Source organism: Falco cherrug, chromosome 8 (genome assembly GCF_023634085.1).
Source record: "Falco cherrug isolate bFalChe1 chromosome 8, bFalChe1.pri, whole genome shotgun sequence".
In the NCBI taxonomy this organism is placed as follows: Eukaryota; Metazoa; Chordata; class Aves; order Falconiformes; family Falconidae; genus Falco; species Falco cherrug.
The window spans coordinates 53,809,063-54,225,436 of record NC_073704.1 but is presented as its reverse complement, the minus strand read 5'-3'; the positions used below and the strand labels follow the sequence as shown (position 1 = coordinate 54,225,436).

Sequence of the window (416,374 nt, the reverse complement as noted above, 5' to 3'; positions counted from 1 at the left end):
CACAGAAAAGCAATGCAAGGGGGGTACAGACACCCCAAGCCATACACCAAGGGGAGCTGGCTCCGCCGGAGGGGAGCTGCCCCGCAGCGCACCCGCAGGAGGTTTCCGCGGCTCCTCCGCACCCCATCCCCATGGGGGAGAAGGGCCAAGGACCCCCGCCTGCCCCCCAGACTGCTCCGGGGCTGCGAGCAGGGCTCCCCACCGCCCGGCTCCCCACCTCTGCATCAGCCCCAGCCTCCCGGCCGCTTTTACAGTAGTCGCTATCAAATGTCAATTATTGAGAGTGAGAAACAACAAACATTGTAATTCAGCGCAGTCAAAACATCCTCTGAGCGTCTGGGATCGTCCGGCCCGGTGACAAGGCGATTAGGGGAACCTGCAACCTCTCCTGCCTCGGCCATATCGGCCCCATCAGTAAACAGGGATGGAGACAGGGTGGCTGTGGCCCTGGGACACGGGATGAAAGGCTGTCGGTGAATGGAAGCTGCCTGCAGCCTCTCTCTCTCTCCTTGCCATGGGGACCAACCTCACACACACCCCCACCTCCCCGAGGCAGGATTGCACAGATAAGGAGCTCCGACCTCCTTCCTATCCTTGCAAATGGAAGAGGAGCCCTAGGTGCTGCTCACCAAGCCCCTAAGGCAGCCTGGAGCATAGGCACCTGTCTGAAGCTCAGGGCTGTGCCCACCCCCCCACCCCACCCCACCCCACCCCACCCCACCCCACCCCCCGGCACAGGCTGCCTCAGGGACACCTACCCCAAAGAGGCAGAGGGACACTGGGTCTGTTCCAGCCTGAAGCAGGGACACAGGGCTGCCTGCCCCTAAGCACGAAGGAGCTGGGGCCGGCCCCAGAGCTGTGCAGCCCAGGAGCAGCAAAGGCTACCTCCCCGCCTCATTCGGAACATCTCCGGTCCTGGTACCACTGGCTGCACGGGGAGTTTTGCCTTGTTCCTACACAGGCTTTGCACTGGAAGGACACACAGCAGATGGTAAAGGCTGCAGGTTAGCCAGAAAATACTCTGCTCTTAGAGGGCCAAGGGTGTCCACCTTCCTGAGAGCCCCAGGCAAAGAGCATGGGAGGGGGCAGGGGAAAGCTGGGTTTAAACCCTGCCGCTGTTGGATGCTGGGGGGGAGTTGCTGGTTTGTGCCTCAGTTTGCCTGATCTGTAAAATGGGCACAATGTAGCCATCCCACTCTCTGATGCTGGTGCCTGGCAGCCAGAAGCTGCCACTGCAGGGCTTGGCCAGGCTCAGAGCTCACAGGGAGCCCTCAGGAGACAGGACAAATCCTGCACTAATGTGAGGGAAAGCACTAAGATGAGCTAAAACTTGAACCACTTCTTTCAGAAGCTGGCTCTGAGTTGGGCCTTTTACGAAGAGGTCTACCAAGATGGACTGCACTGAGACTCCAGGAAAAGCCACAGGGAAAAGCAACTCCACAAACCACCACAGCACCCCTCTCCACGTTCTCCAAACATCCTTTCCCTTTCTCAGATCCCTTTATTTCTTCAGATGCATTTATTTTCCTTTTGTAGTATCTCAGAGCTACAGCTATCCGGCTGTCCAGTGGGATTTAGCCTGCTGCTGCTCTGCAGAGGCTGTTCTGGGCACCAGCCTCGGGTCTGATTTCTAGGACTGCCCCGTGCTTGCTCTCAGCAGGGATGGATGGATGGATGTACTGCAGCCCCTGCCCACACCGCTGCTCACATGCTTGCCTCCTCCTCACGCTTCCCCATTCCTGCGGGAATTGCATCACGAGCAGATGCATGGCAGGATAAAACAGAGGCTTGGAACAGCAGCCGGAGCCTTGGAGCCGGTTCAGAAAGTAATTTAGGCCGAGGACACAACCACAGCTGGCTGAGGCACAGCAGCCGCAGAGCTCGGCATGGTTGAAGACCTTTCATTAGCTGGATTAAGGGGAAGTGCAAGAGAGATGCACAGCAGGAATGAACCCCCAGCACACTGACTTTGGCCGAGGGGGGCTCACTGTCACATGCAGAGGCACCCCAGTGCTGCTAGCCCAGGTCTGCCTCCTCTCTGGCTGCAGCCCCCCAGCAAGAGCAGCGTCCGCAGCAGCAGGGTCAGGCGGTGGTAAAAGGTCTCCCTGGGACTTGTGAGGGCACAGGGCTTGTCGGCACACAGCACCACAGCGGGATGTGCTCTCCTAAGTCCAGTCCTCTCACAGGTTGAGAAAAACTGAATGCATCAAACCTGACACATTCCTCCACCTGAGCCTAAAGTGTTTCACACTGATAGAGCCAAATGAAAAGCCTGTGCTTGGAAAACATTATTCCAGAGGGAAGCACAGGATCCTGGTGTTTCCCCAGGGAACCTGAAATCAGAGATCCTGTCAGGGTTTGGGGACATGCTAAGGGGTGTAGGAAAGAGGCTTTAAGAAGTTTTGTACTTGGGTTTGATCTCCCTGTCCTTTCCTCAGTTCGTTTTGGATTACACAGCCTGGCACTGGCACTCATTTCCCTGTTTTAGACCAGCTTTTCAAGAAGAATTTAGTGCCCCAGCTCCACCTGAAGGTAACAGGGCAAGTGCAGCTCAGTACCACTTGTCTTCTTGAGACAAACTACATATGGTAGGTGTATACAAACTATTTGGAATTCACACAGTTCGTACAGGAACAAGTTGTCAGCTGTGAGGGACTGATACCAAATCCCTTAGCCTTTAGCAGCTTTGTAGGAACTGAAGTAATTGTTTTTCCCAAATAACACCCCTGCAGTTCCTAAAGTGCATCTGGCCAGAATTTTATTCTTTAAGTTCAAGGAGTTTTCACAAAGGAAGTTATTCTCTAGAAACAAGGAGATATGGTCCTGGCAGGATAATTCCTAATGGGCAATGTTTCCACGTTCCTGAGAAGCCTAGCAGGAAAACAACAGATCAACAACCCCCCCTCCCCAGCCCCCTGCACCTAATTCATCTCACTGACAACAGTTTAGATCAATATCAGCAGTAAGTGATTTCTTGTTAATGGGGATTATTAAGAAGAATCAACACCTTTAAAATGCTGCTCCACGTCGTCTCCAAAAGGGATAAGCTTTCAGGCTGGAGCCTGTTTTCATTCCTGAGTGGTCCACGACTGAGCACAACAGGAACTTAATGCTACATTTTGATGCAGAAAGAGAGGGAAGTGGAGATTTCTCCTATCCCAAGATCAAGCACTGGCAATATGTTTGTGAAAGGTCATCCCTAAATGTTTAGCAAAACAACGTGGAATAAGTCACTTGAAAATAACTGTCTCTTGCACTCGTTTTAAACCCTGCCACTCCAGAGCATCATTCAGTAAGAAAGTCCCATTTAGCCCAAGATCATCCTCAGAGTAGTCCATCAGCCACAGGCCTTCTCTAACCTCTCCTTAGTTCACTTCCACACCAAAGGGAATTCCAGTGGTTTTTTTCCACTGGCTTTTCCTCTCTCAAAACAGCTTGCTTTATTATTTCAGTACAAACTCCAATCCAGCCTCAACAGAGGTCTCATCCTTACTGCTTCCTCCACTTCACAGGTAGTGCACTGATCCACAGGTATTTCCTTCTAGGTACCAACAAGGGATCTTTAAGGACCTCAAACTCCCCTCTTCCCACTTCAGCCCTCAGACAACACAGAGCAAAAGCACCAACTGAACTAGATTGCTGCTGCTGCTTCTAGCTACAGTGAACGTTACACTGCTGTGCCATAGGCAATAGACCAGTTTTAAAGCATCTCTACCATTTCTGTCGTATTGGACAGACTGCTGCTTGAAATGGCTACTGGAACCACTGGGCTGGCTGAGATGCATAAAAATAGGCAAGTTTCTCTGTCTTTGTGTAAAGGAGTTACTGGAACTGCAAATCACATAGGAGCCGTTTCAATGGAGTCTGGATGAATACACCAAAAGGCAGGATAAGACAGAAAACAAACTGTTTCCCAGAAACTGAGCAAGAAGAAAAGCTGACAGAAGTCCAGGAAGAGAGATGGAAATTTAGAAAAGCAAAGCAGGGCATTTTTAAACCAGCTCTGTGTTCTGAGCAATTGATGAAATGACTCTATTGAGACTGTAACACATTTCTTAAGCCATCCCTGCTTAAAGTAACATTTTTCTAGCGTCAACAAAGACGCATGGGTGAACGGCTAAACCACAGGTCTGCAAGTCAGGAGATCTGGGCACTTTCCCCATTAGAGAGGGGCGTCATGTCTGCAGTGGGGTCGGCAGAGGCAGACCCTCACTCCTGCTCAGCTGTAAGCAGGGGCCATGCAAGTGCAGGGGTTCACCAACATGACTTGTGGAGATCACTCAATACTTGCTTTGTTTGATGTGCTGGAAAAAGAAGTTGTCCAAAAGAAAAAATAATTTGCAAAGGGGCAGAATCTTTTAGTGGCCAAAATAATTTTATTTCTTAGGGTTGGGTGAAATTAATTGGTCTCGGGGAGACATTCTGGAATTAAGTTACTGTTCATGGAGATGGGTAAGCTGAAGGAGAAACAAGCACGAATGACAGTACTGTACAGTGGGCAAGGTCAGGAGTTAACAGGCTCAAGCAGGAAAAGAAAAGCAAATTTGTCAAGTATTTCAAATTCTGTGAACTGCTCTAACTACTACTTAGTAAGAAACATAACAAATATAATTTAGAAAGGCATTTTAGTCCTAGAACAAACCTATCTGTTTATTGAACAAATCATTAACCTTCACTGTTAAAAACATCTACTCTCAGAAACGTTTTCTAGGTGTTGTGAATATTGGGAACAGGATTTGGTGCACTCTGCTGCTGCAAGAATATACTATAGTTTATTTAGGAAATGTCTGCTGTGCTAAAATAGATTGCATTGTCCTCCAGCATAAGCTTTGAATAAGTCACAGTCCTGGCTCCTAGAAATTGCCCCCACATCCCATCTTCCTCACCAGGATTTTTTTGTACTCCTTACTATCTGTGAAAAATGAAAGCTGCTTTCAGAGCAGTCGCTGCAGTCAGTGGAGGCACAGCGTAGACATGTGCACAGTGCTGGCTGGCTGTCATCAAGAGAAGCCGTTAAAAAACAGGTCACAAAAAAAAACCCCCAAAAAATCCAAATCCATTTCAGTCAAGTAAGTAAGTTTCTTATATTTTTAAGTACCAAGACATTAGAATGAAGTCCTGCTTCCTGGCTTCAGCAAGCCAGTTCTAATGATATCAGGGAGATGATTTGTGCTATTTCAGGGAAGGAAAATATAAATCTTGGTTGACTTGAGGTTTCATGTACTGCTTTATGCATTGTGCAGTGTCAGCTGCTGCTTCCCTCTCCGCCGCATACCCACAGAGACAGGTCCAGATCCACCCCACAATTACACACACTTCACTTTACGGACATGGTTAATCCCACTGAAGATTCTCATACCGACACGGGCAGCGTATGAGGGCTCAGAGTGGAAGTAGACAGACATGCTGACACCCAGCTACATTGCTGGCATCCTCTCATGCTGAGGCTCTAGTATGCTTCTGCTATTTATTGCTGGTTATGAGGGCTAGAGAAGTTTTTAATACTTGTTCTGGGTTACAACATACACCTGAGTTTTTCTTTCCAATTAAATGCCCAGAAAGTAATTCATACCCTGTGCATCAGCGGGGATTGCAAGAGTCCCCATCCTATAGCTACTAAACATAGAGATGCCATGTGTGCAGCCATGCTCAGATGCAGATTCCTCACTGGCATCTTTCTAGATAGCCCTTTTCAAGCAATGCCAAAAAAATTGTTTTACTTAACCCTACTTCTGAAGACATGAAAGTGAAATTGCTACTATAAAAAGAGATGTTCTGCCATATCTCTCATCCAACACTCACAGGCATCCAGCGTGCCCGTCTGGGACCTCAGGCTAATTTCTCCTTCCAGATGCACCAAAAAAAGAAAAAATAATTAGTGAGAGCTGCTGGCCATCAGCACCTCCAAAAGCCAGGCCTGAGGTGACCACATTTGTCTGGTTAGACACCAATTTAGAGCCCACCAGTATTCCACCCCGAGAACTTAAGCCTAAATGCTTTATTATACAATGAAGCATTAGAACTAGAAAACAGGTTTCTCTATTTAGTCTACATTTAGTAACATTATCTATAGCATTTCATTTTTATACACACAAAGATTATTTCCCATGTAACAAGATGAAAGTAATCACTTCATCACTTGATATTTCCCCAACAGCACCAAAAAAAACCCCCCAAAACCCCCCCCTAAGAGCACACAAGAGAATCGCCCCTGGTGCAGCACACTGAACGACAGGGACAGTTGCAGGTTAATTTCCCAATACCCTCTTCACTTTTCTCTCTTTCCTAACCACGATTCCAGTCCTATTGGTCTCGATATTCTGGTTGTGAAAACACCGTGCTCTGCCCCTTTGATCAGCTAGTGAAAAGCCCTTTCATGTCTTGCTGTCTTCATTACCTTACATTTTAATTGCTGGCCTTGCATGGGACAGACAGGTGGTGCAAGGTCACAACGGGAGATGACGGATGGCTTTTGGCAGTCTGTGTCCAGATTACACATGCTGAAATCAACCTGTGCGGCAGTAACCCATCCCGCACTGGGGGATCAGCGGGGCATGCCCAGCATCCGATGGCCACAGCCACCAAATACCTATTTTAGGTCCTACTAGACAATAATAATGAACCACACTTCTTCGGTTCTTGCAGATTAGCATTTCAAAGCACCACGCACACAACTGTTACTTGTCTGAGCACTGCCATCCCTACGAGCTACTGGGATCACCATTTCACATGTTGATGAAACGGTACATCCAGAAACAGGGATTTAACTCAAGTTACTCGGAAGATCTGGCAATGTTAGAAGTGAAACCCCGAAGTTTCACATCAAAGCTTCTGCACCGATGGCTGAGCCCTGATGGAGTGAAGATTTCTGAATACAGAAATACATTTCAGATGCCAATCTTATTTTAAATCCCATAAAAAAAATCACTGAGGAAATGGTTTTCCTTTTACACACCCAAAGCTTCCCATATTTTTCCCTAGAAGATGAAAACTCAGCGCTTTGGAGCCCTGGTGTACAGGAACTTCAGTTTTATCCTGACTCCATCTACTTACACTTTGCAAACGCATACACCCATTGCTACCATGGTAGAGAAGGTCTTTTTTCCAATGCATTTAATTTGCTAACTTCTTGGTTATGGCAAGAGTTACACGAAGTTCATTGCAAGGATAGCTGCGTTGGATCGCAGGTACCATATTGCTATTTTATCTGTTCAAACAGAGAAGGGGTAAGAAATCATAAGGAGGGAGACACTGGACTGTATCATAGAAGGTATCAGGCTAGACCATCCTGCTTGTCCTTTTTGGCCTTAAAAAACTTTAGATGGAGCAAGTGGGCTCCCAAAGCGAAGGGTGGATACACATATGCTGCTAAATGCCATGTAATTTAGACCCAAACTTGACTGTAGGCCCTTTATAGCACAGAGAAGCCATGATCTCAGTTCTGGTGACATAGGATGCTCTTCTGGTGAAAGTTAATACTGCTGCGCTCAACTTGTCTTGTGTAGAAAGGTATTTTGGGGGTAGATCCACTCCAACTTGAGTGTATAACCTAAAGAGACTAGAGAGGGTATTTTGCCAAAGTCAGACACTACCCTTACTAGAAGTGCAAAATTAATTGGTTTGAAGATTCTGCTCCAGGAAAGCCAAGCTGGCCCTGCAATATTTGGAAAGACAGAGCCCCTGATTAACTGTAGAGAAGAAGGAAATACGTCCTCGCTAGTTTCTCCTCCTCCTCCTGCCTCCCAGATGGCCATTCCTTTCATTTTCCAGGCAGGCTGCTTCCCTTCATGCAGCTGAAATCAACATTGTGACTCATTAGCTCTACTTGGTCTTTTCATCCAGAACTCAACATGATATGCCCAGGGAACTAAATGACAGAAGTCACATTTAGACTGAGGTACAGGTGTCTGGGACCGGCGAGGCCACTCCAGCAACTAGTTCCCGCTTACACCATCTTGGTGTATTTTTTTTTTGTAGTTGTTGTTTTTGGTTTGTGGGGTTTTGTTTGTTTTTTTTTTTTTTTTCAAAATAACATCACACAAAGTTTGCAGATTTTGGAGTGTGCCAAAAGAGCATCATCCTCTTCAAAATACATTAGCCAGATTAGCTTTCAAATCAAAAGTCTTCTTTGAGACCACTCTTGTTTTATCAGCCAAGAAAACAGCATCACAGCCACCTTCTGAGGGAAAATGAAAATATTTAGAGGAGGTTCAAAATCAGTTGAGAAAAAATCATGTGGGCCACAGGACTGTATTTTTATTTTTTCTTAAAAACAGAACTGATAACTTTGGAATTTTTGAGTCACTGACATTTTGTGGAAAACTTTTGGGGAAAAAAAATAATAAATCACACTGTAATTACTATTCTGCACAGTGCCCTTTACCTATGCTTGTTATTGCTGCAGCATGCACCGCTTGTTGTTTTGCTTTTTTTCAGTAAAGTCAGAGCTGGTGAGATCTTGAAATTGGGAAGACCCTATTTTAATTTTAACTCTGACATTAATTTTATGCAGAATCTTGAGATGGTCATTTAAACTCACATGTTGCATTACAGAGAGAGTTCAAGTGAGGAACAAGGCTCCTCCATCGCCCACTGAACACAGGCAAGCTGCAAAGACACGGGCAGAAATCCCTGCTTCCGAGTGCTTGGATGGGAAAATGCATGTGTGGGGGGGGTGAGCGCAGGAAAGCCTGTGCACAGAGAGGAACTGACTTTTCAAAAGAGAAAATGCTTTCTGCTGACCTGAGCTAAAGATAGGATGAGCGCAACCGGCAGCTTTTTAAAGCAGCGGATCCCATCTTACCAGAACTCCCCAAGGAGGGGGACCGCACTTGCACCGCGTACAGCATTTAACAGAGCTTTTCCCCCGCACGCTGGGATGGCCCACGGGGCCAGCATCTCGGTGAGTTGCTGGTCCTCCTGGGGACCTGGCTGTACCCCAAAATCCTGGAGGGACCTTTCCCTGAGCTGCTCCCCCATTATCCCAGCGCTCCGCCCGGGTACCACAGGCGGGCCCTTCCTTTATCACTTTGACTTTTGACCTTGGAACGGATGGGGCTGTGCCCTGCCACCACCACTGCTGCCATCCGGCACAAACCCCCTCCGCTCCCCGCCATGGGGGTGCTTTAAGTAAAAAAAAAGGGCATCGTGGTGATAGATTTGTCAAGACCAAGGGTCAAGTTTATGTTGATCTACAGGTGTCAGAAGCAATCCAATGATTAAGGTCCCTGAGAGGTCACCATAAATTCTCAGGGGGATGAAAATACCACGTAACTTGCTTGCAGATGTTGCAGAAGTAACCAGATAAGGTAAAGCAACCGCCCAGCGAGTGTTAGCAGACACCATTAGAGCAACAGGTGATGCCACAATGTTATTTTGCTGTAAGCCAAGGTGGCCAAACCTATAAAAAGGTGGAAGCATCAAGCAATCCAGGCCACTGTCAGGGCAAAATAAGGACATTTGTTTCAGCTTAAATTGGGGTGTCTTGGTTTGCACGAGACAAGAGGCAGCCTTTAATGCAAATGGTTTGCCCTTTTTGGTCAGCACTTTCCATGTATTTCGCTGACAGTTGTGAATTATACCCAACTCAAAAAATGTTTTTGTGAACATAATTATTTTAGAGTCGAATAGTTCAGTTGGAAGGGACCTACAGTGATCATCTATCCAATTGCCTGGTTTTGCAGACAGAAAAAACATTACATTAGGTACAGCTACAGCAGATACATAAAAAGAATCTCCTTGTCCTAGTTTCCAGCTCCTCAGCTAATGCCAACAGAATCGCAGAATCATTGAGGTTGGCAGAGACCTTTGAAATCATCGAGTCCAACCGTTAACCCAGCACTGCCAAACCCACCACTATAATGTCTCTAAGCACCACATCTACATGTCTTTTAAATACCTCCAGGGATGGTGACTCCACCATGTCCCTGGGCAGCCTGTTCCAACGCTTGACCACCCTTGCAGTTCTCCAAAGTGTTTGACAGTGGCCCGCCTGCACACCGCGATGCCCGAAGCCAGGGACCACACGGACCTTTCCGGCAACCGTGGCAGCTCAGGGTTGCTGTAACCGGAGCGTTTAAGCCCAGCAGTTATTGCAGAGCAGGATGCTCAATCCCTTTATCACGTCTCCTTTCCCTGCGGCAGCCAGAGCGAAGTCTAATTTTAAAAAGCAGTGATATGGTGCTGTTGCAGTCACACACGTTACAGCTAGTTGCTGGGTACTTAAATATAAATGTGCATAAGCCGTTCTATAGTTAGGCTATTATACAGTTGAATATATGGAGTTGAGTTAAGCAAAATGCAGAAAGCTAACTTACTAACTTGTTCAAGCTCAAAAGTTAAAATAGATGACTTGCCTATTTTATTTTTAGAGTAATTTTGGGATTAATAATCCAAAGTGTTTCTCTGATCTAACAAATAATTTTAATGAAACCAAGTTAATAATTTTAATGAAACCAAGTTAATAATCAAACTCCAATTTTTATCTGACTGCATTCCTTTGGAAGGATAACCTTTAACTTAGTAAATCAAGGCAATGCATTTTCCTTCACGGTATATTCCAATGAAAGTTAGAAATATAATGGATCTCATTGGAATTAATAAATCCTATTGAGATAGGAGAAACTCAGAGTTTAACTGAAAATAATTTTGAGTATCAAACCAAAAATTAGTATTAGACTGTTTATAATTTTTCTACAAAACTTAGAAAATTATATTCCAGTAAAGAGACTGTTAATGACAGCAAAACACTTATTACAGGAATAATATGCAATAAATCTGAGTACAGCACATCTTGGCTACCGTATGCAGCTGTTGCCATCAAGGCATAAAGATTAATTTTAGAAATATTTGTAGCATCTGCCTTGCAGAGTTTCAGCACTAGTGGTCACTTAGAAGCAGTGTAACACGTTGCACGTATTTGTGCTTCTGCTTTCACCTGTGCGAGCCTCTGCCCTGCGCGGCGGGGCTGGGCACACGCTGCAGCGTTCTGCTGAGCAGTGCCCACAACAGCCAAGAGCACAGACAGTGATGCTTGCATCACGGCTGGTTTCTCCCATGTGTGACTGTGGGCCCAATCCTGGAGAAAGTTTTAAAACCACCTTTGCTACCTTTACCCATACGGAGCCCAAACATGCTGGAATTTGCGCCGTCTTTGCTCTGTTGAGGCTAGCTGGGTGAAATCGGTGTGGGGCTCGGCCAAACATTATTTCACAGTGCTACCTAGTGGCTTCTGGAATAAACGATCAGCTTGTCAAAATGCATTCTCCATATAGAACCTCAATGTGAAGTAAATATAAGCATATATAAAATCTAAACCTCCACAACTGCCTGAGATGGGTACGAGCTATATTTTTACCCTGTGGGGGGAAGGGAAGGAAAAAAAAAAAAAAAAAAAGAAAAAAATGCATAAGGACACTTGCACACTAATCCTAAGCATTTCTGACTGAATATTGATACACACGTGCACATCAACAACCTTATCCCAACCTCCTGCAGTGGTACTGGATGCCAGGGCAGGTGGCACCTTTATGTGAGAACCAGGATTTTTCCTCCCTCGGCACTGCTGGGGATTAGCACAGGGACACGGAGCTAGTGGCATTCACGGCCCTTCAGCCACCGTCCCTCCCCTTCACATCCCCTCTTACAGCATCAAGATGTTAATGCCAGACTCTGTGATCCGATTTTCCCAGATTTCCTGCCAGCATGAGGACACTCAGCAGAAGGAGCGTCAAAGCCTCCTCCCCTCCAAAACCCTTCCAGGCTCCTCTCAAACTTCCCTTTGCTCCATAACACCGACAGTGGTGCTGAACCGCCTTACACGCTGCTCAGTATCACCTCCTCCCTGCCACGCATCTGTCAGTCCATATTGATCTATATATATTGATCTATACATTTCCCAGCAGCGCAGGTGCCTCGGTGAAGGAGCTGTGCCATTGCCCCGCGTTCGTCCACGCAGCAGCCGGCACTGCCTGGGTGCCAGGTTTTAGGTGCTACGGCAGCACAAATAAATGAAGTCCTGCTGAAAACCGAGACGGCAGCCTGAGAGCCAAGCCTGGCAGGGTTCAGTGGAAGATGTTAAACCCAAGTATGAGACACGGCTGCTGTACGTGACAGTTCTCCCATATTTAGAAAGGGGACAACGGTACTTATTTCCCTGGGCGATGCCTTACGATCACCAGATGAAAGGAGTCGTGTAAGTACTAAGTAGTATTAATAGCCACAGGCATAATATATATATATGAGAATAATATAGTCAAACAATACTTAACAGTTATTTCCAATAGCAACATTTGTATAATGCCATTGACACTCAACTGCTGATAAGTCAGACACACTTAAGGAATTTTAATAAGCCTTTGAAAAGGTTTAACTGATGTGAATTAAGCCCTGAGATAATTTAGACACAGGGCTATCATTCTTCAGTTAAAAATAATTGATCTTGAACGCAAACGTCACATCTTACGCCCTAGTGTACAAAGGCAAAGAAGATGTCATGTGTCACCAGCAGCGTCTGGGGCTGATGGACACGTTCCTAGAGAAGCTGCAGGTCCCCCTGTGCCTGGACCACAGGAGGGACCTCGCGGCCCCCGTCACCCGGGGGAACTTTTTCTCCCATGGGGTCACGGATAAGGTACCTCACAGGAATAAGGTTCAGATATGTTAATTAACAATACATGTGTGGTTATTACTACAGCAATGCTAAATCCAGTGGCCTACGTCACAGTGGGTGAGCGCAGAAAAGGCTGCTACTATCTTTTGGCTTTAATCCACAAAAATAGCTCTGCTGCCACTCCTCTCTAGCAGAGGCAGAAGCAAAGTCTTCATCTAGAGTTTAGTACTGAACATAAAAGTTTTTTTCTTTTGGAGAGGAGTATTCTATATTTGCTCTTTGTTGTGCCAGGCGTTATGCTTTAGTAACTGGCCATTTCTCTCCCAAACTTGCTATCTTTTCTGGAGTCCTCTAACAGACACACAACGTAACGTCTTTTTGACAAGGTGATAAGACGAGAAGCTCTTTCTGAAATCTGCAAAACTAAACATCCACCCACATCTTTATAGAAATTAATTAACTTGCAGTAATGAGAATGTAAAATCCCACTTGCGGTCTTTCTTTCAGCATGAATATTGCCTTATTGTCTACAAAGTTATTTACCTTTAAGTTTGTGAAAGATCAGAAACTAAGTTTGGGTTAAAGTTTGCAATTACCAAAGATATTGGTGCAAAGACAAAACTATTTTAAACAAAGCTGAAGATAAAGAGAATTGTGGTTTTTTTGGTTGTGGGGTTTCTTTTTCCCTCTCTCTCCTTTTTGTGGCCAGTTGGTTTTGAATAAGCAAATTACTGGCACAAACCAGTCAGTGAAAGCTGGAGTCTGTGGCATGATGCTACTTACATTTTTGCTTCAGCTATATTCAAATATAATCTCTGACGTTTAAACAAATGGTAATAACATTATGATCCTTAGCAGCATTTGCAACTTTATATGCAAATGAAAAGAAGCAAAAGCAGCATGCTTTGAAAGAACCTGGCCTAAAAAGGAATTCTTCATTGTTTGACCCAAAATGTACAGCACTAACATACACATCACAGATTTTTTCTTTTTTTGAGAGATATATATACACACAGTATATATAACAATATACAGAACAGGGGAAGGCTCGCTTCTCTTGGAAACATCAACTATTTATCAGACACAGGACAGGAGTCTAACTGGATCAATAGACTTAATATAGAAAAATCTTATCTTTGTTTCAGACCAGCTAGCCACAATGTCAGCACCTAGATGCCACTGACAGAGTTATCTCCCATCAGCAATAACTGTTTGCTAGTTGGGTGACACCTAGGAAAAGCCAATAACCCAAACAGAAAAAATTTGTCTTGCTGTCCATTTTGAAGATAAACTGACCCACCCCTCCCCGGTCTTCATGCATTTATCAGGACCACAAAATAACACCTTGCCACCCGTGTGGGTTTCAGTTCCAAATCTCCAATCCCGTTGGGACGATGCAAACTGAAGAACTTGTGTGTACAATGAGACCAGACCCCCGGAGGGGTCAGGTCCGAAAGCGTCCTTGGATGTGATACTTAGCCATCATGCTGTTGAAAAGAAGAAAGCAAAAAGCTTTCATGTTGTTCTATATATATGTGGTTCTATCTATAGGGCCTGGTGTGCGCTGATCCCTGAGGAGACGTTCTCCCTGCCTGCCCTTTGGGCGCTTATCGCAGGACCAGAGGGACGCACGCAGCTTTATCACCCGGCCAGGCTCAGAGCAGCCGAGTGGCATTTTCCTTTCATGCAGCCACCAACACCAAGCGCAGGGCAAAGCGCTCCGCAGCACCGCGGCACAGCCCGCGACCCCGCCTGGCAGCCTCTACAAGCCGGAGATAAGTGGGATACGCAAGTCAGCTCTGATGTTGCAGCAGGAGACAAAGGTCAGGGGCGATAGCATCTGATCAGTCTCATGGTGCCAGGTTAAAAATAAAAGGAAGCCCAACTGGAAGTAAGAGCCTGACGGTGGTCTAAGGTATGGCGCGATGTCACAGCACCCCGGGGCGAGACCTTCACCAGGTTTGCACCTCACAGCTCCTACCAAATTATGATTTGCATGAGCTTTATCATTCATCCAGCGTTTTAGCACCCAAGCCATCGCCTGGAGGTGGGTGCAGGGCCATGATTACCGCAGCTCTGGCCTTAGAGGAGCACCCAGGGTCCATGCTGGCCCCGTGCCACTCACTGCAGCACCACACAGACCCAGCTGGGCCCTTCCCGCTCGCATGGAGAAAGGGGGAACAGCTACTGCCTGAGGATGTGGCTGAGCAAAGAGAAACTGGCAAGTGCAAACGCTCCGAGATTATGATTTAGACACACGACACGTACATGATAGGCTTAAAATCATGACATTAAAAGCAATCCCCAAGCCAGAGGCAAATACAAATAAAAGCTGCTTCTTTATGAAGCATTGCACAGGGTTCACGTTTAAGGCGTGTGTTTGCTACTGTGAAGACCATGTACCTGCTCATGTAGAATGTGACACTTTTCACAATTCCATGGCGCCTGGAGCTGGGGGTTTGTTCCACATACGGCTCATGCCAGTGGGACCAGCAGCCCCAGTCCACAGTGGAGGGACTAACCTGGGAAATCAGTGCTGGCTTTACTGCCCTTAACCAGCTGCGTTTACAGGGGGACACAGACACAACCAGGTAACGTTTTCCAGTGACCTTGCAGAAGCGTGAATAATTATAGACAGTAAATGACTTTAACATTAAACCACACATGCTGTGTATCTGCTAATTTGAGTGCAGATCTCAGTGTACATCACACAAAGGGCCAGGCCCTAAACCCAATTCAGTCAATAAAGATTCCCAGCTCCTTCCTCGGGCTGTAGCTCTCCATGTGGAAGAGGATCAAACCCTCAAGGCACAGTTACTGTGCACCAGTACACCCAGAGCATCTCTCTTGAAGCATCACCCAAAGACATTGGCACAAACTCTTCCATTGCACGTTCCTGTGAGAAAACCAAAACCTCAGCCGAGCGGGACTGTCATTTGCCTTGTTGCAAGGAGCAGCCCATTTGGTACCATTTCCTATAAGCGGGCAGATTCAGTGTAACAGTCTCAGCTTGAACAAGTCCACCACCAGCTGCAGGGACAGGCACCCGCATTGAGCCGGTCCACACCCAGCTTTAGAGAGTGGCAGGATGATGCCAGAGCCCTCAGGTGCATTTTATACGGCTGAAAGCCTGGTGGCACGATGGGACAGATGCAGAGGTAGCAGGTTGTGTGACTCCCAGGTGCAATTAGACCATCGGTCAAAGATTCCAGCAGAGCCTGCAACCAGGAGGACATCAGTTTTCAGGAATGGGTTATCCCTGTTTGACTGGCAGCTTGGAAAGTGTTTATTCAGTGAGTATTTGATGTGACCACAGACGTTCACAGTACACTGGGCAACTAGAAAGATATGATACTGTTCCAGATACCACAGTAGTTAGCTACATGCTTAACACAACATGAATTTAAATGATGTGATTTGAGATTTGTTCTCAGGAAGCACTGGCATGTTAATTTTTTTTTCCCTACCAAGCTTTGAGCAATGCAGTACAAATCAGAAAAAGATGAGAAGTCTGACTTCTCTACCTGTGAACATTTTAGATTCAGTTAACTTTTTTATTTATTTGTAGATAAATGACAAACCCTGTAGCCATCAAATCTTGAAAAGATTACATCGACATCAATTGATCCCTTTATTCCCTAGCAAGCAAACTTTTAAGATGCACATGACTGAGAAACAGTCAGTGGTATCGTCAACTGCTGCATTAGAAGAGAGAACAAAACGTTGTACTAAAATTTCAAGTATGAATACAAGGTCTTTCCACCTCTTTTAAGTGGAAATTATTTCTCAGCTAATGTAAAGTGTACCACACTTAAAAGTACAAATAAGGACCGAACAGGGGCAGAGAGATGTGACTGCTCAGCCCAGAGAAGAGGCGGCTTCTTATCAAGGGGAAAGGGATCTTATCCACCTGTAGAAACACCTGAAGGGAGGGTGCATCTCCAGTGGTGCCCAGTGACAGGATCAGAGGCAATGGACACAAACTGAAACAGAGGAAGTTCCTTCTGAACATCAGGAAACATGGGTTTTTGCTGTGTGGGTGACCAAGCAATGGAGCAGGCTGCCCAGGGAGGTTGTGGGGTCTCCATCCCTGGAGATATTAAAAAGACACCTGGCCACAGTGCTGGGCAACAGCTCTAAGTGGCCTGCTTGAGCAGGGGCTTGGACCAGGTGACCTCCAGAGGTCCCTGCCAACCTCAGCTGGTTCTGCGGCGCTGAGAAACGTGGATAAACAGAGCAACAGCAAAGAAAACTTCCAGCCCTATCAAAAGGGCTAAGTTCCGAAGCAAGGTTCCAGTTCTCACCAACTACTCTCAGAGAAAGGGTAGCAATCAGAAAAAAATTCATTTCAGCTATTGGAAAAAAATTAATTGGGAGATACTTGGCATTTATACCACAGAGCATCGGGACTGGCCCACAGCGCTGCTGGAGTTCTGCTCGGGCAGCACCGAGTGCATTTGGCTGTGGCACAGAGCACCTGCTGCCTGGTTGGAGAGCACTCACCTCACCTGCACCGGGCAGAGCCACAGCAAGCGCTCAGGCACCAGCCACGCGAAGGGCTTGGTGGTCTCTGCAGCAATAAACAATCACAAAGACTCCACACCTTACTAAAATATTTGCTTAAGACTCATCTTCTGACGGCATCACACCTTTACAAACGGGGAGGCGAAGCAACAGTGAGCAGATTTTCCCCACTCCCAAAGAAGAGCCACACGTATTTGCAGACAAGTATGCACATGCCCCCTGGATATTCTCAGCCCCCAAAGATTCCAGCCTGACTTGCTCTGGACCACTTGGCATGCGATAGCAGCCACGCACATTTGGCAGAGACATTTTTAGAAACTTCCAAGCTATGAATTCACCCTTCCATTTTGGTAAAGCTAGTTATGTGGAAAGCATTTCAAAAGCAGAACTTCAAATACAAACTTAATTTTCCCCTTAATTCTTAGCGGGGTGGAAAAGGATATTACACTCTTCATTTATTTTCCCACAGAGGGTTATCCTGTAATATTTTTGTATTAGCTGACACTATAATCAACAACAAAATAATTATTAAGGCAAATCAATTCAGCACAGTTATGCTGTACGTTAAAACTATTTCCAGTTCTTTCCCTCGGGTGCGTGTTTTATTGCAATCACTAAAAAGTGACCTTCCTTGAAAACATACATCTGACTAAATGCTACGGAAGTGACCTTCACGCTGGACACTTCAGGGGTGTAGTGGGGAGGTGTGTGTGACCCCAGCTACAGCGACACAGACACCCAGCAGGCATCGGCTCCTGCCCACAGGCTTTCCATCACGGCCATGTAGGGCCACCAGGAGCACATCTACAAGCACATCTGCATCCACAGCCTGCTGACCACGTGCTGGTAACACAGCTAAGTATCTGACAGCACTGTCTGGCTCCTGACACACCGAGGGTCGACTTCCAGGTGTCCTCCCCTTTTCCACAGGTGTTCAGAAAAAGCAAACTGGTCTCGGTAGGCCAGACTCCATGGGCAGAACCTGGCACCAACCCTCACAAACCAGCAAGCTCTAAACCTCCAAATCCACTGAGGCATCAGAACTGCCCCATCCTCATCCTTAAGTAGCTCCAGCTGCACAGCAAAACACCCACAGCCCTTCACATGGCTCCAGCCCCCTTTGCCAGGAGGACACAGTTAATTAAGAACCACTCAGCTGATGAGCAGGAGTTCATTAACCCATAACCACTTGACTGCTACCAGCTGTCTGTCTCAGCCCCCAAACCCCACGGCAAGATTTCAGGCCCTTTTTAACTCATAGTAGTTCCTTACTCCTTGTTTTAAAAGAGCATTATTCTTTAAAGGATGATTTTCACTGCAACCGTTTTGTGATGGTGAATCCCACTTTCCGGTGCCCGCAGAGCACGTACCTGCCCCGGTGGGTGGGAGAACGCTCCAGGCAGCAGCAGGAGGACTCCCATGTGCTCTCACTTGTGCATGAACCTTCCAGCACACCCTGAACGCCTCTCCAGAGCCCTCTCTCTTTCTTCCTCTAAAGCTCCTCAAACACCTTCTGCTTCCAAAGTCCTGGAGCTCCTGGCCTCAGGAGGGCTCCAACCCTTCGCTCCCGAGTCACCCCCAAGCCCGAAAGCACAGAGGGAGCAGAGGCCATCCTCTTCCCACCATCCCCGATACACGTGCTGCGCTTGTCAGGGCAAAACTGAAGGGTTTTGCCACTCTCTTTCAAAGAAAACGGCGTGATGCTCATTTTTGGCTTTCACAACACAACCCTAGGGCATGCAGCAAAAGCAAGACCCTGAGACACACCATCCTGGATGATTAAAACCCCATCTCCATATTCTAAGTAGCCACGGAGACCAGCGGGCTGCCCAAAAGGCAGAAGATGCAAATATAAATCCCCCTGTAGACACAGGAGAACCGCACAAGCCCAACTTTCCGCGCACCGTGGATAAACATTGCGAGCATCAGACAGCAAAGAGCCAGGCACAGCCACCTCCTCTTCCCACTGCACTGCTCCTGCTCACTTATTCAAAAAATTAGAAAAGGGGACCTACCTTCAAGCCAGGAGGGAGGTCTGCAGGTAAGGAGCAAGCCAGATGCCATGCCGTAGCCTGGAGGGCCGGTGTTTGAGCATGCCCACCGAGCCACCCCCAGCTGAGGGTCGTACGGGCTGATGGAGGCACCCGTGCCACCCCTAGCCGCCAGTACCCAGCCACCAAGCCAGGGCGTCTGCCCAGGCACCACCGGGGGTGGCTGGCCCTCAGGTTAGAGATGGTGCTTCACTAAATCACCCTTCTTACTCCAAAGAGGAAATAACATTTATCTCGCTGGCTCCACTGATTATTTCTTTCCAGGTCTGCAGCCCACCAGGAGTCTGGGTGTCTTCTGGCTGCCTATGGAAGGGAACGGCTCAAGCACCGAGTGCTGCTGTGTCCCAGGGAGGATTTCTACTCTTCCCCTCTCCCAAAAGGATCAGCTGTCCTTGATTTTTTTCCCCTTGTTTCCTTTCTCTCTAAGGTCTGTAAATGGACAGTGTCCACAGAGCAAGTAGGTATGTTTACAAAAGGACTAGATTTTTTTAATGCAATCTGGATGCAGCAGAAAACAAATATCATAAGGAAGGTCCTCAAGTTATTTTTTCCCCTCAGGGTCTTCCAGCAGGTCAGGGTCTGAAACCTAAGATTTCAGTAACAACCTCAGGACAGAACAAAAGCCTAAGACATTCAGCAACAGACCTTTTATTTTCCTCCAAACTGCTACGTTACTATCTCCATGCAAAAAGATCACCCCTTAAAACAAACTTTACTGAAATTCTCAGCAGTGTGAGAAAGCTGCTGCTTTTTTTAAAGGCTGATCTACGTTCAGATGGGAGCATGTCACAAAGATAAACGCTGTGAAACTTCCTGCAGTCGCGCTGCACCACTGCTTACAGCAGAGCTCTCTCCTCTGCTTAGCCTCCCGGTATCTCAGGGAGCAGCAACATCCTATTTTTATATTGCATCCACATGAGGGAGGAAATACTGAAATAACTAGTGTTTGACCACCTGCAGGTACCGTGTTTCAGAAAGACGAGACTGTTTTCGGCTGAAAGAAATAAAGCCACACTGCTACATCTGGCCTAGGAGCAGGAAGCAGTGCATAAAAAGAGAATTTTATTGACTGCTCTGAAGTTGCATCTGATAGCACTGCGCTGCTCACCTGGGGAATAGGAACTGCTGCACAGCAATTCATTTGAAACATAATTACAGTTTAAATAATCTTCACGTCTTAAATATTATTTGTATTTACAGCCACATTTTCCAAGACAGGGGGACAGGCGAACACACTTTTATTACCCTTTCGATGCTTGTACATTCTGAGCAGAGGGGCACAAGGACTGGGTTCCAGAGGGGGCAGGAGCCCAGTGCTAGAGACACAACTGCCAGCATCACTGAGCAGGATGAAACCTGCTTCACTGTGGCCCCAACTCGCAGACTACAAAACACTTGTAGTATACAAACCTGACCTTGGTTAGCAGCGTGCTTATCAGAAGACTTCTTACCAAAGCAACGCTTTTATTATTACCAAAAAGCACACATTCATCAGCTTTGTGCGTTTCCCTTTTTTAAGCTGAGTAATTTCTCTGTTATTCAAAACTAGAACACGCACATTGTCAGTTTATTTCAATCTTTGTGTAATTCTGTATCTCAGGAAAGGCTATTACGAAGGCTGCACTAAAAATCGATGAATAAAACGGTACAGACAAAGCCACATCCATGCTGTCTAGCCTGCATATTACAGTACTTCCAGTGCGAGGAAACGCTCCAGACTCCCAGGCAGTAGTGCCCTCTGTGGGATACACCACTCCCAGCGCCGAGGTTACCAAACGCCTCGCTACTATGTGAGTAAGAAAGGCTCAGGAACCGACTCTGCAGGCAGAGCCCTTGATTCTGAACTCCATTACACTTTCCAGCTTTTCTTATTTATGCATAGACACACCATCGTCACTTCCACTGTCCTGTACTCCAGCTTGGATTACTACAACCTACTTCCTCTTCTGTATTTAGCCAGGCTTGTAGCAGCTGCCAGCAAAAGGGTAAATTGTGACCGCTGATAAGATCTAGTAAATTAATATTAGAATGACAAAGTAATAGTCTGGTCATCTCTCCTCCCTAAATGTACGATGGAGAACTACCTACAAAGGTAACCTAGCCTCAAATTTCACATAAATTTATACACCGTAATTTGCTTGACATCATGTTTCCTAACATATATATTTTTTAAAAAAAGTTTACTTCTGACTACTAAATTAAGGCAGTATTTAACCATTCTGTGAGAATTTCCTAAACCATATGTCAACATTACCAGTCAGCTCTGAAGAAGCAATAAAACCATTTCCAGAGGCAACATCAGTTTTAAGAACGCTGCAGTGCAGTTTGTGCTACTTCCAGGTACTACGTGGAGTGTGGCAGGCTGGCATTTATGCTATTAAAGCAAATCAACTCCCACTACTGAAGAACAGAACCTCTTGCAATGATTACCTGAGAAAAGATTAACCCTACGAGCAAGAAAACCTTACAAACATACAACATGGCAGTGGAATTTTATAAAGAAAAGGAGCAAAAAGGTTTTTGATTTCAACAGATTCGCAATGCAATTCTCAAATATATCGTGTGAATGAACAGTAACAAATGGGGCCCCATGTTTGCTTTGGACGGAGCCCTCCTAAGGAACACAGCCAGACTGCACGTGTGCTATGCTCCCAGAAAAAAAACAACCTGTAAGCAACTGCTGCTGTTAAGTATTAAGCAGAATTTTCACATGGGAAGTTGTTCAGGCTCTTTCAATCCATTAGACTTTGTTTTTAAACAAAACTCAGTTTACATAGATACAATAAATATTTATTAACGGAATGTATGTGAGTTTCTTTCATCCTTCCTCTTACTTTCGGCACCTTACACACAGGTATCAAAGCAGCTTCCAGTCCATGCCAAGGACAAAAGTGAATTTCAAGGCAAAATGAAGGGAGGTTGAAAGTTAAGACTGGCACCTTTCAGCGCCTCCTTCCTCACGTGTTTGGCTCCCCAAACCTACAGGCAAAGTGGTGTTTCTTCTTTCCATACCTTCCTCTACCTGCTTCTTCCCACCTCATGCTCATTTAAGCTCTTCTTAGGCAGGTCACATGCTCTGCGGGAACAGTATAAAGTCATGCCTGCTCTAATGCTCTTTCAGCTATTGCAATATCCCTTTATGATTTTATTTAAAAGCCCTACCATTATTACGCCATCTCTTTCTGATCTTTTGTAATAGTTCAGTTTAGCTTTGGAATTTTACAAAAATGGAAAGAGTCTTTTTTTCAAAATATAGAGCACCGTGGCTAGGAATAAGGCAAGGGCGAGAAAGATGAGCAGCTTGTCCGTCAGTTCCCTGCGATTGTACTTTGTTATGAGCTTTCGCCCCAACTGAATTGTCCCAGACATGGACTTAAATTCTTCATTTGCTTCCAGGATGGTTCGTGAAGAATTGGCTGAAATTAAGGGGAAGAAAAAATAGAAATCAGCTAGTTGTGCTTCAAAAATACATGACAAAGGCTACAAGCATGCAATATTTGGCAATACAGACAGTGCCCGGGAGATCCTTCTAGGTCAGACTGACTTATGGGTAAGACAAATGCAGACTGTTCTTGCAGAGGCTTTCACAACTCATTAGTCTTGACGTGCTAAAGAAAAATGCAAAGCAAAGCAAGAGTACTGAATGGCTTAAAGGCCCTACGTCCTGTTGCTGAATTTTTGATTTTCAGGTTACCAGATAAAAACCTAGTTCAGATTTTTTATGAACACAGTGCTACCTGAGAGCTCGCTAGAAGCAGAGTGAAATAAGAATGGTGCTTGAACCACCGATTTAAGGGGGAGAGATCACCATCACTGTCAGCAGCACCTCTAAGCAGCAGTAGGACAGGTCAGTATTTGAATATATTAAATGCACAACTGAAACTGTTCCCCCAAGCTAGAACCTGAATCAGTGTGATTCAGATGAGATTGCAGAAAGTGAAAAAGCAGCATGCAGCAGCAAGAGATCCTTAATTACTCAGCTCTAACAATTTAAACAGTTTTTAACAGTTATTTTTGGCAATCATAATTCTTTGGGGCTTTTTTCCTAATAAAAAACCCCAGAAAATCAACTAGGGAAAAAGTGCGTTGATTGGTCTCAACTAAAGACAGAATTTGAAGATATTCCAAAACAGTAAGATGGTACATCGGTTCCTTTCAACTTCTCTTTCCCTGTGAGACAATAAACAAGCAAACAAACAAATGCCCCAAGCTCCTCAGCCTTCCTCCTTTCAAATTACTGTACGAAAGCAAAAGCCCAGGAGTTCCCTTTTTCTTATATTACAGAACGCACACCCTGTACAGCAGTGAATGCGGGTAACACACTCTCTACTGAACTGACTGATTAAAGACAGGCCAAGCTCCAAGTGTGTTACAGAAACAAGCATAGTAGAAACACATCCGTAATATTTTTCAAACCATTACATACCATCTTAAAGAAGCATTTTGATCCAAATGAAAATAGAAAACTTGTTTCACATTGTTAATGACGAAGTAGAGCTTCCCTGCTTCGTGGCTGCATTTATTCACTGCCTACTGGGAAAGGACTTGCTCAGAAAAAAGGAAACTCTAACTACTGATTCAGAATTTGCAGCTGGGTTTTGTAAATGACCTTTGATGGTTTTTCCCTTGATGAACTCCAAGCGCTGTTCAGTCAGAAACAGGGTGAAAAAGTGTCTGTCAAACTGTCTTTTTAATGGGAGAAGAAACATGCTACTTTTACATGAACAAACCGTGCCCAGCTGCCATCCTCAGATAGGGGCAGAAAACAAGGAAGGCAAAAGCTGTGTTATTTATCCTCATCTTTAAACTGTTCTCTCTTCTGCCCAAAAGCACAGCTAGTAAGAGGCCCAGGCAACATAGATCCAACTTCTGAACGCTTCATGAATCAGCAGTTGTGACAGGTCACTTGATTTATTGTCTTAGGAGTCTAAGCCAAAGAACTGGGTGAAATCTTGGTTTCACAGTCCCTGATGCACTGCTGACAGAGCAAGTGACCTCGGGTTCAAGTCACTTGATCTCCCTCTCTCTTAGTCATCCCAGCTGGATGGAGACTGGGTGAAAACAGTCCTCCACACACACTGTTCCCTCTGCGTATGGACCTGTACCCACGCTTTTATTTTCCCTACCGATACCAAATGCATGGCAGGACAGCAGCACAGAGTAACACCAAACACACCCTTAGCACGATGTGAACTCACATGGCTTTTACAATTGCTTTTATGTGAAACTAAAACAAAAGCTCCTCACCCTGCCCCCTTCTTCCTGCCTTCTTTTACTTTTCATTATCGTGAAACAGAAACTCCAACAAACAGGTCCATGCAATGTATATTATTATTTTCTATTTATGTCAAACTGTAAGAGGAGTTCTGCTGGATGGCCCTTCAATTATCATTGTAGTACGTTCTCCTACAGCAAAGCACATTTCCACTATGCTCCATGCCACGTCCGTTTGTGTCTCCCTACTCTAACAGAACTGGCAAAAGGTGCTTCAATCATCCAATCCATACCCAAAACCCAAACATCTGTACCTAGGGTTTGCACAGTCTCCTCACTCTGCTGGACTTGTTGTGACATCATCCTGCTAATGCCCATCAGACTCTCTGTGATGTTACTTGCACTCTCTGCCAGACTTTCCTTTGTAGTCTTCCTGGAAAAGAAAGGGAAAAAGTAAAGCAGGAAGGGATAAAATTATGTCTGCAGGTACTGTGGGGGAAATGCTGCCGCCAGAGAGCTTAGAACAGAGCTTGGCACCAAACACTTCCGCCACTGTACAAAAGACTCAACTATTTTTTACAGCATGAGAAATTCAGATTATCTTCACTAAACATTAAAAAAAAAAACCAAACCCCACGGAACATTAAAGTAATGAACCAAAACAACTGCTAGTGGCTCAGAATCTCACAGGGGCCCGTATTTCACAACTTACTCATCCATGACTGTACAACTTCAGTATGAGCTGGTATGGAAGCACTGATACCACTTTATTATCCTGGGTATCCCATTTGTTGCTTTCAATACAGGAACCGTGTACACTTACATCCAGATTTGCATGTGAGAACAGCTTCCATAGTGATCCACTACTTATAATATACTTATAACCCTGACTGGAATCAATGTAAAAGGTGGTCAGAAAAACTATGAAGGCTCACTTTTCTACTTAGACAAGCCAACACCAAGAAAACATGAAATGACCACAATCCTTAACAGTTTAAATCTTCACAAAAGGTAAATGCACTCATTAGAAACCATGTAGCCCAAGGTTCATTGCAGCTGTTACAAGGCTGCAAAGGGACGGTGAGGGCCAGCAACAGATTTCCTTCCTGGCACCTTAGAAAAGCTACGTTCCAGATAAAAGTAAATAACTTAAAACCATCATGTCGCTTCCATTCAAAACTAGTGAATATAGCATACGCTGCTTAAAGCTCAGATCACAGCGCAATGGTCTAATACCTGTGTCTTAAGGAGTCTCTTCCCTGCAGCAGTTGATCTTTCTCAGAGTTGTCGATAGCAATTTTGCAAGCTAGATTCGCCTTTCTCCAAGCTGCCTGATTGCTGAAATCACAAGAGGACAACGTTGTAACACGATGGGAACAGCTTGCAAGCAAAAACTATTTTCACAGAGCAACCACCACTGAAACTGAGAACCCCAGTGATGCGTGGACTTTGTATCACACCACAGAACAACAAAACACTTGCTATCATTTCTTCTCCGAAGTGTATAGCTTATGAGGCGAGGGAAGAAAACTGTGCCAGCTGTGAAATGACAGACTCTCAAGCCACCTGCTTACAGGGTCAGCTCCTCAAAGGGTTGGACCATGGTGACGGTGTCAGGACAGGAGAGAGGAAAGCAGAAGGCGGCAGTCCTGTCCTTTCTACCCCTCATCTGCTCTTGGTCTTGGGCAACACAGCACCGTGTCAGTGCCAGCACAGGCGCTGCTCGCGCTGGGGGAGGCTGGATCACCTCAGGGTGCAGGGGGCCTGCAGGGAGCAGGGGCTGCCCGACCCACCTCAGCATTTGCTTCTTGTGGTTTTCCACCTCCCGCAGCAAGGCCTGCTTCTCCGACTCCTTATCCTGCTCCTTGGCCATCTGCTCCAGCTCCTGTGGTGCAAAGCCGCAACACGAAAATCCCATCAGGGCCTGGGGCCCAGCGGCGAGCCAGAAGCGGGCTGACGCCACAGCCCCCCCCGCCGGGCCGGCCCCCCGCCCCCCGCCCCCGGCCCTCGGCCTCACCTGGATGCGGCCGCGGAGGTGGCGGAACTTCTCCTTCACGACGGCGTTGAGCTCCGTGAGGGCGCCGAGCGGCCCCGGGCAGTCCCGGATGTCCTGCAAGGCAGCGGCCCGGTCAGCGCGGCCCGCGCCGGGCACCCCCCCCGGGCACCGCACACACACCCCCGGGCACCCCCCGCAAAGCAGCGGCCGCCCCGCAGCCCCGGCAGGGGGAACCCGCCGCGGGGGCGGGCGGCGGTACCTGCACGGCCGCCTTGATCTCCAGGTCGAACTTGACGATCTCCTGGTGGCAGACCCGCACCGGCACGCCGCCGGCCGCCGCCATCTTGCGCGGGAAGGGAGAGGCCGCGGCTCCGCCGCCGGCCCGCGGGCGCCGCCTGTGGGCACCGAGGGGCGGGCGCCTCCCCGGGCCTTGTGCCGCCGCCGCGGGGCTGCGCTGAGGGGCCGGCGGCGGCCCGGTGCTGAGTACCGCGCGGCGCGTCCCTCCGCGCTGCCAGCCCCGTAGCCCTGCGGGTGGCGGGCGGCCCGTCAAGCACAAGGCGGCTGAGGGCCGGGGAGGGGCCCTGTGCCCTCCCGAGATAAAAACGGGCCCGAGGGAACAGCTGCGGGGCAGCCGGGAGAAGCAGGGGTGGCAGGGGGCCGCGCCAGCCCCCCCGGGACGCAGGGAACAGGCCGAGGCCCGTAGTAGGGCTGGCCAGGGGCGCAGGGGTCCCCCGCAGCCGGGGGAGAGGCACGGGGCGAGCCGCGCAGCAGCTCCCCGGGTGCCTCTCCCGGGAGCCTGGATCCCGGATCCCAGCGCATCCTCCCGGCCGTGCCGGCAAGCCCGGGGGCGGCGGGCTGCAGCCCAGCGCTGCCGGTGGCCCCGCAGCGGTCAGCAGGAGCCGCGCGGAAAACCGAGTTGCTGCCGCACCCAGCCCCCATCCCTGCCGAAGGGGAGCTGGTGCCGGTGCCAGGAGGGCGCTGACTGCAAGAGACGCTGCACCATCCACCGTCACCCCCCCAATGACTGGAGACGGTATTTCCTCCACAATTTTTATTTTAAATTACAAAGGATGTTGCATACATTGATGAATTTGTATCTGGATAGAAGTGCTAGGGACCGAGGGTGACAGAGTAAACAAAGTCAATAGTTTAATTGTGCCTCTCTTCAAAAAAATAAAAACTGCACAACTATTAACCAACATTAAACATTGCAATTCTTAACAGATCATGCTTTTAACAAGGTAAATTTATTTTCTAACAGAGACAAGACTTTCAGTAAGTTTTGCTGAGCTCCAGTTGGAAGTTGATTATAGAATAATATCAAGGACAGCATTACAATCATGACCCCAAGCGTAGGCAGAACAGGATGCCATGTTTTGTTTAAAATGCCTTTTTTTTCTTTCTTTTTTTTTTTTTTTTCCATCAATCACCTACATCCGCATGTGCCATCAGCCTCAAGAGTTTACCCGGCAACAAATACTGAGCAGTAAGTTTTCCTTGGGTGTAATATTCTGCAAGGATAGATGATTCAAACCAGAATGTATAAATATCCACCATAATAAAAAACCTCAAGAAAATTAAAGTGCTGCTACTAGGTTCTGTTCCTTAATCAGAAGATTTTGATAGGGTGGGATGGATGTGCTTTTGCCAATACCAAATCCAGTCCGAAGTTTTCCTTACAGTAGCTAGTGAACTCGGCCAAATTTGATATACACAGATATCAGACTGCAAAATATTCTTCACCCAAGAAAATCTCAGAACACTGATGTTATCTCAAAAGTTTTGAGTTGGTTTTTTTTTTTTATGGAGAAAAAAAAAGCAGCGTGGCTTGAGATAGCTCTGGCTCCACCTTTAGCTCCACAGCTCATTAGAAAGACAATAAATGCATAGTCAGTATTTGCTCCTGTGGAAGTTCATGAGTGTGTAAGAGGCTGAGGATTACAATTCAGTGCACACATACACCTTCTTATCATGTTAGAAGCACTGGGGGAGAAAACATGGCATATTGTGAAATGTAAATTGTAGAAAGATAGAGACATTTTTGTATGCTGCAAGGAAGATATAACCTAAAAGTGCCATCTTTCACTAATGACATTTAAGAATCCCAATTTATTATATTGGGAGATAGTCAAGAGTGGTGTTTTCTCAACATACTAATGCCCTTAATACAGTTACAAGAAGAATCAGTCACTGAAGCAGTAACTGTTTGAAATGTACTTCACACGATCCCTGGGGTAAACAAAATAAACCTCAGCTGTGTGCAAGGCTGTGTCAATAAGCCAAGACCACACCTAGCAGCACACTTAACTAGATGATTTCAACCGAAGCCTCCAACTGAAAATAAAATCATGATTAGACGCATTCTTGAAATTCAGGTCTCAAGGCCAAAGACAGATCCTAACATTCACGGTTCATAACTGGGTTATGCCTCAACAGAATTTCAGGAAGACTAGCAAGCACGTTTGAGGAACAGAATTGCATTTGCTGTTTCTGCTGAAGACAACTTGTATACAACCCTTTGAAATTTTCCTGATAAAGCCTTTACAGCTTTAAAAAAATAGCTATGTTTAAATGATTTATGGAAAAGAAAAGCACATCCAGTCTTTACATTTTGTAAATAAGCTAACCATTTTATTAACAAAGGCAAATGTCAGATAAATATTAGTGGGGCATCTTTTAAAAATAAAATCAAAACTGACACCACTACTTCAGAAGCATCTGGTTGCTTTTAGGTTAGTTAAAGACCCTTCATCCATGTTAGGGTTTTCTTGTTTGCTCTTTTTTAAAAAACAAAACAAAAACAAACAAAAACCCAACAAAACCCAAACCTTTTTCCTGGCCCTCTCCATATGGAAAAAAAAAGTCTGTCTATAAAGAATTAGGAACTGAATGCAGCTGAGCCTGACTCTCACATCAGCTTTACAGCAATGCAACTTCATTAAATCACAATGACTTCAACTGGTATGATAAGAAAATCCAGCCCACCCACACGTAAACATAGCTTTAGTAGTAAGTCTCTCTCATCCAAAAAAAGTACTCACCAAGTATCTGAAAATGTGTTCAATAAACCATGAAAGGAAGCGTTAGCAAAAGGGGTTTAGGGCTAAAAAACACCCTTCATGAGCACCCCCACGTTTTACAAGGCCATTCAAAAACTAGTCTTCCATATAAATACAAAAGGACTACTACCGAGAGAAACTGAAATCAGATCTATCCAGACTTTCTTCAGGATACTTTTTATCAGCTCTGATTCCATTTCAGAAGGGTTAGGTTTGAAGAGTTCAGAGGGAATGAAAAACATTTAGTTCTAGATGTACAAGTAAGGCACAATATAAAGCCACATCATCATCTGTCATGAAGGAAGTAGGAAAGGACGAGAATCATACATGGTACAGCAGAACAAGCGGTCCATCGATTCAGACTGTGGCACCTAAGTTCAGACTGACGAGATCTCAACAAGAGCAGTTATGACAGCATGCTTTTAATATGGAAACAAATTCTAGAGAATCCAGTGTATCAGAAAAAGGAAGAGCTTTTGTTTGTATTAAATCAAAAATATATAATTGTTTTTGGATATAGGATTAAAAGTGAATATTCACAATGCCTACACTCAAAAACAAACAAAAAAATCCAGGACTTCATTAAGATCCACATACCATGTATGAACACTGAAAATCTTTAGAAAATGGTATTCTCTAAAGATCATCCAAAAATGCATGCCACAATTGCCAAAAAACAGAACATGTACATTTGTTGGTTTTTATACCCTTATAAGATTTTTGTTTGTGATAAGTATACACTAAATGTATATATTTTAATGACACTAGAGGAAGCAGATTGTTACTGGCATTAAAGTACAACCATTTCTAGACGGTTTAAATGCCACAGAGTCCCCTGGTTAAAATGTAAAGCTGCACAGCTTGCCTATGTCACCTTTATGATAAAGTTAAACCAGCAAAAGGTCTTATCTTTACTCTACATTTTACTGCCAGGTTTTATTTGTATCAAGTATCGCTGCAGCATTCTGACCAGCCCAGAGTTAGCAGCAAGTGGCAGGAATCATATAAAACGCAGTTTCTTTTTTTTTTTTTTTTTTTTTTTTAAACAAAGTGCTTGTCTAAGATATACATACATATAAATAGTTACAAAATAAAGTGTCGACATTAAAAAGCTCAACTATTTAAAAGCTTTAACTTAAAATAATACACAGAAAACACTGAAATGCAAGGGTATGGAATTCACTAAAGATTCAAAGTCTACTTTGAAATGCTAGACCAAAATCATATTCTGGTTTTCAGACAAAAATAAAAAGCTATAAAGTTATATTTGCCCAGTATTTCTGAGCAGTACAAAGGGGGCTTTTTAATACCTTGTCAGTTTAATTTGTCACAGCTTTTACCCGATTGCAAAACTGCTCTCTTAATGTTTAGAAGTGCTGCCTTGTCTACAGAGTTTGGATATAGCATAAGGACCGCCTGTATCTGAGCAGCACGGTAACACCATTCATCCGAAAGGAACAGTATTCAAATCTTGGTACAGACATGGCCTTAACTTCACAAGAGACATTCTTTGTCGGGTTTTACGGGCCGTATGCATCTCCAGAATAACTGCAACACCGGCAATAATTACAACAGGAATACATCTGACCCACTGTGTAAAGCAGCAGCCAACTCTCGCCTCACCCTAACAACAAAACCACCTGAAACAAGAACACCCACATTCCACTCAGATTTTGCAAGTCTTAAGTGGATTTACAAAGTTTTGCCTAAATTGCCCTGGGTATTTGTTCAGTCTCTTGTAGGAAAGACTTTCCGTACAGCTCAGTAGTGGTATTTTGGCCTCCTCCTCCCTTTTGAGTCTTCCAAAATATTTAGATACAAAGTAAGCTGTGTGCACACTCACAAGTATGTGGCAGGACTGCCACCTCCATCAGCCACTCTTACTGCACTATTACCGCTTCAGCCTTTTTTTTTTTTTTTATAGTACAAGCTTGGATATAAAAATAATCTACTTACAAACAAAAAGGAATCACAGTACAAACAAACTTAGACAAACTAGAAATGGAGAAGTTCCCCAAAGGGAGCGGGGAGAAAGCCTTCATGGACTTTTGCATTTTTTTTTCAGCAGCTACATTTGAAAATATTTGGTATTCCTATTTTCAGTAAACAGTGTTTTGTCATCTTTAAATAGGGAGAGAAAGAACAGGGAGGAAAAGGGGGTGGGGGTCCATGAAACCAGAGAATGATCTTGCCTTGAGATAAAAGACTTTCTCATCAAAGGCTAAAGCTTTTAATCTGTACGTTAACACTGACTACAAAGCCAACTCTTATTAGCAGAAGAGCAAATAAGAACTGTGGGTTAATATTCCTCAATCATAGAAACTACTGAATTAACAAGAATAAGTCACATATAAGTTTGAAGAAGCTAGTTTCGAAATACCTGTACAAAAATATAAAAGTCTATAAATTTTTTTTTTGTTTGTTTGAAGCCTGTGTTGATCCTTGGAAACATCACATGCATAATAATACATCAACTGGAAAAGTGGCAACTAAGGAATTAGATATTTGTAGCTCTTTTTTCTCTTTACATATATACACATTACAATAAAAATAATTTTATTTTGGTTGTTTGGTGGAAGTATACTACAACAAGCTAAATATTTTTTTAAATTCTCAAAGTTGAAAACTATTTTACCAATAGCTTACTAAAATCCAAATATATTAAAATCTCCTACAGTAAGTGCAGAGAAAAAAGATTTAAAGACTCCGAGACGGCCACCAACTTATCTACCATGGAAGCGAACTACAAGAACAGCAAAATAATATTGTTACGTATGAATGCTCCTTCTGTAGATAATTGGACCCAAACAAAAAAATTCACAGTTCAGTAAGATCCCTAACCCTGACCTTTAATTTTTTTTCTTTTTTTCGTTTGTTTTTACATTCAGTACAGTATCATATAAGCTGTGCAAAACTTTACTTAGACTGGCAGTTCGCCATATCAGTTGCATTTGTCTTTGGTACAAAAATAAACAATCGCATTAATGTGCAAGTATTTGTTTTCTTCCGGCCAAAGTACCGAAATTTAGTTTTCTAGAGCCATCTTTTATACAATACATAGACTCTGTGGCATATATCTACATTTTCAACATATTCCTATATACATTCAAAAAATTTAAGAGCTGGAACAAATACATTAAAACCTATAATCATACCATCTATACATCTTGGTTTTTCCCCTCAGGGTTTTTTCTTCATACAAAACTTTACCAGCTTATACTGATAGCTCTCCCCCCAAAATACAAGGCACAAAGAATATACTTTTTTTTCTCTTGCTTGCACAGACATTTAAATACTATATTAAGCTCAGAAAATTAAAAGTTTTATATGGCACACTAGCTCTAATGCCACGTGTGCTATGTACAAGTTAATGGTTGCAAAGAAAGCTTACTGTTTTTTAAGAACCAAAGAAAATCCAAATACTAAAAAACCCCAAAACAAAACAACAAAAAACTCCCTAAACTGACAGCTTCCTCTTATTTTACTTGGAGCATAAACCTGTCACAATGTCTGGCATATGCTACAAATTTTTACTAGCAAAACCATGTTTTTGCTTCTAAAACAAAAGTAATATATTCTGGTCCTACATAACTTAATTTTAAAATAATTCTCATCTCTGTTTTAAGCTTAAAGCAGCTTTGAAACTATCTGGTTTATGGTCCAAAAATGCTATTAAGCATTTTATATCACACTTTGAATTATTACATTGTTATTTAAAAACAATGGAACCTAACTGTAAGTGTTTAGGTAATGCTAAACTGACATGCAGACCAGAATGCAATTTACAATGAAGTACTTGACAACACAGGTAGAATCTGAATGATGAGAATAGCTGAACTCATATCTTAAACTTTTGACATTGGTATTCGTAGCCCTACAAGGCCACCGGTGGGGTCTCCTTCTGCAGTCCTCTCTAAAACTTGATTCACAAATTCTGATGTCTGTCCAGCTACAGGTAGCCCTAAAAAGGAGGGTAAGAAAACATCCTGTAAGGTTACTATTCACTGCACGTATTTGTATGTTCCTGTAAGTAATACAAAGCCAATGAACACTAGTTAGTAGCCAACAAAAAGGCACAGGTAACTGAAATCAGGAAGTGCTTCTTTCTTTTCTCTATTCCAGACATTATTTGCAATCTAACATAGATTGTATGTCTCTTCACATGCATGCAAGTATGTTAAGTTTACTGCTTACCAAGAGTGTCTTTAATAAGTATGTTCAACTTTTGTTCCATGTTGATTCCTCTATCATCTTTAGGTACCTGTACCCGATTAACTATTTCTTGTTTAATGGAGTTGATCACAAAGAGTAAATTATCTGCAAAGAGAAAAAGCTGGTTTAGATCTACAGCACATTCCCTCTGGAGCAAGAGATCCACAGTTGTCCACACACTGTAATCTGTTAAGTGTCAAAGGTGTCACATCACACTTACTGTAAAATTAAGAAGTACTACTTTACATCTGTAAACATATTTTCACAACTATTTACATTACTTGGATACATTTGCATAATTTACATCTGTAAAGTAGCTCAACACACTAGGTAACCCAATCTACATACACTTTATGGAGTGCACTGATTTTGTATTAACAAAACCGTTAGGTTTGTACCAACCCTGTTTTCTGTATAAACTGTCAGGTATGACCCAGGTTACACAACGGTGCAAAACACAGACGTGTCTGAACAAAAAGAAAAATTAAGATGTGAAGAGTTGTATTTACCATATTCCGTGTTGAGACCCCAGAGTTTTACTTTATTGGCTTCATACTGGGCTTTCTTTTTTAGTCTACAAGCCCTATAGTAAGAAGAGGGGAAGAATTAGAACACTAACAAAAATTCCAGAATCCTAAGACCATCTGTCTGTTTGCCACACAAACTTACCAACCAATACTCCCAGAGCTGTGATGTACAAAATCATTTCTTTACTGACTCACCTCCACTGAAAGCACTCTGCTACCTGTATTTGCTTACCATTTCACACTTGTGGATTTTATCACTGTATCAATCATTTGCCCTGCAGCTAAGTAAACCAGCCTCCAGTGGAAATACATCGTTATCTAGGGAACGGGCAAACTACATCTCCGAACTGCCAGTTGCCCTGCTTTTTGATAAAACTGGTAATTGGCCCGCTGCAGGAACTGCCACGATGAAGCAGGAACTCTTGAGGCAAAGATTAGTTAGATCTTAATTGTACAGTTGTAGTAATAAAAGTTTATTAATCCTTGTAGCGTTATCTAATATTTACCTGGAAGCCAGCTTGTTCTTTTCTTTTCTTGACCTCGGTCTGGCAGTTAAGGGAAGTTCACTGACTGGTGTCAGGTCACTGATCACCTTATTCAGCTTCCTCAATTCATTACCAATCTGTAGCAATTTTCTGGGGTTGGGAGTCAGGTCTTCTACATCAGTCCTCCGTGACTTCTTTGCTGCATATTTTCCTGTTTGAAATATGCAGGAAATTGGGTTGGGAAGTGACACAATATGTACATAAAGCTGTGAAAAAAAATTCCTAAATATGTATTTTTTTGGGTGCAGTTTAAGTTCCTCTGTTCATTACAAGAGAATGGACTGGAATCATGTGATCCCTACGGCCTTTCACAATAGCAAGAGAGTTTCCAGACAAACTGCTTTGTACAATTCATATGATATCCAGATCAGATAAGAGCAAATACTGCTGGCCAGGCTACTGGATGTGAAAGACAGTACACACACAACTGTGCTAAAAAACGTATGTCACAAGTTCAAACCCTGTTGTTTTGCCCCAGCTGTAACTTGCTAACTCATGGGTTCAACCAATAGATGCTCATGCACACACAGGTTGATTGAATTCCTAATTAATATTATTGCTAAAGTTCCGTATTAATAGGAAGAGTGTTGAGGCCTCATACTGAAACAATCTTCAGTGACACTGAGCTTAAATGATCCACATAAAGGCCAGTTAACCCCTTTTATATGTATTTGAAGCTATTTAGGGCCAGATTTTCCTGAAGAGATATACATATTCCAAGACAAAATCTATGCTCCTGAAGATTCTCTGCCCCTTGCCATGTGTCTTTTTCTAGATTTCTGTTAAAAATTCCAGTTGTTACAGACACTTGCATGAAAATGTTAGTAAAACTAACAAAACCAGCTACAGAAATATTTATTAGAGAGCTGATAATTTAGCATGATTTATCTGAGGTAGTAGATGGCCTTGGTAACGTGTATGTATATGAAAATAAAAAAAATCCTGCATGTGTTATATACTGTAGCTTCTGGATATTAAGTAGTGTTTGATCCTTCAAATCCCTTGCATACACACCTGACTTAAAGGTCACTTGCTCCTCCAAGTGTCTGGTGGGACTGAGTCCTCAAGGCATGTTTGGTTGTTGTTCAACAACAAGTATAGATATAAGCCTTCATAAGAAGGAGCAGTGATAGGGACTTTAGATAGGGACAAGATAAACCTGCATAGAAAACCTAAGCAGATTAAAATAATATTTTCTTCCCTGAATAAACCTACAAGCAACAACAACAAAAATATATTTTGGTTTAACAGAAGGTAAACTGCCATGTTAAGAACAGTAATTTTCAACTGTGAGGGAACATTAACATTACAACCAGGGAAGCTGGTTTCCATTTTCTCCTTCAAAGCCTAAATCAAATGGAGCAGCCTACCAAAAGAGGTCCTGCGACAAGAAAACAAACATTACTCCTAAGGGTGGTTTGTTCTGGGTGATGTTAGTCATGTCTGCGGTACAGCAAATTCCTAATCAAAAAATTACGGGAATAAAACACAGTTGTTAGACCAATTGGTTTATGTTTCCAAGAAGGTATTTTAAAGAAATGGTCTATTCACAGAAGAGTAACTGCTTCACTGTGCTGCATTCACACAGGTGGGAGAAACAAGTAGGGAGGAGCAGAAAGAGACAGTTACGCCTTATTGCTTGTCCTCTAGTTCATACTGCAGTTAACATGAACTTTGCATCTCAGATCACTTCCAGCTTGCTTCTGACACAAGCAAGACTGAAACCCAACAGCTAGCAGGACCAACACCAGCCAAGCGACCCATCCAATGTGTTTACAGTATCACACTGAGAAAATTTCAAACTCTTGGGGTTTCCACTGAAAGCCCTTGGAAGTTACAATTCTCAATTCATCCACCTTCCTCTGGAAGAAACCACACTGAAAGTTACTACTGTATATTCACTGTGCCTTCCTTGGACACTGTGCAGAAGTCTGCTAATTGAGCAACAGACTTACAGTGTTTTAATGATTTATTTTCATGGCCAAAACACAACTTCTCAGCACTTGCAAGTATGGGAGTTTGGCTACTGAAGGTGTCAGAATGAAAGACGTTCACTTGTAATTAGGACTCCCTTCTTACCATGATGGAGACCATTCTTCTGATACATGTTACTTGGTAACGTATCCCGATTCCACTCAGATGGCCTCAGCATTCTTTCTTGTTGTGATGGTGTTAATTGCTCGCTGTACTCCCAGAAGTATCTTCGCTTGCCTCTTTTCCGAGAGGATATTGCAGTCATTTCTTTTAAATCCTCCACAGAATCATTTTCATACCCTAAAAGGATGCATTGCATTGTTTATATAATATTGACAAAACTGTTTCTAGCCCTTTAACAGTGGACTGAGTAGTCAAGTTATAAGCAAAACCACAGTCAAGGCCTGTTTTACATTATCTAATAGACTTGGTTTTCAGTGTCAACTACTACTGGCTACTTGCCTTAAATCCAGGGATGGACATTAAGCCAGTGATGGTGCTTCGTTAGTTGAAAAGAGACAAATGATTTATGCACTGAAAGCCCATTTATGTTCTCTGGCCCCCTAAGCTCTGTTGCTTTTCTCCCCCCACAATCACACCACTGCAGGGTACAGACAACAGCTGCTGAAGCATGTTCTTCCACCCTTACAATTTTCTCCATGACTGTGCAGGAACATAATCCTAACTCGCCTCCACATTTTCATTAATCTCTAATCAAAAAGCATGGAAAGAGGAGCATATAATGAAGATGGATTAGCGAAAGACTAACAAAGAAAGCAAAATTATTCCGTCATGGAATATTCCGAGTTGGAGAGGACCCATTAGGATCACTGAGTCCAACTCCTGCTCCTTTTTGAGTTTGAATGCCTTTGGGAAATAAATCAAACCACCCCTCTCTATTAGATTCAAGGAAAGGGGCTCTGTTATCAGGACAATGACCTAAAGCCCATAAGAAAAGACCATCTAAATTGAAGGGATATGGACACAAGCTGTTCAATCTCTTCCTCACCTCTTTTGTGGGATGAAGAAAAATGATCCACAGTAAAACTATACAGTATTTTACAGGTATATTATGACGCACTTGATAAGATGAACTGTTCATGAAGTACAAGGAAACTGTAATGCCATTACCTACATAGCATAAATATTTATAGAGTAATTATGTAAACACAAACCACAGTTTTTAAAATCTTATGTATGCTTCAGAAAGTAAGACAAACTATACTAAGGTTAAAAAACCCCAGACAACTGCATTGCCTTTCGTAGTAAAATGCCATGTAATAATTTACACTTACTTATAAAAAGAATGTATTTCAAAACACCACATACACTGATGAAGCTAAAAGAAAAGCCAACCACCAAAAGGACCATATACTTAAGAAGCCTTGACCCCACATGCCTGAGCTCTGCTTCATCTTTTAACAGTAGCACAAAAACACTTCCTTCTTTTTAAAACAGTCCAGTAAGTCAGTCTGTTTGCACTTGAAAAACCAGTTGAAAGAGGAAAATCAAACTTTCTTGCTTTGGTCTGACTCTCACCTCATCACCCAAAGTATGAATAAGTTAGGTGTGCAGAAGGATGAAATCAGTTTTAAAGTTCTGTTTCTAGTAATCTTGTCAACTCATTTACTTTGATTCTCTAGTGCATTAAAAAGACAGCATTTTAAAGGCAAATCAAACAATGAAGCATGTTTTATAAAACATTTTCTCTTATACAGCCAAAATTATTATGACAATTTACATTTCAAATACCATAAATATTTTTAACTGTACTTCCATTTTACACAAATGCTGTTTGACATAAGTATCAAATACTATATGTTAAAAACCTCACTTACTTTCCACTTGAGAAAACATGTCAAGCTATGCAACTCATTATATAGATATGTATAAATTTAGCCCATCTCCATGATAACACAGAATTAAGCCAACCAATGAAAACAAATCTCTTTAAGAGCTGACGTGTACAAATGTACAAGGTTAAAATCAAGACTTCCTGTTTGCTTATTTAAACTATAATTAAGTTAGCAACTTAAATTATGTTGACTTAATGCATCCTGCCTTGCAACACTAACACTGACCTGCTATCATTTTAAAGTTACATAGAATAATCTAGCGCACAATGTCTTAACCTAGTCCATAACATCTAGGAGCCCAACGTGGCTGTTTAGCTTTTCTGCGCTGTATTCATCCTCCTTGAACTCTCCTCTTAGCAAAGATCATATCGCAGTCTCACTTTCTTTGGCAGGCTTCTAAAAAGTCTGAAAGGGTTCTTATATTCACCTGTCAAGCCGTGCACAAGTCCCTCCTGAAAAAATCTTTGTTCACATCTCTTACTATGGTTTTAGGTTTAAATTCACCGTGGTTAAATTCAGTAAAAGAGAACAGGAACAGGACAGACATGACTTTTGCATCCTACCAGATTAAAAGCAAAAAAACCTCCACCAAAACAAAACCAGAAAAAACCCTTTCCCTACCATTAAGTCATACTGACTTCTGTCAAATATAAAGAGTCTTCTTCCCCCATCTGATGGTCCAGGTGCTCAGAGGATGCAACACGAATTTGTTAAACAATCTCCATGTCTCTACAAGCACTTTTCCCTTTCAGCTATTTCTTCTCAAGCTGCTACTGGAAACTGAATCAGTTGTTGCATCTCCCATTTCTGGAATCTCTAGTAGTCACTACTCGATGGGAGAAATAGTAATTTCCAAATATTTCTATTAAATGAGATAGATAAAATACACCAGTAATGGCAAAAAAAGTTTAAGTGCTAGAAAGGTCTGGGCTGATAATTCCCATAATAAATTACCTTTGCAATTGGTATTTGACCAAGTAACTATTTGACTAAAACTGCTAAACCTGTACCATGGTGACAGTAAAAACATTGTTGATAGCCAGTCACATTTTTAGATATTTCTGCAAGTTCCTGAAGTTCACTATATCTAATTATTTCCTCAGACAACACTACGGCTTCAAGGAAGTATTTCATGCACTCCAAAACCCATACATGAAGAACAAACAAAAGCAAACTGTATAAAATACATCAGAGGGCCAGCAATAACTGATAATTTTTTGTCCTTTCAGTAAATTACATCTTCACTCTAAATTTATCAACCGATTTTGCTTTTAGTACTATGGAAAGTTAAATCTTCCCATGCCATGCCTGTTTTTAGAAACTTTATGCCTAGTATTTACCTTTATTCTAAAGGCAAAAAAGCAACACAAAGTACAAGACGGACATAATTAAAATACCTGGAGACATCACCTTCTAATATAATCAAAACATATCATGAAACATAGTATCGCCATACTTGAGGTGAATGGCTTCATTCACTTCAAGTTGTAGAAAGGTACAAGTGCTTCAGTTACTGTACCGCACAATGTAGTTGTATTTAGAAGGCGAGAGCAATTGCTCTCAGTACAATTCGAACAAATGGCAAACAGTTAATGTAATTCCACCAACGGAAATCCCAGAATTTTAATACGACACCCCTTTTTCAAGGGTACCAGGCTTTTTCTGTGCAACAAGCCTCCGTGGGCTGCAAGGCACTGTGCAGTACAGCAATCATTGCAGAGCTGTAATAGCTACTCAAAGCCCCCAAAAGTAGAGGGAGCTCAATTCAGAAGAAGGGAGGAAGAGAATTTTAAAATGCTAATAAAAATGTGTTATGTACATGGAAGAGAATTTTAAAATGCTAATAAAAATGTGTTATGTACATGTAAAAGTAACATAAAGGGCATAATGCTTGACAAGTTTAATGCCAACTCAGGAAATCCACTTAAAAAAATAATCTAATCTGAGAGTTCATTATGACAAACACTGACAAGCTTTAGGGAAGCTGCTGTTTTTAAAAAGGCAAAATTTCAGCTGCTTTCCCCTTGAAGTTACATTACTGCCAAATGTCTGAATACCTTAATTCTTATACTCTATTACAAAGCATTTATAAAATGTGAATATTTTAATACTTTCTACAATGAGACTAATAGTTGGTTACAGTCCTGTCCCTTTCACTTCAGATTTTAGTTTTACACAATGTTACCGCTTCGTTACCTTCTAGGTGAAGGTTAGTTCTTATTTCTGTTGTTAGGGCTCCATTTCTACATGCAGAAGAGAGGAATTCAGTATCCTTTGAAGACCCACTAAGTGTTACTGCTGAAAACCACCAAGAAACGGTTTGATTAGTTTCAGTGGTAGGTATTCTTCGGATTCTGTGGAAAACTATACCTACAGTAGGACTTGAGTAGCTTCACTCAGGCTATGATTTCATACCAGCTGTCAAGAGCTACAGCCCTGATAAATCCAAAGCAGCAACCTACTGAAACACTAGAAAGCTCTGCACATCCTATCATCAAGCCACAAAAAAAAAAAAAGACAACAACTGCAGGTAGTTGCTCTACAACCTTAGGCTACAAGCTAGGTTTCCTGTATTCTCTCATTATTTTTGTTGCATGACCACAGTTTATGCAGTTTTGCTTGAAACAGGGCAATAAAGACCTTGTATAGTTTTCATTAATTATATTTTGCAAAGCACTTAGAAAATCTGGGATGAAAGTTTGTAAGTTAAGATCAGTGTTGCTCATCTGTAACTATAAAGCATTCAAAAGCATTCTTTCCCACTTGGCAGACAAATCCATTAACCTCTGTTAATAAAGCCCAACGTTGCTGGTACCTGGTTCTGAGAAAGTATCACTGATGTCGTCATCTTTATCATCCTCATAATCTTCCTCCTCATCATCATTTTCAGACAGCTCATGCTCACTACCAAATCCTTCATCATGGTCCTCATCTTCAATATCGTCTTCATCATCCTCATCTTCCTCAGGGTCTCCTTTGGCTGACTGCTCACCCAAACTGTCTGTTACGAAAAGAGAATAGTTGTGCTCTTCTTTCTTCTGTGAAGAATCTGACACTGATGTGCTGGCAGAAAGACTGCTCTCCCCCACAATAAGCCCTGGGGTTTCCTGGGGTGGACTGAGGAGCAGTTCTTGAGTCTCTTTAAAAGGCAAAATAGGAGGTGTACTGTGACTATGCGGAGACTCTATTCCTCTTCTTTCTTGTCTCTTTGCTACAGCACCACAATAACAGGTGTTCTCCTTTGCTGCATCAGCATGCGTCTGGCTCAGCACTGGTCTGCTCTGTGGTAAAGGATTGATCTTTACTTTTGCCTTTTTAACATAGTCTTTACATTCAACATGAATGTTCACCTTTTCATTATTGTACACATTAGTCTTCACCATGATTTGCGTACTGGAAGCAGGCTGAGTTGCAGGTTTGCTTGCCTTCTGAACACAGTCCGACAAAGGTGCCTCAGCCTGAATGTTCTTGGAAGAACAGACTGGGGCTGCTGCTCTGGTTGCAATCTTTTTGCCAGGTAACAAAGAATTTAAAGGATTTTGTTTTACACTAAAGAGCAAATCAGGGTAGTAGAGTGAATCAGAAACAGGTTGGGAGTCCTCACTGTTAAGCTGAGCCAGTGTTGGTGTTTTGCTTATCACCTCTTCATCTTGGTATGGGCTTGAAAAGTCATCAAGGCCCAAGTAATCCACCTCTTTTGTTCCCCAGATGTCACAGCTGGTTAATTTAGTGTACTTAGTTAAGTCTTCACAGTAGGTGTCCCACTGCTCCCACTTTGAGGTGAGAGCAGCTTCTTTGTCCAGGATGTCTGTAAAAGACTCCAAGTTCTCAAGGTCTTTGCAGTCCTCCATTGAAAGTAAGTTGTCTCTGGAGCTTTGCTGATAGTCCATTTCTCTGTCCTATGCATAAGAAAAGTTAAAAATTAATACAAAAAAAGTATCAATCATCTCTGCCTCTCTTTAGTATGGTGAACTTAATTCCAGTGAAGTGTAATAGAGTAACAATGTACAAAGACACCTCAAGTTTCAACTAAAAGCTTCTTTTGAGGGTCAGAATGATGTTCAGCTTCTGCGCTTCACCAGCAGATCATAGACTGGTTGGGGTTGGAAGGGACCTCTGGAGATCATCCAGTCCAACCCCCTGCTCAAGCAGGGTCACCTAGGGCAGGCTGCACAGGGTCACGTCCAGGTGGGTTTTGAATGTCTCTGGAGAAGGAGACCCCACAGCCTCCCTGGGCAGCCTGTTCCTTTTCAGATGGAACTTCTTGTGTTGCACTGTGTGCCCATTGCCCCTGGTCCTGTCACTGGGCACCACTGAAAAGAGCCTGGCCTGTCCTCTTAACACTTGCCCTGAAGATATTTGTAGCCCTTGGTAAGATCCCCTCTCAGTCTGCTCTTCTCCAGGCTACACAGGCCCAGCTCTCCCAGCCCTTCCCCACAAGGGAGATGCTCCAGTCCCCTGATCATCCTTGTAGCCTCCGCTGGCCCCTCTCCAGCAGTTCCCTGTCTCTGGAACTGGGGAGCCCAGCACTGGACACAGCACTCCAGACGTGGCCTCGCCAGGGCAGAGCAGAGGGGGAGGATCACCTCCCTGCCCCTGCTGGCCTCGCTGCTCCTAATGACCCCGGGACACCACTGGCCTTGGCCACCCGGGCACATGGCTGGCTCACGGGCAACTGGCTGCCCACCAGACCTCCCAGGTCCTTCTCCGCAGAGCTGCCTCCACAGGGCTGTTCCTCCCCAGGTGCAGGACCTTTGACTTGCCTTTGCTGAACTTCATTGGGTTCCTCTCTGCCCAACTCTCCAGCCTGTCCAGGTCTCGCTGAATGGCAGTGCAGCCTCCTGGGGTATCAGCCACTCCTCCCGGTTCTGTATCATCAGGAAGCTTGCTGAGGGGACACTGTCCCTTCATCATGTATTGGGTTTGCATGGCAAGGCTTTGGTAGTGGGGGGGCTACAGGGGTGGGTTCTGCGAGAAGCTGCCAGAAGCTTCCCTCATGCCCAATGGAGCCAGTCCCAGCCAGCTCCAAGACAGACCCGCTACTGCCCAAGGCCGAGCCCATCAGTGAGCGCGGCAGCACCTCTGGGATAATATATTTAAGAAGGTGGGGGAAAAACCTGCACAACAAAATTGCAGTTGGAGAGAGGAGTGAGAATACATGAGAGCAGTAACTCTGCAGACACCCAGGTCAGTGAAGAAGGAGAGGGAGGAGGTGCTCCAGGTGCTGGAGCAGAGTCTCCTTGGCTGCCTGTGGTGAAGACTATGGTGAGGCAAGCTGTGCCCCTCAGCCCATGGAGACCCAGATGTCCACCTGCAGCCCATGGAGGACCCCACTCTGGAGCAGGCAGATGCATCCAAAGGAGGCTGTGACCCTGTGGGAAGCCCGTGCTAGAGCAGGCTCCTGGCAGGACTTGTGACCCTGTGGGGGACCCAGGCTGGAACAATCTGTTTCTGAAGGACTGCAACTCGTGGAAGGGACCCATGCTGGAGCAGAATGCAAAGAACTGTAGCCCGTGGGAAAGACTCACATTGGAGAAGTTTGTGGAAAACCGTCTCCCATGGGAGGGACCCCATGCTGGAACAGGGAAAGTGTGTGAGGAGTCCACCCCCAGAGGAGGAAGGAGTGACAGAGACAATGTGTAATGAAATGACCACAACCCCCATTTTCCATCCCCCTGCACTGCTGGCAGGGAGGAGGTAGAGAAAACTGGGAGTGAAGTTGAGCCTGGGAAGAAGGGAGGGGTGGGTGGTAGGTGTTTTTAAGTTTTGGGTTTATTTCTCATTATCCTACTCTGATTAGAATGGTAATAAATTAAACTAATTTCCCCAAATCAAGTCTGTTTTGCCCGTGAGAGTCATTGCTCAGTGATGTCCCTGTCCTTATCTTGACCCACAAGCTTTTTGTTGTATTTTTTCTCTCCCCTGTTCAGTTGAGGGTTCAGAGTGATAGAGTGACTTTGGTGGGCACCTGGTGTCCATCCAAGGTCAAACCATAACAGTCATTCATGAATAAGTTGAACAGGACTGGACCCCACACTGATCCCTGGGGAACACCACAAGCTACAGGCCTCTAACCAGACTCTGCACCACTGATCACAACCCTTTGAGCTCTGCCATTCAGCCAGGTCTCAATCCACCTCACCGTCCACTTGTCTAACTCACACTTCCTGAGCTTACCTATGAGGATGTCGCAGGACAGTGTCAGAAGACTTGCTGAATGAAGTCAAGGTCGACTATATCCACTGCTCTCCCCTCATCTACCCAGCTAGGCATTCCATCACAGAAGGCTATCAGGTTCTAAAGAAATTGCTAAAGGTAGAAGTCAAATGCTGCTCAATTCTTTTTCTGCTTTTGCAATTCACCTGGTCATCAGAACTTGACTGGTACCCATATCCATGTATTTAAAACATGGAAGACATCACAGGCAAGCTGTTCTAGTCCCTATTAAGCTACGTTATCTTTGCTGTGTACCTAACACAATATGCTCAAGGTTACCAGCCCCTGGAAAACCTCATTCTAACATGATCAATTAACAGCTATGAGCTACCTTTCTCCCTTGATGTGGTGGCAGGGGGAAAAGAACATCGTATAAGTAGAGTCAATTTTTATTTTGCTTACCCTGCCTCCACAGCTTGGGTGAAGTAGCATATAGTTACTCTTGCAGAAAAGATTGTAAAGCAGAGTCTCATGCAACTTGTCTATCAAGCCTCTCCTGATGACCAGCTTTAACAAGTGCCTACTGAGGAAGCATTACATTTGCTGGACAAGCGGTTATGTTCTTCCCTCATCAGCAGCTAGCTACTGAGGAAGCATTACATTTGCTGGACAAGCGGTTATGTTCTTCCCTCATCAGCAGCTAGCAGTAATGAATAATCTTGTAATAAATAACCCTTTAACTACTACATGAACTAGGGTATTAGTCAAGGAGAGGAAATTAATAGACTCACAGAAAGATGACCTACCAGTTCATACATGAAGTCTGGATCTGAACTGCTTGCCAAGAGATCTGTGCTCATCAGAGTCTGCTCTGAAAACACATGGCTCCGAAAGGCATCCCCAAAAGGAGGGTCCATTCCACTCACACTGGGCTACAACAAAATTGACACTGACATTTGAAGCATGCTAGAAAAAGGCGTATTCTTTTCTTCAACAAAGCATAAAGAGTATTGCCATTTCATCCAAGTCCCCGAAATTGTGCTATGCTTGCATCTGGAATGTTTTTACCTACACAAGTAAAGGTGTTTTTTGGAGATGGAGAAACCCCATTTCTCAGAGTGAGAGAATGCTTTAAGAGCAGCTAACAACATGCAGCTCTTTGATTAAAGGTCACATTTCTATTCATCATGCAGCTGCAAGAGCATTGCTCATTCACTCTTTTCTGTTGGTTTGAAATTCTCATGCATTTGCCAAGCTTAGGAATATGTTAGCACTTGTAGAAGAGGAGTGAGTCCTGGCAAGATCTGCGATTATCAATAGGCACTAACACACTCAGAAGGCCTTCACCCCAATACAAACCATTCTGTACTAAAGCAGTGTTGACTGCTTTTAGAACCATTAGGATTCATGAAACTTCCACCTGAGATCATACAAAAGCAAAATTTATTACAACTAAATCAAGAGTGTCATAGCCCTTGAGAATGAAGTGGAACTTTGCAAGAAAACATTACGCAGGATGACTGGGCACATAGGGAATGGGCAGCAAGGCTTTCTGCTAGATTTAATTCCAGACCTCTATTTCTCTTCTAGACACACTTGCCCTGAGGGCTGGGAAGGGAGAAACACTGTACTGCTGAAAGTCATTCAGTGTGCTGATGTGTGAATCACTGCAGTAATAAAAGGCTGCTCTCCAGGCATCCACCCTAATCAAGACAACTTTGCTGAATCTTGCTGTGTGAACAAATACAGTACCAAGAGCAGCAACATAGCTTCCACCATAGACACTACTGAGACACTAAAAAATATAAACCATTTAATATCTTATACATTCTCCCCGGTAACACCAATCAAATTTACTCTTAATCTTTTTTTTTTTTTTTTTTTTTTAATAATGAAGCAAAAATTATTTACAGAAGCCAACAAAACCGTAACAGACTTACCTGAGGCATTTCCAAGCCCAGATTCCCCAAATCCAATTCCAAACTTCTTGTTTTATGCACTAGTAGCTTCCTTTCCAGCTTTACTTCGGTCTCAGTAAGTTTACACAATCTGTGCAATGAATTTTTTCCTTAGGATAACTGCAGTTCACCCTGATGGAGCTCTTCTATTTGTAGACTTCTGTGTAGAATAAACACAGCAAAGCCCCAAGGAGGGTAAGTAATCCTTCACCAAAGAGGTAGTGCTTAAAAAACAGCCAAAGTGAAGTAAAGACAAAAATTTCCCCTGAAAAGTGATTATTCTTCATGCTGGAATATATAGCAATTTTATTCCCCTGCCATCTTTCATCAAATGAAAAGCCACAGATGCTACAGAGCAGAGTTCCTGCAAAAACCTTTTTGGCTGAGTTACATTTTGTTGCCTTTTTTCCTCACTACCAAGGCCACGAGCTCTACAGACATATGAAAAGAAAAGTCTGCCTAATTGGAAATGACGCCTAGCGTACTGCTGGGTATACAAGAGAGAAACAATCTTTATGACTAATATAAAAGAGCCAATAAAATCTAAAAATGTCTCAGGCAAACGTCTCAAAATACTTATTTTGGAATAGGCAGTAATACTGTTTCAGCTGGATCTCTTCCTTTGCTTAAAATATTATTAATCCATCCAGCATCAGATAAGATTGTATCAATCACTCATACAGCAACATCTAGTGGCAGAGGGATTACAGCAAGCACGCTCACCGCCCAGCAGCAGAGGAAGGGAAGACATAGACTTCCCTAATAGAACAAACTAAAAATTGTGCCAAATTCAGAGCTGCTTAATAAAATATTTTCTCTATTAATTTCAAGGCACATGTTCAAATTGGTCCAATTTATCTATTAGTAATTTTAACAGTTTAGTAGTTTCTATAGACCCGCTGCTACTTCAGTTTATATCTATTTTTCTGAGCCTCATACCCTGCTTAATCCTGCATTCTTACACAATGTAAGGAAAAAATGAACTATAGAAAAGCAAGCACCTTAGCACAAACATCAGGAACTATACCTACACTAAAAGTATGACAAAAGACTTACAAAAAGTAACAGGAAGTAAAAAAAGAACAATGTTATATGAAAACCAATTAAAAAAAATCATTAATGGTATGAAACCTTAGTATGTAATGTAACTACACTGTCTTCAGGGATGCTGCTTTCTGTCTTGCTTGCCTGCAGGATCCCTACCCTTATATAAAAAGCCTCTTTAACAAAATAGCAGCATTAGAGGGGCATAATCAAAAACCTGAATCATCATACGTGTACAGTTTTTCAGCATTACCAGTTGTGCTGGTTTTGGTTGGAAGAGAGTTAGTTTTCTTCACAGTAGCTGGTATGGGGCTATGTTTTGGATTTGTGCAGAAACCAGTGCTGGTAACACAGGGATGTTTTAGTTGCCACTGAGCAGCGCTTACCCGGAGCCAAGGGCTTTGCTGCCTCCCGCCCCCCGAGGAGGACGGGGGGGGCACAAGGAGTTGCGAGGGGACACAGCTGGCACAGCTGACCCCAACTGACCAAAGGGCTATTCCACACCACATGGCTCGGCAATAAAGAGCTGGGGAAGAAGAAGGGCGGGGGGGGGGACATTCGGAGTGATGCCATTTGCCTTCCCAAGCAACTGTGTGGTGAATCCCTGCTTTCCTGGGGATGGCTGAACACTTGCCTGCCCATGGCAAGCGATAAATGCATTCCTTGCTTTCCTTTGCTTGTGCATATGACTTTTGTTTTACCTGTTAAACTGTCTTTATCTCAACCCACAAGTTTTATCACTTTTACCCTTCCAATTCTCTCCCCCATCCCAGCAGGAGGGAGTGGGCGAGTGGCTGCGTGGGGCTTAGTTGCTGGCTGGGTTTAAACCACAACATCAGTTAAAAACTATTTGTTTCTTTGAGCAAAATTCTTCACTCAGCATTGCTCCTAAGTCGGACTTTGGTGCAATTTGTTCAGGCTGTGTTTATTTGCTTGTTTTGAAAAACAAATAGCCAAGTAGAAGTGTTCTTCTACAGCAGAGCTACGCTCAGAACCCTGCTCTCACCAGCACATGACACCATCCCTGCACTTATTCCTCCTTTAAGATACAACTATTTTGTTAAATTCAGCATATACACCATCAGATTGTGGTAAAAAGAGAAACTATACAAAAAAGTCTTTACTTATCAAAACATACTGATTTTCAAATAATAGCTAAAATATGAAGAACAATTACAACCCCAGTTACACACATGTTCTCAGTAAAACCATGCTACCACTGCCAAAGCAAGACATTTCTTGTAAGGCCCTGTGTCAATTCAGGGCCAGCCCCTTCTGAGAAAATTTTCTTTCTGCTCTAAAATTTCCAGGGAACTCTTTTTCCTTATCCTAAAGTTTTAGGATAAATACATTTAAACTTAAGTTTGTGCCCCAGGGCAACGTGTCTCAACAACCTCCATCTCCCTTCACCCCACAAAGGCCACACTGCAGCAGAACTAGTCCTTCCTGTGTTGTTACATGTGGCATGAATGACTAATTCACTTTTCAGGCTCATCTGATCTAGGAGAAAGGGCTTGTTCTTAAATAAACTATGTTCTCCTATGCTAAGGAAGAGGCAAGAAGGATATAGTCTTTAACACCTTAGTACCTTACTCTCCATATGAGAACAGCAGAGATCGATGCCTTTTTCAACAGAACATCAGATTAATACTTTTGACATCAACACCAAGAACACCACCACCGTCTGCATTCACACGGGAGACTGTCAAAGTCCTGCTACTGCATGACGTTAAGAGAACAGAAAGGAGATGTTTGCTGCTTCCTGGCCAGCTATTCTTTGTTAGGGTTTTGTTAGAACACTTACTTCGTAGAACCACAGAATGGGTTGGGTTGGAAGGGACCTGAAAGACCATCTAGTTCCCACCCCACCCCCCGCCACGGGCAGGGACACCTTCCACCAGGGCAGGGTGCTCAGAGCCCCATCCAGCCTGGCCCCACGCACTGCCAGGGAGGGGGAATTCCTCAAGCCATTCCACTGTGTTTCATACACAGCAAGGAAAGAGGGGAGAAACTTAACCTGTACTGACACTGATTTCAACCAACCAATGCTTCCAAGTGTCATGACCAGGGGGCTTTTGAATTATTTATTTAAAACCCCTCAAAACAGACAATAAATGTTAAAAATATTTTCAACATCTCAAAGACTGGAGTGATCTTTTAGCTATAAAGTTATAGCACCATTTAAGAATGACAGTGCACGTCCTCTGGGGTCAAAGCAGTGTATCAGCTAATCTGATTGTTCCTGTAATTATATTTCATTCTTGACATTTTATAATATTATTATTTAAATGTGATTTGAATCCCATTAGGATCTATTCAAGTATTCTACAACATAAGATTCTTCTTGATAGCTCTGTGGAGAGGGGAAACATGGTGAAGCCATAAAAAGAAAGACACTGCCTCAGGGAGCTGCCCAATCTAGGCATGCTTCATGCTCCCAACAAAGCAGACCCACTTCCCACTGGTTTCTAAATTTTTCAGAATCATCAAGAATCTTCATTAAAAGACTGGTGTTCACATTTAACTACCAGTATTTTTTCATGAACTGGTAAATAAAGATGTAAAGCAGAAGTCAATGACACACACGGAAGCACAGATGTAAAATCTGAACTCACTGTGAAGGAAATTAACTCTGTAGACTGCAGCTGAAGTCCCGTTTTTACAGAATTTATTATTGGCAGTCTCAGCCCAAGACTGAGTTAGAACAGATTAGTACAGTTGTTACGTTATCTATAATGAATACAGATTTGAATGAACTGAAAGATCTGTGGCACAGCTCAAGAATAGCGGTATAAGAATTACTGAAGATAAATATAGCAGGAATTTCTACTTCATGACAATTTTCATTAATGCCTTACATCAGCCCTTCCCAAATGCAGAGATAAGAGGTTAAGAAATCCTGCATTTGCTTCACAACTGAATCGCAGGTGGAATATACAGCCCGAGGCACCGGGCAGGGTGCCGCCACTCCTTTTGGCAGCAGCCTGCAGTTAAATCAGATTAAGGTGATTAAGGAGCCAGTCCCTGAGCTGGTTCCGTGTCTGCAGATTCTTGAGTCACATCAGTACAGAGCTGCGCCCTGCTCCTGGGAGGCTTGCTTGTTCACTTGGTGAGAAAGGCAAGACATCTCAGGAACTGCTATGTTCATCTAACATTTAAGAATTTGGGGTACTGATGGAGGCATGTATATATGCATTGGTTAAAATCCCCATCAGTCATCAATAAGCAACCAAAACCTGCTTTACAGAGACAAATCCTAATGAAAAAATCCTCTGCATTTACATTTACTTTTTGGAAATGTGCATTTAGAGTAGTTTAACAGTGGTCCCAAGACACCTGGGAAGGCCAAACTTCAAACAATCCAGTAGCAAGCTTATTACATGACATCACTGACGCAGCAGTACATTTAAATTGGCAGGCAGCAGGACCTAAACTCAAACTGTGCAGCATTAAAGGGACGCACGGCAGTTACCATGCACGTGCCGCTTCCCTAGACTAGTAAACCACCCTTCTGTGACAATACATTATCTCCAAAGAAGCCCCTATAAGAGAAAAAACTAAACTGCCAGCTTTCAGCTTGACAACTCTGAAATCTCCCTCAGTCACCTGTATGAATCATTTGTACTGTAGCTGTAACTAAAGCTGCTATTTCTGTCTCAATTCAGATGTGTATTTTGTACCATTTGAAAAGCACACAGAGCATCGCTATACCATTCTGCTGATTGTACAGTGCTTATTATCACAGCAGCTAAATGCCTGTTATAAATACATTACACGAACAATTACACTTTTCATGATGGTGCCTGCATCGTACAGTTTGTCGAAGTTACATTTTTGATGCAGAGAAAAAAATAGCATGTCACAAGAGCTTGCCAATGATAAACCTAGAAACTCAGGCTAAAACATTCAAAATGCCAAATTCAGAATTTCAGAGAATGTACAAAACCTATACCACATATTTTAAAAGAACCATTATGTATTATGTAGCGTTTGCTGTATCTGGACATTTTATGAAGTACTACAGTTAGAGATGCAAGAAGTTCTACACTTCTCTTAAACCTTTTTTTCCTTCCAGTTTGTGACTGTTTTGTATTACAGAACAAACTTTGCTCAATGCAGTCTTCAAGTGCAGAACTTACTATCAAGGTTTTTTTCTTCCTTCTACATGAATCTTCAGTTATCAGCCAGCCTTTGAAAAATTACTGTACTTTTCTCCTCACCACAAAGACAGTAAGTTTTATTTTCTGGGGTTTCCCCCCCCCCCCCTTTTTTTCCCCCTTTCTTTTTTGTTCGTTTTGTTTGTTGTTGGGTTTTGCGTTTGGTGTTTTTTTTTTTTTTTGTAGCAGGTCAGCTCTTGTAGGAGGTCTTCCCTGCTTCCACCAACAGTAGCCTCATTCACCTGCTCATCCAAAGAAGCCAACTCCCTCTACCTTCTCAGTGATGTATTTGTACTAAAATGCCAGCATAAGCATCTAAGACACTATGCCTTTTGCTCTCTTTACCCTGAAGAGCAAACAACACCTGCTTAAGACACCCAGACCCTAAGTCTGATGGAGCATTGCCATGTAAAAGAACTAAGGATATGAAGACTGTTTCACTTCTTTCAATCCTCTTCCCTTCAGGAGAAGGAACTGCTACTTCCCTGTCTTTGTTCCTTTTTCTCTGCTGGCCTCCCCCACCAATTATTCTTCTGATCCTACTTGCTCACAGCAGATGAACTTCAATATCCGGAAGTGATACCACTAAACAGAAGCTCTGGTCTCCAATCACACATGCTTTCACCTGAGGTGAAAGAGCTGATGAATTACCAAAAAGAATACAGCACTACATTCTTTGTCTGAACGAATACCCCTACACCTCAATGCCTTCTACCCAGCTTTGGGGGGTATTCTACTTCAGTGCAACTGCATACGCAAACAGGCAGATGCCAATAACTGATCATCATGCAAGAGGCAGAAAAAAAAAAAGTTTAGGTTTTTTTTTATCCAACAAACAACGTATTGCATCTACATATTTTATAACGACTATGCACAGAATAACATATTTCTACTAGAAGTGCTACCTTTTCTGTACATTGTGGAGCAAAGACTGAGATTTTATTATTATTTTAGTGCCAAGAGTGGGACATGCAGTGTGTTAAACTTATTAGAACTATATTAACACACTAAATTTAAACAGTTTTTATTGTTAAAATATGAATTGCATAAATCTTTATTAAAATGCCATCGTAGAGTTAGGGGAGTTGATCTTTTTCTGAGCCAGAGACTTCCCCTGAGGCAGAATGTGGCCAAAGCAAAGACAGAAAACAAAAGCAAAACTAGACAACAATTTAGCTTACAGTCTCCAGCAATATTCTGCATTCCTACATGACACGCGCTTCTGTATTTTTTTCTAACAGTGCAAAGTCTTTCAAGGTAAGAAAAAAAAATAATTCTAAAGTTCTCAGAAAAAACCCTCTTATGATGAAGAGAATGGTACGATCTAGTCTACTCTTCATACTGTAAGATTATGCTTTGTTATACTTTGGTTAGAAATTGGTTACCAGTACACCATACTTCAAAGTCAGCAACAAATCAGAAAAACGCATCAGTCAAAACAGTCCAAAAAGTAAAAAACTGCAACGTAAGAGTTCAGAACAGGAGTATTTTTTAATATATATATATGTAATAATATATTCAGGCAATTTATTATAGCAAGGTCTACACCTTAAAATGTATGATTTTCAGAAAACTTTTGGTTTGACTTTCAAGCCAATACCAACTTTCAAGCACTTCTTATGAGGCACCAAATGCTTCACGAAGCACACAGTATGGACATGCAAGTCATACGAATCTAAACCACTGTGTTCCCTCACTTGCGCCACACATTATGTACCAGTCCATTAGCTGGACAGAAGCTTCTATTTATACCCAATTAATTCCTGCTAACACTGAAGGGACTTCAAACCTTTGTCCTTCAAGAAGCTCTTTGCCACTCTCATTATTTAAAAAAACACGGCGAGGATGTTCAACAGCTTGATACCTTTGCTGCAGATTTATCTCCCATCAAAACCAGAACAATTCTTTCTTTGCTCAGGTAAACTACTGGCTACAAAGCACTGTATGAGGTCTCTGCCTTATTATTCACGCCTCTAGAAAGTATTATCACTGAACATTGGTATTTCTACAAGAAACCTTTCCTGCTAAAACTATGACCCAATGTATTACCCATAGAATTTCTGACTTCTCATTTAAGTTGCCAACAATAAAAATCGGCCAAGTTTCTAAAGCACCTGTGCCTGCCTCTCTGTAATTCTTACTATGAGAACACAGGCATAATAATAACAATTAACTCTCCCCACAAGGCCATGCAGAAGCACTTGGTTAAGCGACCTTAGGCCAAAGGCCTTTTTGTCATCAACTCCAAAACATTTTAAGTGTTTGAAAGACAGTATCAGAACCCGATTTCAAGAAGTTACCCTCAAGTGGCAACAACAAAGATTTTGCTTACTCTAAACAAGAAGTTAACATTTCAGCTGGTTTGGCTGAACGACTGAAACTTCAGCCTGTCACGTAGAGAAACCTGAAAAAGAGCCCATGTTTCATACCGGAGCGTGTGTGACACAGTGAATGCTGGTCGCGAAGTTATCTTTGATATCTGATCGGTTACATCAGACAATTCCCTGAGGAATCCCGTGGGCTGGCCTGGCCACGCTGCACCTCAGCGACCGAACCGCGGGCTCCTACACTCACCCTCGGGGCGGGGGGGAAATAAAAGTCCAGGCTTCGGCCCTTGGTGACACGAGGGTGTTTGGCGAGCAGCCCCCCCACTCAGAAGCCTGTGTGAGCTTAATCCAGGCGTGGAGAAGTGCCCAGCGCCCGTGTGGGGAGACACCGAACGCCGGAGGCGCACCCGAGGCGGCTCCTGAGCGGCCCGGGGGAGTTACCGGTGTCTTTTAAGCACAGTCTGTGGGAACTGGCGCACAGCAGGCGGCAGGAACGTGGCCCGTCTCCTCTCAGAGGTGGGGAACGGGACCACCTGTGTTCGGGAGCCGCCCGACCCCACCCCCGGCTGTCACCGGCTGCCGGCCGGTTTCGGCCGCGCCTGCGGACCCCGGCGGCCCGACCCCCAGCAGTGACAGGCTCCGGAGGCAAAGCGCTCCGGAGAGACGGGGCCGCAGGTACCAGCAGCCAGCGGCACTGCTGCAGCCCCCCGTCCCTCCCGCGGGCAGCGGCATGGCAGCTCTCGGAGGGAGCAGCTCTCGGAGGGGCAGCTCTCGGAGGGGCAGCTCGGCCCCAGCCCACACCGCGCCCCCGCCCCTGACCCACTAACACACCTCCCAACCAACATGGCCGCCCCGCCAGCCAGCGCGGAGCGCAGCCTAGCCCGGCCACCACCGCCCCGCCCCGCCCTCCCCGCCCGCTCAATGGCTCGCTCCTCAGCCACGCGCGCTCCCATTCGCCGCCGCCCACGCCGCTCACCCGCCCAGCGGCCCTTTCAAGCTAGGGTGAGGCGACATGTAAACAAACCCCCTTCCGCCGCTCCGGAGGGGACCGGCCGCAGCCCCGGGCCCCCCCGAGCGCAGCCGAGCCGCGTCCGCCCGCCTGTGGGGCGCTGCGAGCCCGCGCCGGCCTGCCCCCGGCCCCGGCGTGGCGGAGAGGGCGCGGAGGGCTTCCCTGCCCCGCGGGAGGCAGCCCCCGCCCTGCGGCCCACGCGAGGGCCGGGGGCGGTCGGCGCGGCCTCCCCCGGAGCGCAGCCCCCGCTGCCCGCGGGGAGCCCCTTCCCGAGCGGCCGGGGCTGCGGTTCGCCAGTGAGCCTTCGTACCCCCCCTCCCGCTCCGGTCCGTTACATAAAAAGCCGTGTCGGAGCGGAGTCCCTCCCGCCGCCCTGCCCCGCCACTCGCGGAGCCCCCTCCGCCGGGCCGGGACCCCTCTCCACCTCCTCGGGCCCCGCAGCTATCCCTACGGACCGCAGCTGCCCCGCCGAGCAACCAGCACGCCCCAGCCAGAGAAACCCCACGGTCACCCCCCGGCCGTCCCAAGCATTCAAACAGGTCGAAAGCGGAGGAGGCGACTCCGAGCCTGAAAAGCACCAGAGCGCAGGGACCGCCGAGCCCTCCCCACCCCCGGCGCGGCAGCTCCTCCGCCCCGCACAGCCGGCACGGCCCCTCTCCCCGGCAGGACGGCGCCTCCGCTTCCCCGCCGCTCGCTGCCAGCTCCGCTTCCCCGTAAAGGCGCGGGCCGCCCCTGACGGACGGCGGCTGGAGGGGACACCGACAACTCGCTGCGAAACCCGCGCTCCGTCCCCTGCACGTCCCTCCGCAGCCCCTCTCACCGCGCCCTCAAGCCACATCGGCGCTGCCCACCCCCTCCGGCCACCGGGCCCGAAACCTCAGCTCCGGGAGCTGGACACCCCCCGCGCACAGCTGCTCTCCGCAGCACCGGCGGCCACACCCCCCCCGCGCAGCGAGGGGAGCCGAGGGGGCGGTGGGCTCCCGCCGCTCCGCTCCGCTCCCGTCCGCTGTGCACCATCCCCGTCCCCTTCTCGGCGCCCGGCAGCCGGGCAGACACACCCCTTCCCGCGCCCCGCAGCCCCCTGCCCGGCGCGCACACCCCAACGCCGCCTCCTCCCCGCCGGGACGCCCGCCGCTCGCCACCGCCCCTCCAGCGGGGGTAGCGGGCCGGCAGCCCCGTCCCCCGGGGCCCCCCGCAGCACCCCCCCACGCCCCGTCCCCCGGGGCGCCCCGCAGCACCCCGCGCCGCCCTCCCGCCTCTCCAGGGCGCAGCCGCTGGCCAAGGCCGCCCCTCGCGGGCCGCACTCACCGGGCGGCCGGGGCTCAGCAGGGGGCGCCGCCCCGCGCGCTCCGGCCCGGACCCTCCATGCGGCTTCGGGGTTTGTTTTGTTTATGTCCCTTCCTGACGGGTTCCCGGAAATCGCGTGACTCGCCCCCCTCACGTGGGGAGGGAGGGCGGGCGGGGGCGGGGGGGGAAGGCCGCGCCAGCCAATCGGCGGCCGCCGCCCTGCCGGGGCCTCCCTCATCACGTGACGGCGGCGAGGCGCGCGGGGGGTATTTAAGGCAGGGTGGCGAGTGCCCGTGGACAGTGCGTGCTGGGGGCCGCACCCAGCTGGTTGGCGCTGCTGTGGGGGGGGGTGCCGCTCCTGACACTGTGCCCGGCCCTGCTCCTCCGTTCGTCTGCTACCGCCAGCCTCGTGGTTTTCGTGCTTTCCCCAGCCATGCACAGAGCCACCTCTCACAAGGACGGGTGTTAGGCCTCCATCACTTAAGAACAGCTGGGTCTTCCTAGTAGTAATTTCCCTAGTTGTATTATCTTACTATTTGTAAAGAATATTTCTTCTATTGTTCAGATGACTTAACTGCATTTCACCCCTCTGTGGTGAAAGAACAAAAGTTCTTTCCCCTGTACCTAAAATGCATAGTCCCTTACAATACAAAGAAAAAAAACCATTTTTCCCGCTAGAAGCTTTGTAACATGTGATTCTCGAAAGGAGGGACCAGCCACCCACCTCTGACAACTAAATTAAAGCCCTTTGCGTGAGTAAAATGCTTCTGTGATTTCCAGTAGAGGAAAAGCAAACTTCCATAAACTTCAGAACAATTTCCTGTGAGGGGCACAGATGCAGATACTTGAATTTCCTAAACAATATGAACAAAAGAAGTTAAAAGCATTGGAAATGACCCTGACCTAAACACTTGCTGTACCTGCCACCAGTGTTTATAACTCCCAGTCTTCAAGACCTGACTATGAAGTCCGTTTCCTTAATCTTCCTCATTTTTTTACCTTCCCCCAATAATACCAATGCACACAAGGAGATCAGAGAGTTTCTCTGCAGTCAGGCTTTCTATCTATTTCAGGCACCAGCCAGCTTCCTTCATGTATACTTTAACATTTAGCATTCTCTTCTGTTGTCAAAAAAACCCAAGAGGAAACTGTTGACGGCTTTGATACCTGCATTGTTTGTTAAACACCAGTGGCTGAATCTGTCTGCTCCAATTTCCTGTAGTCATGCAAAAAAAAAAAAAAAAAAGAAATTATCTGAAGCAGTGTTAATCCCTGGCACACATGGAGCAGACCATTCCATAATCACGATGTAGACAGTAGGTCACACAACATTCAGCAGAACAGAAACAAAACATTTTCAACTTCTTCAATCATGCTACCACCTGGTCTCAGTTTCAGAGAAAATATTAACCACTCAGATAAAGGGAAGTTTCTTTATCTGAAAAGCACCTAAATAAAAATTGAACCGGGGCTCGTTTGTCCAAGCTTTGAATAGCTCTTTATATTAAATTCACCAACAGTGAAACACACTGTGTAAACTGTTCTAGTTCTCCTTTGAAGTGATAGCTTAGAACCTAAAATAGAAAGCTTGTTAAAGAAAATGATAATACCAATATACTAATACCACTCTTTGTCATTGGATATTTTCTTTTTTGATTTCTCACTTCAGGGTAAGTATGACAGGCAGATCAATGTATTTTTAAAACTGTTACATATTCAAAATTGTCAACAATGTCTTGAAGCATTTCACATCCCCTCCTCATATGATGTTAACATGTATTATCCTCCACACACTTCAGAAAAAGACAACCAAACAACTGCCTAAGCTTTTGCAAGATCACTTGGTTTCAAATTTTCTTCAGAATTTTGTGACACACTATACAGTGTCATGGCGTACAACTTCTTGCACGTTAAAAGTACAGCTTTCCGTAGTAGGTAACTTGAAAAAAATTTCCACTATCCCAGTCCCAGCAGTCACTATGCTTATCTGTAATCATGGACGCATTCTTACTTCTTTTGCAGTTCATGCTGTCTCCAGTTTTCGATCATTGCAAGTTACAGCATTTTGTCAGGATCTTGACATTTCCTGTACAGTAAAGGGTACGATCCCATTGAACAAGTTAATCATGCTACCCAAAAAGGAAAAAAACAACCCAAACTACGCTGTTATGTGCCTGTGCATAACAAAACACAGCAAGTAATAATTGCAATTCATCTGGACATGATGTAAGGAGATCAGAAAGCATACATGAAGACGTCTGTGCATGCAGCAGTATTTATGTCCTTTGAAGCTAGTCCTTAGCAAATGACTTACTAGATTAATTTCCAACTCCACGGACTCAGTTGACATCAAGGAGCCTCAGCAATCTTTCACCTCTGGCCTATATTGCCACGCGCTTTATCAGGTCTGCAAGTCCACGTGCAAGCGTCAAGTCAGCATGAAACAACTGTTATGTTTTTGTTTGATTCAAATGCTTGCTACTATACGTATCCTCCAAAGAGGCCAGGGAGTAAGTCAATCTCCTATCAAAATTACTATTTATGCTTCATTCAAACTAGTCATGTTATCTCTGCTACTGAATCCCCCTAATATCAGATGACGGGAAGTTTATGGAGAAGAGGCTCTCAAGCTAAGCATTCACTTCTTCCTGCAGACCTTTCAGCAATTTTAGACTGCAAACTCAGCCCTTTTTTAGAACTACTCAAGAAGTCTTGATACAGGCAGCGAGCGTGCTCATCTCGCCATGCTATACAACTTTATTACAGTTTATCTACATCATCTAAGTTTCCTCAGCTTAACTGTGGCTTACTATTGTCTGATTAAAACAACAGAAAAGCACACCGTAACAGTTAAACATGGCACAAGAATATTTGGTATAAAGCAGAGGATTAGTTTTATTTCCACATATGAGAAATTTTATGACCAAATTTCCCAAGAATACAACTAATTTTAAAAAATAAATGCCATCAACATGTGGCACCATTGTTTCTCCTCTTCTCATACAGTTTCATTGCACACATTTTTTTCAAGTGTAGTCAACCAACAGGGGTACACAGCAACAGACAACCTAAGACCTGTAAGACATATACAGTGTTTCTACAGGGTGAGTAAAATGATCAGGAAAGCAGACTCTGTGACCCATAAAAACTTTAGAAATTTTCATCACTTCTGAAGTTAACTAAGATTTACAGTACCAAAAAGGAGTATAAATTGCATTAGGCACACTGTTAAAGGTATAGTAGGAAAAAATATAGGGCTTTGGACAAGCCATTTGAAGCACAATAGAAAGGTTAAGGCATTAATGCAGGCTTGGTATCCAACCAACTATGTTAAGGGCATCTTTGGGTCAGTGGAGTTTTTCATCTGGAGGAAATCTCTTCTTTACCTGTAAAGCAAAAGGCAACTTAATTATTCCTTTCCATGGATACAATTCACTCTTGAAGACCTGGTTGTTAACCGCAACTATTTCCATTCCACAAATGCACCGAGAAATGGGCAAGAACTGTAGAGAATTCATCTATATGGAGCTTCAAAGGAGTTCTCTCTACTTCCTTCTTTCTTAGCAGTTTCATTTCTGAAGTTACTGCAAGTAGCTTTAGTTACATCATAAGCTGGTAGAACAGTTATTTTACTAGAAAGTTTTCAATGCTGTGACAGCATCCAGTCATCTGGATGATAGCCCTTCTTGCACTTGCATGAAGAAAGTTTCTGGTCTGAGAACACCGACTGCAAATTGACAAAGTCAAGGATAAAAGATGGCGTTAGAACACATTACTTAGAAAAGGCTACAGCCCATATTCACCACAGCTACAGAAGTCTGCATTTTCTTACATACTGCCATACAAGCCATTAACTTGATTATCTGGACAAGTCATCTGATACGTCATGATCACCTGAATTGGAGGGATGCTGACCGAAAAGACTGAACCTCCATAATTTGGCATAGATCAACCAAGCCGGCATCTGTAGAAGCTCCTCACTAGAATGCAGTAGCCTTCTGTGTTCCACTTTTAGCCTGCTCTGTTGGTCAAATAAAATGGGTTTGCTTTGCTTAGACTATCCTCATTTTTAAATAAGATCTCTCCACTCTGGGAGTTAGTATTTCATTCTCTTTAACTCTGCATCGTCTTTAGTAATCTATCCAAACCTCAAATGAAAGAGAAATGGGATGCAGAAAGGAGTATAGTACGTGCACCCCGAGTGCTGGAAAAGCACATCTTAAAACCCAAAAACAATTGGTCAAACAAGAAATGGTAGCTATCTTCACGGGAAACTGTGCAGTGTCAGAGAGATAGATCCCAACTCTTTCAGATGGAATCTAAGCCACAGCTCCTGTCTAATGAGAAACTCAACAAGAGGCTCCAAGTGCAGAGGCACACAACAGCAAGAGACAGGACGCTGTAACAACCGGATCATGGTAGCCACCTCCTTGCCACTCCACTCACTCAACACTTCAAGAGTAATTCAAACAAGATCATGGAGAATAGTATGCCCTGTGATAGCCCATTTCTAGCAGGAAATAACATCATATTTAACTATGATATTTGAGGATTATTATATGCTTTTACTTTCTTGAACCATTCTTTTTCACAAAGAGAAGAACCTTAATTTCATTCCAGAATTAAGCCAATGAAATCAGACATATCAAAGGTTAAAATAAACTGCTTCATATAACGCAACAGCATGCACTATATAGGCCTCAAAATCTCCCATTAATAACTTTTAAAATGACAGTTCCTCACATAAACTTTCTGGCCAGCCCAGAATGCATTAGAGTTCTCCCTCTTCCTTGGTGGAAATTTACTTCTACTTCTCCGGGAAATCCTATATTGGAAGGGAGGGGGAAAAGCCCTGACTCTTCTAGCAGGCACCTAGGTTCCAGGAGTTGTATCTCTGGTTACAACACACAGACCATTCATCAGCCAGAAGGAAGCCCAATTTTTATATCCAAGGCATCCACTTGTCCAGATAAATACATCTCTGTTTCAGATCTCAGGCAACTGAATTATCCTATGGGATTCAGGGATCTGTACGCCCATTACCAGAATACACTGGTCTCTGTTTTAGCTAACTAATTATGTGTTAACACATGAGCAGTAAAAACGCTCTTAGGAAATTCAGCTTGACTGACTTGGCTAATCACAGGCCTCTACTTGAAGCAGGGCCAACTCTACCTTTAGCTTCTGCTTGCTGCTTAAAAAAGAAGATACAGACACACACACATGCCACAGTCTGACAATAGCACAGTTCAGAGAAGCCTACTTTGAAGCAGTGGAGCTTTGCTTTAGGGTAAATGTTCAGGATGCTTTACAGACAGCGTTTAACTGAGCTGTAACATCAACTGTCATCTGTCCGCTGCTATTGGACTTCTGTAAACAGAAGTTAAAGTAATAACAGCAAGGGGGTAGGCAGTTAAAGCTAAAAGGACAAAAAAACCCCACAACCAAAAAAGTAAAAAACTTCTGTCTCTAATATTATTCAGTTACCAGCATAACAACTAAAACCATGGGTACTTCTTTCCACAGCTATCCTTCATTTGAACCTTCGACTCCAAATGCTGCCATTCTAGAGAAACCCGAAGTCATCCTGGTAACTTTCAGTACAAGACTTTGTATTTTTGCTGGTCACATCAGAAAGTATGCCCAAGAACTGCAACAACAGCATTCCAATAGCACTGCCCAGATAGCAACCACCAGCTCTATGATTATAGCCGCACACAGGCTATCATTAAAAAAAAACCCAAACGCTCATCTAAGCTCAGTGTTAGTGCTATACGTTGACAGGAGATAAGGGATCATTCTCATTGCAGTTCTCACTGACTTCCCAGATGAATAAGGGCAACTGTACATTGCTTTGGAAATCAGGACAGGTCTTGGATGAAGTGGTAGTAGGCTTGAAGAGAGGTCTAACAGTTGTTAAAGATTAAGAAATCCACTTATGCTAGCTATTAAGAGACACCCCAGCCTGACTATTTTTTTTTTCTGTAGGAAGAAGAAATGTACTGTCCTTCTTACAAGCCCCTGCTTACTGAACACAGCACCACATGACATGATAGCAGAGAAAAATAACTGTACAAGAATTCCATCCAAGCTTGTCACAGTATCCAGTCAAGATTAACATCCAAACTACGCTTTGTTACAGCCTATAGAAAAATAGACTTCTCCTGCAAAACAGCTAGCAATTCTGAACACAATGCTTACACTACTGTTCAATTTCTCCTGATGCTTTAACATACCAAATATATTAATAAATTTGATCATACTCACCTAGTCGATAAATTGCAGCAGAGGACATACATCCTTAAGGCCAGTGAGATTTAAGGTACCAGATTGTTTCATTGCTTAACTGCGGCCCAAAGAGGGGGTTGAGTTGAGCCAGAATTGCAATCAGCCAACTGCAAGACAACCCCCCAACCCAAAAGAGAGAACATCAGCCAAATTACAAAGCTTACGATAATGGCAAGGCTTGTCCAAAGCACAAGTACTATCAGAGAAGACGACTATTTTCAGGAAGATCTACTACCAAACCAAAATTCTACTCAAGCTCGTACACAAAGACCAGATGGCAGCAATGAAGATCTGGTACCAAATCAATTCTGCAACTGAAACAATAAATTGTCCTGTTCAATTTGAAGCAACACAAACCCACCAGACAGCATTTCTCTCATACTCTTCCTTTGACAGGAAGGTGTTTAGAGATGTATGAAACTTGGGTATTTGTGGGCTCAGAAGAGAGAAACGTAAGAGGGAGAGACCTGCCTCTGAAGCATCCTTTAAGCAAAACCCTCTGAGATACATGCTCTCTCATTTTGCTCTTATTTTCAGTGTATGACAACCTACCCTTGCAGAGATGGTATATTTTTCATCAGAGATTGAACAAAAGCAAATTTAAACCCGGCACAGAGGTCAAAAAACAGGAATCTGAAACAAAAGGGTACAATGCTACAGGAACACACACACAGAGAAAAATTTTAAAACCCCACAACAAAACCAATATAACAACAAGCCCCAGATTATCAGCAGCAGCAGCCTTGACAGGAGAGCACTTGACAAACTTAACACTGCAAAAGCCATAGCCAGAACTGAGAACAAGAGGAATGTAGTTTGTGGAAAATACCCAGGAAAACTAAACAGAAATAAATATTCCACTGTTAAATGATACATTTGCTTTGACAATATTACAAGATTCAGAAGAAGCAATGGATGCTTCCATGGATTTAAATCTATGTTAAATACTAACTATATAAACACATTTAGTGAACACACTGGCTCATCTGTCTGCTATTTCTAGAATGCTTTGTAAGGAGGAGAAAAAGCAGAGCAGCTTTGTAATGGGAGCTGCCACAAATGTATCAGAGTGCTTAGGCAGTCATGGAAAATTCCACACAAACCTTGATGCTTTGACCAGCAAACCATGTGCAGGTCGGCTGTAAAATGGTAGAACAGCCAGGGGCAAAAGATGTGGACCAGACTTCAAGAAAACACATCAATCCTCTTAAAATTTACACGTATTTATTTTCAGTGCTGCTTTCAGTTTTGCACAAAGTAGGACTTTAAATGATGTGCTGAGCCTGCAGCAGTGTATCCATCATGTAAGCCTTGAAATATGTAGCAGGCTCTACAAAAGCAATTAAAACATCAGCAAGACACCACCAAGAAGAGCCAATAACCTTTAGGTTGAGGTGTTTCTACTTTGCTGTCCAAAGCAATGACAAGATATTTTGAAACCACATTAATCACTATGTCAAATTTACTTAAGGGAAAAGCAAATTAGCTCTTTAAAAGTATCTTGGAATTTATTTTGCAAGGGTTAATTTTCAGATACAAAAGACAGATAGAAGGGGTGCCAGAGCACTGTACCATCTGCCTTTAGCATCCTGAACTAACAGAAGTGGGAGGAGGGTAGGAACACTAAAAGCCTGTTAAAGCACATTATTCTTTTTCTCACTGTACAGAAGGAAGGAACTGTATGCACAAATATCTCACCTCTCTATGCTTCCTAAGTTCAGACCCAGCATGGCTGTGAATTAAATGAGCTGGAAGCACATTCAAAATATTGATGTGTCCCAGCTGCACAACCATGCTTTAGGCAAGCACTGTGCAGTTTTCAAAAGCTATTTGTTGGGACCATGCTGGATACCCAAGCTCTGAGCCACAGTGGCATTACAGGTCAATAGTATATTCCTCCTCCCTGCCCTGCTAGGGCCGAATAATTTAAAGCAGTAGTTAGGCACTGAACTCTACGACTCCCTTGCATTCAAGGTAAGTCATGAAAAAGCTTTTCCCACATTTTGCTTAAGCAATGCTGCTTTATACAATAATCTATCATGACAACGCAAAACAAAACGCAGCATTCGAAATAAAACAAAGCAAGCCTCTGTATCCAACATGTAATGTTTCAGAGTTGCTAAAATCAGGTATGGCATTCGAGCCACCCACAGGTCCTTAAATTCTACCAGATACCATTTACAACAGTTAGTGTTAATTACCCAGCTCAGACAAGGAAATTAAAGTCCCTTATGTTCTACCAGAAAGATTTTTTTAAAAGGTCTTCCTGCCATAACTGCCATCTGTCTATGCTGCATATTACAAATTAAGGTCCTGCTATCTCTGTTTAAATGTCAATTTGGGCAACCATATTTTAATCCTTTTAGAATCAGTAGCAAATAAATCTCTTTTTCAAGCACCCCATCCTCTGTTAGTGGAATACTGTTTCAGGAACTGCTTTCTAAACAGCACAATAGGTTTAGACTTTGACAGTACCTTACAAACATAGTGTAACCTATAATTTCTGCAGCAGTAACTCCTTATACTTTGCCTTGTATTTTATCAGGTTCCTAAGGCTCGTGCATTCTCCTTCAAAAGACTGCTGGGTACAATACCTACACACAAATTATGCACTTACCAATGCAAAACTTTTCCACAGAACAACCAAATCAACACCACGTGATCAATATGGTTATTCAAAATTATCACTGTTACATCTAAACACAGAAACAGCTTTAAGTTGAAATGTATTTGACTTCAAATTTAGTTAGCACAAATTCAGTTTGATGCAAATCAATTTGTCGATCAAGTGGTGTTCAATGAAGGCAGAAAATTGTTTTTTCCCCTGATTTTCAACTGCAAAGGTAACTCAAAAGTGTAGGGAAGTAGGTCTAGCAGAGTTCTAAACAGCTCTAAAATAAGTAGGTAACAGCACCAGCCCCCTACTAAGTACTGTACGGTAGAAGACCATACCTGGGGCAACACAAGTTATTTTAACCCTAACATATCCAACAAAGAATCCTCAGAAACCATTCTTCTGGGTTTCCTTCAAGACTGGCATGAAAAATTAAGTCTCTGGTCACTAAAATTAAGGTTCAAAATTTTTTCAACGCCTCCCCCAAAAGAGGAAGAGGATATGCAAAGAACAGATTTACATACATTTGAATAAAAAAAGAGGAAAGAAAGGTTGAACCAGATGATCTTTTCCAACCAGGGCTGTACTATGACCTCATACAGAATTCATGAAGGGGGTTGGGGGGGTGTGGGCAGTGGGAAGAGCGTGTGATGAGACAAGTTCTGTCTTGGAACACGAGAAGAAAAATCTGGTTTCTGTTGTACTCTGGAAAGCACACGCTATGTACGTAATTTGTGTGGCTGGGTTTAAGTACTAATGGTTTAAAATATAGCAAGGTTTTGCTGCTTCTCTTTTTTCAAGGGGTAATTGGAGAAAGCCAAATGGAATACAGAAAACAAGTTAGAGCCCACAAGATTACAAAAGAATCTCCTCACTGGACATGCAAGAACAGATTATAAGTCATGTTAATGATACTAGATTTATAATAGGTGTGTTTTGGTACCAAAAAAAAAAAAAAATCACTAAGCTTACAAGTCAAATACTACTGCACATTCGAAGATTCCACAGCATTCAGTCAAAGTTAAGAAATTCTATAACAAATACATTCCGCATCCTAATCTAGAGGTGTCTGAAGATGCCACATGGCCTTGACTTTAAGGAAACTGCACTTCTTCAAACAATAAAGAAAACAAACCCTAAGCTTCAAGGATTTTAGAAGAGTAGGACATCATTTCTATTAAAATACAGAGTAGAAAGAACTTAAGTGAAAACTTTAAACAAAACTCAAACCATCCCAACTTATTGTAACCTAAATGCAGTAACCTAATAAAAATGAGCACAGAGTTGCCTTTTCTTAGCGAAGCATTTGGGACCTACCACAAGATTGGGCTGCTACGTACTTTACGTGCAGGCGAGGGGACCTTCATAGCACTGAGATTCCAAAATTTCAATCCCAAATTCAAGTCGCTGGCACTACAAAGCTTTTCAAGTCTCTACATCTGCTCAGCAAAACGTGAATTTTAAAAAAACTATCACAGATACAAAACACAGAACCATGTGCTGTTCTTTTACAATTATCCAGCAGAATGATTACTTAAGACTTCACATGTCAAATACTCTGAATAAAAAAACCCACGACCAACCAAACCAAAAAACCCCAAGGCCTCACCTGTATAAAACCTGAATATCACATTAAACTAAATCAAACCTGCACAAGTCTGTGCCAGAGGCCAACGCAACGTGGAACTAAATAGGCCTCTCCTGGAACATGCTGATACTGATAACATGTTTTTTGGCTGCCAGTTCTTTTTGGGGTTTGAGATTAGAAATGCATTTCTCTAAATATTCATGTTAAACTCCTCAGAGTAGCATAAATAATGCCTAAATACTTCAGGAAAGTACAAATACTACTCAGCTTCAAATGGAACCCTGAATAATGATTTTATTACAAGTTAAAACTAAAGATCTAACCAGACTTTTACCAATTTACTCTCCATAACTTTGAAAGAATGTGTTATTTCTGCATTGACAAGATCAGTCCCTACAGCTGAGGGAACAATACGCACACTTTCCATTACCAGACTCCAGCTACAGCTGGCTTACCTCTTGCCAACAAGCAAGCATGATATGAAGAGTTCCTCAACAAGTAATTTTGTTATTTCTACTAATTCTCTTACAGAAAAAGAGGCAGCCTCAAAATATACATTTAAACAGAAACAGTCTTAATATATCAAAGCATAAGTCTGTCACAAAAATTGTCGTATATAGGAAAACCCGCACGTATAGGTTTTTTCACCCACTGCTCTACCAGATTTCGACAATACATTCAACCAAACTAAGTAAAGCAAATTCATCAGTAAGTTTAAATTACTATCACCTTAGAAATAAATGTAAAGCATAAAGAATGAAAAAGGCAAAAAGTCATTGCTCTACTGTAATCAGGAAAATTCTAGAATTGACAAACTGCCATTACACTTGTGAGTGAATAAACCAGTGAACTGGAAAGGAGTAATGTCAAGTCAATGCAGAGCACAATTCAACTGTTACGTGTCAGAGGACAAAAGGAATTCAGGTTTGCTTTAATTCAGTAACTTGCAATAGCAAAATGTTTTCTTCTGCACGTTAAAGGTCTTTAGAACTAAGAATTCTAAGAGCTGTCAGAGAATGCCATCTGCCTAAATCTGTGACACATTTGAAAAGCTTCTTCCTGAGTATTTTGAGGATATAAAAAAGGAACTTTTGATTGTGTCAGAACTGTATCTTAAGAGGCAAGACATTATTTATACTTACAACAGGTAGCAGCAAACAGCACAGGTCACCAGCATTGTGTTGATAACACTGCAAAAAGAAAGGAGAGAAAGAGCTGATTAGTTGTCATGTTATGACTGACCACAAGATAGGTCGGAAAAAAACCCCAGCAAACAAGTACGAGTTCAACTTTGATCATATGGAAGGTGACTCAACATGAGTGTTCTAACTTACTCCAGCTGAGTAAGTTGCAGAGGCACAGCTAAGACTCTGCAGAGGACTGACACAGCTCTGGCAAGCAGAAGCATACAGCTGTATTTAACAAAAATCTGTCCAAAGAGGAGCACACTTATGGAATGTCCTTGCTCCATTTCAGTCTCTTCTACCAGCAATTTACTGAATTACTGAAGCTGGATGTTTTAATACTAACGGTAAACAAAAAACATTTTTTCCATTTGCAAAATTCTGCTTACAGAAAATTTCACTATAAAAATAACTCTTTAATTTTATATCGTGAAGGTTTTGCAAAACAAACACAAAATAAAATCCTGAAGCCACATGAAATTATCTGTAGTATAAGATTTTCCTTTCTTGCTGAAAGAAAATTGTCAGAAACTGTAGTTACACTGAAAAGAAGCAAGAACCAAGCAGCTTTTGAAATTGAAAATGGTAAAACTGCAGCTATACACACACACGATTTTGAAATGAGATTTTCTAACAGCAAATGATATGCAGCTCATGGAACTCAGGAGCAGAGCAGAGAGGTTTTTTTATTTTTAAATTATAAAAAGGGATTTCCCTCCATGTATTCCCTCCCCATCCAAGTAACAGAACTCACGCTAGGTCAGTAACTTCCAACCTTTTTGTGACATGGGTAACATTCAATATTTTTCATCTATCAATACACACCCACCTTCTGTCTACTTTCAAACTAATGCTACAAAGCTAACACAGCCTGGATTAAGCTTCAGGAACCCTTCCTTTCCAGGGAGCCCCAGAGTCATTGTTTAGGAGTTTTAACCTATGCAAAGTGAATTCTTAGATCAGTTAAAGTTTGCATTGACTTATTTTGTTGGAAAAAGAACAATGCTATTCAGAAACAGGCTTTGGGTGGAGTTTTTTTTTTTTATTTTTTTAATAAGATAAATTAACAGACTATACAGTGTTACTACAGTCATGCTATAGAATCAGAACACAGCAGTGTGCTCTCTATTTATAGTCATTAAACAATCACATTTTGGAATAACGACAAAACATCTGTGCGTGACCCACATACTTTAAGGACATGCCTGGAAGACATATTTCCAAGGTGTTTCTGAGGGCAGGCACATTTTCAGACACAAAACACAATTCAGGTATGAAACTAAGGCAGCAAATATCAGAGCTAAAGAGAACTTGAGGAAAATTCCTCCGCGTTCAGGTAAACAACTAAGAGAAAAGACAGTTGGTACCTGTGGAGCAGAGGGGATGTCAGAGAGATTAAGAAGTCATTATCTCCTAGGGAAAAGAGAAAGACAAAAACTTGTCTAGTTTTTAATCTCAGCAGCTACAATCACTACCACTGCAGTAATTACGCTTCTGCCTAGGTGCGCCGCTTTTGTCCTCAGGCCACCGCAGCCAACAAGGCCACTAGCACACATTTAAGCAGGGAACCGAGATCTACTACAGCAGCTTTTTCAGCCTCATCCAGTGCGAAACTCGAGGATGGTGGAATGAGGTAGGAGAGATGGAGTGAGAAAAGGAGGAAGTTATTGCTCAAACAGCACCTAACCGAACAACTGACGCCCTTGCCACAGGGCGCCGTGTATGCGGGCGCGCACAGGCCCGAGGGGCACGCTCCGAACGGTTGCGGGTCACTGAGGCGCGGGGACCCGCTCCGGGCCCCGGCCCCACGCTCAGGGAGCCCCGCAGCCGCTGGCTCCGGCCCCCCGCCGCTGGCTGGGTCCCGGCTGGCACCGGCGCCTGGGCCCCGGGCCCACCCGCCCTCCACGCTGCGCCAGCACGGCAGCTCCGAGCCCGCAGGCCGACTGCGGCAAGGCGGCGGCTCCGGGCCCGGCGGGGCGGCGAGCGCGGGGCACACACGGCGCTGCAGGGCCTCGGCGGTGGGGGGAAAGGGAACTCGAGGGAGCCGGCGTCGCCAGGCCGCAGCTGCCCGGCAGGCCCGCAAGGGCACTGCGCGCCTCCGCCGGGCCGGGCCGCGGGGTACCGGGCCCGCCTCCGCGGGAGGCCGCCTCACACGCTCCCCCCCCACCGCCCCGCGCCTGAGGGGGAAGGGAAGGGGCCTCCCGCCGCCCCCCCGGTCACTCACCCGCGGTTAGGCCCCTTGGGCACGAGCCACGGCAGGACGCCGCCGACCACCCCCCAGAAAACGCTCATGACGATGATGGGCACCGTCAGGCCACCGTACGCCATGGCCGGGCTGGCGGGGCCGGCGGCGGAGGGAAGCTGCTCGGTCAGACCCGGCGCGGCGCCTCCCCTCCCTTCCCTCACGGCCGGCCGCAGCGCCCCGCCCCGCCCCGCCCGCCAATCAGCGCCCGACACGTCGCCGGAGCCCGGCGGGCGCGAGCGCCGCTTGGCCCCGCCCCCGCGCTGCCGCCTGAGGAGCGGGAGGAGGGTCGCGGCAGCGAACCCCGAGGGCCTTCGCAGTGCCGGGCCTCCCGGTGAGGGACGAAGCCTCTGCGCCGACACCGGCGCGCAGAGCCGCCTCCTGAGGCAGACCGGCGCCCACGGACGGCTCTGGGGGCGGGAACGTGGCGTGCCTCGGTTCCCCCATGCCAGGGCTCAGCTCCCAGCGCGGTGCGGCGGGAGCCGGGTGTGGGCCCTTCCCTCTCGATCGGCGATGAGGGCCGGCCGCCGAGCCAGCGAACTCACCTCGCTGTAGGGCTCGCCACACGCCGCAGGCGCTCGCGATCCGCTCTCCGTCACGGGGGTGTGAAGCACCAACCCCCCCCAGTTGACCCAAAACCAGCGTCAGCAACAGCACGGAGGCGGCCTTGGCTCTGCCCCGGGAGCACCGCAGAGGTAACGCCCGTCCTCAAGGTGCAGCGCTCGTGTAAGACCCCGAGACATCACAGCTGTGTGTGGCCACAATGCGTCTGATGCTCTAAAATATCCTTTCCCCTCCAATTCATAAGGCAGTTGAGGAAGTGTAATTTCAGAGAATGACAGAAAGAGATTCATGGCCAGAAATAACTTATTTCAAATGTTGGATAGAAAATACACACACAGTGCACACAACTAACATGTTCATTTAAAACCATGAACACATCCAAGTTAAGGACCAGTGGAAGAGACAGAAGTATAATGGTCATTAGACACACGTTTTCAGGACTGCACTATTCTAACACTAGTTGAAATATTCCTTTATGGGGAAAAAGCCTTCCATTTTCTTAAAAGTAAAAATAAGTATAAAAACCTTTCTAATTTACAGGAAGTATTTTTTACACAGCCAACATCAAAACATGAGGAGTATTTAAATGCTACAGACACAACGTATAAAGACCTTCTAAATGAGTAGACACAATAGGTTTAATTTTAGCAGTTCTTTAATGGTGTCAAATAGGAACCCATCTATTCTTGCATCTTTTCGATTGTTTCTTCCTTGTATTTGCCCTTCTCCTTGCCAACCTGGCGAGATTTTGCTTTACGCTCCAAGATCTTTTTGCGGTCTTTGTCCAGTTTTAGCCTAGTGATCACCACCTAGAGAAAGGACAACAAATTTAGTCTCTCTTCAGTGTTGGAAGTACAGCAGCCTGACAGAACTGTGGTAACATAGCACAGCCCAAGAAGACCAGCTGTGGCACACAAGTATTATTTCCACACACTATCTCATTTGGTTTGAGTAGAACCAAGGTACTGAATTCCCTCTCTATTTCACAATTTTCCCAGGTGCACTTAGGGATCATAGTATATGGACAGTTGCTTTTATGCACAGCCAAGAACACCTGCACAAACTGAAAAGCAACCAAATTTCTATTTACTGCATAACAATTACTTCAAAGTAAATCCTATTTCCACTATGCTACTCAAACATAATGGACACTACATCCATCTGATGTATATGTATAGCAAACAGCTGATCCCACCACCACAAAGGCATGTAACGGATCACTATTTTAATTTCTCCATGTTTGAAACAATATTACCTACATTTTGCAACACCAGAAAACTGTGCTGCTGCCATTATTGTGTCATTGCTGTACCTCTGGCTGAACTACAGGCAACAGCAGAAGTTTACACACCATAGTGACTCACAGGAAGACATTTTAAAGAACACATCTGCTGTTGAACAGCTGCAAAGAGGCCAGGCAATTATCAAGTATTACCAACAGGGACACATAAAAGGTAGATTGCTCAGGCCATCAGCCACCCTAGCCTTAATGATACTTCTAACAAAGCAGCAGCAAACTAAAGCTCTAATTTTCAGCTCCTCGCAGCCTTCAGTGCTGTTTGTGCCCCCTAAAACTGGCAAAGTTATACATGTGTTGGTATTACCGAAAGGAGTACTTTAAAAATACAACTGACAATCAAATCCCAGAAAAACCACATAGGCTGCACCAGGGCTGCACACTCTTCAGTTCCATTGCGCATTTAGGTCTCTAACTGTAATTAATTCCTACCTCTTTACCTCTGCCTCCACCCCACTGCAAGTTTGCAACTAACAAAACATTCCTCTGTTCCTTTCCCACTAATAGCCAGAATCTTTATGCAAGGCTTTATCAAGTTCCGTTTCCCAATTAGAGAAAACTGTCACAGAAATAAAGGACCAGCACAAAATTCAGCTTCTTTCACTGCAATTCACCACACAAGCAGTACATACACTGCCTCCATCACAATGTCACCTTGTCCATCAAATGTTATTACTGCACACAAGCCATTATGTTGTTTTGGAGTAATTCTGCTCTCCCTCTGCTGAACATGCCAACCATTTAGAGCAGAAAACCTGCTACAACTGGATTTCTTCCACAAACACTTCAGTATGTGTGCCCACATGGCAAGGCTGAAGCAGACTAATTTTATCTGCTGCGAACCAGGTTTTGGCTAGTTGTTCTGTTTAGTTTGAAATGTTTCCCTATTATGATCTAAACAGGCTTTGCCTGGTTTTCATGAACTCTAAACACTGTAAAACTGCAGGCTAAAGCCAGATTTAGAAGAACTTGTAGCCCACAAGAACAAATCGTGATTCTGAGCATCTCCCTCAACATTTCTAAGATCTCCTTCACCAGTGCAAATGCCACCATAGCAAAGGTGAAGGGCTGTTTTAAATGATCTGGTTTGTGCTTTACGAACGTCAGGCTCTTAAAAGAAGTATTTAAGCAAGACTCTAATATCTCTAGCAGCTTCTCCACCAAATCAGACCTAGAAACATCAAGGAGTTCTTGGTTTCAATTCACTTCTCTACCATCAGTACACTAACATTTCCTTGTTTATTACCCCACCAATACCATAGTATCTCAATCTATTATTCCATGTGCCATAACGAGGTTCTACTCATGCCAGCAGCAGTGTCTTCGTCTGCCAACAAGGTCTGCTCGTGCATTTCAGACCTCACTTCTCGCACTGTACCTTGCTGGGATGGATCCCCACGTGGACAGTTGTGCCATTAGCCTTCTCACGCTGAACACGTTCAATGTAGATGACATATTTTTTTCTGTACACCTGGACCACCTTGCCAATCTGCTGTCCTTTGTAGTGTCCCCGGACAACCTAAACACAAACATAAGCAGCATGTTGTCTCATACTTCAAAACCACCCCTTAAACAATTACCTGACCTTAAGAAACACTATCTAATTATCGCAACAGAAACCCAGAACTGCACAGGTTGAACTCCCAATTCTGCTTTTGTATAAAGGTGCCACAAAGACATCAATTACTGGACAAGTTCAGCAATCACTAAACCAGAAAATACAATGGGTCAGAACCATAGCTCTCCCTCATTTTCCCTGTGGTAAACTCTAATAAAGGAACTTTATCTTTTCAACCAGAGGGCTAACAGTCAAATTCAACAGGTTTTCATCTTAGCTGTTCACCTATCACTGCGTTTTTATAAAAAAGCCACTTAAATTGGATTAATTTCTAAACTGATCTTTCAAATATCACAGGCAGCAAATAGTCTATAAAAAAAACAATTCTCATTTGTATTTTACTTCTGAAAGCCTTTAAGCCAGCATGATAACGCATGTAACCAAAGCGCAGTAAAGCTGCCAGCACACTTGTGTTCCTTGTCACTGATGTGATCTCAAGAAACACTCCACAATAGGCCAAGTCTATGACTACCTTAACCTGTATTATTTCTGCAAGACTCACGGCAAAGCTCCAGCATCAATCTGAGTTTGTCTAGCCTTTCCCTTTTGCACAGGCTATACGTGAAAACTAAAACACAGACAGAAGTTCACGTGTGACAGTACCACTTAAGAGACAGACAGCGCAGCTACCTGGACTTCATCATCCTTTCGAATGGGCATAGAGCGGACATTGTATTTCTGCCGCAACTCCTTGGAAAGTGGGGAGGACATTATTTTTCTTCGAATGTGAGAAGGTGCATTGAAGTGTCGTTTGCGGTTTTTGCTGCGGTCTGAGGTCACAAATGGATTGAACTTCATTTTGGCTGCATAAAGAAAAACAAAAGTTTGAGACACTTTTAACTTATACATGCTATTCTTTATAATCTACCCACATGAAGTACGCTAAGACATAAAACAGCTATTGCAACTACTTTTAATCCTACCCCCAGTTAATATATCCTTGCAAACTGTACTTTTAAATAAGATTTAAGCCTCCTCCCTGATTGACAATGACCCTGTGATTGACAGATGTGCTACACACATGCACATCAGACCTTTCTAATACAAAGCTTGCTGTTCCCAGGACACCTGGCTGGCTAGTCTTAATTTTGCACTGTAGTATGCACCACCTTCATTTATAAATGTATATTCTGGACACACAGAGAGAGGGAACTCATCCTGATCAGGTATCTCCAATAAAGCACACCACCAGACTGGTGCATATAACAGACCTGTAAATCTAAGATATTTTTGGCCTTCCCTAAATCGTAACAACTGCACTACAGGATTGTGTGTTATGACACAACTCATCCTGACAAAGGCACGTCCATTAAAGGCTGCTTTTGCTCAACTCCGCAACTTTAAAGCGCTCTGCACCTGTCCCTCCTGCGCAGGCCGTGCTGTGCATGGCAGCCCGCCCGCTGCCCGAGCCGCAGGAACCCAGTAACCCAGTGTCAAAGAACAAACCGAGGAGCATGAGGTGTGCCTGGGGCTCAAGCTCCCGCGGCGCACCCGCAGGCCTGCCCCGCCGGACATCCCCGCAGCCACGCTGCAATGCCGGGCTCCTGTACAGCCGCTGCCCGGGACGCGAACGCAGTGCCGCGGCCGCAGCGCCCGGGCCAGGGCCGCTCACCTCCCCGGGCACCGAGCAGGGCCCAGGCCGCGCCGCCCCCCAGCCCCGAGCGGCGGCCGGGCCCCTCCCCGCCGCACTCCCGCCCCCCCGCAGGCCCCGCCGGGTACGCCGCGGGAGCTCCGCGGCCAGTAGGGAGCCGCACCGCGCAGGATGGCGGCGGATGCGACGGGCCGGACCGCGCCGCCCTTACCCCGCTGCTGCCGCCGCCACGCTCGCCCGGAAAGAGAAACACCACCCGCTTCCGCTTCCGCGAGCGGCCGCCGGGAACTCGCGAGACCCTGCGCGCGGCGCTGGGGCCACCCGCGCCCCCTGGCGGGCGGCGGGCACAGGTGCAGGGGGGTGGGCGCTGTGCCGCCCTGCCCGGGGCCGTGCGCCCAGCCCGGGGCCGTGCCCAGCAGCCCCGTCCCCGCTCGGCGCCGAGCCAGGGGCGGCAGCTCCGGCCCGGCCCCGCGCCCGCGGCCCGGCGCCTCCCCCCGCAACCCAGCGCACCCGCGGCAGCTGCTCGCGCTTCAGGCAGCGCTGGTGCCGTTACGCTTTTCCAAGACACACAGGAATTTATTCCCAAGGAAAATTCCCGGCGGCAGAACGCGTTATTGGTAGAAACCAACCCGTCCGTCGGGTGAGCAGCAGTACAGACACCTGATGGCACTGTGGTTTATACAGAGGCGGGAGAAGTTTCCAGACTGCGGGAGCTGTGGCAGGCTGAGGGTGACCTACCGCCCTACCAGGAGATGACCCGCTGCCCTACCTGGTGCCGCTGCTCCCCATTACGCACCACGAGGGCCCTTCGGCTCCATCCCACCGGGCAGCCCAAGCACCAGCCTGCACCGAGGGTGCTGGAAGCAGGCGGCATCTCTCCCTGCACGCAGATGCTGTGCAGCAGACACCAACGCTAGCAAGCGATAGCGGAACTTAAAAGGAATTGGTTTCTTAATAAATTGCAGATGCACACAGTGCCCACGTTCACTGTGTTGTAACCCTTTACTATTAATCTTTTCTAATTGCCTCAGACACTTATTTCTAAATCATCAGTGAAACAAGGCCACCAGGAAATTAAAGGGGTGGGGGGCAGGGAACAAAACCCAGGTTATTTTCTATACCAAGCAGCACAGTGACTAAAGCTGGACCCAGCAAGTTCTAGGCACGGTCCACTCACCTCTCATTAAAAAAAGGGAGGTTGGGACACTTGGTGCTGTTGAAAACCCAGCACTGAATGTCCAGACATGACTCAGTGCCGATTACAAAAGAGCCTCGTGTTAACTTTCTACACAGTGACCTGGCTTACAGTGATTTCATTGTGTGATAACGCTTAGTTCACTGAAATAATAATTAAAACCAAAAGAAAAAAGCCCTTTTAGATTGATTTTGCAATAGTAGTAGTGCAACAAGAAGCCAATCAAAACACATGAGAATTTTATTTTTAATTATAGAACTAAAAAGGCTAATATTTTATTAACATAAGGTTGCAAATTAAAAGAGAAATGCCAGAACTCTTTCATAATCTCCACGGTAAAAATGCTAAAGACTTGTGCTTTAAACATCGCCGTAACATACTACAGGACTGCGTTCTCCCTCCCCTGGTCCTCTCTCCCTTCTTCCAAGGACTATTGTGAAATACCTCATTGACATACCTCAAACGGCTATTCTAAAGCAGATACTCATCACAATCATTTTCAGCCCAAACAGTTTGTCTATCACACGTAAAAAACAACTTTAAATGAGAAATATTCAGAAATTAACTACAGACATTACCATCTACACTGCAGATTTCACTTTTTACAGAGCAGTAGTTGAATGCAAGTATTTGATAAATCCGATAAAAACATTCACAAATGCCTACCTTCCGATTTTTTCTTACCCCATTTCCATTTTTTTTCCTTAAAAAAATAATCTTCAGCAGTCCACATACTGCTCAGAATACACCTAAGCACAGCTTTCTCTAGAGCTAAAAATGTTAACTCCACCATTGCAAAGCAGACTATGCCACAAATTCTCACTGTATGATGGCGTGTAGCTTTAGAGGGACTTACTTAAACTGGAATATATACAAGTTCTAAATTTTTTACTTCCTACAGGGATGTCTTTCTTGGAAAACCACAAATACTTCTGTCAAACTGCTGACTTGAAAGAGCAAAGTCAGGAATGTGGATGAACACCTACAATCAATAGCTTTCCTTCTGCTACGGCTTGAAATTATTTTTGTTTGCAATGACGTTTAAAAGCATAACTAAGCTCATTTTGTCTCTAGACAAAATGTTGGAAAATAAAAGTGAAATCTAATGAGACACATATGCATGGGGCAGGACTGCTATCACAGTAACTACCTCACTTTCACATTTGGAGAGATGAAGAGCAGATTCTTCTGTAAACACATGATGCAGCATCATTACACGACCCAAGCCACCATGTCTGAAGGACAAGCTCACCACAGCTCACGGCAGACCCAGAAGGTAGCCTTGGCTTGGCAGTACTCAAAGGCTTAGGCTTGGTTTAGAGAGATAAGGTGCGGACTGTTTCCTCAGCAGAGTTTTGCCAGAACTTGAGTACAATTTGGTTTCCACATCTAGCAAAAAAAATGTGATTTATTAGGTTACTGCAGTCGGCATTTTGGCAGAGAGAGCAGGCACACTGAAGTATGCATCTGTTATTTCCAAAAAAAGCCAAACAATTTCACTGGTCTGGTTTAGAGAACTGGCCTGGACTGCCCTGAAGGCAGTGTTTCATTCAGACAGAGGATAGGGAGAAGGGCAGAAATAACACGTCAGGGGACACAAGGAATCTGCAGCCAGCTTTGCTTGTTTATGTTGAAGAAACTGTACCAGGGAAGAAATTTAGGAAAACTAACAGTACAGTCCACTGCACTACAAAGATCTTCTCTTGCACAGCTCAGGAGAGGGATGCACTGCTAAGATACTAAAAATTACATCCCTGTAATCCACTGGGTTTCACAAGCTGTGAGCAAAGACTCAACAAACTCAAGAGGAAAAACTAGGACATGTTTGCTGTAAGCTTCAGCTGGTCATAGTGGATTAGATTAGAGGAAATCCTCCAGCCAGCAAGAGAAGCAACTGCAATGGAAAATCCTGGCTCCTACCGGGCAGCCGCTGCTGCCATCCAGTGGGTACCGCTTGTGGGGACACACGGACGCACACACCGAAATGAAGACAAGCATCTCATTTTTCAAGTTGATTTTTGTAAATGGAAAAAAAAATATGTATAAAATCTATCCATACATTAACAGATACAGGAAGTTACACAATCCAGTTTACACCTAAAGTAATAGCAATCAGTCCATAATATGAAGAGGGAAAAATTCCAATGCTGTACTTTGTCCGAAGTCACTACAGGGCAGAGGATGGCAGGGGAAGGGTGGCTGGCTGCTTCTTTTTGGTGTGCGGATAAAACTGGCTACCTTCCCTACTTCCAAAGTAAAGAGACAATTTCAACAGACATGTATTAGGAATACTTACTTTTGAAATGCATCTGACTCTAGAATTAACACTGAATATTCAAAGATTCGTATTATTACAGTATTAACGTTTGGATACTTTTGCCTCCAGGAAAGGGCAGTGGGCAGTAGATATTATCCAAGAGAAATCCTGCACCTGTCAGAATTTACAGCATTGATTGAGTTAAAGATTTTTATTTTAGGACTTTCATCCATCCTGGAACGCTTAAAATCTGTGTATCCTCAGCTCAGACATTTACAAAGCATGCAGAGACTGTTACTACTCAAGGAACATTTAGGAGGCTACGGAAAATGTGCTGGTGGGTATTGGTCTAATTTTAGTGAACTCATGTCTACCATTACATGCAAGCCACCTGGCAGTAGTTTTCCCCTCATGCCTCCGTTTATTGGAGGCCCCAGAAGACAAGGCTTGAATGAATGGGCATGGAAGCTCAGGTACCATTTTAAGGAATAAAACAAAACAACTACTAGCAGGGGCCAGCTTGTGGGAATGTCTGGCCTGCTACTGGTGTACCTGTGGGTGAACGTGTCAGTCTGGGGCTCAGAAAAGATGCCTGACAATTTTAAAGGAAAAGGGAGGCACCTTAAACCCTGAAAAGACAGACATCCCGTGTTTGACAGGTGTATTCAATATACACACACAAAGCAAGACAGTAAGCTGTGCTCATCCACCCAGAAGACTGCACCATTTTCCTGAACACATAGAATATACAACCCCTTTTCAAAATAACAATAATAATAATAAAGCAGAAGTGCAGAATCCAGACTGTTGGGTGGTCTTTGTGTTTAAAAAACATAAGAAAGAATAAAAGCTAATGCTGTAAAGACAACTATTCCCTTTCAAAGCAAAGGCCACATAAAACTGTGTTGCTCAGTTTGGTTTTTACTTCATGCCACCTGTAAACACAAGACTGGATATTCAGTTTCTGGGAAGAAATGAAACCACTTTTACATCCAAAGTAAAAAAAAGGCCCTCCACTGCCTGGATCACAGATTACCCAGGAAAAGGTAGCTGGGGGAAGGCTTCCTCTTCTCATTTGCTCATTTCATTAGGAAGGTCATACCTGAACAAAAGAGCTTTCAATAAAAGCACAAAACATTTCTTGATGTTATTTCTGCCCTCTGTCTCTAAAGTTTGCTACGGGGACTAACACTTCCCATTCCTCACCAACAGATACATCTCTTTTTGGCACCACAGGTGGAATTTCTTCCTAATGTATAGTTTTACCTTATACAAAAGTCGATTGTCTAACCATGCAAATCCAACAGAATTCCAAAAAGTGCCACAAGACAGCTCAGCTCTTTGCAATCTACTACCTAGCTCGTACACTGCCACAGGAACCTCCCAGAGAACACTCTCATCCTTACTTTGATCTGGCAGTATACTTCATATATGGCATTTCAACCTCTCTGTCTGGGGGGAGAGAATCGAAATCCACACCCTGATTCCATTGATTTTTCACTCTCAGAGCTCTGAGATGCATGGAGATTTCCTTGATTTGTTGAAGACTTCTTCACTGAACAGCCTGATTAGAGAAAAACTTACTGATTCAATCAAATAGAAAATAAAGACAAAAACAGGTAGTGGTAGATTTCTCAATCTTTGCTCCTGTCCTTGGAGACTAGGGTAGAGTTTCACCCCTACTGCATTTTCCCCAGCTGGATCTTCTTCCAGGCCTCTGATGCTGTGAAAATGCAGGAGTCGAGGATCCCAGCTACAGTAAATGTTCCTCCAATGATGGCACATATCTGAAACGTACAGAGAGAGGAAACAGTGTCAGTGATGAGGGAAAACTTTACACAGCTTGAAACCGAGAGGAAAGATGTTATTGCCTACTGCTAGGGTATTTTTTGGAAGCATTGTAAGAACTGGGTAACAGTACTGGGGACGTAATTACATGACAGTAATTCAGGAAAACCATTCCTTACAGTGGAATAACTTAGTGCTATCCTGAACTCATCATAGCCTGAGCTAATCATAAATCCCAGCTCTACGAGCCTACAGCATGAATGCCGTTCCTTTCTGGGGTAAACTCCACGTAACAAAGTTTTCTAGAAGTTCTGTGTTGCTCATATCTTCCTGCTACTGTCTTCTACTCTAAATACCACGGCCTTGTAGTCTTTTCCCTGTTTCACAAGACACAGCATTTGCAAGCAGGCAAAAGACACTTACATAGCATGTGAAGGACAGTGACTAACAGAAACCTAGCTACCAGTGACACCTACAGCTAAGTCTGTCTAACACTTTCCATTACAAGGGCTGCTTACAAAAGCACTGCCAACTTAACTCTTTGTGGGCCCGAGTTTTCCATGCAAGATGTCTCGGGCTGAATTATTTAAACACCAGTAAAAACACGTAATCATTTTCAAGAACAGAATTAGGGAAAAAATTAATCTCCTGATTAGCATAACAGCCTACTTCAGTTCTCAAGTGCTAGAAAAACACACCAGTATTCTGACATGTCAAACCGAAGGCACTTGGGCTTGGAGCACCCACAATCAGAGGGCACCGGTTATGGACTTGCAACACAGTGGTTCAGTTCCCTTATCTATGAAATGGGGACAACGCCAAACTTTCCTTCCAGGGAAATTGCAAAGGAAAATGCATTTGAAGGGCTCAATGCCATGACAATAGCCATCTCAGAGTCCTTGTGGAAACATATGGCTTATACTCAGGACTGAGTTAATACAAACCACCTACTAGTAACAAGGCATCAGTCAAACACCATCGGGTGGGAAGAAACACTGCTCACAGGGTGCCACCCCAGCCCTCACACTGCACAAGGCAGGGTTCACATGGAAAGTATGATACACAATATTGTAATGTAGTAACATTTAACAGCCAAGTTATAATTACACAGGACCTGGCGTTTCCTAACTCCCACATTTTTTACTTCATAACTGTGATGCTCTTTTAATTTGGTCTTTTACATTGCATAGGATTAGGTGGCTGTGAGAATAAGAGACACCAGGTCAGTGCGAAGGGGACAAGATACAGAGCTTATCTCCTAACAAGGGCCTGCCTAGGACAAGGGGAATTTTGCTGCGAGCTACAAGCCAAGAGAGAGGAACCCCAAAATCAGTAAGCCAATGTAGCAGGGCATCAGGGAAATACAATACAACTGACACAGAAGGCAACCAGTGCCACACTAGACCTACCATGCCACGTCTCTTCTCCCACACAGCTTTATGCCCCATGGGCAAAGTTACAGACAAAACAGTAACATAACAGCAGCAGCAGCAGCATTCAGCTCGGCAGGGAGTTAGCAGCAGCAATGGAACAAACAGTTCGTAAATGGCAGCAAGAAATAAGGCACTCATTTACATACATATTTATAACTGGGATATAGGATTTAGCGAGCTTGGTGAAAAGAGGAGCTGCAGTCAACATGGATTTTGCAGGACAGTTGACATTCCAGCAGATAAAGGCTTCAAAAACCAGAGCGCCAGCCCGAGGCAGTTAGTATTTCTAGGGGACAAGTCCAGCTCCTGCCCCTTGTGCCCCCCTCCTTGCTATCCCTCGGGGCATGACGCAGGATGACTTTTCAGGGAAAATGACCGCAATGGGGTTGGGTTATTTCAGTCCACAGAAGCTCAGCTGACAGGAGATGTTCACCACAAACAACAGAAAAACCATCCAACACTAAGATTCTGCATCATATGGTAGGAAAATCTGATTTCAGTGCAGCAGCGCAAGGTGGTGGGGAATAGAAAAAAATATATATTCATCCGCACAGCTCTGTACTGCTGAGTGTTTATGAGTCACACACACCTGGCATTCGCTTGCAGCCTGCCTCCCAGCACGCACACAGCCCTTTTGTTTCCTTGTGACAAAAAAAAAAAGAGCAGCACCGGGGTTGGTCTCTAGGTCAGCACAGAAGCTGCACCACCGTGTTTCTTTATCATCGAGTTCCAATATGTACGGAGTGTTGCTCCTTAGCAGCACTGAAGGAAGTCAGGCATCATGTGCTTCGTTACATTTAATGGAGTTTTATACTGGGAACAATCTGTGTTTGGCTCCGTGAGGTTACAGTTCGACTCAGGCCCAGCCATTAGAGAAGGAAGGGAAAGAAATACAGAAGTGTAATAACTACAGCAGTGACGGACCGTGCAACGTGGGGTACGCACAAGGGTTCTGAACAGAAAGAGTTATAAGGCAGTGGCTGGGATGCAGGCTGAAGTTTAAGGGGAAACATGAGCGGATATGGAGGAGGCAAGGCTGCAAGCAAAATGACAGAAGGGCAAGTGTCAGATATGTGACTGTGGACCTCTGGGATGTCTTTAAAATCTGAAAATTGCTTTTAACGACAGAGGGAACCAGTAGGACCCCTAGGTAATTCCTAGTAAGATAAGTTGCAGAATCCCACCCCCAGAGATTTCTGGCTGACCTGCAGCACGTCTCATAGAACAACACTGTCTTGGTTTTAAAAACACCATGGGTTTTTCATACCTGTGTATCACAAACATTGATTTTATGATTCCTGTCGGTAACAGGACCCATGGCCAAAATAATTCTCCCTGCAACCATTCCTCCTGCCTCAATTATTTCCAGTTTAATTTTTTTCACACTTACAGGGCAGATGAGTCCTCCCATTATCGGGGGGGGGGGGGGGGCGCGGAAATTAGAGAAGTCTATTCTTTTCTTTGCATTTTGAATGCTTCAGCAGAAATTTTGCTTGTTTTCTGCCTGCTCTCCCCTCACAGCCCCTAGCTGACCTCACAATAAAACCTTCTTTCAACTTGGCCACTTACAGGAACTTGTAAATTTTAAGCAGCAAAACTTTCCCCCTTCCACCATACATCCTCAAACACAAGGCCATGAATGGCTTCTGTCTATGGGGAGATGCCTTGATTTTACGCAGTACAGTTTAACGGGCAAAACCTACTGTGTTTACCACTATATGCCAGGTGTCTGTGGTTAACCCCAGGATCCACAGAAAATTCACAGTATGGTGGCAGTGGCAGCGTGGACGCACAAGCAATACAAAATCTTATTTGGTACTGAAGTTATTGAAGCACGATAAAGTAAAATCGATGCTAAACCAATGCCTTTTGTCCTGCACAGGAAGCATCTCTCACATGGTACAGAAAATTAGGTTAATTCTTCATACCACAAAACCCCCAGGAGCAGACACGGGTTAGAGTTGGTCTGCTGGGAAGACAGAAGACCTGGGAACACCGCTATGGTGCTACAATGCTGCTCTTAGCAGTGCTGAAGTTTTTTTGGGACAAACTCATTATGAACAAAGGGCATCAGATAGCCTTCCCAGCAGCATGTTCTCTGCTCAACAGCCAAGACCCCTCTCTCATCTCATCTCTCCACATGGGATTATCCCTCCACCGTGTATCCTTCCCTCCAATGTTGACACTGTTTCCCTCTTAAAGTCTCTTTCAAGCCCACAGGATCCTCTGTCATCCCTGTGAGATATTTAAATTTACTGAAAGCCACGCTGGTGCCCCAGTAAACAATCTGCTCACTAAAAGAAGTTGCAGGTGATCCTCTCTACCCCAGAGCCCCTCTTGTGGTTTTTAAATAAAGCAGCTGCTGCTCAGAAAAAGCTGATGCTTTCCATGGCCAGCCCCGTTCAGCAATGACTCGAGATGGCCCAGTACAATCTCCACTTGGACCTCAGCCCAGTGCTGATCATCACTAACTGGTCTCCAGAGCAACCGTGATGCAAAAGGCCGCGCTAGAGATACAGGAAGGGACTAAAGCAGTGGAAAGGACAATGGAACAGATCATGTCATCAAAATGGGGCAAGGAAACCTAGGACAAAAGGTGCTTTGATCCTCTGCAGCGCTGCTCCCTCCCAGAACCTTTTCAATGTCACCCTGAACGCTGTAAAGCTTTACGTGTAGCCATACACATACACAGCCAAGGCTGCCCTGCTGTGCAACATTCCCAGCCTAACAGAGCAGGAGCAGGACATCTCTATCAGGGCCAGATGGTCCAGACTGACAGCCACAATACAGCACCTGCAACGAGGATCTGCCTCTAAGTCAGCCAGGTCTGACAAGGGTCTGGCACACCAGTCTGACATACTGACTAACAGCTACTGCAGGCAGCCGTGTCATCCACGTGTCTCCATAGGAAGGATGTTCAATTGGAATGGCCCCAGGTGAGCTGCTTGAGACTACAGCCATGTGTAAGAGCAAACAAAAGAGACAAAAATCAATTGTAAGACTCTTCTAAAGCAGTCTAGCAGCCAGCATGTGCCTGTCTACCTTTACAGACAGGATGGGACAAAACTCTGGCTGGTGCCATCTCAAATTCAAAAGGTCATTGTGACAACCAGTGAGGAAAGCCTCTCCTGTGGACTCCTCCTGTGAACTCTGAAGCACAGTATCAAATTCAACAAAGATGCTATTTATATGCATACAATAGCGTATCAGCAGTAAATCAATGCTAGCAACGGACATGACAAAAAATTAACGCCAGCTATCAATCATTTCCAAACACAGTTTCCTGTTAAAAACACCTCCACACCCTCACCCCCAACAGGATGCATACAACACCTATGATAGCATATTGATAGGGTAAGAAGTAGAGGCAGTATGAGATGCCAAGTCATAAAATGCTGATATGTTTGACCTTTTTTAGGACTATGTTTTGAAACCAAACAGACATGCTAAGAAGAAAAGGTCTTAAACCAAACCACAGCATTTCGATTTTGCTTCAAGTCCCTTGCTCTCAGTATTTGTGTATCCTAGTGATCACATGCATTACTAAAGTTAAGGGAACTTGATGTTTATCAGAAACTGCAAAATCAAAATCTTTTAAGTGCAGCACAGGCACACTGTTTATGTTACTTCCAATGAAAAACATTCAAGCAGTTTAAAAATCAAAATCTGAGGTCTTCATACCAGCCAATTTATCAACGGCTTCACATTCCACCATGCCTTACTGGCACAGCAGATTGCAGCTTAAATTTTAAGCCAGCTCCCTGAGGACACGTTTTTTAAAGTTCTGGAAGATCTTTAAATAGCTCTTTGCCTAACGAGCAGTTTGGACAGTACAACTTTGTTATAGATGGTAAGATCAGTACTGCAGGATCTTACCTGGGTAGATCAAAACATAACTCTTCAGGAAAACACCTCTGGAATTTGATAATGCAGCTCTTCTCCACTTCTACCCAAGAGTAAATGTCTGGAAGTGGTATACCCATATTAAGCCAAGCAGCAGCACTGAGTAAAACAACTGCCTTGTATTCTCTGCAAGTTAGATCTCATCATTAGAGAGATGGTTTACTGCAGCACGCTTTACTGCATACCACATTTGCTTCACTTCCAAGTTTCTGACACGCTGCAATACTGCCCATCCTGCCTACACAGAGTTCAGCACTTCTAGAATAGGATCATTTTCTTTCTTCGTGTGCCTAGCTATTAAATCAAGTTGTCAGCGCACAGGGCTCACCAGTTACCTCACTCACACTTCAGTACAACCGTGGTGATGTACTGCTTTATTTCATTCATGTCACAATGCTCTGAAGCCGAAACTCAATTCTTCTGGAGAAGAAAGGCTCAGAAGAGAAATGAAAGGCAGGCATGAGAAAGGAGAATTAGAGGTTTAGAGTAACTCACCGATGTGATAAACCTGTACAAAGGCTGTCGTCTCTCTGTGTATTTGACTGTGATGGGGCTCAAATCGTAACGAAACCAGATAGCTGGGATAATGCGGCCAGTGTGACTGTAGGCTACGTACTCCTAGAAAAAAAAGTGGGGGAAAAATGGCAGAAAACGTGAGCAATCTCATTCCAGATAGAGTGTCTGGAGTAAAACTCCATCTGTGGATCTGACCCTTATTCCACTGTTCTGTACTAATGACTGGACTGAAAGAAGCAAGCAATTCCTGTATGACTGCCCACCCTCATCCTTATCAAGTAGGAAAATAAGTTCTTTACGGTCTGATGATGATATAGCTGGGAACAGAGCGTGATGGTGCTTATTCTCATCTTCATTCAAAGTTACAGAAGTAAACAGAAAGGCTGTCATTGATTTCTCTAGCTTAGATCTGTTCTATTTAAATACAAGCAGTGTCTTAAGTGGTTGCAGGTAAAGTTTTTTGTACTGTCAGTATGTAAATCAGATACTAGGATATTCATCAAACAGAATTTAGTTTGCAAGAACCTGAAAATCCCTTCTCACCCCTGCACTCAGAATAGCAAGCAGCAGCTCCTGTCTGTAAGGCCCCCTTCGTATTGGGGCCAATAGTGTGAGCGCTTTGCCCACGCAGTATGAATTGAGCCACGTTTAAAAATCATGCTGAAAGTCAAAATGAAACTGTATACAGACAAACATTGGCAAAGGTTCAAAAAATATTCCAAGCTGGCTTGGGAGAGACAGCTTCACAGACTGCCAGTGATAATCTCCTTTAATCCATTTCTTTAATAACAGGTTACAGTGCAATCAACCAGCCACAGGACAACACCCCGACAAGACATACCGCAGTGTCAGTGTAGAACAGATACTAACCTCAACTTCGTATCAAAAGTCACATCTTTTTGAGCTAATATTTTGCCTGTACTCTCAGTGGAAATAGGTATCCATTTTCAAGGTTCAGGACATTTATCTTGGCAGACTGAAGAAAAATCAAAGAATAGCAAGCTGGGGACTCAGCAATCCCATGTGAGCCATCAGCACCGGCATGGCACACACTGCCTCTTTACCCAGCTGCTCTTCCCTTCCTTACCCCTGTGACATGCCTACCAACTCAGATGACCTCTTCTGTTTCAATTCTCCTTCACGCAGAGGCAAAGACAACCTCCAACATTTCAGAAAGATGAAGGAAGGACAAGCAATAGGTGACCCACGAGCATGATACAAAAAAAGATAATTTTACCCTTTGTGAGCTCACAGGGAGCAAGTGATACAGCATCTATCTCCTTCATTAATGTCATATAAATCCCAAATTTCCCTGTATTTAGATTTTTCCCCATGGATGACAAGAGAAGCAGAATGCAGCTGAAGTCTCTAGTCATAGTATTTTCAGGGCTCTTACTGCAGAAGTTCTGCAGCACATCTTGGGACAGTGGTATCTGGGGAAGAGTGGAAACAGAGGGCCTAGGAGGTCAAAGGGGAGAGCAGACAGGCAGTCTGTACTTAAGACACTATTCGTCTTTCCATACTAGTCAATCTACGTCAGACTATTCCAATGGCTTCTGCTTTCTGTTTCCCACCAATGAGTATAGGAGTCAAGGACTAAAGCACAGATAAAGAGATTATTTTTTTTAAAGAGAAGAAATTGCAGAGGCAGCACTGTTTCTCTGCACTTCAGTTTTGATAGAACTGACCTCATTTTTTCCTTTTTCTCCCCTTTTCCCCACCAGCGATCCTGCCCTGATGAGTCAGTCTTGGCTGAACGCCCCAATTTACAACCATGCTCACAGAAGTGTCAAAAGCTCCTGCTGTCTGTTTTCCAAATTACTTTCAGAACTTGCGTCGCAAAGGTCTTATCAGAACAACAGTTGTGACATTAAGCAGAACAAATACATTGTAATCTGAACAGAGGGAGACATCCAAATCACTGGGACGCACTGTACAAGCAAGCCCAAAAGTCACTAGACAGGAATGTTAATCTGAGAACTAGGCCATGACAGTGCATGCCTGATTCTCAGTTATGGCAAACTAGCAGTAATTAGATATTATAAACAGATTCTGGACTTTCGTTTAGCACCTGAATGGCAAATCAGTTTAAATTGAAAGAGACTTTTTACCTTAAAAAGTAAATAGGGTCTGGGTTTTTTGTTTGTTTGGTTTCTTTTTGGTTTTTTTTTTTTTTTTAAAGTTCAATACATTATATTATTAACATACAAGTATCTTCACAGTTATTATAACTTTATAATTCTTAAATTAATTTACAATAACTATCATAATCCACTACAAAGTAGGCACTTTGAAACGGTCAGCCAGTACATATTTGCTGCTGCAGGTTCAGTGGCTTAATATCCAAAAATCAACATTTGTAAAAAGCTAAAAACTCTGCTAACTTATTTTTCTGATACATCCATCATAATTGAGACTGTTTTATTAGTAAAACCACGCGTAAGTGCAGTTTTGTATGTTCAGCTGGACTGCAGTTTCCATGCAGACGGAGCCTGACACAAATCACAAAGAGTCCCCGCAGCATGTAAAATCCTTCCATACGACTTAGAGAAATGCAGATCAGTTAAACTGACGTATGAGAAAGTCAGGAGTAAGAATACCTTTCTCCAGAGTTAAAGCAGTACAACCACCTGCTCTGACAAACCCTCACAATCCCAACCCTGGTAAACACCAGCACCTGGAGCACCAGGAGCCCCACTCTGAAGAGCTTCAGTTCCTCCTTCTCCCAGCAGAGGCTACTGCTCACCTACAAACAAACGGACGTGGCTGCAGAGCAGAGGAGCAAGGAGGAGGAGGAACGATGAAGATCCTCCATGCATCCACTGGGCTGCAATGAGGAGCTTCTCTGAAACTACTCGCTGCTTTACCTTATTTGCTACAGTGTATTGGTACGAGTATCGCTGCTTGCCGCTCATGTCTTCATACACCGTCGGGACTATCTTCAATATGTAATCGTGAGATGCGAGAGCTGTGGTCAGGCAAGGAAAGTATATGTTAGCATTCAGAGAAAGGAATCACAGCCTACGCAACATTTCAAAGTAAATGCGCAAAATCAACTAAAATAAGTCAGCCACAGAAAAGGTATCTCCTTCCTCCTTATCTCAGGTTTGGTGACAAAGTGACAACCCTACATTTACGTCCTTTGTACAAAACTTTGTAAGGCAGCTGGATGACACCAGAACCTGCCCACCATTCTAAGACTTTTATAGTGCCACAGCCCACAGAGAAGTCTGGGTCACTTGAACCTTCCTAACTGCTTGCAAGTGTAAATGATTCAGTCTTATCAGCACCACAAAAAGCTGTCCTGGTTTAATCAAGAACTAGCTCAAGTCAGAGCTGCAGCTCACTGAGCTTCTTTTGACAGAAAAAGCTGAGGCATCACAACCTGTGTACTCCTATTTCTTGTGCATCCATCTTTTTTTCTCTTCTTCCTTCTCCTACAACTGCTTAACAAATTCTTTTTTTCATTATTTAAATGGCTTGTACCATTTTTTGTGTCTGCTGAAACAGTTCTAAAACAGAATTCTAAACTCTTTCTCTGCAGGATCCTTTAGCCAAGTGTAACACAATAACATTTGGCTCCTGGGAAAAAAACAAAAAAACCAAACCAAACCCCAATTGTCTAGCTTCAGGAACAGCTGTAGAAATTCTGTTCCAAGAAGCAGACAAGACTGATATCCTGCAGGACCCAAACACCTGATGGAGAAAAACTATGCTGAATTGTAGCACGCACTGGAAATTTCTTTTTACGTTGCTGGTCATAAAGGAGGGCAATGAAAACGTCTATCCTTCCAGCCACAGGGTAGAACTTAAGGTAAGAACTAAACTGCAGCACAACAAGAAGGAAAAGTTCTGGTGGTAGTGACAGCAGCAAAGGGAAGCTATAGGAATAGGGTGGGGATAAAAAGCTCAGTATTCTGAGGAGGTCATAATAGACCTGGAGACAATGTCCAGGCTGCAGAAGGGCTGCAAAGGACCTTCTCTATGGTACTGAGGAAAATGGGAATGTCAGTCAGCAGTGTTTGGATCATTTTGGGTAAAGAGACAAATTAAAGACCTCTGGATACTCTGGTGTTGCATGAATGGCCCTGTTTTCCCTCCTACAAAGAGTGGCTAAGACCTGTAATCACAAGAATACATACGATTCGAGCTGAGTTTGTCTGCTCCCTCCAAGGCATTGAATGCTCCATGAACGTTATGGACCTGGAAAGCAAAAAGGCATATGAAGAAACAATGCTCTGACTCTGCATTCTTGACCTTTGCTTCCCTAGCCTATCCTCCAACAAGGAGATCAGCCTGATTCAACCCTTCCAAAAACAAAGCCTCAACCCAGTAAAAAGATGACTTGAAATATCTTTCAGTGACCATCACTGTAGAGGTTGGTTCCAAGTAAAAAAAGTTGATTTCACAATGTCTTACAAGATGAAACTCCAAAACCACTCCAAAGCTAAAGGAATTGCAGCTGGAAGAGGCCAGTTGTGAAATTTCATTGTGAGATATTTCCTAAGAGCTTTACATAGTTAACTGTGAAATTAATTTATCAGGCTGAAAGGGAAATAAATAGGAGTCATATTCAGGTTACAACTCAAGAGTTCCCCTGTAAAGCTCATGCCGTAGCAGTTTGGCTTGTACAGCCTTAACTCATTAGCCCAGCTCGCACACCATGCACACTATGCCCTTGGAGATGGGAAGGACACATGCCAACACTGCCATCCATTCAGCTTTTCCTGCAGCTGGTCCCAGGCATGCAAGTATCCATAACAGGATTTCCATCCCATGCCTTCCACATACTATGATCTGGAGCCTGATGTCCACCAATAGAATAATCAATCTGTGAACTCTTCAGACAGGGAAAACCCCACAGCAACAGCTGTAGGTTAGAGGTTGCATCATCCACATCATGTACAGCAAGCTATACAGAAAGGAAAAATAACTCCACAACCCAGAAATTCCTGGTCTTAAGCCAGACAACAGGGAAGAAGAGTTCGGAAGAACTATTGGGTCATGGGTGTGACAGAGTTTCACCTCACCAACAGAGCAATGCAACCTCCTTCCCAGACCCTCGCAACAACCGGTACCACGCGGATGTATTTGTCTCATCCTAATGGCTGTTTCCCTATTCCCAATGCTATGGAGTGGATGATGGTTTGGAGGAAGCAGCAACTGAGCCCATTTATCTCCTGAGAAAAAAAATTATAGAGAGACAAAATCATCAGCAAGTTCAACTGGCAAGATGCTGGTAACAAGCACAGAGCAAAAGCAACAGCTGGACTTTCCACAGCACCTTTCAGTCGGCTAGCATTTGAAATGTTTTAAACAACAGCAACCATTTCTGAACTGCACGTGCAGACTGTACGCATTCTTTACTCACTGCAAAAAGCGCACAATGAAAGAGATGCCCCTGGACTGGGCTACGTTATTATGTTCCATTCTTGATACAGCTGAGAAGTAAATCTCTTACAGAATATCTGGGCTAGAGACTTTAAGGTCCACTTTGAACACTCCAGCAGTAAATATTCAGAGGTTACTCAGCAAACAACTGTATCTGTCCTGCAAGGTACCGATATATTTGGACTTAAATTCCTGTCCTTGGCTCCCCAGCATCCACACATCTGTTCATACGTAAAAGTTGTCTGCTCTGCATCCCTCTTCATGATGAGTTTGCAAAGCTGTGAGTTACAGAGCTTCCACACAAAGCCACCAGACATCTCCACAACTGCCTGTTTCTGTGCCATCAGGTCCTTTAGTACACCTGCCTCTCTTGTCTTACAACGTGGATGGCATTTGTAACTCCCAGTCTGATGTTTTACCATGATTTTCCTTGTGGAACGTTCTGGACTCCCATTACAATACTCGCTGTCTGTAGATTGCTAATTAATCTCTGCCATACAAAGTGCACAGGTATGTTCCTTGGGGGAACGTACTTGTTCGTACCTTATTAAGTACCTGGAGAGACTTCAACAAGGAGTAAGCTTTTGGCTGCAGTACCAAAATTGTTTTGCAACAGAGAACTTCAACAAGCCTGTTTAGCCAGAGAGCAGGACCGTCCTGCACTACCAAGGCCAAATCCAGTACTTGCAGTAAGGGCACAGGACGCTAGCCAGCGGTTTAACCGTGCCAACACTTTATTCTTTCTGGAGAACACAGCATGTACCTTAGTGGATCATTCCGGCAGAGCTGGTAACAACCTACAAAGAACTAACTCCCAGCACATGACACAAGCGAATGAGAAGCTCCTCAGCCTCTTCAAGAAATATCAGCATATATTACATCAAAGCAGGTGGAGACAACCCAAAATATTCAAAGGTGTACCTACATAGATTTAAAGCTCTCCATACTCGCTGGCTCTCTGCACTGCTTGCTGAGTCTCGGTAGCACATGTTTAGCGAACATATCCTTCTTTAATTTGTGCTGTTGAACTCATGTTTGCCTACAGGATCAGCAGCACCTACATGCTCCGTTCTTGTGTATGGAAGATGATGATGAGTTATTTTGAACTTTGAAAATACTAATCATAACTTGTCCAAATCGGGAGCCAACTACATGTTTACTAGACAGGTTTCTCACCACCAGAACTGAAGATACTTGCTTCTTTGCCCCCAACAGTCCAGGCTTCTCATCTCATTCATGCTGATTTGCACTTCAGCTCCATTACTCAAAGACTCCACGATAAAACAATGGGAACGCTACCTTAGAGCGCTGATTTCCCACGCAAACTGCAGAACTCCCTATTAGCACTTACCTAATATTTTTCATAATCTCTGTGTGCTTTACAGACATTAAGCCAAGCTTATTTATATGCTAATACTCCAGCGTTCCCACACAAGATATTTCCTAAAAGAAGCCGGGAGCAGAATCAGAAGACTACAAAGCAACGCTTAGACTTGTTAGCATGAAAAAGGGTTTTGGAAGTGGGTGTACAAGAAGCAGACTAATGAGACGTCTGTGCTGAGGAAAGAAGATTACAGAGAGACTACGGGTAAGCAATGTTTAGGGTGAGACGCAAACTGGGTGTGCACATATATAACTCCCACCTATGATGCTAGCTCCTTGGAAGTAGGCTAGAGAAGTGCTGTAATCTGTCCTTATTGAGAAATCATGAATTATTACATAACTTGCAACACCTGGTGAAACTCTAACCACTGGGCAAGTGCACACACTCAGCTTCTTCCCAGCAGGGAACTGCCAGTTCTAAGTCTAACTTGTGTTTCATAGAACAAATTTGACTAATAGGTGTTTGCTATACAAGTACAGTGAAGTGAATTAAAAATAACTTGACTGGTGCCACGGTGAACACAGTAGTGAGCACACATCTTCCCTTAGCATACTCAGTGCTCCTCTGCAAAGGCAGTAAAAATTTGTTTCCTGCATTGATACTGAAAACAGTACTGCATAGGATTTTGCAAAGCCATGAATCTGTATTTCTACTCCCTGCAGGAAGATAGCCACAATCTTCCAAAAGCACTTTCAGATAAAAACTAAAATGACCGAATGCTGCTCCTTCCTGAAGTGGTGACATGTAAACAGTTTGCAAACTCTTCAGGACTGAGTGCACACTGCATGAACGCAAGGGATGGACTTGCTTACCCAGGCAGTTGTTTCTTATGCCCTCCCCGCACCATACGTGGTCCTTCCGTAAAACCGAAGTGTCTAGTATTAAAGTCACTCTCATTGCATTCATTCCCCTAAAGCCAGGGAATTTTCAGGGAAGAGAACTCACCTGTAACTTGTCCCCAAATGAAAGCTTGTGGATGACGTGAGTCATGTCGGGATTCTGAGGCTGCGCAGTGGCACTGTGTGTTGACACGTGAAAGTTACCAGGGACCTAAAATTAGTCAAGACAAGGAAGACAGGATTTCACATTTTATCCCTCAAGGCATTGCTCAGCTCTGTGATACGAAGTGGAAATACCAGGATCCATGCAGCCTGGCAGGCTGTATCCACTTAGCAGTGGACAACCTCTGGCACATCGGAGAAAGGCTCTGAAATACTTTCCTGCACTTGACCAACAGCCTTATACTGCACACAGAGGATCGCTTACATCCCGCAGCCCAAGAGTCTGGCACCCTCACATTGCCGCTGCTGCTGACTAGGAGGCGATGAGTGGATCACTCCCAACTTTAGGGATTCCTAACACTTAAGGCTATGTCTTTCATCCCTATTACCATAAGATTCGTGTCTCTGACAGGCAACAAACAGTTGCTTAATGTTTTACTCCCACATCTCACATTTGTAAATGGGCCCACTGCTGCAGAACAACCCAAGAAAGCTGTGGATACATTCTTGTTGTAGTACTGCTCACGAGTAAGCTTACATTTGAGAAGATTGTGTGTAAGTATGAGTTTTATATAAAAAAAGAAAAAACCCACTGAAAACAGTGAAGCTTCCCATACAAACTAAGCTAGGTCTTCAGCTGCTAGCCCTGGCAACAACCCTTCCACGTACAGCATTTTTCCATTCTTTATTTTTTAAATGTAGGGTAATACAAAGTTCTGAAAAATACAGATTTCACCTAAGGACTCAGTTCCAAGACAGAAAATAAGCACTGTTGTCATTCTGGTGGGATCACTCTGGCACGCATACACTTCTCAGGTCACTAGCTTTACTCCATGAAGTCTTTCCGCAGATTCAGCTCAATCACTCTTATGGAGGATGCAAGAATTTTCTCGTATTGAGAAAAGGTTGGAAAATTAAACAACACTGAGAAGCAATCTGACATGGCCTAAGACAAGAGTGGGAGGACAGTTATACAACTGGTGCCTGTTGTGCTCTCTGCAGAGACACCTCACCAGCAGGGCCACGGGAGGCCACATGCCGGTTCCATGTGCTTTCAGGAAAGCTAATTTAAATGACTTGAGGAACAGCAGTGCACCCCTGGGAACACTTTCAGGTGTGGACACAAGCTGTGTCATACACAAGCTCGGTAAACAGGGTGGCAGCGTCTGCAGTAAGTAGTACACACAATCATCTCACTGATATCTCGTCCTCCCTCGTCAGGTTTGAGAACAACACCCAAGTGTAACCCTTGGTCAAGTTTCAAAGCCTGGCTACGTCCCACTCCAAGCACTGGCTCATACAGAAGCCTGTACAATTCCTGCCAAGGGACTGCAGATGTCCATCATCCGTGAGAGGTTCAGGTTTTCAGAGCCAGAAGCCCTGGACCAGGTCCCCTTCTTCTGACAGCAATCCCAACCATATGAGGCAACGCAATTAGTGGCCCTTCACAGATTAAGCAGTGAGGGGAGCTCCTCGCTGCCACCTGCAGCAGCCCCCTTTTGAGTTGTTTTGGGGAGCAGAACACACCACATCTGGCAGAGAAACCCCCCAAGTATTTCAGCCCTGCGCTTTGGGAACTAACAGAACAAGAACTGCCTTTCAGGAAGCCCTTTCCCAGTTTTGTGGGCTATCAGCTGCCAGTAATCTTGGTGGCTTAGAGGCAAGGGAAGAAATGTCCTCTCTGTAAGTCCCTAATCCTCTCCACGCCACAGAATCAGTAAGAGGTTCTGCCTGTTATTTTTAGATGCGATTTAACATGACCTGGGAGGAAAAGAAGGAAGTAGGATTTTGTAGCCTGTGGTACATGAGGAGGCATGAATAAAGGGTGTGCCCTTCTGAGGACATCAGTGGGCCCCACCACTGCCTCCCCCACCCCAGCTAGTCATCTCCAGCATTACATAGCAAGATTATTCAATTCTGAACACACCCATCCCAGAGAGGAGCCTCCTCCAGGCCTGGATTTTCATTCTTTGAGACAGAAGCAGAGCATCCCGACAAAGCATGCGCAGAGGCCGCACGCATGGATTCCAAACATCTCAGCATGGAACCGCTTCTGTTATGCTGGCACCCTCTAGTTGGGAACATTCCTGTCATTCTGCAGCTCTCGAAACAAAAGAGCACTTGGAAAGAGACATTGCCAAAGACCTCTACACAGTGAGTCACGTTTTGGAGGTGCAAAAGTCATGACGAGTAAACATAGAAGGCATTCGGCATTTGTAGGTAATTCATACATCCCCCTAAACATTAGACTGCTGCACCGAGAGAGACAGCAGTGGCCGCAACGCAGAGCTGCTCTCTGCTGTTAAGCAATGCTGCCTCAATTACCTGTTTCGGAGGACGAAGAGAAAGCCTGATCTAACACATTCTGTGCGGGCCTAACTACGCCGCCTCCTCTCTCTGCACTGTTCTGCAGCACTGAAGGACTGAACTTACCACTGATGAGGGACACAAACATACACTCTACAGGAGAGAGACTGACACACAGATTTTCATAAGCGTTTTACAAATGGGTCTTGCTAGCATTTCCTCACCCACTGTCATTCCTACTCACCTTGTTGATGCTGAAATGGCCCTCAAACCTGCAGCCATCCCCATTATTGAGAGGTATCTTCATCGAGTTGTCAATATGACCCACTTCATGCCTTCCCATTTCATCTTGGATGTCTAGTCCAACTACTGCATGGGTGGGAGGGGAGGAGACAAAAAAAAATCCAATCAAAAGAAATAACAGGAAGGCTGCATAGGAAAAGCATGCACTGCTTTTACTGGGAAAAAAATCCACATCTTTTTTCCTGACATTTGACTGAACTGTGCTAGTAACATCATTTGTCAAATATTGTTATACCATCTCTCGTAGCCAAACTTCTCAGACTGTATATTTGACACAAATATACCTCCCTTATTTTTCCAGCTGACTGCAATCTCAACTATATAAATAGAAAAAGTTCAGGCAGATAAAGCAGGTGATTTGCAAAAAGCCAACAAATTGCTGATGCATTCAGAGTCACAAATGAAACTTGGAAGGTTTCTTGCTCCCAGACACAGAAAGGTTGCTATGAAAAAAGGAAATAAGATTTAGAAAGAAGCCAGTGACAAAGTTAGTCAGCCACTAAGAAGAGCTGCAGAGCGAGCACAGCGTCCAAGAAAACAGGTGTCCTGGCCTGAAAAAGAAAGCAATGTGGCATTGGCAAAGGCCGCAGCTACTTTGTCTCCATCAACCTTGTTACAGAAGAAGGGCCACTGTACCAGTTTGGGACTGTTTCAAGTATTACTTAAAATACAAATAAAAACCATTAAGTGAAAAGGGGTACTCACATTCACAATGCAGGTTTGGCAAACTGATGTTCAGATTCACTTCTATTTTACCTCCACTGTCTTTGTCTGGGTCATCCACGTAGAGCTCATTAACTCTGGAGGAGAGAAAACACAGGTGGGTTCAGGCACCTAGCTACCTTCCACAGGGGAAAAAACCAAATAGCATGGGAAGGGAAAAAAAGGAGACTTTGAAGCAGGGGGTTTGACTGTGTGACAGCTGCAACAGAGAGAGACAGAGAGTGAGAGCAGAAAAAGCTCTCCACAACTGCACAGGGGCAAATCACAATTTAATTTTACTTCTTGCATGGCAAGTGCTGGAGGCTTTAAACATGTCCCTTGCAGCAGCAGCAAACAAAACTTCTGGTCCGATTTATGCTTCTTGCCCTCTCCCCTAACCTGAGTTTCCAGAGCTGATACAAAACAAGAACCTGATGTTGATGAGGCAGCAGGCTAGTGTGCTAGCCCTCTGCATACCTAGTCTGCTACTCCTTTTAGGAAAGAGGGAAGCATGGGCTTTTCTATTTGTTTCACAAATAATTTTAGAGAAAGCCCGCTCTCAACTATCCCACAGGAAAGGTTATTTGTGTACCTAACTGCCTTTTGTTATTGCCACCCAGCGGACAGAGCAGCAGCAAAAGAAGGCAGCATGGCATAGTTGTATCTCTCTTCTTATTATCTCATTTCAATCTATGAACGGTAACTGAAAGCAATGACTAAAATTGAGGAGAAGAGGATTTGAGCCAGGAACAGATGGGAAGAAACATCCTGGACAGCAGGACCCAACACACTATGCAACAGTCTCCCAGAGAGTAATGTTGTTTCATAGCACCCACAGTGCTGGCACATATTTCACAGAAGACAAAATACACATATAGAGCGAAAGAAATACAAGAGTATAAATATTTATTGTCAGCACATACAATCCATCTGACATGTAAAAAATAAACCAAAAAAATCCAACACAAGCACAGCTGAATGAGCTGAATGGTCCTAGAGAATCCACTCCAGGGAAAGTCACCATGCCGAACTGAGAAGACTGTGAGATTCCCTGACAGCTCTTTCTCCCTCAAAGCCCAACACTGTTTTCGGCCTCATAAAATACGAAGAATTGACAATTTATCTTCCAGTCAGACAGATTATAAAGCTATGGGAACTTATGTTCAGGCAAGCTACATAAAGTAAACTACCTTTGCTACTAGAGTGCTATGTATTATTTTTATTTAATGCTCAAAGTGCATGAAACCCTTTGACAAGCCCTTGCAGAAGAGTCTATATGCTAATAGACAAACCAGACTAAGGGCAGCTACAAGACAGATTCAAAGTGATTTTGCTCTGGTGATACATCTCTGCACCATAATGAACTGTTTGCCCCGTGGATCGAGAAGAAACAAGCCTTCACACTGAGAAACACACAGCTGCCAATTTTTTTAGAGGTAATTACTCACAGGTCAGTGGGGTTTACAGACACTCATTTAAAACCAGCACAGCATTTGTTTTCAGCTTCACAGCCCTACCTTTCTCTGTTTTTAATTGGCTTGACAAGTTGCTTGCAATCATTACTCAACGTATTTTTCAAGTGATTAATAAAAATGACACAGAGGGAGGGGAAAGATTGCTCATCAGTGACCTAGTTAGAAGCTTCTTGGCTGAGCCCTCTTCTCCCTGGTGGAATGTATTAAATCTTCTATGTGTTTATTACTGGCAGATTGGGTAGCAATTGGGATTAAGTCATATGGCCAAGTATGGTTGTGAGGAGCAGCTCCAGCCAGGACAGGCATTAATCCCCCAAAGCCATGCGCCTTTCTGTGCTCCCCAAATCCTCCCATCAAGATCCCAGTTGGCAGCAGACCTGTTTCGTAACAGCACCTGGCTTCTTCCCAGCTCTCTGCCGTCTGAGATGTGGGCCATGCCCAGCCAGTGCCGCCAGCAACTTGGCGTTACTGGCAAAAAGGAGCATTCATGCCAGGGCTGACAGAGAAGCGGGTCAGGTTCAGCAGCTCAGCTGAACATCCCAGCTCCTTGGAGGAAAGCTCTAGGAACGTCAATATTTGTATTTGCTGATTTCCAGTTCCAAACCTGTCAGAAAACACGCGGTCAGGTGCAGTCTGTCAGCAAAGGCACACAAGTGAGCGAGCAGTGGGTGCCGGCAGGAGTTACGGGATGAACCACGCAGAGGGAGCCTACGGAAGCTCTTATGTAGGAAGGCAAGCAGTGAGGTCACCCGGCTGCAGACTGGATCACTGAGGCAAAGAGAAGTAGGCCAGTTTGTCACGTCACACAGCCCATTAGCTGCAGATAAAGGAAACTGGTTTCCTGTCCTGCACTCCAGTCACTGGACCAACGGTTCCCAACTTGTCCCTTGGGCAAGGCTCACAGCCATTTCCTCCTCCTCCTCTTTACCTACTAGCCCCCTGGCCCTCTCCCACCCACGTTCCTGATTTCATAACCCCATCTATCACTCCTTAGACATCTGACAGCTTGTGATAGTTCGTCTTCCCTTCCCCTCCCTCGGCCCTGCAGCGCTGCCGTTCATGGAGCATGCTGCCTGCTGAACCCACTGCTCCCATCTGGCTCCGGCCGCACCAGCTCTTGCGGGGGGCCCAAGCCCACAAACCCAGCAAGGTTTCTCACCAGCGGCTCCAAAGAGCACCCTTCACGCTGACCTGCTCTGTTATTGAGGTTCCCTCTCACTATGGGGAACCAAGGACACAATGACAGCACACCACAGGCTACACTCGCTGGGGCAAACCGCAGGAGATACATCATCGTTTTCAACAAACTGGGAATATCACTCCCAAAATACGTTCTGGAAACCTCACAGGTAAAGCAAACGGCCGGGGTCAAGGCTAGTCCCTGTGAAGCAGAGCCACCTAAGTCTGGACGGGGCTGGCAGGGAACCGGCACTTACACCTCCCTTGCTGTCCTTCTCCCCAGGGCCAAGCAGCTAAATTCCACACAGCCTTCCTATTATTGAATTGGACAATTCTGGGATGTTGGGAAAAGCACTAGTTACCACCTCTAGTAACTCTCCCTGAAGGGATAATGTCTCCAGTGGAAGAATGAAGTTGGTTCTAATTTATAGCTGTCCCTCCTGGAACATAAAGTGTCCCAGGAGTAACAGAGCTTAACAATGAATCCAGGACGGCCACAAGGCAAATAAAACCCGAGGTCAGACAGAAGGACACTGTAAACACAGCTGCTGCTTTGGCTGTTTAGAGGCAGCGTACAGCGTCGTATCGCAGCTCCAAAGATGACGCATACCTTCTCCGAAGACCCTAACCACACAGGAGCTGGTATTTCACCGGTTGTCGTTAAGGACTATGTGAGTAAAAGCAGCACAATAAAGCAGGGGTGAGGTGCAGAGCTAGGAAAGTACAATGAGGGCAACAGGACGGGGGGAGGTGGCCCTCTCCCCCCCCCAGGGCCTCCCACCACTGATTCAAGGAAAGGGAGGAAAGCTGCTCCACGCAGCAGGAGCCATGATCCACACAGAAAGAATCTGCTTCACTTCTAGAAAGAACCATTTCTAAATACCTCACATTCCTGAGTGGTGCTGCTGGGCTTCTCGATTGCTTATCCCCTTTGCTGACAAACTTGCAGCATTACACAGAAAATGTTGGAAGCACTCTAGCTAAGATCGCAGATCATGCAAATGGCACGCCGAGACAGAATGAAAAGGAGAAACACCAGCAAGAGATCTCAGCATTTCTTTAAGATTTTATCCAAAGAAAGCCAGACCCATCCCTCATGCTTTAGCACTAGATTTACGACACAGCAGCTTTGTTTCCCCAGAAACAAAACTTCCTCAGTAACTTACTTCCTGGTCACTACTAACCAGCAGCCCTGGCCACTAACATTAGACACTTCAGCACTTCAACAGCTGAAGAGCTTGCGGCCCTTGGAATACAAGAGGAGACACACTGCATCGACCTTTCAGAGCTCCACATGCTTCCTGGGTGCTCTCTAAACACATCTTCCTTGTCCTTTATCATCTTCATCCTAGCCTCTGTTTCAAGTTTTAGCCTTTTTTCCCCTCCTCTTTCACAGCAAACAACAAGGCACCCTCCCTCCCCAGCCATCAGCCATATAGAAAATACAGCCATTTACTCCAGGAAGCTGCATTTTACCTTGTCCTCCAACTCTCAGAAATCCTCCCTGGTCCCCAGGACCCTAAGCCTAAGAGAGAAAATAATTATTCTTTCTTGAGGGAGCTCAAAGCTTCTCAAAAGACTTTCTCAGGCAAACTCTCTTGGCTTCACTTGCCATTTCAGCTCTAATCAACCACCTTCCAGAAACAACCATCCAAAGCTAAGATTCCTGTACTACCATCTTTTCAGTTGTGCCAGACCGGAGAAGATCCAACATAAGATAAACAACCCATCTTCTTCTCAATCTGTGCAAGGAAACAACAACCTGCTGGTCAGCAAATTCGCTACTGTGTAATAAATTGTGCACATGTCTATTGCTCTGCCATTTGTAATCTTACTTCTACGCCCTGATCTCAACCAGTTCTTCACTGAGAAGGTCTTTGTCCCAGATTAGGTCTTAGCTCAGCTGTGAAGCACAGAAAATGCACTGTCCTACACAGGAAGGAATTACAGTTCTCCAGGAGGTAGGAAGGAGAAGGGTTCGAAAGACGTCAATGTAGATTTGAGTCAGAAATTGCAAATGACATCACAACACGACCTTCCACTTCCTGCTAACCCACACATGTGCATTAGGACAAACGGCATAACAGCACTTCACAAATATATAACACCTTTTATTAAGTAATCTCCAAGTTACTACGCAAACACTAATTAAGCTTCTTAGCACCCCTGAGAGGTAGGCAGCTACGTATTACATCCTTCTACAGAAAGGTCTCAAGGTTAGTCCATGGCAAGAAGAGGATTACAACTCCGCACCACTCTGACTGCTAGGCTGTATCCCCTGTGCTGGTCTAGTTTGCTCCAGCATTTCATCTGCCTCAACGGGATCAGTTGCTGGAGTTGGAGTTTTATCTCCAGTTTAGCATCAGAAGGTATCAGTGGTAGCACTGTGCTCCGGGTGCAGACGGCTTATGCTCCGAGCTTACAGTTTCCAGCAGAAACTCTTGCTGCACCAGGATCACGCTCTGCTGCTTAGAGCAGGTGCAGCTTGACCCAGCAGGTTGTTAGCAGAGATTTTCATGGGCCAAGAGCCACAAGACACATTCCACATACCTTGGAGAAGAGCTAAGGGACGAAAACCCTCTGAAGGCAGGTAACAATTCTGCTTCACTGCAGGATCAGGCTTGGGCATACAAATGAATCCAGTGTGAACAAGCAACGCTGGTCTCCGAAGCTCCTAGTGTTTTGCTTCCTTCCACATTGGGGGTACCTGGCAGCCTGCACGAACAGTCAAATTGTGCTGCACATGATGTGGCCCCGGCAGAGGAGCTGCGCTGTGTGATATTCATAGACTGGGCAAGGTATTTTTCAAAATGACTAAAGCTAGCAGGTGTCTCCAGTGAATGATCCGGTCACCTTAAATGAACATTTATTTGGACATTGCTCATGATTTACAATTTAATACAAAGACAGTGTGTTTATTACTGCTTCAGTAATTAATTGCCTTGCAGGGGGGCACAGCCTTCCAAGTGGCAAAGTTGTAACTTCAGACTGCTCTTTCTTTGCCTGTTACTATATTTAAAAAAAACCCAAACAACAAACCAAAAAACCCACTGCCAGAAGCTGTGTGCTGCTTTCTGCCGCATGCTTTGGCAGAGGAGTTATTGTTGAGCAGCTACACTCATACCACAAGTACCCCATTCACACCCTTCTGCCCCTTCCCCTGGCTGCCAAAGTGAGGCAGACTAGATCAGTTAATTACATCTTTCCTCCTTAATGATGGAATACTTGGAAAACTCTTATTGATTCTACAGAATATAATTCATGACCTAATTATAGTGATAAACCTGCAAGATTATCATCTTGCCAGCTATTAACTTCTAGCACTGATCTGAGTTAATTAGAAAAGATAGGTGATTTCTACACTCTTGACTTGCAACATAACAGCACGATGAATGAGGAAGGCTGCTAAAAGTATGCCAGGCAATTTCTAGCCCTGAATCTACTCTCAACTCTCAACCTACTACTGATCCTGCCCAGGAAATACCAAACAGATTTAGCACTTCAGCTTAACTTCTTCAGCTATCTGAGTCGTTTGCTCAGTGGGACAACCGTGCTTGATACTGACAAATTTTGCAGAGGTTCAAATGTGTAGCATGAACCTCCTTTTTTTAATCCATCTTTTACAGAATTAAGGAGGCCAATCTAGGTTCTTGTTTTGGACTAAGTCTTCAGTCAGTCTCAGTTTGGACAGAACATAAAACCAAATGAACAAAAACTAATCAAGAAGCTCCTTGATTTCGAGTCAAAGTCATCCTCCCTTCAACTGCAATGACTGGTTGTGGCTGAGCAAAGAAGGAAAAACCTCTTCCCCCACCAGCCCTTCATTCTGCTTTTCCTGGAAAGAATGCAGCCCCACCTAAGAACCAGGCTTTGATTTCCTTCATGGCTGCTCAGCAGACAGCCTGTTAGGGTCACACAATAAATCAAGATGAGAAACTAGGAGTTTTCTACCCTACTCAGGCTCTACGCAGGAAGCCAGTCAGCAGCAAAATAGGAGATGCATTTGCAGCGCGTTACCTATGGCACATGAACTTCCTGCATGTCTGCTGTAATGTGCGCACGTCTTAGTTTGGCTTCCTAAACTGAAGTAAGATCCCCTGCACAGACGCAATCTTCACGCTCATTAGAAATGCCCACACGAGTTATGACATACCTACTGTGATGCACGCTGCCTTCCCCACATAGGTAATCTCTTTGGTTTTAGTGTTATGACTGTTATCCTCAAGATGAGGGCGTAATTTCTTGGCTTTCTGCCACCCAGACAAGTCTTTAGCAGTTGAGATTATAAACGCTAAAACAATGGGCTGGTCAAGGAAAAACTGCCTTGAAGTTGGGCAACACTGACCGTACTGAGATTTCTAGTAATACCAGGAATTTCAGTTGCTACAGCCATACGAACGTAGAAGAAAGTCCAACAGTGGGTAGAAGCGAACAAGTATTCGGGGTTAGCGTGGTGCGCAGCAGACCTTATTTTCTCACATTGCAACATGAGTTCCACAAACCACACCAACCTCTAACTTTAGAGACAGATACCAAAGAACCCTCCTGCTGGTGAGCCAGACAGTTAATCCTGTGGGTACCACTGCTGTTGAGGTTGCTGCTGACTTGCCCTGCAGCAGGCTGTCAGTGCACACACACCATGCACAATTACTTGGCTTAATGGGGCTATGAGGTAAGTATGAGTCCACATCAGCAAACCTGGTACGTCTCTGATGTGAGGCACCAGGCCAAGTGCTCTCGATTTCACCTTGCCATCAAAAATGTGCAGCTATCCCCACGCAATCCAGCTCTGTCAAGCGCATGACTGCTTTAAAGGAAACCTGACGCAAGAGGAGAAAGACTGATGCAGTCTCATAGTACAGCCGGCACTGGCAAAGCAGGAAAGCTCACCCCATGTAAGTGCATGCTAATTAATCATTCAGATCCTGGCTGACACTAGGAAACTTCAAGCTGGGAGAGATACCTGTTGTAGGAGACTTAATACAAAAGAAACTCTAAGCTTGCAATAAAAGTTGATAGGAATTGAACAGTTTGCACATAAGGAATCTTCCGTATCTTCAAAAGTATTTGATTCATGGGCAAACAAGGCTCAAAGTATCTCTGTAAGGTACTGTCTCCCCTGTTATTTGCTACCACCCAGTGAACCGGTGGCACAGAGTTCTCACACTGTTTGTTCCAGACCACGCAGAGCTCCACACTTCTGCACCCTTATCCCAAATGATGAGGCTATATACTGCCTTGCAACACATCGCTACTAACACACAACTGAAAAGGAAGCACAAGAGGTTCACAACATCTTTAAACACCTTTAAGGTGTTCCCAGAAGAGAAAACAATGAGTAAGAAATGGAAAAAAGAAAAGTTTACTTCCACTTTAAAAGTTGCTGAACTGGGAAGCACTTTGTTATGTGACTTTCTAAAATATTTCCACTATTACAGGGGAGCCTGTTCACCAAAGCTGTGGGTGACCTGTTCCCAGCCACAGAGGTTTTGATGACCTATAACTCATCAGAAGGAGGTTTTCGTATTCTGCAAGCTATTGTGTTGGATGGTCCATGACAAATCAGTTTCCTGCATTCGTCTCAGTCTCTTCCACGACATCCTCTCTAAAATTTTACGGCTTTACCGCTTACAAACCCAGTTCCTGCTAGGAGAAGGCAGTTTACCATCTCTCTGACGTTTTAATGAGAAACTTGTCAGCTGAGCATGCAGGAGCTTATAGCACTTCTAATATCTTTGCGGAAAATGCATCATCCTGTTAAGAAAAAAGCATGAAGAGGCCTCAGAGGATCATACAATTTTGCTATTCAAAAAGAAATCTCTAGTCGGGAAACTACCACTACATAAAGGCATGTGCACTCAAATAACTGGATCAAAATCAGGTAACTATTACTAATTCTTCTGGTAGAGCATTAACTAAACAAAAAAGAAAACCAGATGAGAGAATGAGATCTAAGAGGACAGCAAAAAAAAGTACTATTTTACCTGAAGCAATTTATCTAGCTTTTCTCTGTTTTTTAAAACAAGAAAACCCAAGAAAACTCAGCTCCTGAGAGAAGTGGGTTGATAAGGCGGCCCTAGTATTTTACAAATAAATGCATGGAACTGAATTCAAAGAGACGGCAAAGATAACATCTCTGAAGTAAATGTGCAATGGGCATAAAAAAAAATCAGCTAGAGCTAGATTACACTACTGGCTTAAGGTTAAACATTACCCAAGGTTAAAATTATTATTGAAATCATATTGCTGACCCAAGTCAGAGCTGCTCAAAAACAATGAAAAAGCGACATGGTTATCAGAAGCCACGTAAAGCATGGTCAATCTAAATACAGCACAATAAGCCCAATGTATTTCAAAGCCCAACTTCTTCGCTCAGCAGTGACATCTGTTACTATCTAGACCGTCATGTAAGTCTGACAGAAGTTCCACCCTTCCTAACTATCCAGGAACTGTGCATCACAGTCTAGTGAGCTCATGGACACATCAGTAGGATGATGGAGGATATTTCCTAGAACCTAAACCAAAGGTACCCATGTTAATGGTTACTAAGAAAAGTTTCTTTCAAGGGAGGAGCAGCATGAGAACAGGGAGAAAAAGTAGTGTGATTAACTAAAATACTTGTTCCATGAACAATTTTTAAAAGCAGAAATTATTTCCATTTTGCTCAAAGCAAGGTCTCACAGAGGCTACCTGGGACAATTTGTCTTCAGGCACAAAACCCGTCAACTAAGTTTCCAAGTAAGGCTCATCAGGTGAAAAGAAAGAAGATAAATCTCATACATGAGCAAAGCTATCTGCATGTATCAGAGATACAGCTCTGACATTAAAAAAAAAAAAGATATTATTAGCATTAAACTAATAACCATTCATATTTTATGCAATTCATTTTTCCAAAAAGCATCTCCAAAAACATCCAACAAAGACTGGCAGAACGTGATACCCATTTTATCCACAGGGAAGCAAGGGGAAAAGAGAACGTCTTCTCAGAGATCCCACCATGTCTGCGATGGGACCGCACAGTCTCAAGAGCACAGACCATGTGGATTCATCCAGTAGGCACCACACATTTAAACATATGGTGTCACTGATGAAAAACATGCTACTTTTTGAGAATCACTTTGAATCAAACAGAGGAAAGTGCCTATTCAGGAGGAGAGGGGAAGCAAATCTCAGATGAGGGCAAGAAAACAACAGCCTAAGGAGGAAGAAGGAAACTGCAACTGACTGGAATTCATCATCTTAGCATTCACACTGCCTTACACCTGATCACCAGAGAACTGAAAAGGGTCAGAAGCTTTTGATCCGCAGTCACATGAAAAATATCCACTCTGCTCAACATGTATGCAGCTAATAAAGGATCAAGCAGGTCTGCAACAGTTTTCTCCATCAGAATTATTTTATAACCAAGGTGTTCCCCAGCATACTCTAGTAAATTAAAAAGCTGAATGAATGACTGAGAATTCAGACTCAAGCAAAAGGAATACAAAAACCATTAGACAACTAACGGACCTAGTGATATTACAGGCATATTTTTCCAAGATAACAGAGTGAAGCTGTAAAGAATCATATATGCACATACATTCAAACAAAGGAAAACATGATTTTTACTTACATTTCAGTGGCTATGAATCCGGTGAGCTCAGACAGGAAGAGAAACAGTATGAAGAGACAGCAGCAGACAGAGACTGGCAAAGAGGCAAGAAGAGGAAAAGGTTAGTTTCATATCTCTAACAAAGGCAAAAACCGTTTTCACCCAGGCATATTGTTCCCCCCCATGGATACACCACCCAGACACACTTAAGAACTAATTTAGAGACGCAAATGAGGCCATCAGAGCCGTAACCTTCAATGGCATGCTAATACCCAACATCCTGCTGGGTATCTTAATTCTTGGTCCACCTCTTCCACACTGATTTCTAGCTCGCTATGGTTCTACCAGCACACAGCCTTGGTCTGCCAGCTCTCCCAGCTTCTTCACAAAGCTGCTTGACGATATATTACATCTTTGGAGCCCTTGCTCCAAATAGAGTTTTATTACTAGTAAAACCTCGAGAAAAGAAAAAGATCAGCACTTCCTTGCTTCAAAAGCATACGGTCAGCTACAGTGGTTTGTGGATTAGGAGACACTTTGGTTCTTTATCAAATTGTAAGGCTACATCTAAGTCATCCCACAGCCTGTACTACCCACTAGATAGAGCTGGTACAGCAGAGACATGGCAATAATGGACTAGTCTAGCCAATGCCTGATACTTCTCTAATTTCTCCATTTGGCCATACATTGATTCTTCAGAGAGGGAAAATTCCCAGCGAAGGAATTGCAAAGTATCTGGACAAATCCCATATCTTTTCTAAGAATGCCAACCTAGAGTTAAAAGAAGGGAACCCAAAGTAACTGGCACATTACTGGTTATTCTTCATCAGGAAACTATTCAAAACATCATACAGTGACATTCAGACAGCAGTGACAGAGTCATTGACCCACAAAGGAGGGGCTGGAAGGACACCTGTAAATCCTATTGAACAGGGATGACTGGAGGAGACAAGGATGTGCCAACTCAAGGAGACAGGGCTGCAATGTGTATCTGTATGAAATAAAATACCCAAGTTCACCATGAATCACTATACATAAGAGTAAACCAGGAAATGGCATGCTACTCCAGGGCTGTGACAACAGTACCATCTGGCTCACCCCTCAAGCCCAGCAGAGCTGCAATGACCAAGCACTCTTTGGAAATGACCACTTTACCATAGCCACTAATTAGGATTGAGAAATAACACAAGAAAAACTCTGTTCCTCAGCTTTGTTCCACATGACCTATACAGTCTGAATGCCCGTTCCTTTGGGAAGCTCAAGCAATAACGGGCTGGGAAGCAATTTTATCATACAATTGCGTCTGTCCCAACTCCCTTGGTAGAGAATGTGAGAGGCAAGGGAAGGAAAGAGGAGGTACTTAAGGCAAATACCGAGACAGACCCTTATGCGACCTAAAGCCTTGTGCCCCATTCTTCAGATTAGTCAGTTTATAGTTCTGAGGAAAGAGAAATGCGTTGCTTCCCCTTCCTCATCAGAGTAATTTCAAGGGTGGATTAATGTACTGACCCTCTGAAAAGTGCAAGGGTTTAAAAGAGATGCCAAAAAAATCCATTAGCTAGGATGAAGAAAGAGAGAAATGGAAAAACAAAGTCAAAGACCAGCAGGAAAATGAGGGGATATTAATTTCTAAAGAGAAAACTCCGTCGGTTACACAGTTGCTTCCAAGTCTTAACTGTCAAGACAGAGAAGAGCAATACTGCTGTAACCCAGCTAAACCATCGGCATGGTGCACCATGCAGCGTGGGGGAGGAGAAAGGGCTACTTAAAGCACAGCAGCAAATCCTTATGAGAACATACACACCTACGTAAGAGCACAAAAAAAGTAACCTAAGCACAAGACTAGTTCATCCAGTGTTTCTTACTGTTAATCACCAAACAGCACAGACGCAAGATCTCTGATCTTTGGCAGTATGCAGGGGAGAGCATCTGACATACAGACAACCCTTTCTTCTTTAATTGCTTCCCATATTCCTCTTTGCTTGTTATCCTGTAAAGGCTTTCCACAGCATCAGCCAGACCTCTCTACTCTCCAGGACTTCTATGCAAGCCTGGTACTACTAACTGTAAACTCTCTCCCAGAGTCTTCTTTCTCTTCCAACTTTTTAATATTCTTCTCTGCCATTTATATCATCAAATTACCTTCTCCTTTTCCAGTATACAAAGCATCTGCTCCCTCAAGTCCATCTTCCAATCCAGCTCTTGCAGGGAAGGCTTGTGACAACACTTACCAAGCACAGTACAGTAAAATTCCACTAACCTATAACTAAAAAATCCTGCAAGAATGCCCTGAAACACCTAGCAGGGACTGACCTTCAAAGCTTCTCAATGTCTTCAAACTGCATTGTCAGTTTTCAACCTTAGAAGAGATTACTGAGAGTGGACATGAGAGGGGGACATAAAATCACAAGCAGCCTGAAGGAGATGAATGGGCAACAACTACCCCACTGTCTCTTCCAGCATGGGAATGGGAGGGAAGGGGGAGGTTTTCCTTTACAGAACACCTAATTAAATTCTGAAAATTCATGACTATGGACGTTGAGAATGCTTAAAGAAAAATCTGTAAGATTTCAAAAAGGAATCATACGTGTCCTGAAAGAGAAATCCATTGAGGGCTACTAAGCGCAAAGGTACCACCTCCAGCTCAGGCAGTTCCGAACTGCCAGCGGACGGGGGCCTGGTGAGGTGTTCAGCCTGTCCTCGTGCTCTTTCTCAGGCATCTGCTGCTGACCACTCCTGGCCAGAGGACACCAGGCTGCACAGACATTTGCACTGACCTAGCTAGCATGGCCGCTCTTGTGTTAAAACTCTTCTTGTACACACGCACATTTTCAGGGTGGGGGGGTGTCTCTAGCTTGAGAAGCGTGAAAGACTTACGCGTTAAACCATCTCTAGAGCCAATGGTTTTTCAGATGCAGAACGTGAGCTCCTCTCCTTAGCATGGAGCTGCAGGCATATAAGATGTTCCCAGCATAAGAATTTACACACACGGTGCTTCGGCTACTTATTTCATAGCGAAGGTCTTTACTTGCTTCCATGCAAATGTGCAGTTCCCGCCACCCACATTTGACAACTGTATTATATTTGGAAAAGTAGATTAAAGGCTAGGATCAGACAGAATAAACCAATTCATGCATAAAGCTTAGTTTAACTGCAAGAGCACTGTGATGTTCCCACAGAGCTCAAAGGACCACCTAAGACAGGTTTCTTAAAACTCTAATATGATAACACAACCAATATATCAAAGGTTGCTGGTGTTGGATGCACTGAAACACACTGCTGTTGGCTAATCAGTAATCCCAGAAGGCTGGGAAATTCCGCCAAATTAATTTTCCTGCACTAGCTTCAACAACCTAACCTTTTTGTACACACCCTATCTATGTACATTCCTGACTCTTCCTCCCCACCCCACAAGAAATGAAAGAAACGCAGTGTTTAACACATCATACAGACTGCAAACGTGGATCCATGGCTATATTAAGGCATAAAATTATTAGTATTTATTATTCAACGGAGCAAACTGCTATGAAGTGCAAGGAACGGGTCTTGTTACAGATGCCATGTGAATCATAACTTCGATATTTCCTGATGTGTATTTAAAACTCCAGCCGCCAAACAGCACAGAGTATTTCTGGATAACATTACCATGTGTGCATACAACATGTGCATGCAAACTATGCATCCACACTGACTGATAAATAGCAGGATTGCTACAGCAGCTGTCCAAGTTGCAAGCCCCTCTCTCAAGAAATCAGACTGCTCCTGTCCAGCCAGATGCCAACTGCCAGCCAGCCAGGGCACGTGCTGCTGCTGCTGCCTACATCCCCAAACATGGCCAAGTTATCACCATGTTAGTCAGGTCTGTCGGAGCGGCAGTGCGCTGCCATCACAAACACGCTACGCAGGGGTGGGAAGACCTGCGACTGGCACAAGCATCTGGTGGGAGAGGGACAACAATGGCATGACTGGCTGAGTGGCACAGGGATCACGGTGCTGCCTGAAAGAAGAGATTTTTTATTGGGAAAAAGGAACGAGTAACTTCTGCATGCTTTTCAGAGAAGTCCACAGCAGCGGGTTTGTTGTTCTGCACAAACTTTACTCCAGTAAAATGCAACGGACTGGTCTTGGTTTCTTCATTCCTACTGATTTTCACTAGTCAGAAGGGTTGCTACACAGACCTGCAGTATCTTGCCACGTTCACTGCAACTTCTGAAACTACATAGCCATACATAATAGAAAGCCTCAATAACCCTCCAGCTGGCTTCTGAACTTGCTTGCAATTGAAGATTGCCTTCCTCTTCTCCACCAAAATACCCTAACACTTACTCTCCCCTCCCTGAGCTGCTTCCCTCCTGGAAGACTTGAACTCTTTAGCCTTGGAGGTCAGAAGCAGAGCTGCTATTTTTCCATCTCTTCTGTAACGTGATCTGCACCTTCTTCCCTAATAAACCTCAAATGTATCAAAAAAAGGCCTTTTTACAATCCAAAAGTAACTGCAGGAATCCGGCAGTAAATCCATTCCTATTCCTGAAAGCTTCCAGCACCATAAGTGACATTGATCTAAAGTTTCAGCAGAAATCACGTGGAACTGGCCTAAATTAAGTCAGCTACTAAGGGCTATTTTACATCTGCTCTTTAAAACTTGGAGGACTTAAGGAAAGCCAAAATACAGCTGCAGCCATAGTAATATCGTGTGTTTACTAGATCCCAAAATATTTTTTCAGAGGCAGAATGTTTCCCCCTCAAGCCCTCAATGTTATTACAACCTGACTTCCCTAAAGCAGTTCTCACAAACCATGCCACCTTTCCAAATTTCAAACTGGCATGGCAATGGGCTGGTCTCATCCACGGCCTCCTAAAACACGCAAGATTTCTGGCTTTCAAATTACAAGACACAGGCTTGGTCAGACAGAGAGCCCATTAGGAAAGCTGCACACAAGATCCTCACATGCAAAGCCACCAGAGTTTGTTGGCTGCCTGTGTGGTTCAAAAGCTTGTATCAGGCTGTCTCCAAACACTCTGACAAAAAGAAGGAGAACCAGTTAGAGAAGAAAAATCAAAGCCTGAGAAGCTGCAAGTAACAATAGAGAGAAATAAGTCAGCTAATAATTTTAAGTAAGAGTCACAGCCTTCAAGCCTTCCCACAACAGACTTATCACTTGAGCTGTTTACTGCAGATCAGAAAGCCTAACACTGAATGGCCTTTGATGGTTTTTTTGTTTCTAAAACACACTCTTCAGCAGGTGATTCATAACAAGACCAATTCTCAAAGGCAGCCCAGTTACAGTGTGGGAACACTTAGTTTCCAAAACAGAAGGTAGGATCACTAACAAGTTCAAAGTGTTCTTTCAGAACACTAAATCTCATACACCTCTAAATTAGCAAACAGCTTTATTCAAGCCCTTTGTTCACAGTCTCAGCAAACCTAAAAGGGAGTCAACGTACAAGTAATTCAGCGGTCAGGAGAACATGGAAGACAAGGACTCTCTGAAAGTAAATATCTGAGTAACGTGCTATCTTCACAGAAGCAAAGAATAGTTGAGGCTGGCAGGGACCTCTCTAAAGATCAGCCCGTGCAACTCCCTGGCTCAAAGCGGGGTCAGCTGAAGCAGGTTGCTCAGGGCTGGGTCTAGCTGATTTGAGTACCTCCAAGGACAGAGGCTCCACACCACCCTGGGCAACCTGTTCCAGTCTTTGACCATCCTCACAGTAAGGAGCGAGGAGTTTCATTAGCTCACAAAGGGCTTTCCTTTTGTGTCCACTGATTCACTGGCACTGACTCAGTTCTATTTGATGCCTGCTGTCACCAAGGGATATGACGTCACTCACGTCAGCAATGACATACAAGGCTACTGACCCATCTACAAGAATGGATGAATGGAGCACAGCTACATGATCAAAGGAAGCCACTGTTCAATGGAACAGGAAAGCTGCATTAGGCATCTAATTACAGGCCTGGCAGGATCAACCTGATCAATGTTTACCACTCTGCACAGAGCCCTCGCTGCATGTAATTGTGTGAAATTGCATTACTCAGCCTACAGCCTCCCTCAGGAGGAGGAAGGAAGGAAAAGGGGCCCAAGGCAAGAGATTGGTATCAGCTGAAGCCTATGCATTGATACACAGGAGTGAGAGTGGATCACTATCAGTGGTTCCTGACCAAGCAATTTTTCTTCTTTAAAAGCACAATAAATAACAACGAAATAAAATCTCTGCTCATTAGTCCCACCTACAACATCAGATGAATCCCCTGAGTATGCGATGAGAGAAATATGCGTTTCCCAAATCATCTTCACCGCTGGCCACCACATATTTGCCACCCACACTGCTCCTTACTGCTCCAGAACCCAGATTCCCTGTTGCAACAGTTTGGCTCCTCAAGTCTCTTCCACAAGCAAAGGCCTGGGCACACCAACTGAACACAACTATTACGGGTTGTTTTTCACACCGAATGAGGGGATGCCCACCAGGCAGAGGTACAAAATCTGCAGTCACCCGCCTCCACCAGTGTCTGGAACAGACTCACAGCTAGTGTTCATGGAAAGACCCTAGCAAAAAGCTCTCTAGCTACTTCAGTAGCCAGCAGCCTGGGCATTTCAGCACTAGCTTTTAGGAGCTCCCTTTCGTGACAACGTATCTTTACTACTTTCTGTTGCCGAGGTCCTGAATCCATGCAAACTACTTTGCTGTTTAGTACAACCTGACAGATTGGGCAAAATGAGCTGTCTCAGCAACAAAGGATACCCTTTCCAGTGTTTAATATCCCTTTACAAAAATTCCCTGGAGACAGAGAAGCCAAGCAATCTTTAATTTTAGATCAGAGCTATGCAAGGACATAAAAAAGAAGGATTACTTACTAATAGCCCCTGTGTAGGTTGGCTGTGTAAGGTCTTTTGGCACCTTCCTGTAGATGTCAAACCTGAAAGAGGAAAAGTAACAGCCATAAAACAGGTGGAACATTTCAATACATTTTATGTCCCCACAGGGATGAATGATGCCGAAGTTTTTCCATCCAGCCTTCCAACAACATTTTTCAGTTCACAGAAGGATATGAGGAGGAAAAACAAAGTAAAACAAAAAACCCTTTTTCTTTTGTACAATTATGTAACTGTGCTCCTTCTTGGCTCCAGTTTCCAAAGCACTTCACTCCGCCTGTCCCTGCCTTGCTGTCATGGATCTGTGCAATCTGAACCGTGAGAGATGCCAGGGAAGAAGTCATGCTGGACAAGTTTATAGACCACCGTAAAAGGAAAAGGATACTCTACAGACTCCTGAATAAAGAGTCCTGGCAACATGCTGAGACACAACCTATATTGCCCCTTGCAGTTCGCATCCTGCCACAGTCAGGAACTGACAATTCCAAAGTCAGAAATCAAGGTGTTGAGACAAGAAACCTTACCCATGGACACTGGATACACAAGAGATTAACCCAGAAGTTTGCTGCTCCCCCAGCAAAATCCAGTTTAATATTAGACTGTTGTTTTGATTCAGTCATATCTTTTAATATCCATATGGCTCAGCTTTGCTATTTTAAACTCTCCATGGTTAAACTTTCACTGCCCCTATGATGTTAGCTGTATTATTTCCTACAGCCTTGTGTTCCTGCACATCCAGCCGCAATGCAGCTCTGACATCAGTTTTTCCACCACTCAATAAAAATTAATTAATGCATTAAAAACACACACACACACCCCCTAAAGAAGGAAGTGACTTGTTCTCCCCCAAAACAGACTTTTTTTGGATATACCACAAGTGGGTGAGATCTGATGCTTTTTCCAGCCCTGGAGAGGCATGAGAGACACTGGCTTCCAAACTCCCGTTCTATACAGCATCAAGGCGAAACACCTCCATGTTTATTCAGTAGTTCCTACTACACCAAATATTATACTGGGAGTTTAAAAACTACATCTTCTTTCTTTTCTTCACTCTTCATCTGTTGAGATCACTTACAACTTGGAGGCACTCTGGATGAATAAAACAGGACTTGCTTTGCATGAGATTAGGACACCGTTGCTATGTTTCATTCAGGAGTTGAAGCTGGGGGAAGGAAGGGTAGGAGAGGGAAAGAGAGCAGGTATAAAGACAGTTCACTTGCCCAGCTCAAGTTCTGAACAAGCTATGGCATCTCTTAACCGTTCCAACAACCCACTACGATACACTTGACAGTGTGCTGCACAGGATATGCATGGAGCTGTATGTTTTTATGACTCTCTTCACTGTCATCTCCTAAATACATTAGTAATATTCCTGAACCAAACAGTCCATTTATGGCTTTCCAGCTGCCCTGAGAACAGCTGGAAAGTGCTGTTTACATTCTTTCCACATAAACCAAAGCAACAGCAGCAGCGGATGGTAAAGCAACCCAAAGCAGTTGGTGACATCACGGTCTCACAGGCAGAGGAAGTAGCTGAGCGTTCCTGCTCACAGCCCATTAAACACTGAAAGCTGGTGTCGTCTCGCCAAAGTCACAATAATAGATCAACAAGGCTAAAAAAGCTGAGAGAAAAAGAGAGAGAGAAAGCACATGAACACACAAGAGCTGCTGAGTGTGAGTGAACAATTAGAAATAGGAAATAGCTCTCTGCTGGACTGAGTAAAAACAGCAGCATGTGGATACTATAAAAGGAAGTTTTTTCTTACAATGAGAAATATTTACTAGCATTAAAATGATGACCCATCACAGGATTAAAAAAAAATATAAAATTAGCTTTTTAAATAACTCAGTGGAAAGCTGGTGTCATGGCAGGGTTCTCTCCTCTCAGACTGCCATTTTAATCATCTAAGTAACACCCAAACCCTACAAATTAAGTTTTACATGGCATAAGTAAACTAGAATTGGGCAAAGACACTACAGAGAGTGATCAATGGCTCCTGGCCACATTTCTCACCTGGCCTGAAGTGTTTCAAAGACAGTCCACCTTCTCTGTGCTATTCTTCTTCCCACCTCTTTGACCACAGGGTTACACTCCCTCCCTCTTCTACCTCCATGACACATGTTCGAAAATGGCTTTAAGCAAGTCTCTGGATCTGATCTGCCTGGAGTTTTGAGAACTCTTGGGTCTATACTTACAGCCTCAAGCCTCCCTGCAAGCACAGTACAGCACATTCACAACAGCTGTCCTTACACAGGACCTTAACACACTTTAAGAATCACTTAGCGTATGAGCACGGTGAGGGTACACAGCTCGCTAGGCAGACATCAGGCAAACAGAATTCTAGCCTTGAACTTACAGTCTAGAGGCACATACAAGAAGAAAACAGAACAACCCAGGAGAATTTCATAACGCTTTAATACTTTGTTTTGTAGAATTAACACATTTTCAGATTAGGACAGCCACTATGGAACAACACAGAATCAAGAGTGGACAACATACACGCAACAGGCGATGAGAGCAGGCTGGATGGTAGGGAGGGAGGAAGAAAGCTCAGCTGAGATCTTATAGATGAACACTTATAGAACACAAGCTTATAGAAGCTTGAAGAATGACATCCAGAATCTGATTCAAGCAGCAGAAGGGAAGGCAAGCAGGGAACGTGTATTCAAGCCTGCAGAAGGATGCTGAAATTATCACAATTAACAATAACAGCAAGGGAATGCAAAAAGACAAGTTTGGAATAAGAGACAAACACTGCTGGCTAGATTTTGCTCACTGCCACGTGATAGCAGTAAGGCCAAGAGACTACCAGTCCAGAAGGAAAAGGACTGGCTCTGTGCAAGTATCCTGGCAGAACATTCATTTGCTTGGAAAAGACATGCTTTGGATTAGAAGGGTTTATACTCTGGCAAAGGAACAATACTCTTCAAGGTACCAGGCACCTTCCCATAAAGCATCTGACACTGGCTACAGCTTGAGAAAGTACAATTTATTTAGTCTGATCCAGGATGGTGAAAACAGCAGTTGGGTTTATGCCTTCAAAGAAGGGCAAGTTGGGAGCTCAAAAGGACAGCAAGACATCGAACTTCGAAGAGCATGGCAGATGTGCTGGCACTGCTAGGAAACAGAGCTATCTTGTTAATTCTGATTTAAACTCCTAGTCAGAAGAAGATACAAATGCATAGGATTCAATGACAGCTTGAAAATTCTGTTTGTGAGACACCAGAGAAATGAAAACCCATGAATGTATGAAATGAAAAGTAGAGAATGGAACCCAAAGAAGGCCTCATTAATTACATGCAATTATAATAAACAAATCAAGCAAACTTCTCAAATAAATGTGCGAAATGGACATGAGTTATTGTAACAGGAGACCCTAAGTCCCAATAAATCAGGGATTTGTGAAACCCTTAGCTCCTATCAGACCTAAGAGTTAAAAACTTGATTAACTTCTAGACTCTACTAGACAAACCCTTCACCTGAAGGGTTCTTCAAGAAGCTGCTGGCTTCTTGCCTTGGTCACAGAGCTCCAAGCAATTTCAGGGGATCACTTACACTGTCCTGGGAAGGGAAAAGAATGAGGATTAGACACCAGAGGCGATGGTAATGTATGAGGGAGGAGGCCATGGAGCTGTATGCATGGTAAAGGGGAACAGGTTTTACTTGCCCTCAGGTCCGATGTTCCTGCAAGCACCTGCAGTAAAAATTCCAATAAGCCTCCAGGTTCCTAGAGGCACTGGTCACTTGGGAAAGTATTTGTACCCTGGGAACAGAGAGGAACCTCATGCTCTGTATATTGCAAAAGCTGCTTTACAGATTTCTGATACTGGCACATTCAAAGCAGTGGAAGATACTGCTAACGCTGGAGGAAGACTGGCTGTTCAGAACTGTTCTACCAGCCAGCTCATAATGCAGCAAGACACACTGTACTACTCTGTGAACATCCACTTTGACAGTCTTGCAGTCATATCCTAAATGACCGTGAGAAGGCAGGGTTAGGTTTACGGCATGTACCACCTGGTAGTAACTGCTAAGTGAACTCTCTTAACCCGTAGTACTGTGCAGCAGCAGCAGCGTACCCCACCTTCGGTTAGGGATACATTACTTTACACTTACAAAGCATGCACACATACAGTTTCCACAGGACAGCCAGCACATTATTTATATATAGCTTTTGGCAACTTTCTTCCTTTGCTCAGAAAGGCAAGGCTTGTAAGGCGAAGTAATATCTTTGAGTTGATCAACTGACATAGTTGCAAAGTGGAAACAACAAACTGTCTGCTCGGAAAGTTCTTCCTCCAGGTCATATGTATCCTCATAAAGGGAAGGCTGGACCTTGCAATACCACAATACAAGGCTAAAGATAGAACTAGGCTGTCATCAGTGTAACAAAGGAAGTTCCTGACACATCTAGTGTATCTATTGTCTTTTCTTTCAATTGAGAGCATGGTTGCAAACAAAGAAATAAAAAAAGGCTGTTTGGCAATGTCAGAGTTTTGCAGGAACCAACATTCATAACTAACATGAGACAATGCTACAATACTTTTTTTCCCAATCCAATGCTGGAAGGACATAGCAAAAAATGTTCTCACCTTCCTGACAGGAATGTCAACAAACTGGTAAAACAGCATTGTAAAGAAGAGCAGCACAAGGATCATTCCTAACAGGTTGGAACAGAGCATTCACAAACCTTAGCAGGATTAAGCCAGGTCTGAGGCAGAACTCCGGCTGCCTGATGGACAGGTGTGCAACAGTCCTCTCAGAGACAGAAATTACATGCTCGGTCTTGTCTTACTGGAGTTGCACAAATGGATGATGAGGTAAAATTGTAGATGGGTGCACCTCAATAGAGCCAAACAAAAGGATGGCAGATTTCAAGTGCCAGTGAACAGCAGAAGGACTTCAAAAGCTCTATTGAGACCAATATGGGCTGTTGCTATTCAAATATTTTTTCTTCAGACATAAGTATAAGCTCTTCACATTCACTTTTCAGGATCTCCTAGAGCCACAGAAAGCATCAGTGTTTAACAAGTCCGAGCTGGACGCAGTAGTGTCATCTGAGGGGGACAGCCACAACCAACCATGTCCGAGGCTGGCAATCCAGAGGCAAAGATAGGTCAAACCCAACAGAATTAAGCAAACTGACATCATCAGCCCTGGGGTAAATTCCTGATTTCCCTTTCAAATCTATCTGATTGACAGCCCAAGATGGGTGACAAGGAGGGCAGAAGATGTCTACCCAAACACTGTGGTTTTTTCTAGAGTAGATACTTCAAATGCCTGCCCTGAGAATGGGGATGAGCTCAATCCCTCAGCAGGAGCTGCTAACAGGGCCTCCTGCCAGGGCATGCTTTATATACACCTGAACAGTTTCAAGTCTGGATCTGAAATATTTCAGGAAATGAAGTAATAAATACGTAATTTCACTGAAGATTACCACACCTCCAAACAGAAAAATCCTCTCTGACATCTTTGGAGTCTGAGAAGAGCTTCAATAAAATACTACAGTAACATCTCTGTAAGATGCTGTTAACTTTTTCATGAGGAAGAAGCAAAGAACTTAAGGCAATAATTAGAAAAAAATACTTACAGGTAGAACTAACTAGTTGTTGGTTAAATTTGCATGTCTTGTAGCAAAGGGAAATGCTGATACCTAAAGGAGTTCGCATTAGAGAAGGAAGAACACTAATTCCTCCTTCAGTTTACAGCATTTAATGCAACCCTCAAGCATGCCCACCCCTCCCTGGCACAAACAAAGGAGCAATGCACTGGCCGTGTCACCTGGGGCAGACATTTAGAGCACAGCTTATAAATCTCCCTTTACTACTGACTCACTGTGCGGAGTCACTGCAAAGAGACAGGAGATGCTTTAGCTCTGTCTGTGGAACTCAAACACAATTCTGGAGCACGCAGCAGTGGGATGTTTTCATGTGCTCTTCTGTAAAGTCCGGTTTTACTGATTTAACGAAGGGGCAAGGGAAAGATTATTTTGCAGCTCTTGGACTGTATTTTGGATTCCAGTTAACCAAGCAGCCAGGCAAAAGTGCAACACATTCACATGTGGCACATGGTCACAGCACAGAATTTAGGCACTATAAATCAGCAGCAAACAGATTAATTTTCATCCCTTTCCACTCCTCAGATGAGTCAGAAATGTAGCTTTAATACAGACAGGGGAAAAATATTTTTGTTCTTCAGGCAGACAATGTTTTTCCCCAGAATAACTGAATATTTAAACATTAGTCTTCTTTTTGAAGCATACTGACTCTATCATAGGTACTTCTGCAGCATGTATTGAAAAGGGTTAGTGTTTAGCGGACACAATCATTCATTACAGAAATCACACTTGTGATGTCAAAGATGATTTAAAAATTCTATCATGGCTGAAACGCCATTTTTAGCAGGTCAGTGATGGCGTAAATACATCAGGTCATCTCGTCTTAGCAGCAAGGGTCCATGGTTGTGATTCACACAGAAGAATGTGGGTGTTGAAACAACACTTGATTCCCTACCTCCCATGTTAACTAGCTTTTAGAAGTGGCATTTATTTTTCAGCAGATACCACATCTGAAGTTGAGGCCACTAATTCCTGGTGACATTACTCACTCTCAATAATGAGCCCAGTGCACAGTGCACAATTACCTTAATTTTATTACACATCGGCAGCTTTGAGATCTCTTTGAAAAAAGAGACAGCCTGGTGCTGCTGAACCTCTTTGCTTCGTTAACAAGCACCTCTACTTGAAGTGACTTGCAAGAACAACACATTTAACAGCAGAAACGTAACTTCAGTGCAAGTTATCCATACAACTAACAATTCTACAGCAAATTTGACTAAACTAGACAAAGAGGGGATTACCGAGTACACATACAAAAAGTTAACTTTGAAAATACTATGAAGATTATGTTGTTATTGCAATAAGAAATCTGAAGAACTGTGGAGCCAGTGTTTGTATTCCAACATGCTGGATGCTGGAGACTCAGTGCTGGACAAGTGCTCGTTCATTATGAGTGGGGAGCTACATCTCCACCATAATCCCTCAGATACCATAATGCCTTTCAAAGAAAAGAAAAAGGGGGGGGGGGGGGGGTAGAGGGGTGGTGTGGGGGTGTAGGAAGATGTCCCTAGGGTTTCCAAGATACAGGGGAAAACCCAGATAAGAAAAAGCCAACTGGTGAAGCCTCACGCCTGAATTGTCACAAAGGGCTTTCATAGTATCAGAAAAAAAGTCCATCTCTGATTGCTTCCTTCTTGGGAAGAACCACAACTGCTTTGAGAAAGGGACAGGCTGCAGATCGAAAAACAGAAAGGCAAGGCACCTATGACACACACACAGAGGGACAGACTGGTTGTCTGAAGAAATGACGAATAATACACCTTCCCAAGTTGAGATGGCTTCCTCGATCAACAAAAGCCCTTGGTCAAGGGCTCAAGTTTAAATCACAGCACAAAGGAACAAAGAAATAATAAACCCTGCCTTCAGTGGCAGCTGGCACTCCAGTGGGAGGCTGTGGGGCAACGATACGGGCTGTATCACTCAAGATTTCCGTTGAGATTCTCTCTTCTCACACAATATTTACGTATTTGCCATACAGGTCAATTCACTCAAGACAGCTGTGCAAGTCAGAAAGCAGGAATAAGACTGTCTTTTCAGAACCTTTTCAAAAAAAACATGACTGTGACACACTAAAGCCACTGACCCTTTCGTGTACCAAGAAAGCAAGCTCTAAAACCTGGCACGCCAGCTAACACCGAATTTGTAGGACAAGCTCGCTGCTCTACAAAGTGAAATAAGATCAGGCTGGCCTTTTAAGAACTATTTCATGCAAGAAATGTTTCCTTGCCCCCTGTACGGCAGAATGCAAGCCAATTAAAGCACTTTTCAAAACTTCTTTCCCCTTCTGCTCATGTGCTGGTAATGTCCATCCACTAACAGCAAGTAGCGCAGCTCCTGTGAACTGGAGATACATTCAAGTGCAGCAGTGCTGCTATTTTTTTCCCATTTGTCAAGTCCTTCTTACAAACCAAAGAAAAGTGGATCAGAATACGTGGCTACAGGCCTCAAATATCAAGAATCTGAGAAGGCATGTCGTCAGTATTTCTACACCCCCCCCCCAATTCGTGACTAACATAACAAAGAGCTTGCCTGTTCCTCACAAAGTCCATTTATTGCGTACTCACCAGTAAATGGAGTTACAACACAGAAGGGAGAATTTCTGCCATTACACACCGTACTTGCCATGTTCAAGAAATACAGCGACACAGAGGTATCCATGCACAGCAGACACATTAAGTTTTAAGAAACTTATTTTTCAAAAAGGAACTTTTTGTCAAAAAAGACAAAGCACTCTGCTTGTTAATTATACTGGGTTTCTTTTTCAGGTAGACAGAAAAACTGCCGTACAGTGCCTTTCTAGGAACATACATTTATTCAAAACGACAGACTGCTTTCAATGAAAACTACATGCACTGGGGAAGGTACACAAAGAGCAAGGCAGCTGCCAAACATAACCTTGGACAGTCAAGGCTATACCAGCATCCATTTCATCTTTGGTAAGAGTCATCTTGAGGCAGCTCTGCCTGATAACAGGTTAGAAACCATCTAGTGTCTTCTCTTCTTTGAGAGCATCTACCATCCAGACAGTCTAAATAAATTCATTTTTAGGCCACATCCCTCTGAATTACACCAGGCTCTCTACTGCATGTAGACACCAATGAATCCAGCCAACTAACAATTTCTACTCAGCTGCCACTGAAGAGAAGAATCATCCTTAACTCTGAGAAGGATTAATTTTCCCTGGAGACAAGGCCATAACCTTGGGATTTGTCACTACACACTTCTGTTCTTCCTCTTACCATTTCTTATCTGTCTCCTCCAACATTTCTGTTATATTGCTGCGTTACAGACATATGATTCAGAGAGCAGAGATGGTTGGTTCAGTCACCTTTATTTGGTTCCCCACAGAAGCTACAGATCTGATGCAGAGACAGACAATCAGCTCATCCCACAGGATTTGTATAACTCTATCTATTTTTAAGTTTGTCATTTCACGACAGAAGAGGTGCATTAGCAGTTCAGGAAACCAAGGCGGGTGTGAAGTGGGGAGTGGAGAATGAGCAACCTCAACCCCACTTCAGGAAACATGTTTAAGTGCACATGAAATGAGCTGGAACAACAGCTCTTAAGAGTTTTCAATCCGTTTGCAGTACGGGCTACCACACAACTTACCTTCTGCGTAGTAATGCTGCTACCACCTCTGAAAGAAGCATCCCTAGAGACAGCAGAAGTTTATAGACTATGATTCATTCAGTATCTGCTGCTATTAAGGCTCCTAGCACAGGTAACACTTAACAGTTGAAAATGCAGCAATTCACTTTGCATAAAACGCTTTATAAGGAGAACACAGGAAATGGGAAAAAACTCAGTCACGATAAATATAAACTGGATTAAGTCTATCAGGCATTCAAAGACAACTGTGCCCAAATGGACTCCATTTTCTCTCTCCAGGAAAACTTTAGTGGAGGTTGGTGTTACAAAGGGGAGATCAGAACTTAATCACAGCATCTGTCTCAGAAGCTTCCTTCTGCCCCTCAAAACCACTGTACCCGGGAAGCAGAAGAGGGGGTGGGGTGGGGAGGGAAGAGCCCTCGTTGGGATTGGGTATCTTCTGTGCGAATTTGGTGGACTCAAAAGGAAGCTATGGAGAGACTGTTGCCACAGCAAGATGATTCCAAGGCTGGAGACTAAAGGCAAGAGGAAACGCCCTTCCTTTAGTACCCATGGAATTTCTAGAGAAACCTTCCCACCAAAGGCATGCTGTTTTGTGTCAAGGCGAATTTATATCTTTGTGATCTGCTGACTGCTCAGGCAAGATGATGTCCATCATCTAACTAAAGCTTAAGAATCAGAAGTACAAGTGCATAAGAGAAAACCTCTTCAGAGGACGTTAAACTAAATAAAAACAAGCAGGCTTATACATATGCCTTCACTCCACCAAACGCAGACAGGTACCTCCAACAGAGAACGTACCTTCCTGGCTTTGTTCCCTCCTATGAAGCACATCAGACACTCGCAGTAAGATCTTTAAAAGCAAATCTGTTACTTTTGTATAATGGGTAAATCTAAAACCACCAATTTCATTTTCAATGTGACTGGTCAAGCTGAGGGAAATGTAAAAGCAGAACAAACAGCACAGCTGAGTCTGGTTTGCACACACAGCGCTCTTTTGATTAACAAAACACTATCTATTTAAAAAATAAAAATAAAATCCCAGGCACCTATTTGTTGTTGTTGCTGGGGGGGGGGGGGGCCGGGAGGCGGCTTTTATTGTTAACAGTTGTTAAAACCCTACCTAGAACTACTGTGACCAGGATTAGAGAGAAAAAGATTAACCTCTTTACTTGTTAAATTGATTTTATTCAAGACTGTAGAGTGTAGCAGCAGGCTGACTTTTAGGGTATGGAGAGATGGCTTGAAAGACCAGATATGCCATTCCATGCACCTAACAACAGAATATTTGAAATAATCTAAAAAGTAAAAATTGCCCTGGAGAACAGCTAGTATGTAGGACAATGATGATAAAGGAACAAGTGGGGCAAGACTTCCCTCTGCTTAGGACTTGGAGAGGGGTTGGACGTCACCAGACTCCCCTGGGAGAGAGGAGATGAATGAGCAGATGGCTGGGCAGGTGACAGAGAAGACTACTCCGCAATTTTGTGGGCTGGATTATGTACCCTAGGTGCTTGAAAACAGCTACGAAAAAGAATGTCATACCAGTCTGACCAGCAGTTTGGAGCAAGTCCCTATACTAGGGAAGCATGGACTTGAGAGAAGATGCAACCCCCAAGTAAGAGGGCTGGAGACCTCTAAAGAACAGAGAGAGGGAACTGCCATGTTCCCTCCAAAGTAATGTCAGGATGGAAGAGGGTGGTCTCTGTCTCAGGGACACTGGAAAGAGCATTAAAATCTAATTACGAGATTTACAGAGTAGAAGTTCCATCAGAACCAATGCTCTTGGGTTATTTTGTTTTTAACTAGGGAAACATCAAGGACGGCGTGTCTTTTTAAAGTAAAATCTCTCCTACTTTACTCAAAAAAACCCCAGTGGCTTCAACTCCCTATGTATTTTCAACTTCTTGTGGTCCTTGCAGAACCTGTGCTAGACAAAAATCCAGAATTTTGTTCCATGGGTCTATTGAAGAATGAATAATTTCTACACATCAGTAAATTCACTCTAAAGCAGTCCACAGGCAGTAGAGGTGCCTTATTCTAACACCTTCCTCTATATATGTATGGAAAGCACTAATTTTTCTATTTTTATGGAGAAATACTAGTCCAAGATTTCATTCTGAAATCCTTTCTTTAGATCATGTTGCTTTTCCGCACATTCAGAGGCAAGCGCCTGCTCAAACAACTCTGCAAGAACACTTAGCTCCTACACAATCCAGCACAGATAAGAAAGAACTCTTCTTCCAACAAAGTAGGTGAAATCTATCCCCCTGTTTTACAGAGTGAGAAAACAATGGCAGGAATTCAGCAGCAGGGAAGAAAATAGGAACTACTGACTCCAAGCACTTCATTTTGTGATTGTTAATTCTTTGTTTAAATGAAATTTCTGTTTCCTGTCTGCCGGTAGATGAGAACATAATGTGCAGAGAGCAGTTCAGGACAGCTTCTGGGACAGCCACGCTGCGATCTCACAGATGGGATGCAGCAGTGGCAGCCAACAGACCTGAATTCTGTTCCGCTCCCAGCACTGACTCACTGTGCAATTTCTGTTCCAGTCAATTAAATCTTTCTTCTTCAGCTTCTTCATTTTGCAGAGTGGCACCTGGTAACATTTGCCCACCTTTCATCAAGCACATTGAAATCTGCAGATGAAAAACTCTGGAAATACATGAAGTATTACTGATCAAAGTTCCAATTCTTTGAAGGTCTGTACAAGGAAAGCCGCAGGAAGACGGGCTTACGAAAACAAACTGGATGTGCACTGCAAGAGCTAAGTCTCAGTTCAGTAACAAGGACATGCCTGGAGCGCATGTTTACGAACAATCTTGATCAGGAAGAGTTTCATGAATTGGGACACAAACTTCGAAGCATGTGGAAAGTAAAATAAGTCATCTCGTTAATCTCAGTTGCACACAAAAAGTAAAGACTGAATATAAAAATACCAAAGCTTGGCCCTAAATGTGAGTTGAAATGCAAATACAGATTCAAAGGAGCACTAATAAGCCGATACTTGTAAATACCAAGCAGTTATTAACACATTTTATAAGATTAACACCTGCGTAACAGCAGATAATATACAAACATCATTAAGTAATCAAGCTAGTCCTCATTTACACACAATAGGATATTAACATACATACTGCAGAAGTGGAGCGTTAATGGGCAAACTCTCAAGGCTTTAAAATGACATTGGAAACTGCTTATCCTGAACTACTTTGAGCAAGCTCTGATATGTGAAGGACTGGACAAGGGGGTGCAGGGGCTAAAGCAATTTTAAACTGGTTTAAACTGTGCTGAAAGCAGGAGAAGACTGCAATTTTCAGACTCTGTACGACTGACTTTTCACTCCCAACATCACGTCAGTTTTTGAAGCATTATCCTCCAAATATTTTTTTTTTTAACCTGCTGACTCTCCACACTTCTAAGCCCAGGAGTGAAATGTAGGAATAGGTTTCCTTGCCAGCTAGCTCCTCCCTCTTAATTCTAGTTCCAAGAACATAATGAAACTAACAGAGGAAGTTTCTGAAACAAGGAGGAGTACTGAGAACAAGAAAACAAGGTTAGCCAGGAGGATTGTCATTAATTATATAATCCAGCCTTTGGGTAACTGGACATTTAGGGAAAGGGGCTGACAGAACAGAGGCATCAGCCTCTGCAGCATTATGTCATCTGGTCTGCTAGTTACTTAGCAGGTGCAGGATTTGTATAGGAAAAAACCCAACAAACCCATTTATTTCTAGGACAAAAGAACTATGAATCCACACACACTTGCAGAAAGAGGGCACAAAAAATGAATACATTCTGCTCCTGTTTATATTGATTTCTTTCCAGGGAGCTAGTTCTCCTGTTTTCCCCCTTCTGCCAGCCTTCCCAACTCCATTGTGCTGTCCTGCCTAACACCTTTTTGTCAACCACGTACTAAATTTTGTGCTCTTACTCCTTCAGTGCATAAGAAGCTGTTCCCTATCACCCAGGAATACAGAACAATTGCTATTGCTGAAATATGCCAAAAGTGCAAACTATTTCAGGTGGCACTCAAGAATGCAAGAGAGGAAGTGGTACATCACTTTATTTTTTTTATATGTTAGGCTCAAACATAATTCAAAGGTAATTAGGAGGAAGAAAGTATTTATAATCTCAAATACTCAATGGCACTGTCTTGCCAGCAAGCATTTTATTTCCTTTTAAGCAGTGAAGCAGGCGTCAAAATGAAGGATGGAAGAGAAACGTATTTTTAATAAAGTGAGCAAACTATACTCTGCTTCATCAAAACAGGAGAAAAGTATCATAAGGAAAAAATGTTCAAGTAAGGGGACTGGTATTTGAAGGGATCAAGCCCTTCACTGGACTGTAAGCAAGAGCAATCGTACTTCTGAGTGGTAGTACTGTACTCTGGAGATCAGAAAGAATGGAGGCAAAGAATGGGGGACAGGATTAAAGTTCTATGGCTGCTCCCCAAGCTAAATAAATTGTTCAGATACTTGAGTGTCATAAGCAGACTGTAACCCTTCCTGTCCTGGAGCCTTCATCCCCCTTAAGCTCAGAGATTCTTGCTCTTAGAGAACCCCAGCACATCCCAGCGCCTCCCACCATCACATCGCCCAGACACTTCCTCCAGTGCTGTCCCTCACCCACTCCTTCCACTGCGAGCCCTGCAGTCCCAAACATTTCTCCTTTATCCCAATTTGAGACCTGCCAGTTCAGGGTTCCTCTACCTCCTGCCACGTTCCTCTGGCTCCATCTCACTGTCCATAGCTGCTGGTTCCCAGTGTTGCCCCAGTAGCCAGCTCCTCAGCCCTCCCCACAGACACAACGTTCTAATCTCTAGCGGATACCGAAGAAAATTAAAAGTTGGACTATGATTTCCAAGAAATTACCTACACACAACTCAGAGCATAACCAGGATACATCTTTGGGGGGGGGGGGGGGTGGGGGGGGGTGGGGGTGGGGAAAGTTGTACTATAGTCTTTCCCATAGCTTCCTGGAATGACAAAATGTGAAGACTCTGTTGCTGCCTTTACTGCTGAACACCTTGAAACAAGATCTGTTAAGATTAATTTAGCATCAGAATCATGCCAATTTTATTTGTGGAAGCTGCTTTCTTAAAGGTTTAAGTCCCAGCTGCACTAGGAGAGCACACAGAGATTTGTACAAAACAGCACGAACAAATATAACATCTGGTGAACTAAAAAAAACGGGGGGGAATCTGTGAAGAAAATAGCTCTGTCTTCACAAGGGTTCCCTCAAAAGCACAGAAGCCAATCCATGCTGTACTGCAGGACATAGAGATTTCTCCGTATCAAGAAGGGAAACTCCTAGAGGTCTGCTAAGCCCACCATCTCATGCTGGACCAGGCCAAGAACACCACTCAAAGGGAAAACTGTTCAGTCACTGCTCCGCAGAGTGAGCGAGCAAAGGAAGGTCCCCTCAAAACAAACCAGTCACTGGCGCTCAGAAAGGGACTGTTACTTGCCTGAAGCTGCGCAGAGTTAAGAACAGCAGAACCCTGACTTGAGAGAGCCCACAACGGCACTCACTGCTTTACACACACACCACCAAGTCTTCCCTGTCCTCCAAAGCAATTCCTATAGGACAAAAGGCATTCTTAATACACAAGATTTAGGGTCAAAAAACCCACACCCTTTCCCAAAGCATGCAGCAGGAATTCAAATATATTGTACTTTTTCAGTACCTAACCAAAGAACATCAATAAACCAGCAGTGACCAGCTTGGGTTCTCCTATTTAAATTCCAGTCTAAGGAGATAAGAATTTCTGTACGTGCTTCTACAACTCAGTCCTATTTTTCAGTTGCATATAACTGTATTACCTAAAAGCAAGTACAATTCATGCATCATCCGGCTTCCAAGTGACATTCCTGGTTTTGACTCAGTTTCCAAGAAACATCTGTATTGACGCTACCACACTAGAAAAACGTGACTAATACAGACCCAAGACGGAGCTTCAACTTGTAGTTGGGCATCAGGTTTACCAGTGTTTGTTAGTCCAGATACAACTTGTTACAATGCAGCAGCCAGATTCAGATTTCAATTCAGTAAGGTCATATTTGATCTAGAGTGACATGGAATCCGAGTGAGGCTCCGAGACCTCACCTTTATCAGAAAACACAAAGCCGTACTTACATCACTAGCTCCACTTGTGTTTTGGCAGGCTCTCCAACCCTGCTTTATTCACAGCATACAGTGGTCTACAGAGATGGACAGCAATTAGGAAGCCAAGTGATCTGCCCTAGGATATGACTGTTAAATAAATATTAAGCAACCATGACTGCCTGAAATCCTGTTAGCAGTAATACATGCCTGTCCATATTAACATAGCATTTTGAAGGCTCTTTTGTTAAATGCCAATCTTTCTGGCTTCTCTGGATTAAACTAGATACATCTCATTTGGAAACATCCTTAAAACCCAAACAAACAAAAATCCAAACACACACAGCTGAAATGCAGCAAATCGCACTAACTGCAGTCTTTACTTATGTGTCTGCTATGATCACTTCCAAAATACTCAAATATTTCAGTATAAGGAAGATTTTGTAGATCATGGCAAGATTGTGGTTACTTTTTTTGGCAGAACAAGCTTTCCATTTTGGGGGCAACTGGCTCCATACAGGAATACCTAGACACCTGAGTGCTTGTGCTTGGGTAGAAGACAAAAAACCCCAAATGATCCCACTGTTTCTTCTTTCATTGCAAGACTATTCTTTTCTTACTACCTCCGCCATTTGAATTACATGCCTAAAAAATACACAGGCACACTTCAAAACACAAGCTGAACAACATCCACAGCTTCTCAGTCCATGCTGGTGGTATTGCTTCAACTTTGTTTACAGTGTGATTCAGCTATTTTCACAGTAATGAACTATGATGGCATGAAGAAAGCATCTGTGTCATCAACAAGTGAACAAAGGAGGACAGTTAAAGTTTAGAAAGAACAACACAAAACTTTCCTACAAAGCCAGACCTTAATAGTTCTGTACTTACTTGGGAAAAAAAATCTACTCCAACTACATTTTAAGAGAAATAATGCATTAGGGAGGGAGACTTAGCAATATTTATACACGTGCATGCTATGTATAATCAGCTATTTGTGGCATAAACATCAGCAGACTGTCTGTACAACCCTGCTTGCCCATCTGACTGCAAAATAATTTCTCAGGTGTCCTCAAAGGCCTATTGTTGAAACAAAGTTAGTCATGGCACTGCCTGGCACCAAAATCAACTTTGGTAATTACGTAAGGTGGCAGCAATACCACTTGGAAGGCTTGTTTACCAGTGACATTGCACAATGTGAAGTGGAACATGCTTGCCAGACATGGCTGCAGTTCACCATGAAAATACACTTGCTCAGTTACCAGGCGCTATGAAGTGGTCAGCTATCACTTCAGGAATTGGAGAGAAAAAGCGCAGGTCCCTGTGAACTGTAGAGAGGCAACTACCTAACCAACACAGAATAATGTTACTGCCACTAGTTTAAACGTAGACATTAACTTTGGAAGTGACAGCTACCAGCTCAGTCACATAGAGGACTGAAGATTTTGAAGGTGGCAATGTCTGTGGCTGTGGAAGTGACAGTGACCATGCACAGCTTACTACAGGGCACATGCAAACCTTTTTGCTATGCCATTGCTACCCACAAACCAGAAGGTACAACTCATCTAAGAAGCCATATCAGCTGGCCTTCGCTGTTCTTTCTTCTCTGTCTTCCCCACACTGTTTCAGCCAAGAAGACACCTACCTGCTGCTATCACCACCATATACCTTCTATAGGAGAGGCACCATGAGCTCATTTGTTAAAGTCAGTTCAGCAAGTAATTTTGGCAAATGAACTTGTGCTAATGCAACCAGTTAAACAAGGTGCTGGGAGAGAGGTAGCAGGTGGATGGAGTACAGAGCACCATGATCTGATGAGAAATGCAGAGCTGGTTGAGACTCCAAACTAAAACTTCTGAGCAAACACGCGTTTCCACTAACCTTTGGTATTTATTAGGCAGTGCCAAAACATCACGTAGTCTCCATTTCTGCTTAACAACTGGCAAATGTTCAAACAGGCCAAACAAATCCCATACAAGTTTAAGTGAGATTTGAGGGGTTACAGAAAGATTTTAAGTCATGACCCTCACAAACCTGTTGAAAGAAAAATGGTAGGATTACGAAAGATAGCTTTCTTCCTTCTTTTCTTAAGCCTGTAAGAAAGCTATTTTCCTTAGGCTTGTAAGTGAATGAAAAATTGTTGTCCAAGGGGTTGCTTAGTTCAGAAAAAGATTTTTCTCCTTAACCTTCAAATCACCTACAATTTACTGGTTTGCCCTCACTAATCTGGTTGGGAATGGAAGGCAGACAAACAGACCTCCCCGATGTTGCTGAAACAGTCTGTATCACTGGTTTCACAACTGTGCCAGGTCAGATGTCTTAAGCATCAGTTTGGCTATTAGCCATCACAACTCTGGTCTAAATGAAAACCAAATACACTGCCCCTTCTAAAAGCAATAAGGTTGGAAGCGTGTCAGCTCGTTAAGACTGGACAATTTGATTTGAAAAAAGCACAGAGGAACCAAAGCAGAGACGTGCCTGTGACCCAAAACAACAAAAATGTCATTTATATCTGAATCAGAATACCCACATAAGAAGTATAATTTATCAGAGATGCGCCAAAGAACAGCTGACTGTGGGGGACCACTGTACTGTGCAGACGGAATAAGAGCCTTTGCCGCAAAGGCCTTCCATCCTAAATCAGCATTTAAATCTAAATCCTTTCTAAAGCTGGCTCCTTTCCCATAACCTCCAAAATCCAGGTGTAACATACTGTTACTCCATCCACAGATGTTTGTCACTCTATGCCAAAAACGTGGCCAGGGCACAACTGAGAACTGCCCACAATTAGAACAAAACCTTGATTTCAGAGAGGTCTATTTTAGTTTTTCTCAGTCTAACCAGTTAAAGCTGCCAAAATAGTTCAGAAGTTTCAGTATTTGCCACAAACCCAACCGATCAGTAACTCTTTCATGCAAACAGGCAAACACCAAGAAAAGCCAACAGATTCAAAATAACTTGCAGCAACGTTTCTCTCCAACACATCCACATTCAGTGCAGTCAAGTCACTTCATTTTTACCTCTGTAACTCTCAACACCAGAGCAGTGTAAGGTCCAGCACTGGCATTAGCTGCTGAAGCTAACCCTCCCTGCTACATGGATCACACGTGGGAGAAATGTTCCGACCCACAATCACTATTCCAGATGACCCTGGCTTAAAGTTCAACCTAATTATGATTTTAACCAACCACAGATGCTGCAGCTATGCAGGTGACACTGGGTCTCCTAAATGCTTGAGGGGGAAATACCCTTTCAGCTCCAGCGACCTAACTCAAAATCCCCAATTAAATAGGTATGAAGCTGCTTTGCTAACGAAAGTTCTAACAAACAGGGAGAGAGGCCACAAGGAAAAAAATCTGGTTTTCTCTTACAGTCAAATAGGTCTTAAAAAATAAGAAAGAACCAGGCCTTCCAGTGATACAAACTAATTTAGCAGTTCTGTAGGAGGGCCGGTGTCTTGTGACATGCATTGAACAAACCTGTACTGAAGGCTCTAATCTGGAAGCAGAAAACTTGGTTCCTTACCAACATCACAGCAGGACTATAGAGATTAGTGTGAATGAAATGCTTTGAAAAATTAAAAACCCTAGGTGAGTACTAAGTATTATTAAAACCCTAAAGATGCTTGGGACAGAATAATTATTATTCACTTGAAATTACTGTGAAAAGTATTATTTTATTTATAAATTAAATGCATTTTATATTAGCAAAAGTAACAACAAGACAAGAAAACAGAAGTCCTACAGAAAAAAAAGTACAAGTAACAAAACAAGCTACTTCCATATCTGACACCAACAAATATGCCTCAGACCAACCCATGGAGACAACTACCAAGAAACACGTTCAAGCACTTTGGGCTCTTCAGTCTGGCCAAATATGAACCCATAAGTCTAGGAGACAGGAAGGAGATTTAGTTGTGTGGACGGAAATTATTTCTTTGACTTTTAGTTGGTGAGGAATAGGGACTTCTTTGGTCATGGGCTGTTTTCATTACTTGCCATTTGTGTCTCTCTTCTCCAGATGAGACTGTGGCAATCCATTCCTCCTAGAGCTATTTTGTGTGGAAACAGAGCTTGAGTCCCAAACTTTTACCTGGTCTGCTATGCCCCTTTCTACAGCTGATGTTACCTATCAATGTCCTGTCATTCTACAATACCAAAAATAAAAGCTCTAATTGAGGGAAAGATCCAACAAAAAAAGAACTGGCCTTCCCAAATGCCCTAGCAAAGCAGTTAGGGTCAGTGATTTCTTCAGATGCATTAGCAACATAGACCTGTGAAAACTGTGGTCTCTAGAAGAACAAACACAATGCCTTTCCACTTGGGACCTCTGCATTTTGGACTCCAGGAGATACTTAGGGACAATTTTAAAAGTTTCTTAAGAATCCAACCCTCTAATCATACATAGGCATAACACCCATTTTACAGTGTGTGCTAAAGACAGGGTGCCAAACTATACCTGCCAAAGAGAACATCCAGTTGAAATCTCTGAAAGAAAAACCTTGCATTTCACAAGATGAAAAACATCTCTTCATTCAGAAACTTACTAGAGTTTTAACCTTATTTCTCTAAGAGCACTGTATTGTATGTTCTATAGTTGTCAGGAAGTAACTGTACACTTCTTTTAACGTACGTATCATACTTCACCTATGACAGTAAAATTTTCCAGCCTCAGCAGATTTTGTTCCATTGACTGCACAATGAACAAAAACCGCAACAGCTTAAAGATAGACTCCAACTTTCGCAAAAATTTTGGTCCTGAACTTCTGTTCAGGCTTCTAAAACAGGGAAGTGGTTAATTGCTCATAACAATAGTTTCTCTGCATCTTTAAATAGAAAGTTCTTGTTATCAACAGTGGTCTTCTAAAAAATTCATCTTTGCAGGAAAGCTGAACTTCAGCTTCAGTAAGCTTACTATTTGAGAAGGTGCTTTGAAGTGTCTGTTTCTAATCCTAATCCTCCAATGTGAATGACAAAGAAGTTATTTGCAACTGTGAGTCTTTAAAATGCAGATCTGAACTGATGCCTCTATGTTTTTGTAACTCATTAACACAAACTCTGCAACTCTGCCTTTCCTTAATGCCTTTTTTCCATTCCAAAGTGAAGCACTAGTGCTGTCTCTTAAGATGATTATTCTTGGTGAGCCAGTGTTTCCACATGCACATTCTGAGACCCAACAAAAATTACATTTTCAAAGATATCCAAGATAACATTTTCTTTATCTGCTATTACAAAGTGACAGCCACAACCCATGATCTCTTATTGTTCATGTATTGTACAAGTCTGAAAATAGACGGCAAATGGGATTTGCAGCTGGCAGAATGTCTCCAAAGCTGAGAAGATATTTTCTATCAAATTTTATAAAAGCAGAAATGAGGCTCTGGGCCCCGGATCCCAAATGATCCAGCAGATGCTGTTTCCAGCTTCAGCAAGTTTTCATTCAGAAGCAACTGCCTCCATGTTCAATAGTGCCCCATGGATCACATACAAGATCCTGTCAGCCTGTATAAATGAGAGGCCTGATTTAGAATTACAGCAAAAATACAATACACAACTTTTGTTCGGGTGAACTAAAAAAACCTGCAATATCACCGTTTCCCCCCGTCATCTCAAAGGGGTGCAAATGTAGGGTTTACGATGGTCCTACATGAGAAGCACCAAGCAACAACTGTATCTGTCAATTCAAAAAAACGTGTGTTTTTTAATTGTAATGTTAACGTTCTAGTAAAACCGACAGGAGAAGACTGTGTGTCTTCCCCATGGCACCTATGAATTTGGTGAAGTTATGTACAGTTTCCAAAGGTTACAACTTGTACCAAAGGCACAAATCTTTAGTTCAGGAACGGCTTGAAGAGAAAATGAATCCACAGTTGCTATTTCTGCACCATGTGAGTCAAAAGGGCCCTTTTCACTTCTGCTTTGGTGCGTGGCACCGCGCACCTGGCACCTCACACCCACTCCCAAGGCCCAGACCGAGGTGGGGGCGCCGACGGTGCCCCCCAGCCTCCCTCGCACACAGCCCCACCGTGGCCAGCGCCCCCTCCCCGAGCCCTCGGGGACCCGAGGGAGACGAAGGGGCCCAGTGCCCTGACCCCGGCCCCGCGACCCGGGCCCACCCGCCCCGCCCGCGGCAGCTCGAAACTCCACACGCCGCCTCTGCGCTTTGCACAACCGCGTTATACAATAACCGCCGCTCGCCGGGCTGAGCCTCCCGCGTTCCCACGTCCCTTCCCTGCCCAGACCTACTTCTTTCTTCCCTCCCTCCATCCCTCCCTCCATCCCTCCTCCCTCACAGCAGGTCACGGGCCCGGCCCTCGCCTTGCTGCTGAGCCGCGGCCTCACGTCAGCCAGTACCGCCGGGCGTGGGGCGCCCACCGCAGCCCGCCCCGGCCGGGGGCGGCGGGGCCAGGGCAGGTCGCCTGGGGAGCGGCGGCCCCCCGAGGGGGCGAGCGAGGCCGGGGCCCGGCGGGGAGGGCGGGCGGCGCGCCCGGCCGCACTCACCTCCTGAAGTCAAAGGGCATGTTGGTGGCGGGCGCCGGGCAGGCTGCGGGCCCCGCCGCCCCCGGCCCCGGCTCTCGCCTCGCTGCCGCCGGCTGCAGGGCCAGGAAGTGACGGGCCGCGCCGCCGCGCAGCACCAGCCCATTGGGCGGCTGGAGCCGGCGGCCGCTTCCGCCGCCGGGTTACGGGCAGCGGCGGCTGCGGGGCAGCGGGGCTGCGGCCGGGCCTCGCCCTCCCCGCCGCTCCCCCGCCCCGCCTGCGCTGCCCACGCCGCCCCGCGGGCCCAGGGCTCCCCCGGACGCCCCACGGCTGTGAGCCCCCGCCCCCGGCGCTGAGGGGCCCCCTGGATGCCCGCAGTGCCCCGCAGCTCCAGGGCCCTGCCCGCGCTCCATTGCCCCCCGGGCCCCTGCGCGCCCCCAGCCCCGCAAGGGCCCAGTCGGTGCCTCACGGGCCTGGCCACCTCTCTGGGCCCTGGCAGCACCTGCTGCCCGATAGCCACCGTGCTCCTGGCCTCGGGGGTGACCCTGCCAGGCGGGGCAGGCCCAGCCCGGTGCAGCCGCCCGCCCGCAGCCGCTGCCCACGTTAGCGGGGCACGTTGGGGTTGCAGCCCCCCCCACCGGCTGTGCCAGCCTGCCCAGCGGGACTGCCCGGGCCTGCAGGCCGCAGCATGGCAGCTGTGCAGGGCGTGCTCAGCATCGCAGGCGTAAGGGCCGGTGTTTGTGACGGCGGTATCTTTTCTCTGGCTGGAGACAGAGTCAAGCCTCAGTGGCAGACTGGGGAAAGCCTCACGCTTCAAAGTGCCTGTAAAGGAAGGAGGAGCCCTCCTGCACCGCTGCGACACGCACCCTCATGTACACCTCCTGGTGAGGATGGACTCCTCTGGTACCAGTGTGGCTCCTTCTCTCGCTCTTCAAAATCTTTCATTGGAAGCCAAGGAATTAAAATAAGAAAAAGCTGCCAATTCTTTTGGCGAGGCATTTCCTCAGTCTTGCCATTTTGCCCAAATGCTTTTGTCTGACTGCATCCCTGCCAGGGTTAATGCAACGCACATGGCTGATCCCGTACTGTTCCACACTCCCAGCGTCCTTCCCTTAATAATGTCTCCGGATAATAGCATCGGCCAGGGACTTCTTGCTGCAGGTAGAGTGACCACTGCTTTATTAGGAAGTACTGTCCCTTATATACAGTGCATGTTAGATTACAGTGCAGGAACAAGATACAGCTACTCTTGCCTTTTAAGTCTAAAAGCAGGGCAAGAGAAAGAGGGAAATGACAGCAATCTAAACAAGCTGTGTGCAACATACTGCTTTTCTAATTGATTCTGCAGCTTTCTTCCTCTTCCTCCTGCTGTCATCATCTCTGTACTAAGAGATCCACATCTTTTAATTTTTTCCTTTCACCCAGAAACTAGGCCCATATCTGGATAAAAAAAGAAATTCAGATTGAAACAAGCAGAGAAAAACTACCCAAGAGTCAGAGCTGTTAATCAATGCCATAGTCTTTCAAAGGAAGAGATAATAATTCATGCTGGTAATATTCAAAACCAGACTGGAGGAATCCCAAGGATGAGATAACAAGGCACAATCCCTCAGAAGCCCCCAGGGAATAGATAAAAATACCTAATTGGGTGGGTTTTTTTATCGCAGACATCTAAATTATTCAACCGCATTGTGCAAGCACATTCAGCAGATTGCTAACAGATCAGCCACGAAATCCTGCTGCACTTTGCATTGTGCTCCAAAACTGAACAACCCACTGAAATTAATGAGACAATTCTCCTCTCTCATGAGGTCAAACCAATTACATAGGCATAGCCAGAGGGTACTATCTGTAGTGGAAAAAAACAAAACAAAACAGTGCCTATCAAGTTCTGGTTACATAACCAAGTGCTTGTCTAGGCTCCTGGCAAGGCCCCGATATCATTAGCTGTTATTAACTGTCCTGTGCAAAGGCATCAGCTCTCGCAGGAGCCAAGAGAGTGCTGAAGTGGTTACAAAAGCACTTCACTTCTACGGCAGACAAATCTTGAGGTGGCCTTGAAGAGCTGTTCCTTTTGCAGGCTCAAGAACACAACACAGTGAGAGCTGATATTGTGAGGATTTTATTTGCAACTAAAAGGTCAAGCTCTGAAGAAAGTAATGGGCTCAGAGCAGCGCCAGGACAGCTTTTCAATTGGGTCCAGCTCCCTTACATCCTTGCCAAGGGAAGAAGAAGTTAATGCCCTGAGATAAGACCCTCGTCACAATATTGTTTAATTACATAAGGCTTCTAGTGAGCCTGAGATAAGAACAGGAATTTGTCCGCAGTCCAGCTGGGTGCGGCTGCTTAGATCATGTTGTGTATTAGAATGGGAACTAAAAGCATGGGTTTATTCGAGGTGGTTGTCACATCATTAGAACTGGAATGAGTAAACTGATACTGAGAACTGATTTAAAAGTTAGCTCTCTTTTTCATGTGAACAATACATTAACATTTTCCTGACAACAGTAGCCCTAAAGCTGTATCATTTCTCTTCAGATTGCATTAGGAACATTAATTGAGCCAAACTGTTACTCTGAAATCAGTAAGTAAATATTTTCAGAACTCTAATCAATGAAGAAACTGAAGCAGAGGGATGGATTGACTCACCTAAGACTACAGAATAAGATCAGCTTCAGCTCTAAAATTAGCAGACAAATCCCTTCCTAATTCTGTGTTCATACTTCTTGTGAAAAAGAACATTTTCCTTATTCCAGTTCACTTTCTTATAGATTAATTAGATCACAGATGACTGTCCAGATTCCTAACTAACACCTCATAGCAACAAAACCGGTACTTCCTATAAAAAAAGTGCCTCAAAAGTGCTTCATTTAAATAATTTTCCTGGATATTTATTCCATAAATCTGTTCATGCAGGTAAAATGTTTTGTCTTCAGATTTCCTAGACATTCTTAATTTCTAGATGATATGCTATTCTGTAGTTTTAACTTCGTGTTGATAGTTTATATTAATCCTTGATAATTTTGATTATCTCTATTTTGTAATCTCAAGATTCCCTGTTTCCCAGAAAAGTGTAACTTTGATCCTTACCTCTTCAGCATGGTTTTGGGTAATACGATACCCTCTAACACTTGGTGTGTGATTTCTTCCTTTGTTTTGTTTGTAATTCCTTACACATGGCTGAGTTTTATGTTAGCCTCTGGCTTGTGCCAGGGCTCTTGCATCGGGAAAGCATTGTAAGCGCTGTGACTGGGTCATGAGCAGCATTGTTTGCTAAGGGTAAAGCTGGGTACATACAGTCATCATTTAGGTCAATTAGGTTTTATTCATCAGTTGGGAATGTGAAGTGACTGTTAAGGAGGGTGCAGTGCTTACTGACTTAGCCCCTTCTGCTGCTGAGGTACTTTTGCTCCCAGCTTTTTGTTTGGGATATTGTGTAGCAGGATGCCCACTGCCACGTTTTACCCCGCTGCATTTATTCACAGGATACCTTTGTAGCACTTGTGTCAGGGTGGGTTGGGGATTGAAGTGAGCGCATTGCTTGGCAGGGCGTGTTTACTTGATTATGTGTTGTATTCTGCAGGGTGTGTCGCTGACTGCATGAAGCATTAAACACAACTGCCGTTCAGGAAAAGGAAAAAACATTTTAGAGAATGAAGAGAAAATGTTATAAAGCATTTTAAAATATAAATAACAGCATGTGAGGAAGTCTTTCTGAAGGAACAGGATGGGCATGTAGGTGAAGAATTCAAATACAAGTGCTGTGCTAAGTATAATCAGTAATGAAAGCTCAGCCCTTCCTTTTAGGATTTTAGCAAGCTACATGTTGACAGAACTTTCCAAATACCAGGGAACAAAACAGCAAGCTTTAAGTCTTGTTGCAGTGTAGTATGTGTTTATCATTATCACATATGTTATGTCCATCGATTATCGTGAGACTGGACTTTAAATGGACAGTAGAATAAATTAGTATCTACTCAACTTACTATGCAAGGTCCTTCTTTGTTGAGTATCTGAGCTTTTTCCTTAAGAAGACGTAACAACCACCTCTCTTCTTCCTGCTTAATAGGCAAAAGAAATAATTTGAGTATTTGATAGATCACAGGGCTGGGTACAGCTGCTGTGTGTGTGTTTGAGTATGGAGAAGGGGGTCTGTGCAGCCGTGTGGCCTCTTCCTTGTCCTGCGACAGTGGGCAAGCACACAGTTGGGCAATGCTAAGGGGAATCTACTCCTCTTAAAGTCCCTAGAAAATTTACACTGTTTTTAATACGGCTTCTCTTAGTTTGCTTGTTTGCTTTACTTTTGGGTGCCAGGAATTTACTATGGGAAAGCCACAGTGAGCAGAACATGAACTCCACAAAGAAGTTTCAGCTCCTGTCACAGGCATACTTCAGGCTTTTGCAGCATTGCTATATTGATTAGTGCTTAGTGTATGTAGTTCAGGAAACAGCAAACGCATGAAAGGTCATGGCCAAAGGGAGTTGCAAGTTAACTGTTAACTAGAGCGAAGTCCTGTGGTAGGGGACTTTGAACACTAAAACAGAGGGCCAAATCTCAAAGAGGTTTGGGACTAGAAGCAAAGAAGAGTTGAGGTTTAGCACCTGATTTTCAAAGGGGAGTTAAACGCCTAAATTCCCTGCACACTTGAGAGGAATAGTTAGGAACTGAAAGACTTGAAGTGCCCTTAGCTAGTACACCATCTGGTGAGATGCCTACATCAGCCAGTAGGAAATACTTAGGAGAAGGGGACCTCTGAATTTCTCACTGTGAAAATCATACAGAACCAAAAAGTGTTTGTTTATGGGTTTAAGTAGCACATTTGGCATGGACACATGAATTAGTCTCCTCAGTGAAAATATGCCTGGGAGATAAGCCACCCCCTCTACTTTAAATACTCAACAAGTGTTGAAGAACATTGCCCTGGAAGCTGTTCTGGACTTTTGAACAGGGAGCGCTGTGAGAAACTTCAGAGCATTCAGGGGAAGGGAGGAAAATGTGCTCTGCCGAGCTTCTGGAAGGTGAGCCATGGTGTAACCAAGAGTGCAAAATTTCTTGTTGGAATAGGGTGCTTGGTTACGGCTCTTAGGTGGGAAACAGTGGTGGTATTGGGACTGGGATACTGGTGAAGGGGTCCGTGACTTACTAATGTTAAATACCTATAAGCACATAAGCACTCCTGGGAGTTCCCTTCTGCTGTGTACTTTAAGCCCTACTCAATCAGCATGCCTAGGAAACTGGGTTCGTAAGACCTTACTGGCAACCCCCCCCACACCTGATTTCTGGATGGACTTAGGCAAGAAGTAGCTGACAGAATTCAGCCCACCCAGAGCAGTGGGACTGCTGGGCACAAAAAGGCACCAGACCTTTTGGCGCCTGAAGAAGCTTTCACCAGAAACTGTAGGCACTTAACAGCATCTGACGTAGCTGAGGAGGGGAGGCAGAGCTTTCCTGGGTTGCTCTCATGAGCACAGGCGCCAGCAGTCTGCATAAGTTGCACTTCAGTGCCTGAGTGCTATTTTGGATCTCTCCCAGAGACCTTGCACCTGCATGGTCTCCGTGGGGATTCAGTGCAAAAGCTCAGCAGGGGCTAGGGATGCTAAGTGCCTGGCTTGCTGCATCAGGGAGGACCTTCTCAGGATGGATGGCTTCTTCCTAGGTATGAGCTGTGGAAGCCAGCTTGGGCATCCAAACGCAAGGTCAGGCTATGTTCAGGTCTCTGTCTAGCAGGGGGGAATGCTGTCCTGTGGCCAGCAATACATGGAAACCAGAATTTTTCAACAGAATGAGAATGTGAAGATTCAACGGCACTGGGTCATCACAAAGTCCCTCAGGCAGTATACAAGTTAACAAACCAAAACCTTGACAAGGAGGAATTTTTCAAAGAGGGCAGTGGAAGCTTTGTTGGAAGACTTGCCAAATCCTACAGCACTCTGTGGGCAGCCAGTCATGCTACGGCCCCTTAACAGGTTTTTACCCATCATTTGACCCATTGGAACCGACAGCGTGCGTGACATGTTGATTAGCACTTCACCGACTTGCTTTTGGCATGCTCCTCTGTGCTGCCTTATCAGCTTTCTCAGTGGTTTCCTCTAGATACTGTGTAGCATTCAGGGAGCTGAGTAAGCCCAGTGAGACATTTCAGGCAAGAGATACATGCTCTTTTTTAATCTTTTTCATAGTAAGATTATGGATTTTTAATTTCTTCTGCTGTGATTTACTAGCAGGCTGCCTCTTCGGCAAATGACACTTGCGTTTTCATCATTCTTGCTTGGTCGCTTGGCAGTTCTGTGATGGTGAGTGGATTGGGGAGGCTTTCTCAGTGCTAAAGAATCTGTTGCAGAAGTCAGGGTGTGGCTAGAGAAAATCTTTTATAAAGAGGTTTTATTAACCCTCTAACGAATGAAGCCTGAGGTTGCTGTCTCTGGCCTTGTGTTGGTTTCATGGACTCAACATTTCTGAAGTGTCATTGTTAGGGTATGATTTTTCAGTATCTGACCTCTAATTTGGCATGGGGTTAGTTTTGAGTGGTCAACTTCACATGACTTGCGATCTGGTCTAGCATCTCTCCTTGTTATTGGCTTCGGGGATCTGCCAGAGACTCCAAACTGGTGATTATCTCAACGTTTTGTCTCTAGCATATATGAGATGGAGTTGGAGAGAGAGAGTGCTGTAAGTACACAGAGCATGCAAAGAAGCGTGGAAAGACACAAAAGATGAGTGAGAAGTGAAGGCCCAGCAGAAGGGAACTGGGAAGACATCAGAGCAGATATCTGGGCAGGCTTGTGCAGGATCTTAGAGGTGAGTATAAGAAGTTTCAGCCTATGGCGGAAACTAAGAGGAGATGTATCTGGGGAGCTGATTAATTAAAAACAAAGCTCAGGTGGAAGATCCCTTTCAAATGACAGTGTGCATAATCAGAAATCACTAAACCAAAGTGACTTGAGCAAAGCAAAAGCAACAGATAAACATAGAAAATTCCCCCTTTCTTTAGAGGAAGGCAGGCGTAGCAGTCTCCAGGCTTCCCCCTTGCTGAAGGAGACCCCTTATACCCTGTCTCCTATGAGGCCACTTCATGGATTCTTGCTCAAGCCTCTCGCAGAAGAGCGAGCAAAATACTGCCCTCCTCGTGCTGTGATGATAAGCCTGCAGTGGCGTTAGCCAGGGTTTATTTTAATTGGAATTTTTTACTTTTTTCCTGGCACTTTAAAGTTTATGAACGGAAAGGATCAGTCTGACTCAGAGACTGGGCTACTTCCAAACATTAATCTTAGCTGCCATATGTTAATGTAGTTTGGCTCTGCTGCATCCTATGGTGTAAAGTAAGATGTCTGTACCCTTTCATCTCTGGTGTCAGAGGCTACTAAAGGGAATATGTCAGAGACATGGGCAGATTGTGAGTGCCTGACATGCAATCAGGCATTTCAAGAGATTGTGTGAGTAAGAAGGCCTAGTAATCATCCATATTCTGTTTTCCTGAAATCCATACTTTATCATTCTGCAACATTAGTTGCCAAAATGGTAATGTCCATGGAAATTCTTTGGCTTGTACTGACCCTAAAATCTATATATATTGGTTATCATAGTATTAAGCCCACGGTAATAAACCTTGGTGTGTTAGGTTGGGTTCAGTGGTACAATATTTAGCCCCTTCCTTTTTGGTTGGCTTCATAGTGTGGGTATAACAAATCCATAAACAAAGATGACTGTCCTGTTCATCATGGTTTTTCCAGCACTGAAACATGAGTCTCTCATCATTTGTGTTTCACTTTCTTCCATTCTGTCTCCCAAATGTTTCCATTCTGCGGCAACTCTTTTCAAATTTTATCCAGTCTTTGAGGGTGTACACTTAAAGTATTTGGTGCTTCCCAGCCCCTTCCTCATCTTCTTACTCATGCACTCTCTTCCCTGAAATCATCATGGGAACAACCTTAGGCAAAAAAAGAGAGAAGTTTCCAATTCTACTTATTTCAATGGAATTTCCCTGCTGCCCTTTTTCCATATCAGTGGATGTTTTTTACTAGTGACAGTAGTGTGAACAACGTCAGGAAGATGAAAACATCATTACAAGGGCATTCGCAAAGGCTAACATTAGCCTAATGAAACTAATTTTCCTAGATTCCCTCTCAAGCCTATGTGCAGGGAAAGGTTTCCTCCAGAGGCAACTCAGAGCAGTAACTTCATTCCATGGAGTACATAGGGTATCCAGAGAGATTAACTCATTAAGCCTAAAACTTAAAGGCTTAAAAAGATTGAAATCCACTCTCGTCCTCAGGGGGGTTACAGCAGATCTGTACCTAGCCCTGCTGTTGTAGATGTGTCGGCTTTTGTGCTCACGTGGAGAAAGATGGTGATGACTGGCTCACCGCTGGGTTATTGTACAGGACAACAACCCTCAGTTCTCTTCCCAGCTGTGCAGCTACTCTTCTAAGCAGTTCTGAGCCCTCTGGCCTTAGGTTTCTGCAAGGGAAATGATGTAAGTCATTATGTTAATTAATATAAACTTTCCTTCAGGAGGACAGACATTTGCTAGGCAGCTGATGGACATTCAACTACATCTAGCGCAGGCTTAAAGTTGAGAGATGGCTTGTGATAATGTGGGTTAACAATCAGTGAATGGATCTTTTCTGCTGCTAGACACACAACTTTCCCACATCGCAGGGAAATTTTATGTGCACATTTTACATTTTTCTATTTCCCCACTGCAGGCGCTGAAACAGCCAGAGCGACGTTTGTGAGCATATGACTGACGAACGGTACAGTACGTTCACTTGCTGCCCGGAGACTCGTCAGAGTGGCAAGTTGGAGCTGTAGAAGATAGAGATGACTCACGACTGGAGCTTTATGTAAATGAGGAACCTCTTCTGTTGCGTCCTGTTGTACCAATGAGGCCACGTAAAGTTCACGTCAGTGACGTTGCGCTCTCGTGTCCCCTCTGTCTTTGAGGCAGGGCAGGGAAATGGGGTAAGAGAGGTGTGGTTCCCCCAGCGGGGGCAATAGGTCAAAACTGGTAGTGAATCTGAATGTGAAACCCCTGGAACTGAAGATTCTTTCCCAGAACCGATGCCTGGAGAAAATTTGCTGTTGCCTTTTTCTGTCAATTGCAAAAGTGATTGAGTCTTTTGCCACTTACTGTAAATTCTGAGGGGGAGCCAGATAAGGGGGAAGCAGTGAACTTAGGCGAAGTGTTCTCTCCCTGGGAATCAATCAGTTTTAGTAAGATTTATGTATAATCTGTGACGTGGCTAACAAACTCATTTAGCTTATCCAAAGCATGAGAAAAGGTCCTGCTGCTAAGTGGTACAATACTTGCATGCCCTCTCCTAATGGCCTCATGTAGGCAGCATCTCCTAGGCAAGAGTGATGAGGAGGAGTAGAAGCATGAAAAAGCAGTGGAGCTGAATTGTGTCTATCTAAAGCCACAGATAATATGATTCCAGGTGGGGGGCCAAATTCTCTGACTCACCCACACAGAAATCACACTGAAGTTTAGTGAAGACAATGGAATTGATCTAGTGTAAAACTGGTATGAGAGAGGAGAATGCCAACCTCCAAAATGTTGCCTTCCTTAGCTGTCTTATTTCTAGGGTGCCACGAGTCATGTGTATGTATGTTGCCAGCAGATATAGCATAGTCTGACTACCGCAGATGACTCCAGAGAGGTATGAAAAAGCCGACAAACTAGAAAGGATTTGTCTTGCGTTAGGTATGTTGTTTAAAATCAGAAGGAAGATTTAATTGACCCCAGTGTGAGTTTTGCTTGACTAAGGACTTAGTAACTGAAATGAGAGATGAAAAAAAATCTGCCTTGCTACCCCAGAGCTCACAGAAGAGTGACTCTCTGTATTTACTCTAATTCTGTTCAAACAGATGTAACTTGCCTCAAATAGTTTCAGAGCCCGTATCAATATTTCTTAGTATTCAGCATGTTTCTTCTTATTATGATTCTGTTCCTTTATCTGTAGATATTATCTGACCAAAACACTATAAAATATTTTTCTCATCCATTACAGTCATCCTAATTAGATAATGCTCAGTATGTTTAGTTTATTTACCTTTGTCTTGTTTTTTCCTTTTCTAATTCATTCAGACATCAGCTGTGGCAACCAGTCCTACCTATTTTAACCCTACTCTTGTTAGTATTGTGGCTATGGAATTGATGGGTGTTTTGGCTTCCAGAGAAGTCTGCAGGAAACTTCCCAGACAGATGAATTGATTCAACTCTTGCTTCTCACTGAGCTTAAAGGTCAGTCTTATGATGCCATGAGTTCTTCCATAAGCTAAGTCCTTCATATATTTTTGCTCTTCTCATCACCTGTTCTCCACTCTGTCCCACGATGTAATGGCTGATAATTGTGCTCTTTCCAATGGTGTATCTCCTGGTCCATTGAAGGTAGGACTTTTTTCTCAGCAGAAAGCTGACTCATAAAGTATGCTGCCTTCTAAGCTTAGAAAAAGTGAGTCACTAATGGATTTTTCATTATACATTCAAGTACCATAGACTGAAATTTTGTCCTACCAGTCTAATCCTGAGGTAGTGTTTGGGAGTCTTTTTGATTTGGTATTTTAGTTATGTCTCAGAGAGGCTTTGTGAGATACAAAAGAACGCTGTACAAGGAGATGTTTTTTATTATATGCTATGAGTATTCTCACTAACTTCAGCAGCGCCATGGTTTCACTCTTTGTGTGCGGTGTGCTTCCCTAACTAAAACACCACAAAACTCCCTTTACACCTGCATCATGACATGTTCAGCATCTGCTTTCACCTAACACAAATAGTCTACGGTTGTTTTTTCAGAGCTGTGTGAGAGCTGAGGAGGCTGGGACATAACTAAAATAATGTGAATCGCTTTGGTGCTATTGTATTAATAGCAATAGTCCTTTTGTTTGGGCAATGCTGATTTGGTGATCTTTTAGACACTTAGTGAAGATTGACCAGTTGTCATGATGGCCCATGACAGAAAGCTAAATGCTATTATTTCTGTTTTATGAACAAGGGAATTAAGGTTGGAGGAGATTAAGTTGTGATAGGGAGGTAATGGAAGTATTGTGGATGGAACCCAGAAGCCCTGTACTTTTTTTCCCCCCAGTGCAACAGTATTTTTTATCAAAGATTTTGCTGTCTTTGCAGTCACTGCTATTTAACTTCGAGTGATGTCAATGTGAATGAGCATCTGGCAGAATCTGTGTAGAGCTGCAACATAGCCTGCAATTCACAGGAGCATACCAGCTTTTGCCTGTCCGTGTTGTATTCTGTTAAAATAGTTTTGCAGGGTATTTTGAGGGGGGAGGTCTGAATCTCTCTGATTCTGACAGGAGCTGCTATTTAAAACCATGTGATGAAGGTGAAAAAGGGGTTCTGTTAGGGTAGTTGCTTTGTTCTTCATTACACAAAAGTGGATATGCTGCAATGACAAGTTTGTAAATCATAGTTAGTTCCGTTCTCACACCACCCAATAACCTTACAATCTCTCTGTCAACTTCCTGAAGACTTTGGGAAGCTATAATTTGTGATAAAAATGGGAGTTAAAATGTTACGTGTATCTCAGAGCTGAAAATTTGTGGCTGGCTGACCTTTTCATTTTGAGCAAATGCACTCATTTCCTTTACGTTGCTTACTGTTTCCCTCTGAAGCTTGGCATAATAGGAAATCCTCCATGATTGTTCTCCTTAATCAGTGGCTCCATTGTGCCGGCTCCTGTTCCTTTCAGTGAGCAGTGCAGAGGATCTCGCCATGCTCCTAATGGGCATCGCTCTCTGTGCTGTCAAGCCTGAGTGCCCCAGAAACTCAGACGTTTCAGTTCAGCTGCCGTGGATGAGAGAACACCATGAGCTGGGTGTGCTAAATTCAGTATGCTGTCAGAATAAGGAAACAGCCCCCTGATTTTCAGTTTAGAAAAAAAGAAAAAACAAGAACTGGGTTTTACAGTGATATTTCCCGTGTTTGGGATTAGTCTTAGATGAATAATGAAAATGAAGAGTTCATAAATTTAGGTTTTGCTTCATTTCCATATGTGGGGTAATATCATTTGTTGTCATGTCATTGCTATTATTTGCATAGTCATCTGACAATTATAAAGAAGGCATATGAATCTTTAGGACAAATAACTTCTCCAGAAATATATTCTGAAATGCCTACTAATTATGACTAGCACATCATTTTTCATTTTCTCATTTCATTCTCTGTGTCATCCAGTCAAGGGACTGAAGTTCAATGTTGTGAATGTACACCACAAATCACAGATGGTAGCACTGATATACATAACTCTTGCTAAAAATTAGGTGAGTATTTAGAAATAAAAGATGTATTGGCAATACCTTACAACAGTTTGTGGAATTGAAGAAAGACTAAAGTTGCCAAAAATATTATTTGTATTGGTAACCTCTACTTCGTAAAGCATAACATAAACAAACACACAGTGACGGGCTGGTGCTCAGGAAGAGCTGATGGTTCCCCAAATCTTATCTTATGCTTCCTGTTGCACCACAGTGGTGTTGACATCACGTTCCTGCACATGCAACATGCAAAAAGCTGTTAGTGTTAGCACAAACAGTTTTTGCTTGTTGCTATTGATTTTCTGCTGTTCTGTTTTTCTCTGACAAAGTGGGGAGCCAGGTAGTCAGTCAGTCATTGCAGACATTTCACCGTACATCCAGATTTTTGCTTTCCTATCATATGGCTTTCAAGTGCAGCTTGCAATAAAAAAGATAGAGCAGTGTTCAGAGGACTTTAGACAGTGTAACCAATTACTTATGCAGAAAGTTCCCAGAAAAGACTGAGGCAGCTTGTATGACAGTATGGTACACAAAAATGGCATAACACCACCAGGATATGGCTTCATGCATTTATACTGGAGTCAAATCTCTAGGGAAATGAGGTTAGTGGCGGCGATGATGATAATAATACATAATGCATGCTCCCCTTGGATCTTGGCTGACTATCAAGACAGACTTCCTGATGATGAGATGCATATGTCTGCCTCCAGTCTCTTCAAGGTATCTGCAAGGCACCACTTTTTGCAATTACAATGGACTGCAGATGAGAACATGCACCATAAGAAGCAATCCAGGAGCATTTATCCCAGACTTCTGTCTCTGATTTCCATAATCGTTCTCATCTCAACTTCTCAGACATTAGCAAGCCAAATCTCAGAACAGCTCTGTCAAGTGGTGACAGTGGTGGCAATGGCAACCCAGAAGCCTGGAGGTTTTTAGTTTTGCCCATCATGCTGTGCCTCGTTTGCATGAGGGTGAGACAAGAGGGTGAGAGCTCCCTGTCACATCACGCTCATAATAGATGGGGTCACTGAATGTACCTCCTTGGCTGCCAGTAGGGACCGCGGGTCTGCAAGAGCCTGTTACCAAGGGATTCTTCATGAAGACTGCAGAAAGCACCTGCCCCAAGCTGTGCAGCCATTGTCTGGGGAAGTGGCTTTCTGCCAATTGCCAAACATAACTGAAGCAAGGCCACAGCGATGTTTGTGGCTTTTCTGTTGGCCTTGTAGCTGGCAATGCCACGCTGCTTCAGGTAGAAAAGACAAAGGGCAGCCCTGCGGGGGAGCACTGCTTTGGTTGCAAAAAGGCTCACCCCAGACCGCTGCTCTCCTCTGTCATTCAGCTTCTGCTGGCTCTGTCTCTCCCAGTGAAATGGGACCAACTGCGTTCCCCTTCCTCCCAGGTGCTATTGAAGCTATTCTGGTTTCTAAGAGAAGAACAAAAAGCAGCTCAACACACCGGCACATCTACAGAAATACCTTCTTTGCTGTTGCAAGGAACACCAAGTTTATAATAAGTCATTAAACAAGATAAATAGACCTTGGCAAAAGCAGAACAGATCTTCCCCAACACACGGACTTATAACCCTGGTGTATGTCAACACATCTCAGTGCACTCAGGCATCACTTAAAAATATTTCTTCATCTGCTAAAAAGCAAATGGAAGCTGGGATTTGCCCTAATTTGGGATTAGAATATACTTCTGTGCACTCCTGTCTAATCACGTACTCACCTGAGGTTGGACTGAATGTTTGTTTTGGTTTATTTTTCACGTATTTGATAATGAAGAAACACGTGCTGCTTGGCCTGTCCTCTCTGACTCTCAGGCTGGTTTTCTGTTGCTGATTTTCATAATTTTATCATTGGTCTCGTGACACTGAGCTGTTCATGTTTAATCATAAGTGCATTTATCATTCTACATGACTTGTTTAGATAATGTACAAATGAAAATAACCTTTGTTCAAGGCATTTAGTATCAATTCTTTTTTTCATAAGCCGCTGTTAATCAGTGTTGTAAAACGGGATGATTTTTCATGACATTAATGTTAGAGATTGATTCTAGATCCATTCCACATGAATTTCTTTGTCCCAGCTACACTAAGAAACGAGCAGGACTTGCCCCTCCGGTCTCTCCAAGAAGGGAAGAAAGTTTCTCGAGCACATAGAGCACTAGCAGGGCAGCATGCACGAAGCCTGGATCAGTAGATCACTCTCAAGTGAAATTTTAAAGGAGCTTTGTTACCTAATTCCTGTTGATAGCTTCTGAAAACCTTCACGATCTCATCCTTCGACTGCATTAAACTGTCAAATAGAAACAGTAGATGATATCTCAGAAAGTCAGTGAAAGTGCCAGCTTCCCAAGCCTGTGAGATGCTCGAGGCAGTGACAATGAGTGCTGCTTGGGCGGCCTGGGGCAGAGCCCTGTGTTTTGCCTTCAGGAGCATTTGAAAGAGGAAGGGGGAAAGAGTGCTCATGGGCACCTCTAAGGAAGCCCTCTCCTCCAGTGGGAACTTGCCTGGCAGACAGAACAGCTTTAGACTCCACTGGATACATCTGCCAGCTCATCTCTCTGTCTGTCTACATATAATGCCCTGGCACTGTAATTGCCACATAAACCATCAGGCATCACTTTTGCCAGAGGTTTTTTTCCCCCAGCCTTTGAAAACAAAGTTAAATATAACTATCTTTCTCCTACAGACAGAGAAACCAAGGTACACTGAAGGACTTGTACAAGGTTATGTAGCAAGTCACAGGCAGTAAATCACCAGGTGTCCTGATTTCCTCTCACCCATATGAATCCCTAGAACTCACTATCTCCTATAATAAAGCTTAGCTCAGAGTCTTATTTTGAAATATAATTAATATGCAAAGTGCTTTGATCCCCTTTGATGAAAGATTCTGTGTAATTTGCTATCATATTATAAAGTAATACCTCTAAATGTTACGCAGCAGTAGAATGAAATACGGATAATTCGTTTGCTATTTTTAGTGAAAAAACTGAGTATTTTACTCCAGCAGTTTTAGGTTACAGTCATTTTCAAGAGCAAAGCTGTGAGGTTGCTGCTGCTGTTGAAACATTTAGAAAGTGAGGATTAGCAAACATACAGTGTGTTCTGGGATAACTGGCTTTGGAGGGGTGAGATCCCCCAAGAGGATGACTAACAGCAGGATGTTGGACATAATTTGCATGTTCTCTGACTCTGCTGCAATCATTTGTGTATTGGATACTTGAATTAAACATTACACAGAAAGTCGCCCTCTTGCCAAGCTGACAGCCCTGCTGAACAGTGCATAGCCCTTGGATGGGGGCTCAAGGAGGAGGGCTGATGTTATTTCAAGCAATGGTTAGTGTTGGGTTCAAAAAGAAATAACTCTGTGTGTGAGAGGACTTGTAAGTTGTCAATGAATACTCTCAGGGTTTATTTACTCATTCTGCACCAGTATCCTGCTAGCTCTGACTTTCAGTTTTTTTGCATTTGCTTCTGTTCTTTTCCTGTGGTGAACTTGATGCTGTTGATAGGTGCCATAAATCATCCCTACATGCTCAAATGCTTTCACTGTACAGGAGGTTCAGCGTGGGCAGTGGCAGATTTCCCTTGCTCTGCCTGCTGAGGCTGCCTCTGGTTTTCCGTAAGGAGACAAGAGAGTTCCCTGCTCTCATTGCAGCCTACTTGAACTAGGTTTCCTCACTGACAGGACACCAGCAAGTGCTTTTTCTACTACCCTGCTTAGAAAAAAGGACTAATAAAGACCCCCAAACTCATTTTTGTGGATCACCTGTCTGGGAGGCAAGATCTGAACAGCACCTCCCATCACAGCTAGCCTCTCTGAGAAATCGTCTTCCACATATAAAAGTTTCAATAAGAGAAATACTGATCACGTATTTCCCCTTTTAAACATTATTTTTTCTGTCAGTACTGATGGTAAAAAAACAAACAAAGAAAAGGAAATGTTCAAAACTAACTGACAGAGTGCACTCATCTAATCATCTAATTAGCTTTCTTGCTGATTGTCACACTACCTTGCTGTACCCTGGCTTAAAAGTCAAGATCTTTGGGGCAATGACTGTGTTTTACTGGCTCATGTGTTTGTACAGGTCCCTGGCAGTACCCTAACTCAGACAAAAATCCCATCGGCAGGTGATGCGAGCTGCCCATGGTGTGCAGACTCTGAAAGTTGCTGGGTTGTTTGCAAAAGTTTTTGAGCCGTCGGGTCACAGTTGAGGTGTTGGGGCTCCTGTGGGTCTGGCTGCCAGTCGTGTACAGCACTCAGTGCAGCTGGCAAAGCCAGGGGTGGTGGTCAGGTTCTGCTCCTACTGTGTGCTCAGGCACCCTCCTGAATTCTCTTTCCCAACTGAAAATGTTGGCTTTAGTAGCAAGTTCCAGTAGGTTGAACTCATTCCTGCTGCTTTCTTCTGCTTAGGATGGGTTACCACTGGAATACCAATGACAGTGGGAACCATTTTATCAAATGCAATCTTCCAAAACCTGTTTTTCAGTTGTGGTCCATCGGAAAGACATGAACAATTTTCTTCAGTATTTCCCCCAAAGAGCTCAAACCTTTTAGTTAAGAATTATTCATTAGACCACATTCACATTTCCCTTCCCTTCCCTTCCCTTCCCTTCCCTTCCCTTCCCTTCCCTTCCCTTCCCTTCCCTACCCTTCATTCCTTGCATTGGGCTAAATGCATGGTGAGAAAGCAAAGTAGAAAGCACCACTGGGAAGGCAATACAATGACAACAAAAGAAAAGTCTGTAAAAGGAAATCAAACCCATCTACTCAGTGAGGTTTCCCTCTGTGACAGTAAATACTGAAGTTTTCTTAAAGAAGTAGTAACAAGGTTGACTGGGAAGATGTTCCTTTCATTTCCACCCTAGGGGGAGGTCAGCAGTTTGGAAACTTGCAGCAGCCGCTGTTGTCCTGGATGTGCCCACTCTGAGCTTCTGCAGAGAGGAGGGGTTGTGATCCAACCCCAAATCATGTATTACTGCTGGTCACAGCTTGGGGGGCTGCAGCGTTGACCGAGCCTTTCCAGCTCCGTCGCCTATATATCCAGGCACCTCAATTCCATGTACTGGTGGGTCATTCAGCACAGAGGTGTGAGGGGGAGAGAGAAGGGTGGAGAGTGGACCTGGAGTCCAGCTCTGCTTGCTTCGCAGACCATGACACATTTCTTCGGTAAGCTGCAAGCCCTCCATAGCAGAGCTAAGCCAGCAGTGAGGAATGTGCACAGATCTTCAGTGGGCGCAGCCACAGCAGCATTTCTCCACTTGTACTTCTCACATTATTACTGTGGCTCATGGTGCCTCTACCATCTCCCTCTGAGCCACACTTCTCACCATACCATGCATTAGGTTCTGAGATGGCAGGTGCCACCTATACCCTAACTTGGTTTTAGAGTCTGAATTGAAGCTGCAAAACCCCAGGTGCCACTGAGAACCTTTGTACCTTTCCCTGTGGAATGAATGACATTTTTCTCTCCCTGTGCTCTGGACAGAGCTGGACGCCGCTGGCTGACCATCAGGGCTTTCGATGCAAAATGTGTTACGATGGGTAATGCTAGATCTGCTTTTCTTATCTAAGTCCCAAATGCCTCTGAGGCTGGTGTGTTTCTGGGCAGATGACCATGTGCCTCGCGAGCAATGCCAGTAGAAATCAGAACGTCTCATCTCCATTCAGAGTTACAGAGGCAAGGATCTGTTCACGTAGTTGCCTACTCTCCTTCTCCCTAAGCCAGACTCCTACCTGGTGTAAATCAACATTTTTCCATTGACTCTAACCCACTATTCCCAAACAGATTTACCAGGAAGACTACAAGCACTCCACTCCCAACCTTCCCCAGGTGCGCTGCTTGGCACGGCACGTGCTGCTGGTTTGGTGCTGGGGAAGCGACTCTGTGGTCCCCACAGTCCCACGGTGGCTCTGTACAGTACCCTGACGGACTCAAGGAGAGCTGCACACGTTTACAGCAGACAAGAGACTGGCCCAGAGCAGTAATTCAGATATTTTGTCGCTGACACTTTATAAACAAAAGTCATTGGTTTCAGCATAACATGCTATCCTCCTATTTCTAAGTAAAAGATACATCACAAAGTCCTCAGGGGGAAGGGTTGTGAGTAATAGCAATGGCACAGAGCCTGAAGCCCAACCAGCATGCCAAACAATATTCCAAGAAGATATTTCTAAGTTACAGAAATTGCGTAAGAGTGATTATTATTTTTAAAGTAGAGAAAACGAAGTCCAGTTTCTAAAAAAGCAAACACATATTTTTAGCCTTGCTGGTCTCTTGATCTTACACTAATGGGAACCATCTGTGCTGGGACTGGCTGACGTTCCTGGTAAATAACCTTTCACTGCAACATTCCAGATGTTTCAAAGGCTTCTTTGCGAAGAAGTGTTTGTCTCCCTGCCTGTCACTCTCCCTTTCTGCCTTTCCTGTCCATGTTTACTTCGAGAATATACATTCTTTTATTAAAAAGCTTTTGTTAAAAATAGCTTGTCAGGATTTTGGCTAATCTTCGTTATGATTCTTGCTTGCTAACGGAGAATGAAAGCTTTCATTCCTTAGTGCTGAAAGACTTAAAATGGAGTTTTGAGAAGGAAGCTGAAAGATTTAGAGTAAAAACCACACCAAAAAATTAGTCGGTGATGGATTTCTTCCTCGTTTTGATCCCTCTGAGGATTCCAGCTATTGAACAGACACATTTTTTTTTGGTATTGAGAGTTTTTAATGTGACAAACTTGTATGGAATATACAGATGTCCTTTATAGGAACAAGATACTTCACTACAAACCTTTTGTAACTCATTATGTAAAATACTCTTGTGGTTTGCTTTGCTGCCTCTGCTGTGCTATATCCTGGTGGTGACTGCCTTTCCTATGTGAAGGAAAACATTCCTGAACACATGGGTCACTTTTTTGTCCCAGCGGAGCTAAGTTGAGCCAGAATGATGGAAGGAAAGTAGGGAGATTTTAAACCATCCTTTAAACTTTCTGTTATCTCCACCTAGAGTCTGCCTGAAATCTGATGTGTTACAGCTTCATTAATGCTGCAACTTGGGCTCAGGTACAATTAGATAAAAAAAGCTGTGCTTCCAGTGTCAAACCTCCTACTCAGGTCTCCAACGTGATGCCTGTATCATTAGCTAACGGCATGCTACTCAGGAGCAACGAACCTTTTGACGCATACTCGCCAGTGGGTAATTCCTTTGTTTTAAAATCTTTATGTCACTGCTGAGTGTAAAAGCTCTAGGAGGTAAAGGAGAGTCTGTCTTTTGGTTTCTGAAGGATTTGGGGTTATAAGGCTGCGCAGTGCTCTGCTGTGGCTAGGACATTGCGATTGCAATTGCAGCAAAGTCTGGTTGTCCAAGGCTGGGACATGCAGCAGAGCTGAGCAAGTGCGGGGTTTTTAGAAAGCCATCCCTTTGTTCTTTTGTTACCCGTTATCAAATCTGTTTCATAAAAAAGGCTTCCTGAGCTTGGTTTTTTTGTGTGTGTGTTAATACTGGTAATATGATTTAAATATTCTGATGATTCATTTTCAGTCCAGAGAGCTGAATCAGCCATGTAGAACATAACTTGCTTCTCCCAAACCACTACCTTTTCCATCCTTTCTCGTCATTTCTATATGAGGATGATTCATGCTCCTCTTGTATTTACCATGTGAGAATATGCCCGATTCCTTTAGCTAATTTCACTTCTTGTTCTTCTTCTTCAAGAAAAAAGAAAGAAGAGCACTGAGGAAAACGAAGTGGCTGCTGGTTGATGTGACATATCCCACCGGTGGACCTGGCTGGCATGTGAACTGCACTTGCACCAGACAGAGAAGAAAAAAAGGAGAAAAAAATACCTTGTATTATTAAACTGATCAGAGCCCAAACTGCAAAATTCAGCCCCTGGCTCATATCTCACGTGTTTTTGAAATTCTGGGTGTTCAAGTGAGGAGTTGTGTTCAAATATAACTCCAGTATAGTGATCTTATTTTTGCTTGTTTAAAAGAAGTTCCTTATGTTAGTTAGCTATTCAATTCTAATCTGTTTTCTCTGAAGTGTGATTATGGTTGTGAGTGGCTCAACCAATTAACTGGGAGGGTGGAGTTAATTATTGATTTACCTGATTACACATGACGGCTTTCTGCTCTCAGAGGTGGCCATGAGATATATGAGAACATAAAGAAAGCTTTGTGGCAGGTCTTGAGATGACATTTGGATGCTTCTCCCTGCTGTCTGTGGTGCTGTGCTTCTCAGCATAACTTTGTGGCAATCAGATCAGTTTTAAAATCGGAGAGTGTCTGTGCATTCCCTTTCTCGCTGCCAGTGCAGCCTCTTACCAGACCCAGGGCTCCCTGGCTGCTGCCCCCACTTGGGGCTCGGCAGGGTCCCGGTCCACATGAAGCTGTGACCATCCCACGATGGGACTGTCCGGCTGCTTGAGCCATCCAGGGGCTGCCACGCTTGAAGGAAAGTCTCCCCCAGCTTTTACCCGCTTCCATTTTAGTGCTTCCCTCAGCCTGCTGCTTTTATGGGATGCCTTCTCCCTTTATTGCAAGGTTTGTTTTTTTTTATACCACAGCAGCTGTAAAAAAAAAAAAATTAAAAAAAGGAGGAAAAAAAAGCTCTTTAAGAAGTGAATTCATGCAAGCGTCCCTTTGACTGGGCCTCTATCTAAACAGAGCTTAGCATTTTGTATGGCAGCCGAGGTGAAATCACAGCTTGTGATGGGCTCCAAGAGCCGCAGGGCGTCTGGCCACATGTGTGGCCACCCCCCAGGAGAAATGTCCCATGTTTGGGCAAATTTGTTTGAGCCAATGCTGCTGTATGACTTCATTCCTCATTCATCCCCATCAAGAAACAGTTTGTCCAATGCTTTGGAGAAAGACGGCATGAACGCTTGCTAGACTCACCTGAAGGTTTCCCAACAAGGCAATGAGATCAGCTCAACGCTGAGTTTTATCGGGTCAAATGGGGCATGAGCAATGCTGACAAGTCATGAGTGGCCATGATAAGGCATTTCATGGACAAAGAAATGGGTCGTTAGATCCATCTCCTGGCTATCATGTCCTGTCCCACTCGAGGTGACATTCAGAGGACGCTATACAGTGAGTCACTCTGCCCCGTATGTTCTCATATACTTTTGAAAACAACAGTGGGCCAAAGTTTGGCTTTTTCCACAGCCTAAAGGTTTTCATATTCAAAACAGTCAAGTGTTATTCTCTCCTATGACTAATACTGTGTTTTCACTAACCGCTATTACACACAAACATCACCTCACTGTATCACATGAGAGAATCATGTCATATTGCAAATATTTTAACAAACTGCATAGTAGAAAATGAATAAGCAGTTCTGTATTTACTGATATGGGGGTATTTTTTAACAGTTACAAATGAAATAGGAAGATTGGCTATAAACACCTTGGAAGCTCACGCTAAGAAAGCACAGAAAAAGGTGCATGAATAACGAAGGGACTCGGATGGAGTGTGTGCAATGTAACAGCCACTGGAATTGCTTTGTGCTTTGCTTCCCTTATGAGTTTCTTTATTTTTTTACATCCTGTTATGAAGTGTCACTCTTGGGTCTCCACACTGAGTTACTCCATAGTCCAAGAATGGGAATTGTGGCTTTAGATAACAGCAACCTCACGTTATTTCTGACAGTTTACAGTTGCTTTTGCTGTTACATCCTCCCCTTCTGTCCCCTCAGCAAATTACCACTTTCAACACCACTAGACACTGAGGCAAATTTAGACAGTAGGATGCAGGAATGGTGCAGCCGAGCAGAGTGAGCGCGCCGGCAGGGGCTGCCTTCTGGGTCCTTGGTTCCTGCACTTAGCACAGGACTTCAGGAGGAGGCAGAACTACCTTTCCATCACCTCTGCAGCTTTCAGTGCTGACAGTCCTAGATTATTCCAAGCTGCCTACATCCACCCAAAGTTATTCTTGAGCTGGGAGCAGTTAGTACATGTGGGGACTCTGAGCATGAAACTCTTTCTCACAGTAGCTGTTGTACTGGCTCTACAGACCCTTGCACCCACAAGCTGGTGGGAAGAGAGGTAGCTATAGGTAATGAAGAACAGGTTTGCACTCCCTCCAGGACAGGTAACAAGATGCCAGACTCCAGCTGTACCCCTTCCAGCTCTGCTCCATCCTAATGGGCACAAGGCAGCACAATCCCAGGCTCAGAATCAGCCCCTCTGCCCTTCTGTTGGTTACTGTGTGCCATGCACATTCATGAAGCCTTCGTCTCTCTGTAAACATTAAGAAGAACAAAAGAACAGCCTGCAAATGGTAGTGGCTCAGCATCTCTTATCTCAACCTTTATGAGAGCGGATAGTTCTGGGAATCTGAAGCTCATACGTAGCCACAAAACACCAGCATCACATGACTAGCAATAAACCCGGCTCTCATGTTTCTGGGTAGGAGAGCATGCCTCTCCCTGCTCCGCGGTGTGAGGTACGTCATTTGTTTTCTATCCAAATTTACCCTCCTCCCACGGAAGCCTTGCCTTACTATACTAGCCATTAGAGGATGTTATTGAGAAAATACGCGTTCAAGCAGTAGGAAGAATAATTTCCCATAAGTATATTTTATTATATATCTAATACCTTTCATCTTGAAATATGAGAACTTTACAAATACAGTGATTTTATTGAATAAATACCCTTATGCCTAGTGCATGGCATGATTCATAACAGATTAATAGAGGCAATTAAATGTAAGATTAAATTGCCTAAACCATTTGCCCTACTAAGCTGATCCCAGTGCTATGAACTGTATCAGTGCCACTAATTCCCAGAGATTTTCCTTTGGAGGCAGGTATTTAATGATTTTGAATATCAAATCCATGGTATCCCAGACTGGCTGTCTAATGCCTGTAATCATGTTAAAACGAAGCACTAAGCAACTCGCCTGAGGCAACTCGGTGAGTCACTGGAAGAGAAAGCAGAACTCCTGACTTGCATTAGCTGCTCAAGCAGACACAGAGCCACTTGCAAAATTATGACCGGGGACCGTCCATGCTGCAGAATTCTCTAGCGCCTTGGGTTTCAGGCTGTGAGATGCCATATGTCGGGCCCTGTGACAGGCACACACACATGTACAGGGTCATATGGTGCCAGGTGCGCTGTCTGGGTGCCTCGGGTCGTGTAACGGAGCAGCAGATGCAGAGCTGATGGCAAGCCCCCCGTTGCAGCGTGGGGCTGGCTCCGGGGGCTGTCACATTTTGTAGCTGGCAATGTGTGGTGTGCTGCCTGCAGCATCGTGAAGCGATGGGGAGCTCATGGCTCTGCATTAAAAAATGCGGCAGAGAAAGGCTCATGGTGAGGAGCCTGGAGTCCAGGGAGTGACCACTGTGGTCCATGTGGGTGCAGGAAAGGTACCCACTGCTGCCAGCACCTGCTGTCCCCCCACCACTGCCCAGAGCCCTGGGGCAGGAGGTAGCGAGAGGTCTGGGCTGGGCAGGGCAGGAAAGAGCTGAGATTTTCTTAGGCAGGGCTGGGAGAAAGGGGCTCTCCTTATTCCTCAGTGTACGTCTGTATCCAGGATGTGTCCTCAGCTGAAACACCCGAGCTGCTTCACCAACTATTTTCCACTCAGCAAGAAATTGTTATGCATTGGACGTGGCACACAGAAACAAGGCTGTACCAGGTTTTCCAGCCTGTCTTTCCAGGAGTGAGACCCTGGCCCAGAGCTGCTTTTCATGCTGTCGGGACTGACCCTTCTGACTCCCTATTCCCCCATCTCATCAACTGCAACATGAAGAATCTGAGGCAGTCTGAGCTCAGCCAAAGCCTGGTGAAAGGGTTAAGTATCAGGATTCAAATGCATTAAAAAGAATGTTTTCATTGTAGTATGAATCATCAGTAATTCTATATTGTTTGTATTCTATTGTATTCATCGCTGAATCCTTTTCTTTGTCTCCTTCCACTCTTTTTTCTCTTTCTTTTTCTTCCTTTCCTTCCTTCCTTCCTTCTTTCCTTCTTCCTTCTTTCCTTTTTCTTTCTCCCCTCCCATCTTTCCTTTCTTTTTCTTTCTGTTTCTTATGAATCTGTGTCTCTGTAAAATCTGCCCAAATATTTACAAAAGGAAATGCTGGGTTGTGAAACTGAATTCTGAGAAAATGTTACACATGCTGAAGAAATGCATCCAGCATGGTTTCCAGATGTTTCCCACATGCATTTTTGTTCTGTGTCTCAAGTGCTGAGGCTTGATCCTTGATATCTTTATTCAGGCAAAACTTGCACCGAGGGCAGCAAGACAGGCTCAGGTCAGGTCCGGGGGTGCTGTAATTCTGGCTTTGTTGGAACAGTTCAGGACTGATTTTGGCTATGAGTGACTAGTTAAAAAGCCTGAATAACCAGTATTACTGGGTAACCAGTTTGTGCAATGGGCCAGTTCCAGGACAGGGGTTATCTATACTTGTCACCAAGTGGCTAACAAATTGGCATCAGTGTCAGTCAATGCCGAAGCTGTCTGCACCCCTCGGTTACCTTCCGAATAAACATCAGCCATGTTGCGGTGGGAGACCTCTGGAGAAAGCCAGCCAGGTCTCCGGTCCTGCTGAGACAAAGCCAACACACTCGGCTGTGATGTGATGAAATTGCCATGAAGTCATTTTCCCAAGAAGTCCTTAACGCCATGAGCAAGGGCTCACACTGATGGCGCTCTCATGTTGTTATGGACTTGTACATGTTTTGGCAGAGCAACATGGGAACCGTGAAAGCTCAAGTGATAAAGGGGGCTGAATGCCAGCAGTGGGTCCCATGTGCTCAAATCAAAGCACCTCCACACTCCATGCTCTTGTTTCTATTATTACCCTTACAAAGACATTGTGGCCGGAGTGCAAATAGGGATTGTTTTGGAGGAAGGGGTTAATTTTGTATTTCCTGGCTTTTGTTAAGCAGGAAATCTAACCCTTAAAAAAGTCATTCAGGTCAGAGTGAGCTCCTAAAAGCACTTCAGCCCTGTTTTGTATTTTCTTTTCTTTCATTCTTGTGGCAGGTTTATTTAAGAAAAGAAAACAAAAATAAAGCAAGGAAACAGCTAGTCCAGGATTACAAGTGATTAAGTACACACTGCCACATGTGATGAATTTTTTTCTTCCTGATTCAAACTGGGTGTAAACAAGACCAGATTCAAAAGTCTAACAATTACATAAGTCCATCGCAGAGCAATTATCCTTGCTGTGGAGGTAAATTCCCTTTGCGCAAAGGCCTCAACTGGATGCCATCCCTGCACTGCCCCAGAGCAGCCGAGGTATGTGACCCACAGTGTCCGGCCCTCATTTAATATCTGCGTGATGCTGGTTATCACCATGACTGGGAAGGTGATTGCCATTGAGATCAGATTCTCGCTTAGTTATGCAGGTGTCAGACACGCTGATTTCTTTAAATTTGGGAAAACCGAAGTTGCCAAATTGGGGTGTGTGGATGTGTGTCATCTCAGTCTTCAGCTTTGTTTTCTGTATGGGACATTGAGAAGAGTTTAGGACAAGAGTTTAGGACAGGAGAAAAGACTGTCAGTGCCATATGGGTACCTGTCTGTGAGCCAGGGCTGGCTGTTCCCACCAACGGGACACTAGTGGCACAGCACCATTAAAAATACTGCTTCCCATTAAAGCATTGCGGTGAAGTCTCCCAACCCGTGCTGCTGCTCCTGGAATGCACAAGGCTTTGGGTTGGTTGGAGGAGTGCAACATCCCAACCAAATTCCCTGGGAGAAGGACATTCCCAGCTCCCAGCCCCACAGAGGGCTTCTCTGCTGCACCCCGGAGGAGTCTTTGTCTCCTACGTGCTCCTGCTGGGTGATGCCTTGGAGTGATTCCTGGGTGTAGACCTACAGAAAGGTCAACACCTGAGCTCCATATCAAAAGGAGGACATTTTCTCTCGGAAAAGGTGACGACTAAAGTCCTGTCTTATGGCCATCTGCTATACTGGTTTCTGCTGCAAAAAGCTGGCAAGGAACGAATCATTAATACTTCCCGCTGTTCAGCTCCTTAGAAAAAACTGGGTAGGGTGGTGTTTGACAGATGATGTGCAAGGTCACCACAGCTTGTCCATGGCACGATGTCACAGCGATGCCATGTCCCAGGAGGAGCTGGTTCAGAGTGCATGAGAGGAGGACCGGTGGGTCCACGGTCCCTGCCCACCTCCCACGCGCTCATGGTGCAGAGGGGCACGTGTCACCCACACGGCTGGTGGGTACCGTCATTCACACCCAGTGATGCGCTGTGGACAGCTGTGGGGTCCCAGGAACAGGGTGGGTGATGGTGTGGTAGAGCAGAGCAATTTCCCAGCACTGAAGCATATGAGTGTTTCCCTCACAATCTGTTTCCAACCTGCTGTTAAAAGAACAACAATAAACAAATGGAATGAAAAGTGCAATCCTGTGTTTATTTTTAAGGAAAGTGTTGAAAAAACAGATTCACTTTGAGGCTGCCGTTCTGGCAAGAGCCCCACTGCTCAGCAGAGCAGGGACAACCCTGCCACGAGTGGGTGAGCTGGAGCTGGCACTTGCCTGTCCCTGCTCATCCCTCTGCCCCCTCCTCACAGCCCCCTGAGGAGCCAGGAGATCCTGGGACACCTCGGCCAGGTGAGGAGCCCCGCTGGCCTGAGAAGGCCTGAGGTGGTTAAAGGCTGGGGGACATTGGTGGGGGAGAAGATGGAACATTTGAGGAGTGACAGTTCTTGGCAGCCCGCGAGGGAGAGGAGCCCTGGTGTGGGGGGTGGGTGGAGAGGTCTCCTCTGAAAGGAACAGCTGAAGAAGGGATGTGAGAACAGAAAACTGCTGGAAGGGGTGAGGAAGGAGCAGCACAGCTGGGGCTGGCAGCACTGGGGGGGCAGAGGAGCTGCTGGCCAAGGGCTGGGGTCAGAGGGCCAAGGCGGGAGGTGGCCCTGGGGGGGCAGCAGTGGCCGGGGCCAGTGAGGGGCCATGAGCTGGCGGCCGGGGAGGCATCACAGGGAGGCAGGGGAAGTGGAAGCAGCACTGACTGGAAGCCCTGAGTAAGAAACACCCAAGTGTCTCGGTGGCACGAGGCAGTCGCCCACAGTAAAAAGGAAACTTTTGGGAAGCGCTGATGCACTGCCAAGGGGGGGAAAAAGGGATCCCACTGCTCCACTGCCGGTTACTGGGCACCCCCAACTCCTGGGGGTGTTCTCCGAGGGGAAAATGAACTTTACATGGGCCACAGATCTACCACATTTTTTTCCCTTACACATAAAACATGATGGGAAAAGCTCTCAAATATGTGTTTACATTATAAATTTTTACACAAATATATGTATACACATATGTATTTATGTGTAGATATGTCTGTACACGTATTTATGTCTATGCATGAATACAAATATACGTATGCATATGCTCATCTCTTTATATATATATTTTAGAAGAATAAGCACGCCCACACCCAGGCTCTGCATGCCGCTGCACTGCTGCCCCACCACCCTCCATCCCCCCAGCGATGCTCTGGTTTCTGTGGGAAAGGGGGGGCACGGCCAGTGCTGTGGAGGGGGTGGACAAAGGATGCCCCAGCCCCAACCAGGCCCTGGAGCCATGGGGTAGGGGACAGGGGACAGCTGGCAGCAAGGTGGCCCAGCCCCATGGCCCCTGTGCTCGAAGTGGTGGGCACAGTGTGAGTGTGTGCGTGCGCCTGAGGGGGTGTGTGCATGTGTGTCTGCAGGTGCGTGTGTGTCTATGTCTGTGTTTGTATGTGCGCATACATGTTTGTAGATTAACTGTGTGTGGATGTGCATGTATGCACACATATCACCATGTTTATGGGTATTTGTATGTGTATGTATGTGTGTATGTCAGCACCTGCTTACCTGTCTGTACGCACACACGTGTGTAAGTGCACATCTGGACGTCTGTTTACATACGTGCACGCATGTTCACATGTATGTGGCTGCGCGTGCAGAGCCAGTGTCCGCCCCGGTGTGTGCGGGCCTCTGCCGGCGGGGGCGCGCTCTCCGCCGGCCGCGCGGCCCATGACGTCATGCCGGCCGGGCTGGGCGCGCCCGCGCTGGCGCGCCGCCAGGTGACGTCTTCGCTGGCGCCCACGTGACGCGGCCCCATTGAGAAAACGCCGGCCCGGCGGCGCGGCCCTATATAAGGCGGGCGCGGGCGTGCGGGGCCGGACTGGGTTGTGCGGTGCTGCGGGACACGGGCACCTGTGGCACTGGCCGCGCCTTCCTCATCGTCCTCCCTCCTTCCCCGGCCCCGAGCCGCCATGGTGAACCTGCGGGTGTGCGCGCTGGAGTGCGAGGCGCTGCGGGGGCTGCTGACGGAGCGCGCCGCGCAGTGCCTCGTCCTCGACTGCCGCTCCTTCTTCTCCTTCAACGCCGCGCACATCCGCGGCTCCTGCAACGTCCGCCTCAGCACCATCGTCCGCCGCCGCGCCAAGGGCGCCCTGGCCCTGGAGCACGTCGTCCCCAACGAGGAGCTGCGCGCCCGCCTGCGCCAGGGGCTGGTCCACACCGTGGTGCTGCTGGACGAGCGCAGCGCCGACCTGGAGCTGCCCAAGCGCGACAGCACGCTGCTGCTGGCCCTCGGCACCCTCTGCAGGGAGGCCCGCGGCGCTCGCATCTGCTTCCTCAAGGGTGAGTGGCCCCGGCCGCCGCCGCCGGGGGAGCGGGGGGCGCCGCCGGCTCGGCCGTGCCGCCCCCGGGGGCTGCGCTCGCCCCCCGCCCGCCGCGCAGCGCTCACCCGGCGCCTCTCTCCCCCCTCTGCCCCCGCAGGAGGTTACGAAGCCTTCTCGTCCGCCTGCTCCGAGCTCTGCACCAAGCCGGCCGCCCCCACCGGCCTCAGCCTGCCCCTCAGCGCCAGCAGCGCGCCCGGCAGCGCCGACTCGGGGTGCAGCTCCTGCGGGACCCCCCTCTACGACCAGGTGAGCGGGGGTGAGGGACTGATGGGGACCCGGCGGGGCGGGTGCCGGGAGGAGGGGAGGCTGCTCGGAAGCTACCGACTGAAGTTAACCCGTATCTGTCCTTTCTGCTTCAGGGTGGGCCGGTGGAAATCCTGCCCTTCCTCTACCTGGGCAGCGCCTACCACGCCTCCCGAAAGGACATGCTGGATGCTCTGGGGATCACAGCGCTCATCAACGTCTCGGCCAACTGCCCCAACCACTTCGAAGGGCACTACCAGTATAAAAGCATCCCCGTGGAGGACAACCACAAGGCAGATATTAGCTCCTGGTTTAACGAGGCGATTGATTTCATAGGTAAGCGAGCTCTCTTTACAGTCTGTGCTTTTCCTGGGGTAATGCACACTTCTTTTCCCCTGGTAAAACCTACATTTGAGGCTGGGGAATTTCATTCCCTTGGGGAGTCATACTTGGGGAACACCTCCATGAATTTCATTCTGCTTGGAGGAATAAGCTTAGCTTTACAAAGCTGTTCAAAATCTTAAATTGAGAGACATCGGTCTTGCAGGCAAGGGCTAGTGAATTGAAGCAGATAAGTATTAAAGCAATCTTGCAAGACTGCTAAAGTGACCTGGAGGAGCTATTAGTATAATTGGAATTGGAGCCCAGAATGAAAATAGCTAGACTGCTGTTCCCTCAGGACAAAGGCTCCCTTTGTCTCAGGAGCACTGGGTGTACCGATTAGGCTAAGGAAGAGATGAATTAAAGAAATGTAAAACAGCAGCCTGTGCTTTCCCACCTCTGGAAGCAGTGGGACTTGTTTGCTAACTGCATTTTAATTCTTTCAGACTCTGTTAAAAATGATGGAGGAAGGGTATTTGTGCACTGCCAGGCTGGCATTTCCCGGTCAGCAACCATCTGCCTCGCTTATCTCATGAGGACCAATAGAGTCAAACTGGATGAAGCCTTTGAGTTTGTGAAGCAGAGAAGAAGCATCATCTCTCCAAACTTCAGCTTCATGGGGCAGTTGCTTCAGTTTGAGTCACAGGTCCTTGCCCCCAACTGCTCAGCAGAAGCTGGTAGCCCTGCTATGTCAGTATTGGACAGAGGAGCATCGACCACCACGGTCTTCAATTTTCCAGTCTCCATCCCTGTTCACACCTCATCCAGTGCTTTAAGCTATCTTCAGAGCCCCATCACCACTTCCCCAAGCTGCTGAAAAGCGGGTGAAAATACGTTCAGAACTCAGACTTACTGTCTCAGAAGTGCAATAACAACAGGGACAGTGTCATCAGTCACTCGTGTTTTGTGGGGAACCATCCATGCATCCCAAACAGTCTCGTAAACCGAGAGGAGCTCACCCAAAGCCAGAGAACTAGGTGTTACTGACTTTTCTGCTGACTTTTAAAGCCGGTATTGGGATGTCTACACAGAGATAAAAGGACGTTGTCTCTTCCTGGGCTGTTCCTCCTTGTCTTGTCTGTCCTAAGCCTGCTCCGTGTTTAGTAGCATGCTCACCAGTATTCCCATTCCTGGACACCTTGAGCAACACTGATGCTATCCCCTTTTATATGACAGTCCTATTTATTTATTTTTATGTTAGTGCATTGTTGGGGTTTTTGCCTTCACAAACCTAAAGTTTCATTTCTAGAGAAACAAAATACCTCAGTATTTTTTGGTACTATAATCCTGTGTGTATGTATATCTGTCAGCTCTTCTTGTTTCCCAAGCACTGACGTGAAAGCACCAGGCGAGTGCTTTTTTGAGTTGCCAAGGGTTGTATGTTTGCTGATTTATTTATGATGTGAAATAATATATTTCTTCTTATGAAGACATAGTTTTGTTACATGATTATAACTTTTTTATACGAACAGAATAAATTATGATATTTCTATTGAGCTGGATGATACATTCTTTGAAGTCTTGTGTTTTACAGCCCCCCAAAATCACATGGAAGCTCCCAGGTGAAGAGCTGTCAGAGAAATCTGATCTTTCAGCTCTACTGACCTCAGGTCTTGATGGAACTAGATAGAAAAATGGGTTTAAACAATGTAATTGAATAGAAATAGCTGCTGCTTCTTAACCTGAACTTTTCTTTGCCCCTGTGCAATTATATGCAGTGGCAGAGAGCCAAGGCTGGTTTCTCAGCTCTAAGGTGGGTTTTGGCTGTGGTGGTGGCCACAGAGCTGTAACAGTTTGAGCCAGCTGAGACTTGAGCACAGGCCTACAGTGAATTTAAAACAGTTCTCCTCCTAGGAAGGAGGAAGAAGCTTCCTTGTTGCTTGTTTACTTTTAATGCTTCAAAGGTTAAGTCTAAAAATTAACCTGTTGGTAACAGATCTCTAATCCTTGTGAGTTTGTGCCAAGGTATTTTCTTTTTCTGATCTACCTCTCTGATGCCTTCTTGTAACTCTTGCTGTCTCTGATACCAGCCTGGAGTATTTGGCTTGCTGGGCTGTCTCTGTAAAATTGTGGCATAGCAAGAGATCAGGTAACCAACAAGTCACTTTTCTTAACCAGACCAAAATAAATCATTTTGTGCTGCAGATTCTCACTAGAGTGATTTCTATCTGGCATTTCAGTTTAGGCAATGAAAAAAAGTTTTTACATAGCACATGGAAAGCCAGGCAGGGGAGCTTTAACAGATCAGTGCTCCTGGCAGCTCATGGGCAGGAGCAGCAGGGCGAGGGTGCTGGGCAGCAAGCGGTGCAGGGTCAGTGCTGCGTGGTGTGATGGAACTGCACCTCTCTATGGGTTGCATGGGGCAGGATGTGTATGCTGGGAGCAGTATTGCTGTGACATACCCTTACCAGGGGAAGCTGGTGTGGAAGAAGAGATGCAGCTGGAAGCTTGCTTTCCTAGGCAGGGTAGTAGTACTGGTAACAGGGAGATGGATTCTGGGGGAGGACTAGGACATTAGGTGTCCTACATCTTCTCCGGAAGGGAGCCACCAGTCCTTGCATCTCTGATGTTCAAGGATTCAGGTCCTACTTTTTTGCCTGGTCAAAAATGGGTTTGCTTGGGCAGATGTAGCAGGTTATGTCTCTGTATAATCAAGGCGTTTCACGATCCTAAGCTCGTGGATGAGGGGTTTTCTAAGCATAAAGCAGTTGTGCTCTTGTCACCTAACTGGAGGCAAGCAAAGCACCACAAATTCCTGCTGAAATCCTGCAAGTTACCTGGAGTATTTCCGGTGCTAAAATCCAGGACTCTTCTCCTGGGAGAAGGTGCCCTTGAAGGATGGGATGATGCACTGCTGCGTCTGAAATTCTTCCACGTGAGCTACCCCTTGGATGCAGCTCTGTCGTCAGCACTACGCATCAGCCATTGCCAAGCTCCAACCTGACACCGAGGGATAAGAAAAAATGGAGCAGCTGAAAGGAGGAGAGATCCCTGGGCACTAGGAAACAAAGTCAGAAACCCTTATTTTCCTAAAGCATGCATGAACCTCAAAGTGAATATCCTCCCCAAAGTCTCTCCCATGCTGTAAATCCTGCAAAACCCCTTTGTCCATGAAAAGTCCCTTGGCAGGTTGTGCTGCTCCGTGGGATCGCACCTACCACTGCTCTCCCTGTAAAGCCTGCAAGGCTGTTTCTGAATGTGTGAGCCTTTTTACACCTGCAGTAAACAGTGGAACAAACTTTCACCTTCAGAGCAAAGCAGGGCTTGTTCAGTGGAAAAATACAACCTTGGCAGCCCTGGCCATGCAACTGATAAAAAAAAAAAAAAATCCTGACTGTTAATCGCAATTCAAACAGAAATCCGCTCCCCGTCAGCTGGGGGAGCTTGTTTATGTGTTTCTTGGAACAATAAAACTCATTACCTGGCAGCCGATCAGCTTTTATAACCTAAGCAGGCACCTGACAGAGGGGTGCAAAAGAGAGCTGCTTCAGCACAAAGCCCGTGGCGGACAAGCCAGGCAGTGACAGCAGGGCTGCAGCGCCAGCGAGGCACTGGCACACACTTCCAGCTCTGTGGGCACGTGGCGTCCTTTTCCAAGTCTTTATCGTGATTCTTCTGCTCTTAATCAGAGTCTCGCGGTGCCCAGAGCCCACAGGCTCCTGCAGACTCTCTGTGGGCAGGATCACGCCCAGATCCCGAACTGCTCCCGGTCCAAACAAAGGGAGGATAAGGGGGCAAGAACAATAGGGGAAAATAACAGAGATCAGCGAGACCTGAAAATGTCATCTCAGCGCCACAGATTTGGGGAGACAGATGGGCTCAGCTGGGGTTTTGCTGGGAGCAGCGGGGGAAGGAGCGGGATGGCCAGCAAGGTGGTGGCCAGAGGAGGAGGTGTGGGCTGGGCAGCGATGCACGAGGGGCGCACAACTCGTGTGGCGGAGCCAGAGGATGCTTTGCTGACCCAGCCGAGCTGAACTTTGCCTGCTGTGGATGTGTTAGGGAGGCATTTTCTCTTCTCACCCCCCATTTATTCTCCCTGCTTTGCTGTTTTGTTTGGGATATCAAGGCACACGGCTCACCCTGGGTTACAGCTTTGAACTCCCATTTCCCCCAGGTCCACCATGAGCCATCTGTCCCGCCACGCTAGCAGGGCTCAGCTGAGACTTTGCCCCCCACATCCAGTCTAAGACCCCTGGAAACCAGGCACACAGCAGGCATGGGGAGGCCTTTCAGCTTATATAAATCTGTAATACATCCCCATGGAAACCACAAGGAGTTTCCCCTTGCTGAGGACGGCACTATCGTCACTTCCTGCTGCTGACAAACCAATTTGTCATGAAGTGATAAAAAGGCATGTTTTGTTTGCAGGAGCTGGCTCCAGGCTTTGTTCCTCCCAAGCCAGAGGCTGCTCACCCTCCCTGAAGGCAAACAACGGCCATCGTGCGCTGCACAGGGCAGGGATGGGGAGACGTGGACAAGCCCTTTGGCCCCCCAAAATGCCAGAGCACAAACCACCGACACCCCAAATGTGACAAAGCCTGTAGAGAAAATGCAAGTCATGGCAGTGAGTAACCCAACGCAGCCTGTGGGGCTCCAAACGGCACCGACGGATGGGTCCCCACAGTCAGCCCGCGTGGGGACACAGCACATGAGCTGCGCGTAATATCCCCGGCAAGATGTAATACCCAGGGGATACGGTATACCCAGTTATCACATGACAGACAGACAGAGAGCTCCAGATTAGATGCATTTTGGGTAATCCCCTTGTCTCAACGCTTTTGCCTTTCTTTTGTAATCAGTGCTTGGAAAGGTGCTGGGCGTCCTCAAGCTTAGGGACTATCCTGCATTAGTCACACCACCACCCCCACCCCCGCCCCCCGCCGTGTCAGACTAGCAGGGCCATAAGGATATGTTGTGCCATGATGTTGAAAAAAGAACATTAAATCCAGATCACACACAAGCAAATCTAGTTTGCCTGGTTACCACCTGGGTTTTTTCCTCTGTCTGGCTCCAGGGCAGCAGAGAGGGCACTGAGTGTCATTTGGAAATGGTGTTTAAGTGTGGCCCCGAAGAGCCCACTCCCCAGCTCTGCAGATGAGTGGCAGTGTGATGGGGAAGGAGAAAAGGTCGTGGTGTGCGTCTGCCTGGTATGGTTAGAAGTTACTACACCTCGAACCTCATCTAAACCAATTTCTTATCCTTTCCCTTGTCCTGCAATGGTGTCTGTGACAGGCACCTACACACAGTATGGCCCATGAGACTCCACTCAGGGTTTTGGCTTCACGGAATCTGCTCCAGTCCAGGGCAGTAGGGGGGTTGGGAAAACAGCTAAAACCCAGGCTCAAACCCACTCATCCTGAAAGAACAAATTATCCCTGAGGTCCACGCTGCCTGTGGCCTTCCTGTTACATGCTATTTACTATGGTGCCGAGCCAGCAGCCACCACTAATGGGGGGCTGGTGGCCCAGCCGAGAGGCACAGCCAAGGTCCCCGGCCAGGTGGGTCCCCTTAGCACCCATCAAGGCATTAAAGGTTAAGTGGGACCAAGATATTAAAGGAGGGAAAGCGGCCCTGAAAGGAGAGATCTGAGAGCTTGGGGAGAACCTGCTGATTTAACTGGCATTGCTGTGAGGGCTCTAGCTTGGCCAGGTGGCCCTGCTGGGGACCTGGCTCAGGTCTGTGTGTCTAGCTCTTCTTCAGGCTGTGGCATGCCAAAGGGTAACCCCCAAGGGATAAACCCGGGTACCTGAGAGGAAGCAGCTGAGTTGCTCTGCTGCTGGGGTGGTGTAAAGGATTCCTGGTTTTGAGAGCTGTTTCCCAGTTTGGAAGTGCCGTTGCACAAACCTGGGCCCGTCTAGAGAGCGCCGAGGTCCTGCGTGGACCTGACGCTATTAGTCTGGCACAGAGCAAGTTGATTCCCTCATCATAAGACTAGTGGCCAAAACCAGGGGAAAAGGTTCTTTGTCCTTACATGGTGTGGGACAGCCTGTTTTCCAGGTGTGGGTTTGTTGGTTTGGTTTTTTTTCCCCTCCCCCTGGGAATTTCCATTTCCAGGGTTTTCCAGCTGGCGCGTGTGGCTGCGCACCCTTCCTGCAGTGCCAGGCTGCATGTGCCCGTGGTGCTGAGCCTCGCCAGCACTCGCCGCTTGGCTGGGGGCTGGCTGAAGTCCCCGGGAGGCTGCTGGGCCGGGGGTTTCCTGAGCAGTGCTTCATTTTGCATTTGCATGTGTTTCCTGCTAGACACCGAAATGACTCGGCCTGGGCTTCCCCTCCACGGTGTCGCTGGCAGGCAGGGGAGTGGGTGAGATGAGGCAGGCGGCACAGCCCCTGGGCAGCTTCCAGCTCAGTTTCCAGCTGGTGGAGGGTGGACCTGTCCTCCAGGTGGGCACTCGGCACGGCGGTGTTGCTGGCTGGGAGTTTGGAGGGCTGAAGGTGCTCGGAGAGCCAAAAGAGAAGATGTTCGTGAGCGTACCTGATGTGTGGGAATGGGGACGAAGCACAGCCAGTAACAGTGGACACCAGTAACCCTGTTACATCTTATCTAGGTCTTGTTTGGTGCTCAGGCTGGGTGAGTCAGGGCTGTGGGAACAGTAATTTCATCAGGCAATTCATTCCAAAATCCGTATTGCACAGACCATGTTGGGGCTATCACGAGTGCCACAGAAAATGCTTCGTTTCTCATAAAAGGGTTGCGTGCGACACCAGTCCCTCTCATTTCAATACCTTTAGGCTCCCAAACTGTAGGCCATGTTTAAAAGTAAGCTCCCAGAGGACCCTAATACCACCTAGTTGCCTTCTAACTTAGTAACCAGTTAGCTACAAATTAGCAGGTTCTCAATACATTTTTTTTTTTAATTGCAGTCTTTGTTTCAGAGCCAAATATAGGTCCCACCTGTACTAAAATAATAGACTATGGTGTGACTCTTAGACTTCTAATTTTTGATATAATTTAATTTTATTTAAAAGGTGTTTTTTTTTTTGTTCCCCATCAATTGTGGTGATGTCTGAAAATGGCTTTTTCAAGTCTCTTACATACTGGGAAGGGGTGGTTTCTTTTCTGTGTCTTCCCTAAGTTCTTTTCAAAATATCATCTATGGTACGTTTCTTTCCACATCAGTATCTTGTTCTTATTTCAAATCTTCTTAAGGCTTTGCTAATTGGCAACTGGGTCATAGCACTATGTGGTTTTGATGGCAGGTTTTTCTAATTTATGGAGGATATAAACTGCAGATGTTCATTAACTCTGATAGTTTTTCCTGACACTGTGATACTTGCAGACCAGTAACTTCTTTCCTTTCTCATCTTCTGCAATGAAATTATGGTTGTGGATATGTATTTCAGGGGCTTTTGCATGATGAATATTTTAAAAATTACATCTACGTGATTGTTTTCAATCCTGTATGCACGTACAATAACATACACAACAGAAAGGTGCAGCGTTTGCCACTTTTGAGTGGTTTAAAGTGCCCAGCATTTGTTCCCATTAGCCAGGCGATGGGGACACTGTTGATATAAATAAGTGGCATAAACTACGTAACTGTGTCTGGTGAGTCTTTCTTTTTTAATCACATAAGCATTGGTTTAAATGCTACATTACAGGATGTTTCCTTGGTCTTTGTTGTTAAAATAAAGTCTGCAGTCCTACACGTGCTGGCTGTGATAGCATCAGTGTGAACTCAGCCTGTGTCTGGGCACACGTGGCATTTTTCCTGCGTGGCTGGGCTTTGCTGGGAGATCAAAGCTCCCGGCTGCTGGTCTGGGTGCCAGCCCGGTGGGATCCTGTAACCAAGTCTGCGAGGTGGCCACTTCTCCCAGGGCTAGCTGTATCACAGCCAGCACCTCATGGGAGGAGATGACCTCTGGAAACATCTTCAGGCCTTGTTGGCAGCTGAGCGTGAGGCATCCAACTGCTCAGGACCTTTCAGAATGCACTAATGTGAACTGCAGCATCTGCTGAGATTAGCGCAGGTGGAGCGGGATGATCAGAGCTGGTCAAATGTTGAAACCCTGTCGGCTGCTGCAGCTTGGCTGGAGCCGCTGTTGCGTCACTGGGATGCTTTTTGAGCTGAAGGATTTCTGGCTGCCCCAGGAGCTGTGTGAGGAGCCAGCTGAACAGCAGATTGCACAGTATCAAACAATAGTTCCCACCCTTTCCTACCGACTAGGAGGAACAGAAAAGAACAAAGCCATTTGCAAGGATAAAAAAAATTCCTTTCGATCTTTGTCTCTCGCTCTCCTCACTCCTGGAGCCAGCAGACATCTCAGTGCTGAGCAACCCCCCAGATTTCAGCACCTTCCCTTGTTCTTCTTTATTCTTTAAACGCTTGTCCACAGGCGCCGACGAAGAGGGCTGTTTATAACTGCCTTTTGTTCCTCTGTTTACAGCTTCCCTTCCAGACTCCAGGGATGCCTGACGTCAGGGTGCTACATTTGGGCTCCTACTTTTATCTGGTGCTAATGCCTTCCATGAGCGACAGGAATGTGGACGGCAAGGCGAGATGCTGGGGGTGCGTGGGGAGGGCAGGGGGGAGGCAGGCAGTGCTGAGCCGGGGCATCGCAGGATGCTGCCCACCCTGCCCTCCCTGCCAAGCACCAATTGGTTTGCTGGGGAGCACCACGGTCATTTATGGGCTTGTGTGGGGAGCGCCTGCCCACTGGCACCCCGGCCGTCCAGGCAGCTGGCAGAGCCCTATGTGGCACTGCGAGCTACACGCTGAGCTATTTTTAAGATGCCTGGGCTGCATCCCAAGTATAGCACGCTCTATTTCTGGTGCAAAACGATCTTCCTGGGTGGGGGATGCAGAGATGTTTTTCGTATGAAACATGTGGGTTTGGGTTTGGAGGCAATGAAAGAAAGAAACAGCTGGGCACGACTGGAAGAGAGGCACAAAAAAAGCAGAGAAAGCTGGTGGCCGTGAAGGCTTCACCCAGAGGGAGAGCACTGTGCTTGCTGCTGCTGTCAAATGCTTGGTGCCAACGGTTCGTTCATGGATCAGGAATCAAAAAGGCCTGGGTTTGGTTTACAGCTGGGGTTTATTGAGGACACTGGAGGGCTTTGCATTTGTTTGAAATAGGCTGCCTGGGGCAGTTTGAGATTCCAAAACATTTAACAAGGCTGAAAGGGATGAACAGGGATGCTAAATGCAGAGCTGTAAACTTGCTGGTTGCTTTCACCAATTTTGGACCCACCTCTTACTCCAGATCAACCAGATCTCAAAGGCAGCAGAACACAGTTTGTTCACCAGGGTTTAAAGAAATTCCTAACAAGAATTAACCAAAGGGAGTTATTCGTTTACTACGTGCCTTGTAGTGATACCAAGAGGCCCTGAATAGTGCTGCAGGCTCCAATACAGTGCAGATGTCACATTCATGGGGCAGCAAAGGAAAACTCTGCTCCTGTCTCCTGATGCCAGAGCAGATAGACCAGGCCATCACCCAGGGGCTGCCAGGCTGCTTGCTGTAGGAACCCATTTTACAGATACAAGGTGATGCGCAGGACCATGGACTGACACGCCGTGGCTGTGGCTTTTGCCAGCGCAACCTTCCTACCTACATCCGAAGCGGGAGGTCTGAAGTGTTTCATCTTCCCACGCACAGGTGGGCTGGTGATGACACAAAGCTTCTGAGAAGATAGAGAAGGATGTAAAGAAGTTTTCTTTAAAGCTTAAAAAGAATTCGCCATTCTTAATTTTTCAGCTACCTTCTAAGGACTCACTCCTTAACTGCACGTGGCACCAAAAAATGCCATGGCTGTGACACTAATCGTGGTGCTAATCAAAGTCCTGCTCTCTGAAACCTACTGCTGCTACCTCCACTCACCTGTGCACCAGGAAGGGCTTTTCCTCAGTCATAAATTCAAAGTGGAAATACTTGATGTTTCCAAAACCCGGCACAAGACTGACAGCTTTTCCTTTGAGATGCTCTTTTGGAGGAATATTTAGGGTTGGTTTTTTTTTTTTTGAGGCTGGATGAAAATTTTCCACTTTCTGATTTCCAATCAAGGCTGATTTAATACTATCTCTGTACAAAAACTTGCTCCCAGGGATAGAGCAGAAAATAGTTCCACTTGCTATCAAAACACAGAAGAAAGGAGTGAGTAATAACATTCAGAATGAGAACTAGTTCTGTCTGCAGGTAGAGACAATCAGATCCAGCAGACTGGGCTTGCGGTGATGTTTCTCGTCAACTCTTTCTGGTTACCAGGGGTAGCAGAAGTAAAGATACAAACTGATTTCTCAAGTCAGAACAGACTATTTTGATTATGCAGTTCAAGTCCTGCATAATGTAAGCCAAACTTCTGGTTGAAAAAAGCCTGTTACTTAGAATGATGCTGTCCTGATGAGTGATTTCAAATGATGGTGTAATTTTTGTGGAAGGATTTTGGGGTAGTGTTTTAGTGGAAAGAGTAGATGAAAAAGCAGTGTCAGAAATCATTGATTCTCAAAACAGTTCTGTGTTACTTTCAGCAATGCACCTCCTGCTTTTCTACCTCAGTTTACTGTTCTCTAGTATGAAGGCTGTGATGTTGTGTTTCGATATTATCAGATTCAACTAGGCTGTTCACCAGCTGGTGACAGGCAAAAGCAGCTCACTGGTGAGGGCACGCTTCCATCAGGCTTTTCCTGGTGGAGTAAGTTGAGCAATTTTAGGATGCAATAGTAATATCTCACCGTTGCCTTGACGTCAATATGTTTTGCCAAATTTTTGTCCTTAGAGGAGTTGCTGTCTCTCCCAAGGGGAGCTGGGATGATGGGCTTGCAGGGAGAGTACAGGTGGCTGTGCTAGTGGCCTGGCCACCTTGGGGACATGGTTTCTGAGCTTGGTTTGGAAGTGGCCTTGGCAAGAGTGGGTCCAGCTGAGCACAAGGATGGGGAACAGTCTGGGGTGGATCTGGAGCAGGAAAACCCTGGATAGAGATTGAAACTGGTGTGGAGTGATGAGCGGAGTCAGAGATGATGGGTTTTGGGGTGAGGGAGACAGAAAATGTGTTTACCTTGCAGGGGGAAGAACCAGGACCTGAGCAGAAATGGGGAGGTGTAAGGGGACGTGGTTGGGAGCAAGGAAGGTGCAGGGAGATGCGAGGGCACTGGGGAAGTGGGGGAGGCAAGGGAGTCAGTGACCTCTGTGTTTGTGGCAAGAGAGGAGACAGGGAGTTATGGGAAAAGAAGCAAAGGCATGCTGAAGAAGGAAAGTTGCTTCATATTTTAGTGTTTTTTTCTTGCACAGTGAGGCAGGGTCCTGGGTGTGGAGAGATGTGGATGTTGGCATCAGAAAAGGAGATCTGGATGGGCAAACAAAGAGGGTTTGTGAAGCAAGATGGTGAAAAGACAGATGCTGGAGTCGTCAAACCATTTGGTGAGGAAGAAGGTAAAGCTGACGCAGGACAGATCCAATCTGCAATGGGGGAAATAGTTCCTGGATGCCAGAGATGCTACAGAATGTGAAGAAGGAAATGAATGCTGAAAGTGAGCTAAACCTGGAGGCAGAGCTCCGTGATGGGGGGAAGGGCAAAAAATTTGAGGTGGAAGAAAGTGAAGTATGAAAGAATCAAACATTTGTGATAAAGGCAAGGAAAATGAAGCAGAAAAGATGGGGCTGAGAGGAGGCAGATAGCTGGGAAGTCAAAGTGATCAAGTGTAAGGGACGGGGCTCCCTCCGCCCCATGCAGACCAGGTTGGAAAGGGGACAGCGCGTGAGGACAGGAGGAAGTCAGTCTATTTACCCATGTTTTAAAGAAATGTCATCCCATTGTGCGGAAGGGAAAAAAACTGACTGGTTTCTAAGGAGGATTGTAGCTTATCTAAATCAGGACAGAAAGGGTCATAACAAGGTGAGAGGTGGGGAACTTGTGTTCTCAGAGCTGAGCACTCAGGTCATGACGGGGTCTTTCAGGGAGAGAGCGTTCTGTTTCTAGGAGCTATTTTTCCAGAAGGTCTCCATTCACAACAAACTGGTCCACGCTGAGCTGTGAACAACTGAGCTGGATTTCTTCTCACCTGCAACTAGCTGGAATGTTTCTTTTCCATGGGCAGGTGCTACATGTGGTCCCACAGCACTTCCAGCCTTCGATACCTCGTTTGTTCCTTACGCAATTGGGAGGCAGAAACACGGAGGAAAGATGCAGCTGAGTGCAGGTGAAGCTGCAGAGCTGCGTGCCTGAAGTTTGGGATTCGAGGATCCTATTGACTGTTTGCAGTGGAGAGCCTGAACTTGGCTGAGCCTCTCGCCCACTGCTGCAGCTTTGGCTGGCTTGCTGCTCCATCTCTCCCTTCCGTGGCAGAAGCCAGTTTCCATTCTGGAAGACAGTTTCACTCCTAGATAAGAGGGGCTGATTATCCCTTGTTTTGCCCTTTCTACCATGGCATAAGTGGGTAGAAGATATCACCACACCAGAAGTGGGACCAGTTGCTTCAGGCTGTTCCCCTTCAACCTGGCTTTCCACCAAATCACCAGTCCTGGGGCTGGCCAGAGATCTCCGTTTTCCCACCCTCTTCATCCCCTTCAAGCCGGTTATGGGTCTCTGAAAGGCAGCTAAAGGAATGAGAAATGGCTTTGCAAGGAGGAGGCTGCCTGTGGGAGCGCGGTGGCTGGCTGAGCAGCTGCTTGTCATGGCCAAAGGCGCTGGCCATGTTTGCAGATGTATCATGCCGGTTGCCTGGTGGCTGCTGTGATATGTTTATCCTCTTCCTGAGCTGTGTGAACTGCTGTTCCCTCGTGCTGCAAAGTTCATATGAGGTGCTGGAGCTCACTGGTTATAAAAAGTGATGGCCCAGCCGGTGTGCCAGCTGCTCTGCCAGGGCGGCTTGTGCAGCTGGGGGTGTAGAGCCCGTGCAGGGGGCAAGCGGTGCATGTGTGCTGTGGGGTCAACTTGCCAGCTGAGCAGCAAGCTCCTCCCGTGCCGTGTCCGCACCAGCCTCACTGGTGGCACAGGACCGTGTTGCTGGCATGCTCCTCACGGAGTTGTCCCTGCTCATGGGTGACGGGTGTGCATGGGTGTGCGGTGACCCCTGAACTGTGTGCACTTTGGCAGCGAGGGCAGGGAACAGCCACCTCCTGCTGAGTGTGTGGCAGAGGTGGCCGTGCCAGACCAGTGGCTACCCAGCCCCTCTTTGAGGATGCAGAGGGTGGGAGAGGAACCAGGCAGGTGTACTGGATTTCTCCCACGTGAAGGTGGGGCAGCTGCTCACCAACAGCCGTGCCCACCCTTGGAGGTGTTGGCTGTGCTGGGAATGCCCTGCATGATCCTCAGTCCAAAGAGAGGGCTTTGTGAGACCACCGGCCTTTCCCTGTGCCACCAGGAGAAGTGTGCGTTCCTCTGGCCCCACTTTAGCTCATGATCAACCACAGGGAGCAGGCAGCCGCACAGGTCCATGCGTTTCCCTCTTCTTCCCCGGCCCTTCGAGAGAGGGGCTGTTTGGTGGGGCTGAGCACACAGGATCCGTGCTGGAAGAGGCTGGGAGCAGAGGGGCTGTGTGAGCCTTCCTGCCTGGCTCCAGCACCACGCAGTGACGCTGGTGCCGCAGGAAGGAACAGCGAGTTCCTGAGGGGACATTCCTCCCATAGCTGCGCGGCCGCCGCGGCCCCCCGGTACATGAGCCTGTCTCCAGTGGCTATTATTGAATCCCATTTCCATGGCACCTTTCCAGACCCATATTCCTTTTCACACACCAGGGTGGAAGCAAACCCCTCCTCCCCACCCCGCAGCCTTCATCGAGAGGCTTCTTGCAGCGGCTGTACTTTTCCAGGGTGTGCAGAGCATCCCTGTGGCTGCCAGGCGGGAGGGAGCCCTGCGGCTTCATTGAGGACTCCTGGAAAGCAGGTGGGAGGGATGCACGGGCTGGTGCTTGAACTCAAGTTCTCCACGAGTAAAAGCAACCATGTCCTTGTGCCCTTCACCCCTCTTTTTGCTCCTTATTTGCTGATAAAGGTCTTACCAGTGTCCAGTGACTTTTCTTAGAAGTTACTCAAAAAGTCTGTTGCTCACTTTTCTGCTTGTGAACATTCTCCTTTTTGCAGCGTTTCTTTCATTTGTCTCACAAGAACGCAAATAATTTTTTTGGCCAGCAAAAAAATTCCTTCAGCAGCTGTAGGAAAGTTACGGAGAGGGGAGTGTGTGCTCGTCCCTGCCCCATCTGCCCTCTGGGGCCAGGCGCAGCCCTGCCTGGTTGCTGTATATGGATAATTCTGCCCTAGATAGCTGTGGTGCTGAGCTGTCTCTGGGTTTTTTACCCACACAACAGACACCAGGTCCCTCTGAAATGTAGTGCTTGAGGCTGAAACTGAAAGTTCGGAGAGAATTAGTCACTCCTGTACCCTAGTAACGTTGGCGAAAACCAGGCTCAAACACAAGGCAGGAGAGTGTTTTGCAATCCCAGCAGCAGCCCCACGCTTCGGCTGATGCCGAGGGAGCTGGTGGGGGAGCACTGAGCTGAAATGCACCCCAGCCCCTTCCTCCTGCCCCATGCACCCCACAACGGGCTGAGCCCCGGCGGTGAGGGTCTGGTGGGGATGGCACAGCACCCCGCTTTGCATTAGTCAGGACCAGTATGGGGGCTTGTATTGTGTGTCTGCCTTGTGAAACAGCAACTGCAGCCCTGAATGCTTTTGAGCGACCTCCCTGCAGGGTGTCAGACCCAGGGACCCCCCTGGGAACAGGGTTCCCTTGGGAACCCTCTCCACCTGCCGTGCTGCCAGCACCCCCATCCCAACCTCAGCTTGGAGTGTCTGCAAGTTCACCATTCTCAGGAAGGTTTTGAGCTGAGTTCCAGCTCTTTCGGGCCCGTCACCACCACAGCCTTCCTGGAAAAGTTCGAAGCTCTTTGCAATGTGGAGCTGCGGCTGTTTCTCCCCTCCCGGCCCCTCTGCGGGGGTGCTGGGGTGCGAGGAGGGGGCTGTGGGGCAGGGGCAGCCCAAGCTCTGCCTGCAGCGCTGCAGGGCTGGGGCTGGTTTAACTCATTCCAGATTCGCAGGGTTCACGTCAGCGCCTGAAATGAGAACCATGCTGTGCTTAACCACCGCAAAACATAGCAACGGCACAGCAGCGCTGGCACCCGTGCAAAGAGAGAGAAAAAAAAAAAATAATAATATCAACGTAAAACAAAACCAAACTGGTTTTTCAGGCTTGCCTGGGCTTCACAGCACAGAAAAAGGCAAAGCTTCCAGGAAATGGATGTGGGCCCGTGGAGGGACTATTATGGATGCTCTGAGAACTCCCACCCCTTTCAACAGGGAGTGTTTGAGGCAGTGCTGCTGTGGTCCTAGCAGTTGGGGAACCTCCCTGGCTCTGCTGTCCCCTGGAACTGGCTGTGCAGGCAGGCCTGGGCAGGGCAGGCAGTGGGCAGGAGCCGTAGTGCTGCCTGTTCTGCTCTGCCTCCTGCACTGCCTGCTCAGCACTGACCTGTTCAGCGCCACTTAGGCACAGCTTGGAGCCTCCGGTCACAAGGCTGCTGCATGTGCAAGGCATCTGCTGACCTCCTCAAGCCATCAGAGGATCAAGGACGGTGGAAAGAGGGGTCAGTTACTGCCCCAGGAGAAGGATCCAGAGGGTTCATGAGTCCTGGAATCCACTCCAGGAAAGGGGGGCAAAGTCACGGGGAGCTCCAGGGAGATGTGAACCCCCACCTTCGTCATATCTGCTGTCTCCACAGTGGACCCAACCAGTCTCCTGTGTCTGACCATCCTGAACTGAGCAGGCTCAGGTGTGGGCTCCAGATCCACATCTCAGAGAGAAAGACAAGTCCTTGTGCAAGAAGATGACCTACCTCCCAATCCTCCCCAACCCCACAGCCTTTCTGGGTGCGACATTGCCTTGCACCTCATGCCAGTCCCTGCCGCCCTGGAGGTACCAGTGGTCCTTCCAGTGTATGGAAACTGGGATCAGAGGTGCAGGAGAGGTCCCTGGCTCTGTGCAGACTTGGTACAGGGAAGCCAGTCGTCCTCTGTATGATGCGTTTCTGGGAGGGATCTGGGCAGTGTTTTGGGTGGCAGAGAAAACTGGAAGATGAGAGAGTGGGTGCAGTTGGGCATGTCAGGAAAGGCAGCCCTCACACTGGATCATGTCCTCTGCTCAGATCAGTGTCCTGCCTCCGACGTGAGTGGAAACAAGTGGCCAGCTCTAATGGTGCTGGGGAGGGAGGGAGGCAGAGGGAGTCCTGAGGGACCAGCTGATGCCCTGCAGCGGGAGCTGAGGTTAATGCTATCATAACTTCAAATGCTATTAGTAGTTAGAAAATACCAGACGGTCCTTTAAAAATCTGCTTGCACAATTTGGCTCTTGACCCTTCTGGCCATATATTCTCAGGCTTGCTAAGTGCTATGGGACGCAATATGTCCTTTTATTGCTCCTCAGTTGACCGGCCATTTATAGCCTCCACCTCTGACGGCTGGGTCTCATATTCTGAAGTGGCACAGAGAAGCAGGATGGATCAGCTTTCCTTCTCTGCCTCCTCCCACATACCTTGGTCATGCTACCTTCAGCACTTCCCCTTCCCACAGTAAATAAGCTCTCTTGGCAGGCTAAGCGCAGCCCGCAGCGCTAATTTCATTCACTGCTTGATCTTTTTTCTAGACTTTACTGGCATTTGCTGGGTAAAGTGAGGCCCCTCCCTGCATGTGCTTTCAGCCCTGGGAGAGGTGCGTCCCAGCTGTGTTGTTGCTGTGTCACTTGTGGCACTGAAGAGTTTTGCTTTGTGTGGTCCTAGGACATGAGGAAACATGCTTGGACAGCTCAGGGCTTTCACAGTGGAAACCCAGAAGTGAATCCAGACTGCAGAGAGACCTGGAGAGGAGAAAAGCGTGTTGTTCATTGACCTGCACCTCCAGAGCCGAGCAAAAAAACCCCAGATGCCTCTCTTCAACCAAAATTCTGCAACCTGGGGAGGAAGCCTCTGCTCTGCCCATGTGAACATCTCTCTGGAAGACAGGTCCCCACCCAACAGTGTCAACCCAGAAAGGCACTGCTGAGTGACCTGTGAATGTCCCTTGTTTATCAGTAAACACTTTGCCACTCTGTTAGACGTTGCGTCAGCACAGTGACCACCACAGAGGTACGATGGGTTTCAGTGATCTCAAGCTCTTATTCAGACAGTAGTCACATCGACTGTAGAACCTGATGTGCTTTATCAAGGAGGTGAGTCTCCATCATATTTACACAGAAGGAAGAGGTGACTGAGTCATGAAGTAGCTCATTAAAAATTGTCCAGAAAGTCAGTGAAGGGGAGAGAGGTAGACAGAGAGAAATGGGGCTCAGGTCTCTTGAGTACCTCCACCAGGTCCCAGGCACCGACTGTCAGTGCTTTTATCAACTTCCACTCGCTTTGAAATACTCCTCAGCACATTTTCCACCATTTCATTCCATTTGAAAGGAGAGGCCATTAAATCTTGTGACTTACAGGAGTGATGAAGTGACTCATGCTAAGCCAAAGCAGAAGTTGCTGTCAGACACCTTACACATCTGGACTTCCATCCTCACATCAAACCACTGCTGAGGTTGCTCTGAAACCTGCAACACTACCCCGCTATTACATGGCATAGAGAGATGGATCAGCAGTAGTGAACAATGCATCTGCAAGGTGTGATGAGAAAACCTCATACCCTGATTTTCATTCTGGTAGAAAGGTACATGAGAACCCTAATAAATGTGATTTGACTTGTGGATTTTCATTTCCTGCCTTAGACTGTGGTACGGCACGGCTGTCAAAGTCAAACCGCTGTTCATCCCAGGGAGGTGGGTGTAAGCCAGCACACCCACCCACAGAAGACAATCCCACCTTCAGAGAGAAGCTTTGCTGTCACATTAGCTGAGAGGGCTTTTTTTAGTTTGCTTCTCACATGACAACCTCTAAAATAGTTACGGCAAAATGAATAAATAAATAACTGCCAGGAGTTTAAATAAGGCTGCCTTGCTCATTGTATTCTCTAGGAGTATATTCTTTCCTACGTAGAAATCTTTTTCCAGGCTGAATTTAAGGAGCTGGGACACTCATCTGCAATTCCTGAATATTGTGAGGCCAGCACAGAGTTTATCTGAGTGCCTTGTGGGCAGCTGGGAGCTGCCAAAGAGGGGGTCACTGTGGGTGAGGGGGGAGGGCAAACGGGTCCAAGGAGCAGCTCTCGCCATGGGCAGGCTGCAGACAGTGCACATGAGTCCTCAGGGCAGTGCATGTATGTTTGTCTGTGTCGACTGAAAGTAAAAAGCATTTACTTCGCAGTGTGTATGCCCCAGGCCAGAAATGGGCATGTCCAGCCTTGAAATATCTCTAGGGTGAAAAGTGCCATAGAAATATCATCCCATCACGCTCAGCCCAATAAAACTTGGAGCTGGAGTTGGGAGGTATTGGTCCTGCTCTATGAATCTGTACGTCTGCAATTAACAGCACGTTCTTCTCCATTGCTGTATGTCTTTCTGCCATCTGCTGGGCTTTGAGGCTCCAGGTAGGGTGGCTCCTGTGGCAGACAGGCGCTGCCTTGGCTGCTCTCTGGGGACCAAAGCCCTGGGCCCAGGGGTGGGGAACTGCCAGTGACTTCATTTCATGTGGCCTGCAGCTGTGTGGGTTTTTCTTTTTTGGTTTTCCATGCTCTTATCAGATGACTTTTAGGTGTGTTGATGCATGACCTGTCAGAGATGTCTGAAAAGTCTGCTGTGGCCTCAGCAAGTGCATCTCCTGCCTTCCTGCCCACTCCTGTCCTAGGGAAGATTGTTTGCAGAAGGCAGCAGTGGAAGGTGAAGGGATGCCTGTGCATTAGCTTCTCCCTTCCCTCCCTCTGCCTGCAGGATCTGCCGTTACTCCCGAGAGCTGCACCATGCTGAAATCTTTCTCAGAGTTTTTGACATGTTGCAAAACTCTGTAACAGCACAAAAGCGTTCAGTTTTGTCTGGGGAGGACCCTGGACTAGCTCACTGGAAGGATGTCATGCTTCTTCAGCTGTTGCTGGCGGTCTTGACATCATTTTTGTGCATCCAGAGTGCCGTTTAGCTCCCGAGGGGAACACTTGCAGGCGCTCTCCAGCACCAAGCCCCTTCGCAAGCGACACAAATTAAACTGGGAGCAAAACTCATCCACTCGACCGAGAGCGCTGGCCGGGAGCTTTTTGGGTGCAAAGCTATTCCTGCAGATCCCGCTCCCGGTTTCGGCTCGGGAAGGCAGTCCCTGCTGGGCGGGCGGTTTGCGGGGGGGAGCTGCCCTCTAGCGGCCGCCCCCGGCAGCGCCCCGCTCGCCGCGGCACAGGGCACGGTTCCGGGAGCGTTTACGGCCTGTCTGCAGAACCGGCACCAGGGGGTCGGCCACGGGTTATATCGTCTGCAATGAAAACAGCCATAATGATGTAGCTGAGCTATCCATTCCTTTTAACTGTGATTTCAAAGGGGTTTTAATCTTCCCTTTATTTTCTTGACAGTTAAGTGGCTGTTTAATTCCCACGTCATCCCGAGGGTGGGACTCACTGTTGTTACCTGCTTTTCACAGAGGGAGAAAGGGCTGGAAAACCAGGCAAAGGACCTAGCCTGCTGAAGTCATCCGAGGTCAGGATTCAAGCGATGCTGCAGGGAGCATCGCTTGAATCAGCTGTGCCCATCTGTCACATCCCTCAGCTGTTCTTCACAGAAAGAACAAAGTTTTGTCGTTTTGCAAGTGGCCCTTAACATAATTGTATGCTGAAAAATGTAAAGTGACTAAATGTAAACTCTTTGCTCTTCAATTGCGTCTTCAATGCATGTGTGTGGGTGGTGGTGGTGGCACTTAGAAATGTCCAAGTTTTGAGCAACAGCACCTTATGCTCTTACCATGCCCTAATGCTGCAGGATACAAATCCAGTCTGAGTACTGGAAAATGTGGGGCTTTGTACTAGGACTGCCACTGAGCAACCACAATGAAATTGTCATTCCACCTGATCCCTGGGGACAGGGCTTTCTTGAGTTCGTGGAATGCTTTGAGATCCGCTGATAAAATGGTTACAAAAGCAGCTAAGCATTATCACTATTATTACTGCAATTAGCCGGGTTTCTGTATGGAAAATACGTGTTTTCTAGGACCACGCCGTGATAGAACCAAAATTAATCACTGCATCAGCGAGGGCCTGATCATTGCTACTACACGCTACTCAAAGCCTTCTTCCACACCCATGTGTCTGCACCTTTCCCAGCTGCTGTGCAAGCATCTCTTGGGCAGAAAAAGTGGACAGGGAATCTCGAAGGCTTCTCCATAACCGCCTGCCAGTGCGTGGGCACCTGAGGACTGGCAGCGCAACTGCCCAGATGTGCCCTGGGCAATAGCTCTAGTGCTTTGCTTGTGTAAGGGCTGCTCTCATTTCTGTTCCTTTGGTGTACTGTTACTCTTCCAGAGCAAGAGCCTATGGGGAGAGGAATGCAAGGGGCATGTTTTGTTACTCACTGAAGTAATTCACTGTCCTGTTGCTGAGGGGATGTGGCCTCATGTAACCTCTCTGTGATATCTGTGCCTAGACCAGTGCTTAGCTTTTGAGTTAAGGATGACAACCTCCTCTATGCTTCTGCAGCAGTGAAGCCGAGGCTGACACAGCCCTGACTGCATCTACTACCCCTGCAGAAATGATTAAGGGTGTGTGCATGGGGCTGGACTCCAAAGCAGTGTCTTCCTCCTCCATCCTTGCTGGGAAAGCTGTGGGCTGCACCACGCAGCTGTGCCGGCTGGCCAACTCGCCGTGCAGATGCTGCGTCCCTAGAGCTGAGGTGTGAGAGTTTATGGGAGCTAAAGCTTGCTTTGCTGAAGGCTTTTGGTTCCAGTCCAATAACACATGCTGAGGGTTAGTGCTGCCTGACAGCTGCTTGGTGGTCTTGGCATGAAATGAGCTGGTGAACCTCAGCTTGGTTCCCAGTGGAGCCAGATGTTCGTGTTTTAAAAAAAACCATTACCACGGTCATTGCTAGCCAAACTACTTCTTGGCAACAGGAGAAGATTCATAGCTTGAATAAGCATGGAAAAATAAAAAAAGTCTTTCTTCAGGTCAGCATCAGTGCATTTTGGCTCCAAATCTGCTTGGGCAATCTGTGTTCTTCATGACATTGCAACTGCAGAAAAAACGTTATGAAAATTTAGCCTAATCAGGCCTTTGTCCAGAGCATGACACTGACACAGGAACAGTGCAGGATTACGCAGGGGCTGTTCTGAGCAATGTGATACTAGACAGCCCTTTGCCTGCTTGAGACACCATCAAACATCACAGGCCAGTTTTGAACACCAGCTGTGCAACCACCACCACCACCACCCCCCCCAGCAGCATTATCCCTCCTTTATGGGGGAAAGCTGCACAGAGGGATTAAAGCAATTTGACCACAGCTGCCCAAGAAAACAGAGAACCTTTGTCAGAACATCATCCCCTGAACCTCAGCTCTGCACCGTGACCAGCAGCCGGGGCAATGCCTCCCGAGAGCCCTGTCCCAGAGGGCCTGGGCAGTGATCAGTGGGAGCCAAATGGGAAGGAGCCACACAGCCCCACCGTATCCACTGCTCAGGGTTTTTATCTCTGCCCCTCGGAGCGTAGGTGTCAGGCTCTCTTCAGCCTCCTCTGAGTGCCAGTGAGCATCCAGCTGAGTGACACAGTGTGACCTGCCCAGGGTTCCTTCTCCTCATGGGGACAGCCCAGCGGCTGCTCAAGCAGGAGTGGGAGAAGATTTAGATAAAAGGAGGCTGCTCTTATCAGTTGGAAAATTCTTGCTGGGACAGCAGGGGCCGTGATCCTGGCCCAGCTGCAGAAAATGAGGTGGCTGATGTGCCGTGTGCTGAGTGTGCAAGCCGCCTGGCTCCAGGGCCCCTTTCCCTGGCACTGGGGTGATTACCCAGCAGCAGGCAATTCTGCACACGCTGCCTCTGCAGTCAGGTTCCCATTGCACCTGCTCAGGTGGAAGCAACTTCCCTGTTATTAGAGGGCTGGGAAAGCTGCTCTGTGTGCTACTCACCCTGCTCAGGAATGAGAGTATGTCTAAGTGTTTTCTGGGAACAAACAGAGCAAGACGTCTCCTCCCTTTTGCTTTGAGAAAGCCTGAGAAATCAGCGCCTTTTTGTTGTAACGAGGGCTGCAGCTTGCGTCCTGCCACCAGTCCCGACTTGCTCAGGCTCTACTGTGAACACTCAGCAGTTCTTCTGCATTGTGCTGCTGTTATTGTTGTTGTCACAAGGGTTATTATTAGAAACCCAAGCCACACTAATGACCCCAAACCTGGTGACGAGGTGACTATGAACTGCCGTGCATGAGGATAGCACCATCGGCTCAGGAGGCAGCTTTGAAGGTTGCTCAAGTACTAGGGACCTTGCCATATTGCTCTCACCTAACAGAGAAGATAAAAAGTGCATTAGCAGCTAGATAAGGAGTATCCGCATGTCACAGTCACTCCCCTGCTCACACTCAAGCAAGACATCCCTTCCTCAGCCGGGCTCTCAACGCATAACCGTGGTGTCTGATAAGGGGCACTGGGATGGCTGGCAGGAGGGAAGGCGGCAGCACTCCTGCAAAGGCATCGCAGTTGCTTTTCTCCTGGGCTTGGCCTGTTCCCAGGCTCGAAGCAGCAACACACTTGTCTGCACATCATGTTCCCCTTATTTTGTCTATGGTTTTCAGGGCAGGATGTGTCTTAATCTGCATCTGAGCAATTCAAAGCTGCTGGTACCAGTAATGATGTTCTCAGTGCAGCTGTGGAAGAGGAGATCAGCGCTGGGATAAACAGTGGCCTCCCTACCATTGTTTTCCTTCGTTCTCTCTGTTATTCCCGAGGTGGCTGGGCTGGTGTGACAGTAGAAACACTCAGGCATTTCAAGTCTTCTGGTTTGCTTTTACTTCCTTCGAAGTCCACATCAGTCTTGCACAAAATGTAAGAGCAAATGAAATAATGGAGAAGAGTGTCCCAAGGGCAGCAGGCCTCATGTCTGTTATAAAGATCTCCCAGCTTTGCGGCACAAGAGGACCACGTGCTGCCTGAGATGGGGAACGAATCTCCATCCTGTTCCATGATAGTGGTCTTTTCCTGCTCCTGACCCTTTCCTAGAAGCAGCCGTGTCTCAGAGCACATCTGTGCGCTGGTGAAGGTTACTGCAAGAGGATCACTAGCCTGCACTAGTTCTGCGGTTTGGGTTTTTTTACAAGTTTTTTCAGAAAAGGAAGCAATTCTAGTATATTACTTTTATCAGCATTGTGCGGGGACCATGGAGAAGCCCTTCCTGGTGCTCCTTGTGGTCTGTTAATTCAGCCTGTCAGGCACGTGAGGGTACGGGGGGGCTGGCAGGGGTGCAGGGGACCCTGTGTGCTGGTGTGGGTGCAGGTATGCAGGCAGCTGCCCCCACAGCCGGGCAGGTGGGTGGCCAGGGGCGCCTGGGCTTCACCGGGCTGGCTGCGTGGGCAAAGTGCCTTTGTGGGGTGACAGGGGTGCGTGGGTGCAGGGACCTCCTCCTGCAGGCTGACGTGGGTGCAGGCACCTCCAGTCACGGCTGGGGTGGGTGCTGGGCAGTGGGCACCTCCCGTTACGGCTGGGGTGGGTGCTGGGCAGCAGGCACTTCCAGTCACGGCTGGGGTGGGTGCTGGGCAGTGGGCACCTCCTGTTACGGCTGGGGTGGGTGCTGGGCAGCAGGCACCTCCAGTCATGGCTGGGATGGGTGCTGGGGTGGGTGCTGGGCAGCGGGCACCTCCCGTTACGGCTGGGGTGGGTGCTGGGGTGGATGCTGGGCAGCGGGCACCTCGCTCTGCGGGCTGACACAGACGCAGACACCTCTCCGTTGCAGGGGGACAGAGGCGCACCGGGGTGCGGACACCGTCCCTCCTTCGGGAGAGGAGCCGGGGACCGTGCCGTGCCGTGCCGTGCCGTGCCGTGCGGCCCCGCCCGCGGCCGGCCGTTGGCGGTGGCAGCGCTGGGCGGGGCGGGCGGCAGCTTCGAATCGGCGGCGCGGCAGGAGCCCGGTGCTGCCCGGCTGCATTCAGGGATCCGCTCCGCTCCGCGCCCCGCTCCGCCCGGCCATGGGGAACGCTGAGTCCGTCCCGCGCAGCGCCTCCGGCACCGGTAAGTGCGGGGCGCATCGCCGTGCGGTGGGCTAGAGAGGAAAACCAAAGCCCCCCCCCCCGCGACGTCCCTCGGCGTGGGGAGGGGGTGACAGTGACACAGAGGTGACGCGCGAAGGTGGCAGGTACAACGCTAGTGCTTGGACCGGGTGAGCTACAGTGGCGCTGCGAAGGTGCCGGGTGCCCAGCGGTCGGAGCCCGTGTGTTCAGCTGCGCTGGTCACCGAGCCCCGCACAGGTGCCGCGCGGGGCTTTGCTTTTCCTCTGCCCCCCCAGCAAGAGCCGGGGCGGTAAGGGCCCCTTCGCCCTTTGCGGTTCCTGCCCGGGCAGCAGCCCTGCCAGGTCCACCCGCTGTAATTCAAAGTCCTCCGCTCCCAAGCTGCCTGCCAATCCCGGCTGGCAGGCTGAGCAAACAGACCTGGGAAAACAACGGGATCTGCGCTGGCCCGCAGCCGGGGGCCGGTTCTCCGCGCCCTTGTGCGCCCTGTGCCTGCCCAAAGAGCCCGGCAGCCGGCAGCCCGGTTGGCTGGATTTGAAGGGAGCTGATAACTGAACTCAGCCAACCGGTACGAGGTGCCCGCGCTCCGGAATACAAATAATCCGGTGTGGGAGTGAGAAAAGCCTTGGGTAATGAGTACGCTAACGTGAGGCATCGTCACAGTTACTAGTAGTGCCATACAGCAGTATGTGTCAACAAGACCCAACTTGTTTCTTGTTAACCTCTCCTTGGCCTCAGGCCTTTCAGATCTGCAAACTGCTGCTCAGGTGCATGTGACCTGCTACAGTTTCAATTTTAAATAAAACTTTGTCATTCTTCACACCTGATTCTTAGTGGCAACGTTAGAAACGTGATGATTTTTTTCAGGCATTTATAGCTTGATCCGATTGAATGACTTATTTTGAAAAGCTTTAAGTACTTAGTTTTGTTTTCTCTTCCTTTGGAGAAACCCGAAATATTTTGCTACTGGAAGTATGAGAGTTGTCATTTACCTAACGTGTAAGTTTGGCAGTGTGATGTGAAGCTGCACAGCGATGTGCTTTTACCTGAGCCTCTGCACAGTGTGTGTGTACGGAGGGGAGGGAAAGGTCCTCCTGGGGCTGTGCCAGGAACCTTTGGAGCATGAGACTCCATTGCCCTCCTCTCTTGTCAATGGCAAGTGCATGTGCCACGCAGTTGTCCCATGTCGAGCAGGTTGACACTGATGCCAAGTATTACCTACTGCAGAAGAAAAAGGGATATAGGGCAATGCGAAGTACGCCTTGGGTGATAAATCTGCAGTAAATACTTCTCGCTTCAGGAAACAGGTAATCGCAGGCAATTGGCAGAACAAAAACCCCAAAACAAATTACTTCGGAGCCTTGTTTCCTACTGGCGGTTGCTCTCAGGTGTGTGGAGCAATGCTGAATTCAGACGTGTATGTACATTAAGAGAGAGCCTCTGCTGTTCTGCAGGTGTTGCTAGCTGCGGTGGATTAAGAGCTGATTGTGTTCCTAGTGAACGAATGCTTTGGCTGCAGGTAATGTTCTGCTGTAGCGGGTTCTCATGTTTCTTGTATTTCTCCTGGGAGTTGCTAATGCTGTGTTTGGTTTCAGGGTAGTCAGTCACCATCAGATTTACGTGTTTGCTATGTAACGGAAGATTATTTCCAACGGATGCATAACTGTGCTCCCTAATGTTAATTTTTGTATTGAAATCCAAACATCAAGTCTTTGATTACAAAGCCAGTCCTGCAAAACAGTACCTGAGATAACATTTTTAAAGTAAATGCACTATAGGCAAGTCAGACCTTAATAATACATTAGGTCAACAGCTCCTGCTGCACTCCCGTTTGCTTAACAGAGAAGGTAAATACATGGATTTGGTGATACTTCCAGTACTGGATACAAGGATTTGAACCAAGATGGAATTAATTGTCAAGGTCTGAGAAAGAACGAACATATGTAAATCTCAGCCTGCTCTCAATTTGAAGTAATTTCTCCACTTGCACATTATAGTAATCAGAAATCAGAGAAATCACTTTCCAAAGCCAGTAGCCCTACCTGTGTTCCAATTAAAGAAACCCCTCAAGCTGATTTCTATACCTTTGCTGTTGCTGAAGTTTCAGCTGTGCCCCCTTCACATGCTCATGCCACCCACCTTCTCCAGCACAGCTTCCATGGGCTGCACGCTGCAGCCTGATCTCTGCTAGGGATAGGGAAATTTCAGGGGTTACTAATTGTGAACAAATCCAAGCTGCTGAGCACCCCTTCTGCTGGGATCCTGTGCTGCTGGCACCATTCTCAGTCTATGCTGAAGTGTGCAAAGAGATGCTCTGGTGAACAGCTTCCGTATGCTCTACCTGCAGTAGGACTTGGAGTTTGGTGGCACTCTATATTTCCAACGTAGAGTAATCCCTGCTGGAAGGGCTGACCTCTCTGGGATGAGAAAGGGAATAAATAGTATCTCTAACAGCAAGTGTGTTACTGCTGTGGCAAAGAACTCTGTTCCTCTGTAGCCTTCACTGAAGGGACTCGAGTAAAGGATTCTTGCTCCTGAGCCAAAGCTCAGATGTGCCCTAGGTTATTTACAAAACACAGAAAATGTTGGGGAAACATTTAACTACTGGACTTCCACCCAGTGGTGTGAATTCCTGGTCCTGCTAGAGGAGAGGACCAAGAACTTTTTTGCTCTTAGCTATATTTGAGGTACCAGTGTTTGGGCAGAAAACAGGATCGGGGGATCATAAAATCAGTGAATCCTTAAAAGCTGCAGCTGTGACTGAGGTGCAAGGGTTCTCAATCTGGAAATATTGCTTTGTATGTCTTTTGTGCAGAGCTGGGACTTGTGCTCAGGCTCTGCAGCAAGGTAAGCTGTGCAGGATGGGGCTGTCCCCTGGTCCTGGCCAGGAGAGCCCTGGCTGGGCAGCAAGGCACGGGCATCCCTCGCAGAGGGCAGCCGGGGTTCAAAAGTCAGCACTTCTACTCTGTAACCGCACCAGGAAAAAACAAGATGAGCTGAATAAATGCCAGGAAAAGGACATTGTGAAGCGGGTTGCTTAAGGGATTGAGGCTAGTCAAAAGAAGAGTAAATAACCATGCAGCAGCTGGTCCCCGGGAGAGCAGATCTGAGGAGGACACAGCTGAGAGTGAGTTCTTATTCCTTGGTGTGGTGTGCCCCTGCAGAAGATGAAGGGCGAGCTCCATTCCTTTAGAGATCTGGTACAAATTACACAGGCTGATGGCTAGGGATGGTTTAGCAGCTTTGTTACGTCTGGATGGATGTTTAATTCTTCTGCTCAGAGTGTGGGTGTCTTTCTTGGCATTGTGATGGGCTGGTGCTTGCCTAGGACTGTTGCAGGTGGATGTGGCTGGGGGCTGATGGCCAAATGAGATGCTTTGGTTGAGAGTGTCTGAGATCTGTGAGGGATGGCTGGAAATCCCAAGGTCTGTTTCAGCTTCTGGAAAAGTTTGCAATAGACAGGCAAGTCTCCAAGGAGTAATCATCCCTTGATCTAAAGCAATGTTCATTTCAGGGAGAGTCCAAGGAGAGCTTCTGGCTCCAATATGTCACCTTTCTTTCTTTTATTCCTTTTTTGGGTCTAAATCTTCTTTTAGAATGACTGACCAAATGCAGTCCCCTCCAGGAGCAATGTGCATCCATCCTTCTGAACAGTGGAAAGTCTCTCAGTATGGGAGAAGCTTTGAATTATTTGCATCTTGTGTGGCTCAACAAGGCCAAAAGTCACTGGAAGCTTTCTTTGCATAATGCAAGTTCACGTGTGCCTTTATTAGAGAATCATTCCCTGATTGAACTCTTTGTTCAATCTTAATGGTCTTTGAGTGTAAAACCAAATCGCAGTGCTAGGGAGCGTTACAGGTCAGCACACAGGCCTCTGTGCTGAGTTACTTTTTGGCTGTTGGTCTGAAAACTTTGGTTAGGCATCAGCTGGAGTGCTGGACGTGTTGCTTGTATTTCTGGGCAGATAACAAAAAGGATTGTGAATGTTGCCAGGTGTGTACATCTCTCTTGTCATGCTTAGCCTTTCTCCATCTGATCAGCAGCTCTTCTGTGTCTGATGAATGAGGCTTCTGTCGTCCCTTTCCCATCCTTCAGCAAGGAGCCCCTCTAACCCCGCATACTCCTGTCTCCGTGCTTCTGTCCCTCCAACTTGCAGGTGTTGTCCTGCCCCCATAGTACTTTTTGTCAGTGCGTGCGGCCTGCCAGGACCTGCCAAGCGAGTACCTCCCTGACCCTGCAGCTCGTGGTTCATCTGGTCTTTGAGGTTTGTTTTTGAGCCCCATAACCATCTTATAAGAGCTTCTGGGGGCTGCCCATTCTGAGTTAGTCTTCCTGCAACTTTGGGACAGCTGAGCTGCTGATTTACAGAAATCTTTCCTGGACCCAGTGTTCAACTGGGTAGCCATGAGCAAATATACAAGAATGCCTTGAAATGTGGCAAGGGAGTTCTTGGGAGCCGGGCAGTTCACGGAAAAGCCCCTACCACGTTTCTGCAGTCCCCCAGCTCTTTGGTGGGTCTGACCGTACTTCAGTGCTTGGGTTTCTCTCAGAGTGGCTTTCCTGGCCGCTGCGGGCTCTGACCTCCCCGATCCCTGCGGAAGGCTCTACCGAAGGACCGGCCGCTGTAGAAACCGGAGGGGTTTGGTACCCAAAGGGTTTGGTTTCCCTCCGCTCTGAAGGATGCGGGAGGGTGACTCTGAAGGATGCGGGAGGGTGAATGCGACCGCTCCTGGGTTAGGTGGCGCCAGACGCTCAAGAAAGCTCGGCGCTGCATTCCCCACCTTCCCCGCGGGGGGGCGCTTCTTCTCCCCTCCCATTCCCCGGGGCGGAGGGGGGCTTCTTCTCCTCCCCCAACCTCCCCTTCCCCGGGTGTGTGTGTGTGTCTTCTCCCCCCCTCTTCCCCTTCCCCGGGGAGGGAGCTTCTTCCCCAGCCTCCCCTTTCCCGGGGGAAGGGAGCTGCTTCTTCTCCCCCCCACTCCCCCGCCCCTTCCCTGGGGGGGAGGGGAGCTTCTCCCCCCCCCCCCCCCCCCCTTCCCCGGGAGAGCTTCCTCCCCTCTGCTTTGGGGATGGCAGGGACATGCTTTGCCGGTATCTCGCCATTCCTACAGCTGGACACTTATTCACGGGTGTTTTGTCCTTACCACTGTCCTTCTTGCTCCAGGTCACTGTACCCAGCTGCCAAAATATTCTGTACCGCAGTAAATTCCCACATGAACTGGGCTTGCTTGCATTGCCCGTCATGCGTGGATTAAGGGTAGGTACGTTTCTGAGTTAACCTGCACCCATTAGGCTCTAGGCAGGCTCAGCTAGCTGTGGGGAAAATAGCACATTCATGTTAAGCATGGTTTACTCACAGACACTTTCATTTTGCACCGTGGAGTTCATTAACCCCGCTAACAAATCGCTTCTGCTGAACTGCAGTTCAGCACTACAAAATGCTGGAGCCTGTGCCAAGTTCAGCTTGCCTGGTGCCTTGGGACTGTACCGTACATCATAGCCTTAGGTGGATTGTTACTGATAAGTGAGCAACATTGATGTGGATTTATCACAAAGACAATGATAGAGAGTATGTCTTGTGTTTTCTCTTCAATGCATGATGCTGCTTCAAACCAGCCCAGAAGTTTGGGTGTGTGGGATTCCCTGCAGCCCCGTCTGCAGGCTCAGGAAAAGTTGCTGCTTAGTGGTGATGTCTTTTTGCCTGTCTGGATTAATTGCGGTTCACGGTTTGCTGGCAGGTGCTTTTGCGTTGGTCTGGGGCAAACACAAAGTGCCCCGTGGGCTGGTTGGCTCTGTAACAGACCTTCACTGGGCAGGGGACCACCCTGAGGAGTGGGTCGCACAACACGGTGGCACCCTGTGGTAGCTCACGTGTGGCTCAGCAGCCCAGTGAACAAAGGCGAGTGAGAGGTTTTTCACGTTAGAGTGGAAAAACTTGAGAGACTGATGCGCCTACTCCTGCATGGCTCTGAAATGCAGTTATACAGGGCTTGTTTGTAAGGGTTTTCCCTTTTCCTTGCTTTTTCTCTCCTTACACACACAGCTCAGCCTCTGTAATAGCCTTTCTCCTCTCAGAGTTGCTCTGGCTGCAAACCCACTGCTGTAGGCTGTATCCTTGATTAAATACCTGCACAGTTCTCCTCCCCTCCACAAATTGCTCTGACTTCTCCTGCCAGCTGCTTTTCAGGAAATCAGAAAGGGAAAGGAACCTAAAATCTATTTGCTGGACAAAACATGGACAAATGTGTTGGGACCCAGATGAAGTGACTAATTAAAGCCCTGAGGGGAGACGGGAATGCCCTTGTGGTTGTGTTCCTGTTATGTCACCCTGTTACACCCCTGTTTGGAGCTCTTCCCTGAGGACAAGCATCTTATCTGCTCTGCAGGCTGCTACACATACCTAAAAAGGAGCATCCATATGCCCCGACTCGAAACGACTCCGGTTTTCAGAATCTGTCATTCGAATAGCACAGTTATAAATGCCTGCTCCTGCCTTGAACTGGAACATAAATGTTTATAACTTCTGTTACTCTTGACAGTTTTCCCATTAATTTAGTGCTGAAAAACCCTTTCATTTCTGGGTACCAGCCTGAAGTCTATTAAAAACTTTTTCCCCATCAAGGACAGAAGCTTTGATTTTACAATCCTGCTCTCAGTTTGCAGAGGGACACTCTTATGTGTCCCTCAAGTTTCTCACACTTGTGCCACCTTCTCTGTCACCTCTTCCCTTTCTGGCTGAGATCATTCCTGTGGCTCTGAGAGCCCCTCCAGAAGTTTGTACTGGTGGTTCCTGGGATGCCAGTACAAATCCTGCAGTGAAGGGTAAGATGAGGGGAGAGTAGAAAGGAATGAAAAACTTCAGGACCTGAAACGATGCTAAAATTCACCCAGCCCTTTATTGTCTCTATTTCTGGGTCTCTGATAAAACTAAAACTCAATTCTAAATAATGTGCAATACTTCGGTAAGTAAGAGCAGGACAAAGAAGCTATTTAAAGCCACCGTCTTTCCAGGGCTTGGCTCCCAGGCACTGCTGCTTTTGTGTCATTGTGTCTATGGAAAACACATACAAGAGGCTAGCGAAATACAATGTGCACTAAGTACAAATTTAGAATGCATGCAAAGGTCAGATGTGGTGCATGCTTGGGTTTGGGGAGATGAAGGCTTTGGGCTAGTGCAAATTAACTTGGGATTTCTGTAATACAAGGAGGAATGTTATAAATGGACAGTGGAAGAGTATGTAGATACGGTTTACACAATATACGCAAAATACACAACACACAGCCTATGCAATAGAATAACCTGTATGGCCTGTTCCTGCGTGCTTTTTTTTGTTTGTTTGTTTGGGTTTTTTTTTTTGTTTTTGATCTGAATTTGAAACATTATCTTCCACTCATAGCCCTGCTCTGTCTTGGTGTTTGAATCTTGGATGAGTCTCTCACACCGGCAGTACCCTTCAGTGTCCTTGGTTGTATAATGAGGCTGGGAGTATATGCACAAAACGTTTTAAGATCCATAAATATGAACACAAAGTGTCACAACAACTGGCCAGCTGGAAAGCAGCTACAAAACTATCAAAGAGCTTGCTAACCTGGAATGTCTTTGTTCTTGCAATAGGATGAATACAATAAAAGGACTTGCTAAAGGCTGTGCTGAAGGAGCTGGTTGTCACAGGTTGGTTGAGAGGATGGGGCATGGGAGGGAGGCTGGAAGTTCCCCAGGAGGAAAGGAGAGCCCACAGGGATGTGTTAGCGGTTACAGCTGGCAGGGTTGTGCTGTACTGGTGGGAGGGGGAGAACCTGTCTGAATACTGGACCTGCACAAGCTGGAAAGAGCCTGTTACAAGGTGGAGGGATAGCCTGAAAACTAAGCAGGATTTTGGAATCCTAAAGGAGTCCATTAAAAATAAAATAAAATAAAAATATATATCTCTGAAGAGCTTTGCTGAGGAGATGGGGCAGGGTATTTTTTGCTGTTGTTGTCTTTGGGTTGGCTTTCTTTTTGGGTACAGGAACTTGTGCTCCTGTGCTTTCCTAAGAGTGAAGTGTATGCGTCTATTTAAGAAATTACAGGAGAACCTCAGCGCTATGAAAAGTATCTCTTATGTGCTCCTCAAGGCTGAAACCCTATCCAGCAAAGCCAAGAAGGCAGAGTGTGACAAGGGAGAGTTGCTTAAGTTACAGGGGAGAAGTCTGTAGTGTTTGGGTGTGGGGCCAGTATTCCCAGTAAGAAGGGGTGCTAGAGAGGGTCTAAAACCCAACACTGAGCTCAGGAAAGCTGGAGATGGGAGTGATGTACACTGCATCCCAAATCACTGTGTCTGCTTCAAATGCTGTGTTTTCAGGGCACAACACTCATTCAAACAATACATTGTTATAACATAACAAGATCTTATGAAAATCCACAATTGTGGGGTTGTCCTACTGTCTTGATTATGTGAAGTGGAAACCAAGGCATGAAATGATGCAACATATCTGTAGCAATTTATAAATATTGTTCTGGATGAAGGATTTCTATTCTCCTGGTTGCAGCAATCCCCCAAAGCTTGTGAGAGTTCAGGAGTCCTGGATAGGATCCCTGCTGTCATCTCTGAACTGTGCTGCCTTCCCAATGCCTAGGGATATAAAAACATCACATAAATTTTAAAGCCTTATCTGTGCCTCCTTTCTTCAGCATTGTGATAGATTTTTGGCCTTGTTAAAATAATCTTCTGCAAGGATTTATCTATTTTTCGTGTGTCAAAGATATTTTATTTTAGAAGTTCCTCATGCTGAATTAATTTGTTCTGTCAAGCCTGTTTTGTTTTTCACTTGAGCCCTACGAGTGAGAGAATCTGGCTCCCAGAAACGTGTGTGCATCTTTTCTCCTGCATGTGGCACTCCTGTGCCAAAAATTTAAAACTTTCAACCTGCAAAACCCTCTGAAGAAATGCAGCCCTACACGTCTCAGATGCATCCAGCAGGGATGGCTCTGGACCCCAGCTCAGAGCTTCCCCTCTGTGGTGGGGTTCAAACCAGCATGGTTCCTCATCTGAGCCATACGTCATCCTGACAATGGAAGTGAGGAAAGGCATGGCCTCAACACCTCCCATTTGGGCAGGAAAAAACACTTCTCTTGGAGATATGGAGCCCTCCCTTCCCTCTCCTGTCCACTCGTGCCTTGCAAAGGGGAGCTGAAGGCAGTGGGATGCTGCAGGGACAGGACTTGTTTCTTTCCTTACCCAGACGGGGATAACACGGTTTGTCTCTTGGGAAACGAGTCTATTGCAAACTGGTAAATTGGGTTGGTTGGAGCCGTGAGCTGCTACTCTTTTTCTTTATAATTTTTTTTTAATCTGTAATTTTCTGAATGCTAATGAGGCTGAGACAAACAACTTTCTGAAATGCAACATGGTAACACTAACCTGAGTATCTCCTGCTACGGGCTGTGGCAGGTGATGCTGCCTGGTCCCTGTCCCTTGGGAACAGCTTGGATTGTCACAACCATCCCTGTCACAGCCCCTTGGGTTTGGAGGGTGCTGGTGAGGGGGGTACCAAGTATAACTCACCAGGGATTAACTGCACCTCTCATTCTGGCTAAGGATTAGATAGCTGGATGCTGTTAGTCTCTCCGTTATGAACAATGCATTCAACAGCAATTTTAAGGTGCTTCAGGGCTCCTGCTGACACCAGGGGTGCTAACTCCAGGTTTGCTTCATATCCACACCTGTATGAACACAGAGCAAGGTGAGGGAATGAATCTGTACCATAAGCATGGCAGGATCAGTCCAGGACCTGTGCCGTGCAGCTGCTGAAGCTGGTGCAGTTTGCAGGTGGCAGGAGGAGCGTGGGCAGAGGGAGCAGGCTGGGTAATGGAGGAGGCTGGAGAGTGTGAGGAGGAGGAGAGAGGTTCTCACTTGTTCCCCTCACACCGGTGTGGAGAAACAAACAGAAACTGAGCTGTCCTGGCTGTCCTGGTGGGCCATGCTGTGACAAGGGCCCTGCAGGGCTGCTCTCCTTCCCCAGCCGCACAGTTTTGCTGAGTGCTCCTCGTGTCATGCTGACAGTGTGACAGCATCAGGCAGGAGCAGGAAGGTCCCTGGGCACTGGGTGTGGAGAGCACCTGGGGTGGGAGCTGGGGGCAAGGGGCGGGGGGGGGAGTTGTGAAAGGCTGGAAAAAAAGATGCAGAATCGGAAAAACAAGAAGCAGTTGTTTTGTTAAGCTGCCTCATTCTCTCTGTTTCTGTAGCTAACCTTTTGCTTCTCAAAGCAATTAAAAAAAAAAAACCAACAAAACCTCTTCAAAAATATTGCAGGGTGTTTCTTTGTGTGCTTTGACTAAGCTGTTCCTCATAAACCCGTGGCTTTTGCGTAAACACAGCTATGGCAGGCAGAATTATCTGCTTTTTTGCAACTGTCAAGTATCTTTGCTCCCCCAGTAATGTGTAAGCAGGGAGACCGAGGCTGGGAGAGGCAAGCCCTGACAGAGCCCGGGGTGCCCTTCTCTGCCAGCAACCCCCATACCCCTCCCTGGTCCCCCCTCCTTAGCGGGGAGGGGACTGCATGGACCCCAAGCCAGCTTGTTGCTGGATGCCTGGGCTGGGTGGTCATCGCATCCCCCATGGGAAACATTGGATCAGCTCTGGGAAGTCCCAGGATGAACATTAAGCTGGCCAAGGGTCTGAGAGAGTGAGGGAGGGACACCAAGAACCCCCTGGGCTGCATCTTTGGGGAAAGCACATTCTCAGGGCTACAAATGTGCAGCTGGTGGTGGGTAGCGCTGCCTTCCCTCTGCACTTTTAAGTGGTAGCCAGTGCTGGAGCCTCCCAGCAGAGCTTGGGGTGGCAGCAGAAGCTGTTTTGTTGCTAATTGCTGTGTGTCTGCCCCCTTGTCACCTCCAGTCACAGCTGACATGCTAAATCCAGTATCTGCTGGAGATATGGGGGACCTCCCTTCCACCCCTGTGGGCTGGGTCTGTGGGCTTCAGTGACTTTTTTTTTTTTTTTTTTTTTTTCCCCAGTTAAAGTGAACAAAAATTGTGTCCCGTGATGGCTCTGATAAGCTGGAGGCTCCAGACATGGTGCAGCTCAGACTGCCCATTATAGGTCTTTGTTTATTTTTTTTAAAAGCAGTCTAATCACACTATCTTGATTATGGAAAAAAATTATATTAATATGCCAGAAGCATAACTGTTGCCGGTGGAAATAAAAAATGACCCTTTTCTTTCCCCCCCTCCACCCACCTTTTTCACAGTAGTTTGCTGGGAGGGAGCTTTCCTTAGGCACTGGTGGACCACTGCAGGGATTCTTTCTCGTGGATCAGTAGAGCCCTCTCCAGAACATTACTGGTCTCGGGTGCTTCAGGAGGTGGTGAAAGGGACCCCAGTAAAATTCCAGGTGGAATAACGCACTCCTGACTCTTAAACTATCATTCAAATCCTCTCAGGACTACTTTTAGGGCATGTTACTACTGCCCTTGAAGTACTTATAAAAATCTCATTATCAGCATCTTTTATAATGCTGGATCATCCCGCTATTTAGATAATTGTGCAGTCTGTTCCCTTTGAGTCTGCCTTGCTGGCTGCTGGCTGTGGGGGATGATACCATGTTATCAGCTTTGCCTGGCTCTTCAGATGTGCCAAAGGACCTGTTGTGCCTGGGCTGCTGGTGAGAGCAGATGGTCCCTGGGTGCCTTTCCTGTCCCTTTTGGGACCGGTGCCACTCAGGCCTCAGCTCCTGGGGCACCGTGTGGCTCCCCGACCCTGGGAAGGGAAGAAGTGTCATCCAAGACAGCCCCTACCCACCGCAAACTGCTACTGCCTCTTCTGCAAGATCTTTTTCTGGGCTGGTGGTGCTCTCCTGCTAGCTGCTAATGCACAATTAGCTCTGCCAGCACTCCAGATGAAGATGTGACCCCAAGTGATGCTGCACATGGTCTGAGCGAGCTTTCCTGTCACTGCCTGGGGATGCACCAGTTGCATGGGACCTGTGTTAAGCCAAGTGGCCCTCAGTGCCATCACGAGCAAGGTGAAAGCCAGCACTGAGGTGGCTGCCCAGGCTCAGCCCTTCGTGGTTCTTACTGAAGGCTCTTTGTGGGAGCCCTGTGGTGACGATGCATTGAGTGATGTATTTCATGAGAGGGTTATTTCAATGAAACACAATGTGCTTTTGTGCAATTATATGGTGTCTTTTAAATCATTTCCTCTAACAAGTCTGTCCGCACCCAAATATAAAATAAACATTTTGAAAGGCTGCAAAGATAAACACGCAAATGTTACCCTTAAATGCATCCTTTCTCCTCCTCCCTGCCGACACCTGCTCTGTTGCCTGGACAGGATGGGCATCCAGGAAGGCTGAGTTAAGATAACCCAGCATAAACTTTGGCAATTACTGACTTTCTAGTCCTTCACTTCGAAGCCTCAATATGCTTTTTAATCAGTGACTTTCTTGGAAAAAAGAAAATGAAAGCTGGGACTTATTCTGTCACCTGCTTGCTCTGCCGTTTTAAGGTGAACGCTTCCCTCTCATCCCTTTGAGGCTTTGTACCAGTCTCAGTGCTGGTGTCTGGGGTTAGACTGGGCTTGCAAGCCTTATTCCATATGGGCTGTGTTGCTCTGTTTTATTTCTAGGTTGCTCCCACCTGTTTTTGGGCATGTGATGCCCTTGTGCTGCCCAGACCCCTGCCTGTGCAGGTGCTGACCCTGCTGGTGGGTGAACAAATACAGGTTTTTTTCCCACTTTTGTCAGCTTGGCAGTAGCCACTGCTACCTAACAGCTGCTGTTGTCTTGCTCCTCTGAAGTTTTCCCTTCTTTCTTTCTTTCTTAAAGCTTTCCTTTAGGAATAATTTGGGGGAAAGAGAGGGGATTTTAAGCCCTCTTCACTCAGCCTGTTTTCTAGGCTGATAAACCAGTGATGGGTATGGGGAGTTGACGCTTTAAGGGGAGGAAATTGCCCTAATGAAGCTGCCTGCTTATTTCTCCTCCTTACACCCTCCCCAACTCATTTGCTGCTTTGCCATTCCTGTGACTACGTGGTTTCTTTAGCAGCTTCTTCTGAAGGGTCCCATCAAAGACAGGATGAAAATCTAACTGCGTTGTCAATCAGCACTCTCACATTGCTTTCCTTATTCACCCATCCCCTTTCCCTGCGAGACCTGTTCAGGCTATAGCCTGTCTCTGCTGTGAACCCCAGATGGAAAAGTGCCCTGCTTTTAATTAGCAACTTCATTAGTTTATCAGGCATTGGCACCATGCTAACGGACTTGTCGTTCCTGGATGCACTTTTCAGTAGAGTTCTTGTTCTTGCTCTCCTGTAGCGTGTAATTTTTTTTTTTAGTTATCACAAAGCGCATCTTTTTACTGGTTCAGGAAGATACCACTCTGAAATTCAATGTGTGTTAGCTGAGTTGAGTGGTACATCTTTTTTCCAAATAACGAAATCACCTCAGTTTTTCTGCTTCTTATGCCTAGCTCCAGATAATGCCTGACCATTAATCCCAGAAATGCGCTGTGGTAGGAAAGGTGTAGCCCTGTGACAGATAAGCTTGACTGACATAAATAATTTAGCTCCTCTGTACCCTCCTTTTCTTCCATAACTGCTGGAGTTCGAGGTGACCCACAGAGTCATCTGAAATTCTCCTGCAAGTGCTCAACTGGTTTGACTTTTTTCAGCTATGTCAGCTATAATTTACGGTCATGCTCCACTGTCTCCAGTAAGATCATATTCAATATTTTTATATCCTTTTTCTGCTATACTAAGTGAAGAAAAAATGTAGGTATTTTGCCTATTTACATTTTTGTGTGAGCTAAGCTCTGAATACTGGATTTCCCCCACCCCTTTCCCTACTGATTTTGTCTCCCCTGAATCATCTTTATCTATCTTGTGATGGAATGCTGCTGCTATCTTTATATTCTGGCTTTTTGCTGGGAAATTGCATTTCAGTTGTTGGTGTTGATTTACACTTGGTTAGCTGGGCTTTTTCTCCTCTTTGATGGCAGAGTGTTGCCTGGGGTTTTGTTCCAGAATTAAGTGATCCTTGGGACTATTAAATAGGAATCGAGCTGGAACAGGAACAGTAGTTCTGTAGTTTCCCATGGCCTACACACAGCTTTGGGGACACTGTGCCTTGGGGACCAACAAATAAGTTGACCACAAGAGGGACTGAGCAGCGAAGCCCAGGGGTGAGGGTAGCCTACGAGTACAGTTTGCTTTTCGTCAGCGATTGCAGCCTGTGTGGCTGGGATGTGGACCCTACTGCACGGGTGGTTGCACTGGGAGCTGGGATGCTGAGGGTCTGGGTGGCACTGGCCACTTTGCTGTTGAATCTGGCACGGAAACTGCTAGATGGTCCGTATCTGTCTGGCATGGTACCAGATTCTTCTCGTAAGGGCCTGAAGGATGTTCTTTCTTCAACTTCCCAGCAGTTCCCCCAGGCAGCTTTGCACCCAGGGGACTGCAAACGTGGCTTAGATCCTGGCTTAGACCCTGGTTAGGACCTTATCTTCATCAAAGGAAATACAAGGAGGGCGGGCAGCTCCAAGGAACCCACTTGCTGGTGATCCCATGTAGTTTGCTCATCGGTATAACCTCACCAGTCTCTTTGCGACACGAGAGCTCATGTCAGAAACCCGTCCCTTGTATTCAGGCCAATGTTTCTCCCTCAGTGGAGCTCACCCACCTCCATCTGATCTGTTGGTGGGCAAAAAAACCGAGTCCATATGACCAACCCTTCTTTGCCAGATCCCCTAATTGAAGGAGGAGTAATGTGAGTGATTCCTAGTACACAAACCAGCACAGCCCCTTAGCAAGGGTCTTGGCAGAGCTGAACCGGCCAGGCAGATGCGGTGTGTCAGTGTGGTGGTAATGGATTTCTGGCAGAGGTTTGTGTTATCTAAGGGGTGGTGGATTTACAGCCTGTGGGAATCAAACTGCTGCACATGCTTTGAACGTTGGGAAGAAAAAAAGTTGTATTGGCTTTTGCTTGTGATTTCACCGGCAATCCAGGAAATTCACAGCTGATGGGGGAATGTCTTGGCTGCTGACCCTGGAGTGGGGTGGGGGGATTCAAGCAGGGCTTTTTTGTTTCATCTTTATAGTAGTGACTCACTGGATACTTGACTTTATTCTTTGACTGTGATGTTTTAATGTGAAACTTTGCAGATGGAGAACTGACACTAATGGAGCAAGGTCATTTTGCTCAGTTGGTGTGAAGAGAGCTAACCCAGGGCTTGATAGTTCTCAGTCCTTGTCAGGTTTCTGTGTGAGCCTTTCCCCAACTTCACATCCGATCCTATTCCCAGTGAAAGCAATGGAAATACAGTCTCATGGGAGGGTGTTTCTGGTTATTGGGTTCTCTCTAGATCAAGGTACAGAGCATGCCTGTTGTTGAGCTGCCCTACCTGAAGAGGACATCCTTCTAGCATCCTTCTGGCTAGAGCTGACAGGGCATTTGGCTGCTGGGGTTGTGCTTGGCATAGTGCCTGGTGTGTTTCCTCGCCAGGTGGAGGCAGTGGTGACTGAGAGCATCCAGTGGCCTTGCTGGAGTACGTGACCTTGAACAAGGTCGTCGTCTGCATTTCTGTGCCTCCACATTTTCCAGCTGTTCATGGGGATACTGTTGACATTGCCAGTGTTTTCTTAAAGCGTGTTGACACTGCTCTGAGATCTGCTAAGAAATACTGTATGCAGGTATATTTGTGGTATTTTGGTTCAAAGGGACTGTTAGCATTCAGCCTGGCCTCACCTCTGGCTTGATGCAAGCTGTAGTTTCACACAGCTTTTCCTATCTGGCTTCCATGTTATATGCCATGCTTCTTCTTGACTTGAAGTTTTGGTAGGGAGAGAGGTATCTGTGGGGTAAGAATGCCAAGAGATTTTCCAAGGTCCCAAGCTGTCTGAAAAATAGTTAGGGTAGACAAAAAGGTGGTGTTGCAAAACTAGCACTGGACTTTTTTTGCATTTAAATAGCTTTAAAAATTATTTTTAGTCGGCTAGCATCCTCACTGCCATTGCCAAATCCACTGAGTGCAGGTCTAGGCCCAACATCTGATTCAATTCCTGATGAATCATTATTTCCACTGCTTATTTTTCATAATTGCTTTTGCTAATCTTCAGCTGCATTTGTTTAGTGCTTGCCATCCCCTTCATCCATGGGTACAAGTCATGAGGTGTCAACATCCTGCTTGTGTCCCTTGTGATGCTCAGTGAAGCTGTAAACACAGGGGAAGATGATCTTTGGCTGGTGTAAATTATCAAAGCTGTGCTGATATGAGTGGATCTATAGCAACATACACCAGCTGCGGAAATGCTCACAGGATATTTCGTTCCTGCTGGCTGGAACAACAGAAAGCTGGTGGGGAAAATGGCCTTATTCAAACATACCTGACGTAAGTAAGACACACAGCTGAGCAACTCGCCACTCCTTTGTTTTGGTCTGTTAAGGTTTAGCAAAAAAAAACCAAAAAAAAAAACCAAACCCCCACAAAACTTTTGAGCTTCTATGCTTATTGCTGTGCAGTCAGTTTTACAAGCTCTGTACATCCACTTGGACACGCAGCAGCCTGTTAAACTGGTACCCCAAGACAGATGTGCCGTGGCAGCACACAGGGGCATACTTCCAATGAAAAGAATTACCAGATTAAATAAAGGTTAGCTACTTAAAAGATGAAGTTTCCCTGCATATAACCAGAAACAGAGTTCAGTTGTGTAATTCTTACTTATACCAGCACTGAACTACTTGGGTTCCCTGCAACTGGTGAAGGGATGAGAAGGCAGAGGGTTTGTTTGGATTCTGCTGCATTGACCTGATGGTGCTGTGTCAGAACAGTAAATGCTGCAGGAAGAAAAAGGCATTGAAGTCAAACCTTGTTGTCATAATGAAAGGAAACGACCCCTTTTGAACTTGAGCTGAATTTACAGAATGTCCTTACCCCAATGTGTGTCACCGAAACCCTTCAAAATGGGGTCAATTATAAACAACTTAATTAAACTCTCCACGGAATAGGAGGAGAATGGTGGGCCAGGAAAATTTATCGAACGGAAAAGGACGAGATCTTTTTAAAAAGAAAAAGGAAGAAATTGCTCCTTTCCAGCTTCTCGGAAGGAATTGCAAACAATGGAGGTGAATGTGAAACCCAAGATGCAAAATCATCTCCTGCGATTAACTCCCCCGTGTAGGCTGCTGAGCTCCAGCAGCCATCCGGCCGTGGGACCTGCTGCTGGCGCGGCGTTTCCCCTCCGTGTTGTATGGCTGTACATATGTATGGGGGTGCGTGTTTCTCCCCCCTCCGGCTTGCTTTCATTCAGGAGAAAAGTTGCCAGTGGGCAAACACTAATCCATCCTGACAGCTCTGCCCATCTTCCTGCATCCAGCAAACAGCTTGATTAAGGTCTCCGGGGCTTTATTAGTGCAGCTTGTTGCCTGCGAATTAATCAACAGGTTGTACGTGTTTAACTCTTTGTTGGAGCTGGCTGGGGGATGTTCCACGTTGCTGTGGGCGTTGAATCGAGCCTTTTGAACTGACTTTTAAATACGGTGCAGCAGAAATAGCCTGAAGTGGCATCAGAGTCTTGATTTCTTGGGGCAGGAGGTGAAGCAATCCCGTGGGCACCTGCAGAGCCTGCTAATCCAGCTTCTGATCTCTAATAGCAATTTTAGACTTTCACTTTATTTCTTTTGGCTGTTCACCTACCCATTGTAAAAAAACCATTATTCATGCAGAGGACAGCCAGACGAAACCTGTACTTTGCTTAATTATCCACATGAAGTCAGATGTCCTCTGGGCCCCTCCAAAGTGGAAGTGCACGCAGGAGTTGGGACCTCCATGCTGTTTTGGGGTTTGTTCTGGAACATGTGCATAAGTTGCCTGTATGTTTTATTTTGTAGTGTTATCTTGCAGACTTTTGGCTTGTTCTTTAACTGTTTGGTCTCACCATACTAGGATTAGGAAAAAAAAGAACTATGTAGTTGCTGTGGTTTATACTTGAGCTTTGATAATGAGTAGAAGATTCAGGCAGTACATGCTGAATTTTCAGGTGGCTGTGCAGATACCAATGTGAAGATGGGTAGAAGGAGTTGAATATTTTCTTATTATTTCAGCAATCATAGGATTTCTAACTTCTTGCTTGCATGTACATGGGGAGACCCTGCTCCTTATCTCCGTTTCCCATTTCCATGCATGACCTCTCATCTCCCAGTCGCTGGTGGGCCCAGTTGATGCACCGTATCAGTGTGCACACTTGTGCCCATTAGCGCTGCGTGTCTCTGATGGACCGGACAGATACCGACTGCACTCCCACAGAACGTGAGCCCTGGGGGGCCAGCGGCACTCTGCACATGGAATTACATTCGATCTGATCTGGACTTCACTCCACAGTGAACAATGGTGAGAACAGCCTGAGCCACGTAGCTTGTATTGATTATTTTTAGCCACAATCAAAGATAAAAGAAGAATGTGCCTATACGGCAGTTGTCTCCTGTCTCAGCTGGAGGACAGCAGCGAGCAGAGGGAGAGCCCCCAGGCCCGCTGCTCTGTGCACCCTCCCTCAGGAGGGATGCATGCATCTCCTGCAGTTTGCTCCAGTTGGAGAAGAGCAGTGTGCGGTGGGGCATTTGCCAACCTTCTGTCTTCAGCAGCTGGACAACATCTGTCTTCTTGATGATGTACAAATTCGCACATCTTGATAATGATTTTCACGCCTATTTTACCAGAAGGTTTTAAGCATCTTAGTCCTCGATCTGACTTTGTTGCATCCAGGTGAGAGCAGTTTTGTTGCTCTGTGTGCCAGCGGGGAGGATGAGTGGCACAGATGTGGCCTGCCCCAGGGGTCCATGGATGGTGGCTATCTCTGTAGCTTTGCTGTGAGTTCCTTTGTGGCCCTTCCATGAGCTCCTGGTCCTGCTCCTGGTGTCTCACAGCTGGGAGCTCTTGCCTACCCAGGATGAAGCTCTTTGCCTGGGGTCACAGATGGTCTGTGCACTTCCACTGTAGGGCTTTGACTCCTGCCACCTTCTCTTTTCTTCTCCCACTGACCCTGGGCTCTCTTGCAAGCAGCCGATTGCTCAGTGCAGATGCTGATCCTTCAGCCTTATTTCCATGCTGACGATGGCAATTCTGTGGTAGCCAGAGGTGATACAGGCAAAGCTGCTTCCTGGGGACAAGCTGGGGAGTTAAAAACTTGTGACTTAGGGCTTTGCGCATTTCTGGCCTCCAGACCCGTCCATACTCTGTGACTGCAGCAGGGCTTGTAAAGGTGGCAGAAAACCTTAACTTCTGTTTTGTTGCTTTGCTCATGGACTGGCTTTTCGCTGCTTGCAGTAACCAGTTAAGGTAACCCATGTAGGGTGTGAAGCGCTGTTGAGCAAAGAGGCAATGGTTCCTGCCTTAGAGCAATGCAAATGAATGTGCAAAGCCCGAGGACAGGGAGGGTGAGGCTCCAGGTCTGGATCCTCAGCATCTGTGGGTGAAGCAGCTTGAGGGGAGGAAGAGGCAAGCTTGTAGGTACCTGCACCAGCAGTCAGAGCTCCCTGGCAGGAGGCTGAAGCACCACCAGATGCCACGTGTCTGAGCAGGAGCTCACCCGTGTTGCTGCCTAAGCACCTTTCCAGGTATCAGCAGAAAATCACGTACAGAGAAACTGCTTTCTCTACCCCATTTAAAATGCTGAAACAATTAACGTGCTCTTACAAGTAAGGTCTTTGTGGTAGACAGAGGGAAAAGTGGCGTTTCTGAAGGAAGATTTTAAGTCAAATGATTTCTGGCCACTGTAGTCTTGAGGATCTAGGGAGTCTTGAGAGAGCAGGTACCGGCACAGCTGAAAAAGTTACCTTGACATCAGAGGCACAGCAGCCGATTCCCCAAGGTCCCATCAGTGAAGACTTTCCCTACAGGACAGATGATCCACCTCTGCTCATCCATCAGGATATTCATGTTTCTCTATTCATGAAGGCACACAGGCTCAATCTCTTCTCTCCACTCCCCCCCTTCCACCAGCAGGGAATAACAAAAAGAAAGCTATGAGCCTGTAAGCTGTGGGAGGGGGAAAGGGGGCAACAGTGTTGGCTTCGTGCTCTGCATCATGCCAAACCAGTGGAGCTGGCTGGGTGCATCCCAGCACCTGAGGTCTGTCACATCCCTGGCTGCTCCTGTTGTAGCTGCTGGCCTTTGCACGGCAGCGTGCCGGTGCGGTGGCAGCTGTGACGCACCATCCATCGGCCGTGCCTGCTGCCGAGCGTTTGTTCCCGTTGCCAGGCAAAGAGGGGTGACCTTTTCAGAGAGGAGGAGGAGATGGTGGGGAGAGCGACGGGTGGGTGGGAGGCAGTGGCAGCCCTGGATGGGGTTCCCAGGGCTGTGCTGTGGGGGGGGCTCAGGTCAGGGTTGGGGGTTTGGATTTGCAGAGTGAAGCTGACAGTCCTTCCCCGCTTTGCTTGATTTCGTGGGTGCAGAAAGCCCCATCCCCACCTGCCTACTTGGATCGAGATGAAGCTTTCCCCGGTGGGGCTTGCCATCTCTGTGGGATGCGATGCCCAAATTACAGGAGGAAGTATCAGGATGGTGCTTGGTAAAATGCTATTTATGGGCTGCTGCAGATCTGACGGTATTGCCTTTGGTGTAGGAAATCTCGGGGCACTGCAGCCTCCCCCCACCCTGCACAGCCTGATGTGAGCCCCTGAGCAGTGGTTCCCCAGCAGTGGGGGCTCGGGGCTCGTGTCCCACACTGCCACTCATGCAAGCATTTGTTGTGTCGCCTTTACTGCGTGGGTTTTCCTCCGACTCCGGGACCAGAGCCCTGCTCTGTGTGCGCCGATTCTGGAGTAAAACCTTGGGTGGCTTCTCTGGGAAAGAAAATCTTTTCCAGGTGTTTGAGGTCAGTGTGAGTGGGGAAAGGATTATGGGACTCTCTAAGTCTGAATCTGTACAAATGGCACCATCGATCCACAGAGACAGAGCCCTGTGTGAAGGGGTGAGGTGGAACAGCACCAGACATAACCTGAAATGACTTAACAAGCTGCTGAAGTTTTTAAATGCATGTGTCTTTTTTTTTTTTTTTTTTTAAATTTAAATTTCCTCTGACATTTCATAGGCTTCATCACTCAATGTGAAGCCAAGATCCATGTGAGTGTGTGCGGTAGGATTGTTTTTAAATTTTATTTTAAATACAGATGTCTGGAATAACTTTTTTGCACACACTGTAGGAGTGTAAAGGTTTCTAAGCAACATCATTTCATGCTGTTTGCATTGGGGAATGTAAAACAGGGTTCCTTTTTTTAAAAGTCTCTGCAGTGCAGGCATAATTACAGGATCCCATTATGCAGCATTGTGTCTACAGTGAAGCCTGCCCTAATGGAATATTCTGTCTTGTACTGAAGTGTTACCTGCTTTTTACCAAGACACTTAAGGACTTAATTAGCGTCATTATAGACTACCACCCCCTTCCCCAGCCCCGTGCATGAAGGGATAATGATCTGTCCAAGCTACTGTGTTGGCTTCCCATGGTTAACAGCACCACACGGAGGAAGTGTTTCGTAGCTTGCTGCTGCTGTCTTGAGGTGCACAGGGTATGGGGGGGTGGCAAATGAAAGCATTTCCTAGGAGCAATAAATATACTCTGTGTTTTCTTGGCCTGGTCTTAGCCATTGAGCTGGGATGATGTTTGTCACTGGGAGATCCCAGTGGAGCTCCTCCATGGACCGCCTCATCACGTGCTGCCCTGGCTACCTCACCCGACCGGCCGTGGCACAGAGCAATGCCAGGCAGCCCTGGTGCTCGGTCCCACGGGTGTGTGCCGCAGGGCACCCACGTGCGCTCCGTTCTTCAAAAGACTCCCCAGCAAACAGCAGGAGCTACGCAGGTGCAGCAAGCCCAGGTTTCGCCTTCCCACGATGTCTCTGTGGATGTGCTGCACGTGGGCAGCACCTTCCACTTACCTGTATATATATATATATATACACACACATCCATCCATACGTGCATGTCCATGTGTGTCTGCAGTTCCTGCCTGCTACCCTTGCTGGGTAGTAGATGTTGCCATTGCACTGAAAGCAGACGTGTTTGATGGGTTGGAGCGACAGGAGGTGGTGGGCTTGAGGGCACACAGCTCCAGTGCTGAGGGAAGCTGGAGAGGGCCATGCTACTGCTGCGTGACCGTGGCTGTAAAGCTCCGGTCAGCTGGATGGTCAGTTTTGATCCCTAACGCTTCAATGGTAAACAACATTTGTGCTGAGCTGCCCAACAGAATTTTATAAACATCTGGGGGCTTTTTGCATTTTACAAGATGAAGAGTGTTGGCTTTTCTACCTGAGAGAGGGCCAAAGAAGTTTTTATTGCTGGTTAGGTAACTTCTCTGGCACGTTGCATTAGGAGCTGTAGATGTTATTAATGAGGTGTGTGCGCTGTGGTACATGTGTTGCTTGTGTAACGGCTGTTGCTGCTGCGCCCTGTGTGGGGATGTAACCGTTACATTTTCCTACAGGTGTACAGCTCTCAGCCCTCTTCATCTCATGTCTATCTGTTGTCCTTTCTACCCTACCTGCTCCAGGTTAGTGCTCCCTCAGAAGGTTTTCTCTGGAGTTCTACTAGCATCTCGCCGGGAGGAAAATTTATCTGTAACCTCTGCTCTTTGTACTTCTCTGTGTCGGTGGGAAGGGGCACTATGAGAGCGGATAGGGGGTTGGGAGCTGGTCTTGTGGGATGTGGTGCTCCTGAGCTTGTAGCTTAGCTACATTCAGAGGAGCTCCTTGAAGGCTTGTGGCCCCATCTCTCATGGCATGTAAAGATGAGAGAGAAGGAGCTGTGATGCCGGTGGAGTTCCTGTTTTCCTTGACTCACTCGGAGTCCTGAACATCACCTGCTTGCTCCCTCACCTAGCAAACGATGTCTGGCCTGGGCTGATGCAAGGAAGTCACCTGTGCTGGTGAGCAATCTTCAAAGCCCAGAGCTGCTCCTGGGTCTCATCATGTCCTTTTCTGCTTTGCTTACCCAGGATGACTCTCCTGCATTATCTGCTCCTACTGAGGACTGCTGCAGTGTTGCAGTGCCTCTTATTTTTACAAGAGCCATTTGGCTGCTTTTCTGGCTCTTCCAGCCTCTGCCCTCAAGGAGCTGTGTGTGATCCCTGCTCAGATAGCTGGGGACACCTCCTCAGGCCTCCCACCCTGCCACACACAGCGTGTATGGCACAGGAAGGTGCAGGCAGCCCTGGGCCCCCAGCACAAAGCCCATCCAAGCTACAGCTGTCCTTCGTGCTTTCCAGCGAGATGGCTGGAGGTCTTGGGCAGTGCTCCTTCCTTTTTGCTTCATAAGCACTGCAAATGGTGCCAGATGGGGCTTTATAGGATCACGTCCTCTGCCCTATGCTCTGTGTATTTTAAACAAACCTGGGAGGGGGTCTGGGCTGAATCCTTGTTTGTTCTTGAAGGAATTGATGTGGGCTTCAGAGTCCTCATCCATCCATCTTCCATATGGAGATAAAAAGTTTTGGCTGAACACTGCTAAATGTGCCGTCATCTATCATAGCGGAGGCGGGATTGTGTCAAGGAAAAATAATCCACCATCAGGCTCAAAAGAAGAAGAAGAAAAAAAAAGAAATAAGACTTCCAGTGAAGTGCATTGCTTTTAAAAATCCAATTCACTCTTTGCCAAGTCATTGTTTGGTTTCAGACTTGTTTCACATGAAAGCAACCTTTAAAGGTTACTTTCATCCCTCTTTAATGAGCTATAGAAATGAGCCTGGTCTGCTACAGGGCAGAGGCCAGGGGATGGGTCTGCGTGTGGAGTTGATGCATCCTCTTTGGAGTGGCTGTGTGAGCTGTATCACCAGCTCCCTGGCTGCCAAATCCTGTAGCCAGCAGCTTTCAGCAAGAAAAATGAAATAGTATCATTGATGTATATCTCTCCCCTTGCTGCAGTGGAAATTACATGTGCTGCAGTGTGTGGGGGAGAGAGAAGATACATTGCTGTGTGTATTTTCCTGAAGCACTCTGGATCATGGATTTTGTACTCTGGGGGCCAGGCTTCGTGAAACCCCTCCCGTGCTGGGTGCTGAGCAATTTGGAGATGTATCCCAGTGAGAGTTCTTGGAAATGTGATCCCTGTGGTGAGCGCTAACCATCTGCAGACCTGGCCCCCATCCTGCCCGTGTGAGCAAGGGGGGAGACTCATGCTCCCTCCCCAGGCGAAGCAGCAGATGCTGGAGCCCCGTGCTGCCCCTTCTTTCCTCTGCCTTGCCTGGATGCGTTTAGGTGATGGCGAGGGTGTCTGAGCACCTCTGCAGTGAGGGACTGTCTCAGCCCTGACCAGCGGGACGGTGTCCAACTCATTAAAAGGGCTCTGCTGTAGGATGGTGTGAGGGAGAGGTGGGGAGGGTGGGCATGGCACAAACCTGCTTCGCAGTCCCTGGGTGGGCTGTGAGAGGTGCGAGTGGAGTCCCTCAGCTCCATGCAGCAATGTGGCTGCATGAGCAAATGGGCTAAATGGGGACTGACAAAGATAGCAGCAGACTCTAAACAAAACTCATCACCGTATATTTATGGATTGAGCTCTTCCCCCTCCCACCTAACCGCAGGTAACCCTCTCCGCTTGGCCATCATGCATCAGCCCAGCTGGGAAACCTCCCAAACTGCGGCGCAGCCCTTCCAGTCTGAGGGCTGCTGCATTTTCTCACTCTCCTTCCAACGGCTGTGCTATTAAAACATTTATCTCGTTTTTCTTCTGATGCACATCCTGTTGCTTGAAGCTTTTAGGGGAGACCTGGCTGATGCAGAAAGAGCAGTGGCAGAGGGTAAATGGGTGGTGCCATGTACAGAAAACTCAACGCACTTGTGCTGGGGTGTGTTGGCATGGAGGTGGTGTTCTGCAGCATGCAGCTTTGGGTAAGACACCTGCACCAGCACTGAAGGCAGCTGTGAAGGGCTTGGTGCTGGATGAAGATGCTGTCTGTGCTCTAAGGGGGGTGATTTTCACATTCCCACTGGTCGGGATGCCAGCAGCGGTTTGCAGTTGGCTCAGAGCTCTGCCTCTGGCTCTTGCCACCCTCTGGAGAGCTTGTGCACCACTCCAGCTCCTCAGGGAGCTGAAGCTAAGGGACGGGGTGGCCTCCCTGAGCCCAGGGAGCAGGTCTGTCCAAGGTGGCAGGTATTGCTGGGTCTCCTGATTTCCAGTCTGCGCTCCCTCTGGGACATTTACACCCACTTGTGTAGCTTGGGCAGGTTTTGAACATGAGCTGGATGTGTGGCTGCTGCTTGTGATCACAGTGTTCCTGGGAGCCGAGGGCCTGCTGGGTGTTCAGGGAAGCAGAGAGGAGGTCACCAGCTGCTCAATTCGTGCTCAACAGACTTCTCTGCCCCAGGAGGCTTGAGGCGATGAGGCAGCTGTATGTACAGATGTGGTTTCACCTCTCCTTTTCTGCATGCACGTTGCTGTCCCTCAGCATGCCCTGGGCTTCCTCTGCTTATATTCAAACTGTGGGTTTTGAAATCCCTCCCTGTGCTGCTCTTGCAGGAGCTGGAATTGGCTGTGGCTGCACGTGTCCTCTCTGTGCCTTCTGGTCCTCCTGCATTGGGCAGAAGCAGGGGCTGAAGGGTGTTTTGGTCCCTCTGTGCGTTGGCTTGCCCTGAGATATTTTTTGGTGGATGGTTCTTTTTTTTTTTTTTTTTTTTTTTTGGTTCTCCTGCCTGCATCTCATGCACTTGTGACTGTGGGATCACTGTGGGTGAGATTTGGGAAAACTACACTTTTCTCGCACTCCTGATTGCTTGCAGGTTATCTCTGTGCTTTGCCAAAGGGAGAGCACTTTGGACAAGCGTTTGCGTGGCCGGTGGGTTACCCCAGGCCAACAGGGGACACAGGACAAGTGCTATAATCAGCCAGGTTGACAAGAGGGTCACTGCAGGAAGCACAAATTGTGGTCATGTTGCATGAAACTCCTTCCCAAAGCAAGGACAGAAGGGGGAGAAGAAACAGGCTGGGGCCAATACGGGCAATGGCAGAGCTGCTGTGGCCCACGGGTGGTCTTAGCTTCCCCGTGCATTTCCAGATGTGGTCTTGCAGAGTCATGGGTTACCTGGTCCCATGAGCTGGTGCTGGGACAAGGGCCTCCACACCAGTAGATCTGCCCTGATTTCTGGTGTTATTTGTTGTCCTTTCCTCGGGTTGATGAGTCTTGGAGGGACAGGGAAGAGTAAAATGTGGTGCAAGGCACTAGAGCTTCTCATCAGAGGGTTTTTGATGTGGCTGCAGTGCCCAGACTCCTGGCCCCAGTGATGCCCTCCTATAGGCATTTTTTCTGATTCTCCTTTCCCAGCAGAAATCATCTCCATTCTCCTCATGGGACCTGTTTGTATGAGAGGGGGTTGAGGGCTGTGATGAGTTTGCCGTGTTTGTTGCTGTTGTGTGAAAGCTGATGGGTGCTCCCCCTCTGCAGCAGGACCAGTCGCTCAGGGATGCTCAGCCTGAGCAGGATGTGGTGGCTTGGAGAGGGGCTGTCTACCAGGGAGCCTTCAGGAGAAGGCACTCGGGGGAAAGTCCCTATGAATCAGAGCTGAGGATGCTGCTGTTTTCTGTAGAAGTGTCAGAAGGCCACTGGAGGCAGTGGGCAATAGAAAGCAACTTTCCTATGGGAAAGTAAAGACTTGTTCCATTTTTAACCCTTGCTAATTGAGTCCAGGGTGAAATGTGACCCCAGGTTACATAGTTGTAATGCCTTCTCTGTGCTGGGCTCTGGGCCCTCAGGAGGGGGAAGGAGCAGTAGTTTGCTGGTTTTGGCCCAGCTCCATGAAGAAGCAAACTTTTTAGCAGCTGTAAATAAGGAAAGTCAAGAGGCAGGAAGAGGACATCTCCTTAACAGACACTGGAGCCGACAGCCCTGTGTGTGGCTTCGGGGATGCCCAGCTGGGCCAGTGTGTGTGTGTATCGGGCAGAAGAAAGCACAGGAGAGTGGCAGGGGGGTTCGGGGTCCCTGGTGGGGTCACGAGGCAGGAGCGTGTCCATGCGGGAGCCTCTGTCCTGGGAAACATGTGAACTGGCCCTGGACTGCTGTGGCAGGAAGGAAAACAGCCCAGATAGGCCATCGTTTTTGGCAGGGGTCTCCCCTCCCGGCTCAGCGCAGGTATAATGAACTTTCCATGCTTGGTGCTCTGCAGACATTCAGACAGAGTTGTCCCGCAGAGGCAGGGGAGTAACACCGATCCTGTGTGATTAGCAGGACCTGGGCTGGATGCCGGTGCCATTACAAACCATCCCGGTGAATCTGGGAGCCCTGCGGGCATCCCTAGTGTCCAGGGAAGAGCTGGAAGACACACCCAGCACGGGTACCTCGTGGAGCTGCCTGCATGGGGGGTGCGTTATCCTGGGCAATGGGATCTCCTCCTGCTCCCTCTTGCCTCTTATTTTCAGAATGCTTTGTAATCCGATGGTTACACTAAGACAACAGTGATAATTTATTTGAGCTTCGTCATTAAAAATAGATGGCTGTAGCCTAAAGGTGACTTGTGGGGTGACTTGAGCCTGTTGTTCTGCTCCGTTATGAAACCTGAAATTTACTGGGTTTTTTGAAGTACTGCTATGCTTTTCTCCCCATTTACTTTATTCAGCCTTAAAAATATTAAATATGCCATGTCAGGTTGGTTTTGTTGCAGTCTCTTAGGAAAAGCTGCCTGTTGGGAGCTTTCTCTGCCTTGAAGATGTCAACAGATCATTTCTCCTCTATGAGGAAAACAATGGATGTGAGTGTAAAATGAGAACTTCAGGAAAAAAAGCAAAGTGGAGAGTTAGCAAGAGTCAGCAGTTGCTCTGGACTTGCTTCTTCAGATATCCTTGTACTAAATTCCCTGTTGTCCGCAGAGACTTTGAGGAAAAAGGGCAGGGTAGACAAGACCCAAATTTTTGGTATTAAATACTTCCAGACCTCCTCAGGCCATCAGGAGGGAGCAGGCCAGCTGCTGATAAGGCTCCAGATGTTGCCTTTGGGAATGGATCTCCTATGGAAGCCAGCTGGCAGCGAGCTCTCTGAGGTGCCTTTCCTTTCTGTCTGTGTGGGGCAATTTTTGCAAGTCTCATCCCCCAAAATGGCATGAGAGTCCTCTCTGGGGCTATCTGGGATCGTGGAGTGGGGAAGAAGAAATGACAAGAGGTCAGTGGCAAGCCCAAAGAATCCTCAGGTCTGTGCATGGGACTCCAGACATAGGATGTGCTGCAGGCGAGTGAGGACTGGACAAGAAGTGTGTGGGTTTGGCTGCCACCCGCAGTGTCTCGGTGGGCAGCTGAGCAGGCTTTTTCTTGGAGGTTTTGTCATTGCTGGAGATCCACACCAGGAAACGGCAGAGCCCAGATGAGGCAGGCTGGCTTTGGTCTCTTCTGGCGGCTCACAGACTTCAGAGAGGCGTGGGCTGCGTGGAGGCACGTTGGCTGCCTCTCAACCTGCCAAGGCTGCTCTGAGATGTAATGCTTTCAAGCTGCCGATCATCAAAATGATGGTGCCAAGAGGGCTGGAAGGGGATGAGGGAGCGTGTTGTAGTAGGGTGGCTGGAGCAGTGCAGTGGCAGTGCTGGAGATGGAGAAGATGGAGATGGCTGGAAAGGAGCGTGGCACATGGTCCAGGGCACAGCCACGGCAAAAGGGGGGGTGTCGGTGGGGTGCAACGGCTGGCAGAAGCTTCATCACTTGTGGGCAAGTGCCTGGGAAGGAAGTGTCACATCATTGTGTGGATCATGTTGCAGTGTGTGGAGCTTCCCTGAAAATGGGGAGCTGTCCCTTTTGTTCTTGAAGACAAAGGATCTCTCTCTGGATCTCTTCCAGAACATAATGCTTTGGCATGGAACAAGAAATTCTCTGTTAACGCAACTCCCCTCTCAGCCCAGTAAACAGGCGGCACCGAGCAATCTACTCGCCTCTTCTGCCTCTTGGAAATCCTGGGAAATAAATGTTTTGCTGCTAGTGCAAAACAATTAGAAATGGGGATTTGTACTCTCTCGTTGGATGTGCCTTTTCCCACCTCTTTGATTAATCTTGGATGCAGATGCTTGTCGTTAGCTGTGCAGCTCAGGATTTGCTGCCTGTCGCCAGGACTTGACCGGTGTGTCTTGTAGCAACAAAGGCAGATGAAACATCTGGTCAGGGGAGGGAAAAACCCTGCGGAACTTCCTGGCAGCTTGGCTGTGAGGGAGGAAGGGACAGGCGGGTGGAGAGGGCACAAACAAGGTTGTATTCAGGGTGGAAAAATCTGATCTGGATTCTCCATAACAAACTTGCCTGCTCTCCTGGAGGCTCTCCGAGCCAGCGTGAACAGGATTTTTGCAATGACTGGAAAGTCCAAGCCTCCCAGTCCCTGAGGATGATGAGGGGCAATTTGTGGAGAGGCATGGGTGGGTGGGAACGTCCTCCCCCAGTTCTCTTGGGAGGCACTGATGAGGGCCACTGCTGTTATAGCTGATTGACTGCTGCTGAGCAGGGGAAAAAGATGATGTCAGATGAAGGCCATCAACCAGGAGGGGGGACGGGGGCGTGCGACACTGTGACACCATGCCATGTTGAGGATATTAATTCTCAATTAACTGTTATTGCTGAAAGGCTGTATTGTTCCTTAGGGAGGGACAGATGACTGTCATCCTCGTTATTCCAGCTGGCGGTCACTGGGAACAGATCCCATTGGTGCTGCTGGGGCCGATGGTGCAGCATCCTCTCGGGGTGGCTTCTGGGTGGCGTCGTGGTGGTGCCAACCTCACCTGAGGTGCCCAGGCACAGGCATGGAGCAGCCTGCGCATGGCCCGGCAACCTCTGTTACCAGCCTGCATGCAGGTTGAGCATGTTTGCTTTGGTTTCATTTTGGGCTGAGCAGGTTCAGGATGATGTGAGGTGGTGTGGGTTTTTTGGTAGCATCTGGGCGTGGGAGAGTTGAGAGGGGATAGTCCTAGCGTCCTGCTGGGGAAAGGGATGCTCAAGCAAATAAGCAGGCAGGATCCTGGCAGACAAAAAAATGCTGTGGATGGGTCAGCAGGGACAGATATACTGGGGGGTGACGGGAGCCAGGGAGCTGGTGGGATAGTGGTGTGTTCAGGCTTGGGAAAAATTCTGCAAAAGTGAAGTTCACTTTGTCTAGAAATTTGTTTTCAGACTCTGCCCTATGGAACCTGTGACTGCCCTTAGCTCGGGACAGAACTCGGGGCGGTTTCTGTAGGACCCTTTTCCCCTTTTCCCAGCAAGGACCGTGGCTGCTGTTGCAGTGGTTGCAATATTAGACTGTCTTCAGAATTTTACTTCAATTTTGCAAGATAACTTGTCAATTGCTGTTTGCGGAAAGGTTTTGTGGAAAAGGCACTTAACCCAGAGGAAGAGGACTGGTTTCCAGAGCCGTCAGCTTTGAGTGGACAGTGTGCACATCTTCACGTGCAAGGGTGGCAAAGTTAAGCTTTTCTCTGTAGACATCAAAGGTAAACATAATTTTAAGCCAGAAAAAACCCAGGCAGGTAAGACCCTTGCCCATGACCACAAACAAATCGGTGTGGAGCTATAAAAAAAGGCAATTGTTTCCTGGCAGGCAGCTGCACGCAGGGGTCCCCTGAGTGTCCTGCCTGCGCCAGGCTGAGCTGCCAGGGGCTGGGAAGGAGATGAAAGAGCAACAAAGAGCTGACTGCCGAAAATTTCCTTCCTGATGTTGGGAAGGACGAACAGTTCTTCCTCAGGGTGAATCATGCTCCGGCACTAAGCAGCTAATCCTGCCGACTGTGGCTGTCCCCTGATAAGCTATCCAGCCAGCTCTGATTAGTTTCCAGCAACTTCATTAGAAAACTAACGTTAGAAGCAATTGGAAGTCAATTATGTTTTATGTGACTAATGTTGCTAATTATTATTACTTTTGTTAGTTTGCCTAATCAAGGTTCTCCCATTAATAGATGTTACTAATTTGTATCTACAGTGCACTGACTTCCACCAGTGGAGTTCAGAGCATTTCCCCAAACTGTCCTCTATTTTGCATTTACTGTAGATTAACATTTTCTTTCAAGTTAATTATTGTGAGCTGTAAGTTTCCACAGTGTCCTATAAACATCAAGTAAGCTTGCAGTCAGGGTTATTTTTACAATGTGTCAGGCAAAGAAACACAGGATAACAGTTTGGGAATGCTGGAAGACATATGATTGAAAATGAATCCTGGCAGATAAGTGATTCCGAACAGCGTAACCCTCTCTATGCAGGAGGTAAGAATTGTGATGGGTATGGCTGGAGAAAAAGGGCCAGAGATAACCTAAATTACTTGCCCACAGACAGAGAGTGCTGTGATTCCTCTCTGTGCCCCAGTATAAAATGGAGCCGTAGCTTAGGAGCCAGTGATTTAGCACAAGGAGTTTTTGCATAGACACAAAACAGTTTAGGGACAGTTAAGACTGTAGGTTGGATGTGGAAGAAAATCCTTTGATCAAAGCTGTTTGTTATGTTTCTTTTATATTTTTTTTTCTTCCTTTTTTTCCCCCTCTATGAGCAACTGCACTGGGGCAATCCAAGAGATCCCCTTGTGCCATGCTGGATGCAGATGCTCTTGCGTGTGCCGGCTGGCAGGGCTCGGAGCGGAGCAGCTGGGCTCCCAGGAGCTGCTGGCTGGCAAATGGGCCTTTTTGTTGTGCAGTTGCTAGCGATGCCCCTTGCAATACAGTTGCTAGTGATGCCCCTTGCAACGCTCGGCGCTGCTGGGTGGGATGGTTTGAGCGCAGCCAGCAAAGAGCCGGGTTATAAAATGCGTCGAGGGCCCCAGGCAATCTCTGCAACTTCAACATGTGTTCAGGCAAACTGTGTGCATAATTCAGCACGTTTAGTTGTGTTAACAAAGATCCTTGCCAGAGAGTGAAGTGTTTGTTTGGAGATGGCATTGTGATCCCTGTATGTCTGCGCAAGGATTATTTTCATTCCTCAAAAAAATAACAAACCACAAAACTATGGAATTTATCCTATAGAAGCAGCAGTAGGGGGTCAGGGGTTGTCTGAGCACAGCATCGGGGGCTCTGCTTGTTGTCTTTGGCTTTGAGAGAGATTCTCAGTGTGATTTTTTGGGGCAGCAATTAATCCCTGTGTGTTTTAGCTTCCTCCTTTGATGGAGTAACAAGATGTGTCTGTGCTGTAAGGTAGATTGCTCCGTGGGCCTGGTGCAGGATCGCACAGCAGGGGCTGGCACAAGAGGGGCTCACCTTATCCAAAATGCTCTGGGGCACTGGCTGGTCAGTCAATGTTTGTTGCTGTTGGTTTTTGGGCTTGTGTTTTTTTTTTTTTTTTTTTTTTTTAAGTACAGTTCTATCATTGAGTATTTTGTTAACAAAGATGTTGCTTAGTTTTGTGCAGTTGAATTAATTCCATACAGCTGAGAGCAGACCTACTGCGTCCATTGCATTGCAACTGATTTACTGCATGTCTTTGGTCAGGTCACTCAGTCTCCTGCTCTGCTGCAGCTCTCCGCCTCAGACCGGCACAATGTTCATTTATTTCTCAGTTTTAATTTTGAGTGCAACTTTAATGGAAATGTTAATTTACAGCGAGTAGTTCACGGAGTATTATTTGGGGAAATGCTCTCAAGTTTTCCATATGGTTATCAGATAGGGGGCTGTAAAAAACCCAGCCCTCTGCTAGATCTAAACTATCAAAGGTTGTAAGAATGATTAGTGAGAATAAAAGTACTTTGCAGTTGGTTAATGTTCCATGTGATTATTTATGGCAGCATTCTGACCATCTTGTGAGAAGTATCATAAACTCTGTGATTAGTTACAGGGAGAAAAAGCCACTGTTGGGACATGTTAATGTGGCAGTTTCTCTGCCTTCGGGGCTGTACCCTGCAGCCTTCCCAGGCTCTGCTTGTGGGGCTGGGCACATCAGCGTCACAAAAACTGCACTTGCAAAGTGAGAAAGAAAAATCCCTTTTTGCTTATTTATGTCTCATTTTTCTTAGTGCCTTCCTGTTGAGGATGGGAAGCTGATGGGAAGCTCTTGCAGTGGCCTTTGGGGAGAGTGCTTGGCACTGCAGGAACCAGAGTACAACACACGGGCACTGAGCAAACACCTGGGCAGGTTTTCAGACAGGGCTGTTGATGCCTGATTGGCTCTTCAGATGCTGGATTGACACCAGCCCTGAGGAGAAGGTCTCAGGGGTGTTGGTTGATGAGAAGCTCAATGTGGCCTGGCAATGTGTGCTTGCAGCCCAGCAAGCCAACCGTATCCTGGGCTGCATGGAAAGCAGTGTGGCCAGCAGGTTAAAGGTGATTCTCCCCCTACTCTGCTCTCATTAGACCCCACCTGCAGTGCTGTGTGCAGCTCTGGGGCCCCCAGCACAAGGACATGGACCTGTTGGAGCAAGTCCAGAGGAGGCCAGGGGGATGCTCAGAGGACCGGAGCACCTCTCCTGTGCAGACAGGCTGAGAGAGTTGGGGTCGTTCAGCCTGGAGAAGAGAAGGATCCAGGGAGACCTTACAGCAGCCTTATGCCTGAAGGGGGCTTATAAGAAAGATGGGGACAGACTTTTTAGTAGAGCCTGTAGCAACAGGACAAAAGGGGAAAGGTTTTAAACTCAGAGGGTAGATTTAGATTAGATATTAGGAAGAAATTCTTTGCTGTGAGGGTGGTTAGTCATTAGAGCAGGCTGCCCAGAGCAGCTGTGGGTGCCCCATCCCTGGAAGTGCTCAAGGCCAGGCTGGACGGGGCTGGGAGCAACCTGCCCTGGTGGAAGGTGTCCCTGCCTGTGGGAAGGGCTTGAAACTAGATGATCCTCAAGGTGCCTTCCAACCCAAGCCATTCTGTGATGCTATGGTGATTCTGTTATCCCTTGTGCAGTCCTTGCAGTTATCCACTGCTTTGGAAAGCTGTACACCTGGTGCATTGCTTAGGGGTCTCCCTTACATTTATTTACCGGACATTTTGCAGAGGCAAGGTGCTTGCTTATGGGACTGCCCCTTTTCTGCCTCTTGCTTCCAGCGTGAGCTTAGATGGATCACTTATTCCTGCTCTGCTTTGGTTTTCCATCCCAAAAATGGGAATAAAGCAGTTGCCAGCTTTGTACACTTAAATTCGGAAATCAGCTCCATAGACATGTCTTAGACAAGGAGTAGGTGTGAGTGAAATAGTCTCCCCTCTCTTACCCTGCATCCAGCTGGCTTCTCATGAGTGGCCTGTTCAGAGCATGGAGCTGATGTGGCAAGGTTTTGGGGAGGTGGTGTGATGACAACAAAGTGGGATGAGTGTTATGAACTGGTCGGAACAGCTGGTTATTTTGGAGAGGGCAGCCCAACAGGATGTCTCCTGGCTACGTTCTCCAGCTCTGTACGCTGGTGACCGACCAGCATGGGAACACAGGGCAACTCAGCCTTGCCTTTTTTCTTAAGAAGTAAATGTTTGCTGGAAAGTGTTGTGTTGGGGGCAGATGTTTTGTGTCTCTCATCCATCAAGGTCAGTTGGAGTTCTGCCAACGTGAGTGACGTGTGTGTAGAAGAGGCCAAAATCCTCCTGCTGACGAGCGCTGTGGGACTTGTCCGTGCACTCTGAAAGACGGTAGCTTGGCTCCCATAGCATTGCAGCACAAATAGGGCCCGAGGCTGAACTGGTGACAGTGGTGCAAATTCAGGGTAAGAAGTTCTTGTGTAACACTGCTGGCCCCCATGCCAGGCTGACCCGCTCCTCCATGGGAAGTTGGAGATGACTCATTTCCCCTGTGAATTTGTGAGCTCCCCTCTCTCTCCTCCCTTTGGGCATCTTGGTGTTAGTACTGGTCTTCTGACCCGCCTGTGTGATGCTCTTTGCTCACTAGGTCTATTTATAGGGAATTTAATAAGATATCAATTAAAGAAATGAAAACAAACTGAAGATGTCTGTCAGTGGAAAACCTAGAGTGAGGCAAGGTTATTGGTAGCAGTTGTTTAAAATCTTGTCAGCTCTTTTTATAGCCAGTCCCTGTTGCTGTGGGACAGCTGAGCCGGACCCATGTGCCTGAGCAGCTGGTGGCAGCCCCTGTGCAGGACCCTGCCTGTCTGCTGGGACCATCACGTTGGGTGGTTCCTGCCTCCCCGGCTTGTTGTAAAGGGGAGAGATGCTGATGAGTGAAGTGGACTCAAGGGAGTCCCTCTTCATAAAGAACATGCTGGATAGAGACTGCTAATTAGCTCTCGTGACTTTATGTTTTCCTGTTTGCATATGGCTTGTTTGGGGGTTATGGTATTTATGGTCCTATGGGGAGGATGTGAGCTGGCGTGGAGAAAGGAGATTTCTGTTCCTTCAGAGCTTTATGATCCTCTTCGCTCTTGAAAACTCCAGCTGTGGGGAGACCAGGAAATTGGAGATTTGTTTGAGTGAATTAGCATCTGTCTCTCTAAAACCTGTTTCTCTGTTTTGCTGTACCCTAAGTATTATTTCAGCTTGCTGCCCGGCACCTCCGCAGTGTCAGTGCTGGGAGAGGCTCCTGCTGCAGTAAGAGGCCATCCCAAACAGCTGGCTGTCTCCAAGTCTGACTGGGGTCTCTGGTGTGTTCAGCTGTCCCATGTTTCAAGAGGGTGGGAGTGAACATGCAGAAATCCTCTGGTCAGGGTCCCTCTAGGCCTAGGATCTCCTCTTCTAACCCGCTGGGTACTAAGGGCAGTGTGCTGAGCACCAAAGATATGCCAGCATTGGCCATGTGCTCCCAGCATCCCTGTGCATTCCAAAGTTATCTGGGAAGCACATTACTTCTCTTTAAAAGTTTGAGCTGCTTCCACTCTGTTCCCAACCTGGTGATGTTATCCCCTCTCTGGTGTCATCTCTAGGGAGATTGTTATGTTCAAAGCCAAGGGCTTGATTATCTTTGCCTAGGTGAAGTCTTAGCCCCACTTGTCCCTGCTGTTACGGTCACCTCTTTCTGAGATCTTTTCTGCTCCTGCTGCTGCACTTACCAGCTCCTGCTGTGGCCACCTCTGCTCCAGCTGCCTCTGATCTGTCAGGTACTTCCTCGCTCCTCCACTTCACCCCGCAAAAAGGTACCACTCACAGCAAAGAATCTCCTCCAGCCTTATTAAAAACACAGGGTATATGTATGTGCATAGCTCCCAGGCTCTGTTTGATATTGTTTGATCAATCAAGAGCAAGAGGAAGGAAAGTGCTGAGTTGAGGGAATTCAATAGACGCTGTTAAAAAAAAAAAAAAAAAAAAAGAAAAGATGTGTCCAAAACCACAAACATGATCTCATGCAACATAGACGTTGTGATCTGGGAACGACAAAGGGCTGAGTCTGTGTCTGGGCAAACAAAGGAACAGAAATAGCAACCCAGAAATATTAGTTCATTGTCAAAATGACCCTCACTCCCTGGCCATATGATTTATATGGAGCAGAAACCAGGGCAGCTGTGCTTTGCTGCTTTATGTAAGAAGAGTGAAAGACCAGTGAAAATCTGTGTGCTAGGCTTCTGTAGCATCAGAGAAAAAGCACTGTTGTGATCTCTTAAAGTCACTGGAGTGGCTTCTTCACGCCTACTTTAGAAAATCAGCCTTCAAGTCATGCTGTGGCTGAAATGCATCTGGTGCCGCTGCCACTTCTAATTTAGGAATATCACTTGGAGGTTATCAAATAAGCAATACTTTGATCCTGCCTTGGCATTTGCAAACCCAGCAGCATCCGGGGGTCTCGCTTTGTGTGTCCTTCTTGCCAGCTGTCTCCTGTTACCATTTCTGTGCAGGAAAACCAGCCCAAGACCATCCATGGAAAAGGAGTTGTGAAGGAGAACCAGGACAAGCTGTTCACTTGGGGAAAGGGAGCTGGGGGGGGAAGAAGCATGTTCCAAAGTTTGGTCACAGTCTGGTTTATTTTCTGTTTAGACTATCCCAGTCTATTCCACTCCCCAGACATCCTCTGGCCCACTGCTGTCCAGTAACTACCTTGGACCAGCCCTATAATGGGCCCTGGGAAGGTAAGGACATCAAGGGTGAGGAGCTGTTAAAAATGTGAGGGTAAAACAACAGGTAAAACTGGTACTGTGCTTGTGGGTGAGCACGAGACCCTGCTCCACTGAACCATCTTCCTTTTGCTATTTTTTGTGGAATATCTTCTTTTCCCCCCTCCTCAGGATCCCTAATTATTTTTTTATTTTTATTTGGATGCCTGTGTCTGCAGATCAAACAACATACTTCCATCATTACAAGTCAGTGAGTCACAAGAGCCATAATGACTATCTTAAAAATAACTCCAAAGCCCTAGTGCAATTGCTCTGCAGGCTGAGATGTGTTCTTGCATTCCCCAGGGAAAGCTGGAGGCAGGCTGAGGAAGAGACCCAGGAAGAGACAGCCATTCTCATGATCAGGCTTTGATGACTTTTCAGATTTGCTTTTTGTCCTCTTTGCAGCTCAGCTTCATGCTCTGATGTGAGCTCTGTGAAATGGCTGTTTCCTTTCAACCCTCCTCCACCTCCATTCCTTTGCCTTTGTCCCCTCTTCTTCCTCCCCACCTCCTTTTTTGGTAGGGGGGAGTTTAGAAAGATCTCATCTGTTGATAAAAGTGTGCCTGTTCCAGCCACTTCAGCATTAGTGCAAAACGAGAACGTTTCAGATGGCTCTTTTCTCCCCTAGGCAATGAGAGAGTGGAGGAGGAGAGGCAGGGTTATTTCTGATGTTGCTCTATTGACAATGAATTTTGCATCAAGCTTGAACCTGGTCCATTGATAAAGGTGCAAACTCCCAGCTTTGAGTATCTGGGGAGATGAAGCACTACCCTGCGGGACATCAGATTGCCTGACCCAGCACAGGGACAGAGAGTCTCTAGAGCCTTAGGGTTCAGCGGAGGAGATGCAGAGCGGTGCTCGCCCCACCTGCAGGGCCGGTGCACTTCAGGGTGCTCCGCACAGTAACAGAAATGCAGGTGCTGGTGCAGCTCAGTCCTGCGGTGACTCCCTTAACCTCTTGTGACATTGTTCTCCCCATTTGTAAAATGGGCGATAATGCCTCTTCCTTCCTAAAAATTGCTCAGTTGTTTAGCTCTGTAGGATGTCTGGACACAAGGCACTGTTCTATCTCCAAACAAGAGACTCTAGTGCAGTGGGAGCAGTTTTTCCGCAAGTGTCTTTTCCTAAGGAAGGACAGAAAAGCACGTTCCTGTTTATCCCCAGACTGGGAATGGGTCATGGTGGTGCAGGACAGAAAGAGCAGCCCCAGGCTGTGGGTGGGGTGAGCAATGGTCAGACCTGTGCCCTGTTTTTCCTACCTGCAAAACAGCTGCAGCACAACCTCTCTTGAGACCGAAACCATCAATTGCATCCATGACTTGTTCTGAGCTGCTGATCTGTTGATGCCCTTTTGTGACCCTAAGAGTGGCCCTACTAGGACAGAGGCCATGTGGGGTGAAGTGGCACATAACATCACCTGCACATCTCAGGGGACACACGCTGGTGTCCTCAGCTTTATCCTCTTTGTCAGTGTCATCAAATACAGATGAGGGTAGTGCTGGCAAATGGATCTCCCAGAATAGTCCAGCAATAATAAGCTTAAGCATGAAATGAGACTCAGAGATGCAGGGAAGTCCAGATACATTTAATAATCAATACATTTAATAATTAAGACACAGACATAACAGGTCACAAGTAATGTATTATTTAATTTTATTTTTTTAATGATATTTAATATATAAAAAATGGGGAATTGAACTGTCCTTGCTCAGCTCCCTCTTGGTTCTTCTGTTTGTTTCTGCTTTTTTACTGCTCAGGGCAGAAAGTGTGACTCTCCCAGCTGCCTAGTTCCAAGTTACTTTCTCAATATCTCTGTGTCTTCTGCTGTGTTTCCTGCAGCTCTTCATGGTGCCTCTCCAAAACCTCACTGCACAGCCATACAACCCGTGGGTTTTCTCTCCCTCTGATAAGCAACGGGAAAAGCACTTGTTGGAAAGATGTGTTGTAGGTAGTTGGTAGGGTGTTCATACACATGGATGCAGCTACATCTTCAAAGAAAAAATACCAGACCCTCAGTCCAGAGAACCCTCAAAGCCTTCTGAAGATCTGATCTCCTGGAAATCTCAACTCTTCTAATTCAAAAGGAAAAGCTGGCTCCCTGAGCTTGGCTGGCCTGTCTGCTTTGGCCACAGGTTTTCCACCAGCTCCTCAAGCATGTTGTGATCATCATTGCACTCTGTCTGCTCTGGGCTTTGGCCCAGGAGGACTATACATCATGCTCAACTGTGTCATATTGTACTGGCTGCTTTGGGGAGTAGTGAGACTGCTGAACTCATTTTGCCTCTGACCTGAGCAGAGAGAAATGGAGGTCTTCAGATGGGCAGCCAAAGGGCTGTTTCTAAGCACTGGTGCTCCACCTCACTGAGATCTGCCTTTTCTAGGCAAAGCCTTAGATCCCTGAGGTGTGAATTAGACCTTTGCTCCTTTCCCAGATGCTGTACAAGGCAGTGAACTCACCCGGACTACATCCCAAGTGGAGTTTCTTATCAGATACCCACTTCAGCCCAAGGGGTTGGTTGATACTGACCTGGTGCTGGGAACACACGGTTGGAAGTTGCTAATTGTTTAATGCACATTGTTATCACTGTTCTAGTAATAGCAGTGGTGCAAAACTAAGTGAAAGCTCGGCTCTCCTTGCTATTGCTTTCCCAGGAACTCCTAACCTTCTCAGAGCTGCGTTGTCCTTTCCATCGCTTTCTCACCAGGGAAGCTACTGCACTGACTTCAGCCTCTTGTGAGATCCAGATCCTTCCCTTCCTGAGATATTTCTTCCAAGTTTTATCCTTAACATTTAGAAAAGCAAATTGCCTCTATAAAATATTCACTGAAAAAGAAAACCCACCCCCACCAAGAACAACGCTGTTTCCCCCCCCTCAACAAACTGCTCCTCCGACTTGAAAATAAATAATTGTTGAGAAATCGTGATTCTTGAAGTGGGTCTCTGCAACAGCATGTTTTGTCCAGCTGGGTCATCGGCCAGCAAGGGCTTTGGGCAATTGTGCTTCTCAAATTTAATTCTCCTAAGGATAAAGGAGTTGTGCAGTTTTCTCCACTTCCTGCATGCAAGTGTTAGCATGTGATGTCTCTTAAAAGAAGTTTCTCTCAGTAGTTATAAATTGTAGCTGATTAATCTCAAGGGTTTACTGGTAAGATTGTCTAACATACATAAGAAGAATGAATACTTTTCTTTTACTTGGCTTTTTTTTTTTTTTACAGTTTGGAATCTAGATCTGCTGGTTACTTAGCTTGTGAACTTGGGCAAGTCATGCATCCTTTGCAACTGAATTTCTTCCACAGAATGTTAATTCTGGTAGCTCTTACTGGCTTTTACGGACCGCTTTGAAATTGTATGAGGTGAAAAAACATAAATAAGCTACTAACTAGCCTTGACGTAATTCCGTAAAGTAGTGTATGTATTGATACAGATAGAAACCAATCTGTGCAAGATACAGATAAAAGTATCGTTCTGCCTTGGTGGTGATATTATTGGGATGAGGCTTTAATCCAAAACTGAAGACAGATGAGACATTTTCAAAGTAAGATCTCTTGGATCAATTGCTGTCCTTGGAGCTCTAGGTATTGCAAGTCTGTGACTTGGCTTTTATTTATTTCTTTAACTTGTGGTTAAATGTTGAGAGGAACAGAATACTGCATTCAGAGGTGTCTTGGGAAACTAAATCTACCTTGAAAACAAATGGGGATTGAGTACCTAAATTACTTAAATGATTTTGATTTTTCTTTTTTTTTTGGGTACCATTTTAATTAAGCTGTATGCTGTGTAGTAGCAGGAGAATGTACTGTGAGCAGCCTCAGAGTCAGCCACGTTCCTTGTTCTACCTACATATGCTAAATGTATAGAGATCATGTCTTTACCAGTGGGCGGTTGGCATTCTGGATAAGGACCTGCCTCTGAGTCAGCTCTAATGGGTTCAATTCTCCTGCTCAAGCAATAATGGTTTACACTTCTAAAGTGAAAAGCCCTTCTGGGTTGTGTTGCTCTAGATAAAGTATTACATGCTGTACAAACCCATAGTATGCTTCATAGGCTGATTTCAAAACCATGTTACACTCTCAGCTTTAATGTGCTAAAGAACAGCCAAGACCTTGACAGCTTGCTAAATAGGAGTAGTGATTTGGAACCGTTATTTGCAGAGTGTATGTGTCTGGCTGAACAGCCCAAATTGTAGCCTCTGTGAGAGTAGTTGCAATTAATTACATATTGCTGCAAGATTCTGGCCTGGGTTCCTGCCTCAGTCCCACATAGGAAACAAGCACAAAGCTGTCAGGGGGTTATGAAGCAAAACAGAAAATTAAGAGAGGATGAAAAGCCTTGCTGGTGATTAGTTGGGCAGGGTGGAGGGAAAGGGAGTAAGGGGAGGGGAGATGAGTATTTGCTAGCAATACCTGGCCTGAGGAGAAGATGCTGGCACCTATTGTAGGGCATGGCTTAGGACACAACTGCATGTGTGGTCATGCTCTGAGACCAGCAGATGTCAAGCAGGAACCCAGCTCTCACCTTGGCTGTACAGCTGTGTGAAATCATAGGATTAGAGCAGAAATGCACGCATATTTTCTTTTTTCCTTGCTTTGGTAGACTAATCCCATTTTAGCTGTGACGGCTCTGTAATTCTCATTACTGCAATAAGCAATGTGGAGTTGACTGTCCTGGGCAGTGGTCTGCTGTTGTGGCTTGCTCTAGCATAGGCTTTACGGAGATGCTGGAGTGCCACATACATACAGAAAAGCAAAGCCATTTCTTTCAGTTTGAAGTGCTACCTTGAGGAGCTAGAACTCTGAGACTGCAGCCCAAATAATCTAGTTGTTATGATGCTCATTTCTGGGGACAAATCACCCACTTGGACCTGAATTGGCCTGGACAGACATTTCTGCAGGATGTTCATTTATCGGAGTGACTTGACTGGCAAACAGTTCCCAATCTGTAGCACTTTATTGACCTGCTGAAATCAATAGCCATTCTCCCACTGCATCTCTGAGCAGAGGATGTGAAGAAGCAGTGGCAGAACTGTTGCTCCTGGAGTAGGATACGAGGCAGACACCCACAATGTTTCTGGAACATTGCAGCCACCTCTGGATAAGGTTGTGGTGTTGTTTGTGTGGTTTTTTTTTTTTTTGTGTGTGTGTGCTTTTATTTTTTTTAATGTCTGCTTACTCACTATGTGCCTGTTGCTTTCATTTTGAGTTTCTTTGTATGGCTGCTTATTGGCCTGGTAGGTACGTCCATGTGAATTGAAGAAAAATAAGTTATGTTTTTTAAGTATCTCACTTAAGAATTTTTTAAAAAACTACATTTTCTTGGAATAGTCTTCACTGACATGATAGTACCATCTAAACTTGTTCTTGAAAGCAGATGTCTAAACAATCTTGTTGTGCTTAACAACTGACATGCAGATGTCTTTCTGAACACATACGGCCTCAGATAATGAAACTTCACAGCACCACCGAGACATGTCGAGGTTTTGCTGTGAGCAGCAGCAAGTCAGGTGAACTGCCTCAGGACCGAGGGAATGGTGTTGGAGCTGGGATTGGATCCAGTCCTCCCGAGGCAGTATGAAGTCTGGTTCTTAAGGAATGTCTAAGTACATCTGCAAAGTTGGTTTGTATTTAAAAAAACCCACCACCACCAGCTATTCATAGCACAGCCACGGCAGAAACAGCATCTATTTGTTCAGTGTTAAGAATAAGAAGTTTCTTAATGGCCTGATGGAAAGGCTGCAGGGTATCCTCCTTATAGCTGAAATCCTCTAATGGTTACTGCCAACCTCTGCTCTGTGGTGGATATGTATTTGTACTGGGAAATGGAATTAGAGCTTCTTACTTCTAGACAGCTCTGATGAGACTTGGCTAACCTCAACTGAAACTCCACTGCGTAATTGCAGGGTTGCCTCTGTGGAATGGCTCTGCTCTTCCCTGGTCCCAAAGGCCACCAAAAGCATCTCACTGGCCTCATGGTCAATACCCTCAACAAAACAACACAGGACATGGAGTGGAAGTCTGGCTTGGATGCTGTCAGTTTGAAACTTTGAGGACCTTCTAGCCTCAGGAGGAAAAACACTGTAATGAAGAAAACTTCATGTCCAAAGTTGCTGTGTCAGATGTTCTCTAGCACTGAAAAACACCTGCATCTCCTGTTCCCTATTAATTATTAGAGATGTTCAGCTGACAAGGTATGGGGATGAATTATCTCCTGAGGGGATGGTTTAAAGCTGGTTCACCCCAGATCTGCTGTGTGGTTCACAACTTGCTTCTCTATTCCTGCCTGCTGAGGTGTGCCAAGCCCGTGTCACCTGGGCAGCAGAGTGTGGTCACAGAGGCTACGGTGCTTGCCTTAGATCCTGGCTTTTGTGACTTTTTTTTGTTTTATTGTTGAATTAGTGGAAGCTGCTTGTGGAAAAAGATGCCTCTGTTTCCCTGCCCATAAAATGAAAGTTCTGCTTCTCTAAATCTCATAGTACTTGCCAAATGTTTTTAGATAAACAGATGGAAAGGAGCTCAGAGGAGGGACCTCAAGGGATATGAATTAGCTGTCAGCAGACCTTCAACTAAAGTTAATGAGATGGAGAATTAATAACCCCATGGGTGGGTCAAGCTACACTAACTATGTACCTCTTTGCATAATTGATGATCCACCCAGCACAGAGATCTGCTGGCCACTGTCCTGGCTCGGGTTATGAATACTCAGTCACCTGGTGAAGCTGTAATTAATCCCTCCGTGCCCATATGGTAGGCTGGTGCCGCAGCTTTCCACCGGGGATTTGATCCCATTCTTGCTCCTGGTGTTGGGTTTCCCTGCGGGAGGCTGAGATGCAAAGGCAGGAGCGCTGCCTGCTCAGCTCCGGGGAAGATGCTTCAGTGTCTGAGAGCTGAAACCAGAGCCAGGACCTGCTGCCAGGGTCTGAACCACTCCTTGGAGAGTGGGTGTGAGAGTGCCGGGGGATTTCTCAACTTCTGTGATGGAAGCAGCCTTCTGGTGATAAGCAGCTGAGGAAGGGGTCAGGGTATGTATGGCACGATGTCTCTGAGGAATGAAGCAAAGAGAGGGAAGTACAGCAGCTTGCAAGGTAGGAATGCCAAATCTGCCCTAAAACTGCATAATTAACGCACCCAGGTGTTTGGCACGGTGGTTATCTGTTGTGCTGGGAATATGTGCAAGCCATGTAGAAGAAGGTACAGAACAGTCAGATAACAATTTTAAAAAGGTACTTAAAAAAAAACCCTGGCAACTTTTCTCATGGTAGCTGTAAGACCTTGGTGTTCTGGACAAATTTTAGTGACTTTTTTTTTTTTTCTTTTCTGGAGAGAAAAACTAGTTTCTCCTGCTTTTACAGCTCTTTCCATTTGCAGCCGGCCTGTGAGCTGCTAAAGCAGTGGGTGCCTCCTGCTCCAGCAGTGACTGCCTTGTGCTGGGGGGTAAAACAGTCCTCCCAGGATGTTACAGTCTTCTGTGATGAAAGGGGCTAGAAAGACTGTACAAGTCACTGTTTATGCTCCAGATAAGACGTGCTGCACCTGAAGGTGAGTAATGAATCTGAATTAAATCCCTCCTGGTAGGCTGATGCACCCCAACTGACTGCAGAGGAGCTGCCTCGGTTGACATGAGCTGGCAGTGTGGCTCTGTTGATTTAGGTTGCTGTATTTCTAGACTATCCTTTGTAAGTATTATCAGTTCTTGGGGCAAAACCCACACTTTCCCCAAGTGGTTGGGCTGGTGATGCTGGAGCATGCAGTTTTTGGCTTCTGCAGAAAGCCTGGGCTGCCTCTGCCTGCTCTCCTACCCTGGCGCTGCTCAAGGCTCTGGCTACGCTGCAAGTCATGGAAAGGTCTAGCTCCAAGTGGATGCTTTCTGGACCAGGGCCAGCTTCTTAAGCTGAGTCTGCTTCCCAGCAAATGAGGTGGTATTTTGTCAGACTGTGGCCTCTGGGCCTCGCTACTTGCTCTTCAATTTCTCTGGTGTGCTCTGGGCTCCTGCCAAGGGGATTGCAGATGCTAAGATCTTGTCTTAGTAGAGTTTAAAAACAAACAAGCCCAGTTTGTCTTTGCAATGTGCCAGTTAATGTGCTTTATTAGGAGCAAGAGAATTTTCCTGTTGTATGTGCTGGTCAGGCCAGATATTTGCATTTCTGAGAGGTTCAGGGCCCTCTGGTTTTGCTGTGTATAACCCACAAGGCATCCAGAGCCCACAGGCACCCACGCTAACCATGCATCATCTTGTTGCTTTGGAAGCGGGTACATGCTGTTAGGGGTGCAGCCTCCCCATCCTTGGGGATGGAGCAGGGAGATGAGCACCGGAGGGCACTTGTGTCACTGGTTGGGGTTGGAAGGGACCTCTGGAGATCCTCTAGTCCGACCCCCTGCTCAAGCAGGGTCACCTAGGGCAGGCTGCACAGGGTCTCATCCAGGTGGGTTTTGAGTGTCTCCAGAGAAGGAGACCCCACAGCCTCCCTGGGCAGCCTGTGCCAGTGCTCTGAATAGTGTCCCCTTTCTTTGCTCTATCATCTCCACGTTCCCTTTACTCCATTTGTGTTTTGTTGAAAGCTGTTTGGAGACACTTGGGAACGAATTGATTGTGAGTGATTTCAGCAATTCTATCCTTCCCTCCTGATAAGCATCCTGATAAGCATGGACATGATGGTTCATTGATCAGGGTACTTAATCTTCATGGTTTATAATGAGTTTTATGTTAAGACATAGCAGCTGTAAAAGTAACAAATAAGCATTGGTCGAGTGCCTTGTCATGTGCTGTGTAAAAGGAGGCAGACATGTGCTGTTTCTGAAATTCTCTGCCTTCCAGCCCATTAAAATGTGATTCATCAAGCAGTCGAACTTTTCCCCCCCTGCTGTTCCTAGATGAAGAAAAAACATGTGTGCTTCTGCTGTGATGGTGAGCGTGTCCTTCCTGGAGCTTTTTGTAGGCTTCTGTCTGCAGAAGGGCCTGAAAGACATCCCTTTCAAATGTGGGACAGTAAGCTCTGTTAAAGCACAGATTCTGAAGAAAAAAAAATGCCGCTTCCATCAGCCCCTGAATCACCAGCGAAAGTGTGTCCTCCAAATGTCAACAAATTCTCACACCTGTCTGCATACGCGCGACTGCAACTTGCAGGATTTTCCTTCTGACCGCAGGACCGGTGACCTCTTCCGAAAGCTTTCTTCACCTTTGGCTGCTCTCCAGAAGGAGCCTAGACACATCCAATCTTTCTGAAAGCAAAAGTCCTTGTTTAGGAACACCTGCCCAAGGATGCGCTTTCCAGCATGAACTCCTGCAGCTTTTCTGCAGCTGACAGTGGTTTCTGCTGTAGCGGCAGGGTGGAGGAGGTGGAGACCGCCGAGGTGTTGGGCATCGTGTGCCAAAGCCCGGGCTGAGGCACAGCTCCTTCCACTTCACCAGGGTCTGTGGTGTGCACGTACCAAGAACTGGCACTTGGGTTTCAGACCGCACGCTTACAAAAGTGGCTCTTCCAAGGATGCAGTGATACACTTGGAGGCAGGCCAGCTGTCTGCGCTTTGGAGAGAGGTTCAAGGCACTCTTCTCGCTGTGTGCCTCCCACAGCACGCCCAAAGCCTGCAGGCACCTGCTCCAACCATACGCCTCGTTGTTGTGGGTATGGGCTTAGGTAACAGCACAGCTTCTGTTCCTTTCAGGAAGAAACAGGGAGATGAATACAGGAGGCCACGTGTGTTTTATTTATTCATTCTGTCATCTCCCCGGGTTCTCTTTATTCCCTTCTTGTTTTGTTGAAGGCTGTTTGGAGATACTTGGGAACAAATCAGTAACAGCACAGTACACGCCATGTACTTGGTGATCAGCTTAGATGCAGGATAAACATAATATCCCAACCAAATCTATTTCTTTCTGGCGAGTTCGTTATCTGGTCGCAGCCAGCTGGGGCTGAGACCAGTGAAATGCAGCATGCAATGAGCCAGGGGAGGCTGTGAATTTAAAACCTTTGCTTGCCCACCGAGGCATCACATTTTATTTCTTTCTTTCCTTTTTTTGTTTTGTTCTTTCCTGCCCCCAGAATAGTAATCAGCTGGAGATCAGGGTTTTCTACATACTGCTTTTCTCAGAGTTGTGTTGGTATAGTGGATAACCCCACCTCCGAAATATGGAGTACTTAAAATAGCCAAATCTGGAGTTTCTCATTCCTTTTATTTCCCTTCCCAATCTTTATTCCAGAAAAAAGTGAGATGTGGGTGAGTCTCAAAGGGCACTGTCCAGGAACCTCTGCCCTGAGCGGAAGCGAGCCGGAGGAGAAGTGGCAGGAGTTGTGCAGCACACGGGCCGTTTGAGCCTCAAGTCACACATTTGCCTTGATCGGTTCTTATTTTGGGGGCCTGACCTCTCCGCCGCACGGTGTCAGTGCATGTCACAGGCATGTGCTGTGCCCTGCTCCCGTAGCACAAAGCAGACCTGCTGCTGGGACACGCCATCCCTCAGCCAGCGGGATTGCTCACCCGCCACGGGCTGCCTGGGGACGCGGATGATTTTGCTCAGTGATGCATGTGGGAATTCCCTCCCCCTTTTTAAGGTTTTTAGTTGTTTTTTTTTTCCTTTGTCCCTGCCCCCCCCCCCCCCCCCCTTGATCATTTCTGACATATTTGAGACAAGCCAGTGTTAACACTGCAAAAAGAATTAAACCACCAACCAAAAAGCATGAGAAAAATCTCAAGGACTCAGAGGAGACTTGTTTCCATTTACATTAGCAATTTCTATAAAGAATGAGCAGGAAAATGTGATCTTCCCAGTTGTCATTTCTTTATAAGAAGCAGCCTGGGCTCTGCGAGCAGGGGCGTGCTGTGGGGCACACGTGAGGGGATGTGTGTTTTCTGGGGGGCTTGGCACCAAGCAGCCAAGTTCCCCATCCCCGAGGCAGGTGGGACCCGGGAGCAGGCTGCGTCTTGCTCTCACAGAATGCCGGTTCATCTCCTGCCCAACCAGCCAACCGAGTCTCCTGCAGCCTATGCATCTCTTGTAAACTTTTATTCCAGAAATCAGGATGGATTACTAGGTTTTAGGTGTTTTCCCCCTAATTTTGTTTTAGAAAGAGTGAAATCTCTACTAACGTGCCAACCACAACAAACAGTGGAGTATCCTGTCGCCTGCGAGTCTACCCCTATCAGCCCTTCTCTGGTCAGGGCTTATCTCTGGGGCTGCAGCCCAGCCTGAGGTTTGGATAACTTTGCATTTACAATTTAGAATACTATAATAAACAAGCAAATAACAGCTTCTTTCCCAGACACACACATACTTATGTACACATATACACATGGAACAATGCTTAATTCTTGCTGTCCGTGGGCTTGGGGGCTGTTTATATACAGCATTGCATGTTTATATATGGAGTTCATCTCCTCAAGTGAAGACAGATTAAGCAGCGGGGTGAATAGACCAGTTATGTGAACTATGGGATTTCCAACCTAGAAATCTTGCCAAGACCAAGCCAGACAAATTGGTAGCACGGCAGTGTTTCTCGTTAATGTGCATAGAAAGTTGTGCCTTGCTGATAATGCACACCAGTATCCTGTTGGGAGGTTTGGGAACCCATCTGGGAGCAGCCATCGGAGCCTGTCCAGGCTGGGCTGAGTCTTCTCACTTCCCTCTGCATTTTCTCCTCTGAGAACCTTGCAGGGAAAAAAACCTGTGCAGCTCTCCTGCATAGACATCCTGAAGTCTATGGGAATACTAGTATCAGTGGTATGGTTTGCTGAAGAGAAATAAGATTATTACAGCGTCCTTTCCCTCCCTGCAGCTGTTCCATGTTGTATGTGGTTTATTGGGTAAGTGGTTGTGGTGCCTACCTTCCATCCCAGGACAAATTATTTCAAACTTGAAAATAAGATTATCTGCCATAATGGTATGTGGTGGTTTTCCTTGCCGCTGCGAGTGTTCATGCTGATGCACAGATTTGTGGGTTGGCTGCTTTCGCATTCTGCACAGAGTGCTCTCCTGCTCTCCCCAGTCTCTGCACTTTTAACACTTCACCTTCTCCCAGAGAGAGCAGAAAAGAACGGCAGGCTTGTGGTGGTGATGCTGGGCTGACCTGGGGCTCGGTTGCTGATTCTGCCGGGAGCTGCTGGGGAAACACTGGGCAAAAGAAAAGAACCATGTCTCCGTGTTCCTACTCCTAACCAATTCCCCTCCCCCTTTATTTTTTTTCCAAGATATGGAAGAAGGAAAAGTGCATTCTTGGTCCAAATACTTGTTTACGGCAGTCTCTGGAGAAGAGGGTGTGTTGCTAATGTCTGGCACAAAAGGTTACGGTCACCATCAACCAAATAACAGGAGACCCCCCTTGGTCTCATTGTTCAGGGGCCAGTGTCAGAGGGTAAAGAAAAATCCTGGCAATCCCTGGTGGGCTGGGCATGAGGTGCCCTTGTGTCCTGCCTTGGGAAGCACTTTGTGTCTTCAAATTGGCACTTGGACTTCAGACTTGTTCTCCTTTGCCGTTTGTGATGTGCACCTCCAGGATGTTGTGGGCTTTGCCCTTATTTAAAACGTAGCTGCTATTTCTGGCAAGCGTGCATACGCGTGTCCGTCTATTGGAGTTGTGGGGAAAAACCCTGATAAGGCACACAATTGTACCGCGGCCGATATGGTGGAGGGGTTTTGTTCGCTGCTGGCTAGACAGCGAGGCTGGTTCCAGCAGCGTTTGTGTTGGGACCTTCTTGCTTTTCTTTGTGTTGGAGGAGGAAGCTGGCAAAGGGCTTGCATTGTTCAGAGCTGGAGAACAACAACTCCTGGCTTGGGTGGGACCTGGCTGGGACTTTTGACTTGCTCCATCATGACGGACTGATAGGAATAGAGGATGATGAGAGACCAGAAAACCTCTCCTTTCCTGACACAGGCTGTTTGAGCTATGGGTTAGGCATCTCTGCATCGGATAAGCATCTCCTATCTCTTACCTGGCTGAGAGCACCTGCCCACTCCCTGCAGAAGTGCTACAATCACAGCATCTTATGAAGTGATAATGCCAAAACTTTTTGCATATTACGAGCCATTTTGCATGCCATTAACAGCTTTCTCACTGCCCATTAATGGCTGATCTATTCACAGATTGTCATTAGGATCAATGTGGGTATGCTGCTTGGAAAGCTAAAAAGCTGTATCTGGCATTATTTTCTCCTTCCCTGACAGCATTTCCTGAGGGGGCTTATGTTGCTTCAGGATATGAATAATATGGGTCAGCCCGTCCCAAAATCAGTCTGGATTCCTTCTAGTAACTGTCACGTCTACAGCTGCCACGTTGTGCCTGACTGCTGAAATGACAGAGAAGGGATATCTGTGATTCATGGAAGGGAATAAGAAAAGCAATTAAAGTTAAGAGCTTGGACTCAGCATAGAGATACCACAGAAATGCCCAGGAATGACTAAATATAGTTTTGACTGTGAAATGAGAGTAATCTGCATGGAAAGACCTTGCCATACAGAGTAGCTTGGGTTCAGAACGGAGCCTGGAGACAGATGAGGTGCCCAGTCGCTGCAGATCTTTAGTGGTCCTGTTTCCACTGCACAGCAATGACTGTCCAATGTCCATCCATCACTGCTTGTGCAGAGTGGTCTGGGATGAGTCCAGGAGTGTTGTCCACCTGGTTGGGGTAAATCTAGGGGAATATGTGCCAGTGACTGATTCTCAGCCATTTGGAAAGCTGTGCCTCACTGCTATCTCACTCTTTGCTTTTATTTGTGTGTGGGTTTGGGGTTTTTGTTTTCTTCTAAATATGTGTATTCCTCTTATCTCTCCCAATCTTGTTGTTACCTCCTGGTTCTCATCTGCAGCTGCCTATGAACCTCCCCACCAGCCTTTACGGGTTCCCTAAGGGTTTGTTAGGGGAAGGTACAGTATGCAGTGCTCTGCTGTAACCTTGCCTCTGAAAGCTCTGCGGAGCAGGGTCACGTGAAGCTGGGAAGCTATGGGTGGGCCTGGGCAACGCCAGCTCCCTGCAAAGGAGAGGTGTGACTTCTGCTGTGTGTAAAAACTTCATGGTGCTCTGTGCAGGCAGAATTGCCTTACCACTGATGGGCATCCGCCCCTACAGGGAAGACAGCAGCTACTTTACCAAGCGAACTCCTTAGGGTATAAAAGCATACTATGACCAAAAGCTTTGTTTCTACTGAACTGTGTCTGGGTATTTTCTGTACCTTGATGCTGAAGTCTGGCTAGGCTAGCAGCTTCCACTCATATACGTGACCCATAGCGCTTTTGGTAACATCAGTGCAGTCGGGATGTGTTTTTAGGGTTATGCATCCATGAGCACTGGGCTGCCCTGGCTGATGGAGAGTGAGCAATGCTGTCTGCCCTATGCCTGGAGTGGGTTTGTAAAGCACTTCGATCTGTTAAGAAGGTGCTTTTGGCCATTTAGTATTTTTTCCTTTAGAAAGGCACAGTTCTTACCTTGTGAAAACATAGATATTTCTCCATAAAGACAGAATTTCCCTAGTTAAACATCCTGGCTCATCTGCTCCAAAAGACATCCTCGCTGTGTTATTTGGGTTTATTTGCCAGGTTTTTATAATTATTAAATAGAACATGAAAAAGTCAAACCAGCACTTTATGAAGTTGGTTTGACTTGTTTGTGAAGATCTTAATTCTGTGAAAGCACCCTTCTGACTTGCCATCCTCTGTCAGGAGTTGCATAGCAACTACCTGCCCTCTTAGTCCTGTCTTGAACTGAGTATTTTTTGTAGAGAAGATGAACTTGACTTAAAAATAGATATTTTGCCCCTATTGAATAATTTTTCACTGGAAAAATATGTAGTTAGGGTGTGACTAAACTTTTCACAAATCTGATCTGACAGCGGATGTTTCTTGACACTTCTAAAATGGTTTGAGACAGCTGGACTAAAACTGGGGGCTGGCCTGAGCGATGTTCCCCTCGCCCGCAGGTCCGAGGGCTTGTCCACGGCACAGAGGACAGTGTGTTTTTGCGGTTTACTCTCTAGCCCAGAGGGTGTTCCCTTGCCCCCCACAGTAAAAGCTGCTTGGACAGGGATCCTGTGAAGGGTTCCACCTGCTGTGAAACATGTGTTTGTATGGGACCATCTCGCAGGTGAGCTCTTTAACCACCGTGTTGGGAGATACATCAGGAAGTCATCTGGCAGCTGCTCCGGAGGGGTCTGATCCTTTGGAGGCTGATGGCTTGTTTTGCAAAGTTCCCTGAGTGTTTTGCTCAGGGACAAACAAAACATTGTGTCAGTGCCATATTAACAAACAGTTCACATTTTTCAGTCCAGCGAGGAGGAGAAAATGAAATGAATGGGTCACACTGAAACTCAGCTGCTTAAAAATTGGTTCTCTGCCTGGCCCCGGTGTCAGGAGCCAGAGCTAAGCGCTGCTGATTTGCACAGCCCTGTTTCAAAACACATGGACGGGGAAGGGAAGGCTGAGGGAAAAGTGGCCTCGTGGTCTTTGAGTGCCTTGTAACCTGAGGATACTTTGCAGCCCTTTGGAGAGTCATATCTGGGAGCGTACATCTCCCTTTGGAGGGTCCCTGTTCCCATTTGGAGAGGTGGGGGTGGAGGCTGCCTTCTGAGTATGGAGGGACACAAGCGGAGGGAGGCAGCAGGGATGGAAGGCTTGAGGAGGCTGCTGAGAATCATTTGGCTAAATGACAGCTGATGTGGGGGAGAGGAAAACTTCTCACAGATGCTCATGGCAAAGGCTAGCACCTGATGTGAGTTATACCAGAGCAGTTTTTCTCAACTTTTAAAAAAAGTTTGGCTCTTCTGCCTTTGTATGACCTCCTGAGTTAGCACCTCGGGTCCTCTGTGGTGGGAAAGTGATAGCTGCAGTGATGGGCTGTGGGTGTAAATACTCGGTCCCCTGCTCTGAAGGAGCTGGAGCTGTGGCTGACAGCAAAGGCAGTTTGTACATCCCTAATTAGTGTGACCACTTGTAACTTTCTAGCACAGCTGCTTCTCATCCCAAACCCACAGGAGCTGGTGCTACCAGCAGCATGGTCCTACATTGCTCCCCTGCCTGGAGGTGTGTGATACCTCTGTGCTTCCATCCTGACTCTTCTGGACCTGTACCCATACCGAGGACGATAGAATGGGTGTTGAGAACTGCAGCAGGGTAAAATGGGATGAGCTTTTCTTGCCGCGGGAGATCTAAAGCGCTTGAGCTAAGGAAGGTGTTGGGTGTCCCTATGCTGTACGTGCTTGTGGTGAGGCCAGGCAAAGTCCCTAGAGAACAGCCCACTGGTTATGGAGAAGACATTCCTGTCTCTGAGCTGTGCGAACGGTGGTAGGGAGGGATATTGTCCCTGTCTCGAGTGCTGCATTGCTTCACTCAAGCATTGCTGCTTCTCGCAAAACATGACGGGGGCATTTGCTGGGGCTGTGCGAGACCCAGAGGGTTGTTCATCCCACCGTGGCTCCTCCGTGCCCACTGCAGATAAAGCAGCGGGGTGAAGCCTCTGCCCGAGTTCCTCTCAGGATGGTGTGGTTTGTAGTTTTTACTCTCTCAAGACAGCTCAGCCATGGCTCTTGTTTTTGCCCCTAAGCCCCTCTCCATCTCACTTTCTGCAAACTGTATAATTATTCGTTCGTAACAGGACCTTCACATTTTGTGCAAATACGTTTATATGTAGTTATATCTGTTTTCTCTTGTGGGTTTTTCTCTGTGAATCCATTTGGTAAATGAGCCTTTCATCCCCTAAGGCCCTGCAAATTTCTTGTGCAAGCTCTGTGTTCTGCATTATGCCTTTTTTTTGTTGTTTTGTTTTAGCTAAACAGATAACCTTAAGACCCAGTGAGATTTTCTTTCTCTGTTAGTCCTTTTACAAGATCACGGGACTCTGTGAAATATGTATTCTTCGGTGGTTATGAAGAAAAATAAAAATTCCAAGTATCCCTGAGGAGGGGAAATAAAGGCAGCAGCAGGGATTTGTTAACATTTAGGCAGAATCAGCCAAGAGACTGACACTGTCCAGATGGAAAGACCCGCTTCCTGGCTGTAAAGATAACTCACTAAAGGAAACATTAGCTATGGCTGCACTGGCGATGAGAAACACAACCACTGCCAAGAATTCACCCCCAGCCCAGTGGGAGCTGCCTCTTTTTCTTTCCCTTGTGCTAAGGGTTGGAGCTTACTCTGTTGGGAAATATGCCTAGCATTTCCTGGAGAGAAATGGTGGCCCGCTAGGTAAAGCACTTGCGTGGACTCCGAAGAGCTGGGCTAGCTGCTCCCTGTGAAAGAGGCTGTGGATGACCATGGGGAAGTGGTGTAGGTCTAGGTTTGCTGAGGTGTAGGTGCCTGGCTCCCTGCTGGAATTGCTGGTACTGGTCCACGAAGTCCTGTATCACTCCCTGGGTGGGAGCTGCTGGTGGTGCCCAGGGTATTGGAGACAATAAGAGCGTGTTGTGGAAACCCCTGTGCCAGACATCTACACGGGGTGCTGGGGCTCATCTTCAGCAGCTTTTTGGTATCTCGGCTCCGTGATGCCCAAAAGCACAGTAATGCAGGTGTCAGATTTTATAATCGTGTCTTTCTGTAGCAGGTATTCCAGAACTTCCCTCGGGAGGATGCTGTTTCGTAAAAGGGTGAGGTAGATGTGAACAAAGAGCAAAGGATTTTAGGTTTGGTTGGAGGGGGTTAGATACAACAGCGTGTTTGCTTGGTTAACCCACTCTGAGCTTACCTTCACAGTGGGGATAGCTGGATGGGCTGCGCTAATGCTTCAGTAGCAGCCAGTGGGCAGAGGATCTGATGAGATCGTATTTGTCTGTGTAGTTTTCTTTCTCTGAGGTATTCAGTAGCCTTTTAAGCTACAAAATTAACTGAGCGAATTGAATACAAGACCATAGATCAAGAATTATTGGCTTCTAATTTAGTGTGGAGGTGAACACAAGACTTATTGCAGTGTGTATTTAACTCTCCAAATTTAGACCACCTCGCTATGACATCCACAGCACATTAATTCGCTTACTCAAAATGACTGAATTCATCACAGCCCTGATGCTTGGTTCCAGCTAGTGGGTGTGCCTCAGACTGTAGGTGTTTCACAGCTTTTTCTTTGTTGCCATGGCACAGAAAAATACTTTAATGCACTTGGTTTTGGGGGTTTGAGATTTTCCTGGATGTCAAATTGAACCTAATGTGTAGGACAAATTTAACGTAATGTGTAGGATAAATTTAACCTAATGTGTAGGATAAATTTAAGACCTGTTCTTTCCTTTTTCCTTTTTTTTTTTTTTTTTTTTTTGGTGAAGTTGGGTGCTTTGTTCCACCTGAGAACTGGGCATGACAGTTTTCTCTGACTGAGTACTAGAAGTTAAATCTTGAAAATATCCTCTGTGTGGGATTTATTTTGGTTTGGATTTTTATAGCAGTTCATTAATTATTATTTTTTTCTTTCCTCTAACAGATCTGAATCCAAATACTTTTTGACCACCCTAGCTTTACAGGCAAAGCGATGTAAACAGTGGCACTAAGCATGCAGCTTCTCTGGGAGAGCTAAGAGCCTGTGTGCTTGCAGAGAAATGAGAATGGATACGTTCTTTTCTTTAGGATGAGGGGTTTGGAGTAGTTTGCCTGTTTCTGAAGTTACAAAAGCAATGCAAAGAAACAACCTTCTGACGCCACCTCCTATCTGAAATGGGATTCCCAACCACCCTTCCCACTGAAGTGGTGACTGCTCACCACAAAGCACTTTAGGCACATGCTCCATACAAGCTTTGGCTTTTCCAGCCTTGGCTGAGGCTGGAGCTGTATCAGAAGACCAGGACCATCTTCTTCTATCAAGTCCTTTTAAATCTTCTCCTTGATCCAGACTTCCTCTCTTTTTTTGGGTCAGGTCACTCAGAATTTTCTGTTGCTTTCTCACAAATTGAAAGCAGTCTGGCAATTCTGCTTTTCTATTTATGAATTTTTCTATTGTAATGTCAAAGCTGCTTAGGATCTGGCATGTCACAAGTTTACTATTGTCTTCTGGCCCCCTTGTTAAGGGCATAATTTGTCATGTTGAGATCTGGAATGGGTCCATATTGCACTTGCTGGTGCTTGGTCACCCTCTGTAGCACACAGGGCAGAGCCAGTACAGTCCTGCAATGGGAACAGTGGTTTTACTGTGAGCTGGGGATTTTTTTTTTGCTACTTAAATATCAGATTTTCTCTCTTTGTTTTTTTTTCCCATTTGACAGACCAGAGAGGTTGTGCAAGTACCTCATAAAGTTGATATTGCCCAGGAAGAACCTGGGCTCCCATCGATTTTGAGATTGCAGGGGAAAATGGCACTAGTATTTGTTTCTTGAAAAAGATGCTTCTGTCTGACAGAAATAACTGTGCAACGTGGGTCAGTGTGACATGACTGGCAGTCCTCCTAGGAAGGAATAAAATGCAAAATGTTACAAGTCAACACTGAGGTGTTTTGTCCAAGTGCCAGGAAAAAGGAATAGGGGAAAAACAATGGCAGAGGATACTGCAGATGAGAACCGAGAGAGAGATGAGAGCCGCTACAGAGACGTGGGTGTGAGGATGGATAGCTGATGTTTCATGTTGGAGGGAACCTAGCGGGGAGATGGAGAGGAGTGACTGGTCAAAAAAGGCTGAGGACAACACTGCAACGGTGTTGTGGTTGCACATGAATGGGGCTTGTTTGCCCAGAGTGGGAAGGGGAAGGCTGTGGGCTTGGACTGCTACCTGAGTGCCAGCACCACTCTGCTGGGCTTTACGGGAGAGATGGAGACATATGTGACTGATTTACAATGCAAAGCTGTATAAACTCGAGTGGCATGTAAAACTGGGGCTACTCTGGGAGGAGCAAATGTCAAACTTGCTAACAGGCCAGTCTGAGAGGGTTCTGCAGAGCCTTTGTGGGGAGTCCACAGGGCAGTCGGGTGCTAGGACAGGCTGATGGAGCTGCTGATGTTTAGTGTTGATCGTGGGAGTTGGGAAGGATGCTTGTTAGTAAAAAGCAGGGCTGTGTCTATTAGAGGGGGCTTTGCTGACAGCAGCAAAACATTAAGTCTCTTCAGCCACTTTAATTTGCACTGTTACATAGCTGACCTTCCACAATCAATCCATAGGCATCAAGCAACTTACAAAGAGCATGTATATGCCTTCAGGGGAGTTCATGCTTGGCTGCAGCTACAAGAAAGCCTTGTGCTCTAGTTTGTTTATTGCTAGATTCCCAGTGGTGCTAGTCCTGGGATTTCAGCATCAGGCTGGGATGCAAAGGTCCTAGTAGTACCACCTCTGAGATGCTATGTTTACGGGGGATATCTGGGAATCATCTCTGAGGCTGTGGAGGATTGCACAGGGGCACGCGCATCTGTGTGTCGGTGCCTCAGAGCTGTAACTCAGGTCTGCCCATGAAATGTTTGTTTGCAATGGGTTTCTTGCAGTTGTGCTGGGTTTCATATCAGCTGGAGAGGAAAGGAGAGAGGTAGGAGCTGGTCTCTGTGGGACTGCTCTGTGCCAGATGGTCCATGTATTTTGGTGTGTCTGTGGTGTGTGTGAGGGCTGTGAGAGTGCTTGGATATACGCTGCAAGAGGAAGGGCAGCAGGCTGAAAAGAGGGAGAAAATTGGAGGCTGGGGTGGAGGTGAGAACAGAGGAAGCTGTGGAGGGAGTTCTAGAAGGCTGTGGTCCAGAGCCAGGGCTGACTACAGCCTGGCCGGCAAACTCGTGCTCTGGGCAGGCTCACGGCAATATCTGTGGGCAGATCAATCTGCTGTCATGACACTTGTCCCTTGTCCTTAGCTGCTTCAAACTTTGCCTGCTTCCCCTCCACCACACACAGTCCATGCCATGTGTCCTCATCTCCCCTTTAGACCGCTGAAGGCATGACACTGGGACTATCTGTGAGGAAGGTAGGATTTGTGAGAGTTTCTTGTGTGTGTGCCCCTATGGCATTAAGATGAGCTTCCATGAGACAACCTGAAGAGGACTCCTAGCACTTCACGCTTGCTTTCAAACATCTGCTCAACAAAGGACAGGAGGTGAAACGACAGTGTTTGCTGGAACGTTTTTGCTGAGCAACCTTTGCTAGGGCTTGGAGTGGAGCATGTGGACAGCCCCACTGGCTCCCTGGTGCAGCAGATCCCTTTTCCAAAAGTATCCAGCTCCAGCCAAGGGAGTTCCCCCAACCACCTGGTCTTTGCTGACAGAGCTGCACTTGTGGCTTTTGGGGTTGGGTCTCAGCTTGTGCCAGCTGGCACTTTTCAGCTCCAAACTGTTATGATTTGCTCCAGATGGTGTGTGAGCTGCCATGTCCCAAGTTAGCCAGTTGCTCAGCTCAAGATCTTGCTCCTGGCGTTTCATATGCAATCATTCATAAAGCCGCCTATGGAGTATGAGAGATGTTGGGATTTTGTGTACTCCAAAAAAATCTGTGTTCTGGCCCACTTTAGATTTTAATCACTTCCCAAAGAATGCGCCAAGGGCAGAATAAAAAAGAGGTTGTTGCCCCAAAGAGTTTGCAGCTGAAATGGAAGCACTGAGCTGAAAGGGTGGAGGCTGGAAAGACGAATGGCAAAATGTCAGTGATCTCAAGTTCAGATTGCAGTGCCCTGTTTTCTGTTTAGACTTGGTTTCTCTGCTCTCCCTGTGTTTTCCTAATGCCTTCTGAAGGGGAAAAGGATGTTTGTGAGGAATATTTGGAAGAAAGAGCTGGGAGAAGTCAGAGGAGCAACATGCAACACTAGGGAAGGGATTGAGAACCCTGGCCTGGGATGCAAGGAGCTGGTGCGTGAGACCAGGGAAAGAAGTAGAAAGGGGAGAAACACTTTAAGGAAGGAGATTTTCTGCCTCTGGTGACTCCCTGTCTTGATTCTGCTTCTGCAGTATCCAGCCTTTATGTGCTCTCTGTAAACTCTTCTGTGCATCTGCCACCTCTGCTTCACCATCACTCTTGGGAAACCGCCACATCCCTCTCAACATGAAGCTCCTCTTGGGAACACTTAATAATCTGTTAAGGTTAGAAGCTCTCATTGCAGCAGAGGAATAGTTCATTGATAAATGCTTGGCTTGCAGTGAACTGTGGGATCCCACTAGCTCAACTGGGCGTGAGAAGATGACATGGGAGATGGGTGAAATGCCATGTACCACGTGTACAGAAAATTAGGAAGAGCTGACAGCAGGGAGAAAGGCATGGCTAATTATTTGTTACTCAAGGAGTCAAAAATAGCCTTGCTTGCACGCCTGGATCAGAGGATAGCAAGTGCCTCTAGAAACAGTGCATGTGCACGAGTGGCCTTGGATATTTAGGCTCTCCAGGCTTCCCATGTTGACAAGGAAAATGGATGCATCAAGTACATAAAACTTCTCAAGAAGTAACGTTAGCCCTTTGGGTCTTACCAGCACTGCCCTTTGCAAAGCTGATCACATACTAGGGGACGTATTAGTGCTTTTGCTGGACTTGGGGAGGTCAGCCCTTCCTCGCTGGGTCCCACAGCCAGTGGCTTGCACGGCTGGTGCTGTGCCTTCCTCTGCGGGGGCAGCTGGGTGGTCTGGGCTTCACGCGGACCCGTGCGTGTCCTACAGAAGAGCTCCTCTGGGGCGTGGGTGACATGTTGCGCTTTCTCTCATTTTGTTTGTGTGCTGGTAGTTCAGTGTAAGCAGCGGATGAAGACGCACAATCTATTTCTGGTTTCAGCTGAGATCTTCCCATGCCTGAAAGGCAATCTGCCTGACTTAGCATTCCCAAGATGCTGCCAAGCACAGCAAAGCACAGAGGAAGTGCCTCCTGCCTGCATAAACAGAAGGCCGGCAGAAAAGAAAGCCAGGCTAATGCTTTACGAGGCATTTCAGTGCTGAGGCTCTAGTTGTGTTTGGCCTAGAAGCAATGCTACAGTCCCATAAATCAGTTGTTTTCCTCTAGTGAATGCAAGAGTTGGGATTGAGCCCTGCAGCATGCTGCGTGCTTCATGTTGAAGGTGACTGGGGAAGAAGCAGAGGCACTGACTCTCGTGCCCTTCTTTGCAGTGTATAAAGGAAGCCTGAAAACGTGTGTGCTTTTTACAGCTTTTCTTCCCACTTTGCTTTTCCTGAGTAGGAAGGATAAACTGGTATGGTTGTACTCCCGATTCTCTGTACTCTGACAAGGAGAATGTTAGAAGCAAACCAGAATATTTTCATTGGAAAGGGCAAAGAAGAAGATTGAATATGAAATGTTTTTAGCCCTATCTGCCTTGAAATTAAACAAGTGAGGAAAGCATCCCCTGCTCTCTTCCATCTTACCTCTGTGTGTGTGTAAGGGTACTTTCTCCTCCTCATTGTTGAGTCTCCTGTTGATCATCTCATCCCCATCTCTCTGGACATCCAAGAAATTTTCTGGCACACTGAGGAGATGAGACAGGACAGCTGAAGGGAAGATCCCCGACCTCTTCCTTGTGCTGATATGCTATACAGGTAGCATGGCCAGGCCTGCAATGTCTCTCCCCTTTGCAGCTTGTGTTTCAATGATGTGAACTCACAGTCTCACAGAAGACTTGCAGACAGACAAGTCTCTAAGGGGAGAACAGAGTGGGTGGATTTTTGAAAAGGGCTAGGATTAATCCAACAACCTCTGCGGCTATAGATAGGGAGATGCCTGATAAAGCTGCTCGTTGTGGGGTGTAGGCAGACAAGAAGGGATTTTCACTTCCAAGTCTAGCATAAAAGATGCAGTAAAGGCTCTCATGTCCTGATGGACTCTCTCCCTTCTGTGAGGAGCATATGTTTATTAGCATATGTATGTAATTGAGTATGTGCTGGGCTATACAGCCAGAACTGACATGAAGGTGGTTTCTTGCACGCTAGGAAGGGATTTCTTGTTTACCTCTATCTCCTCTGTGTTGGAACAGACTGGCTTCTCAAGTCATATTCATGCTTCATCTTATCTGCATTCAAACAGCACATGCACTCCTTCAGCAGTGTGTCTGTTAGCCAGCTGACTTCTTGGGGTCGTCTTCTCTTCCCATCTAATCCCCGAGTCTGTGTTTTTTTTCTCATTTTATCCATCTCTGTCCGCTGTTGTAATTCTTCTCCTTGTTGACACATTGCGTCTCAAAGACTAGGTTTTTACACACAGCCCTTCATTTCTGTAGGTGCAGCCTGTCGAGGATGCGGGTCTCGTGCCCACGAGGTGCACCAACCGTTCAGGCACCCTGAGGGTGCCCGTGGTCTGCAGTTCAATTTGAAGGGGACAACAGGATATTTTAAATAGCTTGATCTAAAATTGCAACCAGTCTGTCTCTTTGTGGCAGCAGGCTAAAGTAATAATGTTTCCAGGCAGGTGAGGAAAGCTGCCTGATGTGAAATTTGTGTGATGGTGACTGATGTGGATTTTGGGGCTGCTCCAAGGAGGACACATGTATTAGTAAGTCCTCTGGAAGCTCAAGCAGCAGAGTGGCTTACTGCCTGGGTAAAAGATTGCAAGAGGTGAGATCTCAAGAATAATAAAGCACCAGAAAGACTCTGTAGCAAGGAGACGCATCTGTGGAATATGTGTCAGGCTCCAAAAATCAGCCCCCCATGTGTAACTGAGCCTAGGGCTGAGAGTGCTCTGAGTATATGGCCCAATAAGTGTAGCACACCCCAAAAAAGCTGTGCAAACCATCCATGTGGCTTTCTGGTGCTGCCAGTACCCCCCCAAGCAGGTGGGACATCATGGCCATGCAGTATGTTTGGAAGTTGCAGCATCCCTAGGAAAAGGGAGAGGATGCCCAGGAGGCATGACCTGTTTTGCAAGCATGCCACAGAGCATGTGGTCTTCCCTGCTTTTACTCAAAAAATATTCAAAATCTCAGATGGTAAATAGAGAAGCACCTGATTCAAATGGTTGATTGTCTTTTTCTGAACGGTTTTGTTTCCTCACTGGTAGTTTTACTGTCAGGTGGAGTAAGAATGGAAAGAGGAAATTACTGTCAAACAGACCTTTCTAAATTGCTGTCAGTGAGTGGCAGGAGATGAGCCAAAGAGATCTGTTCTTGTCAGCCTCATTTCAGTAACATGCTGTCCTCATTCAAGGAGAGCCCTTGTCTTTTTTAGCTGTGTGTAGGTTGAACCAAATAGTAAGTCATGTAAATGATTGATTTGCTTTACTGCAAATGATTGAAATGTGGCAAAGTGGCAGGAAAAGTAGAGTGCACTGCTTGAAATGAATGAATAATGAGTGGGGAAATAGTTTGCTTGTGAATAGTAGCCCCTGATTTTCAGCTGAAGTTCCAGGTGTCCGTCACACGCTGGCCTGGTTTTGTGACACACAGGGAGAGGAGATGAGCGCATCCACGAAGCCTGCGCACAGGCAGTGTTAGCGATGCCTGTATCGTGCCGGCTGGCTGATCGATCACCTCCCTTCACTGCACCTTTTGCTCCATGCTTGCACATGCACCGATGCACACACACAGCTGCAGCGGCTATGGATGTGAGAAGCTTTGCAGCTGGGACCACAGCCTGGATTGAGCACCCTGGCAGAAGGTTGTTGGTTAACGAAGTGTGAGTGAATGAGGTTTCAGTCTTCCATCTTCTCTTATACCACGTTTTTGGTGTCATTTTCCCTGGGGCTGATGGGCTCCCTTTCTTATTTTTCCTCTCCCACAACCATCTCTCCATTTCTTGCTGTCCATCTGGTGTTAGAAGCAAACTAATAGCCATCCTGAATCCTCAGTATGGTGAATGGCTGGGCTGCTGGCCTCCCATCCCAGCAGCAGGGATTGGACCACAATGAAGGATGGGATCTCAGGATGAAGAGCACTGGCCCAGATTCAGATGCCCTAATTTCTACCTTTGTCTGATGTTTGCTGTTGGCAGATGCTGCTGAAAGCTGTGGGTCTTCCCACGGACCACACTAGGCTGGGAAATTAGACAGAATTTAGGTCAGCTGAACCTGGGCCAAATTATGTCTAACTACTCATTTGATACAGTTCATCCCTTTGAGGATGCATCTTCCTGCCTGAGAACATGGCATCCGTTTCCTGGTGGGGAGAAGGGAACAGGTGCTTCTTGGTCAGCAGATTTTCTCCAGCTGGATGGAAAAACAGTCTCTGTCCTGGCCTAGGGGACACAAAGGCACAAATTGGGAGCAGCGAGCCAAAAGATGTGTATGGGCACAAAGAACTGGGTGAGATGCTGTATCAGCAACAATCTCTGCTTATTCCCGTGTGACAGTCTTGGAATCTTTTCTGTCCTCAACTTTTTCAGTGGTAATTATACTTTAGAAAAAATAATCCTCGGACATTTCCTCACAATCTCATTTAGGAGATGCTTTGTGAAGATGGGGATCCTCATCTCCATTCTCAGGTGGCAAAATGGAAGCATTCAACTCTTACAGTTCTATGAGTCAACACTGATGCTGCCACAGATCCCTGCTCCCACAGAGATGGTTCTCGTCCACTTGACCGGGTTCATCCACAGCTCACCTTTCTGGGCTGGAAACAGTTAAACTGCAAAGCTTCTGAGGAGAAAAATACATGCCCGAGGTCTGCAAACCTCATTGGAAAAAGTCTGGTTTAATTTTAGCACAGTGTGCTGCAGGCAGGTCCTGAGGTTATGGTCCAGGATTTCCAGGGATTAAGCAAAGTAGGGCACAAATTACCTGGGTCATGGAAGGTCACCTACTGCTATAGACTGGTTTCACAGCTGTCTGTGCTCCGCTCCCCTCGGAGCTGGTGCCCCGAAGCTGTGGGAGCATAGGACACTGTGTCAGCCCACCACCCAGGACAGAAACCCATTCCCCTGAAGGAGCTCGGAAAAGCCAAAAAAAACCCCAACTTTTTTTTTTAAATAGAGCTTCACTGAAACAGTGGAGGAAGAGTTTGGGAAGGGCATCTGTTTGGTGCTGGCTCTGGGTTTGAGCTTGCTGTATCCAACCGTGTTTGCTGAGAAGGCCAAACTGTTTCAAGAATCATAGGATAGTTTGGGTTGGAAGAAGCCTTTAAAGGTCATCTAGTCCAACGCCTTACAAAGAGGTGGGGACATTTTCAACTAGATCAGGTTGCTCAGAGCCCCATCCAATCTGACCTTGAATGTTTCCAGGGCTGGGGCATCTACCACCCCTCTAGGCAACCTGTTCCAGTGTTTCACCATCCTTACATCTAGTCTGAATCTACCCTCTTTTATTTTAAAACTATTACCCCTTGTCCTATCGCAACAGGCTCTACTGGAAGGTCTGTCCTCACCTTTGTTGTAAGCCCCCTTTAAATATCAAGGGCTGTTTGCTGGCTGGCACAGGAAAATGAGTCCATGTATATTCCTTGGTTGCTGGATGCTTATGTCAACGAAGGGTTCATGAAGCTCTTCTGCTGAGTGCAACTTCTTGCTGCTGCAGTGTTCATTGCTGCTCAGCAAAGAGATGATGACACTCAGCCCTTCAGGTAGCTGCTCACATGGAAGTGGCTTTGTGTCCAGCTCAGGTTCTCAGCAACGACCTCCCTAGTCTGGGAGCTCACCCTTCGTGGAGGCTCGTTTTTGCCCCTCCACGCTCACCCAGCCTTCAGCCCCTGTGGGAAAGATGCTCTCAAAACACTGTGGCTCATTCAGTTAAATGCATTTTTGTATTCTGCAGAGCCTGGATCTGACATGGGGCCAGAGACTCACGTTGTAGGGTCTTGTCCACGTTGCAGGATGTAGCTGTGCTGCTAGCAATATAGCAGCAGCAGCAGGCACCTTGTGGCATGCTGCCTACATGAATATTTATTCAGTTTCTTGTCTAAATTTTGGGCTGAGCTCCAGCCTACCACAGCTCCACTCTTCTCAGTACCCTCTCCAGTGAGTACAAAGCTAGCTCAGACATGGCTCCGTGAGCTGCAGTTGTGCTGCTGGTGGACTGCTGTGCAGCCGTCCCTGCAAGTGCGTGGTGTGCTGGCTTGGAAGGAGTTCCCCAAACACTTCAACAAATGGGGACATCATTAGCACAGAGCAGCGCACAAGGAGGGGATGCTAGACAGGCCAGCTGGAGTATGTGAAGGCAAATGAGGTAGATGGGAGGGAAGGGAGGCCTGGGAGGTGGCTGCATTTGTCTAGACAGTGCCTGTGATTTTTTTTTCCCCCCCCTCCCAAAGCCTAGGCCATATTCGACATTACAAATTGCATTCCCTGGGTTGTCAGTGCAGCCTTGGCTCCCACCCTGATCTCACAGGGCGCTCCTGTAGGGCAGCACTGGGAGACTTCTCCCTGCTCCCCCTTGCCTTCAGTGAGGCTGAGGAGGAGAGGGTTTGGGCTGAGTCCATCTTGGAAAGAGACAGAAGAGCTGTCAACCCTAAACCCAAGATACACAGTCGCTTGTAGTTCAGCTGCAGAGAAAAAGTGTTTTCACAACTTTTCTTCCCTTCTCCTTAGTTTCTGTTCTTTGGAGGCTTTCCCTGCCCTTGTGGCTCTGTCCTCTAGGAACATGTCATGTGAACCCAGCCCGTGTCTTCTAGTAGAGGCTCCTACGTGCCACCAGGGACCTGGACGAGCAGCCCCTGCGCTGTGGGGCAGGAGGGCAGGGGGCTCTGGGGCAGCCCCTCCTGGGGCAGGGCTGCAGCCACCGTACCGCTGGTACCTCAGAGGCAGCAGCCCAGCGGGTACGGGAACTAATTGTTTTCAAGACAAAATTAGTTATTCACCTTTCACAGGGTGTGGGATGTTTTTCACTGCAGCTGCCTCGCAAAGCTGGCACTGGGCTGTGTTGTCTTGACAGCTGTCAGTCATAGTGGCTTGATGTGCCAATTAGCAAGTTTCATCAAGGGTTTTGAGATGGGTTGTGAGGACTGTGTTGGCAAAAGCAATCCTGTTTAGTGTTCCAAAACTCAACCTCCTCCTGTCTGTGCCAGGTTGGGAGATACTGGGGCAGCACCTCCACTAACAGCCCCAGCAGCCTGAAATACTTGGGTGTATACTTTCGCATGGCCTCCCTTCTGTAGCTCAAGCAGCCTGTCTGTGTCTCGGTTTTTGTCTGTATCATTTTCTCTTGGTTTTCCACTATCTTTTGCACTTGCAGAGAGCACAATTCAGTGCTTTTCATAAGGGGGAAAAAAAAAAATAATCCCATTTCTGAAGATGCAGTGTTTCCTGACCCACCAGTCAGATAAACCTCTCCAGACTTGTCGAAAGCCTTGCTGTACTCTTGTCTGGGATGGATTTTAGCTCAACAAGAGAGCATTCCTCATAATTGAATCACTTTAATGCTTAATTAGAAAAATTCTATGTTTCCTTGGGGAAGAGTGAAATATGCTGTAACTGAGGGCAGGCCAGGCACGACTGTGCTTCATCAGCCCAGCATGGCATCCCCGTGGAGATGCAGCATGGGAGAGCAGAGCTCTCCGGAGATGCAGGCTGTTTTTTGCTTTTTTTTTTTTTTTTTTTTGCCCTCTGTTCTCTGATGCAGGACAGAGACTGGGGAGCTTATGCTGAAATTGGGCATCTGTGAGATAGTGACTGGATTGCAGTCACACGCCTTGCAGCCCATGGGATCTCCTTCCTTGGTTTTCCTGGTTTGAGCAAGAGGTAGATTTTCATTTTAGAGAATAGCTTTTGTTCTGTCAGGCTTATGAGAAAGCTCCTTATGCTAAGTGTGTGTAAAATAATTGAGGACTGACTAAAGAACAATAAAAATTAATTTCCTTGGTAAGGATCCCTAGAGTCAACAAACTAAGTGCTAGTCACTATGGTACTGTCGGGTCTTTCCACAAGTAGCAGCTCGGGCCAACACGTATAGCATCCTTTTTTTTAAAACCCCACACATCTTATAGGAATAAGCATGCTGCAAATTTGCACCGATTCTTTTTCTTTTTCCTGAGTTACCAGCTCTGCTGTAACCTTGCAAGGATAATTCTAAACCCTCCCGAATGATGTCTTTGAAAGTTGGTCTCAAGTGTGTTGCTCCCACCCCCATCAAATATGTTTGGTGCTGCTGTCCTGCAGTCCTCCCTGGACAGCTCTGGCCATGAGAAGTCTGTCTTGCCATTTCTATAGCTCAGAGCCAGCCACATAAATCCAGCACTTGATCTTTGTCCAGAGTCAGCACTGGGGAAATTCGGCCTCTGCAATACTCCAGTAGCAAGAGCTGGATGTGGGGACAGTTACTACAGGACCTGCATGCTCTGGGTACTAAAACAAGCAATTGCTTTTCATCAGACTGTGGGTAGTGCTTCTAACACCCCTTAGCCAGGGCATTTCTTCTTACCTGGAAATCCCAGGCAGCTCAGTGACATACCTCTGTCCCAGCTGCCAGGCTGGAAGTGAGAGCTGTCTTTTTGACTAGAGTCCAGACTAATTCCTATATAAGCACTGGCCACTACAGTATGCTTTAAAGCTTTAATCTTTGTCCAAGCCTGAAAATTAAATACTTTCAAATGGTTTCCACCATTTAAAAAAGTTCTGAGTAGTTAAAAAAATTAAAAAAAAACCCAACATGATACTAAACACAAGTATAAACCTGCAGCAAGAGCTGCGGGGTGCTGGTGTAACATCACCACAGCCCTGTGCATCTGCAGCCTCCCCCAGAAGCTCCTACCTGTCCTGGTAGGAGAAAATGCACACTTCTTCTTATGCACCGACCTTGCATCCCTTGTGACTTGGGGAAATCAAGAAAAGTCAAAGATAAATACCAGGAGGGCTGGTCTTTCTCCAGTGGTTTTCAACCAGAGAGCTCTCAGTGCTTGCTAAACATGGATGAGGTCTGGTCTGCCACCTGCTACACTGTCACCAGCAGCCAGAGCCACGGTGAGGAGTGACACCAAAGGCAGGGGCTCAAATGTAGCGATCGCTGTTTTCCAGAGCAGGAACATTCTTAAATTCTCTGGGTCCTGCTGAAGTTTTCTTTGTTACAAGGATTTACATAACTCAGTGTCAGGTGAATGTCAAAATACAGTCAGGAAAGCAGATGTTACCATCCCGGTAAGGTGCCTGGGGGAGGGATGCCAAATCCAGAGGTGGCAGGTGCTGGGGATTTCAAATGGTGACGACAGCAGCTCCGCTGGCTACCACTCAGCTGGGGCATTGCAGGTCTTTCTGTTTTTCGTTGTCACAGCCTGAAAATAGCTCCTGGATAACATGCTCACAACAACAAGTGATGTGCAGGGCTGAGTACCGCAAGCCGGTGTCAAGAGCCATGTGGAAGCCAGTGTAGGAGCAGACCAAACCGCCTATTCTGACTCCATTCCCAGAGTCTAATATTAGCTCACCTGTGGGTACGACAGCCCTCCTGGCAGACAGCCACAAGGCCTTTTTTTTTTTTTTTTTCTTTTTTTTTTTCTCTCTCTCCCGGCTCATACAGTTCCCTTATGGCAGCAACAGCCCAATTATCCGAGCTTTTCCCATCTTCTCTGCTCCTGGTGACTTGGCTTGTGCTGAAGTGTTCTTGAGGAAAGATCAGTGTGTTTTAGCAGATGGACGAAGGCTGAAGAGCAAATTGTTTTAATCAACCTCCCCTTTTTTTGGGGACACCAAGTACTTACTGAAGTGGTAAAACAGCATCCCTAATTTCACAAGGCAGCAGGCTTGTCTCTAAGGAGCTTCTGGGGTTTTTTGGATGCCGTGGATATGGGCAATTAACTTGCAACAGAAACTTGGCCTTTTCCCAAGGGCATTTGTACTTGCTGCCTGTTCTAGAACATGCGAGGGATCCACAGATTGCATAAACCAGTGAGCAAAAAAGGACCGATTTCTCCAGTCCTTCTAGGCATTGTGCTCCTCTAGACGAGATGCCAGCGACAACCCGGTTGTTTAGTGGTGTTGGGGACCTTGAGCAGTGGTCCCATCTTGCTAGCTAGCAAGGTGGCCGTTGGTATGTAGTGATGTAGATGGTGTGGCAAACACTGTATTCAGCAGGGAAAGTAAAGGTGGAAAACTTGCTTCCTGCCCCAACTGGCTGGTGCGGCCGTTTCCAGGAGCAGTTCCCTGCTCTTCTAAGCAGGGCTCCATGGTGAACCTCACTTGGTACGGGCTCAGGAGCAAGCACAAGCAAGTCTACTTGAGATGAGAACAGAGGTTGCTTTCCATGGATGTGAGCAGATTCTGGCTCACTTGATGGGGGTTTAAAACCTGGTTTAGTTTGTGTATTTTTAAATATTGCTAATGGAGATATTTCCTTCAGTAGATCCTGCTAAATATGTAAGCTGCTGTATAGTAGGTAACTTTTTTCTGTTTTTTACTGTGTGGATAGGTGGGGATCCATGGGCTGTGGAAAAAAAAAAAGCCACTGGTTGGCAGTACAAGGAGGGAGGCAGGCAGGCAGCTAGGAGGATGGGAAGTCCGATGCACCACTGTCTCTTTAGCATCTGTTTCCATAAAGGACGTTATCAGACTGTGAAGGGGCAGCCTGGGAGCCATCCTATCTGCTCCCAGACCGAAGGGAAGTCCAGACCTGCCTCCTTTTTGAAGTGACAGTGTAATAAAATACTTATGTGACAAATTAAGGTATGTCACAACCCACAGAGAGGGAAAGATTCTATTCCTTTTTTTTTTTTTTTCGACCTGACTGCAGGGAGATACCCAGCAAACAGCACATCTCCAGGAAGGGCAGTGCTGCAGATGTCAGCCAGTGCCTCGTACCCTCATGTTTTTGGCTGCACAAGGTCCTGCCTGAAGGGTCTGGGACAAGCAGGTGTCTTGAAGTGATTAGGATGTTTCTGGGACATGTGCAGACCCTCACTGCTCCTGGTGGTGTTAGCAGAGCCTCAGCAGCATGGTGGGAATTAGCATGCAGGCTAATTCTTGTAGTCCCAAACGGGGATGAAATCATCTTGTCAACCCGCTTGCCTTTTCTCCCATCCCTTCTTATTGCCACCCTGTTTGTGGGAAGATTCCTCAGGTCAGGAAACAAAGGCTTGAAGACTCGTACTGGTCATATTCCAGCAGGACTACTCCTACTCCATTCCCATAACTGGACATGAGCTGTTTGCCTTGGTTCCTGTGGGTATGCCTGTGTGATTAGATGGGGGGGCTAAAACCCATGAAAAGCTGCTTGCAGTTCTGTGACAGTATGAACTGTGAAGCACCAATGACTTTTCTTTGCAGGAAAGAAACGGCATGCAAGGGAAATTGTTAATTATCACTGCACACGTTTTTATTGCTAATGATTTGGGTTGGTCTGAGTGGCAATAGGAACTGTCTGTAGGTGCGTGGGTTGATAACAGATACTTAGGAGATGTTATAATTTGTGTTCCTGCTTTTGCTTGGCCAAGACTGTCATGGATCTGCTCTTTGTCGCTGGCTCCTGTAACTGTTCAGCAAGGCTGTCCTTTCTGCTGTCTTGGGTTTTGTAGAGCAAGAAAGACAGTCTCCGAACTTGCCCAAGGAATGGGTCACCTGGTGACAGCCATAGGGATTGGCATCATGGAAGATGTTTGCTCCTTTATAGAACCAAAAAGCTGCATCTATTTGGCTTTCTGTATATCTGCAGTATCAAAGATACTAGCTCCAGGTTGTACTAGATCCCACTGTTTCCCCTCTCCAAGGCAGCACACCTGGATGCTTCAGCAGCATGAGCACTTTTTCCCCATGGCCCTGGTGCTGAGGAAGATGCTCTGTGTCTTTTTTTCCCCACTCTGCACCTCCTGTGCCTAGGAGCTGCCTTCACCTGCTTCTGCCACAGATGCCTGCAGCCAGCGTGATGGAGAAGCAGCCCTCAATGCACAGCCCATCTGTAATGGCCATCACTCAGCCCTTATGCTGCTGCCATGGCACACAGCAGCAAAAAAGGCAATGTTTGTTTATAGAATGCATCAAAACTGAAAGGAGCTACAGGAACACCCTGAAAATGTCCTCTGTGGGCTGGGTGTCTGGCCGCACTGTCACCAGGAGCTGCAGCTCAGCAGGGCTTTGAGCCCACACTGAGGGGACATCAACAAAGGAATCTCACCAGGGAAAAAAAGGGCTTTTCTTCTTGACGCCCTTCCCTTTCAACTTTATTTGCAGTCATGGTTGGTTTGTGTATATGCACAACAGTTGTTAGGGTGTGCTTCTGCATCATCGGGAGGGAATAAAAAAGCGGTGGAGGGGGTGAAACGCAGCTCTCCACCCCAGCTCCATGTCGGGTTGCTACTGTTAAAATATTACTAATGCTAAAAATAATTCTGGTGTTGCTATAGAAACTCGCACTGTTGCTACGTGTGAACCTGGAGAGAATTGCACCCTCCTCAGTACATTGTTTTTCTCTTCCCCTCAGCGGTGCTGCCCCAGGCAGGACAAGCGCAGGCACAGCGGACCCCAGCCTTGCTGGGTTGCCATGGCTTGCTTTGTTGTGCCAGGGGATGGGAGGTCACTGTCTAACTCCTCCTCTGTCTATCCAATTCTATTTCGCCCAGCTCTCTCTAACAGAGTTTTCAAGTCCATGGCTATCTGGTTTGTTGGTCTCCTGATGCTTCCTTAGGTCTGGTGAGGCTTTGGGCAGTGCGTGCAGGGAACGAGAGCAATGGGTCCCCTTCTTGCTCTTCCATCGCCTTGCTTAGCCCTCTTCAATGAACTGCCAGGTTTTCCTTGCTTTCCATCTGCAGCGGAGGAAGAGAAACTGTTGTAAACTTCCTTTGGGTCTAGAGATGAAAAGAGGTTTTTGTATTTGTTAACTTTTCCACAGTGTCCCAATCTGCCATCCCCATCTTCCTGTCTCTCCCAGCTTTGGTAGCGAATTTGCAGGAAGCTGAAGTCTTCCAAGTTTTTTTAGAAGAAACCAACCAAGGGATCAGTTTACATTTTCCAAGCAGGAATGACAAATGCTGGAAACTTCCATTCAATTTGAAAAAGAAGCTGGGATTAGCTCAGAGACTGAAAGATCACAGCCCCCAAAGGCCAGCCTGGCTCCTATACAAGTTACCCTCAAGGCAGGGTGAAGTTTTTCCCTCAATCCTACCACAGCTTTTTCTTAGCTTCATTGATCACCGTGGCTGGGTATTTAGGAAAGAGCAATGACCTCTTGTCTCTGCTCCAGCTTCACAGCTTGTTCCAAACATGAGGTGGAGCAGAGCGCAGATTGTGCCAGCCCTCGTGGTCAAATTCCCTGTCACAACAGTATCTCACAGCGGTGACCTGGGAATGATGCAGAGGAAAGCAGAGAGAGAAGAATTTTTTTTGTTTCCCAGAGAAAAACTATTTTATGAAATCCCTTTCAAGTCTGTTGCTTGGAAAGCTTCTTTCTTGCCCTGGGAATTTTAAATGGGTTTTAGGATGTTTTTGACCTCAGACCTGAGGGTTTGTATCCATCTAGCAGTGCTGCAAGCCAGTGGCTGACAGCAATTCACAGCCGCAGAGGGCTGCAGAGTTTGGCAGACCTCTGGAGACCTCTAAGTTCTACCTCTGCTCAAAGCCATGTCAACAAGAGCTGTGCATGTGGGATAAAAGCTGCCCCAGCCCAGGGGACAGAGGAACAAACATGATGAGAAATGGGATCTATGCTGCCAGAATGACTTTTTGGACATGGACACATTTAATTAGACCTTTAGGTATCTACAGATGATAGCTGTCATCAGGAGATAGACATACCTTCACACACAATGTTTCTTACGCTGCTGGGCACAGCTTAACATCTTCCATTTAACAGTGCCTCACCGGATTAGACAAAGCACGGAGTCAGTGCACCTTCCTTTGGTTTTGTAAATATTTATCCAAGTCTTACCATTCTCTGAAACACTGTGTTGCTCTTTGTGATGTATGAGATAGTTGCCAGCCCCCAGCTCAGCAAGCTGGAACATTAGCTGGGTGATGGAGGGGAGAGCGCTTTTCCCAGTTCTGGCCAAGGCAAGGACCCTGCTCTGAAAGCACTTATGACTTGTTTACATCCACAGCCCATTTCTCTCTAAACAAGGCTTTTGGGGCCAGTCCACATGGTGTCATACTGGGAAAACCATTTTGGCTATCATCTTTCTGGTGCTGGAGGGACAAAAAGGACCTGCTTGCTGCCAGACTGGGGGGGATACTTATTCTGAATCGTTTTTCTGCAGAGCAGCTCCTCTACTGATACCCAGACTTGTAAGGGTGCCAGAGAAGGGTTAAGAATAGAAAGTGAGATGAGGCAAGCTTCTGGGAACTTCCTCTTCCACTGAGACACAGGAACGTGTGTTATTCTCTGCCCCTTTGGCAAACACGGACAACACGACTCTCCCCACCTACGGACGTCATCTTGCCAGCTGGTCACCTTTCTGTCTGTCTTTCAGCATCAAGCTGGTCGAACCCACCTCACAGCCACTCCACCGAATCCTTCTCCTGGCTTGGTGCCACCTCATTCCCTGCCTTTGGTAGGGGAAAGGGCCATTGCCTCTGCAGGGAAAGGTCCCACAGGCTTGATGTTGCCGTTTAGAAGGCTGCACAGTGAGGCACAGGTTGTATCCTGTCCCATCTCTGCATTAGATGCGTTGTACACAACGCTCTTTTGTTTAAAACTTGGCAACTCGGTGTTGATTGCAACCAGAGGACCTTTGCCGTTAAACCATCAAATAGTTTGGTTAAATATCAAACTGTGATTCGGCTTGTCCAAACATTGTTGAAGCTGGATGGTGTCTCATTTAGGATGTGGCTTGATGAACAAGAATCCAAAGATCTAACATGTTTTGTGGTTTTCAATGTGACTGTTGGGCATGATCTTCCTTCTTTTGAAGTCAGTGACAGTAGGATCCAACCCTTTTGCCATGCTTAGGGCAATCAGATTTGGATAAAGCAGGAACCAGCACATGACCTATGAATCAGCCTCAACCTGAAGCTCTTGAGAAGTCTGAATCAAAAAAAACCCTAAAAACTAGCCTTTCTGTTCTTTAAGTTCTTTCCATTTTCATAATCATCTGTAATTTCTAATGTCAGGCTCCTGACAGACACTATCCTGTGGGAATTCCAGTCTGACTGGAATTAGGAATTAAATTGCAAGGAATTTGTTCACAAGGTTTATGGCCAGTGTATGGATGCCAAGGATTTCATCACGGTAGTATCTAACACTTACATGCCTAGCATTTTGAGTATACATAGTAATTAATACACAAACATAAGTAGGGTAGGGACTGAACAGCCGAGCATGAATCTGAACTCCTTTCCTTGGCTGAAGTTACAACACACAGGTTCTGACTTAGTCTTTTAAATACCGAACTGGGACATTTTCATCTAGATGGAGTATTGGGAACTGGAGTTATAACTTGAGCTCTCCCTGTTTCTCCTGCTGGAGGAAACCCAAAAGGTACAGAGTTGGATTTCCTTTGAAGGACTTTGGACCATTGGATAGTCTGAATGTCCTAAATGTAGGATGGAAAACTCCATGAGAACCAGCCCTCTCGTGCTATCCCAGTGTTTGGTGTCATTGTCCCACATAAGTATAAATAAGCCTTTCCAGAAGGCTTGATTCAAGTTCAATTCCAAAAGTGGCCTCAGGCCAGCATTTCTGTTGGGGCAATTTCTACTGTATTTCTGGCAAAGCTTTCCCAGTTTTAGTACTTACCAGCTACCAGTTTCACCGACTGATAATCCTGGACTCCTCAAATGTATTGGCCTGCATTACATCGCAGGTAATTAGTTTGGCAAGGAGGACGTTGCTAATGTGTCCTTCTAGCGCGGAGTTTCAAAGAGAGGAAGAAGTGTTTTGATCTGAAGGAATGGGGCTGGCTTTCTACAGAACTTCATGTGCTCTCTCTATTTCATGTAATATGCATGTATGCTCTCTTTGCCTCAATTTTCCGTTTGTAATTTGGAGGTAGTAACATTGCTTCTATCGTACTTCATCAGTCTTCTTTAATTAGCTGGTAAGATCATCAGGGCAAGAACATTTAGCGCATAAGGCAGCTCCAGTACGTTTAATTAATAATAACAAATGCAATTTTCCAATTATGGTGATGGTTGGTTGGCTTTTTTTTTTTTTTGGTGTCCTCTCTTACAAAAGAATGTGCTATTAACTTCTTCAGCAACCTGCCCTGTGCACTGCCCCAGGGTCAGGGATCCTGAACGGGCTTAGCCACTGCAGCCTGCCTTGCAGGCTTTGGATAGGACACTCTAGCAGAATTGGAGTGCTTGTGTGGGCTACCATCACTTCTCTGTGGGCATGAAAAGGGTGTGTTCTTCTCACCAGCTCAAGCATTCAAACTTTGACCTGTGGTGTTTCCAGATTTTCCGTGCAGGATCCTGTCTGCATCCTATGGTATGGAGGCAGAGGTGCTCTTGCACAGTGTAGGCAGCTCAATGTAATAGTTACAAGGCTGGGATGTCTCAGCTGGGTCTCCTGTGTGTCCTGGCATTGGGTTGTTTGTTTTACTTGGGCTGCCCTATTTCGCTGTGTATCAATTATCACACAGGGAAAGGGGCTGAGGGATGCTGAGCTTCTCTTGCAGAATGCTTTGAGAACAATAGAAGAAAGCTGTTATGTCTTAGCAAGCAGTTGCATTAAAGTGGTAATGCTTGGTGTTTAAACAGGATCTGATGACAGATGGGATTAGATGCAAAGTAGCTTGTTATGAGGTTTTAATAACTGTGACAGACCTGGGGAAAGTGGTGTGGGGTGTGTAAGCCATCCAGTAAAGGCAGAAGCACATGATGCTGGATGACAGCTGATAGCTTTGCCCAGGAGGTTGATAAGATTATTTTGTGAGAAATAGCGTGAATGTTTTGGGGAGAAGGGAAGAGAAAAAAAAACACCAACCAAAAAAACCAACAGAGGAGAATCTGACATACCCACTGTTCTGTCATCTAACAGAGATGCTCCTGACAGCACACCTTAGTGCCAGGTAGTGTGGCCATGAAATATAGCAGGGGGAAATACGTCAGTGTTATTGTCAGGCTGGGAGCTAAGGGAGCAAAAGATTCCTTTTCCTGTTAGACCTGGGGATTGCAGAATGTGCAGGTCGGAAACTGATGTCATCTGTTGGAAACAATCTGTCATCTCCTTCATGTCTCTTCCCTAGTTTTCCCTCTTTCTTGTGGCATCTCCCTGAGGATGAGGAGGGGATGTCCCTCGGAGCTGAAACCCCTGGCTCTGTGGCAAGTGGTGGTGGGGCTGTGCGCTTGCAAAGATGCTGCTGTGCAGTACAGAGGCACACAGGGATGCACCTGCCTGGTTTTGCTGAGGAAAAGACTCGTGGGGGTGGAGGTGCTGGCTGGCTTGCTTGGAGGGATCCCCTTTCAGCTCCACGATTTCTGCTGTCAGAGAGGGAGGAATCACAGCGGCTCACACAGGCAATAGGATCTATGTGTGTCTGGAGCCGTTGCACCCGAGTGATAAATGCAGAGATAAAGGCTATACACAAAGCTTAGAGATGGGTGAAGGAGAAAGAGCCCTCAGCTCATGGAGGAGTAGAGTTGGGTGGGATAAGGTTGTGCTGGAGAAGAAAGGACCAGCATTTCTGAAGGGCAGAGCTGACAAATGTCTCAGGTGGTTGCAAGCCTCCTTTCTCTACCCCTCTGCCTACCCTTGCTGTTGGCAGTAGCCCTCTGATAAGGCTGCAGAAAGCATCATTGCCTCACTAAATCTCATGTCGACGGACTAAATGTCATCAGCAGTCGCTGTTTAGACCTAGTGCCATTCATGGAAGAACCTGGTATAATCTTCCACTGGGCTTGTGGCTAGCACAGTTTTGGATCCATTGCAACAGTCTGGACTTTAAGGAGCTGGGGTTTGCAGTGACTAATAATTGAATAGTAGGTCTGTCACTGAAAACGGGTCTGTGACTGGATGTATTTTGACCTATTAATGTTTTGGCCTTTTGCAAGCTGCTTTGGGATGCAGCCTGGTGGCTGTGCTGCCCCATCTGTCTGTGATCTGAGCTAGGGACATCCCAAACCCACGTGAGGCAGGGCTGCATCCCATAGCTTGTAGGGGGCTCACAGGTTGCTCCTATGGTACAGAGTAGAAGACTGCTACCTCTGCTTCTGATGTGAAATTGAGTTTCACCAAAGCAACAGATCCCATTTTTAGGGTGCATCCTTTATCTAGGAACATCCAAGATGGAGCCTGTGGTTCCTGCGAGCTGCTCTTGTGTGCCAAGAGAAGAGGCGGTTCTTCAGCTGAGGTCTCAGATTCATTCTGCTTCTTCAGAAAATAGTATTTAGTTATAAATGTTGATCTGGAGCTACCCAATTTTAGCAAGTCTGGAGTCCTGAGTGCTAGGGAGCTTCAGTGACTGAGCACAGCAGGAAGCAAATTGGCTCTAAGCCTTAAAGGCTGCAGGGATCTGTCCTTACATACAGCTTTTCTCTACATATATATAGATATATGTGGAGATATATATATTTAATATGCATACATACTTATATATCTTTTTAGGTCAGTTGAGATACTTCCTAGTCTATGGCAATTCCTAAAAAGAAGTTGTACAGCCTTCAGACGAGCAGATGATCTTCAGGGGGCAGGGTCATTCTGTTCCCCAGCCAGCTTGCTTTCATCTTCTGTATTTCTTGCATGGGGAATTTTTTTCCTTCTCCTGCTATATTCTGCTGAAGACAGCTACATGGAACTGAAGTCTTAGTTGATCTTTTTGCTCATTTCCACCCACAGAAGTCTGTCTTTTTTAACATCCTAAATACCTTGGTAACAAGATCATGGGTCTTGATTTGAAATAAATCTTTAGAAGACGACCTTTTTTCTTTCCCCCTCCCTTCCTTTTCCAGCTATGATCACCTTCACCCGAAAGACTGAGAGGGTTTCAGAACCTGTGTTTTCTTTGGTCTCTTTCCTAACAGGAAAACCTAATCAGGTTTCTTCTTCCCTTCAGACCAAGTCTGGTAATTCAAACCACTGGAGCGAAGGAGATCATCTGCCTTTTGCTCTCAATCAAAGCACAGTGAAGTCAGTGTAAAGCCTGGGATTAACTTCAAGGGGTGTTAGCTCAGACCTCTGGTCTGCAGCTGTGCAAGTTTTATCCCACCGTGAGCCCTGTGCCTCTGAGGAGGCCATCTGAGAGCACCGCTTTCTGCCCAGCTGTGTCAGGGTAGCTGTCCTTGCTGCTCTGTCCCAAATGCCACCTATCAGCCCAGAACCTCCTTCCCAACAGACAGGTCTTCACGCCCTGCAGTGGCATGGCAGCCCGAGGGGTGGCCGACACAACCTTAGTCCTTTTCTTTGTGCCATGCTGGAGCTCCTGACCATTTACTAGTCTCCACAGCAACTCTTTCTGAAGTCCTGGCAGGGGATTAGGGATAAATATGTGCAGAAATGGTTTTATTTTTTGATGGATGAAGAAAAATAAAAAGTAAAAATAACACAGAGAATACTTTGCAATCTGCAAACCGCTCTCTGAATGTAGATCTGGAGTTTTAGACCCTCAACAGAGGGTCTAAAAGGTATGTCAACTTTGCGTGGCTGCGTGATTCTGACAAATGCATGTGTATGTTAAATGCAAGTTAATTGTATTAATGATCCTTGGTGGTTTCATTGCTATTAGTTTGCTTTTGGGAGAGAATAGCTTTCTTTCTATGTGTTGAGTGCTTTAAGGTGATTTACAGTGGGTTTACCGACCGTAGCTTCTTGTTTGATGGTTTCCAACCCAAACCTGGCTTGAACACTTTGAAAGTTGCAGTGCAGAGTCAAATATGGAGCAGGCTGGAGCGTAGTGATGCAAGAAAGGTCTCCATAGCAGGCTAACATTGTGAGGTGCGCACGGCCAGGTACGTGTAGGGCCAGGAGTTTATGGTGTACCAGGCAGAGAAGACAAAAATGCCAGGATCACTGAGATCTAGACTCACTTTCAAATAATAGAAAACATTCCTGTGCAACAACAGATGAACTAGGGTTGCAACTGGAGGTACAGGTGTTTCCAGGGCTCAGATCTGAACATCATCGCTCCAGGTGCTCGGTGGATGGTAATATGGTAAGGTGCATGATGCAATTATGTGGTTTCAAGCAAACCTTCCTGACTGCTTTGCACAACTGTATAGATCCATGAACTGAACCAGGAATTGGCATGTTACAATGAAGTGAATGAGGCTCATGAGAAGAGAAGGTAGGGTCAGCTGTTTGTGGGGCTGCACAGTATCCAAACATCCTTGTATGGGAGGTGAGTCAGGGATATCGGCAACATCGCAAAAAGATTTGTCTTAGTGAGGGAATCATGAACGGTCTGAGATCAGCTAGTGCTAGCTCTCCTTGCCTTGTAAAATGCTATGGTTCATAAGCAGTGTCGGATGTGACTAAGGCAGCAAGGTGATAGTATCTCTGCCTGCTGTCCCCCAGGTAACCCCATGCTTTTGGAAATTGTCAGCAAAATCTTACTTAATGAGCACAAAGTCCTTTAGGATCAGGGTGTGGGGGGAATGTTTCTTGCTTTTCCAGATTCTTCCTTCTCTGTCACAACAGCTGTGAGCTTTCTTTGCCTTAGTACTTACTGGCTGTGCTGTCAGACCAAGGAAAGGGCCAGGCTGCTACCTCCTGACGTAGCTAGCAGATATCCAAATGGGAGCTCAGATCCTGGAGGCAGCCAGCTTTGTAAATTAGAATTTTTCTTCCAATCTCACCCTGCAGACTGCACTTGTGATTGATCTGGTACTCTTGAATCCCACATCCATCAGTTAACCTCTAACAGCACCCAGGAAAATAGTGGAAACTCACTGACATTGGTCCCACTTTGCATTTTTCCTTCTGTTTGGTTTTTTTTTTGAATTTTTTTGTTTGGTTTGGTTTGTTTTTCTGTTTTTGTTTTTGGTTTTTGTTTGTTTTTTTTTTTTTTTAAAAAGGTAATTTCAGTGACCAGAACAGCTCTCAGGGTTAATCCTGGTGGAATGGAAGGAGGATGTGGGCTCCAACTGGTTTTAGACTCTGTCCTTAGGAACTGTGAGACTTTGGCAATGGAAACTTTGGCCTTCCTGTCTTTGTTCCATTAGCACCCTCATCTCCCAAAGACTTTATGCAGAAGATGATGAAGTTTTTAACACTTACAGACACAAGGCAAACTCTAATAAAGGACAAGAGCCATGAAGTGGACAGCTGTTGTCAATATGCCTTGGAGTCATGTGCCTTTTGCCTGTCCCTCTCATTTCTAGCTAGTGAACAGCATAGCCAGATGCAGTGTGTGTAGGCACCCTGGAGTCAATGAGACAATTTATTTTGCTGAATGTAATGGTGAGGTCTCTCTTGAGGAAGAAAATTTCAACTGAGGGCTAGCTCGTGGCAGGACAAACCCCAGCCAGTTCAGGTTTGTTCAACGTTGCCCACTGGAAAGCTGAAAAGCAATGGCTAATAAAATGCATTTTTAGTCAAGGAAAGAGAATTGATGGCTATCTGTGTTAAATAAAACCTGTATTAAATAAAATAAGAGGCACTCTAGAAAAGAATGACTGATCTGACCTGGAGAAGGTGGTCTGGAGCCCCAGGGACAGGTGCATCTCATATGCAGAGAACATGAATGCACCTGAGGGAAGTGGAGGTAAAAGAAGGGAAAAATGAAAGTGAAACAATCTTCTGAACTATATTCCACAAATGAGGATTTTATGGCACACTGTGCCACCTTCTCCAAACTCACACAGATGTAGTTGAGGTCAGACTTTGCCCCAAGAGCAGCGTTGCAGTTGTAGTAGCCAAAAATACCTCTGCGAGAACTGATGCTGGAGGTCATCTGCTAATTACACAGTGGGGTGGTGGTAGCTGTTGTCGCCCCTGAAATGGGACAAGGATACTAAAGAATTAAGTAGGTGGCAAAGGTGGAAGCCTGAAGGTGGAATTCTGAAGCATCTGGGGAAGAAACTGGGTCCGTGCTAAAGAGGTCCTGCTCTCTGTTCCCTGTTCTCAAGCAGTTACACCCCAAACACCATTTGCTGGTGTAAGGGGTTGGTGGGCTCACATGCGGGAGAGTGAGTGACACCGGACAGACCTCAGTGCAGAACCCACCAGCTGCCCCAGCCATGGCTACGGCTGCTGAGAAGCAGGAGCATAAGATAAATGTCTTTGATGACTACCCATGGGCAAAATGTCAGTGAAAAATAAATTTGTTTTTTGAAGGCATTTATGAAGGAGATAGATGTTAAGGTAGGAAAGTGTTCTCATGTGGGTATTTGTGTGAGAGATGGCAGCATCCGGGGAGTGACAATCACTTAGAACACAGCAATAAAGAGCCTGGAGGGAACTGTGCATGGAAGATGTGGCAACTGTTAAGAAAATAACTGTAAAAATGACTGTTTCGTTAGTCAGTAGCTCCCCTCCTTTCTTCTGGGCTGACACATTGCATGTGCTTACTGAACTAACAAAAATTGTCAGCTGGATTTCCTATCACCTTATGCCTCCACAACAGCTAAGTCCCAGTCACTGACCATTCCAGGGGGCGATCCAAGATGCAGGAAAATTATGACTGGGTGATTTCAGCGTTTTATAGGATCTGTAATTAGAACAGACAAGGAGAGCATCCTGACTTGGTATGCTGTCTCCTGACCATCACAGCAGTCTAAGAAGGTGCCGCTGCTGGGAGCGGAGCAGAGCATGTCTTGCTAATTAAGCAGTCACGTTTCCAGGGTGTTGTTAGTGTTGATAGGAAGGATTGTTGCTGCTCTTAGAAAAGGAGATGAGCAAGGCAGAGCTGTACTGGCATGTGGCCCCCTGAGAAAGAGAGGAAGTCAACAAGCTGACAGTGTTCAAGGTGAAAGGGATCAAATCAATGGGGAAAAGAGTAATTGTTTCTAGTTCAGAAGAGCATGTTCCAGACAGTGGGGAGGAAAACCTATTTTCCAAGAGAAGCGTGGCTGGGCTTTTTTCAACTGAAGGATCCTGAAAGCAGACATAATTGATTATGTCCACTTGGAGGTGAAAACTTAAGATAACTATACTCAAAAAATCATGATGTAAAGGCTTTTTTGACTCATAATTTTTTTTCCTTACCAGATCCCCACCTGCAGCTGGGAGTTGGCTGGTTTGTATTCTGTTGTAAGATCTTGTTTGCCAGAGATGTTTCCAGTAATGCTTGCAGAAAGGTTTCCTTCCAGATTGTCGTCAATAGTTTTCAGACACAGCTGGATCTGTGTGAAAATTCAGTTTTCTACCACAGGCATCCTCAATCACCAAAATATAGCATTGGTAGGGAGAAAAAGTAAACCAGACTTCTACCAGCCAGCATGACAGCTAGCCTTGCCATAATGCAGGCTTTGAAGAGGGTTTGCATGTCAAAGATCATTTATGCCCCACAGGAAGGACAGAAACTTCCAAATGTTAAGATGAGGTTGAAAAGGGAAGAAACAGAGAATGTTTTTCAGATTCAGTTTGGGACAAGCCCAAAGGATACCCATGAAAGAGGCAGGGGAAAGGAAATGTCAAAACAGGGCCTTCCAGCAATGCTGATGCTTTTGCATATTGTAGATAATAGTTAAGAGAACATCTTCATTTTTATGGTACATCAGACATGTGCTTTGTGCCCACAGACATAACTTAAATGCCATGCCCTTGCCCAAAGGAGCCTTCTTGTGTTGAACTGAGTCCCTTTATTTTACAGAGATATATGTTTGGTGATAAACAAATTGCACTTAGTTTTTCTTTCCACTCATGCAAGTGATTACTGTACTCAGGTGAAACTGGGCCAGTTGGTTGCACTGTCAGGTTCTCAGATTCTTCCATCTCTGTGGATGCTGCCCACAGGGATGTTCCCCAGACCACAGCTGGGCATCTGAAGAAATATTAACATCAGGCTTTGGTAGGGGAGATTAATCCCCACCATCGCCGAAGCCTTTGCATAAAGAGCTCCTGGTGCCTACAAAGGTTCATCCATATAATTTCTTAAATGGACCCAGAGTCTCACCTGTAAGTGGGGTTAAACTCTGGTTGCAAAGTCTGCTAGAGGGAGAGTCGGGAAGAAAGAGCAACAGCTAGCAGTGATCTGTGGCAAAGGAGAGCAGGGGGCTGGGGAGGAGGCTGGAGCAGCGGCAGATACCTCGGCAAGCTGGCAGGGAGTGACTCTTCCCAGTGTGGGGAGGGGGCAATGGACGGTAAGAAGCCAAGCGCATGGGTATCAGGGAGGCGCTGGTTTTTCTCCCTGGTGTATATTCATCATTCTGCAGCAGCAGCAAGCTTTGATGGAAATGGGCTGGTGTCAAAGTGGTCCTCACTGATGAGCAAACGGCGTGGCACTGAAGGGGGCAGAGGGCAGCTCTGTGGGAGCCTTTGCTCACCCTTCCCCATTTCAAGCCTTCCCCAAAGCAGTCTGTACAGGCACCGTTTCTGTGGGCTGGTGTCAGACCTTGTTGCTTGTGGAACCACATCAGGTGTGCTCTGTTTTTTGGGGATATGACTTCTATTTAACATTCAAATTGTAGCCACAAGGAAAATTTAGCAAGATATTGTGTACCTAGGAGTAGGCTTCTAAAGACTCCCATATCCTGGTGCGAGGGATGTCTGAAAAGAAATGAGATACCAGGTTCAAAAGCATCTGCAGGATGCCAGGGGCAAGCAGGAGCACCTGCCTCTGCAGAAACCTTGATATAAACTCACATGCTTGCTTTTCTCATAGACTGGCTATATTTTATCCAACACTGCTCACAACATGGTACCCTCAGTGTCTGCTTTGGGCAATCCTTTTTATCCAGCCTCTGAAGCAGTAGTGGAAAACTTGCTGTTCCTGAGCAGATTTGAGAGCTGAGCTGTGATGGAGAAGGTGGCTGCACACCTGGTGTGGGAGAGTTGCTGCTCTCGGTTGCCATTTGTTATTTTTTTTCCCCAGCCATGAGCATTTGCAACCATTTAAGCCTGAGAAGTTTGGTTTCCTCGTCATTATTTCTCCTAACACTTGCTCTACCATGCATGTCATTTCTGTCGGCTTCCTGCTAGATAAGTATAGATTTTCTACATTAAAATGGGCAATAGCATACATCTTTCTCACTCATGTGTTTCTCAATTCTGGCTGGATAGGAATGTCATCCTCCTTGGGATGTTTGTCTGCCTTAAGTTTCTATGGCCACCTTATTCCTGTGTCACCTTGGTGTGTGGGGAATAGCCCCTGCAGCGGTGTTTGTAGGGAGCAGGATCCCAAGCGCTGACCTGCTGCTGGATCTGGGGGGGGATAGGTGGTTGTGTGCAGCTGTAGATCAATGTTTGCACAAGGAGAGCAATAGATGTCAGACTCTTATGTCATTAAATCATCAGTTTGTCTGGGATTCTGTCCCGATCTCAACAACTGTTTGTTAATGGTTAAGAAGGCCTTGGCAGATTCTTAACTGGTCAATAAATAACTCAGGGAAGAGAAGGTTTCTCTTCTAAAGAACAGGTTAGTTTGTTTTATTTTTAATAATATACCTCATGTGTGCCTTATAAAATTTCTTGAGAGGCGCTAGTGGCATTGAAATAATTTGCCCTCTTTTTTTTCTGTGTTAAACCAAGGCAGCTTTTAGTGGCTTGCCTCCTATGAAATATCTTATAGGATTAAATATGCTATCATAATTAAAGATTGAAAAAGCCTATGGAACTTGGTCACAGAGTCTGTACTCTTGCAAAATTGGATTACAAATTCCAGGTTATGTCATCTCAGGTATGAAATACTTCCAGACAGAAGAGATCAGCTTATTTTCCTAATAGCATTCCTGACAAGTACTGCCTATGAATCTGGGATTCTGCAATTGATTTTGTTTCTCCATATGTTGAAACAGCCCTAGCAAAGAGTGTTCAGTCTCCCATCCCCCTGGATTATTTGGTGAATGTTTCTTTCATCTTAGATCACAGACAGACAAGCATCAGCTCATGAGGTGTCATGTACCAGCTACTGAATATAGAGCTGCAAGAAGCAGAAAACACAGGCTCTGCTTCTTTAATTAGTTCATGCATCTGCTTTGTTAGCTGATCAGAAGTCCAAGAGCATAAGGAGTATTTGGCCCAGGATAGCCATGCACTGAGATCATCAACAATTCTTTCCAAGAGGGAAGGTTAAGGAGTCCTCCTCCTAGGTCCCAAAATAGATTTCCTGTTGAAACCCCAGATAGTTACACTCTTTCAGTATCACACAGTCACTTCTTGCCATTAGGCAAAGAGTTGTGAACCTTCGTGGAGTTTAGACCCCGGTGCATGTGACTTCCAACAGACCGTCACCTATGGCTGAAGCTGAGTGATCTCTGCACTTTTGCAGTCTCACAGCTGTGTGCGTGTCCCTCATAAGCTGCTGCTTCTTGGTTCTGATACATTTCCCAAAAGGTGAAGAGGGTCCAGGTGTCCAGAGGACAGTTTTGTTTGCTGGTCAATGCAAAGACTTGAATAATGTATGGAAAGGGTAAGATCAAAGGCACCTGTATTAACTTTTAGTATGCCTTGGAGAAGGTATGTTGGGGTTGGTTAGAAGTGGCAGATAGAAACTTCTCTGTCTGTGAACAGGGAAAGCAACGTGAAACAAAGATTGTGCAGTATGGGATTTTTTTGTAGGGGGTTGGTGGCTCTTCTCTAGAGGGAAGATTAAAAGTTTGTAGCCAGCATAGATGTTTTTGTAAGCAGGCATGGCCACAGGGAGAACATCTGAGACATCGGGTATATACTCTTGCCAAATGTGAGGTGTCTTGTTTTCAGAAATGGGCACAGCACTCATTTTTTCCCACATATTTTAGCTCACCCATCCGTCTTTTGAATGTCTGACTACCTTAATGTTGTACCTTTAGCAAGTCTGAAAAGCAGCTCTGCAAAATGACGAGTTATATGCATAGAAGCACCGTCTCTCCTTCCCACCAGGTTGTTCTTTTCTGGCACCAGCACCGCTCAGAGCAGCGCTGCCTTTGCTCCCCCAGCACAGAGACCTGATCATCTGAGGAACACCCAATATCCACCATCATCCTGCTCAGTGTCAGACTTCCCCGGCCTGGGATGTGTTGAACTGGTTGAGGAGGTGGTCTTCTGAATTCCACTAAAAATGGGATACTTTAGGGGGAAGCCCCTTTGTTATGGGAGTTGTCACTGATGCTTCATGTGGATTCGTATTTGTAGCCTGAGAATATGCAATAAACAGGTATATAAAGTTAACTGTTACACAACTTACGTCTCCTGCAGATAAGGGCAATGCTGTTTTCTGGAAAATATCTGCCCCCCCAACCCCCCAGAAATACCAAATTCCGTTGCCTGCTGCCCATATTAATCTGTCTTTGAGTTAGGGTTGCATCCACTCTTAGTGCTTAGAATGAGGGCAGCCAGTCTGCTCAGTTTTGTATTTGGTTAAGAATAGGGTAATTATATGTCTTTAGTTCTCAATATGATAACATCAAGATCTGGCACATTGCTGATCTTGTCTTAACAACGCTAACAGTATGCAAAGACTTGAGATTAATACCAAGGACCTGTTCTAAGCTTACCTGCAAGAGGCAATGAAGCTCTGGAAGCACATGCTGTGGACACAGACCCCCTTAGAGTGAGGCATACACCCTCCTCTCCTACCCCCCACTCTGCTGAACCCCAGTGGTGGGCACAGACCTCTCCCTGCCACAAGGGCCCTCTCTAGCCCTAATTCAAACTGAGAACTTGGCCTCACCCTCAGCTTTCCCACTGGACTTTGTAGGACGTAGCATTAAATCTGCTTCTAAACCCCAATCCAGCTGTTGGGAGCTGGACAGAAAAGCACGGAGGGAGCGTGTGCGGGCTCCCAGGGCTGTGAGTACAAGCTGCATGGATGCCTTGGGTTAAGAAGAACAAGGACTTACAATTGTGGGTTATGTCCTCATCCTGCCTACCACAAAAGCATATGTTTAGGGTTCCCTTTTCCAAGTGCTTCCTTTCTATCTTTAGGGTTTGGGTCGGAAATGTCTTTTTCTTGAATTGCCCAGCGACTGTAGTGCGGGTGCTCTGGTTAGGGATTTTTATTTCAAGAGCTGTGGTGATGCCAGGCTAGAACAGTCTGGGCATAGTGTGTCTCTTGCACTGGGAGTGTTTTCTTTAGTCCCTAATCAAATCATGCTCAGCCACTGTGAGCTGCCCTGCAGACCATAGTGTAAGAACATGTTAGAGATCACTTAAGCAAACCTGACTCCCACAAATCCATGAGTCCCAATGGGATGCCCCCAAGCGCTGAGGGAGCTGGCAGATGTCATTGCCAAGTCACTTTCCATCATCTTTGAAAGGCCATGGAGAACAGGAGAGGTGCCTGAGGACTGGAGGAAAGCCAGTGTCACTCCAGTCTTCAAAAAGGACAAGGACAGGAGGAGGACCCGGAAACCACAGGCTGGTCAGCCACATCCGTCCCTGCAAAGGTGATGGAACAGCTCATGCTGGAGGTCACCTCAAAGCATGTGGAGGAAAAGAAGGTCATCAGGAACGTCAACATGGATTCACCAGGGGGAAATCATGCCTGACCAACCTGACAGCTTTCAGTGATGGAATGAGTGGCCGGGTAGGTGAGGGGAGAGTGGTGGATGTTGTCTACCCTGACCTCAGCAAGGCTTTTGGCAGGGTCTCCCATAACAGCCTCATACATAAAATCAGGACATGTGGGCGAGATGAGGGGACAGTGAGGTGGGCTGAGGGCTGGCCGAATGGCAGAGCTCAGAGAGCTGTGACCAGTGGCGCGCAGCCTGGCTGGAGGCCTGTAGCTCGCGGTGTTCCCCAGGGGTCCGTGCTGGGTCCCGTCCTCCAACTTATTCATCAGCGACCTGGATGGAGGGACGGAGTGTCCCCCCAGCACGTTTGTGGCTGATACAGACTGGGAGGAGCGGCTGATACCCCAGGAGGCTGCGCTGCCATTCAGTGAGACCTGGGCAGGCTGGGGAGCTGGGTGGAGAGGAACCTAATGAAGCTCAATAAGGGCAGGTGTAGGGTCCTGCACCCAGGGAGGAACAGCCCCAGGCACCAGCACAGGCTGGGGGTGGCCTGGGAGGTCTGGTGGGCAGCCAGTTGCCCATGAGCCAGCCGTGTGCCCGGGTGGCCAAGGCCAGTGGTGTCCCGGGGTCATTAGGAGCAGCGAGGCCGGCAGGGGCAGGGAGGCGATCCTCCCCCTCTGCTCTGCCCTGGTGAGGCCACGTCTGGAGTGCTGTGTCCAGTGCTGGGCACACACTGCAACACAAGAAGTTCAATCTGAATATTCTTTACCTTGAGGGTGACAGAGCACTGGCACAGGCTGCCCAGGGAGGCTGTGGGGTCTCCTTCTCTGGAGACATCCAAAACCCACCTGGATGAGACTGTGCAGCCTGCCCTAGGTGACCCCGCTTGAGCAGAGCGTTGGACTAGAGGATCTCCAGAGGTCCCTTCCAACCCTGACCAGTCTGTGATTCTGTCAAGCAATAGATTTATATCATAAACTGTTTGCTGGAAGCATCATAGCCCTGTGCTGAGGCTTACTTGACTGCACCTGCACTGTGAATTGGAGTAGAAGCTTCTTTTCTGCAAGCTGGACCAGTTTTATTTCTCTGGTTCCCGGGACTCCCAGGGCAGTTTTATTGAAACAAGTGGAGAAGGGGATATAGGCACATTTTGGCAGGGCAGGAGGACGGGGACCAGCAGCAAGGGCTGCAGGCATCTGAATCTTGTGCTGCTGCTGAATGCTTTGCATCCTGTGCCCAGGGGCAAGAGCAGCGAGCTGGAGAGGGAAACGGAGGCTGGATGGTACCACATACCAGCGCTGCTGTTTGTCTCCAGTCCTTGCATACCAGTCACATCATCGTCCTCAAAGGGGCAAACTGGAGCAAAGTTAAGCCAGGCCTGGTATGCAGGCAAAAGCACGTATGCGGACACACCAATGCACACACCATAATTGTCAGGCTTGGAGATGCAGATTTGTACTTTGCGTGTTGTCCTACAGCACTCGGTCACACGCAGTAGGTATGGCTCAGGGGAAAAGGGAAACCTGTCCCAGGCAAGGCGTTTTAACTCTCTCCAACTTTTCGTTATCCTGGGAGGAGACAAGTGGAGCTAAGGGCCCTGCCTAGTAATTAAAGGCATCAGGGATGAGGAGCATGTAAGACAATCATTGCTAATTAGTAGCTGCATGAGTTAAATGCCATCTTAGTTTTCATTCTTGGTGGCAAAGTGAGCAAATGTCAAGAAAGCCTTTGGCTGGGAGAGAGGGAAGGGGTTAGTCTGCAGCTCTTTCCTTCCCTGTCGGGAGAGCCCTTTGTTGTCCCCGAGTGGTGACTCAGCCCGTTAACTCCAGGCAGTTTTCCCTCTGAAGTGCGTGTGCCATGTATCCTGATTTAGGATCCTGCCAACTATACCAATCTGTTGCAGATGAGTGATTTAGATCAGTCAAAGAATCACTGTCAAAAGTATTAGAAAAAGTGATTTTAATATGAATTCATAAAGATGTGACTTAGCAAAGTTCAATGGCAAGGTTCACCCTATTCCTTGCTACATGGATGAAACAGACAAAGGAAAACAGAACTGAGCTGGAATGATTTACAGAGGCTGGAGATGCAGAAGTGTAAGAGACCCTTCTGTTGAGTCACGAGGTTCAGAGTGGACCCGCTTGCTTTTAAACTCCTCATGGAACTTAGGTGCAGCTAGGTCAAATCTTAGACCTGGACAGCAGTTTTTCTAATAGAATTATCCATACAAAGTTTATAATAATTAATATTGAGTATCAATTTCATTAGTATTAGTTCAGCGTGTTATCAATCATTTACTGAGGATCTGTTGCAAGGGGTCTCTCTAAGGAAGAGAGAGATCTAAGGAAGGATCTCTTAGTCTCAGGTAAGGAATCTCAAACCTTGAGAGGTGTCCCAGCTCAAGGGGAGATCACCACCATGCTGCCTACCAGGGAGGGTTCAAGAAGGGCCCCCATAGGCTGTCATATTTATGCAATAAAGTGGTTGACTTGCAGTCAAATTGCGTATAAAGGGAAAGGTGTGCACGAGACTCCTTGTACCCACGACTTTCTTTGTTCCTTGAGAAACGAGTCTCAGAAAAGCCACCCGCTACTCATGAGTTAATTGCATGACCCATGTTCCAAGCTCATGTGCACTGACACTCACTGTGTCACTGCTCCTTTGGGGGTTTTCTAGAGGAGTTCTTGGCCCGGCTATGGCTCAGGTCTTTACCTCCTCTGGAGCCTGTACCAAACAAACCATTGCTAGTCTCATTAAGGGCTTGAATGTGTCTGTCACAGCATGGCAGGCACAAAAAAAATAACCAGATATCAAACTTTCTGCCCTTCCTAGATTCATGAACAGAGAGGCTTGAGCACATCTTTCAGGGCCTTTAAATACAGATGCACAATACAGGTGTTTTGTTTCTCCACTTCCCCCTCCCATTCCGTGACTTCATCTGACAGTCTTTGGAGAGCAAAGGGACTATTCTTGGAGACTGTCCTCGTCCTAGAAATCATAAACCTGGCAGCTACCATAGTCCTCTCCTCCTGGACATGACCCTATCTGAAATGCTCATGGTACATCAAAGGAGCCGGCGTGTGCTTCCAAAGGACCTGCTGTTTATCGAGGACACAAGTGTCCTGTCCTCACGCATTGAGCTACTCACAGCTTCTGCTGTCACTGCTTAGCCACTTTTTACTGCATCCCCATGAACTGGGAGCTGCTGAAAGCCTTGCATCTTTAAAAGGGGATATTTGAAAAATAAAGTCAGGTTAGGATAAATCACAGGGAGCAACATTAGCGTGTGAATAACATGGATAGGAGAAATTAGATTGTAGAACTAACAGTTCTGTGGGTGACACTTCAAAGTCTGCTGCAGTGAAGAATTCCATCTATATAAAAGGACAGCTGCACCCTCTTTTTCTATTTTTTTGTTTATAATTTAAAAGGTGTCTTTTTCATTCACCCCCATTTAAGCATTTTCTTAATAGGTATCCTTTCTCCATGCCAGCCCTTTTAAAGATTAAAAATGAGACACTGCCTCACCTCAGGGTCTTGTCCCATCCTCTGCGCCCAGATGCAAGTGGGCAGAGGCAAGAGACTCCAGGACACTGACCAAAGCCTCATGGGATGGTTCAGACAAAGACAGGCTGGTATCCAAAGGCTTCTCATGGTCTTCGAGGGGAAACTAAGTTAAATGGGGGATATACTAGTCATTTTAGCGTGCATAATGTCCTGGCAGGGAGGTGGGCTGGTTCCCAGTGCCCCAGGCTGCCAGGAGTGTGGCCGTGTGAGCTCACACTGGGAACACGCATTTGTGCCTTGGCCCCTTGCACCCTTTGGTAGCGACGGCTGTGGCAAGGGGGGCGGCTGCGGTCCTGCAAAAACAGGGTTTGAAGCACTGTGGGCAGAGTGGGCTGGTGTAGCTGCAGGATGTGTCCCACTCCGATTTGTGTTACTGGAAACCTGTAACTGGAGAAAGTGTGTAGCTGTGGCCTTGAACCTGGCCACACGGATCACACACAGGGGCCAGAGGCAAAGGAAAACGTGTGGCCATGTCAGGGGCATCACTTTGGGTCTACCTGAGCACATTCGCTGGGAATTTGTCCTGTTTGAAAAAAAAAAAAATGGTTAATTTTTAAAATTACTATTTATTTCCACACCAACCAAAACTGCGCAGGGTGTGATCCACACAGAGAAGCAGCTGTGTGATGGAACTGGTTACTTTGCACTTTCATACTGCTTGCACTAGACACCTTTGCTGGGACAGAAAACGCCTAAGGGCAGAGTTTTATGCACACTTTGAGGGGCAAAAGCTACCATTTCCATGGGAAGATGCAGTCTGGCTGGTCATCCTGCCCTCATGCCACCTTCTCCTGTGTGTTCATTAACTGATTAGATAAGTGACCTGGGTTACGGCTAACCTGGAGGGAAAGAAAGGTAAGATTGAAAGAACAATGAATTAATTTCACCAGCGCTGTTGGGTGAGACTGGCTGTGAACTTGCACAGGAACCTGCGAGACCTTGGGTCAGCGGTGGGGCTTGCGGCAGGGCTCGTGGGAGTATTAGCTGAGCGATGCACGTACCTGGGGGCTCTGTAATCAAAGGGGCTTGCGTTGTTCTCTCTCTCTCTGTTTTTTTGAAGTCATCCTAATTAATTAAACAGCTGATGGAATGGCAGGGCATGCACGTAGTGCAAAAACTCAAAGCTGCGCAGATTTTCAGTGTGGACCTGATGAAAAGGCTTCTTCGTGTACCCTGGTGTCTCACTAGCATAATTAACTCTGCTCTGAGTCAACTGGAACATCAGCAAGTTGACCATTTTCAAAGCAGAAGAGATTTTATAATAGCAAAGTTGCCATCAGAGCATGTGAAATGCTGAAGAAAAGCCTTTCCTTTCTGCGACACTTCTGAGGTTCTGAACAAAAGCTTCGTTATGGTTGTGGGTTTTTTTTTTCTTGTAGTTGAATAATTTGACAGAGAATTCACCTCGTTTTCATTAATTTTTTGGCAGGGGAAAAGTCAGGATTTTCTCAGTGGGAACTCACTGAAGCAGAGAAACAGGGCTGGGTAAAGAAACATGGCTAACTCCAGCATAATTATTGAGAAAAACCAAAGTGGGTAGTGAGCAAGTGCCTCTTCGGTTTAGCGCTTTAACAAATTATCTATATAAGCCTGAGTTATTCCTGAGACTTTATTTCACTTCAGTTAGTTTGACTCCACACTGGCCCCAGGCACAAAGTCCGCCAAGGACCTTGCTTGAACACAGAGACGAGCGCAGAGCAGATTTGGCAGCCTGCTGCTGCAGGCTCTGCTCGGTGAGCAGCATTGATTCGTGTCAGTAATGTCATTCCAGTGAGACTCTGTGAAGAGTTTGGGGTCGTGGATCCAGAGCGTCTGAGCAGCAGATTTGGGGTGATGGAGTTTGAAGGGTGGGCGGTTTGAATTCGGTACTGAGCAAATCTGCAAAGCTAAGGATGGGAGCTTTGTTCCTTTGCATGAAAATGTCTTCCTGCAGCTGGGTTTCAGGGGGCCATGGTCTGGGAGGCTGTTATCAGAGAAGGCTCCAGAGAGATACGGGTGCTGTGTTCGGGTCAATCACCCAAAGGAAATCCAAGTTCCCTTCCTGATCTTTCCTACCCTCCTGCAGATAACCTGCAACCTGCTGCAGTGTCCATAACACTGGGAAGAGCTTGTATCTGGAGCTGTTGGACCTAGAAACCTGGCTTTAATGAAGGAGTCGCTGTCCCCCATCTGTGGGGAAGTCGGTGGGGTGGGTCGCTCTGGTAATGGCCAACTTCCACAGCACAGAAATGACCCTCTAGCAGTTTGACCCTAGCAGTCAACGGTCAACACAGGTGGCAAATGGGTCAGGGAAGCTCAGGTATCTTTGGAAACCATCCCTCAAAGCATGATGCTGGGTAGATATAAGCTGTCCTTGAATCCTTTCCTCCTGGAGATGTGGAGGGAGAAGCAGGAGCTCCTACATAACTGATGGAGCACGACCCCAACCAGTGGTTTGTCCCCATTCTCCCAATCCACCCCATGGGGGCAATGAGCATGGCACATCTGTAAGACCATAATCTTTTCCTCTCTAAAGAAAAAAAGTTCTGTAAACATCTCCCTCCCTGTACGCCGGCAGGGCCCGTGCCAGAGCAGCAGGGGAGGTTTTTGCCCCCGGTGTTTTGCAGGCACGATGGCTGCTGTGGCCATGATACAGTAAGCTGATAGCGTGCTCATGAGTCACTTCTCAAACACAAAACTGGCAAAACAGGCTGCATGAGGCCCCATCAGGGCTCAGGATATCATAATTACGATGGCCTAGCTTGCTGAAGGAGGGCAAATGCATGATTATTTATAAGGCCACATTAGTACAGTCACACCCCTCCTAGGGAAACCAGTGGCTGCTGTTGGGCCATGGCCATGGCCTCACTGGGGAAGTGAAGACAAGCCTTTGATGTCCTTGGCTTATTCACCCCGGTAGCAATTCAGTTCAGCAGCGACATTTGAGGTTGAGGTGTTCTCTTGATTTTTTTTCTCTTACCTTTTAATGACCTACTTCCACTTCAGCAAACTAGTTTTCTCCTCTGCTAAATAAACCCTTGAATGAAGATTTCTGGTAACTGGAAAATCACCAGAAGTTCCACTTTGCTATAATCACCTTGAATTTATCTTTTTAAGATCGGGCAGTTGTCCCCTATCTGAGGCACGTGGGTTTTTGCACTGGCCTGGAGCAGTCATCTGGATGTGCTGCCTGTGCGGTGCCCAGGCTGTCAGTGCTGTGCAGATTCTGACTCCAGCAAAGGTCTAAGCAGTCTTCTGCTCAGCCCGTCGTTCAGGTTGGTGCACATTCCTGAGAGTAGTGACTTACCCTTTTACAGCTCTTGCTTCAGCTGCAGTCTACTACTGCATTTTCCCCACTGAGTCTCAAGAACAAACCTTTCCTATCATTAGCTGCCCAGTTAGATCAAAAGATGGTAAAATAAGGGGGTCTGAGTGGGGACAACAGGAAGGTGGACCACACGCATGGTATGAGCCCACTGAGAGCTCACCCCAGCCATGGTGACCTGCAAGGTGGCTGTTGAGGACAGCAGTTGCACCTGAGTGTGTCTGGGTGAATCCACAGAGACATCAGCATCATGGGCCATCGTACACACTCTTCATCAGCTCCCAGGGATGTTGCTGTGTCCTCCAGGGCTAAGCTTGTCTCTGGCAGTCGCTTAGAGTCAGCCTGAGCTGCTTCACTACACGGGAGCGGAGGGCCATGGGGCAGGATGGGGCTGTGCTTAGCCAGGGCTGAGTGTGCCAGGAGGGTCCATGGCACCTGCACTCTCCAGGGATGTGACTCCATGGTTGTGTCTCATTCCCCAGAAAATAAAGTTTTGAGATATCTGCTTTCTTCCTAGTGTGTGGGCAAAATAGGAAGAATTTCTTTGTTCCCTGTGGGGTTTTGAAAAGCATCCTCCATGAAAAAGAGGCCCTTGAGTTTAGATTTACAGCAGCCCAAGCAATTTTACAGCTGTATCTAACATCTGCTCTCAAGGAATCTCTTGGTTCCTTACACCCATATGTAGTCTTTTCTGACACAGAGGTTTGTGGTTTACTCTTCCTGATTTAGGTGATACTCCCTTATAAACCAGAGCATCCTCAGGTCAGACTGAATTCCCATTGACTCCCGCTGGGTAAGAAGCATGTCCTGCTCAGCGTCACGTGTAGTTTTTTGAAAGGAGAGGAGGGCCAGTGTGGTGTCTGGGCTAATCCCTCATTTCCAGAATATCCACATTTAGCTGTTTTTGTCTCTGGAGACCTCTGTAAGTCTGTTCTTCATCTGAGGACACCAACGCACATGAGCTGGGCAAAACTGCAGAGGGAATTAGTGCCAGAGAGGAGCAGGGTTAGGTTGGGTCTGGTTCCCAGAGCTGCGCATGGACCACCCCATCTTCTCTGAGCTTGTGCCTGGCTGCAGTGTGTGTCTGAGGAAGGCTGTGCCCTCCTCTGAGCACCTGGTACGTGATGCCTGGGCTGCACTTGCCCTTCCCGGGCTCTGCGGGCAGCTCACCAGCCTTGCAGTGGGCTGCTGCGGCGTGCAGCCATTCTCTGCAGCAGCTCTGTGATATAAGTAGCCACTTCCCAGCCTGCTGCCATGTCTCCTACTCACAGACAGGGAGGGAGAAGGAGCCAAGAAACATCTTTTTGCCACGTGTGACAGGACGGCACCCACACAACAGGGCTGCGGCGCTTGACCCGAGTCCCCAGTACTGCCACACTGCGAAGTAACCGATTGCTCCCAAGTGACAAGCTCTGTCTTTTCATTTTAAGCCTATTTGTGAAAGGAGAGCTTTTTTAGTTTTTTTTCCTCTTTCGATGCCAATCTCTATTGTTTGAGGAAACTTTTGCTAGGAAACCAGGACTGGGGAAAAGGAAACTCAAAGACAGAGCGGCCAAACCCTTTGCAGGAATCTGCTCTCTTCTGAAGGTTAAAGCTTGTCATTTTTTGATTTACTGGAAATGATTGGTGTTTCCTTTGTTCTCCTTTGCGGTGGCTGCTCTGATAAGCCCTGAGGGATGCTTTCCTTGGACAGATCTGGAACAATTATAGCAAAAGAAATAAGGAAAGTAAACCCATGTCCTGTTTTTCCTTATTCCATTTCTTGTTAATCAGCGATTTGCCTTGTTTCAGAGGGAGACTCAGGACCCTGCCTCCCTAATGGCTGGGGACTTTAGATGGCTGCAGGCCCAGAAATACCATCCACTACAGACTGCTCTGATCAGAGTGTTGCTGAATGCACTATGTGGTCTGACCTTTCGGTTTATGGTGAGCTGGCTTCTGGGGCTGGCCCAGCTCAGAGATGAGAGTCGTTTTGGAGCCCGATGTGAAGTTTGCCAGCAGCCCAGAGCCCTTCTGTACACAGGGAAACCTGGAGTCCTGTCCAGGACCAGGGCAGGAGAGTGCTGCAGCTCCAGGCTGATCAGGGCTATCTGTGGCCCAGGAATATCTTGGGAGAGGCTGTAGGTCAAAGTCTGCTGATAAAGCCACACTGATTCTAGGAATCAATATCTTCTACTAGGCTGGGTGCACGGTGAATGGAAAGGGACTTGGCCAGCCCTCTCCTGCCGTGATGCAGAACATGTCGTGTGAAGTGGTGCTGCTCTGGGGCACCCGCTCCAATCCTGTTCCTTCCTAACACAGAGTCCTCTTGCACCTTGGGAGAGCTGCTCAGCAGGGTGCCATTCCCCTGGTTGTGCAACAGCAGACTTTGCTTATCTGTGCCAGGGGCTTCCCCACCTGGAGAAGGCTGGAGGCCCCAACCCAGTTCCCACTGGAGCAGCAGGAGACTTTCCCAGTGACTTCAGTGGGCTGTGACCAGCTCCGTGACATCTCTGTGCCCTGGTTTCTCAGTGTAGAAATGCAATACAGCAGCCACCACCTCCTCGGAGTGCTCTGAGGCTTGTTTGTATTTCACGAAGCACGGAGATGCATGGGAAAAGTGTGTCATGAAAACCCCTCCTGAGAAGGCAGAGCCTGAGCACTTGTGACTTGTTTCTTTGAGCTGCAGGGACAAGCCTATATTGCGTGCTGTGGGCAGCTTTGCTTGGAAGCAGGAAGAAGGGGGGACCACTGTCTTGTTATTTGGGTGGAGTTTAGACCATATGAACTTGGGGGGACGGCAGCTGAGTGACCCACTTGTCTGGTCCTCCTCCACCCCTCCCTACAGCTTTGTGGATGAGCTGCTCCGTGCTGTGCTGGCTGCTGCAGCACAAACACAACCCACCAAGTCTGAGGGAACATGAGGAACCAGCAGCTGGTCTAGCTACCAGCCTCGTGTGTTCTTCCCCTACCAGCCTTCAAGGCCAAGCTGCAAGGCGATGGCAGTGCCCGCTGAGCTGCTTCAGATGCCCCAGAAACCTTCCTTGGTGTTTGTTTTTTTTTTTCCTTTCCTTCAGCTGGCACGCAGCTGACAGCTAGATAGTGGGAGCAGCTGGAAAGAGATACCCAGTAGCACTGTTCATAAAAGTCCAGATGAAAGATTAAAACACCTGCTAGCACCAGGAAAAATGTTTGCTGTGGGACATCAGGAATTACACCCTGTGGTGCACATGGCTGCTCACATGCATAATTTCCTCATCATTGCCAGTTAAAAAGGCAGGTGATGGATGGGCCAGTGTAAGCCAAGAGTATAGGGAAGGCAGCAGGCTTAGTCCTTGCCAGGCAGTAAAGACGATGATGTCTAGCAAACCGTTGTCTTTAATACCTAGAGGTATCACAAGTATTGTGTGACATCGCCTACTTTTCACTGCACAGAGATATATAATAGATGCTGCTTCCTCTTTTCTTTAAATAAAACCCTTCAGTAACAAAGTGCACTGCTTGAATGGGTCCTTCCATTCAGAATAGATGTGGTTTTAAAATACAGAGTGAGTTTGTGGCCATAGGAAAATCAATGACAGATTTTCTGTTGGTTTAATCTGAAAACTCAGTGTAGTTCTTACCCTGAGCAAACCCAGTCCAGGCCAAAGGATCCCACCAGTGACATGAGCCAGAATAGGTGTGTGATGAAGAAAGCTGTCTGCCACAACCAAGGGACTTGGAGCCACATACCTGCTGGCCAGTGTGAAGCTGGTCCAAGAGTAAAAGAGCTGAACTAGCTGGAAGATGAAGGGATTGAATGGTTCTCCCGTGCCACGCCCATTAGCACAACTTTCATTCAAGAAGCTGCTGAAGTCTATAGTTGCAGAGCTTCGACCACGGCTTCTGAGAGAGACCTATGAGTTGGCTGAGATGGTCCAGACAGCCATGCGCAGCCCCGTGCCAGCGCACAGTTCAGTTCACTTGCATGCACATCCCCATCCCTTAGCACATCCAGGGGTAGCAGCGGCAGCTCTTCTGGATCCATCCCGACTCGTGCACACAGCTGAGGTGTCCCAGCATCACCTCACACCTCAGCCCAGGAAGCCGCGCCGAGTCCTCCCTGGCCAATGTGACAAGCTTCCTCAGGGAGCCGCAGCTCACCTCACTGCTCTGGATGTGCTACCTGAGCCCCGGAATGGGAAAAACTATTAAAAAACTTACAGAAATATTTTTTAGATGTTGCTGCTTGAGGAGACCTCATTTTTCTCCTGTCTGTGTGAGTTGCTTTGGAAAGAGCTGTTTTCCAGACGTTGCCAAGCCCTTCTCCTGGGAAAGTCAGCTGCCAGGACTGTACATCAGCTTTGGCACGCACTGGGGCTGGCCCGTTGGGAAAAGCCAAGCCCCTACGTTACCTCTCACCCTCGTGCTGGCTTTGGTGTGCGCTTCACAAGGCGAGGATGCGCTGTGACATGCCAGCGTTGTCCTTGTTTGTGAGCATGCAAAGCCTGGGATGGGGCTCAGCCTTTTCAAAGGGAAGGGCTGAATGTCAAGCCAAAAGGCTGGTCCTCTGGCACCGCAAAAGAAAGGCTTTAATGTCCTTTTAAGTTTCGTAATATCCTCGTCATCTGAAATTTCTTTGAGCCCAAACCCAATCTGGGGGCGTAATGAATTCAGCGTTCTCCCTCTATTAGACAGCTCCGATTTCTGCAGTTTTGTAAACATCCCCAAATCCACGTGGTGCCGTAGTAGTTGTCTTTCAGCTGCCTCTCTCAAAGTGCCTCAAAGGAAGAGAGAAATCCTGTATCCTGCTCCACGTCATAGAGGAAAAGGCATCAAGATTCAGACCTCGGTCTTGTATATGGGAGAAAAACTGACCAGATGCAGGTGTAGGGTCTTAACTGGTGCAAGCTCATGGTCTTCAGTGCCCGCTGGGACATAGCCCTCTGAGTGGAGTGCAGCCTTAACAGACAGCCCTCCTGATGGTATCCACAGGGAACTCGAACCGGCAGGCAGGTTCCTCTCTGCACGCTTGCACACAGACACGGATGCATGCACTGCCATCAGAAACTGGCTCTGGGGAACTTCCCTGCCCTCGCAGTTAGTCTCAGGCTTGGGATTCATTACAAGAAATTGTTAAAAATTAAAATGGAGGTAAATAGACATAAGTCAAGTCACTGATAAAACAGTTGCTAGGCTTATTGTACAGCTACCCCAGCATTATTGCTGATCTTCAGGAGGGCTGGCACTGCTCTGGACTGATGTTTGTGCTATGAGCTGAGCTGGGATGATGCACTCGCTGCCCGTGTTGTCAGGTGCCCTGTGCCAGGAGCTGCGTGACCCACGTGGAAGCACAGCAGAAAGCCGGGTGATGCGGAGGTGTGGGCTGGTTAAAAGGATGGATTTCTGCAACTGGCTGGTGGAAAGGGGCTTCCCTGTGAATGGAGAGGAAAGAGTTTGCCTAGCATATGCAACACAGAGGTGAGATTTGGTAACTGAAGCTATTTATTGGAGTCTCTTTAAAACCATGTTTCATGGCTATGAGGCTGTTATCTTCAGTCTAAGTTGTTAAGTCTTATGGGGGTGTTTTGGATTTTTAAATATAAATATTCTCTCTCTTTATTTAATAGCTGAAATAGCAGGTTCAGGCCAGTATCTCCTGGGAAGTCTATAAAATTGGCAGCTAAAAATAATCAGCAGACTTTAGTAGTTACTGATGCTTTGTAGAACATGGACATGCATTTAATTTGGAGACAATTCTACAGAAGTAGCACATCTTGGCAATTGTTTTTTCCACTTTTTATTTCTCTAATAAGAATGCAAGGAAACAGGAACGTCATTCATTAGGACTCTTTCTGTTTTGTTCCTTTTGTCTGTTCCGTAGACGACCTCCTAACCCTCTCCCAGCAGCAAAGGGAGATTTCCACCTGTCTGTGTTCCTGCAAACTGAGTGTGCAAATGCCTGGTGTGATGAGTCAGCCAGGTCTTCACACCAGTTACTCTGCAGTGGTTTAAGATCACTGGTTACAGTGGAATCACCCTTGGTTTTTATGGTGTCTCCACCCAAGCTCCAATGCCTTTTCCCCATAATGGGGATGCAGAGGAGAGGCTTGGCCAGACAGTTGCTGGGGCCATCACTGCCATGGGTGGCATCAGAGGACAGGGAAGGATTCAAACTTGCCTTGATGCTCATTTGTCCTTTCTGCCAGCTCTGCAAGGACAGTAATGCTGAATGATGCCCTTAGACTCAAATGTGTGTAGAAACTTTGATCCTGCTGTCATCCATCTTCTGTCCACAGGAGCTACATCTGGTTTTGAAGTCTGTATGAGAGGCAAATCAGATGTTTCTCAGAAGGGTTATTATTGTTACTATGGTTATAAGCAAGTGCGCAATAGCCCCAGCCATGTACCAGGAATCCCTGTTGTGTTTGGTGCTAGACTGTAGAGAATGAGAGAGGCCATGCCCCCGAGAGCTACCTGCCCTTTAGGTTGCTGTCAAGGTATAATTTGCTTTCCATTACATGCAAGCACTGGATGAATTTCTACAAAATTCTGCACTGAGCCTTTCTGACAGAACGTCTAACCTGAAGCCTTTTTCAGATTTTTTTTTTTTTAATTAAAACAGCTCCTATGATCTTTTTCATGGCAGGGGAAGCGGCAACTCTCTAGGCTACCTGCTATAGCAGGAAAACCAAGCACCATATGCAATGTAACTGTTGCTCTCTCTCTCTCTATCTCAAAAATGCCGAACTATGAGAGAGAATTCGTCCCACCAAACGCCCACTAAGCACATTTTTTAAATCTGGTTTCTCAGCCTTTCAGGAAAGGAGAAGCAAAATCTAGCTATGTTCTTCTTGCCTGCTGGAACTGGGCCCCATTTCATGAAATCAAATGGCTAAGGAGGAAAAAAAAATATATCCAAGGCAAAGATGCTATTCTCAACAAAGAGAACAGTATATGCAACAGCTTCTGCAGCATTCCAGCAACATGATGTCTTTCCCTGCAGACTCTCAGTTAGGGATTGATTGTCTAAGCAGAGAATTGCGCGATTCAGAAAGGCTTAAGGCACACTTCATGAACTGTTTGCTAAGAGGATGAATAGATGGGCATGTGTGTATATAAATCTATAAATCATGTCTTGTTCTGCCCCAAAGAAGACAGCTGAGATTGGATTCTTTGTCATTTGATTTCATGTTCTCGGGGCTAGGGATAAAGGCAGCAGTGTTTTGCACATGGAGTCAGGATTTGATGCCACAGCTCTAGAAGGACAATCTGTGGAAAACAGGAGATAATGTTTGTTGTGAGGGCTAGAGCTAGAACTCACAAAGGGAATAACAACATTCACGCTGCTCCGATGTGTTCACAGTTAAAGGAAAGTGCAGTGCGTTTCTCTTATTTGGGTTCTCCTCTAGCCTAATGGGCTTTTTTACATAAGCAATGCATGGGTTCTGGTTTAAAACCACAGGGTGTTTGGTGGCAACGCTGCTGTAAGCTTCTGCTGTCCATCCCAGTCTTTGCTCCACTGTGCCCATTGCTGCCTCTTCCTGCCGTTCTGCTCAGAAGGTGCTCTGCTGTGTTTGTGCTGATTTGGCTGGACTTTTTGACAGGCTTTGCCCCACTTCGGCACTGGTGGGTTTTGGAGGAGGGGTGTTGATGGTGGGAGTCAGCACCAACCTTAGAGCTGAGACAGGTGCTGCAGAAGGGCCCTGCAAGAACCTATTCTGTGACAGGGGTCTTCTGGGAGATGCTCTGAGCAGGGAGGGGATGGTTCAGTAGCCAACTGCCCTGAGAAGCTACCATGTTTGTTCCCCAGAGAGTCCTTCCACTGCCCAGTCCGGTGGCCTTCATGCAGCACTGGGGTACCAGCAGAAACGATGCTCTGCACGGCCGCCTCCCTGAGGCAAGCTAAAGGAGGAGCCCACAGGAAAGGCAAACCTGAATCCCCCAGCCAAAGACATGTTTTCTGCTGGCTGAGGCTGTGCCTGGGGACTATCTCTTCTAGGAAAGCCACCAGAGAAGAACTGTTAGATCACATGGCAGTCCCTACAGTGCCTGTGTGGGCTGATGGGATCCCAGGCCAAGAGCAGCACAGTGGCTGTGGGACATCCTGAGCCTGCACTCGCGCTCGTTTGGGTTCTCTCCATAAATCCCCACGGGTGGTTCTGCGATCCCAGGCAAATGCCATGGTGAGTCCATCTCCCTGGCAGCTCTGGGTGAAGCAGGCATGGGCGGTGGGCTGCGGGCTCCTTCGCTGAGCGCAGCGTGCAAGCAGTGGGGGTGAGCATGCAGGCGGCACTGCGCGGAGCTGCGGCGAGGCAGGCGCTGATCTCACTGTAACCAGGAGCACCACGGCTGAGCCCCTGGAGAGGCTCACCCGATGTGAGAGCTTTGACTCATCTCCCGTCTCGCTTGTGCTGGGTGCGCTGAATGAAATGCAGGAGGTGTGCAGAACAAAAGCCTTTGCTTGTTTCCATGTGGATGCTCTATCTGCCTCGCTGGCCCCTGAGAGCGTTTTTCCTCCTAGCTGATGTGCTGGTGGGTGGCCGCACGCAGTCCCTGTGTGGCCGGCATGGCATGGCCAGCCGAGCAGAGGTGCAGGGTTTTGGTGGGCAGTGCTCTGCCCCTGGCCCATGCAGAGCTCCCCCACAGCCCCTCAGGCCACAGCTTTGTGCCTGGACAGCTGGCACGGCAGCACAGGCATCCCTGGAGCACAGAGCTTCCTGCTTATAAATTAACTACGAGCCATCAAGGGTCAACTCCCTTTTGCTACACTATGTGTGAAAAGATTGGGAAGGTCAAGCAGAAAGTGAGAGATGTTTTTTTCCTTGACAGTTTTCTGCACTATCCAATGTCCCCTGCCTGCTTTTCCTATTTAATTTCAGGAGAATAACTCCCAAGTAGAGACTTAGCGAGTTGGTCCCATGTTTAGAAGGTGTTGGAGGTAGTATACACGGGTTTACATTTGTTTGGTTGTTTGGTTTTTTTTTCCCATGCGCTCCTAAAATGTAAAATATTATCATCTACAGCATTTAAAAGTGGTCTTTCAGTCACTGCCCTGTCTGGGGAAATGAGTAACAGGCGAGAGAGCTCGAAGCGTGGACAGACATCCTATGTTTGTCTTCTCGCTTGTCATCCCTTCCCCAAAGAGCTCCCATAGGCCAACCATTGCTGTCTGCCTGCTTTGTCTGTCACAGCATCCTCTCCTCCTTGATTAGGAAGAAGTTGGGTGTCAGTCAGCCCCAGGAAAGGCCAGTTATCTGTGTCCCGATTCTGACAGATTTGCCTTGGCAGCAGCATGCTGCTCTTTAAAAAGCTCAGAAGAAACCCTCCTGCCAGTGAACGTAGATTATGCTTTTTTCATTTCTTCTGGATGGTTTTCTTTTTCTCTCTGGGGAGGATTTCTCCGTCTCCCAAAATTCTTCATGTGGTATTTGTGGCTCACAAAATGCATCCTCCCTGCCTGTAGAAACACTCCCTGCTAATACCAGACCAGGGGCTGCGTGAATGGTACAGACAAAGCCAGGCATCATGGACTCAGAAGGCAGCTAGCCAAAGGGAACGGGGTAGCTTTGCAAATGGGTACCCGGTCTCCTCCCTGCCCAGCGACCCTTTGCTAAATAGGGGCCAGTTTATATTTACCAAAAACAGAGGGAACGGAAAGCTTAGGGGGGTCAGGAGTAACAGTTGCAGATGTTAGGCTCTGGGTTTGTTTGTTTGGATCTCCCGAGCACGCTCTGATCCCAAACTTTTCCGCTCTGACGAGTGGGACTGGGTAAACGGAATCTGGTACTTTTAGTCCAGCCTGAAGTGGACAAGTGTCCACAGCTCCTGACTCACACACGCTTCCATTTCCTCCGGGGTGGCTGCTCATCATCCTCATGGATCATTACCTGACTGCCAAACGCAGCCTCTGCCCTGGAGGCGGCAGGTCCTCCTCCAGCTGCCCCTGCCTGGGCTTCCCTGTCAGTAGATGATAGCTGGTCTCACTTCCAGGGCTGCTGAGCCAATATTGCTTGTCAAGACTACATCACCATGCAGTGTCTGGGGGATGGGAGAGGAGTTTCCCCAAGGGTTTTTATTTATCTTCTGCATATCAATGTTTATTAGAAATTATGCTCATTTTCTGAAGAGTCCCAGTCTGCAAAGCTCTAGGTTTCCTGTAAGCACTTCCTATTCCTCATGTTTCTGAAAATCGTTCGTTATCTCCAATTAGCTTGTGGCTGGTGTACAGCACCCAGAGACTGTGTCCTAGTGGTTCTGATAGTACTTCCCAAGATCAGCCTGTTGCATCTGAAACAAAGTCTTTCAGCTTTTCTTCCCCTATTAAAATAATAATGTGCGCTTATGTAACGTTCTTCAGATCTCCTGCAAACATTGGCTAGCCCTGCTGTAAGACACAGGCGTTTCTGCTTTGCAGATGAAGAAAGTAAGGCAGAAGGAGGGTAACCAATTTGTGAAGGTCACACAGCAAGGCAGGAGCAGAGCTAGGACTGTAATTCAGATAACCTGCTCTTCCCTCCTGCTCCAGTCACTGCTGTACAGCACTAACAGTCCAAATGAAGAGATTATAATGCATAATCCATACTGGTGTGCCAAGAATTCTCTAAATCATATTACACTGTCACATAAAATGATGACTCATTTGATAACACAGCCCACAGCCAGTTCCTTTATGTTAAAATTACGTGGACAAGACTGGATTTAAAAAGAAAAAGGAGAGCTTGTTATGTGTCTGTTGAATGCTGAGTTATAGATGCTTTCATGGATTTTATTTTGGCTGATGCTGAAGGAGCGTTTGTGAGCCTGTTTGTTGACAGTGGTGCTTGGGACCAGAGATGCTGACATTCCACTAACAATAATAGGAACTGCCTCTGTTTGTTTCTAAATTGGAAATTCTTCCTTACATGGGCCCAACCCACCCTCTGCCCCCGCTGAAGGAAAGGGCAGTTGTCTGGGACTAGCAGAGGGAGCACCTCCCAGCGGTGCTGGTGCCCCTAGGGCTGCAGGGTTGGACCTGTGTTCTGTCATTGCCACAATCCCCTCTTCTCCCCATGCCCCATGGAATGGGTGGGGAACAACCCAAGGTGGTGCTTTTGGGTTCTCTGGAGAGAAAGTGCAGTTTATCTAAAGCAATTAACAACGTGGCAGAGCAATCGCCCAACTACACTCTTCCCAGAAGTTGCTTTCACTGGGTCTCCCCATTGCCGCTTCCTCTCTGCTGGCTCCGTTCTCCTTGCCCCTCCCTGCAGCCACCTTGTCCTCACTGAAACCCCGGCTGCTGCCCTTCGGACTGCCTCTGCTGCCATTTGGGGACTGTGTGGCTGCACTTACCAAAGCCATTTGGGATGTGGCTTGTGCAAGTGACATTGAACCATGTTTTGCTGCATTGTGGTTTCACCATTTCCTTTTCCTCATTCTGCCTGGTCTGTAATTCCCATGGCTGAGGAATCCATCGCGGAGCCCTTTTTGCCAGGAATGCCCACGTGTTCTCCAGCTGAGAGTTGCTCTGGTATCTCGTCAGAGACTACTTTTCCATATGCTGCATGGCTGGCGCATATCATAGCCACTTGCTGCACTTCGAATATAGAAGTGTGGTCAGGGCAGATGGTCACTGCTTCTTCTGAAGCCACGAAAGGCTTGTTTGACGACGGGACCGGTCCATCTCTGCGGGTTGCATTTCCCTGTCTGCATCAGATCCCATGGGTCACCTCTAGCCCGGCACCATTCTGCCCTATCTCCCAGAAAATGAGGTTTAATCTACCTTGCTTTGGGTAAATAAGCCTCACAGCAGCCAAATGTCCAGCAGGCAGTAAGGACTTGGATCAGGAAACAGCTTCAATTGCTGCGTAGTCAAGGCCAGTTCAAGAAGCTCTTTGGAAGATTTTCCTACTGTTGTGCTGGAAACTCCTGCTTCCCTTGATTTCTTAGAGGAAAAAAAATTGTAAAACCCAGTTTCTGTGCGTGACCTGTGGAGACCCTGCGCATCCTGTACTAGTGCTGAGAGCAGGGGAGGAAAGTAATTGCTTTCAGCAGTTGGAAGACGTGGGTGGCAGGATGGCTTTGCGCGGTGCTGGAGGACGCTTTGTACACGTATCCCTCCTAAACAAATACCTCTTAAATGTGTATTATGGGAATTCAGGGAACAGTTGTTTTTTTTTCCCCCTCCAAGTGGGAGTAAGGCTTATTAATACTCTCCTTCCATAGGTGAGTTGCAGAAGCTGGGAAGTTGTGAGACGAGTAACATGTGCTTTTATCAGTCAAATCTGCTCTCTCCTGGACAATCACTTCAGCCGGTAGGATGAGGGCAGGAAAGACAAGGTGCTGGCAGGAACGTGACTTCTGTAGGGGGGGAAGCACATAACGCCATTCAGGACAGCTACTGAAACGAGCTTTTTGCTGTGCGTGTGTCAGTAGGAAGGAATTATTTCCATGATACTGCTTGGTGCATCCACGCTGGCTATGTACTTGCTGAAGAAGATGTATCGCATGTCACTGGTGTGCATGTCGGAGTAACTGCACTCTTGTAGACATGGTGGTATTTGCATGCTGGAAGAGCATTGTAGGCTTGTGCAGTCAACTCACGTATTTTTCCAGGGTATCTTTTGTTTGCAGTCTCTGAGAATTCCCAGGGAGCTCCTGCCAAGTAGGGGAGGGAAAGGGAGGTTTCAAGGTGAGATGTGATGGAAATGGAAGTGGTTTGGACAGTCTCAGAGCTCCAGACAGATGGGGCTGAAAGAGAAATGGGTGCTTCAAATGTCTACTCAGATTCAGAGTCACCGAGAAGAGGAAAAAAGAACTGACAGTGCAGGGGTGTGAAACCGGAGTGAGAGGTGACAGCCCCCAGGCTGTGGAGCGGGGTTATACACAGCTCTGGAGGGAAACGTCTGCAAGCAGCAATCTGGTCTTCAGTAAAAGACAGAGATTTAGGGAGGTCCCCAGGTTTTCAGTGGAGCTCAGCTGTGAACAAGACAGAACGGGCCAGTTTGAGAGTGGAGGCATAGAACTGGTGCCTGCTGGGAGGCAGCCAGCAGCGGGGCAACTGCAGCCTTGCTCTGCGGGCCAGAGAAGCTGCGCCCCACTGCAGCTACAACCGGGCATCCGAGGTTGCTCTGCCCAAGCTCAGGAGGGCTTGCTGCCCTGAAGGGGAAAGACAGACAGGTTTCCCAGCGTTTTATCTCACTGCTGCTGAAAGAGATGAGTCTGTCATTATTTACTGCCATCTGTTACATAGACAAGAATGGCAGCTGCTAGCGGTGATACCTTCTATCTCGTAAGGTCTTTCACCCCCCAAAACTTGAGCCCCTGAGAGACTTACAAAGACAATGCAACCAGTCTGATGCCGTAAGGAGAGTTACACCTCATGCTAGTATCAATCAGTGGAAATTTAGCTTTGTAAGCTATTTGCATCTCCAGAAACACTTCATTTATACGAGTGTGCTCACGTGACTGCTCGCAGTCAGTACAGCCCATACCCTCTCGTGAGAGGTCTGGCCTGTGTACGTGGCTATAGGAGGGTTTGCATCATACCCCTGTCTGTGACAAACCTCAGGTAGAATACATCCCATTTTTCACTCAGAAAGAAGTTTTTCTTTCTTTTCTTTTTTTGCCCTATATTTTAAAGGCCTGGGTACACATCCATGCCCAGGAAGATTTAGAGGTGATTAAAGTGAGCTGGGAAGCAGATGTCTGGTATCAGTGTAATACAAAACACCTTCCAGAGACTTTCTCCTTTGCGTGGTATTATCCTGATCTTACTGTGCTGATCCCACTAAGGTGAATTTTTTACAGGGGGCAATAGAAAACGGAGAGGGAGAAGCAGCAATACAGTGTGTGTGGCTAAAAGTGTCCAGCCCTGGAGGTATTAAAAAAATGCGTAGATGGTGGTGCTTAGCAACATCGTTTACTGGTAGACTTGGCAGTCCTGTGTTAACAGTTGGACTTGATGATCTCAAAGGTCTTTTCCAACTTAAATGATTCTACCATTCTAAGCTGGATCCAACACGGTAAGTGTTTTGTGGCTCCTCTGCTGCCCAGCTTTGCTCCCAAGTCCGCCAATGGCCAATGGGGTGAACTTGTACGTGTCTCCTGGGTTCCTTGTGCCCTGGTTTCATCACTTACAAAGTAAGGATAATGTTACTCACCTTGTCTGCAAAATGGTTTAAGATCTAGTAATAAAAAATACTAGGAAGGAGCTTAGGTGAAAATGCAGATACCAAAGCAAATAACACGCACATGCAGGTCACCCTGTCCCTTGATCAAAATGGGGGTGAGAGAGGGAAGGGGATTTCTTTAGAGAGGCAGCCATCTGTCAGGCTTGCAGAAGAAATTACTGAAGTGTGTTATCGATAGTTATCAAAACTTGCTGGAGCAGAAAGAATTTTAAAATGCTAATGAGCTTTCATTTGTGCTTCCTTGGTTGGGACAGTTGGCTTCCTTGCTGCATTTCTCCAGGCTGAGCAGTGACTTTGCATTGCCTTTCAGTCCCCACACAGTGTCGGTTTCTGGTTTGCTTGTACTTTCTCAGTGTGGTTTCTGGGGAGGGTGAAGTCATCCTCACCGAACTATTTCTCATGCTTATTGTTTCGCATTATGTGAAGCGGGTTATTTTAACAAACTCTACATTTTTACAATGCCAAAAGTAGAAGTGTTGATTGCGTTCCTGGAGGCTGCCTCCGTGTCCTAAGGATGTGCACTTCCATTTTATTGTCTTCTATTTTTACCTTGGTTTTGGGGAGGAGGAAGGGCTGGAACACCCTTGGGACAGGCAGCGACCATCTCTGGGTTGGTGCGGTCGGGGTGTGGGAGGATGGCCACGGCGCGTCCCCCGGGGAGGTGGCACACAGCCCACACATGGCACACACGTGGGCTGCCCCGGTACCCCCCAGGCAGCCGCAGAGACCCAGCTGCTGAGAGCCCCTCTACTGCCTCTGGCTTTTTAAGGCTCATTTAAGCCCTAAAATAACAACTACCACTCCCTGCTGAGGGAAACCAGCGGGGAATTAGCCCAAGCCTCCCGTTCCCCCGCTGTCTCGTGAAACAAGGACTTTCCCCTCTGTGTTGTGTCCGTGAGATGACATTGCTCCCCTCCCCTGCTCCCTGTGTGCTGCAGCCGGCTCCTGCCCTCTGCCAGCTCCTGCCTGGTGTACACGCAGCTCAGGGCACCAGAGACATATAGCTAACCTAAGGAGACAGCAGATGGGTGCAAGCGCTTTGAAGAACAGCTGCTAGTGTCTCGTTCAATAATCCCATTTTTAACATCCATATGATAGCAAAAAAATACTGGAAATTGGCTTTTTCTGTCTCTTCTCATCTCCCGAGCCACACCTGACCTGTTCAACGTGATCTGGAGATTAAAGGCTTGTTATTTTCGCTTCCCTACAATAGATCAGCACCTGAGCTCTGCAAGGCCATTGAGCTGTCGGTCCTTGGCTCTCCCCCTCCTTCCACTTTTTTTTGTGTCCCAGGACATGTGATAGTCCCCAGACCTAACTTCTGCTAAGGGACACGGTGGATTTTCCCGAACACTCTGCACCGCAGGTTGGTGGCAGCGCATTTTGTAGGTCCGATGCTCCCATTTCTCCACCCTTCAAGCTGGGAAGACTGGCTGGGGGAAGAAAGGCTCGGCAGCATCACCCCGCAGCAGCACGGACGTGACCGGGAAGAGGGAAGGAGGAAGCCCGTGCCCTTCCCTGGTGGGGCTAGAAACGGGCTTGGATGCGTGGGATCGGGGGAGAGAGAAATTGTGAGGCAAATCTGGTCGGTGGCACGCTTCCAGCTGTCGGCCGGGGTGTCCCTTGTCACCCCGCTGTCGCTGTGCTTCACGGGCCGCTAACGCCACACCGCCGTGCCCGGGGGGCAGCGCTGCGGCTGGGCGGGGGTGTCCCCGCCGGGGCCGCCGGCAGCGAGGGGCGCGCAGGGACAGGGGCTGGCGGCGGCCCCCGGCGACCCCCGAGCGGCCCGGTCCCTTTGGGAAGGTTTTGCCGATGGGAAGGTCTATCCCGAGGGTGCAGCTGGAGTTGCCAGCGGGGCCCTCCCGCTCTCCCGACCCTTTGATTTTTTCCCCTACGGGACACCGACGCCGGTTTTGGCGGAGAGAGGCACAAGGCGGCTTCGCCGGGCCCGTGCGCCCCCGCCGCCCGGTGGCAGCGGCCGGCCCTGCCGTGGCTGCGCGCCCCCGCTGTTGCCCCCGCGGGGCGGAGCGCGGCCGCTGCCGGGCCGAGCCGCTGCCGCTGCCGCAGCCGGGGCGGGGCGGGCGGGGCGGGGGCGGGGCGGGCTCACGCGGCTCCGCCGGGGGCGGGGCGGGGCGGGGCGGGGGCGGTGCGGCCGGGCGCGGCGGCGGGAGGCGGGCGCTGTCCATGGCCCTGCCGAGCGCGGGCCGCCCCGGGGTCCGCCGCGCCGCGGAGCGGAGCGATGGGCAACACGGTGCACAAGACCCTGGCAGGTAGCGGCGGCGGCAGCGCGGGGCCCGGGGGGCCGGGGGTGCGGGGGGCGAGCGGGGCGCGGCGGCGGGAGCCAGCCGGGGCGGGCGGGCAGGCTGTGCCGCCCCGGGTCCCAGCCCCGCGCCCCTGGGGCGACCCGGGATAAGCCGAATATTAAAAAAAACCACCACGTTATGATTGTCATTTGTATTATCTTTAATGGTGCCCGCCGCGGCGGTGATGCTCGAGCGGCGGGGTGCCGCTGCGCCCATGTGTGCGCGGCCGGAGCGGGTGAAGGAGAGCGGTGCTGGCAGCTGGAGCAGTGACACCAGCCCTCCAGCCCTGGCCGGGGGCTGGCTTTCTCATTTCCCCTTCTTCTGCTGCTTCTGCTTTCTTTTTTTTTTTTTTCCTAAAAAAAAAAAAAAAAAAAAAAAGAAAAAGCATAACTTTAGTGTAGAGAGACGTCGATTGCTCGCAGTCACCAGGAGAAAACTATTTGAAAGCAGGTCTGAGATGTGTGGTAGACTAAACTGCCTTCTTAGCAAATTCTGCTTTTACACAAGAGACGTGCGGATTCTTTTGCTTTACAAGTTCATAATTGTGGGGCTTTTTCCTCCTCAGAGAATCGGTGCATAATAACAGCAGTTGGTCTCTATAGAATCAACAGTATTGAATTACTGAGCCCTTGCCAGTCTGTATCTTCAGCTAGTTTGCTTTTCTTTTCTTCTCCGCTTTTGCAGAGCTCCTGCATTGCATCCTTTGTACTTCGGGCTCCCATAAATAAAAAGGGTATTATTAAACTTATTTAAAGAAGCAGGAGGACCTATTGAATGCACACACATGCCTCCCTGTAGTCAGCCAGGGAGCTGAATATAGAAATAAAGAGAGGAATAGATTTGCATTTGGATGTGCCATATATTGTCTTTGCAAAGAGAGTGCTTGGGACCTTCAAGGCACAAAAGAAAGCTGCTAGGCTTGTGGTTTAGCTATGAACCTGTGATTAGATTTCTAGTTGCATCTCCTCTTGTTCTCTGTTACATTTAAATGGGAAATTAGCTCCTTTCACAATTAAGAAGTTTTCATTTTTTTAAATACCTCACCAACTGGCAAATAAAGGCATTGTAAGGAGTGCGTGACCTTGGAGAAAATTCATTTTGTGGGTCGGGTTTTCAGCTAGAGGCAAAATTAAGAGGCACATGTGAAAAACCCAGGAGAGCCAGGGAAATATCCTTGGGTCAGGGCAGGTTACCTCGGTAAGGCTAGAACTTCCCAAAGAAAAAATTTCTGTATCTGCTGTGACATAGGATCTAGCTGTGAGCTGTGTTCCAGAAGGCTGAGAGTTCTACCAGCCTTTCTGCCTATTGCTAGAACAGTCTCTCCTCAGCAGCCTTCATATGCACAGCCTTACACACGTGAATTTAAAAAAGGGGATGACATCAGTCGTACTGCAGTTCTGTGATTAAAGAGTTCCTGCCGGCGCTTTCAAAAGAAGTTGTTAAGAAAGAGGGAAAGTTTGATGGAAAAAACTGAAGCCTTGATTTATGTAGACCTCTCAACTCAAACGTTCTTCTGGTGGCCTAGAAGACCTCTATCCTGCCCTCCCAGGTGGAGATTCGTGTGTAAGGATTCCTTTGCTGGGGATAGTCCCTTGGCAAACATTTGTCAAATTGTGCAAGGCAAAACCACGCAGGACACTTGAACACCGTTTGTTAATGTGCTGGGTGATGCTGTAAATGTGTCTTTTCCTCAAATTCAGCTGTGTTCAGTTTTCACAGAGTAATGATGGTTAAAAGAAGCTGTTAACCTGTGACCACAGAAGAGATTTTGGATGTTTGTAATTTGGAAGTTTATAAACATATTTTTTCAAGTTGGATCCAATTCAGCAATTTTTCATATTGATGTGCTCACATGCATTGTTTGTCTTTCATTATCCAAGCGGCATTACGGAGGGAGGCAGGTTTAGAACTGTTCTTGGAATGGTCCTTTTGAAAATTATGAAGTTTTTCTGGAAGACTGAATTGTTGGATTAAATCCTATTTATAAATCCGATGGCTGTTTAGAATTACTCAAAGATAATCAGTCAGAATTAAGTCTTTCCTCTTCTTTGTTGAAAGACCTTCTTTGCCCTCTTTCTTCACCCTGGTAGACTGAGCAATGCACTTTCACTCTCGTTTTAACTAACAGGAATTGCTCTCCCTTGACCTGTGGGCTGAAGTAATTTATTAAAAAACCCCAAACAAACAGAACACTCCCAAGCTGAAATTTGCTTACCTGTGGTGTTAAACTGATCAACTGTAGAAGCCCACAGATGTTGTCCCCGTTTTGTCATTTCATTCACCATAAATAGCTCAAGGTGAGAAATGCCTGTTCATCCTGATCGAATGTAGAGGAGATGTGGAGGGACCGTCATCATTTGGCTCCTGGAAAAGCTGAACAATCAACAATTCAGGTTTTATATAGAAATGGAGATGCTGTTCTCAAATAGTGGAATTCAGTTTTAGATCCTATTGAATGCGGCTCAACTCATTTTTATACCTAAATTTGTCCAAATATGTTTCCTCTGCTTGTTGCATCTTTAAATCCTTGCACAGCTTCAGCCTTTCTCTCCATGTTTTCATGTAGTGATACAAGAGCACACGCTATCGGTGCTGGAGAAATTTGTATCAGGAGCTTGGGAAACTTGTGTGTGCCAAGTATCTGATGGTTAACACACAATGGACGAAGGCTCCGTCAAATCCGCAGCGAGGTTTGTAACCAGAGTGGTTTTGAAATGAGTAATAGGCTAGGGCTCGTGAAAGGCAGCTTCTATATTTGAACTGGTTGAGGAGGCATTTGAATGGAAAAAGAGCTGAGATGTGTCAGATACGCTTAACAACGGTCCTGAGGTGGTGGTGGAAATTGCTTTTATCTAGATGACAGCTAAATGATACATGACACATTCCTCCAGCAGGATGGTTGCCTCCGGAGTGGCTGGCCGGAGCCTGGAAGGGTGAGCAGGTCCTCCTTGCCTTGGGCTCCTCCATGGTGCTCATCACAGCACTAGGCCACTGCCGGCCCTTCCTGCATTGCCAGGGCGGGAATTTACCCTTGGACGCCAGTATTTTCTTGCCTCCCTCCCCTTACCACTGCCCATTGTTCAAGACGCTTTGCAGACAGGTGGTTAGGCAAGATCGAATTCTTTATTATTGAGGCACGCCGTTTTTCTGTTTCCTACAGGTGATAAACTAGGTGTGCAGCATTGCAGCCGATGGGTGGAACTTGTCCTGACGTGCCGAGTGGGCTGGGAGGCCACACGGACGGTGGTGGTGGAGGATGGGTTGCATACCGACACTGGGCTTTGTGGCTTTGTGGCTGCTCTTACCTGCGGTGCTCCGCAGCGGAGTTGCTCTCTTGAGTTAACTCAGTGGTGAGCCAGGCAGCAAGCAGCATGCATCCGTACCCAATGTCATGGATGGCGCTAATTTCTCTGTGCTAATTGCTTTCCTTGGCAGACGCTTTGAACAGGGCTCAGAAAACGGTTAGTAGCCAGATGGGTTGAAGCCTCCCTTGAAGACGCAGGGAGCCCAGTGGTACTTGAGGACAGGCAGGCTGGGAGAGGTGAAAATTCCCCTGACCTGGCGAAGCCCTTCTGTGATGCAGGAAAAAGCAAGGAACAATATCTAGGAGAGCTGGGCAGGCAGCAAGTGTCCTGGGGGTGCAGGGCAGCTCGTGGTGGCAGGGTGAGCACAGGCAGCTGCTGCCACAGGTGGGCAGGGCAGGCAGGAGGCACTCGCTGGCCAAAGCACGAGTAAAGGACTTTCCAGTTGGGATCCAGTTGTTGATCCTGGCCCAAATAGGGTCATTGGTATTTAACAAAGGAGCCAAATTCCCTTTTAAGAATCTGGCTGGGATCTGATTGCAGTGCTTCTCCCACAGCCTTCCTCACAACTGCAAGGAATACCAAGTATGAGTGGCATTTGTGTCTGGTAAACACAAGGGAGAATGGGGCTTGTTCTAGCAGAAGTGACTTCAGTTTCTTATTTTCAAGAAATTATTTTGTATTCTTAAGAAAAATGGTTTTAATGATTAACCCTTTCTCAGCAAGTCGGAAATCCCAAATTTAGACCTTCACCAGGCTGATGCTCCCATCTGCCAGTCTTTTGCAAAGCGGTGATGGTCATAAGGTCCCAGTTACAGAAGAGAAGAATTTATAGTTTGTGGGTAAAAGATGATGTTTCTGTGTATCCTTTTTAAAATACTGATGCCTGTTATCATAATCACAGAATCATGGAATGGTTTGGGTTGGAAGGGACCTTAAAGATCATCTAGTTCCCACCCCTCTGCCATGGGCAGGGGCACCTTCCACCAGACCAAGGTTGCTCAGAGCCCCGTCCAGCTACACTCCTTTGGTAAGAAATGAGTGGCAAAGACCATGTAGTGGGAAAAGATGTCTCTGTCTTTTCCAGGGGCTAAAACCTCAGCTTCAAGGAGCATTTTTGTTTAGATTCGTTCACGGGTCCCTCCTCCACCTTTAGTTGCTGGTGATACATTGTAGGGGGAGTTGTGAGTAGGGAATTAGTTCTGTAAATTGTTTGGTTTGGTTCCAGTCTGACTTCAGTAAAACTACAAAATAACAATTCAGGTTGTTCAGGTTTGAATGAAAAAGGTACCTGTTCAGACCAGTTTTTGGTTTGGGTTTGGTTCAACTCCAGTCAACAATGATTGCAGGTGTTAATCCTGCCTCAATAATAGCCCTATTTTGCCTGGTTTTCTGCCTCTTTTAGTCCAGGACTTGAGGTTTCTGGAGTCTGTCATCGATTTTGCTGCTGACTCCCTGTGTGAACTTTGAGCAAGTGGCTTCATCATAGTCTTCCTTTGTTTCTAAGGGAGGTAGGAAGCACCGTTTGGCTCACACGGGTACATGGGAGTTAATTAATTAACATGCAGGCGTGAAACATCTCCAGGAAGAAGGTCATAGAAGTGTGAAAAAATAGATTAATTCACTGCTTCTTTTGTAGCTTTCTGCTTTTCCACTCTTCAAAAGGAAACCTGTGAAACTGCTCAGCCTTCACTGTGATTTAGAGCTGGAACAGGTTGATCGTACACTAAAGACTATCTTTAACCAGCCTTGCACAGTACATACCCAAAAATGTGCTGCAGCCAACTGGCATGATTAATTCAGCGCTACCATTGGCATCTTGGCTGTTGAGACTGGAGAAACAGCTGTACTTGGATCCAGGGAGGCACCACCTAGCAAGACGGTGCTTGGTGGAGCCGTGTGTCATGCCCCATGGCCGCTGTGCTGTCAGACGCACACAGCGCACTGCCAAGTGTGTCATTAAAGCAAGAGCTTTTTGTTGTTCTCCCCTCTCCTGATGGATAGTGCCGGGCAGGTGCCCTCTCTTCTATTTAAATGTTTATGGTCTAGAGGGGAATTGCTTTACCAAGAGGTAGGACATCTGGCAAACAGCACTTTTTCCCTTTTTAATTTCTCCAGCTAATTGCCACAGGTCAGAAGGACCTGTATGTAGATGCTTAAAATCACACCCCTGAGTCTGTGCGTGTAGGCAGAAGGCTTAGAGAGCCCTCACTGCAGGCAAAGGAAATTGCTGCTTCCCAGCACATCATAATTTGACAACCTATAGAGGCACTTAAGTATGTTTAAGGTGTTTAACTTTCGGCAGTCGAGTTTGAATGTGCGGGCATTAATGTTTACCTGACATGAGAAGGATGAGTCACCTTGAAGCTTGTGCCATGCTTCTCTTCCCATTCTAGTAAGGATTCTCCTTGCGTATCACATTCAATGGCTTTTCAATTAGGAATGCAAATAAGCGCCTTGGTCCTCGTTAGCTCCAGTGGATTTAGCATTCGAGCTCATTGAGTTTTGGAGTTGCACTTTTGGACAGTCAGTGTCCTGCTGCACAGTTTGCTTGAAAGGAAACATTTTCTTTCTCTTCAGCATCCCACTGTTTACAGAGCTTATCTGTGTGGGTTGGTAGCTAAAAGAGGAGCAGGCTTTCCTAAGGTGGAGTGTGCGTGTCACCGTGACAGATGTGGGTTCAGGAGAGAAGCAAGGAAGCTGATCTGCTGAACCAGGCAGGGGTAAGAGCTAGCGAGAACCCAGGAACAGGTGTAAGAGCTAGCGAGAACCCAGGAGCAGGGGTAAGGGCTAGCAAGAACCCGGGAGCAGGGGCACACTTGCTGGGGTGCTTTCATGAGCTGCAAGATGGGATGAGGCCAGGTGTGATACCCTGAAACACGTCAGATCCCATCTGAGTTTCCTTATGGGGAAGGCGTGTGCAATCTCCTCCATCTCTTCTCTTTGTATTTCCATCTGTCTTATCTCCTTTGTTTGTCTCCTTTCTTGTGCCCAGAGCAGTTTGGCATCCTGCGCCTGCTGCTGCTTCATGCCCCGGCAGCCAAACCGCATGGCTGACTCACGGCGTGCACCTTCCCTGCTCCTAACGAGCTCCTCAAACACAAGCTCATTTGGGGCTCCCTGGCACCAAAATACAGCTTGGCCAGTGAACATACTCCAGATGTTGCCCAGAGGGTAGATGTGTGCTCCCTTACCAACAAGTGCAGAAAGAGGCGGGAGCCCGAAGGGCTGTCGGAAGGGACCTGGCTCCATGTCACACCCCGGGGAAGCTTTTCTGTCTGCTGCAGCTGAAGGAAGTTTTGCTGTAGGAGCATTTCCATACTTTCTTCTGTCTTCTCATGTAGGCAGCTTCTCCACCCTTTGCCTTGGCATCACAAATCTGCTGTGTCCTGGAGGGGACTGACCCTGCATCAATGGTCCACGTGCCTATTTGATGGCCTCAGTGCCCTTAGGTTGCAAGGTTCTACCACTCTCTGAACACCTCCCCATCCCACCTCCCTGCATGCTGCAGATACAGCAGGACTGCACAGAGGCGTTGGCTGGGGCAGTCCCTTCAGTAAGATGTGTGCCCATGAGAGGACGTGCTTGGTGGGAAGGAGGTGCTGTTTACGCTGGGTTGTTCCATGTCTTGATGATGGCTGTATTTTTTTCCCCCCTCTGTACGTTAAAAAGCATGATTCACTGGCACCAAGACGTCTGGTTGAAAGTTTTATCTCAGCATACCTGTGCCAGCTTTTCCCTCCAGACCTGGATGCCCTGTTGTCTCAATTGCTGAGTGCTGGAGCATTAAATTCCTGGTGTCTGAACAGTTGAAGCAGGGCTTTGGGGAGGAGTGAGGGAGGGGAAGGTGATTTCTGGCTTGATAATTTGTTTTTCCCTCTGTGTCCAGGGAGGTATCTTCCTCTGCTTTATGTAAGCAGGGCTTGCTTTCCACTCAGGAGTTTTTTTCACTCTCAGTTCTTTCAGACCTCTGGCAGTGGAGGAGCTCACACATCTCATACTGTGAGGATCAGACCCCATCCCTTTCCCTGCTCCAGCAAAACCATGTCTTTCTTCCTTTCTTTCTACACCAACAAGACTGATGTAAAGAAACCAAATCAGAAGACAAGAAATGACTTCTTGCTTGCTGCTGGAATTACACGGGAAGATTCTTTAAAGAAAAACCATTTAACTGCATTTCAAAGCTTTTCAGTGCAGCAGGGAAATCACATTTAGGATTTTTTTTTCAAGAGTTACCGATGCTTTGAAGGGAGAAAAATGAATGGAGTTGTGTTTGCAGAGTTGTTGGCTAGATAGTTGCACATAACAGGTTTCATTTTCTCAGTTTTCTTGTTTTGCTGTGGATATTTACATAATAATGAGATTTTTGTACTTTAGGAATTCTCCTATTTTAGCCATCCATTTGTCTGTGACTCCAGGTTTCTTGTGATTGCAATCCTGATGGCATAATGTCTTATGGCTATGTGGGAGAAATAAATAGACCACATAAAAGCAAAGCTCCGTTTTTCATTGTCCACGTAGCAACACAGGGAAGGCAGTCAGTCAAGAGAGTATTTTGCTCAGCAAAAGTTTTCCATCAGGTTTCCAAATGCCAGGGAAAAAAAAGTTATTTGGTTTTTGCCCTCCTCCATAACTTGAATGTTAAATCTGCCAAGCCCTGCCTTGACAAACGAAAGATAAAAGCTAGAATATCCCATTTAGCAGCAGAAATGAAATAGTTTCATTCAGGTTTATCTCTCTTTCCTCAGCAATAACTAGCACTGTGGCAACAGCTTTTCTCAGCCTGTTATCTGTTTTGTTCTCATTGGGGCACTGGCTTCTCAGCTTAACATGTTCTGTAGTTTATGGAGTGGAGTTCAAAAGTTATCTCCTTGGTGTGATGCTAAGGTTGAAGGAATAATTCCTAATGAGGGGAAATTGCTATTTCATGGGGTCTTAGTTTTGACACAATTGGATAGAGGGGTTTTTTTGGTAACAGAAAACATTTGGTGCTTGAGATCTGTCTGGTCTAGTGTCCTGATTGTGGCCGAAATTGCTGCAAGAGGAGCAGCTAAGTGGCTGCAGTGCGTTATAGTTTTTTGGGGAGGAGACAGGACCAGGACCACGGAGCACGTGCTCTCCAGGCAGGTTAACACCGATGCAAAGCCTTGGTGGAGTACAGGGAATTAGAGTATCTATATCATTGGAGATCTTAAAGAAAAGTTTGTTATTCATCGGCTAGGAATGGCATTAGTGGAGCCGGTCCCATCAGAAGTGACGGTGGGCTAGATAATCCCTGCAGGCTCCTGCCAAAGAGGTGTGCCCCCAAGAAACATCTCTTCAAGGGGCTGTTCTTTGGCGGTCCTTTCCTCAGGATGGCATCAAAAACTCTTGATTACTTTGTGCCACAAAGTGAAAGGGTTTCTAAGTATGAAAACTGAAATAATTTACTAACTGCCTGTTGCTTCACTTTTAGTGATAAAGAGCTTTGGCTGGTGTATTGTGTGGTGGCCATTGTGCTGGCTTAGAAAACAGAGGTAACTTTCATATGATGGTTCACGGGGACAAGCTACACAATGGAAAGAGTGTTTAAGTGGCTTGACTTTTATCTGACAATCACTGCTGGATTTGCTCTGGAGCACAGTGCCCCTTGGGACTCCGTGGCTGGCCGGTGAATATAGCCCTGTGCAGGACGGGCTGGGGATGAGCCTGTGGGGACATGGGGACACAGCACAGGGTCTGCATGAGAGCCTTGTCAGCCGAGAGGGCTGAAAAATAAAAGTGGAACATTGAGATCGTGTGTGCAGGGAGGCAAAGCCTGATGCCAGCGGAGCTTCCCTGCACTTGCATGGAGGAAGGCTTGCAGATATCTCAGTATGCCAGGCGTTTTGGTTGATTTCTCCTGGAAAGGAGTTGTCCTTTGAAGAGTATGAGGCAGATCTTCACACTGGCATCTGATTTTGTGAGTCTTAAATAGTAATTACTGGGTGATTTGCCAGCAGCAGAACAGCACTGCTTGCGCTGCTGATGTGATCAAAGGGAGAAGGTGAGAAGGACAGATGCTTTGCAAGTCAGGATTTCAAGGAAATCCATCTCGGTTAAAGTTTATAAAAACTGCTCTTAGCCAACAGACCTATAGTGTGTCTTTATAAATACAACAGCCTTGAGCAGCAGTCCCTGCTGAGTGGTGCCTGGGGATTGCTGTTTTTAGGGGATATTAGAAGGGCTAGGAAAAGACAGCAAAATACAACCACACACACCCAAAGACCAAATGCTGTTAAGTATCCAGAATTGATCTTCTGAGTCTGGCTGTTGTTTCCAAAAATGCCTGCATGGCTCGGGGCAGGTTTAGTCTGACTGTGGTTTGTTTTGCCCATCGGCAGCATCAGTGGTGCTGCGCTGTGGATACTGGCCTTGTAGGGATTGGCTTGGCAGCAACCACTCCTGCAGGAAAGCTTCTCTCTTGCTTCACCTTGTAGGTCTGGAGATCTGGCAACAAGTGCTTTTATGTAAGACCATTTTTATACATAGAACTGTGCAGGAAGAGATATTTTTTTTTTCTGAAATAAGAGTGCCTTCTTCCAAATTAGCTTAGTCTACAGCTTACGTTATCCGTTTTGAAAAGGCGTGTGAGCATGCCAAATACCAGTGTCTGCACATAGATACTGGCAATAATGAAGCTGCTGTCCATTTGCACCCTGCCTTGTTCCAAAATAACTTTCATGTCTAGACAAAGGATGCAGCTCACCTTCAATGCTTGGCTGTCCCTTCTGTTTGTTTTGCTATTACATAGTAATTAAGATATTAATTTATTTTAAAACGTTCCAAGAAATGGCTCTGCAACGCCATTGTTTATGTAAGAGAGAAAGAAATTCATAATTTATTGAATTTGTGTGTGTTCTGCTGGGATTATTCATTGGAGAAACGTACTAAGTGATTTTTTGTATCCTAGTAACCAACCGTGGTTGCTTTCCATGAATAATCTTTAGTTTAACTTGACCAGCCAAATCTAGATGGGAAAACTCAAGTAAATTGAATTTATCAAGGCAAATAATTACAAGGCACAGACAGCTTTTTGCAGGTGAGAGAGAACAAATTTTTTTCTTCCTTATTTAACTACATAATAATCAGTTGACACATGCTATCTGGAGAGTCTGATTTTACCCAGCAGAACAATAGTGGAAGTTTGAGTCGTTACGAGCTAAATTTCAAAACTTGATTTGTTTAATATTCATAATTAATTAATTGGTTAAACCAGTCCTTTCCTCCCTCAAACAAGCAATGTGATGGCTTCCAGCACTTCCTAATAGCAGTGCAGATTATTTCCCTTCTATGGGTGCCAGGGTGGGAAGCCCGGGGCGGGGGTCCCCATGGCTCCCAGTTCCCAGCTCTGCTGCCAGCCCATCTGCCTCACAAGGATGCTCTGAGGCTTATTTACTAGAAGGCTTTGTGAAGCCCTTTCCCCCCGAAATGCTGGCCCCACGTGGAACAGCCGGAGTTTATCATGTAATGGAAGTGCTGGCATTTTTCTCCTTTAAAATTTATTTTGATTAAAAATTAGCCCCTTTGCGAAATTGAGTTTTGAGGGATCATGTTTCTTTTGCAATGCCTCTTGCTATCTGAAATATGAAAAGCTAGTTTTAGAAGCAAAACAAAAATTTGCTTCCGAGCTCCCTGAACATGTTTACTATTTCTCCCACCCTCCTCAAGCATTCGGCTGACCATCTCTAAGCAGAGGGCAGAGGTACATTCCTCCCAGAGAGGTCAAAACCGCTTCTCATTTTAAAACAAACTATTTTCAAACCATCTTTTTGTATGCATTCCTATTTAGTAAATGTTTATAGACCCGTAAAAAAAAAAAAAAAAAAAAAAAGCACTCCTGTAGGTACGGAAGTCTATGGGCACGCCAGTAGAATCAATCACCAAACCACGTCAAGCAGCCCTTAGCTAATCGCTCAGTTTTTCCTTTGAGATGAGATTGATGGTGCAACCTCATGAGACAGTCCCAGAAAGAGGGAGAAGCTTCCCTTGTGTGCCTCTGGATTTTGACCATATTTTTCCTCTCCCTGATGTGCTCCCTGCCCCTTGTATCTTGAACACAGCCCTGCACTGAGCAGTCCCTGCTTCCATCTTCAGTGGCCTAAAGGTGATGGGCAGAAATGTTAGGCAGGTCAGTGCTGAGGACCCTTCTGTGCTTTAATTCCTGTATTTTCCCTTTCTGTGCCTGTATTCCTGTACTGAGCCAGGGCATCACTTTGGAGTAGTTGCTCTTGTGCATCTCCAGCCATCATTCATCACCGCAGGCTCATCTCCTTGGGTCTCTGCCCTACAGACTCAACACTTTTGCAAAGCTCTGCCTGAATTTTTTCGTAATCTTTTTACCCGGGGCTAACAGCGGTGTGGGAGCACAGGTTGTGACTTGTCTCTCTCTGTGGCAATGAAGGGGCAGCTGAAGGGAGCGATGCTGCCTTAGAGCTCACCGCTGTTGCCTTGGAGGGTTGTGGCGTTTGGGACCTGAAATGCCCTTTCTCCAGGGAAGTCACAGTTTCCCCAAAGAGGTGTTCAGGCAAGGCATGGTTGGTGGCAGAGGAGGTGTTTGGGGTGTAGACACAGCACTGCCTGGGATCCACGCTGGGGAGCAGCCCGGGGACTTGGGGGGGGGGGGGGGGGGGGGGGGACAGAACAATTGAGACAGACATGCCAGCCGAGCTCCATCCTTCTGGCGGCCCTGCATAACCCTGCCAGGGCTTTGCCCGATGTGGATATGTAGGTCCAACAAAGGGAAGGAAGAATTCTCCACATCCCAAATGCCGTGGGCCTGTCCTGCTGTCACAGGATGCAGAGCTGCCGAAAAAAATTCAAATTCAGCAGTTACTGCTGTGAGAAATGAGGCATCAATGCAAGGCAGATGGGACAGATAGGAGCAAAGGGCAGGAGCTTTAGGCACAGGCGGTACTTGAGGAACATTGTTCCCTTGCTGGGGGAGGCTCCCGGTTCCGCCTTTCTGCCTTGGAATGGTTCACAGCATGGCTGGGTGTGCTCTGGGGAGAGTCTGCTGGTATTGCCCCACCAGCAGGTCTTCCTTATTAGGTGGACATTGGTTTTTGTTGTTGTTGTTGTTGTTCTTGTTGTTGTTATTATTATTATCATCATCATCATCATCATCATCTTCTAATATGCTGTTTTGCAGCATCTTGTGTTCTCCAAGCAAAGGAAGTCATGCAATCAGAGTGCTTCTATATGCTATTAATACGTGACCATATGGCACCACTCATGTGCAGATGAAGGCTCCTGATGGTTTAGCAACAGCATGAAATGTTTCTGTTATTGATCCTACTTGACCAGGGTGGCCTAGAAAAACCTAAAGGGGCACAGAAGGACATGCTGCTGTCTCACTGAGCTCTGCATGTGTAGGAAGTTGAGCTGGAAAGCATCCCTGAATTTGCCGTGGTCAGGCAGGCACCTGTGCCACCCTGAGCTGTCAATGGGCAGGTTTGCTGGTCCCATGTCCCAGGCTCTGTCCCCAAAAAAACCCGCTGTGGTGCTAATGAAGGGGCTTACTCACTGGGAAACAGATTTTTAGCGTATCTCATCATGCACAAAAGCATGGGAAATGGAAGGGGCAAAGGGGGCTAGGTTGGGGCAGGTATTTGGGATATGTTATACATGCCAGGATGATGCTGAGGACAGGCTGCACCACTTCCCGGCCCCTTTAGCTCGTAGTGGTCTGCCTGTCCATCAGAAAAAGCTGAGACACGTACCAAAGTGCATGCACACCTTGCTGTGGCACACGCAGCATGTAGGTACTGGAAGTCCCCCATGGACCTGAGCTGATGGAGCTGTGCCAGGGTGGACGTTGGCCACTGCAGTTCAGATGATTTTCAGCGTTATTTTTAGACATCTTGAGTGCAGTTCGCTTTAGCTGAAGCCAATTCCTCGATGTGCTGGCAGACGAGGGGTTGCGTGGATGGAGTGTGCCTGCTCGGGGGGGAATGTGCCTTTCTGTGGGATGCAGGGAGGTTTCAGGGAAGCCGAGCCTCTCCCCTTCTGCCAGCAGCAGATCGCTGCATGGGATGAGCTCCTTAAGAGACAGCTTTCCTGCAGCTCTTCAAGTGACCGCTCAGATTTGGTACTTCAATAAGGTGCTCTGTGAGCAGTGGCACCCGTAACGCCCAGTGCCTGGTGGGTTTGTGACCAGGGGGATATCTGTTTTGATGACTTCAGACTTTCCATACATTTGGCATCCCTTCTTCAGCACGTTGGCAGCTCTTGAGTCCCTGGGAGATGATGCAGGTAGCACACATGGCATGGGAGACACTCGGTGCCTTCTATTGTGAAGAAGCGGAGGGACAGTGTGTATTGTGCAGCTGCCTGTGTTTTATTGTGGTCACAAACACCAGAGGCTCTAAGCTGTCAACATGTAATTGTATATTTTTTGTCTGGTGATAAATTTTTTTTCTACCAAAATAAAAAAATAGAAAGGAAAGAACCAAAAGAACCACCCAAAGAGAAAGAAATTCTTTCTCTCCACAGTTTTTCATATGTGATTTATAGGTGTGTTTTTCCAAGTAATTCCAAACAAGGCCAGTGAGTGACTCTGAATTAAAGTTTGATTTAGTTAATTGAAACAAGAGCCATCTGGGTAGAAATGGGAGGTTTTAGACAGACCTTTATGTTGTTTCGTATGGGATTTTTAAAATTTTCAATTCCATAGCTACTAAGGAGTGTGCTGTTTGGCAGTACAGTGGGGTTTTATAGGTGATCTATGAAGAATAAAAAAAATAATAACACAGCTATAAAAATGACAACAGCTTGCAGCTCTGTAGTAAACTCTTTTGAAGGTGTTGACCAAGTGTGCTCTGCTGAACCATGGTCCAAGCTCCACATTAAAAAGGTGGGAAAACATGATGAGAACCAGTAGTTGACATCCAGGCAGGCATCCACGGGCGATGACTGTGAGGTCGCAGTGCTGTTTGTTTGCTGTGTAAGCCACACATTCACCCTATCTCTTGGGAGTGATTCCTTCCTCTGGGGGAGGGAGCAAAAAAAGGCTTTGGCCTTTTTCTGGCCAAAAAAAGCAGGCATTTATCTTCAAGAATGCAAGGAATTGTCTGTTATCTCCAGATTTCTTCGGTTCACCTGCCTTTATCATGTCTTGGCTGCAGTAACAAGAAGGGAGAGTAAAGGGAGAAAAATGTTGATGTTGACTTAGGTGTGCTGGAATCAAATCCCACTGGTGTTAAGAAGATTGACATGGAGGCTTAAAAATAAATGTCTCTTGCTCAAATCCTTTTTGTGTTGAAATAATTGAAGATATTTGAGATGAAGAAAGAGGCTGAGGTCATTGTGTGTCCAGTAATGCTATGCCTATATTTTCTTTTGTTTGGACAGTTTAATGTCTTGAAGTGGCTCTTGTTTCCTCTTATTAATTCCTGTAAATAAAATGAAAAGGCTCTCACAGCTCAGCCATGCAGTACCAAGTATTGCACAACCACCAGCCTCTTGGACTGGCTTCATAGCTTAGCAGAAAACTATGCATTTAACCAAGGAAAAAAGGATGCATCTTTTTTAATGGAATGTTTTCCTATGTTTCTAGACCAGCAAAGAACTCTCTTCTTATTTTTTTTTCTCTTTTAAACATTTTTGGCTTTAATTCTGAAGATGTACTGTATTTAGAAAAAGCTCTAGCTTATTTGACTGAACATTAACTAAACCAGCCAACAAAATATGCGATATTATTGTATAGGTTGGACTGGACATGAGTTGAATGAAGTTGCCAACCCCTCAGATCACTTGGAAAGAGAGTTTGGCCAGTCTTAAATGTATTTAAAATCTCCCTGCTGGTAGAGTGTTGGCGTGGGGCACCAGCCCACCCAGCACAGGCTGGGCTCAGCCCCTGTGCAGTGACCAGTGACCCGTGGAGTTCCCACCACCACAAATCCAGTTGTGCTTTGCAATGCCTCCAGGGAAACTAGCCCGGCAGAGTGGGATTGCTGTGCTTTCCCCCCTGATTTAATTATAACCAGTTATTCCCTTCCCTTTGCCCTGTTTTGGATTCTTTACATATTGTTTCGGAAAAGCTTAGTGGAATCGAAGCCTTTGTATATATAAAATATAGGATGATTGAAGACCTGGCCACTTCTTTATTTAGCTTCCTCAGCCATGCGTTCCTCCCAAAGCATTTTCCCCTCTTGCTGCCAGATCACTGTTTAAACTGTGTGTAAATATAAAAGGAACTATGGACAACATTTAAAAATGCTGCACCATGTTGGGAGCAGGGCTTGCTGGAAAAAACACCTTTCTAGAGGCCTTTTTCCCCCTTTTCCTGTGGCTTTGCGGCTCCCTTTGGGCGGATCAAAAGCCCTGTGTGGGTGCCACTGTTAAGTCTAATGGCTCCCTGGTTATCCATCCCTGTTTGGACTGAAATAGCTCCACTGTTTTTTCTTTTAAACTGAACACTTTCCTGTCCTTTGAGTACAGAGAAGTAATTAGGAGGGGAAAACAAAAAAGGACCCTTAGAACCACCACGAGGAGAGGAGATAAAGACGAAAGAGGCTTCTGTAACAAATCTAAAGCAAAGAAAAATTGCAGGTTTATTCCTTTTATCAGAAGGCTTTCTTGGGAAAAGTTGAAGGCAGTAATGAAGGGGCAGGCTCTCCTTTCTGCACCTGTAGCATCACTGTGAGTGCTGATCTCGCCCTTCATCTGCAGCCTTTCATCCCCTGTAGTCCTGGCACTGGACAATTCCTGTGCTTATGGGAAGGTTTTCTTGTGCTTTTACTGGGTGTGGAAAACACGCTCGGCTTGTAACGCTTCTCGGCTTGAGCATCACGTACCCCACCTGAGTCACCCATGGTGCAGCTCAGCTGTAGCACGGTGCGGTGTGGTACACACGCAGACCCGGGAGGGTTCGGACAGCACATTTTATGTACTGGCCTTTCTCCAAACATGCTTTTTGGAGGTGGGAAGGGTGTAAGGATGAATTGCACACAGGCCAAATTCAGAGGGACGGGGATAATGTAAACACTGGCTTTTAGGGTGTTTTCAGTGAAGCTACATTACCACTATTATTTTTCAAATCTTTTTTTCTCCCTGTTTCATAAGCTGCCCTCCTGGTGCAGTGCCGTCATGCTGCCTGTCTGTAGGGGATGGGTGGGTTTCCTGCATCAGGGAGACAACAAAATTCTTTCCCTCTTTTTGTTCCTGTCTGTGCTGAAAGCGACACATTGACAGGCTGTGGGGAGGATGTGCCAAGCTCCAGCCCTCTTTCCATGAGCCCTGTATTGAAACCATGGGATGGAATAAAATTGCCGCTCGGAGGATATTAAAAGGGAATGCATTTCATTTTCCGATTTCATTAAAAGCCATTAACATTGGAATGACATGGTCACTATTTATAAACTCCCAGTGCAGATGACTTGGTACAGCTGGTCAGAAGAAAAGAGGTACAATGGGAACAGGGAGCCTATTTGCATGGACGGTTGTTACGTGCTCCTCTGGCATTGCGGGGAGATGGGAGGGCATGGGCCCTTTTGGTGTCAGTGATTATGCCGGTCGCATGTTCTTGTAACTCTTCAACAAATCACGGTCATGATTGGAACATGAAAACACCAGTTCAGAACAATCATTTTAAAATATAAAGCATCGCTCTGAAAAACATGTGTGAGCTGTCTGTACCGCCTGTAAGGGAAAAGTGGTCTTGGGAGTGAAGTCGGAATTACTGAATGGAGAGGAACTGGGGGTAAGGAGACAAACCCAGATTTGTTTTTTAATCTGTGAAAAATACTCCAGCTAGGTTCTTTTCTATGAGGTGTGGTTAATCAGAACCATACGATGGGTCGGTCTCCTGCAGCCACAGCAAGGGGTCCCTCCCCACCTCAAAGCGAGAGCCACGTGGTGGCCTCAGGTCTGGAGGGACCAGCAGCACTCCCTGATACAGCAGGGTTTTTGGGTCTCTCAGGTCACCCTCAAGCTGTTTGCAGTCTCTGCTGCAGCAGTGAACACTGCTGGCCTGGAGCAAGGAGGAGGGGGAAGGGATCTCTGAGACGGACCCCAGTGGTACAATATCCCGTAAAGTGAAGAACGTATCTGTGTCTGTCTTGATGCCATTAAAATCCGTATTTGAGCCATGCCGAAAGACAATGAAGACAAATTCCTTCTCCTCTAGTGACTGCAGGAGCAGTCATTAGAGAAAAAGGTGCCCCGACCCATGTAGTGTGGGACTGGCCTTGAGTCAGGCTGTGGAAAAGGGGAATGCACAAGGAAAACGGAGCCTGGCAATGGCAAAGGCATTGCTGAAACTGGGGACCTTGGATGCTGGCCTTCTAAGCTGGGTTTAACTTGCAGTGAGCACAGTGTGCTTTGTTTAACAAAACTGGTATCAGGAGACCGTAGTGGGCTTCAGACCTGCCCAGAGTAACAGCCATTGGAAATAGTTTAACACTGTAAATCCCTGGAAATTGTATGAATTCAGTATTTCTGTGTGAATTCAGTAAATCAAATCAGGACCCAACCGCCATAGAGAACATGAGGGTTTTCATCCACATCTCTGCCCCTCTCCTCCCATCTTTGGCTGTCCAGTTGAGACCAGTCTTTCCAGGCTGAAGTGTTGCATCCTTTAGTGGTCTCTGCTTTATGGTGCACTTTATTGTCTGTTTCTAGAAAACAATGAAAATAATAAATCACAAAAGTACATCTTTTACTCACTGAACGACAAGCTGAGCATGTAGATTTGGAAAATATTTAGTCTCCCAACCTAGAAGTCCTCAGAAACCATTTGTGGAGTTGCTTAAATAGACGTCAACTGCTTACTTCTCATTGCTTTTGATCACCTCCCAGAAATGTGCTATGGTCTCTCAGTTGAGGACTAGAAGATAAAGTGAGCTGAGCAGCCCTCTGCTCTCCCCAAGTTAAACTTGACTTTCTAAACAAGGTAATAATCTTGCAAAAACATCATATGTCAAGTAAGAGGCACAGGTTTGCTCTCCTGGTTTGTGAAGTCATACGTGTTGCATATGTGGTGTATTAGTGAGAACATCGTCCAAAAATTCCCTATAGGAGGTATAGTAAGAGTGGCTGATTGATTATTTCTGACAAGATGTTTTTATCTTTAGCCAGTAGTCAGAAGTTTCATCTAGTTTTGTATCCCATATTTTATGACTTTCAATTCCCTGACATCTTTCAGAGCTCTTTGGCTTGTGAGCGTGGCCTTCTGACTGACACGAGCCGGTGGACTCAAGCGCTGAGGCCATATAACGGATTACAACAAGCTGTGCCATTTCCAAGGCTCCTCATCTATCACGCAGCTGCTTTCATCATGCACACCGAAAGACTTAAGCAGGGATTATGGCATGAACCCTGCCTTTTCTCTATCCCTCTCCCTGTTGCTCTTGCTCTGTCTCTCATTAACCAAGTCTAAGAATGTGTTACTAGAGTTGCAGACTCATTGACCCAGATTTGCTAATAATATGGGGGAAAGGAGATTTTTTTCCATGCTTAATCGCTGGCTTCTGTGTATTCTTAGTGCTATTTATATGCAGGAGAACTAAAAGCCTGTAATAAAGATGGGGCCAACATTGCAGCAAAATTAATCTATGCACGCGGTGAGAGGCACAACAGGAGAGAGACGGGGGAACAGGGAGGCAGGGGTGAGCGGAGGTGGACTTAGCTATACGTGCAGACCCAGCAGTAGATTTTTTTGATAGCGGACCCTGCTCCTGCAGCCTGATCGACAAGACCATACTGATTTAGCTCAGGGCTCCCCACTTTGCTCTGAAAATGCCACACTGTCAAAGTCATGCACTGGCTGGCTTTGTGTCAAGGTCGATTTCCTTCACCACCAAAATGCAAAGTCAAGCAGAAGGTCTGGAAGTGGGTTGGGAGAGTATTCCTGCCTGATGTGGGAGAGCGCTGGCTCTCCCCCCTCTTTGGGGCTCATGATCACTGCGCGGTTGTGGCAGATTAGCTATCAATCAGCACTTTTCATCCTCAGAGCAGACCTTCTGTCATGGTTTATTTTCTGCTTCAAACCAGCTGGTGGATCTTGGAGACAGACATTGGTGTTTCATCTGCGCTTGCTGCCTTTTGGCTCCGATGCTGGTGTCATGATGTGCCATCCAGCTAACCAGGAATGCTGGGGCCCGGCACTGGCTTTCCTGTCAAGGCAACCGTTCTTTTAAATGATGGGGTTGAACTTGGCATTTGTATGAGCAAGGAAAGGGCTTAATTTGAAAGGAGCAGCGGTGCAGAAGCTCGTTTCCTGAGGACGTGGTGGGAGATGGGATGGAGCAGCCTGGAAAATACTGCAAGGTCCTGCTGGAATTGCCCGTGTTTGCTGGTTGGAGAAAAAGGACCAGAACAAAAGGTTTTTGCCTAATGCAGTGGGCAGACACCTCTCTGCTTTCATGGAGGAACACCTACAAGACCAGAATAAATGTGTCATTAGCCTCTGCCTAGAAAAAAATAATGGATTTTAGCTTTTTGTTTTTTAAAAATCCCCTATAAAATTTTTGGTTTCAAGCATTAGCCACAGAAGCAAGAGGGTTTTCTCACTTGAAAATCCTCGTAGAGGCAGGCACAACTTGATTTTGTGAGGTAAAGTCAATCCCTCTTCTCTGCTAGGGATTTTTGTGGACTGTTTTGCAGTGAAAAATGGTGTATGTCCATTAGATATTTGCATTGAGAGTTACCTCAGTGCCACAACACACTTTCTTTTAATGCAAAAACTTCTGTCTTTCCTCCTCTCCTCCTTCCCAAATCAGTCTTCTAAAAAATGTCACATTTCCTGCAATTCACTGCAAGCTCTTCAGTCTCCCCTTAATGCCTCAATTTCTGTCTCACTCGATTGGAAGTGAACCATGTGGGGGTTTTTAACTCCCTGGAAATTTGTCTCAGGTTAGAGGACCAGGCAGGGAGACCTTTACATCAAAACAGGGCTCTGGACTGGTCATGCAAACCACAGGAATTTAAATGGGGGATATTTATTAACTGTCAAGTTGAGTTTTCCAGTGTTCAAGCCAGCAGGATGTTCAGAAATGAGGCCAATTTTTTTGTAGCAGCCTTATAGTGCATTTGGTAGCCTAACTTTACAAATTCACACTGGTGAGTGTGGAATAGGCGACACCAGTGCTTCCTGCAGAGCTCCCCAACACATTTGCTGTCTTTAAAAAAAGAAAAAAAATGTCTAGGCAGTTCACTAAATTTATATGTGAACAGATTTTTATCTCTTGTTCTCAGAAGATAAGATCGTGTTGGAGCAGAATCCTGTTTTGTGTTACGGTTGATGTTTGTTATCTGCAGTAACAGCCTAGCTGGCTTCTTCCAGCCTCCAGCAAGGCTCCAGCCCGTGCGCCAGCATCGTCTCCAGCAGTAAAGATGCAGTGGGACGAGTGTGTCGAGGACCGTGCTTTTACTAGACCGCACCGTGATTGACGTTTGCTTTGCAAGGGTTGTTTCTACAGGCTTGTGAACATGCAGTAAACTTGACCTCCTTGTCCCCACCCATTGGGATTTTCCTATTTCAAAGCAAAAGCCACCTGCCCCCTCTCTCCAGATGCCTTGTTTAATGTTCAACAGGGTTGTTGCAGCAGCAGCAACCCAGCTATCTACTGTAGTAGGAAAAAGTTCTAATGTTACAGATAAAGCAGCGGCCATAAAGATAAGATGCAGGCGTGTTAGGTGGGTTCCCTTTTGCCTGTGCAGGGAGCATTAATGGATAGATTTTGGGCTGCACACTGCTGCCTTTCAGCCTTTTCTCTGAACGACATGGGGAGACCACACTCCAGCTGCATGCCGATGAGCTGTATCTCCTGTGAGCTGTTCACCTGCTGGGTAGTGAACCCAGGAATTTCTGTTCCCTTGATGTCCTTGCTTTATGCATTATGCATCCCTGTTTGGCACCTGGCTGCCTCATAATTTGCTTGCCTTGTGATCCTGCACATCTTTTGTCATGGATTTACTTGCAGTGGGTCTTCAAGAAAGGGCTGGGAGACCCAGACAATGTCTTTGGAGGCAGAGTGTGGATGTATCAGCAGCACATGGGGAAGGCAGTGCTCTCCTCTGGCTGTCAGGCTGCCCTTGCCATAGCTCTCTGCTGCAGCTCTGGGTTATTCCCGTCTCCCTCATTTTAGGGCTGTTGGTAGTATTATTCCTGCCCGGCTTGTCAGGGCAAGTGAAGGCAGGATCAGCCTGGCTTAAGGTGAACTCTCCAGCTAAGCAGCCTCCTCCATCCTGCGCCCCGGAGAGCAGCAGCGTTGGAGAAAGCTCTTCATCTGAATTTTGTCTGCTGCTGTCAGTGGGATTACAGTGCCACAGCAAACCCAATGCTGTGAACAAATGGGTGAAAAAAATGTTTATTTTTAGAACTGGAACCGTGATAAATATGTGGAATTTGTCCAGAGTCTGTCTGCTGTACCTTTCTGAAATGCAAAATACATGTTTGTTAAAATACCTCTCCAAAGGTCAGCATAACCTAAGAAATAAATGTGCTGGCCTTTTGGAAAGCAGGTGAGGTTTCAGATGTGCAATAGCTACTTGGAGTAGATTGCGTGGGCCCCCATAACCCAAATCTGTTTCAGTGCCACCCGTGTGACGCCGTAAGGATGTGGATGGAAATGCTGCCTTTCTGAAGGGGTTGCTTTTGCATGTTTCAGTGAGGAGCCCTGCACCATTCCTAATCCTTCAGTTCAGCTTTTTCTTCCAGTTTCCTGGCTTACTTCATATTTGCTGAAGCCCTGCGCGGGCGTTTGAGGGACTTATGCTGTGAGCATCATGTTTGCAGTTGGTGAGAGTAGGGCTCAAAAACAGAAAACTGAAATGAAAAGAAAAAAAATGCTGGATGGGACCTCAAGGCATCACCCAGGGGGACCCATTGGATTTGTGTCCCATTTAATGATCTAGCCAGCCTGCTGACATGCTTACAGGGCTCAGGGGCTGAAGTATTTGGGAACCTTACAGGTTTTAATCCTTTTAGCTTGCTGCGAGGTGGAGGAACACAATTACTGTCTCTTCGGCAGGGAAGCGAGGCATAAAGAGAAGAAATCACTTGCTCAAAGCGTTCTAAGAATCTCAGAGCTGAAAAAAAGAGTTGACGTAGCTCTTAGCTGCCTGTCACAGTATCAGGCACCCTTGGGCAGGGTGGCATTTCTGCCATGAGCTTGGCTGCCATCGTCCCACTGATGGTCTTTTGGGTAGGAAAGCACTGACGGGAGAGGGGAGGGTATGGAGAAACAGCAAAGGGACTGAAATGTGACCCAAACTACAGAAGGCGAGCCACAAAGTAGGGCAATTCAAAGGCACAAACATCCTGTTGAGCTTGCCTAGTCCCCGTCGGTACGTAACGAGTAAAGCACATGCCCGAGCTGAGCTTCAGGCATGTTTCGGTGGGAAAGCGCTGCCTCCCCTGCCTTGGGTTATGTCAGGCTTTATTCCTGGTGGCAGCCGGCAGGTGTTCATGCGAAGGGGGAGCAGCATTATAAATAAATTATCCATTCATTTCCTTCTGGGGACTTTCCTATTGTTTAGCCACAATACGTTTTCCTGTTTTTTTTTTTTAAAAAATAATAAAAAAAAAAAAACCCAAAACAAAAAAGTGCCAAACCCTGCCCCCAAGCTCCTCTTTGGCAGGGTGGACCCAGAGCTGCGTTTGAAGTGGGTGCTCTTGTCATCGCTTTTCCGTCAGTTGTGCTGCTGTCACTGTCACTCCCGCCTGGGTCCTGCCTGCTTTCCGAAAGCAGTGTGAGAAGTACCTGCCTGGCAGCCGTGCCGATGGCATCGCGTCCTGCCACGCTCCGTCTTTGCACATGGCTTTTCTCCGGCAGGTCGATGTGGGAGCAAGGCTGGTGCTGCGCAGGAGATTCTTGTGATAGCGGAGAGTACAGAAGCTCTCTTCCCTCCTTCCTCCTCCTGGCCAGCACAGGGATGTTGAGGCCGGGGCACTTGCTTTCACAAGAGAGTTTTTAACCATTTTAGAAAATAATGCAGCTCAATGGATTATAAAATGAAGGCTGCTCTGTGTGGGGAGTCTGTTGCCTGGCAAAGTGTGGTGTGATGTGAAGAGCAGCACAGAGCCCACTGGCTCCCACAGGAGCCCCTCAGAGGCTGTCCCAGCAGCGACCAGCAGTGGTTTGCTTAATCCACATCCCAGCTGAATGGCACAAAGGCTTTGTGAAAAAACGGGGAGCTGTTTGTGGGAAAGTGTGGCCGGGGGAGGATTCATCCCTCGCTGCTTGGGGTCGCTCGCCCAGCACTATGTACTGGCGGGGTTCTTGCCACCATGCCTCCCTCTGCTAAGGAAACCCCAAACCATATTCGCTCTGCAGCAGCATCGTTTGTTTGGAACGTTTACAGGCAAATACATGGAGCAGCACCCACATGAGCTGCGGGTGGGTCTGTTCTGAGAGCAGCCATCTTCTGCATTTTAGCTCTTTAGGAGGCAAGAAATGAGATTTCTCATGGAAACACCCAAGAGAAATACCCGTACCTCCTGTAAGCGTGGTCAGGGCTGACCCCACGGACCCCGGGAGCCCCCTCCTGCACTGGGAGAGCCCAGGGGGAAGCCTGGTGCACAGCACTGCTGCGAGCAGAGGTGCTGTGCTGGGCAGGGGGATCATCCCGAGGGGATTTAACACCTGGGTGGGTTGCTTCTCTCCTCCCTGTCTCCCCTAGGACTCTGCCTTCATGGCCCTGGCATGGAAATGGCAACCCCCCCACTGGTGTAAGAGCAAGGATATATTTATTTCCATTAGTGTACAACAGGATTAACCATTACCTTGTGCTATGCAGCAATTGTCACATGCAGTACGGATGAAGAGATACAAAAGACCTTTTATTTAGCTGCTGCGTTTGCCTGTCATCATTTAGCCTTGTCCTTTTTGTCTCGATGCAAACAGCAGCTTTTTGCCTTTGTAGCTCTTTGACTCCTGTTGCAGATGCCTGATTTCAAGGGCTAATCCTGTGTTCGGACCTTGCCTAGGACCCCTCTTCTCTTGCATGTTTAGACCCTGTTAGTCCAGCCACAGATGCAAGCCCCAGCCTCTTGCTGCCCTACCTGGTATGGTTTTGCTTGCAAAAGAAGGTGTCACAATTGCAGTCTCCTGCCAGCTTTCCCAGCCGAGCTCTCAGCATCCTCTGGTGTTTCTTTCCAAGAGAGGAAAACGTCAGAAAATCCTTCTCTTGTCACGAAGCAAAGCCAGGGGTTACACACAGGGAGGAAGCAGCTTGAAGGAGGGGCCAGGCAGGCAGCTTCTAAAGCTTCAAATGTGGCAGAATATTTCCAGAATGAGTGTGTGCCTGTGGTGCAGTTTTATATTTAACAAGGTGACTTTGAGAACCCAGGATGCCTTCCATTTTTGCTTCAAAAATCTGCAAAGCCAGGTGCAAAGAGGAGGAGAGGGAGTGGGTGGGAAATCAGGAGACTGAAGTGCCTGTAGCACCGCGGCGGTGGTGGTGGTCATGGGAGCCCTGGTGCTGGAGCAAGACCCTGTGTGTTCAGGGATATGCAAAAGAGATTGTCTCCACCTCAGGGAATTTATAGCCAAGGCTTAAGATTAAAAGTTGAGCTTTTTTCATTTCTGCTTCACGCTTCTGTGAACTTCACTTTAGGCCTCAAATCTGCTTTTCTTGAAATTGGTTTCGAAATTGCTATGGCTCCTTCCATCTGTAAAACGAGGATGGCAGGATTTCTGTGCCATCTGCGGTGCTGTGAAGCTGAAAACAATCATCATTTATAAAGTGCTTTGAGCTCAAATGGGAGGTTCTGTGTAAAAGCAAGGCGCTGCAGGATGAAACGTTCCTTAGTGTGCCAGTTGCATCTGATATCTAAACCAGGGGCTGGGTTGAAATTTTGGAAGAACAGTCTGGTGGTGCAGAGGTAGTGCTCCAGCTGTAAATGTCTTGGCTTGTGTTGTTCGAAAGCCCCTATTCTTTGTTATAAAATTAAGGGACAGAGAAGCCAGTGGCTGCATGTCCCACAAAAATCAGTATCCTACATCCGTGTTCATCTTGAGCACCTCTGATCTTAACAGCCACGATTCACAGAGATGGTGTGATGCTGGCCACCAGCTGGTGGTGTAACAGCACACGCATCGCATATAGGGAACTCAGGGCCACGGTCACAAGTGTTAAGCCTTTCTGAGTGCAATAGGATGCATCTGATGGGAACAGAAGGATGTTCGTTTTCATTTGCAGGGCACGGAGGGGAAGCTGCCTAACCTTTGCCCCAAGACCCACATTTGCCTTTATATTTGCATAAAGCTGGGGGCCAAACTGGTGCAACAGAAAGCAGATTGTGGCCAAGTACAACATTTTAAGATTAAATAGTGCAGTTCCCAGCAACTAATACAAAGCATGCGTGGCAAGCCAGTTGCACTTGCCCGGGCTGAGCTAACACATGGTTGGGGTCAAGCACTTCTAACGGAGCCACTGGTTTCTCCTTTTTCAGACACAAGCCACCAGACCCGCTCCGTCTCCAGCCGCCCCTACTACAGTTTGCCCAACAGCAGCCATGAGAGACGCTCGGTCCTCGCTATCACGGAGCCGCCACGTTTCCATTCCCAAGCCAAAGGCAAGAACGTGCGTCTGGATGCCCACTCCCGCAAGGCCACACGGAGGAACAGTTTCTGCAACGGGGTGACCTTCACTAACCGCCCCATCCATCTCTACGAGAAAGTCAGGCTGAAGCTGGTGGCTGTGCACCACGGCTGGAGCGGAGCCCTGCGCTTCGGCTTCACCATTCACGACCCGTCGCAGATGAGCTCTGACGAGATACCAAAGTACGCCTGTCCGGACCTAGTGACCCGACCTGGATACTGGGCCAAAGCTTTGCCAGAGAGGTTTGCTGTGAGAGACAATATTTTGGCCTTTTGGGTTGACCGTCATGGGAGAGTCTTCTACAGTATTAATGATGAGGAGCCAATATTGTTTCACTGTGGTATTAAAGTTTCCGGTCCTCTCTGGGCACTCATAGATGTCTATGGAATTACCCATGAAGTGCAAATCCTAGGTAAGTGTGTGTTTTGGCCCGTGGCTTGCCCTTCTGGTTGCTGTTTCCACAGAGACATGACTTGTAGAAAAGATGCATCACCTATCTGGTTGATCATTTCTATGGGACACTTAAGAAAACTAATTTACTGTTGGTTTTGTAGCTCAGATTAACCCTTTTTCTTTTGCCAGCAGTGGGGATCCAGAAAGCAATGTATTTCAGAGATGTCGGTGATGGGAAGTCCTAAGGCCATGCATTATAGCAGCTGTGGGAAGGGAAATCTTTACATGCAACTTGACCCAGCTTTTTCTGAGCTAGATGTGCTGCTATGGCATGGAAAAACATGGTGCTGCTTTACAGGGAGGAGACAAAGGTGAACAGTTCTGGCTTCCCCTGTTCTTTCCCAGCTACCAGTTACTGCCAGTACACTGGAAAACCACCCCCCATTCCCCAGGAATTTCCTGGTGCCCTTCCCCAGCCCCTCTCTCAGCTCTGGGTTTTGGTCCCCACCTAGGCTGGCAGTTTAACAGACTGCATTTGCAGGCATAACCCAGCTTATCCTTCCCTTACGCATGGGCATCACTGTATATCTGCCAAGCACCAGCTGCAGCGCAGGATGCAGCCCACCAGCTGAAGAGCGTCGCGAAATGGTGGTGTGAGCTCCTGTGTGCTGCAGGATCCTTGGCACTGCATGCCACATCTCCCCTCACCCTGAAGCCGATCACGGCGTGCAGGCGATGCCTGGCTGACTTACCAGCACCATCCCCGGGGAGGGCTGCAAGAGGGGATGAATTTGTTCCCGTTAGTGAACCGAGCCAATTGCCATGGAATGACTTTCCTCTTGTGACTTTTACGGCACTGGAATTTCAAATGAATTCAGTGTTAGATGGAGTGTTTTGAACTGGTCTGCACTACAGGGAATCCTTTTAAAATGCAAGAGTGTTGCCCTTTCCCTGGAGGCTCCTGTTTTAACAGCCAGACTAGGCTGCACCTGCTGGAGGGGGTGGTGTCTCCATCCTCACACAGAGCAGACACCAGCGATAAGCTGTGAAGTGGTTAATCCAGTGGGAAGGCAGCTTCATCACATATTCTTCTGAATGGTACCAATTATTTTACAGGCGAGAAGGCTATACATAAACAACACTTTGCCCTGCCTGCTCTGCCTCAAACGTGTAATTAAACCTTACCAGTAGCTTATCCTGTAATTGCAGATGTGACACTGTCCAGCCTCTGGTGCTCATTGCAGAGGTGAAGGAGCATTTGCTCTACTGGCCAGTGCAGCTGCTTCACCAGAGCAGTCCTTCTTCCTCATTAGATTATAGCTAGAAAAAGAAAATGCAGCTTATTTCTGCCCACCTAACCCCGCAGTCCTGCCTGCAGCATCCAAGTGCGCAGAGTGAAAGACTCGGTCTGAAGGCACTTGTACTCTGATTTTTGATTTTTATCTAAGTGCCAAGCTCCACAAACTGCCCCAGGAATCAGCACAATGCTCAGCCACCTGGGGCACCAGAGGACCCAGCTTCCTTGTTACAGATGTGGTGGTGTCACAGCGGACATGTTTGTCTCCCTGTCTCTTCCTCTCAGAATTTTGCGAGTTGAGAATGCTGTGAAATATAGCTCAAATATGGATGCACAAAATGCATCTTTCAGCATCATGAAGCTTGGATGTGTCTTACTCCTCTATGGGAGCATTTCTTGCCAGATACCCTGTGCTTGCTAGAAGCAGCTGGTCCAGCCATCAGCCTGCACTGGTGGCCTCTCCTGCATGGGCTTCTGAGCAAAGTAAGCCTCTGCTTTGCAGCTGCTGGATGGATTTGAGTGTTTTCCCTTCTTTGGTAAAAGCCTGGTGATTTTCTCATCCAAGGAGCAGGCAGTGTTGGTGCTGGGATGCTTCTCCCCTCTCCTTCTTTGGGAAGACCAGGAGTCTGCCTCATTCACACACACTCTTAACACCCATGTGCTTCAAGCCTGCTCAGCTGCTTCACGCTTACCTTCAGAGTGAAGTGACCAAAGTGCCCCAGGCAGCGCTGCAGGTAGAAGGAAGAACACTCCAAAACCTCCCCACAAGTTTAAATCTGCCCTGGGCCTGGCATGGCAAGAGGTGAAAATCTGGGAAATGAATTAAGAGTCAGCATCCTGACTTTCCCTTTGCAGTGAAAGGGGAAAATAACCTCTGCTGTAAAAATCTTCTTTGTAACACCTGCAGCAAGTAGCTTTTGTGACAGGCTTTCAATTAAAAATCTGCAGTGGTATGAACACACCTGAGATACGAGGCTTGAAGTCTTCTTGTAAAATGGTCTCTTGTGGACTCACCTGTGCCTAGACACCTCACAGCTTTAAGGCAATGACAAGAAGTGCGAAAAGAATATCTATTCATGCTTGTGCTCCTTTGCCCATTGCTGTGTTGTAGATTTGGCTTGCACAAGACCTTTGGACAAGATATTGAGATGTTTCCTTCTTTTACAGGGTAACCTCAGAGCTATTAGACCCCTCTACTGAGAAAGCTGTAGGACCGCACTGGTTTACAGCTTTTCCCAGTTCACCAGTGCAAGGAGTTCCCAGATTACATGGGTATTTCATAACACTTGTTTTTCCTCAGCTAGTGCCAAGATGCAGCTATTTCTGCCTGGTCCACATGTGACAATCCACCGCTGGCTGTTCATTAGTGGTTGACCTCTGACTAATTTTCCCATTGTTTTTCCATTCAGAGGAACAGAATTCAGATAATCTGTAGGCTGAAATAATAACAATTGTAACCGTAAAAGTAGGCAATTGTGTCTTGACTCTAATGTCCCTTATCACTGGGTTTATCTCACAGATAGCATGTTTGCAGAGACCATGACCACTGCCCGTCTCAGCACCGCCCGCCTCAGCACTTGCCTTCCACAGAGCAACCATGATTCAGCCAACTTCAATAACAACGAACTGGAAAATAACCAAGTGGTGGCCAAAATTGCAAACCTAAACCTAAGTCGGGTACCAGGACTTGTGACAGACAACCACATCATCCCCTGTTGCCCAAACCGACGGCAGCATGCCCAGGGGGTCCCAGCCTTCCTGGACACCGACCTGCGGTTCCACCCCACCCGTGGACCTGACATCACCTTTTCTCAGGACCGGATGGTTGCATGCACCAACTGGCAGGAAAGCAATAGGACTTTGGTGTTTTCTGACCGGCCTTTGCACATTGGTGAAAGCCTCTTTGTGGAAGTAGGACATCTTGGGTTGCCATACTACGGGGCCCTTTCATTTGGCATCACTTCTTGTGATCCGAGTACTTTACGGACAAATGAGCTCCCGGCAGATCCAGACTTTCTCTTGGACCGCAAGGAGTACTGGGTGGTTTACCGAGCGTTCCCGGTCCTCAACAGCGGTGACATTCTCAGTTTCATGGTCTTGCCGAACGGAGAGGTGCACCACGGGGTGAATGGAGCCAGCCGAGGAATGCTAATGTGTGTGGACACCTCACAGTCTCTCTGGGTGTTTTTTACAATCCATGGTGTGATCAACCAGCTCAAAATACTGGGTAAGTGCAGCCAAGAGAAATGATAATGGGGAACACCTGGCTGGTGGAGTGTCCTGGGCCAGAATGGGAGCTATGGGTTTGCATTCACAGTGTTGCTTTAGCAGGTGGTCACTGATGTGAGGGAGCAGCTCCTGACCTCACCTTGTGTTTGCAAACAAGAGTTAGTGAGACATAGTAGCTGTTCACATGGAACCTATATAAGTTCCCCAGAAAAGGATGAGATAAAATAAGCAGCAGGCAGGGAGGCAGAGGTGGCTGGGGGAGGGGGACAGCTAGTTTTCAGAGGGTTTGCTTGAAAAAGGGATTCTTTATAAACCCACTGTTCCGGCCAACAGGTATTAACCTCCTGCCTTGGTAAGGGGGATGATTTTTGTGAGCGCAGCTCTGGTTTAAGCACAGGTGTTGCTGATGGGCCAGTAGTTGCTCCCCAAGCATTGCCACAGCTCGGGTATCTGGTACCACTTCTGATCTATGGCTGGTGACCAGTTACAGTGCTTCTCCCTTCCTCTTGTTAAGGGTTCTGTCAGCAAAGCAAATGCTGATGACTTTCTGTGGCAGGTGTTTCTCATTTAAAGCAACACCCCTTCCCAGCTGCCCCTGGTCTTGCAGTGAGACAGTGGTAACTTGAGGCTGCTGCTACTGCTGGAGAGACTGGGACCACAGGGAAGTGACTTTCCATCCCAAATGATGGCTGTTAGATACCCTGGTGCTTGCCTCGCTGAAGCACCGAACAGATGTTTTACAATGGTGTAGTGAGGTCCAGGCTCTGAAGGTCACATCCGAAATCCTGCACGTGTATCGTGACCAAGGGACAGCACTTTGCAGCTGGACTTTACCCTAAAGCACCCCACGCACGGCGGGTGGGAGCAACTCACCGGGCAGAGGCGCATTTAGCTGGGGTTTGGGTGCCCATCGGCCCCGCAGCGGGCTCAGCTCTCTCCTCTGTTTGCAGGCACTGTGCAGTCCAGCCCAGTGACCGTCTCTCCCTCAGGATCCCCCGGCGGCTCGCAGTACGACAGCGATTCAGACATGGCTTTCAGCGTCAACAGGTCGTCGTCTGCTTCGGAGTCATCGCTGGGTAAGGAGCGCCTGGCCCTGGGCACCCTTGTGCCCCCTGCACCGAGACAGCAGTCCAGGCTGACAGGTGGTGCTGGGGCTACACAAGGCAGCAGGGCAACCTTAGGGGGGGGATGTTGCATCTCCTGCTCGGCCAACAGATATAATTGGAAGAAAACATGAAGACTTTCATGGCCTGAAGAAAGGCTGCGTGTTGCTTCCCACTTTGTCAGTCTGTCTAATGCAAGTGGTCCCTGCAGCGTTGCCCTTGCTGCAGCAGCAGTGCTGCAATAGCAGGGGCCGCAGTATCGTGTCTGGGGGGTCTTACACCACCCAGACCACTGCTTTCTGCTCTGCCAGGGCTCCGCTGCCACAGGGATGCCCACGTAACCGTTCACGTGCTGGTGTTTGGATCTCGGGCAGACAGCCCTGAGTACCCTGCCCGGTGCAATCTCCGGAACGCGCTGCCGTTGTGCAGTGCTGCAGCCAGCCGGCACACCTGGCGAGGCGCAGGAGCACCCTGCGTGGGGCACGGCTTCTTCAGGGGGAGCGGGGCTCTGCACGCCCACACTGTGAAATGGGTGTGCGAAATCACAGCCCTGCTTGGGGGAAGCCCAGGTGAGCCGTGCTCGCCCCATCTGTAGCGAAGGGGTGGCAGGCTCTGCCCGGCGCTGTACCTGTGCTACCAGTTGGAATGGGCTGGGGTTGGTTTGGCCATATGAAACGGGCGATGACTAGGGAAGGAAGAGCCTTAAAAATTGACTTGAGTGTGTGTATGTTGTACAGTGTCAGGTCTGCACCATCCTGGTGACCAAACAATCTCACTCCTTCCTCCTCTTGCAGTGACTGCTCCCAGCTCCCCCCTGAGCCCCCCCATCTCTCCCATCTTCCCCGCTCCGGAGCCATCAAGCAGCAAGAACGGGGAATGCACCGTTTGCTTTGACAGCGAGGTGGACACGGTGATCTACACCTGCGGACACATGTGCCTCTGCAACACCTGCGGTCTTAAGCTGAAGAAGCAGCTCAATGCCTGCTGCCCGATCTGCCGACGGGTCATCAAAGATGTTATTAAAATATACCGCCCTTAGTGCCCGGCTCGGGCTGTAGGAAGGGGGAACGCCGCTAGCAGTAACCATGCCTTTCCGTCCCTGCTTATGGGTTATTGTGCTGGTCAGTTGTTATCAAGTGGCTCGTTATCTGTGTTTCCTTATTTGACTGGTAGGGCGCAATTCAGGGATAAAATTGAGCTGAGGATCATGTGGGGCCCAAAGGCACGGCTGCCGTGCTGGCCAGGCTGTGTGCCCATGGGCAAATCTGGGGAATCATGGTCTGGACCTGACCCCCCTGCAAATGAGAAATTTCCCGTGCAAAGGCTCTTTTTTTTCCTCCTCCTCTGGAGGAGGCTTGCTGTGGTACAGGTCAGGAAGGAGAGGTGGCCACTTGGTCAGTGCCGGGTGCCACTGGGCTTCCTGACCCCGAAACCCCAACAGCTCTGGGCTGCTGCCGGGTGCTTGCGCTGTGGTGGATCAAAATTAGGACGAGACCCAGTGGGAGGGTTCAAAGTAGACAAAACTGATCTGGACACGTCATGTTCACCTGTGTGAGGGGAACTAGCTAAGGCCAAAATAGTAGCACAGCCAGATTCTCACTTGTTTGGGTTTTGCCCCCCTGAACAGGCTTCTGGGGCATACGGAGAAGCTGGTCTGACTTAGATAAAGCAGCTTTTGCTTTCTGTGGCAGAACAGGGACTTTTGGCCAAGGAGCTGAGACCTGGGGAGCAGCCACAGGCTAGCAGTGAGGAGCATGAGCCCACCGAGAGCCCCAGCCAACCCAGCTACTGCTGCTCTCTGCAGATGGAGCAGTGGGCAGCGGCGATGGGCTGCCAAGGCACTGCCTGTGTGCCTGGCTGCTGAAGCCATACATTGCAGCCTATGGATGAGGGGGCCATTTGGATGGGCACGCTGCAATCCTGGCTTAGAAAAAAGCGAGGGGCTACTGCCGTCTGCAATGACGGTGTTTTCCACCTCCCGGCACACGTGCCTGCATTTTGCTCTGCTCCTCTTCACAGGCAGCATCGCTGCCGTCTCGCACCGTCCGCCTGGCTCAGCTCCCCCAGCCCTTCTCCTGCAGCCAGTGCTGCAGCAGGGCTCAGCCTTCCTCCTGCCCCATCACAGGGACTTTTTGGAGCCTGTGGTGAGAAATTAATTTCTGACTTAGTCCCAGCAGACTCACTTTTTTTCTGGGGACTGCGTATGTGCTGCTTTTACCTGTTCTTTCTCCTGCCTTTGCAGGTTTCCCAGCACGGCTCCCAGCTGCCCAGACACTGGGTCCCAACAGTAGATGAGAACTTGTTGAGATGAACAGGGATCTATCTTACTTGGCTTTCCTTGGGAGGAGGAAAGAAAAAGGCTCTGGGGTTATTATCAGGTGCTGGGACTTAAAAGGTAAATGGGTTTCAGCTGTGATATTCCAGCTACAAGGACTGGCAACGGGGGTAGGCTGGGCAGCATCTGAGCATGCAGCATTGGGGCTCGTGTGAGGAGCTCTGTGTCCTCCTCCCTGCTCCTGCAGGAGCTGTGCTCTATTCTCTACCCTCTGCCCACTTGCATGGTTCTTGTGCAGTCCTTCAACCTCAGCTTGGCTGGTTTCCGGCTGGTCCAGGTCAAAGAGAGGGGAAGAGAGAGGATGCAAATGGAAGGATGAGAGAGGGGCTGCTGTCATTCTAGCTCGGTGACCACGTGCCACCAAGTGCATAAGAATGGCTTTCTTCAGAAATTGCAATTACTGCATTTTAGTCCAAAAAAGAACAGCCACGCCTGTACATTTCAGGGCCTCTGGGCACAGAGGGGCAGCCTGACATCTTTGGTGTCTGTTACCTTGCCTCCCCATTCACTCTCTCCTCCGAGGTGCCGGTAGCTGTGGATGTGCTGCTGCCCCTCACGGCGCTGCTGCCCGGGCGGTGGGTTCAGCGGTGCCAGCAGTGCTGCGCTTGGTTGCTGACCGGCACTCAGCCCCCTCGCCCGCTCTGCCATCAGGGAGAGCACACTCCGGGGAGCAGCTCATCTTCCTCCCACAGCGCAGCAGGCTGTGGCTGCCAGCTCATGGGGCGTGGAGAAAACCTTTTTTTTTTCTCCTTGAAGAGCTAATTAACATTTTAATTAAGTGTATAAATGAGAGGCTGCTGTAGAGTGAGATCTCTCACCCTTTGCCCTGCTGTATCATCACGAGAGCCTGCCAGCTTTGCAGAGCCCTTTTTGGAAACTCGGCTCATGCCACTGGCTGTGCCACCGCTGAGCATGTTCAGCCCTCAGCAGAGCCACCAGCACCGTGACTGCAGCACGAGTTCACTTACACCTTTGCAAAAGGAGGCGGCGAGGGCAGCTTTCCAGCAGCTGGAGCCTTGCCTGGACCTCCAGGCTGCCCTCTGACCGGGGACTGCAGACCTGCCTTTGTAGGGACCTTCCCAGTCCCCTGTTTTTCAGATCAGGGTCTGGCTGCAGTCAGTGGGCACTGCACTAAGAGCACAGTGACGGCTAGGTAAGTGAGCATGGGATGAAAGACCAGGTGGGTTAGCACCTGCCTGGTGAACGGGCTGCAGTGGGAAGCCTTTTCGTGATGAGGAATTCAAGGAAGTTGTCTGAATCCACAGTGAGTGATGCTAGCTTGAGTCAGGTCTGGGCTAGCGAATGCCAGTGGCCATCCCTGGGGCTGTTGTCCCACTTTCAGGGGTGCCTGGTCTGTTTCAGTGGCTGCACACAGCTATGTGTGTTGTGCCAGAGCAGAGCCCATTTGCTCTGCTGACACCTCAGGTCCTCAATGAGTGGGGCTAGTTGCATGCCTGGGGTGGTGTGGGGGGGGTTTTGTGGTTTTTTTTTTTTTTAAGTCAGCAAGGAGAAATACCAAATCCACCCCAGCTGTGTCCAAGCTGTTCAGGACACTGCAGCCAGAAGCTGACTTTTTGCTGTAGCAGCCGAGACTGGTTTCTAGAAGGGCAGCATCCAGCAGGGCCAGCAAGGGAACCAGCTCAGTCAGGGTCCGGAGCCAGCCGTGCAGTGAGCAGGATGTGAGAGCAGTGGACATGTCACCCTGCTTATCTGAGAGCAATGGGAATTTTCCAAAATAGGCCTCTTAAAAAAAAAAAAAAGATTTCCAGGAAAAGGTAGCCTCTTACAGATTTAATTGTTAGTACTCGTATTGCTATTTTTTTTAAACAGTCCAATGATATATGATTTGTACAGAAGATCTGTTTGTGCCTTATAAGGGTGTCTGTGCACTTTTTATCCTTTTTAAAGCAACTTTTAAAAAGAAAAAAAAATCAACCAGGGGGAGAAACCAACACAGATCAATGGTAGTTTTATAGAATTTTGTGTTCACGGAGAATCTTGCTTTTTTTTAAATATATATATATATATATAGGAGTGAAAAGTGTTTATTTCCATGGATTTGCCCCCCTCTCCTCCTAACGTATTTGTTTAACAATTGAAAAAGAGGAAGCAAGAGAAAAAAAAAAAAAAAAAAAAAAGAAGAGATGGGGGAACTCTTTTTACCTTCCCCCTTTCCAAGACAGTTATTCTCTTATCGTTACCTTTATGATTCAATACTGTGACCTGTACATCATGTTTAAGCTGAATCAGATTTTGGACCTCTGTATTAGGCTTTTCAAGCAAATCATCTGGGGGACCGGGGCGGGGAGGGGGGAGGGCATCGCACGAGGGAGGGAACTGCACTTCTACCTGTCAGTGCTCTATAGTGTTGTGTTCAGTGCTGTGTGTTTTACTTTTGTCCATTTACCTGTTTTACATTAATATAATTTTACTTGTTTATGAAACAAATAAAACCTTGGCTTGTAAAGAGTGCTTCTGGGTGTTTAAAAGCATTTGACCTGGAGAGTGAGCAAATCCATTAATTCCAAAGCGTGGCAATACTAACACAGAGTCAGGGCACCTCTGTTCCCCTCAGGTACCTCTGCTTCAAAAAAAGATTAGGTACTTTGAGTACCTTGCATGAGCTTCGCATTGCTTTTGGGAGGTCACCGCACAGTGGCTGCTCCGTCCCTTGATGGGCAGGGCAGGGGGGGGTCCTGGCTCATTTAACCTGCCAGTGCTTGAAAGTGTGGCCATCCACTGCAGTAAAAGCAGGGTGTATTTTAGGGCTACGGAGGCAGGGGTGTCCTGTGGCACATGCCCTCTCCAAGTGCCCCAAATTCCTTGTCTAACCTGCACCAGGCTAAAGCAAGGCAGCTGCCAGCCTGGTCCCGCTCCCATGGCAGCCTGGGGACCGTGCCGGCTGGGATGCAGACAGGCAGGAGAGCTTTTTCTGTTTTCTTTTTCCTTTTTTTTCTTTGTGTGTGTTGCTTTCTTTGTTTTGCAGCAATTCCTGGGCCTGTATTTCATGAGAGGCCAACAGAAGGCTTCTCTTACATCCTGAAGTGTGGCCTGCTGAAGCCAATCGCCCGTCAAGCAGCCTCAGATGTGGTTTGAAGGCGAGTGGAAGAGTTCATTCATAACTCTGCCCTGGCAAGACCACAGCCCTATATAGTTAAGTAAAACCCTCACAAGCCACAGGTGGAGAAAGAGCCCAACAGCGGCTATTTATGCCAAAATGCCTTTTTATAAACTCTGCTGCCCCACTTTATCCAGAGAGCTGATCCTTTGTCAGCTGCCAACAGACTAATGCTGCCAGCGTCAGGCCACAGAGCAACTTTGCACCACGCTTACTCAACGCTGGGGTGGTGACCTGCTCCAGCCGCTGCCAGCCCAAGCCCTGGGGAGAGCCTGGAGGACCACTGCCTGCACCCACGACCTGCGCTCACAGCCCCCCTGCTGCTCTCCTCCCCTCTGCCAGCCTGGGTGCCATCCTGCACGTACCAGCCCAAACGGAGCCTCCCATGGCCAAAGCCCAACCCGTTAGTGCTCTGCCAGCTCCGGCCGTGGCACGGCCACACAAGTGCTGGTGATTTGGGCAGCAGCCGGCATTGCTCAGTGCCAGGAGCAGCGTGCCCACGAGGGCAGGGCATGGCACCATGCTGGCTGCAAGGAGCTGCCGGAGATGGGACGGGCCCTGCATGGCCAGACTGGTGCAATTCTCCAGGTTACGCACTCACCTGCTGCTGGGTGGCAACAGCAACACTCCCACATGGGGAGCATTCATTGAGCAGCAGCACCCCCAGCCACAGCGGCACAGGACCCCCCACCCCATGCCCAAACAGTGCAGAGTCACTACGCACGTGCCCTGACTTGGACTCTGCTCCTCCAGTGTGTCCAGTGTGGGGTACTCAAGAGACAAACTGGGGCACAGCAGCAATGGAGGAGCAGGGCTATTCGTGGCCAGGAACCCTAAGTCAAAAGTCTGAGCCTCGTGACTTGCCCCAGCCCTGTTGCAGGGGATGCTGCAGCCAGCAGCCCTTGCTGCAAGCCAGGCAACACTGCACCACCCTGTTCACCTCCCAGCAGACAAAAGTGCCCAAGGCCAGAGAAACGTTTCACTCACCTGAGGATAGCTCCTCCACAGCACGAGGGAGTGCAGCTCAGCGGGTCAGGGCTCCTTGCTGGTTCCATGCTGCAGTGACCAGCAGCGTGTGTCAGACCCCTGGGCAGAGCTGCCATCGTACCAGGCAGGAGAGCAGCACCCCAGACATACATCAGCCAGACATGGGTTCACAAGGGTGCTTGAAACCAGTCAAGCAGTTTCTTTTTATTTCTTAAAAAAAAGAAAACAAAACCCCACCAAATAATAATAATTAAAAAAAAAAATAATCCACCCCCTAATGGTGAAAGTATAGATACGGCATTTACACAGCTACATCTATCTTCCGCTGACCACCCTTCCCACCCCCCACCCCCCCAGTAATGTAGATTTATACACACTTACATAATATAGTGAGACACGGACAAACAGATGGGCTTAGAGAGCCTGCGAGAAGGAGCAGGGCACAGTGGGTGCCTCCAGCCTGCCAGGGATGTGCCGAGCCGCAGGACCTCCCCGACACCCGGCTCTTCTCCCCCAAGCCATGGCGATGCTCCCCCTCCCCTTGCTGCAAGCCCCAGCCTCAGGGCTGCACTAGTGATGGGCGAGGTGGGAGGCTGGTCTGGCTGATGGGGTGATGTGCCTCTGGGCAAGCTCAGGGTACCAAGCCTCCCGGCTGCCCTCCTCCACCTCACGAGGTAGTCGGGGATCTCAGCCGCGTTGAACGTGCGAGGTACAGAGAAGAGGTGCAGCCTGGCAGAGGGCATGAGCAGCTGCTGAACCAGGCGGACACGTCAGATGCGGGGGACAAAGCCCTGCCAGCCCAAATGGCTCTCAGCATCTTCCCGACAGGAGCCACTGCCCAGCCCGCGGTCCCTTTGCAGACAGAAGTGTTGTAGGAAGGGGTAAGGCTGCAGGGGTCGGCATCCTAATGAGGGTGACACCACCACCCCACCCCCAACTTGGGCACTCACCCTACCTTCTTGGAAGCTCTTTGGGAACAAGGGAGTGATCCTGTCACACGCTCAATGCGTCAAATACAGTACTTGTGTCAGCAAAACGAAGCACTACCAGTTCTGAGGTTCAGTCTGGGAGGAAAGCAGAAATAGCCCTCATTTAGCACAGAGGCCACAGAAATAGCGCTGTCCCCTCTGAGGAAAGCCAGGGGCAGCGAGGTCTCTGCGACAGAGAAAGGAGAGAGACTTCTGAGATCAAAAGGCCATTCAGCAAAGTGAGAGCAGGACACAGTGCCATGGGGAAAGGTCACACAGCCCTTCCACCTGCTGTGCGAAACTGCCAGTGGATGGGGGACACAGGGCCAGCCCCCTCCCCAGATATAGAGAGGGTTGGATTTGGCTGCTGGGCAGCTCTGGCTTAACTCATCCTGTCCCCATTCCTTTCCAAAGAAAAAGGGATTTACTGGAGCAAGAGATACACAAAGACAAGGCAGCATTGTTCCCCCAGCCCACCCTGCAGCTCTCCCGGGAGCACATCAACACCTTGCAATGTGCCACACAAGGAGCTTTGTTACTGGAGTGTGTGGCAGAAGTATTGCTTATTGCCAGCCCAGGTGAGTCAGCCTGATCAGAGGCTGATGTGCCACCAGAGAAAACCGTAGGTGGGAGGGTGAGGAATCAGCCAGAGACTGGGGTGCATGAATTCCCATGGCTAAAAATGAACCTTGGGGCTTCTGGATATGAGGCTGGAGTGGGGTGCTCAGGACTTCTCTATCAGATCAAACCAGGGCTGGGACAAACTGCCCCATCACCCTCCCAGAACGACCCTGGCCTGAAGCACCACCATTTTCATTCTGTTTACAGACAAGAGAGATCTTCAATTCCACGTTTCCACAGTAGAAGACATGGGACACAGAGGGAAGCGAGCATCTGGGGGGAGTGGAGAACACTCCTTCAATTCTGCCAGCCCCAAATTAGAGGGAAAACTATACTAGTTTTCAGCAGCAAAACAATGTGGCTGCGGAGCTGTGGCTGCAGCACTTGCACTTGCAATTAAGACTAGAAAGGGCAACGGGGCTTGGTCAACAAGAAACCCACAGAAGTGCTGGATTTAAACTCTTCTGGAGAGAGAAACGTGGCCCTGAATCTGCAAGCAGTCAAGTATAGAAGGGAAGAAAGCAGCACTGGGGAATGACAGCTCATCCACATTCATCCTCCTGCTTGGATAAGAAACACCGTAGGCAAGATTAGGTTTGGCAGGCAGGAATGTCAGCACGGAAAAACCCCAGGCTCTGCTTGATCTGAAGGCCCCCAAACAGCCCACCAGGCAGGATGAAATGAAAGTACCAGGAAGACAGGCAGATGGGGTGACGAAGAAGGCAGGGAGCCCCTGAGCACCAGACATGCCTCACAACTGGTTGTGATGAGGAGCTGAACTCCCACATTCTGGATTGCACTTGATAATATCAGCACCTACTGAAGGACCCACCTCCTGGCTGCTGCCCGCCAGCCTGGGGAAGCTCAGTGGGTCACAGGGACGGGTGGTCCCCTATTAGTCCAACAGGCAGGGCAGTCTGTGTGGGAAGGAAAGCAAAGCATTCTTTCCAGGGCTTTGGGGGTCATTTTGGTCCTCTGTGCCTTGCATAGTATTCTTCAGCTACCGAAGCAAAACACCTCTTGTTTGGTTGCAATACTGCGAGGGAGAAGCCTGCATAGCATCCTGGATCAGCACAGAGAGGACCTGTTATATATATGTGTGTATGTATCTCTTTTTCCGTATTTTTTTTTTTTCCACCAGGAGGATTCTGAAGTTAACACTTGTCTTTGTAGAACAGGGAAGGACCAAGGGGCAGTCCCGCGGCATGCATGGTGGGGAGCAAGGATCGCCCTTAACTGGAGCGCAATGCCTGTGCCTGCACATGCACACAGAGCTACAGGGACCCCGCTCTCAGCAATCATTCCTTCTTTTGGCCACATTCCCTATGCCTCTGCTACACCCCTGGAGTCAGCAATGTCACCTACAACACTTGACAGTGACCCTGGGCCTCAGGCAAAGGCAAATCCTTTCCTGCAGCCAGATTTCCTTCATTAGTACCATGCCACTCGTCACTTCCCTGGCTACTGCGGTATTTCTTTTTAATCCTCCATACAGGTGGCAATAATGGCTATCAAGGTCCATCTCCCCAGCACGGAGAACCACGGTAGCTGTCCTGTGCCACAAAGCTTGGCCAGAGCAGCTCTGGCTGCATGGCTGGGCTGCCCGTACGGCCACAGGAGCAAAGTGCTCGGGGTGGGGGACGGGGACCTGGGGAGGCGGGTGGGTGGGAGCACATGGGTGGGGAGGGGAGGCTGAGCCGCTTCCCCCACACTGCTGCCAATGGGCACCAGCTGGGATGCATGGGATCTCAATTACTATCTTTTCTTTTTTTTTTTTCTTTTTTCTTTTTTTTTTTTTTTAAAGCCAGCCTCACAGAAAACTATAAATTAATCTGCTAATTAAATACTCAGGTGAGAGACCAGGGAACCTCTGGCTGTGCAAGCAGAGGAGCGGCTATGGCTTCTTTCGTAGGTAATTGGAAGGGATCCAGCCCTCCCAGCATGGCCCCCCAGTCAGGACCTTGCAAAACCACCAGCCACTGCTGTTCTTCTCACGAACTTCAAACAAAGTTCCTTCTTTAAAACTGTTGGTCTCCTCATCGCCTTCAAAATCTGCCACTGCCACATAGAGAGCTTCCCTGGTGATGTCCGGACTGGAGATGGGGGCTGAGGTCCTCTCCTTGGCTTCCCCTCTCTCCGCTGCCTTGGATATGGCCTTTGGGCTTACGCTGCTCTTCACTTTGGCTTCGTCTTGGATGGAGGCAGGGAGGAAGGGCTTGGCTTTTGGGGGAACCAGCATGGGCCTCCCCGGCACTGGGGATGACCTGATTTCAGGTGCTTCCCGTGCCGGGGCCCTCAGCTCTGCCGCTGGGACAGAGGCAGGACCCCCTGTTTTCTTGGGGGGTGGTGGTCTGCGAGGTGGCACGACGGGGCGCTGCGGCGGGGGCTCCCTGCCACCCGGCGTGTTTGCTGGGCCTGGGGGAGATTTGGGCAGTGCCTCTTTTGTGGCGTGACCATCCAGCTTGGGCAGGGGTTTGCTTTCCATGCTCGGTCGCTCCTGAAACCTTCCAGAAGCCTCCGAAGAGACCACGGCATTACTGATGGAGCTTTCGCCAGAAGCAGTGTCCTGCTCGGAGGGCTTCTCTGGGCACTTTGCAGGTCTCAGCTTGCTCCGCAGGCTGCAAATGTCCAGTTTATCGTCAGCTGGAGGTGGGTCAGTGCGGGGGGCTGCAGCAGGTTTTGGCCTGATTTGAGGTCTTGACTTCAAGAACAGATTCTGGGCAATGGGCTCAGGCTTGTCCTCCATGGGCTCAGCTTTTGGCTTAGTTGGCTTGACAATGGGTCGGAGGTTTGGCTTCTTCACCTCCTTGGCCGACACCTTATGTCCACATTCCAGTCCCATTTCGTTTTTCAGCTGGAAGAGTTTGCCCTTCTCTGGTTTGAGCTCTGGCTTCTTGCTGTCCTTTGGGGCTGCTGACTGCTTAGGTGGGATCATGGGCAAAATCATCCCTGGGGGCTTGGGGGGAGGCCTCTGCCTCTCCAGTAACTCGCCTTCCGATTTAATGATGGATTCCTTCCTGGGTGGCAGGCTGGGCTTCTCCTCTGTGTCACGGTCCGAGATCTCCTCATAGCCACCGGTGAAGGCTAGGTCCCTGCTCTCAGGAGCCTCCTTCCCCTTCCAGTCCTTGGCCCACTTCCCACCACAGTCTGTGCCGTTTGGAGGAGCCTCCGGCAAAGGACGGCACGGTCCTGTTGCTTCCTCGTTGGCACTGCCATCAGCTGTGGCGTCGCTGAGCCGGAGCTGAGCCATTTCGTTTGGTAGTGGAGCCAGGAAATTCGGCCTGGATGCGTTGCTGGTTTTCTTGTACTTATCGATGAAGGTGGCGGGGGCCCAGCCCTCCTTCTCCTCGATCTGAATGTACCACCAGCCACTCAGGTTCTTCTCAATAACCTGCCAAGAGGAATGAAAAACTCAGACTTCCATGCAGAAGCCCTCTCTGCACAAATGGGGATGATGGGTGTCTCTGAAATGATGTCAGGGTGGCATGTGCCCTCAGTGCCTCTCCATCCAAAAGCTAAAAGTAATGACAGGACTTGTATCCTAATGGAGGAAAACACGGGAACAACCTCTGCCAGGGAAGGGGACCTGTGCGTCACGGTACTAAGGAACAACACAGCCACATCAAGGAGCTGTGGCTGCACTGTCACCGTCCCACCCCAGAGGCAGGACAGGGATGCTGGGTACCGGGATGCCGGCCGGGTACCGGGATGCCGGCCGGGTACCGGGATGCCGAGTACCGGGATGCCGGGTACCGGCCATGGCCACTGCGCGGCACTGTTGGAGCGAGCAACCCGCAGCGACACCGCACGGAGCAGCCACCGCCAGCTGTGCGTGCTCCAGAGGTGGGGCTGGGACCTGGGAGGCACTGACTGGGGCAGCCATACAGAAAAAGTCCTCTTGGCGAGGCACAGCTTATATTTGGAAAAGCAAAATAACATTTGCAAGAGGGATCTTGCCAGCAAAGCGGGTGTGCCAGGAAAGCAATTCTGGAAGGGCTTTTAACTTCACACCTGGCCTAACTAAAAAAAAAGCCACCATCTCTACCCTGATTTGTGATGTGGGTTTAATTTCCATTAGCTCAGACAACACAGCACCCATGCGCTTGGGGTACAGGAGGCCACCAAGAGCACCATGGACTCCAAAGTCTCATGAGCTCGTACAGGTTTCTCTCCCATGCTAGGCGACCCCTGGGCTGTTAACAGTCCACGGAGGCAATCATATGCCCCACCATGCCTGGTTTCCACCCAGAACACTGTGGTGAGCGTATCCTCCCTGCCTGGAAAGCAAGCTCCTGCCTGAAACAGGTCCCAGGGCAATGGGAGTCAGGAGTGCTGTCCTGACGTGAAGATGGGAGAAGGGAAGATGACAGTCTCACCTCTACTTTCATTCCTGCCTGGAAGCTGATGCCGTCAGGGATGGTGGTCTGGAAGTCAGCAATGGTGTAATATTCCTCTTCCACTTGAGGAGGGACAGGAGGTTTAGGCAGGTTCAAACCACGTGGCTATGACAAGAAAAAAGAAAACCCATCAGCGTGTTTCTACAGCAGGTGTGACACAACATCCACACAGCCCACTAGCCTGCAGAGACACAAGCCAGCACAGCCAGGCCAGAGAGATCAGCTGTGCCCATGGAGCATCCTCACCAACACGAACCAGCAAGCCATTTCCAGGCTGAGCAGGAAACTGCTCAGTGCCAGAGCTCTCGCTGACAGCAGGGTCACCCTCCCCAGAGGGACGAAGCCACTCTGCAGCCTCCCACTGGCAACTCAGCCTTGTAGGACAGACTAGCCAAAAGTTCATTTAAAGACCACACGCAAAGACAGGAGTCTTAAGTCAGCAGGGAGGCAGCGTGCGTACTCCAGCCTTGACCAAGAGCAGAGCCCACGGTACAGGGGCAAGATCCCAGGCAAAGAATAAGCAGTGACCAGAGCTCCTTCCAGTGCTTCTCTCCGACTCCCTTGCCACTGCTGGTCTCCTACATCAGCTGGCACTTACTATGGTGAGATCTCGGCGAGGTGGGGGTCTCTGCCTCATCTTTGGTGACTCTGTGGAGGAAGAATTTCAGATACTGTTGAGTTTCTGGCTTTTGGTTTCACGTGTGTTCACAAAAGGCAAGTAGCAGAGAAAACAGAAAGGCAAAGACCAAACCTGACCCATGGGGCAAGGAAGCTGAAGGAAGAACCTGTCTGCCTGGTACCCTGAGTAGCATGGCTCACTCAGGTTTCAAGGACATCCCACTAGAAGAGGAACCATCTTTGCACCATTTGTTTTTTGCACTTTGACCATGTGAGACTGCTTTTTTATTGCAGACCTAACCCAGAAGACCTGGCCTGCAGAGGGATTAAAATGCCCCAGCTTCTGAGAGGAGAGCATCTCTAGCTGAACCTGCAGTCTGGGAAGGGATCCCCATCACATTGCTGATCCTCAGCAGGTCCCTGGGCAGCACTGTGCCCGTGCAATGCCACCTCCACACCTTGCTGCAGAACTCACAGCACCTGCAAGCCTTCTGCCTCCCTCACACCCCATTACATCACCCAAAAGCCTGCAGGAAAGGCTGTGCTTATCCCCCAGCCACCACCAGCCTCTTCCCGACCAGCACTTACTGCGTCGGATATCAGCATTGGGCAGGGGACGACTGTCAAATCTCCCATCCCTTTGGCCAGTGAGTCCATCCTTCTCTCGGCTTGCCAGGACCTGCTGCCGGGAGATGCCATCCAGATCCAAGGCACATGAATGAGCGGAGGAGCCTGACCCCAGCTTCTGTGAGAACATCTCTCCATTCCCCTTTTTGAGGTAGGAGGCAGGGGCCCAGCCTTCTTGGCCCTGGTACCTGCAGTGGTAACAATGGCAGCGTCACTGCGCAGAGCCCTGATGCTGCACCGGGGCTGCGAGCTCTTCCTGGGGGAGCAACCCACTGCACTCGAGTGGTGTTGAGCCCTCAGACCTGGAGCCAGAGCTCCACACACATGCTGACCAAAGGTACCGTGTGATCTGGGCAAAAAGAGCTTGCCAGGTGTCATGCTCCGTGGCACACGGGCACCTAGAGAGCTCCAGCCATGACTAACGCTCCCATGCAAGCTGGCTGCAGCCAGTGGACCAAGGGCTGGGAACACCACAAAGCCCCATTTCCTTTGTGCCTCGGCAGTGGCACCGGTTCAGGAATAAAACACACTGACAGGGAAAGCAGAAGGGAAAACGTGAGGGCTGCTGCTAGGATCGATGTACCTGGTCTTTGGAGAAAGCACAAGCCCTCCGCCTGCGTGCCAGCAGCCTGGATCCCTTCCTTGCTCTAAATTTGCACTGTTTAGGAGAGAAACCAGCCCCGTGATCCGATTGAAAAACCACATCTGCAGAGTTTCCCTGCCATGCTGGAGGGTCCCGTGCCAGTGTCAGAGACTCTGCCCCGCTGGCTGGGCTGCAGCCACTGTGCTCAGATGGCACCGGCTACTGAGCTTGTAATTGCCTTTAGAGTTCTTGTGGCAGCTCTCCTCCACTTGAAAAGTCAATGGATGTTTTTCTGGGGCTTTGCTGCTGCCAAGACCACAGGTTCAATGTAAGGTTAAGAAAACTGCAGCATGTGCTCCCACCCTGCTCAAGTCCGGCCATTTGCTAGACCACAGAAAAGAGAAAATGAGCTTCCAGCAGAAAACAAGTATCAGCTCAGGATGACCTGGAGTCTTTGGCACACCCTGCACACAGCAGACCTGGCCCGGACAATGGCTCTTCTCTGCAGGAGCCTCCTAACACAGCCAGAGGATCCAGCCTGCCTCTGGGACACTTGCTGGTTTTCCTATCAGCAGCACAACGTAACACTAATGCTCTCATACTGGTTCCTTTGCACTGCTGGGGCATGTGATGCCATGACGCAGTCCACCTCCCCACACAGGAAATCGGGGGATTTTAAAGATGTTCAACCACAGCTACGCTTGGCTGAAGGCCTGAGTGTCCCCTAGCCTTGGTTTGATGGGACAGAGAGAGACGAGTTCTGGTAATCTGCCGTTCCCAGTACCCTAGACTTGCCTTCGGACTGTACATCCCATGCACATTGGGTCTCTGCTTTGCACAGCCCCCAGCTGTGTGTCAGGGAAGAGCAAGAGGTAGGGACAGTACCTGATTTTCCACCAGCCCTCCAGGTTCTTCTGGATCACCTCCACCACAGCCCCTTTGTCCAGGTTCATTTCATCCTGGTCTCGTGCAGTATATGGGTAAATAACAGTGTACTTCTCCTCTGTCAGAAAGAAAGTGCAGTTTCACAGAGATATTGTTTTATGGAAACCTGGACTCAGTTGAACAATAGCTTTATACAAATGATAGTTCTTGTAATACAGGTGCAAACACACAGAGATACACAACCATTCAGAAGAGAAATGCCAGTGAAATGTATTTCAAAACAAACGCAGCTGCATTTTGAAATGTAAACTTTGGTGAGCTAGTTGGCTGAAGGAGAAGTTGTCTAAACCAGTTCCTCATCTCCCTTAGGACCAGAGACTATCTGTTATATGACAGCTCTCCTTTCACCTGCTCTCCACAGAAGCTCTTTGATGGATCCTTTTCAGTTCAAATTTCTTTCTCTGAGCCTCTGAAGAACTGTCCTCTATACAGGGAGACAAATCCCACAGGCAGTCAGGGAGTAACCCCACACATACAGACGTGCTCTCACGCACAGCTGAGTCCCTCCAAGACATTGGTCAAAACCACATGGTGAGCCTGGAGAAGAGTCTGACGTCCTGTCCACTAGACCAAATGACTGTAAGCAGGGACATGGATGCTCTTCCCTTCAAGTGGAAGGGAAACATCCTAACAGCCATGCGGACAACATGTTGGACAAAACAGATCCATCCATCCACCCCTCTGCCTCACCTTGTCCTGTCTCCTCTGGAAGAAATCCAGGAAAGCAATTGCCTGTGCTTAAGCAGTGCCACAGTAAGGTGAAAGCCATTTTAGGAAAAATCTATGTCCAAACCCCACACCTCTGGACATTCATACATCCCTACCACGCAGGTTTCCTGGATTTATCTTCTTGGAGGAGCACAGCCCCTCAAGGGCCCGATTTCCCACCCCCTTCATGCAAATGAGTCAAAGGAGAAAATGTCCTGTCACATCCAGCAAAACCAAGCTGGCTCTTTCTCCTGCTGACCCCATCTGAGGCACCAACCCCAGGGCCATGGCTCAGGGGAGTTACTCTTACAGGAACTAAGGCAGCAGTTGCAAGAAGTCTGTATACATGTGTCAGGGGAAAGCAGAAACTCCAGCTTCTGTACCCAAAACAAGCCTCAAAAAGTAAGAAGGAACAGCTGACGAGAGGGAAGAGTGTGGACATGAGCGGCCCTAAGGGATGGTGAAGGAGCACGTATGGCACACACTGAGGCCTGACACAAGCATGGTTCACCACATGCAAAGTAGACATGCAGACAAGGCTCCAAGCACAAAACATGGGCAGCCAAACAAGTCTCTATGAAGTCCACCTTGACCCCATCCACTGGTGTATAAGTCCCCAAGAGTCCGACGGCGGCCAACGTGCCTGGGCAGAGACCAGTATCTCCATGGGACTGGGAAGAGCATGTTGGGGAAGCAGGAGAAGGACAAGAAAGGATGTAAGGAGGTGGCACTTCAGGTCCAAGAGGAGACAGGGCTGACACCAGCGAGGGGCACAGACTGTACTCACCTGGAGCCCTCCGGGGACCCTCCCTGGTCTGAGCCCCCCTCCCACCTCCATCTCCCCAGAGGGGCCGAGCCAGCAACAGCACTGCTTTGAGCATACAGTGGTCAAAGGGAGGATGTGTCCTCCAGGGGTGCTTCAGATTTGCTCTAAGCAGAGGTTGCAACCTTGCATTTCTCGTAACGGGAACTCATGCGTGCTCTTTCATTTTGCACGGATTTAGAAAACACATGACTTGCCCTAGGACTTGAGCTTTGCTCCTCCTCCAGTGCAGGTAAAACAGCTGCCTGGGGCCTAAAGGAGGCACTGGGATGGCAGAACTGAGCATTCCCTGGAGGTGGCACCTTCAGCCCCTCTGTGGGGGAGCAGAAAGGCCAGCAGTTACACCGCCAGCTGCAGCGCTGGAGCAGGGCACTGGGCAAGCAGGACCATTGCAGACAGACATGACTGAACAGCACGGGTGGGTTTGTCCTTCCCTGGGCTTGTGCCCTGCCTAACTCAGGGAGGGCTGTGCGGTCCTGCCAGCAGCTCAGTGCAGTCCAGCAGGAAGAAGCTGGGACAGGTGTCTCCAGCAGCCTCTTACCTTCATCGGGCTGCATTGAGAACTCATCCTGGACGCCATCCTGAGCCTCCAGGCAGGTCGCTGGCACCCAGCCTTGCTCCTCTGATGTGCTCACAAACCACCAGCCTGAGAAAAAAAACCAGCAGGTGGCTCAGCCAAGGGCTTCCACCAGCCAAAGCCTCCCTCCAAACCATAAATCTGGGGGGCTTTTCCCCTCCTTGCTGCCTAGAGAGGAAGCTGGGGTGACCCCAAAGCAACAAAGCCAAGCGCTATCTGAAAGGGAGCGCGGACAGCAGCGCGGAGAATCACACCTGAATGATATCTAAATGTACAGTTCCCCCTACATGAAAAACGGGAGAGGCTCTGAGAGCTGAACGGCTCCAGCCACCATGTTTGTTTTCCTTTTTTTATCCCTTCATAGTTCATTTTCCCTTAGTCTGGGTCAGGAAGCCCAGGCTAATTAGCAGAGATGAATACACTGTCTGCAAATCAATAGCTGACTCCTGCTGCGTTCTCGCCTTCTTTACATTTGTGGAAACAGCGAATTTTAAAAGCTAAGAGTAAATGCAGGATTAAAACATGAGCTCTCCCAGCGGAAAGCTAGCCAGCTCCATAGCGGCCACAAGCAATTCTGGGCCACCCTGGGTGTCCAATCAAAATAAATGCATGATCCTCAGTTATTAAAGCACAAGCTATTTCTGTCTTTGGGGGGGTGGGGAAATAAAGACAGAGCATTATCCTCAGAACCTCACTGGAGAGCCATTTAGAAAGACAACTAGGCTGTCAGGGAGGGAATCAGCAGCTACCTGCATGGAAGGGAAAACCAGGGCTGACATTTGATAAATAAATTATTTGCCATAGCTTTTGAATTGGCTGTGCTAATAGGTTTCGCTTCCTTCGGGGTTGCTTTTACTCTCCTCATTCTCAAACATAGCCCCTGGTGCAACTAATCCTCTGAGGACCAGCTTTCCAGAATTTAAAAATCTATTTTCACTACTGGTCTTCAACCCCCCAGCTAAGCAACTTCTTTTAACTTCAGGGAATAAATTCTGCTTTTCAACAAACTGCAGAAGCTGGGCCCATGACATGACTCGATCCTTTGGCAAACATTAAGAGCAAGTTTAAGTTTTGAAGCAAGTGAATATCTCGGCTGCCTGCTCTGCTCCACAGCCGGGTGCTTCATTGTGTTCGGATGCAGGAATCGTGAATGTACAATGGGGGCTTTCATGGGCACCATGAGAGTGTCCCTCTCTGTCAATAAAACAAGCTTGCCACCTCCGAAAAGCTTGGCTTTTGTCCTCGGGACCCATCAGCCAAGTTTTTCAGCATGAAGAAGCATAAAGTGAAGAGTGTAAAAGATGGACGGCGCCTGGCGCTCAGCACACGGGTAATCAGACCCTTCCTTTAGAGACAGTCCTGAAGTCTTGTCCACGCTCATACAGACAGCCTGCAGACTGACGCTGCTTCCTCCACATCCCACCTCAGCATAACATCCAAGGGCATCCCTGTGAGGTGCCTAGAGGTTGCTTTGCTTAAGGTCCTATTAGGAAAACACTGACAATACAGGATTGCTATTCCTGCCCTGCTCTGTAACGCAGAGTAGACCTGAAGCCCTCTGCCAAGCCAAACTCTCGGTACCTGATTCGTTCTTCTCAATGATATCCACCAACTGGCCCACGCACAAGCTGATCTCGGAGCTCTCCTGCTTCTGGTAGTCCGCCACCACGACATACTGCTCCAGCACCAAGGGGTCGACCGACGCAGAGTCAGCTCCTGCACAGTGGGGACAAGAACCGACCCATGTGCCAGGGTCAGCACCAGCTCCCAAGAGCACGGGCCACCACTCCCAAGCACCTGCTGGCCTGCGAACAGCTCCAGGACACCCTGGGGACCCCAGCGTGAAAGACGTGAGCCAGAGACTCGGGCAGAGTGAGGAGGAGAGAGACCAAACCAGCAGCCAGGTGAGATGGGTACAGCCAGGTGAGACCTTTCACTTGCTACCCACCTTCCTGCTCACAGAGCCGACCAAGCAACCCCAGCACCACCGCAGATGCACACCTGGTCCCTGCTGTGGGGGAGCGAGGGGCTCTCCTGTGCACTGCCATCAGCTACCCCAAGGCACAGACCAGCTCAGGCAGCAACTCAATACACACAACCTGCAGTGGGTTTGCTGGTCCTGGCTAAAGAGCTTGGACACCCAGGTGGAGGGGTGTTTGCAGGACAGAGCAGCATCCCCCTGCCATCAGGGGGGTGCCCGCAGGTATTCCAGCCCCTCCTCACAAGTCACCAGTGCCGTTTGCTCTCTCTGCTATTTGCTCCACTAACTCTGCTCCGCTCCTCCTGCTGGAGATCCCAATTTCATGTCAGAAAAGAAAAATATACCCCAAGGAGGAGCAGACGAAAGCTCTCCTTTGGCCAGAAAGAGGCCTGACACCCGGGGGAGGGCCGGGGTGGCCGGGCGCTGGTGGCACAGGGCTGGGCAGGCTGCAGGTGGCACTGTGGGCTAAGGCCAGGGGACAGCCGGGCATGTCACCAGCCCCTGCTCTGCCAGGGGACAGCGGCTGGGCACAGCACCGCAAGGCTGGCTTGTATTTTGCAGGCACGTTTTCCTTCAGGAGAGTGCCCTGGGTACAGATGCACGCCCTGCTTGGCGTGGCTTGCTATGGGGCACTGCGACAGGGGCTTCCACTCGCACCTGTCACTGCTTTAGGAACGTGGCCCCAAGCACATCCCTGTACGCCCAGCAAAGCGACCCTCTTCCCGCACGTGCACAGGGGCTTGCTGTGTGCGGGGGAGACCGTGAAGTGAGCCAGGGCTTTGCAGGCTCACGCGAGCAAGCGCTGCGGGTACTCAGTGCTGAGCCCAGCTCGCTCAGCACCACCGAGCCAGGCGTTTGCCTGGGCTCAGCCTCCCATCACCAGCCGCAAGGCGTTCGGTTACCCCCAGCACCAGCAGCACTTGCTCATCTGCCTCCAAAAACATCCAAGAAGGAAAAAGGTGTCAGAAAATCCTGCCCGTGCCTCCCCTCCACCCCCAGCCCTGGCTCTGGCCCCCTGTCCAACTCTTTTCCTTGCAGCTTCACAACCTGTCAGATGAAGACACAATTACATTACCCTGTTCTCCCCAGCTGCAGTAAGAATTAATTAATATTTGCCAAGTGCTTTGGAAATAGGAGAGTGTTAATTACTATAGCATGAGTGATACAAAAGAATCACACCCCTGATCAGGAGTGTTAAGCCATATTTACAGGGGCTGTGCATGTACTCTGAGCAGGGAGCCTCAAGTTTTGGGCTGGGGCAGAAATCACATCTGGCCCAGCCCTCCAGCTGCTACGACACGGCAGATACATGGGACAATCACCTCCCAGTCTCTCGAGGGTGTGAAACTACACAGAGAGTGGTAGTGCCTTGGGACAGTTAGGTGAAATGTGGCAAAAAAATTCAGACTGTTACCAGGAACAAGTTTCTATGGGCAAGTGCACCTACACCGCAAAAGGCTCCAGTGGCTCGCCCAACACAAGAGGTCTCAGCCTGACAAAACATCTTTCCTGTGGAGGATCCTATGGCAGGGCATAGATTCCCCCAGAGGAAACCTAGGGTGGCATACTCATCCTGAAAGGGTATGAGTAGAGACGGATAAGACCTAGCAGGTCCTTCAGCAATCCTAGGAAGTTCTGCTGCCTCACAGAGAAGTTCTCCTGTGCACAAGGTCACAAGCTCTCAAACTGGTTCTGAGAAAGAAAGACCACAAGAAGACGTAAATGAACAATGTATCTTCAGGACAGTCTTATTTAAGAGAAGAGGAGGCAAATTGTCCGTGTTACTCTGCTATAAACAGCACCCTGCAGAGCTCCAGGTGAGCTGGCCAAGCGCAGAGGATCTGTTACCACTAATGAAAGCTTCCTCCACGCCAAAACCCAGAGGTGGGGCACCAGACAGGATTAAAAATAGCGCTCTAAAGTGAATGGGGGATGCTAGGGCTACCTGTTCTACTAGCTCAATTAAAGGTTTGTGCTTAAAGCGATCAGGGATCTACCCAGCCCCCAAGAGAACAACAACAGCTATAGGAAGAGAGAAGTACTCTCCTTTCTGCCTCCCTCACTATAATTACAGCCATTGCTCTGAGGCTATTTGTAGATTCAACAGGCAATTCTGGATCCTCCAATGTACCTATTAAACCAACAACAGAAGTGGTAAACTGAGCTTGGAGGAAGAAGTAGGAGTTAATTTCAGGAGCATCTTCACCCGGCATAATCGTCCTTAACCACAAAAACACACACTGAACAACAAAACATCCTATGTATGGGCAGACTTAGGTCTTAAAAATAGCAATGGTGTAAACCTTACCATCTAAGATGAGACACAGTACCAAAGCTCTGCAGCTGTGGAGGGGAGGAAGCATCAGTACAGTCCAGAGCCCACAAAAGAGTGAGTTCTGCAGACAGCTGTAGGCAGGAGCACAGACTGTATATCCGGAACACCCCTCACCTGTGAGCTGAGACAAACCGTGGCTTAGAGAAGGGATGGGCATCGAGTCAAGAGACCACTGAGGTCCTTGGACTGAACTTGCAGAGATGATGCTTGCCGTGGATGCAGGAAGGTCGTTGGGGAGATGCACTCAGCTCTGCAGACAGGGCCAGGCAGAAGCTGCCCCAAGGCAGTGCTCATCCCAGCTGCCAGCCCAAGGACTGCTCAGCACCGTGACCCTGCTCTCAAGACATATCACATATGGGTCAGTCCATCAATCTTTGCAGCTTTTGCTTGAGCGGGAACTTGGCCACTCACCCAGTGTTGAGATGTACAAAACCAGTAGGAAAAGTCACAGATATGGGGTCGCTTGCAACATTTCCAGCCTTTCCAACTTCTGGCGTCGCAGTATCAGTGCCAAAAGCGAGAACTTTCTTATGGGGCTTGGACATCGGTGCCTTCAGATTGAAACATAGAGCTCAGAACTGAAATAAGGGGGCACAGGTATTTGTTTTTGAAGCCTGCCCTTGTTGTACACTCCAGTCTTTGCCTAATGCATCTTCCAAAAATGTCATACTTTGGATGAAGTTTCTTCCTCCAGTTTTGTGGCCCGTGCTAATCAGACCCAGTGCTCTCAGGACAGCCCCTCTTTTCCCAGACCTGATGATTTTGTAAAGATCAGTACTGCAAAAGTGATTTTCTTCCTTCTCTCACATGAAACGGGCACTAGATGCTGCACTGCACTCTTTGAAACCCCTCCCATCTCCCCAGGGATTTTTCCAGAACTGGAAAATAATCACATGGAAATACCGCTTGCAAAGGTCCCCCTGTGGCTGCTGTGTGATATGAGAGCTGTCTCCCCTGTCTCTCACTGTACTGAATACTGTGGTTTGGGGTCTCTACGCCACTGCAGGCACATTACATAGCACAGCAAAAAAATCACGGCCATGCAAAAGAGCATCAGAAATAAAACTGACGGGGATATTCGAGCTCCCTCCTAGCCTCCTTGGGCTGCTCCACCCAAATATAAACTCTGGAGACAGTTTCAGCTTCTTCCGCGCTAACTCAGTGCTGCAATGAGCCCGTGACTCTCCACCTATGCTTTCTGTTGAACTGCAAGAGGAAGAGATAATAGAAATATCCAAAACGGTCTGGGGGACTGACAGAACAACTGCTTCTAGACATACCTAAATCAGTGGCCAAGTCAGTCTTCAGAGTCCCAGAGTCTGGGGAACAACCCACCTGCCGGCGAGCTGCAGGCTGTATGGAGCCTGGGCCCATGCCTAAGGCTCGCAGACATGTGGGATTACAAATACTGGTAAGAAAACTAAGCAGAGGAAGCAGATTTTATTTCCAGCGCTCACTTACACTGGGCCCTCCTCACAACAGCAAACTTCACTCGAGTGTCTCGGTCACCGCAGGAGGCTGAAGGCAGGCAGCACTTTAACCCCCTTCGCATCCCAGAGTTTGCTTAAATCCCATTTCAAAACAGTGTTTTCTCTTCGACCTCAGCAACATCCTGGGGTCACTTAAGAAACCGGCCACGCCAACAGGATGGCAGAGTGAAGCTGCCCATAGCCTGCAGTGGGAAGGCAGGACGAAGCTGTGTACGCAAGCAGGAGGAAAGCTCCTGCTTCTCTAAGAGCCAGCATCCTTAAATCGAACACTGCCCTCAAAAAACTAAGTTATGCGTCAGAAATATTCTTCCTCTTCTTCTCAACCCCAGAGAGGCCTTCTTGTCTCTCATCTGTTGTAAGTGGACTGGATTCAAAGTGATCTAAACACACACTGATCTCATAGGGAAACGTAACACCCTTCCCTGACTCACCAAGTGTTCCTGCTGAGCCAGCACACAAAAGAAGTTTTCAAGATGAAGGAGATTGTATCTTTATTTTACCTCTGTTTTATCAAAAGAGAGGCGAAGGAAAAAAAACCTGCAGTTTTGTCCCTGCCCACAGCCAGATGCTTCTCTCTGCCTCCAAAGCTAGCTGAAGACCCACCGCTCAGCACAAGAAAGCTAGTACAAAACCCGCAGTCTGCACTTGCAAATGGCTCACGAGAGCTATAAAATGACCTTACCAAGGTCCAGCTTTGACAGACACACCTGCAGCAGTCAGACCTTGAGGAGAAAATGTTGTCCACAGGTTTTAACCTTACTGGTAAACCCCTGCTTATCAATCAGGAGAGCACCCTCTTATGACCTGTCCATGAGACCAGACCAAAACCAGGAGCCACCGTTCCAGCAGACATCACCCGAGCTTTCCATATGCATTCTACAGCTAGTTTCAGTTAAGATGCTGGGACACCATCGGCTCCTGAGGGAGGGATGACACGCTCCAGTGGGAAAGAAATTGGAATCACATCTTTGAGTCTCCCCTGTACCCTTTTTCTCCCTCCTCCAAGAGGAACCCACTCACCTGCAAGTGTATTTGCTTATGAAGCTCATGGCAGTGCCAACTCTCTGGCCAAAGCCCTTTCCACAACCTATTTCAGCAGAATCTCCATCCAGCCAAGGCTCAGACCTTCCTTCCCAAAGACCGCTGTGCTATTTTTATAACTTCTGCAACTCCAGTAGCCAAAAGATGCCCTCCTCAATCCACAGACTGAAGGCTCTTCCCCTCCTCTTACTTACCTCCTCCTCTTTCTGAGAAGCTCAGATAACCCATAAAACACACCAACTAGGAGGTCTTTTAGAGATGTTGCCCTCTCTTGAGGAGCAGGGGTAGAGCATCCCAGACACAACAGTCAACCCAAAGGCTCCCAGCCAGCGCAACCACAAAGCAGAACGCACTGCTGCATCAGGAGACTTTCAGCCTCACGCTGACCACGACACAGCTCAGACCCTCCTCCAGACTTGGGAATTTTTGTCTCCCCATCCTCCTGGCTGCAGCCCAAGCCCTGCCCTTCACCCGAGACCAAGACCACAGTGACACAGCCCCTGCACGTGGAGCTGCATCGCCAGCCAAGCGCCAGTCCCAGCCCGCCGCACCTCCTCTCCACTACCGCCCCATGTTCACCAGCCACCACAGAAAGCTACGGGGGACGTGACAGCTTCTTGCAAGGGGCTTGCCCGCCCAGCCCGAGCAGGTGTCCCCCCGGTGAAAGGCAAAGCAAGAGCAAGGGCCGGGTAGTGAGCAGCTGTTACTACCTCTCTGCAGGAAAGAGGCCGTTCTCTGGATAAACCCTGATGGAGGAACAAACAACGGGAGACAAGGCATGAGGTGGGGAGGGAAATGAACTCAAGTGGCAACAAGTCGATGAATGAGTGAATGGGGAGGCCAGCGCCGTGGGAGCACCACGGGAGGCACAGGGGACACGGGAATGGGACTTGGAGGCTGCAGTGAAATCCTGGGTGGATGGAGGGGGCATGCCATGTCAGGGAGCCCCACGGGGGAGCACAGCAGGGGTTTGGCTCGCCATGGGGCCAGGCTCTCGCCCTGCTCCAGGAGACCACAGTGAGTGAAAGGAGGAGTTGGTGGAACCAGCAGAGAAGAAAGGAGTCCTTACCAGACCTCTTCTTTCCAATGGGCTCCCTGAAAAAGAAAAGAAAGAGTGTCAGCAGAGAGACGGGGCCAGCTGGGTTGTCGGCCAAGTGACAAATCCACCCAGGAAAGCACAGCAGTGCTGGCCCTGGCAAGGCCGCTGACCTCCCTCAAACCAGCTAATGTCTCCATGGGTGACATGGGGCATCACCCGCCTTGCAAACAGTCCGTTTCTCCCCTCCCTTCATTTAGTAATTTAATACTTCAGTCTTTCCCACGGTGAGGCTCGGTTGCTGGCCTGGCCTCCTTGGTGGCTTGGTCTGACAGCCACAACTCCCACCATGTCACTTGGCAAAGGCGGGTGGATTGGGATGATCTGGCAGCACAGTCAGGAGCTGGGGAAGCCCAAACCCCCAAAGCTGCTCCCAGTACAGACCACAACTCCCACAGAAGCGGGCACCAGTCGGAAGATAGACAAAAAGGGAAATACTGAAGTTCCTCCTTGTCCCATGCCTCTCTTGGGGACAAGGATGGGGAGCAGTTGTGGAAGGGGCGAACATTACACTCCAAACCAGGACAAGTCATTAAAGTGCTGCAGAAAGAATGAACACCAGGGTTGTGCAGCAGCAGAATTGCCTCCAGGACACAGCAAGCAGGAGTCATTGGTAGTTATGAGGAGGCAATGAGGTAGCTTCAGCCCAAGTCCTCTTACTATGGCCAGTGCTAGCCACACCACCGATGGGATGGGTCAGAAACCACAGGACCTGGGTCCCTTCTCTTATTTGAACGTTGCCAAGAAACACGGTTGCTGAACAGTCTCAAACCCAGGGCACAAGCACAATTCTCTTCAGGGTCAATGAAATCTGGGGCATTTTACAACTTAAAAATAAACACCAAATCAAGGAAAATATGGGTCCAGAAAAGCCGCAAAAAACCATGGGTAACAAACCAAGACACCCAACCAGCCTGTCACCAGCCTGACCACAGTGGCCCATGTTGCTACAAAAGAGCTCTCAACATTATGTATAATTTACCACTGTGGCCTTGAAAACTGCTGTAGCGTGGCGTGACGGCAACCTGCTCCCTGTTCACTTACGGAGGAGACTGTTCTCCCCACCCCTCAGGCTCGCAGGTGTGATGGATCAAGCCCATCTGGCCAGGATGAAATATTCTGGTACCAGGAGACATGCATCAATCCTTGTTACTTCCAGGAAGAGTAACAAGCACAGAACAGTCACTGGAGCTTCCAAAGAGGGAAACAGTCACCTGGTGCTAAGGGGACACTCCTAAGGCTTTGAGCTGCCTGGCTACTGCTTGGAAAGGCAGCTGGACCAGCTCAGATGGACCCCAGGAGCCCCTTCATCTGCTTATGAAGTCCACCGGCAAAACAACTTTTCCCCTTCCCTCCCTTTTGTTTTCAGGCCAAGCAAAGGAATCCCCCCATGCTCCACAAGAAAGCCAGCCAGAGCAGGGCTATGCTTTGTTCTCTTTCAAGCTTATCTGCATTTTCAGACCATAATTACTGCAGACATTTTATTCCCCTAGAGTGATGGGGTGATGCAGGGACTTGGCTGCCTTCGAAGACTGCCCACCCATCCTGGCAATGCATTCTGCTTGCAATGCCTTATCCTCATGGTCCCTCCTTCCCTTTGCTCCTTAAACCTCTGGTACTCATCCATGGGGTTATTAATTAAATGAAATGCAACAAAGATGTACTAGAAACAAATGGGGAATTTGTTATCTAGAAACTGGAGACTATCTAAGTTCAGAGATGACGGACTGTGAAAGACCTGAATACCATGTCCCAGGTGCAGAGAACAATGAAGGAATCTACTGGACAGAGAATCCCAAAGACATTTCTAAACAGAGTCTGCACTACAGAGCTAAATCAGAGTTTATCAATAAGCCCCATTAAATTTGCCTCAGCTCAGTGGTTCATCGGGGAAGGGAGGCAAAGCAGGAGCAGATGAGCATGCTGGAGATCAGCAGGTGGGCATGGCACCCGCGTGCTGACAGGAGGGCGCTGATGGAAATAACTGGTGTTTTTCCCCTGCCATCTGCTACACCTATTACTGTAACTCATCCCCCTGTTTCCTTTCACCGGCTGCTCCATCTGAGCAAGGGGGCAAGGAAGGAGCTGCAATTTCGCTTTGCTGCTGGGTTGTTCCTGGCACGGATACAAAGAGCTGCAGGTCTGAAGATACAAAGAGCAGCCCCTGCCCACCACCTTGGAGGGACAAGAGCTCAGCCAAGACAGGAAACAGCAATAAACTCCCAGCAGCATCTCCTCCTCCTCCTCCTCCTCCATCCCCTGTGGACCAGAGAAAGGCACGCAGCAGAGCCTGTGCACAGCTTCCTGGAAACTGGTGGCTCCAGAAGAAGAGAAGAAGGAAAGGCCATTCTGTCTTCCACTGTGAAACTCATTTAGTGCACGCTCCCACAGCACCCAGGCTGTGCAGATGAACCAGGCAGTCACGGCACAGTTACAAGGCACCAATGCACAGCTGTGGTTGTATGCCACCAACCAGCCCCACAAAACTTCCCACGTGGTAAAACCCAGCACCGGTTCTCCAGCTGCTTCCCAGGACCTTCCCAGCTCGTTGCTGGGAACACTGAAGGCAAGGGTTCCCATGTGACTGGAGTCTCACTTAAAACACTGAGCAAACAAGACAGTCTCATGGTGGGCTCAGTTCAGCATCCTTCAAAAACTGAATAATCCCCCGGTGCAATCCTGAAAGGAAACTTCTGTATGTGGAGAACCCTTAGCATCAATTAATAATCCCCATGACACGTTTCTTTAGGAAAAGAGAGTCAGGTTTCTCAAGCATCTTCTTTAGCGTATCAGACAGCATCCCTCTGGATGCACTGACGGGAAGGAGTGAGATGGGGAGCAAAAGGCTGGGGTGAGGGCAAGAGGCAAAGCTAACCGCTTGGGAGGTAGGTTAAGAACAAACACAAGCAGGCTGTTCTTCAACAATATGTAGGTGAGCTGTTAAACTCCTTAAAGCAGGATGCTGTGGACACTGAAAGCCTTCATGGACTTACAGGGGCATAACTCAGGCAAGAAATGTTGATCAAAAGCCAGTAATTATAAAACCTGGAAAACCCTGAAGGCCAGAACAGTGTTTAAAGAAGAGGTGTTACAAGCTTGCTTAATTTTAAACTCTTTTCTAAGAGTTGAAAACTGTCATGTTTGGTGGCTGCTAGGCTAGGCAGGCTGCTGTGTGCCCCAGGGAGGTGGCTCTGAGGTTGCCACACAGAAGAGCCCACCCTGCAGTGGGACTCACAGGGGACACAGGTGCCCCGACATGTGGCTTGGGAACCTCAGCACCAGCCCTGCTGCCCCACTGCCCCAGCTCACAGAGCAGGAGAGGGACAGTGCAGCACCAGCACAAGGAAGACAACTCCAGCTTCTGCAAAGCCAGCCACACAGGAGCCACAATCAGCGTGCAAGACGAGACAGATCTGAGGTCAGCACTCCCAGAAAACATCTCCTGCAGGAAAACATCTAGCTCCTGTAAAAAAAATCCTTCTGTAATACAGTAATGCCATCAAAATAGCTATCAGGAGGTAGTTTATCTTGTAAGCTTGGAGATATTAGCAAAGTTTATGCAGGTGAGAGACTGAGAAATGGGGTACAACAGAGCTCTTGTTTGGGAGAACTGATGTTTAGCAAATGCTCCACTGAGCACTGAATGGAGCCCCTGTCCCCCCCGCGGCAGTGCCAGTGCTATCCCCGTGCTTAACCACTGGAGAGTCAGCCAAGCTGAACCTCTGGGAAAAGCCACCCTGTTAGCACAGAAAATCAAGTAGTCTGTCCATGCAAGGGGTTTGCATGGGCGCAAAGTGTTTTGCAGAGTGGATTCAACCCCTCTGATATTTCTGTCCGCTGTTGTCTAGGAAAGGCAGTTCTCAGCAGAGAGCAGTCTCAGGAGGAGACCACTATTTTGGAGTTGAGATCTAGCCTAAGCTCACGGTGAAGCTGCACGTAGGCATCAGGAGAACGGCAAAACAATTCATTATACAAGCTATAATTTGTCTGGGTAGTGGGACACAGCTCAAAAGCCACAAGCCAGCAAGCATTCTTAACCAAACCGACATCCATCAACTCAGGGATCTCTAGTTTACCAGCAAAAGCTCCTAGAATGGCTTCCTAGGTGGGGCAGCCACTCCATCTTGGAGCAGGGACCTGAGCCTCCTCTTTTTCTATTAAATTCCCTGTCACCTGGCCCAGGAATTTATGTCCCTATTATCCCCCAAACACCACACCAGGGTGACAATGAAAACTTTTGCCCCTAGCACAGCGCAGATACGAGGAAAGGTAAGCACACAAAAAGCTACAGGAAAGCGTGAAGAGACAAGACTTGCTTCTGGAAGATGCTGGCTACCAGTCTGCACTTCCAGTTTATGGAAACAAGGGAAAGGAGCAGATTTACTCCCTGTTTTAATGATGGAAACACGCTTCTGTCCAGCATCCTCTTCTCTGGACCGAACACAAATCTTTTAGCTGCCAATGGCTGCCAGCACCGCGGCCCTAAGCAGGACCTTTCAGCCAGCCCCTACGGGAGGCAAGCTGGCGCATCAGATCACATCAGCCCCGAGTCTCATTTCAGCCCAGTTCTCCCTTCTCTGATTTATTGGGGCTGGTGCCTGCCTGGCGTCCCTGTCAGTCTGCATGCGGGAAGCAATCAATTACTGCGACTGCCAGTGCCACCCCCACCTCACTGCACATCCGCGGGGCTTTGGGACTAATAGAGTAACGACAAGCTGCTGAAGTTGCTGCAGGCATAGCCTCGTTAGCAGCATACACTTTCCTCACCAGGTCAGGTCCTGGCTTATAATCACACACCTTCCAACCCGGATGGCGCGGGCAGCCCCCAGGATGAACAGCCCTTAGATTCAGCAGCAGCTGGGATGCAGTGCTGGACCCAGGTCCTGCCCCTCCACCTTCTCCTTCTGGTGATGCTTCCCCTGGCACGTGGCAGGGAGGAGCGGGGTTACTCCCTCTACACTTGGTCCTCCACCCCAGCAAAGGGGACATCCATAGCAGCAGAGCTGAACCAGCCCTGAACCACTACACAATCCCCTGCCTTTAGCCAAGGGCTCTTTGGGAGAAATAGCAGGAAGGCAAGCTGGGGATGTGAGCTTAGAGGGTAACCACACATATACAAAGGAAAGAATAAAATAATTTTTACAAGTTTTCCCAGGCTTTGGCAGCCATCAGCAGCCCTGCTTCAAGTGGGGTTTGTCCTGGGTGTGTTTGCACAGAGGAGCTGCAATGCTGCAGCCCCACGGAGCAGCCAAAGCGACAGGGACATTTTGCTGGTGTCCCAGGGGAACAGAGAGCTCTGACAGACAAGGTTTGTGGAGCGAGGAGAAAAGGAGCCCTCCTCCAGTAAGCCGCAAACAAACCTCTCCAGCTTCTGCTGTTTGGTGGCAAATGCCAGGTGAGCTCCAGGCCACCATAGAGGGACCCTGGCCCTGAGCATGCTCATGCTCCCTGGCAGGCAGAAGCAAAGCACAGGTCCACAGGTCAGCACCTTGGATCAAAATCCTCAGGGAGGCTCCGTGCCTGCCTACAGCTCAGTGCTGGAGCTGCAAGACATCAGTGGAAAGAAAACATAGCTCCTCAGTGCTTCCTCCCTCCACTTTCAACATTTGGGGTCTATAACCATAAACCGTGGCAGTAGAAGCTGCAGCCACCAAGACCCAGGAGTGCTGGGAAACTGGGGCAGGGACCCAGCGCTGTGAGCAGGACCTGCTTTAGAGATCACAGCCAGAGGGTCACCCGCCTGCCTGGCCTGCCTTCCTGCCAGGAGAGGAGCAAGTCCCAGAGGCCACCCTCTAAAGCGGAGCACAGCCCCACAGCAGTGCTGCTGGCTGAGACGGCGTCAGGGAAAGCCACCCACTCTCGCTTCACGCAAAGGGCTTCGAAGATCAGCTAAACTGGGAAGCAGCAGTCCAAGTGATGTGCACGATGCCTTTCCTGGAGGATGTTTGCTTAGCGGTAGCAGGAGGAGGTTTCTCATCTGGCTGCAGACTAGGCAAGTCAGATGTGGGGTTTCTCTGGTTCCCACCACCCCACAGCCCACGCAGCAGGCAGAAAGCACTGCTCCCAGTACACCTATTTGGGTGGTAGCGGCTGAAGCTCACCGGCCAAGCCCCCAGCTGGGATCTCCAACGACAGGACAGGCGCAGATGGAATCCCACTCACCACAGCCTCTGCTGAGATGTGGGCTCCACCTCTGCTATCATCTGCTCTTGTAGAGGTCGTGAGCCCTTAAAAAGCCTTCAGAGAATCCCGGTGCTGGGACTGCTGCCTGCCCCAGCCCCGCATGCTGTGTGGGCAGCCAGGGAGCCCACGGCAGCCTTTCAGCCCTGCCCTCTCTCTGCAGCAGACCTGCTGGACTCAGACAGACCCAGCGTATAATGATGAAGATATTTGAGAGAAGAGGAATTTACACCTTTTAAAGACATCAGGAACTCCTGCAGCCGGTAGCTTTCAAATCGTTAATCCACAGCCCCCAGAGGGAGCGAGGCGTGGTGCTCAAGGACATCTTTTAAGCACACTGAGGTACAGTAAGTTTGCTTTACAGGTGCCTGTGATCCCACTGAGTTGGGGGCGGGGGGAGGGGGAAACCCGAGGTTCATAAGCTAAAAGGTTCCAAACAACAATTTTAAGTGTCTTATACATGACGGAATGCTCACCTACCAAAACCAATGAAAGATGCTTTTAAAGAAAGAGGCTTCTCATGGCCAGGGACACCTCCTACCGAGGACAGCAGCTCTGCAGCCTCTGGGAAGCAGCACGAGGACGGCTCCCTCCCCAGCACGCCCCGCTTGGACACTGTGGACAATTATTAAATAACCACTTCAGATCTTGCTTCACTGCAGAGTTAACCTGGGCTCCTGCACGTTGCGGAGCTGAAATTCAGCTGGCAAGGAGAGTTAGCAGCTGAATGCCTTGACTCAGCAGTGGCTTTGTGCCCAGCCGTTCAGATTTCCCCAGCCTTATTCCAGAAACTCTGCCGCGGCTAAAAACGGCTTTAAACTGAAAAAGCATGGAAGGGGGTTGTACACAGCAACTTCCCACCCCAGCAGCCGAGCATCCTGCTGCTGGTCAGACCTGCTGAGATATGCAGGGAGCAGGAATTTGATGATTTCTCTTCTTTGAAACTAGTTTTCATCGGGCTTCCATCCAACACCAGCGAAAAAAATTCTGCATCTCCACAGACTGCTAACTTCCCGGAGGATTTCTCTTTCCATAACCATTTCTCTTCTCCTTCTGCCCCTTGCCCCCCAGTTCTGTGGAGTCACCTCTTCCCAAATTTAACCAGCCGCTCTGGATTACAGCCCCACTCTGACCCACCACGGGGTAGCCCTCCGCAGTGGAATTAGTTATCCCAGTCCGGAGCTTGCTGGACAGGGATCCACGTCACAAAAAGCCACTGATCATCACTGCCAGTGTAAACACCACAAGCTCAATCTGCTGTCCTGTTTGAAGTGGTCGCTCTGGGCAGGAGGATGCTGGAAAGTTGGCAGGTGTGTGCTGAGGGGACGGAGGAGGGCTTCACCTCCCTCTTCCACCCGCCAACTGCTGGAGACTTCTGCATCAGCCCCGCTGTCGGCTGTGACCTACCGCCCAGCTGGCAGCGATGGCAAAGGCACACAAAGTCAGCATTTGACTCTTTCCCTCTCCACTCAGTCCCTGCCCACTCGACCTCCCTCTGCGTACACCAGCGGCAGGGCTGGGGCTCGCAGAGCAGGAGAGGGAGTGAGAGGGCTGAAGAACTCGGCTTGCAGGGCTGGTGTCAGCATCAACCTGGCTTTGCTGGTGCTTCCAACACCAGCCAAGGGATGCTGAAGGGAGCTGCACTGCAGGAAAGCAGGAGATCCCTGGCTCAGCCCAGGAAGAGCTCCAGCACTGGGGAAAGCAGGCACCACAGGGGCCCAGAGATAGACGCATGGGCTGTCTAACCTCTTCTTTCCATTCCCAGACACTGCCAGACTGGAGGACTAAATTCACCCTTTGCAGTTAAATCAGAGCTGCAGGAACTGTGGTCAGCTGCAGCCCCTGGCAGTGGTTTGACATCCTGGGGTGATGTGGGTTCGGTGGATCCTACCTGCACCCCAAGAGAAAAGCAAGCAGAGGATGCACCCAACAGCACTCACAGGCACGTCCCCTTCAATGCCACCAGCTGCCACTGCTATGGGCGTGCTGCAACCCGAAGTGTCAGCCAGGGAAGCCGAGGGAAGGGACAGGGAGCAGGAAGGCTCCCAGCCACCATGCCACAAGACTGGCTTCTTGGTTTGGCACCGAGCATGCTGACCAGTCCTTTTTCCCTCCCTCATCCCCTCTTCTCAGCCACCCAGCATAAAAAGCTGCTTTTTTTTTTTTTTTTTTTTTCCATCATTCTGTTCGTGGCCTGGCTCCCTTTCAAATTCCCGGAGAAAAGTATTTATCTGCTGGATGAATGATGACATCCGGCCAAACCCCAGACACGCTATCACGTCTGATCCAGCCCAGCCGTCTATCACAGCCTTCATCTCGTTATTGGTAAGCTGGCGGCGTGCCAGCACTTGGGGCTCGGGAAAGGGCTCCCACCAATCTCTCCAGAGGAGAGAGTCAAGGACTTTTATTAATTAGCATTTTGAATTGTAGCTAATAAATACCCCTCTGGCATTCAGGCTGGGATAGGAAACACAACAGCGATGTCCTTGAGATGCTGCAGCATTTTGCTGCTGGAGGCAAATGGACAAGAGTCACCCGCTAAGTCCTTCTGCGTGCTGCAAGCTTGCCTCTCCTCCCTGGAGAGGAGCAGGCAGCGGGAGGGAGCATGGCCACCACCGGATTCAGTGGTGCATCACCCACTTGCCCATCCAGTACTGTGACGGCCACACACACTCGCAAACACCTGGCAGTTTTGCAGCGAGAGCTGCTCCGCAGTCCCACAGGACACGGTGGGATATACCCGAGGATGGACCCCACAACACAAGCACATACTTGGGGCCAGACTTCGGGATGGCACCTCGCTCTTGAACCCCACCCAGGGAGACAACGAGGGACTTGGCACTGATCACTGCCTGGCTGGGTGGCCAGGAGCGCTTCAGACGCAGCAGAGTGCTCTGGGGCTGAGCTCAGCACCCAAAGGTCTCCCCATCTGAATTGTTGTGCTCCTTGTTCTGGCCACAGCCCCCACCCCCTCTGATTTCTGGCTCAGTCTACAAGACAAAATAAAGATGAGGAAGGTGGGCGCAAGGCTGAAGCTGCCCTTTAACCCACTGTGTATGAAGGTGCCTCAACTACAGGCCAGTTCAATAGCTGACTCCTTTTCCAGAGCAGCTCAGCACCCTTTCATGCAGGGCTCAGACACATGCACAGGCAACCCCCACACCCCGCAACAGCCCCAGAAGCTGTTAACCCCCACGATAAACCCCCACCCAATGTCCTTGCAAGCTCCTCTTTTCCTTGTGTCCCTTGCTTGCCCCTTTGCTGAGGGATGACCGACGGGGCGGCAGGTTAAGTGGTGAGCAAGAGCAGGGCAGGATGGATGAGAGCACCAGCCGACAGCAAGCAATTAGTTAATGGGCTCCGGGGGCCCTCAGACCAATCTCATCAAGTGACCACGAGCTGCAGAAGGAATGATGACAGGCCAAGCAAATAGAAACAGGAGCCAAAGGAGGAAAGCAGGGATGGGGGGAAGGGGGAATTAAGAGAGGGAATGAAAAAAATCAAAAACCCAGGGAGAAGACATATTCCACACAAGCATAATACTTAGCTGGAGACCTGAAAGGCTCAGTGTTGCAGCTCGGAGGAGAAAAACAAAATCCCTTTATCTACCTCCACACTCTTCCAATACAGAATGATGTCAAATCAATTTACTGCCTTTCCTCTCACAATTAATCAAGTCTCCTCCATTGCTCAGCCTTCGTAGAGCCGTGCATCGTGTCACATGGAGCATAAAAAGAGAGAGCAGCATAGCAGGAGATGGAGGCGGCTGCTCAGATTTATGCTGCTTGTGATTAGTAAGAGATGGGTGGCTCCTGGCCAAAGTAGCTCATAGTCACAAGACTTATAACCACACAGAGTTGCGTAAGGCACGCGAGATTCCTTGCAAATGTTCCTTGTTTTGCATGGAAAGACTTTGGAGCGTTGTTATGGATAGGGCTCATGGACATGGCTAAGGGGAAGAGCCTTTTGAATGAGGCAGAGGTTGTTAGTAACCATGTGAAATGAGGCTTTTCAGACTAACCATGTTTCTGAAACCAGAATTTGCAAGTAGAAAGTGGCCTGGAAGGAGACCGACACTTCACGGGGTCCCAGAGAAGTGTTTCCACCTCCCTGCTGAAGAAGGCTATGCCAGGAGATGGCTGATAAGGCAGGGGTGTCCATCTTGAGCTCCACAGCCCCTGTTCCCTCTGCAAGAAAGCCTTCAAGTCCCAGATCTGTGACTCCTGGGGGGAACTGGTGAACATCAGACTTATGGACACCTGAAAGTTCAAGGCAGTTTGTGTTTCATCACCACACGGGTGGTAGCAGCCACTCAACCAACTTACTCTTTGGGGGGCGTCAAGTCGTCAGGTCGTGTCTCAAAGAACTGGAGAACTTCCTCACACTGGGAGATGTAGGGAGGCAGCTGGATCAGAGCCTGCGGACGGAACAGAGACACTGGTGATCGGAAGCATCAAGCCTGTGTGCAAGGAGCCGAGTGAGGACAGGCCCTCAGTGCTGGGGACGGGGTCACAGCAAGGAGCTCGGCACCCGTGTGGTTCCTGGCATGCAGGAGCACAGAGCCAGGCTGGGGAGAGCTACAGCAAACACACACTGAAGCGGAGCAAGGCCCAGACAGCCCCCAGGTACACACACCACACTACCCCAGCTGCAGCTGGAGACTAAAGGAGAATAAGTTGAGACTGCCCAGGCCCTGCTTAGCCCAGCTCCAGCCTTCTGGACAGATGTGCCCTCGCAGGGTAAGAGCTACAGGTTTGCCCACCCCAGCATCCAGCCTCCCAGTCACGGCAGGGCTCAGTTTCCCAGCTGTGCTGTGGGCATGGAGCTGGCATCCTCGGGAAAGGCTGGGCAGTTTACACGTGGCAGACTCTCAGTGCTGTCAGCCCTGATGAGCACATCCCAAAAATGCTCCGTTGGGCAACAGCAGCTTGGGAAGTGACAGGGAGAGAAGCAACAGGAGGCAAAAGCGCAGACACCAGCTCATCAGGGCAAGGGCTGAAGGCTGCTACGTGTGCTGTCGGGTGGCAGGAGCTATACGCTGCCTCTGCTTTTCTCCTTTCCCTTCAAGGAAACCTGTTGCAAAAAGACAGGCTTCAATGGTGGGGCTTGCAGGGTGAGAATGTGCCTGTCTCTAGGAGGTGGGGGCAGAGTCTGGGACAGCAATATTCGCCTTGGGCCAGAGCTCTTCTAGGTCCTCTCCAATGTGGGCTGCAGCAAGGGCTGGGCAGGGGAGGCAAGATGGGCAACTGCTTGCTCTCTGCTCGTCAGAGGAAACAGAGTCAGATGCTGGCAACTGCAAAAAGTAAAAAACCCTCCTGCAACTGAAAAAGGGACGATTTGAAATCAGAGAGCAGTGCCGCAGCCTGACCTGGAGCAGATGTTTAACCATTTTTCTATATAATTCCCCCTCCCCTCCATTTGCTGTCACAGCAGTCTTGTGACAGCAGTGTGGGCGAACCAAACCTTCATTCATTTCTGCATTGGAGACAAAGCCACATCTGCAAAGCCCTGGGATTACCACACAGATCAGATGTGGCTCCACACTGACCTAATTGCTGGCCCCCAAAAGCCCTTCCAGCCATTCAGCACAGTCCTTCACTGCCAGCACAGCAGCCAGTCAGACCACTAATCCTGGGCCAGCTACGATCAAGATCATGTGAGAAAGAGGAGAGAGAAAACTTCTCACTTCATGGCTTTTGGGTCCAGGGTAGGGCTATTCAAAGACCAAGTTTTGCACGGATGCCATTCCCAGGTGGTACCCAAAGGTACCACTGCCCAGTTCCAGGCATCCCATGATCTACTCTATTTCCCCCATGCCAAAATCCCTCTGATTCTGTGGCCTGGAGAAGGTTCCATGTTCCTTCCCTTGATCCTTTTGCCTAGTTCCACCTCAGATCTTACCCACCTTCTTTCTAGGGCTCTCCCAGAGCACGAAGATACCCTACTTCTCTTGCAGGAGATGGCAAGAAAGCAAAACCTTCTTACACATTTTTCTGTGGGAACTTGTTCACAATGTATTCACCTAACCCTCAGTTCTCACTCAGGAGGGCCAAGCTGAAGGAGATATTCCGTATTTCTGTTCCACACCACCACCCTCCAAGCACATGCAACATCCACATCCATCAATAAACATAGCAGCAAGAGTGTGCTGGGACCCTGTGGCTGAGATCTGCTGCACGACATGCCCAGAAGGGACATCCCTCTGCTCCTGCCGACTCCTTGCTCATTCCACATCTCTGCAGCCTTTGGTCCCACACCCACCTTCAGCTCAGCAGCTTTACAGTTAACTAGCAGCAACTGCAAGGCCAGGCACCGTGTGCCTGTTCCTACTTGGTAATGCATTAATGGGAGGAGGAGAAAGCGGCTCCCTAAGCGGGTCATATAACATCAGCCATTATTTTCCAGTTGTTAAGTCAAAAGGATTCATTGTATTTTATGTCGTTAATGGCATCATTCTGAAAGAGACAGCTGCAGCATCTTATCACTTAGGGACCTTCTCTTCCCCAAAATTAAATTTACAGTTGTGTGCGTCTGTATGTAGCTGACACTTTTTAGTGACTCAGAAGACAAGGGACTGATCATGCCCAGCTGGAGCCAAGTGGTCGCTTGTACCAGCAGCCTCCCCCACGCTGCATGGAGGATGCAGGTCCAAGCACACCTTGCACTACATCTCCATCACTCTGCTCCCATCAGCTATCCTGGCCTGCAGTGGTTTTCACCCGCAGCCTCACTGCAGAGCTGTCAAGATGCATTTACTAATTCACCTTTATCCTTGTAGTTGTTATTCCAGCCACGACATCCCTTCCATGGGTCTGGCTGAGTCCCAAAACCCACAGTCTCTTCCACCATGGAAAGTCCTAGGCCACAGTCACTGCTACACCTCCCGTGCTCAAAGAATGTGATGGATATTTCACCAATTCCCCATCTTCTCCCATGGGCTCTGTGGTCTTTGTATACAACTTTAACAGCATTCAGACTGGATTTTGGAGGTACTGGTCGTACCGTCAAACCATTCCATGGCTGCTGCAAGTACTAGTGCACTTCTTCAACATGATGACATGTGGAATACTACATTTGTGTGAAAATAATTTTTGTGGACTTCAGTATTTTGTTCCCCTCCCTGCCCAAAGAAATGCCCTAACATCACAATTTGATTTAAACTTAAGTACAGTTTTACATTCAAGCATATGGGGCAAATAGTCCCAGCCTTATCTCTGTTGGCTTCCAAGAATTTTCTGCAGGTACAAGTCATCTTACATCTCTGCAAGTAACTGTTTCACATAACCAGTAACAGGAGTTTACATCCCAGTTTGGGACCATCGGTTCAAGAAAGAGCTGTCTTCTACATAAAACAGCAGGTTCGTTCCCAGCAGATGGGAAAGGAAAGGCTCCCTAAGGAGCCAAGCCCTTCAAGCCTAGTCCTACGCGCAACCATCTCACTCCAAACCACCTACCAGACTGGACGCGGCCAGTCCTTTCCAGCCCATCTGGAAAGCTGGGTCTGGTTTGCAGCTTGAGAAAGGAGAAGAGAAAGGGAAAGCAGCAGCAGGGTGCAAGCTGGCATGGAGCTGGGCCACCCTGTACCCTGCAAGCCCAGGTCTCCAAGCCCTCAGCATTAATGGATTGAAAAGCAAATCAGTGCATGGGTTTTCATCACAGAAAGGGTTTGGTAGTGGGGAATAGCCCACACTCCCCGTTCTCCCAGCACTGGCACACCGTTATATATTATCAAACAGGATCAAGCCTCATCAAGGTGGCTTCATCTTTGGTTGATGCTAGAAACCTCCCCTCACCTTGCAGTATTCATCAATAGGTATCAGGCGCTTGACTGCAACATCACGGATGTGACTCCGGCGGAAGAGGATCTTCCCTGAAACAGGAGAGATGGAGAGACAAGAGCAGGTCAGCACAACACCCAGGAACACTCTCCCATGAATCACTCAGTTAGGACCTATTCCCTGCACATCCTCTTCTTACCAAAAGCACTGTACCTAAAAAACAAAAAGCCCATTCCCTCCCACAGATTAAATACCTCATCAGAATAAAGCACATTTAAAGTGGCAAGCATGTTCAAGGAGAGAGAAGAGGAACCAATTACCAGCATACTACAGCCCCATCTTCCCTCACCAATGTGGCAATTACAGAGCAGCAGCCCCTATCAAAGCACGTGCCTGATACCTTACGGTCTGCTGGCATGCAGGTCCTGGGTGTCCAAGTCCACCAGCAAACGCCAGTGCTCGCCAGAGAAGCGGGCATCCCTGTGAATGCCGGCGCAGGTGGGACCCTTGCTGCAGGCTCCAGGCTTGTTCAGGGCATCCAGGTCTAGTGTGGGCAGAAGCCAAGCCAGAGGGTTTCTCCCTGTGCAGCTCCTGTGTCCAACTGGTCCTGGAAGCCACAGTGTCAGGACTGCAGCTCCGAGTCAGACCTATAGGATTTTCCTTCCTGTCTGGGGTTTATTTTTGTTCTCCATTAATGGGATCCTCTTGCCACTCCAATTCCTCCCCTCTGGCTTGCGGTACAGGCCTCCTTCCTTTGAAGTCTAATGAGTCCTAAATGCTTCAAGCTGCTCTCACAAAGAACAGCTTCTCTGGCATTTAACAAGACAAAAGCCATTAGCAGACAGTGAAACAGATACACATGAAGACTCAGTGATCAAAAGGTCTGGTATAGGGTAGGGTTTCAGATCTGCACTTTCCAAAGCACCAGGAGCTGGCACTGCTTTGCTATACAGTCACCTGGAAAATTGTGGTTTGGGGTGGTGGTGTGGGTGGTAGTGAAGTTCCCTCAAGATCCTCCTTACACCTCTCACACCACAGGGAAGTCTCATCTCTTTGTCCCTACTTGGGTTTCCAATCCCACCACAAAACCCAGGGAGAGCAACTGATGTGCCTGTCCACGCCATCTCTTCACTTATCAAAGAGGTCACCGTGGGGCAACCCAGAAACCAAACTCCCCTCACAACCGAACACCAACACACCCTCTTTGCAAGCAACAGGAGGAGAAAAGCACTCTGGAGCATCACCCAGCCTTCAGCGCTGCACCATGGCTAGCATCAGCCCCTGCAGCAAGCCTTCGCAGGAGCCGCAGCATTGCTGGAACCAGAAGCTGGATGCTACTGAGCTACCCAAGAACAGGACACGGTAAAGTGACCACACGCTTACCACAGTTTTAAAACCAGGGCTGGGTCACACCCCCACCACCCCTGCCTTCCCACTTCTCCCTGACTTGTCCAGGATCGGGAACACGCGTGACTTGTGCAGCCTGCCAGTGCATTTTTATAAGCAGAGACGAACTAAGCCAACCCAACTTCAGCTTGCAAGGAGCATGAATCAGAACTTCATGGAAGAGCCAAATCTCCGGCTAGGCTCAGTTAATGCAGAACGCCTTCCAACCTGGACTGTCCGAGGGAGCAATCACACACAGTATTAGCTCTGTCCTTGCCCTTCAGTGAAATGCACAGGGTCAGACCAGCTCATACCAGGACTGACTCTCATTTATGTCCTGTTGACAGTGAGGGGCTGAGACATTCATGGTGGGAAATGCTCTGCTCTGAAACGCATTCCTTCCCACAGCCTGCCAGACCCAAGTCTGGCAGTCTTTATGATACAGAGGAAAAAAAAATATCCCTCTATTCAATCTGTCTTTTAGAATTTGAGGGTGAATAGCCTGGGAACACAGAATTTGTCTGGAAAGACTGGGAGCAACAACCAGGTCAGCATTCCCTTCCCTGCCTGTAGTAATTATTTTCCATCAGACAGGAAAACGATCAACAGTTTTCCCTTCTCATCAGCAGTCATGGCGTATTTGCTGCATAGGTTTCTATCTGAATGATGATTTTTAAAAAGATGAATGGATCACAATAGTTTTGTTGACAATTATAAGGAATAGCTGTTTGGGGTTTGTCTGCCAAAATGAAATCACTGATGGGTGGGTACATTATAAATGGAAAAATAATAAGCCCTGGATGTGGGAATATTTAAATGTTTAACCAATAGATGCTAGTGCATAATAATAAAAAGAATATAGTTTTGGGGAATAAATACATCACAACAACCGAAGTGATCTTAAATTAGTCCAGGCACAGAGCATACGAACCAGTAGGAAATCCAGCTCCTGTCTTGATTTGCTCTAGATCTAGTATTTTTCAACAAGGAAGTTTATTTTCCAACAAGAAGCTGGTTTTTAATCAAAATGCCTAATTAACATAATTGCAGACCCTTCAGTGCTGCCAAATACTGCTATATAAATCCTTGCCTTGAAAGGCGAGAGAGCACAGGAAGCCACTTCCCCCCTGGAAGGGAAAGATGGGCAACTTGCTGGGTTGGTGCGATGCAACGTTTCCCTGGGCACGCTTTCCTGAGACCGTATCTGCAAAATGGGAACAACAGTGCTGTCCTCTAGGGCTTTTCACATGGCCAAAGACCACACAATGCAACAGAAACACATGATATGACCCATCTCCTACCTGCACCCCTCACTGCTGTAGCTCCAGGGGACACAGCGAAGGCAATGGTGCCCATCACCCACACCTCATTCTAAGTGCTCGCTGCTTTACGCTTTTTTGGCTGCCAACTCTCAGCCTGGTACCAGGTTGCTGCCCTGCTAATCATCCAGGTGGACTCTCTTCCTCCTGCCCACAGCAGATAGTCCTTCACGCTGAAGGGGAGGAGAAGGTTTGGGATTAGCTCCTCTAGGTCCTAAAGGAAACACGTGGCAAAGAAATGGCCAGATGGCCAAGGCAAGAGGAAAGGTAAGTCTGGTGACTGTGCTGGATAAATGCTGCCCTGGCACCTTCCAGCGAGCAGCCTGACACACAGGTACTGGGCAGAGGACGTGGTTGCTGGCTCAACTTTGGCACAGTGTAACCTAGCTCCAGGCAAAGGCAAGCCAGGCAGAACGCTGAGAAACATCTGCACAGCAGGATGCCAGCTGAAAAAAGGGGAAGGTCTCAGGGGTTTGATTTTCCATGGTGAACTCCTCCAGCTGGATGAACTGTTCACTTGGTAAATCTGCAGCATGTGAGATGCAGACCACCGACAGCAAAGAGGGAGCAATCTCAGCTGCCCTCGTGGTATCTAGCAAGAGTAAGGATAGCCTTGGTGCAGTTTGGATCCTTGACTCCTGGATGCCTGCAAACTCAGAAAAAATTGTTCCAATATGACAAAAATGGATCCTTGACTCCTGGATGCCAGCAAGCTCAGAAAAATTTGCTCCAATATGACAAAAATGACTACCAGCTCTAGTTTTAAGAACATCCTCAGATGAGATTCACTTTACTCTTAACAGCCTCATAGACATAGCAGTGCTCCTGCCCTCAGTCTCAACACCAGCACAAGGAGTATCGAGGGGAAGACATGTGAAGGAAGGCAATTCTGCACAACGTGCTGATTAGTGGGGTTTTCCATCAGCTGGGAAGGTCAGTGCTGCTTACAGGCTCCAGCTTCACCAGCTTCTCACTCACACCACAACTCAAGCACTCCGAAATTGTTAGAATTTCTTATTTACATACAGAACGTTACGCATGAGCAATGAGAGCAATGAGTCTCCCTCCCTGCTAGCACAAGAAAGCCACTTCACGAGGAAGCGCCATAAAATACACTGTCCTTTATACACACAAAGCTATGAGTAGACTGAACGTTTATCACCTGGGAATGTGTCGAGTAAGTTGATTTTGGAAAAAGAAGACAGAGATAAGGCACTACTACAGAATGGCTGCCTTGGCACGTCTCCCTGTACAAGAAGTACCCAGACTTCAGGACATGCTGCCTGATTTCTCTGGATCTTGAAAACCTGTTAATACCTACAGAGAAAAAGTGGTGCCTCTGAAGAGGACAACGGTCCTGAAGATGCTCCGTGTACAAGTTACAATTTAGAAATTGGTCTTTCTTTGGTAGAATATGAAACACCTTATTCCAGGGAATATATTTATTACACATTACGTTAATATAACTGTAGATGCACCAAAGCATGACACGTGCTTTGCTTGCTATACATTTTCCATTTCTCAGCAGGTTAGGCATTATTGCATGCATCTGCTCTTTAAGGGTAACCTGGCAGTATTATTCTCCATCAGGATTTTGACTAGAGAAATCTAACCAACACAACCCATCCTTTAAAGACAGAGGGAATAAAACCAAAAGGGAAAGCACTGAAATATATGCAACGCCTTAGAAATCAAATCAAACAAAGTCTCTGCACTGATCTTCAGTGCAAAAGTGGATGGATGTTCCCCGTCTACATCTCTCCAGCTATACCACATTTCACTGCCTGGTTACAGTGCTGGGGGGAATTAAGCAATGCAGAACAGATTATTATCGTAGGGTGGCCTTAGAGTAACAAGGATTACTTTAATTTCAAAAAATCAGTAAGCTGCCATAAATATTTAGACCAACAGGACCTCGGAGTCAAACTTGAATTTCACCACCCAAAAATAATAAAAGTCTCCATCCAGCTTTTCATGCAGTGCTTTCCAGAAATCACTGGTGCTTTAAACACAACACAAAAGCAGCTGGGGCAGGTGGAGGACCTTCATCACAGGGTCCAGAAGACCCCAGCCATCCCCTGTCCCCACAAACAGCCCAGGAAAGGGACAGGGCATGAGCAGCAGCCCTTGGCAGAGGATTCACCATGGGGAGGAAATCCCAAGGCCAAATGATGCTCAAATGATGCCAATTCTCACCCTGCTGCTCTTCCCCTGGCCCCCCAACCTGGTGAAGGCGTACCGTACCTACAGGGCACTGGGCTGGAGCCTGGGCTGCAGCCAAAGCCAGCTGCGCTGAGGCTTTTACCTACCCAAAGAAAAGACAAATTCAAGAGTACCAAAGCAGCAGAAGCTGTCTCCGGTTCCCCTTGCCGACTCAAGCATTTGTTTACTCATTTGATTTTCTTGTTGAACCTGGTTAGTTTTTACAGCCAAGCAAACGCCCATACAGGCACTTCAGCACTGGAGGCACCAGCTGGTTCTCAGAGGGGGACTGGGGCTGGGGCAACCTAGCAAAAAGATCTCAGCCTACCACAAACCCACTGTCTGCCCACATCTGAAGAACTTCCGAGTCAGCATCCAGCGTCCCGTCTCCCTGCCTGGGCAGTAGCAGGGCAGAGGGGAGGGGGAGACCTTGCAAGCAGCCTGGAAAGACAGCTATGGGCACTCCAGCCTGCTCTTCCTTTTCCCTGCCTAACCCCTTCCCTCCCTTCTCCTTTTGACCTGCCTGGCACCATCTGCTTAGCTCTGGCGCTCAAATTGTCTCAGTGCTTCTGTTTCCTTCATTGCCCCAAGCTCTGGGTTGACAGCAGGGGGCCAGCTGTGTTCTTCACCCTGCTGGGATGGAAACCTGAAAAACCACAGCAGAGCACCTTGATGCTGCTTTGAGATATGCTTGATGCTGTCAACCTTCACAACCTTGTGGGATGTGAAGCTCCCCAGTTACAAAGCTCTATGTCCCACCAACACAGCTGCGCTGCTCCTTTCTTCCCTTCTCCCACGGGCCCGTCCCTCTCCCTCCACCACTGCTACTTGTTTCCATCCACCATGGCCAGAGGCCCACCACACATCAGCAGCAGTTCATCCAACATGATGAACAGGCAGCGAATCCATCGAGCGTGTCCCTGTGAACCTCAGGCCGGCACTGTCCCACAGCAGCTGTTGTCCTAACCGTGCCATGCCGTGCCTCACCCTAGGGAGAGTTTTCCTGTAAATGCTTCATGCCATAGCATGGTTTCTTTTAAATCCCTCCTTAAAACCTTCTTTTGCCACAATTCCCTGCACTCCTTTCCCCCACAAATCCCCACTGTGTCAGTCCTTTCATTGATACAGTCTGGCCAGGACACGGGGGACAACGGTGGCTTTTACCTTCTGTCCAACAGCTGGAGCACAGGCTGCTCTTCTGCATTTAAGCTGCACATCACTGGGCTCAGGGCTTCAGCAGCAGCAATAACACTGGTGGGCTGCCTCATACCCAGCTGGGCAGGAGGAGGCGGCTGGTGCCCACCACCCGCTGCAGGATGCCCCGGGGAAAGGGGGGCATGAGCTCTGTCCCCCATGCAGTGGAGCTGGCGCCAGCCAGAGGAGCTCCACTGAAGATACTGTGTCTGCCCAAAAAAATCCTCCAGTGCTGGAAAGGTTCTGCTCTCCCAGGACTAGGAAACCCCTTTGCAGCTAATCAGGGCTGCTTTGCTTTATCTGGTCCATCGAGAGAGCAAAGGGTGCTGTGGCGGCTCTGGAGGCGGGGCTGCAAGCCACCCAGCGTGGCCCCCGCTGCCTCAGCCATTCATCAAGGACTGAAAAATGTCAGAGGGGAGCTTGGGGAAAGGGCTGATAAGGAATTTGGGTCTCCACCAGCGTGAGATAGAGCAGGCGGGCTACAAGAGGGGTTAATCTCTCCAAACAAACAGGTAGAGAAACAGGGCTCTGCAAATTATTCCCTCCTGTGGGAATTCTCCAGGCAGAGCTAGAATTATACTGTGGAGCAAGGAGCTGAAAAAAAACAACCAAACAAGGCAGAGGGATTTCAACCAGCAAAATGGTTGAGGCTCCTCTTGAGCCAAAGGCTGTTACTGGATCTCCAGCAAACTGGAGGGGCAGAGAACCTGAAACACATCACCCTGCCGATCACAGCCGCGAACCAAGCCAGATATTTCAGAAGTGGAAAACCAGCTGTGCCTCCTGCTTTACCCTGAAGGACTCCCCCCACCCTCCCTCCGCCCCACCGCCTCGGAAAGAATTCACTTCTCTGCACCTTTCAAATCACATCCAGATTTTCCCTGGCACGGGTTCCAAACTCACTTCAAAAAAAAGGCAGCCCCAAACGTACACATAATTAATCCCAGCCCACGGAGCAGCCAGCTACGTGGGCTATTCCTAGGATGGGGAAGCAGGCACGGGAGATGGCGTTTCCAGGAGCCCTGCACTTAGCATCTGTTTAGCAAAGTCCCGCACTGTGCACACATCCCGGTTAAAAGAAGGGGAACGAGAAAAGTGCCTCCGGGGCTGTCCTGGGTCTAGCATAAGCACAGAGTCCCACGTCTGTGAAATGAAGCTGAATTAAACAGTGCCCCTATCAGGACAGCCCCTTACACGCTCTCATGGTTTGTGATCCTGCTGGATAGGAGCAAAATGTTCCCAAGGCCGTTGCTTCTATGGCCTACAATGCATATGCCATGCAATGGAGAAAAATGTAGGGTAGTTTGTTTAAAGACAGCTCAAAGGACAGAAGCAGAGCAACTGCTCCAGCACGGCACTCTTCCTGGGATAATACTGTCTGCACATCAGCAGTGAGCTGAAACCCTACAGAAAAGGCAATTGTACTAATTAAGGGCTGCAAGCTAGCCTGGGACCATCCACCCAACAGTGCTACAGCAGAGATCCTCATCTTTCTAGAGCAAAAAAATAGTAATTTGGACCCTTGCCCCGCCTCCAGCTCTGATGACGATGCAATGGGACAGGGGAAAGTCAGGTACTGTAGCTGGAAAATGGATGAGTTGTGCTCCACCTCTTTCATGAGGCCTTTGTGGTGAGCTATTAGCATCCTCACAGCTGTTCTGGGAGAAAAGCCCTGAAGTTTGCGGGTCACACTGATGCCCATGCCAAGCAGGTTAGCAGGCTGGGAAGGGAGCAGAAAGGAGGCATAATTCTCCTTTGTAAAAAGATCTCACCGAACCCCCTTTCTCCTCCTCCCTTCTTGGGAGTTCGCTATTGTCTGTAGCTAAAGCTTCCTAAAAAGCAATTTTACAGCCAAAGTTAGCTCAGCCTCAGGCAACCCCTCCTTGCCGAGGCTCACGTTTCCAGCGAAGCAGACTGGCCAGGATCTGCTCCAGGCCACTCGGGCTGTACGAAGTTTGGAAGGCTCCACTCTCCTTATAAAAGCTGTTTCCTGAAAGATCTGGCACAGCCCTTAACACAGCAGGCCCAGCTGAGCTCATTTGTTTTCTTAGTTCATTCTTTCCTGGGGTCTCCATACCATCATCTCCCAGCCAAGCAGCACGTAACCCTCAGTGCGGACTCTTGCAGGCGAGGACAGAGCCGCCCAGCACGTCCCCTGCGCCGGGCAGTGACAGCTCTCCTCTCCCACCAGCTGCTCCCGACTCTGCTCCAGGGACCACAGCCGATGCCACGCGTGCGCTGGGTGCCACCGGAGCTGTTTCAAGGGGCCATCCTCAGCGCCACGTGAAGCTGAGCAGGCTGTGCCAGTGGCTCAGAGCCAGCAAAAGTAGCCAAGAGTCCACTTCAAATTCCCCCATATGGCGGCAAAGGCTTTTCAGGCACAGTGCAGGAGCACTGCAATGTCCTGCCAGGCAAAACGTGAGCCCACCAAGCTCTGCTGTGTGATGAGTGTGGTGGCAACACTCGGAAAGGAACAACCTCTGGTCCCAAACCTCAAGAGCAATTGCTCTGCTCTGCTTTGGAGGACTCCACTTCAGATGAGCTAAGTGGGCTGGAGGACTTGCAGTTACAAGAGCCTCTTCTGATACCATCAGAGACCTACTTCAAAAGACCCGAAGTCTCCAGAAATTTCCAAGTCGTCAAATCCTCAAAGCAAACATTAACAAAACGAAGCAACACAAAGCAAACAGAGTTCCTGTGGGCTGGATGTTGTAACTATGGAGTAATCATGGAACTCACTTCCCATTCCAGGAAACCAGCCTGACAAACCCAGATGGTACCTTCTCAGGTTATGCTGGTGACCCTGAGTTTGGGACACTTAGGGGTTTGCTAAGAAAGCCAGAGCTGAAGGAAGCACAGAGTCACAGGAGACATTTTTTGAGAATTGCAGCGGGCACAATGTCTAATGATACTCTACAATGGGCTTCCCAGAAAGCAGCGTACTTTCAGTAAGCCACTGGAGCCAAATCTCCACTGGTAATGAAATTCAGATGCCAAAAATATTGCTCAAAATGGGAGTAGGAGCAAACTACAGTACTCACAGACGTTGAACGTAACCAAACCCTAGCGAGTCTAAGCATACTAGAGCCATGTTTTGCAGAGAAAGACACCCAGGCACTGAGCTCACCTGGATGGCACCCCCAGGCAGAGGGAGACAAAGTTTGGGTTCAGCTTTACCTAACAATACCCATTGCCATCCCAAACCGGGAAGGCCAAGAACAGCTCCAGAAAGAAGCCATCCTCTAGCACAGCCAGCCACTATTAAAAGAGCCTTCTCCTATCCCCAGGTAAAGTCCTCTTTCAGAAGCAGACACAGCTTGCGAGCCACCTTGCTAGGGAGGTATGGCTCATCGTCCTGCGCTGGAGAAAGCCACCCGCTCCTGACCGCTCCGTGATGTGCAGCAAAGGCAACATGATTCCATGATTCCCACTTCTTAAATAACACATCTTTGCTGAAATAAGAGGACTTTGGAAGCTGCCCCATGAGGACAGGCAGATGCAAGATTATCGTTTTTTTCCAGTGGCTGTCTCCTGGTTGGAAGCAGGACACCATCCCGTGCTGGCATCTCCTCACCATATCACCTCTTACCGTGTGCTGGCACCTGAAAGTACAAGTGATAAAGCTGCAGGTGCCAGCTGTCAGGCATCAACAGTCTCTCTGTTAGCTACTGCAAGCCACTGCAAAAATGAAACGTCAAGAAAAATTTCTGGGAGAAGCATGGACTAGTGGTTTTCCAAGTCAACATGTAACCACCTCTGAAAACGGTATTATTTAATCCTGTTGCATAAAGGGGACCAGAGCAAAGGGGCAAACATCTCTGCAGAGGACACACACACAAACACACAAGCTCCTCTAGAGGATGGTGATCCTAACTCCCCAAAACAGCTTTCTTACACAAGAGCCAGGCTTTATTTTCCAGCAACTTCAATCCCCTTTTTTCTTCAATGGAAATCCCAGTGACATGCCTCTTAGCAAGGGGAAACTATTTCAACACCAAGAAGACGAAACAAATACTGATGAGTGTGCTGTGACAAGCAGTGCTCTGACCAGGCTTCCCAAGCCCCATCGCTGCCTTCCAAAAACAGCAGCATTTGGTGGGAATTTTCTGCAAGTGCAGCACAGCCAAACCGTACATCCAATTTTTCCAAGTTATGCCCTTTGCCAATTTGCCTTCCATTTTTCCTCCCCACTCCTTGCTGGCAGGAGTACTTGTACAGCAAGGATTTTTCTGCTGTATTAATGTTAGGTGTGCTTTGCTCTTGCTCATGTTACCATGCAAGGACAAGCCAGAATCAGAAATCCCTCTATGGGAAACCCAGACAAGACTCTCTTGCTCAGAAAGGGGCATAAATAATTTTCTTCATGCCACTCAGAGAAAAGTAAAACCCACTAAATGCCTTCATGTTTCTAGAAAAGCCAGGAGGCAGTGCACAGCACAAAGGGCTGCACTAAATGGACCTGACAGTCACTGGAAGTGATTATGGTACCGTGACATTTCTAAATATGCCCATTAGCTACTTGGGGGTGGGGGTAAAGACAACTCTGTGGTCAAAGCCATTAGCTATGGGTGCATGAAAGACTCCCAGGGCCCCCTCAGGCTGGTTATTTTTGCAAGGCGTTTTAGTCTGGGTTTTTTTACCCCATAGCAGCAGCACCAAAGGGCAGCCGCAAGCAATCCCCCGCACCACAGTCTGCCACAGACCACTGCATTTGCTCCTTGGGCACACAAACCTCAGCTGCATGTTGGGCTGGCAGGGCACAAACCATGCCGCAGAAATCCTGTCTTTGAGCAACCAGTCCCCAACATCATGGGAGGAAGCCAAGGCTGTCAATCAGCTTGACTTCATACGTGGAATTCAGTTGTTATTTCCTTCTCTCTGGATGGCCCTTTGAGTTGCATGGGACAGGAAAAACAGCGTCTGGGAAAGCCTCACACCATCCTCAGCCCCGTGCCGTGCTGGCCAGCCCCTTCTGAAAACAAGCAGGCTGCTGCAGGGCTTGCATCTGGCAGAAGTACAAGTGGGGTTGCTTAGCTGATGTCCTTCACTAATGACTTCTGGAGGGAGAGAGAATGACTGAGGGGTTTACCACTTGCTGGGCACACTGCTAACAAATACAGATGTTTTAATGGACACAGTGCAGGCCAGGAACATGTTATTCCTCAGATGGTTCAGTAGATAAGAGCTAAAGCACGTGTATGCTCTCACACAGACTGGGAAAAAGCTCCTGCCATGCCAAAACCAGCATGGTTTTTGCTGGAGTCCACTCGCCTACCTGGCAGAAAGGGGATGATCCTTTGCTTGGGGTCCTTCTGCCCTCCTTCCATTGGAAACTTGTCCAGCATTTGCATCTAGAAAAGAAAACGCAAGAGAGGTGATTAAAGTCAGTGATTACCTTGCACAACACAAGGCCACCCTCCCCAGGAGGAGGAGAAGCCTGTTCTCCTAACCAGCAGCATCCTGAGACACTGTACACAGCACCATCAGCCAGAGTACAGTGACCTGCAGCACCAAGGGAAGCACATCCAAAGCAGTGCCAGAAGCACAAGACCTTAGCGTCATCTCCACTATTTTCAAGACATTTCTCACCACTGATGTTGCTCATCACCGTCATACTGCTCACCGCGGGTGATTTATGTAACCTGCTTTTCTGCAACTATTAAGTTTCATGTTGATGGACCTCAGTCGCTCCTCAAAAAAGACGTACTTTAAGCTTATTTGCTCAAGCATAGCACAGCACTGACACAGTTCCTGGACTACAGCTGATTTGGACTCACAGCACCAGCTCGTGTTTGCCTGCAAAAGGCCATAAAGTTACACATCAAGTTTGGGGAACGCTTTGTGCTATGCAGGCTTTGCGGGATTAATGTTTTATGGGATCTTCAGCATTAAACAAATCATTTCCTGACTGATGCAACTGCATGTAGTATGTTTAGTCAGCAAAGAGAGGCGATAACCAGCTCTTGCTCTTGCTGGATGCATGTACTGGTGTTCCAGCACATGCACACAGCTTCCTTGCAGCTGCTACGGTGCTTAATACCAATGTCCTGGCAGTATTCACATCCTCAGCATTTGATTTGCGTGGTCTTGCTGGAAAACACCATGTGGATTGGGCTTTGCTCTTTACTCAGAGCAGAAGAGGAGGAAGAGCATGCCCAGCCACCCAGCCTGCCACTCAGATACTCCCTCCTTTGGGAGGAAGGGAGGGAGATGCAGACTCTCCCTTGTTTTCCCTGGAGCATGGACCTGAGCTCTGTCTCCCCTCACCAGAAGAGCTCCCTGGTCCCCAGGGTATTTGAAATGGGTCTTAACCTCTCCTACTGGAGCTATCGCACTCTGCATAAATAATTAAGCGCTTATGGAAGCACTGGAGACAACCTGCCGGGAAAGCATCCTGAGCACCTACAAAGTCTAAACAGCTGTTCTCCTCTGGCTCAATTAAAGTGTTTCATACAAAGAGGAAACTATGCAACCGGAGAGCCTGAGCCGTTCATCCCATGAGAGGCACCTGCAGGCAGCCCTCGCCCAGCCTGGCAGCAGGATGGGCACCACAGAGCAGCCAGCCACACAAGCCATGCTCCCTCCTGCCTGCTGCTCCGCCATGGAACAGCGCGAGTCCCTTCCCCACAGGGAGTCCACACAAGGCCAAACTCCTGGGTCCTGACATCCCCTGGGATGTCTCCCACCTGGCTCCTTGGTTTTCATGGCTCTTGTTCTTTGGCACCTATTTTTCCACATGCTTTTTACAGGAGGTCTCTGCATCTAGCTAAAGGCTGTGGACTCCTCCATTGCTAGGTGTGAGTTTGTTTAAAGTGCTGTAATGCTAAAGCTAAGTGCTTTTTGTTGATATAGCCCTTGCATTTTTCTTTTTCTTGGACCTCAAACGCACCAGGATAAAATTTCGAGATTTGGTGGAGAGGGGACAGAAGGAAGGAGGCATTTGTCCTACATTTTGAGAAGAAATAACTCCCCCAACACTCCCAAAGACAACAGGAAAACTGAAAGCAGCTCTCATCTCTTCAAAATGAAATCAAGACAACTCAAAACCAGGATGACACAAAGCACGAATGGACTGTGTTTACAACTTCTCGAAACAAATTTGAGAGCTTGTAACAGAGAAAATGACTCCAGACTCAGCAGTAACTGGGGACTGCGGTGACGTTCCCAGCAGCCACAAAGCGAGCCCAAGCCCAGCCGTCGAGGCAGGACTCGGCTCCCGGAGGCACCACAGGCTCCCAGGGCAGCACCACTTCCCCAGCCTCCCTGGGCACGCAACTGCCTCCTCCTCTTCCCTCAACCCACAAAAATAAAGGATGACACCATATCCCTGTTACCCCGTAAAACACCCGTGTTGTGCTACGGCAGAGGTGCCCCTGGCCCTGCTCTTCCTGTGGGAAAGAGCTCGGGAAAGCTTGTGACTGGTAAAGGGTGAGCAAAACAAATTGCAAATGCCGCACATCTGATTGCTGTTAAGCAAGGCAATACTTGAGTCACTGGAAGCTTTCCCCTCCCCGCAGTTTTGAACGCGAGCTGAGGATCTCTCACTCCCAGGAGCACCGTGAGCCTCCAAGGCACAAACGGTGCAAGCTGTTTTCTCCCGTATGCACGTGCCTGGGCTGTGCCTCTGGCCAGATCAGCTCCCAGCCATGTGATCCCATCAAACCTGGCCAGAACTCCAGAACTTCAGCCCAGTTCTCCATTTCCTTTTGCCTGACAGAAAGTGTCTCTTGCAGAGGCTGCTCAGCAAGCAGGAGGAGATGTGGGGACCCCCTCACTGCAGCCACCCTGCTCTGTTCCAGCCCAGCCCAGAGCCACCAGCATCACCCCAGCCAGACCAGTCCCTGTGCTGCCTGCTGTGGTTTGGTACCACCATACCTGTGCACTCACAAGCTGCTATCTATTCTCTTGCTAGAAGGAGGAAAAAAGGTTGCAAGGTGCCTGGAGCACCCTCCAGCACACACAGAAAGAGCAGAAAGCAGGGAAGGAGCAAGTCAGAGGGGTCAGTCCCACCCAGCCTGGCTGCCACATCACGCAGCTCTGGAGAAGGCAGCAGCAAATACTCGTGCATCAGTTTCACTAGGCATAAGCCTGTGGTTGAGGAACAGCAAAAAAACCCACTCCAAAAAAACCAAGCCCAGTGCTGGCAGTAACCACGGCAGGCAGTTCGTGTTAGTGAGATACAGGCGCACACAGCTGCAGAAATCCAGTCCCCAGGTCACGGACTGATAGCTCCTCCATAGCACCAGACACACAGAAAAAGCACAGAACAGTGATGGCAACAGGTCAGCTCCAGACCTGAGAGATGCTACCAGAGAGCCAGAGGAAGCCAGCTGGCAGGTCTCTAGGTTTTCAGGCTCCCTGTGTCCTTTCTGGCCCATCTTCCTCCTGCTGATTGTGCAGGACAGGGACTACAGCACAGGTGGTGACACTGCTCTTGCCCAGGATAGCCAAGGACAGCAGGCACAGCTCTGGAAAAGGGATGGAAAAAAGGTAAAAGTGCAGCAACCCCACAAGCCCAGGGAGAGGGACACTCAAGCATCACAATATGGCCTTCAGAAACCGAGGCGTGCCAGAGACAAGGCAGGGCAGGTCTCCTGGGAGAGCATCTTTCTCCCCAGCCGTGGCAGGGAAACGTGCTACCCAGCAGGCAAGGTACTGTGGAAGGTAGGCAGCCGGCATGGGGAGAGTCCCGCAAATCATCTCAGTGGCAAGGGTTTCCATTTGAGCTCCAAACAAGGCTGCTCACATCACATTCCCAGGAGGGAAGACTTGCCCAGCCATCCAAGATCCTGGGGAGACGGGGCAGGCGAGCGGCAGCCACCCATCCCTTCGGAGCACAGCTTTCCCTGCTGAGACAGGAGCGTGCAGGGAGGCCAAGTCTGGCTCTCAGCAATGCACTCAGCCAGGTCGGGAAGAAAAATGAAGGAAAAAAGAAAAAAATAACTCTTATTGTTTATCTCCTTCCAAGATTATTTTAAAGTATTTCTGATAGCATCTTATTTTTAAAAAGAAATAATAAAAAAAATACCGGAACAAATACCCTTGAAAGCGTTTTGGTGTGTTTTTATTACGCAGTAAGCTGCAGTATCCCACTTTTCACCAATTCCTTTCCAGCAGAGCAGGTACCACACAGCTGCCAGGCCCTGGCTCCCTAAGCCAGGACTAGGGCACGGATGCCCAAGCAGCACATCCAACCCGCAGCCAGGCTCCCCACAACGGCACGCCAGGACAGGGCATGTTTATCCCCATTTATCTCCACCACCGATTTATCTTATCGATTAGCTGTTTTTCTTATTAACCAAGAAACGTCTGGGCAGTGAGTCTTTCTAGAGTGAGCCACAGCTGAAGGTCCGTGCACATCATGGGAACGCTGTCCCCACGGCCGAGCTGTCCATTAACTGGGCAGGCGATAAAGCTGGCGGGGCCACCCCGGGAGAGCGAGCCTTTCAAAAGCAGCTTTGTATCACCAGCTAACACATCGCTAGACAGCTTCTTCATTAACAGGAAACTTGTAAGATAATATCCTAATTGAATCAATTAAGAGTGCTGCGGGCTGCAGGGATCCTAGGGAGAGGGGAATGTATGTGCTCAGCAGTGTTCCCGGGAAGCAGAGCATCCAGGAAGGGCTTTGTGAAAATAAGAGCTGATGGTGTAATGCCAGAGGGATACACCATGCAGACGGCGTAACCCCAGAGGGGTACATCTGCTGGAGGAGCAGCACCCCAGGTCTAACAGCCTGCGAGTGGGCCGTATAGCTTCCCATCTGGAATCAAACTCCGAGAAATCTCTGCGGGGGAGGGGGGCGGGGAAATAAATAAAAAAAAAAAAGAAAGAAATAAAACCATTTCCAAAAAGCAACACCTCAAGCCAAGTGCCAGCAGGTCATAAGGTGTGTCACTGCATCATCACTTTGCTTCTCCTCCTCTGCTTTCCACCACAAAGAGGAAAAGTTTTCCCCTCTAAAATATAAAGGTGAGGGGAAAAAATTATTTTTCATTTAAATCTGATCCAGTGGAAAGAAAAATGGCAAACACAGAGGTCCTGCGTTCCCCTGATAACGATGAACCAGAAGGCCATGGAATTACTCTTGCAGTGAGTCCTCTGCAGCCGGGGGACTGTGGGACTCGCTTTTGCCGAGCTGCTCTGAGGCGCAGGCTCTCCCCTACCCAGCGTCAGGGCTGGCGTGGCACATGCCATGGCTGCAGAAGAGAAAGCAAGCCTTTGCCAGCTCACGGAGGGGATGGTGGCTCACATCACTGAACAGCAAGCCACAGCAGCACAGGCTGGGGGGTGATGAAATACCCAGGCAAGGAGAGCAAACTCTTCCACTCTTGCACAACACCAGGAGCTGATGTCGGAGCCAGGCCGTAAGCCATAATCACAGGCATGGGGTGAGGGAAGTTGTTCCCTTATCGAGAGGATTTGCTTTGCCTGTGTGACGAAGGTTGAGTGTAAAACCGCATTCCTCCTCCTTGGTCTAGCAAGAGAGAGTTGACCTAATCCATGCCTCCACCAGACATGCCTGTTATCCAGAGCACAGAAGTCAGCTTTTGACAGCACCCAAAGGGGGGTGGGTGTGTAAAAAAAAAAAAAAAAAAAAATCAACAAAAGGCTTCAGAGTCTGCCGAGTGCACGGCAGCAGAATCACAGGAGACCCTTTGTAAGAGCAACAGCCTCCCCACTGAGAGAAGGCAGCAGCTTGCCATGGGGGAAAGATGGGCCAGAGCCAAGCCTGCTCTCATCCCACACTCCCAAACTCCCTGTCGGCCCCATTCCTCATGAAAGGGGGGAATGCTGCAGGGAGCCAGGCACACCACACGCCCCACTGTCCCCATGGCAGCGAACTCCAGATGGGGCCATACACGTGGACAGCTCACTCTGACCTCCATGTGCTCAGCAGGGCATTAGTCAGGTCTCCTCTTACAGGAAGAAGAGTCGTCCTCCAAATTTGATTCACCAAGGGACAGCATCCCACTGATTCCCAAATGCAGTGGGGGAAAGGGATGCCGATCCCAGCAATTGCCTGCTGTCACGGCAGCACCCCCAGACCCATGGGGACATGACAAGGGACACAGCTGCACACTGAGAAGCAGAGACTTTGCAAACATGCTCCTGCAGATCAAAGCACCCCTGCACCCTGGAGCCAGCAGGTTTGAGGAACATCTGCCAAGCAGATAGTATGGGAAAGAGAACAACATCTGGCAGTGGCTCACAGACTACTAATGTTTAGTCTCATTGCAATCCTACAAGAGGCACCTTCCCTGCATCTGCGTGGCCTGTCTGTGAAGAAACAGGAGGTGCAAACACAACAGCCCAGAAGACAGAAGGACCAACGTGGAGCAAGCTCAGAACCCAGGCGTGGTGATGCCTCGGGAGGTCAAGCCCGGGGAAGGACTCCACTGGTGCAGCACCACGTAACGCCCATTCAATTGCCAAAGCCAACTGGCTGCTCAAAGACAGGAAGGGGAGCTGAAGGGCAGCACAACAAAGCGGTTCCTTGATGACCACAGTTTCTCCCCAGCAATCACAGAAGTCTCTTCTGGTGCAAGGGATGAGTTCAAGCACATTTTAGACCAGGCAGAGGCAATCCTGACTTCCTCAGCAGTAGGAAATGGCATCACAGAGGCTGAATTGTGAAAACCTGATGGAAAACTTTAAGCCCTGCTCAGCAGTAGACAAAAAAAGAATTAACTGAGGTCAGAGAAAAAAGGGCTACACAAACTGGCAGCAGCTGCCACTGCAAGAGAAATTTCCTATGAAATCACAGGAAGCATTAGACAGAGGGAGACACTGGTGCCTGTGAATAGCTCACAGGCATGGAGAGGGCAGCAGATGCAGGGTTAGGCAGGATGCATCCCTCTGCCCACGCTGCCCCCCAGCCCCGGGCAGCCCCGGACCCAGCCGCTGCCAGCTCTGGGCTACCCCGAGTGCTTGCTTGCACCAAACCCAGGGAAGCTGGCGGGCTTCTGCCTGCACGTGGAGGCTCGGAGGATGCGGCAGCTTCGCATCCCTAGGTTTGGTCCAATGGTCCCCCAAAAGCAGTCAGGCAAAAAACAGCTTCCATGGGCCAGGACAGGAGATGTTTCCAGCCTGAGCACGCACTGATTCTCCAAGCAGAAACCTCAGTGGTGCTCAGCTCCAGTGTAAGCGATCGAGACCACGACGGGCACCGCACGCTCAGCAGGGCTGCCAGAATTCCCAGTGAAGCAGGCACTTGGCCCCACTTGTCTAACCCCCAAAAGCCTTTAGAAACCTCAGTGTAACCTCCTGTTTCATCATCCAGCCTTGAAACTTAAACCCCCAGAAATCACTGGAAGATTATCATGTTTGTTTATTAGTGATGAGAGAATGGGAGTTTCTAGTTGCCTATATCACCATCGCAGTCAACACCATGTGCCAATTGCACTAGATGGGTGAAGGAGAGGGTCATGTAAAGAGAAAGAGAAACATCCTCCTTTCCAGAGAGGTCCTTCTCTGGTCAAGCCAGGCCCTGCTCCCACAGTGATCTCTGTGTCTGTTCTGTGCTCATCTACAAACCTTATTTCCAAGAGCATTTAAAAAATATTTTTTAAAAATCATGCTTTAAGACATTCAAAGCCTGTATGTTTTCAAAAGCAGCAACTAGCTCTGGGTACCCATTCTGAAGCATCCAGAAATGAGAGGGCAGACAAAGCTGCATCTTCCCAAAACCCAGCTCCAGTAAGGCACCAGGTGAGACCCTGAGATAGTGGGATCCAAAATCACCACCCATTTTTGGATGGCCCAAACAGCTCCTGAAAAACACTGCTTGCCTTCTCTCTTTTTGTAAGCCTGCCAAGAATATATTTGGGAGAAACTAAGGAGAGAATTTAGCGTTTAAAAAAAGAAAAAGAAAACCGCAAATTTGGAGAAGAGCACCAAGCAATCTCTTATTTATACAGCCTCCTCACAGAGTTGCTGATCCCTCTGTCTGCTTCGTGGGTGATTAAAATACATCACTTGTTACATTTGATCCATTGGTGCTGAATCCTGGAAGTCATCATTCTCTTTACAGTACCTTACTAATCCATTTTCCACTTAATTTCTGATAATTGCAGCCTCTAGATGGCATTAGGCTGGGTAGGCAGGTCCCAGACTGCTCAGATGAGCACTGAAAGCTGCTGCACTCCGTGCAGGCACCCGGAGCAGAGCATCAGCACCACCAAACAACCAGTACAGCATCCATAACTCACATGGCAACCCAGCTGCGGGAAATGACTCTTGCTGGTAGACATACTTGGGAACAGAGCAGCAACACCCGAGGGTGACGCTGGCCTGCACCGCTTCCTCTTTCCATCCCGTCCATGGGAACGTCCCTCCAGCACAGCTGGGGCTGTGTCACGCAAGGAAGTACCCCTGGAAGGAACCTTGGCATGGCAGAGCTATGCCACCTGCCCCAGCCTGGTGCAAAAGACCACAGAAGCACCACCCCAACCCTCGCTGGAGCTGTCACAGCAGCAGCAGCTGTGGAGAAGGCTGCAGAGATGATTCATGTTCACCCGCATCCTCCTCTCTAGCATCCCCAATGCAGGCACGCTCAGAAGACCGGGAAGTCATGAGATTTAGTTTCTGTTGTGGAAATGGAAACAACGGTGAAGAAATACCAATACATTTGTCCTATTTCACGTGTCGATCAGCCGAGGCGCAGTACGGGGGAGGGCTGTGCTCAAACACTACAACCAGATCTAGTTTCACACCTAACAGTGCTTCACACCAAGAGACAACCTTCAGTCAAGCATTTCAGCAATGGGTCAGAGAGAGACCTTAGCACATGCCACGCCACTCCGAGCTGCACACTTGCCAAAACCTCCAGATGACTTGTCCCTAGCTTCTCCCCCAAACAGTTCATGATCTGATATCTCTTCAACCCCTCCCTTCCAAAAAACCTTCCCCGCTCTGCATGAGGAGAAGCAGACCAGTGTACATTCCACTCCTGAAATTAATGCAAAGTTTTAAATCTGTGGCAGGCCCAAACGTGATGAGACAAAGGACGAGGCATTTGAGCTACAGGCAGGGCTGCAAAAGCTGCAGTCCTACCACTTGGGAGAGCACTGCTGGTCCAAAAAAACAGCCTCATGACCGTCCTCTTGCATCAGACTTCTTGCTAACCATCTATTTTCCCTGTTGTTCCTTCCCTAAATACAAGCCCCATCTTCCAGGCGAGCAGTCGGTAAAAAGACCAACGTGGAGAGATTTTTGTCTCCACACAAGGTGGGTTCTGTCCATCAAGAGCAGCTCCGCAGCAGCCAATGCAATCACACGGGTGAAAAATGAGACACTGCAAACCCCTGAGGTTTCACTGCTAAAACCAGGGTCTCCATATGAAAAAGATACACCCGAGTCCTTAGCGTGACCATGCTCCTTTCCACCCTCTCCCACCTGACACAAGAACTCTCTGTTTAGCAAAGACAGGAGCTGATGGAATGCTGGAGCCCTGGGGGAGCAGCCCCATGGACAGCATGAAGCAGCCCAGCCGCTGCGTGACCCCCCCAGCAACCCCACCCCACCTCCTCCCGCACCAGCATTGCATCTCCCCCATGGTGCACGCTGTCCTGGCGGTCCTCCAGTTACAATCAGGGTGGGATTTAAAGATGCCAGCGGTGTCCAGAAACCCAAGCTGGGTAGGAAGCCTCTGCAGGCAGCGTGTGCCCACGGCCAGCACGGGGACGTGCCGGGGCTGGTGCAGGAGCCTGGCACTGCCACCACCGGCACGATGGCAGGAGAGGACTCGGAGCACTTCTGCGTCCAGACAGTCCTTGCCAGAGGGCCAGGGCTTGCCAAGAAACTCCGCTTATTGCAAAACCAGAACGCTGGTGGCTCAGCGATGTCTGATGGAGGAGGCCAGCCCTCGCAGCTCACGGAGGGATTGATGCACTTAGCAGGGCAGGGCTGAGCGAGCGCCCAGCTTCAAGCTGAGTTATGGGGAGCGCCGCGGGGAGCCTTTGGGACTGCAGAAAGCGAGATGCAATGCAACTGCAGCAGGAATGCTATCCTAACCCAGGATAGCCACCCTTCGCCAGGGCCCGGAGCCAGCAAACACAAGAGGCACCACGGAGGAGCCCCAGCAGCAGGCAAAGTGCAGCAACCCTGCTGCTTTCTGTACATTTAAACACGAGAACGCAGATTTCACATAAAATTCCGTCCAAACCACATCCCTTGAACTGCACCTGCCTTTTTAGGATCCAACCAGAATACCAGAATAAATCAAGCAATGCTAAGGTTTTCCAGCATAACCAAACAGAAGGAGCACGGACCTTGGCTGCACCCTAATCTCAGAGCTCTTCTCCCAGTGCAATCTCACCACGGAGACACGAGAGAAAACCTGAAAAGCCTCTTGGCCAAACGCACCGACTGATAAAAAACAACCAGGGGTTTGGGGCTGAAAGCAGACACCTGTGGGCAGGTGGAAATAGCCGTCCCCGCCACGTAAACCTCAGAGCTCCCTGGGAACTTTCCAACCCGGCTTTTTTATTTCCTGGAGGTGGGCGGACGGGTGGGAGCGGGAGAGGAAGGGGACTGGAAAATGCTGATTTGCCAAGAAGAAAGATCAGCAGAAGAGTATCCATTTCCATTAACATTTCAATTTGAAGGGTAAAACCTAACCATTAAAATTAAAAGGATTTTTATTAATGTTTTAAGTGACTCATCAAGGGGAAAGCTCTTTTAAAAAAAGATTAATAGCAAAAACCAAAGAGAACGTTTTACACATACTGAACTGAGTTTCTTTGCTAAAATTTAAACACTACCTTTCCTCCCAGCTTAGGACAAGGAAAACTCACCATTTGGAAGAGCTGCACAGCTTCCCAGCTTGGCACTCTGCATGGCCAGACACAGAGCCTTCTTCAGTGGCCATTTCAGCAGCCATTTTCAGCACGCATGTGCGCAGTTACAAAATACAGGATTACAGCTTTCTGCTGACTGAGACTGGGTAAGAACTCCAAGATTTTGGGTCCCTACCAGAGATGCTGGTAGTTTCCACATCCCACAGCTCCCTAAGCCAGGAGAGGGGCAATGCCCACTGCCAGCAGCATCTCTACAAGCAGAAAATCTCCAACAGGGAGGAAGACCCATAACTTAATTTTCTAAAAAACAGCATTTCCTCCATTTTTAGCAGTATTTTTTTCCTGGGGGCAGGGGATAAACCCACACAAAATTAAGAAAAAAAAAAAACCACCAAAAAAACCCAAATGGCAGCTGCACTCTGCAAGGGTGAACGCCTCGGCCAGCCCCACCAGCAGCCCCCGGGATGGCTCTGCAGTGCCTGGGGCAGGCTGCCCACCTACCCGAGAGTGAAGCTGCACAATGTAGTTGAACCCACTGAACTTTTGCCTGCAGCACAAGACGGGGAGACATCTCACCTCCACCCTCCTCCTCCTCCTCCTCATTCCTGGCCCTCACAGAGCCACTCCAGGCTCACAGGGATGTGGGCTGCTTTGCTGCCAGCTTGGGGAGGGGGGGATCAGCCCCAGAGGTGTCCCAGACCTCTTTGCACCCAAACTGCTCACCGAGGGAGGCATTTCTCAAAGTCTGCTACAAAAAAAATAGCTTCTTCCTCTCCAAAAAGGTCAAGTAGCAGGTCAGGGCTGATGGTAAATGATCAGCAAGCTGAGCTTGCAGAGGAAAACAGAAGCACAAGGAATTCTCCTGAAGGTGCACAACAGCACCTTCTGTATTAAAAAATACCTGGTTTTACTAATTTAACATGGTATCAGCACTGAAAAATGACACTCAAATGAAAGCTTTCTCTTGCCCAAACCCTAAATATTCTATAAAAAGCAGTATTAAAACAATAAATTCCCCAACCTTAATTACACCTCCCAAATCTAATCTCCAAAATCTAACTTCCATGCTGCCAGGTAAAGACATCATTTATAATTCACTACTCGGTGACTCAACCCTATTGCAAAGGCCTCAAGGTATAGCACCAATAAGGCAGAAAGGCTCAGGAAGGTGGAATTAAGACAGGGAAAATGCTGGTGGCTTCATGCTGCCAGCTCATAAGGGAGACCATTTTTCATGTAGGTTATTGCTCTCATTGCAATCCTAGATAACACCAGAATATAAAAGTTACCATAAAACAGGGTGTAGAGCAGCATCCCACAGCCCGGGGATGTGCAGAAGCCACGAGGTGATTGGGAAGATGAGCAGAAGGTGTGCCATGCATCCAGCAGCACTGCAACACTCCCGCGGCAGTGGAGAAGCAAAGCCGCAACTGCTAGCCAGAAAACCAGAGTCACCGTGGCACCGCAGAAGGGATGGGCTGGCTGCCAGAGCCCTACAGCATCCACCCCTGGCACCACATCATGTTTTCCCCTCTCCATTTTCTGGTTAACGAGGTCCCCCTTCCCACTGCCGGCTGGCTGGAAGGCATGAATCACAGAGGAAGGGCAGATCCTGCACACCCATCCTTCTCTCCCCGCACCGTCTGCCCTAGTGCAGCCTCACCGCCGCTGGCACAGACCTGCCTGCCTTGTCCCTTCCACAGGATGCCAGCCATGTACCCAGGAAAAGCCCGTGCTGGGTCCCAGCGATGGGAACAAGAATGCAGACAATCCCCAAGGCAGAAAGCATGTAGAAGGGGAAAAAACATGCAAGCAAAGTAAGAGGAAAGGAGCATCACTTCTCTAGTTGGAGTAGAGTGCTGGGAAGGGAGAGCAGGTGGCTGAGTTCTTCACTTGTCCCCAGGCCCACCAGGACCCCAGGGAGATCACTGCAGAGGTCCACACCTCACGTTGCAAGGGGATTCCAAGATTGCAAGAAAGCACTTTCAAAAGCCAGCATGGGAGCGGTGATTTGCAGCACTGTGGTGGACCTGTGACAGCCCGATGTAATCAAATGAAAGACAGAAAAGAAGTGAGATATCAAGACTGCAGAAAAACACCTTGTCCCTTCAGCTTTATCACCTCCCTCTCAAGGGCAGGACAAGCCCAAAACCACCATCTCCCTCTGTCTCTCCCAGCTCTCCCACTCACCGTAAAACTACACAGATGCTTCAGCTTCTTAGATGCCCACAATATGTGTGTGGTACATGCTACAGTCTGTACTGTATCATACAGATTTAGCAATATAAATGGGTCCTGGCCATTTTACTAAAAATTCAGCGCTTTGAGATACAGACAGACTCCTTTGCACTGATTTACTTCTATCCATCCTCAGCTCCTCCCCAGGCAGCATCAGTCAGCTTGAAACTGGTTCATTTCAGATCCAGGGCTGCTGCCATGTACATGATATAAATTGCAGGTCTTTCCACCAGAAAACTGAGCTGCATTAGATTGATTAAGAGCACGATGGAGATTCTGGGCTCATGCCAGCACATACCCAGGCAAACCTCATCAAACCCCCCAGCTACAACGGGTTCCTGGCACCTCCCCAGGGACTGACCCCATGGGCAGCAGGCAAGAGGGGGACCACCAGGGAGCTCCTGGTCTCCTGGGGACCCTGCTCAGCCCTCCCAGAACACGGCAGCTGAATTTCCAGGGCTTTTTCATTAAGCAGCTAGGCATCGGAAGGGCATTAAATCACCCCTGAGACAGGGAGAGGGGTATAACCCCTCACCTTATTTTGCAGGACATCTTTTAAACATGGCATTACTGACAGCCTCACCAAATAAGACCACACTAGATTATCAGCAAGAGATCTTAGCTCGGTCCCTGAGGAGGTGAAAATTTTAACCCCCCCATCTTTCTGCCTTCCCCCTCCAAGGGTTGCACTCAGCACAGGCTCCCCTCCGGATCGCACCCACCAAGCGATGCTTTGTGTGGGACGTACTTCCCCAGGGCTGGGAAACAAAGGCTGCAAACGCTGTCTCCTCCGGTTGCTCTGCCAAGTTTCCAGAGGGAAGGAGACCAGGGGGTGTCAACGGGGATGAATGAACAGAGCCAAGGCTCTGGAAACAGCCCTCCTTCGCCACAGGGCCACCACAGCAGCGCCAGGCGATGAACCTGGGAACAAGAAGGGACCATCTGATGGGAGCAGGCGGAGGTGAGAGCCAGGAGGCGAGTGGGAGCTCTCGGGGCCCACCGCAGACCAGCAAGCAGCGAAACTGCTCTGGAGGCAAGGGGGAGGATTGCAGAAACCTGGCGAGGGTGCAGACACAGCCTGCGGAGCTGCACGCTTGGAACAAAACTGAAAGGGCAAATGCTAGCCACCAGCTTGGAATAACCCAAAAATCAGCGTGCTGTTCCCAGCAGCTGCTGGAGAAAGGCTTTCGCTGTGAGAATTGAAATTTTTTTCCGCCGCAGACGCGCGCTGCCCAGTGCTGCTGCAGCCGCCCCAGGTGTGCGCTGGCCCTGGGAACTTCCATCCAACACCGGCTCTCCGGCAGGACGGGCTGCCGCTTCCCAGGGCAGGCACAGCTTCCAGCAGCTTGCAGCCCCGCTCGGCTGGCAGGCACAGAGCGCAGCAGCTAGTCAGGGTGCCAGCTAGAGCCAATTATAACTCCACTGACCTGCCTTGGCGCTAGCATGCACGGGAACACACTGGCTCCCGGCTGCCAAATGCTGGAAAGCTATAAATGGGAGACATTTGGAGACAGAAAAAATTAAGGAGCCAACTTTTAACTAGGCTGAAGTGCATTGGACTGTACATGCTCTCTGTGGAAGGAGAGAGGAGGGGAGGAGAATGATGAAGATCTTAGATGCGCTGCTAGAAAAATAGCAGCTCAGGGCTCTCCGTGCAGTCTGGGCACGGAAGAAAATATAGTTGCTGGTGCTTTGTAGCAGGAACCTCACTGTAGGAAGCTGTGGGGAAGCTCACGCAAGGGCCTGCCTTTCACGATCCAACTGCCTACGAGCAAGATCCTGGTTATTTATTTTTGTGGCGGGGTGAAACCACGAAGTACATTGCACACGCAACTGCACAGAATTTTGCTGAACTCTATAAACCCTGGAGAAAAAAAGAAATCCCCCAAGTGTTGAAATAAGATTCCTGTTACGAAATAGCTATCGAAAGAGCCCTGTTTACAATCCCTGGACACAAAAAGACATCCATCTCGCGCAGCCGCAGCACAGCCGAGCTGCCTTAGGGCTTTTTTCATCAAAGAGGCCGCCGGGACCAGGCAGAACCCAGAAGAGGGGTGAACCCGTGCAGTGCCTCGGCTTGCGTTCCCACCTGAAGGAGCCTCGTGCTGCTCGGGGGACACTACTCGGCACACTCGCCTCTTGCTTTCCACATTTGGAGAATTAAGATAACACTTATTCCACCTTTGCAAACCACGTGCTCTGCCAGGAGCCCAGCTTAAAGAGCAGAAGAGGAGGAGGAGTGGTGCAGGTGGAAGAAGTCGAGCACAGGGCTCGCAGTACTGGAAGCAACGCACAAGGCTCATGTTAATTTTTCAAGAGTCCAACTGCCTGAAACAGCCTAATGAGAACAATTCCTCCCTGCGTGCCAGCTAGTGCCTTCTGAGCCTGTTTTGATGTAGCCTTTTATTTAAAAACAGCCTGAATTACTAAGATACTGACCTTATCCCCCTCCTCATCTTTGCCGGGTGGCTGCATGTACACAACAGGGGAGAACCCCCTGCAGAAGGGCTAATCTGTCTCCCATGTCAAGACAACATGCACAGACCATTGCCTCCTGCCAATTTTCTCATAAAAGCAGGCACCACTTCAACAGCCTTTTTTGTGTGTGTGAGAGAGTGTGTGTGTGTTACACACAAAGCTGTTGGCCTAAAGGCTGCAGGACTCACTCCAAGATGACACTGCTCCAGGTGGGTCAAAGCTGAAAGTTTCCAGCTAAGAACCTGAAGGATTTGTTAAACATATGGACAAACGAGAGGACTGGGAAACACACTCAATGCACATGCAGAAAGGAGTCGGGGAGAGAGCCAGAGCCATTTTTCAGGTCGCTTAACATTTTCAATTCTTCTGTCTCTGAATCATGCAACAAGCACGCTCACACCAGCCTACATCATGTCTCCATCCCTGGGCTCAAAATTAAACCTTTGTGCAGAGGAGCAGCTATGCAGCATCACCTCCTCCTACAGCCTTCAGCTAGGACAAGGGCTGAAGGGAAAGTTGCTGACTGCAAGGGGAAAAGCCCTGGGGTAACCTGTCCTCAGGGAAGACACCCCTGAATGGCAATTCGATTTTTAAGGGCTTGCAGCTCCCTGCCAGAGGAGAAGCTATTGCTTCAGTGGCGAGAAGGCAGGACATGCCATGAATGGCAAAGCCTGCTCCAAGAGGGAATTTTGAGACCTGGCTCCATCACAGCTTGCAAGCAGCTCACTTTGTGACCGACGGGATCCAGCCGGCTGTGGAGTCACAAGCCTTGCTGTCCAGGACACAAAGCAGGACAGGACAGAAAAGAGCCAGGCACAGGCTCCCGACCGGGGAGAGAGTGGCTGCAGCTGAGAGGCAGAGGAGGCAGGGGACATGAGTGGGGCTCCTGCCCAGGGAAAGCTCAGGACTCTGGTAATAGTGGGAAAGCTGTAAAGGGTCAGGTTTGGATGTAAGGACGTTTTAGGAACACAGCGAGACAACAGTGGCTCTTGGTCACATGAAGACTTGCAATAACTCCCATCGTGGCTGATGAGCTCATAATTACAGAGCAGGGAAAAAATGTTTCTTTTTGGGGGTTTCCACAAAAAAAACACAAAATACAAGCCAGTATCTGTTCTCTAACCAACAGTGTCGCTTCTTACAGCCAATGGTTTCAAGAGAACCCTTCCAAGAGCCTTGTTAACCTCCTCCCAAGTGATACATCCAATGTGATCCAATGGAGCCCTACAGTCACTGCATGGCTCTTCCCTCGCTGGCAGGGCTGGAAGCATCTCTCAGGCCCGCAGGACCCTGATCCTCTATCTCTGTCCACTGGAGAAAGCCACTCATATATCTGATTACCAACTTCCATGCCAGCCAACATTTCCAGTGTACCTGCCAGCCCCAATTAGTGTCCAGAATACAACTGGCATCCAAGCAAGCACCAATCTCCCTGCCTTTATTTCTTAGGAACAGCATCCATCTGCTCCCAATAGCTCACATCTGGCATACTGAGTGTTTCACAAAAGAGCCTCAGTCTTATTAGAAGAAAATCATTCCTCTAGCCAAGAAATTCATGCAGAACTGAGTTCAGTATTTGTAGTTACAAATTTACTACAAATCAGTTACCCAGGGTTTCAAACTTCAGAATTACAATTTCATCTAGGGGTTTGGTTTTTAATCCCTAAAAGGTTGCTCTTATGTACACCACCTTGTGATGAAAAACATCTATGGATAAAGCAAGGAGAGGTGGTAGGAACCTGAGCACAGAGGATCTACACAGCAAAAATGCACCTGAGCGCTGCCTAGGTGGCTGAAAGGCTTCCTCCTGCAACGAGCAGTGTATAGGAGGTGGAGGTATTCCCTTCCCAATTCCACCAGCTGGCATAGTACACCAAGCCTTCCTGTGATGGCCTCAGAGCAGGAAAGGTATGACCTGTGTGCTTCTCCAGGGATGAGGGACACCGCTTCATCTGCTCAAAACGCTGGATGGAGACCAGGAGGAAGCAGCCTCTGCCTCATGCTGGGACACATGAGCTGAATTGCGGAACAACAGTCAGTCACCAGCCCTTAGAGATGAGGTGACAATCTCCTGTGTGACTGCACGTGGCCCCACGGTGTGGAACTGGACAAAAAGAGGAGGTCTTGCCACCCTTGGAAGAGAAAAGCAGGGTAGGGCTTCAAAAGGCTGCTACAGAGATGCGCTGTAAAGTGGGACTTTTGCAGAAGAGAGCCAGCCTCGGGTACCAATGAACGCCAAAGGGAAGAGCTCTGGAAGCTCACAGTTTTCAGAGAAAACCTTGAACACTGGCCAGCTGATAACAGCACAGCCTGCAGCAGTACTGCGACCAGCAAGGTGGCTTTCCACATTGCCCGTTCCAGTACAGGGAACGCGGCTGCCTGACATCTCTGCATCCAGGTGGAGGCAGAGACCAGCACTGGGCAAACTCTAGGCTTCACCCCTGTTTCAGCTGAGGTTGTGGTTTGTGTTGAGTGTCATTTCTGCCTGGCCAGGGAGGGAAGGACACTTTGCCCTCCAGCTGCAGTGGGAGCAGGCTAGCCGGCGAGGCTGTCAGTAGTAAGTGTGCATGTGTTTTACTTGGCCTTACTCCTAAAATAATTGTTTGGCCACAATAGAAGGTGACAAGTGATTCAGCTGTGGCGCCGCAGGGAATATCAGGGGAAAATCCCCAACCACTCACACAACTGTGCCTGGGCTGCTCTGAGCTGCAGCATCACATCAGCCTGGGAGCCAGCCCCCACCAGCCCTCGCTCCTGCCCTGAGAATTTCTTCCCCTCTCTCCTACTTGGATCAAATGGTTTCCTTGTCCTCCTTCCTGGGCTTAACAAGAGGGTTAGTGACAGCAAAAGAGGGTGAACCAACCTTCACCCAAAGGTAGCCAGAGCTGCTATGGAAAAAACAAAACCCTGCTCAGCTTCTGGCAGGAGCATGGAAAGTACAGCCAGAATCACTGGGAACACAGATATTAAATTAACAAATATCTCTACCCAAACATGCATGTACTGTGATTGCTCAAGGCCATAAGTACAACTGGATGGATTTTCACTGGATAACATGAAAGACAGATTCTTGACACAGGGATCACCTGCAACTCAAGTTTCCAATTCTTCCTCCAATGCATCAAAAAGGTCATCAGAACTGGACCGAGGAAAAATATTTTTCCCCTCTTACTATGCTTTCAGAAGCAGCCGAACCACTTTAGCCAATCAGTTATTTTGGGGGGGGGTTGTTTTCTGCTTTGGTTTTTTTGTTTTGTTTTGTTTGTTTTTAATAACCAGAAGCATGAATAATTTCCAGCATGGAAAATTTCTGCCTAAAGAGCTAAAATTGGCATAGAATCATCCAACAGTCATGTAATAAAGGCCTCCAGCAACAGCAAGAGTCACTGCTACCAAGCCTACCTAGAGCATTTTTTTCCACTGTGCTAAGAGGATCTGTTTCACTCCTCGCCTTTCAATCCAATTTCCACTGTACTGCACCGCAAGTTTAAAATAAGGACACCAGGAAGCATGTGTGATAAGGGGGAAGGAAGGGAAAAACCACAATTTCATTCATTCTTTCAACACAGCCAAAAAGGAGTGGTTACTTTTTTTTTTTTTTAGAAAAAGCTTCAGGGAAAAATGAAGGGGGAGACATTTGCTTTAAACTTGCCCATCTGCACCATGATGGTCAATCAAGCGCCGATTTCTGCTGCAGCAATTCAAACACATCTGCACAGCCCTGCGCGCACTTAGGCCAAGGCACCATCAAGCACTTCTGCTTCTAAAGGTGCCCCAGGGTGTTCTGCAGAGCCAGTTTGAGTCTCTGGCTCCAAACAGCCTCCAGTGACAACCCTTTCCATCTAGAAGCGTGCACAGCTTCAGCCAAGATGGAAGGAGAGGAAGAGAAGACAGACAGCTGCTATCTCCCTACCTGTCCTTCCCCATGAGGAGCAAGGCAGCCCAGGGAAACAGCACAGCTGGAGGCACCGCTTTATGCCATATAAACCCCAAAAAACTGTGCCCCCTTGCAGCAAAGGCAGCATGAGCTTGGCCACCACCTTGGAGCACCAGTGAAGACGAGATGCTGCAGAGAAGGAAGCGCTGAGCTGGGTTTCCTTCCAGCCCTGGCTGCTGCCCAACAGCTGTTCCCTGTTTATTTACTTTAATATTTCCTTGGTTACACAAGCAGCTGCACACAGCTTAACCCCTGCCTGCACCAGCCGCCCGTGCCACCCTTGCCCAGCACGATGCTGCGGGACAGCAGCAAGGGACAGGGTAAGGACACCCAGGGTCTTGCCAATGGTCGGCCAGGGCTTACTCAGCGTGGCCACGGCTCTGCACAAGGGGACTTATCAGGCAGGGGCCAGGACACCAGCAAGGTGAGCAGCCATCTCGCACCATCCCAGGCTTCGCAGGCTGACCTGAAGCCAGATGACCAGCTGAACCTGGGAAAGCCATCTGGGTTCCCATGGGCTTGCTTCCCCGGGCAGGCCCCGATGCACTGTAATTTTAGCAGTGTATTTGTCTCTGGATACAGTGATTTCAGAAAAGGCATCCTCATTCCTGAGCAACCACAGCACCCTTTCATGTAAGGCATATAGCCATGCTCAAAACTTCACGTGAGCAGGTCGGTGGAGGCAGAAGGCGCCCATCTCCTCTCCCAGTCCCATGCACAGGCCAGGAGGGACATGCCAATGACTCTTCTGGCAGCTGCTGCTGGTCCATAGATCACTTAATGCATTTTCTTTTCTCATCTGCACAGAGCCTGTTCCAGCAGCTCGGTTTGTGTTTTGGCTCATAAAGCTCAGCCAGACCCCTTGGCTCATCTCCACTCAGGAGGGGGTGGAAAACACCCTTTGCCTGCTTGCGCAGAACACCAGCTTCAGTTTTCTGCAACCCAGCCTGTCCCAATTGCCTTTCCAGCCTCCTCCCTCTCTCCCAGCTCCATTTTCTTCCTGACTCCCCCCTGCACCAGGAGGTAATGGCTAAAGCAGCTGCTGTCAGCTGCCCTCTGGGCTGGCAGTACACCGCCCTGGGCAGCGGGCATCCCCCCAGTGCCGGCTCCCCAAAACACCAGCAGTAGGACACGGACCCAGGGAAATCAGCGCTTTCCAGTCACAGCCCCGTTTTGCTGTGATAGCAGCTGGGAAAGGCATGGTATTAGCTCTGCAGGAATGGAGGTCAGGCCGAACTTGGAACAAAATTTCCCCCCCCAAAGCAAACAAAACACCCCAACAAACACCCCAGCACAGATTTCTGCTGCAGCAATTCAAACACATCTACACAGCCCTGCATGCAGTTAGGCCAAGGAGTGACAGCAGAACTTCGACACCAGGACATGCAGAAGACCCAGGCTGTCCCCACAGATGCACAAGAGGCACTGGAGTGGAGTCCAGCTTTTGGGGTTGCTTTGTTCTTGCTTTCTCATGGATGTCCAAAATTGCATTTAAGTTTCCTCAAATCAAAACATTTTCTGTTAGATTATGAAAGGCATGCTTAGTGTAAGGCAGAAACCACATTTCTCAAAGGACCACAGCTTTTCGACGCTCCAAAATCCAAACCCCACGAACTAGTGAAATGCTTACCTGCAGGTCAAAGAACTTGCTGTACCGTCGGTATATGACTTCTGTGGACCCATTGGACCAGGTGACTTTGATAATGTACACCTGCAGGGAACAGAGGAAGAAATCAGAGAGGAGTGACCCAACAACCTGCACTAGAACCCAAGCTCTGCTAAAGCAGCCCACGCAGCCCCCACGGCTGGCCATCAACCAGGGAAGTTCATGGGAACACTTAAAAGTCATTTCAGCAATACTAGAATATATGTAAGCTTAAACTATTAAGCTCCACTGCTGCAGCTTAATTGTCTACTAAATGCTTATTGCTAGTTGTGAATTAAGACAGCTCCCTATCCCTAAATTGGTGCGTACATCGAATGTGAAAGGGCACTTCTATATAAAAACACAGTTAAAGTCTCTTGAGACAGGCACATTACCAGTTAATACCTATGCCTTGGCCATCCCATCTATGGTTGCAGCATAAAGTTTGATGTCCAGATCCCAAACGTGCAGTCCCCAGCGTGCTGCGCCGCATGCCACCGCCAGCCTGGGTCCCAGGGCTGGGGCTTGCAAGAACTCAAACCCACAAGGTTCGAAATTCCATCTGTTTTGCCATAAGTAGCTCTGAGGATTTGTTTATTTGAACTTGCTGGGGTGCAATTCACCCTCCTGTTCCTTAAAATACTACACAATCAATCCTAGTAATTGCAGGTTATTCACAAACCATAGGACCAGGCTTTTACTGGTGATTAATGCAAAAAGAAAAGAAAAAAACAAAAACAAACAACAAACCAGCCCAGTTTTTTTTATTCTTCCATGAAAGGCAACAAGCAAATAACAGAATTGGGCAATTACTTATCTAATGTCCTCACTCCTTTTTCACAGAAACCAAAGATCACCCTTGACAAGATGCCAGCCCAACACTCAAGTGATGCAAATCTCAGCCTTCACTAATTGATAACAGATTGACTAAGCAGAATGAGGGCAGGCTCATTTTTTATTCTAACTCTCAGGTCCTGCTTATTTCCACCAGAAATTCAAGTATCTATTCACTGAAGCAGGAACAAAACATTCAGAAGCTCAAGCAAATGGACGTGCTAGAACTTCAGCTAACATCATGAAGCGTGAAGGCTCTCAGGGTGCTGATGTTTTGGTATTTAGAACAGAATCCCTTAAGAGTTTCACAAGGTTTCCCACAGAGATGCACATTTTTCCCGATGCTGGAATGTGACCAACATCCCAGCCCAATACCAAAACTCAAACACCAGGAGATTCAAATAGATAGCACAGCACTAAATCATCTGAGCTCATCAAACCTACTCAAAAGCTGTACTAAAAAATCTAATCAAAAACTCACTCTGCTGCCCAGAGGGCTGATGCAGCATGACCAGCCAAAGTGAGGAGACTCCTGAGGAACAACAAACTCTTCCCAGTGGAATCACTTCCAAAATAAGACGGAAAAAGAGGCAACAAGTTCTTATTGCTAAAATAAAGCACTTCAGTATTTTCAACCCAGCAATGAAATGACCACGTTTCTTCAACCAGATGATCAGCCCAAACACAGCTGCGACTGCTTTGCTGACTCGCGGTGAGCCAGCTGGGTGTCACAGGCACCACTACCATCTCCAGACAAAATCCAAATTGCTCAGCATCACCTCACAGGCCTTTATTCACCTAACCACAATCCTCTCCATTCACAAACTCTTTTTTTTTTTTTTTTTTTGAACGGAAAGCTAATATGCTTTCTGCATATTAGCACCAGAAAGAAGGAGGGCTCCCGCAGGAGCATCTGTAGCAGCTGGGCAGACCTGGATGGACCATGATTTTCTGCAAGGGAGACCCCAACACGGCGCTTGCTTAGCACCAAACGTGGCTTGTCAAGTACTCTGCATTGGGTCAGGTGCCATTCCCATTCCAGAACATGCTTCTAGAGCTCAACAGGTCAGGGACAACTTGGCTGACCACAGTTTGCAAGGAAAATTGTTAAAGTTGCATGACGCGGCCTCTGAAGGGTCTGACAGCATCCGTGCGGTCGTCATCACGTCATCAGCAAACTAAGCGTTAACTTGACACTAAGTAAGCATCCAAGCTGCCTTTACCCTCACCCCAGGACTTGCCGGCAGGCCAGCATGAGCTCATTCTGGATGGAAGCTCAGCCGATATCCCAGCTTTCTTACCAGTCTATAGCACTTTACAGGGTTATATCACTGCTGGCTGCCTGCCTGGAGAAAGCCTTCCACTGGGGCAGGAGGAAGAGCCAACTTTTCTACATTGTTCATTCCTATCCTGCCTTTATTTGGAGTCAACAGCTTATTAAACTGGGATTTTAATCAGGATGTGGATTTGTTCAAGCCAAAATGAATTCAAAGCTCTTAAGGGCAATAAAGCCATGGGGTTTGAGGGCACAACATGCGTTATTATACCCTTTGCAACTGGGGGAAGGAGCATTTCCCCCAATCAATGAGCTCACTCCTAATTTTGCTGAAATGTGGATCTCCCAGGAGTCTGGGTAACAGTTTCTTGCTCATCCTGTTTGGACAGCAGAAAAGTCTCTGGGGGTGTCTCCTCACCTACTTGTGGAAAGCAGAAAAGATGGGGAAGCCCATAGGAACGGAAGCTCCTCAGTACCTATAAAAACACTGTCTCAGCAAAGCTGGCTTCCTCTCTCCTTGTGAACATCCCTTGTCCTTCGCTCCGATGGCCCCATCCCACCACAGTATTCTCTTGGCCAAAACCATCACTGATCTTGATCTCTGCCAATACCTAATCCAGCCCCCGCCATCCTGGGGATCAAAAAAGACATCAGAAAACACAACTCAGGTGCTCTCCTCAACTAACAACAAAAGTGTGGATTTTGAAAGGTACAAACAGTGCAGTCAGCCACCCAGTGGTGGTGTCACAGGGACTGGAGACGATGCGCCACCAAGCTGCCACAGGCACCCACCCACTCCTTTCTCAGGTGCTTTTGGAAGACACTTTCAATGACCAAGACAGTTTTGAAAACACTGCACTTGATCTGAAGTTTCCCCTTCCAGTCTGGCACTGCACCATGTCCTGCCAGGAGCAGACACCACGGAGCAGCAGCCCAAACAAACCCAGTTTTGCCCCAGTAAGGAGCCACGTCATCAGCTGGTCCCACATCCCTTGGTCCTGCAGAGGCTGCTCTGAGGACAGGCTTCTTCCCAGCCCGGCTGTGTGGGTGACGACATGTGGAAACAGTTACTTCATGGGTCTTCTCCAGCTCCAATTTCTACAGTCCTTCAAACAAGTAACACAGAAACCACCAGCAGGCCTTTTCCATGGAAAGAGTGAGGCGGCATCCCGGGGCCACAGCTGGTGCTGCCCCGGGGACGTGCACCCATGGGCAGCACCGCTGGGCACAGGGGGTCTGCCACCGCTGCGCTTGGATCCCACCCCGCTGCTTGCTCGAGGGGTGGGGAGAGCCCAGCAGACCACAGGGAATGGCAGGCGGCCCCAGATGCAGAAGGGGGGCTCTACAACCCCATCACGTGTGCTGGGCCCCTGGCCAAAACCAACAGGCAGAGCTATCTAAATATCTACAGTCCTCCTCGGGCCAGTGGCAGGGTCTGCACCACGGGGAGGAACCAGCTGACTCGGTGAAACCCGGGAACCAGTGGCTCCCATCCATCCCTCCCTCCCTCGCGGGAGGACGCCTTCCCTGCCCCAGTGCCAGCCCCAAGAGCCTTCATCTCTCACCCTGCTCCAGCCGACGCTGCCGCACAGGCACCACGTCCAACCCCACAGCTAGGTATGATGCCTGAAGGCAACAGGCCAAGGTGAGCTGTGGAAGAAGCAGAAATCACTGGGGCTGAACCCTCCTCAGCTTCAGGCCAGGGGAGCAAAGCTGAAATTCAAGCCCACGCTTCTGAGATCCCTGAGATGCAGCTCACGGCATTGGTCCTACTAGATCAAGGCAAGAGGAGAGGTACTGAGCTTTCAGGGTCACTCAAATACACCCAAAATCCTGCTTTCAGGATTGACAGGCCCACACACACACCCTCAGCTCCCCATCACCCCTCTCCCCACCACCATCTCCCCTGCCCTCACGCCGCGAAACCACAGTCCCATGCTGTGGCAAGCCCATGTTATGGAGCAGGAGAAGTTCCCGGCAGGACAACCTTGTCAGAGCCTCAGCAAAGACCAAAGCAAAGAAACAAGACCTGTCCTCTACCCCCGGGGGGACACAGAGGCCACAGGGACAGTTTTGGAGGTGCAGGTGGATCTAATCCAACGCTGGAGGAGGAGCACTTCACACCAATGCCAAACACCCTCTGTGCTCCTGTCCCCTGCAGGGCAGGAGCGGGCAGATCCCTCACGGAAAATGGAAGCCGGCAGATGCAAAAGCCTGAACTCTGACAGGCACCGCCGGGACTGGGCTCCCCAAACTCCCTACGTTACAAGTCATCAGTCACATACCAACTACTTAAAAAATTACCAGTTGAGAAATTTACCATCAGGACCACCACTGCCCAAGTTTCTCCTTGGTCACATTAGAAGCCAAGCACTCTAAATGGAAATATAAAGACGGAAAACAGGCCCCGGGCGATCTTGCAGCCCACCCAGCCGGGCATCACAAGCTCAGTGCCCATGGCATCCCTCCGGCATGACCCCGTGCCTGCCACAGCTCTCCTCTCCCCAGCATCTCTGGAGAGGCAGCTCAGAGGGAGAACGGGCCAGTGGGAAGCAGGACTGAAAACCTCAGTAAGGGAACCATCAAAAACTGACAGGTTGCTAAAAGAAATGCAAATGGCACATGGCCAACCGTAACAGAGCTGTCAGTGAGAGCTGCCAGTCAGCTCACATGGCAGTAAGGGCTCTGCAGCCCCAGGGGAAACAGGCTGGCAACCCACAGCCGGCAAATGCAGGAGGGAGATCCAGGACATCCCTCCTGGGCAGGATGGCACCCCAGGCAGGAAGCAGGCTCCAGCATCAGGCATCACCAGAGGAGCAGGAAGGCTGAAGGAGCCAGCTCAGACACACATCCAGAGCAGTTAGAGTCACAGGGACTAGACTGAAAGAACAGAGGGAATGAGAAGCCAGTGCAAATTATCTCTATCTGAAAGGGCAGCCAGAGATTTAATTTCTTTTTTTTTTTTTCTTCCTCTTGAAGAAATGAAGTAACAAGCATAAGCCCTGGGAGCTGTCAGACCCCAGAAGTGTTTTTCCAGGGACTGATAAAGAGCCTCAGTGCTGCAGACAGCAATGGCTCCCAGCAACTTGCAATGCTCAAAGGGACCAAGGGCTCTGGAGTCCTTCACAAGCCCCCAGTCTTGCACCTTCCCCAAAAGCACATTGTCCCATACAACAACGTGGCCAGAGAGAGGACATGATTCAAGCAGCTGACTTGAGGCAATGGAATTAAGAACAGATACATGAAAAAAAAAAAAAAAGAAAAAAAAAAAAAACCAACCAAAAAAACAAACCAAAGCAAAACACAGAAACAGTTTTCCGTTCTTGAAACACGAGGCTGTGACCTCCTAGAAGAAGCACTGTTGGACTCCTTGCATAAACACAGTATGGACAGGCACAAAACACAACCTGGGAAGCAGCCTGGTGCTCCAATTTGAGTAGGAAAAAGGCAGACTGAAGTTGCAGGAAAACCTAGCATTAGTTTCGGCCCCTCTTCTCCCACAGGAGTTTTTCCAAGTTTTCCAAGAGTTTCAAGGCATCCTGGCTGGTGGGTGGGCACACATAAAACCCACAAGTAAGGCTTTGGGGAGAGGGGAGCTGCTGGCTGGTCTGCAAGCTCTCTGCCTGGCACCCAGCAGGAGGCTGAATGAGGCAGCAAGTCCACCCTGAGCTCAGCACCATCCAGCTGTGGCAGCTCGAGCCCAGGAGCAGCAGACCCACACAGACACAGCCCTGCGAGCCAACAACCCAGCAGCAGCCCTCCCTGGCACGGCACAGCCCTCCCTGGGTGGCTCTGCAGCAGTCCCTGAGCTTCCCCAGCCCTGAAGCATCCCCACGCCCAGAGCTCCCGCACGCCGACAGCCTCCCGTTCCCACACCGGCCACACATGAACAGAGCAGAAAGCAATGCCACCGTCACTTGGAAAGACACCTCCACGGGGCTGCAGGGACACGCATCCCTGCCCACCCGCCGCCGCCGAGCATCAGTGTAAGTCCCCTGCCACTCAGCAGAGCTCCTACAGCAAAGCCAGACATAACAGCCTCCAGCAGCGGCAGGGCTGTCTGCAGAGCTGTTTCCAATGGGTTTGAGCCTGTGTGGTCTTGGGTCCAGGGAGACCATGTACAATAAACCTCTCTGTGGAAAACTCCGCATATTTAAAGCATCTTTCATCAGCAAAGGGGGAAAGCATCAGTCTCTCTATTCCACCCGCACTCCCACACACACCCCAAAACACAGGGAAGCGACACGACCACCTCGCACCCTGGCCTCCGCCACTGCCACGAGAAAGGAACACCAAGAAAATTCAAAGGGGCAAAGGACTTGAAGCAGCTGACAGATCGAGCCAAACCAGAGCGGGTTTAATATAGAAAAGGGAGTGGGAAATTGTAAGAGGAAAAGAAAAAAAAAAAAAAAAAGAAAAAAAAAAAAAAGGAGGGAGGTGGCTGGAAACAAAGAAAGTTCTTGGCGGCAAGCTGCTGTGCTTGGCCCCTCTCCATCAGCCTTCGCCACCGCAGGCGTGCGGGGCTGGGGAGGGGAGTGCAGGGGCTCTTGTGCCACGGGACAACAAAGCTTGGAGGGGGAGAGGGACAGCCGGCCCCCAGCTCCATCCCCAGACACCTTGTCACTCCCTTGCTCCTGCTCTGTGGATAGGGAAAGCTGGGAGAAGAGTCATGCTGGTTCAGATGGCACTGGGAAAGGCATGGAGAAGCGATCCCAGCAGTAACTGCAGCACATAAGGGACACTGCTGTGGTCCCTCTGGTCTAGCAAAGGAACAGGGCAGAAGCAACAAGTCAGAGCTGCAGGGAGGAGCTGGGTAATGGGGATGCAGGCAGCACAAGGAAAGGCATATCCTCATCACCACGGCAAATAACCCAAGCTGCCCACACACCCGGGACTATGAAGCAGCCACCTCCCCTCACTCTGATTCATCCCTTTGACTGTACCCTCCTAAAACCCCAGCGAGTGACAGCTCTTCCCGCTCTCCTGTTGTACAGCTCGGCAGGGCACAGCACCGCCTGAGCAGGCAGCCAAAGCTGCTGGGATGAAAAGTGCGCACACACGGGGCTGGGCCAAGCATGGGGACCCCAAGGACAACCCACCAAGCCCCGCTCAGCCACACAACAGACACACCCTCTTGTTCACTCTGTCACAATGAAGGTCAAACATATGGATTCACTTGTTTCCTATTTCCCACTGCTATGTGAAACAGCCGGAAGATAGAGATACCCTCCAAAGCAAAGCTGCGCGGGATCAAGGTCACCAGATCTCCAAGCAGGCAGAGGCGATGGGTGGCCCCAGTGCTGAAGTTCACCGCTGAATTGAGTATGAGCGCCAGCTTTCCACACAGAGCTGCGTCCACCTCCGTGGCCACGTGCTAGGCAGGATTTAGCCCTTCCACTGAACTGCGACATTCAGAGTTTTCAACAGGTTTAAGTAACATGACTAGGGAAGAAAAACAAAAGAGAGTTTGCATCTGAGTGTTGGTTTTCACCCACAAAGCTAACAGTGCGCCCTTAAGCCCTAGCTCTCTCGAGAGGTGAGGGGGAAGGAAGGGCTGGCTGGCTCTGTAACGCTGTGCAGCAGAGCAGGGACAGGCGCACAACGGGTCCAAATTTGTATTGGCTACAGTCTCCAAATGCCCTGCCTGTGGCCTGCCTCGAGCAGGAGAGCATCAGCCAGCTGACAGGAAACGGGATGAGATACAGCAGAACCACAGGATACAGCAGCAGAACACCACTAAGGATGCCGAGAGAGCCCTCAGATCTCCCAAGGCCACTGACACTCAGAAACTCCTGGCCGCAGCAGACTCCAGCTTCCTGGGTTCAGCTTTGCTTCATACATCCTGGTTTTGCTTCTTCTTTCATTCCTAGTTTAAACGGCCACTGCATAGATTTCACAGTATTCATTTTAACCTCCTGCTTCCTCAGCCTAAATGCACTCAGCTCCTTCGGTTCCCCACAGGACATTCCCACCATACCAAGAGCACAGTCACCCTCCCCAGAGAGCCTGGCACAGGGGGACTCATCCCCTAATGCCCTTTTTAAGCCAAGCAATCGGTATGATTCACCATGGCAGAAATAACACAGCTGTACAAGGTGATACTGTGCCAGGTCCCCACGGAGCTCTGCTCCAGCTGGGCAAGTCAGGACCAGGGGACCATGACACACAGGTCCATGGGACACATGTTCTTCAGAAGACATCTTCCGATCTGCATGTATAAGGCACTGAGGAACCACTGAATCTGTAGATTAACATCTCTCATCCTCTCGCCAGTCAAGCACTCTTCCCTGAATGCTCCATAATCAATTCCAGATAAGCAACTGGGTTGGGCTGGACAACAAATGAAACCATGAACAGCCTCACCACTACAAAGAACGGGAGCAGAGGAGACACCTACCATCACATCACCAATTCCACATCAAAAATAGAACACATTAATTTTTTGAATATGGTTTTCATCAAAGTTGTTTTAAAATACCTACAGATGCTATCAACTAGGCATCAGATTCCAACACACAGCGTTAATTACTTTCGCAAGGCAGCTGCAACAAATGAGGTGGTTCAATATGCATGGGTATCCATCCTGTTTAAAGTCTGCAATCCTCTTAACTGAGCTTGCAAAATAAATGTATGCTGCACACTTTGTTTAATTTTCCCTTTTTCAAAGCGATATGTGTGTGCGTGGAGGCTGGGAAAGGAAGTCCCGCGGGAGCACAGTCCAGGTTTCCCTATAAACTAACACAACCAAACAGCATGCTGCTCCCTCTTTCCTGTCAGACCTATATATCTGTGATTGGGGTTTGTGCTCTACTGCAACCATTTTAAAACTATATGAACTATGGAAATGCTCTTGGTGGACAGGGTGTAGAAATGAAGACATGATTCAATTACATTGTTATTAACATATAGAACAACAGACACAAATTGCAGCTGTATTAAAACAAAAGGTCCTGAAGCTTGCCTAAGGGCAAAAAAACAACCAAAATCTGGATTTAGCAGGGAAAAGATTTATTTTAGAGCTTCTACTAGAGAATAACAAACACAGAACTATAAAAAGACCCCGCGTGAAATCCTTTAAAGGACAACGTAGTCTGTTTCAACTATGGCTTTGTTTTGGATCTTTTCTGAATAAACATTCATTTATCAGAATATGAGACTTGGCCAGACCGTAGAAATGACAGTCTGCCACTCCGTCACCCAGAATGATTATTTTTAAACTTTGCTTTTGGACTTTGCCTTTTCAGATTTGTAGTATGGCCCCAGAGCCCTCGCTGGCAGCGCCCCTGAGGGGCATGAGCTGTAACCACTTAACACAGGATCATATGGGAAATGTCACTACAGGGTGACCCCCCAGCCACTGCCTGAAGGACCGGAGTTGGGAGTCCCCTTCTTCACTTGGACGATGGGCTGCTGAGATCCCGAGCTTGGTTGTTCTCTCTTGACAGGATCAGAGCAGTCTGTCCTGCAACAAACACCTGCAAAATGATAATTTCTCACAGCCCCTTCCAGGTACTGCCCCATCAAAAAAGCTTAAAGTCACAAGGTGCTCAAGTGCAGCTGAAGCATCTGGGGTGAGCAGCCCAGGAGAGGTGCCCATGCAGTACAGCAATCCAGTTTCACAGCCGGCAGAGCTAATTCAAGGCTCCCATCACTCAGAGGCACAAGCTCAGCTATCCTTCCCCCCTTGGCCCTTCCATATGTGTGAATGGAGTTGGTTTGACAAGAACAGGAGCAGACTTGTCAGCCTCACACCCTGCCAACGCCGTGGCAGCAAGAAGAGCCGTCTAGGAGCACACGGCTGACTGCAGGGAGAAAGGCATGCAAGGGGAGAGCACAGCCTGCTAATAGCAATCCAGCCTGGCCCCTGCCAGCAGAGCTCACCGCAGTACCTACCCAAGGCTCTAACACCTCAAGGAGGAGAAACACAGTCAAGAGGCCATTCCCATTTTCCCTGTCCCCCAAATGGGTTTAAACATGCCTGGGCTCCCTTTGAACAACCCGTCCAGCTCCTCCCGCCCTCTGGCCAGGTACTGCTCTGTCACCAGCGTAAGGAGGATGCACGGGAGATGGATAGGTCAAGTGCAATGTTGTCCCAGAACACCCTTCCAGGGGAGCATGGCCACCAGACACGCTGTGAGAAGCGGCGCAGTGCACTGACACTCTCGCACTGGGATACCGGGATTTGACCCAGTGCCATTCATGGGCACACACGCATTCGAGGGTATGGGGCTGTGTTGGGGTCCCCAGCTAAACCCCGACACTCAGCTCCACAAATGTTTGAGCTGGCCTGTGGCTACCCAAACCCTACCTGGCACCTTGTCCAGCACAAGCCTCACAGTTTGGGGGAATACTGTGCCTCCTGCTTCAAATCAGAGCTGCAAAAAATCACACATTTTTGTGCAGGCACACAACTCTTTTTGCATCAATTACCAAGGTGATGGGCAAACCACACCAGCCTCAATAGAGCTGGCCTTTCCCACGGCCGCTCTCCACCACTGGCAACAACAAGGACTTCAAACCAGTGTTTTAATCTCACTTTTCTGGGAAACTGGAATGCACAACTTTCTGCTGTGGCCTCACTACAGCCAACACAACTGCACCTTTGTCCGGCAGAGAAAAGCTCCACGATGCAGAGAGGCGGCCGAGCCCGAGCAGCACAGGTCATTCTCCAGTCAGGCCAGTGCAGAGGCAATGGCAGGAAAAGCTGGCATGCTCCTCCAGCCTCCCCAGGGACAGCAAACGCCTGCCTCAGGGGATGGAGGAGAGCACATTTACGCTCAGTAACAAGAAAACAGAGAGCAAAGGTTTAACACAGACACTTTGTGGTTGATCCGATCTGCAGCATGCCAGCAGATACCATCTAAAGTAAGGTGACTCAGCCATGATTTGCTGCCCCTCCTCTCCCCGTCTTTGCAAGAGGAGCAAAGGGGGGGGGGGGGGGGAAGAAAAAAAAAAGACAAGGTTTTCATTCTATATAATTAACTGGTTTTGTGAATCTGCCTAGTTCCTATCGATTCCCTTGAACAAGGCGAGCACTCCCGTTCACTCCAGCGCTGCCCGGGGAGGCTGCTGCCTGCCCCTCCCTGGGCTCAGCCCCGCTGCGGCCACGCTGGCTCACACTGCTGGGGTTCGGTCCAAGACCAGTACAGGGGAAGGTTAAGGACTCGAGAGCAGCTGGCTGAGGAGGGAGCGGGTGGCCGAGCTGCACAGCTGGCCATCAGGAGCTGCCTGCAGCCACCTTCTCCCACTGCCCCAGGAGCTTCTGCTGCAGGCCCCCCACCCCTGCTGCCCCCCCATACGTAGAGGAACCTCCGTCGCAGTCTTCCAGCCTCACAGGGACTATCTATGCCATGCTCAACTTCACCCGCCTCACTCCTGCGGGTAGAGGGTGAACAGGGCCAGTGCCCAAAACAAAGTGTCCACCATGGGGTGCATCCCAGCCGTGGGGACAGAGGTCCCAAGGGGTGTGCAGAGCCCCCAGTAAGGGAGCGAGAAGGCCTGAAAGAAGAGCGGAGGAGCAGCTGCAGACAAGCCGGTCCAAGCCCCGTTACAGGACCTGACGGTGGTGCAACAGATCCGCCAAGACAAACAGCAGCGTACACAGCTCAGCAAACCTCCTCACGTACATGCTCCTCCAGATCAGATGCATAACCCAGCTACAATGAGTAAGCCTGGGATGGACACGGCAGGAAGGGGGGCACATCTGGAGCTGGGGCCAGGCTCAGCCAGGGCTGATAAAGCCGCAGGCAAGGCAGGAGAGGAAGAAGGGGTGATAAGGGGTGGGGCGGCAGCAGCCACACCACATCCCTGGATGAAAGCAGAGAGCAACAGCCCCCTTTACCCTCTCCTACAGCCTGCCTAGGGCTGGTCTGCCCTCTGCTTTCCTCCAACTGTTGCTCGCTGCCACAAACCAGCCGGGGTGACCTGGAGAAGCCCCTGATCCCCTCAAGAGCTCAGGGAACCTTGGCTTTGCCAACACGACACGCTCCAGCCAGAGCGAACACCACATCCTCATAACGCATCTGCGCCTTGAACAGTGTGTCACTGGGTCACCCCATCCAAAGTGAACGGGGCAGGGAGAACATTTTGGTCTTTGTTTTACAGTTGTTGCCAGGATTCACCCACAAGGTCTCCACGGATGCCTGGAAGCACACCAAAGTTTAAATAATAAAATAAAATTTAAAAAAATAAAATAAAAAAAAAAGAAAAAACTCAACCCTTTTAAAAAAAACTAAGACAAACCCACAACATTTTGGATGATGTCCTGGAGCAGGCAGGAAAGTGCTCCCTGGGCAGCCACGCCGAAGGGGCGCGGGGACACGGGGGGGGGGGGGGGGGGGGGCACACCTCGCGGGGCCAGCGGCAGTCCCGGGGGCAGAAGGAAGGTGCTGGGGGTCCCTTGCCCCGGGAATCTGCAGCCAACAGGTCTCAGAGCCCCTCTGCCAGCCGCTGCTCCCTCGCCACCGCAGGGGCACCTCCCGGGGTGCCCCGGAGCCGCCGCCGCCTCCCCCGGGGTGCGGGCTGCGCTCGGAGCCCCCCGGCAAGGTCCCGCCCGCCTATTCCCGGGCACCTCCCGGCGCTTCCCCGGCAGGTCCCGCACAGGGTCCCCACCGGCGCTGCCCCCCAGCGCGGCCACGTCCCGCCCGCCCCCCCGGGTGGCGGGGGCCGGGAGGAAGAGGCAGCGCGTCCCCTCGCTGGCGGGGGGGGGCACCGGGTGACCCCAACGGGGGTGGGAGCGGCACAGCCGGCAGCGCTGCCTTCTTCCTCCTCCTCCTCCTCCTCCCTGCCGCCCCGCGGCCAGGGCTCCGCTGCCCGCCGCCGGGACGGCCATGGGGCCGCCCAGCGCCGGCCCTTTGTTTGCCCAGGGCCGGGCGCGGCGGAGCGGGGCGCCCCGAGCCGAGCCGAGCCGCGCCACTCACATAGTGCTTGTTGGGAATGCGCCGCTTCTGCACGTCCAGCACCTTCACCTCCGCGATGCTCCGCCTGGGCATGCCTCTGCCTCTGCCCCTCGCAGCCCGGCGCCAGCGGCGAAGCGGGGAGCGGCGGCGGCGCTGGGGGAGGCACTGGCGCACGCAGCCGGGACGGAGCCTGCAGCGCCGCGCCAAGCCGAGCCCAGCCGCCCGCTGCCGGGGGCGGGAGGCGGCCCCGGCCCGCCCCGGCCTATCCCGGCCGGCGGGGCGGCCCCACTGCCGCCTGCTTAAAGGGGCGGCCGGCGCCGCCCGCCCCACGCGTGCCCGTGTCCGCCGGCGCGCAGCGCCGTGCGGGACCCCCCCCGGCCCGAGGGGGAGGGGGAAGGCGGCTCGGCTGTGTCTGAGGGCAGGGGGCTTCGGAGGGTGCAGCCGGCTGTTGGCCCTTTGCTGGGAGGGGGCTGCAGGGGAGCGGGTTTGCCCATCTTGCCCGGCAAGGTGGGCCCGTGCGCGGGCTCCATCACCACGTTCTGATTCCTCGCCCTGCTCATGTCCCATAACATTGGACCCCAAGGCGGCGCTGACTTGGCCACGAACAACCACATCCCTCAAGGATCCAGGAAATTAATCGAGCAGAAAAAGGTGGCTT

The 416,374-nt window shown here is 47.7% G+C and overlaps 8 protein-coding genes and 1 long non-coding RNA gene across 22 annotated transcripts; 3 read left to right on the top strand and 6 right to left on the bottom strand.

Annotated features, from left to right (window-relative positions):
- Positions 1 to 20,406: 20,406 nt before the first annotated feature.
- Positions 20,407 to 26,812, bottom strand: BNIP1 (BCL2 interacting protein 1). 2 transcript variants are annotated; one of them, XM_055717643.1, is made up of 6 exons: positions 26,655 to 26,812; positions 26,417 to 26,509; positions 26,193 to 26,284; positions 25,636 to 25,737; positions 24,714 to 24,832; positions 20,407 to 22,601 (listed from the first exon to the last, which is right to left on the bottom strand). In XM_055717643.1, exons 1-6 carry the CDS (start codon positions 26,736 to 26,738, stop codon positions 22,405 to 22,407), a joined length of 687 nt encoding a protein of 228 aa, XP_055573618.1. In that variant the 5' UTR covers positions 26,739 to 26,812; the 3' UTR covers positions 20,407 to 22,404. The 2 variants fall into 2 exon arrangements, with proteins under 2 accessions (XP_055573618.1, XP_055573617.1); XM_055717642.1 differs by having other exon boundaries at positions 26,193 to 26,509.
- An 811-nt stretch (positions 26,813 to 27,623) lies between these two features.
- CREBRF (CREB3 regulatory factor) lies at positions 27,624 to 56,648 on the bottom strand. Of its 10 annotated transcripts, none has more exons than XM_055717633.1 (10): positions 56,528 to 56,648; positions 46,665 to 46,842; positions 45,531 to 45,656; positions 41,384 to 42,467; positions 40,765 to 40,866; positions 36,818 to 37,012; positions 34,700 to 34,889; positions 34,176 to 34,249; positions 33,649 to 33,771; positions 27,624 to 33,415 (listed from the first exon to the last, which is right to left on the bottom strand). In XM_055717633.1, the coding sequence occupies exons 2-10, from the start codon at positions 46,671 to 46,673 to the stop codon at positions 33,300 to 33,302; spliced, it is 2,019 nt and encodes a 672-aa protein (XP_055573608.1). In that variant the 5' UTR covers positions 46,674 to 46,842; positions 56,528 to 56,648; the 3' UTR covers positions 27,624 to 33,299. The 10 variants fall into 10 exon arrangements, with proteins under 10 accessions (XP_055573608.1, XP_055573610.1, XP_055573609.1 ...); XM_055717635.1 differs by having other exon boundaries at positions 40,765 to 40,863; XM_055717634.1 differs by lacking the exon at positions 56,528 to 56,648 and adding an exon at positions 49,315 to 54,198.
- A 2,728-nt stretch (positions 56,649 to 59,376) lies between these two features.
- ATP6V0E1 (ATPase H+ transporting V0 subunit e1) lies at positions 59,377 to 70,588 on the bottom strand. Of its 2 annotated transcripts, XM_055719406.1 has the most exons (4): positions 70,405 to 70,585; positions 68,139 to 68,186; positions 62,774 to 62,901; positions 59,377 to 59,892 (listed from the first exon to the last, which is right to left on the bottom strand). In XM_055719406.1, exons 1-3 carry the CDS (start codon positions 70,506 to 70,508, stop codon positions 62,808 to 62,810), a joined length of 246 nt encoding a protein of 81 aa, XP_055575381.1. In that variant the 5' UTR covers positions 70,509 to 70,585; the 3' UTR covers positions 59,377 to 59,892; positions 62,774 to 62,807. The 2 variants fall into 2 exon arrangements, with proteins under 2 accessions (XP_055575381.1, XP_055575382.1); XM_055719407.1 differs by lacking the exon at positions 59,377 to 59,892 and having other exon boundaries at positions 62,772 to 62,901; positions 70,405 to 70,588.
- Positions 70,589 to 71,623: 1,035 nt separating this feature from the next.
- Positions 71,624 to 75,850, bottom strand: RPL26L1 (ribosomal protein L26 like 1). Its single transcript, XM_055719404.1, has 4 exons — positions 75,704 to 75,850; positions 74,532 to 74,704; positions 73,662 to 73,802; positions 71,624 to 71,795 (listed from the first exon to the last, which is right to left on the bottom strand). The coding sequence occupies exons 2-4, from the start codon at positions 74,697 to 74,699 to the stop codon at positions 71,667 to 71,669; spliced, it is 438 nt and encodes a 145-aa protein (XP_055575379.1). The 5' UTR covers positions 74,700 to 74,704; positions 75,704 to 75,850; the 3' UTR covers positions 71,624 to 71,666.
- Positions 75,851 to 76,904: 1,054 nt separating this feature from the next.
- ERGIC1 (endoplasmic reticulum-golgi intermediate compartment 1) lies at positions 76,905 to 136,805 on the bottom strand. Its single transcript, XM_055719405.1, has 10 exons — positions 136,630 to 136,805; positions 114,775 to 114,836; positions 107,939 to 108,011; positions 97,676 to 97,770; positions 96,912 to 97,036; positions 94,305 to 94,409; positions 90,727 to 90,787; positions 89,452 to 89,552; positions 86,564 to 86,686; positions 76,905 to 80,731 (listed from the first exon to the last, which is right to left on the bottom strand). Exons 1-10 carry the CDS (start codon positions 136,647 to 136,649, stop codon positions 80,624 to 80,626), a joined length of 873 nt encoding a protein of 290 aa, XP_055575380.1. The 5' UTR covers positions 136,650 to 136,805; the 3' UTR covers positions 76,905 to 80,623.
- Positions 136,806 to 136,913: 108 nt separating this feature from the next.
- Positions 136,914 to 157,451, top strand: LOC114015889 (uncharacterized). Its single transcript, XR_003560067.2, has 4 exons — positions 136,914 to 137,477; positions 145,312 to 145,509; positions 146,694 to 146,849; positions 156,597 to 157,451. It is a non-coding gene; the product is annotated as an uncharacterized LOC114015889 (long non-coding RNA).
- A 7,522-nt stretch (positions 157,452 to 164,973) lies between these two features.
- Positions 164,974 to 167,636, top strand: DUSP1 (dual specificity phosphatase 1). Its single transcript, XM_055719320.1, has 4 exons — positions 164,974 to 165,475; positions 165,614 to 165,762; positions 165,876 to 166,095; positions 166,587 to 167,636. The coding sequence occupies exons 1-4, from the start codon at positions 165,106 to 165,108 to the stop codon at positions 166,955 to 166,957; spliced, it is 1,110 nt and encodes a 369-aa protein (XP_055575295.1). The 5' UTR covers positions 164,974 to 165,105; the 3' UTR covers positions 166,958 to 167,636.
- A 22,418-nt stretch (positions 167,637 to 190,054) lies between these two features.
- Positions 190,055 to 336,103, top strand: NEURL1B (neuralized E3 ubiquitin protein ligase 1B). 2 transcript variants are annotated; one of them, XM_055719159.1, is made up of 5 exons: positions 190,055 to 190,158; positions 326,131 to 326,691; positions 329,489 to 330,196; positions 331,149 to 331,274; positions 332,096 to 336,103. In XM_055719159.1, exons 1-5 carry the CDS (start codon positions 190,116 to 190,118, stop codon positions 332,338 to 332,340), a joined length of 1,683 nt encoding a protein of 560 aa, XP_055575134.1. In that variant the 5' UTR covers positions 190,055 to 190,115; the 3' UTR covers positions 332,341 to 336,103. The 2 variants fall into 2 exon arrangements, with proteins under 2 accessions (XP_055575134.1, XP_055575135.1); XM_055719160.1 differs by lacking the exon at positions 190,055 to 190,158 and adding an exon at positions 300,259 to 300,378.
- A 1,804-nt stretch (positions 336,104 to 337,907) lies between these two features.
- On the bottom strand, positions 337,908 to 415,935 carry SH3PXD2B (SH3 and PX domains 2B). 2 transcript variants are annotated; one of them, XM_055718447.1, is made up of 14 exons: positions 415,738 to 415,935; positions 402,694 to 402,774; positions 381,886 to 381,961; positions 370,525 to 370,601; positions 367,057 to 367,148; positions 356,525 to 356,550; positions 356,166 to 356,201; positions 350,190 to 350,324; positions 348,573 to 348,677; positions 346,441 to 346,558; positions 344,934 to 345,160; positions 344,326 to 344,375; positions 343,707 to 343,832; positions 337,908 to 342,721 (listed from the first exon to the last, which is right to left on the bottom strand). In XM_055718447.1, exons 1-14 carry the CDS (start codon positions 415,807 to 415,809, stop codon positions 341,225 to 341,227), a joined length of 2,718 nt encoding a protein of 905 aa, XP_055574422.1. In that variant the 5' UTR covers positions 415,810 to 415,935; the 3' UTR covers positions 337,908 to 341,224. The 2 variants fall into 2 exon arrangements, with proteins under 2 accessions (XP_055574422.1, XP_055574424.1); XM_055718449.1 differs by lacking the exon at positions 356,166 to 356,201.
- Between the last annotated feature and the right edge of the window lie 439 nt (positions 415,936 to 416,374).

Coding starts and splice junctions, on each gene's coding strand:
- BNIP1 (XM_055717642.1), bottom strand. CDS start 26,738: ATGGCGGCGGCCGGCGGCGTGCCGGTGCGGGTCTGCCACCAGGAGATC. Junction 26,510..26,654: donor AGATCAAGGCGGCCGTGCAG/GTACCGCCGCCC, acceptor GCTGCCTTGCAG/GACATCCGGGACTGCCCGGG. Junction 25,738..26,192: donor CACAAGAAGCAAATGCTGAG/GTGGGTCGGGCA, acceptor TTGTGATTTCAG/CAATCAGGCAGCTTGGAGAA.
- CREBRF (XM_055717633.1), bottom strand. Junction 40,867..41,383: donor TGATACTTTCTCAGAACCAG/GTACCAGCAACG, acceptor GGTGGTTTTCAG/CAGTAACACTTAGTGGGTCT. Junction 33,772..34,175: donor GGGTCTCAACACGGAATATG/GTAAATACAACT, acceptor TTCTCTTTGCAG/ATAATTTACTCTTTGTGATC.
- ATP6V0E1 (XM_055719407.1), bottom strand. CDS start 70,508: ATGGCGTACGGTGGCCTGACGGTGCCCATCATCGTCATGAGCGTTTTC. Junction 68,187..70,404: donor CCCAAGGGGCCTAACCGCGG/GTGAGTGACCGG, acceptor TTCTTTTTGCAG/TGTTATCAACACAATGCTGG. Junction 62,902..68,138: donor GCTGTTTGCTGCTACCTGTT/GTAAGTATAAAT, acceptor GTTGTCTTGCAG/TTGGCTGATTGCAATTCTGG.
- RPL26L1 (XM_055719404.1), bottom strand. CDS start 74,699: ATGAAGTTCAATCCATTTGTGACCTCAGACCGCAGCAAAAACCGCAAA. Junction 73,803..74,531: donor GAAAGGATGATGAAGTCCAG/GTAGCTGCGCTG, acceptor GTTTGTGTTTAG/GTTGTCCGGGGACACTACAA. Junction 71,796..73,661: donor TGGGGATCCATCCCAGCAAG/GTACAGTGCGAG, acceptor TCCTTTCTCTAG/GTGGTGATCACTAGGCTAAA.
- ERGIC1 (XM_055719405.1), bottom strand. CDS start 136,649: ATGCCCTTTGACTTCAGGAG. Junction 86,687..89,451: donor AATACACTGTAGCAAATAAG/GTAAAGCAGCGA, acceptor TTTTTTTTCTAG/GAGTACGTAGCCTACAGTCA. Junction 80,732..86,563: donor TGTACAGGTTTATCACATCG/GTGAGTTACTCT, acceptor TGTACGTTTCAG/ATATGTGCCATCATTGGAGG.
- DUSP1 (XM_055719320.1), top strand. CDS start 165,106: ATGGTGAACCTGCGGGTGTGCGCGCTGGAGTGCGAGGCGCTGCGGGGG. Junction 165,476..165,613: donor TCGCATCTGCTTCCTCAAGG/GTGAGTGGCCCC, acceptor CTGCCCCCGCAG/GAGGTTACGAAGCCTTCTCG. Junction 166,096..166,586: donor CGAGGCGATTGATTTCATAG/GTAAGCGAGCTC, acceptor TAATTCTTTCAG/ACTCTGTTAAAAATGATGGA.
- NEURL1B (XM_055719159.1), top strand. CDS start 190,116: ATGGGGAACGCTGAGTCCGTCCCGCGCAGCGCCTCCGGCACCG. Junction 326,692..329,488: donor CCATGAAGTGCAAATCCTAG/GTAAGTGTGTGT, acceptor TTTATCTCACAG/ATAGCATGTTTGCAGAGACC. Junction 330,197..331,148: donor CAACCAGCTCAAAATACTGG/GTAAGTGCAGCC, acceptor CTCTGTTTGCAG/GCACTGTGCAGTCCAGCCCA.
- SH3PXD2B (XM_055718447.1), bottom strand. CDS start 415,809: ATGCCCAGGCGGAGCATCGCGGAGGTGAAGGTGCTGGACGTGCAGAAG. Junction 402,775..415,737: donor GCATTCCCAACAAGCACTAT/GTGAGTGGCGCG, acceptor TGTTCCCTGCAG/GTGTACATTATCAAAGTCAC. Junction 381,962..402,693: donor GCAAGTTCTTTGACCTGCAG/GTAAGCATTTCA, acceptor TTTCTTTTCTAG/ATGCAAATGCTGGACAAGTT.